General features: G+C 52.4%; 22 protein-coding genes, 2 long non-coding RNA genes and 35 pseudogenes across 36 annotated transcripts; 56 read left to right on the forward strand and 3 right to left on the reverse strand.

Annotated features, from left to right (window-relative positions):
* The first annotated feature begins 724 nt into the window (after nucleotides 1-724).
* On the forward strand, nucleotides 725-6,861 carry LOC106860037 (protocadherin-10-like). The gene is made up of 4 exons (XM_014887693.2): nucleotides 725-3,815; nucleotides 4,965-5,023; nucleotides 5,128-5,216; nucleotides 5,427-6,861. Exons 1-4 carry the CDS (start codon nucleotides 1,341-1,343, stop codon nucleotides 5,672-5,674), a joined length of 2,871 nt encoding a protein of 956 aa, XP_014743179.1. The 5' UTR covers nucleotides 725-1,340; the 3' UTR covers nucleotides 5,675-6,861.
* A 17,047-nt stretch (nucleotides 6,862-23,908) lies between these two features.
* LOC148222012 (protocadherin alpha-6-like) lies at nucleotides 23,909-29,915 on the forward strand. The gene has a single exon (XM_088173886.1). It carries the CDS (start codon nucleotides 23,945-23,947, stop codon nucleotides 26,477-26,479), a length of 2,535 nt encoding a protein of 844 aa, XP_088030012.1. The 5' UTR covers nucleotides 23,909-23,944; the 3' UTR covers nucleotides 26,480-29,915.
* A 155-nt stretch (nucleotides 29,916-30,070) lies between these two features.
* Nucleotides 30,071-32,832, forward strand: LOC148222013 (protocadherin alpha-6 pseudogene; annotated as a pseudogene).
* A 5,081-nt stretch (nucleotides 32,833-37,913) lies between these two features.
* LOC148222014 (protocadherin alpha-6 pseudogene) lies at nucleotides 37,914-40,541 on the forward strand (annotated as a pseudogene).
* A 4,771-nt stretch (nucleotides 40,542-45,312) lies between these two features.
* On the forward strand, nucleotides 45,313-179,792 carry LOC106863975 (protocadherin alpha-C1). 9 transcript variants are annotated; one of them, XM_088173879.1, is made up of 5 exons: nucleotides 52,269-54,776; nucleotides 138,137-138,195; nucleotides 140,303-140,391; nucleotides 175,930-176,031; nucleotides 176,469-179,792. In XM_088173879.1, exons 1-5 carry the CDS (start codon nucleotides 52,284-52,286, stop codon nucleotides 176,537-176,539), a joined length of 2,814 nt encoding a protein of 937 aa, XP_088030005.1. In that variant the 5' UTR covers nucleotides 52,269-52,283; the 3' UTR covers nucleotides 176,540-179,792. The 9 variants fall into 9 exon arrangements, with proteins under 9 accessions (XP_088030011.1, XP_088030005.1, XP_088030004.1 ...); XM_088173885.1 differs by lacking the exon at nucleotides 52,269-54,776 and adding an exon at nucleotides 45,313-47,802 and having other exon boundaries at nucleotides 175,930-179,792; XM_088173878.1 differs by having other exon boundaries at nucleotides 175,930-179,792.
* Nucleotides 151,560-153,968, reverse strand: LOC148222015 (uncharacterized). The gene is made up of 2 exons (XR_015807039.1): nucleotides 152,926-153,968; nucleotides 151,560-152,817 (listed from the first exon to the last, which is right to left on the reverse strand). It is a non-coding gene; the product is annotated as an uncharacterized LOC148222015 (long non-coding RNA).
* Nucleotides 173,323-209,541, reverse strand: LOC148222016 (uncharacterized). The gene is made up of 5 exons (XR_015807038.1): nucleotides 209,074-209,541; nucleotides 202,498-202,619; nucleotides 200,551-200,879; nucleotides 199,769-199,852; nucleotides 173,323-174,410 (listed from the first exon to the last, which is right to left on the reverse strand). It is a non-coding gene; the product is annotated as an uncharacterized LOC148222016 (long non-coding RNA).
* Nucleotides 209,542-214,834: 5,293 nt separating this feature from the next.
* Nucleotides 214,835-221,884, forward strand: LOC106863971 (protocadherin beta-15-like). The gene is made up of 2 exons (XM_014893563.2): nucleotides 214,835-219,599; nucleotides 220,942-221,884. Exons 1-2 carry the CDS (start codon nucleotides 217,167-217,169, stop codon nucleotides 221,059-221,061), a joined length of 2,553 nt encoding a protein of 850 aa, XP_014749049.2. The 5' UTR covers nucleotides 214,835-217,166; the 3' UTR covers nucleotides 221,062-221,884.
* Nucleotides 221,885-222,587: 703 nt separating this feature from the next.
* Nucleotides 222,588-225,605, forward strand: LOC106863972 (protocadherin beta-16-like). The gene has a single exon (XM_014893564.2). The coding sequence runs from the start codon at nucleotides 222,693-222,695 to the stop codon at nucleotides 225,141-225,143; it is 2,451 nt and encodes an 816-aa protein (XP_014749050.2). The 5' UTR covers nucleotides 222,588-222,692; the 3' UTR covers nucleotides 225,144-225,605.
* Nucleotides 225,606-225,802: 197 nt separating this feature from the next.
* On the forward strand, nucleotides 225,803-229,850 carry LOC148222017 (protocadherin beta-15-like). Its single transcript, XM_088173887.1, has one exon. The coding sequence runs from the start codon at nucleotides 226,066-226,068 to the stop codon at nucleotides 228,511-228,513; it is 2,448 nt and encodes an 815-aa protein (XP_088030013.1). The 5' UTR covers nucleotides 225,803-226,065; the 3' UTR covers nucleotides 228,514-229,850.
* An 835-nt stretch (nucleotides 229,851-230,685) lies between these two features.
* On the forward strand, nucleotides 230,686-234,447 carry LOC148222018 (protocadherin beta-15-like). Its single transcript, XM_088174032.1, has one exon. It carries the CDS (start codon nucleotides 230,686-230,688, stop codon nucleotides 233,131-233,133), a length of 2,448 nt encoding a protein of 815 aa, XP_088030158.1. The 3' UTR covers nucleotides 233,134-234,447.
* Nucleotides 234,448-235,237: 790 nt separating this feature from the next.
* On the forward strand, nucleotides 235,238-239,018 carry LOC148222019 (protocadherin beta-15-like). Its single transcript, XM_088174033.1, has one exon. The coding sequence runs from the start codon at nucleotides 235,238-235,240 to the stop codon at nucleotides 237,683-237,685; it is 2,448 nt and encodes an 815-aa protein (XP_088030159.1). The 3' UTR covers nucleotides 237,686-239,018.
* Nucleotides 239,019-239,568: 550 nt separating this feature from the next.
* On the forward strand, nucleotides 239,569-243,599 carry LOC148222020 (protocadherin beta-15-like). Its single transcript, XM_088173888.1, has one exon. It carries the CDS (start codon nucleotides 239,841-239,843, stop codon nucleotides 242,286-242,288), a length of 2,448 nt encoding a protein of 815 aa, XP_088030014.1. The 5' UTR covers nucleotides 239,569-239,840; the 3' UTR covers nucleotides 242,289-243,599.
* A 72-nt stretch (nucleotides 243,600-243,671) lies between these two features.
* LOC148222021 (protocadherin beta-15-like) lies at nucleotides 243,672-248,149 on the forward strand. The gene is made up of 2 exons (XM_088174034.1): nucleotides 243,672-243,697; nucleotides 243,843-248,149. The coding sequence occupies exons 1-2, from the start codon at nucleotides 243,672-243,674 to the stop codon at nucleotides 246,814-246,816; spliced, it is 3,000 nt and encodes a 999-aa protein (XP_088030160.1). The 3' UTR covers nucleotides 246,817-248,149.
* A 498-nt stretch (nucleotides 248,150-248,647) lies between these two features.
* On the forward strand, nucleotides 248,648-252,683 carry LOC148222022 (protocadherin beta-15-like). The gene has a single exon (XM_088173890.1). The coding sequence runs from the start codon at nucleotides 248,961-248,963 to the stop codon at nucleotides 251,406-251,408; it is 2,448 nt and encodes an 815-aa protein (XP_088030016.1). The 5' UTR covers nucleotides 248,648-248,960; the 3' UTR covers nucleotides 251,409-252,683.
* Nucleotides 252,684-253,483: 800 nt separating this feature from the next.
* Nucleotides 253,484-257,218, forward strand: LOC148222023 (protocadherin beta-15-like). The gene has a single exon (XM_088173891.1). The coding sequence runs from the start codon at nucleotides 253,484-253,486 to the stop codon at nucleotides 255,929-255,931; it is 2,448 nt and encodes an 815-aa protein (XP_088030017.1). The 3' UTR covers nucleotides 255,932-257,218.
* Nucleotides 257,219-257,328: 110 nt separating this feature from the next.
* Nucleotides 257,329-261,796, forward strand: LOC148222024 (protocadherin beta-15-like). Its single transcript, XM_088174035.1, has 2 exons — nucleotides 257,329-257,335; nucleotides 257,493-261,796. Exons 1-2 carry the CDS (start codon nucleotides 257,329-257,331, stop codon nucleotides 260,441-260,443), a joined length of 2,958 nt encoding a protein of 985 aa, XP_088030161.1. The 3' UTR covers nucleotides 260,444-261,796.
* A 482-nt stretch (nucleotides 261,797-262,278) lies between these two features.
* Nucleotides 262,279-266,242, forward strand: LOC148222025 (protocadherin beta-15-like). Its single transcript, XM_088173892.1, has one exon. The coding sequence runs from the start codon at nucleotides 262,566-262,568 to the stop codon at nucleotides 265,011-265,013; it is 2,448 nt and encodes an 815-aa protein (XP_088030018.1). The 5' UTR covers nucleotides 262,279-262,565; the 3' UTR covers nucleotides 265,014-266,242.
* A 2,682-nt stretch (nucleotides 266,243-268,924) lies between these two features.
* On the forward strand, nucleotides 268,925-272,177 carry LOC106864190 (protocadherin gamma-A7 pseudogene; annotated as a pseudogene).
* A 1,302-nt stretch (nucleotides 272,178-273,479) lies between these two features.
* Nucleotides 273,480-276,800, forward strand: LOC148222026 (protocadherin gamma-B6 pseudogene; annotated as a pseudogene).
* Nucleotides 276,801-277,740: 940 nt separating this feature from the next.
* LOC148222027 (protocadherin gamma-A5 pseudogene) lies at nucleotides 277,741-285,393 on the forward strand (annotated as a pseudogene).
* An 89-nt stretch (nucleotides 285,394-285,482) lies between these two features.
* On the forward strand, nucleotides 285,483-287,954 carry LOC148222028 (protocadherin gamma-B2 pseudogene; annotated as a pseudogene).
* A 2,058-nt stretch (nucleotides 287,955-290,012) lies between these two features.
* LOC148222029 (uncharacterized) lies at nucleotides 290,013-290,714 on the reverse strand (annotated as a pseudogene).
* A 5,549-nt stretch (nucleotides 290,715-296,263) lies between these two features.
* On the forward strand, nucleotides 296,264-298,762 carry LOC148222030 (protocadherin gamma-B1 pseudogene; annotated as a pseudogene).
* A 1,593-nt stretch (nucleotides 298,763-300,355) lies between these two features.
* LOC148222031 (protocadherin gamma-A10 pseudogene) lies at nucleotides 300,356-303,010 on the forward strand (annotated as a pseudogene).
* Nucleotides 303,011-307,762: 4,752 nt separating this feature from the next.
* Nucleotides 307,763-310,597, forward strand: LOC106864708 (protocadherin gamma-B5 pseudogene; annotated as a pseudogene).
* A 2,095-nt stretch (nucleotides 310,598-312,692) lies between these two features.
* LOC148222032 (protocadherin gamma-A2 pseudogene) lies at nucleotides 312,693-315,281 on the forward strand (annotated as a pseudogene).
* Nucleotides 315,282-320,362: 5,081 nt separating this feature from the next.
* LOC148222033 (protocadherin gamma-B5 pseudogene) lies at nucleotides 320,363-322,834 on the forward strand (annotated as a pseudogene).
* A 1,958-nt stretch (nucleotides 322,835-324,792) lies between these two features.
* On the forward strand, nucleotides 324,793-329,902 carry LOC148222034 (protocadherin gamma-A5 pseudogene; annotated as a pseudogene).
* An 862-nt stretch (nucleotides 329,903-330,764) lies between these two features.
* LOC148222035 (protocadherin gamma-B5 pseudogene) lies at nucleotides 330,765-334,716 on the forward strand (annotated as a pseudogene).
* A 65-nt stretch (nucleotides 334,717-334,781) lies between these two features.
* LOC148222036 (protocadherin gamma-A5 pseudogene) lies at nucleotides 334,782-342,308 on the forward strand (annotated as a pseudogene).
* Nucleotides 342,309-342,397: 89 nt separating this feature from the next.
* LOC106864526 (protocadherin gamma-B2-like) lies at nucleotides 342,398-344,863 on the forward strand. The gene has a single exon (XM_088174038.1). It carries the CDS (start codon nucleotides 342,398-342,400, stop codon nucleotides 344,861-344,863), a length of 2,466 nt encoding a protein of 821 aa, XP_088030164.1.
* A 1,821-nt stretch (nucleotides 344,864-346,684) lies between these two features.
* On the forward strand, nucleotides 346,685-350,452 carry LOC148222037 (protocadherin gamma-A10 pseudogene; annotated as a pseudogene).
* Nucleotides 350,453-352,877: 2,425 nt separating this feature from the next.
* On the forward strand, nucleotides 352,878-355,400 carry LOC148222038 (protocadherin gamma-B5 pseudogene; annotated as a pseudogene).
* A 1,392-nt stretch (nucleotides 355,401-356,792) lies between these two features.
* On the forward strand, nucleotides 356,793-361,184 carry LOC148222039 (protocadherin gamma-A2-like). Its single transcript, XM_088173919.1, has 4 exons — nucleotides 356,793-358,592; nucleotides 359,001-359,261; nucleotides 360,872-360,972; nucleotides 361,139-361,184. Exons 1-4 carry the CDS (start codon nucleotides 356,793-356,795, stop codon nucleotides 361,182-361,184), a joined length of 2,208 nt encoding a protein of 735 aa, XP_088030045.1.
* A 1,618-nt stretch (nucleotides 361,185-362,802) lies between these two features.
* Nucleotides 362,803-365,268, forward strand: LOC148222040 (protocadherin gamma-B5 pseudogene; annotated as a pseudogene).
* A 1,956-nt stretch (nucleotides 365,269-367,224) lies between these two features.
* LOC148222041 (protocadherin gamma-A10 pseudogene) lies at nucleotides 367,225-373,174 on the forward strand (annotated as a pseudogene).
* Nucleotides 373,175-373,263: 89 nt separating this feature from the next.
* LOC148222042 (protocadherin gamma-B5 pseudogene) lies at nucleotides 373,264-375,738 on the forward strand (annotated as a pseudogene).
* A 1,958-nt stretch (nucleotides 375,739-377,696) lies between these two features.
* LOC148222043 (protocadherin gamma-A5-like) lies at nucleotides 377,697-383,374 on the forward strand. Its single transcript, XM_088173921.1, has 4 exons — nucleotides 377,697-380,162; nucleotides 380,323-380,356; nucleotides 380,996-381,035; nucleotides 383,302-383,374. Exons 1-4 carry the CDS (start codon nucleotides 377,697-377,699, stop codon nucleotides 383,372-383,374), a joined length of 2,613 nt encoding a protein of 870 aa, XP_088030047.1.
* A 354-nt stretch (nucleotides 383,375-383,728) lies between these two features.
* On the forward strand, nucleotides 383,729-386,239 carry LOC148222044 (protocadherin gamma-B2 pseudogene; annotated as a pseudogene).
* Nucleotides 386,240-387,556: 1,317 nt separating this feature from the next.
* On the forward strand, nucleotides 387,557-391,198 carry LOC148222045 (protocadherin gamma-A2 pseudogene; annotated as a pseudogene).
* Nucleotides 391,199-400,537: 9,339 nt separating this feature from the next.
* On the forward strand, nucleotides 400,538-403,125 carry LOC106864191 (protocadherin gamma-B5 pseudogene; annotated as a pseudogene).
* A 1,109-nt stretch (nucleotides 403,126-404,234) lies between these two features.
* Nucleotides 404,235-408,875, forward strand: LOC106864192 (protocadherin gamma-A10 pseudogene; annotated as a pseudogene).
* Nucleotides 408,876-410,789: 1,914 nt separating this feature from the next.
* On the forward strand, nucleotides 410,790-413,279 carry LOC148222046 (protocadherin gamma-B2 pseudogene; annotated as a pseudogene).
* Nucleotides 413,280-414,758: 1,479 nt separating this feature from the next.
* Nucleotides 414,759-421,129, forward strand: LOC148222047 (protocadherin gamma-A10 pseudogene; annotated as a pseudogene).
* An 89-nt stretch (nucleotides 421,130-421,218) lies between these two features.
* LOC148222048 (protocadherin gamma-B5 pseudogene) lies at nucleotides 421,219-425,164 on the forward strand (annotated as a pseudogene).
* A 65-nt stretch (nucleotides 425,165-425,229) lies between these two features.
* Nucleotides 425,230-427,824, forward strand: LOC148222049 (protocadherin gamma-A5 pseudogene; annotated as a pseudogene).
* Nucleotides 427,825-432,925: 5,101 nt separating this feature from the next.
* Nucleotides 432,926-435,921, forward strand: LOC148222050 (protocadherin gamma-B5 pseudogene; annotated as a pseudogene).
* Nucleotides 435,922-436,863: 942 nt separating this feature from the next.
* LOC148222051 (protocadherin gamma-A5 pseudogene) lies at nucleotides 436,864-442,825 on the forward strand (annotated as a pseudogene).
* Nucleotides 442,826-442,914: 89 nt separating this feature from the next.
* On the forward strand, nucleotides 442,915-451,283 carry LOC106864193 (uncharacterized). The gene is made up of 4 exons (XM_088173922.1): nucleotides 442,915-445,374; nucleotides 446,903-449,371; nucleotides 450,977-451,077; nucleotides 451,244-451,283. The coding sequence occupies exons 1-4, from the start codon at nucleotides 442,915-442,917 to the stop codon at nucleotides 451,281-451,283; spliced, it is 5,070 nt and encodes a 1,689-aa protein (XP_088030048.1).
* A 1,612-nt stretch (nucleotides 451,284-452,895) lies between these two features.
* Nucleotides 452,896-455,370, forward strand: LOC148222052 (protocadherin gamma-B5-like). Its single transcript, XM_088173923.1, has one exon. It carries the CDS (start codon nucleotides 452,896-452,898, stop codon nucleotides 455,368-455,370), a length of 2,475 nt encoding a protein of 824 aa, XP_088030049.1.
* A 1,967-nt stretch (nucleotides 455,371-457,337) lies between these two features.
* LOC148222053 (protocadherin gamma-A10-like) lies at nucleotides 457,338-460,005 on the forward strand. Its single transcript, XM_088173924.1, has 2 exons — nucleotides 457,338-459,803; nucleotides 459,964-460,005. Exons 1-2 carry the CDS (start codon nucleotides 457,338-457,340, stop codon nucleotides 460,003-460,005), a joined length of 2,508 nt encoding a protein of 835 aa, XP_088030050.1.
* A 3,402-nt stretch (nucleotides 460,006-463,407) lies between these two features.
* LOC148222054 (protocadherin gamma-B2 pseudogene) lies at nucleotides 463,408-465,894 on the forward strand (annotated as a pseudogene).
* A 1,105-nt stretch (nucleotides 465,895-466,999) lies between these two features.
* On the forward strand, nucleotides 467,000-473,334 carry LOC148222055 (protocadherin gamma-A10-like). Its single transcript, XM_088173925.1, has 4 exons — nucleotides 467,000-467,074; nucleotides 467,229-469,871; nucleotides 470,032-470,065; nucleotides 473,060-473,334. Exons 1-4 carry the CDS (start codon nucleotides 467,000-467,002, stop codon nucleotides 473,332-473,334), a joined length of 3,027 nt encoding a protein of 1,008 aa, XP_088030051.1.
* Nucleotides 473,335-473,423: 89 nt separating this feature from the next.
* On the forward strand, nucleotides 473,424-476,293 carry LOC148222056 (protocadherin gamma-B5 pseudogene; annotated as a pseudogene).
* LOC148222057 (protocadherin gamma-A2 pseudogene) lies at nucleotides 475,896-483,137 on the forward strand (annotated as a pseudogene).
* Nucleotides 483,138-483,226: 89 nt separating this feature from the next.
* Nucleotides 483,227-485,701, forward strand: LOC148222058 (protocadherin gamma-B5 pseudogene; annotated as a pseudogene).
* An 8,067-nt stretch (nucleotides 485,702-493,768) lies between these two features.
* Nucleotides 493,769-496,869, forward strand: LOC148222059 (protocadherin gamma-B5 pseudogene; annotated as a pseudogene).
* A 2,509-nt stretch (nucleotides 496,870-499,378) lies between these two features.
* LOC106861308 (protocadherin gamma-C5-like) lies at nucleotides 499,379-537,518 on the forward strand. 5 transcript variants are annotated; one of them, XM_088173896.1, is made up of 4 exons: nucleotides 499,379-499,471; nucleotides 516,080-516,138; nucleotides 530,212-530,300; nucleotides 534,973-537,518. In XM_088173896.1, the coding sequence occupies exons 1-4, from the start codon at nucleotides 499,427-499,429 to the stop codon at nucleotides 535,197-535,199; spliced, it is 420 nt and encodes a 139-aa protein (XP_088030022.1). In that variant the 5' UTR covers nucleotides 499,379-499,426; the 3' UTR covers nucleotides 535,200-537,518. The 5 variants fall into 5 exon arrangements, with proteins under 5 accessions (XP_088030022.1, XP_088030020.1, XP_088030019.1 ...); XM_088173894.1 differs by lacking the exon at nucleotides 499,379-499,471 and adding an exon at nucleotides 501,922-508,306 and having other exon boundaries at nucleotides 534,976-537,518; XM_088173893.1 differs by lacking the exon at nucleotides 499,379-499,471 and adding an exon at nucleotides 505,684-508,306.
* Nucleotides 537,519-552,199: the final 14,681 nt, after the last annotated feature.

Below are 552,199 nucleotides of genomic sequence, written 5' to 3' on the forward strand. Positions count from 1 at the left end.
CAAACCCCTCCAGCTCCGCCGCCTCCTGCCTCCTCCGGTCTCCCGGTCGGCTCCGGATCCTGCTTCCCACTCGGGTGCCCATGGGGAGCAAGGTGGGGGGAGCGGTTGGGGCCGGCGGTTCCCTTCCCAACGGGGACCTGTAAGCAGAGACAAAGGCGGTGAAAGATCAGTGACCGGCTAAAGCGGCTCCGAGCCCCTTCGAGCCTTTAACTAGATCGTTAGTGGATTATCCGCACCCTGAGCAGCCGCGGGGCGGGGGCAGCGGCCGCCCCGTCCCGTTACCGAGCGCCCCCGGGGACGGCGACGGTGGGAGGCGACTCACGGAGCTGCCCTGGCGCGGCGGCGGCTGGAGACGGGTCTGCGGGGAGAACGGATCGGCCAGCGGAGGGACCGTGAGCGGTACCGGGGCGGGGAGGGGAAGGGGGGGCGCAGGGGCCGCCGTCTGTCGCGCTTCGGGTGCCGGCGGGGGACCCGCGGCTCGCTCTGCTCCCGCCTCCCGCTCGCCTTCCGCGGGGGGCCGAAAGTTTGTGCCCGCGGTGGGGGCACCGCTGGGGGTGTGGGGAGGCAGATCCCGGGGTATCTGGGCAGGATCGCGCCCCGAGAGCCCGAGGGGGCTGACACTGGGGTGCCCGGTGGGGAAGCGGGATTTGGGACGCGGAGCTGTGGGCAAACGGGGTGTCGGGGGTGGGAAGGAGGCAGGGATAAAAGGGGGGGGGGGTCTCTTTGCCTCCGCGCTGATGGGCTCAGCTTTATCCAGGGCTGTAATCCCCCTGCTCCTGTAATTAAAAACTCCGCATTACAAGGAAAACGGTGTGCAGGGAAATGTAATCAAGTCTGGAGGGGCTTAACCATCTGGTAAAGGTTAGGACCGGCACGGCGGGGGACGCGGCCGGGGGATTTGGCAGCAGCCGCGATCTGGGCTCCTCTTAATCTACCGCGGGGACGAGCGCAGCATCTGCGGGGTAATACCGGTGCCCCGGGCAGCGATCGGTCTCGCTGGAGCTCCCACCGCCGTTAACGGGATCTGCCCGAAGGTGGTCCCCTCCCCAGGTGCGTCCGGCTCCTGTAAACAGATTCTGCTGTGGCCTCGGGATTCGGATTGTGGTCCCGGGATTCGGATTGCGGTCCCGGGATTCGGATTGCAGCCCCTTGCGGGGGCCAGCAAAGAAAGGGTTAAGCGACTGCCGGTGGCCGCGGTTCGGCCCCGTAGCTCTGGGCAAGGCCCTCCTCCGCCGCCCCCGGGAGCCCTAAACTCTTTGAAAGTGCAAGAGGCAAGCGAAGGCGAAGGAGGGGGCGGCGGCGCGGGTGCGACTTCTCGTCCCCGGGATTGCCGCGGGGCCATGGGGGCCGGGGCAGGCTCCGGGCGGGGGCAGCTCTTCCTCCGCACCCTCCTCTTCCTCCTGTTGGCCGGGCTCCCTGCATGGGGCCAGCTGCGCTACGCTGTGCCGGAGGAACTGGAGCACGGAGCCTTCGTGGCCAACCTGGGTGAGGACCTGGGACTGGATGTGTCCACCCTGTCAGCGCGGAGGTTCCGAATCGTGTCACGGGCCGGGGCCAGGCAGCACCTGGAGGTGAACCTGGAGAACGGGATCCTCTTTGTGAACGAGCGGATTGACCGGGAGGAGGTGTGTGAGGCCGGGGGGACCTGCCTGCTCCACCTGCAGCTCCTCGTCGAGAGCCCACTGGAGCTCTACCGCGTCGAGGTGGAGGTGCTGGACATCAACGACCACGCACCCACCTTCCCTTGGCAAGAATACGTGCTGGAGGTGGCCGAGTCTGCCGTGCTCGGTGCCCGCTTCCCACTGGAGAGCGCCCAGGATCCTGACGTGGGTACCAACTCCGTACACACCTACCGCCTCAGCCCCAATGGCTTCTTTTCACTCGAGGTGCAGACACGCAGTGATGCCAGCAAGTTTGCAGAGCTGGTGCTGGAGCGTGCCCTCGACCGTGAGCAGCAACGTGTGCACCGGGTGCTGCTCACCGCCCTCGACGGCGGCGTCCCCGAGCGCTCGGGCACAGCGCACATCCTCGTCACCGTGCTGGACGCCAACGACAACGTGCCTGCCTTCGACCAGCCCTCCTATGGTGTGAGCCTTCCTGAGGATGCTCCTGCAGGCACTCTGGTCATCCAGCTCAATGCCACCGACCTGGATGAGGGCCCCAACGGGGAGATTGAGTACTCCTTCAGTGGCCACGCACCGCCTCGTGTCCGGGAGCTCTTCCACATAGAGCCCCGCAGCGGGCAGGTGCTGCTGAAGGGCCGCCTGGACTACGAGCGGGCCAGCATCCACGAGCTCTATGTGCAAGCCAAAGACCGCGGGCCCTCGGCTGTGGCTGTGCACTGCAGGGTGCTTGTGCACCTCCTCGATGTCAATGACAATGCGCCAGAGGTGACGCTCACCTCTGTGTCCACGCCCGTGCTGGAGGATGCTCCCCCAGGCACTGTGATCGCTGTCATCAGCGTTCTGGACCGGGACTCTGGGGACAACGGGCGTGTGAGCTGTGAGGTCGGCCCCAATGTGCCATTTGAGCTCCGCTCCTCCTTCCGGAACTACTACACGCTGGTCACCACGCAAGCGCTGGACCGGGAGGCTGTGCCCGAGTACAACGTCAGCATCACAGCACGGGACATGGGCTCGCCTGCCCTGCTGACCCGCAGCACCCTCACCATCCCCGTGTCTGATGTGAACGACAACGCTCCGCGCTTCCTCCAGCCCTCCTACAGTGTGTATGTGATGGAGAACAACGCACCAGGTGCCTCCATCTGCTCCGTCAGTGCATTAGACCCTGACTGCCAACAAAATGCCTACCTGTCCTATTCCATTGCCGATGGGCACATCCATGGCATGCCCGTGGGCACCTACGTGTCCATCAACTCAGACAGCGGGCACATGTACGCCCTGCGCTCCCTGGACTACGAGCAGATCCGCAGCTTCCAGATCCAGGTGCAAGCACAGGACGCGGGGTTTCCCCCACTCAGTGCCAACGTCACCGTCCACATCTTTGTGTTGGACCAGAATGACAACGCTCCGGTCATCGTTTCCCCCATGCCGCGCAACGGTTCCGTTGCCACCGAGCTGGTGCCGCGATCGGCCAGGCCTGGCTACCTCGTGGGCACGGTGTCGGCGGTGGACGCGGATGCGGGGCTGAACTCTCGCCTCTCCTACCAGCTCCTCCAGGCTACTGACTTCACCCTCTTCAGCGTGGCGCCCGACACGGGTGAGCTGCGCACTCTCCGCTCCTTCCTGGAGCAGGACGCGAGCCGGCAGCAGCTGGTGGTGCAGGTGCGGGATGGAGGGCAGCCAGCCCTCTCTGCCACCGTGTCCCTCCTGCTTTCCGTGGTGGAGACCATGCCCCAGACTCTCTCTGACTTCAGCGAGTTCAGCCTCCCTCCAGAGGTCTCCTCGTCTTCCCCACTCACCCTCTATCTCCTCGTCTCCCTGGGCTCCATCTCCTTCACCTTCCTTCTCGCCATCCTCATCCTCACAGCCATCCGCTGCCGTGGAGAGCGGCGCTCCCGCCAAGGGGACAGCTGCTCGCCACCTCGCTGCCACTGCTGTCCCGGGTCCAGAGCCTCCTCTGATGGCCTGAAGACTTCCAACCTGACGGCACAGCCCCCTGCAGGGACCACGGCTGCCACCTGCCTTGATGTGCCTGCGGGCGGCCCCCCAGGCTACTGCTACAAGGTCTGCCTCGGTCCTGAGTCTGCTCAGAGCGACTTCATGTTCCTCAAACCCTGCAGCCCCCCCCGGAACAACGAGAAGGATCCCGGGAAGAGATCCCGGCCAGATCAGCATCTCCAGGTCTCCAAAGAGGTAACACAATGCCCAGCACTCTGTGCTTACCAGCACTCTGCAGGTCCCCTCAGCCCCCTCCCTCAGCCTCTGCCACGAGGGAAGCCAGGCACGGCTTCTCCCAGAGAATAACTGGAGCCTTTGATCAGTGCGGGAATTAGGAGCCGTCAGGCAGCGGGATCTCCACCGAGCTTCCCGACGGGTCTAATTACCGGGGGAGCGCCAGGCTCGGCTGAGGCGAGAGGAAATCCCTTCTCACCGTCTTTTGTACCCATTAGAGGCAGCAGAGATGAGATACTCCAGTGCCCTGGGGGCGGTGGGATGATGAGGGTGGTTCCTCCTTCGCGTGGGTAAGGAATTCACAGTGGGACAGTCTGAGCATCGCTGCTGCTCTGCTTCCCCTGTGCTGGCAGGGGGCTGCAGTGTCCCGGGCCTGGCTGCTGCTCTGCACCAGGCTGTGCCAGCAGGCAGGGAGTGGGGTCTTCGGGGCAGGATTTTGATGTCAACATTTGTTAGGTATTGAAATGAGGAATGTCTAATTTTCCCGATGAAAGACTCTCCAAAACACGATTACAAGGATGGAGAGTGATGAGGCGTCTAATCCACTTACGTTTGACTTTTAATAAACCAGCCCTTCCCTTCTCTCTGCCTAGACTCTCTCCACGTGTCTCCTTGCACCCCTGGACTCTCTTCCCTAACACTTAATTAGATTTTCCCAAGAAGTTTTTGCAGCCCTCCTGGGATATCGAGCATACAGCCAATTTCTGCATCTCTCATCATTTGGTACCTCAGACCTGGGCTATGTAAATATTACACATGCAAAAAAGGCTTTTGAAAATTAGCAGGAATAAGAAAACCACCTATCTCTCCCCAGAATGACAGGCTTAAAACTCTCCAGGGCAGAGGACAAGCCCAAAACCACCCCAATATCTCAGGAGAGTGAGGAAGGACCAGAAGGGAACAGGCCGATTCAATGCTGTCTCAGTTTTCCCAAAACAGGAATGTGCTGCTTGCTTCTCCACAAAGGGCCCAGGGAAAGTGGAGATGTGGTTTTGCATCCCTGCCTGCTGAAGCCTTGTGCTGGCAGGGCTGGGTTTTTTGACAAAGGGTCCCAGGGCTGATTGACAGAGTGTCCCAATAACCAGCCTTGATCTTTCCTGTGTTTTCCAGGCCAAGCAGCCCAACACAGACTGGCTGCCCCCAAGCACACAGAGAGCTGCCCTGAAAAGGTACAGAATCCAGCACTGGGGGAACAGAGGGAGCAGGTGGAAGGGGGATATGGGAATGGGGAGGTTATATCTGACACAGCTTTGAACCAGTCTGTTTTCTGTAGCTCCCAGAGCCTGGAAGATGTGGGGGAAATCCGTAGAGCCCTCCAGAAGGAGCACGAGAGGCTGTGCACGCTGGTGACCCCTGTCTCTGGTTAGTATTGGGATACTGGGGCTGGGAAGACCAGACCCTCTGGGCACTTTTGGAGGTGCAGTGGGAGCATCACATCCCTGTTTCTAGCAGTGGTGAAGTTTTGTGGGTGGAAGGGTTGTCCAGGCACCAGGATGGAGGTTGGTGACACAGGATTTGCATCCTGGCATGAGGATGTGACCTGAGCCAATCTTATGCTCATCTTTTCTCCAGAGTTTCAGAAGGCTTCAGCAGGTCCCAACAGCATCTGGACACCCCAATACAGTCCCTTGTACCCAGCCCTGGATTATCAGCACAACGTTTACATCCCAGGCACCCCCACTCTGCTTTCCAGCAAGGATGGGCCCCTCTTCCCAGGCCGGGAGAACAAAAACAGCTTCTCCACCTTTGGCAAGAGGAAGAAGATGACAACTTACTGTGACATGCATGAGAGTGTGGTTATCAACAATGACCTGAAATAGCCTGGATGGCTCTATCCTTGAAATCTTCTGCATTATTTCAGCTGCCAGGTCCACCCACAGCACACACCTCCATGTGTGGACCACTCAAGACTTTATGGGGCTGCTGGGAGAGTGGCTCAACAGAGCACGTGGGAAGGATTTAAGGAGCAAGAAACTGAAAATTACAGTGATTGGGGGGTGGTGGCAGGGGGAATTTCTCCCATCTCGTCTTGCAGAGCTGTATTGGCAGCAGGTGCTCTTTGAGGTCCATACGACCAGATTTAAGGAAATCTGCCTTGGGTTTACCCATTCCCATGTCCCCTTAGGGACCATTCATCTCTGTAAACATTGTCACTTCTTTGTCTTGTCTGGCTGTGTGAATGTACTGAGCTGCATGCCTGTGTCTCTGTCCTGTGGAAAGTGTATGCAGACCAAGCCTGGTTCAGCCAAGCCAGACCTTACACACTGGGACAGTGACCATTGCTCTGTCCCCAAGATCCAGCAGGATGTGTTGCATGTCTAGAGCAGCAATTGGTGTCTGTTTTCTCTGGGAAGTGAGTGCAAAACTCAGCCTTCATGAGTGCTTCTCTCCAAACCCTGACCCAACACTTGCAGGGCTGGACAGAGCCCAGGTCCAGGGCAGAGACAGTCTTTGTTCCAGGAACAGCATGTGCACACACGGACTGGATGGCCAGAAGAGCTGCTAGCTTAAGCACCTGAGAGATGCACAAGGTGAGGCCCTGCTGGGCAGCTCTCTAGCCCAAGGCAACGTCATCTGAAAGAAAAACAATTTCCAACCATTGGAGTGACCCCAGCACAGGTGACAGTGTCTTCCTCCAGCCCCTGCCCTCACTCAGATCTCTGTTTTCCCCAAGTCCTGAATGCCTGGAGGACCCCCTGCACTGACTGGTGCACTGGGGGCTCCACCTGCACAGGACAAACATCTCCAAGTGTGCCCTTTTTCTCTTTGAGAACTTTTAGCTGGCAGTCAGGAGCCCCCAAGGGCAGGACTCCAGCCCCAGAACAGTCTCTCCCCTGCCTTGTGCACCCTGCACCTGTCCACCAGTCTGTCTGTCAGCATTGCCAATTGCTCTGGTCATGGGACAGTTCATTTTGAATCCATCTGTGCCGAACATGACAGCTCTTTCTAAACTGAGTTTGTTTCACTATGTCTGATTTGTACCAATAAATTGTATTTTAATAGCTCACCCTGGCTCCTGGCTGTCCCTGAGTTGCACACAACAGCAGGGATTGCTGCACAGCTCTTGGAGCAGTACTCCCAGCTCCAGGAAATACGTCTGTCCTTCTGAGTTCTGGAGCAGAGAGCTCCTTTTATGCCAAGAGCTCATTTTATTCACTTCACCTGGATTCTGGGGGCTTAAGATCCCCTTCCCTCCTTCCCTGGACTCAGGAGCACTTTGGGGTGATGGCCAGAAGGAGCTGAAGATGTCACACAGGTCCTTGCTCCATGCTCCAGTTTGGGCAGGGGGTGATTTGCACCATGGTGTGGGAATCCACAAGCTGCTGGGGAGAGGGGCTGGGTGTGGCACTAATGACAGAACAACTCGTGGTTGTTAGGCTGCTTTCTGTGAGTAATTTACCCTTTCCCCAGGATAGGCAGCTTGTCTCAGGAGCCACAGAGATAACCTGGATCTGTGCCAGGTGTAGGGGCCAGCTCCCTGGGGATAGGCAAACCTGGATCTGTTGGTGGGATGTCTCTTGGCTTGATGTGGGAAGCATTTGGCCTTCAGATAGAGTCCTGAGGTGGCCAGGCTGTGGTTGTCCTTCTCATACCCTGAACTTGCCTGGTGGCTGGCGTGGGGAGGCTGCAATGCGGCTTTTGGGATTAACCCAGAAAAGTCCTTGTCTACAAGTGGGCAATGTGCTCTTGAGTGGCAGCAGGGGACAGGGAGCACTCAAAGGGGCCCTGTGGGAGTCAGGGGCCCAGGAGGACAGTGCTTTTTACATGAAAGGGACCTGGCTGCTTCTGGTGACTTCAGTCCCAGCTCACATCTGCCTGACTGCGGGTAGATGAAATATTCCCTGTCCCAATTAGACAGTAGGATGAAGGATTTTATGCTGCCTAGTGCATTCTTCAAGGGTCTCCAGAGAGTGTAAAGGGTAAAAAAGAACCCCAAACAGCTACTGCCTGAGATCTCTGTACAGCATTAGCCTGTTCCACTGCTTCAAAAGAACAAGGGAATTATGTAAAGTGATACAATAAGATTAATAACAGCCTCAAGAAGTAATAAAAGCATCAAATGGACCTGAATCCCTGCAGGGCAGCAAGCATCTCCCCCTCCTGGATTAACTCTGGCAGCATCTCCCCTGCATTTTTAGGTGGTGCTGGTGAGGCACTGGGAGAGGACCCCTCTGCAGAGAGCCCACGGGGGCTCAGCTGAGCCCCTCTGCAGGAGGGCTGAGCTGCTCCCTGTGCTCCAGCTCACACAGCAAAAGCACCCAGCACATCCTGTGCTTCATGGCATCCAAGAGCTAACTGAAAACATGGAAGTGGTGTTTTGTATCAGATTCCCAGGTGTGGCTTCCCAAAAGGAAACTGATCTCAAAGTTGACCCTCCAAAAACCACAGGCATTTGACAGTGACATTTTGCATCTCTGTCTTCAGAAAATCATGGGGTCGAGCAACCAAGGGGACAGATTTGCCACCTCCTCTATCACTCTCCCGTGTATTTTCTTGGCCTTTTTTAATCCCTACTACCAAGGCTCATTGATGCTCACTGAATTGCCTCCATGTCCTCTCCATTACACCTGACCATCAGCCCATGGGCAGAGACAGATACACCCAGACACCCACACACACACACACCCCCACCCACACACACACACACACACATCTGTATTTCTTGCTGGCCGCCAGGTTTGCATGTTCACTTCAGGCGTCTTCCAAAAGGGATTTGAGCACCACAGCACCCAGCCCAGGCCCCAACACCTCACATTCCCCCAGTATCTGCTTTTACTTAGTTGAAGGAAAACCTTGCACTGACAAGAGCTTGGTTTCAATCTTTCATTTCAATCACCATATTGATAAAAAGGACAATAAAAAGGGACTTGCTTTAGGGGAGAGAGGACTTGCATAAATCTAATTCAACCACACTACTATCCCTCTTCAAAGGGCATGTCTGGTCAGAATCGTCCATCTAATAGATGAGATCTCCTTTGAAGATCTCCCACAGGGGCAGGGTCTCATTAAAAATGCAAGGTCTTTGCCCTACAACTAGTTATTTTTACAACTCTCCCTGTGCTAACACTCCTGCACAGCCGATGAGCATTAGCTGGTTTCTGTAGCCTGGTAATGGACTGGGCATGAGAGCTCCTTTGGAGATCTGCTCAGCAGAGCACTCTCTGGATGCCCCTCTCACATGTTCCAGCTCTCTCAGAGATCCAGAGGCAAATTTGGCTTTCAGGGACCTGCCAGCCAGCTTGAGATTTGCTTCTAGGACAGTGGGAAAGCTGCCATGTGGTGCAGTTGGCTGCAGAATGCTCCAGGCCATGCGAGGCAGGCACACAGCACTTCTGGGCAGCAGCACAAGCAGGGGTTTGTGCTCTTGCTGCTGCTGAATAGACTGCTCAGATGGAAACATCACTTGTATCTCTGTAATGACTTGAAAATGCATCCCAGAGAGACAAAACAGATCCAGAGGTAGGGAGAAAAGAGGCTACAGGGAAAGATCCAGAGGGGCTGATGCTCAGTTCTACTCCCATCTGCCAGGCATGGAATGAAGAAGCAGCCAGCAAATCCCCCAGAAAGTCACAGCATGGACACAGCATTCTGCACACAGCTGGGTCAGGTGGGTTGAGCCATGGGTACAGGGAGGTCTGAGCTCCCAGAGGTCAGGACAGAGCCAAAATCCATGAGGACCGGTTGGAGCCTCTGCGTGGATCTCAGATCCAGCCCAGTCTGTGTCACTTAGTGGTTAATTAGATCCTCCAAAGATGCTAGGATTTTATTTTTCTTCCTCTCCTCTCCTCTCCTCTCCTCTCCTCTCCTCTCCTCTCCTCTCCTCTCCTCTCCTCTCCTCTCCTCTCCTCTCCTCTCCTCTCCTCTCCTCTCCTCTCCTCTCCTCTCCTCTCCTCTCCTCTCCTCTCCTCTCCTCTCCTCTCCTCTCCTCTCCTCTCCTCTCCTCTCCTCTCCTCTCCTCTCCTCTCCTCTCCTCTCCTCACACCCTAATTTATTCAACACTGGCACAAAATTTCTTTTCAAATTGCCTCTTAAATGTCTCCCTGAACCCACCAACAGAGCAGCCTGCTCCTGGCTGGATCCTTTTCTCCTGTTTCCTTTTTGATCTCGGTAGATGTTTTGTAGAAATAAATATCCTTTAGCTTCTGTCATAACAACTTAGCCTCTGCCACACTGAAAAACGTCTGCATGATTGTCACGTGCTGATTTTCTCTGCTCCTTTGCACCTTTTCCTTTTTTCACTGCTCTGAAAACATCAGTTGCCAGCTCCTCCACAGAGATCAGATGGAAGAACAGGCCAGGGCTGAGGGAAGCTTTTGCTTCCCTGTTAGCCTATAATGTGTTTTCAGTTTAAGTGGTGGAAATGTCACTGGCTCTGTTTTGCAGCATTCACTCAAGTGGAATTAATGCTTCTTGTTAGTGATAATATGACTTAATCAGCTTAATTACTTTGAGACATAAGTAGACACCTTTGTGTATTGAATAACTTATGACACACTGGACCAAAAAGCACGAATGAAGGCTTTGAAAATAAATTAAATATGACCCCTAGTGCAGCCTGCACTTTGACTAATGATTCGTCTCCCATGAAATTCAATGACTTACAAATCTTACATTTGAATAAATGATACATTTTTGCATGTTTTAAACAATAGCAGGGATTTTTATTTCAGCATTCGGAATTCAGAGTGCTTCTCCAGCGCCAGGAAGCAAGGCAAACAAGTTCATGTTAAACGGATTGAAAAATAAAACATTTGTGCAGTCAACTATCAGAAATACATTCAGAGGATCTGCAGGCATTTCTGATGAGATATTTATTTTAATTCATTGCTAGGAATATCTGCAACAACAGGTGAAAAAAATGCGTCAGAAGAAATTAAGAGAGAGCAAAGATTCCCAGAAGGTTCACTAAGGTCTTCACATCCAATTTGTCCATTTCAATAATGTCTACAAGAGAAAATATCATTAAATAGCTCCAGAAGTGCCTTATCATACATTTTGCCTGCACAGAATATAAATCACACAAAGGAAATAGAAGCAGGAAAAGCAACCATCAATCAAGAAAATTATTATGAGCATTTGTAGGATTTCTGATAGGCCAGGATGCAGAGACTCTGATAGCAGGCTGCATGGGAAATAGAAAAATTGGGGTTAAACTGCTACATGAACCCAGAGAAAAGATGAGCTGTCTGAATTTGTTCTGTTCTATTGCAGTGAGTCACCCAATTTCTGTATCCAAATCTTCCTCTGAAAAGCACTGGAGTTCAGCATGGTGCAGACAATAATGCAGATCCCTACACAGGGACTTTTTCAGCCCAAATATATCTGAAATTCAGAGGTTAGGCTGTAGCATCACAGGGGAGCCTCACTGGTTTGATGAGTCTACTTTTAAGCCCATGGCCATATTTCTTGGTATTTTAGCTAACAGGAATTTTTTCATACTGCCTAGGGTGAAGGCTGGGGACTCTAGGATTAATTTATCACTGCTCTTGCTCTGCAGTTGTTCAGTCTCTATTGACTAAAACTCCAAAGCTCCCCAGACTACAGATGGAACATATCCACACAGGGATCTAAATGTAAGGAGTTTAATCTGGGGTTGAATCCCACCTGCAGGATTCCATCTTGTCCCCACTTTCCTTCTTGATCTTCCTTTAATATCATTTAGAGGAGACATGTCCTGCACATCTCTGACATTAGCATTTTACCAGAGATCAGAGGAAAAGATTTGCCATTCGCTTTGAGTATCCCCTAACAGACCAAACTTCAGGAACGTAATCCTGAAATTAGTTCCTAAAATAAAAGGGGTTTTTTTCCCAGTTTCCAGGAAATGCAAAGTTTTAATGCATTTGCTTACCTAAACCACCTCTTCTTCTTAATCTCTCCCTGCAAAATAGTCTGGCAGCTGCCCCAGAATGTAAGGAGATCATCAAAAGGATGATCGTCTGGGGCTGAATCCTTTTCCTATGTTTCCCAAGAGTCTTTTTGGCTCCTTATGCCACATGACACGAACCATTTAACCCCCTCGCTGCCGTCAGGTGTCACACACCCTGCTGGCTGTGCTCCTTTGATATCTGAACAGACTCCAGCAGGCTCCTCCCGTCACTGCAGGGTCCACCCTGTGGCCTTTTTTCTGCCTCTTTTTGGGTCCAAATTTAATATCTGCTGTAACTCCTTAGTGTATTTCAATCAAATCTGACCCTGCTTTGAGCAGAAGCCCGACCCAATCACTTCCAGGTATCCCTATTTTCTCCTCTTTTCCTGCGTATCCATAAAGATCCACGAAGATTTGGCTGCAAACTGCTAAAAAATCCCTGGTGAAGTGGTGCCCCCTCCATGAGGCACAGCCCCACCAGCACCCAACTGGGAGAGGACCATCCCATCTGCTGTGCTTGTGACTCCTGAGCCCTGCTGTGCCCAGCCTTGCGGTGTCCAAAATCCAGGCTGGAACCACACAGGGAATCACAGGGACCAGCAAGACACCCCCAGTCTTGCAAGGGAGGAGCTCGAAGTTTGTTCCTGCTCCTTCTCTCTTGGAGATGGGCAGAGACAAATTACATAGTCTTTAAAAAAATACTATATCTTCTTTAATTTTTTTTTTATGATTTAAAAAAAGAAGTAATTAAAAACTTGGATGTGAGCTGCAGGGATGAACCACAGCACAGATCGTGGCAACACAGTGGGGACCCTCGTGTCACCCCCCCTAAGCCTTCCTGCCTGGCTGCTGAAGGTATTAGGAAGGAAGACCACTCTGGGAGCCACTTCTGAAGAGCTTGATTCTGTTGGCATGGAGAATTTTTTTTCATCAAGGGGCCTCTATATGCAAATGGGAAATGGAGTGGGAAATAAGCCCAGCAAAAAATCATGGAAGTTTTTGCTGCCTGCAAGTGGAATTCAACCAGAAAGGGGGGGAGGGAGAAGAAAGGAAATTGAAACAGCCTCCTCTCTGCACAGATTGCATTGCTGGAGAAGCTCTGAGTGTTGCAAGGCATAATAGTTGTCTGCTCAGAGGTTCCTTCCCGGGGGACTTTCCCTGGGATAGTTTCATATATTTATCCCTGACTCCTGGCATCTGCATAACACGCTCACAGAGAGAGTTATTAGTTTAATTTTCTTGTGAATTACAATGGAGGCAGAGAGAATTAGAAATACTTTTTTTTTTTTTATTATCATTACTTTTTGTTTTCCAGTTGAGAGACTGTAAATGAGGCTATTCATCCTGCTAACATCAGTAGGGACCCAAACCCAAGTCTTTCTGGGGTAATTGGTTTCTGATGAGCAATCACTTGTAAACCCAATAGCAAAGGCAAGAACTGAAATATAAATTCTCTCTTTACATGCTGAGCTTTTCATTAGGATTGTATGTCTGCTTTCTTTCTGGGATTCAGTGGAAAAGCCATGAAGTGGTAAAAAAGGCAGTGGACTAAACCTGACAAGAAGTTTGTATTAGCAAAAAAACTGGGGGAAACAGCACTGTCTGATATTCTCCAGAACAAATAAAGCAGCTGCAGAATCCCTCAAGCTTCAGCTTTCCAGTGAGCCCTTTGGAACTAAAGCCCTGGACTGAGAGAAGAGACAGCAGATCTTCCTGTGGGGCAGGCCTGAGTGTGCTTTTGTCCAAAAGAGACCAAGATGTTGAGGAAAGAAAAAAAAAAAAAAGAAAGGCCAGGGAGTTTTCCATGCTGCAAGTCTGATTGGGGTGGCTGATGGAAATTTGCAGTCCCTGACATCCTGCAGTTTGCAAAATATAGGGGACAGTAATGCCTGGATTTGTTGCAAGGGCTGAGCCTGTGAGTCAGGCTCCAGTTTTTTTTCCTTTCCTTCCAGTTACTAGTGAGGAATCTGCTAATCTGCACGGGCTTTTGTTTCCCTGATGAACCTCAGGGTGCTTAAGGCTTGATTTATTTATTTATTTTGGTGGCAAATTAAGCATCAGTCTGGATGCAGCTCTCAGTGCTTTCTAGGCTGGGGCTGTGGTGCTGTCATTCATTGGCTTAACTGGATTGCTTGCTGCTTTATGGCTTTTTTTCCAGTAAAATCTTTTGGCACACATACAGCTGCTTGTTGCCTTAAAGATGAGCAGAGAGCAGCAGGCTTGACAAAGACAGGGAACATTTTTAAGCTCATGTACACAGAAAGGCCTCTGAAACAAGAATGATGCGGACACATCTCCATCAAAACAAACCAAGCAAAACCCTTCAAATAAATCCTCTTTTTTTTTTTTTTTCAGCTTTCAAATGCTGAAAGCTGATCCCAAGGAAACAAACAGTGAAATCAGTGATTGGATTCAGTCCTGAGGAACCTGCTGTGAGCAGAGGCAGGGGACACAACATGACAGACTAAGTTCTGTCCACAGATCTCTCCTAAACACAACTCTTCTGGGATTCTGTGATGACAGATTTTGCTTTCATTAACCCAAAAGAGCCAAATACATTGCTGTGACCACAGCAAGAAATGAGGTAATTTGGACATCTCCACATTTGCATCACATTTGTGTCCAACACACAGCCCAGGGCAATATTCTGCAGAGCTATCAAACAAACCTTTTTTTGTTTCTCTCGTTTGGAGCCAGGCTTCCCTGAAATCTCCCAAAGCCTGGTTGTGCCCTGCACCAATCGTGCCTCCTATTAGCTGCACACCCATCAGGCTCTGCTGACTGACCCAAATTTTTGGCCTCCCACCTCAAATATAGGGCAATAATTGTAATTTTGGTATTACTCGAGCAGAAGGAAGTGTCTGTGACACTGCCAGGAGCATTCATCCGAGTTTAAACACTGGAAGTTTTGGGAATATAAGGGAGAGGAGAGGAGAGGAGAGGAGAGGAGAGGAGAGGAGAGGAGAGGAGAGGAGAGGAGAGGAGAGGAGAGGAGAGGAGAGGAGAGGAGAGGAGAGGAGAGGAGAGGAGAGGAGAGGAGAGGAGAGGAGAGGAGAGGAGAGGAGAGGAGAGGAGAGGAGAGGAGAGGAGAGGAGAGGAGAGGAGAGGAGAGGAGAGGAGAGGAGAGGAGAGGAGAGGAGAGGAGAGGAGAGGAGAGGTTTTAACTAAGATTGTAGTGTGATTTAAGACACGTGGAAGAGGGCCAACTGGTCATAGCAATTTTCCAAACTGCCCAAGCTTCTGCAGTCACTTATAATTCAACCCTTTCTGTCTAGAATATAGACAGAGGTTTGTACCAAATTTGTACTTTAGAGAAAACTTCGATGTCTTCCTGTCAAACTGCACAAGGACAACCTGCAGAGCCTGGCCCTACATCACTACCTGTGCCTGTTTAGAAATCTGTACAGGTAGAAGCAGTCTGCAGATAATGAACATTTTTTCCTACTGCATGAGCCCCAGTTCCCCACCTCTTTCTCTCTTCCCTAAACATTTCCACATGTCCTTTTTCTGGTGACAGCTGAAGTTCCCAATTGAGCTCTCTCCTGCAAGTTTATCCTGCTGATCTTTCAGAGGATGCTTCCATTTGGTCTTTATGGATGTTTCTTCCCTGATGAATAGTACAGCTGAGCTTTTCATTCACAAGGCAATTGTGATGGGAACAAAGGGGTTAAATGTAGGGAGGGGATCCTTAGAATTTTAGTTTAGTTTGATACAAGGTTCTACTTTGCAACACTCTTATTTTGGTTGTGCTTGTATTTCCCTTTTCTCGAGTTTATTAACGAGGAGGTCAGGACTAGAAATAAGCAAAACAGCATCAGAGCACATCATTACAACATTTCCTTAAAATGTGTGTGTGGCTTAAGAAGATTTAATTACTGTGGTGACAATTTGTCAGTGACAGAAAGTGGTGAGTGATTGAAGAACATTGATCAATCCAGAAAATTATTTGTTGCTGTTGCAGGTTTTGCTCATTCTCTGCTTTATTCTGGGACCTAGGAATCTCATTGAGGATGGAAGAATTTGGAAGTCTGTGAAAGAAAAAGGAGATGGTTTTCAGGACAACCACAGCTGGTGTACAGCAAAGTGAAAGAAAAAACTATAGGTAAAGATTCGTCTGACTTAACCAATTCTAAGAATTTCTGCTACTGGATAGTATTTGTAGTTGTTATTATAGAAACAAGGAAGAAGGATGGACAAAGCATTAAAAACTGGATTTAAAGGCTGCTATCTTGTACCAGTGTTGGAATTTCCCTGCACTTATTTTCTGGTGGACATTTCAGGGAACCTGAGGTATTAGGGGAACCTCTGGATAAGAAATGAAATTGCTATGGCTTCATGCAAGGTATTAGAGGGATTCTGCCTGAAACTGCAAAGAGCTCAGTCTCTGGCAGCCCACAGCCCCGCTTTGCATCATCTTCTCTGGCCATTTTAACACAACCCCCTCAGCTTTTATACCCTGATTTCCCTTTCCATCATTTCACGTCTCTCTTCCCTCTTGCTGTAGAACAAGGAGGAAGGAACTATTTTTCCTGCCACCACATCATTCTCTGACTTTATTTACAGAGGCTGAAATGAAGAAAACACCCCCCTGCACTAAATCTGTTTGGCTTGGTGAAGGCAAGGAAGTGGAATTATATTGCAAATGTCAAGGGCTATGAAAAATGTAACAGACTTTAATATTCTTCTGCTGTTATTGCTGAGAGTGTCTCTCACCTGCATTCACAGAAAGTGAAGTGCCTTTTACCACTGAGCAGAAATGATTGCCTGCTTTTATTTTAAAGCTACAGGGTGGCGTGCATCCTAATAATAAATGCATTTTCCCTCCAAATGTCTCTTCAGCAATTAACCTTAAGCCTCGTGACTTAATTTTAGCCTTGAGCCTTTAGGGTTAACCCCTGCCTCAGGCTCCAATAAACTCCAGCCCCAATTATCTCCTGTTACCTAGGTCTTAAAAGTGGTTCCTGCATTCCTAATTAACCACAGCCCCTATCTTCCATGATACCTGATGGTAGCTGGTGCTGAGCCAGGCACTCGGATGCTGCTTTGAAGATGTAAAACATTAACTATGCCTCTCTCCATAGCTCACTTTCCCGTGGGGTTGTGTTTCAAGGTAAGTGGTTTGCATAAGATCCCTCAGAGACCTGCATTTAGTTTATTCAGTAGGATAAACAACCTGCTGCTTTTGTGCTTCTCCCTACAGAGCAAAGAAAAGCCCATTTTATACATTAAAATTGAACATAGCATTGCTGAAAGGTCTGTGATGGCTTTTTCTGGAGTTCAGAGCATTTTATCTTGCTCCGGGAGGGGTCTCACAGGGCATAAGCCCTGCATATCTCCTTGTACATCCCCCTCCTTAAATAACAAATACTCCTCTCTTAAGACCCTGTGTTAATGAGGGAGAAGAGGTTACTGGCCCTCAGCTCTGCCTGTCTCGCTGACCGAACTGCCCAAAGCTGGGGGAGTTCGTCTCGATGTTTTTTTTTTCAGGATGATATTTTAATTTCACCTGGATACAGCAATTCCCACAGCTCCGGGAGGGCGAACCTGGCTCTTCGCGGCTCAGTTAGCACAACCCTTGGAATTAAAGTTTTACTGGGAATCACGACATGTCGCTCCCTGCCAGACACTGGTACCGGGCACCGGCAGCACCGGAGGGCTCCGTCCGTGCGGTGCCGGGGGGAAGTGGGGCAGCCCCGGCATCGCAGAGTAGCGTTTCCCCCGGGGACAGGGCTGGGACAGCCGAACTAAGGCTGGCATCAGGACTTTAGTTTAGTTATCAGACACTTACACCAGGAATTAGGGGGCACACGCACAAGAATTTCACCCTCCTTGTGGGGTCAGTGCTGGTAAAGCACAAAGAGGAATGGTGGAAGATAAACGAACAGCTTCCTCCCCCCGCTGGGATTTGAGCAATCAGGAAATATAATCTGAGTTGGAAAGTGCCCGAGCATCTGTTGGGTTATTAATAAATTGTATGCAATCTGTCCGGGATGAAGCTCGGGACGGAGGGGAACCATCTGCTCCCGAGCGGCGGCTCTAATGGTGTCTGGGGAATGAATTTAGCAAATGAAAAGCAATGGGATCGGCCAGCCGGGCTCCCGGAGTGCCCGATCTCCGCACGGCTTTTCCAGGGAGGGACAACACGGAGATTCCCTCATCCCCGGGACAGGACCCGCGTGGATCCGCAAAGAACGGGGATCCAGGCCGAGCGTGGGCATCACCACTCCAAACATCAAAGGCTCGGCCTGGGAACTCAGGCTCTTTTTCGAGATCCTTTCCAAAGGCTCCAGAGAAACCCCGCTTCCAGGGGCTGTGTTGTGTCCTCACCCCTGGGCAGGGACCCCCATCTCTCCCGCTTTTCCTCTGGGTCAAGAGCTAATTGCCGCCCATAAATATTGTTCCAAATATTGTTCTGTTGCTTTATCCTCCACCTGTAAGGGTGCCTCGTGTTTTCCCGGAGGATTTTCAGCTCAGCTCCCCGCGCTGAGCAGCGAAGGAGCGGACAGAGCACATCACCTTCAGCCCACGGCCAGGGCTGGGTGCCGGCTGTGTCCAGGGAAAACGGGGACTCCCTGGGCTACTGCCAATGCCTGGATGTCACTTGTGTTAACCGAGCAAGGCTGGGAGCGCGGAGAGGTTATCGCATGAGCTCTCATGGCGGAATAAGCCACCAAAATGCTTCTTGCTGAAGGACATCTCTGCCTGCCCGCAGTCTGTGCGCCTTTTCTTAGAGGAAGAATCCAGCAGCGGCCAGCAGGCGGGCACTATATCCCTAAAACTCCTAACATGTGAGAAAACCCTGGCTTCCATAAACACCACAGAGAGGAGTTCCAGCCTAAATAAAGGGCGCTTGAGGACGACACCTCGAGCGACGGGAGAGAGACAGAGAGACAGCGAGACAAGAGCCGCTGCCAGCGGGGATGAGTCAGAGCCCGGACCCGCGCGGGGTGACGGCTCCAACTCCATCTCCCGCCGCTGATGCCGATCCCGGAGCTGCCGCCGCCGCTGCCGTTGGAGCGAAGGCCGCCGGGAGCTTCCGGCGGGGCGGGGCGGAGAAGGGAGGCGGAGGGAAGCGAGCTCCGGCCGGCCTCGGAACGCTGCGGGACGGAGGGAGGCTCCGTGCGTGCCCGGGGAGTGTCTTGGCTGTGGCTGTTATTGTTTTATTATGATTCCATTTTATTTTGGTTTATATGTTTTATTAACGCGCTTTCCGGCTGGTGCCGCTCTTCTCGGGGATTGAGGCGTGGAAATCCGGCCGAGCCGGGAGCTGGGCCGCGGCGGGGAGAGGGAAGGAGCTGACAAGGCCGGGAGAGCGGGACAGCTCAGGGCCGACCGCGGGTCGGGTCACCGGCATCGCCAGCAGCTTCCCGAAGAAGGTCGGGACTTCAGCTGTGCTACCTTCCCGAAGACAGGGGGAAGGGGACAGGTTTGTTGTCCGTTCTCCGCCCTCTAAGCCCGACCCTTTCTCTTCGGTGACTGCTGGAGGTGATGTGCAGAAGCGAAGACTGAAGCGGCTCCAGCCGCTGAGCCACCGCGGCACCTCCTTCCTCATCCCTCACTCGCATTGTCCAGGGAGGAATGCCTCGCTGAAAGACCGATAGGACCCTGTGAGCAGCTCTTGTCTCGGTGCTTAAGGTACTCTTGAATGGTAGAAGAGCTTTCAGCCTCAGAAGGCTTTGAAACCTGACCCGGCTTTTCTGTGCCGTGCTCTAACCGCTAAACTGCGCTAAAGAGCTGAGAAGGACACAAAGCCAAATCCGACGATGCGAGTTCGGGACTCGTCTTCCCTTCTGGAGGGAACGGGTCCTCGTCGACGGAGACACTCGCCCTGAGGCGGCTGATGTGGAGCTGCTGTGCGCTACTTCCCGTCTTGGGGTACTGGAGCTGGAAGTGCTCTGTATGACACTTGGGAGCGATTCTGTCAGAGCTGCGGTTTTCCTTCTCTTGCCAATTCTCCTTTTCTTGTCGCCAGGTGTAACTGGAGTAATGATCTAATTCCAGCGCGGGTCTAAATAGAGCATTCCAAACACCCCTCAAAAGTCTGTGTGTCTCTGCTCTCTGAAGGAGAATCAAACCTTTAGACTTGTGTTTGCCACTGGGCTGTACATGCTTTTCTAAGAGTCCAGTGAGCTCTGATGGATGCTCTGAACTTGGGATGTCGAAACACGTGGTTATTATTTTTCAGGACTTTAACCAGGCTTTCATCCATTCCTGCCTAATGAAGGAGGCTCAAAGTAACGCTCAGGGACTTGATGGACTTTCAGGATGTTAAGATGAGTAGCTTATATAGATTTTTTTTTACAGATCCTCGCTGTGGATCACCACTCCTCACGTCTTGCTGCTTAATCAGAAGCACTGGGAATGCTCTGAGATTGACCAAAGTTGAAATAGCTAAACCAAGCTTTCCACCAGCTCGTGTGCTTTTTTGCAGGATCGTTTCAGCTTTTTTTTATGACCTTTGTGGCTTCCATTAATAGGTGCAGGTGGTATAAAAGGCATTTAGTTGTGCATCTGTGGTAGTAATGTAACGCTGCAATACCCAAGGATCTGCCAATGTCACCCACTGCTACTCAGGTAATAGCTAGAGTTTATCAGTGTGAGAATCCTGCATGGACTGGATCCGAATAAGCAAGAAACAACTCTTCCTGTAGGTGATCTTGGAGTCTTTGACTCTATCTTTGTGTTTAGAAACATTTTGATTTCTAGCTAAGCTCAGATATCCAGCACTGTGGGACCTTTTATGAGGCTGCTACTTGGTGGATGTGAAAATGATATGGACAGGTGTTCAGACCAAAATAAAAAGGACAACGTGTCCTATGTCCTCGACGTCGATGCTTGTCACCTCATTAACAGCTATTATTGATTAAAAACATCCTACTACATTTTACATACAGCAATCCCAACTCAGTAGTCTCTTAAGATACTTGTAGATCGAATTTGCTGACTTCGGCATTACATTTTCACCTCCGTGAACATGGCATGAAATATTTCTCCAGAGAAGACCTACTTGTTCCAGGTAAGTGAATTAATTTAGCAAACAGGTAAGTAGGGGGAAAAAAAAGCCCCAATCAACCGAAACAAGTTCACCACAAAAATAAAACCAAAACCAACCGAACAAACAAAAAGCCCAATACCAACCCCAAACATAACCAAACTGAAAACTCAAACAAACGAGGAGAAAAAAAAAAAAAGGCAAAAAAAGCGCCAAAATCTGTCCTGCTTAAACACGTCTCTCGTCCTGGACTCACATGGAGCAAACATGATTGACTTGTTGGTAGAAGATCATCCCCAGCATCTCTTCCTATCCACAAGTCAAGACAGTGATCTCTACGCAAACCATTATTTCCTTTTGCTACAGAAATTGAAACAAACTGCCAGAAAACTCCAGGAAATTCACGAGTTCGTGAACATGTCTCCAGATCAACCTGATAAAAACTGTGCTGTGCAGGATTCTCTCGCCAGTCCTCTGTTATCAGAAAGATCAGTTCTGTTGCCTGCACCTGGAAAAAGTTAACATGCTGTTCTGCTTGATAGAATGGATTTGCCTGTGTCTGTTTACCTGTGGTAAGGTGAGTGTGAATCTGCAGACCTAATCCAAGGAAAAGGACAAAACCCACGTGGATGTTAGGAATGAGAAAAGGATGTGCTAATGGGTTAAATAAACTCGAGTTCTTGGCAGCAGCCAGAGGCTCCTTTAGCTGTTTACCGTGGGCAGCTCCGCTCGAGAGAAATGCTGGAGGGGAGAACCCCTCTCTGTCTTCAAAGCCTAACTCCACCAGGATTTGAGATATGAAACAAAAGCCATCTGAATGTCTTCCTCAGGGAGAAAACCCTGTTGCTGGTTGTGATACGAAAATGCAGGTAAGTCTTTAGACACAGTAGGAAGAATTCATCTTTGCATTGATGGCATAGCCCAGATAAAAATGGCATGAGAGATGGATCTGGAATCAAGGTATCATTTATATCCTCAGAAAGCTGACTACCCTCAGCAGCAGGTTTCCATATGAACCGGTGGCACTGTGGAGATCCATAAAGCAGGAAGACAAACAGGTTAGTAGCACAATCGTATTTAATAATGTTTTGAATTGTGGTTTGTGTACAGAAGCTACAAGATATAACAGCACAAGTTATTCTTGTCCTTAGTGCTCCTGAGGGAGGTGCTGTGGCCGCGGGGCCGTTCCCTGCGGGGCCCAGGGGCAAGTGGTGAACGTGAACGAGGGCAGGCAAGAGCTGTGTCGGCCTGTGGAGGATTTTGCCCTGAAGCTTCAAATAGTGGTAGAAAATCTTCCCACAGCCACGAAATCGGCTTTGCCGGGATGGAGAAAATGGAGAAAGAGAGATTTGTTTTTATTTTTTCTTTTTTTTTCTTTTTTCTTTCTTTTTTTTTTTTTTTTTGCAAATAATGAGGAATGTGTTGTGGAGGGGTAGTCAGTGTGGCAGTGATCCTTCCCTCTGAGTTGCACGGAGTAGGGACTGGGGATTTGTCATAGGGAGGCTGAATTTGAATAGGGAAGAGTCTTCCCTGAGGAACGGAGATGCTGTGTAGCACGTGGGCTGTGTCATTGGTGACAAACTGCAGAATGTCTGCCTAGCTGGAGATCTCTGCCCCTGCAGAGAGATTCTTGCTGTATCCTGGCAGAGCTTGTCTGCTGGAAAGGAAAAGCAAGAGCTTGCCATTCATCATGCAGCTGGAAAAGGAGGCTGCAGGAACAGCTCTTCACCGAGCTGTATGAATAGTGAACAGAATCTGTGGTGCTTTTTCAGTGTTCTTGGAGAATTGGTGTGCTAGGCTCTAACGGATTTGAATCTCTGAAGGAAAGATTCAAACAATCCCCTGGGTTGTTTGGTGTAATCGAAGCCTTTTGCACAGCTGTCCAAATATCTGAGACTTGGGCTGCTCTGTCAGAGTGAGGTGGATTCTCTTGAAATAACGGGTTCAGGAGTGCATCCGTCTTCCGAAAGGGGAGGGAAGAGATGGAGAAGGGACAGTCTGTCTGTCTGTCTTGCATAAATTGCAGAAAGCAGAAAGTTTGTTCCTCATCTGGAGAGATGAAAGTCGGCAGGAAAAAGGAAGACATGTTTGCACTCCATGTCGAGAGTGATGTAATCGTATGAAAAATTAGTTGGTTAAAGAGACAAAGAAGAGGCCAAAAGAGAAGGAGAGAAGTGATCGGGGGAACAGGAGACCTTGAGAAAGAAGAGAAAGAAAGAAGAACCAATGCAGAAATAAAAGAAAAGCAAAGAAGGATGAAGAAATAAATGGAAAGAGAGAGAGAGAACGGGAGAAATCTTAAACTATTTTAGTGATGTCTCATTGACTGTATCACTGCACACAGAAAGAAAGGAAGGTGAGAAAGGAAGAACGAAAGGATGCAAAAAAGATTACAAAGAAAATAAAATAGGATGAAACAATAAATTGCATTACAAGAATGCACCAAATACATAGCAGAAGAATACAGGAATAAAAGAGAAAACCAAGAAGGAGTATATATCCGTAAATTAGCAAAGAAGAAAGAACGGAGAAGGGCAGACGAGATGACGAACACGCATCGAAATTACCTCTAGATGCGGAACGGAGTTGGTCCCTAGAAAGTCCGGCTTGCTGAGAGCACCGCAACCGGCGTGGATGTCCCTAATTAGTGCTGATGTTTGATGATCTGTACCGCGGTGCCGGAGGCGACAAACGATCTACCAACAGGGATAAGGAAGAGAGAAGGATCGAAAGAGAAGGGAAAGGGGACTAAAGGATAGGGGAGGACGAGTCAAGAACGAAAACTAGAACGAAGAGAGAAGAAAAAAAGTAAAACAAAGAAAAAACTAGAAGATATAACGCAGAAAATAAAAAATGCTAAAGAAGGAAGAGAAAAGAAGGAAGAAAGAACGAAGAAGACGAAAAAACAAATGAGACAAAGACAGAAAGAAATTCGACTACGGTAGGAAGAAAGGGCAGAGGAGATGGCCATGACGGAGCGGAGGCAGAGCAGATGTGGCGGAGCGTGTGAGGCGGCGGAGCAGCGCACGGTGTCGCTGCAGGCTCAGGAACGGCGTGTGGGCGGCTCCGCCCCGGTGCGGCGGAGAGCCCGGCTGTGAGCGCGGGGGGGCGGCGCGGGCCGGGCAGCAGAGCCGGTGCGTCCGGGCGGCGGCGGGGAGCCGTGCGGGGCCCGTGCCGGGGCCGGCAGGCAGAGGCAGAGCTACAAGGGCGGCGAGAGCAGCGGCAGGGATGGAGGAGCGTTGTTGTGCGGCGGTGCGGGTGCTGATGCTGCAGGCGGCCTGGGCGCTGGCGGGCGGGCAGGTGCGGTACTCGGTGCCGGAGGAAGCCAAGGCCGGCACGGTGGTGGGCCGTCTGGCGCAGGACCTGGGCCTGGAGGCGGGCGAGGCGGAGGCGCGGCGTCTGCGGCTGGTGGCGCAGGGCCGGCGGGCGAGCGTGGAGGTGAGCGGGGCGAGCGGCGCGCTGCTGGTGAGCTCGCGGCTCGACCGGGAGGAGCTGTGCGGCAAGAGCTCGCCGTGCGCGCTGCGCCTGGAGGTGCTGCTGGATCGGCCGCTGCGCGTCTTCCATGTGCAGCTGGAGGTCACCGACATCAACGACAATGCCCCCATCTTCCCCTCCGCCCGAAAAAACCTCAGCATCGCGGAATCATCGTTGCCGGGGTCTCGTTTCCCGCTGGAGGGCGCGTCGGATGCGGATATCGGAGCGAACGCGCAGCTCTCCTACACGCTCAGCGCCAGCGAACATTTCGGTTTGGAAGTGAAATCCAAAGACGAAAATAAATTTTCCGTACTTCTAGTACTCACGAAACCTCTGGACCGCGAGACGATTCCCGTGCACCGTTTGGTGCTGACGGCGAGTGACGGGGGCCGGCCGTCTCTGACAGGGACAATGGAGCTGGTGATCTCGGTGCTGGATGCGAACGACAACGCACCTCAGTTCAATCAGTCGGTGTATAAAGTGCAGCTGCCGGAAAATACGGCTCCGGGAACTGTGTTTTTCCAGCTAACAGCGACAGACAAAGATGAGGGAAGTAATCGAGAAATATATTATTCTTTCAGCGACGCGGTTCCTGCAAAAATTCAGGACGTTTTCAAAATTGACGAAAAATCCGGGGAAATACGGACTGTTGGGGAACTCGATTTCGAGGATATTCAATCATACGATCTGGAGATAGAAGCGAGAGATAAAGGGACCCCCCCTCTATCGGGTCACTGCAGCGTGGTGCTGGAAGTGCTGGATGTGAACGACAACGCGCCCGAGGTGTGGGTGACGTCGCTGTCGGTGCCGGTATCGGAGGACGCGTCGGTGGGGACGGTGGTGGCCCTGCTGAGCGTGTCGGACCGAGACTCGGGGGCGAACGGGCGCGTGCGGTGCTGGGTGTGGCCGGCGTCGCCGTTCGGTCTGGAGGCGACGTTCGCGGGCTCGTACTCGCTGGTGCTGCGCGAGGCGCTGGACCGGGAGCGGGTGTCGGAGTACGAGGTGGAGGTGCGTGTGGAGGACGGCGGGGCGCCGGCGCTGCGCGCCAGGCGCGGTCTGCGGGTGCCGGTGTCGGACGTGAACGACAACGCGCCCGCGTTCGCGCAGGCCGTGTACACGGTGCTGGCGCGGGAGAACAACTTGGCGGGCGCGGAGCTGGCGCGGCTGTGGGCGCGAGACCCGGACGAGGGGGGCAACGGGCGCGTGAGCTACTCGGTGTGGGATGGCAGCGTGGGCGCGGGCGGCGGGGCCGCGGGTTCGAGCGGGTGGCGTGCGGCGTCGAGCTACGTGTCGGTGGACGCGGAGAGCGGGCGCCTGTGGGCGCTGCAGCCCTTGGACTACGAGGAGCTGCAGGTGCTGCAGTTCGAGGTGCGCGCGGTGGACGCGGGCGAGCCGCCGCTGTGCGGCAACGCCACGGTGCAGCTCTTCGTGCTGGACGAGAACGACAACGCGCCGGCGCTGCTGCCGCCCGCGGGCTCGGCGCCGGAGGCGGGCGGCGTGGCGGCCGAGGCGTCGTCGTTGTCGTCGGTGCCGGGTTCGGAGTCGGTGTCGGGCACGCTGTGGGCGTGGGCGGCGTGGGGGGCGCCGGCGGGCCAGGTGGTGGCGAAGATCCGCGCCGTGGACGCCGACTCGGGCTACAACGCGTGGCTGCGCTACGAGCTGTGGGAGCCGCGGGGCAAGGGCCCGTTCCGCGTGGGGCTCTACAGCGGCGAGGTGAGCACGGCGCGGCCGCTGGACGAGGCGGACGGCCCTCGCCACAGGCTGCTGATCGTCGTGCGCGACCACGGCGAGCCGGCGCGCTCGGCCACGGCCACGCTCAGCGTGTCGCTGCTCGAGGCGGCCGAGGCGGCGCTGGCCGCGGGATCGTCGTCGTCGTCGTCATTGTCGCGGTCGTCGGTGGGCGTGGATGTCGGCGCGGGTGCGGCGAGCGCGGCGACGAACGTGTGGCTGGTGGTGGCGATCTGCGCCGTGTCGAGCGTGTTCCTGCTGGCGCTGGTGCTGTACGGGGCGTCGCGCTGGGCGCCGCGGGCGGCCGTGCTGTCGGGGCCCGGGCCCACGACGCTGGTGTGCGCCAGCGAAGTGGGCAGCTGGTCGTACTCGCAGCGCCACAGCCGCAGCCTGTGCGTGGCGGACGGCGCGGCCAAGAGCGACCTCATGGTTTTCAGCCCCAACTTCCCTCCTCCTCCTCCGCCGCCCGGCCCCGCGGCCAAGGACACGCAGCCGGAGCCGTCCTCTCTCCTCGACACGGTCAGTGGCGCTGCTTTACTCTCTTCTTTCACCCGTTCCTAAGTCTTTTGTCCTTCCGGCCGTGCCGGCTCTGTGGGAATCCGCGCTCGGTTACCGCGGCCCGAGAGTGATGAATGCTTGACGGGTGCTTAAGGATATCAACGGTTCGTTTGTATCTGCCGTGGGTGGGAAATTACTGTAGTCTGGGCTCTCGGATTAGTTAGGGTGCCTAGCTGGTTTTGCTGTTCTGGGTGTGTGGTTCTCCCTTGGAATGAAATAATTTTCATAGCCATAAGAAATGTCAGGAGATGTCAGTTTTGCGGATAAAGTTTTTGGTTTCTGGTGTGTAGCGTTTCCACCCGAGCTTGCTTGTCTGGTTGCAAGGACAGTCAAGCTATGGTGATTAATGTCCCCCAGTTACCATGCACCACTTTCTTTCCCTTTTTAAATGCCAACTTTGTAAGTGTTAGACTGTTTTATTTTCGAAATCTTTCTCCCTTCTTTTCCCTCTGCAAGGGATTTGATGCAAGATGACAACTAGAATTTCAAGGAAAAAGTTCCCCTTTTGGTTTCTTCAACAGAGTCGTTAAGAAAGTAGGGAAGGCAGTGGGAACTTCTGCTCGCGTCATTTTTTGAGGTATCTTCTTGCTTTGCTTTATATCATAAAGTTTCGGGCAGAGGAATATGCCCTGCGGGAAAGTGTTACAAAGGTGAAAGAGTGTGCCTCGAGCTAAATGTTAGAAAGGGGCACTTTATTTTTCTGCTGCTCATGTTCCCTTGGTTGAGGAATTGTGTTGCTGGACGGAGAAGTAACTTGAAAAGCACTGGCCTGTTTGATGGTATTGCAAAATTTCCATGGAGTGCCACATTGTTTCAAAAACCTACTAAAGTTTCAGGAAAGGCCAGAAAGCCGCGTTCCAACTGTTGGTGATTAAATGCTGCTAATTCCGTCTCCTGCCCCTGGGACTCAATATCCCCAGGTAACTTTCCCTAGTATTAAGCTGCAACGATGGCCACATTAGTGGTGGGATATTGTCTTGTTGTCATGGTGTTGGGATATGTGTACGTGCATGTCAAACCCTGCACAGCAGCACCGCCTTGGTGTTCTATGGTAAAATTTCTCCCAGCTATTTGATATCATTGTTGCTGTTGTGTATAGGCAATTTAGTTTGGTTCCCTTGAATAATAAATCCATGTTGACTGAGCTCATAGCTCACAGCTCTAATCACAGAATCTCGAAGAACTCGAATGTACAACTCGGTTGTATTTCCATATGAGTTTGCTGAAAGGGCAAAAAATACTTTGTGTGGAGTTCATAAATCTAGGAAGTCTGTTTACTAGACAGTGGGTGTCTGTGCAGGCCTCTGTAAACTCCTAGTGCTGATCATGAGGGAAGACGAGGATATGCAAATGCCTGGGTCATGGTCAGAGTGGGGTTTACAGCTGGAGCATGATATTAAGGTGGAGCAGTGTCTGAATATTCTGGCAGTGGTCCTGCAAGTGGCGCTGAGTAGGATCTGGAAATGCATCACAGGGAGAGTGGCCATAAGTAGAGGACAGTCTGGACTGATGGGAATGAAGATCCTGAGTAGGATATGGTCTGCATCACTGGGGAAAAAGTCGAGAACATTTCTTTAGATATGGAGATTTCAATTCCCACGGCATGAGAGACAGGATTTCTGTAGAAAACTTTGGAACTGTCCCAGCACCCAATGCTGCTTACCTGGGATGCTGTCAGGCGCTCCAGAAGTTCTGCATATCTTATGGTGCTGTTGTTCTTCGTGGCATTGCTGTTTGGGACATATCTGCCATGCTCGGCTTCAATTAATTGCTGTTGATTTGGAATGTTGTTGCACAAATAGAAGGTTTTGGAAATTTGGATGATGCTCCTGAACCACCTCCGAACCTCTCCTTGGTTACCTCTGCCCTGGGAAGGGAAAGAAGGGAGAGCATGGGATCATCAGGAATTTTTCTCTCTCCTTTCACCAACCCCTTGTGTTTTGTTTTATTTCTCTCACATATACATGGTGTTGGAAGAGTGAATAAGGTGTAGACTGCTGAATTTTGACAGCTGTCAAGTGTCAGGTACTTGAGCCATTTCCTAGCAGTGTGGGGGATGTCTACATTGCTCTTCTAAGTTTCACTTTGAGAGATTGTCCTTAGCTTTCAAGCGTTCTTCCTTGCTTCTCCTGTGATAGAAGTGCATAAGAGACACTTTGCAGTCCCGTTTCTGCGGAATAAGCAGAAACTTTTGTTTCTGTCCAACTTGCCCAGAAAAACGGATCATGTTAACTGAAAATGTAATTTACAATGAATACTCGTGTTCTCAAAATATTTCATTTTCTGAAGAAGAACTAATCAGTGATGCTACAGGTAAGTCACTTGCACATGAAGTGGATGAATCTGAGGGATAGATGTAGTTCTACTTCTTTTCAGTTGTGGTATCTTTATGTTGGATTGACCAAATACTGACTCCTGGATGAGCACAGCACCGCTGTCTGTGTTTGTTCTTTTCCTGCTGCTTCCAGGCATATCCCGATTGTGTGGCTCCCAGCAGGGATGGAGGAAGGACCACAATGCGTTTCGTGGAGTTGCTGTGTTGGGAGTTAAGGGGATGTTCTTAGTGAAAATGCCGTGGTGTTATCTTCATGGTTTCAGTCTGGCTGCATGTCAGGTTGTTCATGCTGATGAAGCCGAGGCGTTTGGTGGGGACTTCTGTCGCTGGATACCGAGGTTCTCGGTGTGTTGTTGTGACAGTGCATGCCTGCGTGAAAGGGAAAGCAAGAGCTTGACTTTCATTGTACAAGTGGAAGATGAGGCACAAGAAAACTCTTCATTGAGATATAAGAAGAGTACTTGGAAGGTGTGGTTGCTTTTTCCGTATTCTTGGAGGATTTGGGCTCTTTGTAGTAGCCACGCATACGCAAGCGTCTGGGGGCTTACTTGTCGTGGATTCTGTTCTTATGTAGGAGAGCACTTTTCTGCCATATGATCCTATGTGCACAGAAAGGAGGAAAAGGAGAAGAGGAATGAAGAAGGAAGGAACGAAGTAAAAACGAGTTTACTGGCATGTCTCAGATGCTATCGCTGTGCACAGAAACGGAGGAGGGTAGAAGAGGGGGACATAAAAGGAATGAGAGAAGAGAAAAAAATCAAAGGAAAATGTTACAAAGGAATGACACAAGGAGGTAACTAAGGATGAAAGACGACAACATGAAAGAAGAAAAAAACAGCAAAGGAGATAAGTACCCACCGACTTTGCCTCTAATTGCTGGGCGGAGCTGGTTCCCAACGTCCCCGCCTCGCTTAGAATACCCTGGGGTCCGCTGCGGAAGCTGCTGAGGAAGTGTTGGAGGATCCGACTGGTTTTCTGTGAAGCTGGACGCCGGAAGCGACTAGCGAGTTAGAGGAAGGACGAAGGAAGCGAGTGAAAAAGAAAAATGCACAAAGAATAACATTAAGGACAAGCAGGGTCGGAAGACACGCCTGGAAGAAATGGTCACTGCGGGTCGGATGCGGGGCCACTATTGCCAAGCATGAAAGGCGGCGGAGCAGCGCACGGTGTCGCTGCAGGCTCAGGAACGGCGTGTGGGCGGCTCCGCCCCGGTGCGGCGGAGAGCCCGGCTGTGAGCGCGGGGGGGCGGCGCGGGCCGGGCAGCAGAGCCGGTGCGTCCGGGCGGCGGCGGGGAGCCGTGCGGGGCCCGTGCCGGGGCCCGTGCCGGGGCCGGCAGGCAGAGGCAAAGGCGGAGCTACAAGGGCGGCGAGAGCAGCGGCAGGGATGGAGGAGCGTTGTTGTGCGGCGGTGCGGGTGCTGGTGCTGCAGGCGGCCTGGGCGCTGGCGGGCGGGCAGGTGCGGTACTCGGTGCCGGAGGAAGCCAAGGCCGGCACGGTGGTGGGCCGTCTGGCGCAGGACCTGGGCCTGGAGGCGGGCGAGGCGGAGGCGCGGCGGCTGCGGCTGGTGGCGCAGGGCCGGCGGGCGAGCGTGGAGGTGAGCGGGGCGAGCGGCGCGCTGCTGGTGAGCTCACGGCTCGACCGGGAGGAGCTGTGCGGCAAGAGCTCGCCGTGCGCGCTGCGCCTGGAGGTGCTGCTGGATCGGCCGCTGCGCGTCTTCCATGTGCAGCTGGAGGTCACCGACATCAACGACAATGCCCCCATCTTCCCCTCCGCCCGAAAAAACCTCAGCATCACGGAATTCACCACCCTGCCGGGGTCTCGTTTCCCGCTGGAGGGCGCGTCGGATGCGGATATCGGAGCGAACGCGCAGCTCTCCTACACACTCAGCCCCAGCGAGCACTTCTCTCTGGATTTACAAAAAACCGAAGAGGACGGTGAGTCCTTATTCCTGGTGCTCACGAAATCTCTGGACCGCGAGACGATTCCGGTGCACCGTTTGGTGCTGACGGCGAGTGACGGCGGCCGGCCATCTCTTACAGGCACTGTGCAACTGGTGATCTCGGTGTTGGATGTGAACGACAATATGCCCCGCTTCAACCAGTCCTTATACAAAGTGCAGCTGTCAGAAAACGCAGAACGAGGCACTTTGGTGATTAAACTAAATGCCACTGATTTGGATGAGGGGTCGAACAGTAATATCTCCTACTCTCTCCAAATCCTGTCCCCACAGGATGGAAGAGATGTTTTCAGAATTGACAGAAACAGCGGAGAGATCCTTCTTACGAGTGATTTAGACTTTGAGGATGTTAGTCTCTATCGCCTGCAAGTGGACGCGACAGACAAAGGGACACCTCCGCTTTCTGGTCACTGCAAGGTGGTGCTGGAGGTGGTGGACGTGAACGACAACGCGCCCGAGGTGTGGGTGACGTCGCTGTCGGTGCCGGTATCGGAGGACGCGTCGGTGGGGACGGTGGTGGCCCTGCTGAGCGTGTCGGACCGAGACTCGGGGGCGAACGGGCGCGTGCGGTGCTGGGTGTGGCCGGCGTCGCCGTTCGGTCTGGAGGCGACGTTCGCGGGCTCATACTCGCTGGTGCTGCGCGAGGCGCTGGACCGGGAGCGGGTGTCGGAGTACGAGGTGGAGGTGCGTGCGGAGGACGGCGGGGCGCCGGCGCTGCGCGCCAGGCGCGGTCTGCGGGTGCCGGTGTCGGACGTGAACGACAACGCGCCCGCGTTCGCGCAGGCCGTGTACACGGTGCTGGCGCGGGAGAACAACTTGGCGGGCGCGGAGCTGGCGCGGCTGTGGGCGCGGGACCCGGACGAGGCGGGCAACGGGCGCGTGAGCTACTCGGTGTGGGAGGGCGGCGTGGGCGCGGGCGGCGGGGCCGGGGGTTCGAGCGGGTGGCGTGCTGCGTCGAGCTACGTGTCGGTGGACGCGGAGAGCGGGCGCCTGTGGGCGCTGCGGCCCTTGGACTACGAGGAGCTGCAGGTGCTGCAGTTCGAGGTGCGCGCGGTGGACTCGGGCGAGCCGCCGCTGTGCGGCAACGCCACGGTGCAGCTCTTCGTGCTGGACGAGAACGACAACGCGCCGGCGCTGCTGCCGCCCGCGGGCTCGGCGCCGGAGGCGGGCGGCGTGGCGGCCGAGGCGTCGTCGTTGTCGTCGGTGCCGGGTTCGGAGTCGGTGTCGGGCACGCTGTGGGCGTGGGCGGCGTGGGGGGCGCCGGCGGGCCAGGTGGTGGCGAAGATCCGCGCCGTGGACGCCGACTCGGGCTACAACGCGTGGCTGCGCTACGAGCTGTGGGAGCCGCGGGGCAAGGGCCCGTTCCGCGTGGGGCTCTACAGCGGCGAGGTGAGCACGGCGCGGCCGCTGGACGAGGCGGACGGCCCTCGCCACAGGCTGCTGATCGTCGTGCGCGACCACGGCGAGCCGGCGCGCTCGGCCACGGCCACGCTCAGCGTGTCGCTGCTCGAGGCGGCCGAGGCGGCGCTGGCCGCGGGATCGTCGTCGTCGTCGTCATTGTCGCGGTCGTCGGTGGGCGTGGATGTCGGCGCGGGTGCGGCGAGCGCGGCGACGAACGTGTGGCTGGTGGTGGCGATCTGCGCCGTGTCGAGCGTGTTCCTGCTGGCGCTGGTGCTGTACGGGGCGTCGCGCTGGGCGCCGCGGGCGGCCGTGCTGTCGGGGCCCGGGCCCACGACGCTGGTGTGCGCCAGCGAAGTGGGCAGCTGGTCGTACTCACAGCGCCACAGCCGCAGCCTGTGCGTGGCGGACGGCGCGGCCAAGAGCGACCTCATGGTTTTCAGCCCCAACTTCCCTCCTCCTCCTCCGCCGCCCGGCCCCGCGGCCAAGGACACGCAGCCGGAGCCGTCCGCTCTCCTCGACACGGTCAGTGTTCCTTCCTTCCTTTCCTTCTCTGTTGATTCTCATTCGCCCTCTGGGTATTTGCTGTTTGAATGCGGGTTGAGTTCCCACGGCTTAGGGACGTTGGGTACTTAGCGGGTTTTTAAGGCACCTTTGCATCTCTCCCAGCGTCCTTGCTCAAGCCCGCAGTTCTTTTCTGTGAGGAGTCTAGAATGTAAATATGGCAGCGCCCTCGAGCAGTTACTGTAGGCAGGTGATGTTTGGTGCTGTAGCTGTGAGTTGTTTTGCTCTAGAGATTAATTCCTGTCCTGTGCGACGAGAGGTGCCCGGAGATGAGATTTGCAGGAACCAAGGGGGTTGTATTGCTCATGTGTAGCATTTCCACCGGCGTTGGGTAAAGCAGGTCAAGACAAGCCTGGCTGTGGTGGTGACAGACTCGCTATGTACCACCTCACTGCCTTTGCTGTATGTTTATCGTGCTGGTATTCATTGGTCTTTTTTTTGAAACTCCCCTCCTGCTCTTTAATTGTGGTCATGTGAAGATATGGTGGAAGGTGAAAAGTGGGAATTCTAGTATTAAAGTTCTCTATTATGGATCTACTATGATATTCATTTAGAAAATAGGGTGGCTGTGGCAGAGATTTCCTGTGATCTTCCTATGATCTTTTTGCAAGTACCATGTTGTTTTGATTGGTAGTAGAAAGCATTCCGGGAGAAGAGTGTGTCCCAAGGTATGTGTTTCAAAAGGGAAATTTATGTTTTCTTTTCCTGCTGCCCATGTTCTGGAGGATTTTCATTTCTGACCTGAGACCTAGTATGAAGTACACCGTCCTGTTTTGATGTTCTCTCAAAATTTGCATCAATTGTCACATCAATGCTCAAGGCTTCAAAGGGCTTTAAACGTGGAAATCTTCACTTTTGTAATGAACAAACAAACAAATAGCCCCCACTCAAGATCAGAGAATCACCTTTCCTCACCAATTCTCAACTAACATTCTTCTACACAGGCAGAATGATATGTTAGTGTGGTGCCCTCGCCACAGTTTTGGTTCCTCCTTTGGAGCGTAAAATCAATGCCATTACTGTTTAGAGGTTCCAACATCACCTTTGAAAATAGTATTCCCACAGAGAAGCATTAGAAAACGTGAAGTGTCAACAGCAGAGCATCTGCCATACACTGTGTTGGTGATACCATCTGTGTTTTTTTTAGCGTGTCGTTGCTGGGAAGGATAAGCAATGGTCACATTGTACCTTATGGTAGGAAAGGAAACTGTGATCTATTGTATGGAGTAGGGCCTGGTCCTTTTTCTGCAGGGAAAGGTAACCAAGAGCAGCAGCATGATTTGTGTGGGGAAACAGAAAATCCTTGGGGAGACCATGGATTGTGTTATAAGAAAATATCATGAGGTTATATATTTGTCTTTAGAAAACATCTCAGAGTGGAGGAGTGAAGGATGTGTACAGGAAAGAGTGAGACATTGAGAGAAGAGAGTGTTCTTACTGAGGAAGCTTTCCTAGGTCCTATGGGTCTGGAGTGGGAGGCCTTTCTGCTAATGAGGCAATGTGTGACACAGAAATGTCCAAAATGTCCTTTGCAGTCTCTCTACCAGAGACTCTCTCTACTGCTGTGCCTGCCTGATGTAGGCCATGAATTGGTAAGAGCTTTGAGATGGAGAGTGCTGAATGTTGTCTGATGAAACAGCTTTTACAGGTTCAAGGTTTCAAGGTGTCATGGGAGGGGAACGCTTAAACTTGCTGTCCTTGTGTAGTAGTGGGCTTCCATAGTAGTGTCTCCAGCTGTAGATTTTGCCATGATGGTTCCTTGCTCCTCCTCAGATGGGATTTTCAAGGATTTATTTTATTACACATAGCTGTAATTTTTATGTGCTCAACTTCCTTTAGTTGTGAACTGCACAAGTGGCCTCAGTAAAGATGGTGTGTCCTGATGTCACATGTGGATTGTTCTGATGTCTGCAAGAACGCTCTAAAAGCTGCATGATTAGCCCAGTTCATGTGCTACAAGTTGTCCCACACGGCTGATGCTGTGAGTGCTGCTGTGCTTTGACACTTGCTGTATTCTCTTGCAGAAATCAAACTTTGTGGACTGAGATCAGAGCTGTCATAGATCTAATCACAGAATTTTTATGAGCTCGAATGTGCAGCTCTGTGGCGTTTCTACCTGAGAATACTGAAAAGGAGCTAAGCATTCATGCTGAAGATCATGTAACTGGGAAGAGCTTTTGGATATTCTGTACATGTTTTGTGGTGATCATGAAGGAAGATGAGGATCACGTGCAGATTGGGATTTATAGACAGAGCATGGTGCTGAGTTTGAGCAATGTTAGATATTTTGGCAGTGTTCTGCATGTGGCACTAAATAAGGCCTGGGCCTGTGTGATGGGGAGGGTGAATTTGAATGGGGAAGAGTGTTGCTCCATGAAAATGGAGATGCTTAATAGAACACGGCCTGTGTCATCGTGGAGGAACTGGAGAATATCTGGTCAGTTGTGGACATCTCATTTCCCATGCCTTGTGATAGAGGATGTCCATAGAAAGCCTTGAGAAAAGTCCCACCACGTAGTGCTGCTCTTCTGGGATCCTCTCAGGACCTCCACCAGTTCTCTGTAATCTTGCTTTCGATTGCTCCCTGTGATAATACAGCTTATGAAGTGACTTGCTATCACTGTCTTTAATCACTTGTCTTTGATGTGGAATTTTCTTGATCAAACAGAAGAGTTTTTGAAATTTGTACCATTCTGCCATCCTTTCTTGGGTCATTGCATGAGTCATCTCCCTGGTCTTGTTCTTTTCTCTGGCATTAGGGGACACTGTCCCTTCAAACAAATACTCCTAGTCCTGGAGTTTCTTTTTCTGATGAAGCAAGCAGTGATGCTCCGGGTGAGTTATTCCTACAAGAAGAGGCTGTGTGTGAGAGCCAGGTTTGGTTCCTGTGATGCCTTAAGTTTTAGCTTTCATATTTTCCAGGATCTGTACTGCATTAGTGTGTAACTCTTACTTTCCTATGAAGTGTTAGCAAGTTCTCCTCACAGCTTAGTTAGACAAGACAATTATTTTCCAGCCTGAGAACCAAGGACACCGTTGCAGGTTCTGGCCCAAAAAATGTAAACAACAGCGAATTGAGGAGAGCAATCTGGGAGGATGGGACTTCATAACCTGAAGCTGTAATTGGACAATTAACCCCAATATGTAAATGGACCAAATCTTATAGAAGTGTGAAAACTTGTGACCCTTCGTCCATCTTGGGTGTAGCCTTGTCCAGGCTCTTGTATTGACCAAGGTGAATCCTTTGAAGACCTTTTTAATGACTAATTACTTTATTCCTTTAACACTGTCTAGCCTCTATTCTAGGTGCCTCTCAAGGCATCACCTGGTCAGCTGTGATATCTTCATGTTGGATCGACTGAATATTGCCTGAATTGAAATTCCTGTAAGTTTGGAGCACCATTATGTGCTCTCATTTGATTCTGCTGCTGCTTCCTTGCACAGGGTGAGAAGGGAGCAGCACAGACAGATGAAAAGTGGCCTTAATGCTTTTCTAGGAGTAGATGTGTTAGACCTGAAGAGGATGCTTTCAGTGACAATGCCGTGGTGAATTTTATAATAGCTCTGCAGGTGAAAAATGAGTCAGACAGAATTGCTCTTCATCAGGGTAAATAACAAGTGTGGTATCATCATGCTTTTTTTTTTGCAGCATTTTGTAGGATTATCATACTGGACTCTGTTGGGTTTGATTTTGCAAAGGAGAGATTCCCTTGGGTCACTTAGACTCTGGAGCCTTTTTTGTATTAGATGCCTGAGTGGGTGGACTCTTCTCTGATCTAAGAAATCGGTTATTTAGTATATTATTGCTTTCCCTATTTATTTATTGGATCGTTGAGATTACTGAAGGCTCCAAATGTGGCTTTGATGCTGAAGGGAGAGGATGTTGTAGGTGCATGGTGTAGTGGAGAAAAGCAAGAAGGCTATTCCCTGTCATGAGGAATGAGAGGTGGAAGGGCAGAGCCGTTTGGCTGAAGGGCGTGTCTGTGCTTCATGGTGTGGCTGTGTAGCTATTTTAAAAACATTTCCTGAAGGGGAAAAAATAATAGAAGATACAAAGATGGCAGCAACAGACAAGGCAAGAGAAAGACTGCACAGCGAGAAGAGAAAGAAAAGGCCAAGCAAAGAAGAAAAAAAAGATAAAAAGAGAGGAGTAAAAGGATGAAGAAGTGGAATAAAAGAAGCAATGGAAGGAATGGTTGCAAGGAAGAGGAATGATGATGTTTTCCAAAGGATGTGTTCATTGAGAGGATTATATAAACATTTAGAAAAAGTTAGTAAAGGAAATAGAAGGACATAATAGATAAGGAAAGAAAATGAGAAGAAGGAAGTAAAAAATATGACAGTTAAGACGATGAAGAACACATAGGGAAAGAACTAGGAAAAGGAAGGAAAAGAGAGAAAAAAAGAAGAGAAAGAATAGCAGAAGAAAATGAAGGAGAAAAGGCGAATATAGAAGTAAAAGGTAAAACAGAAAGGGGGGAAGGAAGTAACAAAGAAAGAAGAGAATGGAAGAAAAAAGATGAAGATAAAGGATTAGATCAGCAGGCACCGACCTTATGTTTAGACGCTGAGCAGACGTGGTCCGTAATAGGCTTTCCCCCGGTTGCAACATCGTGCCCCAGCGCTGATACACCATAATTAGCCCTGATAGCTCCGACCTCGATGGTTTCCGCCGCAACGCGGGAGTAAACTGTCGAATTGCAGGCGATGGTAAAGAAGAATGAAGATTGTCCTAATCTTTAAGATATTTCCACTTCCTTTTCAAAAGGACAAGGCACAGGAGACGCAAAAATAGAAAAGAATAGAAAGACTGCAAAGGAAAGAGTAGGAAAGAGAAAGGAAAGGCAAACCGCTGACGATAATGGAAGAAATGAAGAAGAAGAGGGAGAGAAATGAACCTAGGCAAGCAATAAACAAAAGGAGATAAGAAAAATAAGGGCAAATAGGAAGAAACGGCAGAGGAGATGCCCATAATGGAGCGGAGGCCAAGGAGATGTGGCAGAGCGTGTGAGGCGGCGGAGCAGCGCACGGTGTCGCTGCAGGCTCAGGAACGGCGTGTGGGCGGCTCCGCCCCGGTGCGGCGGAGAGCCCGGCTGTGAGCGCGGGGGGGCGGCACGGGCCGGGCAGCAGAGCCGGTGCGTCCGGGCGGCGGCGGGGAGCCGTGCGGGGCCCGTGCCGGGGCCGGCAGGCAGAGCTACAAGGGCGGCGAGAGCAGCGGCAGGGATGGAGGAGCGTTGTTGTGCGGCGGTGCGGGTGCTGGTGCTGCAGGCGGCCTGGGCGCTGGCGGGCGGGCAGGTGCGGTACTCGGTGCCGGAGGAAGCCAAGGCCGGCACGGTGGTGGGCCGTCTGGCGCAGGACCTGGGCCTGGAGGCGGGCGAGGCGGAGGCGCGGCGGCTGCGGCTGGTGGCGCAGGGCCGGCGGGCGAGCGTGGAGGTGAGCGGGGCGAGCGGCGCGCTGCTGGTGAGCTCGCGGCTCGACCGGGAGGAGCTGTGCGGCAAGAGCTCGCCGTGCGCGCTGCGCCTGGAGGTGCTGCTGGATCGGCCGCTGCGCGTCTTCCATGTGCAGCTGGAGGTCACCGACATCAACGACAATGCCCCCATCTTCCCCTCCGCCCGAAAAAATCTCAGCATCGCGGAATCATCGTTGCCGGGGTCTCGTTTCCCGCTGGAGGGCGCGTCGGATGCGGATATCGGAGCGAACGCGCAGCTGTCCTACACACTCAGCCCCAGCGAGCATTTTTCTGTGGATTTACAAAAATCTAATGATGGAAATGTTGTACCCGATCTTGTTTTAACGAAATCTCTGGATCGCGAGACGATTCCCGTTCACCGGTTGGTGGTCACAGCGAGTGACGCGGGCCGGCCGTCACTGACAGGGACAATGGAGCTGGTGATCTTGGTGGTGGATGCGAACGACAACGCGCCCCAGTTCAACCAGTCAGTGTATAAAGTGCAACTGCCGGAGAACGCTGCGGTGGGGACGCTGTTGGCGCGGGTGAATGCCACTGATGCGGACGAAGGAAGTAATAGCGAAGTGAACTTTGATGCGATCTCCTTCATTCCGCCGAGTGGACGAGATGTCATTTCCGTCGATCCGAAGACTGGGGAAATTCATCTCACAGCAGCCTTGGACTTCGAAGAAGTCAGTATATTTGATTTTCGTATTGAGGCGAGAGACCAAGGAACACCCCCACTGTCTGGTCACTGCCGAGTCGTGTTGGAAGTGCTGGACGTGAACGACAACGCGCCCGAGGTGTGGGTGACGTCGCTGTCGGTGCCGGTATCGGAGGACGCGTCGGTGGGGACGGTGGTGGCCCTGCTGAGCGTGTCGGACCGAGACTCGGGGGCGAACGGGCGCGTGCGGTGCTGGGTGTGGCCGGCGTCGCCGTTCGGTCTGGAGGCGACGTTCGCGGGCTCGTACTCGCTGGTGCTGCGCGAGGCGCTGGACCGGGAGCGGGTGTCGGAGTACGAGGTGGAGGTGCGTGCGGAGGACGGCGGGGCGCCGGCGCTGCGCGCCAGGCGCGGTCTGCGGGTGCCGGTGTCGGACGTGAACGACAACGCGCCCGCGTTCGCGCAGGCCGTGTACACGGTGCTGGCGCGGGAGAACAACTTGGCGGGCGCGGAGCTGGCGCGGCTGTGGGCGCGGGACCCGGACGAGGGGGGCAACGGGCGCGTGAGCTACTCGGTGTGGGAGGGCGGCGTGGGCGCGGGCGGCGGGGCCGCGGGTTCGAGCGGGTGGCGTGCGGCGTCGAGCTACGTGTCGGTGGACGCGGAGAGCGGGCGCCTGTGGGCGCTGCAGCCCTTGGACTACGAGGAGCTGCAGGTGCTGCAGTTCGAGGTGCGCGCGGTGGACGCGGGCGAGCCGCCGCTGTGCGGCAACGCCACGGTGCAGCTCTTCGTGCTGGACGAGAACGACAACGCGCCGGCGCTGCTGCCGCCCGCGGGCTCGGCGCCGGAGGCGGGCGGCGTGGCGGCCGAGGCGTCGTCGTTGTCGTCGGTGCCGGGTTCGGAGTCGGTGTCGGGCACGCTGTGGGCGTGGGCGGCGTGGGGGGCGCCGGCGGGCCAGGTGGTGGCGAAGATCCGCGCCGTGGACGCCGACTCGGGCTACAACGCGTGGCTGCGCTACGAGCTGTGGGAGCCGCGGGGCAAGGGCCCGTTCCGCGTGGGGCTCTACAGCGGCGAGGTGAGCACGGCGCGGCCGCTGGACGAGGCGGACGGCCCTCGCCACAGGCTGCTGATCGTCGTGCGCGACCACGGCGAGCCGGCGCGCTCGGCCACGGCCACGCTCAGCGTGTCGCTGCTCGAGGCGGCCGAGGCGGCGCTGGCCGCGGGATCGTCGTCGTCGTCGTCATTGTCGCGGTCGTCGGTGGGCCTGGATGTCGGTGCTGGTGCGGCGAGCGCGGCGACGAACGTGTGGCTGGTGGTGGCGATCTGCGCCGTGTCGAGCGTGTTCCTGCTGGCGCTGGTGCTGTACGGGGCGTCGCGCTGGGCGCCGCGGGCGGCCGTGCTGTCGGGGCCCGGGCCCACGACGCTGGTGTGCGCCAGCGAAGTGGGCAGCTGGTCGTACTCGCAGCGCCACAGCCGCAGCCTGTGCGTGGCGGACGGCGCGGCCAAGAGCGACCTCATGGTTTTCAGCCCCAACTTCCCTCCTCCTCCTCCACCGCCGCCCGGCCCCGCGGCCAAGGACACGCAGCCGGAGCCGTCCGCTCTCCTCGACACGGTCAGTGCTCCTTCCTTCCTTTCCTTCTCTGTTGATTCTCATTCTCCCCCTGGGTCGTACTGTTTGAATGCGGGTTCAGTTCCCCCGGCTTAGGGACATTGCGTACTTGGCAGGTGCTTTAGGATGGCAGTGGCACCTTGACATCTGTCACAACGTCCTTGCCGTATCCCCCGGCTCTTTCTGGGGGTGGTTCAGAATGTAGATACGGCAACACCCTCGAGCAGTTACTGTAGGCTGCTGAGTTTTGGTGCTGTAAACGTCAGTTGTTCCCCACGAGAATTAAATTCCTGTCGTGTGCGACAAGAGGTGCCCGGAAGTTTGAGATTTGCAGACAACAAATGGTTCTGTTGCTGATGTGTAGCATTTCCACCCGCGTTGCGTGAAGGAGTTCAAGAGAGGCAGGCTGTGGTTGTTGCAGGCGCTATGTACCGCCTCACTGCCTGTGCTGGTATTCACTTGTCTTTTTATTAAAACTCTCCTCCTCTTTAATTGTGGTCATGTGAAGGCATGATGGAAGGAAAAAAGTGGATATTCAAGAATCAAAGTTTTCTATTATGGTTCTACTATGAGACTCATTTAGAAAATAGGGTAGTTGTGGCAAAGATTTCCTATGATCTATCTATGACAGTTTTGAAATTATGATGTTATTGTGGTTAGTAGTATAAAGCATTCACGGTGAAGGGTGTGACCCAAAGTTTGTGTTTCAAAGGCAAATTTATGTCTTGTTTACCTGCTGCGCCCGTTCCGGAGGATTTCCGTTTCTGACCAGAGACCTAGTGTGAAATACACTGGCCTGTTTTGATGTTTTTTCAAAATTTGCATAAATGGTGACATCGTTTAAAAAGCCCTGGCAATCTCTTCTGTAATGAAGAAATAAAGCAACAACCCCAAAAATCAAAGAACCACCATTGCCCACCAAGTCTCAAATAACATTCTCCTATACAGTAATTGTCACGTGTTAGACTTGTGTTGTCACCAGCCCTTCGGGTTTTTTCTCAGAGCATGACATCAACGTCATCACCATGTAGAGTTGTCCCAATATCATCTTTAGAAAGGGTTTTGCTCCCAGGTCTGCCACGTTTCCATCTGCTATAGCTGCAGCATTAGAAAACATGATCTGTCAGCATCAGAGGTTCTGCTATAACTGCACTGATGATGCTGTCGCTGCGATTTTTATGGTGCTGTCATTGCTGAGAAGGAGAAGCCAAAACCATGTTGGTCCTTCTGGAGGGTGACCTTGAGAAGTGGGAAAACATGGTTTTGGGGAAACTGCAAATCCATGGGAAGGCCATGGGTCAGGACATAAGAAAAGAACGTGAGAATATATGTTTGTGATGAGAACACGTCTCAGTGGTGAGTGGAGGATGCCTAAAGGAAAGTGTGAGGCAGGATGGGAACAGAATGCTCTTGCCAAGGATGATTTCCCCGGCCCTAAGGGTCTGGAGTGGGACACCTTCCTGATCATGAGACAGTGTGTGATACTGAAATGCTCACAGATGTTCCTTTGAGTTTCTCAGTATCTTTCATCAGAGACAAGGCCTTGAGCTGCTGCCTGCCTGGTGTAGGCCATGTCTTGGTAAGAGCCGGTGAGATGGAGAGTGCTGAATGTTGTCTGATGAGCTGCTTATTTCAGAAATTTGGTGTTGTGGAAGGGGAACGCTTCAAGCTGATGTTCTGTTATGGTCGTGGGCAATCACAGTCGTTTTCGCCGCCACTGGTGTTGCCACGATTGTTCCTTGCTCCTCCCGAGGTGGGATTTATAGGGACACGTGATGAGGATGTAATCTTTATGTGCTCAACGTCCTCTACTTGTGCACTGTACAGGTGGCCTCAGGAGAGATGATTTGTCCTGATGGCTCCATCTGGTATTTGCAGGTACAAACCTGCACTGCAGCCCAGCTCTGGTTTCATGTGGTACAAATTGTTCCACTCAATTGCCCTTGTGAGTGCTTTTGTGCTTTGGTATTTGCTGTTATTTTATTGATGATATAAAGATGTGTGGTCTAGGATCAGAGCTGTCACAGCTCTAATCGCAGAATCTTCATGAACTCTAAATGGCGAATCAGCTTTGTGATGTTTCCAGCTGAGATTGCTGAAAAGGAGCAAAGCCTGGTGGTGAGCAGGCAGCTGGGGAGAGCTTGTCAGATGCTGGGTGGCTTTGCAGCCCTCAGTGTGTTCTCTATGCCAATGACGAGGGAGGGTGAAGGTGTACAGAGAATCGAATCACACACAGAGCAGAGTTTCCAGCTGGGTCGTATTGGTGAGTTCTAGGAATGTTGGCTATTTTGGCAGTGATCCTGCATGTGGCGCTAAACAGGGCCTGGACCCATGAGGTGGGGAGTGTGAGTTTGAGTGGTGAAGAGTGTTTGTTGCCTAAAGGAAAAGGCGTATACTGGGTAGAACACAATCTATACCATTGGGGAGGAGTTATGGAGTTCTCATTTCACATGGCATGAGATAAAGAATATAAGTAGGAAACCTCGTGAAAATGCCCATGTGCATAGGGCTGCTCCCCTGGGATCATGTCAGAACCTCCAGTAGTTCTGCACATTCTTGTGCTCTTTCGTTCTCTGTGACATTGCTGCTTGTGACATTACCTGCTATACATGCCTAATAATACTTGTATTTTGTGTGGAATGTTGTTGGTCAAACTGAAGGCTTTTCAAATTTGCGTCATCAAGGCAGCCTTCTAGGAACATTACCTCGGTTAATTCTCTGGTCTTGGTCATGCCGGGGAGCAGAAGTTGCTGGTAACATGAAGGGACACTCTCCCTTAAAACCAATCCTCCTGGCCTAGGAGTTTCTTTTCCTGAAAAAGCAACCAGCGATGCTACAGGTGAGTTGCTTGTACCTGGAGAAGCCATATGTGAGAGGCAAATGTATTTAGGTTCCAGTTCAGCTGAGGTATCTTCATATTGGATCGACTGAATTGCCTGTGGGTTTGGAGCACCACTGCCTGCTCTCTTTCCTTTCTTGTTGTTGCCTGGCACAGGGTGAACACGTGGAGTCAAGGCCAAATGTAGAAGTGACATGAATGCAATTTTTGGGGTAGATGTTGTTGGGCATGCAGGCAGATATTCTCAGTGGCAATGCTATAGTGTTACATTTGTGGCTTTGGGTTGGATTTGCCGGTGGAACATGAGTCAGGAAGAAGAGCTCTTCATAGACATGTACGAGGACTGTTCGGTAGTTGTGATGTCATTTTGCTTTTGTGACATTGGAGGAGCGTTGTGATGGGTTTAAGTTCCCGAATGAGAGACCCGTCGGTGTTGTTTGAGATCTTTGGAGCCTCATTCATTGGATGCCTCAGCCTCTGTTTCTTTGGCTTTTGTGTCAGAAACTGGTGGAACCTGTTCTGATGCAGCAGAGCTGTTCTTTGCCATCTGACTGCCTTGCTGTGCTATTGCCGGCCCTTGGGAGGACTGGAGGCTGAAGAGTGTGGCCTTTACTTTAAAGGGAGGGGAATTTGCAGGTGCGTGGGTGGGAGGGAAGCAGAAATGTTGTTCGTTGTTCCCTATCCACAGGGATAGGAGGAGGCAGGGAAGAGAAATGAGAATTCTGGCCCAAGGGCATGTCTGTGGTTTGTGGCGGGGTGCTGTAGATATCCTTACTGAATTTTGCTGAAGGAAAAAAATGAACGTAAGTCATAAGGATGGAAACAGAAAATAAGGAATGCAATGTCAAGGCGCAAAGAATGAGGAAAGGAAACGAGAAAGGAAGAGAGAGAGGAAGAAGAGCAAGGAAGAAGGAAGGTGAAAGAAGGAGTTTTAGAAAATTAAGTATTATCTTGGAGGAATCAGTGTGAAAAACAGAATTAGATCTTTTTTCAAAGCCCATTTGCATTTTTAATTGTGAGCAGGTTGAAAACGTTTTGGCCAAGGAAAAAAAGGAGAAGAACAGACAAAGCGGAATCAGAAGAGGAGGGGGAAAAGAGGACAGGAATAAGTAGGAAAGAAAAGACGGGAGAAATGAACAAGGAAAGAGAGACAACAGAAGGAGAAAAAGAAATAGCAAATGGAAGTAGGAAGAAAATTAAATTGAAAGTAAAGAGCTTATGGAAGTAAAAATAAAGCCAGAAGGAAAAGAAGGGAGAAAGGTACAGGATAGAACAAGAGAAGCGACGATACAGGAGTTGACCACAAGGCACCTACCTGTGCCGACAGAGCTGGAGTTGGTACCTAACAAGAATCCATCATGGCCATAGCATCGGGTTGCGGCGCTGATGACTCCGAGTTTGGTGGTCAGTGCCGCGGCGCTGGAGGCAACTGACGACCATTCCAGTGCGGCTAAAGAATAGTGAAGGATGGAAAAAGGAAAAAAAAAAAAAAAGGAAGTAAAGAATAGGGAAGACAGGACAATGATGAAGAAGAAAAAGAAGGAAGAGAAGACAGAGAAGAAGAGAAGAATAGAAAGAGGATGGGAAAGTAGGACAGAGAAGGGAAAGGAAACATGATTGACAAGAAAGAATTGAATAGAGAAAGCAAAATGAAATATGAAAGACGAAGCTAGAATAAGATATGAAGGATTATTTGCAAGGAAACAGCGAGCGATGCGTAAAATGGAAAATAAAAAGAAAAAGAAAGGGAGTCATGGCCGGAAGAAACGGCAGAGGAGATGGCCATGACGGAGCGGAGGCACAGGATATGTGGCAGAGCGTGTGAGGCGGCGGAGCAGCGCACGGTGTCGCTGCAGGCTCAGGAACGGCGTGTGGGCGGCTCCGCCCCGGTGCGGCGGAGAGCCCGGCTGTGAGCGCGGGGGGGCGGCGCGGGCCGGGCAGCAGAGCCGGTGCGTCCGGGCGGCGGCGGGGAGCCGTGTGGGGCCCGTGCCGGGGCCGGCAGGCAGAGGCAGAGCTACAAGGGCGGCGAGAGCAGCGGCAGGGATGTTGGAGCGTTGTTGTGCGGCGGTGCGGGTGCTGGTGCTGCAGGCGGCCTGGGCGCTGGCGGGCGGGCAGGTGCGGTACTCGGTGCCGGAGGAAGCCAAGGCCGGCACGGTGGTGGGCCGTCTGGCGCAGGACCTGGGCCTGGAGGCGGGCGAGGCGGAGGCGCGGCGGCTGCGGCTGGTGGCGCAGGGCCGGCGGGCGAGCGTGGAGGTGAGCGGGGCGAGCGGCGCGCTGCTGGTGAGCTCACGGCTCGACCGGGAGGAGCTGTGCGGCAAGAGCTCGCCGTGCGCGCTGCGCCTGGAGGTGCTGCTGGATCGGCCGCTGCGCGTCTTCCATGTGCAGCTGGAGGTCACCGACATCAACGACAATGCCCCCATCTTCCCCGCCGCCCGAAAAAACCTCAGTTTATCGGAGAACTCCCCTGCTGGGTTCCGTTTCCCGCTGGAGGGCGCGTCGGATGCGGATATCGGAGCGAACGCGCAGCTCTCCTACACACTCAGCCCCAGCGAGTATTTCGGCTTGGAAGTGAAATCCAAGGATGAAAACAAAATATACGTGGTTCTAGTTTTAATGAAATCTCTGGACCGCGAGACGATTCCGGTGCACCGTTTGGTGCTGACGGCGAGTGACGGAGGCCGACCTTCTCTGACGGGGACAATGGAGCTGGTGATCTCAGTTTTGGATGCGAATGACAACACTCCTCAGTTCAACCACTCGGTGTATAAAGTGCAGCTTCCGGAAAATACCGCCCCGGGAACTGTGTTTTTCCAACTAACAGCGACAGACAAAGACGAGGGAATTAATGGAGAAATATATTACTCTTTTAGCGACTCTATTTCTTCCAAAATTCAGGACCTTTTCAAAGTTGACGAAAAGTCTGGGGAAATACGTACGGCCGGGGGACTGGATTTCGAGGATATTCAGTCATATGACCTGGAAATAGAAGCGAGAGACAAAGGGACCCCCCCTCTATCGGGTCACTGCCGAGTGGAGCTGGAGGTGGTGGACGTGAACGACAACGCGCCCGAGGTGTGGGTGACGTCGCTGTCGGTGCCGGTGTCGGAGGACGCGTCGGTGGGGACGGTGGTGGCCCTGCTGAGCGTGTCGGACCGAGACTCGGGGGCGAACGGGCGCGTGCGGTGCTGGGTGTGGCCGGCGTCGCCGTTCGGTCTGGAGGCGACGTTCGCGGGCTCGTACTCGCTGGTGCTGCGCGAGGCGCTGGACCGGGAGCGGGTGTCGGAGTACGAGGTGGAGGTGCGTGCGGAGGACGGCGGGGCGCCGGCGCTGCGCGCCAGGCGCGGTCTGCGGGTGCCGGTGTCGGACGTGAACGACAACGCGCCCGCGTTCGCGCAGGCCGTGTACACGGTGCTGGCGCGGGAGAACAACTTGGCGGGCGCGGAGCTGGCGCGGCTGTGGGCGCGGGACCCGGACGAGGCGGGCAACGGGCGCGTGAGCTACTCGGTGTGGGAGGGCGGCGTGGGCGCGGGCGGCGGGGCCGCGGGTTCGAGCGGGTGGCGTGCGGCGTCGAGCTACGTGTCGGTGGACGCGGAGAGCGGGCGCCTGTGGGCGCTGCAGCCCTTGGACTACGAGGAGCTGCAGGTGCTGCAGTTCGAGGTGCGCGCGGTGGACGCGGGCGAGCCGCCGCTGTGCGGCAACGCCACGGTGCAGCTCTTCGTGCTGGACGAGAACGACAACGCGCCGGCGCTGCTGCCGCCCGCGGGCTCGGCGCCGGAGGCGGGCGGCGTGGCGGCCGAGGCGTCGTCTGGGGCTGACCCCGGCTCGGTGTCGGGCACGCTGTTGGCGTGGGCGGCGTGGGGGGCGCCGGCGGGCCAGGTGGTGGCGAAGATCCGCGCCGTGGACGCCGACTCGGGCTACAACGCGTGGCTGCGCTACGAGCTGTGGGAGCCGCGGGGCAAGGGCCCGTTCCGCGTGGGGCTCTACAGCGGCGAGGTGAGCACGGCGCGGCCGCTGGACGAGGCGGACGGCCCTCGCCACAGGCTGCTGATCGTCGTGCGCGACCACGGCGAGCCGGCGCGCTCGGCCACGGCCACGCTCAGCGTGTCGCTGCTCGAGGCGGCCGAGGCGGCGCTGGCCGCGGGATCGTCGTCGTCATTGTCGCGGTCGTCGGTGGGCGTGGATGTCGGTGCTGGTGCGGCGAGCGCGGCGACGAACGTGTGGCTGGTGGTGGCGATCTGCGCCGTGTCGAGCGTGTTCCTGCTGGCGCTGGTGCTGTACGGGGCGTCGCGCTGGGCGCCGCGGGCGGCCGTGCTGTCGGGGCCCGGGCCCACGACGCTGGTGTGCACCAGCGAAGTGGGCAGCTGGTCGTACTCGCAGCGCCACAGCCGCAGCCTGTGCGTGGCGGACGGCGCGGCCAAGAGCGACCTCATGGTTTTCAGCCCCAACTTCCCTCTTCCTCCGCCGCCCGGCCCCGCGGCTAAGGACACGCAGCCGGAGCCGTCCTCTCTCCTCGACACGGTCAGTTCCTCCCTTGCTCATGTCTACTTATTCTCTTATTCTTTAGTCCCTTTTGTTGTGTGCCCTAAGGCGTCGCTGCTGTGATCGGGGCCAGATTGCCGCGGCCCGTGGGCGGTTCGTGTTTGACGGGTGCTTAACTTAATCAAAGGCACCGTTGTATCTGCCGCCGCGTCCTTGCCCGAGCTCCCGAACTCCTGCTGGTGGGCGGGGAAGACCTGGTAGAAATAAAGGTGTAGCGTCAGTCCTGGGTTATTACAGTCCGCAGCTGAGATATGCTGGTGTGCATATTAATTGTTTACATCGAGAACAAAATCATTTCTCTACGATGTGATCTTTGCAGAGAGCGCTCTTATTGTCTGGTATATAGCGTTTCCATCTGGGTTTGGTGTAGGGGTGCAAAAGAAAGAGACTGTGTTGGTAACAGACCCCCAGGCACTGTGTCCTGCCTTATTGCCTCTGCGGAGTGCTGGCCTTGCTGGTATCACCTGTGGTTTTTTCTCTGTCCTCATCCTCTGTCATTTTCCTCTGCAAGAGTTGTGGGGACAGCTGACGATTTGGACTTCTGATCTAATGTATTTTCATTCGGCAGAGTGTAATTTCTGTGTTTTGGCTGGTCCAACAGAGTAATTGTGAACAACGGGATGGTGTTCTGAAACAGTGGAAGACTTGTCTGAGGGAAGTGGAAATAATTTGTAAGACCATGATCCATGTCAAAAGAAGAGAGCAATGGGAGATGTGAAATGATGCCATTTACTCGAGGATACATGTTACAATTTGAGGGATGGAGCATGCCTGGTAGGAGGCAGGATTGTCACAGAGTGTTTCTGCCCAGGATTCTCTCCCAGGTTCCAAGGGTCTGATGTTGGAGGCGTTCTGGATCTTGAGATAATATGTGGTATTGAAATAGCCAGAGAGTCCTTTGAGGTTATGAGTATATCCCATCAGAGACAGTTCCTTGTGCTGCCTCTGGCCTAACATGTGGAACGTGTTGGAAAAGAGTGGGTAACGTGCAGACTAATGAACATTTTTGCTGCTGTTTTGGGAGTGGTGTTGTGGGAGGGTGGCACTGCAGACTGCTTTCCATGTGTACTGTAGGATGTTTGTACCAGCTTCCACAGCTCTTGCCATGGTGGATCTGTGCTCCTCAATAGAGAGGAATTTTAAGGGCAGTTGAGGGGGTGGCTGTAATCTTGTTGTGTTTTTCTTCTCCTCCTTGTGCCGTTGCACGGTCAGTCTGGGTAGAGATGGTGTGTCCTGTTATCACACACGGCTCGTTCTGGTGTCTGGATGTACACATCAAACTTGCACATCTACAGATCATCCCAGCTCTGGTTTTCGATTGTAGAAATCCTTTTACCCAGTTGGCCTTTGAATGGATTTGTGCGTCATCTGTTGTTGTGGTGTCTTGAAGGAGAGGATCAGTGGGGACTGGGATCCGTATTGTTCATGACTCTAATTGCAGAATCTTTGAGAACTCGATTTTTACTTGAAAATGCTGAAAACTCACAAAGCATCCTGTCACGTGGGAAATGTCAAAGAATCACAGACTGCATTCGCAGCAGTCTGTACATTTTTTAATGCCAGACATGGAGCAAGGGGAGGATTTGAATACATCCTCGGGGAGGAAATGGAGAATGTCTGTTTAGCTGTGTAGATCCCAGTTCCCAAAGTGCAAAATACGAGATGATAGTAGAATACATCAGGAATGGTTCTGGCACAGAGTGCTTCTCTCCTGGGATCCTATCAGGACACTCAGAAGTTCTGCCTATCTTAGGGCACTGTTTTATATTCTGGTATTGCTGCTTGTGAAGACATCTGCCCCACGTGCCTTTAACTACTTCAGTTCGACTTGCAATGTTCCTGGTCAAAGAGAACCTTTTTGAAATTTGGACCATATTGCCCAGTCTTCTCTGCATCTTTCCCTCATTACCTCTCTGCTCGTAGTCTTGCTAGATGGCTCTTGGTTTTCAAGATATTGCCAAAACTTGCATTTCAGTATGACAACAGAATGAGACGGTCTTTTTTTTTTTATTCTCCTCTCTAGCAAACTACCCATGATTTCGTTTTGCTGGGTTTTTTTGTTGTTGTATTTATTTCGTGTCTCTCATTGGCAACGTGGCAGATATTTGGGCCATTCCCCATCATTGTGGGGGACGTTTATTCCTCTCTTCTAAGGTTTATTTTGAGAGAATTTCTGTAGCTTACAGGTCAGCTTCCTTCTTCCCCAGTGAGAGAAGTGCATAATGAGCCCTGCAGGCCGTCCAGTTTTTGTGGAACATAAGTGATTGCTTTCTGTCGCGCCACCTCAGAAACATTAATAATTTTAAGGGTAAATATCTTTTGAAACGGAACTCCCTGTCCCGAAAATATTTCCTTTCTGAAGAAGGAACGTGCTCAGAAGAGGTAAGCCATACACTGAATGTGGATGTTCTTGAGACCAGTGTACTTCAGTTTCTGTTCAGCTATGGCATCATTTTGTTGAATCAGAGAATGTTCACCCTATTGGACCAAGAAAGCAGCCGTTATCTGCTCAGATTCATTTTCTGATGGTTCCTGGCAGAGCCTGAGTGAATGAGAGTAAGCGGGAATGGAGGAGGAACCAGAATTCATTTCACTGAACACACGTGTAAGAAATCAAGGGAGTGTTCTCAGAGGCATTGTTGTGATGTTATCTTCGTGGCTTTTGTTTGCCTGTGTGACAAGTGGATCATTCTAGAGCGAGTGAGATTTTCCGTGGTTCCTCCCAGATACCGAGGTTCTTGGTGTGTTGTCTAGGCAGTGAGTGCCTGCCAGAAAGGAAGAGAAGAACTTTGAACTTGCCAGTGGAGAGTGAGTCAGGAAGGACTGAGATGCATGACGAGTCCTCAGGAGCTGTGGTTGTCCAGTGCTTTTCTAAGTCTCTAAGGAAGGTTATCATGCTGGGTTTGAGTTCCCGAATGGGCAAATTCCCTGGTTTGTTTGAACTCTTTCACCCCCTCTATCCAGAGATATCCCAAAAACTGTGAATTCAGTTTCTGTGTCAGAGAATGGTGGAACGTCTTTTGATGTAGCAGAGCTGTTCTTTGCCATCTGAGTGCCTTGCTGTGTTATTACTGGAGTCTGTAGACTGTGGCCATTTTCCTGGAGAGACGGGAAGTTGCAGGTGCATGGACAGCAAGTAGGTTTCTCCCTCTCCACATGGAGAGGAGGTGTAGGGCAGAGAAATGAGACTCTTGCCCAAGGGCATGCCTGTGGTTCATGACAGATGTGCTGAAAGTATTTTAAAAAAATTTTGTTCAAGGAAGGAATGTCCAGAATATGTAAGTGTGGAAGTAGAAGGGGAGGCAACGAGACAGGAGGAGAAGAAGAGACTAGAGAAAGGAGGGAGAATATAGAAAGAAGTTTGAAAAAACCAACAAATCCCAACCAAACAAAGAGGTACATGAAGGAGTAAGGTAAAAGTAGAAGAAAGAGAGATGTTCCCAAACTACATTGCGAGGATTTGGAAAATATTTTAATGAGGGAAAAACCCCCATCCGAATAGACAAAATGGAAATGTGTGGTGAGGGGGGAAAGACCTAGGACAGGGATGAGCAGGAACGAAAAGACATAGAAAGAGGAAAGAGAAAAAAGAAAGAGAAGGGAAACGGGAAAATGGATATAGCATAAGCACAATAATTATAATAATAATAATAGTAGTAGTAAAGACAATAATGAACCCAGGTAAATAAAAGTAAAATCAGAATGAAAGAAAGAAATGAAGGACAGAATGGAAACGTAAAAGAGACGATAACAGAGCTGAGCAGCACGCACCAATATCGTCTGTAGATATGGAGCGGAGTTGGTTCCTAACAGCCTTGGTTAGAGTAGCAGAGCTCTCCAGCAATGACACTCCGTAATTAGCGCTGATGGTTCCGCATTTTATGGTCTCGGCGGCGCCAGAGAAAACTGACGAACGATCAGTGCGGCTAAAGAACACAGGAGGGTGGGAAGAGATGGGAAAGGAATGGAAAGAAGGAAGAGTGGCGTAAGAAGGAAGAAAAAGATGAGAGAGAAGGAAGAAAGAGAAAAGAGTGCAAAGAAAATAAGGAAAGAAAAACGAAACATGACCAAAAAGAAGAAAATGGAGGAAGCAAGAGAAATGTAAAAGGATGGAAAGAAAATAGAAATGAATGGTTATTTACAAAGAAAGAGGAAGATATAAGAGGAAAGAAGAGCACGACAGCAGGACGCGGCAGAAAACATACAGACCGTGGGGTGAGCAGCGCGGGCAAATTGCGGAGCGTGTGAGGCGGCGGAGCAGCGCACGGTGTCGCTGCAGGCTCAGGAACGGCGTGTGGGCGGCTCCGCCCCGGTGCGGCGGAGAGCCCGGCTGTGAGCGCGGGGGGGCGGCGCGGGCCGGGCAGCAGAGCCGGTGCGTCCGGGCGGCGGCGGGGAGCCGTGCGGGGCCCGTGCCGGGGCCGGCAGGCAGAGCTACAAGGGCGGCGAGAGCAGCGGCAGGGATGGAGGAGCGTTGTTGTGCGGCGGTGCGGGTGCTGGTGCTGCAGGCGGCCTGGGCGCTGGCGGGCGGGCAGGTGCGGTACTCGGTGCCGGAGGAAGCCAAGGCCGGCACGGTGGTGGGCCGTCTGGCGCAGGACCTGGGCCTGGAGGCGGGCGAGGCGGAGGCGCGGCGGCTGCGGCTGGTGGCGCAGGGCCGGCGGGCGAGCGTGGAGGTGAGCGGGGCGAGCGGCGCGCTGCTGGTGAGCTCGCGGCTCGACCGGGAGGAGCTGTGCGGCAAGAGCTCGCCGTGCGCGCTGCGCCTGGAGGTGCTGCTGGATCGGCCGCTGCGCGTCTTCCATGTGCAGCTGGAGGTCACCGACATCAACGACAATGCGCCCATTTTCCCCGCCGCCCGAAAAAATCTCAGCATTGCCGAATTCAACACACTGCCCGGGTCTCGTTTCCCGCTGGAGGGCGCGTCGGATGCGGATATCGGAGCGAACGCGCAGCTGTCCTACACACTCAGCCCCAGCGAGCATTTTTCTGTGGATTTACAAAAATCGAATGATGGAAATATTGAACCTGAACTCGTATTAACGAAATCTCTGGACAGGGAGACGATTCCCGTGCACAGGTTGGTGCTGACGGCGAGTGACGGGGGCCGGCCGTCTCTGACCGGCACCATGGAGTTGGTGATCTCGGTGGTGGATGCGAACGACAACGCGCCCCAGTTCAACCAGTCAGTGTATAAAGTGCAGCTGCCGGAGAACGCTGCGGTGGGGACGCTGGTGACGCGGGTGAATGCCACTGATGCAGACGAGGGAATTAACAGTGAAATAAGCTATGCCGTGACGAACTTCATTCCGCCGAGTGGAAAAGATGTAATTTCCATCAATCCGAATACCGGGGAGATTCACCTCACAGGAGCCCTGGACTTCGAGGAAGTCAGTGTATTCAATTTCCGTATTGAAGCGAGAGATCAAGGAACACCGTCGCTGTCGGGTCACTGCAAGGTGGTGCTGGAGGTGGTGGACGTGAACGACAACGCGCCCGAGGTGTGGGTGACGTCGCTGTCGGTGCCGGTGTCGGAGGACGCGTCGGTGGGGACGGTGGTGGCCCTGCTGAGCGTGTCGGACCGAGACTCGGGGGCGAACGGGCGCGTGCGGTGCTGGGTGTGGCCGGCGTCGCCGTTCGGTCTGGAGGCGACGTTCGCGGGCTCGTACTCGCTGGTGCTGCGCGAGGCGCTGGACCGGGAGCGGGTGTCGGAGTACGAGGTGGAGGTGCGTGCGGAGGACGGCGGGGCGCCGGCGCTGCGCGCCAGGCGCGGTCTGCGGGTGCCGGTGTCGGACGTGAACGACAACGCGCCCGCGTTCGCGCAGGCCGTGTACACGGTGCTGGCGCGGGAGAACAACTTGGCGGGCGCGGAGCTGGCGCGGCTGTGGGCGCGGGACCCGGACGAGGCGGGCAACGGGCGCGTGAGCTACTCGGTGTGGGAGGGCGGCGTGGGCGCGGGCAGCGGGGCCGCGGGTTCGAGCGGGTGGCGTGCGGCGTCGAGCTACGTGTCGGTGGACGCGGAGAGCGGGCGCCTGTGGGCGCTGCAGCCCTTGGACTACGAGGAGCTGCAGGTGCTGCAGTTCGAGGTGCGCGCGGTGGACGCGGGCGAGCCGCCGCTGTGCGGCAACGCCACGGTGCAGCTCTTCGTGCTGGACGAGAACGACAACGCGCCGGCGCTGCTGCCGCCCGCGGGCTCGGCGCCGGAGGCGGGCGGCGTGGCGGCCGAGGCGTCGTCGTTGTCGTCGGTGCCGGGTTCGGAGTCGGTGTCGGGCACGCTGTGGGCGTGGGCGGCGTGGGGGACGCCGGCGGGCCAGGTGGTGGCGAAGATCCGCGCCGTGGACGCCGACTCGGGCTACAACGCGTGGCTGCGCTACGAGCTGTGGGAGCCGCGGGGCAAGGGCCCGTTCCGCGTGGGGCTCTACAGCGGCGAGGTGAGCACGGCGCGGCCGCTGGACGAGGCGGACGGCCCTCGCCACAGGCTGCTGATCGTCGTGCGCGACCACGGCGAGCCGGCGCGCTCGGCCACGGCCACGCTCAGCGTGTCGCTGCTCGAGGCGGCCGAGGCGGCGCTGGCCGCGGGATCGTCGTCATCGTCGTCATTGTCGCGGTCGTCGGTGGGCGTGGATGTCGGCGCGGGTGCGGCGAGCGCGGCGACGAACGTGTGGCTGGTGGTGGCGATCTGCGCCGTGTCGAGCGTGTTCCTGCTGGCGCTGGTGCTGTACGGGGCGTCGCGCTGGGCGCCGCGGGCTGCCGTGCTGTCGGGGCCCGGGCCCACGACGCTGGTGTGCGCCAGCGAAGTGGGCAGCTGGTCGTACTCGCAGCGCCACAGCCGCAGCCTGTGCGTGGCGGACGGCGCGGCCAAGAGCGACCTCATGGTTTTCAGCCCCAACTTCCCTCTTCCTCCACCACCCGGCCCCTCGGCCAAGGACACGCAGCCGGAGCCGTCCGCTCTCCTCGATACGGTCAGTGGCCCTCCCTTGCTCTCATTTGTCCCTTCACTAGCACCTTTCTCCCCTCTCTGCCCAGTCCCTCCCGCCCCCTTTTGCCGTTGTGGTTTGTTGCCGGGGTCTATCCCCCCGGCCAAGGGACGATCGATATTTGTGGAGTGCTTAAACATGTGAATTCTATCTCTGCATCGGTTCCGTGCTCCTGCTCGTGTACTGAGGTGATGAAGGTGGTGGAGTGGAAACAAAGGCATTAGCGCTCTCCGCAGCTGGTATTGTCCGTAGTTGTGGTTTTCTGTTCTTGCTATGGTATCTCGCGCAGAATGAAATCATTGTCCCTTGCGATAAGAGGTGTCCCGAAGTGCCTGCTTTGCAGAATGTTGCATCCTCTCTGGTGGGTAGCGTTTGCACTGGACCTCATTTCATGAGTGGAAAGACATGCAGGCTGTGGTGTTCACAGTTGCCAGGCGTTAGTGGACAGCCTTGTGTTTAGATTTTGTTTTCTAACGAGAATTGACTTCTGCCTCTTTGATTCTACTCTCTAAGAATTTGATGCAATGTGAAAATTTGGACTTGATCGTTTTGTCAGTCACTGGAAGGATAAACTGGTAAAAATTATTCTAACGCTAAAGTCATTATGAAATGGGAAGGTGTGGTGAGGATTTCTTATGATCTAGTCCCAAGGATCTTGTTACTCTGCTTGGTCTTATCTTCTGATTGAGGAGTGTTCTCCAATGGCAGGTGTTAGAAACTGGAATTTTCTTTCCCTTGCTCCCTTGTTCCTCGGGTTGTGAATGCACTTTCCTGACCAGAAAACTAGTATGAAATACCGCGTAGTCTCTGGATGTTGTATGAAATGCATATCAATAGAAGCACCGTGTCAAAGCGTAGAAATAGCCTCTTAGAAAGTAAAGAAACAATTCAGAGAATAACCGCTACCAACAAAACCGCAGCCAATTTCTCCTACACAGTCAATAGAATCCATTATGGTGTTGTGCTTATCAGCATTTTTGTTCTTATCTCAGTGCATGTAATGAGGTGGTGAGTGTCGTCTTTGGGCACTCGAGTTCCCCTTTTTGTGCACTTGAACCTGGTGGAGATGGTGTGTCCTGTTGTCACACATGTACCTGCACGCCAGTACAAGCCAGGGCAAACCGTGCAGAGCATCACAGCTCAAAGTTTCTGCAGTACAAATTCTCTGTGTTGTACTTGCTGGAGCACTTGTGCTACGTTATTTAGCGTGGTTCTCTTGAAGAGCAAAATCCACGTATGCCGATTCCAACCATGTTGTGGTCACAGAGTCTCTAAGAATGCTAATATTCAGGTCTGTTCTATTTCCATGTGAGATTGCTACAAAGAAGCAGAGTGTTCTTGGTGAAGTTCATGCAGGTGGGAGGAGCCTGTTGAAGACCTTGTAGTTTTGAGGAGTTTTACGTGCTCTTTGTGGTGATCATGAGGGAAGGTGACGTGGTCCAAGGCCTAGATCCTATGCAGAGTGTGATTTACAGATCGGACACTTTGCTGTAGTTGAGAAATGTTTGCTATTTTGGTGATGATTGTTGGAATAGCATCAAGAAGGGCCTGGACCTGTACGATGGGGAGGGGTGGTTTGAGTGGGGAAGAGTGTTGCCTCAGGGGCAAGGAGATGTTGAGTAGAACGTGGTCGGTGTCATTGTGGATGAAATGGAGAATGTTTGCTTAGGTGTAGAGTTCTCATTTCCCATGTCGCAGCATAGAGGATGCCAATGAAAAATACTGAGAAAGAGTCCAGCACACACCGCTGCTCTTCTGGGATCTTCTTAGGACGTCCAGGGCATCCTTGAGCTCTGTTGTTTTATGTGATGTTACTGCTTATGAAAGACATGTATTGCAGGTACCTTTACTACTTGTCTTTGTTGTGGGATGTCGTTGGACAAACAAAAGCTTTTTGAAATCTGTGATTGTGCCAGCCTTCTCAGAATGTTGCCCGGGTAATTTCTCTGATCTTGGTGTTACTAGGGAGGGCAAGATGTGATCTCTGTATTCAAGGTGTGGTCAAAGCTGGCATTTTAATTACAGTGAGACACGTTGCTTTGGTTTCTTCTCTTGTCTCAGGGAGAACACGCACTCTTTTTTCTTCTCTGACATGGGCAATGTGTAACAGCGGATGAGATGCAGATGGTGAAATATTGGCAGCTGTCAGGTGGCAGATGTTTAGACAGTAATCCATTGGTCTTGGGGAAAGTTTTCCCCCTCTCTCGAGCTGAGGCTGCATTTGAGAATTTATCACAAACTTTCAGGTGTCCCTCCAGCTTCCCCAATGATAGAAGTGCAAAAGGAAGTATTACTCATCGTCACTGTTTTTCAAAGCTCTTGGTGAATGTAAGTAATTTTTTTTCCTGTCCAGTATGTTGCAAAATTACTCATATCATTAGGGGACCATGTTCCTTAAAATCCATTCTCCTGTTCTGAAAAGGTTTCTTTTTTGGAAGATGACGCCAGTGATGCTGCAGGTGAGTTGCTTGTACCTGAAGAGGCTGTGTGTGAGAGACAGGTGTGCGTTGGTTCCTGTTCAGCTGTGGTATCTTGATATTGGATCGACTGAATATTGCCTGGATTGAAATGCCTGTAGGTTAAGAGCTGCACTGCCTGCTCTCGTTCCTTTCCTGTTGCTTCCTTGCACAGGGTGAACACGTGGAAGGAAGCAAGAAGAGATGGAGAAATGACATCAATGCCTTTCTTGAATTAGATGTGTTTGGCATACAGCAGATTTTCTCAGTGACAATGCCGTGGTGTCACACTTGTGGCTTTTAGTTGGCAGTGCAGGTGGAACATGAGTCATAAGGAGTAACCCCTGATTATATTGGAAGAATATATGAGGCATATGTGAAGTGCTCGGGCGCTGTGGTTGCCTGGAGTTTTTGCAGCATTTTTGGATGATTGGTATGCTGTGCTGTGATGGCTTTGAGTTCCCAAATGAGAAATTCCCTTGAGTTTTTTGTAATATGTGGTGCACTTTTAAATTCGATATCGCGGTAGCTGGGGTTTGGGATTCTGTTCCAGTCGGTAGAACACTGATGGGAAAAAAAAAAAAAAAAAAAAAAAAAAAAAAAGGCAATTGAGGAATCGAACGAAACCGGAATGAGAGCTCTTTGGAAAAGGTGTTTACATCCTTCATTGCATGTAAGCTGTAAACATTTGGAAAGTCTTTTGGTACAGATAGAAAATAAGAATGGAGAGACACGGATGGAAATGAAGAGGAAGTGAAGTAAAAAGAGCAGGAAAGAGAAGATACAGGGAAGGAGAACGAGAAAAGATAAAAGAAAGAAAGGGGAAGAGGTAAAGAGATCAGCATAAGGAGATGAAGATTTAAAAGAAAGGAAGGAATCCATGCAAGTCCAAACCAAGCGAGCAAGCAAGAAAGAACAGAAGACACTGTAAAGGACCAGCACCCACCGAGATTTTCTCTAGACGCTGAACGGAGTTGGTCGCTGACATCCTCACTGCTGGTGAGAGCAGCGCGATCTGGAGCTGATGGTGCATAATTACGATTGCTGATGACTCCGATTTGATGGTCTCAGGATGGGCACTGGAGGCGACTGGAGACCTGCCAGCGAGGGTAGAGACGAGAGAAGGGTGGGAAAAGAAAGGAAAGGGAAGAAAGAAGACAGGGAATTATGAGAGAGCACGAAGTACAAAGAGGGAAAGAGGCAGAAAAGAGAAGGGAAAATCAAAAAGTATCCAAGAGAGAAAACGGAAGGAAAGAAGAAATACATGGAAAAACATTCAGACGAGAAAAAGAACGAAAGAAATCTGAACAAGGAATTAGTAGGCGATAAGGAAAAAGAAGTAAAAGAAAGAAGAGCACCGTAAGGCGGAAAGGCAGACGAGATTGCCATCCGCGAGGCGGCGGGGCAGGCACTGTCTCGGAGCGTGTGAGGCGGCGGAGCAGCGCACGGTGTCGCTGCAGGCTCAGGAACGGCGTGTGGGCGCTCCGCCCCGGTGCGGCGGAGAGCCCGGCTGTGAGCGCGGGGGGGCGGCGCGGGCCGGGCAGCAGAGCCGGTGCGTCCGGGCGGCGGCGGGGAGCCGTGCGGGGCCCGTGCCGGGGCCGGCAGGCAGAGGCAGAGGCAGAGCTACAAGGGCGGCGAGAGCAGCGGCAGGGATGGAGGAGCGTTGTTGTGCGGCGGTGCGGGTGCTGGTGCTGCAGGCGGCCTGGGCGCTGGCGGGCGGGCAGGTGCGGTACTCGGTGCCGGAGGAAGCCAAGGCCGGCACGGTGGTGGGCCGTCTGGCGCAGGACCTGGGCCTGGAGGCGGGCGAGGCGGAGGCGCGGCGTCTGCGGCTGGTGGCACAGGGCCGGCGGGCGAGCGTGGAGGTGAGCGGGGCGAGCGGCGCGCTGCTGGTGAGCTCGCGGCTCGACCGGGAGGAGCTGTGCGGCAAGAGCTCGCCGTGCGCGCTGCGCCTGGAGGTGCTGCTGGATCGGCCGCTGCGCGTCTTCCATGTGCAGCTGGAGGTCACCGACATCAACGACAATGCCCCCATCTTCCCCTCCGCCCGAAAAAACCTCAGCATCGCGGAATTCACCACTCTGCCGGGGTCTCGTTTCCCGCTGGAGGGCGCGTCGGATGCGGATATCGGAGCGAACGCGCAGCTCTCCTACACACTCAGCCCCAGCGAGCATTTTAGAATCGAGGAAGAAAACAGTAACGCTCGCACTAAGTCCTTGTTTCTGATACTCACGAAATCTCTGGATCGTGAGACAATTCCCGTGCACCGCTTGGTGTTGACTGCGACTGACGGGGGCCGGCCGTCTTTGTCTGGCACCATGGAGCTGGTGATCTCGGTGCTAGACGTGAACGACAACGCACCGCAGTTCAACCAGTCGGTATATAGCGTAGTTTTGCCCGAAGACGCATTAGAGGGGACCCTTGTAGCGCGGGTGAACGCCACGGATTCCGACACAGGAATATACGGTGACATAATATATGAAATTGATACTGTTGTTCCCCCTTCAGCAGCAGATTTATTCAGTATCGATGCAAATAGTGGAGAGATCAGACTGACTGGCGCCCTGGATTTCGAGGCAGTTACTTTATACGAATTACACATTAAAGGAGCAGATAAGGGGACGCCGCCGCTTACGGGTCACTGCAAGGTGGTGCTGGACGTGCTGGACGTGAACGACAACGCGCCCGAGGTGTGGGTGACGTCGCTATCGGTGCCGGTGTCGGAGGACGCGTCGGTGGGGACGGTGGTGGCCCTGCTGAGCGTGTCGGACCGAGACTCGGGGGCGAACGGGCGCGTGCGGTGCTGGGTGTGGCCGGCGTCGCCGTTCGGTCTGGAGGCGACGTTCGCGGGCTCGTACTCGCTGGTGCTGCGCGAGGCACTGGACCGGGAGCGGGTGTCGGAGTACGAGGTGGAGGTGCGTGCGGAGGACGGCGGGGCGCCGGCGTTGCGCGCCAGGCGCGGTCTGCGGGTGCCGGTGTCGGACGTGAACGACAACGCGCCCGCGTTCGCGCAGGCCGTGTACACGGTGCTGGCGCGGGAGAACAACTTGGCGGGCGCGGAGCTGGCGCGGCTGTGGGCGCGGGACCCGGACGAGGCGGGCAACGGGCGCGTGAGCTACTCGGTGTGGGAGGGCGGCGTGGGCGCGGGCGGCGGGGCCGCGGGTTCGAGCGGGTGGCGTGCGGCGTCGAGCTACGTGTCGGTGGACGCGGAGAGCGGGCGGCTGTGGGCGCTGCAGCCCTTGGACTACGAGGAGCTGCAGGTGCTGCAGTTCGAGGTGCGCGCGGTGGACGCGGGCGAGCCGCCGCTGTGCGGCAACGCCACGGTGCAGCTCTTCGTGCTGGACGAGAACGACAACGCGCCGGCGCTGCTGCCGCCCGCGGGCTCGGCGCCGGAGGCGGGCGGCGCGGCGGCCGAGGCGTCGTCGTTGTCGTCGGTGCCGGGTTCGGAGTCGGTGTCGGGCACGCTGTGGGCGTGGGCGGCGTGGGGGGCGCCGGCGGGCCAGGTGGTGGCGAAGATCCGCGCCGTGGACGCCGACTCGGGCTACAACGCGTGGCTGCGCTACGAGCTGTGGGAGCCGCGGGGCAAGGGCCCGTTCCGCGTGGGGCTCTACAGCGGCGAGGTGAGCACGGCGCGGCCGCTGGACGAGGCGGACGGCCCTCGCCACAGGCTGCTGATCGTCGTGCGCGACCACGGCGAGCCGGCGCGCTCGGCCACGGCCACGCTCAGCGTGTCGCTGCTCGAGGCGGCCGAGGCGGCGCTGGCCGCTGGATCGTCGTCGTCGTCATTGTCGCGGTCGTCGGTGGGCGTGGATATCGGCGCGGGTGCGGCGAGCGCGGCGACGAACGTGTGGCTGGTGGTGGCGATCTGCGCCGTGTCGAGCGTGTTCCTGCTGGCGCTGGTGCTGTACGGGGCGTCGCGCTGGGCGCCGCGGGCGGCCGTGCTGTCAGGACCCGGGCCCACGACGCTGGTGTGCGCCAGCGAAGTGGGCAGCTGGTCGTACTCGCAGCGCCACAGCCGCAGCCTGTGCGTGGCCGACGGCGCGGCCAAGAGCGACCTCATGGTTTTCAGCCCCAACTTCCCTCCTCCTCCACCGCCGCCCGGCCCCGCGGCCAAGGACACGCAGCCGGAGCCGTCCGCTCTCCTCGACACGGTCAGTGGCGCTGCCTTACTCTCTTCTTTCACCCGTTCTTAAGTCTTTTGTCCTTCCGGCCGTGCAGTCTCTATGGAAATCCGCGCTCGGTTACCGCGGCCCGAGAGTGATGAATGCTTGACGGGTGCTTAAGAATATCAACGGTTCGTTTGTACCTGCTGTGGGTGGGAAATTACTGTAGTCTGGGCTCTCGGATTAGTTAGGGTGCCTAGCTGGTTTTGCTGTTCTGTGTGTGTGGTTCTCCCTTGGAATGAAATAATTTTCATAGCCATAAGAGATGTCAGGAGATGTCAGTTTTGCGGATAAAATTTTTGGTTTCTCGTGTGTAGCGTTTCCACCCGAGCTTGATTGACTGGTTGCAAGGACACTCAATCTATGGTGATTAATGTCCCCCAGGTACCATGCACCACTTTTTTCCCTTTTTATCTGCCGACCTTGTAAGTGTTAGACTGTTTAATTTTCGAAATCTTTCTCCCTTCTTTTCCCTCTGCAAGGGATTTGATGCAAGATGACAACTAGAATTTAAAGGAAAAATTCCCCTTTTGGTTTCTTCAACAGAGTCGTTAAGAAAGTAGGGAAGGCAGTGGGAACTTCCGCTCGCGTCATTTTTTGAGGTGTCTTCTTGCTTTGCTTTATATCATAAAGTTTCGGGCAGAGGAATATGCCCTGCGGGAAACTGTTACAAAGGTGAAAAGAGTGTGCCTCGAGCTAAATGTTAGAAAGGGGCACTTTATTTTTCTTCTGCCCATGTTCCCTTGGTTGAGGAATTGTGTTGCTGGCCGGAGAAGTAACTTGAAAAGCACTGGCCTGTTTGATGGTATTGCAAAATTTCCATGGAGTGCCACATTGTTTCAAAAGCCTACTAAGGGTTCAGGAGAGGCCAGAAAGCCCCAGTCCAACTGTTGGTGATTAAATGCTGCTAATTCCGTCTCCTGCCCCTGGGACTCAATATCCCCAGGTATCTTTCCCTAGTTTTAAGCTGCAACGATGGCCACATTAGTGGTGGGATATTGTTTTGTTGTCATGGTGTTGGGATATGTGTACGTGCATGTCAAACCCTGCACAGCAGCACAGCCTTGGTGTTCTATGGTAAAATTTCTCCCAGCTATTTGATATCATTGTTGCTGTTGTGTATAGGCAATTTAGTTTGGTTCCCTTGAATAATAAATCCATGTTGACAGGGATCGGAGCTCACAGCTCTAATCACAGAATCTCGAAGAACTCGAATGTACAACTCGGTTGTATTTCCATATGAGTTTGCTGAAAGGGCAAAAAAATACTTTGGGTGAAGTTCCAAAATCTAGGAAGTCTGTTTACTAGACAGTGGGTGTCTGTGCAGGCCTCTGTAAACTCCTAGTGCTGATCATGAGGGAAGACGAGGATATGCAAAGGCCTGGGTCATGGTCAGAGTGGGGTTTACAGCTGGAGCATGATATTAAGGTGGAGCAGTGTCTGAATATTCTGGCAGTGGTCCTGCAAGTGGCGCTGAGTGGGATATGAAAATGCATCACAGGGAGAGTGGCCATAAGTAGAGGACAGTCTGGACTGATGGGAATGAAGATCCTGAGTAGGATATGGTCTGCATCACTGGGGAAAAAGTCGAGAACATTTCTTTAGATATGGAGATTTCAATTCCCACGGCATGAGAGACAGGATTTCTGTAGAAAACTTTGGAACTGTCCCAGCACCCAATGCTGCTTGCCTGGGATGCTGTCAGGAGCTCCAGAAGTTCTGCATATCTTATGGTGCTGTTGTTCTTCGTGGCATTGCTGTTTGGGACATATCTGCCATGCTCGGCTTCAATTAATTGCTGTTGATTTGGAATGTTGTTGCACAAATAGAAGCTTTTGGAAATTTGGATGATGCTGCTGAACCACCTCTGAACCCCTCCTTGGTTACCTCTGCCCTGGGAAGGGAAAGAAAGGGGAGCATGGGATCATCAGGAATTTTTCTCTCTCCTTTCTCCAACCCTGCCGATCCTTGTGTTTTGTTTTATTTCTCTCACATATACATGGTGTTGGAAGAGTGGATAAGGTGCAGACTGCTGAATTTTGACAGCTGTCAAGTGTCAGGTACTTGAGCCATTTCCTAGCAGTGTGGGGGATGTCTACTTTGCTCTTCTAAGTTTCACTTTGAGAGATTGTCCTTAGCTTTCAAGCGTTCTTCTTTGCTTCTCCTGTGATAGAAGTGCATAAGAGACACTTTGCAGTGTCCAGTTTCTGCGGAATAAGCAGAAACTTTTGTTTCTGTCCAACTTGCCCAGAAAAACGGATCATGTTAACTGAAAATGTAATTTACAATGAATACTCGTGTTCTCAAAATATTTCATTTTCTGAAGAAGAACTAATCAGTGATGCTACAGGTAAGTCACTTGCACATAAAGTGGATGAATCTGAGGGATAGATGTAGTTCTACTTCTTTTCAGTTGTGGTATCTTTATGTTGGGTTGACCAAATACTGACTCCTGGATGAGCACAGCACCGCTGTCTGTGTTTGTTCTTTTCCTGCTGCTTCCAGGCACATCCCGATTGTGTGGCTCCCAGCAGGGATGGAGGAAGAACCACAATGCGTTTCGTGGAGTTGCTGTGTTGGGAGTTAAGGGGATGTTCTTAGTGAAAATGCCGTGGTGTTATCTTCATGGTTTCAGTCTGGCTGCATGTCAGGTTGTTCACGCTGATGAAGCCGAGGCGTTTGGTGGGGACTTCTGTCGCTGGATACCGAGGTTCTCGGTGTGTTGTTGTGACAGTGCATGCCTGCGTGAAAGGGAAAGCAAGAGCTTTGCATTGATTGTACAAGTGGAAGATGAGGCACAAGAAAACTCTTCATTGAGATATAAGAAGAGTACGTGGAAGGTGTGGTTGCTTTTTCAGTATTCTTGGAGAATTTGAGCTTTTTGTAGTATGCACATATGTGCAAGTGTCTCGGGGCTTGATTACCGTGGGTTCTGTTCTTCTGTAGGAGAGCTCTTCTCTGCCATATGATGCTATGTGCACAGAAAGGATGAAAAGGAGAAAAGGAAGGAAGGAAGGAAGGAAGGAAGGAAGGAAGGAAGGAAGGAAGGAAGGAAGGAAGGAAGGACGGACGAATTTACTGGCATGTCACGGACGCTATCGCTGTGCACAGAAAGGGAGGAGGGCAAGAAAGGAGAACATCGAAGGACTGAGAGAAGAGAAAGAAAACAAAAAATGCGATAAAGTAATGACACAAGGAGGTAACTAAGGATGAAAAATGACAAAGAGAAGGAAGAAAGGAACAGCAAAGGAGATGAAAACTGCTCATTGACCTTACCTCTAATCGCTGGGCGAAGCTGGTTCCCAGCTGTCTCCGCCTCGATTAGAACACTCCGCGGTCCGCCGCTGATGCAACAGAGGAAGTGTTGGAGGGTCCGACTTGTTTTCTCTGCAGTTGGGCGCTGGAAGCGACGTGTGAGTTACCAGGAGGACGAAGGAGGGAAGAAAAGAAAAAAAAGCAAAAAAATAAAATGAAATGAAAGACAAGCAATATCGGAAGACACGCCTGGAAGAGATGCTCGCCGCGGGTCGAATGCGCGGCCGCTATTGCTAAATGTGTAGGGCGGCGGAGCAGCGCACGGTGTCGCTGCAGGCTCAGGAACGGCGTGTGGGCGGCTCCGCCCCGGTGCGGCGGAGAGCCCGGCTGTGAGCGCGGGGGGGCGGCGCGGGCCGGGCAGCAGAGCCGGTGCGTCCGGGCGGCGGCAGGGAGCCGTGCGGGGCCCGTGGCGGGGCCGGCAGGCAGAGGCACAGGCAGAGCTACAAGGGCGGCGAGAGCAGCGGCAGGGATGGAGGAGCGTTGTTGTGCGGCGGTGCGGGTGCTGGTGCTGCAGGCGGCCTGGGCGCTGGCGGGCGGGCAGGTGCGGTACTCGGTGCCGGAGGAAGCCAAGGCCGGCACGGTGGTGGGCCGTCTGGCGCAGGACCTGGGCCTGGAGGCGGGCGAGGCGGAGGCGCGGCGTCTGCGGCTGGTGGCGCAGGGCCGGCGGGCGAGCGTGGAGGTGAGCGGGGCGAGCGGCGCGCTGCTGGTGAGCTCGCGGCTCGACCGGGAGGAGCTGTGCGGCAAGAGCTCGCCGTGCGCGCTGCGCCTGGAGGTGCTGCTGGATCGGCCGCTGCGCGTCTTCCATGTGCAGCTGGAGGTCACCGATATCAACGACAATGCCCCCATCTTCCCCGCCGCCCGAAAAAACCTCAGCATCGCGGAATCATCGTTGCCGGGGTCTCGTTTCCCGCTGGAGGGCGCGTCGGATGCGGATATCGGCGCGAACGCGCAGCTCTCCTACACACTCAGCCCCAGCGAGCATTTTTCTCTGGATTTGCACCGAAATGAGGAATACCGAGAATCCTTATTCCTGGTGCTCACGAAATCTCTGGACCGTGAGACGATTCCTGTGCACCGATTGGTGCTGACGGCGAGTGACGGGGGTCGGCCGTCTCTGACAGGCACTATGGAGCTGGTGATCTTGGTGGTGGATGCGAACGACAACGCGCCCCAGTTCAACCAGTCGTTGTATAAAGTGCAGCTACCAGAGAATGCTGCGGTGGGGACGCTGTTGACGCGGGTGAATGCCACGGATGCCGATTTAGGGAGCAATGGTGAAGTGACATTTAGCGTGAGCAATATTTTTCCTGAAAATGGGATAAACATTTTCCTTTTAAATGGAAGGACGGGTGAAATTCATCTTGCGGGTACTGTAGACTATGAAGACATTCGTTCATTTGAGATCCAAATCGAAGCGCAAGATAAGGGGACGCCGCCGCTTTCGGGTCACTGCAAGGTGGTGTTGGAGGTGCTGGACGTGAACGACAACGCTCCGGAGGTGTGGGTGACGTCGCTGTCGGTGCCGGTGTCGGAGGACGCGTCGGTGGGGACGGTGGTGGCCCTGCTGAGCGTGTCGGACCGAGACTCGGGGGCGAACGGGCGCGTGCGGTGCTGGGTGTGGCCGGCGTCGCCGTTCGGTCTGGAGGCGACGTTCGCGGGCTCGTACTCGCTGGTGCTGCGCGAGGCGCTGGACCGGGAGCGGGTGTCGGAGTACGAGGTGGAGGTGCGTGCGGAGGACGGCGGGGCGCCGGCGCTGCGCGCCAGGCGCGGTCTGCGGGTGCCGGTGTCGGACGTGAACGACAACGCGCCCGCGTTCGCGCAGGCCGTGTACACGGTGCTGGCGCGGGAGAACAACTTGGCGGGCGCGGAGCTGGCGCGGCTGTGGGCGCGGGACCCGGACGAGGGGGGCAACGGGCGCGTGAGCTACTCGGTGTGGGAGGGCGGCGTGGGCGCGGGCGGCGGGGCCGCGGCTTCGAGCGGGTGGCGTGCGGCGTCGAGCTACGTGTCGGTGGACGCGGAGAGCGGGCGGCTGTGGGCGCTGCAGCCCTTGGACTACGAGGAGCTGCAGGTGCTGCAGTTCGAGGTGCGCGCGGTGGACGCGGGCGAGCCGCCGCTGTGCGGCAACGCCACGGTGCAGCTCTTCGTGCTGGACGAGAACGACAACGCGCCGGCGCTGCTGCCGCCCGCGGGCTCGGCGCCGGAGGCGGGCGCCGTGGCGGCCGAGGCGTCGTCGTTGTCGTCGGTGCCGGGTTCGGAGTCGGTGTCGGGCACGCTGTGGGCGTGGGCGGCGTGGGGGGCGCCGGCGGGCCAGGTGGTGGCGAAGATCCGCGCCGTGGACGCCGACTCGGGCTACAACGCGTGGCTGCGCTACGAGCTGTGGGAGCCGCGGGGCAAGGGCCCGTTCCGCGTGGGGCTCTACAGCGGCGAGGTGAGCACGGCGCGGCCGCTGGACGAGGCGGACGGCCCTCGCCACAGGCTGCTGATCGTCGTGCGCGACCACGGCGAGCCGGCGCGCTCGGCCACGGCCACGCTCAGCGTGTCGCTGCTCGAGGCGGCCGAGGCGGCGCTGGCCGCGGGATCGTCGTCGTCGTCGTCGTCAGGTTCGCGGTCGTCAGTGGGCGTGGATGTCGGCGCGGGTGCGGCGAGCGCGGCGACGAACGTGTGGCTGGTGGTGGCGATCTGCGCCGTGTCGAGCGTGTTCCTGCTGGCGCTGGTGCTGTACGGGGCGTCGCGCTGGGCGCCGCGGGCGGCCGTGCTGTCGGGGCCCGGGCCCACGACGCTGGTGTGCGCCAGCGAAGTGGGCAGCTGGTCGTACTCGCAGCGCCACAGCCGCAGCCTGTGCGTGGCGGACGGCGCGGCCAAGAGCGACCTCATGGTTTTCAGCCCCAACTTCCCTCCTCCTCCGCCGCCCGGCCCCGCGGCCAAGGACACGCAGCCGGAGCCGTCCTCTCTCCTCGACACGGTCAGTGGCCCTCCCTTGCTCTCATTTGTCCCTTCACTAACACCTTTCTCCCCTCTCTGCCCAGCCCCTCCCGCCCCCTTTTGCAGTTGTGGTTTGATGCCTGGGTCTATCCCCCCGGGCAAGGGACGATCGATATTTGTGGAGTGCTTAAACATGTGAATTCTATCTCTGCATCGGTTCCTGGAACCACCGTGCTCCTGCTCGTGTACTGAGGTGATGAAGGTGGTGGAGTGGAAACAAAGGCATTAGCGCTCTCCGCAGCTGGTATTGTCCGTAGTTGTGGTTTTCTGTTCTGGCTATGGTATCTCGCGCAGAGTGAAATCATTGTCCCTTGCGATAAGAGGTGTCCCGAAGTGCCTGCTTTGCAGAATATTGCATGCTCTCTTGTGGGTAGCGTTTGCACTGGACCTCATTTCATGAGTGGAAAGGCATGCAGGCTGTGGTGTTCACAGTTGCCAGGCGTTAGTGGACAGCCTTGTGTTTAGATTTTGTTTTCTAACGAGAATTGACTTCTGCCTCTTTGATTCTACTCTCTAAGAATTTGATGCAATGTGAAAATTTGGACTTGATCGTTTTGTCAGTCACTGGAAGGATAAACTGGTAAAAATTATTCTAACGCTAAAGTCATTATGAAATGGGAAGGTGTGGTGAGGATTTCTTATGATCTAGTCCCAAGGATCTTGTTACTCTGCTTGGTCTTATTATCTTCTGATTGAGGAGTGTTCTCCAATGGCAGGTGTTAGAAACTGGAATTTTCTTTCCCTTGCTCCCTTGTTCCTCGGGTTGTGAATGCACTTTCCTGACCAGAGAACTAGTATGAAATACCGCGTAGTCTCTGGATGTTGTATGAAATGCATATCAATAGAAGCACCGTGTCAAAAGCGTAGAAATAGCCTCTTAGAAAGCAAAGAAACAATTCAGAGAATAACCGCTACCAACAAAACCGCAGCCAATTTCTCCTACACAGTCAATAGAATCCATTATGGTGTTGTGCTTATCAGCATTTTTGTTCTTATCTCAGTGCATGTAATGAGGTGGTGAGTGTCGTCTTTGGGCACTCGAGTTCCCCTTTTTGTGCACTTGAACCTGGTGGAGATGGTGTGTCCTGTTGTCACACATGGCTTGTACTGGCGTGCAGGTACAGGGCAAACCGTGCAGAGCATCACAGCTCAAGGTTTCTGCAGTACAAATTCTCTGTGTTGCAGTTGCTGGAGCACTTGTGCTACGTTATTTAGCGTGGTTGTCTTGAAGAGCAAAATCCACGTATGCCGATTCCAACCATGTTGTGGTCACAGAGTCTCTAAGAATGCTAATATTCAGGTCTGTTCTATCTCCATGTGAGATTGCTACAAAGAAGCAAAGTGTTCTTGGTGAAGTTCATGCAGGTGGGAGGAGCCTGTTGAAGGCCTTGTAGTTTTGAGGAGTTTTACGTGCTCTTTGTGGTGATCATGAGGGAAGGTGACGTGGTCCAAGGCCTAGATCCTATGCAGAGTGTGATTTACAGATCGGACACGTTGCTGTAGTTGAGAAATGTTTGATATTTTGTTGATGATTGTTGGAATGGCATCAAGAAGGGCCTGGACCTGTACGATGGGGAGGGGCAGTTTGAGTGGGGAAGAGTGTTGCCTCAGGGGCAAGGAGATGTTGAGTAGAACGTGGTCGGTGTCATTGTGGATGAAATGGAGAATGTTTGCTTAGGTGTAGAGTTCTCATTTCCCATGTCGCAGCATAGAGGATGCCAATGAAAAATACTGAGAAAGAGTCCAGCACACACCGCTGCTCTTCTGGGATCTTCTTAGGACGTCCAGGGCATCCTTGAGCTCTGTTGTTTTATGTGATGTTACTGCTTGTAAAGGTACCTGCAATACATGTCTTTCATTACTTGTCTTTGTTGTTGGATGTCGTTGGACAAACAAAAACTTTTTGAAATTTGTGATTGTGCCAGCCTTCTCAGAATGTTGCCCGAGTAATTTCTCTGATCTTGGTGTTACTAGGGAGGGCAAGATGTGATCTCTGTATTCAAGGTGTGGTCAAAGCTGGCATTTTAATTACAGTGAGACACGTTGCTTTGGTTTCTTCTCTTGTCTCAGGGAGAACACGCACTCTTTTTTCTTCTCTGACATGGGCAATGTGTAACAGCGGATGAGATGCAGATGGTGAAATATTGGCAGCTGTCAGGTGGCAGATATTTAGACAGTAATCCATTGGTCTTGGGGAAAGTTTTTCCCCTCTCTCGAGCTGAGGCTGCATTTGAGAATTTATCACAAACTTTCAGGTGTCCCTCCAGCTTCCCCAATGATAGAAGTGCAAAAGGAAGTATTACTCATCGTCACTGTTTTTCAAAGCTCTTGGTGAATGTAAGTAATTTTTTTCCTGTCCAGTATGTTGCAAAATTACTCATATCATCAGGGCACCATGTCCCTTAAAATCCATTCTCCTGTTCTGAAAAGGTTTCTTTTTTGGAAGATGACGCCAGTGATGCTGCAGGTGAGTTGCTTGTATCTGAAGAGGCTGTGTGTGAGAGACAGGTGTGCGTTGGTTCCTGTTCAGCTGTGGTATCTTGATATTGGATCGACTGAATATTGCCTGGATTGAAATGCCTGTAGGTTAAGAGCTGCACTGCCTGCTCTCGTTCCTTTCCTGTTGCTTCCTTGCACAGGGTGAACACGTGGAAGGAAGCAAGAAGAGATGGAGAAATGACATCAATGCCTTTCTTGAATTAGATGTGTTTGGTATACAGCAGATTTTCTCAGTGACAATGCCGTGGTGTCACACTTGTGGCTTTTATTTGGCAGTGCAGGTGGAACATGAGTCATAAGGAGTAACCCCTGATTATATTGGAAGAATATATGAGGCATATGTGAAGTGCTCGGGCGCTGTGGTTGCCTGGAGTTTTTGCAGCATTTTTGGATGATTGGTATGCTGTGCTGTGATGGCTTTGAGTTCCCAAATGAGAAATTCCCTTGAGTTTTTTGTAATAGGTGGTGCACTTTTAAATTCGATATCGCGGTAGCTGGGGTTTGGGATTCTGTTCCAGTCGGTAGAACACTGATGGGAAAAAAAAAAAAAAAAAAAAAAAGGCAATTGAGGAATCGAACGAAACCGGAATGAGAGCTCTTTGGAAAAGGTGTTTACATCCTTCATTGCATGTAAGCTGTAAACATTTGGAAAGTCTTTTGATACAGATAGAAAATAAGAATGGAGAGACAAGGATGGAAATGAAGAGGAAGTGAAGTAAAAAGAGCAGGAAAGAGAAGATACAGGGAAGGAGAACGAGAAAAGATAAAAGAAAGAAAGGGGAAGAGGTAAAGAGATCAGCATAAGGAGATGAAGATTTAAAAGAAAGGAAGGAATCCATGCAAGTCCAAACCAAGCGAGCAAGCAAGAAAGAACAGAAGACACTGTAAAGGACCAGCACCCACCGAGATTTTCTCTAGACGCTGAACGGAGTTGGTCGCTGACATCCTCACTGCTGGTGAGAGCAGCGCGATCTGGAGCTGATGGTGCATAATTACGATTGCTGATGACTCCGATTTGATGGTCTCAGGATGGGCACTGGAGGCGACTGGAGACCTGCCAGCGAGGGTAGAGACGAGAGAAGGGTGGGAAAAGAAAGGAAAGGGAAGAAAAAAGACAGGGAATTATGAGAGAGCACGAAGTACAAAGAGGGAAAGAGGCAGAAAAGAGAAGGGAAAATCAAAAAGTATCCAAGAGAGAAAACGGAAGGAAAGAAGAAATACATGGAAAAAAATTCAGACGAGAAAAAGAACGAAAGAAATCTGAACAAGGAATTAGTAGGCGATAAGGAAAAAGAAGTAAAAGAAAGAAGAGCACCGTAAGGCGGAAAGGCAGACGAGATTGCCATCCGCGAGGCGGCGGGGCAGGCACTGTCTCGGAGCGTGTGAGGCGGCGGAGCAGCGCACGGTGTCGCTGCAGGCTCAGGAACGGCGTGTGGGCGGCTCCGCCCCGGTGCGGCGGAGAGCCCGGCTGTGAGCGCGGGGGGGCGGCGCGGGCCGGGCAGCAGAGCCGGTGCGTCCGGGCGGCGGCGGGGAGCCGTGCGGGGCCCGTGGCGGGGCCGGCAGGCAGAGGCAGAGCTACAAGGGCGGCGAGAGCAGCGGCAGGGATGGAGGAGCGTTGTTGTGCGGCGGTGCGGGTGCTGGTGCTGCAGGCGGCCTGGGCGCTGGCGGGCGGGCAGGTGCGGTACTCGGTGCCGGAGGAAGCCAAGGCCGGCACGGTGGTGGGCCGTCTGGCGCAGGACCTGGGCCTGGAGGCGGGCGAGGCGGAGGCGCGGCGTCTGCGGCTGGTGGCGCAGGGCCGGCGGGCGAGCGTGGAGGTGAGCGGGGCGAGCGGCGCGCTGCTGGTGAGCTCGCGGCTCGACCGGGAGGAGCTGTGCGGCAAGAGCTCGCCGTGCGCGCTGCGCCTGGAGGTGCTGCTGGATCGGCCGCTGCGCGTCTTCCATGTGCAGCTGGAGGTCACCGACATCAACGACAATGCGCCCATCTTCCCCGCCGCCCGAAAAAACCTCAGTTTATCGGAGAACTCCCCTCCAGGGTCTCGTTTCCCGCTGGAGGGCGCGTCGGATGCGGATATCGGAGCGAACGCGCAGCTCTCCTACACACTCAGCTACAGCGAGCTCTTCTCTCTGGATTTCCAAAAAACCGAGGAAGACAGTGAGTCCCTATTCCTCGTGCTTAGGAAAAGTCTGGACCGCGAGACGATTCCTGTGCACCGATTGCTGCTTACGGCGAGTGATGGGGGCCGGCCGTCTCTGACGGGGACAATGGAGCTGGTGATCTCGGTGCTAGATGTGAACGACAACATTCCCCAGTTCAACCAGTCAGTGTACAAAATGCAGGTGCCAGAAAATGCAGAACGAGGCACTTTGGTGATCAAAGTGAATGCCACTGATTTGGATGACGGTTCGAACAGTAATATCTACTACTCGCTCCAGATCCTTTCTCCACATGATGGAAGAGATGTTTTCGGAATCGACAGAAACAGCGGAGAGATCCGTCTTACGAGTGATTTAGACTTTGAGGATGTTAGTCTCTATCGCCTGCAAGTGGACGCGACAGACAAAGGGACGCCGCCGCTTTCTGGTCACTGCAAGGTGGTGCTGGAGGTGGTGGACGTGAACGACAACGCGCCCGAGGTGTGGGTGACGTCGCTGTCGGTGCCGGTGTCGGAGGATGCGTCGGTGGGGACGGTGGTGGCCCTGCTGAGCGTGTCGGACCGAGACTCAGGGGCGAACGGGCGCGTGCGGTGCTGGGTGTGGCCGGCGTCGCCGTTCGGTCTGGAGGCGACGTTCGCGGGCTCGTACTCGCTGGTGCTGCGCGAGGCACTGGACCGGGAGCGGGTGTCGGAGTACGAGGTGGAGGTGCGTGCGGAGGACGGCGGGGCGCCGGCGCTGCGCGCCAGGCGCGGTCTGCGGGTGCCGGTGTCGGACGTGAACGACAACGCGCCCGCGTTCGCGCAGGCCGTGTACACGGTGCTGGCGCGGGAGAACAACTTGGCGGGCGCGGAGCTGGCGCGGCTGTGGGCGCGGGACCCGGACGAGGGGGGCAACGGGCGCGTGAGCTACTCGGTGTGGGAGGGCGGCGTGGGCGCGGGCGGCGGGGCCGCGGGTTCGAGCGGGTGGCGTGCGGCGTCGAGCTACGTGTCGGTGGACGCGGAGAGCGGGCGGCTGTGGGCGCTGCAGCCCTTGGACTACGAGGAGCTGCAGGTGCTGCAGTTCGAGGTGCGCGCGGTGGACGCGGGCGAGCCGCCGCTGTGCGGCAACGCCACGGTGCAGCTCTTCGTGCTGGACGAGAACGACAACGCGCCGGCGCTGCTGCCGCCCGCGGGCTCGGCGCCGGAGGCGGGCGGCGTGGGGGCCGAGGCGTCGTCGTTGTCGTCGGTGCCGGGTTCGGAGTCGGTGTCGGGCACGCTGTGGGCGTGGGCGGCGTGGGGGGCGCCGGCGGGCCAGGTGGTGGCGAAGATCCGCGCCGTGGACGCCGACTCGGGCTACAACGCGTGGCTGCGCTACGAGCTGTGGGAGCCGCGGGGCAAGGGCCCGTTCCGCGTGGGGCTCTACAGCGGCGAGGTGAGCACGGCGCGGCCGCTGGACGAGGCGGACGGCCCTCGCCACAGGCTGCTGATCGTCGTGCGCGACCACGGCGAGCCGGCGCGCTCGGCCACGGCCACGCTCAGCGTGTCGCTGCTCGAGGCGGCCGAGGCGGCGCTGGCCGCGGGATCGTCATCGTCGTCGTCAGGGTCGCGGTCGTCGGTGGGCGTGGATGTCGGCGCGGGTGCGGCGAGCGCGGCGACGAACGTGTGGCTGGTGGTGGCGATCTGCGCCGTGTCGAGCGTGTTCCTGCTGGCGCTGGTGCTGTACGGGGCGTCGCGCTGGGCGCCGCGGGCGGCCGTGCTGTCGGGGCCCGGGCCCACGACGCTGGTGTGCGCCAGCGAAGTGGGCAGCTGGTCGTACTCGCAGCGCCACAGCCGCAGCCTGTGCGTGGCGGACGGCGCGGCCAAGAGCGACCTCATGGTTTTCAGCCCCAACTTCCCTCCTCCTCCGCCGCCCGGCCCCGCGGCCAAGGACACGCAGCCGGAGCCGTCCGCTCTCCTCGACACGGTCAGTGCCACTGCCTTGCTTAACACTCCCTCTCTCCTCCGCCACTTTCTTTTTCGTCTGCTCATTCTGTCCCGCTCTCTGGGTAGATCCTCTTTGTAGCGGTGATCTTCCCCGGCAGTCTGACATCAGCGGGTGCTTAAGAATAATAATGGGACATTTCCATCTACCGCCGTGTCCTTCCCGGATTTTGCAATCTGTTGGTGTGCGAGAGTCGCAAGAGGATATTATGGTACCGCCGAGCTCTCACCATGCACAGCTGAGTGTTTTTATGCTAGGTAGGAGTTGTACCCTAGAATGAAATCACTGCCTGCTTCAGTAAGATTTGCCCTGGGTTTACAGCTCTGCGGGCATTTTTTTTTTTGCTTAATTTCATGTAGTGTTGCAATGTGAGCTTGGTGCAGGAATATAAAACACGTTGTGGTGGTAACAGACTTCCAATCACTTTGTCTTGACTTAATGCCTTTGCTGACTTCTGACCATGTTTGTATTAACTCTGGATTAGTATTTAAAACTTTCCACTTTAATTTTCCTTGCAAGTGATGTGACACAAGATTACAACCGGTACTTCAAATTTTTGGTTGCCTAGGGAACCAACAATTCTATATTTAGTTTCTACCATCTGACTGATTAAGAAAGTGGGAAAGGCAGTATGGACTTTTACTGTCGTCTTTTCCCTTGTACTTTTTTCCCTTCGTTTACAAGAAGGAAAGTGTAGCAAGTTTATTAAAGTGATCGTGGCCTGGCAGAGTATGGCACAGATCTTTTTTATTTAAGCTGACATTGGGCAGAGGAAAGAGTTGCCTATGGAAGGTGGGATTCATTGGGAAGGTCATGGGCCATGTCTTAAGAGAAGAATGAGTGCTGATGTGGTTGTCTTGAGAACTCCTGAATGAAGGATACCTATGGTGGATGAAGTATACCTAGAGAACACTGAGAGTCAGGATGGGCACAGAGTGCTTCTGCCTGGGATCCCTTGCAAGGCTCTAAAGTTCTGGAGTTGCAGGCTTTGTGGAAGTAGCTCTTGAGATCCTGTGTGATATTGAAATGGCCGCAAAGTCCTTTGAGGTGATGAAGATCTCCCTCCAAAGTAAGTAATTAGTGCTGATACTTCATTACTCTACAAAATGTGTTGGTAAGAGGAAACTGAATGGTGAATATTGTTGGATGAAGCACTTTCCCCTTATTTTGAGAAAGGCATTGTGGGAGGGTAGGATTTCAGCTTGCTGGAGTTCCTGTGTAGGGGTGCATGTCTATGCACGTCTGTGTCTCAGTTTTGAGATGACGGTTCCTTTCCCTTGTCAAGTGGGATTTGCAAGAGGATGTGATGATGGGGAGGGTATAATCTGTGTGTGTCATATTTCTCCATCTCTTACTGGATCAACCTCGATAGAAGTGGAAGGTCCTCTTGTCATGCTCAACCCTGATACCTGCACAACCACACCAAATCTTGCAGTCCACCCCAGCTCCGATCTTATCATAGAAATTCTCCTTCACAGCTGATATTGTGTCTCAATTGATACTGAGCATTTGGTGTGTTTCTCTCAAAACCAAATTAATTTGGACCCGGATCAGAGGTGTCACCTCTCACGTGTGGTTCTGTGGTGAGAAGACATCAGTTCCACCTGAGATTGCTGAAAAAGCATAGAACATTTAGTGTGAGTTTGACAGAGCCTGCTGCACATTCTGTGGTTTTGCATCCCTTCGTAAGTTCTTTGTGCCAGTTGTGAGGGAAAATGGGGATGTGTGAAGGCCTGGATCGTGCTCAGAGTGTGTTTTATTGTTGGGCCGAGCTGTTGTGGTGGGGCAGTTTGGCTGCTGCAGCTGCAATCCTCAGAGTGGCATGGAGTATTGCTTGGGCCCGCCATCATAGGGAGAGTGACTTTGAGTGGAGAAGTTTCTTTACTGAGGAGATGGAGATGCTGTGTAGCATAAGCACTGTCACTGGGGAAGAAAGCTCCAGCTGCTCAGCTGGAGATTCATTTCCCAGAGCTTGGGATAGAGGATTCCACTGGAAAACCTTGTGAAGACACCTGTCCCTCGAGGTTGCTTGCTTGGAATCTTCTCAGGTCCTTCTGAAGTCCTGTGTATCCTTGGTATTCTCCATGGCCTTCCTGCCGGATGTGGAGACTTCGTCCATACACAACTCAGAGCACATGCTTTTGAAAATACGGTGTTGTTGGAACAGCAGCTTTTCCAAATATCAGTCTTGTTTGGTCAGCCTTCTCTGAAGCTCTCCTTGTTTACATGTCTGCTCTTGTCTGGATAGGGAGTGGAAAAATTTCTATCCATAATCAAGAAGTTGCCAGTCCTGTGAATTTGATATGGTGGAATGGGATCTTCTAGTTTTCATCTTTCCTTTTACCAAAAACTTCGATCTTTTTTATTGTTTTCTTCTTTTGCATTGGCCATGTGTTGGTGACAGTGAATGAAATGCAGACTGCTGAATTTTGTAAGCTGTCAGGTTGTAGAGTTTCCGGCAGTTGACCATCAGTATGAGGGATGGATTTTCCAGTCTTCTAAGCTGATGTCGACGCTGAGAGAATGTCCTTAGATTTGCAGGGTCTCTTCTACTTTGCAGGTAATGAAAGTGCATGAAACGCATTGTGCTCTGTTTTGTGATTTAGAGGCTTTTTCAGAAAATGGGTCATTTTCCCCTATTCATCATTCCCAGAAATCTCTGATAACATTAAAAAAATATGTTTCAGAACCAATTCCCCCCCTTGAAAGTAAATATTTTCTGAAGAAGGGGCCAGGGATGCTTCCAGGTAAGTTGCTGTTGACTAAAGATGAGTCTGAAGGACAGTGGTAACTTTCTATATTTTTGGTCATGGATTCTTAACTTTGGATTGATCAAATGTGCCTGGATTTGAAGTTGGACTTGATGATCCTTATGGGTACCTTCCACTTTGAAAATTCCACGATTCCTTTACTGGATCAGCAGAGCACCACAGCATCCTCTCATTTCTATCTTCTTGGTCCAGAGACAGTACGAGCAAATGACAGAAGCACGGGATGCAGAAGGGACCCTAATATATTTCTCAGAGAGGATGTGTTTGGAGTCGGACGTGTGTTCCTAGAGACAAGGACACAGATAAAACGATTTTGTTGTGTTTACCCTGTGGATCAGACTACACAGAGGCATTCCACAGGGAGTAAAGCTCCTGGGGCTTGACAGTCTTGCTGTATGTTTCTGACTGTGCTGGCCTGCCAGGAATGTGAAGGCAGAAATTTACATTCATCATGCAGTGGCAAATGAGGCCTGAAGAATAGTTCTTCATCGAGGTATATGAAGAGTCTTCAGGAGCTGTGGTTTCTCCGTATTTTTTCATCATTCAGGAAGGATTGGTGTGCTGAGTAGTGGTGGCTTTGAATTTCTGAAGAAAAGTTTCTTCTGGATTGTTTGTACTTAGTGGAGTCTGTTTGCACTAATGTCAAAGTACCTTGGGATCGGACCTGTGTTTCAGAGGGCTGTGAATTCTCTCCCTTGAGAGGATGGGGCCCGAAGAGTGTGGTTTCCTTCCAGAAGGTGAGGTGAAAGAGCACTCTGTCAGCCTGGCATAGACATGAAGTGAGCAGGAAATTTGTTCCTTGAGTGGAGAGATGAAAGACAACAGTAGAGTGAACGGGAACTGTTATCCATGGCGTGTTCGTGCTTCATGGGGAGGGTGATGTAATCATGTGGAACGATACATTGATTAATGAGACAAAGAAGAAGCAAAGAGAGAAAATGAGAGTGTGTGTGTGTAATGGCAGTGAAGACGAAGAAGGAAGTATTTCAGCAGGAAGGATTCCAGGAAGGAAGGACGAGTTCTGTGGTATGCCACAGTTGCTCTCACTGTACACAGAATGGAGCAGCGCAAGAAAGGAGGACATAAAAGGATTGAGAGAAAAGAAAGACAGAAGATGCTATCAAGGAGATAATAAAGAATGGAAGAAGAAAAAGCAGAGAAAGATAATAACAGCAACGGAGATGAACGGTACGCAACGAGCTTACCTCTAATCGCTGGGTGAAGCTGGTTCTCATGAGCCTCTCTCTTGAGTAGAATATTCTGTGGTACAACAGTAATGTCACGTAAGTCGAATTGGTGGATCCGGGTTGTTTTTTTAGCTGTCTGGCGACCGAGGCCTCGTGCGACTTAGCCAATGAGGTGCCTAAGAGGGGAGAGCAAAAACAAAAAAGCCCGAAGAAAACAATGAAAGACGAGCACGGCTTGAAGAGCAGAAGCAGAGGAGGTGATTAACCAGAGAGCGGAAGCAGAGGCGATCTTGCGGAGCGTGTGAGGCGGCGGAGCAGCGCACGGTGTCGCTGCAGGCTCAGGAACGGCGTGTGGGCGGCTCCGCCCCGGTGCGGCGGAGAGCCCGGCTGTGAGCGCGGGGGGGCGGCGCGGGCCGGGCAGCAGAGCCGGTGCGTCCGGGCGGCGGCGGGGAGCCGTGCGGGGCCCGTGGCGGGGCCGGCAGGCAGAGGCAGAGCTACAAGGGCGGCGAGAGCAGCGGCAGGGATGGAGGAGCGTTGTTGTGCGGCGGTGCGGGTGCTGGTGCTGCAGGCGGCCTGGGCGCTGGCGGGCGGGCAGGTGCGGTACTCGGTGCCGGAGGAAGCCAAGGCCGGCACGGTGGTGGGCCGTCTGGCGCAGGACCTGGGCCTGGAGGCGGGCGAGGCGGAGGCGCGGCGTCTGCGGCTGGTGGCGCAGGGCCGGCGGGCGAGCGTGGAGGTGAGCGGGGCGAGCGGCGCGCTGCTGGTGAGCTCGCGGCTCGACCGGGAGGAGCTGTGCGGCAAGAGCTCGCCGTGCGCGCTGCGCCTGGAGGTGCTGCTGGATCGGCCGCTGCGCGTCTTCCATGTGCAGCTGGAGGTCACCGACATCAACGACAATGCCCCCATCTTCCCCGCCGCCCGAAAAAACCTCAGTTTATCGGAGAACACCCCTCCTGGGTTCCGTTTCCCGCTGGAGGGCGCGACGGATGCGGATATCGGTGCGAATGCACAACTCTCCTACACACTTAGTCCCAGTGAACATTTCTCTCTGGATTTACAAAAATCTAATGAAAGAAATCTTATACCCGAACTTGTTTTAACAAAACCTCTGGATCGCGAGACGATTCCCGTGCACCGGCTCGTGCTGACGGCGAGTGACGGGGGCCGGCCGTCTCTGACGGGGACAATGGAGTTGGTGATATCGGTGCTGGATGCGAATGACAACGCGCCCCAGTTCGACCAGTCGGTGTATAAGGTGCAGCTGCGGGAGAGTGCAGCGTTGGGAACGTTCCTGGCGCGGGTGAATGCCACTGATGCGGACGAGGGAATTAACAGTGAGGTGACCTATGCCGTGACGAACTTTAGTCCGCTGAGTGGAAGAGATGTGATTTCCATAAATGCGAAGACCGGGGAGATTCATCTCACAAGAGCCCTAGACTTCGAAGAAGTCAATGTATTTGATTTTCGTATTGAAGTGAGAGACCAAGGAACACCTCCACTCTCGGGTCACTGCCGAGTGGAGCTGGAAGTGCTGGACGTGAACGACAACGCGCCCGAGGTGTGGGTGACGTCGCTGTCGGTGCCGGTGTCGGAGGACGCGTCGGTGGGGACGGTGGTGGCCCTGCTGAGCGTGTCGGACCGAGACTCGGGGGCGAACGGGCGCGTGCGGTGCTGGGTGTGGCCGGCGTCGCCGTTCGGTCTGGAGGCGACGTTCGCGGGCTCGTACTCGCTGGTGCTGCGCGAGGCGCTGGACCGGGAGCGGGTGTCGGAGTACGAGGTGGAGGTGCGTGCGGAGGACGGCGGGGCGCCGGCGCTGCGCGCCAGGCGCGGTCTGCGGGTGCCGGTGTCGGACGTGAACGACAACGCGCCCGCGTTCGCGCAGGCCGTGTACACGGTGCTGGCGCGGGAGAACAACTTGGCGGGCGCGGAGCTGGCGCGGCTGTGGGCGCGGGACCCGGACGAGGCGAGCAACGGGCGCGTGAGCTACTCGGTGTGGGAGGGCGGCGTGGGCGCGGGCGGCGGGGCCGCGGGTTCGAGCGGGTGGCGTGCGGCGTCGAGCTACGTGTCGGTGGACGCGGAGAGCGGGCGCCTGTGGGCGTTGCAGCCCTTGGACTACGAGGAGCTGCAGGTGCTGCAGTTCGAGGTGCGCGCGGTGGACGCGGGCGAGCCGCCGCTGTGCGGCAACGCCACGGTGCAGCTCTTCGTGCTGGACGAGAACGACAACGCGCCGGCGTTGCTGCCGCCCGCGGGCTCGGCGCCGGAGGCGGGCGCCGTGGCGGCCGAGGTGTCGTCGTTGTCGTCGGTGCCGGGTTCGGAGTCGGTGTCGGGCACGCTGTGGGCGTGGGCGGCGTGGGGGGCGCCGGCGGGCCAGGTGGTGGCGAAGATCCGCGCCGTGGACGCCGACTCGGGCTACAACGCGTGGCTGCGCTACGAGCTGTGGGAGCCGCGGGGCAAGGGCCCGTTCCGCGTGGGGCTCTACAGCGGCGAGGTGAGCACGGCGCGGCCGCTGGACGAGGCGGACGGCCCTCGCCACAGGCTGCTGATCGTCGTGCGCGACCACGGCGAGCCGGCGCGCTCGGCCACGGCCACGCTCAGCGTGTCGCTGCTCGAGGCGGCCGAGGCGGCGCTGGCCGCAGGATCGTCGTCGTCAGGTTCGCGGTCGTCGGTGGGCATGGATGTCGGCGCGGGTGCGGCGAGCGCGGCGGCGAACGTGTGGCTGGTGGTGGCGATCTGCGCCGTGTCGAGCGTGTTCCTGCTGGCGCTGGTGCTGTACGGGGCGTCGCGCTGGGCGCCGCGGGCGGCCGTGCTGTCGGGGCCCGGGCCCACGACGCTGGTGTGCGCCAGCGAAGTGGGCAGCTGGTCGTACTCGCAGCGCCACAGCCGCAGCCTGTGCGTGGCGGACGGCGCGGCCAAGAGCGACCTCATGGTTTTCAGCCCCAACTTCCCTCCTCCTCCGCCGCCCGGCCCCGCGGCCAAGGACACGCAACCGGAGCCGTCCGCTCTCCTCGACACGGTCAGTGCCACTGCCTTGCTCAACACTCCCCCTCTCCTCCGCCACCTTTTTTCTCCTCTGCTCATTCTCTCCCGCTCTCTGTGTCGTTCCTCCTTTTAGCGATGCTCTTCCCCGGCAGTCTGACATCAGCGGCTGCTTAAGAGTAATAATGGGATATTTCCATCTGCCTCCATGTCCTTCCCGGATTTTTAAATCTGTTGGTGTGCGAGAGTCGCAAGAGGATATTATGGTACCGCCGAGCTCTCACCATGCACAGCTGAGTGTTTTATGCTGGGCAGGAGTTGTACCCTAGAATGAAATCACTGCCTGTTTCAGTAGGAGGTGCCCAGGAGAGACAGCTTTGCAGGCATTTTTCTTACTTCATTTCGTGTAGTGTTTCAGTGTGAGCTTGGTGCAGGAATATAAAACACGTTGTGGTGGTAACAGGCTTCCAATCACTTTGTCTTGACTTAATGCCTATGCTGACTTCTGACCATGCTTATATTAGCTCTGGATTATTATTGAAAACTGTCCACTTTAATTTTTCTTGCAAGTGATGTTACATGAGATTACAACTGATACTTCAAATTTTTGGTTGCCTAATGAACCATCAATTCTATATTTAGTTTCTACCATCTGACTGATTAAGAAAGTGGGAAAGGCAGTATGGACTTTTATAGTCGTCTTTTCCCTTGTACTTTTTCCCCTTCGTTTACAAGAAGGAAAGTGTAGCAAGTTTATTAAAGTGATCGTGGCCTGGCAGAGTATGGCACAGATCTTTTTTATTTAAGCTGACATTGGGCAGAGGAAAGAGTTGCCTATGGATGGTGGGATTTATTGGGAAGGTCATGGGCCATGTCTTAAGAGAAGAATGAGTGCTGATGTGGTTGTCTTGAGAACTCCTGAATGAAGGATACCTATGGTGGATGAAGTATACCTAGAGAACACTGAGAGTCAGGATGGGCACAGAGTGCTTCTGCCTGGTATCCTTTGCAAGGCTCTAAAATTCTGGAGTTGCAGGTTTTGTGGAAGTAGCTCTTGAGATCCTGTGTGATATTGAAATGGCCGCAAAGTCCTTTGAGGTGATGAAGATCTCCCTCCAAAGTAAGTAATTAGTGCTGATACTTCATTACTCTACAAAATGTGTTGGTAAGAGGAAACTGAATGGTGAATATTGTTGGATGAAGCACTTTCCCCTTATTTTGAGAAAGGCATTGTGGGAGGGTAGGATTTCAGCTTGCTGGAGTTCCTGTGTAGGGGTGCATGTCTATGCACGTCTGTGTCTCAGTTTTGAGATGACGGTTCCTTTCCCTTGTCAAATGGGATTTGCAAGAGGATGTGATGAGGAGGAGGGTATAATCTGTGTGTGTCATATTTCTCCATCTCTTACTGGATCAACCTCAGTAGAAGTGGGAGGTCCTCTTGTCATGCTCAACCCTGATACCTGCACAACCACACCCAATCTTGCAGTCCACCCCAGCTCTGATCTTATCATAGAAATTCTCCTCTACAGTTGATATTGTGACTGTGCTTGTGCTTCAGCTTTTGGTGTGTTTATCTCAAAACCAAATTAATTTGGACCCGGATCAGAGGTGTCACCTCTCACGTGTGGTTCTGTGGTGAGAAGACATCAGTTCCACCTGAGATTGCTGAAAAAGCATAGAACATTTAGTGTGAGTTTGACAGAGCCTGCTGCACATTCTGTGGTTTTGCATCCCTTCGTAAGTTCTTTGTGCCAGTTGTGAGGGAAAATGGGGATGTGTGAAGGCCTGGATCGTGCTCAGAGTGTGTTTTATTGTTGGGCCGAGCTGTTGTGGTGGGGCAGTTTGGCTGCTGCAGCTGCAATCCTCAGAGTGGCATGGAGTATTGCTTGGGCCCGCCATCATAGGGAGAGTGACTTTGAGTGGAGAAGTTTCTTTACTGAGGAGATGGAGATGCTGTGTAGCATAAGCACTGTCACTGGGGAAGAAAGCTCCAGCTGCTCAGCTGGAGATTCATTTCCCAGAGCTTGGGATAGAGGATTCCACTGGAAAACCTTGTGAAGACACCTGTCCCTCGAGGTTGCTTGCTTGGAATCTTCTCAGGTCCTTCTGAAGTCCTGTGTATCCTTGGTATTCTCCATGGCCTTCCTGCCGGATGTGGAGACTTCGTCCATACACAACTCAGAGCACATGCTTTTGAAAATACGGTGTTGTTAGAACAGCAGCTTTTCCAAATATCAGTCTTGTTTGGTCAGCCTTCTCTGAAGCTCTCCTTGTTTACATGTCTGCTCTTGTCTGGATAGGGAGTGGAAAAATTTCTATCCATAATCAAGAAGTTGCCAGTCCTGTGAATTTGATATGGTGGAATGGGATCTTCTAGTTTTCATCTTTCCTTTTACCAAAAACTTCGATCTTTTTTATTGTTTTCTTCTTTTGCATTGGCCATGTGTTGGTGACAGTGAATGAAATGCAGACTGCTGAATTTTGTAAGCTGTCAGGTTGTAGAGTTTCCGGCAGTTGACCATCAGTATGAGGGATGGATTTTCCAGTCTTCTAAGCTGATGTCGACGCTGAGAGAATGTCCTTAGATTTGCAGGGTCTCTTCTACTTTGCAGGTAATGAAAGTGCATGAAATGCATTGTGTTCCATTCAGTGATTTAGAGGTTTTTTGGATAATGTGTGTCATCTTCCCCTATTCATCTTCCTCAGAAATCTCTGATAACATTAAAAAAAATAAGTTTCAAAAGCAATTCCAACCCTTGAAAGTAAATCTTTTCTGAAGAAGGAGCCAGGGATGCTACAGGTAAGTTGCTGTTGACTAAAGATGATTCTGAAGGACAGTTGTACCTTTCTATGTCTGGTCACGGTATTTTCATTGTGGACTGAACAAATGTGCCTGGATTTGGCCTTGGACTTCATGATCCTTATGGGTACCTTCCACTTTGAAAAATTTCACGATTCCTTTACTGGATCAGCAGAGCACCACAGCATCCTCTCATTTCTATCTTCTTGGTCCAGAGACAGTACGAGCACATGACAGAAGCAGAAGGGACCCTAGAACATTTCTCAGAGAGGATGTGTTTGAGTCGGACGTGTGTTCCTAGAGACAAGCACACAGATAAAATGATTTTGTTGCCTTTGCCCTGTGTATCAGGCTACACAGAGGCATTCCACAGGGAGTAATGCCCCTGGGGCTTGACAGTTTTGTGTGTGTTTCTGACTGTGCTGGCCTGCCAGGAATATGAAGGCAGAAATTTACATTCATCATGCAGGTGGCAAATGAGGCCTGAAGAATAGTTCTTCATCGAGGTATATGAAGAGTCTTCAGGAGCTGTGGTTTCTCCGTATTTTTTCATCATTCAGGAAGGATTGGTGTGCTGAGTAGTGGTGGCTTTGAATTTCTGAAGAAAAGTTTCTTCTGGATTGTTTGTGCTTAGTGGAGTCTGTTTGCACTAATGTCAAAGTACCTTGGGATCGGACCTGTGTTTCAGAGGGCTGTGAATTCTCTCCCTTGAGAGGATGGGGCCCGAAGAGTGTGGTTTCCTTCCAGAAGGTGAGGTGAAAGAGCACTGTGTCAGCCTGGCATAGACATGAAGTGAGCAGGAAATTTGTTCCTTGAGTGGAGAGATGAAAGACGACATCAGAGCGAACGGGAACTGTTACCCATGGCGTGTTCGTGCTTCATGGGGAGGGTAATGTAATCATTTGGAACGATACATTGATTAATGAGACAAAGAAGAAGCAAAGAGGGAAAAGGAGAGTGTGTGTGTGTAAGGACAGTGAAGACGAAGAAGGAAGTATTTCAGCAGGAAGGATTCCAGGAAGGAAGGATGAGTTCTGTGGTATGCCACAGTTGCTCTCACTGTACACCGAATGGAGCAGTGCAAGAAAGGAGGACATAAAAGGATTGAGAGAAAAGAAAGACAGAAGATGCTATCAAGGAGGTAATAAAGAATGGAAGAAGACAAAGCAGAGAAAGATAATAACAGCAACGGAGATGAACGGTACGCAACGAGCTAACCTCTAATCGCTGGGTGAAGCTGGTTCTCATGAGCCTCTCTCTTGAGTAGAATACTCTGTGGTAGAACACTAATGCCACGTAAGTGGAGTTGGTGGATCCGGGTTGTTTTTTCAGCTGTCTGGCTACCGAGGCCTCGTGCGACTTAGCCGATGAGGTACCTAAGAGGGGAGAGCAAAAACAAAAAAGCCCTAAGAAAACACTGAAAGACGAGCACGGCTGGAAGAGCAGAAGCAGAGGAGGTGATTAACCAGAGAGCGGAAGCAGAGGCGATCTTGCGGAGCGTGTGAGGCGGCGGAGCAGCGCACGGTGTCGCTGCAGGCTCAGGAACGGCGTGTGGGCGGCTCCGCCCCGGTGCGGCGGAGAGCCCGGCTGTGAGCGCGGGGGGGCGGCGCGGGCCGGGCAGCAGAGCCGGTGCGTCCGGGCGGCGGCGGGGAGCCGTGCGGGGCCCGTGGCGGGGCCGGCACGCAGAGGCAGAGGCAGAGCTACAAGGGCGGCGAGAGCAGCGGCAGGGATGGAGGAGCGTTGTTGTGCGGCGGTGCGGGTGCTGGTGCTGCAGGCGGCCTGGGCGCTGGCGGGCGGGCAGGTGCGGTACTCGGTGCCGGAGGAAGCCAAGGCCGGCACGGTGGTGGGCCGTCTGGCGCAGGACCTGGGCCTGGAGGCGGGCGAGGCGGAGGCGCGGCGGCTGCGGCTGGTGGCGCAGGGCCGGCGGGCGAGCGTGGAGGTGAGCGGGGCGAGCGGCGCGCTGCTGGTGAGCTCGCGGCTCGACCGGGAGGAGCTGTGCGGCAAGAGCTCGCCGTGCGCGCTGCGCCTGGAGGTGCTGCTGGATCGGCCGCTGCGCGTCTTCCATGTGCAGCTGGAGGTCACCGACATCAACGACAATGCCCCCATTTTCCCCGCCGCCCGAAAAAACCTCAGCATCGCGGAATTGGCAACTATGCCGGGGTCTCGTTTCCCGCTGGAGGGCGCGTCGGATGCGGATATCGGAGCGAACGCGCAGATCTCCTACACACTCAGCCCCAGCGAGCATTTTGCACTCGATGTTAAATCGTCTGATGAGAACAGAAAGTCTCTGTTTCTGATACTCACGAAATCTCTGGACCGTGAGACGGTTCCCGTGCACCGGTTGGTGCTAACGGCGAGTGACGGGGGCCGGCCGTCTCTGACAGGGACAATGGAGCTGGTGATCTCGGTGCTGGATGCAAACGACAACGCGCCCCAGTTCAATCAGTCGGTGTATAAAGTGCAGCTACCAGAGAACGCTACAGAGGGAACGATTGTAGCGCGTGTGAATGCCACGGACCCTGACGAAGGAAGCAATAAGGAGTTTTCTTACAGCATCTTGAGTTCCATTCCTATCAGTAACAAAGAAATATTTACTATTGACGCTAGGACGGGCGAGATCAGACTGATGGGGACTTTGGACTACGAAGAGGTTCGTTTACACGAGTTACAAATCGAAGCGACAGATAAAGGGACACCTCCGCTGTCTGGTCACTGCAGCGTGGAAATGGAGGTGGTGGACGTGAACGACAACGCGCCCGAGGTGTGGGTGACGTCGCTGTCGGTGCCGGTGTCGGAGGACGCGTCGGTGGGGACGGTGGTGGCCCTGCTGAGCGTGTCGGACCGAGACTCAGGGGCGAACGGGCGCGTGCGGTGCTGGGTGTGGCCGGCGTCGCCGTTCGGTCTGGAGGCGACGTTCGCGGGCTCGTACTCGCTGGTGCTGCGCGAGGCGCTGGACCGGGAGCGGGTGTCGGAGTACGAGGTGGAGGTGCGTGCGGAGGACGGCGGGGCGCCGGCCCTGCGCGCCAGGCGCGGTCTGCGGGTGCCGGTGTCGGACGTGAACGACAACGCGCCCGCGTTCGCGCAGGCCGTGTACACGGTGCTGGCGCGGGAGAACAACTTGGCGGGCGCGGAGCTGGCGCGGCTGTGGGCGCGGGACCCGGACGAGGCGGGCAACGGGCGCGTGAGCTACTCGGTGTGGGAGGGCGGCGTGGGCGCGGGCGGCGGGGCCGTGGGTTCGAGCGGGTGGCGTGCGGCGTCGAGCTACGTATCGGTGGACGCGGAGAGCGGGCGCCTGTGGGCGCTGCAGCCCTTGGACTACGAGGAGCTGCAGGTGCTGCAGTTCGAGGTGCGCGCGGTGGACGCGGGCGAGCCGCCGCTGTGCGGCAACGCCACGGTGCAGCTCTTCGTGCTGGACGAGAACGACAACGCGCCGGCGCTGCTGCCGCCCGCGGGCTCGGCGCCGGAGGCGGGCGCCGTGGCGGCCGAGGCGTCGTCGTTGTCGTCGGTGCCGGGTTCGGAGTCGGTGTCGGGCACGCTGTGGGCGTGGGCGGCGTGGGGGGCGCCGGCGGGCCAGGTGGTGGCGAAGATCCGCGCCGTGGACGCCGATTCGGGCTACAACGCGTGGCTGCGCTACGAGCTGTGGGAGCCGCGGGGCAAGGGCCCGTTCCGCGTGGGGCTCTACAGCGGCGAGGTGAGCACGGCGCGGCCGCTGGACGAGGCGGACGGCCCTCGCCACAGGCTGCTGATCGTCGTGCGCGACCACGGCGAGCCGGCGCGCTCGGCCACGGCCACGCTCAGCGTGTCGCTGCTCGAGGCGGCCGAGGCGGCGCTGGCCGCAGGATCGTCGTCCTCAGGTTCGCGGTCGTCGGTGGGCATGGATGTCGGCGCGGGTGCGGCGAGCGCGGCGACGAACGTGTGGCTGGTGGTGGCGATCTGCGCCGTGTCGAGCGTGTTCCTGCTGGCGCTGGTGCTGTACGGGGCGTCGCGCTGGGCGCCGCGGGCGGCCGTGCTGTCGGGGCCCGGGCCCACGACGCTGGTGTGCGCCAGCGAAGTGGGCAGCTGGTCGTACTCGCAGCGCCACAGCCGCAGCCTGTGCGTGGCGGACGGCGCGGCCAAGAGCGACCTCATGGTTTTCAGCCCCAACTTCCCTCCTCCTCCACCGCCGCCCGGCCCCGCGGCCAAGGACACGCAGCCGGAGCCGTCCTCTCTCCTCGACACGGTCAGTGCTCCTCCCTTTCTCGCTCTGTCCCCTTTCATCCGACCCCTGGGCAGTTGCTGTTCGGAATTGGGCTCCGCCCTCGCGGCATGAGGGCGGTCCGTACTTCATGTTCATTTGCCCTGTGACTGCTGATTGCATTATTCCTTTGTCTTTATGGTTTGTAATGTCCTACATGGCAGCACGTTTTTTTACGCCACTGTGGTCTTCTCTCTTTCTGTTTCCGTGTTAAACAGGGGAGCTCTGGAAAAATTATTCGATCTTGATGCGCTCTATGCCATGTTGAATGAAATGCTCTCTTTGTATTGCCGTTTTGATGTCACTAAGAAATGCTGTTCATATATATGTCCCTTTCTTCTCTATTTTGTAATTTTAGAACCTTCAGTGTCTGTTTCAGAATCAGTCACAGCCTGTCTTGAAGCCACATCTTTTCTTGTCTACTCAGCTTTGTATTCCTCTGCATTGAAATTATTTTGTCGTTTTTCCTACCTGGGTCTTCAGAGTCATCAACTTTTTCAGTCATCAATTCTTTCTGCACTTCTTTTCAGCAGAGCTGTATTTGAACTCTGCTCCATAGGGTGATATCTCCTGTAATCTTTGATACATCACTGTCCGTGACTTTCTGAGATCCCCTCATGTGTTATTAAATGGAACAATTCCTTATTAAGATCTCTGCCCGACTGCAGTGTTTCCCTTTTCTTGCTGGTGTTATCAGGTCTGGTTTTCTTCCATCTGTGGAGTTAATCACAACTCTGAGTGCCTCTTTCAGTCATTCTTTTTGAATGGAGTATCTTCACTTGCCCACATTTCTCTGTCTTCAGGTGGGGCATTTCTAATGAATTTCTTATTTTGACTGCTGTAAATTGCTGGTTTCCAGTCTTTTCTTACTCGGAAGTCTGTCCTCCTTTTTGATTCGCCTCTGAAACAGAAATCTATATATGAAGTTTATGCCTCTTCCCCGTGCATGACGTATATTAGTTTGTGAAGTACTACAGAATTTCTATGAAATATGATATGAAAAAGACAGATATACTTCACATTTCCCCTTCCTAGTATGGTTGAAATGCACTTTCTAATGTAAGGTACCTAATTGCAGAAGAACACGAACCGAAGTAGATGTCAAAATGTGCAGCTGTAGTGCTAGATCGAGCAAGACATCTTGGTAGAGGACTGGTTTTTTCGTGGAGCAATGTACTGGTAAAAGCAGCTCAGTTTGGTTTCTGACGGGTAGTCACATGTACACAGCAGTCGTAGGCATTGTATTTCTAGGATGTTGTGGGGTTTTAACATTATCTTATTCTTATTTGTGTTTACTTAATTTAATTTTACTTTTCCCTTCCCTGAGAATACTTTTTAAAATAAACTAATTTTTTTTGGCTCATTGTGTGCTTGCCTTATGATGATCATGTGAATACGAAGATGGACGATGCTTGAAACTCCCGATTTCCACATAGAACTATTTAGCTTGACTTTATTAGGAGATGTTTTGGCAATTGTGAGTAAAAGCCGTGCTACGAAATAATGCTCGTTTATTTCTGAATCTGTGCCCCTTGTCATCACTGTGGTTCACTGTCTTGTAATCTCTTAAGGCAAATTTTACTTGGAGAGAAAGCTGTGAGGCTTCAGGTTTCATTTGTTTCTGCTTTCATAGAAACGGATTCAGAAATGCTGGCAATACAGCAGAGATTTGAGAAAATGGGGGGAAAAAAAGCCTGTTTGCTTTTTCAGCCCTGCTTCCCTGAAATTTTGAACAGTGACCCTTGAACACAGGTCTGACAATGGAGACCTAGAAATAAATCAAGATAACAGTTAGAATAGCAACAGGTGTAATTAAAAATATCTATCGAGGGACTTACATGTATGTTTTTAGCGTTTTGTATGTTCCTTTTTTGTTGTTTTTTTTTTAGGTCCAGCTGCATGCATTGGTGATTCTTCCTGTGGTAGAACCAGCAACTCACTTATCTGTGAGATTGCCTGGTTTATGTCACTGCCTGGCCTACGTGGCAGGGCAGCAGAAAGTGCTGCTGTTGTATAGAGAAGAGGCTCTGCTGTGTTTATGTCAGTAGATGAGGTGGGAGCCTGGGAAGATGTTATGAGATGAACTGTGCCTTGCCAGAACAGTGGTGCAAGCCTTTTATCTTGTCTTCAGTTGTGTCATAGGTGTCTGATTCCGCTGTGTCCTGCAGCACCTCACCTCCATCATTCCTTTGCCATACTGTGAGTTTCTGCCTGCCTAAAAATGATAACCAAGACCTTGATCTTCATTGTGCAACTACACTTGGGGGATAAAACTTACAGAAAAACCTTTACTGACACAAAGATGAGGGAGTTCAGGTTCCCTGAGCTATTTCACCCTTCTGAGGGGATTTCTGCCCTGTCTGTTTTGTTTAGAGCGCAGAATTAGGGAGTCGCTGATGGAGTGGAAAATCTTTGGAATTGGTATGTGCTAATGCTCTACTCGCTTGGAAATATACTTCACAAGGCAAAACAATAATGCTATGGACAGACACAGGTACTCTTTGTAATATGATGGGTTTACTGTATTATTTGCTCCACAAAAAACTAAGAAGACTGTGTGGAATTGCTCAGCTACATCCCTGTCACAAAGCCATGAAAAGGTAAGCAATTTCTGTTCGTTTCTAGCATTCCTGGACTAGACCAATTACAATTCATGTGAATCTATGTATTCGGAAGACCTGAGTACTTTCTATGGATGGAAGATCGAGGATACAGTCTCCTTCTGTAGAGGAAACAGCTGAAATATCTTCCAGAAGAAAATATAAATGAGAAAATTGACTTATGCCTCCTCAGGCATAAGAGAAGATGAAGTTCGGAGATCAGAAGTGGGGTAGGTTTTATGCAGTGAAGATATTCCTAGGTATGATTCCTGGGTTAATGTTGGCGTCCAAATACATGTACATTTTGGCAAGCGTACTTCTCAATTAAAGTGCCTGAAGTAAGGAGAAGAGGAAGACGAGGACAAGAACGGGAGGAGACAAAAGAACCAGATATTACCGCTGCGGAGAATGGCAGTGTTGGGAAAGGAAATCGCGAAGCGCGTCGGCCGAGCGGGCGGAGCCATGGCAGGTCCATCCCCGCCCGGAGCCGCTGCGGCAGCGGGAGGAGGGCAGGAGAGGAAGGCTCGGCTCAAGGAAGGAGCCGCGGTCGGACACCAGGTGCCGCTGTTGGCCGCGAAGGCGCCGGCGGACACGGGAGGGCGGCAGCTCCTCCCCGAGCCTCAGACACGGTGCCGTCAGCGGGAGGAAGGATGCGGCGGACCGGCCCGGGCGGGGCGCAGAGAAATTGGAACGGCGTGCCGCTACTCCCAGGGAGAGCCTGAGGCGGAGAGCCGGTCAGGCCGAGGAACCAGGCCGGAGGCGACAGCGGCGGCGATGTGGTGGGGGCCCGTGCTGCGGGTGCTGGTGCTGCAGGCGGCCTGGGCGCTGGCGGGCGGGCAGGTGCGGTACTCGGTGCCGGAGGAAGCCAAGGCCGGCACGGTGGTGGGCCGTCTGGCGCAGGACCTGGGCCTGGAGGCGGGCGAGGCGGAGGCGCGGCGGCTGCGGCTGGTGGCGCAGGGCCGGCGGGCGAGCGTGGAGGTGAGCGGGGCGAGCGGCGCGCTGCTGGTGAGCTCGCGGCTCGACCGGGAGGAGCTGTGCGGCAAGAGCTCGCCGTGCGCGCTGCGCCTGGAGGTGCTGCTGGATCGGCCGCTGCGCGTCTTCCATGTGCAGCTGGAGGTCACCGACATCAACGACAATGCCCCCATCTTCCGTGTGGACGAAGAAGCCCTGAACATCGCGGAATTGTCTGTGCCGGGGTCTCGTTTCCCGCTGGAGGGCGCGTCGGATGCGGATATCGGCGCGAACGCGCAGCTCTCCTACACACTCAGCTCCAGCGAGTATTTCAGTTTGGATCATCAGGGGAATAATGACCAGAGAGCGTCTTTGGGTCTTATTTTAACGAAATCTCTGGACCGCGAGACGATTCCCGTTCACCGTTTGGTGCTGACGGCGACAGACGGGGGCCGGCCCTCTCTGACAGGCACGATGGAACTTGTTATCTCGGTGATGGATGCAAACGACAACGCGCCCCAATTCAACCAGTCGGTGTATAAAGTTAAAGCCTTAGAAGGGTCAGAGCTCGGGACTCTGTTAGTCACGCTTAGTGCCACGGACCCTGACGAAGGGATCAATAGTGATATTATATATTTATTTAGCAAGCGTATTAGTACAAAAGTTAAAGAAATGTTCACTATCGACGAAAACAAAGGAGAAATCAGACTTCAAGGCAAATTAGACTATGAAGAGATGGATAGTTACGAGATCCCTGTAGAAGCAAGGGACAAAGGATACCCCCCGCTGTCGGGTCACTGCACTGTAGTGCTGGAGGTGCTGGACGTGAACGACAATGCGCCCGAGGTGTGGGTGACGTCGCTGTCGGTGCCGGTGTCGGAGGACGCGTCGGTGGGGACGGTGGTGGCCCTGCTGAGCGTGTCGGACCGAGACTCGGGGGCGAACGGGCGCGTGCGGTGCTGGGTGTGGCCGGCGTCGCCGTTCGGTCTGGAGGCGACGTTCGCGGGCTCGTACTCGCTGGTGCTGCGCGAGGCGCTGGACCGGGAGCGGGTGTCGGAGTACGAGGTGGAGGTGCGTGCGGAGGACGGCGGGGCGCCGGCGCTGCGCGCCAGGCGCGGTCTGCGGGTGCCGGTGTCGGACGTGAACGACAACGCGCCCGCGTTCGCGCAGGCCGTGTACACGGTGCTGGCGCGGGAGAACAACTTGGCGGGCGCGGAGCTGGCGCGGCTGTGGGCGCGGGACCCGGACGAGGCGGGCAACGGGCGCGTGAGCTACTCGGTGTGGGAGGGCGGCGTGGGCGCGGGCGGCGGGGCCGCGGGTTCGAGCGGGTGGCGTTCGGCGTCGAGCTACGTGTCGGTGGACGCGGAGAGCGGGCGGCTGTGGGCGCTGCAGCCCTTGGACTACGAGGAGCTGCAGGTGCTGCAGTTCGAGGTGCGCGCGGTGGACGCGGGCGAGCCGCCGCTGTGCGGCAACGCCACGGTGCAGCTCTTCGTGCTGGACGAGAACGACAACGCGCCGGCGCTGCTGCCGCCCGCGGGCTCGGCGCCGGAGGCGGGCGGCGTGGCGGCCGAGGCGTCGTCGTTGTCGTCGGTGCCGGGTTCGGAGTCGGTGTCGGGCACGCTGTGGGCGTGGGCGGCGTGGGGGACGCCGGCGGGCCAGGTGGTGGCGAAGATCCGCGCCGTGGACGCCGACTCGGGCTACAACGCGTGGCTGCGCTACGAGCTGTGGGAGCCGCGGGGCAAGGGCCCGTTCCGCGTGGGGCTCTACAGCGGCGAGGTGAGCACGGCGCGGCCGCTGGACGAGGCGGACGGCCCTCGCCACAGGCTGCTGATCGTCGTGCGCGACCACGGCGAGCCGGCGCGCTCGGCCACGGCCACGCTCAGCGTGTCGCTGCTCGAGGCCGCCGAGGCGGCGCTGGCCGCAGGATCGTCGTCGTCAGGTTCGCGGTCGTCGGTGGGCGTGGACGTCGGCGCGGGTGCGGCGAGCGCGGCGACGAACGTGTGGCTGGTGGTGGCGATCTGCGCCGTGTCGAGCGTGTTCCTGCTGGCGCTGGTGCTGTACGGGGCGTCGCGCTGGGCGCCGCGGGCGGCCGTGCTGTCGGGGCCCGGGCCCACGACGCTGGTGTGCGCCAGCGAAGTGGGCAGCTGGTCATACTCGCAGCGCCACAGCCGCAGCCTGTGCGTGGCGGACGGCGGAGCCAAGAGCGACCTCATGGTTTTCAGCCCCAACTTCCCTCCTCTGCCGCCCGGTTCTGCTGCAGAAAACGGTTCTGCTGGGAAGGGCCCGTCTCTTTCCCCTCTTGCTTCAGGCGTGGTAAGATTCTTCGAAAACTTACATTTTTTTCTCTCTCTCTGGTAGTACTCTTTTCTCAGTACATGAATCTTCCATATATTAAAACATCTTTTCTATGATAAGACGTTTAGAACGATGTCCAACTTTTAAGTTCGTTGCATTCAGATGTGGTATTTCCCCTTAGACGTGCGCGTATGCATTTTGAAATTTATATATATAAATATATATATATACATAATATAAATATACTGAATATATGATTGCCCCTAAGAATTTCCATGTTTTCTTCTTTCATTAAAAAATTCTTGCATAGGACGTTATTTTAATAATGAAATTTGTAATTCTAGTTTTTGACTGCCTACTTGGCGTCCAATTGCAGTACTAGCTGTTAGAGGATGTTTAATTTTCCTGTTTTGAAAGCCTTTCTACCTGTGTGTTGTTCAGTACTTTGATCTCTCTCAAGATGAATGTAATTTTGTCTTTGAGCCTCGTGGTTTATGCTTATTTGATGACTGTTGTCAGTCAAGCGCCTCGTGATTTTTTTTTTATTTCGAAGCTTTCTGATTGTTGTGATTCGCCACAATCGAGAAGCTGAGATACATGCGGTGATAATATTGGGGTAAAAAGAGCGGATGAAATATTGGTGGAGGTTGTGAGCGTTGCTGTGTCTCTCGAAGTCCATCGAAAATGTGTGCGTGTGTGAGGGTGAAGTAAAATCCAGGATGGTTTTTGGTAACAATGGAGAACTGTTTAAAGGGAGGCGATGGTAATTTGCCATTCCCCACGACCTGATCTAACTCTTTACAGTGGTGGGCTGTCTCTTTTATCCCATCCGTACAGAAACGTGTTGTGGAAAGAGCACTCCAAACTTGGTGGGAGTGGAAAGAGGCAGGAAAAGTGGTTAAGGGAAAATTAGAAAGGAAATTTTCTGTGTGTGTGTGTGTGTGTGTTCAATAGTTCTGGGATGGTAGGTTGAAAGCTTTTGGTTCTCCCAGCAGTAAAGCAGGAAAAAAACAAGAGAACAATTTAAATACTAGTTTCCTCAGCGATTTCCTGAGGCAGGGAATGGTTGTTTAATTACCGATGTGTTTTCAACACCGTTAATTTACAGCTGATCTTGTCCGTGCGCTGATGGCACTGAATTCACTCGGTTCTCATCTCGGCCAGTTTCAAAGCACTCTGAGATAAGACTTTAGGGTTACGTTCAGTGATTCTTGCTCAGTGTTAGAAAATTAAAGGAGTTTTTAAAGGGAAAAGTGAAGATTTCTTCTATCCTATTTCATTTTCTCTATAGCTCGAAAGCGAAACGTGTAAAGCTGCCGGGGTAATAAAACAAGCAGCACGTATTTAATTTTGTGTTATGCATTCCACTCGTTTGGTTAACCCCCATACTTTTAAGATTCAGTCATATCTGTAAACGCGGTGTTTTTATTTTGACACTTGTTTGGGTTTTGAGCTAATAGAACTCTTTAGAGGAAGGACACGGACTGAAGAACTTAAATGACGGATCATTTTTTCCAAAATTACGAGAATGGTGCTTATAGGTGTGCAGAAAACAGCAACAAATTTTGAAAACTCACGTCCTTTCTGAAAAGTATCGTAGGAGTCGGTTATCTCTCGTCCATCCGTAGAAAAGCATTTGAATGCCTCCGGCGATTTTCTCTTTCCTTCTCATAGATCACTTAGTACCGGCTTTAAGTGTGAGATTTTTGTGTATTCGCTGGGGGTTGTTTATTTAGTCTGCTTTGATCGTGAACGGGAGTCGCGTGCGGAAGGGGCGTGGGTCATCACCACTTAACTTTGCGTGAACTGCCTTTTCTTGTGAGTAGCAAGGTTTGCCCCAGCTCCGTAGAACTGTCACTTCTTTCCTTTATTTACATGGATGTGATAGAACCACGATTTTCTAAAGGAAAAAGATCTGTTTTGAACTTATAAACAGATTTAACGACCTCTGTAGAAGGTGGAGAAACAGCATTTGTGCACAGGTGCGGGAAGCGACTCGTTTCTTTAGGTTATGATTAAGGGCGATGTGGGGTCTCAGTGCCGATCGTTTGGGGCTGGGGAGGGTTTGGCTTCTGCTCGGTTCCACTTGGTTTCTCTGACTGTACTAATAAGTTGTAGACCTTATCGGAGTTTGTTATAGACGTACATTGTCAAGAAAATATTTCAATATTTCTGTTAGAAACGTAAAGCAATCCTAACTTTAGAAACTGCTCGTGAATGCTTTTACTTCGTGGAATGGTCTGGGTAGGACTCGTTAGCAGGAAGCTCTAGAATATCCGTCAGTGTTTTGAATAAACGATGCCAATTTCACGCAGAGCTATCAGTCGCTGCAAGCACAGGCTTCTTCTTCGCGTTGTTCTGGAGAGTGATGCTGGTTAAGGCGATGTTCTCAGGCACAGCGCAGTCCTGGCAGCCGGGAGCGCTGCCGAGCGTTTCTGAGAGCGGCTCCGGGAGCGGGAGAAGCGGAGGCGAAGCGGCTGCAGCGCCTGCTCCGTCGCGGTGGCCAGATGATGTTTTGCAGCTTCCAAACGAGATTTTGCAGGCAGGGAAAAACCTGGCACGGCTGCGTTGGAGTTGTCAGAGACTTCGAGTGCTCGGCTCGGAGCCGCTCCTGCCGCACGAGCGGGACTGAGTCCCCGTAGCTGCTGTCGCTGGTGTCCTCCCCGGCAGCTTCCGTCAAGTCCTGTAGTCTCCGTCTGGGGATCAACAGACCGATCTGTGTCCTCGTCTTAAATAGACGAGATCTTGCCTGTGATGTACTGAATAGCGTGTAGTGGGTCCCTGTTTCTGTGCCGTGATGCAAGTAATGCGGATTTTTGTGGGAGTCTAGAAATCCTCTGCGTATGAGATTGTTATTCGGGGCTCCTGATAGCTAAAAGTCATCTCTGTTCCCGTGTCCCCAAGGAGCAGCTGCAAGCTTTTTGAAGGGCATCCTGACATCGCTGCTCGCTCTGCTAGCAGGCACAGCCTGCCTTGGCAAAAAGAGAGGCTCAGAGCAGATCATCCCGGCGATGCTGCCAAAATTTCTGTCCTCCCCATGCGGCGGGAGAAGCGCGGGCCTGAGAATGAGCCTGGGCTGGGGGGGCTCCCGCAGGGTTCAGCGCGGGCTCCTGCCACGCCTCCCGAGCAGGAGGAGCCCGGTGTTTCGGATCCACCGGGGCGCCACCGTCCTGCCCCTCGTGTGGAAGGTGATAGCGGGGTTCTTGCACCTCTGTCGGCAGCTCCGCGCTGGCGATTTGGAATCCGAGGTCCGGTCGTCCTTGATTCGCAGGCAGACCCTATATACTGCCGGGTTCCCGTTATTGTGGGAGCTTTTCATGTGCTCCTTTCGGGCGGCAGTGGGGGCTGGAGCTGCCCTCCGGGGACAGCAGCCGCCGCGCAGAGCTCATTGGTTTCCTTGGGAGGAGAAACAGCAGAGCTATTGCTCCATCTGTTCTCCTTCACAGATTCCTCTGCTGTCTCCAGCTGAAGTTCAGTGCCCTAATTTAGCACCAATGGGCGCCCCTCAGTTCTGGTGAGCGCCCCTGGGATTTTCCCAAGCCCCGGCACCGAGCAAGACGTGTCCTGCAAACCTCCGTCGAAGGCACCACCTCTGATTCATTGCCCGCGGAAACGGCGCTTTTAAATCACCGCTGACATAACAATGATGTTCAAACACGAGTCTCCCTTGGTGTGATGCTCCAAAGCCCTGACGCAAACCGGTTTTGCTCTTCGCCTTTGCTGGTTTTTCTTTTGGCAGCCACCACTGTTCTGAGCACAACGTGTGGGGCTGGGCTAGCGACGTCTAATGGCAGGAAAAGGGGAGGACTGGCTGAAAATGTCAAACAGGGAGGGAGAATGAGTGCGCTCCGAGGCGGTGAAAGGGCAAGCACCTGGCAGGCAGGGGAATGTGGAGGAAGAGCTCTCTGAACACGTCAGGGAGTGAGACATGGTGAGGGGTGGTGTAGAAGTGAATGATACTCAGAAGGGTCACAAAGATTAATTCCTCCATGAGTCGGGTCAAACGGGCTCCAAGAATGGGTCCAGCAGAGAGAAAGGAGTAGGGAATGTTTGGCTATGGCAAACTGAAGGCAAACATAAGGTGAGGGGGTTTAAACAGAGGTTAAATTGTCTGCTGTGATACCAAGGGAAGTGCCTGTGTTAAAATTGTTTAATACAACTTAATTCTTTAATACAGCGTAATAATGTAATTAGGGTCAGTGAATTGAAATGGAGAGGAGACCTTTGAGACTGGAGACTCTGAAAAGAAGGATTAGGTGGAAGGGTGGCCCAAAAACACTGAGTAGGGACGCTGTGTATAAAAGCACACTTGAGACTGCCTTGAGCTGCATGTGGAAGGGAGAGCACAAACAGGCAGGGAGGAAAATGCCTGGGACTCAGCCAAGCAGAGCAGTGGCTTCACACAACCAGCAAGGCTGGATTCTGCCCCCGTGGCACACCTGTGTTATTCCCTTCATGGCAGCAGTGTCTATGTTGTAGCTGCCCCTCGATATTTAGTATTATTAAGCACTGGATGTTGTCTGTGACCCAGAGCTGTTTACCTGAGTGGTGTGAGGATCAGACACTCGTGTGCTCGATTGGGAGGCAGCGTGGTAGGATCTGGGTGCCGAGATGGGCACCATGCAGGTGAGCACATCTGCCTGACACATCACTGTCCACAGTGGAAAGTGACAAGAGGATAAGCTATGCCAAAACACTAAAGCGGGGTGGCGAGGTTTAAAAAGAATGCTGAAAATAAGTGAAGACAACTTAGTGTCCTGCAAACAAGCACTGGGTGATGCTGCAAAATTAGAGACATAGCAGAAAGATGCAGAACTTATTTCATATTTAATGAGTAGTAAATGAATGGAGTAAAGACTGATCATTGTAGGCTGCCAGTTACTTCTCAAAAGGTGAGTATATCTGAGAGGCAAATGTGCAATTGCTCTGATTTTAGCCATTCATTAATCAGTTTCTGCTAGCACTGTTAGTATTTCAGGCACCAGAATGAATAACTACTGCTTGTCATTCCATTATTAAATTTGAGGAAAATCTGCCTTTGATGGGGTTTGTCTGCTCAACAGGAGGATTTTGAGCCCAAAATTCTTGTGTTTCTTCATTGTAAAGTGAGCCACAGATGGATGGTAGAGGCTGTGTGTTTTACCTGTGAGTGCACCTGAGAGATCAACATGTGGCTTTTCAGCTCTTCCCAGACAGGATTTATCTAGGCTGCAGGTTAATATTAAGGAAATGTATCAGCTTTTACCGTGGCTTTCATAGAAGTTATTGCATTGATTCAGGGTGTTTAGAACGACTGTGCATCATTACAGAGCAGTAAACCCAGCAGCTTCTCAGGTACTGTGGATGACATCGTTGCAGAAGAGGAATCTAGGGCACATTGGGAGTGGGGTGACAGTTCTGTACTGATTGGATAGGAATTCGGGATTTCTGCACATAACAATCAAGAAAAGAAAAAGTGGTAAGCAACAAACCATGAGTACTTCGCTTGTATTTGTGTTGTATCAAGGGGCTCTTGAACAGATTTATGTCCTCTGTGAACTGAGGTGGATGCACAGCAGCAGCTCTGTAGCTTTCTCTCAGCCTTCTGCTGCCACCCCTGCTTCCTCCCGAGCTGTAAGAGATTCGGTAGCATCAATGTAGCAGAAGTAAAATGCAATATTCTGGTACTGCCAGGACCTCCTGGAGTTAAAAAGTCACATCTGTAGACAGCTGTGCTGGAACAGACCAAGATCTGTTCCAGTGTGCCAGGATGAGAACCTTGCTGTGAGGCTTTGCTGAGTTGTGAAGATGCAAACAGATTTATTGATTTTCTTTTTTTTTTTTTTTTTTTTTTTTTTTTTTTTTTAGTATAATGTACAACTTTTGGCTGTGCTCCAGATTTCCTCCCTTTTTGAAAGGTCCTATGTATCCTATGTATAATTGAAATGTTCTGTTTTGCTTGCCTGGGAATTCTCAGCTGCAGAAAGAAACACAATGATTATGAGAAGGGTTAAGGTCAGTCCTTGTCACACATTTATAGCCTCTTGCTTTTGATCGATCAGGATCTCATCATAACAAGCCCTCACAGAATTAAGCTGGAATGGAGGTGCTGCCAGAGCCCATCTGTATAAACTGCTGCTGAAGATCATTCCAGGAAGGCTTCCCAGAAGGATATTTTGAAACACTTTTCTTCCCTCTCGTGCCTGCTTTGGGGTGTAGTTGGTAACAGTTCCCTCTGTGTGGAAAGTTGGGGGAGCAGAGAGTTTAGATGTTATTTTCTTTCCACTCATCATCTGCAATCTCTGTCTAGTATCAGCTCGTCTCTCACCACAATTCCTGGGCATGTCTTAAATGCAAAACCTCTTTGGTGCCGATATTTATTTCTATGCGAGTAATTGAACTGCTGCAGCCTCCCATTTCCCCCTGCCACCCGAGCCAACCCCATCCTGCTTTGGGAGGCTGGATGGGAGCTCGCCTGTGGCTGGGGTGATCTGGCTGTCAGAGCAGAGACCCTTCTCTCCGATAATTCGGGTTAATTCCCCCTGTTCAGAAGGTGAAGCAGGAAAGAGCATTTTTCTTTTTCCTTTTTTCAAATTCTCTTTTTTTCTCCCCGCTTTTTTTTTTTTTTTTTTTTTTTTTTTTTTTTCCCTAAAGTTTAACAGGGGCAGAACCGACTGCCTCCTTTAATTGCGCTCTTAAAACCCCTCTGGGAAATGTTGTGCTCAGCCGGAGCGTGCCGGGGCTGTGCTGACCCATGTTTAGCCGATGCCTGTCACTTCTCATCCACCTTTCCCTTCCACCGCCGTTCTCTGACAGCATCCTCTCGCTGCCTCTCCCGCAAGGAGCGGAGGGAGGAGGGGGCTCTGCTCCGCATCTCTTTTTCACGGAAACACATCCATGACGCGCACCCGGCTGCGCGCATCCCCCCGCTCCATCTCCGTCGGGGCGTTAAAAAAATAAAAAAAAAAGAAGAGGAGGGAGGAGAAGCAGCCGCCGGCCGGCGGGACAGCGGCGGCGGGGGGAGCGCTGCCCCCTCCCCCGGTGGCGCCGGTGTCGCCGCGGCCTCTGGGTGGCGCCGCCGCCGCCGCCCGCCCAAGAACCGCGCGGGGCCGGCGCGCCGGTCACAGCGAGCGGCGGCGGCGGGCGCAGCGCTGCGGAGCTTTCGCCTCCCCTCGCTTCGCCTCCCCTCGCTTCGCCTCGCCCCGCACGGCAGCCGGAGGCACGGCCAGGGGAGGGGGGGAGCGGAGCCGCCGCCGCGGAGCCTCCCGCGCCCGCGCCGAACTTGTCGCCGGTGCGCCCCGTTCGCTTCGCGCCGGGAACTTGGGGTGCTCGCTGAAATTCTGGATTATGTTCCTGCTGAGCCGGTCTGCGGGGAGCTGAGCCAGGGGAGGAAGCATGCGGGGCTATTTAATGGTTTTCTGCCTTATTTGCTGCACCGCGGACGGGCAAATAGTGTATTCCATCGCCGAGGAAACAGAGCGTGGAGCGTCTGTTGGGAACATAGCAAAGGATTTAGGAATAGATGCAGCTACACTTTCAGCTCGGAAATTTCGCATGATCACCGGTTCAAGTAAGCAATATTTTAATATAAATGCCAGCACAGGGGCTTTGTCTGTTAACGAGCCCATAGACAGAGAACAGCTTTGTGAATTAAAGTCTGTCTGTCTTCTGAATTACGAACTCGTGTTAGAAAACCCTCTAGAGCTTTATAGGATGGAATTCAAAGTCTTGGACATAAATGACAACTCCCCCAGCTTTCCCTTAAGTGAATATCATATAAACATGCCTGAGTTCCTGTCACCTGGGGCACGGTTTACACTCCCCACTGCCCAAGATCTCGATGAAGGTGCTAACAGTGTCCAGAATTATACTCTGAGCCCTGATGAGCATTTCTATTTGGAAATGCAGATACGCGGGGATGGGAGTAAATATCCTGAACTGGTGCTGAAGAAAGCCTTAGACAGGGAGCAGCAAGCCACTCACAGACTTGTGCTTACAGCCAAAGATGGTGGGAACCCTCCAAAGTCTGGTGATGTCCCGGTCATTGTGACTGTGCTGGACACCAATGACAATGCACCAGAATTTGAGCACTCGGTCTACAGGGCGAGTATCTTGGAAAACTCCCCCAGTGGCACTTTGGTAGTCCAAGTGCACGCCACGGACTTGGATGAAGGTCCAAATGGAGAGGTCAGGTATTCTTTTAGCAATACAACTTCTGCTGACTTACAGCGGATGTTCTCAATTCACCCCCACACCGGGGAGGTGACAGTCAATGGCGTTTTAGCTGTTCAGAGACCCCTTCTCGAGATGCTTATTGAGGCAAGGGACAATGGGGCATTTGGCATGTCCAGCACAGCCAAGCTGCTGGTGGAAATCACAGATGTGAACAATCACGGTCCAGAGATTACAATTACATCCCTTTCCAGCCCCATTCCTGAGGATGCTGCTCCTGGCACAGTGATAGCTCTGCTGAGTATTTTGGATAAGGACCCCGGGGAGAATGGGAAAGTAACCTGCCAGATCTCTGAAAACCTTCCCTTCCAGTTAAAGCCTTCCCTTCAAAACTACTACAGCCTTGTCACCAGTGAGCTTCTGGACCGAGAGCTGATCAGTGAGTACAACATCACCATTACTGCCACGGACTTGGGTTCTCCTCCTCTCACCACTCAGAAGACGGTTTGGGTGCAGATTTCTGACGTGAATGATAACCCTCCCATCTTCAGTGCTGATGCATTTGATGTGTTTGTGGAGGAGAACAATCCACTTGGTGCTTTTCTCTACCAGGTCTCAGCATCTGACCCCGATATAGGGGAGAATGGACGGGTCTCTTACACGCTCAGGAATTCCACAGTTGCAGGCAGTGCTCTGACCAGCTTTTTGTCTATGAACTTGGCCAATGGGAGCATCTATGCAAAACGTGCCTTTGATTTTGAGCAGCTTAGGAGCTTCCATTTCCAAGTGGAAGCCAAGGACAATGGGTCACCAGCCTTGAGCGCTGCCATAAGAGTGAATGTTTACATCTCAGACCAGAATGACAATGCCCCAGCCATCCTGTACCCCATCAGCCAGAATGGCTCAGTAGCCGTGGAAGTCGTGCCCCGCCTGGCTGATGAGGACTACCTGGTGACCAAAGTGGTGGCAGATGACGAGGACAACGCGCAGAATGCCTGGCTTTCCTATCACCTCAGCCATTCCTCCGACTCCACCCTGTTCCAGCTGTCACCGCACAGCGGCGAGCTGCGCACCACGCGCTCCATGCGCTCCACCGACTTCCTCAAGCACAAGGTGGTCGTGGTGGTGCGGGACCACGGGGATCCACCTCTCTCCTCCACCGTGACCGTGGGCATCCTGCTGGCTGACACCCTGCCCCAGGCACTGCCGGATTTCGATGACAGCGGGGAGCCACCGCCGCTGCTCAACGCTACAAACATCTACTTGATCGTTTCCCTTGCCTGCGTCTCCTTCATCTTTGCAGCGTTCATCTTCTTCCTCGCCATCATCCGGCTGTGCCGCTGCCGGACTTGCTGCTGCTGCTGCCCAGCTGATGACTACAAGAATTATTGCTACAGTGTGCACATGCTTCCCAGCTCCCACCTGCCACCGGACATGCTGGAGGTCACTGGTGTGGGTAAACTCACTCACACCTACTTGTACAGGGCATCTGTAGGTCTTGGGCCTAGTAACAGCAGCATCCCAAACGGAGATGCTGGCAATGTTCCTAGTGGCTCGAGGTTACAAGTGCCAGGACCCTGCATCCAAGTGCAGCAGGTCCAGAGTGACCGGTCGAGTGTTGTCCTCGTGGTAAGTGCTCCTTCCTTTCATTCTTTCTATTCCTCCCAGGCACGTGGCCTTGTGTCTGCTCAGTGCAGAACATACTGAGGGCATCTGCAGGAAAACAGGTGTCAATTCATGGCACCTGGAGGAAATTTTGGTCTCTTTTATATATTTCCTAAAGCCAACAATCTCTTTGGCTGAAATATTGTCATGGGATGGCAAAGGAGATTTTTTTTTTCCACTGTAAACATTGAAGACCTTCAGACACAACTGAAGGTGAAGGTGTAAGTGAAAATGAAATATCTTGCAAGCCAAGCCATTGTCTTCAGAGCTAAGTAGGGGCATGATAAGAGTCCATGCAAGTTTCTAATCAATGGGTGGTTCTAAGGTACACTGTGTAGAGTCTGTAATTTTATTTTTTTAAATATTTTTTCATCCCTGCCTTGACATTCCTGAGATTTTTCTTCATTGAGGGGGAGCATTCTGTTGAGCCAAGATGCAGGTTTGCAATGCCTGAGGTAACTGTGGTGGAATAGCTGTAATTCCATATCCAGCACTTCTTTAGGAAATGTGACTTGTAGTGCTCATCTCACTTTCTAAGCAATCCATAGGTTTTGTGAATCTAAAATAATTCTCTTCTGGGCCTCTGACCAAGTTAGTTTGTTCTCAGTAGTGTGATGAGTGATTTTGCAGGAGAAAATATCTTCCAGTGACCACAGTGTAAGGCTACAAGGTGGGCTATGTCTGCAGGCCTCATCTGCTGCGTGTTGCTGCCTTGCTTGACCAAGATTCAGTTGCCTTATATCTATTTTTAGTAGGTCCTGGGAGTGGTCTTTATATTTTTATGAGGTTTTGAGATGTTTTGCCTGCAGAATGTCAAATTCCTTGGTGTGCATAACAGTAACTAACCACTGTTGGGTCTGTCCAGGCCAGTAGTCTGTGTCTGGTAAGAGCCACTCCAGATGTTTCTAAGGGAAATGTAAGAACTCAGGTTAGACAGACATGGTGTAATCTGCTTCCTGCTGTTGTTTTTTATTCTAGTTTACAGTTATTAGAGGCTGTCCTAAATCTATAGCCATTATGTTTATTTTCACCTTTGAAATCTTTATTGTACCTTTAAATCTATGTGAATGCCCAGCCTCTTTTTGAACCTTGATGTTAGGGTAACTTCAATAATTTATTTGGATAATCAAATATACATTCAACTATATAACATTTTGGTTTATAACTCTTGAATTTCCAAGTAGTGAATTTTTGTAAATATTGCTTTTTAGAAAGGTTCCATTTTTCTCTTAACTAGACAATTAATTCATCATGCCTTCCCTCATTTATGTGTTAACCAGATTTGATTTTCACATGATGATTTTCCTAGTATTTAATCAGCCATAATTAGTTTTAAATTCTGTTCTGTGTAGCAGCAGAGGGTTGCAGATGTGGGTTTCTCACTGTTCAAAGAGGGGTGTGTGGAATACCCAGGTCTTGTAAAAGCAGAAAACCTTCCTTAAAATCTGTAAAGTCTAGGAAAATAGCAGTCGGCAGCCTGTAAAGAAGGATCTGTACCTAATGCATTGAATACTTTTAGAATATCACTGATTATTTGAGGATCTGAAAAACAAAAAAGTTTGAGTTAGAACCTTTGTAAAGGGGAGGTAAAAATGTTTTGGCAATATCTGGACTCAGAAGGTCAAGAGCCCTGACAGTGTCTGGCGGGTGTAACTTTGGCTGGAGAGTAGTTCATAATTGCAAAACGAATAACTAAAAGCTAATTAATATCTAATAGTGATGACATAGATATATAACAAAAAAACAAAACAAAAACCCCCAAAACCAAAAACCCTCAAAAAACTGTCACAACTCATTTCTTTGTTCCAGCTGAGCAAGATCTGGAAACTCAGGTTACCAACACATTAAAGAACCAAATAATAATAAAAATGCCCGAGTACCCCTAATCTCCATAATCAGAATAACTGTGATGTGTCTCATTGCATCTCGCTGTATTTCAGTCATTCAGGTCAATTTTTAAACTTGTAACTTGAGGCACCTTTTTGCAGCTTTTCATAGTGGGCAAAATAAATCCCAGATATTATCTTTGGCAATTTTATTTCCTTGGCTTCTAATGCTCAGAGATGGGCAACCATAGATGTGGAAAGTCCAAAGGCTTTACATTAATTGAGCTGAGCAGGGGAGAAGAGGCAGGGACTGTAAAAATCCATCTACCCTTGAAACCAAAATCATGCTGGTTATTATTAATTTGGTGCTGATCATTCCAGTGGCATTTGAGCTGGAGAATTAACTACATATATATATATATATATATACCATTAGAAATTTCGGTTAAAAATTTTAAAATTTAATTTTGGATGTTGACTAAATGCAGTCCATAAGTGCTTTTAGACTGATTCATTTGGAGACTTATTTCATTTATATTAAAATTATAAACTTACATGACCCTTTGAGCTTTTGAGGAGGGGTGATTGTATTGCTCCCTAAGAATATAAATGTAACAAAAAGAAAGTAACAAATATTTAAAAGGCACTAGAGGCAACTTCATGGTTATCATTCAAAGCACTGAAAAGTATTTTAAAAATCACAATTTTGGCAGAACTTCAATAGACCTGATGTTTATTTTGTTGGGTTTTTTTAACTGAGGCAGTGATTACAATTTTCAGTATGTGTAGGATAGAAAAAGGTCTGCAGATATGAAATTTTAATCGGATTTCCAGAAATTAGGTACATTTTCAAACTTTAGGTTGATTTCTTTATTCTTGTTCTGCTTTTGCTACTGAATTAAACAACGGGCTTGAATGTTTTTACACATGTAGACACATGAGACCCATTTGTGCTTTTATATTTTCTATTTGGGTTAGAGCTATAAATAGCTCTGTGTATGGCCACAAGAGCAGTAGAGTAAACCGTAAATTGTATCTTTTTCAATATTTTGTTGTGCCTTTCTGCAGCGTGGCATAAATGGCAGCTAAGTGAAAAGCTGAGCAGGAGAGACAAAGGCACGAGTGGTTACCAAAGCAAGCAGTGGTTCCCTGAGTGATTTCTGGGATTGTGATGTAGCCGTGGGTTGCTCCAGTTCTTTTGTTTGCTTGTGTTGGCCACAAAAGGCCTGTGAGATATTTCAGCATTCAGAGCGTGCTGACCTCTCTGTGACTTGGCATTCGATATTTAGGTTACACCCAAAAATAGACGCAATCCTCGCAATGGAGAATTTGTCTCGCTAAATTGTAATGGCAGTGGAATCATTTTGCACAACATGGCATGAATTTCCTGTGACAAAAATGGATCCACTTCCATTGAGACAGGCTGGCAATTGAGGCTGAAGTGCTGCAGGCTAAGCATCAGTGGCTTCCTCACACAAGTGGAGACCAGATGTGTGTGCAAGCCCTGGCTGTGGCTCGTTCTGATGGGAATAACACAGATATTAACAATATCTCATTAAAAATAATAAGAGTGAAACATCTTCCCAATTCCTCCTGTCAGTGCTGATAACAACCTGTCTAGAACCAGCAGTCTTATGTCCACATCACAAGAATTCAGTTTTTAGGAAGATTTCCTGGCTATGAAAGCTACTTTTGGGGTCAGGCCAAGAAAATCTTAGAAGGAGTGATGATCAAAGAAAATTCAGCGAGGGAAAGAAGGATGTGTTCAGCAAAAGGACGCTGAGTCTTGAAAACTCTACAAATTCCTGGGCTGAAACTTTTCTTGTCTGATGCCTGCCTTGGAATGTTATTTTTATTAGTAGGGGAAGGGAGAGTGACAGGAAGAGCTGGTTGAGACAAAAGGCTTGAGGGGATGTGGAGAGTAATGTGTTTTTATTTGGAGATGGATAAGTGGAAGGGAAGGGTGAGGTGAATGGTGATGTGGGCCAAGGAAGGGTAATCCTTGTATGAAAGCATAACACCAGAAAACATAATTTAGATCAAATCCAGTCCTTTCCTGTATCAATCACAATTTAATCTTAAATATCGACATTCAAATATTTAAATTTTAGTTGTAATAATAATTTTAATTAACCAAATTCACTAGGCTGTGCCCATTATTCCTATTGGAAAGTTATTCCTCTAAGGCTTTGAAATGCTCTTCTGACATCCTGCCAACTGTTCTTTGCTAGGAGTTTGTAGACTTTTGATTTTGTGCCAGCAATTCCCTTTCAGTATGAGTAGTTCTTTCCCTCTTTGCATCTTGCTTTATCCACAGCTTAGAAAGCAACTACATCCTTTCTTTGCTTTGTTTTACCAAGCTGAACAAGTTGATCTCTGTCAGTCTTTTTTCCTGTAATCACCTCTGCACTTAGCTGATTATGCTGATATCCCTTCTCAGCATCAGTTTTTAATTTTTAGATATATATTTCCTGCTCTTCTTGCAAATATGTGCCCAGACTTATATATGTTTCAGAGGAAGGACTTCCTGTGTAGATAGGAATATTTCCTTACCCAGGTCACAGGGAATTCATCCCCTGATTCTTCTTGGGAGGCCAATTACCTCCTCCATAGTTTTAATAAGTTGATTAATCACATAGGTATTATTGCAGAACTTCTTTGGGGGTAGAGGTGGATGGGTAAACGTTAATTCCCAAGATGCTTCTGCCCAAATTCATCCATCTAAATTCTTGATGTTTGAGCCTTAGATGTTAAAAAGTCTTAGTCACCTGCTCAGAACAAATCATCCTGTCCATCTCTGTTCTATGAGTTTAGACAAAGCCCACAGACAGCACTGAGAGTAAATGAGTGACTTTTATCTTGACAGATCTCCAGATTTTGAAGTAAATGATTCCATGTGATTGTCCTGTGGAGCTGTTGTTAGAACAGCCCAACTTCTTATGTCTTAAACTTTTCAGTGCTGCACTGTATTCAATGTTTTACTAAAATCCGAATAGATGAGATGAATTTCAGTTTGTTTCTATTGGTGAGAATTGAAAACCAGTCTAGCAAATTGTTGTCTTTTATAAAGCTATGACTGTTTTCCTTCCTTTTCAGCCTACTTTAATTTCTCCTTTAGTCCTTCCTCCAAATTTGTATCCAGACAAACAGGGTAACGGAGTTGTGGTCACACGGGCTGGATGTCACCATTAAAAATTAATGTCTGCAGTTGTTTTTCTTCAATAAGATTATTCTACTTCAGACTTGACAGGTTTATATTAAAAAAAAACAAAAAAAACCCCCAAACCAAATTCTCTTCACTCCTATGCTTTTATTTATCAGTTCTTTTAGAAAACTATGATGGAAATCAGTAAGTGGGGAATTGAGGATTTTTAACTCTTAGTATTTTGATTCTTCCTTGGTGACAGCAATTTCCGTTCCCTTGAGTAATTTGCCACAATATTCAATGTCACATTCAAGATACTGAAAACAGAGGAAAATACAGATTATTTGTCATAAAATGAGATGGTGGCTCTAGGGGATCATTGGTCCATGTGTGCCATATTTTTGTACCAATGGCCTGTGCATCCTCTGCTTCCCATTGGAGATAATCTGCTGGATTTTAGTGTGGCTCAGTATAACTGTGTTAATGCTGTTTATTTCTGGGGTTACAGCTTGTTTGCTTCAGAATAACAAAGGGAGCTGTGACTTGCTGAAGATTATTTAAAATAGCAATTAATCAAGAGAATGGCAGCAAAATCCAGCATCCAAACTAAAAAGGGGGCAAGCAGGCACATGGGAATTAAGGTATTTAGTTGAGAATTTGTAAGGCAAAGAAACAGGCAGGGCAATAGCTCAAAGATTTGGGGCTATCAGAGGCATTTGGAGAATAAAAGCAAATTCGACCAATAAGGCAAATGGAAGTTAAATATCATAAAAGAAGGTACATTGAAAAAAAAAAAAGGTTTGAAACCTCTAGTCTTTGAGCAGTCTCTCTAAGGAAAATGAACATATTTTTGTTCTTTGGATTCTTTCTTCTCCAAAGGTTTGACTTTGATATTTTGATCTGTTAGTTCTTCTGTCTCCCCCATGGCTGGTCCCAGTCTGATGGGTCTTGCCACTATTTTCAGTGGCTTTTTACTTCTCCCTTACTCTGCAAAAGTCAAACATCTTTGCACCACCGGCCTGCAAAATCAAAGCTGATGATGTTCCCTCACAAAACCCGAAGGTGTTGATTCCAAAAGGTTCTGTGGTGTTACTTCTCGACCTTTTATAATTCCTTTGTTGGGGTCAGAAGTGAGGGACAGGGAAGTCTTAGGGCTGAGTGGGCTCTTCATCTTCTGGATTTCACAGCTGTTAGCTCTGTGTCTTGGGAATGTGTTTCAGACAGCTTTTAGGTTCTGCTTTGTAGCCTAAAGTTACCTGGAGATTGGTGCAATATCCTTACAGTTAAAGCAGTTTTCATGACATGGTATTAAATTTGCAGGATTGTGGTCATACCTGTGGTATGAAGACATTTCAATAAAAGCCTGAATTCAGTCCTTCAGCTTTGTGATTTCAAGAAAAGGCAGAGGTGGAGCTACTGGAGACAGGCCAGTGGTGGCCTCTAAGATAACAAAGGCATTTTAATTTATGAATTATTTATATGAATGTATGTATTTTTTGAATATATATATTTATATGGATATATATTCATTTATTATATTTCTCATATGAGGGAAGGGAATTTTAACTCATAGAAGAGAAGGCTGTGGGGCTGGGGGAATCTCATTATTGTGTGAAAATAGAGCCAGGCCCTTTTCAAGGGAGCCCAGAGAGAAGAAAAGAGGAGGATGCTCTGTCAAAGCTTAAGTCATTTGTTTTGTTGGTTGGGGTTTTTTCCACTGTGAGGATGCTGAGCACTGGCACAGGTTGCCCAGGGAGATTGTGAAGTCTCCATCCTTGAAGATATTCTGGATGTGGTTCCAGACAACCTGCTTTGCTTGACCCTGCTTAGGAAGTGGGGTTGGACAAGACAATCTCCAGAGATCCCTTCCAACCTCAACCAGTCTGTGATTCTGTGTTGGCCTTAATGGAGAAGTTGACTCAGTTTTCTTCTTTGTAGAATATTTGTGGAATATGGCCCATGTCAATTCCATTATCTATATATATTCCTCCAAGTGAATCCTTCACTTGTTTGGATTTGTTTTATTGTTGTGTGTGTGTGTTTGGTTTTGATTTTTCTAGAACAATCATGAATGCCTTAAAGATAATCAATCTCTAAAGCTATTTCTTTTCAATACCATATTGCTTGGAAGGAGATTTGGTGGAAAAAGGAAGTTATTTCTTCCCTGCAGTCAGAGGAGATATAACTGCTACCTTATCTCACCCTTTTGGGGCTGGAGAAGAAAAATCACCCCAGCAAATTACTTGTGTAGTCAAAGTTGCCAACTGGAATAGCTTCAAAGGATCTGGGGTTGTTGGTTTAGGACTGCTATTTGCACTTTCATCTTTGTTTTAATCTTATTATATATTTGTCTAGGGATTAGAATTAGCAAGTTGCTGTCTTCTCTTTTACAGCACTGTGCTTTTCTACAAGGCATTCCACCTCTTTAATGCTTCTCACCTTATTTAAAAAACTACAGGAAAAATTAACCCGAGCAAATAGAGAGCATGGAAAGATGCCAGCTTGATCGTGGTCAGAATGGAGCTGCAGAATACAAATGTGCACTGGAAAATATTATCACTTTTACCGTTGTCATGTCATGTTTTATGAAAAAGGGTTTTCTTCACTCAACCTGCTCAGAGAGGATCCAGATGGTTTTGAATAAAATCCAAACCCATCAAGCTGTCCCCATTCTATGAATTAATAGTTCAGCACCAAATGTTTCTCTTCTGTTTAGTTTGTATTCTCGTTTAGGATGGGAGGCAAATGTGGGTGATGTAGGTAATTGAGGTTCCTGGAAAACTTATACAATTGACAGTATTGGATTAAACTTGATTGGGTGGGAAAAAAATGAAACATAGTGGCTACCCAAAACATTTAAAAAGCCAAAGATGACTTTAAATGTCCCTACTCCTTCCTAACAGTTTCTGTAGAACAGAGAGTGTGTCAGAACAGGAGTAGAACAAGGATGGAGTTACAATAGCTACAATTTTGTTGTAGGTATTTTTCCCCCCCTCTGAAAACACTGACACATTTTTTCTCCTTTGTAAAAAAATATATTGGCTCTAAATTAATCAGAGTCTTGGCATAAGGGTTTCATGTGTGCAGTCTGGAAAATCTCCATAATTTGTGGCCATTTCAAACACACTAACAATTTCAAACAGATATATATTGCATTATCTCATAACTTATTATAGCTCTGGACTCAGGGTGTCCAGTCACCTCAAAGGTAGCAGAATTATTCTATTTATCAACCATAATGCTGTATATTTAGACTGTTCCAAGTCTATATTTGGCTACTGCTAATGCTCAAGCCTGGTTTGCTTCCAATAAAGCTGGTAGAATTTTATATATAAAAGTGTTCTGCCTATAAAACACTTTTTAGTTACTATTATAAATACTGTTGAGTCACTTAATATCATGCATTTTTAATGCAGTAATAATTCTTCCAAAAGGATTGTTTTTCAAAATACTTTAACAGAGAGAAAATGGACGAGCAGCAATTGCTGTCAGCAGTTGCATCTTGTATCCAAAGATCCAATCGAAATTTGCTTCCAGGACCAAATCTATATTGTTTATAGGGGGATATTTTGCTTAAACTAAAGGATAGGTTAAAGTGCCATCTGAAGGGAGCTCCCACCTTAGTAACAGATGAAGTCCAAGAGTATGAGCAACTTTAAATTGTTTTATTTTATTTAATGAAATCAATTGCAATTGGTGGTCTTGGAGCCACAGACTTCTGTATTTTCAGCTCTGTCCACTGATGAATGAACAAAACCTTTTCAGCATTTTAGGCTGTGTTCACACCATTACTTACTACAAAAATGGTGGGATAGAAACCCTGTCACCACAGAAACCCTCAGGTGTCTCAGGGTGGTGATAGGAGCTGGGCATTGCCTGTTAGACAATTTGACTGCACAGTTTGGCCATTTCTCACACTGGTTGCTCCAAGTCCCATCCAGCCTGGCCTTGGACACTCCCAGGGATCCAGGGACAGCCACAGCTTCTCTGGGCACCCTGTGCCAGGGTGTCCCCACCCTCCCAGGGAACAATTCCTTCCCAATTTCCCATCCATCCCTGCCCTCTGGCAGTGGAAGCCATTCCCTCTTTTCTATTACTCCATACTTTTCCAAATAGTCTCTCTCCATCCTCCTTTAGACTCCCTTAGGTACTGGAAGGCTGCAGTGAGGTCACCCTGAAGCTTCTCCAGGCTGAACAATCCCAATTCTCTCAGCCTTTCCTCACACGAGAGGAGCTCCATCCCTCTGATCAGCTTGGTGGCCTCCTCTGCTCTCCCTCCAACAGCTCCTTGACCTTCCTGTGCTGGGGACCCAAGGGCTGGAGGCAGCTCTGCAGGTGGGGTCCCACCAGAGCCAAGAAAAGAGGCACAATCCCTTCCTCTGACCTGCTGCCCACGCTGCTTTTGATGTGGAATGTGCCTGATCCTTCCTTGAAATGCCTTGCTGAAGTACGTTTTGGAAAAAGGACTTGGTATTTGTTGCAAAGTGGTCTTTGTGTCATGCTTGATAACCATTAAGGGCTGCTAAGGTTGGCTGAGTTACAAACTTTTGAGAAATTATTGTTCTCTCTACTTGGTAGATAATGACAAGAGCTGGAAAGCTCAGCTGCCTCTGAGTCCTGCCAGCACAGAGCCCTGATCCAGCCAGGAGCTGGCAGGACCTTCTGATAATTGCAATTGTATGATTGTGGCTCAGACCAAAACTGAAGCTGGGGATGGAACAGAGGATTGGGAGATAAAAAACCCCAGAAATGAACACAATGCCCAGCCCAGGACCAGGGTGCAGGGAAGAGGAGGGTCCCCAACTTCAGCACAAAGGTTTAGAAATGTGAGTCCTGTGCATGGGTGCTGTTGAAGGCAGCACCTTTTCTGTGGCATCCTGTTTCACAGTGTCACTAAAAAAGTATTCAAGGAGTGTAAGAAACTGAGAGAAGTGAAAAAATAAGTATCCAAGATGAGCATAAATAGACAGCTTTACTAATTGCATGATGCAACAGGATTGTAATTAAACACGTATCACAGTGGAAGACAATAGATAAAATATTTCATACCTCAGAAATCTAATAGCTACTTTCTTCTAATTCTGCTCACTGGAGTGAAGATGCTTTGTTTCAGAGAGATTATAGTAGGCTGAAGATTGTACAGGCTTTTGTATTTCAGCAGTGTAAAAAGACCAGAAAATAACTCATCAGGGTTAAAATTTGGCAGAGTTCCCATTGTGGGTGAATTTAAGTGCTAGAATTCTTGAATGAAGGATTAAAGGAGAGCTAAAAGTCTTTGGTGAAAATACAATGTCAAGATTGCTCCCAGTGTATGTACAGCAGAAGGATGACTATGGTGTTCATGGTTAAAAGATCAAGTACCCAGACGACAGCAATATGGATTGGTTTGTCCTCCCTGTCTTTCAAAACCTCTTTTTCTCTCTGTTTTTATTTTGTCTTCCCCTATGCTTTTCTCTTTTTTCTTACCTTCTCCTGAAGTCTAGTTTCTACCCATAGAAATGTTTTCACATTTCACTCTGATTTAAAAATACATAAACCCCTGAGAGAGGGACCAGACCCAGTCTCCTGTTCTCAGTGAACCAGCAGACACAACCACACTTCTTTTCGTGTTCTTAGAAACCCTGACTTTGACTCCCTCTGTTTCCATAGAAGTGCCTCCCCTTGCCACCATGGGAATGGCCTGGGGGATATGTCCTTCACAGTGAACTGGATTTGAAGGCCCCTAAACTCTGTCTTTAACCACGATTCAGAGTGGTAAAGCAACCCAGGAGGTACACTGGTGTTGCTGGACCTTATTTCAGTTTTTTCCTAACTATGTGGCCAGTAGTAGTTGGTATTCCAAATGCACAATCCTAAAATCTGTCTCCAAAGAGCACAGCTTGCAAGGAATATGAAATGCAAGGAGTCGTGCTGAGACACTGCAGCTTTATCTGCTCGTGGAGGACAATGTTTTGATTAGAACAAGGAGAGGGGATTGATTTCAGTGGGTACATTTGGTATCATCATCCCTGCTTATCACTCAGAGTCTCACATGTCCTGCTGTGGTTTCTCTGCCCAACGATGGAAGGAATATGCTGAGCTCAGCCGAGCTGTTAAAAGCTGAGAGTCTGGTGTCATTTGAGGTGTTCCAGGGCCAGCAGATGTTTTCTGTAAGGTTGGGAGATCTGTGCCCTTCTGGAAGGAGCAGCTGAGCACCAGGCAGGATACCCCTTGTCCTGCATCCCACAGCCTCTGCCTGCTGTTGCAGGAATGGGTACAAACAGTGTGGGTTTCCCTCAGTACACAAAAAATATTTGGCTTTGCCACGTGTATGATCCATGCAAAATGCATAAGGTAATTCTGCATTAATGTTACAACACTAACCCAGGCTAAATACCAGATATAGTCCAGCTTTTAAAGGAATATTTCATTAAGTCAATCACTCTGATCGGTTCAGTAAGAACTCTCATGCTCAAGGAAACAAATATTGAAGTCTTACTAAATTCAAACCATAAATATTTTGTGTCACTGAGGTTTTAAGAATTCCAAAGGGAAGTTTGAAAACTGATCTGTTTAATGTTTACTGAAAAATCCCCAAACACTTATCTCCCTTCAGCACCTAGTGCAAATACTAAATTATACATGTGCATATATGTACCTTATTGCTTGAGACTACCCAAGTATCCTTTGCAGTGATGCTTTAAACCTTGCTGGGCCATTTGAGCCCAGATATTGCTGACTTAAGATACTTGCCAAAAATCATGAAGTCCCTGATGTAAAAGTGAACAGAGCCTAGCTCCCCTGACTTCCTGCTTTTATGGTGTGTGATCAACTGCCTCTGCCTTCACCTCACTTTTGTCTTGTCTTGATTTCTAAAGCCCCAGTTTAGCTCCAGGGTGTCTTTTTCCCCCCCTCCTTGTTACTGCAGGAGTGCCACTGCTTTTCAGGCCTTCCTCTGGGCTTCTGATCATAATCTGTCCCACCTCACACATTACATCTTCCTTTTTCTTTGCTTCCCTTTCCAAGAACTCTCAGATGCTGTAAATCAGAGTTGAGCTTGTTGCTCTGGTGAATTTGACAGAGCTGTCACAGCAGTGTTGAAGCTGGGCATACAGGTCCTGGACTGGACAGTTGTGATCAGTGGCTTTCCACCATCATCTCAATACCTTGGCCACTGTTTCACCCCAGGGTGTTCCTGTCAGCCTGTACAACACAGGATAGTTTTCGTGCCATGCAGCCAAATCCTTTTTTTACTATGGTGTTTGATATTACAGGTCTTGTATTTCCTAAAATCTCTTCATTCTGCCTCGTTCTCTGCTGCTGTACCCATCCAGGGAAGGAGCTGAGAGATGTTGCTGAGTGCTCCCATCTCATCTCCCTCCCACTCTGCTCCTGGCAACCCCTCCAGATGCCTGGAGCTGGTCCTGTTCTCCAGCAGCAATAGCAGCAGTGGGTGCTAGAGACTGAGGAATGGTGAGGAAGGATGCAGGAGCTGGTGTCTGTGTGTAGGCAGGGAAGTGGATGTGGAGCTGAGACCTCGTTCAGCTGTACCTCATCCCTTTCCTGAAGTCTGTCTGGGCTGTAAAAACCATTCTTGCTTTTTCTTCTCTGGGCCCCTCCACACAATGCTGTCTGTTTTTGTTTTAACTTGGTTGCTCAGAGCATCTTCTGGCATTAGCCTCATCCTTTCAGATTGAACTCTTACCCCTCTCTGTGCAAAGTGAGTCTGGCACAGAAGAATCTGGAATTATTATGTAGAAAATCAGGATTGCAGAAGTGAGTGTAAGATCTTGTGGCGGGGAAAAGTGATTTTATTCTGCAAATCCCTGAAGTTTCCCACTCTCACTCATTTACTTACTGGATTTTGCACACTCACACCCACACAGTCCCAAGCATCAGTGCCTGATGGTCACTGGTGACCAGGATCATGTGTGTGCAATGCTTTGGGACAAGGGACATTGGCTGTCATGGCTCACAGTCCCATTCAGTCGTGACAAGAGACTGATCTGGGACTTGTCATTGCAATGGGAGCTGGCTGGGATCTTTTGCATCATTGTTTCATTTTATAATCTTAAGTAAAATTCCTTGAGTCCACAGTTCTCTTGTACTCCCCACTGTGCATCTTAAGTTCTGTTCCCCATCTTCTTTACACCTTATTTTAGGTAATTTTCCTCCTCTTCATTAATTCGGATTAAAACTTCTTATAGGTCCTCTGTAGCAATTAATGAATTGTTTTCCTGTTATTCCTTGTTTTGTATTTTCTTTGTGTGCTTGAACATTTACACACACTTAGAGTCATGGTGCCTTTATACTAATCTTAAATAAATTTTTTTTTTTGCAAATCTCTGCATGCAAAAGGAAAGACAGTAAATGGGTGCAAGCCGTGGATTAAAGGCAGGAAAAATTCAGATTAGTTACACGTAATGAACTCAAACTACTGATAAAGTGCTCACAAGAAATGAGGAAGCTAAATTGTTGCTGGGGCTTTTTTTTGCATAGAATTATTATCAGATTATTTTGATACATTATCAGGAACTACTTGGAAGTGCACAGCTGGAATCCAATCCTCTGTGCTGCTCTGATAACCTTATTAAATATGAATGAGATTGTAAAGTACAGTAAAGGGCATAAAATGGCTGGAATATAGATTCCAAGTCAACAGAGGAAAAAAAAAAAAAACACCAAGCTTTTGTGTGTCTATTTAGGAGAGAGTTGGGAGAAAAGGAGGGTGTGGAATCCCACTGTGTGCCAGCACCCTGCAGAGAAACACAAATATAAACCAAAATCATTTAGCAGAGAGTGTCAGTCAGGGTGAAATGCTGCCCCTGGTTCTGCTGAGTAAGGAAATCAATGGGATGTGTCCTGAGGTCAGGTAATATCAGCAGAATCTGCAGTATTAACATTTTGCCCATCATATACGTGGCTATAGGTTATAAATAGTCCAAGAACAGCACAATTCGGGCAGAAGGATTTTTTGTAATAGGATTTGAAGTAAAAATCTTCTCAGCTCAGAAATGCCTGCTGAGAATTAGCAAACAAAATAAAATATTTTCCTGCCCTACTTTCCTTGCTTAGCCATTCCCGTGCAGACACATGGAATACAGAAAGCTGTGGAGCAGAATGCTGGTCTTATTAAAAAATCCTCACATATTCAGTATGTTTTATGGAGTCTGTACTCTAATCCCCTCCTGCCTCCTTTATGGCTCTCAGCTGCTCTTTAAAATAGTTGAAGGGGTTTAATTTTCTGTCTGCATGCATAGATGTGGCACTTGTATCAGAAAGGGCAGCTGCAAGGGGGGTAAGAGCAGAGGGTTCTTGGGTGTTTGCCTGTGTTGCTCAGCAAAGCCTTTCCCATTTGTGCTAAAAGCTGGGTGCATTCTGTGATGGAGATTTTCCCCAAGAGGAGAAAAGAGAGGAAGAGGAGACTGAGGGCAGATCTCACAGCAGTCTACAATTTCCTTCTGGAAATTCCTTCTCTGCTCTCTGGTGACCAGTGACAGGAGGGCAGGTTTGGGAAGATTTTCTTCACCCAGGGGGTGACTGGGCACTGGAATTGGCTCCCAGGGCAGGGCTTGAGGCACCAAACCTGCCAGGATTCAAGGAGTGTTTGGACAACACTCAGGCTCAGGCTGAGATTGTTGAGGTGTCCTGTGCAGGGCCAGGAGTTGAACTTCAATGATCCTTATGGATCAGCTCAGGATATTCTGTGATTTTATTTGTCCTTGGGGTCCTTCCTTCCTATCACACAGAAAATGACAAATCTAAACAATGACTGATCCTGAGCCCACCAAGGCTGGAACCAGACATGCAGAAGTTCACTGCACTCTGGATCTGGCTTGTCTGTCGTGGCAGGTGTGGTGAAAACACCCTGCACCCAACCTGTGTTTGTGCTGGAAGCCCAGAGCACCACCTGCATTGTTCCTTTGGTTGCTCATCCCTTCTACAGCGAGGAATTTCCATGATATTATATCAAACAGCCTTGCCTTGGTGATGGCTGAGCCTCTGGCTGCAGAAAGCTTGGGGCTTCTGTCTGACTGCACCAGCCAGGTCATGATTTGCTTCACTTCTGTGGTTTAAAAAGCATAGCTGTAATGATTTAATTTCCTGGTAAATTTGACATTGACTTTGTCCAACATCAAGAAAAGAGCAATCAAGCAGTTAATTCTAAAATATAACCTTGAAATGGAAAGTCATTGCTACACTTTCAAGTCTGATTAAGTAGAACATATTCTATTAATTTGAGAAATTTAGGGCAGCTCTGTACAACTCAGTATAAGAGCATTTTGGACCTGATTTTAGATTGAGGAAATCTGTCCATGACTTCTCTGCTGCTTTACATATTTATTTTCAGGAGCAAGTCGTAGCTTGGTGCTGTGTAAGAATATTCTGGTGGTTTGCAACAGACCCTTGTAGTTCAGAGCTAAGCTCCCATACAGCTTTGGAGTAGAGATGTGGAGAGAGGAGGAAGAAATTCTTCCCTGTGAGGGTGGGGAGGCCCTGACACAGGTTGCCCAGAGAAGCTGTGGCTGCTCCATCCCTGGAAGTGTCCAAGACCAGGTTGGACACTGGGGCTTGGAGCACCCTGGGACAGTGGAAGGTGTCCCTGCCATGGTAGGGGCTGGAAGGAGATGAGCTTTAAGGTTCCTTCCAACTCAAACCATTCCAAGTGTCACAGGTAAAGAAAGGATTAGAAACAATTTTGAGCAGCATGAACACAGCTCAGATTTATCCACTGCATGATCCAACCATCTTCCAGTTGTGCATCTGAGCTTTCTGCTTGTGTCTTGGGCTGCCTGGAGTGCCTGCAGTGAACGTGCATTGGAAAGCATTCCTGTCTAGGGAATAAGCATAAAACACTTAAGTCCCATTTAATTTGTCACATGGAGCTGAAGTTGCAAGTAGGTGTGCTTTGGTGACAGAATGCACCTGATATTCCAGCACAGTTATAGGTTAATAGGTTAATTCCTGCTTCAGGCAGTATTTTGAAAATACCAGGAGGCAGCAGGTGTGAGACTGGTGAGTCTGGGCTCTCTCTCCCTCTCAGTGAAAGGTCTGCAACATTTTAGAAGTGTTAAGGATGGATTAGGCAGGCTTGTAAAAGGAAGTTGCAGTGAAGGTATCTGTGAATAACAAAAGCATGAGTTAACCTTTCAGTACAGGGGTAATCCTGTTAGTACCTTAGCAGGGCAGATGCTGAAGAAAGGAGATTTTCACATTGTTGTTTTGTGGCTCTGGACTGAATGTGATTGCCCAAATACAGTTCTCAATAAATTAAGCATTAAAATCAAAACTTAAGATATGTTTTTATGATTTAAATTTACCATTTTGTTGCTTGATGTGCTTTCATGAGCTAAGAGATGTTCTTAGGAAATGCAACAAACCTCGAAAAGTCATTAGTGAACAGGAGAGCAAGGAAGAATAAGTGCAAATGAAGGTGGAGAAAATTCCAACCTCCCAAAAAGCACAATCTGATCCAGCACAAGGTGTGCAGGTTACACTCAGGGCATTGCCAGTCAATACTCCCAACAGACTCAAAGGCAAACTCAGGTCAGCATTAAAACACTGCGGTTTCAAACTTGCCAAATTGCCAGTTCCTTGTTAGATCCAAACCAGGCAGAATCAGGTTTAGGTTGTTAACTTCTAAGAGACACTTTAGGAGTAAGCAGGGAGTATAAACAAAGCTAAGAGATGTAACTCAGCGTGTGTTTTCAAGACAGGGAATCCACAGCACTTGGGTACTTGTACAGTCTTTAATAATACAAACCTGGTTTCTTTTCCCTGTTAAAGAGAGGCACTGACAGGCTCTAAAGAAAATGTCTTTGGTCTTTCTCAGCAGTGAAGAAGGTGACTGTTCCTCATATTACCCCTTGCCTGGACTTTTGATTCTTTGCCCTCTATTTTTATACCTGGGTCTCATTTCCATTGGTTCCATGCCACTGTTTGGTGCTCAGCTTCCTCCTTTATCTGAATTGTGTAGACAAAAACGAGGGGAAAAGGAGACCTCAGCATTACCTTATCAGCATCATTTTGGAACAGTGCATTTCTTGTATAGCCACAAGGACAAATGCAAAGCTGCTAGGACACTGAGGGGAGAGAGAGAATTAACAGAGAGGGAGAAAGTGAGTGGACATCTTGTGTCTTATGATGAAGGCACTTCTTAGAGAATTGAGCACAGGAGTGCTCCTTAAAGCAGAAAACTAAATTGAGTGTTCAGCTTCCAGGCTTACTCATTCACGAATTCATATGTTCATATTCAATTAAGCATTTAGAGACAGTTTCAGGAGGGTCAGAGCTACCTCATAACCTTATCCCAGTTCTCAAACTCTAAATAGGGGTGTGCAACACACGTGGATGGATAAATATGGAGCAAAGCAGTAGCCAGAGCTGAGAAACAAATCAAATTATAATCACCTGGAAGAAACTTGTTTGACTCCAGTGTGTCTCACAACCAGTTCACTGAGGTGAAATTTAGTGGTGATTGCTTGAGCTGGAGAATCACAGCCTGCATGGACAAGTGGTAGAGACTCTGTCTCCAAAGAGAGACAATGGTGATAAAGAAAAACACACCAACCAAAACCCCCAGGAAAATATTTGGCAGTAGAAGTAACACTTGCAGGCTTGATGGTGACTTTAGAAAGGTGAAAGTTATTTTGTTGGTGGCCACGTTGTTAATGTCCCTCCATTTAGAATGGCACAGTGGGTGACATTATGTGCAATAAAATACGAAAGCATTCTGAAGTCATCAGGAAAATATAGCAGAAGACAAACAGAATGAGTCAGCCATATCCATCCTTAAAATTTAGACTAGAAGTGAGAAATGATTGAATGTACTCTGGCGATCAGGAGAAGAAAAGGAATTTTTTTTCCTATGTATCTTTATGGTTCATCTCAGTTGAAATTTATATATCCCAACCCCAATTTCTTTACATGACATTTTCTAGAACAAGCAAGTTACATTATTGCAAAGAAATTGTGACCTAAATACAAACAGGATTTTTTCTAGCTGTTTAGCAGCTTTGGTTCCCATAACAGCAATGTTTTAAATAGCCTGGCTTCAGATGCTTGTGATACAAAAAGAAATTCTCACCAGTTAGATTCCTACCAATGGGAAAATGGATTTAAGGAAAGACACGAAAGAGCAGAGCCAATCCAACTGAGTAATTTGGCACAGGATTTGTCTGTTTCAAACATGAGAGAGGCAGGTTGCAAATGAAAAGATGACTTGTCAACAAGTAATTCAAGACATAGGAGCAAAGAAGTTGGGTATAGAAATAAGTAGTTCACATTCCCTCAGGGAGGTGTTTTGCTGCATTTTTAGGAAAAGTGGGAATCCCACATCCCCAGGAAACTCCATACAGAATGCAGACTTTTGTGTTGCCATATCTCTAGGCAGTATCTTCCTGCTCACATTGTCCTTGAGGCATGGGAAGTCACCAGAAAAAAAAAAACTCTGTACAGTTTCCTTCAGAGAACAGTGCAGGGGCTTCTCACTGAAGGAAGCAGGGTTGCAGAAGATTGCAGGAATCCTAAGAACATGAAGTGAGGCTGAAGTGAAGAAGTAGCCCCCTTAAAATACTAAAATGTTTTTTTCCATAGCCTTCATAAGTACCCACAGACTAGAAGATGGTGCTCACAGGAAAAAAAACTCTGTATAAGAAACTGCACAAACTCATCCTTCCCTTACAATTTATTGATAATGTTTTCCATTTTGGTTGATGTAATGTGACCTATGTCTGATGGATGTTCCTTTCTCTGGACTTGATTTAATTCTAAGTAAGGCAGACAAATTGCAGGCACCAAATACAGGCAGGCACATAGAGGAAATCTAGGTTTTTTTTCTGGAGAATGACACCAATTACCTGTTTGTTAATGGCTAAACTATGGATTTTGTGGACTTGTCTCCATATTTTTTGCACACAGTTGTATCAATAGGCTGAAACCATGTCTGGTTTTATACAGTTCTCAAGCAATCTCATTGTTACTAAAAATCTATGTGCTGTGAAGTATGTGCAGAAATCTGGAATCCAGTGCTTGGAGCTGGTGTCTTCTCAGAAGTTTAGAAAGGACACAGAGTCATTGAATCTGATGTTTAAGGGATATGAGTTACTGAAATGATTTACAAAGAAGTGAAATGTCTTTTCAGATGTCAAAACACCTTGGCATTCTTTAATTTTCATGTTGTACGTTCACATCTTCCTGGTTTCTAGGATGTCTTTCTCTCTCCTTTTTCTGTATGAGACTCAGAAGTAGCCAGAGAAGGGACTTTTCTTAGTGTTCTGCAAAGGAGCAAATTGAACACAAATTTATTGCTGCCCCAGCAAGTTTATGAGATCCTCGTTACAACTTTATAGAAAAAAAATCACTTGTATGTGTGTGATTTGAAATGGATGAACTTTTCAAGGGCCTAAATACCTACAGAAGTGTATCTGTATATAATTGTATCATTACCAAGAGAAAAATCTGCACAGACATGTTTCTGTGGCACTGCACCAGATTGCTACTAATTCAGGCATATTCTATATTCTAGAACTGTTTCAAGGAAGACTTGCAGAGAAATGTGAGGATTTTCCATACTAAAATAGTTCTATTACTATGTCTGCTGGGGTATATACATATCAATGTATAACCAGCTTGAGATATACTTGATTTTCTTGTGCAGGGCTTGATAAAATCAGTATTCTTTGCTCCACCTGTATGTTTGTACTTGTGCCATTTAATTTAGCCCAGCTAATTAAAGCAGTGCAGTTTTTGTGTGTCAGCAAATAGCAGAGGCCTGTGTACAGATACTGCATGCAGGCAGTATCCAATCACTCCAGGGGTTATCAGATTTATCAGCTGGTTTTGCTGCAGGGATGAATTCTGATTCTCTTGCTTGTGTGCATTGTTCTGAACTCAATGGGTACATTTTTCTTTAGTGAGATTTGAAGGGGTTTCAAAATTTTAATGCTTAGATGAAATTTCAAGAAATTACTGAAAAGCAAAAATCTGGGAAAAAAGAAAATTAGGAAGCCCCTAAGCCTTGATTCAATTGAAACTGAAATTACATTTTTCTGTGTTTCTATTTTTGTCTATTACTAGAAAAATCAATATTACTACAGAACACATCCTGAAATGTTTTCTCAATTGAAATTTTTCCTGAATTAAAATCACAGCCTGCAGTACTGACTCAGCATTAACACTGAAGCTGATAGAAATACCTAAAATTATTATGACCATTGATGAATTTTATATAGATTTAAAAGGACCTGGGGAACATTTAATCAGAACAGAACACATTTTAGTATGTCACTTCATAAAGCAAGCTTTTTGGGAAAGACTGTGACATTTGTGCAGTGCTACTGTAAATAAGCCAAGCTATAGTATCAATTTATACAATGATTATCAGAGTAATATTTTATTGGTGCTATAAAACTCACAAAAAAGGCGAGAAGCCAGGCAATCCTAGATCTTACAGTTCTGGAAGTAGAAGAAAAATTTTCTAAGAATTTGAGATTGAGAGACATGTTTGATGGGAATGAAAATATGGAATATTTTGAATTTTCTCTGTTCAGTTTTATATTCCGTGGTGTTTTGCAAAACTTTGGCTGTGCACAGTCTGAGCTGACCACTGAGACACGGGGTGTGAGAAAAGATGAACCAGGGTAATGTGTAAATACTGAGCTGAGCCAGGATTTGAGGGTTCATCAGCCTTTCCTTGCTGAAATACAATAGAGCAGAGCCTCAGTGTCTATCACAGGTAACTCACTGAGGTCCAGAATCACTGTGAGAGATTCCTTGCTGGTATTAACCCCCCCTGGATGTGTGATTGATGTGTTTCATTCACACAGAGAAAATTCAGCTTGTGGCTAGAAAGCTACTCCTGCAGAGATGAGATTTATCTTCCCACCCCCTCCTGGCCACAGGCATTGGCCATTTCCTGGAGAATCTTCATTAATATGTTCTTTAAGGCAGGGTTTTAGGTGTTCCCAATGTTGTTGGGGTTTTTGGCCTTTTATTGCTGTTTTGTATATTTGTTAGAGGACTCTGTGGGTGTACACCTGGAGGTGTGGGGCAGAGATCATCTGTGGACTGTCTGGTGAAATCATTGTGTGATTTTTGGAAAACTGAGGGTGTGTTGCAAGTTGGTTTGACACATGGCTGTATAGTCCATGTATGTCAGTGCTGCTGTAACTTTTATTTTTATTGCATTCAGCAGGGTGCTGAGTTCTTTGATAGGTGAGGGTTTTGTGGTTTGGGACTTTTTTAATTTTTTTTTTTCCTGTGAGACTGTCCAAGTATTCTGTTCTGAATCTGTGAATATTGTGATCTTGAGGGTGGGTGCCTCGCCAAAAATTTGAAGTTAATTTTTTTCTAAGTGTTTGGCTCCTGGCAACTAGTTGAAATGGGCAATTTTCCAGGTGTTCTAGGCACTTGGCATCTCTAGCTGCTCTTGTTGGTCTGCACAGACCTACATTTTTCCTACTTAAAAATATATACAGGGTTAGGTGGCTTGACAGCAGTAATTGCACATACTGGGATATTGGGCACATCAGGATAAATATGAGGGCAAATATTTGAGCCACAAAAATGGGCTGAGAATAAAGGAACCAACAGCTAAAATGGGGTAATGTTGTCTCTTCTGGTAGAGGTGGCCACAGATAAAAGCTGGGAGATTGGTAGCAGTTCTTAGTGGTGCTGAGTCAGAGTGAGGGCAGTTGTGCTCCAGGGTTTGTGCATCAGATACGTTAGAGAAAAATCTTTAGAGATTTGTAGGTGAGGGGTGCCCAGGCCAACAAAAGGCAGTGAAAGAGGTTTCAGCTAAATGCTGGGGTCACCACTCCCCTTGACAGACCAGCCCAATCCAGAGAGAATTTTTTGGATGTTCCAAAAGACTTTATTGGGAAAAAGACTACAGGGAAAGAAACTTGTAGAGAAAGAGTTTCTGCATAGAATAATAGGTGCAACATACCTGCACACTTGGAGGACTATAGCTGATGGTTTGTCTCATTAAATCTCTCACCTTAGGTGGTGTATGAATGGGAGTTTAAGTTTATTGTCTTTGCTGGGACTCTTGACATTGGGGTAAAACTCACTGCGGGTGCAGCATCTCCACCCCCACTGCTGAGTTTGTTCAATTTCGTGTCTGTTTTTTGTCAATACTCTGTCACAAGAGGAGAGGAGGAAAAAAAAGTAACTGGAAAACAGATCATGTTCCACCTTCTCTGCAGCTTCACCTGATCACCTTGAGTATTGCACTGGATGAGAAACTGAGGCTCACCTTAAACGCTCATAACTCATGGGTGTGACTTGCAGAATCCTCTCAGCCGAGCGGAGGTGGGTGGGAGCGGCGCAGGGGTGCCCATAGAGGTCGGGCAGGGGGATGCTGCTGCAGCAAGGATGAATCTCCGAGGGAGCAGAGGGGCAGGTTTCCAAGAAAGAGGTCGTCGAGCCCACTGCAGCAACACACAAACGGCACCAGACCTGGCTGGAAGCCCGTTTTTTTCGGCGCTCTGCGCCGATTTAACCCTCTCAAGCGGATGTACTTCAGCGCTGCAGCAGCAGGTCCACAAGCGAATGCAGTTGTCAGCTCCCCGCGCCCCCAAAGCCCCTGCAGCGAAGCCGGGGCGGAGACGAGGAGCGGCGGGGACGGCACCGGAGCCGCGCCCCTCCAGGCTCGGCGGCCACGGGCACCGAAGGTCCCGGAGCTCCGCGGGGCCGCAACACGTGGGCGCGGGGCCGGGCGGGGCCGGGCGGGGCCGGGCGGGGCGGTGCCCGCCGTGCCGCTGTTCCCGGCCCAGGTGCTGAACCGGCGCCAGCCGCGGCTTAAGCGTCCACCCCCGCCTCCTGCCGCGCAGCAGCTGGAGCAGGAGAAAGCGGATCCGGCAAGTCCCGGTCCCTCCTCCTCCTCCTCCTCCTTCCTCCTCCTCCTCATCCTCCTGAGAGCCGCCGGAGGGAGAGAGGTCGGAGCCGCCGCTTGGCGCAGCCGGCGGGCATGGAGCGAGCGGCGGCGGGGCCGGAGGCGGCCGGGGGCGGCTGCTGCTGCTGCTCGCCGCTTGCATGAGGCGGCCGGGCGGCGGCGGGGAGTGAGGCCGGGCCGGGGCCGGGCTCGGCGGCTCCGGCTGCTCCCGTAGCCACCCCCCAGCCCCGGCCATGGCGGCGGCGGTGCTGGGCCCGCTGCTGCTGCTGGGGCTGTGCGCCGGGCGAGCGGCGGGCGGGCCGCTCCGCTACTCGGTGCGGGAGGAGCTGCCGCACGGCGCCTTCGTGGGCAGCGTGGCGAGCGACCTGGGCGTGGATCCGCGGCGGCTGGCGGCGAGGGGAGCGCGGATCACCTCGGGCAGCGGCCGGCAGTACCTGGAGTTGGAGCTGGGCCGCGGGGCGCTGCTGGTGCGGGAGCGCATGGACCGCGAGGCGCTCTGCGAGCTCAGCCCGTCCTGCTTCCTCAGCCTGGAGCTGGTCATCGAGCAGCCCATCGAGGTGCACAACGTGGAGGTGGAGGTGCTGGACATCAATGACAACGCGCCGCGGTTCCCCCGCCAGGATTACCGGCTGGAGATCAGTGAGTCTGCCGTGCCCGGGGCTCGTTTCCACATTGAGAGTGCCCAGGACCCCGACGTGGGCACCAACTCTGTGCAAAACTATCTGCTCAGCCCCAGTCGTCACTTTGCCCTGGACCTTAAAGGCTTCCAGAGTGGCAGCAAACTCCTGGAACTGGTGCTGCAGCAGCCTCTGGATCGGGAGCAGAGTGCCCTGCAGCAGCTGGTGCTGACTGCTGTGGATGGGGGGGATCCCCCCAAATCCGGTACAGCCCAGATCTCTGTGCGAGTTGTGGATACCAATGACAACCCACCTGCCTTTGACCGCTCCACCTACACCGTGAGCCTTCTGGAGAACTCCCTGCCTGGCACGCTGGTGGTCAAGCTGAATGCCTCAGACCCGGATGAGGGCTCTAATGGGGATGTGATCTACTCCTTCGGCAGCTACACCCCCCAGAAGGTGAGACAGCTCTTTAGCGTGGACCCCCATTCAGGGGAGGTGCGGGTTAATGGCACTTTGGACTATGAGGAGGCATCCTCCTATGAGATCTATGTGCAAGCCACCGATCAGGGCCCTGTCTCTATGGCTGGGCACTGCAAGGTGCTGGTCAACATTGTGGATGTCAATGATAATGCTCCTGAAGTGGAGCTGACCTCCCTGTACAGCCCAGTACCGGAGGATGCAAGGTCAGGAACTGTGGTGGCCCTGATGAGTGTCACTGACCAGGACTCAGGGCTGAACAAGCAGGTGAGCCTGCGCATCCCCCCCGGCCTCCCCTTCACTCTCAACTCCTTCAAGAACTCCTACACCTTGGTCACCCAGGGCAAACTGGACCACGAGAAAGCAGCAGCCTACAACATCACAGTTACTGCTACTGATTCTGGGAGCCCCCCTCTGTCCTCCCAGAAGGTGATCCATGTGGAGATCTCCGACATCAATGACAATCCCCCACGCTTCGAGGAGCCTGTGTACTCAGTTTACATCCCTGAGAACAACCCCCTTGGAGCCTTCCTGTGCACTATTAAAGCCACTGACCCAGATGTCGCCAAAAATGCCTATGTGTCCTATTCTCTACTAGATGGAGAGATCGAAGGGCTACCAGCTGCTTCCTATGTCTCCATTAAATCCGACAGTGGCAACATGTATGCTGTCAGGTCCTTTGACTATGAGACACTGAGGGAGTTCCAGGTCATTGTCCAGGCTCAGGATGCTGGGATCCCACCCCTGAGCAGCACTGTCACTGTCTACATCTACGTGGTGGATGAGAATGACCATGCTCCACAGATTCTGTATCCTACCTCAACCAACACTTCAGCAGCCCTGGAGATGATCCCACGCTCGGCATATGCTGGATATTTGGTAACCAAAATTATAGCCATTGATGGGGACTCAGGACAAAATGCCTGGTTGTTCTTCTACCTGGTGCAAACCTCTGATCCGGGTTTGTTCAGGATAGAGCTCCACACTGGGGAGATCAGGACTACTCGCAAACTGGGGGAGGACAGCACTCCTACTTTCAACCTGACGGTGGAGGTGAGAGACAATGGAGAGCCATCGATGTCCTCATCAGTAGCCATCACTATTGCTGTGGTGGACAGAGTTTCCAAAATCATCCCTGATAGAAGAAGACACTTTAAAAGCCCAAGCAATTACTCAGAGGTCACTCTTTATCTCATTATCGCCTTGAGCGCCATCTCCTTCGTTTTCCTTTTCACAGTCATTGGGCTTTCTATTATCAAGTGCTACAGATACAGTCTGTATGGGAGCTCCTGCTGTGCAGGGTGCTGTACTGTCAGAGAACGGAGCCCTGCTGAATTGTACAAGCAGGCCAACAACAACATTGATGCTAGATTGCCCCAAGGCTTGAAAGTGCAGCCCCATTTCATTGAAGTGAGGGGCAATGGGTCTCTCACTAAGACCTACTGCTATAAGGCCTGCCTGACTGCAGGATCAGGAAGTGACACTTTCATGTTTTACAATACCTGTGGCCCAACAGGAACTACTGGTCCCTCTGCAGTGGTGACTGAGAGGCATCTGACAGGACAAAGTGGGCAGAGTGCACAAAACCTGATCATACTTAGAAATGACTCCATTACTCCTAATGAGGTGAGGCTACCTTGGTAAATGATCTGCACAGTGCTCTGAGCAAGTCTGTACTCAGGCAGAGATTCCAGCTGGAAAACTCACATGAAACATATTCCCTTAGTGGCTTGCTGACACTCAGCTCTGAAACTTGGTTGTAACGAATCTAATCTGTGCCATGCATTTTGTTTCTAGGTAAATACTGAGACTTTCAGGGTCCAGTTGGTAAGTTCAGTGTATGCGTCTGTTGTTCGAGATTCATCTCATTTTTGCAGCATATGCTGTACTGAATATTGCATCCTTCCCTGTCTAAAATTGCCTGCTGCTACAGAGTGCTAGGAAATGACTCATCTTTGTCATTTTTGATGGGAATTTTGATGTGAGTTTTGATGGGAAAACTCATATTGCAGGAGAGAAAAAATATTCAGTGATTAGCCTTGAAATCAAGAGGTTACTTTATGGCAGTTATGAGTGTTTCCTTCTTTGCTGTCTTTGTACCTAAGTAAATCTGTTCAATTCAGAAAAACACATTATTACAAGGATCTTGCTAATGTGAGCATATTTTAGTTGTCTGAAAACTGCAATCCCTCCTCTGATAATGTTTGTTCTACCCAGTGCTGCATTTTATGCTTTCTGGCCTGTGACAACCCAGTGACACCTTTGCAGAGAATTAGAGCAAGTCATTAAGTTACAGAGTGACAACTTCGAACCTGCTGGGTTGCTATTGAAAATTGCTTAATACCTATGTTTTGACCAGCTGTGTATTAACCTTTGTAATATTCTCCCACAGTGAGGAATTAATGGTTGCTTTATGCTGGAGTGCAGTTGCTGTGTGGTTTGCATGATCTGTGCAGTTTCCTTTTTACACATGTTGGGACTGAACTCAGAAGCACTCCCAGGAGAGCCTTGTTCTGGTGCACAAAAGGAAAATAATGCCATTACTGTGTGTTGTTTGTATCCCATAATTGTGGCAGATTGTGGTGTAAGATCAGTTTGTGCATTAATGTGTGCTATGCCCCAGACAGGGGAAAGTCAGGGAAAGAACTGGTGGGATAGAAAGGAGCCTGACTTGTGTTTTCTTGCCACAGAAATAGAACTCATTTATTTATTTCTTTCTCCTTTTTCACCTATGGAGATGTTAGCATCTTTAGTAACTGTTTTTTGTTGAGCAAAGATGCCCATATCTTAAGGGCCAGCAAATCTTCCATAAAAATGCTTTTAGGGAGTAATGATCATCCATTCAGCATTAATCCATTTTAAATTAATGCACTGTTTTTCTGTGGCAGGGTACAGGGGAAGTACTTTTCCTCTTTCTTTGCAGTTTTTGTGTCTTAAATTTTTTCTGAGTGTAATAAAACGTTTGATATAGGAGGGAATATGAGACATGCTCTATAAGCTTATATGCTGAGGAATCAAAGAAATAGACAATTTATAGGTGATTTTTGGGGTGGAGGGGTGTGCAAGAAAAAAGCACTAACTGGAAATGGCTTCACTTTGGATGCAAGCCGAGTAGGAAATCAGTTTAACAAAGAGATTCCTATCACATTTTGAGACTCACTCCATTGAATGAAGTGAATTAGCAAGTTTTGATTACCAGCACAGATCAGGCAGTGGCAGCAAAGCCAGCCCAAACTTGGAGAACAAAAACAGAGAAATGTAAAGAACAAACTGATGAATGCTGCCTGTGTGGGGTTGTCATCCAAAAGGGGAATCTATTATTCAACTCATTCTATGTGATTTAAACAGAGGTGAAGTTCTGACAAGTTTTAATCATCACAAGTTCTTTGCTTTTTGCTTCTTAACCTGTCCTGTGGTAGGACATTCTATGGAGATGCATCAAGGCCATGTGCACATGAGGAAATGGCTGAATGTAATGGCATTCACTAATTACCAGTTCCTAGCTAATTACATACTAAAAGTCACATCTTTCCCCTGTTTCTGGCTCAGCATTTGCACTGAAGATGCCATCAATTGCTTAGCAACACTGAATTCTACATTTTAAGGATAATGATCTTTGTATTATTAGATTTTCAGAGAACTGTGTTTCTCTTTTTAGTTAAAGTGAACTTTGAATCAGCCTGTGCCTTCACTTGTGAGGCCTAGCAAGGCAGGATTGTCCTTGCACCAATTTGCAAAGTCAGTCTCTGATCTCTGTGTTACTTTTGGATAATGTGAACCTGTCCTTTCTTTTTTTTTTTTCTTCTTTCTTTTGGAAGTGGATTTTCTACTAGCTGTTCATTGATAAGGATGGCAGCAGGTGAATGGGTTTGTTATGCACAGATAATCATACCTAGGGTTTTACAATGGCTCAAATTTTGAAAATGTTGTTTATACAGTGAGTGTTCCAAGTTATCTGGGATTAATCTCAGTAACATTTGGGGCAATAAGTCTTACTTCTTTTCATATTTGCTGGTAAGGTCAAAGATGCTAATAATTACACTAAGTTGTGACTGACTTTATTTGGTTTATAAAAGAATACAGTAGAAGTGCAAACAAGTGCAATAAGATTAGGTAGGGGCTTCTTTGTATCTGGTGAAGTTTTGACTCCTGTTCTGATTCCTTTTTTACTGCCAGTGTTGTGATGGTGGGAGGGAAGCTTCTTTCTGCAAGATATCTGCTCTTTCTGGCTCACCCTGCTTACCTGCACAGTCCTTTATGGATTTAAAAGCATGACTCAGACCAGGGGTGTTTTGTAAAAGAAGAAATGTACTAATGCAGCTGCACAGAAAATCTTGGACGTGGTTATTGCTGTCAGGAGGCTGGTGATAAGGGCAGCAGTGTGGGGTTAATGGATATTGCTCTCTCATCAGATAACTGCTGCAGAGGGACCAGGCAAGCAGTGCAGGCAAAAGAAAGGGATAAAAAAAAATAAAAATATTGTGGCTTCATTTCTGGTGCTGTGTGGGTTATGGGCAGCCTGGACTCGTGTCTTTCCACAGAAGGATGCACACACTATGAAGAGGTTGTATGTGAAGTTGTGATTTTGTTACTGGGCACTGCTGCAGTGATGATCTGTCATTTTCAGGAAGGGTTTCAGTGCTTTAATCTGGAGTCTATTTCCTCATATTCCTGTGAAGATGCTGAATGATGTCTGGGTAGTGTCTGGTCCTTGGTTTTTCTTTTAATCTTTCCTGTTTTGTTCTTACATCCTGTGCAGTTAAGCTCGTTTCTCGTGTCTTGCATCTCATGACAGCCTTTTCCCTTCAATGCAGGAAATAACAATCAAACCAAAATGTTTTAACAGGAGTTTTCTGTCCAGAAGGCAGCCTGGCACATTCCTAATGAGGAGTAGGCAGTCGAGATACTTGATAGAACTACTAAACTCTTTTGTATTATACATTTCCTTGTACCCTTTTTTGTGTGGTGAAGCCTGTGGATGAAAAAATATGATGTTTCATGTCATGGTCAGAAATAGAGTGTTTTTCTCTATGGACACTTTTAAAGAAAGTGAAAAAACTGCATATTGATGGTGGAAAGACCCAGGAGATCCATTGGAGTTTTACAGCTCTTTGCTTTGCTTTTGTTTTTGTCTCTGTGTTTTTCACTTCAAAACCAGCTTGCTAAACACATAGAAAAAAGAAAAGAAAAAAAAAAAGAAAAAAAAGAGAGCAAATCTTGAGTTGAACACATTTTGATACTGCTTTAAATGCAAGCATTTAAAGTTTTGAAGTGTCTAAACCCAGTAACCCCACAGCATTGTTTGTAGCAGTCTGTCCAGGAGATTTCTCTCAGAGGATTTCAAGGTATTAATGGTGCAATGTCTTACAATCTCAGTTCAAGAACTTAAGCCTCTGAGAAATTCTCCAGCCCTGCTGACATTGAAAAGGTTAACTATAAATGTTTGTTCTTTTGTTTAATGGCAGTGTCTGAACGTGCTCAGCTAAGCAGGGACAGTGCTCTGTGCTTCAGGGCAGTCAGGCTTGCTTTGAGGCTTCTGCTGTGCCAGCAGAATTCTGCATCCAAGATTAAGCAGAGGTGTTTTCCTCCTCTTGGAACTCACTAAATGTACTTTACAGAAGGACTTGTCTGTTCACCTCAGTTTTCTCAGAGTTAGGAATGAAAATGAACATTCTCAGACTTTGGGCTTTTAAATTACACCCTTTTTCAGTTTCTTTTTTGATTTCTTGAATGATAAACATATATTTAAATAGTTTGTTCTCCACATCAAGTTAATTCTAAACATTTACAGAAGGAATAGAAGCCTCTGTTTCCTCATACCTGTCAGCATTGTCTCGCTGGAAAATAAGCAGACCCTTGTGTCATCAGAGGTTCTAAAAGGCTTTTATTATTGCTTCAAAGCAGATGCATTTGATAAATATACCTTATGTCATTCTGATGTGCATTTGTGTGGAAATCAGAATGAAGCAGGATGTTTTTAGGAGTCTCAGCATCTGGTAACTGTTTGTAAATATTTGATTCATGCTCCTCTACCTCAAGCATGTTTTGTTCTAGCAAGCACTGAAGTGAAAAGTAGTGTTTGCATTGATCTGTTGAATATGGGATCAGGATAATATTTTTAAAAATTAGAAATTTCTCCTGCCCTAGGGAGAAATTCTTACTGTATTAGGTAAAAAAGAGAGCTGAGGAAAATGTTTGTAATAATACATTTTCAACTAAATTTATTCTCCAGAGACCAACGAAATGATTCTTCAGTTAACCCACTTGAAAACAGCTGTTTTCAAGACATTTTGCATGAGCTTTCTTGCTCCTGAGATGGCTCTGTTTTGCATAACACATTCCCATTATCAGAATTCCCAATGGGGTTGGTTGTTTATGGCCAGTAACATTCATGCCTGTGGTTTTGTGCTTGGCAGAATGGGACCCTGGTGCCTGGAAGAAGCAGCAGGAGCAAACTGGTGGCATGAGGTGTTCACCTGGTGCAGTGACAACCACGTCTGTAGGCACCTGGATAGATTTTGACTTGATTGATTTTGATGATGTGTGCTGTAAATGAACCAGAAAAAGCAGCTGATGGGGAAAAAAAAAGGGGGATGTTTGATTACTTCTGTGCTGGATCATGGGATTTCTTTCATTTGCTGGCAGGACTGCTGGACCTGCTACACAACTTCCAAAAATCTCTGAGTGGCAAGCTAAAATTACCTTTGACCTAGTAGAATGTGCTGGGCTGTGCTAAACAGAGTCTTGTAATGAGCTGGGGAGGTAAAAACAGCAATATTGTCTTCATCAGCATTGTGTGACATAGTGAGAATGTGGGGATTTCCAACTGGGAAGCACCTGGAGCCCTTCAGAGCCTGCATTCCTGTTTGTGCTCCCTCTCTGTCCTCACACTTCCTGCTCAGCTGTGCCTGCTGGTGTTGGTTTGGGACACAGTGCACGTGTCACAGCCCAGTGGGTGACAGGGCTTTGCAGAGGAGCCCAGTGAGGGCTGTGCAGCCCCTGGGACTGCCTGAGGACTCAGCTCTGCTTTGAGATGGTGTCCTGTGGTCACTGCACTGCAAAGAGAAAGGACAGCAACACACACGGAGCTCTTTTTGGGGAAAAAGGCCAAATTATTGTCCAGACAGCCCGGATTTAAAGTGTGTTAGTGCAGCCAGGACAGGACAGGAGCTCATTGGACAACTGGGAAAAACATCCCTGGGACAGCACCTCAGGATGTGTCCCACGGGAAAGACACCAGGGGTTAATGTTGGTGATGAATTCCACTCTGTTTGTCACCATGTTGTCACCCTGGGAGACTCCTCCCTAACTGAAGCTGCAGTCAGCTTGTCAGCCTGGGAATGGAGCTGAGAGTCAGGAGAAATCCAGGCCTGGAGAGAATTCCCAAGCTGGAATTCCCCAGCTCTGTGTCCACAGTGTCCTGGCACAGTGACTGTGCTGTGGGACACACCTGGACTGTGGCAGGTTTCAGGGACAGGTCTGGTGAAGGTGGACTGTTCTTATAGAAACCAACCCAAGCTTGTAGGCTCTGAATTCCTGGTGGATTTCACTGCTGCAGCTGAGCTGGGGAGAGACTGGATAGGTTTGCTGCTTCTGCTGTGCTCAACTTCTGTTACTGGTCATGCTTTATTGCTTGTCTAGCCCAGTCTCATTTAGAGATGTATTGAAACAACTTTTCATTTATGGCCACAGAAACTGAAAGAATTACATTCTGTAGTAGAACAAAAGGAGAAGCCAGTTATGCTGACAAAGTAGAAATTTCACTGATTTTGTCGGTTGCAGGACACTGACCTGTGGTAACACAAGTGTGGGACAAATGTGCCTCTTGCTGAGCTCTGAAATAACCCAGTCAAGCAGCAAGCACATGGTAAAACCGGGTGAAAATAGGTCTGCATAAAGGCAGGCTGCTGCCCAGCTGCCTTGTGCTCTGATTCTTCCTGTAATGACTTCAGAAAGAAGTCCCAGATATTGATTTTTTTCACAGTTAAAAAAAAAAAAAACAACCCAGCCCCTGATGGTCAGCGGTGGCAATAGTTCCATCTTCAGAGTACATTTTGCTCATCCTGTTCCCTCCTTCCTTCTTCTGCTCGTCTGGGAACAGCACTGCAGCCCTACCTAGAGTCATAGCAAAGAAAAAACAGTTTGGGAATAGCCACAAGATGCCAGAGCTTCTGGATAGTAACCCTTGAACATCCCAGTTTCCTAATTTCTCTTATATTGACATGAAAAGTCAATGCATGTGAAGTGAATAAATGAGTAATTTCTAACTAATAAGTTTCTCCTGCCACCATCACCCATTTAAGATCTGATGTTCCCATTGCAAACAGAACATAGATTTTTGTTTTCTAGCCAAAAGTTGGAAAGCTCTCATCCAAAACCCAAAAATCTATGTACTGTGAGTGAGTGGTCATTTTCCTGTTTTCTCACTCCTATCCAAATCATATCAGACTTTTTCAGTGCTTTCATGTAATCTCACTTTATCTGTGTTTAGCCTGGGACTGGGATAAGATTCCTCCTCCTCACATTGCCTACAAGACTGGTTACTACTGGTGAGTAGTGGTACTACAAGTTAGTAACCTGCACCTCTCAAATTGCAAAATAGAACAGAAGTCCATCAGTTCCCCTGCTATTAAAAAACACCCAGCAAAAGAAAAGACAAATCTTCTGGTGTCAGCACCCTTGATACTCAAGAAAGGCAAGCTCAGGAGAGGATCTGGTCAGTGTGTGTTGTTCTCTATCCTCTTTCACTGACTGTTACTACATGGGTGACTTTAGAGTTGCTTTGACATCCCTGGGACTGGGGCCAAAATGGAATTAATCAGAAAAGACTAGAACTATGCATAATGGGCTTCTTGTCAAACCACCTTCTGCTAAAGTCAGCAGAACCTGAGCATGACAGAGAACAGGGGGCTAAATGGGAAGGAAATTGCTAGCACAGATGTTTAATGTGTGGTTGCAAACAGCAGCTTCCTCCCTTTTGTGTAAGTCAGGCCATAAAGAATACTCGTGTGTGCATCATCCAAGGGCATCTGAGTCTTGAGTGATGCTGGACCTGGGAAGTGTGGTGATAGAGCAATCCTGTAAGTTGTAATTGCTCCATTTTTGTTTGAATAAAACCTATTGATCCAGGGAAAAGCATATGCCAAACCTCAAGAGGAAAGACAGAGTTGGCTTAAATAATTCAGAATATTCAACACTTTCTTTTTCTCTTTCAAGTAATGGGGTCAAATTCATTTCTGATCTGCCTCCAATAATTTGAAGAGAATTAAACCATTACTGTCATTTATTATTTGTGTGATTGGCACTGTGCAAGACACATCAGGAATGAATGTAGTCCATTATGTTTTTGGATTTAAGTTCTGTCTTTGAATTCCAGTGCCTGAACTTAAGCACCCACTACACTATCACCTACAGAATAATGTTTTTAGTATCCTGAGAAATAACCTTGGTGTGTCCTCAGGGCTTAATTTTAAGGAACCTGAGCTTGCACTCATTGGCTGTAGTTGAAAATTACAGTGATGGTCCCCTGACAATGTGGAAATTATTTTCTGGAGCAATTTTTGATCAACAGAGGATTTCTTAATTATCTCCTTATTTAGCAAGTCATGCTGCAGCACATCAGCATATGCTGAGGTTTGTTGGTCAAAGGGTGTTGCTGGCTATTTTCCCCTTCTACCTTTTATGCCCTCTCATGAATATGGAGAATCTAATAGGTTTTGGTATTATGGCCATGTCTGTCCTTAATAAAAGACTTGCTGCAGTCTGCAAATCTGATACCATCCATTGCAGTCCTCTGCAGTACACTGAATTCCAGCAGAAATCTCACTGCCCCCCGTCCCCCTCACAGGGAGCTACATTTATACAGACAGATAATATTCAGTACAGGAGTCTGAGTTTCCTCACCTTACCAGGTAAATAACCACCATATTTTCTGGATTTCTGATTTTTTTTTTTTAAATCCTATGCCCAAAAGATTGATGAATGCATGAAATAACTTTGCACCAGTTTGCAGCATTAAATGTTGTTCCACAGGGATCATCTCTAGCCAAAGGCCTTGGCGTGCAGACGAGTTTATTACAGAGACACTCCCTGTGTACCCATTCGAAAGTTTCTTTCGATTTGTAGAAAGATTTGCCAATTCACAAAAAAATTGAGTAGATCCATATAGGCTTTTCTGACAAAATGAGCCAGATGTAGATGTTTTTTAGCATGTTGTACTGGCACTAACAGCATTGTCCTGGGCTTTTGTTTCTACAGCCAAAACACCCCAACCCGGACTGGCGCTACTCTGCATCCCTGAGGGCAGGAATGCAAAGGTATGTGTGGTGTTTCTCCAGAAAAGGGGAATTCTGTCTTTGTCCTCTGTGAAAAGGACAAAGTTTCTTCTGATGATATCTGTGCTGAGATGGAAAGCACCTGAGTTCTGCTGCTGTCACTTCCAATCTCCTCGTGCTCCAAATTCAGTCTGACTTGCATCTTATGCTGTTATTGCACTGCTGTAGAGCTGTGCTGTTCATTCTCTTTACCTTGTGCTTTTGTATCCATTGACTGTCAAGGCATAATTGTTCCAATTATTGAATCGTTTAATTGTCATTATATACTTTTTGTTTATTTTCAAGCTGCCTGTAATCATCCGTGCTGATGTTTCAATAGGCAGTCTGCATTTCCATCTTCTTTTTCTCATTACCATAAAAGTAGCTGCTCCTGCAGCAGGTTTATTAACCACATGGTGCAATCAAGAAGATTAATACAGTTGAAAGGACTTTTTGAAGATATGAGATGGATTTTCAAAGAAGGAAAAGTGAGGCTTTTGTCCAAATCTCTTTAGACATCTTTGAAAATCCACTGCCTAATACCACAAGCAGTCTCTGCTATAATTTTCTACTCAGTGCACTTGGAAAAAGGGAATTATACTGAAGTTGCTTCTGTAGAGCCTAAATCAAACAGTATTTTTACTCTTCCTGAGCAGACTAGAAAACTGGCTCTATGTTCAGGTGAAATGTGATGTGATTAACAGATTCCTGTACAGGTGTAGATGCAGTTACAAAGCTGCAGTCATTCCCAGTGGCATCACAAAGTGCAGGATTCTGTGGGATTCTCAGAATTGTTGGTGCAGTGGTGCTGTACCTTTATCCATTATCCACAGGGCTGAAGAGTCTGTATGAGACTGAAGTCCTAAATTCAGAGTCACACTGTGCTTCATGTGGGTGACACAGAGTGACTTTGAGATGCTGTGTGAAAAGGAATCTAAATCTCAAGGACCAAAAACAAAGGAAGACAGAGCAAGCTTGACTTTGTGGCCTACTGGGCAAGCTGTTTTCTTTCTTTTATATTCCTGCTATGACTTTCAATTTTTTTTTGTAATCCATAACTGCAAAATCAATGAACAGTCTGGGGAGCAGGATCCTGAAGAAGGAATTCTGCCTACCTGAGCACACCTTATCTGCTGGTCCTGAGTCAGGCATGCTCTTGTGGATCCACATTCCTTTCTATACAAAATTCAAGATCTTATCTGAAGCTACTTGAACAATTAATGAAAAGTAAGAGCTTATTTTAACCCCACAAGACTAATGGGGAAATTGTACATTTTCTGCTCCCTCACATCAGCAAACCCAGTCCTTACCTGAAATCTCAGGTTCTGAGCCTGTGTGCCCTGCCCAATTGATGGTTTTCATAAAATCCTGATTTTTCTTAAAACTTGTAGAAATTTGGTGCCCTTGATGTCTGCTACGTGTGGATGAAACTGGCCCTTAAGTTCAGCTGGAAGTGTGAAAGGGAGTGTGAAGCCAAAGAGCAGGGACAGGGACACAGCCACAGAATCCTGTTTCTCTTAAGAAACAGCATCTAAATATCATGCTTAGTTTCGTATTAAAAATAGCAGATTTTTTTTCTTTTCTTTCCATGTAAGGTACAAATTGGTGCTTTTGTTGCCCAGTGGTCATGATGTGACACTTTAAAATTTGCTGTTCGTTTTTGCATTTGAGAAAATGCATTTCTCTTCCTGAATTGCTCACGAGAAATGTGCAGTAACCCAGGAAGGTGAGATTTGTTAAAATGGGATAATGACAGAAGCTCAGAATTCACTCCACCAACTTTTTAACTATTTCCCTAACGTTGCTACATCCTAATAGCAAAGATGTGTCACTTCCTTATTAATGACTTCCATTCAATGAGAGCAAAGTGTCCTGCAGGTGTGTTTGTTTTATAAGATATTCCAGGACTGTGTTTTAGTAAATAATCAAAGGTATTTTTTTGCAAGTCAAAACAGCTGCTTCTCATGCTGCCAACATCCTGCAATACTGTAGGAGTAGCTGCACAGTGATAAATAGTTATGAACTTTGAAGAGTGGCAGGAAAGGGAGATGCTGTGAAGTCCAGGGCAGAAGGGAATTGTATAACCCAACTTTGATATTTACTTACCCAGTGCTGTGCATATGGAGGAGGCAGGAGTCCTGCGTGGAGGACCAGCAGGGCCTGACCAGCAGTGGCCAACAGTGTCCAGTGCTACAGCAGGTAAGGAAAATCCACAAATATTTGTGAAGAACTGATGTTAACTGCAGTAGGTGTCCTGATGCTTCTACTTAATTTTTCCTGTTTTATATCTCTGAGTGAAGACCCTCAGATGAGTTCAGCTGGTCAGAGCATGGTGCTAAAACCCCAAGGTTGTGTGAGAGCCAGTGAGCCATTCACTTCAGAGTTGGGCTTGATGATCCTTGTGGTCCCTTCCACCTCAGAACATTCTGATCTGGATATAAAATGATCTTGTATAAAGTTATACATATATATAGATATAAAGTTCTTGTCAATTAATCTGTGGAATCTAAATCGAGTGGAACAATCAAGCATAAAACACATCTTTTTCTTTACTCAGTCTCAGATGGGCACTGGAGATAAGAGTCCCTGATCCCAGCTTTCACCCTGCTTTTGGAGGTTACTGGTTTGTGTAGTGGAATAATGGAATAATGGTTCAGTTCTGACGTGTGTATTCAGGTGTGTGTATTCCAGAGCTGGTTTGCCCTCCATTTCAAAAGAACAGTAAAACTGGGGTAGGAGCTTATCAGTTTTCCCTTTGTTATTTTTAAAAAGCCAGTAAGACTCTTTGAATGTCTCTTCTCATTTTACTTTTCTGTGCTGAAATCAGACCTAATTTTTTGCTAGCTACTTTCATTCACTTATGCGTGGTGATGGAAACTAAAATGTTATTTACTTGTCAAAATGATGACAAAAAGCATGGTTTAGAATGTAGCTTCATTTACTCTGTCACTGACTGATGACTTCACAGCAGTCAATAAGAATTGGCAGAAGGTTCTCATGGAATTTAGAAAAAAAACCACCTGGATGTTTTGCAGTGCAGGCAAAAAAAAAAAATATTCTCACTTTTGATTTTGGAGCAGGAGTAATATGGAGACATAGAGGAGCAATCAGACACTGTTTTCAGCCATATCCAAAGTAAAGTGTAAACTCAGTGGATGCCCTGTGCAGGGTGGGGTCTCCAGCAGCAAAAAAATATAATTACTTCATTTAATCTTTTTTGGTGCAAACCTTTCTTTCTATTTAAATGGGAATTTCACCTGGATAAAGGGCTGAGGAACAACCTGAGGATTTGCAATCACAGTTACAACATCCACAAATTAATGGTGCCCAGCAAAACCTGCACTGGTGTTGCAGAAGGGCTGTTTGCAGAAGCAGATTTGGAAATTAATTTAATATCTAATGGGGCCCTAGGCTATGACCAGCTGGGGTTTATGTGCCCTTCCTTCTGCTGCAGGCTTTGCAGGAAGACACAGCCTTTGCAGAATGTGAAGGATGTGTGAATGTTGAGCTTGCATTTGAAAATGTCACCACAAGAACACTCTAACCTTTGCGAGGGCTTCCCTCAGGCTTTTGTCTGTGCTGCTCATCCCTCACTGAGCACTCCGTGTATTGCCTTATATCCACTTCAGCATGGACACAAACAGATGTTTTTTCTTGCTGGTCCTGCCAGTTTCCAAGCACCTGGATGTAAATGCAAAGGTAGGATGGTTGTGTCATCTGAGGAGGTCCAGTGGCATTTGGGTCCCAGAGCCCTGTTCCACTGGAGTCCTGCTTGCTGTTCTATTTTGGGTCTTATTATTTTAGACTTGCTTTGGGAACCTGAACATCTTTGTCTGAGCAGCAGTAACCCTTGGCTCTTATTGCTGCCTCCTCCCATGACTTGTGGGGCACTTGTGCAATGACTGCATCCCAGCACAAAGATTATTTTGTTTTGTCTTTGTCCACTCCCAAGGGATTAGTGACCCTGATATGACATTAATTAGACCTTTTTTCTTTTTTTTTTGTAGTGGGATTTAGACAATATTCTTCTCCTCTCTTTGTAACCAAAAGCTTTAGATGTCCCTGATCCTTAATAGCAAACAGGTGTTTCATGGAAAAATCTCAGGATTAATGGTTGTGTTAGCTTTTGTAGCCTCAGTACACCACATATTTAGCAAATTACTACCACTGCTTTAGAATCCTGCCTTTGGTTTCCCAGAGATATCTCTTTCAGTGCTTTTTTCCTTTTTTTTTTTGTTTAGGTTCAAGACCTGTAATAACAAGTCAAGTGTTAAATCTGTAAATCCTTAATTCCTGATATACAGCTGAACTCGAACATCACCAAGTGTTTTTCAGCAAATATGTGTTGCCCAAGCAAAACCTGGTCCTTATCTGACTGACCTGTTGACTTTATTGAATATTTAATCCATGAAAAAAGAAGTTACTCTGGATGTGTCATCTTTTAAATTTTGTTTGCATCTTCTTAGGCATCAGTCCAACCAATTGTAGGTTTGCAGTAGGGAAACTTTTGGGTGAGGTGGGACAAGGAGGTTCAAACTCCCTCTGGCTTGGAGTTCAGCTCTCTGGGGCATCTCAGTCCCCCATATGCTATAGGGTGAGATCAGGGAGTGAAAACAGATTTCTGGTTTCTGCTCTACGTCCTTTGGCAGTTTTGGCAATTCTGTCAGACTTTAGGTGGCCACTAATTTGAGTGAACTCTGGTTTTTTTTGATAACCAGCTCAGAAGAAATGGAGCTTGATTGGCAAAAATGGTGAGAGCTCATAACAGAAACTAAGATGAACAGAAATTTTGCTCTAGACATAAAACACTTGACGATTTCTGAATAAATCAGACTTATGAATAATTCAGAGTTTAGAGTTAGTAGTCATTAGACCAATCTGTGTGTATTTCTCTGTGCTGCTGGTTCCAATCTACAAAACAGAACTGGTGTAATGCAAATGCTTCCCAAAAACAGTCTAAAGATGCTTTCATAGCACATGTAAGACTCAGGAGAACAGTGAGGATTTGTGATGAAAAACAGTCGTGAGAAATTTCAAATCCTGTATTCAATGTAGACTTTAAATGTGTGCAATAAGCAAGGCACTGGGCCACACACCCTGTGTAGAGAGGGGAAAAATAAAAAAACTTCCATTCAGAAAGCTGTGTAAAAGATGAAAGGATCTCATGATAAAATCTGCATCTGAAATTTGTAAGTGTGTAGGTGAAGCTGTGGGTGAAACACTGGCACTTCTGAAGTCCATGTCAAATAGCCCACGGACTTTCAGGAAATTAAGATTTCAGTGTCTACCCTTATAAATATGCACAAGGGATTGAATTAAGATTGCCTAGGCAAATGCCATCCTAAAATGCACTAATTTTGTACTTCTGATTTTGCTCTGGTAGCATTCTTCTAAATATATCTGCTATTTCTTTTCCTTTTCTCAGGGAATTAGTTGGGGAGGTGAGATGGAAATGCTGATTTTTAAAGCTCCAGCAATGTCCTCCAGCTCAATGTCCTTCCTGTGCTGGGGCCCCAGAGTTGGATGCAGCACAATTATTTTAACAGAGCCTGTCTGCACTGCCTGGGCTCTCCCAAGGACAGAAGGACAGCAGGCAGACCATCATGGACTGCTTGGGAGCACTGTAGGAAGAAATTTTTCTCTGTGAGAGTGCCCAGAGAAGCTCCTGGATCCCTGGAAGTGTCCAAGGCCAGGTTGGACAGGGCTTGGAGCAACCTGGGATAGTGGAAAGTGTCCCATGGCAGGGGGGTGGAACAAGATGATAAATAAAGTCCCTTTATACAAAGCTCTTTGCATCTCATCACCCCAAATCTGAATCTTTCAACATTTGTGCTCTGAAATTTGTGTGTCTCACAACTTTCCTGGTTTTATTCAGTTTTTTTCTGCTCTTCCTTACTCCCTGCCCTGTGTTTACACTGGGAACTGCAGTTCCTCTGGAATAAATTGGTATTGCTGTCAGAGGAAGGCTCCTGCTGCCATCACCTGGAATGCAGACAAGGCCCATGGATGGGGCATGATATGCAGAATAAGTTATGAATGCAGAAAATTAAATGTGAAGCAACTGTAAATATGTCAAATGAGCAAAATTTCCTGAAAACTGAAGTCAGTGCTCCTAGTGAGTTTTGTACTGCTGGTTTGGGGTGGGGTGTTATGAACAGAATGACACTGGGAAAACTGAAGAAAGGACAGGAGTTCTTGTGTGGATTTTAAGAAAAATGTCCAAGAATGTCTTGTTAGGGAAAGAAATCATTATAATTATCCACTGTCAGTTGTAGCATTCCCAATTCTCTGTTTCACAGACTAATTTGGATGTCAAGCAGGTAAATCCAACCTGAATAAGAATATTTTAACTGAAAGAAATATGAAACTGTGAGAAAGGCCCAGATGAGATACAGGATGATAGTGTAAGGAGGAGAGACCTGAGCAGAGAAACCTGAGGGCACCAGAGGGGCCACCAGTAAAAAACTTGTAGAGAAAGGGGAACACTGAGGAGCTGACAGAGAGAAACAATTGGAAGAGATGTTAGGAGGTCTACAGGAGGCAGGGAATGGCACAGGTCGATTTTTTAACCCAACCCTGGGGTTGGGTGATAGATTGTGATGGGTGGGGCAGAAAGCTGCACTGCAGTTGTTCTTTTCATGGAATTACCATTTGATATTGTCTGCATCTTTGAGTCCGTGTAACATCAGCACAGAAGAAATTAAAAGTGTGAGGGGGATTGAGTCTCACTGTTGGAACAGACACTGGTCTTGAAATCAGGCAGGCATTACAGGAGAAGCTACAGGGTTCCACAATACTGTCACAAAGCTCTTAGCCACTGAGTTAGTCTTCTAAAAATCCAGTTTAAGGAGGAAAAAAACCTAAGAAAATAACTCAGAGAGTGGTGAGACCTAAATTGTAACATATTTCATATGATATAGCTTTACACTGTGACTGTAAGTGGAGGAGAATTTCATCCTAAAATGTCAGTGAATTTCTATTCTCCTTCTTCAAATGACCTTCCTCATCTACAGAAATAGGGTGTGATTAAGACTCATCAAGCAGTCACTGCAAAGAATGTGCAGGAGCTGAAAGTGCTGTTTCTTTGAGACTGTTAAAGGTTAATTTACAAATAAACCTGCTCTGGCTTAGCTTCAGCAGTTCATTGATTAAAGCTATAAAAGATAATGACTAATTAGCAACCCAGAATACAAAGCTGGGTTCTTGGTTTGTTGCAGGATGCTGCAGCTGTTTAAAATGGAAGGAGCTAGAAAATGCTGCTGTGCATATCTACAGCCTCCCTCTATATTTTTAAAATTAATAACCAGTTTTCTATGGAATTTCATAATTCCAACTTTCAAAACCAGAAATATACAGAGAACCAAATATCAGCCCTAAAATCTTTAGTAGTCTGAGAAACACTATGAGAATTTGTGTAATATTTTAAAGAACAGAATGGGGGAAATACAGAACAGCCTAGTTATTTATGTTTCTCATGAAAACTAGTCTTCAAATCAGTGATTTAATAAATTCCCAAAATGAAGGTCCAAGCAGTTCCTAAGGATTCTTAGGAAAGTATCAGAGATTTGGTTCACAGCCTCTTGAATCATGGAAAAAATCATGCCCTTAAAGCACAGTAAAGTAATTATTTGAAGCTGCAGTATCTATCAGTTCAAGGGAGTCTGGGGAAGGAAATCATGCCAGCTTACTTGTGTGGATGCAGTGCAATGACCTAAACTGAAATAGAAATAATCTGCAAGGGCTATATAAGGCTAAATCCCTTTCTTCTATTTTACATTTATTCTATTTCTATTTCTATTTCTATTTCTATTTCTATTTCTATTTCTATTTCTATTTCTATTTCTATTTATATTTATATTTATATTTATATTTATATTATTATTTTACATTTTATTCCCAGGACATCCCCTGCATACTTCCTACTTTTTGGCTTTCCACTTCTGTTTACTCCAATTTCACTCCTTTCTTGTTCCTATCTGGTTTACCAAGTATGTAGCTCTCTCTTTCTAATTTTTCTTGTTTTTTCCTTTCATCGAATGCTTTTGGTCTCTTCCTGCTCACCTGTCCACTGTCTCCCCTCTGTATTGTTATTTCAGGGATGTTGAAATGTAGGTCACCAGCTTGGCCCCACATCACCTTTTCAATATTTCATATTGAACTAAGAATTTTCAGGGATAAATGTTTCTCATTTTGACAGCCTGATGGAAGCTGGAGAGGACTGAGAATTTCAAATGCTACTTGGACTGAAAAAAAAAAAAAACATTTGGAAATCAAAAGGACTTTTTCAAAGAACATGTCAAAAATACATATTTTTATGACAGATGTAGCTTGACATACTGATTATTATTTTTTAAAAGCTGATGACTGTTATGACCAGGAACTCATCTAATCCCACCCAAACTGTGGCTGAACCAGCACTTTGGGCTTTCAATATTTGGAGCCAGGACTAGGTAAATTAATAGGTTAGTTTAGATTTCTGTTCAGCTGAGTGAGCAAAGAGAGGAGGGGATGATAGATGATATTTTACAGAAACTGCAGTCATGACTTGGCTAAAGTTAAATTTACTTTCTGTTCATTTATTTTCCTCTTAGCTGCAAAACCCTCATGACCGACCTGAAATAGTGTTTGTGATCTTTATCAAGGGGTCCATTATTTTTCAGCAGGGTGTACCAAATAAATGAGATGACATGGATGAGAGATTTAATTCCTTAGTCCTTGAAGGTTCAGTGTAAGGAAAAAAAAAAAAGGATAGGACCCATCAGAATTTGGAAAAGGCTAATGCTGGAAACTTCTAAATTGTGTGGTCTCTTTGAGTTCATATATTTGAATAAAACTTTGACTGTCAAAGAGAATGGTCTTGGAAGAGTTTATGTCTTCTTGTGCTATGGCAAATTGTTGATTTCACCTGCTACAAATATTTGTGAGAAGAATTTCACTTTTCTCATCAGGCCCAGGATGCATTTGTGCATCTCATCATTCATTCCAGTCCCTGTGTATGTGCATCCTTCCATTTGGATTAGGACCAAATTTGTCCCTGACTGACTGGAGCCAGTTTTGAATTTTCCCAACTGGAGATCAAGCCCAATTTCTGATCCCCACATGTGATTGTTTCAATTCAGGTTTCTTCAAGGTAGGACTGAAAGCTCCAGCTGAGATGTAAATAACCCAGGGGGACCTGGAAAATTCCTGAAACCAGGAATGAAATAAAAGCAAAGGGGGCAAAAGGTTTTCTGTGACTGAACAACATGAAAAAAGTCTTCTGAAATTGTGGACAAAAGCTGCTGCAGCTCCAGACTTCATCATTTTAAGAAGTGATAAAGAGATTTTATGTAAGCAGTTTATCTGGCTGTAATTTCTATATTTAGGCACCGGGAGAAAGTTTAATAGCAATAACTCTTTGTCTGCTTAATTCATCCTTTCCTGTAATAATCTTTTTGCTTCCTCCAAATGGAGGTTAAATTTCCACTTAAAAAATTGAAATATTTCACATAACTGAGCCAAAAAATAAAAGGGGGAAGGGGCAAATATAACGTTTGCCAAATGATGTGATTAGTTCTTAGACATCTGGTAGGAAATTATTTTATAAATATAATAAAGTCGAGTTTTCAAATCTAAGCAACTTTTTCACTGTCCATTGCTTCAGGCATGTGATCCTTTGTGATGTTCATAACAATACCAGTGAGTTTGCCTTGTCTGCCCACTGGTAATATTTTGTAGCTACACAGAAGAACATGGATTTTCATTCCTGTCTTTATTATTTTCTCAGCAGTTTCAATAAATAAATAGAAAAAAATCCTTCCCTTGCCACTGAACTACCTTGGGTTGTGATCTTGTCAGAACTTATAAACTAAACAAGTGTTTATCTGGTCAGTACTTGAGGGAATTGATGGTAATCAAATTGTTTCCACTTGAGGTTACAGCTGCTTTATTTTTTCCCTGTTGTGCCTCGCTTTTGTGTGCATGGTTTGGGGGTTGTTTTTTTGTCTCTTTCTCTTCTGCTGTGGGCTTAATTTTATTCTGTTTAGGTTTTTTTTTTTTAAAGAAAATAGACTCAAGTAAATGTTAAAATAGCCTATGATATTTATGATTCCAGATGAAATTTAACCCTGTTATCTCTTGCAATATAGAATTCACTATCAGATAGGAAATAGATGGATAAAATAAGGATGTTTCTAAGCAATCCTAAGAAACTGTGATCTGGAATGTATTTATATTCAAGTAGTGGAAGAAGAAAAGAGGCTGAGGGAGTCCAGACCACTCTGTGATATTGAATCTTCTCTTAATGGCTGTCTGCCTGTGTGCAGCACTTTGCTGTACACAGGGGTCATAAATGTATTTTTCATGGGTTTATTTTTGTAAGCAGGCATTGCTTCAGCGTCTGCTGTTCGTGTTGTAGCGTGGCAGTGCCTCGCAGGTCAGATGGTGCTGCACAAAGCCCAAACAAACAGCAAAAGACAAGCCTTGCCTTAAGGAACTTGCCACTGACATGAGCAGGGCAGACAAAGTCTGGGAACACAAGGGAAAAAAGGGCACGTTCATTATCCTGGTTTAAAAACAGGAAAAGCAGGAAAATTAAAATTATTCTTATCACAGAGTGCTCTGTGGGGATGTTGATCAGCATCCACCTGGCCCAAAAATGCTCTCCCTGCAGGAGTGAAAGAAGAATTACCAGCAGTGTGAGGCTCTTGTGGGGAGCCCATTGGGTCAGGATTTCCTGAGCACTGTGCAGTCATTGCTCCAGCCCCCGTTTCCTTCAGTGCTCACACCCCCTTTGCCTGGGAAATCTGAGCTTTAGCAGATTTCAAAGAGGCAGGCAAAGCTCCCTGCTCCTCTGGGCCATTGCAGAGAGATTTTTTTACAGGAGCACAGAGTGACAGGACAAGGGACATTGGCTTCAAAATGACAGAGCAGGTTTAGATTAGATATTGGGAAAAAATTCTTTCCTTTCAGGGTGGTGAGGCACTGGCACAAGCTGCCCAGGGAAATGGTGAATCCCCAGCCTTGAAAGTGTTCAAGGCCAGGTTGGATGGAGCTTGGAGCAGCCTGGGATAGTGAAAGGTGTCCCTGCCTATGGGTCAACGAGATGGTCTTTAAGGCTCTGTAGTGGTTTAGATTTATTAATTTTAATATATTTATTTTTTGTTGTGAGATAGGATTAGGAGTAAAAGTAAGGCAGGCTTAAAATTTAAAGGGTATAAAGAAAATTTTTATTAATAACATAGAGGAATGATAAATTTAGAATAAAACTTTTAGATAGCTTTTTAAAAATAATAATATACAGGAATATTTTAGTTATTAATTTAAGAATAATATTCTTTAGTTTATTTTAGGGAGAGGAGTCTTTTCTGTTAGGTTATAGGGACTATAGGGTTATATAGGGACTTTTTTACAAGAGGAAAAACCCAGTTTTTTGTGGTTTTACTCTTTACAAATAGTAGTTGCCTGGGAATTTGTAATTGTGAATTACTTAGAAACTAATTAATGCAAAACCAGCACAGGTCCCTTCCAAGCCAAACCATTCCATGATTCTCTAATGGTGTTTCTCTCTGCTGAACCTCTCTGATCTCTTGGCTGTACCCTGATTTTGTTGGACTCCAGAAGAGAGGAGGGATGCAGAAAAAGCAATATGTGCATGTTTTTCCAGCACACATTCCTGGCTATTTATGTAACATTGACCTAGAGATGCTGATTTTACTGCAGGAGCTAAACCCTGAAATCATTCAGTCATTACTTGTGTGCACTCGGGGGGTGTAATGAGAGATGGAAAACAGCAATAGCAGCACACAAAGGCTTCCCCTTCATTATGGGGATTTAATTCTCAGAAAATCAAGGCTCTGGCTGTGGAGGAAATGAATCTGAATTCAGTTTCTCTGCTCTTGTCTTATATAATTACAGTCAGCCATCCCTAAAAGCATCCCCTCTTAGCATGCACATGCAACTAGCAAAATAAATGGGTTGATTAGGAAGGAAAAAAAAAAAAAAAACCGCACCAGAAACCCTTTGTGGTCTTGTGGAAATTGTTCCTATGTGTTTAAGCTGAGAAAAAGAGTGTTCTGCTTCTGTTTGCACAGATGGATAAAGCAGATTCAGAGAGCACAAAGGAGATTTGGAGCAGCCTGGATGTCCCCACTCAGCAGTGCTGGGGTCAGACACCAAGAGGTGACCAGAACAAACCAGTGAACAGCAGCAGGTCAGCCCACAGCAAAGCTGAGCAGACTGGAGCCAGAACAGAACTGACTGAGAGGGATCTGAATATGATGACATTAAATTTTTTTATATTTTTATTGAGTTGGTTGCTAGGAACAGGACAAGTAGTTCAAAAGAATGAGGGAGTGGAGTGACAGGACAAAGGGGATTGGCTTCAAACTTAAAGAGAGTAGATTTAGGTTGGATTTTAAGAAGAAATTCTTCCCTGGGAGGGTGGTGAGGCCCTGGCACAGGGTGCCCAGAGAAGCTGTGGCTGCCCCTGGATCCCTGGAAGTGTTCAAGGCAAGGCTGGACAGAGTTTGGAGCACCCTGGGATAGTGGAAGGTGTCCCATGGCAGGGATTAAAAGCAATTAAAAGAGCTTTAAGGTCCCTTCCAGCCCAAACCCTTCTATGATTTGCTGTTTGTATCCCAGTTCTGTCTCATGCCTGCCTTGCATGACTGAGAAGGAATTTTGGAAAAAGCAAGATTTTTCAAATCCTGTGCTGATGGATTCACAGCCTCTCTTGTGGTGTGGGTGCTGTCCTGGGACACAGAGTGAGGTGGGATTTGAGGGGCTGCAAAGGGAGCTCAAACTCCATTTATAGGTCACATCTCGGGTGTATAAGCACATGGAAACAGGCTGCTGCGTGGCTGGGAGTGGCACTAATTAGCTCCCTAATTGTGCAGCTAATCTCCTTAGGCTCACTTAGACAATTAAGGGCAAGGGAGGTCCTGTGTCCTTCCCTCTCTGCATTTGTCCCCGTGGTTACTTGAGCTGGCCAAGGGATTTTGCCTTAGGTTATGCCTTCTTATCCTGTAACCACACCTCCTTGGCCTAGTGCCTTTGGATAGCTTATTCCAGCTAAATTATTGAAACCTTGAAAAAAGAAACAGTTGGATTTCCAAGATGCAAATTCTGATCTTCAAGTCATTTCAGCGGTTTTTTCATATGCAGATTTTTAATGCGTTGAGAGGCACTTGAAAATCCAGAACACAGATTATGAGCAATCAGGAAAGCCATGAGCCTTCTTTAGTTCCTTTGATTAAATTTTCTGATATTTTTGTTCCACATAATCACTTGGATATGGTAGCCGAGTTTAAAGAAAGAATGTTGTAAGATGGAATAAAATGAAAGAAGTTTTGACCAAAGGCAATGAGTGAAAAATGGCAAAAAAAATATTAAACATTTTGGTTTTAATATTGTGAAAAATGCAGAACAAACAATTCCCAACTTTCCTTCAAACTCTGCATGTAGACCTTACAACTTTGCTTTTAAGAATCAAAATCCAAACTGGAATTTTTTTTGCCAAGGAATGCCATGCATTAAACACATCTTGGGATTTGTGATGGCAAAGTACATTCTCCTCCCTCCTGCTCTCTGCTTTTCACTATTTTGTGCTGCATTTGTGATCCAATATGCTCCCAGGAGCAAGAGACTGTCATTTTAATGGTAAATTAACTTGCACACCCATAGTGGTGGTGAAGTGGTCATAATTAATAATTACAGGAGCTGAATTGTCCACACTGTACCATTGCAGGCTGCTCCTGTTGTCATCTGAGAATAGAAGCAGACAGACTCTCATGGTGACAGTGTCCTTTCCAAATGCTTGGAGTCAAAAGTCTCCAGTCTGTGACAAACATGGTTCACTTTCCTGGTAAAATGAAGAAGTTTAATAAAAGACAACAAGAGACAAACAATAAAACAAAAGGTTATAGGGCCGGGTGCTTGGCCTTCAGCCAAGAGCACACACTAACTCAGAAAACATTTCTTTAAATGCATCAACATGTTCCATATTCACAGAACTTCATGCATTATTCAAAATCATTCCCCCACCCCTAACCTGTAAATCAACTTTTTAAAAAATTTCTCCTTGTGGCTCCATCCTGTGGGTATGCCCTGTTAACAGAAGATCAATAAATTCTTTCCCTGGGGTTCTGGTGTCCCATCACCAATAATCCAAGAATGTGAAGAATTTGCTGATTATCTTTTTTACCATTCTCTGAGTTAGCTACAAATAAAAACTTTTTACATCACCATGTTATACTTCAAGAAAAACACATATTTATCACTCTACTATTTCTAAGTTTTGTTAATTACAGAACTAAAAGAAACTATATCCATACAGCAACGTTTTCCAACATTATACATAAAGCATTCATTTTAATATTTGCAAAAAGCCAATAATATAATATGTACTTACAACAAGTCACATGTAGAGGATAAATTCTCTCAAAAACCCTGTGACTGCAGCATGCAGACTAGCAGCAAGAGGAGTGGGCCAGCACCACCCTGCTGATTCAGTTTCCAGGTGATTTGTTCTCTCTACTTACCATGTATAATGTCATCTCTTCACAGGGAAAATTACCTGTTCTCAGTAGATTATTATCTTGCTGCAAATTTATGTTAAGTAGGTAGCAGAATCTCCCACGTGTGTAGCTGCAAAAGAAAGAATTAAAATAAATTAATAACATTAGTGTCAGATTATCTGCTTCATTTATTCCCAGACTTCAGTTAGGAGAAACAAAGCACCGTGAGGAACATCACCTTTTGCTTTTAATTGAACTGATTTTCAGTGGGGCAAGAAAGGTGCCAGAGTTTCTCAAGGACCACACGTGCTCTGGGTCCCTCTCTGAAGAGTGCAGGTGCACTTAGACAGTAAAATTATTTTCAGCAGTGAAGTCTGGAGACAGAACAAAGCCCAGTTCTGTTCCACGCTGTAAATCAGTGCATCCATGCTGCTGCACAGGTTTTCAAACTGCAGCTGAAGCCACCCAGAAGAGCAGTAAATGGAAAAGAGAACTGCTTTACTTCTGGGCTGACAGGCAAAGTAATTTGGTGATCTTAATCCAGTTCCCCACTGGCAACTTGCCACATTGCAGAAAACATTATCACAACTGAAACTAATTGGCAGCCCCAGCAGGGAGCCCAGTGGGTCCTGCAGACTTTAAATCCATGCAGGTCAAACTTCTGATCTTCTCTGAGGCATCTTGGCTAGACAGTGGGATGGAAAGCTTGGAGCATTTCTGCCAGCTTTGGAGCTGTTCTCAGTGGAAAATATATTCCCAGCCATAAATACTGATGCTCCCAGTGTTTATTTCTTGATGCATTTTTATGAATCTTGAAATTACATGCCAAATAAGATTTTAAAAGCTTGGTGCTCATCAAGGTGTAGAATTAACCTTGCTATTCTTGCCTGATTTTTCTCCTTTTACCATTCACAGATGGCAAGATCTTTTAACAGACATTGCAGAAATTGCATCTGGGTCCTTCATAGCTATGATGTGAGGTCAGCTCTGGCTTTGATCTTCTTTGATGATAGCTTCATTTTAATCTGCAGATTCTCCTTTCCCTTTGTTCATTTCCCCTGACCAATTTGATTAAATACTGGTATAAGAGCTCTTCATCATTTTTTCATGTGAAATAAAAAATCATCAGAGGATGAAATGTAGGTAAAAGTAAAACTTAGGTGTTACTAATCTACCAGTCAGCCTAAGATTGATTTTTACTTGTGCATTAAAGGAGAGAAGGAGGCAGTTAAAGATTCTGAATCTCTCTGTGAGAAGAGCTGAAGCAACCCTGTAACTGGTGCTCAGTATAAAATCATTGCTGAATTGGCCTTCAGAGTTGCTAGGAAACCAAAATACAAATCCCCAGTCTGTAAAGCACAGATATCACGAGCATGACAGATTTTTGCTGCTGTTCCTCTTTTTTTTTTTTTCCTTCCTTGGTGGAGGATGGAGAGAAGCTGCACAAACCAGTTTGAAGAAAACATTAGGAAGCTGATTTCTGTCCTGATGTCTGTAGTCCTACCTGCAAGTAATTTGAATTTTTAGGAAGAGCCGTGTTTGAACTTTAGGAAGAGCTTGCATGCATTTCAGGGAGGTTATGTGTACTAAATGAATGTTTTTATGTAGTTCCCTATCAGCTTTTACCTGTCTTTTTGGAGATGTCCCTGCCCGTGGCATGGCTTTGGAACGAGATGAGATTTAAGGTCCCTTCTAATCCAGGCTGTTGTATGAAATCTTGGGATTTTTTTTGTTTTGCTTTTTCTCTTAATTCTTGCCATATATTCCAGTCCTCTATCAGATCTCCTCTGGTTCTCCCTCTGCCTGGAGAGGTTTGTGTAGGTTGGGTTTTCGACTCAATTAGCTGCTGCTGAGAACTCAAACTGGCACAAAAGGGGTTAGGGATGCCACAGACTAAATGTGTGGAACTGCATGTTCAGAACAAAAGACTTCATGTAGAGAATCACACTTGTGAAAACAAGACAGAAAGAGGAAAGAAGTGATCTTGTAGAATTGATCAGAACAGATAATGAAAAGCAAAGAAAGATAAGGACTTTCATTATCTGAGTAAGTAAAACAAACAATGAAAAGGATACTATGTCCAAGAATAATAAAGCATTTGATAAAGGGTTTGAGAAGTGTAGTAACTCCCTGAAAATATGATTTCTTCTAAAATTTATTTGGTCTGAAGTGTATTTATGGACTAGAATGTTGAATAGAAATCTGCTTGAAGAGTATAGAACTACAGCACTCAATACATCAAATTTAGACATTACAGGTGAAATGCAGATGAGTTACAGCTATGCTGTAACAAGTTAGACAAGTAAGAAACTAAAATCAAGAAAAAGAAAAAGATGAGTTTATGGTCTCAAAAACCAAAAAAAAGATCAGTTTTTTATTGACTTTTAGTCTCCTGTGATGTCAGTGGTAGATAGCATCCCAGCTGGTCACACAAACTTGTGAGCTCAGATTCTGGTGGAGAGAAGTGATGTGTTACATTCCATTGGTCATTTCCTTGAGCAGGTAATGAAAGAGATCAGCTGAACTATGTTCACCAAGTTCCTTTTTCACTGTTATTGGAGTAGTTTTATCATCACTATGGAAATGCTGTTTTGCTGGAGGGGGAAATACCCAGACCCATGACTATAACCTTTACCCTTTGCTGGGAAAGACCAGCAGTGATACTGGGTATGGAAAAATATTTACTCTAAGTCTGCATAGCAGCCATCCAGTCTTAAACAACCCAGAAATCTGCTGGATCCCAGAAATCTGGAGTTTTGGAGCCTTCTGTGCTTTCAGGCACTGACCCCCAGGAGAACACTGCTTTTAACCTGAGGCCTTGGAGAAGGCTTCTAAATATGAGTGGTGAAGTAGAAATCACGAGTGTGTAGTGAATTAAAAGTTTGTGCTTTCTCTTTCTTTGTTCTTTGTTTCTTCTTCTTCCTTCTTTATAAATTTCAGGTAGTAGCTTCTGGTTAGTCAATCAGTATCACTCTAAGGGTCATGGGAATGTAATTATTGGGTCAAAAGTATAAATAATATAGGTTGATTCTCTATTGAACTGTTTAGCCTTAAAAAAACTTGTAGCAGTTTCCTCTGTGGCCATTTTTCACTTCTAGCAGGGAGCTGGAAGTGCTGTCATACTCTCTGTACTTTCTGATAAGATATAATAAACATCCAAGCCCAAACACGAGAAAAAAGGTTTCAACCATGTTTCTGTTAATGCTGGCTCTGAGTAAAGACAGAGGAGACCGATTGACAAACCATTAATAGGTGATGCAAAGCCCCTGCACCACTGCCCACAGAATCCACCTGGTAATGTGGAAATGCAGGATGGAGATGACACCCATGGCATGATTTTGCAGAGCCAGGCAGCCTCAGCAGATATCCTCCCCACAAATTGCTGCCAGGCATTCAGCTGCCATGTGGGCAGCCTGATCAATGACCAGCTCCATCTCAGATGGATTGTGCTGCCAGCTGCAATGCAATCAGCAATGCTGATGTATTAAATGAAGCAATGCTGGCTTGGAGAACGTGACCCAATGTTGTATTAATGTTTAATGGCTGGTGGGCAATTGCAGGCTGTGGGGAAGAAACCCACTAACCATGAGACTCTGGGATTTGGAATTTATCCCAGTAGGCAGAGTCACTCTTGCATGTGGCTGCAGTGTTGCCTGAGCGTATCCACCAGAGAGAAGGGAGAACTCATTTGTGTTCTTCCTCCCCTTCCCACACCCTCCAAGAATGTTTCTAAGAGCAAACTGAAGTCAAAACAGAGTCCACTGTTCATGAAACTGCTGAAATGCAATGGCCATCAGATGCAGTAATATCAGTGTAGAAAGAACAGAGTGAAGAAAGGAAAGTGTTATCTTCATTACAATTAGAAAACAAATCCACAACTAAATAATTATTTTAAAATGTGTGGGTAAGCTGAGAATCATCAGTGGCAACCCATTGATAAAAATGTCAGCTATTTTCACCATCTGAGGACAAAGTGACCTGCCCAAGGCAATATTTCCTCACTGTGGTGCCAGGACTCTGTTCTGTCACACAGAACTGTCTGTCTGTCTTTGCCTCAGCTTTTAGGAGGCATTTCTGGGAGTAAGTGCTTAAAGACATTAGGGCTTGAAAAAAATTTATTGATACATGCAGACAATAGAGCAACTAGACATCTAAATACCTCCCAATGTCACTGAATTACCATTTATTTGGAAAGACAGCAAACCCAGAGAAAAATCCTCATATCATACCCTAAAAGTGGGTGTAGGGGGTATGTAACCAACTGGAGTCCTGGAAATGAGGGAAAATCTTCCTTGAATGTTTATCCAGTGCTTTCCATGGAAAGTGAGGCTGCTCAAGTAAGGGATTATTCTCTCCTCACATGACCAGTCATCCTCTTACCTGCTCCTGTTAAAAAACTAAAATGCTGAGGTTGTGGTGAGGAGAATTTTAATTGGACACCCCAATTATCTGCATATTTTTTAATTTTATTTTTAGCTCAATCACCTAACCTAGCTGATGTCTTTCCAAAATTATACACAGTGCCAAAGAATTTTTATTTCCCAAACATTTCATCAGTCTTTGATACTACTGCTTGGGATTTAGGTAATATGCTGATGGATCCTGGCTAAAGTGGGCAAGATTGCATTGGGTTCTAGTGTTGAGGTACAGCTTGGGAGTTGGAGAAAACAGTAATTAAATATTTGCTCTACCATTTTGAGTTCATGGCAATAACCCTTCCTTTGGACTGTGCAGAGCATTATACTTGAAAAGTGATTATTACCAATCCCATGTACAGAGCTCAGTAGTTAAAGATCATCTAATTTTAATAAAATTAAACCTCTTATTTGTTTTTTCTACATCATTAGACTTGTGATTATTTTTTTCTTCCTTCCCCCCCTTGCCCAGCTTTTTCTAAAGCCATAGAGATTATAGATTTGATTTTGTTTAATTCTGTGATTATGTAATGCTGGAGCAGCTTTTGAGCCTACAAAAACTGTAGCAGCCATCATGTAGCATGCAAAAAATGAGAGAACTGGGCATTTTGTGCTTCTCGGTAATTACTGGTAAAAAGTGGAGCTGTGTTAATTCTGTGGTATTAATTTTTGTGAACATGTTGTGACTTTTGGAAGTACAACTACTCACACCCTGTGTTAGATTAATAGCTCTGATACTCAGTGTATCACTCTTGGAATTGGCAAATAATTGTTCTTGTGGAGCAGAACTTGCTTTCTGCTCTGCCATATGCTGAGTTTTTGGCTTTCTGGTCTGCAGACAAAATCCTGCTTTCCCAGGGGAACTGAGGAGACAAGAGATGGTTTTGGTTTGAATGCACTTTATTTGGTCTGCAAATGGGCAGCTGTTACAGGTTTTTTTTTTTCCAGACAGAAGATGTGATCAGAGACTTTGCAATTCTCATGGCAAATATGACAAATATACAACATGAATTAAGATAAGTGGAATATTTGGGTGTTGAGGTCAGTTCAGTATTTGTGAAAGGGAACAAATGGTTGCACCTGGCAGTGAGGTCTCCTGTTTGCTGCACAGAAGAAGAAATTCTACCTCCTTTGCAGACCTGCTTCATCCTGGAAGAATCCAGGCTAGCAGCCAGTGGTTAATTCTTTTTTAGGTGTTAATAAACCTTTCTTTCTCTGCTGAGGTTGGCACCACCACTTGACAGAGACTCATCACTTCTTAACACTTGTGCTGGGAGAAATAAAGTGCAGCAGATTCTGGAATCTGGAAGTGAAAGCTTCCAAATCATGCTGATAACTACAGGTTTTGAAATACAGACAGTGTCACACATCTGGGTTTTTAGAATAACTCCAGTACACCTTTATGCTGAGACAACAATTTGAATGTACAAATAGAGTTTCCAGATGAGAATGTCACTGCCTAATCTGGAGAAACATATTCAGGTCAAGTGCCAGATAGAGTTATGCAGCATAACAGTGTTGGTCCACACAGCCTTTAGGGAAGCTGCATAATCCTGAAATACTGAAAAAGAATCCAGAGTGTGGTGCACAGCTCTGAAGGAAGCCATCAGAAGATATTTTTCTGTCATGCAGACCATGATTATTGATTACGCAGTTCTGTGATTCTCAGACACGAACTCTTCATGGACTGGAATGAGATTTATGAAGGCAGTTGCTTTCTCTGCAGCATGTTCTGTTTGTCACAGATGCCTGGGTAAGGGAAAGCACCTGTTATTGAATGCATGATGGTGTAGAGAACAGGATGAATAAACAGACCATGAAATTGCTTCGGGTCAGTCCTGTGCTGCCAATCCCAGACATTCAAAACTTAAGCCCCAAGTGCCTTCCTTTTGTTTGCTTTCTGGTGTGTTAACAGCCAAAATATACTTTTTTGGGGGCTTCTTTATTCCCGTGTGAAACCTGAGATTCTCACAAAACTGCTGATACTTTTAAAATAAAGTCACCTGTCAAGGTTGAATGGGTGTGACATGATTCCACATTGCAAAGACTGGGGACACTAAAATCTCACATGGAGTTTTCTACCCCACATGGGGAGAAGAAACTACATGAGAAAATCCAGGCTGTAATTTGTGCTCTTTCATTATTTAATTGTGTTTAAAATACAACAGCCACGAGGGAACAAGCTTGATTCCTTTCTCTGTGTGTTAGACTATGGTAGTGCCACCTGCTCAGCATTTTTCTATCTTAATGTAGCTTTTCTTACTGAGCCCAAAGCAGAATTACCTGGAGGAGCAGCAGAAAACCTGCAGAGCTTTGTGACAGAGTGAGGATTAGGAGGCAGGAAATGGGTGATTCACTCTGGCTTCTGAGGACAAGCATGAAATCAAAGCTGCAGGCAGGAGTGGGAAGGATATTTGGGAGGAGTATGAACTGATTCTGAAGTTATTTATAGAGGGGGAAGAGTGGGTTTTGCCCTAAGAAAGCTCTGCAGGTTTGGGTGCAGTTGCAGACATATTTGTACAAACAGGAAACTTTGGATGGAAGGAAAAAGAGAAGATTCCTACAATGTCCATGAATTAATGAGTTTATCTGAGCTTCCTCAGTCAGGGTGAAGCCACCCCACTTAGCACCACTTGGTTTATTTTTGTGAAAGTCTGAGGCCCTGAAGAGAGCAGCTGAGCAATTAACACAATATTTTCAGTAGTTGCAAACAGTTGTTTTGTTGTCATATTGTTGGCTTTCCCTCTCACTTCTTTTTTTAAGTTGTGTTTCTATCTCTAAAAAACATGTGCCAAGGGAAATCTCTGTCTCCTGCAAAAAAAGAAGAGTAAAGCCATCATAATTAATTTTTGTTAATTGATTCTCTCTGATGCTAAAAGGCTCCTATCAGTAGAAGGATGGAATCACAGAATGGTTTGGCTTGGAAGGGACCTTAAAGATCATCTTCTTTCACCCCCCTGCCATGGGCAGGGACGTTTTCCACTATCTCAGGGTGCTCCAAGTCCTGTCCAGCCTGGCCTTGGACACTGCCAGGGATCCAGGGACAACCACAGCTTCTCTGGGCACCCCGTGCCAGGGCCTGCCCACCCTCACAGGGAAGAATTTCTCCTGTAATCTAAATTTCCCCTATTTCAGTTTGAATCCATTCCCCCTTGCCCTATCACTACAGTTCCTGATGAAGAGTCTCTCTCTGGTATTTGCTCTTGAGCCTAAATATTTGTCCTCTCTCCAGGTATTGTCCCTGCCTGTAGACTGACACTTTAAGCAGTTGGCAGATCTGCTCAAGCACAGAGATAAAAATCTGTTTGCCTGTTCACTGAGTTGTTTCACTAGAGATGCAAATTGGATGATTGCTGAGGCAAAAATGGTCCATAGCTGCTTGTGGAAGATCTGCAGGCCTGATTATCTTGTTTTTGCAAGAAGGAGTATTAAATATTCGTGCTAGTTTCAGGAAATATGCACACATGTTTTTGAATATCAAATTGTGTGCCTCCCTGGTGAGTAGAACGAACTAGATCAACCAGAGCATTTCAAAGCGTCCTTTTGCTGTCTTTCCTCCTCGGTACAGAGAATTTCTGCTTTGATTGCACTTCCTCGAGCCTCGAAGCAGCTCCATGCAGAAATTCCAGCCACTGAGCAGCTGTGTGTATGCTTGAATGAAGTGTGTGCTGCTCCATGTGTCAGCAGGAAGAGATATAAATAGAGCTTTTTTCTCCTTGTTGTCATGGTCTGTGCTTCCAATGGCTACCCCGAGCTATTTCTTCTTCAAGTCTGGTGTCGAGGGAATGCATTTAAGTGATGTTTGGTGCTGCAGTTGTGGATCATAGAGAGCATATGAAGCAATTTAAGGGTTGCAGCCATTTACACCTAGTGCTTAGTGGGGCAGGATTAATGAATGGCAGCTCTTGCTGCTCTCCAGGCAACTGGAATTTGGCTGCAGAAGTTGCTTTTTTCTTTTCCCCTTCCCTTTCCAGTGAGGGAGTATATTGAAATAAATGAAAAAAATCCCCTCTCATGGAACTGTCAGGTTGCAAAGTCTGAGGATGATTTTTGACTTGGTACTCCCCTTCTGACTCACTCTGGCCTCATGCTTTGCAGTGAAGAGATGCCAAACCATGCACCAAAGCTGAGCCGTGGCTCCACAGTCCAAGAAAGAGAAGGAGCCACTGGAGAGGGTCCAGTGGGGGCCACAAGGATGATGAGGGGTCTGGAGCATCACTTTTATAAGGAGAGACTGCAGAAGCTGGGCCTGTTTAGTCTGGAGGAGACTGAGAGGGGATCTCATTAATGCATATAAATGTCTGCAGGGGGTGTCAGAGGATGGTGCCAGACTCTTTTCAGTGGTGCTCAGTGACAGGACAAGGAACAATGGCCATAAAGTAAAACACAAAAAGTTCCAGCTCAACACGAGGAAGAACTTCATTACATTGAGGTGGCAGAACAGTGGAACAGCTGCTCAGGGAGCTCAGGGAATGTTCCTCTCTAGAGACATTCCAGCCCCACCTGGACACGTTCCTGTGTCACCTGCTCCAGGTGTCCCTGCCTTGGCAGGGGTGGTTGAAGTGGATCATCACCAGAGGTCCCTTCCAATCCTAAAAATTCTGTGACAGTGTAGTAGGATACGTTATATTACTTAATTAGTGGCTTGTCTTTATTTTTTTCTCCTTACTCAGAGTCAGGATTAAAAACACGAAGGAGCTGAATTCTCATTTGGACTCGGTTGTTTATTAAATCTTATCTAAAGTACAGAGAGTTTTGCAACACTTTTAGCTACCAGCTAAAAGTGAGCAAAGTGGAGGTGAATTTAGCTGGTTACAAGGTCTTTTAAAGCTAAACAGTCTAATAAAGAACTAACACCTTTATTATTGATACTTTTGACCTAAAAACCAAACACCTGTGACCCACAGTGTAGGATTATTTAACCAAAAATTACTACCTGAAACTCATGAAGAGGAAGGAAGAAGAAGGACCAAAAAAAGGAAGATGAGGCGATGCCCAAGGACTTATATCTTGTCCCATACCCATTACTATATTCTAAAAACCTCAAATTCCAAACCCTTCACCATGTGAAATCACACACTTCTATTCTAACTACACACCAATGATTTTAACTCCATCACTCAAATTTGGAAGCCTTCTCCAAGGCCTCAAGTCACAAGCAGTGTTCTCCAGGGGGTCAGTGGCAGAGAGCACAGAAAATTCCAAACTCCCAGGGTTCAGGGTTCCAACATGACAGCACCCACTCAGCTACTTCCAGATACTGAGCTGATAATGTAAGAAACCCTTCCCTCCATGATGTGACAGGTAGTGGTGGGACTGAAAAAGATGCTGGGAAAGTAGACTCAGATGTGTAAAATTTAGAAGTCAGTCAGACCTCAAGAATTGCAGAAACTCAAAACAAATGACCCAGTTTTAAATTAACATGGACACGTATAATACACTGAATTACAACAGGAAAATGAAAGTGTGAAGTTTAATTCAGTGCTGAAATAATTTTTAAACATTCTACATGTGGATTCCACCAGATGGCAAATTAAAATTCCTTTTGAAGTGAAGGATTCGAGAAGCAATAACATCACCTTTTAGCCTTTATGAACACTAAGATCTTTTAAATGTTTCTATTCTTTGACAGCTTGTCCTAGTTACCTGAGCATATGACACATTTCCTGGAAGGAAAATAACTATGCTATCAATCCAGATACAGTCTGTCCTTGATTTTTTTCCCTGCCTACTTATTTAAAGGGATTACAAGTAAAAGAAATTTTCTCCAATTTAACCAGGGTAGGATTTTTTCTGAAATCAGCCTCCATGAAGCAATAACGTGGAAACAAAGTTAATTTCCCCTTCTTTGCTCTCAGATACCCATTTTACATCCATTACAATCTAAGTGTAATAATTAATTTCCCAGATTTGATCTTCCTGTTCGTTTCGAGCCAGTTCTTCCATTTTTAATATTTCCTTCAGAAAAGTGAAATGGCAGGAATATTAAATAAATAAGTTTTGGATGTTTTACTACAATTACTTGAGCCTTTCTTGAAAGAGAGTTCATTAACAAATGAGCAGTTCCTGATTATAATGTAAAGCATCATTTTATGTGAAAGGACAAGTCTGAGCCATTTCTCCAATTGTTCCATTGAGGGAACAATTCTTGGCTTAAAGCATGACTGGGGCTATCAAACTAAAATCAAAATATTGAAATACAAAGCATATAATTTACTAACTCTTACACTGAGATTATGAGTGGTCTATTCTGCAATAGTTATAGTGATCATGTGAGATAGGTCTACCCACTTTTTGTGTGTTAGACTTCAAAGAACCTCCCAGAATTAATACTCACCATCTGGTGAATATTTAAGAAAGTGCAGTCTGAGACAAGTCACAAAGGCAGCTGCAACTGTTAAAGTGCCTTTTGCAAAGTGCTGCCATCCATTTCGAGCAGCTGACAAATTTGATTTTAGCTTTACTTAGGTAAATGTACCTTAATATTCCCTAGCTGTGTATTACCCCTCCTCAAGTTATCTTTTTGTTAAGTTTATTTTGTTTTCAGTATTACATGGCCTTTACAGCACCTCACCTACAGTTTGTGTGCAATAAAGCACTGACCAAGTTAGGAGGTTCATAAACACATTTAAATGGGATTTTAGCAACCATGCAGAGCTGGGGTTTGATATTTGATAGATATCAAATCCAAAAATCCGTTGAAAACCTAACTCATCATATGGCTCAGCTTTGAGAGGACACCTTTATCTGCAGCAGAAGACAAACAGAAGATTTGGCTCCATGGGTCCAGGCTTCCAGAACAGTCAGGCAGGTTCATCTCATCAGCACCAAAAAATCTGCTTTAAAGAGTTAAAGGCCCAGATGACTCTCGATGGTCATAACACCTGGATTTCCCAACAACCTGAGAAAAAATCCTCCAAATGTGGGCCTTGCAAGCACTTGAAAGAGCAAAACTATTTCTGCAGTGGGAGAAGGGATGTGGGGAGTATTTGCAAGGTCACCTCCTTTTTCTTCTTGAAGAATGTTTAAAAGATTCTGAAAAAAGAGAGGAATTATGTAGCATGCTTATCCAGGGGGCTTATCATATTGTATTAGCACTTACTCATCACATTTAATTAAGATTCCTTTTTAACTGATGTGGAATATTATTAGCTCCATTCATCCCATATCAGGAAAAAAGGATAATAATGGGATGTGATCCTAACAGGAGATGATAGGAAGCTGCTAATGTGACATATATATCATGGAAGGGAAAGAGTGCTGGGACTGCCAGAGTCTGTTTGGAGGCCTTTGATGTTTTCAGTTTTACAGCCCCATTTTGAGGAAGGTATTAGAGTGACAGATGCCTTTTAGGGCAGGTTGCTGGCTAACAGCCACGATGAAGAGAATCAAAATAGACATTGGTTAGTGTTTAGTTAATTGGCTTTCAGAGGAAGAGAACTTTGCAGAGGTTTAGTGATAAACTAGTCAAAGTAGGTCAGCTAAAGGATTTTGTAGGTCTAAATGAATTTTATGTGCCTGCATGGTATTGTTTATTTTTAATATTATGAAATAAGTTTGGGATAACAAAATCAAACTAAATTAAACAGTAATTCTACCCTTTCTTCCTCTTCATAAATAGAGAAAAGGCCAGTCTCAGGTTTCATTTATAAAATACTGGTAAATTATCCCTTTATTTGAGATCAGAGCCAGAGGGAGCCAGGGAACAGGTATCATCTCTGAGATTCAGAGCCATCTCCAGCCTCTGAGAGACGAATAACTTATTTCTCACTGTCTGAAGCTTTGTGTGTTTGGGTTTTTTTTAAAGAATATCTGGCAGAAAACTTTACCCTGTAATCATGTGGCCTGGAGATTGCAATGGTTTTGGCACTGGGGTGACAACCCAGGAGGAATGGTTGAAGTCTGTATGTTAAACACAGATGATGAAGAAAGACTGAAAAAATGATCTCTAAGACCATTTCTCATGTGTTCCTGCTCCATTACTCTCTTTTTCTCTCTAAATGGTGAAGCTCACACATTCATTCATGTTTAAAATAGATGCCTCTAAGAGCACTGACAAAAATGTGTCGCCTTTTTCTTTCACTACCACTTCGAGCAGCCAATTAGTTGGTTAAAATTAGATTCTGCCTTGAAAGGCTAAAATTGATGCTCCAAGTTTCCATAGTTACTGTCTTTCTATTAACTGTGCTCAGTTGAATAGAGGGGATTCTCTCCTGCCTACCCCGCTGGGTTTTGGGAGCTGTGCTGGACTCTGTGCAGTCATGTGGATTGTGCTCAGGTAAGGGTACCTGTGTGAAGGTTTTCAGAGCTGCAGAGACTGGAAATGGATGAAGTTTTGTTGAGGGGAAGCAGGAGGGAGGGACTGAATTTAAGTCAGTTATCTTATCTTAGTGTTTGCTCTCCAAGATGGACACAAATGAACCCCAGTCTGTCCAGGAAAACAGAATCACAGAATTATGGAATGGCGTGGGTTGGAAGAGACCTTAAAGATCTTGTTTCCACGCCCCTGCCATGGGCAGGGACATTTTCCACCATCCCAGGCTGTTCAGAGCTCCATCCAGCCTGGTCTTGGACACTTCCAGGGATTCCAGGGGCAGCCACAGCTTCTCTGGACACCCTGTCCTCACCTTCACAGTAAAGGATTTTATTTTAATATCTAATCTTAACCTATTCTCTCTCAATTTGAAGCTGTTCCCTTTGTCCTGCCACTCCAGGCTATCCTAAATAGAAATCCAACATTAGAACATTTTATCCTGCCTTCCCTTTAGGAAAATTTTCCTTCTTTGGGGGTCAGTCCCAGCCAGGCTTTGAGATGGGTGATGAGGCAGAATGTGGCTGCACACAGGAATCCAGGTGGATCCTGTATCACCCCGTAGAAGCAGAGTGGCCTCCAGTGGCAGGAGATGCCTGGAAAGAACACATTCTGTGCTTTGGCTTCAGTTCAAGCTCATCCAGCAGAGAGCGAGGGGAGGATGGGGCTGGCTGGCTGCAGGGCACTGCTACAGCCTCCAGCAGCAGCCAGGAAATGCTTCCTCCTTTTCACCTTCAGTGCAGGATTTATGATGCTCGGGGAGCCTGTTGTCTCTCACATAAAAGGGCTTGTGTGTTAGAATAAAATAATTTTTGTGTTTAAATTTGACAGGAGACAGTAAGCAGAATTGGCTTTCCATAATATAGATTAAGCAGTGCTCAGATATTCTGTCCTCCTGACATTCAGGGCTTTGTCTTCTGCAGTGACTTTTGCTCTCTTTACAATATTTCATGTCCTTATAAAACAGAGGCAAACCCCACCCACAGCAACAACCTCCTGAAAACGATTCGAGTGCCATCCCCGCTCCTGGTCACGTACAAAAGATGTGAGGCACAAAGCTCAAAAATTTTTAAAGATCTGACTCAAAGTGCACCTTTTAGGGATGTGTTACCAAGCACTCCTAAAATCAGCCTTCAGCAGAGCTCTGGGTAGCTGCTTGCTGCTCTAGTCGTTCAATTTAGGGCGTTTAAGGACATTTAATTAGGGCGTTTAGGCTACAAAGCACCTGGTTTGCCATGCAAGCAAAGAAAAGCCTTTTCTTTGTGGTATCGGACCAACCCACCTCAGGTCTTCAGGGGAACTTTGTTCTCAGCCACTGCCCACTCCCTTCCCAGGCACTCAAGGGCAGAGCAGTCCCACAGCTCCAATTTCAATTTTCCTGCACTATTCACTGCTCTTTAGTTTCCTGTTTGCATTAAAACAAGGGCAGAATGGCTGCTGCTCTAACTGCCCACACTGTATTAAAAACACATTTATAAGATTAAAATAATTTGGGGGGTTTTTGTTCGGTTGTTTTGGGTTTGGATTTTTTTTTTTGTGAGGGGGTCTTTTTCAGCTATGAACTCTTAAAAAAACAGACACCGTGAGCCTGCAGACATAGGGAAATACCCCCCAAAATTATTTTTTCTTATATTGCAGGAGCAATGTCTCTCTAATCACCTCTTTATGCGACACAAACGTTCAATGCTGCATCCCCCGAGGTCCAGCATTCGATTAGAAATAAAAAGATGATAAGGAACATCCTGGATGTGTGCACATGCAGTCTCAGGGCTGCAGCAGATTAACCCTCAGTTTGGGGAGGAAAGAGTTAAAATTCAACCTGTGGGAGCAGGGCTGGGCACAAGTAGAGCAGTAAAAGGATATTACCTGAAAAAGTCAATATTTTAATGGCAAGAAAAGCATCTTTTAGCCAAAGAAGAGTGAGAGGAGCTGCAGACCCCGTGCTCTGTTTGCTCCCTCAGCAGTGGCGAGAATCCATTTACCCTGGGCTGTGCTCTGGCCACAGCAGGCTGTGGTAGCAAATAAATCAAATTATGCTTTCACATCTCTCAGGGTATGCTGGCAGAGCTATTTGATGGCTGAGACAATTCCTTTAATACACAGCCATGTAAGATTGGGTTTTTTTCATAATGAGGCAAATAATCTCTAGTTGAATTAATTGTCTGTGTCAGCGTGGACAGTAACCTGAGAGTGAGCTGGAAGTGACCTCCGTGCCCACCCCCTGCTTGTGCCTGGATGTTGGAGCAGTGGGGGGTTACAAATCTCCCACAACACTGTGCTATAATTACCCTGTTTAATGGTTCTGACTTTAAACCCAAGCACTGGATTAAAGCTGCAGGTTCCTGGTGAGGAGAAGTTTCCATTTTGTTCACTTCTCCAGAGAGATGGGAGGGAAGAGAGTGAAAAATATTTGGGTTTTTGTTTTATACTCCAATTTGACAAAGTCAAAAGAGATGGTTTGGATTGTTTGGCAAAGTGATAGTTAAACTGGTTCAGATTTGTTCTGGTTGAATAGTTTTTCTCTCTTTCAGTTCTATTTTTGTCATTTTATCGTGCTGATGATGGATTTTTATTCACTTTCTCTTTTTTTTTGTGGGTTTGAGTTTTTGATTTGTTTCGTTTTTCAGAAAAAAAAAAAGAGAAAGATTAAATGGGCTTTTTAATCCCAAAAAGGCTTAGGGATGATCAGTGAAGCCAGAATGTCCGCAGAGATCCTCCAAATGACACGGAGAGGGTTTTTCAGTGCCCGCTGTTTGCTTTGGATGTGCTGTTTCAGACTCTTTATCATGGTGAATATTCATTAAGCCTGCCAGAGGCAGGAGCTGCAGTCAGTACAGCGTCAGCAGAGGAGGCAGGGAAGAGAGAAATCAGGTTAATGACTAGCTTTCCCTGCAATTTGCTTCCTGCTTATTGCCTGATCTCAGTTTTAAACAAATTCATTTAATTAATGTGTTTTGCTACTTTGACCTGCGGACAGAAGGGGCTGTGATTAATGATGGGATATTCCAAATCTTGCAGTGGCTTTAGTCCTCATGTTCTGCTGCCTAGAAAAAGACCGTTGCAAACTATTTCCTTTAAATTGAATATTAATAGAAGCTTTGATTGAATGCTTTTATCTGAATTATTTTCTTATTCCATGAGCTACCAAATTTTTAAAGATAGGAACAAAGGGGTGAGTGGGGAGGGGTGGAACAGAGTGAAAACAAGCTGCTGTCTTGGCTGAGCATGTCACACAGTCAAAGATGTCTCTGCAGGGAGACAGAGCTGCAGAGAAATGCTTTCCTCTTCTCCCCCTTGAGCAGGGACACATCTGTTCTAACATGAGTTAGCCCTCTTCTGACAAAGGTTCTTGAAGAAAGCAGCAGAGGCATAGGAGGTAGAGAAGATGCTGCTGACACTCAGGATCTGTGGGCAGCTCTCATTGTGGGAAGTGAGCACCACCTGTTCTCAGCAAACACCAGATTGGAGCTGTGGGGCTACCCAGGGTCAGGGAAAAACCATGTGGTGTCCCAGTGTCACTGAGATAGAAACTGCAGGCCTGATGGGATAGCCCAGACCTGATGGGATATTGATTCCTGGGCTGAGGGATGATCTGTTCTGCCAGCAGACATTTTGCCCCAAATTCAGGGGACATCTCAATTTCAGGCTGTTTGTACCCATCACTCGGCATTACCTTTCAGCTTGGGTGGTTTTACAAGCTGGTGGAAGCCAACCCTTCAACTGAGTGCACTGGCAAATTCCACATCTGAAAAGACCTTAAAATCTCAGTGACACACCTGTACTCGGGAGTTCTGCACCAGAGGTTCTGAGCTGTGCTGGTGCCATTTCTGTCACAACTAAAATGTGACCTTTTAAGGGGTAGAAATGGGGCAACCTTAAGAACGTGGCTGTGCTCTCTCAGGTATTTTTGGACTGAAGAGGCCAATGCCTACCTAAGTGAAAATCCCATGAAGGGATTAGGGCTGAGGAAGTTGCAAACAGTTGCACAGGATTTTTTGGGGCTGCCACTGTTAAAGAGATTAGTTTCAAATTTCTTCTTTTTTTCTGAAATACTCTGGCATGGTCATTAGTACAACACCCAGCTGAGCCATGGTGCTGTTTACCTGGCTCCTGAGGGTAGAATTCAGCTCCTTTTTCACTAGCTACCCAAAAATTAGCTCTCTCCAGCAGAGAGAGGAGAGGAACAAAGAAAATGTGGAATTTTTTTTAACAGAATCACTTAGGTTGGAAAGCACCTCCAAGATATCAAGTCCAACCTTTGACTGATCACCACCTTGTCCCCAGAGCACTGAGTGCCATGTCCAGTCATTTCCTGAACACCACCTGGAATGGTGACTCCACCACCTCTCTGAACAGCTCCTCCCAATGCTTGACAACCCTTTCTGTGAAGAAATTCTTCCTAATGTCCAACCTGAATCTCTCCTGGTCCATCTTGAGGCCATGTCCTCTTGTCCTGCCACCGGTTTCCAGAAAGAAGAGACTGATCCAACCTGGCCACAATCTCCTGTCAGGGAATTGTAGAAAGCAAAAAAGTCCCCAGACAGAGTGGTAAGGTCTCCAATTCAATACCTCTCAAACCAAGCATTTAAACCAGGTGGCTTGAACTGCCTTCTGAGGGTGCTTGTCTGTTATACACCACAGCATGAATTCAATTAGATGTGGTAGATTGGATGCCTGAATTTCTAGTGGCTGGATTTAGGAAAGGGGTGTTTAACTCTCTAAGAAAAAGAAATGTAGGTACATACAGTTGCTGCAGGTTAAATTTTAGGGACCTGGTTCCTTGTAGGAACCTTGTCCAAGTTTCCTGCACAGAGCATGGGTACCTCTGAAAATCCTGAGAGCATGCAGGAGAGGATCAGAGAGGGGTCACAACTCACCTGCAGCCTGCTGCCTTTCTCAAATCTTGGAGACTCTGACATCCCAATAGAATCCTGAAATGGTTTGGGTTGGAAAGGACTTTAAAACTCCTCCAGTTCCAACCCCCTGCCATGGGCAGGGACACCTTCCACCATCCCAGGCTGCTCCAAGCCACATCCAACCTGGCCTTGGACACTTCCAGGCATCCAGGGGAAGCCCCAGCTTCTCCAGGCAGACCTGACCCTCTGTAGCTGACATTGTGTAGGAAATCAGGTGTTTTAGAGCAATTAGGGCTTGTCGAACCAGTGCCTGTTGACCGAGGTTTTTATGTTTTTCAAGTCCTGTGAGAGGTAGAGGGCTACAACACATGACCATTAAATGCTTCTGGAAGAGAAAAAACATTAGCTCTGCACCATACCCTATTCCCTGCAGCTTTCAGATAGGTGATCTGAGGATATGGAGGTTTTTTCTGTGTAAGTCTGCCTGTGCAGACAGCAGTCACGGGATGGGAAAAGAAGTATTTTGAAAGACAGCCTAGAAGTCCTTTCATGCCAGCTAAATATGTGACCTACTCAACTGCAGAGTCTCTGCTGCTCTGGGTTCCATTTAAAGTCTACTGAGACATTTGTATTTCGGAGAGAGTAGGAAAGGGATGGGGTGAAAAGTTCATCTCCTGTTTTAGCTTGCAGACACACAGGCAAAGAAGCATCAGGACCTGCAGGTGCAGCCTAGATTTTGAGTTCTGCTGCTTGCAAGCATTTAAAAATTTAATTATTTGGTCATTGAACATGAAGTCTGAAGTATTCCTGGAGAATAAAAGAAAAGGTCCAAAGTAATCCCATAAATTACCCCAGGAAATGACCAGGCTCTGGGCTTTTATGTATGAACTCTGGCAACCTTCCCCCTCTAGCTGTAGGAAGAAAAGAAATGTAATGTTTTAAATTAAGTGTTATAAATAATACCAGGGGGTTTGTTTTATTTAGATTTTCCTCTAAGTTTAATAAACAAATTTGAAACATTCAATTAAAGATGCAGAAAATATGCAAGAGAAGTACAATTAATCCTATTAAATGTAAAATGACACATAAGTAGAAAGCTTTTGTTGTTGAATCCCTGCTGATAAAAACAGAAGAGATATTTAAGGAAGCCTTGGAAACTAGGTAGTAAATGACATTTATCCTTGATCTGAAATGCCTAAACATACAACTTTGTTTGTACAGCTGAACTGTGACCTTCCAGGCTGCCAGTAGAAATAAAGACACATTTTTTCAGGTAAATCACGCAGAAGAGAAATTTCCTGAGGACTGGAGAAGCCCCACTTGTAGGAAATGATGGTTATTAACTCATTAGATTCTCTATGTTTCTTTTTGTATGCAAGCTCTCCACACAGCAGCAAGGGTAATTCGTTTCCTTTGGCTTAGTGAGTATTAAGGAGTGTTAAAATGCTTGGTTTGTATAGACAACAAACATATTCAGGGGCTGGGATAAAACCAGACATAAGTGCAAGCAAACCTCCACAGTGTGACAGGATTCTGGTTCCAGGGTGGGTGTGATGGCTTTGCAGTGTTTGGATGCATGAGGTCAGATGTTTTTGTGACAAAAGTTCTTGAGCTCATGTGATGAGTTGATTTGCCAAGTCAGAACCAGATTAAAGGGTCATTTTCCTGCTCTGAATTAGATTTCAGTAAGTGCAGATGTGTATGTGCACCCCACTAGTCTGGCAAGAGGTTTCATGCAGGAGATTTTTTACCTCAGGGACACCCTGGATTCTTGCACATTACTGTATTGGTGTGGTAAAATGGGTAACATGAAGTCACTGCCATTGTCCCGTGTCCTGTGTTCAGCCTAAAAAGTTGATCAGAGGACTGGAGCACTGTGGTCACTGCACTGAAAAGAGAGAGAAAGGACAGCAGCACACACAGACCTCTTTTTTGGGGGAAAAAAAGGGCAATTTATTGTACAGACAGCCCGGATTTAAAGTGTGTTAGTGCAGCCAGGACAGGACAGGAGCTCATTGGACAATTGGGAAAAACATCCTTGGGACAGCACCTCAGGATGTGTCCCACGGGAAAGACACCAGGGGTTAATGTTGGTGATGAATTCCACTCTGTTTGTCACCGTGTTGTCACCCTGGGAGACTCCTCCCTAACTGAAGCTGCAGTCAGCTTGTCAGCCTGGGAATGGAGCTGAGAGTCAGGAGAAATCCAGGCCTGAAAAGAATTCCCAAGCTGGAATTCCCCAGCTCTGTGAATGTGTGTGTCCACAGAGCACCTCTCCAGGAAAGGCTGAGAGAATTGGGATTGCTCTGCCTGGAGAAGAGAAGCTTCAGGGTGACCTAATTGTCTCTTCCAGTTCCTGAAGTGAGTGCACAGGAAAGATGGAGAGAGACTGTTTAGAAGAGCCTGGAGTGACAGAACAAGGGGGATGGTTTCAAACCCACAGAGAGTAGGTTCAGATTAGATATTAGGAAGGATATAAAGTGGTGAGGCCCTGGCACAGAGAAGCTGTGGCTGCCCCATCCCTGGAAGTGTTTAAAGCCAGGTTGGATGGGACTTGGAGCCACTTGGACTAATGGATTGTGTCCCTTCCCATGGAACTGGATGGTATTTGGGGTCCTTTCCAACTCAGGCCGTTGTATCATTTTATATTTCTATGCTGACATCAGAATAGCACAGCCATGCACAGCAATCCCAGCTGTGCTGTGGTGTCCCTGCAGCCCACTGTGTTCTCACTCTGTCCTCTTCAAAGGAATTTTTCTACTATTCTCTGCTACAGGGTTCTCCTCAGCCAGAGCAAGGGTGGGTCAAACATGATTTGAGGTCACCTTCAGCTGTCTTTTTCCTACCAGGAGTAGAAAAAGAGCCAATGTTTGGAATTCATTTTGGGTCTGGGCCAATGTTTGGAATGCATTTTGTGTGGGCTCGTTGGGAGAAAGAGAGGATTTATTTGTCAAATAGGGCTTAATTTATTATGTGGAATATGAAAGTTCACATTTTTGTATTGCAGCAGAAAGACAATTGATTAATAATTTGGAACAAAGCCAAGACACACATTTTCCAGTTTTGTAATTTATCATCTCAGTGAAACAAAAGTGATATAAAAGGTACCTGAACAAAACAATTTATTAAGCAGAAATGAAAGCTGGTTCATATTAATGCATTTATTATGAAAGGACTTTCTAGGACATGGTTGATACTTACAGGAAACATAAAAAATCTGAAGCTGATACTAAAGACCATAGGAAATTTACAGAAAAGCTACAACTGATTAAATAGAGGAACTTTTACATTAATAATAACTTCAGAAAAGCTATTTGAGACTCGAGAGGTTAAGGTCACTAAAGCAGCGTCAGCAGCTCCTGGAAAGAACATAAAGTCAAAGCTTCTTCATCATTAAATATAATCTTAGGGGGAAAAGAAGTGTACAGTGTCCTCTAGTTCTTGATTAAATATCACATTGTAAAAGCAGTCATGTCATGTCCGTGTGCTGTGGAGGTTCAGAGACACCAAAGATTTTTTGTGCCAAACATCTCACACAGGTGAGTTCAGAGCTGGTTCTGATGTGTTTTGTGAACACATTTCTTGGGCTTTGTAACATGGACCTGCTGCATCACTACAGAAAAGCTAAAAAAAGGAATCCTGCTTCCCAGCCTTGTTAGTTTTGCTGCCAGGCAGGAGAAGAGTTGTCAAGCAGCAAATTTTGTCTTTTCAGCTTTTGAACCTAAAAGGAGAGCCTTATGTCTGCATGCACCACACACCATTAATTCCATAAAGCAGAAAGTTGTACAAACAACATAACAGAAGATGAGGAATCATTAAAGAATAATAAATACAGGAGCTGCTAAAGTTAATACAGCATTCTTCATTACAGCTGCAGGGGCACAGGAGCACAGAAAACAGAAGTTTTCTGACAAAACCTTGGGGATCCCCCTCTAGATAGTCTGCTTTGTTTTCTTTTCCTGCCCTCTTTAACCAGCAGGAGATCTAGGACTTCTCAGTTTCTTCTGCCCCATCCAGTGTCCTCATCCCCTCTTCCAAGGAACATGGAATCCCTCTGAAATGGTTTTCCAACACAGTTCCCATCTCCTTCTTTATCCCACATATTTTTGCTTCTGCAGCTGGACATCTCTGATGCATGATGCTGAATTTAATCAGGTCACTGGTATTAGAATTGCTCATATGGTATTGGGAGGGTTTGTGTGTGGCTAGGAGCATTACAAGGGTGAGACTCCCATTTTTTGTTACAGAGCTTTCAGGGTGAGGATAAGAAAGTTTTCCTCGGATTTGAGGGATTTAGAATCAGTGCATAAACATTGAGCTTTCCCCTGATCACAGTTGTTTAAACACTTACCATGATACATTAAAATAGATACAGTGTTCCTATTCAAAACTGAGAGTTATGTAAATTATAACAAATGTTCAAAGTATAAAAGGAAAGAAAACAACCAAGTCTTAAGGCTTTCTCTCATAGGAAAACCTAATTCTGTTGCATTTTGTTATGCCAGAAAACTGTCCTTGTCAGACCAACATACGTAAACATTTCAATCTGATTAACTCAATCTAATCAAACTAATGGAAATAAAATTAAAACTTGCTTCATTCCACAAGCCTAAAACTGGGGATAGAACTTCACTTTATAGCTGCCTGTATAAAATACTGTGATCTAGAGAGACTATCAGGATATTCTGTGATTCTGTGAAGATCATGAATATTTCTGAGACCAGACTGTGCACCCTGATGGAAGCAGTCCTGCAGTATCTCTGCCCTGGGTTTGCTCTGGGGCTGTTGTCTGCTGCTCAGCCACATTGCATCCATACCTACATATAAACCCACGTGCTGGTTGGTCTCAGGTTCCTCTCTGGGATGCACCAGCTCAGAATCACACAATGGGTCAGCTTGGAAGGGACCACAGCAGCTCATCTGCCCCAGCCTCCCTGTTCTATCAGAGCACAGGGCACAGGATTGCATCCAGATGGTTCTGGAATATCTCCAGTCCAGTGAGGGGAACCCCACAGCCTCTCTGGGCAATCTGTTCAGTGCTGAGTCACTGCTCAGGAAAAAAGTTCTTCCTGGTGTTCAGGTGGAACTTCCTGGGCATCCATTCCTGTTACTTCTTGTCCTGTTCCTTGGCACCACCAAGCAGAGCCTGGCTCCATTCCACCCTCTTGACACTCTCCCTTCTTTCCCTGCATGAGGATTCCTGGACACATCCATCACAGGATGGTTTGCTAAAATACCCACCTGGATGTGCATAATGCCAAGGCTGTCACCCTGCCCTGGCCACTCTTCTAACCCTGTCCCAAAAGCCTCAACACCCCCAAACTCACCTTTTTGCCATGCAATGCCCGTGCTTGTGTTCCCTGCTATAAAACACCACAACGGGCTGCATCACAGTGATCTCTTACTCTAAAACACTTCAAATCCAAAAGAACAAAATGGGATCCAGAGCCTGTTGCACCCAACAGCACGTGGAGTGGGGTCAGTGCATGCAAACCCTGAGCAGGCTGGACAAGAACCGGTGGGTAACCCCCAGATGAGCAGCCAGGCAAGCGAGAATCTCTGTAGTCCGAAGCCAGAGCTTTCAAACAGAAAGCTGCTGCTCACGGAGTGCCTGTGTTTATAGATGCTTTAAGCTTTTCTTGCTGTTTTGACTTTTTCAGAACCTGAGGCGGGAGAGGTGTCCCCCCCAGTGGGAGCTGGTGTGAACAGCAACAGCTGGACCTTTAAATTTGGACCGGGCAATTCCAAACAAGGTGGTCCTGGTGAGTTGCCAGACAAATTCATTATCCCGGGATCTCCTGCAATCATCTCCATCCGGCAGGAGCCACCTAACAGCCAAATTGACAAAAGTGACTTCATAACCTTTGGCAAGAAAGAAGAGACCAAGAAAAAGAAGAAAAAGAAGAAGGGAAACAAGACTCAGGAGAAAAAGGAAAAGGGCAACAGCACCACTGAGAACAGTGACCAGTGAGGGAGTTATACTGAAAAAACCCTCTTAGCCAGTTTTTGTAATAATGGCAGATTTCTCCTATGTAGCAAATCCCAACTTCTTCCTACTGTTAACAAATTTCCTGTATGTACAGACTTGAGAAAATCAGCAGGAAATTCAGTGTCTGTCTAAATTGCTTAACAGGTTTTGTCTTAAAAGCTTTATTAAGTCTGGTGTTAACTCTTTTTCTCCACTCTGGCTTGTTTTCAGAATCTAAAAAGCAGACACAAGTTTCCTTTCTCCTACGCCGAAAAGGAGAATCTTCACAGTACAGCCAGTGAGAGGTTGGACTCTGCACTGTGGTTCCTGTGCTCCTGTCTTGATGACACTTACAGGACAGGTTTAAAAGTTTTAATGTTGTGCACCCTCTATCTGATTGGAAATTTTTGTGTGCAGATGTCAGCTAGGTGATATGAGATCAGATTATAAAATGCAAGAAGAGCTGGTAAATATGCAACAGAGGAAACACCTGATGAACACAAATGTTCAAAGATGTTCAGGCTGGGGAGAAAATGTCTGAAAGGAGATTGAGCAGACTTGTCAAATCCTGAGAGGTCACTGTGTGGAAATACTGACTCCTATACATGACGTATTGTACACACTGCTTCAAATGAAACCTCACATTTACAGCTCTTTAAGACACCACTAATTATATCTCTTTACCAAGCAAGCCATTGGAAAAAATGTCCCTTAAAGCCCTGCATTACCCTGGTAAGGCTAGCCCTCAGAGAGTAAGAAGGGCTGGGCTGACATCCCAGGAATGTAACTGTGATGCTGTGTGTCCCTATTTCCACATTATTTTGCACATTATGTCTCTGAAAAGGTCAGAGTTTTTCCACAACACTTATGCAAAAGAGAGAAAAAAAGTAACATTAACTATGCTATTTGTTATTTGAGATATTTATTTATAAAGAAATATAGCTGTAAATGTTAAAGAAATATGATGCCCTTTAACCCAAACAGAAGTCAATCTAGAGCCATTATAAATTACAATTGCTGCTATTAAAGTGCTTTAGAAAATTTGCCTGAAACATCTGTATTATATCGGCCACTTGCCAATAACAGCTTTATTCTGTCGGGTGACTTGGGGGCTGCCTCTTGCATGTGTTGATAAATACAAGAATATCTTCTCTTTTCTTTCTTTTTTTTTTTTGCATTATTCTGCACTTTGAATACACCTTTGCAAACAAACTGTCCTAAATATGAAGAAGCAGAAGCAAACTCCTCACACAAATGGATTTACTAACCTGCTAGCTCTGTGCAGTACCTTGGTGTTACCTCCCACACGACCTTTTCTGATTTTAGTTTTACTTTTCTATGAGATTATGAATTTCTGATCCTATTAACACTCCTTATGTAAAATTCAAGTACTGTATGTATGCTGTATGCTCTTATAAGAATCCTGAAATATTTATTCTGTGCTTGTGTATGTGAATGTCAATGCTACTATTATTAGAGTGGACTTTAAGCTTTACCGTTGAATGTAAATTCATTATTTCTTTTTTGTACACTTGTGGAAAAGTGGAGTAGTGTTAATTTTTTAAGCCACTGTTGATTATCAGGTTTTTTTGTGTATGAAACACAAGTAAAATATCTTTCTTAAACCAAGCCATGCATGCATTTTGGGATTTATTGGTAAGAATCTGTGAAGCTGAAGTTCTGTGAATTACTAAACCTGAGGGTATAAATGGAGTACTGAATGTGGCTGAGGATGTTGATATAAAACCAATACATGTATTTTTAAATAGAATATAGCTGATGAGGGAATTCCAAGGAGTTTTCTACGTTATTGTACATTCACAGAATAAAGCTCAAGTGTCGTGTTAATTGGAACTGTGTGAGAAACTACATAGCTCTGAAATTTCTAAAGGCCCTTTAATCTAGGATCAAAGAGAACAACTGGATTTCTTGAGACATGTCCTGGATGTTTTAAGTTTCCAAACTGCTGACAGTTCAGAACAGAACAATTCCTATTCATTTTTAAGAACCTGCAGCAAGTCTTAAAACATCACAGCAAAGCTCTAATAAAAGAATTCAGATCTCAAAGCATGAACCACCAATGGCCTCATGTGGTCTATTTAGAATTTTCTTTTGTTACCAGTCTTGTTTTTACTGGCAATAAAAAGGTGCTACTCAAGAAAGAGAATCCTTGATTCACTTTTAAAGGCTAGACAAGAAGAAAAAAAGCCTTAAGCTTTGGAGAGGGAACTGTTCTTTTATGCAAATGTGCTATGCAAGTACATTTAGATGTTTTTTTTTTTAATTTGGTGACTAATCCAACAGCTCCCAAAACGTTCATCAAGTGTAGTTACAGTGGTAGCTTAAACACACAGAAAAAAATACTGTTGTTTTGTATTCATCATAATACAGCTCTCTCAAAGCCTCTGGCAAAAATTCAGTACAGAGATTTAATTCTTACAGGAATCTTCTACACTTGATTATTTTTCGATATTAATGGAATATTGGTTTTTCTTTTGAGTGCTTGCATTTTCCCCTATGCAAACCAGTCTGATTCATTCATTTTTAATTAGTGGCCATACACAGCTGGTTTTCCAAGGCTTGCATCTATTAGAATGAACCAAGAGCTGCAGAATGTCTCCAGTTTGATGGTTTTAACACAAAATTACATTTTACCAATGCTGCCTTTGTTGCAGGTGCTCAGACTGTGTGCTTGCATGTGTTGGGAGACAAAACATAATCTGAAGATAATCATTCCAGCGTGATTATCAATGATGATGATCATTCCAGTATGGAAAGCTGATAGAACAGAGAAAAAATTCTGGTTTTCTCTGAGTTTTTTTTTTAGTTTTTTTTTTCCTCTGAGTTTTTTTCTGAGTGTTTTTCTCTGAGGAGAGGAGGAGCTCTTGCTGGAATTGTTTGAAAAGAGGTTGGCTTGAGTTCCTACATTCCCTACACTTGCTGTGTTTTCAGAAGACTGAGTCAGGGACCTCACCAGATTTTTTAAAGATTTTTCCTTATTTGGACCCTCTGGGACAACTGGAATGCTGAGATGTCTACAGTGAGATTTGGCTATTTCATAACTAATATAGAAATTACACCACTGACATCCTTGATTTTGGGTGTCCAGGAGGAGGAGAAACCCTTGGCAAGAATTTTGTTTGGAGGACCAGGGGTAGGTGGGGGCAGAATCTGCACCTTCCACCACAGCTTAGGGGTTACTGTTTTAACACCACACAGCAATGGAAATTGAGAACCAAAGGTGGCCAATAACAGCAAAAATTAAGAAAAAAAAAATTCTTTAATCCTCCTGCTGACAAGGAAATGAGCACGACAAAATACACTGCAGAGTTTGCTAACAAGGAAATTACAGTTTTGGGGCCTTTTACCACTTTTATATCTTTCAGAATCCATATATACTTTCTGTGAGAATATTGTCTTTGGAAGTCTGGTTTCTATGCATACAAGATCAGTGATGAAAACTATTGGGCTTTTATAACAATAAACCTGAGCTATGTTGTATATTAATTACATCCTGTCATTAAAAAAAATTCTCATTTTACTTTAGGCTTCTAAGACTTAGTCTTGTGCAGTTTCTTTCTGCTCAGTACATGGGTCATTGCACATCATTAAAAGTTTTCCAATCATCTCACATCAGGGGAAGAACATAGAACCCAAAGTACATTTCCCAAATGTGAAGATCAGTCATGAAATTAATTGCAGGTAGTTTTGATGTATTTTAGAATCTTCTTTCATTTCTGCTTCTACTTCACTCATTCAACACCTGCTTGTGTCAACAACTGGGCAAAGTAAACCAGGTACAATTTTCTTTCCAAATCCAATTCTCCCCTAGCAGCAGTTTTGTGGATCTTGTGTAAGATAAATATTAAGGAAGGAGCTGAGCCATTTTCCTCATTTGAGTCCTAAAGAATGAGCAGGTTCCTCAGTTTTGCTGTTATTTGATTGCTTAGGAATTACTGACTGTTCCTCGACATCTTTTTAAGTCAGTGAATAGAGTCCTGTGTTTTAAGGCTCCTGTAAATATGCAGAAATATCACTTGAATCAAAAGTTTGGCTTTGGTAAATGAGTGTACCCTGAAGTCCTTTGGTTTCTTCCTTTACAAGTTTTTGAAGGAGAAAAGAGTGAACAGCTGGGCAATGTTTTGATATCACACATAGCTGGATCTGCATGAAGCAAAAAGATCCTCTGGAAAGTAGAGCTGAGGGCTCCAAGCACAGCAATAATAAATCCTGGATGTGCAAGGCTTCATGGGGTGGCTGGAATCATAATTATCCTCACACATGCCTGAGTGGCTGGCTTGGCTCACCAAAACTGAACAGACAGAATGCACAGCACAAATAAATGCTTTATCACATTGAACTGACCTCGGGCAGCACGCTATGGAATCAATATTGATTGCATATAGATTAATTTTCCATTAGCTCTGGATGTGGGGATGCTGTACTCTCTACTCTCCTGGGTTCATTCTCCTCTCTGGGGATCCCTAGAGGGATCCCTGGAGGATCCAGTGTCACCACTCTGCATTTGCAGGGTGGGGGGGTTTGTATCCAGAGAAAAACAACCTTGTCCTGGGCTCATCCCAGAGTGTGGCCATCAAGGGAGGGGATTCTGCCCCTGTGCTCAGGTGAGTCCCCACCTGCAGAGCTGCCCCAGCACAGGGAGGAGCTGGAGCTGCTGGAGCCAGGCCAGAGGAGGCTCCAGGATGAGCAGAGGGATGGAGCAGCTCTGCTGGGAGGAAAGGCTGGCACAGCTGGGATTGTTCACCTGCACAGGAGAAGCTTTGGGCTGAGCTCAGGGTGGCCTTCCAGGACCTGAAGGGAACAGACAAGAAAGATGGAGAGACAATTTACAACGTCCTGGAGTGACAGGACAAGGGAAATGTCTTCAAACTAGGAGACTGACAATTTAAATGATACGTTAGAAAAAAAAATCTTTCCCCATGAGGGTGGGGAGGCCCTGGCACAGGCTGGAGGGGATTTGGAGCAACCTGGTCTAGGGGAATGTGTCCCTGCCCATAACAGAGTGGAACTGGATCATATTTAAGGCCCCTTCCAACCCAAACCATTCTATGATTCTACGTATAAAAATCTGGGACATGGTTATGTTGTTGTACAGAATAATTCAATGCCCACTGTCAGTGCTAATACTTCTTATGTATCATGAAAATCTGATTTTTCAAAGGGATTCTACTATGATGACATGAGGCACCTACTTCTAGAATATTTGTAGCTCAGGTGCCTTAGGCTGGCTCAGAGAACTAATGAATGAAATCCTTCAGCATGAAGTAGCACAGAATTCTCTCTGCCACACGGTGGGAAGAGCAGATCTTACACTGCACCATGGATTCCCTTTCATATCCCAGGATGGCCTCCATAAAATCACTCTGACACAGGTATTAACATCAAAAGATGACAGAGATGTGGTGAAGTAAACATCTCTCAGAATGCCACACAGCTTGAAAATATTAAAAATGTTTACCTGCCAGTGGTGCCCAGAGCTGTGTCACTGTTGTCTGCAAAAAGACAGCGAGTGACTCATCCACATTTAGGAACTGATGTCTGAAGCATATTACAAAGCAGACATGCTAGGCTTGAAAACTAGATTTTAAAACCTTGACAGAGGGTCAGAAATACTAAACTGGCCTTCTCACCAAGCAGAGCAGCCCTAAATCTGTGTCACTTCCACTCCTCAACTCCCCTGTTCCTTCATTATGGTGGGGGGACCCGTGGGAAGCAGGAACCCTGAGGAGATAATCCCATTTATGCTGCCAGGTGGGAAATGTTATTCTCCAGGCACACCATGGCAACAGGCTCATGAATGGGGTGTTGGGCACACCTGTGGGGCACAGTGTTGGGTGAAGAGTGACAATATCACCAATATCACCCCAGCAGGAGTCGTAGCTGAACCTGAAGGAAATGTGAGACCCTGCAGGGCTCCCTGGGAGCTCAGCAGTGGGTGGTGCATCAGTGCCAGGGCATTACCTGTGATTTCAGGCTCCAGCACTGAGATGGGAGAACTTTAGAGCTGGCTCTGGCAGCCCCATTCCAGCTCCTTTGGCAATATTTTATGAACACCTCAAGGGTTTTGGCATCACTTGAGCTGCACCGAGGAGAATTAGAAAGTCCTTGCCCATGAATTACAGGAATGGTGCTGCACAACAAGGCTGACAAGATGTATTAATGGTTAAAACACATCAATCACAGCCATCCCAGACTTTTAATCCTGCAATAGTTTTCCTGTAAGATAAATCCTTCAGCTTTTCTGTGGCTTAAATTCTACTTAGTGCAGCTTTAGTGGGAGCAATGTGTGTGGTTCTGGGGGAAGCTAGACTGAAAAAATCAGAACTAAGCCCCTAGAATATCTCAGCCCCCATCGAGGGAGGCATGAATCACTCCCTAGCTTGGAGAACTTCCTTCTGTAGGTGTTTAAAAGAATCCTGCCTCAAGTCTCTCAGGTGTGATGTGCTGAGCAATTACAAATTAAATCAACTCTACATGGTAGGATTTAAGGCCTTCCATACATTCCCACATCTACCCCCAAATTATCTACCCTGTTCAAGCCTTTACTGACTGATGTCCAGCTTCCTCATCATCACCCGTGGTGCAAACAGCCTTGGGCTCAGTGAGGACCCAGGATCTGGTTCTGTGGGCTGACACAAGAGGCTCAGGACCTGTCTAGAGCAGCTTTTTCCACCTGGCTCTTCCCAGATGCTCTGAACTCCAGCTGTGAGCAGTTTCATCCAGCACCAGGGCCAAATGGTGACAGGATAAGGGGCTTAACTTTGCTGAACTTGCTCTCACCTTTCACCTTCAGTACAGAAGTTTCCTGAGGTGTGTGCTAGATAAGAGACAAGCCTAAAATAATGAAAAATCGAGCCTAAAATCTGCTTGTCTTCTTACATGCTTAAAAGGGGATTATGCAACACTTAGGTACTGACATGGGAGGAAATGATCCACAAAGCTCCTGATGGGTGTTTACACAATAAAGAGGATCTGCCAAACCCCAAGGGTGTGTAAATTGTGTTAGTCCAGCTACTTGTAGACTCAGAAAGTTCTTTGTACAAATATAAGCAGCCACCAAGCATCACAAAAGCCACCTTAATCTTTCCAAAGCCACATGTAACAATCTCTTGTTAATCTACTTTAGTGCAGTCACAATATAAACACAATCCTGAAGATGAGCTACATCTTTTCCTGAAGGGTGATGGCACTGAAAATGGCAGGCACAAGTACCTCCTTCTGTTCTCAAGGAACAAACGTCACAAAAAAGGTGAAACCAATTTTATTTTATGCTCAGGCTCTCTTCACATGCACGAGAGTGGGTCTCAGCTGGCCACCTTGAGTCAGATTCTGACCAGCAGCACAAGCAAAGAGATGTTTATTAGCTAGAAAGTGATAAAAGGATTATGTGACTGAATTCTTTCACAGCATTAGAAGGTACCAGAGATTCAAAGTGTGACAGGTCAGTCCAGGTCACTAAATGCACTTACTTTCAGTCACAGGGAGTGGCTGGTCTGCTTACAGAGCTCACTAATGGCCCCCTGGGTCAAGCAGGCTTTCACAAATGCACAGCCCATACCATCTTTAAAGCTGTCAGATATGCTGTTGGGCTCATAGCAGGAATTGCTGACCTATGAGTTATACTGCTCCATTTTTTTTTAGTATCTAAGAAAAAAATTTAAAATTCCTATGAAGCATCTTAGCTTAGGCCCTTATTGTGCCCTGCTGGGCTTCTCTGTGAGCCTGTCAGGCCATGTAGGTTCATTCATTAATTAATATGCACACAGGCTCCTGCAAAGCAGCCTGGAAGTAACAGGATATTGCAGTGCTCTAATGCCAAAGCCTTCCCAGCCTGATCAATATTGATGGTGCAGTTAGTTCTGCATTGATTAACTTCCAGAGCACAACCTCTACAGCAAGTGAGTTGTGTGGTGAAGCACTGCTGCCACCGTGGCTGCCAGAACTGTGTGAGATAATAAATAGGTCACAGGCAAGCTGCAGGTGTGTGTGCAGCCCAGATGCTGCACCGTGCACTTCCAGGAGGGCTGCACACCCCACTGGGTAATTTCTGTTATGCAAAAATCTTGTCCTTCCCTGTGGGCCACATATTGAGAAAGTAAGAAAATTACAGCCTGAAAAATATTCCAGGCTGGAGCTTTTCAGCTCTGTTCCCAGCTGATAAGCTGGTCCAGCTCAAGGCTAGGGAGAATTTCTCCCAGGGTGATAATTTGGTCAAAATAAAAAGGAATTAATAACAAAGATAGAACACCTGTGTGGTTACTGCACTGCAAAGAGAGAGAAAAGACATCAACACACACGGAGCTCTTTTGGGGGAAAAAGGCCAAATTTATTGTACATAAATCCTGTATTTAAAGTGTGTTAGTGCAGCCAGGACAGGACAGGAGCTCATTGGACAATTGGGAAAAACATCCTTGGGACAGCACCTCAGGATGTGTCCCACGGGAAAGACACCAGGGGTTAATGTTGGTGATGAATTCCACTCTGTTTGTCACCATGTTGTCACCCTGGGAGACTCCTCCCTAACTGAAGCTGCAGTCAGCTTGTCAGCCTGGGAATGGAGCTGAGAGTCAGGAGAAATCCAGGCCTGGAGAGAATTCCCAAGCTGTGATTCCCCAGCTCTGTGAATGTGTGTGTCCACACACCTGCTGTAATACGTAACCAGACCCTAGAAATGAGGTGTCTTCTCTCTGAACCAATCATCTTTTCTCTGCTCTTGGAATTGTGAGTCATGCTATAAAACCGAGTGTGTTTCTGAATAAACTTGGCTCTTTTTTCCTCTCATAAAAGACGACCATGTCGCTGTGCATCTTAAAGGGTTCAAACCCCTTTCCACGGCTGCATTTCCCCTGCACAGAGGTTTGTACTGAAATCTCTTCAACCCCAGGGGCATTGCCCGTGCTCCCTGACCTCAGTGGGTAAGGACACGTGTGCACTGCTCCATATGTGTTGATATTTGTTGGGCTTTGGGCTGCTGGTACCTGCTCTGTGTGAAGCCATAGGGCTGGCTCCAAAATCCACACCTGCAGCTGATCAAGGACAGAATTATGGTGGCAAATGGGACAGATAACCTGATGCTTACCCACCCACAGTGATGCCTTGAGTTTTAGCTTTCGTATTTTTCAGACTCTCTGCTGTTTGCTGTGTGAAACTTCATGTTGGGTGTTGGTGGGTTCTCCCTACAGGGTGGTTGGACAGGATGGTCCCTTCCCAGCCAGAGAATCAAGGACAACTGGGACCTAAAAAGCAGAAGCAATGGCAAAGGGAAAGGGACAAGCCAAAGAATTGGGACCTCATGGCCTGGAGCTGTGGTTGGACAGTTGGCCTTGGTGTGTAGATGAACCAAAACTTATAAAAATGTAAAACTCATGACCAGGATCCATCTTGGATTTGATTTGGGTGCAGCCCCAGCCAGGCTTTTGCACAGCCCAACGTGTATCCTTTCAATAAATACCAATTTTATTCCTTTTGCTGTGTTTAGTCTCTGTTCCAGGTCAGCTTTTCATGGCATCAACAGGGCAAATAATGATTTGGTTCATCCCATCCTGAAAGATCCCAAGTTTATTCCCTCCTGTGCAGCTGGGTGAGGTCATTTTCTCTGTTCTGGTGAGTCAGCTCAACCACGAGTCCCATGGCCTTTTTTAAATGCATGGAGGAAATTCCATCTTCCTGTATTTTCTATGTATTTCCTCCTCCTCCTCCCCTAAAGGGCAGAACTGAGCACATTCAGCAAGACTGGATTTCTGCCCATGTCTAGACACACATTTAAAATTACAAAACTTTTCAAACACTTCCTGCCTAAGCCCATCAGGTTGGCTTCTCTTCTGCTCTCCTACCCACCCACTTACCCCAAATTCTGTTCCAGAAAACTCATTAAAATGCTTCGAAATGCCATGTCCCTCCTTCCTGGCTACAGATGCCTCATGGGTTTTTAGCCATTTGTAAATCTGAGTGGCTGACACAAAACAACAAGTCAAACATCCCCAAAATCCACTAACCAGTGTCCCAACCCTTCCCTAGCAACACTAACACATCCAGGACAATCCCAGCTGACATGCTCACCATAAGCTCCCATGGATTCATTCAGTGACTGGTCCAAAGCCCTTTTCAATCCCTGGCTGTTATGGATGTGATTCCTCTAGTCAGACACATGACCTACATTCCTGATCAGGTAAGATAATGCCTTTGGATGTTGTAGAGTAGATGTGTCTCAGTTGCTCTCCACCTTCCAAACCAGTTGAGTTTAGTCTGTGTGATTGACCTAAGTGTCTCGTTTCTGATAGTGTCTGCATGTTTTTCCTTCAATAATTTTGTATTTTCTTATATATTGGTCATTGAGCAGTGTTTGGAAAAGAAGAAATCCCCTGAGGACCTTCAGAAGATCCCCAAAATTCACACTGGTCACGTTCTAACTGTTTTAAGATATTTTGTAGCCAGAATCTTTCAATGACCCTTGTGGGTGCCATCCAATTCGGGATATTCAATGATTCTTTGATTACAGCTTTATCATATATCAACACTGTGGTGGAAAACTAAGGCACAGAAATTGGTTGGGTTTTTTGTTAACACACTATTCTATATAAATCAGGCCAACGAGTAATTAAAAACTGTATTACATTTATTTGGCAAGACTCATTTTTCATAAAACCATGGTTTTGCTTCTTACTGTTTACTTACCATTCCAGTCTTTAATTTTCTTTTTTTTTTTTTCCTGACACAAATTTCAGGCACTTTGCCCATTAATTTAGCCAAGTGGCTTGGTCTCTTTCACAGGTCTCTCTCCAAAGTTCCAAGAGGTGTTAAAAATACTCAGTCACTGAAGGGACCTGAGCCAATTCTTGTACTGGACTTGAATGAAGATAAAGAATCATAGAACAGAATCCCAGAATGGTTTGGGTTGGAAGGGACCTTAAAGCTCATCCAGTGCCACCCCTGCCATGGCAGGGACACCTGCCACTGTCCCAGGGTGCTCCAACCCCGATGTCCAACCTGGCCTGGGACACTTCCAGGGATCCAGGGGCAGCCACAGCTGCTCTGGGCACCCTGTGCCAGCCCTGCCCACCCTCACAGGGGGAATTTTTTCCATCTATCTAACCTAAATTTCTCCACTTTCAGTTTGAACCCACTCTCCCTTTCAGGTCCTGATGAAGAATCCCTCTCTGGATTCTTTGTAGGCCCCTTCTGACACTGGATGGCTGCTATAAAGTTTCCAAGCATCCTTTTCCAGGCTGAACAGCCCCAGATTTCTCAGCCTGTCATCACACCAAAGTCTATTTTATATTTCACAAAGAGCAACAACCATTTTAGATGAAGCCTATGAGCAAATACTTTGATAAAATAACAATCACTACTGAAAATCCATGCACAGAACATAAGAAACCTGTCTAGAAATGTTCTCATTTCTTGCAGTCATTTTTGGCAGATATTTATCTAGTAATTTCTCATTCCCTTCAATGTTCTCACAGCTTCTCAGGGCCTGTTTCTTATCTCATAAAAGTCACCCTTTTATGAACAGTGGGGTGTACTGAAGCTTGGACTCTGATGAAATCTTTTACTTGGGCCACATTGACGTGTAATAATCAAAATAAGGCCACTGAAAACTGCAGGTTAGTGTAGGACAGGGAAATGTCACAAATTTAATTGTCAAGGCCATGTACAAACAGAGTCCTAAATCCTACTTTCATGCAGCTCATTCCACAGTTCCCTGGTGCAAAAGACAAGAAATTTTGCAGTGGTTTCTTTTTCAATTGCTCACATAATCAGAACAGTTCTTCTGAACTGTTCCCTTTAATATGAAATTGTACACATGACACACTTTCTCTTTTTTTTTCTCTAGAGCCCTGATTGTCCTATTCTCAGAAAACAGTCTCAGAGAAAGTGTCAAAAATTATTAGAAAAGAATTGGAGCTTTTGTCACATGAAAAAATGTGGGAGAGAGTTGTAGATAAAAGAGCTTTTCTGTAAAAAGGAAAGGGTTAAAGGCATTGATTTTTTTGAACTATGAATGTTTCATTTCACCATTTTCAGCTCTTTCAGATGTGACAGTTCACATTTCTCTGGCTGACTGGCAGCTTAGGACAACCCCCCCAAAGTTGTGACAAGGACAAGAAGAAAATGCCAGAAATAAAACAGGAATTTGATCATGCAGTGATGGCACAAGGTCTTTCATCAACCTCTAGTTTTTAACAGTAATGAAATGTAGCATTCCACAATAAAAGCTGGGGGCAAGTTTGTATTTGCTGGCATGTTTTGGGAAAAGTGGATTGTTGCATACACTTCTTTTTACTGTCAGTAGAAGATTTTTTTTTTTGTAAAAAAATCAGAAATATTTTTTTTCTGCTGCAGCCACATAGCTGGGCTTCTGCCTCAAATACATCCAACAAGGTCACTGGGACCACTCTTTTCTCCTGAGAATATGAGATTATCATGGCTTACTGTGACTATGGGTAATAAATATAGAGATTAATAAATATAGAGATTAATAGATATAGATATAGATGATATAGATATAGATATAGATATAGATATAGATATAGATATAGATATAGATATAGATATAGATATAGATAGAAATAGAAATAGAAACAGAAACAGAAACAGAAATAGAAATAGAAATAGAAATAGAAATAGAAATAGAAATAGAAATAGAAATAGAAATAGAAATAGAAATTTTTCCCAGTAACCACTCAGAGAATTCTTCTCAATAAAGCACCAGCTCTCTGGTGCAGAAAAAAAACAAGAAGTATTTGGTGTTAATTATGATCCTTATTATGCAAAATTTATTTCCTTCAAGAAATCAGATGTTTGCTTTTCCTGTGAAAATTTTTAGGAAGGCATTTCTAAGATGGAACCTCACATAGCTGGATGTTGGACTAAATGCAGGATTTTTTTTCCTGAATAGTACCAGGTAAAGAAAATCTTAGCTGGTTTCGAAGACTCAGTCTAAAAGAAAATCCCTTGTTTTCAAATATGTGAAATGTCATCCATGTTTTCTTAGTCCCCAGTGCTGCAAACTGTCACAAATAGTTTTACTCCAAATAATAAGTATAAAATTTTGCAGTTGAAGATTTAGCAGACTTTCCAGATGAGGCTCTTCATTCTTTTCTGTAACAGTCTTGTTTAACCACCACTGAACTCTTGTGCTCATTTTTAAAGTAAACATGCAAGTCTCCCTGAAAAACAAGTGGAGTAAGAGCCACTAATCCAAACAGAGCAGCTTGAAGAAAGAAGTTCTTTAAATTGTAAATAATGCTACAGTTTCTTCATTAGTGTAATGAGTACTTGTATTTTTTTGACGGGGCTCTTTCTAGAGAGGATGAGGCTTTCAAAAAATTCTGTACCAAGTTGGAAACCTGTTGCACCCCTGGAAGTAAGAACTCCATAGGCAGGTTGTAATTAATCCACCTTGTCTTGAATTTCAAACACGAGGACATTCATACTGCACAATTACCAAACAGTGGATAAACGTTTTTGTACCTGGTGTCCCAGTAAAAGTAATAATGGCATTGCCAGGAACAGGTCACAGGATTTAAATTAATTGTGCCAGACTGCAACCCTTCCTACAAGAACCTTGTGTGAACTTCAGCTGGGGTCTTCAGCTAAATACACAATTTAAGCATTGGAGAGCAGTGAAAGCCTTGAAGAATTTGAAGCAGAGCCCCCAGCAATAAAGTGATTATTTCTGACCAGACACTGGTGATTAAACACACCCTGAAAAACTGGGAAAGCACTGCTGTTGCTGTGAGGTGGTGGTGGGGGCAGAAAATGCAGCAGTTTATCAAGAGATTAAAAAAGGAAAAAAAAAAACACATTAAGGCTGGAACCAACCAAGAAACAAATCCCAGGCCAAGACACATTTAGTAGCCTGGGGAAGTAACACCCCCAGAGTGCTGCAGTGAGCAAGTGAATGGCTTAGAACTGTCTAGAAAATGAAACACTTATAAAAGGAGAAAACATTGAATTTGTGGGTTGTGAAGAAAGGGGGGGGGATTATTTCTCAGAACTGATCACCTTCACGTCATGGACTGAGATCATCAAAAACTGAAGCTCTTGGCCCTGCCCATAGGACACCCTGTCCATGGCATTGACCTCTTACAGGAAAATTAGAATAAGGTCATTAAAATAACCTATGTGATTATGTGGTGATGAGTATTAATAGAAAGTACCAACAAATATTCATTTTGTGTGTTGTTAATATCTAACAAGTCGAGTGGGGTTGATTTCTAGAATTTAAAGCTGCCTTTGTTTATCTGCCCTCTAAATGCTCCTGTGGCAGCAGTCTCCTTTCCTCTAATTAGTACAGTTGTAGTCAATTAGAGCATGGTAAGGCACCTACTAAGGAATTTTATTATTATTAGAGAAGGAATTAAACAGCTAATCTTTAATATTACATCTAGTGTTTACTTATTCCATGTTACACAGGAGAAATGGGAAGTGTGTGGGCAAGATTTACAAAGTCTAGCGAGACTCATCTCACCTAATCCGAGAAGTCTCCATCACAGATCGAGCTAATCTCCAAGTCTCCTTTCATATCCATTGGAGGGAAATAAATTCTTCTGAAATTCTAGTCATTTGTCCTATCTCTGAGTGAGATGAGGTGACCCTTGAAAGACCCATTTCTGTCTCTTTGTCAAGAGAGCCCAGACAATGAGCTCCAAGGTGACAGTGTGCACCACGAACATCTCCACTGTGACAGGGGAATCTCACCCTTTGGCTCTTAGGGATGTCTGCTCCTGGAAGCTTGTCGAGACAGAGGTTTCCTCTTCTGTCTCTTCACAGGGAAAGCTACTAAAATATTGATTTAGACAGAGCAAGAAAGCCCAGCAAAATTACTTTTTGTCGTTTCTAATCTTCTTCAAGCAGCTCAGTTTTCGGAGTCGAGTAGATATTGATTAGTCATTAATAAGTCCTGAGTGAATGAGTTAAATGAGTTGTGGGGTTTTTTTCCCCTGGTTAAATTGTTCCCAGTCTCCCTTCTCCCTAAACCTTGACACACCCTACTCTGCTCCCCAGTTTGAATCCCATGAGATTTTTGTTTGTGTGGGAGGAATGCAGGTTTCTAGGTTGATGAAAAGATTAACAGGTTATTGTTAACATCAAGCAAATCAAGTGAGATTGATTTTTAGAATTTAAAGCTTCCCTTGTTTCTTTGGCTTCCTAATTCTAAAAGTAGAAATATTCTGTGGAGCAAAGGATGATGACAACACAATTTACACAGGGTAAAGGGAGAGGATGACCAATGGAATGAAATCCAGGCTCTTCTAGAAGTCACTGTCTCATAATGTAGGACAAACAGGCACAGAAAGAGGCAGAGCTGGAGAATTGGTTGTAGGGATTCAGGGAACAATGAAAAAGCCAGAAATGAGGCAGTGTGACTCCTGAGTCCGAGATTTCCTTTTCTCATGATTGAAATGCAATTGCTGACTGAACAGGCTGAACCTCAAGGACTGCAGTGGAGAAAACCTGCAATAAGTCTGGTCCCTAGAACAGGTCCTTGTCCCTTCCCCAGCATCTTTTGGCTGCTGTGAGCCCAGCACCACCCTAAAATCTAAAAAAAAAAAGCTGCTGCACCCCAGGCTTTGTTCCACAGAAGATGATTTGGGAAGCAGTGGGGAAAAGGACCACTACAACTGGCCAAAAAATACACAAAAGACAAAAAATACACTAAAAGGGAAAATATTTGCCATCAACTTCAAGCCTGTTGGAAGAAGATAACACAGATATGTAGGAGTGTACCTGTCATGGTGGCTGCTCTTGGGAGCACATGTGCTTGCATTTGCACTAAAATAGCTCCCAGACAGAGGAAGAAATAAATTTAAAGTGACAGCTGCTCGAATTCAAGGTCTAGTAAAGACTCCAGGGATGTATTCTTCTCCAGACTGCAGACAGATTAAAGGCATGGAACAAACACGAGTGGTTTACACTGGCTGCATGTTGCTGACTCAATGGAAAAAAAAAAAAAAGTTGTGTCCCTTTTGCACGTGTTCCAGCACCACCACATCTCCCCAGCCTGCTGGACAAATTAGGAACATGGTTCAAAGTGCCTCCATTTGCTTTAAATCTAAATTATGGTGAGCATGATGTGAAGGTACAGGTAGTAAAAGACACAGAATTGTGTAGAACATTTTCTGCCCCCTTCTCTTTTCTTCTTGGTCACCAGGCTTTGGATTCCCTGAGCAATTCCAGCTCCTGGAGCAGTGTCCCAGTCTGCTTTTCCCAGGACTCCTGAGCCAGATCTGTGTTCTTATCATGCAAATACACTGGAATGTGGCTCTGTTATTATGTGAGAGTGAAGAGAACACGTCCCAACTTGTCCCATTCTTATTCCTGAAACTGTGCTGGTTTTCTCTGAATTAATAGTTCTAAACACAAGGTGAAAGTGGAAAACTTTGGGGTGGAACCAAGTGGTTGTTCCTTGATGTAATAAAGAGATTGGCAGTTGGGTACCTGGTTAGTCCAGCATTAAAACCAATCCTTTCCTACCTAGGCCCAGAGAAAAGGACAAAATTGTTAAAGGAATTTCCTTGGGGTTTTTTGTAGGTTTTTTGTGGTTTTCTTAGTGGTGGTTGGGGTTTTTGTAGTTATTGTTGTTGTTTTTTGGTTGATTGGTTTTTTTGCTGTTATTGTTTTGGGGGATTTTTTGCAGTAGTAGGGAAAAAGCATTTTTATTTTCTTTGCTCCTACTGGAAATCTGAGACCTTTGAAAGCACCTGATGGGGCACCCTTGTTCTCACAAGCTTAAAACAATGGAGACAGATCAAATTCTGAGCTCCTCAGTCATGAACTGCTACAGAAATTTAACTGGCTTATGTTTGAGCCAGCTTGTTCTAGAATAGTTTATTTTGGTCAGGTTGCTTCACTTTGTAATTCTTGGGATTTGGGTTTCCTTGGGGCTTTTTTCCTGATAGATCTGTTTCATGGTAAGCCTTAAGTCTGCATTAAAAATATTTTCTTGGATCTCTATCCAAGTGTAATAATAACCAGTGGATGTTATTTCTTGCCTGTTATGTCCCAGCTTTTGTGTTTTGGGCCATGTGTTCATTGGAGGTATAAGTCTCTCCTTGCAGTGTGCAGCACTGCTTGCCTGTTAAAATAATGCACAAAAGTGAGAACTGGGGTTTTGAAAGGAGTTCAAGCAATTAGTGATCCTTCAGAAATAAAATATGTAATGTATTTTAAAATTCTAACAACTCTGATGCTTTTACTGGCATGAAACAATACAAGTCCCAGAAACAGACAAGTGAATGATAATGAAAATTTTAAAATTCGAAGTCATGATCACAGCTCAGTGTAAGCATATTATTTATCTGTTTGTTTAAATTTAATTTGCTCAAAGCACTTAGCTGGGACCACTGGACAGTTTTTTAAGTTTGTTTAATGTAAAATTACAGCAAACTTTTTGTCCTTAAAAATACTTTATTCTTCTGCAAATCTAAAGCTCCTGAGCTCAGTGTAATTAAACCCACTAACCACATTATATGTTGACAAACTAACATTGTATTTTATTATATCTAGGAAGGAGGGGAATTCAACATGCAGGCCACCAAAAGGAAATATCAGGCTAATGGTTTATGTCATTTGAAAGGGTTGTTGTGTGCCAAAGCAGCTCAGGAACTAGGAATGCACTCTGTCACATGGGGAGAAAGGATTTCCAAGGAAAAAACACAAAGTTAGCTTTATGAATAAAAAGCAATATATTGAAATTTTCAAATGGGAAAACATTGCACTTCAAAATACAGGTATGCTGTGCTCTGTGAGTTTTACTTGACAAAAGAATTTTGGAAATCAGTGAAGTCCAGTGTCAAAAATCCTGTAGCAGTCTGCTGACAGTCACAGGCTGCTCTAGCAGGATCTGTCCTGTAATAATTTACTTTTGTATTCTGTTCTGGTCCATAATGAAATGTTGTCATCAAATAGTGCTGCTAATGAACCTTGTCAGCATGTGTGTAAATAACAAATTATATTCGAGATGGTTGGAATACATCTTGATATAATTCAGCAAACACTTCAGCAAGCTTCTCACAGGAATTCCTGCTAAGTCTGCAATGGCAGTGCTTCTCAGTGTGAGGGCAGAGGCACAGCCTGGTCCAGCAGCAGAACACACAGAGTGTGTGTAAAAATGACAGTGAAGATGCAAGAGATGACCAAATGTTTTGCTACATCACCTGAAACTTTAAATCCATGCAGATCCTATCCCTGACACACCAGTCAAAACTGTTCTTAAGGGATGTTGCTAACTCTCCAGTTAGCCTCTTCCAGAGCTTAACTCTCCTTAGGGTGGCAAGTGTTTCTGGGGTATAATGTAAATCCTCTTTGCTGCAAATTAAGCAGATTATTTCTTGTCCTCCTCCAGAGGACACAGAGAACAATTGATCACCGTCTTTGTTGCAATAACCTTTGATAAACAGGAAGGCTCTCCTCACCTTTCCCCAGCCTCCTTATGTATCATCTAAACAAATCTTCAGGACTGTGATTTTTGGGAAAAAAAACCCTTCTCTTTCTTGCTCTCTGTTGGATATTCTTTATGTTCTTGCTTCTTTAAATGCAGCAGGAACCAAGCTCTCACTAGTAACAAGTAGAGCAGAATAATTACCTCCCTTGTCTTACACACAGCACTTCTGATCATATAGTCCAGAATGAGATTTTCTGGTTTTTTGAAAGTGTCATCTTATGGCCTGTGAACCGCTATAACCCCACATATTTTCTGCAGTGCTGCTCATTCATTTAATTCCTCATTTTGCTCTATTTGTTCTGCCCTTCCCGCCTGGACCTTTTTGAATGTGTCATTATGAAATTTTGTCTTATTTCAAACTCTCCCTCCCAAATTGACAAGGTTCTTTGGAATTCCAGAAAGCTTCCCTATTTCCATGTCCTAGTTTGGCATCAGCCAGGATTTTGTGTGCATGGCAGTAGCATATAAGGTGGCAGTAAAATAATTTTGTAGAGCTGGATGCATGACAGATCCCTGCAGGAATATGCTTGAAATGTCATCTCAGATTGACAGAAACCATAGTTTAAACATTGGATTTGGGGTTTTGGGGGTATTTTTCAGAGCCAGTTGTTTATCAGCATTGTGGTGATTTAATCCACACCTTTTGTAGGATATAACCAAGTTGCTTCTTGAAATCTATCTGCAAATTCAAGTACGTAAAATTTAAGTTTCAGTTTGAGGAGAGGAGAAGGAAGAAGTCAGAGCTGAAGGAAAAGGTCATTAAAAGGTCTGTTGACCTACATGGTCAACAAAAAAGAAGAAAAGAAGGTGTACTGGAGAAAAGGAGGATGAGGCCAAGCACAAGGATTCACAAATATTTTCTGGAAGAAGAGGAACAGAGGAATATTAAACAGTTAACAGACACTGTAGGTTGAGAAGTAAATGTGAAAAGAGACACAACTTTCTTTAGTCAGGAGGGAACCAGATTTGAAGAACAAAATTAATTTGGAAAGCAGAGAGATCACGTCACTAAAAGAGAAATTCTTGCAGAATTGCTGAACATCATGAGCTAAAGCAGGAGTGTGTTTGGGATGCCAAATCTTGCTTGTGGAAACAACTCCCTTTTGGATGGAGGAACAGAGAAAACAGAGCAGTAACCTCAGTGATAGGGCAGGAGGGGACCCTAAGAGGAGATTAAAAATGTGGATGGCAGGTAAAGAACCAGATGAAGGGAAAGAGCAGTAAGAGATAACAGATATTTATCTTCTCCATAAATAGATGTTGCTCACTATAGCAAACGTGGGAATTGAGATGGATTATGCATAGTGCAAGCGTAACTCACTTAAATTTTTCAAAGCTGTCTTGCTAGACCATGGAGATTTTAAGGAGTTTAACCCTTGAAAAGCTGTATTTGATTTACCACTTTGTCAAGAGCCCAACCAGCATCGTTTCCAGAGGAGGTGTTTAAAGTTGTCTGGATGTGTAAAGAATCAAAAACTTACTGGCTATCCACTCCTCGTGATGTGAGCCCCTCCTTTGTGTGCCACCCTTCTGTGTCAGAGCAGTCTGGGATTTCCCTGCACATTTCCTGTCACTTAAATTCTGTGTAATCCAGGGTGACAGCACAGTGGGGTGAGCCAAGCCCAGGTAATTGGATGCTCCTGTGCACAAAAAGCACCTTTTACTGCACAGTGCCTCTCATGTGTGAATCATTCTGTTCTGCTCATGCTTCCTTCGCTCTGCATCGCTTTGTTGCTCAAGGGTGTTTTGTTCTTACTTAAAGAAATCCACGTCCACCTTCCTTTTGATGCTTTGCTGTAATTCAGTTGTGTTTAAGAGCTGAAATGTAAAGGGTGGTGTTTACACCACTTAATCGGTGGCTTGTCTGCAGTTTCTTCTGTCTTCACTCAGAGTCAGGATTAAAAACAAGGAGATGAATTTTCTCGTGTTCGGGTTTGGTTGTTTATTAAATCTTATCTAAAGTGCAGAGAGTTCAGCTAAAAGTGAGCATAATGGAGGTGAATTTAGCTGGTTACAAGGTTTCTTAAAGCTAAACAGTCCAATAGAGAATTAACACCTATATTATTTATAATTGTGACCCTATAACCAGACTCCTGTGACCCTCAGTGCAGCACTGACTGTCCAACCAAAAACTTCTACCTGAAATCATGAAGAAAAAGGGAGAAAAAGACAGAAAGGAGACACTACCCAAAATCCTCCATCTTGTCCCATACCTATTATTATACTATAAAACCCTCAAATTTAAAACCCTTCACCATGTGAAATCACACACTTCTATTTAACTACATGCCCGTGATTTTAACTCCATCACTCAAATTTGGAGCCTTCTCCAAAGCCTCAAGCCACAAGCAGTGTTCTCCTGGGGGTCAGTGTTAGAAAGCACAGAAAGCTCAAAAATTCCACGTTTCTGGGGTCCAACACTGAAAGAGTTGCCTCTTAATTTCAGCTCCCTGAAGCTTACCTTTGGGTTGGGTTTGCTTTCTGGGGCACCAGTCAGCACAAACTCGGTCTCTGTGCATAAGTAGCTGTAAGAAATGTAGATGCCCTTCAGGCACACACACACAGGGGCACACAAGGTTCTCGAAGAAAAGGGAAATAAGGAAGGGAGGCTGAGGTCAGACCTCACCAGGGTCTGCAACGTGGCCAGGGACAGGACCCAAGGGAATGGCTGGAGCTGTGTCACAGGAGGGTTAGGCTGGATATCAGGAAAAGATTCTTTCCCCATAGAGTGGTTGGGCACTGCCCAGGCTCCCCAAGGAATGGGCACGACCCCAAGGCTGCCAGAGCTCCAGGAGCATTAGGACAACACCCTCAGGCACAGAGCCAGCAGCTGGAATTCCATGATCCCTGTGTATCCCTCCCAGCTGAGGGCATTCCATGATGCAGGGATGTGGTGCAGCTTTCACACGTGTATCCTGCAAAGGGCCTTACTAAATGCCACACCAGAGTGTGGGTTGTAAAATGTATTACAATGTCTATGAAAACACAGGACTCAACTTCCCAGACATTACTGAACTTAGATATGTTATTACATTTTTTTGGTAAGAAGCTCATAATCTTCTTCTTCTTTTTTTTTTTTTAATCTGTGAAATAACCACAATATCAGCCCGACAGTGATAAATGTGTTGCTTTCTTGCTGCCAAACTGAGAGTTCTGAGAGTCTGCAAACTGAATGTTATTACAGAGAATCAATATGTGTGGCCCCAGTTCTAATCTTCAGAATAGATAACTGTCAAAGCCTGCATTTAATTTCCTTCCAAATATTAAGCTATTTTAGAGTGATCTTCGTAACAGATTACATTGCTGTAAACATTACTGGGTAAAATAAATGAGTCATTCTTTAACTTTACCATTCTTTGTTATTTTTGTGATATTATCTACAGTGACTGCCTTCAGCCCTAAACTTTTATCCAGAAACATTGTGGACTTACACAAATAACTTCAGCCTTAGCTAGGTCCAATCTCAGGGCCAAAATCACCAAACTTTTCATTCTTAGCCAAGCAGGGGGCTTAGGAGCATTGTCTAAATTTTTTTTTCAGCAAGGAATAGCTTGGAGTTCCTCTAAAATAATTTTCTGGGTCCGGAGAGGCTGTGGATTCCTCATCCCTAGGAGTGTTCAAGACCAGATTGAATTGGTCTCTGAGTAACCTGGTCTAGTGGAAGGTGTCCCATGGTCCCTTCCAAAGCAAACCATTCTGTGATATTTGCTGAAAAAGCAGCAGAGTGGGACACAAGCAAGCCAGGAAGTTTTTTGAGTGCCCTAATGGTAGCTGCCTGATACAGGGGATTGAGGAATCAAGGAGAGAAATTCTTTGCTGGACCTGATGCTTGTAGACATGAAAAAATGGTCTGGAGTGTGAAGGCTGGGTCAGTCTTGGATTTGGGGATCATGCAATGGAGGGATGGATTTTGGGAGGGGGGAACTGGGCAGAAAGAGCCTCTGAAGCCCTGAGTAGCCTCCCAGGCTTCAGCAGAGTGGGCTTTGGCTGTTCAGGAGCTGCTGAAATAAGAATAATGTAGAAGATGGTTCTGGAGAAGAATTCTGGAGATTTCAAAGTTTTACCTTCTCCAGGCTCCAGAATGAACAGAAAATCAGATGAGAGTGGCAGAAAGCCTGCACGGATGATCAAAAAGCTCTTGGCTCAACTCTAATATCAAAAATAAGTATACAGAAGGTGAAAGAAGGGACAAGTGACCCCACAGGAAAGCAGAGAAGCTGTTCAATAAGCCAGTGTAGGATAAGGAAGCCAAAGCTCAGCTGGAGTTGAATGTAATGGAGGATGGGAAAAGCAACGTGTGCTGGCAGCGAGAGGAAGACAAACTGAGGGCCCACTGCTGAATGACAGCAGGCAGGTGGTGACAAAGAGGAAGGTGGTAAGAAGGAGGATTTACAGCACCAGAGCTCATTAGATTCACCTCAGTCCCTGGGAGGATGCAGAGCAAATAACCCTGTAAAGCATTTTGAACCACATGAAGGACAAGAAAGTGACTGTGAGTAGAAAGTCACTGTGAGTGAAAATAAGGATGATTTTATGGAGGTGAAATCATGTTTGATCAACCTGATGGCTTTCCACAGTCACAACTAGATCACTGGATGAGGGAAGAAGGGTGGATTTTGTTTATCCTGACCTGAGTAAGGCTTTCAGTGCTTACTCTGTACCACTCCTACAGATGAATGGATGGATTACAGCCTAGATTAGTAAATTGAGAGCCAGGTAAACTGCCAGATTTAAAGGATTGTCCTAGAGGCAGAAAGTTCTACTGCAGACCACTTAGCATTAAAAGGAGATGCTCAGAGTGCTGGTAGGGCTTACCCTAGGGAAGAGAAGAACTGGGGGGAATTAAAAATAAATAAAATAGCTGGGAGGGTAGTAAAGAGGGAGTAAAGGAAACAGACAGGCTGTCCAACAGGACAACAGGCAGGAATGGAAATACACTGGATTCAGGTCTAAGCACAAGGAAAAACTTTCATGCTCTGATGGTAAATGACCACAGGTCTCCATCCCTGGATATATTCAAAACTCATTTGGCTGAGAACCTAAACAACCTGCTCTAACTTACCCAGGATTTGGGGGGTGGAGGCAGTGGGTGTGATGTGGTCATGATCTCCAGAGGGTCCATTCTATCCTCAGTAATTCTTTGCCTCTGTGAATTACAGAAAAAAAAAGCAGTTCTTAATAAAGGTGCTTGACAGAGCTGCTAGGATAAAAAGACAAGACTGGAATGCAAGAAAGAACTCAGCACATTTAGATAATGGACCATTTATGCATTTTTAGGGAGAAGATGGGAATTCATGTTTTGCTGGAAGTGGTGCATTATGCCCCTATGGTTAGTTGACCAAAAGATATTAGGAGTAGGCTGATACATGTAATTTGATGAAGCTGAATGAATTAAAATGTGGTCTACACTGTATCTTTCTAGTTCATGTATTAGATTTCAAAGTCAGCTCTTTCCTTTTACAAGCTTTTCATGCTGCATATATCCTAATCATTAACTTTCTAATTTAACACTGTGCAGTACAGTGTCAAATTGGTTTTATGTCCACAGCTTCCCTCTGTGATATGTTACCGCTGTGAAAAATTCTGCCAGATTTGATAGGAAGACTCTCCCATGTGTGAATCCCACTGAGTGAAACTCTCCTTAATTAAATCATAACAGTCCAGCTGGCCTGCTCCATCTCGCCTTAATGGTGTCCTCTCTTACCCTCTCTGCATTTTTTTTCACTCTTGTATTTTCCTTAGTACAAAAGACAGGTATTACACATGAATCTTTCTAAACACGTCCTTGCTTCCAGAAGTGTGCTGAATACATATGCTAATATTGGCCCATTTTTTGGTACTTGCCTCAGGATGCTGCAAAGCAGGTTTTCTCCTTTTGCACAGTTGCTTAATCTTCAAATGCTCTAATTTTTTTTCTTTTATCTTCTTTTTCCTTTTCTTTTTAAGTACCAGATCTGGCAAGATTCCAGTTCCTTTCAGCAAGTTTTGTTTTCTAAAATAATAACAGCTGTTCCTGGGAAAAGTGGCTTGTTTTAATGATTCCATCTTTTCACTAATTCCCATGGGTGTCCTTGTTTCTCACGTGGCTGAAATTCTGCTGCCAGTGATGCTGATATCGTGATTACTTCTGAGCAGTCACGGGCCATGTGCTCTTTGTCAAAACCTTATGCAACCTGGTGAAAAACAAACTTGTTCAAAACTATTATGGGCTTGCTGGTGATAAAAACAAAGTGGGTATATAAAGTTCCTTTGCATTATGATGATGACACCTATACAAGGCACAGCTATAAGGCAGAGATAAAATTTCATCATTTTTATTCGTGCCTTTCCTTCTCTTTGGACAAATTTAAGCCTGGGATTATAATATTAAGTATGCTTATCTCTTTCAGTAATTGCAGCAATTCCTCTTAAATTTTTGGTGCTTCCATGTAAATTTTAAGTTTTTCTAATATAACATGTAGCTGGGGAATAGGTATTAGAAGGCAAATGATCAAGTAGGTCAAGAAGATTGATTGTTTTCTGTCATGGTCTTTATTTCACTCCAGAATATTCACAAAAAAAAAAAAAAAAAAAAAAAAAAAAAGCTATAATCAATTTTAGAATGTGCTTTTATATGGAGATTGTGTTTGGACTTGCAGGGATCTATATGTAAATAAAGCCCAGCAGCTCCTTAGCATTCAGTTTACATTTTCCTCTAAGTCACTCCGTGCACAAGCTTAGTTCTGTACCCCTGTGCCTCTGCTGCTTCTTGCAAAAGTGTTGGCACACTTTTGATTTTTGCAGACTTATATCTCACTTTCTCATCTCTTTCTCCCTAAGCTGTGCATTTTAAACTCTCTTGCCTCACATTTAATTTCCTTCAAGACTTTCATCAGTCGATAATATTTCTTTGGTCTGGCTTAGTTTATGAACATGTTGCATTTGAGCTCTCCTGTGTGATGTGGCCATCCGGATATTATAGAAACAGAGAGAATACAAATCAGCTGGAATTACACATGGACCTGGGAGCTGGAGTTAATTAAAAATATAACAAAAGCTTCATGAGTGCTGTTTAGAAAATAGGAAGCTTTCTGGAAAATCATTGTAGCAGAGTACAGAGATGCAGGGGTGTATTTGAACTCCTTGTATTTTTAATTTAGAGTAGATGGCTTAAAGAAATATATAAAAAAAAAAGAAGCAGTGATGGGGAAAAATTGCCAAAGTACACAAGTGACTTGTAGAGTACATTGCCTTTTACTTTGGATTACACCAGCTAAAACCATTGTGACAGCCCAGAGGAGATGCTGCTTTTCAGGATATTTCCAAGATAAGTAGATAATACAATTATATTATATTATTATATTATGTTATTTTAATGTATTATTTCAGAGATAATCAAAAATGTTTCCCAAAATCAATGTTTACAGAGCTGGCACAAGAAATAATTGTGTTGCCTTAACTATAAGTAACAATTATATTAATGTTTTATGGCACTGAAAAACAGCTTCATAATTTGTGTTTCCTTTAGACTAGGAAAAACACTAATTATTTGCAGAGGTAGTTATGTTATGGAAGAAGAATTTACCCAAAAATCACATTCTGGAGCTCATGCCTTATAGACCTAGGTAGGTACAAACACAGAATTTGGAGGTAGAGCTGAAATTCCAAGTAATAACTAACAGCATTTGAAGTGTGTATATCTTTAGTGAGATATTTCCCCATTCTGAGTTATCTCAAAGTGCCTTTTAGCTCGATAAATGTGACTTCAAAAGCTTTATGAAGGAAGAATTTCCCCAGGGGTGCTGGTTTTACCTCACATTCTCCTTGTGAACCACTCTGGGGATTTCTCAAACAGAGTTACTGCCTGGAATATTCTCTTTTCCAGCTTCACATCCTTCATTGCCTGCTCTTGAACACCTTCTGGAACGTTTCAGCTGCAAATAAAATTAATTTAAGTTATTCGATTCTATCAGGCCGTGCTGTAACACTACACTGTGTTGTACTCTTGCCTTTTCAGAACCAGAGGAGCTTTCACAGTAGAGGGTTTGGAAGATGGATTCTTCCAGGCTGTAAATACAGGGTTTAAGAATCCCTTGTTTATTGTCTGAACACAGATCAATCATGCTCCTAATAGAAGCAAGAAATATGTTTTCTCTCATCAGGAAACACCGTTTCTGGTTAAAGTCAGATTCTTTGCACTGTGTGATGGACAGGTGCCAGAGGAAGATAATATATAACACATCCCATCCATTTTCATCTTCTTAAAGATCATAATTTCAGAATATACAATGGCAGAGAGGCCAGGAGCTGGGTACAGCCATTGCTGAGGCCAACATCTGGCACTGCAGATGCATCTTCATTAACACTTCAGTTCATATTTGTGATACTGGAAAGGCAGAGCAGAACTGGCTCTGCAGATCTCAAAGGAGAAAATAAAGAGCAGAACCAATAGCTGAAGGACCAGCTGTATTTATATCTACATTTCAGAAGATAATTAGAATTGATAAGTAAAAAATAAATGTATAGAATAATTGTATAGAAATAGATGTATAGAAAACAAAATAAAAAGAAAGCCACACCAGCTTATTCTACTTAATACACGTGTGTGCAGTCCCTGAGGGATAACACAGAGATCAGTCTGTCATTTGAAAGAATCCTGTGGGAAATGGACTCACAGGAAGCAGCATCTGATGCTCACATATGTCTTGAGCAGAAGGAAAGGGATTTCTGTGTGTATCCAAAGGTATGAAAATCTGAACTTTCTCTTAACTCTGCTGTTCCAGTAACTTGTGAGAAAATCTCCAGTTCTCTATCACTACTAGAGGATCCAAGCAGAGTAAAAGCTGAATTTGATTCATTCTATTAAAAACGTATTTTCTGGGCACTCTGAGTGTTAATCAATAGATTAGATGATTTTTGAAAGCTAACAATTATCTGGAGTTCGAGAATCAAACATGGAGAGGCTGAATACAAGAGCCATATTTGACCTGGAACATGTTAGGTGCAGTGTTTCTATTTCACAGGTACAGGATATATTTTGTGATCATCCAATCTGCTCTGTGCATATTCACACACATTTCTCCCTGTAACAAGACCCTGACTCCTGACAGAATGTGAACCACCTTTAGAGAGACCTCACCTATTGATTTAAAGGTATCAGATGAGAGGTAACACAGCACAGGCCTTGGCCATGTCCTTTAGGAGTTATAAATCATGGTTTATTCCCTGTTTTCATTTCTTCAAACTGCTGGATAATGACAGGGATGTGTCAGATGCCCTTGCTGGGTTAAAGAGCCATCTAATAAATTTCTATTCATTAGATTCTGACCAAACCACCTGTAAGTTCTCGTTGTAGTTCCTTAAGTTTTTGTCCTGTTCTCCAGACCAGTTATTGCTCTGACTGTTCCTCTGTGAACCAGTGACAGTTTTGAAGGGCACATGTGGAAGCTGAGTCAAAATAGCTACAAAGAAATTCTCTTTTTCTCTTCAGTGCTTTTCTGTTATCAAATATTTTGTCATCCATCCCAGTGGTGTTCAAGAGTTTGCCTACAGAAATTTCCAGTCTGTCCAGGGCCAGGTCTCTACATATGATTTTTTTTGTTCCTGTAGGAATAACACTGGGATTTATATTATTTAAAGTATCTTGGTGTGCCATCCAAATATTTCACAGCTCTGTGATCTGCTCACGGGGCTTTCTTGATTATCACGTCTCAATGTTTATGTAACTGAAAACTTTCCAGGAACAAATGTATGTTTACACTATCATTATGTGTCTGTATCATTGTAAAAGAAGATTGTATGTATACAATAGAGCAGTATTTATAGGACAAGTCTCATTGCAATTATTTGGTGCATTCACATTAATTGCATTGAGACTATCAACTTGACAAATTCAATTTGATTTAGTGTGTGCCATTCTGATTTTTCATGGTGCTCCTGTTTTTAAGTTTTTTATCTGAATGTTAGAGGCACAAAGCCGGAAGTCTAAAAAAGTCTGATTATATTATATCAGCAATACAGTCTCCATTATGATTCCTCTTTGTAATCTTGTCAGAGAAAGATATCAAATCCCTTTGACATAATCTGCTTTCCATTAAGCTGCACTCTCCTCATTAGGCTTGTGATGAGTTTAAGCTGTTGCCACACAATGAGAGGAATATCTACAACAAAGCAATAAATAAGAATACAGAAGGAATTGGGGGTTGGCCTGTTTGCTTCTGCTTCCTGACGGATTTCTATCCCCTCGCTTGTGACACTTGGTTGTGACTTTTGCTTTTGTGTTCAAGTCCAATAGTTGTGTTTTGGGAATCACAGAATGGCCTGGGTTTGAAGGGACCTTCAAGATCATCTCGTCCCAGCCTCCTGCCACACAGGGACACCTTCCACCAGAACTCAGAGCTCCATCCAACCTGGCCTTAACATTTTCAAAGAGGGGGGCATCCAGATAATAACTAAACAAATAGCTAAATAATAAATAAATACACAGATAAATGAATCTGATCTGTTTAATTATTATTATTTGTCTAGTGGCTGACAGTCTGTACCACACACAACAGTGGCTGGAACATCCACAGAGGACTGGGAGTTTTCTATGCAGAATCTGCTCCAGAAATCTGATTCTGATGATGCAATTCCATAATTGTTGGAAAAGAAGATTTTCCAGCTCTTGTAGAAAGGCAGGAGCAGAGCAATGGTAAATTTATTGCTGGATCTCTGAGTAGGGATTATGGAGATCCATGACAAGAGCCAGGAAATCTCCAAGGCACTGGCAGGACAAGGCAAGGTCAGGGTGATCTCAGCACAGACACAGCCACCTCCTGAATAATTCAAAATTATAGATAAACATCTCATGGAGCAGAAAGGGGAAGAGCCCACAATATGAAGTGCTTTTCCTCTGAAATATGTGGTCTTTGCCAGCATGGCTTTCTTATTATTTTCATGCATATTTTTCCAAAGGATGATGAACATTTTGGGCTCAACCACCAAATTATAGTGTTTAAACTGACATGATTCTATATTATTTTTAAAAATAATTTATTCTTGTCTTAACTTTTCTATTCATTCAGATAACACAAGTAACAAGAAAGTTTATGTAATTTTTGTTTATTTTTAAGCCCTAAGAAATTAAAGGGTTCTAAGAATTTAGGAAATTTACCCCTCACTAAAAAAAAAAATCGATTTCCAGTTTCTCTGAACAAAACAAGAACAATCTTATGCATATATATTTGTATAAATTCTGCTGTGATTAGAGAATGTGTAATTAGAGTATGTACGTACATATAGGGAATTTTGCAATGTTAATTTATAAAGCTTCAGAATTGACTTAGGAATTTATTCCCATGGGCAAGAAACCAGCGCCTGCAGCCCTCTGAAATGTCCTCAGTGTCTCTCACCGTGTCACTAACTGACAGGAGAATCCCTTTCCAAGTGATCTTACTCTGTAGAATCTCACACATTTTTGTTTCAGAGGTAAGTGCGAATGTCTGTCCAATAGGAAGGAATTCTTCTCATCTCTCCCTCCCTCTAATTTGATGTGAAACGTCAAATGATGCATGAGGACCTTTTGTTAGAGCAGTGCTTTGGCTTTTGAAAGAAAAACATTTGATCATTCTTATAGAGTCTTTTAAATTTGTGTATTCAGGGGGATTTGTAGTTACACCAGCTTGGGGTTTGCTTTTGTTAGGTGCTATTTTTGGGCAGTCAGGCAAAGGTTTTCTGATTTAACCATTTGCTGTCAGCTCAGAAGAGTTTATTTGCAGAGGAAGCTTTAGGGGTTTGATTGATTCACCTTTGAAAAAACATTTCTGATGATAATTTGCATTTCCTTCTTATTTGTCTTGAGGACCCATTGGCTGTTATCTGTTATCTGCCTGGCATTGATAATGTGCTCTCTCTGCTGGACAACACTTCATTACAACTCTTAATCATAATCTTAGTACAAAACAAAGCTCTCTGCAAAGCTTTAGAAGCCTTATAAATATCCTGCAACACATGCAGAGGACTGCATTACGTGATGCATCTTCCATTCAGGAATTCTTTAAGTGGATTGTACTTCCTGCTCTTGACCTCTGTGATGGGGTCACAGATCCCTGACAAAAATTTATGTTCAGCATTGTGGTGGCTGCTCCCATGTGCCATACACAGCACGTGCATTGTGCTAATGTTACAAGCAGATTTCAAATTACCGAGCTGACAACAGATGGATGGCTTCTGTGGAAGAGCAGAAAGCAGCAGAGTGGTTCAGAAGATGCTATCTCTTTCCTGAAATATTTATCTGTTCTTAAAGGCAGTGTAAATCAGAATTGTTGAACAGAGGCTGTGAGTATTACTAGATTTGTGTTATTATCTCTCAGGATTTCTTCTCCCATCAACTCCAAACAAGCCTATTTTTTTTGTTGTTGTTGGCTCGAAATTAAAGAAGATTATCAGTCTTATCACATTAGAGCTGTTTCTTTAATCCACCTTTTATTGTTGGTACCAGGCCTCACTGATTTTTTCCCTTGCAACACCCTGGAGCAGTGTGGATATTTCCTTGTGCAAGGTGTGTTTTCAGTCAGCTGTGTCCCACTGTTCCAAAGCTGCTGAGCATCTGAGCCATTATTCTGAATACTACAGAAATGAAAACAGTATTATCATATTTGCTTTTGTTGTTGTTGTTGCTGTTGTAGTTCACCTTTAGATAAGAGTGCTTCTAAGAAAAATTTTGCTGTGTCTGATGATGCTGGACCTCAATTATCTTTGCAATTCAACATCTGTCGTGATTTTTCTGATGTTTTACTTGTGAGCCACATGCATAAATAAATAAAGATTGTGTACAAGGCAAATACACTGGTTTATTTTGTTCACCTTAAAGGTTTTGCCAAATGGATTCTCTGGTGTTTTTTTATGTGCATTTAGTGGGAAGTGGGAGCCACTCAGTTCAGCATTTTAATGTGAATAACTCATACTCCATCTACTGAACAGCACTGGAGTGAACATTTGTCTGTTCCTGACTCTGTATTCAGTACCACAGTTTTCCCCTCACAATGGCAGATGTTTGTGTATTGGGCACAGAGCTTTTTTTTTTTCCCATATATTCCAAAGAATACTCACTTGAGTTCGGGATTAAAAAGTTCAGTTTAAGGGATTTATTCACTCAGGAAGCCCATAGTAATTCTTAACCTCTCTCAGAATCATTTATGATTTTGTACTGGATTTGGAGGTGCTATTTTTGAGTATTTCTTTCTTTATCTACCTTGATTACTACATGCATTAATAGAATGAGGTAAATGAAAGAAAACAATGAGGAAGAAAAGAGACATTTATTCAGTTGTTAACTGCCACTTGCTAATGAGTGTAATGCATGTTTTGAGTGGAAGGGTAAGAATTTCTCCAGTCCTGTGCTGAAGCTCCTACCATCAGATATCCAGAGGTGATGCCTTCTTTAGGTATCACTTTTAGAAGAGAAAAGGAGACAAGCTATTTTGCTTAAATCCTTAAGGTATAAATGGGAGATTTACAGTAGTGCAGGATATGCTTATTTCTCAAAGTGTATTTTAAATCACTAAATCAGTCATGGACAAACCTGGGAATTTTACTTTAAACTGAGTGATGAGAAATATTCTATATATGTATTCCTGACAACTGCCTCTCTGCAGAGGTGCCTCTGACCCCTCTCTCTGTATTCTGTAAACATTAAAACAGAAGATAAGCTTGTGATAATGAATATGGACACAATTCTTTAAGCATGTTTTAAATGGTACAAGTACTTTCTGCATTAGAGACTCTGGCTTGACAGGGAAGCAAGTTAGGAGATTATTTAGCTGCTGGTGTGTCCTACACCAATCCCAGATTCGCAGGGTTTAAGCTGGCTGCTGTCCTCACTTGCCCTGCAGCCCCAGTGCTGGGAGAAACCAGCACACTGCTCGATACTGCTGCAATTTCGTTTTTGTTCGGTGGCAAGGGCAGAAACCCCAAGGGATAAACCGATCCCGGTGGTTGCTCCATGACCTATATCCCCTCCCCAAACCCCGCTCAGTCCGGCATTCTGGATCCCCCCCCTCAATCCCAGTGCTTCACTCATGACCCCACATCTCCCCCTTCTCCCCAGCCTCTTGTTTTGAGTCTGAATTCCTCGAGCTGCAATTATTTCCCTGGATGTGAGTGCGTGCTCCTTCCCCCCGGACAGCGAGCAGCACCACAGAACCCAGATCCTGTGGACAGGGATGCTGATGGATGGGTGGACAACAGATGAATGGATGGGTAGGCAGATAAACAAATGGATGAATGGATGGATGCATGGATAGGCAGATCTATAAAGATTCGATAGATAGATAGATAGATAGATAGATAGATAGATAGATAGATAGATAGATAGATAGATAGATAGATAGATGATAATAAAGAAACCTGCCTCTCTCCGGGGTTTTATCCCTTCCCAAGCGGCCCCGCGATGCTGCCGAGCCCGGGTGTTCCCGGTCCGGCTCCTTCCCGTGACTTGCAGATTTTCCGCTGGGTTTTTTCCTTTGTGGCTGCTGCTATCTGGTGGGAAAATGTGGGAATTGCAGCGGCCGGAATCCAGCCCGCAGCCTCTGCCTCTCCCCGGGCAAGCTGGACTTGCTGCTGGTCAATAAACAGCATTTAAGTGATCCCAAGGAGTGTCCGAGTCTCATCTGGTCAAGACCGACCAAAAAAAGTGGGTAATAGTTTTATATATGACAGGTATACAGGAACTACGGACTGTTTTCTATTACCCCTCCCCATCATTAATGCAATCCAGGAGTTTTAATATAAAAGTATTTTTTTCCCCCGCTCCCAAATGTATGAACCTGGCAGTAGGAGTATCAGGACATCAGGATTGTGCTTCACCTATCCAGATATAAACTCTTTGGAAAATAAATTAGCTGTCATGCACTTCAGTGGTACCTGCTAAATGTGCTGGGTTTGTACCCGTTTACTTTATATATTTTCACTAGGAATGGTGTTTGTGCATCTGTCTTGAAACTGGTTTTCAGTTTTCTCTGCCAGTGTGTTCCCTCCTTTAGAAAATGTGATACAGATATGAGTACCTGTCTGTTGCTTAAACAGTGAATAAACTCTTTCTGGATTTCTGCCTACAGAATGGATGGTTTCTTTTCTGAAGAGTTTTCTGTAAGTCTCTTTAATTTCAGAATATCTGCATACTGTTGGTCAAAAGCACTGAGCATATCAAAGGATCATCCAACATAAAGACAGCTTTTCGCTGCCCAGTTTTGTCAAAATACAAAAGTATCAAAAATAAAAGAAAAGACAAGATACAAGGGTACAAGAATCTAAACTGCTTTGTGTAAACAACGACCCAGGTAGTTCAGTGGTAACTCTGTATTCTGGGGGTGGTTTAGTTTTGTGTCAGAGGTCCAAGGGCCATCCCAGAGGATGCCTGGCTTGCAGCTGGTACTGGAATCAAGTGGGAGAAAGTGCAAAAGCTGAGGACAAAAGAAGTTAAACAGAGGGCCCCAAACCCCTTTGCTTCCACAAGTATCCTCCCAAAAAAAGACACCTCTGCTGTTTCAATAAAGAATTATTGTAGACAAGTAAAGAAATTATAAAAGAAAAGCCTCATAAAATCAGGCTAAATTAAAGTTAGCCTGTCACTTCTAAGTGCAGTTTGTAAGTTCCCACATGAAAACAATCTTGGTATGAAAGGTTTGTTAACATAACAACTTATTTCTGGGTGTAAAACAAGTGTACTTGTGTAAAAAATACAGTTTGTCCCAAGAGAATCCACAAAATAAAAATGTAAACACTTGAACCTTAGCATGTACACACAAAATCACCTTGTGACCAACAAATGAAGTAGTAGGAAAACTAATACCCAATTGGATTCAAACACGAGGTCTGTAAAAACAGATAAAAATGCATTATGTGAATAAAGAATGGGCTTTTCCCACATGAAGAAAATGAGGTCTCAGCTGATTTATTTCAACAAAACATAAGCCAGATTTCCCTTATTCTGGGGTTACACAGCTCTTCCCACATAGCTGGATTTGGTTTAGAAATAATGTTGGCCACTTATTTAACTGCTGAAGTGGCCACTGTGTCTTCAGAAGCCCTGGACATGGATTGAGGGGTCCATAGCCTGAGGGATCCACTCATGTTGGTGAGCAATCATAACTCCCTTGGTCTCTGTCTCCTTTGAAAACCTCAGTTCAGAACTTGTGTTTTCCTTCCAGGCAGTGACCAGGCTGTGCTTGAACCCCTTCTCCACTGACCTTCACTTTAGGTAGCACCAGGCCAAAATTTTTCAGAGCTGATCTCAATATGTTCATGCCACCCAAGGGTTACAGGATTCAGAACCTGGCCTGCAGAAGAGCCAAACTTGGCATCAGGAGATGGAAAGTTGGGTACTGGACACTTCTTGTTACTCTGGCTGAGATAGAAGGGTTCCTTCTGGTTTGCTGCTACCTTCTGATAATCTTTTTGCTCTCCCATGGGAAAGCAAGGAATTCTGAGGAAGAAAGGTAGAAATGGGGAAATCTAAGTCTTAAGCCAGAGACTGAGAACTGGAGAAAGACCAGTGCAAGCTTGAAGGATCATAAATGCACTTTATTCCTACTTAACTCTTTTGTTTCTTCCTTCTTTGTCCATTTTGGCTCCTTTCTGATCCATGCACCTGCTTTGACTTCAAACTGCATTTGCTGCCCTTCCTGCTTCTCCACAGAATTCCCTGTACCCTTTTCACCCTGGTGGATTGGACCCCAGTTTCCCTTTAATGCCTACTGTGATTCTTACAGGTGTCACATCAACCAGCCCCTCCTAAGCTGTTCTCAGGATGGATCCTACATGTGTTTGTTTGTCCTTACCCTGCTTGGTCATCTTTGTCAACCAAACAGCTTTATGTTTGTCCTCTCTTGGTCCATCTTTCCCTGCACTAACCACTGCTGTCCCCTCCTTCTGCTCTCCCCTCACTTTCAAATTTGCTTCTCAGCTAAATCCCTGTTTCCTTGCTCAGATGACCAGACAGATTTCCAAAATTTGCCTGTCCAAAGCCAACCTCTTCCCATATCCCTTCCTTCCTTTAAGACAAAATGTGCTATTTCTCTTCTCAGGACAGCATATATTCAGCCTAGTTCTTATTTTCTTATTATAATGCTCAATTGTTCAACTTCAAACACTTTCAATTCCTATCTTCGGGTAGCCAATCATAGAAATATTTCTTCACAAGCCTGAAAATTCTTGTTCTTGTTAATGAAATGCCTGTGTGGCACTTCCATCCCTGAAATGTCTTTTTCAAGGCTTTCCAAACTTCGCTGAGAAAATCATCCTGTTCTCTGTTGCTTCATGAAAAACACACAGAAAGCCAAGGCTTACTGAACTTGAATTACCTGACAACCTTGTGCTGCTTCATTGTTGAACATTTGAGTTTCCATTTGAATCTCTCTCCTCTGAGCCAACTGAAGGAAACTGGAGAAGGAGTCATAAATAAATGCAACAGAAGAACGTGGGGGAAAAAACCTCAGTAGATGATACTTGCCCCACAACTTCTAGAAATTGAAATATTATTCCTTGGCCATTTGAGACCTTGGAACATAAAAAATCTGAGTGGGTTTAGGGATTTATGAAGAAAGTTTTCGCATATTTGACCTAAGAGTGAAATTGAATGTGGAAAAATTGGATCCCACCAATCACAAAGTTTACAAAGATGAAAACACTTACTTGCCTTCAAAAGGCATTCGTGCAAAGCAAAGTGTTGCAGCTGAGAGGATTTATTTCCAAATGAGAAGTACTGAGATTGTCATGGATAGAGAGGAGAGAGAGGAGAATTTGTTGCCTTTGAAGGATGGAAAAGATCTAAGCACACACAGAATCACAGAATGGTTTGGATTGGAAAGGACTTCAAGATCATCTTGTTCCAACTTCTTCCCATGTCAGGGACACTTCCACTATCCCAGGTTGCTCCAAGCCCTGTCCAACCTGGCCTTGGACACTTCCAGACATCCAGGGGCAGCCACAGATGCTCTGGGCAACCTCAGGGCCTCACCACCATCCCAGAAAATAATTTCTTGCTAAGATCTAATGTAAACCAGCTCTCAGATAGTCTGGCTGGTATCCTCTGTGCAGAATTGCCTTTGGAGACTGGAGAAGGCAGAATGTGTCTAAAAATACATATGAACTCAGACTTTTGAAGCAGGGAGTTTTCCTTTATTCTTTGAAGTTGGAAGGTTCACAGGGAGGTTTTAGAGCAGATGGACTCATGAGCTGGTGTCATTAGAAAGGAAATACTGCTACCTAGGAAGAAATATGTTCTCCATTGTGTCTGAGGAGCAGCAGCATTTCTGCCTCAATCAAAACACTGAAGTTCTGACTTTAAAGGAGTCACTGGTCCAAGGGGAGATCTGTCCACACAGCAATACCTGCAGGCTCATCTTTAAGATATTCATTGGAAATCTATTGCAGCTTACCCAAGGAGGAGCAGAGGTTCGTGCTGCTGTTAATATTGAATTGGTTCTTGACTGTGGAATACTTTAGGAGTGCTCATCCAACAGTTGGAGACCTCCTGAAATAGAAAGTATTTCAAACTCAGCCTCCCACTAACAGCCTTTATTTCCTGACTTCTGGAAAATGTAGAGCACAGCACATGAGATTACATTTCATGCAATTATAAATTATAATGAATTATAAAGCACACGAGAGCACGATGTTTGCCACGTTTGCTGCCTTTGTTAAGCACACTTGACGGAAGGTTTGTGTTGGACGTTTCACGTTCGCCTGGATGATTAACGCCAAAAAAACTGTCTCAACAGATACTAAGGCAGCGCATTTATGTGCCAGGTGGGAAATATATTTCAGAATTTATCCTTGCAGTAGCCTGAAGGTGAGAGAGGAGATTCCTGCCGAAGCTCGGGGCAGACCCTGTGCAGTTCCTGCGCTGGCCGCCCAGTGGCGCTCTCGGCCAGCGCTGGGCGCTCATTGCTGGGGAGGGGCGGGGGGACACCAGTGAGCACCAGCCCGATGCTGGCACCGCCTGAGAGCCCCGCAGGAACGCCCCGGTTGTCCGGAACACGCTCTGGTTTAAAGCCTTTCCAAAGGATGCGCTGGGAATCGCCGCATCGAGACGTGCCTGGGAAAACCCAGAGCACAGGGAGAGCGTGGAGGATGGAGACGGCCTCCCATGGCCGTCCCTGCGGGATTTGGGAGGATCTCACCGCACGTCTGGGGTGGCTCAGAGTCGGTTGGTTGGTAAGCACCGAGTTACTACCGGGAGAAAGAAATGTTTGCTTTTACCAGCGGACGGGGAAAGCACGCACTGTGCTGAGCGCAGACAGAGGGAGGAGGCTGCTTTACCTCTCGGAAAATGAGCCTCGGAACGGATGCCTGTGGAATTTACAGCATAACCGAGAGCCACAAGGTTAGGAATGATTCTCCCAGTTTTCCTCACGTTTGCATCCAGCTGAGAGCTCCGGCCACCAGTTCAGCAGGAGAGCTGGGAATTCTGGGCGCTGCCTGATTGTTATAGAAATAAAAAAAGAAATCCATCCCGGGAGCAGTCTGAGAAGGAGAGGTCGAGAGTGTTGGTCCGTCTTTGCACTCAGGCATGGAAAACGCTGAGGCTCTGGGAATTATCTGTTCTTCTGCTCCACAGTCTCCTCCCAAGCCATCCCATCCTCAGGGTGAGCTGGAGGGGAGCGGACAGTGCCTCCAGGGATGGAGAAGAAACCTTTATCCGAGGGCACCACAAAACCGGGCATGGGACCGCTGAGATTTCATTCAGCAGATCGGAATTCCCAGATGAAAGACCAAGAAGGATTTTGGAAAATGGAATTGCTCAGGCTTCAGAAGTGTGGGCAGAATTTTCTTTTAGCACTGCTGTGTGCTGAAACACGGAGCCACACCAGGAACTGAGCAGGAGATGTTGCTGTAATGCTTTTCTGGCACAAGTTTTAAGTAACTAAGTGAGGAGAACTGATTTTTTTGTTCTTCTTAGGATAAAGATACCAGTAAAAGAGAAGATGAGGAATATCACTGCAATATCACTGCCTGCAATATCACTGTATGCCCAAGGAGATTGAATTCTCTGGAAAGGAATTCTCTGGCACATTTATGCAAATCTTTCTTATGATGGGTATAGTTCCTTCGTTTGTCCTAAAATACAGAGTGCCTCCATCTGGCAGTATTCAGACTTCTTTTATTTGAATTAATATCCATCCACTTCACTGTTGTGACCCAAAGGAAAACACCAGCATTAGCTCTCCAGTGGTGCACGGTAAGTGACCCTCTTTATCATTTCTCTGAAATCTGAAAGAATATAAACGTCGGTGGAAGAGCAGCATCTTCTGATAAGCAAAGATATTGTTACAGCCAAGAGCTCCGTTAAGGATCACTGTTCTTCTTTCACTCCTCTGCAGCAGAAGCTGAAGGACACGATTTCCTTTCTGAAATGATGGGAGCAGCAACAATTGGGCTCCTGCCCTCAGGGTAAGATGTGGAAGCTCTTCTCAGCCTGTGTCTTCCTCCCTGCTGAGCAGTGATGCCAAAAATTAGGATAAGTAGGAGGAAATACACATTTAACCCTCGAAGGTGCCGAGAGCTGAATAAAGGGCACAAAGCAAGTGGATTACAGGTGTTACAGTTATTTTTGTGTGACCAAAGAAAGGAGAGAAGCACTTTCCCAGCAGGTTTGTTTTCTCTGTTCGTGTTAATGATGGCAGCTCGAGGGATGTCCCTGGAAGGAAAGAAAGGAGGAGCTGCCCTCTGATGTATTCTAATGGTCTAGATCTCATCACGCTTCCAAGCCAAGCGGCCATAAGAGAAAATCTCCGAAAATGACTTCGTTCGTGCAAGATTTTTTAGCAGCTAAAGTTTCCGGGAATCCTAAAGTCAACCCTAGTTGTTACTTTCTCCTATTTATACGGTCACGAAGTTTTTCCTTTAAAACAAATGAAGACAGCAGAGAATTTCTAGGACTTGACCTCTTGAGTATTGTTTGACAGCGTCGCTCCTTTTAGCAAACAAAAATAAGGGGAAAACACCTAGGAAATTAAAGAAAATGTACCAAAATCAAGAGAGTTATGGTACTTTATAATCTTTTTTTTAAGCGTAGTTTCTTTTATAGTAAAATATGAATTTTAAATGCTCGAACCACAGGTAAATAATGCAAGCACTATTTTGTTTTCTCCTTTATTTTTAAATTCTCTTAGAGAAAGGTTGGGCTGGGCTCGCAGGGAGCTGTGCACATCCTCAGTGGATTCCTCGCAGAAGCAGCCAAGGTATATAAATCTGTCTTCGGGGCCAGCCATGCCTGCCTGACCCTGAGGTTTTTTATCCGGTTTCCGGCACGAATCCTGCCTCACAGTACCCGCCTGTGCTCAGACTCCCTCGATATCCCCTTGCTCCTCCGTTTTCCCACGGTTGTTCCAGGTGTGCTGTAGATATCTCCCTCTTCGCGAGTTTAATCCTGTCTCTAATCATCTCATAATTAGCCTTGCAAATTCTTGGAGCCCCCCCCTCAAACACTTCGTAATCAATTAATTCCCTTCCATGACACTTTTTCTGATAATCCGTGAGAATCTTCAGGACTTTTTTTCTTTTCCTTTATCTTTTACAGCTTCTTGTTGAACCTCTGGAGTCTGCATTTCAATGATTCTTTTAAAGGCCCATCAATTAGTGTGATGAGAGCCTTATCTTTGCTATTACCTCCGTTAGCTCCTCATTAGAGTTTGTTTATCGAGGAGTTTAACTTAGGAGCTGCCTGTTTGTTTCCTTGCCTTTTGTATTAACTGGCTGTTGGCCATATATCCTTAGGCAGATACAGGACTTCAAGTTTAACATCTTTTCCACGTAGAAAAGCGTAAAAGTCGGGCGAGGTGTGATATCCACTAAGAAAAAAACAGCATTAGGATGATGTGTGATGTGGCCCAGAGCAACATTCTCATCCTGCTGTGATGGCGAGCTGTGGGGAAACGTTTACTTAGGGACAATTCCTTGTCAGCTCTCTGGCACCAGCTCTCATTTTCAGGAGCTTCTCTCACTCGCCACACTTGCTAATCGCCTTGTGCTGACTAATAAGTGAAGAAGAGAAGAAAAAAACTCTCCTGTGGCAGTGAATCTTGCCACGTCTACACAACGCGATTCAAAAGTTGTGTATGAAGAGCCCGTGGTTGAGAGTTGGGATGTGACACCCAGAGCAGCGCTCTGCAGGCGGGCAGGGATCCCACTTGCGAGAGAGGAGAGCATTTACACCGCACCTTTCTTCTTCTCTTTGGCACAAACAGCGCGGATTTAAGCAGCAAATCCCGAAGCAGCATTCCCGATTGAGAGGGAATGTTCCCCCTTCCGACGCTGGGTGGGGATGTCGGCCGCGGACCGGCGCCTTCCTCGGTCCGCCCTGGGTTTGCAGACACAGGGAGACAAAAATCCTTGCGAGCTGAGCTGCTCGCAAAGCGCTCGGAGCACTCGGGGGCTTCCAGATTCCTTCACCCCAGGTTTGCTGGCCAACAGCGCTCTGCTTCGGACTCTATTGAAAAATGCTGGGAGCCGCCGAGGACGGTGGATGGGTTTTTTGGAGAGTGATGGCGTGTGGGAGACGGAGCGGAGACACAAAGAGGCGAGTGATTCTGTTTATTCTGTGTATTTGCGTGTGTCAGAGCGGGGCTGAAACCCTCCGCTACTCTCTGCCGGAGGAAATGGAGAGGGATTCCTTTGTCGCCAATATTGCAAAGGACCTGGGGGTTCCTCTGAGCCAGCTTGCAGCTCGCAAGGCCCGCGTTGTGTCCGAGGGGAACGAGCAGCTTTTCCGACTCAATCAGAACACCGGTGTCCTGACAGCAAAGGAATCGCTGGACCGAGAGGAGATCTGTCCGCAGAGCGATACCTGCACGCTCGTCTTTAAGATATTCTTTGAGAATCCATTGCAGCTTATCCGAGGGGAGGTGGAAATTCGTGACGTAAACGACAACTCGCCCGTGTTCCCAGAGAAGGAGATGGTTTTAAAAATTCTAGAAACAGCATCTCCTGGGTCCCGTTTCCCCCTGGAGAGCGCCCAGGACAAGGACGTGGGCATTAATGGTTTGCAGAACTACAGTCTCGGGCCCAATCCTCATTTCTCCCTCGCTATCGGAACAGCGAAAGATGGAGTAAAATACCTGGAACTTGTCCTACAGCGCCAGCTCGATCGTGAAGAGCAGGGAGAGTTGAATTTACTTCTGACCGCCACCGACGGGGGGTCACCACCCAGGTCGGGGACGGCTCAGATCCGCATCGTGGTACTGGATGCCAATGACAACATCCCGGTCTTCGAAAGGGAGACCTACGAGGTGCGCCTGGCTGAGAACAGCCCGCTGGAGCAGCTGGTGGTCAGAGTTTCTGCCGCGGATCCCGATGAAGGGTCCAACGGGGAAGTGAGTTATGCCTTTACGGCATCGGAGCGATCCCGGCAGCTCTTCCAGCTGAACCCGACCACCGGTGAAATACGAGTCGCGGGCAAGCTGGATTTTGAGGAAGCAAAATCCCACAAAATGGTGGTGAAAGCTACGGACGGCGGGGGTCAATCTGCGCGTTGCAAAGTGCAGGTGGAGGTCCTGGACGTGAATGACAACGCCCCGGAGATAGCGCTCACCTCCCTCACCGCCTCCATTCCCGAGGACGCCCCGCCGCGCACGGTGGTGGCTCTGTTCAGCGTACGGGACCGGGACTCTGGCGACAACGGCAGGACGGAGTGTTCCATCGACGGGGACCTGCCGTTCAGTCTCACCCCCACTTTTGATAATTACTACGAACTGAGAACAAGCGCGGCTCTGGACAGGGAGAGGACGGCGGAGTATAACATCACCATCACAGCCACGGACTGGGGCACGAAGCGCCTGAGCTCTCAGGAAAGCATCTTCGTGCAGATATCGGATGTGAACGACAACCCCCCGGAGTTCACCCAGGAGGTCTACACCATGTCTGTCACGGAGAACAACAGCCCCATGCTCCGGATTGGCGGCGTCAGTGCCACGGACGCCGACACAGGAAAAAATGCCCGTGTGAACTACGCACTGGTGCGGCAGGAGGGCAAAGAGCAGCCCGAAATATCAGTCAACGCTGAAAACGGGGATGTTTATATCCTCCGCCCGCTGGACTACGAGAAGGTGAGCGCCTTGGAGGTGACAGTGCGCGCAGCCGACGGCGGCTCCCCGCCGCTCAGCGCCCAGGCCGTGCTACGCGTGGTCGTGCGGGACGAGAACGATAACGCGCCCGTCCTGCTGCACCCGCCCGCCGACAGCAGCGCGGCCGGAGAGCTGGTACCGCGCTGGGCACCCTCCGGATACCTGGTGGCCAAGGTGGTGGCGGTGGACGCCGACTCGGGGCAGAACGCGTGGCTGTCGTACGAGCTGGCCAAAGCCACGGAGCCGGGGCTGTTCCGCGTGGGGCTGCACAGCGGCGAGGTGCGCACGGCGCGGGCAGTGACAGAGAGGGACGCGGCCCGGCAGAGGCTCATCGTGCTGGTTCGGGACCGCGGGCAGCCGCCGCGCTCTGCCACTGCCACCCTCGCCGTGGCACTGGTGGACGGCTTCTCCGAAGCCCATTTACGGGTGAGCGAGGAGGTACCGGCTGCCGAGCCCGACGAGCAGCTCACTCTTTACCTGATCGCCTCCCTCGTGTGCGTGTCGGCGCTGTTCCTCGCCACCGCGGTGGCCGTCGTGGTAGTGAAGGTGCGGCGGGCCAGGCGGAACGAGACGGAGACTTTGCCCACGTTCCCGACGAGTGCCACGGAGAGCAACGCGGGCTCCCTGCCCCGCAGCTACGTGTACGATGTCTGCTTCGCCGCCGGCACCGTCAACAGCGAGTTCCGCTTCCTCAGGCCCCTCTTCCCCTGCTTCCCCGCCGGGCTGCCCCCCGGTACCGGCGAGCAGCGGATCTCGGTGTGCTCACAGGACGCAGCCACCCTCGGGGGCGAAGGTGGCTGGACTGCACAGGTGAGGGAATGACAGGGCTGAGGCGACCGGGAGGGCAGGGGGGAAATGTGGCATGCCCGGGCAGCAAGGACTGTGGAAGCTGCAGAACTGCTAGTGGAGGAGTCCTTGGGGTGGGAGGAGATAGTAGGGGCAGTCTCAGAGCCGCTGCAGGGCTCAGCTGCTCCACAAATGCTCACTTACCACGCCTCTCTGCAGCACAGGATAGAAAATTTTGGGTTGGAATGGACCTTTAAAAGCTCTTAAGTCCAAACCCTCATGCAGTGCTCACAGATACCTTCAACTAGATCAGGTTGCTCATCCAACCTGATCTTAGATATTTCCAGGGATGGGGCAGCCACCACCTCTTTGGGCAGATGCACCCGTATCTATGCTGAGTATTCGTGTTAGATCAAGACTTTGATGTCACTTCAAAGGAAAGGAGTTGGGCCATGAGAAAGTGAAAAGCACGGGTAGAGATGTGTCCCCATTGTGGGTCCTGCCCACGCACTGTGGAGCCCGTAGGGACCTGGAGCAGGAATTGCACTATTCCTAGAGATACGTCCTCCCGGAGGTTGCAATATGGGAATACAGTGGCCTGTCCAGAGTCAGATGGGACTGTGGGGACAACTGTGCAAAGGGGTGTCACTAACGATGTCCCCTGCACTGCTGTTGGGAGCTGGTGCCCTTCACCAGGGTGGTGGCAGCGCTGAACTCAAGCTGTCTCACAAGCTGCTGGAGGCTACGGAGCTGGGAACCTCTGCCATTAAATTCCCTCATATTTTTGTGACTCGCATGGATAGTGTTCACCGGAAAAGTGTGGTTATCAGAGTCAGCCACCTCTTAATATGGGATTCTAAGGGGAGTCCATGGAGAGTTTTTAAAGGATCTATCTAGCACTTGACAGTAGACTGGATGATGAACATAGAAGAGATTGAAGAAATACAAATATCATCAGGGTCAGTTAATATTTTCGTGTTTCATTAACACTCATGACTTGGACTCAATGGGTTTTCAGAATCACAGTAGCCTCAGGGAAGAAAAGGACCGTTCTTGATATAACAACTTTAAACCACATTTACAGTTTGTGAGAAAGTGGTTTCTGCTTGAGGCTCTTGTAATTTTGAATTACTCAAAACTTATAGAAGTTTTATTCAGACACATATAGTACCTTTTTGGAGGATAATTTCTGACTTTAGGTGTTCTCTATTCGGGTTAGAGACCCCATCAAGTCTTGCCTTGTCTTTGGCTCTTGGTAGAGAGGAGTGGTGTGACACAGGCAGTGGTGTAAAATATCCTCTAAACTTCTCGGTGACTTCTGCTTTCCTTCCACACCAAATGACAACCACTCTCTCTTTCTTTGCAGGGCAGTGCTCCCCTCTCTGAAGATGTGGGGCCTAGAGCTGCAGATGCAGTTTGCCCTGCAAACAGGGAGCTGGAGCTAAATGTCAGCTCTGAGCAAAACCCTTGGCTCGCCCATCAATAAGTGAAGAAAAAGACAAGTTTGTCCCCACAGGGAAAAGTGAACAAAGAAACCAAACACCTTCCTAAAAGAGAATGAGAGAGATGAGGCCTTCTCTCTGAAAGCACTTTCCCCTTGAGCAGTACTTTATTCATGTAGGAATTTTGTAATTGTGATGATGAGGAGAACCGTGCTGCATGTTGATTACATAATAATATCTGATCGTGAGAGTGCTACTGCTTCTACATACTTTGAGAAATACTGAAAACTGGCATCAGATCTTTGACTTCTTGTTACACCGCCTTCTCTGGGGGGTTTCCTTTTGTGCTTTGTTTGTTTCTTTTTATGGAGAGAGCTTTGTAATAATATCTTAATTTTCTGTCGTGTATTCAATACCAGGAGAAATAGATATTATGCAGAATTAAGTGGTGCTTGGAAAGGAATTTTTTTAAAAATAAGCAGAAGCTTATTTTGAACTGCTGGCATTGGCATATTTGGCATATTTGACCAGGATTTTACAGGCTCTCCTAATTGTAAAGAGTGGGCTTTGAGCAATGTATTCTTTCTTCCTTCCTTTCGTTTTTTCCATTAAGTTGAAATTATCATTTCACGATTTTTAAAAATTAAGATAATTAAAAGTATTGTTTGTGGTTTTTCAGTAAAATAGACAAAACCATTTACAATTAACTTAGGACACAGTAGAATATAGGGTGTCAATAAGCTATTTTCTCTTTCTTTCGTCAGTCAGTATTAATCTATAAAGTAATGTGATAATTCCTGTCCTTGAACCATTTTAAAGGGTTAAATGAGTGATGACAGAAAACAATAAAATCTACTTGGAACTCCCTGGGGTGAGTGTGCTGTCTCGAGATCACTTGCCACAGTCATCGCCGAGGAAATACCCAACCCAAGAGCAGGATTTCGGGAATAAATCCGTGCATCTGGAGTGGAATTTATGCAGAGGAAATCAGAACGACCTGGGAAATAGGACGGTCTCAGGAGTCGGAGCAAGGCGGAGGGGGTTTTATCTGAGTGGAGCTGAGGTCAGAGGTGCTGCCTCCAGCCCATTCCCAAAGGCTCCCGGCAGGAGAGGTCGTGAACTGCGGGGACAATCTCGGTCCATTCCGAGGATGACTCTAGCTGCAGTGCTTAAAAAATCACCTCACCTGATGGCTGGGGCCCTGGAACTATACACAGCTGTTTTAGCTGAACATCTGGAAATAATTTATTCAAAGCGTTCACACTGGGGGGAAGGGAGGGGGTACCAAAACGAAAGGAACAATTCAGCTTTAAATAAATTCCATTTTGAAGCAGAAGACCAACTGAAGAGGCATTGCTCATTCAGCCGGTGGCCATACTTTGAATACGGTTGTATGGACCGTTAAATCTCTATGCTTTGACCTCGGTAAAGAGAAATCGAGGGGTTAATCTCTGCTTTCCAGGCTTTGGGCTGGGAAATCTGCGAATCCTTCTACAGAGCGGCCGCCTGGTGCCGCTGCTGACCGCGGAAGCTCCGCGCAGCTCCCAGTTCTGCCGCCCCCGAGATTCGGGCGGGCGGGGCTGCACCATCCCGGGCTGCTCCGTTCGGGGGTCGGCAGGCTGTATCGGCAGCTCCATCCAGCTTACAGGAGAGGAGATCGGGTCTCTGGAAGGGAATGAAGCTGAGGAAGAGCGAGGAACCGCTCCCGGAGCGAGCGGTGGCTCTGATCCTTGTCCTCTGCGTCTCGGGGATGAGAGCAGAAACCGCTCGGTACTCCGTGCCCGAAGAGGCGGAGAGAGGCTCTTTTGTGGCGAATATCGCTAAGGATTTGGGGTTAACCGGTGAGGAATTATTGGTTCGTCAGGCTCGAGTCGTTCCTGAAGGAGAAAAGCAGTATTTACAGCTGAACCAGCACACCGGGGATTTGGTGGTGAGGGAGCAAATGGACCGGGAGGAGCTGTGTGGACAGAGCGAGCCCTGCTTGGTGCGTTTTGAGGTGCTGCTGGAGAGCCCACTGCAGTCCTTCCGAGCCGAGGTAAGACTCACCGACATAAATGATCACGCTCCTGTGTTCCTAAATAAAGAGATAATTTTAAAGATGCCGGAGTCGACAGTGCCGGGGTCTCGGTTTTTGTTGGAAAGCGCTCACGATCCAGACGTGGGCAACAATAGTCTTCAGCATTATAGTATCGGCTCAAACGAGTATTTCCTTGTCTACACGCGGAGGCGGAGTGACAGTAGGAGGTATGCAGAACTGGTGTTGGATCGAGCCCTGGACCGGGAGCAGCAGGCAGAAGTTGCTTTTAGCATCACGGCTGTGGATGGTGGAACTCCACCGCGGTCTGGCACAGCTTTAATCCGCGTGGTCGTCCTGGATATAAACGACAACATCCCGGTATTTACCCAGACTCTGTATAAAGTCTCTATAAAGGAAAATAGCTCCCAGGATACCATAGTGGTGGTAGTGTCTGCTAGCGATTTAGACGCAGGGACGAATGGGGAAATAGCATATTCCATAGTTCAAAATTCAGAGGAAAATTTAGAGACATTTAAAATAAACCCAGAGACAGGCCAGATTCGACTGAAAAAGCCTTTGGATTATGAAGAAACAAAGACCTATGAGATAGACGTCCAAGCCACAGATGGAGGGGGCCTCTCCACGCATTGCAAGGTGGAGGTGCAGGTGAAGGACGTGAACGATAATGACCCCGAGGTGATCATCACCTCGCTCACCAGCACCCTCTCCGAAGCCGCCCCGCCCAACACCGTGGTGGCCCTCTTCAACGTGCGGGACCGGGACTCGGGGGACAATGGCAGGACGACCTGCGAGCTGACAGGGGAGCAACCCTTCAGGATCACGTTGCTGGCAGCCGACTCGTACGCGCTGGTGACATCAGAGACGCTGGACCGGGAGCAGGTGGAGGAATACAACGTGACGGTGCGAGCTCGCGACGAGGGCACCCCCGCCCTCTCAACATCCAAGACCCTGCTCGTGCGGCTCTTGGATGTGAACGACAATGCACCCACCTTCACCCAGCCCATTTACACCATGGTGATGAGCGAAAACGAGCCTGCAGGGAGGATCCTGGGCCGCCTCAGTGCCACGGACCCTGACGCGGGAGAAAACGCCCGAGTGAGGTACGCGCTAGTGCCGCCACCTACAGGCTCCCTCGCCGCGGCATCATTCGTGTCCGTGGACGCAGAGAGTGGAATCGTCCGGAGTTTGCGCCCACTGGACTACGAGAAGGTCGCTGCTTTGGAGGTGACAGTGCGCGCAGCCGACGGCGGCTCCCCGCCGCTCAGCGCCCAGGCCGTGCTACGCGTGGTCGTGCGGGACGAGAACGATAACGCGCCCGTGCTGCTGCACCCGCCCGCCGACAGCAGCGCGGCCGGAGAGCTGGTACCGCGCTGGGCACCCTCCGGATACCTGGTGGCCAAGGTGGTGGCGGTGGACGCCGACTCGGGGCAGAACGCGTGGCTGTCATACGAGCTGGCCAAAGCCACGGAGCCGGGGCTGTTCCGCGTGGGGCTGCACAGCGGCGAGGTGCGCACGGCGCGGGCAGTGACAGAGAGGGACGCGGCCCGGCAGAGGCTCATCGTGCTGGTGCGAGACCGCGGGCAGCCGCCGCGCTCTGCCACTGCCACCCTCGCCGTGGCACTGGTGGACGATTTCTCCGATGCCTTCCATCAGCTTGGCCACGATCCTGCAAGCGGACAGCAGCCGCAGGTGACCGACGAGGAAATGCTCACGACTTACCTCATCGCCTCCCTGTGCTGCGTCTCGTCCCTTTTCCTCTTATCCGTCCTCGTCTTGACAGCGAGCACGCTCTGCAAAGCTCGCGTCCGGGCAGAACTTCCTCCTCCCTCTCCCATCTGCTATGCCGATGGAGAATTCGCCAGCAACGGCGTGGGCAGCACGGGCACTCTGTCGCCAGCTTACCGCTACGAAATGTGTCTGACCAGCGGTTCAGGCAGGAGTGAATTCCAGTTCGTGAGGCCAATCTTGCCAAGCCCTCATAGCAATGCTGAGGAGGGGCTGGACAAGGACGAGGAGCCGCTACGCTACCCGCAGCCGGCCTGCGATAAGGAAGCCCAGGTGGGGAGCACAGCCACTCCTCACTTTTAGACGCAAGACTGGCCAGCAGGCATGCATGTCCATGCCTTAATCGTACTGGGATGCACTTCCTTTCCCCGTCCTCAGATGAGATTCCCAAGTAGCTGTAGTGCCATTCCCTGCTGCTTTAGGGGTACTCTCCCTGCGTAGGCTCCTGGCTTGTTTCTCCTGCCAGGGAAAGCGCCTCAGCCCTCCGAGTTCAGCCTCTACCTCACGCTGCCGTGCGAAATACATCCTGACATTCGTGCCACCGCGTTTCTCGAAGAGCCCCGACTCGCCTATCGCAGAGGAGAGAACCCAAGAGCGCGGGATTGACTCAGCAATGGGAGAGGACGGACGCGGAGCAGCTGCAGGCGATGCTGCTGTGCCAGGACTACACCATGGCCACCACCTATCGTCCCTAGCATTTCTTTTGCCAAAGGATGTGACTGAGTCCTGTCACAGGAGCCCCCGCCTGTGTGCGCGGGTCCGTGGGCCGGGACGAGCGGCAGCGCGGGCTGCGGCCTGCGGCCTGCGGCGGGTGCAGTCCCAGCGCGCACCGCTGGGTGGTGCCGTCGGCCAAGGCGGCGCCGAGCGGCTGCGGCAGCGGAGGCGGCCGAGCCCGGAGCAGTCCAGCCCAGCTAAACCCAGCCCAGCCCAGCAAAAATCAGGCCAGCACAACCCAGGCAGCCCGGCACAGACCAGCCCAGCTCAGCTCAGCGCAGCCCGGACCAGCAGAGCCGAGCCCGGTGGAAGTAACAGCGGCTGCGCCGGCGGGCGCTGCCCCGTATCACCCGCTGCCGGCACACCCCGGCTCCATTCCGGACCGCCGGACGAATCTCACCCAGAGAGGGAAGGCGCCCGTCCCCCACTTCGCCGCTTGCCGCGGGCAATCGCCCGCCACATCCCCGAGACCGAGCCCGGCCGCCGCCGCCGCCGCCGCCGCCGCCGCGCCATGGCGATCGCAAGGCAAGTGCTTTGTCTCTCTGCTTTCCTGTCGCTGCCGCACGCTCGCGCCGAGCCCATCCGCTACTCCGTAGCTGAGGAGGCGGAAAGCGGCTCCCTGGTAGGCAAGCTGGCCGAGGACGCGGGGCTGACGCCGCCGCAGCTCTCGGCTCGCCGCGCCCGCCTGCTCTCGGAGGACGGCCGCCAGCATTTGCGCTTAGACCGCGGCTCCGGGCGGCTCCTCGTGGCGGGGAGGCTCGACCGGGAGGAGCTGTGCGCCCACTCCGACACCTGCATGCTCCCCTCCGAGCTGCTGCTCTCCGATCCCCTCCAGTTCTTTCGGGTCGAAGTGACTCTGGAGGATATCAATGACCATTCCCCAGTTTTTCGTAAAGACCGTGTAATTTTTAAGATCCCCGAAACGAGCGACCTGAATTCACGTTTCCCGTTGGAGCGTGCTCGGGATCTCGATATTGGCAGCAACACAGTCCAGACGTACAGCATCTTTCCGAAGAACGAGTATTTTAGTGTCGCCTATGGAAGTCGGAGTGAGGATGATAAGTATCTTGAACTGGTCTTGGAAAAGTCTCTAGACAGAGAGAAGGAGGCTGAGATGAGTTTTAGTCTCATTGCTGTAGATGGGGGCTCTCCTCCCAGAAGTGGTACCACTCAAGTGAAAATTGTCATTCTAGATGTAAACGACAATGCTCCAACCTTCACACAGCAGGTGTACAGTGTAAAGGTCTTGGAGAAAATGTCAGAAGGTTCTGTGGTTCTGACGGTGCTGGCAACTGATCAGGATGCAGGAATTAACGGGGACATTTCCTATGAACTCAGTGAAGAAGTGGGACAGAGCAATTCAGCATTTGGGGTTGATCCCAGAACTGGTGAAATTAAAATCACAAAACCGCTGGACTTTGAGGCAGCACAAACTCACGAGCTCGCTGTGAGGGCCACAGATGGTGGGGGCCTCTCAGCAATCTGCAAAGTGTTGGTGGAGGTGGTGGATGTGAATGACAATGTCCCCGAGCTGGCGGTCAGTTCCTTCAGCAGTCCCCTCCCCGAGAACACAGTGCCCGGCACCGTGGTTGCCCTGTTCTCGGTCAGGGACCGCGATTCGGGTGCCAACGGGAAGGTGTCCTGTGCCCTCGACGATCAGCTCTTCTTCTCCCTGCGGCCAGCCTATAAGAATTACTATGAGCTGGTGACAGTGAGCGCGCTGGACCGCGAGCACACGGCTCGCTACGTGCTCAGCGTCACAGCAGCAGACGCGGGCTCGCCTCCTCTCACGGCCACGCACACCTTCACCGTGGACATCTCGGATGTCAACGACAACGCGCCCGTCTTCAACCAGACGTCCTACACCATGTACGTGCGCGAGAACAACGCGCCCACGGTGTTCGTGGGAGCCGTGAGCGCCGCAGATGCTGACGTGGGGCTCAACGCCAAGGTGACCTATTCCCTGGCGCCAGTGGCAGCGGCAGAGCGGCCCTCGTGCTCGTGCATGTCGGTGAACTCGGAGAACGGACACGTGTTTGTGCTGCGGCCGCTGGACTACGAGCGCTTGAGGCAGACCGAGGTGACGGTCAGTGCCTCTGACGCGGGCTCTCCTCCGCTCAGAGCCAACGTCACCGTGCGCCTCGTGGTGCTCGACGAGAATGACAATGCCCCGCTCGTGCTCTACCCGGCCCACGACAGCGGCCCAGCATCCAGCGAGCTCGTGCCCGTGGCGGCTGAGGCGGGCTACCTCATCACCAAAGTGGTGGCCGTCGATGCCGACTCCGGACAGAACTCCTGGCTCTCGTACCACCTGCTCAGGGCCACCGAGCCCGGCCTCTTCACCGTGGCTCTCCAAAGCGGCGAGGTGCGGCTCAAGAGGCCGGTGACAGACAGGGACAGCGTGAAGCACAAGCTCCTTGTCCTCGTCCGAGACAACGGCAAGCCCCCGCTCTCAGCCACCGCAGCTCTGAGCGCGCTCCTGCTCAAGGACTTCTCCGACGTGCGCCTCCCGCACGGCAGCCCGCCCTCAGACGAGCAGGGCGACTCGCTGACAACCTATTTAATCATCGCCTTGGTCTGTGTGTCGCTCCTCTTCCTCATCTCGGCCGCCGTCTTCGTGGCTCGCAAGGTGTGCAAGAGCAAGGAGCTGAAGGCTGCCCATGTGCTTTATGGTGCCGACAACTTGCAGAGCGGCCTGGCCGATGCAGCCGCCGCAGGGACCCTGCCCCGCGCCTATTGCTACGAGATCAGCCTCACCACGGGCTCGGGCAACAGCGACTTCCAATTCCTCAAGCCCATCGTGCCCAGCCTGCCGCCACAGCGCTGCGCCACGGCCCGGGGCCCCGATGAGGAACAGGATCACGATTTCCCCTGTGTCCCTGTCAGCACAGAGGACACGGCGCCAGACAATGCTGCGACTGTCTCTGCGGGACACTTCAACGCTCTTTCCTTTAACTAGCACAGGGTCTGCATAGCCTGAGGCATCAATGCTCCTGGGAGGAGAGGTGGAGTGTGCAGCCTGTGTCAATGGTTCCTCCAGAGAAAATACGTGTTTCAAATTTGCATGGCAAATTTCCTGGTAATTCCATGTCAGAGCAAAATTTGGCTTTCTCTATAAAAACTCTCCTAAGGAAGTAAAAGTGGTGCCATTCTCTCCCTCAGATTATAGTCTATTTTACCTCGGTCTCTGCCATTTCTGATAACGTTAAGTGAGAGAATCCTGGTTTTGATATCGTCTCTCTTGCTCTCAGACCAGATCTTGGATTCCTTATTCATTGTTCAAGATCAATGGGACAGTTTACAGATAAATCTTACACCTGCTATAATTGCCCAAACCTTTTATTTCCTAGCTTTCCCAGTAAAGCAAGTTAATTCAGAATACTCTGTCTCGGTGTCCTGTTAGAACACAGGTTTTTTCTTTGTTTTTGGTTTTCTTGTTTGGTTGGTTCGTTGGGGTTTTTTAGGGTTGTTTAGGGGTTCTGGATGTCAGTGTTTGAGAGGGGTGGGCTCTCTATGTTATTGTTTTTCTCATTATGTCTGTCTGAAGGACCCTTTTGCATCTGCAGATGCTTCAATACTTTTCCCAATTAAACAGTGAGTTTGTCCAATCCAGTCATTGCAATGCCTGCAATTCCAGTTCTGCAGAGTCAAAGGTTATTTTCACCCTATCAGTCCCGACATCTCATCTTCTTCCAGGTAGAGAGGAGCAGGAAAAAGCACTACAAAATCTTTCCTTTGAATATCTGTGCGTTTGATGTTCTGTCCCCCTCGAATTGTCTTGGAAATAGAGCAGCAGCAGCAGCAGATACGTTAGGATTGGCTGTAATTGTAGAGAGCCATGAAAACTTAGGCAACGTGTTGTGTGCATGAAATGCCGCATGTCCTTCAAAGATAATTTTCTGGATTTAGAATCAAGAAGAATTTGACAAACGGACTTTGAGTTTTGTTTCCTCAATGTTTTTTGAGATTTTTGCGTTTTCTTGTTGGAAGTAGAAAGATGACCCTACCAGATTATCTCTAATTGTATTAGAGCATTTGGCTTCCCGTTGTTCCCCCTCTCCTTCTACCCTCTGAACTGCACTTAGCATTATTTGGCTGGATCCTCTAGAGAACGAGTGCCACTCCATCTATAATAACTGGTTCTTTGAATGATGTCTGTGATGCATGAAATACTCGGAAAGACTGCCGGACGCTCTGTTGTTGTGAAGGTATACAGTTCAAATTTGTAAACTGGTATAAGTCTGGCTTTAGATATTGAACTTATATGCGGAACAGAAATAAAGAGATCACCGTAAATACTTCGTGGAGATAGAATTCTTTGTAGAGAGTTTCTTTCTGGGAAAGTCCTGTCAATATATTACTAAATTCTGCGAGGTACTTTCTCACTGTGCTCCTTGTCCGAAACAATGTTGGTGCGTTTAGTTCCTCAGTGGGGATACGCAGTCAGTGGAGTGTACATTGCATGCCCGTGCTGGCACGATCGACCGATCCCTTTGCAGTTATTTCTGGTGAGCGACGCGGCTTTTTAGCTGTAGGCTCAGCCAGGGCGTTATAAGGGTGTGGGAAAGGCGGCCTTCGGTTTTTGCGGCCGGGTGTGTCGAAAGGTTTGGAATCGCGGGCCGGGGCGAGCGGCAGCGCGGGCTGCGGGCGGCGGCGGGTGCAGTCCCAGCGCGCACCGCTGGGTGGTGCCGTCGGCCAAGGCGGCGCCGAGCGGCTGCGGCAGCAGAGGCGGCCGAGCCCGGAGCAGCCCAGCCCAGCTAAACCCAGCCCAGCCCAGCACAGCACAACCCAGCCCAGCCCAGCTAAACCCAGCCCAGCCCAGCTAAACACAGCCCAGCCGAGCACAACGGAGCAGAGCCCAGGCAGCCCGGCACAGCCCAGAACAGCTCAGCGCTGCGAGGCACGGACCAGCCCGGCCGAGCCGGGTGGAGGTAACAGCGGCTGCGCCGCCGAGCGCTGCCCCGTATCACCCGCTGCCGGCGCACCCCGGCTCCACTACGAGTATCCGGCCGAATCTCACCCAGAGAGGGAAGGCGCCCGTCCCCCACTTCGCCGCTTGCCGCGGGCAATCGCCCGCCACATCCCCGAGACCGAGCCCGGCCGCCGCCGCCGCCGCCGCCGCCGCCACGCCATGGCGATCGCAAGGCAAGTGCTTTGTCTCTCTGCTTTCCTGTCGCTGCCGCACGCTCGCGCCGAGCCCATCCGCTACTCCGTAGCCGAGGAGGCGGAAAGCGGCTCCCTGGTAGGCAAGCTGGCCGAGGACGCGGGGCTGACGCCGCCGCAGCTCTCGGCTCGCCGCGCCCGCCTGCTCTCGGAGGACGGCCGCCAGCATTTGCGCTTAGACCGCGGCTCCGGGCGGCTCCTCGTGGCGGGGAGGCTCGACCGGGAGGAGCTGTGCGCCCACTCCGACACCTGCATGCTCCCCTTCGAGCTGCTGCTCTCCGACCCCCTCCAGTTCTTTCGGGTCGAAGTGACTCTGGAGGATATCAATGACCATTCCCCAGTTTTTCGTGAAGATCGAGTGAGTTTTAGTATCCCAGAAACGAGCGACCGGGGTTCACGTTTCCCGTTGGAGCGTGCACGGGATTTCGATATTGGCAGCAACACAGTCCAGGCATACAGCATCTCTCCCGAGAATGACTATTTTAGTGTCTCCTACGGAAGTCGGAGTGAGGATGAGAAGTATCTTGAATTGATCTTGGAAAAGCCTCTGGATAGGGAGGAGGAGGCAGAGATGAGTTTTAGTGTGATTGCCGAAGATGGTGGCTCTCCTCCCAGAAGTGGCAGCACTCAAGTCCACATTGTCATTCTAGATGTAAATGATAATGCTCCAACCTTCACACAGAAGGTGTACAGTGGAAAGGTTCTGGAGAACATGCCAGAAGGCTCTGTGATTCTGACTGTGCTGGCAACTGATCAGGATGCTGGAGTTAACGGAGACATTTCATATGAACTCAGTGAAGCAGCGGGATTGAGTGAGTCAGCATTTGTGATTGATCCCAGAACTGGTGAAATTAAACTCACTAAGCCTCTCGACTTTGAAGCAGCGGAAACTCACGAGCTCAGTGTGAAAGCCAGGGATGGTGGGGGCCTCTCAGCAATCTGTAAAGTGTTGGTGGAGGTGGTGGATGTGAATGACAATGTCCCCGAGCTGGCGGTCAGTTCCTTCAGCAGTCCCCTCCCCGAGAACACAGTGCCCGGCACCGTGGTTGCCCTGTTCTCGGTCAGGGACCGCGATTCGGGTGCCAACGGGAAGGTGTCCTGTGCCCTCGACGATCAGCTCTTCTTCTCCCTGCGGCCAGCCTATAAGAATTACTATGAGCTGGTGACAGTGAGCGCGCTGGACCGCGAGCACACGGCTCGCTACGTGCTCAGCGTCACAGCAGCAGACGCGGGCTCGCCTCCTCTCACGGCCACGCACACCTTCACCGTGGACATCTCGGATGTCAACGACAACGCGCCCGTCTTCAACCAGACGTCCTACACCATGTACGTGCGCGAGAACAACGCGCCCACGGTGTTCGTGGGAGCCGTGAGCGCCGCAGATGCTGACGTGGGGCTCAACGCCAAGGTGACCTATTCCCTGGCGCCAGTGGCAGCGGCAGAGCGGCCCTCGTGCTCGTGCATGTCGGTGAACTCGGAGAACGGACACGTGTTTGTGCTGCGGCCGCTGGACTACGAGCGCTTGAGGCAGACCGAGGTGACGGTCAGTGCCTCTGACGCGGGCTCTCCTCCGCTCAGAGCCAACGTCACCGTGCGCCTCGTGGTGCTCGACGAGAATGACAATGCCCCGCTCGTGCTCTACCCGGCCCACGACAGCGGCCCAGCATCCAGCGAGCTCGTGCCCGTGGCGGCTGAGGCGGGCTACCTCATCACCAAAGTGGTGGCCGTCGATGCCGACTCCGGACAGAACTCCTGGCTCTCGTACCACCTGCTCAGGGCCACCGAGCCCGGCCTCTTCACCGTGGCTCTCCAAAGCGGCGAGGTGCGGCTCAAGAGGCCGGTGACAGACAGGGACAGCGTGAAGCACAAGCTCCTTGTCCTCGTCCGAGACAACGGCAAGCCCCCGCTCTCAGCCACCGCAGCTCTGAGCGCGCTCCTGCTCAAGGACTTCTCCGACGTGCGCCTCCCGCACGGCAGCCCGCCCTCAGACGAGCAGGGCGACTCGCTGACAACCTATTTAATCATCGCCTTGGTCTGTGTGTCGCTCCTCTTCCTCATCTCGGCCGCCGTCTTCGTGGCTCGCAAGGTGTGCAAGAGCAAGGAGCTGAAGGCTGCCCATGTGCTTTATGGGGCCGACAACTTGCAGAGCGGCCTGGCCGATGCAGCCGCTGCAGGGACCCTGCCCCGCGCCTATTGCTACGAGATCAGCCTCACCACGAGCTCGGGCAACAGCGACTTCCAATTCCTCAAGCCCATCGTGCCCAGCCTGCCGCCACAGCGCTGCGCCACGGCCCGGGGCCCCGATGAGGAACAGGATCACGATTTCCCCTGTGTCCCTGTCAGCACAGAGGACACGGCGCCAGACAATGCTGGGACTGTCTCTGCGGGACACTTCAACGCTCTTTCCTTTAACTAGCACCGGGTCTGAAAAAAACAGAGGTTTCACGGCCCGAGGGAAGAGAGGATCCCGGCTGCAGAATGAGGCAGTGTTTCCTCCAGAGAAACCTGTGTTTATATTTGGCATAGCAAATTTCCTGCAAATTCCCAGTCAAAGTAAATTCGTCTTCCACTACAAAAAGATTAATAAGGAAGGAAAGGTACTCACATTCTATCCCTCAGAGAGTAGTTTATTTTATCATTGTCACAGCCATTTCTGATCAGCTTAAGTGATATACTCGCAGCTTTCCTCTTGTGTGTCTTGCTGTCAGACCAGACTTTAGAATGCTTATACTTTGATAATGATCAATGGGACAATTTTATAGATAATTCTCACAATTGCTGAAATTGTCGAAAGCCCCTTTTCCCAGCTCAGTAAAGCAAGTTAGTTCTGAATATTCGGTCACGATGTTCTGTTGCCCCACGCCTTTTTGTTTTGGTATGGGGTTTTTTTGTTTGTTTGTTTTTTGGGTTTTTTTTTTTGGTGGGGGTTGGCTGCGGAGGAGCCTCTGGATGTTTCTGTCTCAGATGTTTCTGGGTTCTGTGTGTCACATTTCCTTCTCAGTATGTCTGTCTCTACGGCCCTTGTGCATCTGCAGATGCTTCACTACTTCTGCCCAGCCAAAATTGCAATGCCGGCAATTCCAGCTCCGCAGAATCAAAGGCTAGATTGACCTTATGAGTACAGGGGTTTCATCTTCTTTCAGGCAGAGTAGAGTAGCAAAGTTAAAACAAAATTTTCCTTTGGTATATATTTTTGGTTTGGTGATCTATCCCTCTCAGATTGGCTTGGATATATAGCAGCAGAAAAAGTGTTAATATAGCCTATAACTGTCGAGAGTCATGAAAACTTATTCATTATCTTTGTGTGCATGGAAATTCCATATGTACATCCAAAATAATTTTGTGGATTTAGATTCAAGAAGAACTAGAATCCATCGCTTCGAGCTTTCTTTCCACAATCTTGTTTCAGAATTCAATGTTTTCTTATTGGGATGAGAAAGCTCTCCTCCTATGACTTTCTCCATTTCTGCTTGAGCATTTGCAGTCTCTGTTTTGCCCTTTCTCCTGCTTTCAGAACTGTGTTTGAGCACTGCATTGCCTGTTTCCCTAGACACGGACTGCCACCCCATCTCTAATAACGGGTTCTTTATTGCTGTATGTGATGCACGAAATATTCGGAAAGCCGCACTAACTTTGTGTTGTGTAGATTAACGCTGTAAATTGATATACCTCTGGGTATAGAAACGAGAGAATGTGTTAGGCTGAAATAAAGAGAACACTCTAATTCCCATTTTGGTGATCGAATTCTTTATACAGAAGGTCTTTCCGGGAAAGTTCTGGTAAGACTTTTCCAAAATTTGCGCGTTCCTTTCTCTCTGGGAACCTTGCTAGACACAATGTTAGATGGGTACAGCTCCTGAGTTTGGAGATGCAGTCGGGAGAGTGTTCATTGCCATGCCAGGCCTGTAGCCATCATCCGATACCTGTGCGGTTTGTCGTGACAACCAACGTGGCTAGGTCGTTGAGGGTTGAGACTGGACTTTATATTGGACTGGGAAAGGCGGCGTTCGGTTTTTGCGGCCGGGTGTGTCGAAAGGTTTGGAATCGCGGGCCGGGGCGAGCGGCAGCGCGGGCTGCGGGCGGCGGCGGGTGCAGTCCCAGCGCGCACCGCTGGGTGGTGCCGTCGGCCAAGGCGGCGCCGAGCGGCTGCGGCAGCGGAGGCGGCCGAGCCCGGAGCAGCCCAGCCCAGCTAAACCCAGCCCAGCCCAGCAAAAATCAGCCCAGCACAGCAAAACCCAGCCCAGCACAACCCGCCACAGCTCTCAAAAGCTCAGCTCAGTGCAGCCCGGACCAGCCCAGCCGAGTCGGGTGGAGATAACAGCGGCTGCGCCGCCGAGCGCTGCCCCGTATCACCCGCTGCCGGCACAGCCCGGCTCCGTTCCGGACCACCCGCGGAATCTCACCCAGAGAGGGAAGGCGCCCGTCCCCCACTTCGCCGCTTGCCGCGGACAATCGCCCGCCACATCCCCGAGACGTAGCCCGGCCGCCGCCGCCGCCGCCGCCGCCGCCGCCGCCGCGCCATGGCGATCGCAAGGCAAGTGCTTTGTCTCTCTGCTTTCCTGTCGCTGCCGCACGCTCGCGCCGAGCCCATCCGCTACTCCGTAGCCGAGGAGGCGGAAAGCGGCTCCCTGGTAGGCAAGCTGGCCGAGGACGCGGGGCTGACGCCGCCGCAGCTCTCGGCTCGCCGCGCCCGACTGCTCTCGGAGGACGGCCGCCAGCATTTGCGCTTAGACCGCGGCTCCGGGCGGCTCCTCGTGGCGGGGAGGCTCGACCGGGAGGAGCTGTGCGCCCACTCCGACACCTGCATGCTCCCCTTCGAGCTGCTGCTCTCCGACCCCCTGCAGTTCATTCGGATCGAAGTGACTCTGGAGGACATTAATGACTATTCTCCCGTCTTCCCCGAGGACCGAGTCACTTTTAAGATTCTTGAAACCAGCGAGGCAGGCTCCCGTTTCCCGCTGGAAGTGGCTCGGGATCGTGATATTGGCAGGAATAACATCCAGGCATACAGCATCTCTCCGCACAGCGAGTATTTTAGCGTCTACTACGGAACTCAGATTACAGGCAAGAAGTATTTGGAATTGGTATTGGAAAAGCCGCTAGACAGAGAGAAGGAGGCAGAGATGAGTTTCAGTGTTATTGCTGTAGATGGAGGCTCTCCACCCAGGAGTGGTACCTCCCAAGTGAAAATTCTCATTCTAGATGTAAATGACAATGCTCCAACCTTCACACAAGACGTTTACATTGGAAGGGTTTTAGAGAACATGACAGAAGGCTCTGTGGTTCTGACGGTGCTGGCAACTGATCAGGATGCTGGAGTTAACGGGGAAATCACCTATCAACTGAGCCAGGCAGACGAACAAAGCGACACAGCATTTGTGATTGATCCCAGAACTGGTGAAATCAAAATCACAAAGCCTCTGGACTACGAGGCAGCACAAACTCACGAGCTCAGTGCGAGAGCTACAGACGGTGGAGGGCTCTCAGCAATCTGCAAAGTGTTGGTGGAGGTGGTGGATGTGAATGACAATGCCCCCGAGCTGGCGGTCAGTTCCTTCAGCAGTCCCCTCCCCGAGAACACAGTGCCCGGCACCGTGGTTGCCCTGTTCTCGGTCAGGGACCGCGATTCGGGTGCCAACGGGAAGGTGTCCTGTGCCCTCGACGATCAGCTCTTCTTCTCCCTGCGGCCAGCCTATAAGAATTACTATGAGCTGGTGACAGTGAGCGCGCTGGACCGCGAGCACACGGCTCGCTACGTGCTCAGCGTCACAGCAGCAGACGCGGGCTCGCCTCCTCTCACGGCCACGCACACCTTCACCGTGGACATCTCGGATGTCAACGACAACGCGCCCGTCTTCAACCAGACGTCCTACACCATGTACGTGCGCGAGAACAACGCGCCCACGGTGTTCGTGGGAGCCGTGAGCGCCGCAGATGCTGACGTGGGGCTCAACGCCAAGGTGACCTATTCCCTGGCGCCAGTGGCAGCGGCAGAGCGGCCCTCGTGCTCGTGCATGTCGGTGAACTCGGAGAACGGACACGTGTTTGTGCTGCGGCCGCTGGACTACGAGCGCTTGAGGCAGACCGAGGTGACGGTCAGTGCCTCTGACGCGGGCTCTCCTCCGCTCAGAGCCAACGTCACCGTGCGCCTCGTGGTGCTCGACGAGAATGACAATGCCCCGCTCGTGCTCTACCCGGCCCACGACAGCGGCCCAGCGTCCAGCGAGCTCGTGCCCGTGGCGGCTGAGGCGGGCTACCTCATCACCAAAGTGGTGGCCGTCGATGCCGACTCCGGACAGAACTCCTGGCTCTCGTACCACCTGCTCAGGGCCACCGAGCCCGGCCTCTTCACCGTGGCTCTCCAAAGCGGCGAGGTGCGGCTCAAGAGGCCGGTGACAGACAGGGACAGCGTGAAGCACAAGCTCCTTGTCCTCGTCCGAGACAACGGCAAGCCCCCGCTCTCAGCCACCGCAGCTCTGAGCGCGCTCCTGCTCAAGGACTTCTCCGACGTGCGCCTCCCGCACGGCAGCCCGCCCTCAGACGAGCAGGGCGACTCGCTGACAACCTATTTAATCATCGCCTTGGTCTGTGTGTCGCTCCTCTTCCTCATCTCGGCCGCCGTCTTCGTGGCTCGCAAGGTGTGCAAGAGCAAGGAGCTGAAGGCTGCCCATGTGCTTTATGGTGCCGACAACTTGCACAGCGGCCTGGCCGATGCAGCCGCCGCAGGGACCCTGCCCCGCGCCTATTGCTACGAGATCAGCCTCACCACGGGCTCGGGCAACAGCGACTTCCAATTCCTCAAGCCCATCGTGCCCAGCCTGCCGCCACAGCGCTGCGCCACGGCCCGGGGCCCCGATGAGGAACAGGATCACGATTTCCCCTGTGTCCCTGTCAGCACAGAGGACACGGCGCCAGACAATGCTGCGACTGTCTCTGCGGGACACTTCAACGCTCTTTCCTTTAACTAGCACAGGGTCTGCATAGCCTGAGGCATCAATGCTCCTGGGAGGAGAGGTGGAGTGTGCAGCCTGTGTCAATCGTTCCTCCAGAGAAAATACGTGTTTCAAATTTGCATGGCAAATTTCCTGGAAATTCCATGTCAGAGTAAAATTTGGCTTTCTTTATAAAATTACTAATAAGGAAGTAAAAGTGCTGCGATTCTCTCCCTCAGATTATAGTCTATTTTACCTCTGTCACTGCCGTTTCTGATAACATTAAGTGAGATAATCCTGGCTTTGATATCGTCTCTCTTGCTCTCAGACCAGATTTGGAATCCTTATTCATCGTTCAAGATCAATGGGACAGTTTAAGAGTTAAATCTTACACTTGCTATAATTGCCCAAACCTTTTTTTCCCCTGCTCAGTAAAGCAAGTTAATTCAGAATACTCTGTCTCGGTGTTCTGTTAGAACACAGGTTTTTTCTTTGTTTTTGGTTTTGTTGTTTGGTTGGTTCGTTGGGGTTTTTTAGGGTTGTTTAGGGGTTCTGGATGTCAGTGTCTGAGAGGGGTGGGCTCTCTATGTTATTGTTTTTCTCATTATGTCTGTCTGAAGGACCCTTTTGTATCTGCAGATGCTTCAACACTTTTCCCAATTAAACAGTGAGTTTGTCCAATCCAGTCATTGCAATGCCGGCAATTCCAGTTCTGCAGAGTCAAAGGTTATTTTCACCCTATCAGTCCCGACATCTCATCTTCTTCCAGGTAGAGAGGAGCAGGAAAAAGCACTACAAAATCTTTCCTTTGAATATCTGTGCGTTTGATGTTCTGTCCCCCTCGAATTGTCTTGGAAATAGAGCAGCAGCAGCAGCAGATACGTTAGGATTGGCTGTAATTGTAGAGAGCCATGAAAACTTAGGCAACGTGTTGTGTGCATGAAATGCCGCATGTCCTTCAAAGATAATTTTCTGGATTTAGAATCAAGAAGAATTTGACAAACGGACTTTGAGTTTTGTTTCCTCAATGTTTTTTGAGATTTTTGCGTTTTCTTGTTGGAAGTAGAAAGATGACCCTACCAGATTATCTCTATTTGTGTTAGAGCATTTGGCTTCCCGTTGTTCCCCCTCTCCTTCTACCCTCTGAACTGCACTTAGCATTATTTGGCTGGATCCTCTAGAGAACGAGTGCCACTCCATCTATAATAACTGGTTCTTTGAATGATGTCTGTGATGCATGAAATACTCGGAAAGACTGCCGGACGCTCTGTTGTTGTGAAGGTATACAGTTCAAATTTGTAAACTGGTATAAGTCTGGCTTTAGATATTGAACTTATATGCGGAACAGAAATAAAGAGATCACCGTAAATACTTCGTGGAGATAGAATTCTTTGTAGAGAGTTTCTTTCTGGGAAAGTCCTGTCAATATATTACTAAATTCTGCGAGGTACTTTCTCATTGTGCTCCTTGTCCGAAACAATGTTGGTGCGTACAGTTCCTCAGTGGGGATATGCAGTCAGTGGAGTGTTCATTGAATACGCGTGGTGGCACGATCGACCGATCCCTTTGCAGTTATTTCTGGTGAGCGACGCGGCTTTTTAGCTGTGGGCTCAGCCAGGGCGTTATAAGGGTGTGGGAAAGGCGGCCTTCGGTTTTTGCGGCCGGGTGTGTCGAAAGGTTTGGAATCGCGGGCCGGGGCGAGCGGCAGCGCGGGCTGCGGGCGGCGGCGGGTGCAGTCCCAGCGCGCACCGCTGGGTGGTGCCGTCGGCCAAGGCGGCGCCGAGCGGCTGCGGCAGCGGAGGCGGCCGAGCCCGGAGCAGCCCAGCCCAGCTAAACCCAGCCCAGCCCAGCTAAACACAGCCCAGCCCAGCTAAACCCAGCCCAGCACAGCGAAAGCCAGCCCAGCACAGCCCAGCACAACCTAGCACGGAACAGCTCAGGCATACCGGCACAGTCCAGAACAGCTCAGCTCAGCGCAACTCGGACCAGCCCATCTGAGCCGGGTGGAGATAACAGCGGCTACGCCGGCAAGCGCTGCCCCGTGTCACCCGCCGCCGGCACACCCCGGCTCCATTCCGGACCGCCGGCCGAATCTCACCCAGAGAGGGAAGGCGCCCGTCCCCCACTTCGCCGCTTGCCGCGGGCAATCGCCCGCCACATCCCCGAGACCGAGCCCGGCCGCCGCCGCGCCATGGCGATCGCAAGGCAAGTGCTTTGTCTCTCTGCTTTCCTGTCGCTGCCGCACGCTCGCGCCGAGCCCATCCGCTACTCCGTAGCCGAGGAGGCGGAAAGCGGCTCCCTGGTAGGCAAGCTGGCCGAGGACGCGGGGCTGACGCCGCCGCAGCTCTCGGCTCGCCGCGCCCGCCTGCTCTCGGAGGACGGCCGCCAGCATTTGCGCTTAGACCGCGGCTCCGGGCGGCTCCTCGTGGCGGGGAGGCTCGACCGGGAGGAGTTGTGCGCCCACTCCGACACCTGCATGCTCCCCTTCGAGTTGCTGCTCTCCGACCCCCTCCAGTTCTTTCGTGTTGAGCTAGCTGTAGAGGACATCAATGACCATTCGCCTGTGTTCCCCGAGGAACGTGTCGCTTTTAAGATTCCTGAGACGAGCGAGCCAGGCTCTCGTTTCCCACTTGAGGGTGCTCGGGATCTCGATACCGGCAGCAATAATATCCAGGCGTACAGCATCTTTCCTAGGAACGAGTACTTTAGTGTCGCCTATGGAAGTCGTAGTGAGGATGACCAATACGTTGAACTGGTCTTGGAAAAGCCGCTGGATAGGGAGGAGCAGGCAGAGATGAGTTTCAGTGTTATTGCTGAAGATGGGGGCTCTCCTCCAAGAAGTGGCAGCACCGAAGTCCACATTCTCATTCTAGATGCAAATGACAATGCTCCAATCTTCACACAGCAGGTATACAGTGTAAAAGTTATGGAGAACATGCCAGAAGGCTCTGTGATTCTGACTGTGCTGGCAACTGATCAGGATGCAGGAGTTAACGGCGATGTCTCCTATCAACTCAGCCAGGCAGTGGGACAGAGCAACTCAGCATTTATGATTGATCCCAGAACTGGTGAAATTAAACTCACAAAAACTCTGGACTTTGAGGAGTCAGAGCATCATGAACTCCGTGTGAGAGCCATAGATGGTGGGGGGCTCTCAGCAATCTGCAAAGTGTTGGTGGAGGTGGTGGATGTGAATGACAATGCCCCCGAGCTGGCGGTCAGTTCCTTCAGCAGTCCCCTCCCCGAGAACACAGTGCCCGGCACCGTGGTTGCCCTGTTCTCGGTCAGGGACCGCGATTCGGGTGCCAACGGGAAGGTGTCCTGTGCCCTCGACGATCAGCTCTTCTTCTCCCTGCGGCCAGCCTATAAGAATTACTATGAGCTGGTGACAGTGAGCGCGCTGGACCGCGAGCACACGGCTCGCTACGTGCTCAGCGTCACAGCAGCAGACGCGGGCTCGCCTCCTCTCACGGCCACGCACACCTTCACCGTGGACATCTCGGATGTCAACGACAACGCGCCCGTCTTCAACCAGACGTCCTACACCATGTACGTGCGCGAGAACAACGCGCCCACGGTGTTCGTGGGAGCCGTGAGCGCCGCAGATGCTGACGTGGGGCTCAACGCCAAGGTGACCTATTCCCTGGCGCCAGTGGCAGCGGCAGAGCGGCCCTCGTGCTCGTGCATGTCGGTGAACTCGGAGAACGGACACGTGTTTGTGCTGCGGCCGCTGGACTACGAGCGCTTGAGGCAGACCGAGGTGACGGTCAGTGCCTCTGACGCGGGCTCTCCTCCGCTCAGAGCCAACGTCACCGTGCGCCTCGTGGTGCTCGACGAGAATGACAATGCCCCGCTCGTGCTCTACCCGGCCCACGACAGCGGCCCAGCGTCCAGCGAGCTCGTGCCCGTGGCGGCTGAGGCGGGCTACCTCATCACCAAAGTGGTGGCCGTCGATGCCGACTCCGGACAGAACTCCTGGCTCTCGTACCACCTGCTCAGGGCCACCGAGCCCGGCCTCTTCACCGTGGCTCTCCAAAGCGGCGAGGTGCGGCTCAAGAGGCCGGTGACAGACAGGGACAGCGTGAAGCACAAGCTCCTTGTCCTCGTCCGAGACAACGGCAAGCCCCCACTCTCAGCCACCGCAGCTCTGAGCGCGCTCCTGCTCAAGGACTTCTCCGACGTGCGCCTCCCGCACGGCAGCCCGCCCTCAGACGAGCAGGGCGACTCGCTGACAACCTATTTAATCATCGCCTTGGTCTGTGTGTCGCTCCTCTTCCTCATCTCGGCCGCCGTCTTCGTGGCTCGCAAGGTGTGCAAGAGCAAGGAGCTGAAGGCTGCCCATGTGCTTTATGGGGCCGACAACTTGCAGAGCGGCCTGGCCGATGCAGCCGCTGCAGGGACCCTGCCCCGCGCCTATTGCTACGAGATCAGCCTCACCACGGGCTCGGGCAACAGCGACTTCCAATTCCTCAAACCCATCGTGCCCAGCCTGCCGCCACAGCGCTGCGCCACGGCCCGGGGCCCCGATGAGGAACAGGATCACGATTTCCCCTGTGTCCCTGTCAGCACAGAGGACACGGCGCCAGACAATGCTGGGACTGTCTCTGCGGGACGGTTCAACGCTCTTTCCTTTAACTAGCACCGGGTCTGCATAGCCTGAGGCATCAATGCTCATTGGAGGAGGGGATCCCGGCTGCACTCTGTGGCAATGGTTCCTCCTAGAGAAAATATGTTCCCAATTGGCATGGCAAATTTCCTGCAAGTTCAAAGTTAGACCAAAATTTGTCTTTCACTCCAAAAACACTCAAAAGGAAAATAAGATGCTCAGTTTCTCTCCCCTAGACAATTTTGTAGTTTACCTTTGTCACAGCCATTTCTGATCGGCTTCAGCAATGCACTCCCAGCTTTGCTCTTGGGTCTCTGGCTGTCAGACCACACTTTGGAATCCTTATTCTTTCTTATAGATCAATGGATCTATTGGGTAGACAAATCTCACACTTGCTGGAATTGTCGAAAGCCCTTTTTTTTCCATCTCAGTAAAGCAAGTAAGTTCTCAATACTGTGTTACGATGTTCTGTTAGGACAAGGCTTTGTCTTTATGGGTTTCTTTTCTTTTCTGCATGTCTCTATCTGAGATGGGTGGGCTCTGTGTGTTCCATTTCCTTCTCAGTCTGACTCATTGTACGGCCCTTGTGCATCTGCAGATGCTTCACTACTTCTGCACAGTGAAACAGTGAATTTATCCCATCCAGCCATTGCAATACTGACAATTCCAGCTCTGCAGAGTCAAAGGCTCTATTCACACTATGAGTACAGGAGTCTCATCTTCTTCCAGGCAGAGTGGAGCAGGAAAATGCACACAAAAAAAATCTTCCTTTAGACTCTATGTGGGTTTGATGTTCTGCCTCTCTCAGATTGTCTTGGAAATACAAGAGTAGCTCTCTTAGGGTCGGCTAAAATTGTGCAGAGTCATGAAAAGGTATTCATTGTCTTTGTGTGCATGAAAATGCCACATGTCCCTCAAAGATAATTTTCTGGAGTTAGAATCAAGAAGAACTTGATAAACGGACATTGAGTTTTGTTTCCTCATTTTTGTTTCAGAATTCTGTGGCTTCATGTTGGGACTAGGGAGCTGTCCCTACAGGGCTTTCTCTATTTGTATTAGAGCGTTTGCTATCCCATTATGACCCTTTTTTCTTTTACCCTGTGTATTGTACTGAGGATTATTTGGCTGGTTCGTGTAGACAAGGACTGCCACCTCGTGTATATTAATGGCTTGTTTGAGTAATGTGTGTGATGCATGGAATATCGGGAAAGAAGCACTCACGCTGTATTGTGCTGAATTTATAGCGTTTAAGACTGTAAATTCGTACACCTAAAAGATGGAAAATTGAAAGGATATGTAGGATTGCAATAAAGGAATTCCCTAACTGCTTTTCTGACGACAAAAGTCTTTGTAGAAGTGTTCTTTCCTAGAAAGCTCCGCCACTATTTTCAAAATTCTTCCAGAATTTTTCTAACAATGTCCCTTAACAGAATCAATGTCGGGTGGGTACAGCTTCTGAGGGTGGAGCTGCAGCCCGGATAGGGTTCCTTGGCATGCCAGGGCTGTCACCATCGCCCGGTGCCTGTGCGGTTTGTCATGAAAGGCAATGCGTCTTGGTCGTTGTGGGTGAGCCTCCGCTTTAAGCAGGTCTTTAAGCAGGAAAGGCGGCATTCGGTCTTTGCGGCCGGGTGTGTCGAAAGGTTTGGAATCGCGGGCCGGGGCGAGCGGCAGCGCGGGCTGCGGGCGGCGGCGGGTGCAGTCCCAGCGCGCACCGCTGGGTGGTGCCGTCGGCCAAGGCGGCGCCGAGCGGCTGCGGCAGCGGAGGCGGCCGAGCCCGGAGCAGCCCAGCCCAGCTAAACCCAGCCCAGCCCTGCTAAACAGAGCCCAGCAAAACCCAGGCCAGCACAACCCAGGCAGCCCGGCACAGACCGGCCCAGCTCAGTGCAGCGCAGACCGGACCAGCCCAGCCAAGCCCGGTGGAGATAACAGCGGCTGCGCCGCCGAGCGCTGTCCCGTGTCACCCGCCGCCGGCACACCCCGGCTCCATTCCGGACCGCCGGCCGAATCTCACCCAGAGAGGGAAGGCGCCCGTCCCCCACTTCGCCGCTTGCCGCGGGCAATCGCCCGCCACATCCCCGAGACCGAGCCCGGCCGCCGCCGCCGCCGCCGCGCCATGGCGATCGCAAGGCAAGTGCTTTGTCTCTCTGCTTTCCTGTCGCTGCCGCACGCTCGCGCCGAGCCCATCCGCTACTCCGTAGCCGAGGAGGCGGAAAGCGGCTCCCTGGTAGGCAAGCTGGCCGAGGACGCGGGGCTGACGCCGCCGCAGCTCTCGGCTCGCCGCGCCCGCCTGCTCTCGGAGGACGGCCGCCAGCATTTGCGCTTAGACCGCGGCTCCGGGCGGCTCCTCGTGGCGGGGAGGCTCGACCGGGAGGAGCTGTGCGCCCACTCCGACACCTGCATGCTCCCCTTCGAGCTGCTGCTCTCCGACCCCCTGCAGTTCATTCGGATCGAAGTGACTCTGGAGGACATTAATGACTATTCTCCCGTCTTCCCCGAGGACCGAGTCACTTTTAAGATTCTTGAAACCAGCGAGGCAGGCTCCCGTTTCCCGCTGGAAGTGGCTCGGGATCGTGATATTGGCAGGAATAACATCCAGGCATACAGCATCTCTCCGCACAGCGAGTATTTTAGCGTCTACTACGGAACTCAGATTACAGGCAAGAAGTATTTGGAATTGGTATTGGAAAAGCCGCTAGACAGAGAGAAGGAGGCAGAGATGAGTTTCAGTGTTATTGCTGTAGATGGAGGCTCTCCACCCAGGAGTGGTACCTCCCAAGTGAAAATTCTCATTCTAGATGTAAATGACAATGCTCCAACCTTCACACAAGACGTTTACATTGGAAGGGTTTTAGAGAACATGCCAGAAGGCTCTGTGGTTCTGACGGTGCTGGCAACTGATCAGGATGCTGGAGTTAACGGGGAAATCACCTATCAACTGAGCCAGGCAGACGAACAAAGCGACACAGCATTTGTGATTGATCCCAGAACTGGTGAAATCAAAATCACAAAGCCTCTGGACTACGAGGCAGCACAAACTCACGAGCTCAGTGCGAGAGCTACAGACGGTGGAGGGCTCTCAGCAATCTGCAAAGTGTTGGTGGAGGTGGTGGATGTGAATGACAACGCCCCCGAGCTGGCGGTCAGTTCCTTCAGCAGTCCCCTCCCCGAGAACACAGTGCCCGGCACCGTGGTTGCCCTGTTCTCGGTCAGGGACCGCGATTCGGGTGCCAACGGGAAGGTGTCCTGTGCCCTCGACGATCAGCTCTTCTTCTCCCTGCGGCCAGCCTATAAGAATTACTATGAGCTGGTGACAGTGAGCGCGCTGGACCGCGAGCACACGGCTCGCTACGTGCTCAGCGTCACAGCAGCAGACGCGGGCTCGCCTCCTCTCACGGCCACGCACACCTTCACCGTGGACATCTCGGATGTCAACGACAACGCGCCCGTCTTCAACCAGACGTCCTACACCATGTACGTGCGCGAGAACAACGCGCCCACGGTGTTCGTGGGAGCCGTGAGCGCCGCAGATGCTGACGTGGGGCTCAACGCCAAGGTGACCTATTCCCTGGCGCCAGTGGCAGCGGCAGAGCGGCCCTCGTGCTCGTGCATGTCGGTGAACTCGGAGAACGGACACGTGTTTGTGCTGCGGCCGCTGGACTACGAGCGCTTGAGGCAGACCGAGGTGACGGTCAGTGCCTCTGACGCGGGCTCTCCTCCGCTCAGAGCCAACGTCACCGTGCGCCTCGTGGTGCTCGACGAGAATGACAATGCCCCGCTCGTGCTCTACCCGGCCCACGACAGCGGCCCAGCGTCCAGCGAGCTCGTGCCCGTGGCGGCTGAGGCGGGCTACCTCATCACCAAAGTGGTGGCCGTCGATGCCGACTCCGGACAGAACTCCTGGCTCTCGTACCACCTGCTCAGGGCCACCGAGCCCGGCCTCTTCACCGTGGCTCTCCAAAGCGGCGAGGTGCGGCTCAAGAGGCCGGTGACAGACAGGGACAGCGTGAAGCACAAGCTCCTTGTCCTCGTCCGAGACAACGGCAAGCCCCCGCTCTCAGCCACCGCAGCTCTGAGCGCGCTCCTGCTCAAGGACTTCTCCGACGTGCGCCTCCCGCACGGCAGCCCGCCCTCAGACGAGCAGGGCGACTCGCTGACAACCTATTTAATCATCGCCTTGGTCTGTGTGTCGCTCCTCTTCCTCATCTCGGCCGCCGTCTTCGTGGCTCGCAAGGTGTGCAAGAGCAAGGAGCTGAAGGCTGCCCATGTGCTTTATGGGGCCGACAACTTGCAGAGCGGCCTGGCCGATGCAGCCGCCGCAGGGACCCTGCCCCGCGCCTATTGCTACGAGATCAGCCTCACCACGGGCTCGGGCAACAGCGACTTCCAATTCCTCAAGCCCATCGTGCCCAGCCTGCCGCCACAGCGCTGCGCCACGGCCCGGGGCCCCGATGAGGAACAGGATCACGATTTCCCCTGTGTCCCTGTCAGCACAGAGGACACGGCGCCAGACAATGCTGCGACTGTCTCTGCGGGACACTTCAACGCTCTTTCCTTTAACTAGCACAGGGTCTGCATAGCCTGAGGCATCAATGCTCGTGGGAGGAGAGGTGGAGTGTGCAGCCTGTGTCAACGGTTCCTCCAGTGAAAATACGTGTTTCAAATTTGCATGGCAAATTTCCTGGTAATTCCATGTCAGAGCAAAATTTGGCTTTCTCTATAAAAACTCTCCTAAGGAAGTAAAAGTGGTGCCATTCTCTCCCTCAGATTATAGTCTATTTTACCTCGGTCTCTGCCATTTCTGATAACGTTAAGTGAGATAATCCTGGCTTTGATATCGTCTCTCTTGCTCTCAGACCAGATCTTGGAATCCTTATTCATTGTTCAAGATAAATGGGACAGTTTACAGATAAATCTTACACCTGCTATAATTGCCCAAACCTTTTTTTTCCCCAGCTTTCCCAGTAAAGCAAGTTAATTCAGAATACTCTGTCTCGGTGTCCTGTTAGAACACAGGTTTTTTCTTTGTTTTTGGTTTTCTTGTTTGGTTGGTTCGTTGGGGTTTTTTAGGGTTGTTTAGGGGTTCTGGATGTCAGTGTCTGAGAGGGGTGGGCTCTCTATGTTATTGTTTTTCTCATTATGTCTGTCTGAAGGACCCTTTTGCATCTGCAGATGCTTCAATACTTTTCCCAATTAAACAGTGAGTTGTCCAATCCAGTCATTGCAATGCCGGCAATTCCAGCTCTGCAGAGTCAAAGGTTATTTTCACCCTATCAGTCCCAACATTTCGTCTTCTTCCAGGTAGAGAGGAGCAGGAAAAAGCACTACAAAATCTTTCCTTTGAATATCTGTGCGTTTGATGTTCTGTCCCCCTCGAATTGTCTTGGAAATAGAGCAGCAGCAGCAGCAGATACGTTAGGATTGGCTGTAATTGTAGAGAGCCATGAAAACTTAGGCAACGTGTTGTGTGCATGAAATGCCGCATGTCCTTCAAAGATAATTTTGTGGATTTAGAATCAAGAAGAATTTGACAAACGGACTTTGAGTTTTGTTTCCTCACTGTTTTTTGAGATTGTAGCTTTTTCTTGTTGGAAGTAGAAAGATGACCCTACCAGGTTATCTCTATTTGTATTAGAGCATTTGGTTTCCCGTTGTTCCCCCTCTCCTTCTACCCTCTGAACTGCCCTTAGCATTATTTGGCTGGATCCTCTAGAGAACGAGTGCCACCCCATCTATAATAACTGGTTCTGTGAATGATGTCTGTGATGCATGAAATACTCGGAAAGACTGCCGGACGCTCTTTTGTTGTGAAGTTATACAGTTTAAATTTGTAAACTGGTCTGGGTTTAGATATTGAACATATATGCAGAACAGAAATAAAGAGATCACCTTAAATACTTATTGGAGATAGAATTTTTGGTAGAGAGTTTCTTTCCGGGATAGTCCCGTCAATATATTACTAAATTTTGCGAGGTAATTTCTCATTGTGCTCCTTCTACGAAGCAATGCTGATGGGTACAGTTCCTGAGCAGGGATATGCAGCCAGTGGAGTGTTCACTGAATGCGCGTGGTGGTACGATCATCCGATCCCTTTGCAGTTATTTCTGGTGAGCGACGCGGCTTTTTACCTGTGGGTTCAGCCAGGGCTTTATAAGGGTCTGGGAAAGGCCGCGTTCGGTCTCTGCGGCCGGGTGTGTCGAAAGGTTTGGAATCGCGGGCCGGGGCGAGCGGCAGCGCGGGCTGCGGGCGGCGGCGGGTGCAGTCCCAGCGCGCACCGCTGGGTGGTGCCGTCGGCCAAGGCGGCGCCGAGCGGCTGCGGCAGCGGAGGCGGCCGAGCCCGGAGCAGCCCAGCCCAGCTAAACCCAGCCCAGCCCAGCACAACCCAGCCCAGCCCAGCTAAACCCAGCCCAGCCCAGCACAACCCAGCCCAGCCCAGGAAAACCCAGCCAGACACACCGCAGCCCAGCCCAGCATAACATAGCACGGACCAGCAGAACAGAGCCGGGTGGAGGTAACAGCGGCTGTGCCGGCGAGCGCTGCCCCGTGTCACCCGCTGCCGGCACACCCCGGCTCCATTCCGAGTCAGCCGCGGAATCTCACCCAGCGAGGGAAGGCGCCCGTCCCCCACTTCGCCGCTTGCCGCGAACAATCGACAGCTACATCCCCGAGACCGAGCCCGGCCGCCGCCGCCGCCGCCGCCGCCGCGCCATGGCGATCGCAAGGCAAGTGCTTTGTCTCTCTGCTTTCCTGTCGCTGCCGCACGCTCGCGCCGAGCCCATCCGCTACTCCGTAGCCGAGGAGGCGGAAAGCGGCTCCCTGGTAGGCAAGCTGGCCGAGGACGCGGGGCTGACGCCGCCGCAGCTCTCGGCTCGCCGCGCCCGCCTGCTCTCGGAGGACGGCCGCCAGCATTTGCGCTTAGACCGCGGCTCCGGGCGGCTCCTCGTGGCGGGGAGGCTCGACCGGGAGGAGCTGTGCGCCCACTCCGACACCTGCATGCTCCCCTTCGAGCTGCTGCTCTCCGACCCCCTGCAGTTCTTTCGGGTCGAGGTAGCGGTAGAGGATATCAATGACCATTCGCCTACTTTCCCGGAGGAAAGAGTTACTTTTACGATTCCGGAGCTAAGCGAGCCAGATTCTCGTTACCCGATAGAGACGGCTCGGGATCTCGATATTGGCAGTAACACTATCCAGGCATACAGCATCTTTCCTAAGAACCAGTATTTTAGTGTCTCCTACGGGACTCGTATTACAGGCAAGAAGTATCTTGAACTGGTCTTGGAAAAGCCGCTAGACAGAGAGAAGGAGGCAGAGATGAGTTTCAGTGTTATTGCTGTAGACGGGGGCTCTCCTCCCAGGAGTGGTAGCACCGAAGTGGAAATATTCATTCTAGATGTAAATGACAATGCTCCAACCTTCACGCAAGACGTGTATACTGCAAAGGTTTTAGAGAACATGTCAGAAGGTTCGGTGGTTCTGACCGTGCTGGCAACTGATCAGGATGCTGGAGTTAACGGGAATATCACGTATCAACTCAGCCAGGCTAAGGTACAGAGAGATTCAGCATTTGTGATTGATCCCAGAACTGGTGAAATTAAACTCACTAAGCCTCTCGACTTTGAAGCAGCGGAAACTCACGAGCTCAGTGTGAAAGCCAGGGACGGTGGGGGCCTCTCAGCAATCTGTAAAGTGTTGGTGGAGGTGGTGGATGTGAATGACAACGCCCCCGAGCTGGCGGTCAGTTCCTTCAGCAGTCCCCTCCCCGAGAACACAGTGCCCGGCACCGTGGTTGCCCTGTTCTCGGTCAGGGACCGCGATTCGGGTGCCAACGGGAAGGTGTCCTGTGCCCTCGACGATCAGCTCTTCTTCTCCCTGCGGCCAGCCTATAAGAATTACTATGAGCTGGTGACAGTGAGCGCGCTGGACCGCGAGCACACGGCTCGCTACGTGCTCAGCGTCACAGCAGCAGACGCGGGCTCGCCTCCTCTCACGGCCACGCACACCTTCACCGTGGACATCTCGGATGTCAACGACAACGCGCCCGTCTTCAACCAGACGTCCTACACCATGTACGTGCGCGAGAACAACGCGCCCACGGTGTTCGTGGGAGCCGTGAGCGCCGCAGATGCTGACGTGGGGCTCAACGCCAAGGTGACCTATTCCCTGGCGCCAGTGGCAGCGGCAGAGCGGCCCTCGTGCTCGTGCATGTCGGTGAACTCGGAGAACGGACACGTGTTTGTGCTGCGGCCGCTGGACTACGAGCGCTTGAGGCAGACCGAGGTGACGGTCAGTGCCTCTGACGCGGGCTCTCCTCCGCTCAGAGCCAACGTCACCGTGCGCCTCGTGGTGCTCGACGAGAATGACAATGCCCCGCTCGTGCTCTACCCGGCCCACGACAGCGGCCCAGCGTCCAGCGAGCTCGTGCCCGTGGCGGCTGAGGCGGGCTACCTCATCACCAAAGTGGTGGCCGTCGATGCCGACTCCGGACAGAACTCCTGGCTCTCGTACCACCTGCTCAGGGCCACCGAGCCCGGCCTCTTCACCGTGGCTCTCCAAAGCGGCGAGGTGCGGCTCAAGAGGCCGGTGACAGACAGGGACAGCGTGAAGCACAAGCTCCTTGTCCTCGTCCGAGACAACGGCAAGCCCCCGCTCTCAGCCACCGCAGCTCTGAGCGCGCTCCTGCTCAAGGACTTCTCCGACGTGCGCCTCCCGCACGGCAGCCCGCCCTCAGACGAGCAGGGCGACTCGCTGACAACCTATTTAATCATCGCCTTGGTCTGTGTGTCGCTCCTCTTCCTCATCTCGGCCGCCGTCTTCGTGGCTCGCAAGGTGTGCAAGAGCAAGGAGCTGAAGGCTGCCCATGTGCTTTATGGGGCCGACAACTTGCAGAGCGGCCTGGCCGATGCAGCCGCCGCAGGGACCCTGCCCCGCGCCTATTGCTACGAGATCAGCCTCACCACGGGCTCGGGCAACAGCGACTTCCAATTCCTCAAGCCCATCGTGCCCAGCCTGCCGCCACAGCGCTGCGCCACGGCCCGGGGCCCCGATGAGGAACAGGATCACAATTTCCCCTGTGTCCCTGTCAGCACAGAGGACACGGCGCCCGACAATGCTGGGACTGTCTCTGCGGGACAGTTCAATCCTCTTTCCTTTAACTAGCACTGGTCTGCACCAACAGAGGTTTCACGGCCCGAGGGAAGAGAGGATCCAGACTGCAGCATGTGGCAAAGGTTCTTCCAGAGAAAACCTGTGTTTTCATTTGGCATAGCAAATTTCCTTCAAATTCCCAAAGTAAATTTGTCTTCCACTACAAAAACATTAATAAGGAAGGAAAGGTACTCAGATTCTATCCCTCAGACAATAGTCTCTTTTACCTTTGTCACAGCCATTTCTAATTACCTTAAGTGATATACTCCCAGCTTTCCTCTTGTGTGTCTTGCTGCCAGACCCGACTTCAGAATCCTTATTCTTTGATTATGATCAATTGGACAATTTTATAGATACTTCTCACACTTGTTGAAATTGTCGAAAGCCATGTTTCAAAGCTCAGTAAATCAAGTTAGTTCTGAATATTCTGTCACGATGCCCTGTTGCCACACGCCTTTTTGGTTTGGAATGGTTGTTTTTGGGGGGGGTGGTGTGGAGGAGTCTCTGGATGTTTCTGTCTGAGATGGGTGGGCTCTGTGTGTCACATTTCCTTCTAAGTATGTCTGTCTCTACTGCCCTTGTGCATCTGCAGATGCTTCACTACTTCTGCCCAGCCAAAATTGCAATGCCGGCAATTCCATCTCCGCAGAGCCAAAGGCTAGTTTGACCTTATGAGTACAGGGGTTTCATCTTCTTTCAGGCAGAGTAGAGTAGCAAAGTTAAAACAAAATTTTCCCTTGGTGTGTATTTTTGGCTTTGGTGATCTATCCCCCTCAGATTGGCTTGGATATATAGGGGCATAGGAACTGTGAGGATAGGCTATAACTGTCGAGAGTCATGAAAACTTATTCATTATCTTTGTGTGAATGAAAATTCCACCTTTTCATCCAAAATAATTTTGTGGATTTAGAATCAAGAAGAACTAGAAAACATCGCTGCGAGCTTTCTTTCCTCAATCTTGTTTCAGAATTCAATGTTTTCTTATTGGGATGAGAAAGCTCTCCTCCTATGACTTTCTCCATTTCTGCTTGAGCATTTGCAGTCTCTGTTTTGCCCTTTCTCCTGCTTTCAGAACTGTGTTTGAGCACTGTATTGCCTGTTTCCCTAGAAAAGGGCTGCCGCCCCATCTATACTGACGGGTTGTTTAAATGCTGTATGTGATGCACGAAATATTCGGAAAGCCTCACTAACGTTCTGTTGTGTAGATTAACGTTGTAAATTGATATACCTCTGGGTATAGAAACGAGAGAATGTGTTAGGCTGAAATAAAGAGAACACTCTAATTCCCATTTTGGTGATCGAATTCTTTATACAGAAGGTCATTCCGGGAAAGTTCTGGTAAGACTTTTCCAAAATTTGCGCGTTCCTTTCTCTCTGGGAACCTTGTTAGACACAATGTTAGATGGGTACAGCTCCTGAGTTTGGAGATGCAGTCGGGAGAGTGTTCATTGCCATGCCAGGCCTGTAGCCATCACCCGATACCTGTGCGGTTTGTCGTGACAACCAACGTGGCTAGGTCGTTGAGGGTTGATCCTGGACTTTATATTGGACTGGGAAAGGCGGCGTTCGGGTTTTGCAGCCGGGTGTGTCAAAATGTTTGGAATCGCGGGCCGGGGCGAGCGGCAGCGCGGGCTGCGGGCGGCGGCGGGTGCAGTCCCAGCGCGCACCGCTGGGTGGTGCCGTCGGCCAAGGCGGCGCCGAGCGGCTGCGGCAGCGGAGGCGGCCGAGCCCGGAGCAGCCCAGCCCAGCTAAACCCAGCCCAGCCCTGCTAAACCCAGCCCAGCACAGCTAAACCCAGCCCAGCATAGCTCAGGCAACCCGGCACAGCACATCCCAGCACAGCACAGCGCAGCTCAGCCCGGACCAGCCCAGCCGAGTCGGGTGGAGGTAACAGCGGCTGCGCCGGCGAGCGCTGCCCCGTATCACCCGCTGCTGGCACACCCCGGCTCTGTTACTATCAGCCGGCCTAATCTCACCGAGAGAGGGAAGGTGCCCGTCCCCCACTTCGCCGCTTGCCGCGGACAATCGACAGCCACATCCCCGAGACCGAGCCCGGCCGCCGCCGCCGCCGCCGCCGCCGCCGCGCCATGGCGATCGCAAGGCAAGTGCTTTGTCTCTCTGCTTTCCTGTCGCTGCCGCACGCTCGCGCCGAGCCCATCCGCTACTCCGTAGCCGAGGAGGCGGAAAGCGGCTCCCTGGTAGGCAAGCTGGCCGAGGACGCGGGGCTGACGCCGCCGCAGCTCTCGGCTCGCCGCGCCCGCCTGCTCTCGGAGGACGGCCGCCAGCATTTGCGCTTAGACCGCGGCTCCGGGCGGCTCCTCGTGGCGGGGAGGCTCGACCGGGAGGAGCTGTGCGCCCACTCCGACACCTGCATGCTCCCCTTCGAGCTGCTGCTCTCCGACCCCCTCCAGTTCTTTCGGGTCGAAGTGACTCTGGAGGACATCAATGACCATTCGCCGGTGTTCCCGGAGAAACGAGTCACTTTTGACATCCCGGAAACGAGCGAGCTAGGCTCTCGTTTCCTGCTGAATGGGGCTCGGGATCTCGATATTGGCAGCAACACCGTCCAGACTTACAGCATCTCTCCCGAGAACGAGTATTTCAGTGTCTCCTATGGAAGTCGGATTACAGGGAAGAAGTATCTCGAACTGATGTTGGAAAAGCCATTAGATAGGGAGAAGGAGGCAGAGATGAGTTTTAGTCTCATTGCTGTAGATGGGGGCTCTCCTCCCAGGAGTGGTAGCAGCCAAGTTAAAATTGTCATTCTAGATGCAAATGACAATGCTCCAACCTTCACACAGGAAGACTACATAGGGAAGGTTCTGGAGAACATGCCAGAAGGCTCTGTGGTTCTGAGTGTGCTGGCAACTGATCTGGATGCTGGAGTTAACGGGGACATTTCCTATGAACTCAGTGAAGCAGAGGGATTGAGTGAGTCAGCATTTGTGATTGATCCCAGAACTGGTGAAATTAAACTCTCAAAACCTCTAGACTTCGAAGAAGTAGACAGTCACGAGCTCATTGTGAGGGCTAGAGATGGTGGGGGGCTCTCAGCAATCTGCAAAGTGTTGGTGGAGGTGGTGGATGTGAATGACAACGCCCCCGAGCTGGCGGTCAGTTCCTTCAGCAGTCCCCTCCCCGAGAACACAGTGCCCGGCACCGTGGTTGCCCTGTTCTCGGTCAGGGACCGCGATTCGGGTGCCAACGGGAAGGTGTCCTGTGCCCTCGACGATCAGCTCTTCTTCTCCCTGCGGCCAGCCTATAAGAATTACTATGAGCTGGTGACAGTGAGCGCGCTGGACCGCGAGCACACGGCTCGCTACGTGCTCAGCGTCACAGCAGCAGACGCGGGCTCGCCTCCTCTCACGGCCACGCACACCTTCACCGTGGACATCTCGGATGTCAACGACAACGCGCCCGTCTTCAACCAGACGTCCTACACCATGTACGTGCGCGAGAACAACGCGCCCACGGTGTTCGTGGGAGCCGTGAGCGCCGCAGATGCTGACGTGGGGCTCAACGCCAAGGTGACCTATTCCCTGGCGCCAGTGGCAGCGGCAGAGCGGCCCTCGTGCTCGTGCATGTCGGTGAACTCGGAGAACGGACACGTGTTTGTGCTGCGGCCGCTGGACTACGAGCGCTTGAGGCAGACCGAGGTGACGGTCAGTGCCTCTGACGCGGGCTCTCCTCCGCTCAGAGCCAACGTCACCGTGCGCCTCGTGGTGCTCGACGAGAATGACAATGCCCCGCTCGTGCTCTACCCGGCCCACGACAGCGGCCCAGCGTCCAGCGAGCTCGTGCCCGTGGCGGCTGAGGCGGGCTACCTCATCACCAAAGTGGTGGCCGTCGATGCCGACTCCGGACAGAACTCCTGGCTCTCGTACCACCTGCTCAGGGCCACCGAGCCCGGCCTCTTCACCGTGGCTCTCCAAAGCGGCGAGGTGCGGCTCAAGAGGCCGGTGACAGACAGGGACAGCGTGAAGCACAAGCTCCTTGTCCTCGTCCGAGACAACGGCAAGCCCCCGCTCTCAGCCACCGCAGCTCTGAGCGCGCTCCTGCTCAAGGACTTCTCCGACGTGCGCCTCCCGCACGGCAGCCCGCCCTCAGACGAGCAGGGCGACTCGCTGACAACCTATTTAATCATCGCCTTGGTCTGTGTGTCGCTCCTCTTCCTCATCTCGGCCGCCGTCTTCGTGGTTCGCAAGGTGTGCAAGAGCAAGGAGCTGAAGGCTGCCCATGTGCTTTATGGGGCCGACAACTTGCAGAGCGGCCTGGCCGATGCAGCCGCTGCAGGGACCCTGCCCCGCGCCTATTGCTACGAGATCAGCCTCACCACGGGCTCGGGCAACAGCGACTTCCAATTCCTCAAGCCCATCGTGCCCAGCCTGCCGCCACAGCGCTGCGCCACGGCCCGGGGCCCCGATGAGGAACAGGATCACGATTTCCCCTGTGTCCCTGTCAGCGCAGAGGACACGGCGCCAGACAATGCTGGGACTGTCTCTGCGGGACACTTCAACGCTCTTTCCTTTAACTAGCACAGGGTCTGCAGACACAGAGGCTTCAATGCTCATTAGAGGAGGGGATCCCGGCTGCACTCTGTGGCAATGGTTCCTCCTAGAGAAAATATGTTCCCAATTGGCATGGCAAATTTCCTGCAAATTCAAAGTCAGAGTAGAATTTGTCTTTCACTCCAAAAACACTCAAAAGGAAGAAGAGATACCGATTTTCTGTCCTCTAGATAATGGAGTTTTTTGCCTTTGTCACAGCCATTTCTAATCGGCTTCAGCAATGCACTCCCAGCTTTGCTCTTGGGTCTCTGGCTGTCAGACCACACAATCCTTATTCTTTCTTATAGATCAATGGATCTATTGGGTAGACAAATCTCACACTTGCTGGAATTGTCGAAAGCCCTTTTTTCCATCTCAGTTAAGCAAGTAAGTTCTGAATACTGTGTTACGATGTTCTGTTAGGACAAGGCTTTGTCTTTATGAGTTTCTTTTCTTTTCTGCATGTCTCTATCTGAGATGGGTGGGCTCTGTGTGTTCCATTTCCTTCTCAGTCTGACTCATTGTACGGCCATTGTGCATCTGCAGATGCTTCACTACTTCTGCACAATGAAACAGTGAATTTATCCCATCCAGCCATTGCAATACTGACAATTCCAGCTCTTCAGAGTTAAAGGCTGTATTCACAATATGAGTATAGGAGTCTCATCTTCTTCCAGGCAGAGAGGAGCAGGAAAATGCACACACAAAAAATCTTCCTTTAGACTCTATGTGGGTTTGATGTTCTGTTCCCCGGGACTGTCTTCGAAATACAGCAGCAGCTCTCTTAGGGTAGGCTGTAATTCTGCTGAGATATGAAAACGTATTCATTGTCTTTGTGTGCATGAAAATGCCACATGTCCCTCAAAGATAATTTTCTGGAGTTTGAATCAAGAAGAACTTGAAAAACGGACATTGAGTTTTGTTTCCTCATTTTTGTTTCAGAATTCTGTGGCTTCTTGTTGGGACTAGAGAGCTGTCCCTACAGGACTTTCTCTATTTGTATTCGAGCGTTTGCTATCCCATTGGGACCCTTTTTTCTTTTACCCTGTGTAGTGTAATGCGGATTATTTGGCTGGTTCGTGTAGACAAGGACTGCCACCTCGTGTATATTAATGGCTTGTTTGAGTAATGTCTGTGATGCATGGAATATTGGGAAAGAAGCACTCACGCTGTATTGTGCTGAATTTATAGAGTTTAAAATTGTAGATTCGTATAACTATAAGACGGAAAATTGAAAGGATATGTAGGATTGCAATAAAGGAGTACAGTAATTGATTTTGTGGAGAAAAATGTCTTTTCTGTGGAGGTTTTCTTTGCAAGAAAGGTCCTCCAATATTTTCAAAATTCTTCGAGTATTTTTCTCACAATATCCTTTAACAGAAGCAATGTTGGGTGTGTACAGCTTCTGAGGGTGGAGCTGCAGCCGGGAGAGTGTTCATTGGCATGCCAGGGCTGTCACCATCGCCCTGTCCCTGTGCGGTATGATCTGACAGGAAACGTGGCTTGTTCGTTGTGGGTTGAGCATGGACTTTATAAGGGTCTTGGAAAGGCCGCGTTCGGTCTCTGCGGCCGGGTGTGTCGAAAGGTTTGGAATCGCGGGCCGGGGCGAGCGGCAGCGCGGGCTGCGGGCGGCGGCGGGTGCAGTCCCAGCGCGCACCGCTGGGTGGTGCCGTCGGCCAAGGCGGCGCCGAGCGGCTGCGGCAGCGGAGGCGGCCGAGCCCGGAGCAGCCCAGCCCAGCTAAACCCAGCCCAGCAAAACCCAGCCCAGTCCAGCAAAAATCAGGCCAGCACAACCCAGGCAGCCCGGCACAGACCAGCCCAGCTCAGCGCAGCGCAGCCCGGACCAGCAGAGCCGAGCCCGGTGGAAGTAACAGCGGCTGCGCCGGCGGGCGCTGCTCCGTGTCACCCGCTGCCGGAACACCCCGGCTCCATGCCGGACCGCCGGACGAATCTCACCCAGCGAGGGAAGGCGCCCGTCCCCCACTTCGCCGCTTGCCGCGGACAATCGACAGCCACATCCCCGAGACCGAGCCCGGCCGCCGCCGCCGCGCCATGGCGATCGCAAGGCAAGTGCTTTGTCTCTCTGCTTTCCTGTCGCTGCCGCACGCTCGCGCCGAGCCCATCCGCTACTCCGTAGCCGAGGAGGCGGAAAGCGGCTCCCTGGTAGGCAAGCTGGCCGAGGACGCGGGGCTGACGCCGCCGCAGCTCTCGGCTCGCCGCGCCCGCCTGCTCTCGGAGGACGGCCGCCAGCATTTGCGCTTAGACCGCGGCTCCGGGCGGCTCCTCGTGGCGGGGAGGCTCGACCGGGAGGAACTGTGCGCCCACTCCGACACCTGCATGCTCCCCTTCGAGCTGCTGCTCTCCGACCCCCTCCAGTTCTTTCGGGTCGAGGTAGTTGTGGAGGACATCAATGACCATTCGCCTGTGTTCCCCGAGGACCGAGTCACATTTAAGATTGTGGAAAGGAGCGACCCGGGATCTCGTTTCCCACTGGAGGTGGCTCGCGATCTCGATATTGGCAGCAACACAGTCCAGGCGTACAGCATCTCTCCCAAGAGCAAGTATTTCAGTCTATCCTATGGGTCTCGGAGTAATGGTGACAAATATCTTGAACTTATTTTGGAAAAGCTGCTAGACAGAGAGCAGCAGGCAGAGATGAGTTTCAGTGTTATTGCTGAAGACGGTGGCTCTCCTCCCAGGATTGGAGCCATCGAGATCTCTATTATTATTCTAGATGTAAATGACAATGCTCCCATATTCACGCAAGAGCGTTATATCGGGAAGGTCCTGGAGAATATGCCAACAAGCACTGTGGTTCTGACTGTGCTGGCTACTGATCAGGATGCAGGTGTTAACGGGGAGATTTCATTTGAACTCAGCCAGGTAGTGGGACAGAGCGACTCAGCATTTATGATTGATCCCAGAACTGGTGAAATTAAAATCACAAAACCGCTGGACTTTGAGGAAGCAGACACTCACGAGCTCACTGTGAGGGCCAGAGATGGTGGAGGGCTCTCAGCAATCTGCAAAGTGTTGGTGGAAGTGGTGGATGTGAATGACAACGCCCCCGAGCTGGCGGTCAGTTCCTTCAGCAGTCCCCTCCCCGAGAACACAGTGCCCGGCACCGTGGTTGCCCTGTTCTCGGTCAGGGACCGCGATTCGGGTGCCAACGGGAAGGTGTCCTGTGCCCTCGACGATCAGCTCTTCTTCTCCCTGCGGCCAGCCTATAAGAATTACTATGAGCTGGTGACAGTGAGCGCGCTGGACCGCGAGCACACGGCTCGCTACGTGCTCAGCGTCACAGCAGCAGACGCGGGCTCGCCTCCTCTCACGGCCACGCACACCTTCACCGTGGACATCTCGGATGTCAACGACAACGCGCCCGTCTTCAACCAGACGTCCTACACCATGTACGTGCGCGAGAACAACGCGCCCACGGTGTTCGTGGGAGCCGTGAGCGCCGCAGATGCTGACGTGGGGCTCAACGCCAAGGTGACCTATTCCCTGGCGCCAGTGGCAGCGGCAGAGCGGCCCTCGTGCTCGTGCATGTCGGTGAACTCGGAGAACGGACACGTGTTTGTGCTGCGGCCGCTGGACTACGAGCGCTTGAGGCAGACCGAGGTGACGGTCAGTGCCTCTGACGCGGGCTCTCCTCCGCTCAGAGCCAACGTCACCGTGCGCCTCGTGGTGCTCGACGAGAATGACAATGCCCCGCTCGTGCTCTACCCGGCCCACGACAGCGGCCCAGCGTCCAGCGAGCTCGTGCCCGTGGCGGCTGAGGCGGGCTACCTCATCACCAAAGTGGTGGCCGTCGATGCCGACTCCGGACAGAACTCCTGGCTCTCGTACCACCTGCTCAGGGCCACCGAGCCCGGCCTCTTCACCGTGGCTCTCCAAAGCGGCGAGGTGCGGCTCAAGAGGCCGGTGACAGACAGGGACAGCGTGAAGCACAAGCTCCTTGTCCTCGTCCGAGACAACGGCAAGCCCCCGCTCTCAGCCACCGCAGCTCTGAGCGCGCTCCTGCTCAAGGACTTCTCCGACGTGCGCCTCCCGCACGGCAGCCCGCCCTCAGACGAGCAGGGCGACTCGCTGACAACCTATTTAATCATCGCCTTGGTCTGTGTGTCGCTCCTCTTCCTCATCTCGGCCGCCGTCTTCGTGGCTCGCAAGGTGTGCAAGAGCAAGGAGCTGAAGGCTGCCCATGTGCTTTATGGGGCCGACAACTTGCAGAGCGGCCTGACCGATGCAGCCGCCGCAGGGACCCTGCCCCGCGCCTATTGCTACGAGATCAGCCTCACCACGGGCTCGGGCAACAGCGACTTCCAATTCCTCAAGCCCATCGTGCCCAGCCTGCCGCCACAGCGCTGCGCCACGGCCCGGGGCCCCGATGAGGAACAGGATCACGATTTCCCCTGTGTCCCTGTCAGCACAGAGGACACGGCGCCAGACAATGCTGGGACTGTCTCTGCAGGACGGTTCAACGCTCTTTCCTTTAACTAGCACAGGGTCTGCATAGCCTGAGGCATCAATGATCCTGGGAGGAGAGGTGGATTGTGCAGCCTGTGTCAATCGTTCCTCCAGAGAAAATACGTGTTTCAAATTTGCATGGCAAATTTCCTGGTAATTCCATGTCAGAGCAAAATTTGGCTTTCTCTATAAAACCTCTCCTAAGGAAGTAAAAGTGGTGCCATTCTCTCCCTCCGATTATAGTCTATTTTACCTCTGTCACTGCCATTTCTGATAACATTAAGTGAGAGAATCCTGGCTTTGATATCGTCTCTCTTGCTCTCAGACCAGATCTTGGATTCCTTATTCATTGTTCAAGATCAATGGGACAGTTTACAGATAAATCTTACACCTGCTATAATTGCCCAAACCTTTTTTTCCCCATCTTTCCCAGTAAAGCAAGTTAATTCAGAATACTCTGTCTCGGTGTCCTCTTAGAACACAGGTTTTTTCTTTGTTTTTGGTTTTCTTGTTTGGTTGGTTGGCTGGGGTTTTTTAGGGTTGTTTAGCGGTTCTGGATGTCTCTGTCTGAGAGAGGTGGGCTCTCTACGCTATTGTTTTTCTCATTATGTCTGTCTGAAGGACTCTTTTGCATCTGCAGATGCTTCAATACTTTTCCCAATTAAACAGTGAGTTGTGCCATCCAGTCATTGCAATGCCGGAAATTCCAGCTCTGCAGAGTCAAAGGTTATTTTCACCCTATCAGTCCCGACATCTCATCTTCTTTCAGTCAGAGAGGAGCAGGAAAAAGCACACAACAAAATCTTTCCTTTGAATATCTGTGCGTTTGATGTTCTGTCCCCCTCGAATTGTCTTGGAAATAGAGCAGCAGCAGCAGATATGTTAGGATTGGCTGTAATTGTAGAGAGCCATGAAAACTTAGGCAACGTGTTGTGTGCATGAAATGCCGCATGTCTTTCAAAGATAATTTTCTGGATTTAGAATCAAGAAGAATTTGAAAAACGGACTTTGAGTTTTGTTTCCTCAATGTTTCTTGAGATTGTAGCTTTTTCTTGTTGGAAGTAGAAAGCTGACCCTATATGATTATCTCTATTTGTGTTAGAGCATTTGGCTTCCAATTGTTCCCCCTCTCCTTCTACCCTCTGAACTGCACTTAGCATTATTTGGCTGGATCCTCTAGAGAACGAGTGCCACCCTATCTATAATAACTGGTTCTTTGAATGATGTCTGTGATGCATGAAATACTCGGAAAGACTGCCGGACGCTCTTTTGTTGTGAAGTTATACAGTTTAAATTTGTAAACTGGTGTAAGTCTGGCTTCAGATATTGAACTTATATGCAGAACAGAAATAAAGAGATCACCGTAAATACTTCGTGGAGATAGAATTCTTTGTAGAGAGTTTCTTTCTAGGAAAGTCCTGTCAAGATATTACTAAATTCTGCGAGGTACTTTCTCATTGTGCTCCTTGTCCGAAACAATGTTGGTGCGTTCAGTTCCTCAGTGGGGATACGCAGTCAGTGGAGTGTACATTGCATGCCCGTGCTGGCACGATCGACCGATCCCTTTGCAGTTATTTCTGGTGAGCGACGCGGCTTTTTAGCTCTGGCCTCAGCCAGGGCGTTATAAGGGTGTGGGAAAGGCGGCCTTCGGTTTTTGCGGCCGGGTGTGTCGAAAGGTTTGGAATCGCGGGCCGGGGCGAGCGGCAGCGCGGGCTGCGGGCGGCGGCGGGTGCAGTCCCAGCGCGCACCGCTGGGTGGTGCCGTCGGCCAAGGCGGCGCCGAGCGGCTGCGGCAGCAGAGGCGGCCGAGCCCGGAGCAGCCCAGCCCAGCTAAACCCAGCCCAGCTAAACCCAGCCCAGCCCAGCAAAACTCAGGCCAGCACAACCCAGGCAGCCCGGCAGAGACCAGCCCAGCTCAGCTCAGCGCAGCCCGGACCAGCAGAGCCGAGCCCGGTGGAAGTAACAGCGGCTGCGCCGGCGAGCGCTGCCCCGTGTCACTCGCTGCCGGCACAACCCGGCTCCCTTCCGGACCGCCGGCCGAATCTCACCCAGAGAGGGAAGGCGCCCGTCCCCCACTTCGCCGCTTGCCGCGGGCAATCGCCCGCCACATCCCCGAGACCGAGCCCGGCCGTCGCCGCCGCCGCCGCCGCCGCGCCATGGCGATCGCAAGGCAAGTGCTTTGTCTCTCTGCTTTCCTGTCGCTGCCGCACGCTCGCGCCGAGCCCATCCGCTACTCCGTAGCCGAGGAGGCGGAAAGCGGCTCCCTGGTAGGCAAGCTGGCCGAGGACGCGGGGCTGACGCCGCCGCAGCTCTCGGCTCGCCGCGCCCGCCTGCTCTCGGAGGACGGCCGCCAGCATTTGCGCTTAGACCGCGGCTCCGGGCGGCTCCTCGTGGCGGGGAGGCTCGACCGGGAGGAACTGTGCGCCCACTCCGACACCTGCATGCTCCCCTTCGAGCTGCTGCTCTCCGACCCCCTCCAGTTCTTTCGGGTCGAGGTAGTTGTGGAGGACATCAATGACCATTCGCCACTTTTTCGAGAAGATAGAATTAATTTTAGAATCCTAGAAACGAGCGATCGTGGTTCACGATTCCCGCTGGAGGTGGCTCGGGACCTCGATATTGGCAGCAACACAGTCCAGGCGTACAGCATCTTTCCTAAGAACGAGTATTTTACTGTCTCCTATGGGACTAGGACTAATGGTGACAAATATCTTGAACTTGTTTTGGAAAAGCCACTAGACAGGGAGGAGCAGTCAGAGTTGGGTTTCCATATTATTGCTGTGGACGGTGGCTCTCCTCCCAGAACAGGAACCATCGCGATCTCTATTATCATTGTCGATGTAAATGACAATGCTCCCATATTCACTCAAGATCGTTACATTGGAAAGGTCCTGGAGAACATGCCAGAAGGCTCTCTGGTTCTGACCGTGCTGGCAACTGATCAGGATTCAGGAATTAACGGGGACATTACATATCAAGTCAGCCAGGCTGAGGGACAGAGAGACTCAGCATTTGTGATTGATCCCAGAACTGGTGAAATTAAACTCACTAAGCCTCTCGACTTTGAAGCAACAGACACTCATGAGCTCATTGTGAGGGCCACAGATGGTGGGGGCCTCTCAGCAATCTGCAAAGTGTTGGTGGAGGTGGTGGATGTGAATGACAACGCCCCCGAGCTGGCGGTCAGTTCCTTCAGCAGTCCCCTCCCCGAGAACACAGTGCCCGGCACCGTGGTTGCCCTGTTCTCGGTCAGGGACCGCGATTCGGGTGCCAACGGGAAGGTGTCCTGTGCCCTCGACGATCAGCTCTTCTTCTCCCTGCGGCCAGCCTATAAGAATTACTATGAGCTGGTGACAGTGAGCGCGCTGGACCGCGAGCACACGGCTCGCTACGTGCTCAGCGTCACAGCAGCAGACGCGGGCTCGCCTCCTCTCACGGCCACGCACACCTTCACCGTGGACATCTCGGATGTCAACGACAACGCGCCCGTCTTCAACCAGACGTCCTACACCATGTACGTGCGCGAGAACAACGCGCCCACGGTGTTCGTGGGAGCCGTGAGCGCCGCAGATGCTGACGTGGGGCTCAACGCCAAGGTGACCTATTCCCTGGCGCCAGTGGCAGCGGCAGAGCGGCCCTCGTGCTCGTGCATGTCGGTGAACTCGGAGAACGGACACGTGTTTGTGCTGCGGCCGCTGGACTACGAGCGCTTGAGGCAGACCGAGGTGACGGTCAGTGCCTCTGACGCGGGCTCTCCTCCGCTCAGAGCCAACGTCACCGTGCGCCTCGTGGTGCTCGACGAGAATGACAATGCCCCGCTCGTGCTCTACCCGGCCCACGACAGCGGCCCAGCGTCCAGCGAGCTCGTGCCCGTGGCGGCTGAGGCGGGCTACCTCATCACCAAAGTGGTGGCCGTCGATGCCGACTCCGGACAGAACTCCTGGCTCTCGTACCACCTGCTCAGGGCCACCGAGCCCGGCCTCTTCACCGTGGCTCTCCAAAGCGGCGAGGTGCGGCTCAAGAGGCCGGTGACAGACAGGGACAGCGTGAAGCACAAGCTCCTTGTCCTCGTCCGAGACAACGGCAAGCCCCCGCTCTCAGCCACCGCAGCTCTGAGCGCGCTCCTGCTCAAGGACTTCTCCGACGTGCGCCTCCCGCACGGCAGCCCGCCCTCAGACGAGCAGGGCGACTCGCTGACAACCTATTTAATCATCGCCTTGGTCTGTGTGTCGCTCCTCTTCCTCATCTCGGCCGCCGTCTTCGTGGCTCGCAAGGTGTGCAAGAGCAAGGAGCTGAAGGCTGCCCATGTGCTTTATGGGGCCGACAACTTGCAGAGCGGCCTGGCCGATGCAGCCGCTGCAGGGACCCTGCCCCGCGCCTATTGCTACGAGATCAGCCTCACCACGGGCTCGGGCAACAGCGACTTCCAATTCCTCAAGCCCATCGTGCCCAGCCTGCCGCCACAGCGCTGCGCCACGGCCCGGGGCCCCGATGAGGAACAGGATCACGATTTCCCCTGTGTCCCTGTCAGCACAGAGGACACGGCGCCAGACAATGCTGGGACTGTCTCTGCGGGACAGTTCAATCCTCTTTCCTTTAACTAGCACAGGGTATGAACCGACAGAGGCTTCAATGTTCCTGGGAGGAGGGGATCCCGGCTGCAGCATTGTTAAATTTTTCCTCCAGAGTATATATATATTTGCAGTTTGTTTAACCAACTGACTGTAAATTCTAAGTCAGAATAAAATTGTCTTCCTCTCCAAAATCAGAAACAAAAGAAACTGAGGTTCTCTCACATGAGGTATGTTCCTGCTTTGTTATTTCTTATTATGTTTAAGAATGTGGTTAGCTCTCCTGCTATGCCCCTGTCTCTCTTGCTGTCCAATAAATAGTAGAGCTTTTCTTGTATCCTGTGACATAAAGACACAGTTTAGAAGACAGATCTCCTTTAAAAATGTACAAAACCCCTTTTCCCAGCTTATGAAACAAAGAAATTGAGAGTACAATGTCTCTATGTCGTGTGAGGACTGCCTCTTTCTTCCCTGAGTTCTGAATGCCTGTGTCTGACATGTGTGACCTCTGTGTGCTTTGTTTTACTGTCACTCAATACAGCCACTGTGTGTCTACATATTTTTCACTAATTCTGCCCAGTTAATGGTGGAGTTGCTCCCTTCCAACCTTTGCAATGCAGGCAATTGCAGGTAGCAAGAAGAGTATTCTGACCCTCTGAGTACAGGAGTCTCATCCTCTCCACGGCAGAGAAGAGCAGTAAATTGTACAAGATATTCTTTTGCCCTATAAAGCAGTTCTTGGTGTTCTCTCTTCTTCAAATACAGAAATACAACAGCACAAGTGGTGTTTGGTTTTCTATAACTGTATAAAGTTTTGAAAACATGTTCATTTCCTTTGGCTTTATTTCATGAAACCTCCGTAAGTCATTCAAGAGAGCATTTTCTGAAGGGTAGAATCAACACGAAAAGGTAAAAAAGAGATTGATACTGGTCTTGTTATTGTTCCTATATACAGTGATTTCTTGTTGGGAATAGAAAGCTGCCCCCATGTGATTTTCTCCATCTCTGTTAGAGCATTTGCGTTCCCATTTTGCTCTTTCTCCAGCTACTCTCTGAACTGAGTTTGAGCAATTTTCCTTTTCTGCTTAGGGACTGCCATCCCACATATAATAACTGATTACTTGAATGATGTCTGTGATGCACGGAATATTCAGAAAACCTCATGCTGTGTTTTGTTGAAGTTATAAAGTTTAACATTACAAACTTGGATACCCCTGAGTGTAAAACTGAAATAAAGAGAACACCCGAATGCCTTGTGTGGAGACGGTGCTTGTGTTTTCTTTTGCCTAAGTAGTGGGTGAGTGGGCACATTTCTCCAGTTTCAAAGTGAAGCTGAAACAGCATTCAGGAAAATTGGGAGGACAATGGAATCACTATCAGGCCTCTATTTTTCTTTCGAGCACTGACCTGGCTGAGATGAAGCCCAGTAATAGGCAGACCAGGGGAAATTGGGCCCTATCTCAACGGAGGCCCTAGGTGTGCTTTGCCTCTGTAAAGCTGTGATGTAGGGGAGTGATCTCAAATCTGACAGCTGCACCCACTGAAGACAATTACGAGGTGTTTGAAACACTTCAGGTGTAGTAACTCTGGAAAAGAATGGCACAAAAACAGGAAGTACTGCCCTTGGGAAGTATTTTTAGGGAGTGCCTGGAGGTGGGAATTTGGTGAGTGAAGACTGCTATCAGGGAGAAGCTTTGGTATCCTGAAATGCAGAAGATTACAGCAGCACTACTTCTACAAGGCCCAGATGAAAAGGTAAGTCCTGGGGAGGGAATGCTGTGTGATGCTGACCAGAAGACTGATGAACATCAAGCATAATCAAGTTAATCTGGGAAGACACAGGCCTCTGCTGTGCTGTGTTCTGCTCCACAAATATGTTGGTGGAGGGTTAGATTAACTTAATTTTAATCAAGGAACTTACAGGTAGGTTCCCCCTTCCCACTGGTGAAAAAGCCACCTGCGAGCAAGAAGTCTGCATGCAAACTTGTTTTACTGGAACCCTAAAAATTACGAATAAAACTGATTTACTGTGTGAAAGCCCTGTAATGTTTTGACTGAGTGGAACAGGGGCACTCTTCCTTTCCTGGGACCAGGATCTGCTTGGCATTCTGCGTGTGGCTGGATTCCCTTGTGAAGTTACTTTTACCACATGTTCTCCACTCCTAAAGGGACATAGGATTATCTGTGCCAATCTCTTCCACTAGGGTGTGTTATAAAATAGAGTTGATGTGTCTCTCTTACTGAGATCACTAGGGATCATCACCTGCTGTTGTTAAACTTCTGGGGTTTGGGTCATTCCAGTTGAGGCTTCAAGTGTCTGAGGCAGCTCATAAACAGATGGTTTATTATGGCTTTTACCCTGTGAGAGGGGGAGGCAGTGTCCTATCTTAGAATGCCTGAACACATTGCTAAGCTCTCCTAAGAGGCTCACTGGAGGTGCCCTTTAGGAAGGATTAAGTCCTTAGTCCAGCTCTTACCAGGGGAAATGCTTTACTGGACCTGCTGGTCATCAACACAGATGAGCTAATCAGAAACATCAAGCTTGGTGGCAGCCTGGGCTGCCGTGATCATTCACTCACTGATCAGGTTCACAGTCCTGAGGGATATGGATCAGGCAAAGAGTAAAGTCAGGACGGTGAGTTATAGGAAAGCAAACTTCCAGTTCTTAAAGGATTTAGTCAATGGGGCCCCTCAGGGGAAGGTGCCCGGAGGGACAAGGCAGCAGAACAGACCTTGTCGGATGCTTTCATGCAGGAAATCAGGAAAAGAAGGGAACAGACCAGCATGGCTGAGAGCTGGTCAAACAAAGGGGCAGGAAAGAAATGTGCAGCAATGGGATCAAGGACAGGTGTCCTGGGAAGAGTATAGGGATGTTGGCTGGTTGTGTTGGGATAGGGTCAGGTGGCCCAAGACATGCTGGAGATGAACTCTACAAGGAATGCAAAGAATCGCAAGAACTGCTTCTACAGGTAAGTCAGACTGAAGATGAAGGTTAAAAAAACCCCTCAATGTCTCCTCATGAGCACAACTGACAAACTGATAAAAAACAGACCACGAGAAGGCTGAGGTGCTTAGCCGTATCTCTGCCTCAGTCATCACTGACAAGACCTCTTCCCACAACTATCAAGTGGATGGAGCTCAAGGCAGAGACTGGGGGAAAAAAAGTCCCTCCCAGTGTAAGAGATCAGGTTCGAGACCACCTGAGGAACTTGAACACCGAAAAGTCGGCCGCTGGCTTGTGCGATCACATGGAGTTTGTAAATCGTAAAATTGTAAAATGTTAAGATATATTGGCAGAAAAGGTGGGGGGAATAAAAAGGTCATCCAACCATGACTGCTGAAAAAAACTGGGCAATTAGTGAGGGAAATTGTGGTTTTGAACTAAGGGACTATGACTAGTAATAGAACTTTGCATCTATTTTGCATCACCATTGCAAAAACATTTTCCTGTGCGATAGAAACAGCACAAGGAAGCCTCTTCCTTCTTACTGGTCTTGGTCAGCTTATTAAAGAAGAGATGGGCTGGAGAAAAGTAGAAGCAGGAGGTCTCCGCTGGCCAGGACCCGATGTCTCCGTGGCGCTGTGTTGTCCCCGCGAGCTGCCCGTGGACAAGGCAGGACCGGAGCGCTCGGCAGCGCTCGGTGCTGCAGTGCCGGGAGGAGGCTGCGGGCGCCGCTGTTGACCGAGAGGAGCGAGAGGAAGCTCGGAGCGCTGCAGCCCCGCCCGCTGCGGACAGCATCTCTTGCCCGCTCCGTCTCTGACTCGGCAGACGCCGGATTGGGATCGTCCTCGCGGTGCACATCGGTGCTGCAGCCGGGCAGAAGGGCCAGCGGCAGCGGCCGGGAGCGGTGAAAGGGAGAAGAAATTCCAGCAGAAGCGGGAGCCGGAGCGAGCTGCAGATCGGCGGGGAGAACTGCCCGCAGTGTTGCTGTGCCGCAGCGGAGATGTGCGCGGCGGGGAGGCGCTGGGGCCGGCGGCAGCGAGCTCTGCTCTGGGCCGTCCTGCTGGCGGCCTGGGAGGCGGCGTGGGGGCACCTGCGCTACTCGGTGCCCGAGGAGATGCCCAAGGGCTCGTTCGTGGGCGACGTGGCCAAGGACCTGGGGCTGCAGCTGACGGAGCTTACAGACCGCGACGCCCACGTATTTGACACAGGTAGGACACGGTTCTTCTTCTTAGACTTGCAGAACGGCCACTTATCTATGATGGAGCAGGTGGACAGAGAGGAGATATGTGCAGCTGTTGCTAAATGCGTTCTGAACTTTGAAATTCTTGTGAAGCGTCCAATGAACATTTATAAAGGGGAGGTAGAAATACTGGATATTAACGATAATCCTCCCAGTTTCCCAGAAAGAAGTGTCTTAGAAATCAGCGAGAATACTGCACCAGGTGCGCGCTTCCCATTAGAGAGAGCTCATGATCCCGACATAGGAGTGAACTCTTTACAGAATTACGAATGTAGCGAGAGCAGCTATTTCACCTTGGACGTGAAAACCGGAGATGACAGTGTGATATATCCGGAATTAATATTGGTGAAATCTTTGGATCGGGAACAGCAGGCTGCTCATAATTTGATCCTGACTGCCACGGACAACGGGAGTCCTGTGAAATCAGGATCGACAACAATCCAAGTCATTGTGTTAGATGGAAACGACAATGCTCCCGAATTTACACAGTCTGTGTATAAGGTGGCTGTGAGAGAAGACGTGGCCGTAGGAAGTCGAGTGCTACAGGTGACAGCGACTGACAGAGACGAAGGGCCAAACGCCGAGGTAAAATACTCGTTCTTTAAAATCCCGGAAAGGTTCGACAAGACTTTTAACATGGATCCGGAAAGTGGAGAAATTGTGATAACAGAGAACTTGAGTTTCGAAGAACACGAGTTTTATGAACTGGTTGTGCAAGCTCGGGATGCGGGCGGGCTCTCTTCCCACAGCAAGGTATTAATCAAGGTCGTTGATGTAAACAACTACGTTCCCGAGATTATTATTATGTCCCTGTTCAGTCCGGTTCCAGAAGACACACCTCTAGGGACAGTAATAGCGATTTTCAGCGTCCAAGACAGGGATTCTGGAGAGAACGGAGAGGTGCATTGCAGCATCAGCGACAGCCACTCGTTCCGCCTGGAGAAGTCATTCGGTAATTACTACCGTGTGCTGACTGCAGAGCTACTGGACCGGGAAGAGGTGTCGGAGTACAACGTGACGGTGCGGGCGGCCGACGGCGGGTCTCCGTCGCTGCAGAGCAGCGCGGTGCTGGCGCTGCGGGTGCTGGACGTGAACGACAACGCGCCGGTGTTCGCGGAGGAGCGCTACAGCGCGCGGCTGGCGGAGAACAACGCGGCGGGCGCGCTGGTGCTGACGGTGCTGGCGACGGACGCGGACTGGGGGCAGAACGCGCGCGTGCGCTACCGGCTGCGGGAGGGGCGGGTGCGGGGCGCGCCGCTGTCGTCGTACGTGTCGGTGCAGGCGGAGACGGGCGCGCTGTACGCGCTGCGCTCCTTGGACTACGAGCAGGTGCGCGAGCTGCGGCTGTGGGTGCTGGCGGAGGACGGCGGCGCGCCGGCGCTGAGCAGCAACGTGTCGGTGCTGCTGCAGATCGTGGACGAGAACGACAACGCGCCGCAGGTGCTGTACCCGCCGGCGGCTGCGGCGGGCTCGGGCTCGGTCTCGGTCTCGGTCTCGGGCGGCGCGTGGTGGTCGGGCGTGGAGCTGGCGCCGCGCTGGTCGGAGGCCGGCGCGCTGGTGGCCAAGGTGGTGGCGGTGGACGCGGACGCGGGTCAGAACGCGTGGCTGTCGTACGAGCTGGCCAAGGCGACGGAGCCGGGGCTGTTCCGCGTGGGGCTGCACAGCGGCGAGGTGCGCACGGCGCGCTCGCCGCTGGCCCGCGACGCGGCGCGCCAGAGCCTGGTGGTGGTGGTGAAGGACCACGGGCGGCCGGCGCTGTCGGCCACGGCCACGCTGAGCGTGGTGCTGGCCGAGAGCGTGGCCGAGCTGCTGGCCGAGCTGGGCAGCGCGGCCGCCGAGGCGGCGGCGCCGGCCGAGCCGGCCGGGAGCCTGACGCGCTGGCTCGTGCTGGCCGTGGCCGCCGTCTCGTGCCTCTTCCTCGCCTTCCTGCTGCTGCTGCTGGCGCTGCGCCTGCGCCGCTGGCGCCGCCAGCAGCTGCTGCCGCCCGCCAGCGGCGCCTTGCGCGGCGTGCCCGTCTCGCACTTCGTGGGCATCGACGGCGTGCGCGCCTTCCTGCAGTCCTACTCGCACGACGTGTCGCTCACGGCCGACTCGCGCAAGAGCCACCTGCGCTTCTCGGCCAGCGGCAGCTGCTGCGACACCCTCCCGGCCCGGCCACCAGATGAGGGTTCGGGTGATCTTGTCCCCTCAGGAGATCAAGCTGCCGAAATCGGTGGGCAAGTTGCCTTTCAGGTACGTTAGTTTTTATACTTTATTTATTGGACGCGTTGTTTAGGATTCTTGGGGTAGCAACAGATGCGTCACACACTGGGAATCCAGGTTTTTAGGTAGTCACTCAATCATGAATGATATCTCCTTAATGCGTGCAAAGTCTGCCTTGTGTATTTTACGTGCCGTGTTCTCTGCTGCTTGCCTGAGCTCTTTTCTAGCTTTCCCCAAGGCTGGAAAGTTGTGTTGCATGTGCAGCTTCACAAGGAAATCTCATTCTCCTTGTCTTCTACTGTCCGCTCTTAGAAATTGTTTCAGTGCTTGCTAATACCCGATTCCCAACTTTTCATTGTAATCCCCTGTATCAGCTCTCAAATTCCGGTTGAATCCGGGGATCTTGTAGCTTGAAAGCCGACACATTGAAGTCCTAGATTTCTTCCATATCCGCCTTCAATAAACGAATTATCCCATCCCTCTTAAGGGCATTTGAAGAGATTCATATTAAATGGTGAAGAATTCCTCTGATCGAATTTTTTTCCCACTGCTAGATTTCGTGGCTTAACCTTTGGATTCGGTACAAATGTAGTTGTCGATTACTGTGCAGGCATAGTCATCGAAATGAAGTGTATGTGCTAGAATATAGATGCAAAATACTTAAATGCAAAGTACGATTCATCACTATCTATTTCTACTAAAGCTAATTTTGGAACCCGAGTTAACCTTGAAAACACAGATCTGGACAGTTTTTCGGTGTGTGATGCATGAAAATGTGTCTGTGTTGTTACAGGCGATTCTCACCACATAGGAGGCAGTGAATTGACCGAGACATATTTCAGCAGAATTCCCCCGTCCCCATGTAAACAACCATACTCATCTCTCGACATCTTGTGGAGATGCTCACAGCCTTGCTGAAACATTACAAATTCAAATCCATGTCTTGTTCTGACAGAACGTTAATTTATTACCGTAGGTTGTGTATAGGTGCAGCTGGAGGGAAAGGAATTATCCTTCACTAGATGAACTACCGCAGTTAGTATGAAAACATTTTTTCTAACGAGACATTACTGGTCCGGGGAGAGTATCTTGACATTGGCATCTCAGAGACCCAGGCCTGGAGAATGTGCCAGAGCGACTCTATCGAGTAGATAGTGTGGAGAGTTGTCTAAGTGCTCCTTGTTTCCTTCATAAGGGGCTGTAATGATACACAGACTTCCTTCAGGACTTTCTGTTGTTATTTTTCTGTTTGTGGCTTTGGCGGTTTTTTTCCTCAGCGTAAGAGAGACGAGGTTCTAATTTACAGTTAAATAAAACGGCTTTTCGCGAGGAATCGGCCTGTTTACTCTTGGTTGTTCAAACAACCATAACTGTCCCCGACATTTCCCAGGAAATGTTCTTTAACTCTTGAGACCAGCTACAGTATCGGCCTGATTAAGATATCAGGGAGTGGCTTGTGCGATACATATACAAGAGTAATTCGAGGTTGGGTTCTATGGGTACTGATAAGATGATACTGAGCTTTGAATGTCGTAAGAGATGGGATCAGGTCTGATGTGACTGCTGTGGTGTTCTCAACGCCTGGGATTCCCGGCTTCGCTTGTCCATCCACGACAGCTGGAAAAGCTGGAAAGCTCAGTGTTAGCTGGGGATGTCTCAACTATCATAAATAAACGCACTACCCACGAGCAGTGGTTCAGCGTTCGATCTGCCTTGCCTTTTCCCTCACGGAGGCGACACGATGGCAGCGGGGTCACCGAGAGATCTGACAACACGAGCTGAGAACTGGGCAGAGACCAAAGTCGTACCCCCACATCCCTCAAGAGACGGGAGAGGATCGGTCCGACAGAAGCCTTGCAAGACAACAGGAATTGCTAGATGCGCAGTTTCAGTACTGATAGAGATTTTCTGTTTCTCACTCTCGACAACATCTGTATTTTCCAATCCTTCCCGATTCAAGGGAGTACAGAGCAGGACCTTCGGGTTGTTCTTTTTCTTGGACGCTGCGGTTCTCAGGCACGGACTCAGGGTGTCACTGTCGGCCAAGGCGGAGAAGCTGCTCAGCCGTCAGCTCCTCCCCGGCGCCCGCGTAGACCGGCTCCGCAGTGCTCAGAGCAGAGAGAAAAACAGGAATCGCTCGACTCAGCTGGTCCTCCGACCGGCAACAGGGATTTAATATATTTATTTCTCTCGAATACTGGTTCAGCTACCCGGAAAGCCTAATTTTAAACCGTCCGCAGAATACCCTTGAGGAAAGCAGAGAATGGCGGTGAGGCGGCGGCAGAGGCTCGGGCCGGGCGGCGGGCGAGCGCTGCTGGGCGCGCTGCTGCTGTGCGTGTGGTGGCGGGCGGCGGCCGAGCGGGTCCGCTACGCCATCGCCGAGGAGCTGGGCAGAGGCTCGCTCGTGGGGCCGCTGGCGCGGGACCTGGGGCTCAGCGCGGACGAGCTGCCGGCGCGCAAGCTGCGGATAGTCGCTGGTGATGATGAGAAGCAGTACTTCACTCTCGAGGAAAATAATAGAAATTTGCGTGTAAAGGACAGGATAGACCGAGAGAGCATCTGCGGGGCCGTGTCGCCCTGTGTCCTCAGTTTGGAGGCAGTCGTGGAAAATCCTTTTGACATATTTCATGTGAGTGTTACTATCCAGGATATCAATGACAATGCGCCGCAGTTTGACGAAGAACTTGTTACCATAGAAATGATAGAGTCGACGCCTCCTGGGACCAGGTTCCCACTGGGCAGTGCCAGAGACCCCGACATTGGAGCGAATTCTTTACAGAACTACGAACTGACCCCCAACCCACTCTTCTCCCTCTTAGTGAGGGAGAGCCCTGATGGGACAAAACACGCGGAACTGGTATTGGAGAAAGTCTTAGATCGAGAAAAACAGGGAAATCACCATTTGATACTGACAGCGGTGGATGGTGGGGATCCAGTCCGATCCGGGACCGCCCAGATTAAGATTAAGGTGGCGGACGCAAATGACAACCCACCAGTATTCACCAAAGATATATATACTGTTGGACTGATGGAAAACCTGCCAGAGGGCTCCTTAGCTTTTCAGGTGAAAGCTACTGACAATGATGAAGGTACAAATGCAGAAATTACGTACTCCTTCAGTGACACAGCAAAAAGTATCCGCCAGCTGTTCAGTCTGGACCCTAGGACAGGGGACGTGAAGGTTACAGGACCCTTAGATTATGAAGAAAGGAAATACTACGAAGTGAGTGTTGAAGGCAAGGATGGGGGTGGGCTGACTGCACACGCCAAAGTGCACATAGACATTATAGACGTAAACGACCATGCACCAACAATTTCCCTTCTGCCTATCTTGAACCCGATACCCGAAGACTCAGTCCCGAGCACAGTCGTAGCTGTGTTCAATGTCCGTGACAGAGATTCGGGAGAAAACGGAGAGGTGAACTGTAAAATGGACGGAAATTTGCCTTTCAGGCTAGAAACTTCATCAGAGAACACTTACAAGCTAATAATAGCCAGTGCCCTAGACAGAGAAAATGTCTCCTCATACAATATCACCATCACTGCCACGGACCGTGGCAATCCGGCACTATCGAGCCGCACGGAACTGGTGCTGGAGGTGTCGGACGTGAACGACAACGCGCCGGTGTTCGAGGAGGCGGCGTACAGCGCGTACGTGTGGGAGAACAACGCGGCGGGCGCGCTGGTGCTGCGCGTGCAGGCGCGGGACGCGGACGCGGGCGCCAACGGGCGCGTGAGCTACTGGCTGGCGGGCGGCAGCGCGGGCGCGGCGGGCGCAGCGCCGCCGGTGTCGGTGGAGGCGCGGAGCGGCGCGCTGTACGCGCAGCGCTCCTTGGACTACGAGCAGTGCCGCGAGTTCGCGGTGGCGGTGCGGGCGCAGGACGGCGGCGCGCCGGCGCGCAGCTCCACGGCCACGGTGCGCGTCTTCGTGCTGGACCGCAACGACGACGCGCCGCGGGAGCTGTGGCCGGCGTCGGCGGCTTCGGCGGCGGGAGAGGCTCCGGCGGCGGCGTTCGAGGTGGTGCCGCGCTCGGCCGAGGCCGGCTACCTGGTGGCCAAGGTGGTGGCGGTGGACGCGGACGCGGGGCGCAACGCGTGGCTGTCGTACGAGCTGGTGCAGGCGTCGGAGCCGGCGCTGTTCCGCGTGGGGCTGCACAGCGGCGAGGTGCGCACGGCGCGCGCCGTGTCCGAGCGGGACGCGGCCAAGCAGCGGCTGGTGGCCGTGGTGAAGGACCACGGGCAGCCGGCGCTGTCGGCCACGGCCACGCTGCACGTGGTGCTGGCCGAGAGCTTGCAGGAGGCGCTGCCGGAGCTGAGCGAGCGGGCGGCAGGCGCCGAGGCGGCGGCGGCGGCCGAGCTGCAGTTCTACCTGGTGCTGGCGCTGGCGCTGCTGTCGGCGCTCTTGGTGCTGAGCGTGGCGCTGGCCGTGCTGGCGCGGCTGCGCCGGGCCGGGCCGCCCGCCGTGCTGCGCTGCCTGGGCGCGCAGCGCTTCTCGGTGGCCGGCGCCGCCTTCCCGGCCGACTTCTGCGAGGGCACCTTGCCCTACTCCTACAACCTGTGCGTGGCGGCGCCGGCCCGCGCCGTGCCCGAGGCCGCTTGGCCGCCGCCGCCGGTGCCCGTGCTGTCGGCGGAGGAGCTTCTGGGCGCCGATTCCTGCGACAAACCGAATCCGAACAGCAGTGCCATTGTGGGAGGTCCGCCCGCCGAGCCGGACGCAGTTCAGGTGTGTAAAGCCGCAAGTTCCTACTGTTCTTCTTGGATCTTTCCGAATCGTGTCCCTATTTCCTCTTGGTTTCCTTGGGTAGTGTGGTGGGAAAGGCTGGTCCATCCCTCCGACCACGAAGGAATTTTAGAAAGAGGTAGGTTGTTTTTTAAGAACAGGCAATTAGCCATAGAAGTTGGTTCTGCTGTGGTCACAGCTTCAGATTCATCTAATAAGTTGTGTCTGCATCTCTTGAGTTGACTAAAATCATATTAATTAGTAACTGTGATGGGAAATCATAATTGTGCGGGAGATTCGCCGGTTTTTCATTAAAGAATAGGGAAAATAATGCATATAGTAGCTGTTGCTGATTTTTCCTAATGATCGTCTTATCTTGAAAGTGTATTCTGGAACCTCGTTAAAAGCTGGCCACATAACCCTTGTTAAACGCTTATTCGGTCTTGGGCTCCAAAAAGACTCATTTCTCATGGATAGAAAAGTGATAGGTTTTCCATCCAGAGTAAAAGAAAATACTGCAACTCATCTTTTGTGTGAACACTGTTGCTGAAATGGCAGGAATAATACCATTAGCGGGACGCGTTAATTTTGCTAATTTTCTTTTTCCATCCGGGCTGATAGTTCCCGTTTTGGTTTTTTTCTTTTTTTTTTCTTTTCTTTTTTTTTTTTTTTTTTTTTAACCATTCCTAATATTTCCTTCATACGCAGGTGTAGATGAAGACTGAGGTCTCAAATGGGAAAGGGGGGAAATAGTATTTTTTTTGTTCAGGAGCCTGTTTTCTTACTTTTTTTATAAAAAGAGAAGTGCTTGGACCCTGTATAGAGAATTCATTTTTTGAGAGTTTTTTTGTTTGATTGTTTGGGTTTTTTTGTCTTCTGGTTGGTTCCCCCTCCCCTCCCCTGTATTTCTTATAAATGTTGGTTTAAAATGATAAAGCTTTAGGATCCAAATATTTATATCAAATGTGAAGGAGATTCGCCAAATGACAGTTCAGGGACTCGAATCAGGTATACTTGAAAATTTATCAAGGGCCACCAGAGTTAAAGGCGTACAGCTATACTTCTCTTTTTCCGCTGCCTTAAAGTGTTTTGTTGAAAATGTGCCATAGATCCATGAATATACAATAATTAAAAAAGGTTTTGCTAAGGAGCGTCAACCATTTACACCCTAATGTCTAAAAAAAGAAAAGCCTCTTCCTGGGATTAGAGAATGATTGATTGAATATAATTATGTATAAACTGGACAGATTCATTGCAGGAGCTTTCCTGCCTTCTGGGCAGTTGTAGATAGAGTCGGCACGGAGTGATGAATTAACTTACAGCTGTCTATCTGAGCCGGTTTTCTTTTGCTACCCTTGCGCTAATCATTCAATCCCGACTTCTACAAATACCTGTGATGAAACTTCTGCTTTTGTACTACTGTGTTAGGGCTCGTGGTACTTCGTACATCGTATTAAAATAACTTCATTGCCTTACACTGCGTGCAGTGCCGGGAGGAGGCTGCGGGCGCCGCTGTTGACCGAGAGGAAGCTCGGAGCGCTGCAGCCCCGCCCGCTGCGGCCCCGGCTCTCTCACTCTCCCGGTGTGCGAGTGGGCGGCGGAGCGGTCTGGGATCGTCCCCGCGGTGCGGAGACGTGCTGTAGGTGATCGGAAGAGCCTGGCAACAGCGAGCGGTAGCAGAGCGCCGGAGCTGCACCGTGAGCCAGATCGGTGAGAGGCGGTGGAGAGCTCCCGAAGGTGTTGCGGTGCCGCGGCGGAGATGTGCGCGGCGGGGAGGCGCTGGGGCCGGCGGCAGCGAGCTCTGCTCTGGGCCGTCCTGCTGGCGGCCTGGGAGGCGGCGTGGGGGCACCTGCGCTACTCGGTGCCCGAGGAGATGCCCAAGGGCTCGTTCGTGGGCGACGTGGCCAAGGACCTGGGGCTACAGCTGCCGGAGATCCGAGATAATGCCGCTCGCGTTGTTTCCAAGGGTAGGACGCAGTTTTTCGCTCTACACGGGAAGACGGGACATTTAGTGACGGCGGAGAGGATCGACAGAGAGCAGCTGTGCGAGCGTGTGCAGCAATGCGTGCTGCGCTGTGAGCTGATAGTGGAGGGCGAAATGAAGTTTTATGAAATCGAAGTAGAAATCACAGACATTAATGACAACGCGCCCAGCTTCCGTGAGACGCAAAAAGAATTAAGAGTGAGCGAGATGACTGCTCCGGGGTCGCGATTTCCACTCCGAGAAGCACAAGACGCAGATTCAGGACGGAATTCTCTGCAGAGCTACGAGCTGAGCGGTGACGAGCACTTCTCGCTGACCGTGCAGGCGGGCCCCGGCGGCGATCAGCGTCCCGAGCTGGTGCTGGCGAAGGCGCTGGACCGAGAGGAGGCGGCGTTTCACGAGCTGGTGCTGAGGGCGATGGACGGCGGCGATCCGGCACGGACGGGCACGGCTCGGATCCGCGTGACGGTGCTGGACGCGAACGACAACGCGCCCGTGTTCAGCCAGGCGGAGTACACGGTGCGTGTGCCCGAGGACGTACCCGTGGGCTCTACCCTCGTCACCGTGACGGCCACGGACGCCGATGACGGAGTGAACGGGCACGTGAAATACAGCTTCCATAAAATTTCGGACCGGGAGTCAGAACTTTTCAATCTGGATTCTGAGTCAGGAAACATAACCGTTAAAGATGGTTTGGACTTCGAGGAAGTCTCGTCCCATGAACTTGAAGTGCAGGTACATGACGGAGGAGAGCTTTTTGACACAGCGAAAGTTGTTATCACAGTGACAGACGTCAATGACAATGCTCCCGAGATTTTGGTACGATCAGCTCTTAGCGAGATTTCCGAAGACTCCTTATCGGGGACGGTGGTGGCCCTGATGTATATCCAGGATCTAGACTCGGGGGCCAACGGCGAGGTGCGCTGCTCGATCGACGAGGGCCTCCCGTTCCGGCTGCAGAGTTCCCACGGCAGCTACTACAGCGTGGTGACAGCGAGAGAGCTGGACCGAGAGCAGGTGTCGGAGTACAACGTGACGGTGCGGGCGGCCGACGGCGGGTCTCCGTCGCTGCAGAGCAGCGCGGTGCTGGCGCTGCGGGTGCTGGACGTGAACGACAACGCGCCGGTGTTCGCGGAGGAGCGCTACAGCGCGCGGCTGGCGGAGAACAACGCGGCGGGCGCGCTGGTGCTGACGGTGCTGGCGACGGACGCGGACTGGGGGCAGAACGCGCGCGTGCGCTACCGGCTGCGGGAGGGGCGGGTGCGAGGCGCGCCGCTGTCGTCGTACGTGTCGGTGCAGGCGGAGACGGGCGCGCTGTACGCGCTGCGCTCCTTGGACTACGAGCAGGTGCGCGAGCTGCGGCTGTGGGTGCTGGCGGAGGACGGCGGCGCGCCGGCGCTGAGCAGCAACGTGTCGGTGCTGCTGCAGATCGTGGACGAGAACGACAACGCGCCGCAGGTGCTGTACCCGCCGGCGGCTGCGGCGGGCTCGGGCTCGGTCTCGGGCGGCGCGTGGTGGTCGGGCGTGGAGCTGGCGCCGCGCTGGTCGGAGGCCGGCGCGCTGGTGGCCAAGGTGGTGGCGGTGGACGCGGACGCGGGTCAGAACGCGTGGCTGTCGTACGAGCTGGCCAAGGCGACGGAGCCGGGGCTGTTCCGCGTGGGGCTACACAGCGGCGAGGTGCGCACGGCGCGCTCGCCGCTGGCCCGCGACGCGGCGCGCCAGAGCCTGGTGGTGGTGGTGAAGGACCACGGGCGGCCGGCGCTGTCGGCCACGGCCACGCTGAGCGTGGTGCTGGCCGAGAGCGTGGCCGAGCTGCTGGCCGAGCTGGGCAGCGCGGCCGACGAGGCGGCGGCGCCGGCCGAGCCGGCCGGGAGCCTGACGCGCTGGCTCGTGCTGGCCGTGGCCGCCGTCTCGTGCCTCTTCCTCGCCTTCCTGCTGCTGCTGCTGGCGCTGCGCCTGCGCCGCTGGCGCCGCCGGCAGCTGCTGCCGCCCGCCAGCGGCGCCTTGCGCGGCGTGCCCGTCTCGCACTTCGTGGGCATCGACGGCGTGCGCGCCTTCCTGCAGTCCTACTCGCACGACGTGTCGCTCACGGCCGACTCGCGCAAGAGCCAGCTGCGCTTCTCGGCCAGCGGCAGCTGCTGCGACACCCTCCCGGCCCGGCCACTGCCCGACGAGCCCGCGCCGCTGCTCGGGGACCAGGACCCTGCCGGCGCCATTCCCGTGGATCCCTCCGCTCCCTCGGTGAGTTTCTCTGTCCAGATTTTCTCCACGACGCTTTCTTCTGATCCTCCCCTGCCCTTTTCCCGCAGTGTTCTCTGTCTTGCATAGGAGATTTTCCCTAAAAGCGTGGTCAAGTTTCCTTAGGTGACGTTTTGAGAGCTGGTGCCCGGTGCTGTCGTTCTGTGATCATGGGTTCTGTCCTCAGCTTCCAGTTAGTGAAGACGGAAAGAGTGAGGAGGCTGCTGTTGTCAGAGTCTTCGTTAGGTCAGAACTTTGGGTATCGATCAGGTCCCAGGTACTTTTCCGCTATGTCCCCTGTGCTGTGTAGGATTTGTGTTCCTGTTAGTATGTGATATTTTGATTTGATGTATCGCGTTATTACGAGCCCTTTGGAAGGCTCATGTTTCTTTCCAACTGCTCATGTGCTTGAATGGGTTGAATGTGTGGAACAAAATGCTGATGGCTTTTGCGTGGAACTGAGTACGTTGTACTCAGCCTTTATCGTTCTGCATGATATAGACGTCAGCAGGAAAAGTTTTTTCTTCATCCATGTTTTTGATCTTTGTCCCCAGTTGGATTGGGCACAGGCAACAAGTGTTCCTTGATGTTGTCTGTCTGCCTGTTGTGAAGGTGAAGGATCCTCTTGAAGTTGTGACTGTTTGAAAACCTGTGGGTGACTGCATGTGGAAGAGGAAATGGCAGAAGTGATTTGTCTTTTTCTTGTTTTTTGAGATACAACTATGTCAAATGGAGATGGATGAACCTTGGCTAAACTTATTTAGCATGGCAAGCGAATTCCCTAGGTGGGAAGGGAGAGATTTAAGGTTCAGCAGGAGATATAACGTGGGCTTAATTTCCCCAGTGCAGATATTCCCTGAGTCAGTCTGTCTTGGAAAACTGCTTGGCTTTTCCTTTCAGACGTATGAAGTGTCTTCACAGAATTTCAGTAAGAAGGCAAATGTATGTTCCGTGGTACAGGGATGTAAAGATATCTGTGTGGAATTGGTGGTGGGAAGAAAAATGGTCTTGGAGAACTGGGCCTCCACTGTCACATGTTTTTAAGATGTACGGGTGAAAGAACAGCACAGATGATGTGAAGGGTTGGAAATGGGAGTCCTGTGAGCTGTGTGTGAATGTCTGCTGAAAGACTCAAGGCAATGTTTTCCTCCATTCCATGTTCCATTTCTGTCTGTAATATGAAGCAATGTGAGGTTTTTCTTCCCAAACTAATTGTCAAGAAGATATGTATTCCAGCAGCATGATGAACCCTGGGAAGTTCTTACTAAGTAATTGCGTGTCATCATAATTGTGTGATTTATATTCTTTATTTTGTACTTTTGAAACATGTATGGGAAGAGCATGCAATGTATTCATTGCTTATGAACAAGGTTATTAATCATCTACTCTGAGTTATATATCTCAGAAGAGTGTCATGAGCTCTTCAGTTCTGCAGGTGTGAGCTTTCTTTCTCACTCTTTTGATGTTCTGAAGATGGTTCTTTCCTGTTTATAGGTGAAAAGAGACAGACTTTCATTGATATGTTTCTTTAAAATGTTTCTATAATAAGTGCTTTTTCTGGTCCCATGGCTAGGGTGAGAAATCAAATGTTATCCATGGTAAGGAGATATTGTCTGATCAACTTTCCTTTTGGTGGAGTCTCTGTAAATTCTGAAGATTTGTGATAACCAGGTTAGTTGTCGAGGTTTGGGGGGAGTGTTGGGTGTGTGGTGTGTGAGGAGGTCCTGGTGCAGACCTGGCAGGTGTTTTGTTGATCCTCAGGGCAATTGCTGACCTTATGAAAATGAGTCAGGAGGAGTCTTATGATTTTATATTGTGTGGTTTGGATTCAAATGGCCTCGTTTGGGTTTCATATTCTTTTGCATCCAGAGTGGTAGTCACACCTCTTGTGAGGAGTCCGTGTGCTGAAGAATGGTGATGTTGCCTTTGAGCTGATGCTTGGATGGCTGGGTCTTTGACAGAGCTGGTAATAATTTATGGCCTATAAAACATTTTACACTTGTTCAAATAATGGGGAGGTACAGAATAATCTTAGTTATGATGCTTGGCATCTGAGAAGCTGTGCACACAGCTTTTCTTCTGATGATGTCTGTATGCCAAATTTGCTTTCATGTTGTGTTTGGACAGAGAGAAGAAGTCTGTGTATCCAGAGCCAGGGCTGGTGCTGGAGTTCACTGTGATATAGCTCAAAACGAAGGAGTGAATTTTGTCTGCTTGTCCTAGAGTAGTTAGATGAGGCCCTCGATATTGGTTTCAAGCTTTTTCTTTATCTAACTATGGAAGGAAATGACTGTCTGGGGTCTGTGTAGTGAGCTCCTGTGTGAGTCCTCCTGTGTATCAGTTAGAATCGAGTTTCCTGTGTTGTGTGCATAGTACAGCTGGCACAATGTGAAATGTGAGGCCATGATTGATATTCTTCTGGTCTTTTCCCATTCTTGGCTGGGGTGATAAATGCGGGGGGTGTTTTTTGATAATTGGGTTGCGTTTGTTTGTTTGTTTGTTTGGGTTTTTTTTTGTCAAGGAGTGAAATTGATCCTCATTGTGCCTGGCAATCCTGCAAACACCAGATCATAATTATCCAGCAGGGAGAGAATCTCTCATCCATACCTTGAAGGTTTACGTGTAATCACAGAATCATAGAAACAGAATCATAGAATGGTTTGAAAAGGACCTCAAAGATCATCTTGTTCCAACTGCTCTCCTATGGGCAGGGACATCTTCCACCAGACCAGGTTGCTCAGAGCCCCACCCAGCCTGACCTTGAATATTTCATGACAGAAATACCACTTCATAAATACATGTTTCTCCAAGCTGTTGTTGCCTCTGTGGCCAACGTTCAACCAAACTTTTGGTGTATGCTGATGGTGAAACGAAAGGCTGTGAATGCAGAGTGAGGAGGGTGAGAGCTCAGTTCTGTGCCAGGAAAATCGGTGAATCAGTGTGGCTGTGGCTGAGAAAGGTTTGATGTCATGCTTGGTGCCAAAGTCAATCGCATTTCTGCTCTGTTCTGATCCTGGTTTCTTTGTCATGAAAGACAATGACAGTCCACCAACAACAACATTTTCCACAGTAACTGTTCATGTAGAACCATAATCCTTGGCTAGAACAGCTAATTAATCTTGTGTGAAACCTCCTTTATCCATCTGTATCTCTGTGCAACATTGTGATGTAGAGTTTCTTCAGAGTTGTGATTCCACTGTCATTCAGGCTTTTGTTTCCAGGAAGGTTGCAGCTCATTTTCACTGTACTGGTCAGTATTTTAAATTTGAAACAGTGACTATAGTTTTTCAGCAAATCCTTCCCTCACCCACCTAGGAAAGAATTGTGCATGTGGGGAATTGGAAGAATAGGAAGCAGAAGCAATACTTGAGAAGGAGGCCGATGAGAAGGTGTTTAAAATGACGTTTAAAAATTGTGCAAGGTGAGAAGGCCACACAGTAGAACAATTTGCTGAGGAGAAAATTAATTCTTCAAATGAGGCCCCCTGTCCTATTCAGTGTTAGTCTTTAGGGCCTCCCTTGCAGCTTGAGACCTCAGTGACCTCCAGGTGCTCTCAGGGGTCAATTTTGAGGCCTGAAATCAAGGCCTAGAAGACTTCACTGTGAGCATCTCTAACAAGTTGTTCTAATGTTTCTTTGCCTTATCCGATTCATGATTTGGGTATTTGTGCAGATTTTTTTCCATTTTGTTTTTCCTTGATTTGCTCTGTATGAGGGTATATTTACTATTATCAACAACCTATCTTTTTTTAGCAATATATAGTGTGTTATTTTCTCTTGCTCTTGCATAACAAATTCTGTACCCAGCAGATCACGGGAGCTTCCTCAGCCCCTCTAAACTCTTGGTCAGAGTGCAGACTGCAGGCAGATCTTGCACCAATATCCCAAATGGACATGCTGGAGTTTCCAGAAAAATCATGGATGTGGTGTGAGTGTTGGAACCTCTCTGCTATACAGAAGGACTGAAGGAGTTTTGATCTTCAAGCATGGAGAAAAGATACCTGTGTGTAGACTTTTGAAAGGTGGTTTTTTGTTTTTTTTCTGTTTCAATTTCCAAATGAGCTTATAGGAAATATGGACAGATCTCTTTTTACCAGGGAAATGATCATAGGAAAGCAGACAGGTTTTGCAACTGAAAGGAGGGAGATTTTGATTAGGAGAAAGCTTTTAAGTTGGGGTTGTGAGAATATGGATCATATTGGCCAGAGCAGTTTTGGATATGCCTCCAACGGTTCAAGTCCAGCAGTAAGTGCTCCTGCTTATGGCAGAGGTGTGGATTAAATGACGTTTAAAATTACAATTCCAATTTAAACAGGTTGGAAACTGAAACCGTTGTGTAGCTCTGTGAAGGACTCAGTGTTGCTTTGCACTTTCCATTGTCAGGCGCTCAGATATGGAGATGAAAATGAAAGACGTTACATGAGTCAGAAACAGAAGACTAAAGGTTATTCTGCTGTCTTGGCATAGGAGTTGCTTGCATAGCTTTAAGCTGATTTATATCCCAAATTAATTCCTCCCAGATAATGAAAGGACAATTCAAGACATGTGAAAAATGCGAGAAAGCTCTTGAAGTCTTCCCGATATTATGGTTTAATGGTGCTGTAGATATGCAGTGATTTTATAAAGAGCAGCTGAATTCCATTCTTTAGTGCCCTGCCATGAATATTTCGTTGTGACTGTTCAGTGTGACTCAAAAGAATGCCCTGAAACCACCCGACTGCACATCTCAGATAGAAAGGCTTTGGAGTCGAATTAAGCAAGAGCTTTTGCTCTTGTTGATTGCAATGGAGGAGCCCCCGGATCCGGAGCAGGCGCTGAGCCCCGCCCAAAGCCGGGCCCCCTTGAGCGCGGCCATCCGGCGGCTGCAGTGGCGCGGCGGCGCCTCCGGGTGTCGCTGTTGGCCGCCGCCGAGCGGCGCTGGAGCCGCCGCCGCCGCAGCGTCCTGCCCCCGCAGGCTGCTCGCTCGCCCGGCGCCGGCCACAGCGGCAGCGGCACCGCCAGCAGCAGCAGCAGCAGCAGGAGCGGCAGGAGCGGCGAGAGGCGGCGGCGAGAAGCGACCCGAGCGGGCTCGCTGCGCTGCCTTTGAGCGGTGCGTGCGGTGTGTGGCGAGAGCGGCTGGAAGGGAGGCAGGGCAGCGGCAGGAGGCAGGAGCGCGGCGAGCTGTGGCGGCAGAGAATGGCGGTGAGGCGGCGGCAGAGGCTCGGGCCGGGCGGCGGGCGAGCGCTGCTGGGCGCGCTGCTGCTGTGCGTGTGGTGGCGGGCGGCGGCCGAGCGGGTCCGCTACGCCATCGCCGAGGAGCTGGGCAGAGGCTCGCTCGTGGGGCCGCTGGCGCGGGACCTGGGGCTCAGCGCGGACGAGCTGCCGGCGCGCAAGCTGCGGCTGAGCGAGGAGAAGCAATACTTCACGGTGAATGAGGAGAACGGGAACCTGTACGTGAACGAGAGGCTGGACCGGGAGGAGATGTGCGGCGAGTCGGTGACCTGTTCTGTCAGCTTCGAGGCGCTGGTGCACAACCCGTTGAACATTTTCCCCGTCGAGGTGGCGATCGAGGACGTGAATGACAACTCTCCGACATTTAGCAAAGCTGTTCTGGACCTTGAGATCGGTGAATGGACGATTCCCGGGGCTCGATTTCCTCTGGAGATGGCCCGAGATGAGGACGCTGGAAGCAACTCACTGCTCACTTACCAGCTCACCAGCCACCCCTCCTTCACATTGGCCCTAATAGAGAACCCCGATGGAAGCAAGCAGTCAGAATTGGTGCTGGACAGAGCACTGGACCGAGAGAAGCAGAGCTCATTTGAGCTGGTGCTGACAGCAGTGGATGGCGGGGACCCTGCGAGATCCGGGACTGTCCAGATTCGCATTAACGTTACTGACGCCAATGACAACCCGCCCGTGTTCAGCAAAAAAGTCTACGAGGCGCGAGTAGCAGAGAATCTGCCGGAAGGGTCTTTGGTGTTGGAAGTGCGGGCGACAGATGCGGACACGGACTCCAACGGACGGGTATCCTACGCATTTGGCAACGTCCCGGACGGCATCCGGGCTTTGTTCACTGTCGACAGCAACAGCGGCGAGGTCCGGACGGTTGGTCCGCTCGATTTCGAAGAGAAGAATAAATATATTTTCGGTCTGGAGGCGACGGACGGAGGCGGGTTAACGGCTCACTGCAAGGTTCAAATAGATATCACGGATGAGAACGACAATGTCCCGGAAATCACGATGCTCTCCCTGTCGAGTCCTGTGCCCGAGGATGCCCCGACTGGCACGGTGGTGGCCCTGCTGAAAGTTCGGGACAGAGACTCCGGCGAGAACGGTCAGGTGTCGTGCGAGCTGTCGGGCGAGGCGCCGCTGTCGATCGTGGCGTCGCCGGGCGGCTCGTACAAGGTGGTGACGGCGAGCGCTCTGGACCGCGAGCAGGCGTCCGAGCACCGCGTGACGGTGGTGGCCCGGGACCGGGGCAGGCCGACGCTGTCGAGCAGCGCGGAGCTGGTGCTGGAGGTGTCGGACGTGAACGACAACGCGCCGGTGTTCGAGGAGGCGGCGTACAGCGCGTACGTGTGGGAGAACAACGCGGCGGGCGCGCTGGTGCTGCGCGTGCAGGCGCGGGACGCGGACGCGGGCGCCAACGGGCGCGTGAGCTACTGGCTGGCGGGCGGCAGCGCGGGCGCGGCGGGCGCGGCGCCGCCGGTGTCGGTGGAGGCGCGGAGCGGCGCGCTGTACGCGCAGCGCTCCTTGGACTACGAGCAGTGCCGCGAGTTCGCGGTGGCGGTGCGGGCGCAGGACGGCGGCGCGCCGGCGCGCAGCTCCACGGCCACGGTGCGCGTCTTCGTGCTGGACCGCAACGACAACGCGCCGCGGGTGCTGTGGCCGGCGGCGGCTTCGGCGTCGGCGGGAGAGGCTCCGGCGGCGGCGTTCGAGGTGGTGCCGCGCTCGGCCGAGGCCGGCTACCTGGTGGCCAAGGTGGTGGCGGTGGACGCGGACGCGGGGCGCAACGCGTGGCTGTCGTACGAGCTGGTGCAGGCGTCGGAGCCGGCGCTGTTCCGCGTGGGGCTGCACAGCGGCGAGGTGCGCACGGCGCGCGCCGTGTCCGAGCGGGACGCGGCCAAGCAGCGGCTGGTGGCCGTGGTGAAGGACCACGGGCAGCCGGCGCTGTCGGCCACGGCCACGCTGCACGTGGTGCTGGCCGAGAGCTTGCAGGAGGCGCTGCCGGAGCTGAGCGAGCGGGCGGCGGGCGCCGAGGCGGCGGCGGCGGCGGCCGAGCTGCAGTTCTACCTGGTGCTGGCGCTGGCGCTGCTGTCGGCGCTCTTGGTGCTGAGCGTGGCGCTGGCCGTGCTGGCGCGGCTGCGCCGGGCCGGGCCGCCCGCCGTGCTGCGCTGCCTGGGCGCGCAGCGCTTCTCGGTGGCCGGCGCCGCCTTCCCGGCCGACTTCTGCGAGGGCACCTTGCCCTACTCCTACAACCTGTGCGTGGCGGCGCCGGCCCGCGCCGTGCCCGAGGCCGCTTGGCCGCCGCCGCCGCCGGTGCCCGTGCTGTCGGCGGAGGAGCTTCTGGGCGCCGATTCCTGCGACAAGCCGAGCCCCAACAGCAGCGCCGTTGTGGGAGAGGTGCCTGCCGCACTCGACGTACCTCAGGTCTGTACAGCGTGAGCTTCTTCTCTTTTTTGCGGCTTTCCGGAAGGTCATCCCTTTATATCTGGTTTTCTCTGTCTCATGTCAATTCGGAGTACTGGTCTGTGTCTCTGTTTAGCCGTGGAAATTTTTGATTTCTTTTTGGTAAGAGTTTCAGCTGAGTTGCTTTGAGTATAACTCCCCTTTGCAGTAGTAGCCGTGCTTTTCCATGTTTCCCGGTGTCTTGCGTTTGGGAGCTCCTCTTTCCTGTCTCCGTGGTGGATTGAAATGAGCAAGGATCTATCCCGACTCCATGGAGAGCTGGGTGGTCTTGGTCCCTCATTAGTCAAAGGTTCGACTTCAGCAGAGGGGTTTTGTCTTCAACAATCGAGCTCTATAAATTAGAATATTTTAGCAATATTGAAAGCAGCTCCTTGTTCTGTGGATGGAGAACGCCTGATTCTGCATAATTGTGTCAGAGAAAAAATAGGGAGCACTGATATTTAGTGTTGGACCTTTATCCTTCCAGATTGATTTGTTCAGTAAGAGTGTTGAGTTCCATGCTTGGAACTCGTGCATAGCTTTACACGAACCTTCGTTAAAATTTGTTATGTCCTTATTAGATTGAGAAAGGAAACGAATGCGTAAAGTTCAATTCTCCATGCTTGGAGAAGAAAGAGATTGTTGCCCATTTTGTGGGGGAATACAGTAGTGGGACCAAATGGCTTCCTTTCTGCTGGCAGTTCGATCTGCTTTGCCATTCATGATCTTTATTTCGTACACTGGTGAGAGTGCTGAATGATTTCTGTTTCATAGAAGTTTTTTCTATCCTCTTTCCATAGACAGTTTGGGGGCTTTAGGAGAGCTCGGTTATATTGACAACAGCAAATGTTTGCAATTCTGTTTACTAGGATGGACAACTGAGATACGAAGGGGTCACATATCAGGGAGATTGGCAAGACAACGCTTTAGGCGCTTGAATCAAGCCCATTCGCTCCTTGATTAGTGGTCAGCTCAGTTTCGAGAGTACAGATGTACTTTTGTTCTACGTTTCTATAATTCTTTTCTTGAAAACATATCGTACCAATGTCTTTAAGAAAGATCTATTTTAATACTTTACTAACTGGTTTCAGAGCTTTACACATTGGTTTAAGGAAAAAGGAAACCTAAAATGACTTGATTACATGTAAATCTGTATAAAATAAGCACTGGGTTTTTCTTAAGAAGGGATGTTAAGTATTTCAATCGTGAAATTTCCCTTTGAGAGTTTAAGCTCCATTTTTATTTGTACGTGTAATTCAATCCTGTAACAATTAGCCCCCTGACTTCAAGAAGCATGCAATTGCTCTCGTCCCGCTTGTGTTAATGAAGCTGACAGGTTTGCTTGTTCGGGATGCGATATCTTCCCGTTTTCTCCCTGAGAGGCTGTTCTTGAAGACGGTTTTAAACACAAACGATAAGACTAACAATAAGCTCCAGGTTAAAATACGAAAAATGTGTTTCACATTACAAATTATGACGTTAGTAAGTGATTAGTTTCCCGTGTGGCTGAAGAACCACGCCGACGGAATGTCTCTGCTTTCCTCCCGATCGTGATGCCCTGGAGGATCAAAGCAGAGATCGGCTGGAGAAATGCGAAGCAGGAGATCCGAGCTGGACGAGAAGCGAAATCTCCATGGCGAGTGTCCCCTGGATGTAGCAAGTCCCGTTCCGACTGGAAAAATCTTTTGATGATTACTATCGCGTGGTGACATCGAGCGAGCTGGACCGAGAGCAGGTGTCGGAGTACAACGTGACGGTGCGGGCGGCCGACGGCGGGTCTCCGTCGCTGCAGAGCAGCGCGGTGCTGGCGCTGCGGGTGCTGGACGTGAACGACAACGCGCCGGTGTTCGCGGAGGAGCGCTACAGCGCGCGGCTGGCGGAGAACAACGCGGCGGGCGCGCTGGTGCTGACGGTGCTGGCGACGGACGCGGACTGGGGGCAGAACGCGCGCGTGCGCTACCGGCTGCGGGAGGGGCGGGTGCGGGGCGCGCCGCTGTCGTCGTACGTGTCGGTGCAGGCGGAGACGGGCGCGCTGTACGCGCTGCGCTCCTTGGACTACGAGCAGGTGCGCGAGCTGCGGCTGTGGGTGCTGGCGGAGGACGGCGGCGCGCCGGCGCTGAGCAGCAACGTGTCGGTGCTGCTGCAGATCGTGGACGAGAACGACAACGCGCCGCAGGTGCTGTACCCGCCGGCGGCTGCGGCGGGCTCGGGCTCGGTCTCGGGCGGCGCGTGGTGGTCGGGCGTGGAGCTGGCGCCGCGCTGGTCGGAGGCCGGCGCGCTGGTGGCCAAGGTGGTGGCGGTGGACGCGGACGCGGGTCAGAACGCGTGGCTGTCGTACGAGCTGGCCAAGGCGACGGAGCCGGGGCTGTTCCGCGTGGGGCTGCACAGCGGCGAGGTGCGCACGGCGCGCTCGCCGCTGGCCCGCGACGCGGCGCGCCAGAGCCTGGTGGTGGTGGTGAAGGACCACGGGCGGCCGGCGCTGTCGGCCACGGCCACGCTGAGCGTGGTGCTGGCCGAGAGCGTGGCCGAGCTGCTGGCCGAGCTGGGCAGCGCGGCCGACGAGGCGGCGGCGCCGGCCGAGCCGGCCGGGAGCCTGACGCGCTGGCTCGTGCTGGCCGTGGCCGCCGTCTCGTGCCTCTTCCTCGCCTTCCTGCTGCTGCTGCTGGCGCTGCGCCTGCGCCGCTGGCGCCGCCAGCAGCTGCTGCCGCCCGCCAGCGGCGCCTTGCGCGGCGTGCCCGTCTCGCACTTCGTGGGCATCGACGGCGTGCGCGCCTTCCTGCAGTCCTACTCGCACGACGTGTCGCTCACGGCCGACTCGCGCAAGAGCCACCTGCGCTTCTCGGCCAGCGGCAGCTGCTGCGACACCCTCCCGGCCCGGCCACTGCCCGACGAGCCCGCGCCGCTGCTCGGGGACCAGGACCCCGCCGGCGCCCTCTCCGTGGATCCCTCCGCTCCCTCGGTGAGTTCCTTTGAATCGTACTCTTTCGGCGATGCTTCCCTTTCCTACTTCTTTTTCATTCCAGTCTTTGTTCTAAATTGAGAGGTGGTGAACCGTGTTTCAGTCCCGACGCTCACATGTGGCGGGGGACATGGGTCAGTATCAGGGAGTGTGTTGCAGGCTGGAGGTTCATATAAGGTATTTCTTATCGCTGCGTTCCACGCTGGTTACTGCCCCCGTTTGTTCTGGAGTGCAACTTCCTCTTTGACTTTACAATGTTGATGTTTCGTCCCTGAGGCGCATGTGGTCAAGCTGCTTTTATATTACGAGGAGAAAAATCGCATGTTTTGAAGGAGTTGTCCGTCTGTATTATCACGTAATATCCCTTCTTTACTGAGTCAAGCAAGTATTGAGAACATTAGGTTTGTCTTTCTATTTATTTCCATGGTTGTTTTGATCGATTTAACTAATAGTTTAATGATAAAGTTGTAAATATGCCAATGTCCGATTTAGGAGGAGGAAAAGGATTGTATTCTCTCCACTCAATGCATGTGCCATAACCTTGAAGAGTAAGTATGTGGTGCTTACTGGATTTCCGCAGGTGCTAACTTCCTACATTATTTCTTGGGAGGTTACAAGTGTGGATTTTCCTATCTGATAGTATCTGATCACGTCTGTTGACATTGTTTCCGAGTTACCCTCATGCTGAAGGTGTCTTTGAGCTGATACTTTTATGTCTGGGTTTTTATCAGATCTGTATATCTCTTACGAACTTGACGACACTTTACGTTTCTTTGAGTAGCGTGAAAAGCAGAGAAATGTCTTCTATGCGTTAATATTCTGGCCTTCGTTCATACATAAGGAGAAGATATCCACACAACTTTTCTTCAGAGATGTCTGTTTGCAAAGGCAGTTTTGATACTGTGTGGTGTTTGGGCAGGGTGAAAAATGGACAGGTTATGAGTTCAGCATGTTTGCTTTCCTTCTGCATGTTCTTCCCAGTGACTGGAAGCTGAATTCTGCCTGGCTTGTTACCATAAGGTAAAGGCGGGCTGTTGTGTTTCTGATGATGTGTCTGAATACCGTAGCAGAATCAAGGCTCTTGCTTGTCACACATTCATGGTGAGCAGTCAGTGCGAGATCAGCCAGAGAGTGGCCTCAAGGAGGAAATGACATTCTACTAGGAAAAAAGGTGAATCAAAGCAATTTTAGCTGAGCAATATTTGATACTATTCCAAGTACCAAGGCCTGTACTATCTTTTCTGCAATCCTGGTTCCTCTGTTTTTAAAGGCAGTGGTAGCTCTGATAATAGAGCATTTATCCAAGAACTCTGCATTTAGAGAGATGATGCATGGGTATATGCTGCGAATGAGTGATTTACATTGCTTAGAGAATCCCCATCAGAGATATCAAAAGTGGTTTCAATATGATTTTCTAGAATGCTAAGAATGTAAAGGATGAGAGGGTATTTCTGCTAGAAATTTACTTGTCATGTGAAGAATTTGCAAGAAACTTACTCTTTTAATCCTCTCTTATGTCTGATAGTGCTCTTCCTGAGAATGCTGGCCCTTGAATGTAGGCATAAAGTGTGCGCAATTTTTTTCAGAGTTGCATATGTTCTGAAATATCTATGTGCTGACAAAGTATGATGTTGTCTTTGAGTTGATTCTGAGGACTGAGACTTCAACTGAGTCAACTGTAGCTTATACCCACTAGAACATTTCATATTCTCATGCATGCATCTGTATAATGATCCTTGTTCTCCATAAAAAAGCCCTGTGGGAAACTTGTCTTTCAACAATGTCCATCTTCAAAGATAGCTCCCGTCTTGCATGATATTTGACCACGCTGAAGCATTCTGTTGGCACGGAGACATGACAGGTTTGCTTGGCTGTTGTTTGAAATGCCTAAAAGGGTGGTGGAAACATTCACTTTCTCCTATTTGCTTTATTAATCCCATTGCTGTGCTTCTGTGCATTTTGCATTTCTTCTTCTCCAAAGAAATTACTTGGAGATCTGTGCCTCTTGACACTAGATACTCCTCCCTGTGACCCTGCTGCATTTGACACAGCCTGAAATGTTAAGCTCTAATTTCTTTACTACTTTGCTCTTGTCATTCTTTCCTTGTTGCTTCTCATGTTCTAAAACTGGGTCTCGCTTTGGCTGATAGACCTTGAAAAGGAGATCTGTTGAAATTAACGGGCTGGAGGAGCAGTTTCTCTTCACACCTTGAAGATGTTTAGCTGCCAAGAGAAAGACTGTGATATACTTCAGGTTCCATAAAATACTGCTGAACTTCGATGTCCATCTCTTTTTCACTTGCAGTTGACATAAGACCAGTAGTTGGATTTGTCCATGGTGCAACTGAATGCTGTGAATGCAGAACAAGAGGTTGGATTCCTACTAGGAAATTAGGTGGATTAATGGGGTTTTGACTGAGGACTTGTTTGATTTCTTGCTGTGTCAGTTTTGTCTGTGATCCTGCTTTCTCTGTTTTGAAAGGCAATGGTAGGCCTTTGATAACAGAGCATTTGTCCAATTGCTCTGCATTTTAGAAGGTTGATATCTGGTTAAATGTCATTACCAAATGGTTTTGATTGCCTAAAGAATCTCTGCCAGAGGTGTTATCAAAAGTGGCTTCATATGATGTTGTGGAAGTGTGTTTTTAACGAAGTCCAGCTGCACTTCAGGGAGGCCTCAGATTGGACCCATCCGAAGATCTCTTCTTGGTGAAACATTTCCCAGCCTCGAGGAGCAAGCATGAGAGGTGTCTCACATAATGGGAGATCATCACCACACAGCCATGCTGCCTAGAAGGGAGATTTCAGAAAATAAATATGGCAGCTCCCATTTGCTTTATGGCATAAATTATTTGGCTTAGAATCAAATTGCATAAACCAGGAAAGGCTGCACGAGACTCCTTCTACCTACAGCTTTCTTTATTTGATAGAGGAGTCTGGGCAAAGACCCTTGCACATCTCTCTGCTCCTTGGACGGTTTCCTCGAGGAGTTCCTGCCCCAGCTTTGGCAAGTTTCTAATTCCCATCTAAAACCTCATTATATAAATTCTGTCTTCCAGGAATGTTGCAGTGGAGAATTTGTTCAAGGTTGTAGTAACACTTTGTTTTAGGCATTTTTATCCTAGAAGGTTATGCTTCTGTTTCCCTGTTTTTGAACAGTGCTTTTGCATTAGAAGCTGTGAGTGGTGGGTTGTTGTTCTTTTTTTTTTTTTTTTTTTTTTTTAGGAAATATTTACTTCAGTCACCTAAGGTAAAATTCTATGTGTGAAGATGAAGAAACATAGAGTAAAAGAGAGCATGCTTAACTTTCTCATAAGACTTAGCTTGAGGAAGAGGCCCATGATAAAGCTTTTTAAGTCAGGGCTTTTTACCGTGTGGTCCAGAGTAAGACCTCAGGGTATCATGTGCAGCTGGAAACCTCCAGGTGCTCTCAGAAATGAATTTCTGTGGTCAAAGTGAAAACTGAATGGTCCTTCTGGTGAGTTTCTCTGAAAAAGCACTTAATATATCCTCGCCTTGCTCATATAATTGTTTTTTCTTTTCCCTCTTGATACGTAGTGGCAAAACTTCATTTACCAAGGCTTTATTCTTCAGTGTCTGTTTAGTCGTGTTGTAGCTGGTGAGGAAGGCAGGAGATGGGAGTGGAAGACCCTTGTGTTCCAGCTCTGGGTGAACAGATGTAAACATGGCCTAATTTTGTTCCACAGTTTTGTGGAACTTCGTGTGCTGAAAGACAAAAAAGGGGAAGAGGCTCCCCTATGTGAATAGTTTGATGACCACATCACTGTTGGATGACCGCTCCTCTTTTAGTTTGTCTATTTGTCACTCCTTTGCTTTTGATTAATTACAATTCTTCTCAGAATGGTGATCAAACAGCTCTATCTCCTTTATGTGCATGATCATGATGCATTATCTTCTCATGAGCTATTTTTGTTCATGATAAGAACATAAACATAAAATTTAAATAGCATTTGAGAGAAGTGAGAATGATGACGTATGGGTAGAATATTTAATAAATGGGTTGAATAGTTTATAATTCCTGCAGAAGCACTGATGCATTTCCAAAACCACAACCCACTACTATATAGTCCAAAGTAAGACTGCTCAGTCTCCTTGCTTCTTCAGACCCTGGTGACTTTCAGGTGCCTTGCAAAACATTTTTTTTTTTAAGGCAGAGATATGGGAATACACCTGTGTATTCCCGGAGTCCACCATCTCCCTCAGGCAGGCCAGTCAGAGATTTTGGTTTTGTTTCTAAATACTTCGAAATTAGGGAGTGATTTGAGCTTTTGCTTTGCAAAAAAGCACTCGTGAAGGACACTGGAACACAGCCCCACCCATTGCTGTGTCCAAGTGGGAAACAAGCATAAAAAAGATCCAGGAGCATTATTCCATAGCAGCTGTCACACCTAGACCCTTTCTGCCAAGCTTAAAAGCATAGTAGAAATTGTAGAGTACAAATGGCCAGTCTCACCAACCTGGAAGTTGTTCTTTTTTCTTGGACACTACAAAATTACATTCACCTGTGTGTGATTTCCTACACTGTGCAGACCTGGATTACTCACAATAAGGAATATCCAGACCCATGTGGAGTAGTGGGAGGTTTTTTGGGTTGGCTTCTTTGGGTTGGCTTCTTTGGGTTATTAAGTGCCAGGAAGCATTGTTGTTCTGAAACATGCAATATCTGAAGCTTGGCAAAGTCACCAGTGCAGTTAAAAGACACCTAGTAACCCACTGAAATCAGTGTAACGTTATACCTCTGGGCTTCAGTGAGTTGCCAGGTTCTTTGGGTATGAGTTTTTAAGGGAGAGTTGTGTCAAAGCAACTGAAAATCATAGACCGGAGAAAATTTCCATCATAAGCTCATATGGAGTTTTGGATTTGCATACAAATCATCAGAAATCACTGTAAAAATTTCAGTTGATCATGCTGTTGTCAGATGGGCTGACCAGAGGATAGGACCTTTGTGTAGAAGCTCCATAAATCAAAGCAGGGCAAATACAGTAGTAGTCTTAAACACATTGGAAATGAACATTTGCAAGGCGGCTGCAGTGGCGCGGCGGCGCCTCCGGGTGTCGCTGTTGGCCGCCGCCGAGCGGCGCTGGAGCCGCCGCCGCCGCAGCGTCCTGCCCCCGCAGGCTGCTCGCTCGCCCGGCGCCGGCCACAGCGGCAGCGGCACCGCCAGCAGCAGCAGCGGCAGGAGCGGCGAGAGGCGGCGGCGAGAATTGACCCGAGCGGGCTCGCTGCGCTGCCTTTGAGCGGTGCGTGCGGTGTGTGGCGAGAGCGGCTGGAAGGGAGGCAGGGCAGCGGCAGGAGGCAGGAGCGCGGCGAGCTGTGGCGGCAGAGAATGGCGGTGAGGCGGCGGCAGAGGCTCGGGCCGGGCGGCGGGCGAGCGCTGCTGGGCGCGCTGCTGCTGTGCGTGTGGTGGCGGGCGGCGGCCGAGCGGGTCCGCTACGCCATCGCCGAGGAGCTGGGCAGAGGCTCGCTCGTGGGGCCGCTGGCGCGGGACCTGGGGCTCAGCGCGGACGAGCTGCCGGCGCGCAAGCTGCAGGTGGCGTCTGCCGGCAAGAAGCAGCTGAAATACTTCACGGTGAATGAGGAGAACGGGAACCTGTACGTGAACGAGAGGCTGGACCGGGAGGAGATGTGCGGCGAGTCGTCGACCTGTTCCGTGAACTTCGAGGTGCTGGTGCACAACCCGCTCAACATTTTCCCAGTTGAGGTGGCCATCGAGGATGTGAATGACAACTCCCCTGTCTTCAGTAAGGCTGTTCTGGACCTCGAAATAGGTGAATTAATCCCTCGCGGTGCTCGTTTTCCTCTGGAGATGGCTCGAGACACGGACGCCGGAAGCAACTCGCTGCTGACTTACCAGCTCGACAGCAACCCATCCTTCTCTTTGGCTTTAATGGAGAGCCATGATGGAAGCAAACAGCCCGAATTAGTGCTGGAGACAGCCCTGGACCGGGAGAAGCAGAGTTGCTTTGAGCTTGTGCTGACAGCAGTGGACGGGGGGGACCCACCGAGGTCCGGGACTGTCCAGATTCGGGTCAATGTGACAGACGCCAACGACAACCCGCCCGTGTTCAGCAAAAGCGTCTACGAGGCGAGAGTGGCGGAGAATCTCCCAGAGGGATCTCTGGTGTTGCGTGTGCAGGCGACAGATGCGGACACTGGCTCTAACGGCCGAGTGTTCTACTCCTTCAGCAACGTTCCAGGCGTCATCAGCGCTTTGTTCTCTGTGGACAGTGAGAGCGGCGAACTAAGGACAGCGGGTGCCCTCGATTTTGAGGAGAAGAGTAAATACAGCTTCGGTCTGGAGGCGAGGGATGGCGGGGGTTTAGTGTCACACTGCAAGGTGCAAATAGACGTCACGGATGAGAATGACAACCCGCCCGAGATAACCATTCTGTCGCTGTCGAGTCCCGTGCCTGAGGACGCGCCGGTGGGCACGGTTGTGGCTCTGCTGAATGTGGACGACTCAGACTCGGGCGAGAACGGTCAGGTGTCGTGCGAGCTGTCGGGCGAGGCGCCGCTGTCGATCGTGGCGTCGCCGGGCGGCTCGTACAAGGTGGTGACGGCGAGCGCGCTGGACCGCGAGCAGGCGTCCGAGCACCGCGTGACGGTGGTGGCCCGGGACCGGGGCAGGCCGGCGTTGTGGGCCAGTACGGAGCTGGTGCTGGAGGTGTCGGACGTGAACGACAACGCGCCGGTGTTCGAGGAGGCGGCGTACAGCGCGTACGTGTGGGAGAACAACGCGGCGGGCGCGCTGGTGCTGCGCGTGCAGGCGCGGGACGCGGACGCGGGCGCCAACGGGCGCGTGAGCTACTGGCTGGCGGGCGGCAGCGCGGGCGCGGCGGGCGCGGCGCCGCCGGTGTCGGTGGAGGCGCGGAGCGGCGCGCTGTACGCGCAGCGCTCCTTGGACTACGAGCAGTGCCGCGAGTTCGCGGTGGCGGTGCGGGCGCAGGACGGCGGCGCGCCGGCGCGCAGCTCCACGGCCACGGTGCGCGTCTTCGTGCTGGACCGCAACGACAACGCGCCGCGGGTGCTGTGGCCGGCGGCGGCTTCGGCGTCGGCGGGAGAGGCTCCGGCGGCGGCGGCGTTCGAGGTGGTGCCGCGTTCGGCCGAGGCCGGCTACCTGGTGGCCAAGGTGGTGGCGGTGGACGCGGACGCGGGGCGCAACGCGTGGCTGTCGTACGAGCTGGTGCAGGCGTCGGAGCCGGCGCTGTTCCGCGTGGGGCTGCACAGCGGCGAGGTGCGCACGGCGCGCGCCGTGTCCGAGCGGGACGCGGCCAAGCAGCGGCTGGTGGCCGTGGTGAAGGACCACGGGCAGCCGGCGCTGTCGGCCACGGCCACGCTGCACGTGGTGCTGGCCGAGAGCTTGCAGGAGGCGCTGCCGGAGCTGAGCGAGCGGGCGGCGGGCGCCGAGGCGGCGGCGGCGGCGGCCGAGCTGCAGTTCTACCTGGTGCTGGCGCTGGCGCTGCTGTCGGCGCTCTTGGTGCTGAGCGTGGCGCTGGCCGTGCTGGCGCGGCTGCGCCGGGCCGGGCCGCCCGCCGTGCTGCGCTGCCTGGGCGCGCAGCGCTTCTCGGTGGCCGGCGCCGCCTTCCCGGCCGACTTCTGCGAGGGCACCTTGCCCTACTCCTACAACCTGTGCGTGGCGGCGCCCGCCCGCGCCGTGCCCGAGGCCGCTTGGCCGCCGCCGCCGGTGCCCGTGCTGTCGGCGGAGGAGCTTCTGGGCGCCGATTCCTGCGACAAACCGAACAGCAGCGCCGTTGTGGGAGGTCCGCCCGCCGAGCCGAACGCAGTTCAGGTGTGTAAAGTCGCAAGTTCCTACTGTTCTTCTTGAATCTTTCCGAAACGTTTTTGTGTTTCCTCTTGGTTTCATTGAGTAGTGTGGTGGGAAAGGCTGGTCCATCCCTCCGACCACGAAGGAATTTTAGAAAGAGGTAGGTTGTTTTTTAAGAACAGGCAATTAGCCATAGAAGTTGGTTCTGCTGTGGTCACATCTTCAGATTCATCTAATAAGTTGTGTCTGCATCTCTTGAGTTGACTAAAATCATATTAATTAGTAACTGTGATGGGAAATCATAATTGTGCAGGAGATTCGCCGGTTTTTCATTAAGGAATAGGAAAAATAATGCAGATAGTAGCTGTTGCTGATTTTTCCTAATGATCGTCTTATCTTGAAAGTGTATTCTGGAACCTCGTTAAAAGCTGGCCACATAACCCTTGTTAAAAGCATGTTCGGTCTTGGGCTCCAAAAAGACTCATTTCTCATGGATAGATAAGTGATAGGTTTTCCATCCAGAGTTAAAGAAAATACTGCAACTCATCTTTTGTGTGAACACTGTTGCTGAAATGGCAGGAATAATACCATTAGCGGGACGCGTTAATTTTGCTAGTTTTCTTTTTCCATCCGGGCTGATAGTTCCCGTTTTGGTTTTTTTCTTTTTTCTTTTTTTTTAACCATTCCTAATATTTCCTTCATACGCAGGTGTAGATGAAGACTGAGGTCTCAAATGGGAAAGGGGGGAAATAGTATTTTTTTTTTTGTTCAGGAGCCTGTTTTCTTACCCTTTTTATAAAAAGAGAAGTGCTTGGACCCTGTATAGAAAATTCGTTCTTTGAGAGTTTTTTTGTTTGATTGTTTGGGGATTTTTGTCTTCTGGTTGGTTCCCCCTCCCCTCCCCTGTATTTCTTATAAATGTTGGTTTAAAATGATAAAGCTTTAGGATCCAAATATGTATATCAAATGTGAAGGAGATTCGCCAAATGACAGTTCAGGGACTCGAATCAGGTATACTTGAAAATTTATCCAGGCCCACCAGAGTTAAAGGCGTGCAGCTATACTTCTCTTTTTCCGCTGCCTTAAAGTGTTTTGTTGAAAATGTGCCATAGATCCGTGAATATACAGTAATTAAACAAGGTTTTGCTAAGGAGCGTCATTTACACCCTAATGTCTGAAAAAAGAAAAACCTCTTCCTGGGATTAGAGAATGATTGATTGAATATAATTATGTATAAACTGGACAGATTCATTGCAGGATCTTTCCTGCCTTCTGGGCAGTTGTAGACACAGTCGGCACGGAGTGATGAATTAACTTACAGCTGTCTATCAGAGCCGGTTTTCTTTTGCTACCCTTGCGCTGATCATTCAATCCCGACTTCTACAAATACCTGTGATGAAACTTCTGCTTTTGTACTACTGTGTTAGGGCTCGTGGTACTTCGTACATCGTATTAAAATAACTTCATTGCCTTACACTGCGTGCAGTGCCGGGAGGAGGCTGCGGGCGCCGCTGTTGACCGAGAGGAAGCTCGGAGCGCTGCAGCCCCGCCCGCTGCGGCCCCGGCTCTCTCACTCTCCCGGTGTGCGAGTGGGTGGCGAAGCGGTCTGGGATCGTCCCCGCGGTGCGGAGACGTGCTGTAGGTGATCGGAAGAGCCTGGCAACAGCGAGCGGTAGCAGAGCGCCGGAGCTGCACCGTGAGCCAGATCGGTGAGAGGCGGTGGAGAGCTCCCGAAGGTGTTGCGGTGCCGCGGCGGAGATGTGCGCGGCGGGGAGGCGCTGGGGCCGGCGGCAGCGAGCTCTGCTCTGGGCCGTCCTGCTGGCGGCCTGGGAAGCGGCGTGGGGGCAGCTGCGCTACTCGGTGCCCGAGGAGATGCCAAAGGGCTCGTTCGTGGGCGACGTGGCCAAGGACCTGGGGCTGCAGCTGCCGGCACTAAGTGAACGCGGTGTCCGCATTATAGAAAGAGGTAGGACGCAGTATTTCGCTCTTCACGGGAAGACGGGACATTTAGTGACGGCGGAGAGGATCGACAGAGAGCAGCTGTGTGAGAGTGTGCAGCAATGCGTGCTGCGCTGTGAGCTGATAGTGGAAGGGGAAATGAAGTTCTATGAAATAGAAGTGGAGATCACGGACATTAACGACAACGCGCCCAGCTTTCAAGAGGTAGATACGGATTTGAGACTGAGTGAGGCGACAGCCCCGGGGTCGCGATTTCCACTGACAGAGGCTCATGATCCAGACTTGGGCCAGAATTCCCTGCAGAGCTACGAGCTGAGCGGTGACGAGCACTTCTCGCTGGCCGTGCAGGCGGGCCCCGGCGGCGATCAGCGTCCCGAGCTGGTGCTGGCCAAGGCGCTGGACCGGGAGGAGGCGGCGTTTCACGAGCTGGTGCTGAGGGCGATGGACGGCGGCGATCCGGCACGGACGGGCACGGCTCGGATCCGCGTGACGGTGGTGGATGCGAACGACAACGCGCCCGTGTTCAGCCAGGCGGAGTACACGGTGCGTGTGCCCGAGGACGTGCCCGTGGGCTCCGTCCTTGTCACCGTCACGGCCACGGACGCCGACGAAGGGCTGAATGGGCAAGTGAAATACTCCTTTAAAAAAAAAAAGATCTCATCACAGATATTCCACTTGGACTCGGAGACAGGCGCGATCACTCTGTTGCGAAGCCTGGACTTCGAAGAAGGTGATGTCTACGAGCTGGACCTGCAGGCATATGATGATGGGGCTCTTTACGATACGGCAAAAGTCGTTATCACTGTGACAGACGTGAACGATAATGTACCAGAGATTTCGGTGACATCGGCACTAAATGCCATCTCTGAGGATTCCCCGACAGGGACCGTGGTGGCCCTGTTGCACGTGCAGGACCGGGACTCTGGGGCGAATGGCGAGGTGCGCTGCTCGCTCGACGGGAGCTTCCCGTTCCAGCTGCAGAGCTCCCACGGAAACTACTACAGCGTGGTGACATCGAGAGAGCTGGACCGAGAGCAGGTGTCGGAGTACAACGTGACGGTGCGGGCGGCCGACGGCGGGTCTCCGTCGCTGCAGAGCAGCGCGGTGCTGGCGCTGCGGGTGCTGGACGTGAACGACAACGCGCCGGTGTTCGCGGAGGAGCGCTACAGCGCGCGGCTGGCGGAGAACAACGCGGCGGGCGCGCTGGTGCTGACGGTGCTGGCGACGGACGCGGACTGGGGGCAGAACGCGCGCGTGCGCTACCGGCTGCGGGAGGGGCGGGTGCGGGGCGCGCCGCTGTCGTCGTACGTGTCGGTGCAGGCGGAGACGGGCGCGCTGTACGCGCTGCGCTCCTTGGACTACGAGCAGGTGCGCGAGCTGCGGCTGTGGGTGCTGGCGGAGGACGGCGGCGCGCCGGCGCTGAGCAGCAACGTGTCGGTGCTGCTGCAGATCGTGGACGAGAACGACAACGCGCCGCAGGTGCTGTACCCGCCGGCGGCTGCGGCGGGCTCGGGCTCGGTCTCGGGCGGCGCGTGGTGGTCGGGCGTGGAGCTGGCGCCGCGCTGGTCGGAGGCCGGCGCGCTGGTGGCCAAGGTGGTGGCGGTGGACGCGGACGCGGGTCAGAACGCGTGGCTGTCGTACGAGCTGGCCAAGGCGACGGAGCCGGGGCTGTTCCGCGTGGGGCTGCACAGCGGCGAGGTGCGCACGGCGCGCTCGCCGCTGGCCCGCGACGCGGCGCGCCAGAGCCTGGTGGTGGTGGTGAAGGACCACGGGCGGCCGGCGCTGTCGGCCACGGCCACGCTGAGCGTGGTGCTGGCCGAGAGCGTGGCCGAGCTGCTGGCCGAGCTGGGCAGCGCGGCCGCCGAGGCGGCGGCGCCGGCCGAGCCGGCCGGGAGCCTGACGCGCTGGCTCGTGCTGGCCGTGGCCGCCGTCTCGTGCCTCTTCCTCGCCTTCCTGCTGCTGCTGCTGGCGCTGCGCCTGCGCCGCTGGCGCCGCCAGCAGCTGCTGCCGCCCGCCAGCGGCGCCTTGCGCGGCGTGCCCGTCTCGCACTTCGTGGGCATCGACGGCGTGCGCGCCTTCCTGCAGTCCTACTCGCACGACGTGTCGCTCACGGCCGACTCGCGCAAGAGCCAGCTGCGCTTCTCGGCCAGCGGCAGCTGCTGCGACACCCTGCCGGCCCGGCCACTGCCCGACGAGCCCGCGCCGCTGCTCGGGGACCAGGACCCTGCCGGCGCCCTCTCCGTGGATCCCTCCGCTCCCTCGGTGAGTTTCTCTGTCCAGATGTTCTCCACGGCGCTTTCCCCTGATGCTTCCCTGCCCTTTCCCCGCTGTGTTCTCTGGCTTGCATAGGAGATTTTCCCTAAAAGCCTGGTCAAGTTTCCTTAGGTGACGTTATGAGGGCTGGTGCTCGTTGCTGTCGTTCTGTGATCGTGGGGTCGGTCCTCAGCTTCCAGTTAGTGAAGATGGAAAGTGTTAGAAGGCTGCTGTTGGCAGGGTCTTCATTACCTCAGAACTTTGGGTATCGATCAGGTTCCAGGTACTCTTCCTCTATGTCACCTGTTCTGTGCAGGATCTGTGTTCCTGTTAGTATGAGATCTTCTGGTTTGATGTATCGCGTTATTAAGAAATTCACCTTTTCAGCAGGCTCATGTTACTTTCCAACAGCACATGTGCTCGAATAGGTTGGATGTGTCGATCAAAATGCTGATGGCTTTGCGTGGAACTTGTGTGCACGTTGTACTCAGGCCTTTTCCTTCTGAGTCACACATAGTGGAGATGAGCAGGAAAAAATCTTTGTGTCATCCATGGTTTGATCTTTGTCCTCAGCTGAGGATTGGGCCAGGCAACACGCGGTCCTTGATGATGTCTGTCTGCCTGTTGTGAAGGTGAAGGATCCTCTTGAAGTTGTGACTCTTTGGAAAGCCTGTGGGTGGCTGCATGAGGAGGAGGAAATGCAGGGGGAAATGGCAGAACTGCCTTTTCTTTTTCTTGTTTTTTTGAGATACAGCTATGTCAAATGGAGCTGGATGAGCCTTGGCTATAAAATATTTAGCATGGCAAGAGAATTGCCTAGATGGGAAGAGAGAGATTGAAGGTGCAGAAGGAGATATAATGTGGGCTTAATTCCCCAAGCACAGATATTCCCTGACTCAGTCTCTCTTGGAAGACTGCTCAGCTTTTCCTTTCAGACCTATGAAGTCTCTTCAGAGAATTTCAGTGAGCAGGCAAATGTATCTTCCGTGGTACAGGGATGTAAAGATATCTGTGTGGAATTGGTGTTGGGAAGAAAAATGGTCTTGGAGAGCTGGGCCTCCACTGTCACATATTTTTAAGATGTACGGGTGAAAGAACAGCACAGATGATGTGAATGGTTGGAAATGGGAGTCCTGTGAGCTGTGTGTGAATGTCTGCTGAAAGACTCAAGGCAATGTTTTCCTCCATGCCCTGTCCAGTTTCTAACTCTAGTATGAAGCAATGTGAGGTTTTTCTTCCCAAACTAATTTTCAAGAAGATATGTATTCCAGCAGCATGATGAACCCTGGGAAGTTCTTACTAAGTAATTGCATGTCATCATAATTGTGAAATTTATATTCTTTATTTTGTACTTTTGAAACATGTATGGGAAGAGCATGCAATGTATTCATTGCTTATGAACAAGGTTATTAATCATCTACTCTGAGTTATATATCCCAGAAGAGTGTCATGAGCTCTTCAGTTTTGCAGGTGTGAGCTTTCTTTCTCACTCTTTGGATGTTCTGAAGATGGTTCTTTCCTGTTTATAGGTGAAAAGAGACAGACATTCATTGACACGTTTTTTTAAAATGTTTCTATAATAAGTGCTTTTTCTGGTCCCATGGCTAGGGTGAGATCCAATACTATCCGTGGTAAGGAGATATTGTCTGATCAACTTTCCTTTTGGTGGAGTCTCTGTAAATTCTGAAGATTTGTGATAACCATGTTAGTTGTCGAGGTTTGGGGGGAGTGTTGGGTGTGTGGTGTGTGAGGAGGTCCTGGTGCAGACCTGGCAGGTGTTTTGTTGATCCTCAGGGCAATTGCTGACCTTATGAAAATGAGTCAGGAGGAGTCTTATGATTTTATATTGTGTGGTTTGGTTTCAAATGGCCTCGTTTGGGTTTCATATTCTTTTGCATCCGGAGTGGTAGTCGCACCTCTTGTGAGGAGTCCGTGTGCTGAAGAATGGTGATGTTGCCTTTGAGCTGATGCTTGGATGGCTGGGTCTTTGACAGAACTGGTAATAATTTATGGCCTATAAAACATTTTACACTTGTTCAAATAATGAGCAGGGACAGAATAATCTTAGTAGTGATGCTTGAGATCTGAGAAGCTGTGCACACAGCTTTTCTTCTGATGATGTCTGTATGCCAAATTTGCTTTCATGTTGTATTTGGACAGAGAGAAGAAGTCTGTGTATCCAGAGCCAGGGCTGGTGCTGGAGTTCACTGTGATATAGCTCAAAATGAAGGAGTGAATTTTGTCTGTTTGTCCTGGAGTAGTTAGATTTGACCCTCAATATTAGTTTTAAGCTTTTTTTTGGTCTTACTATGGAAGGAAATGACTGTCTGGGGTCTGTGTAGTGAGCTCCTGTGTGAGTCCTCCTGTGTATCAGTTAGAATCGAGTTTCCTGTGTTGTGTGCATAGTACAGCTGGCACAATCTGAAATGTGAGGCCATGATTGATATTCTTCTGGTGTTTTCCCATTCTTGGCTGGGGTGATAAATGCAGGGTTTTTGGTATTTGGGTTGAGTTGTTGGGTTGCTTGGTTGATTTTTTGTCAAGGAGTGAAATTGATCCTCATTGTGCCTGGCAATCCTGCAAACTCCAAATCCTAATTATCCAGCAGGGAGAGAATCTCTCATCCATACCTTGAAGGTGTACATGTAATCACACAATCGTAGAAACACAGAATCGCAGAATGGTTTGTATTGAAAAGGACCTCAAACATAATTTTGTTCCAAGTGCTCTGCTATGGGCAGGGACATCTTCCACCAGACCAGGTTGCTCAGAGCCCCACCCAGCCTGACCTTGAATATTTCATGACAGAAATACCACTTCATAAATACATGTTTCTCCAAGCTGTTGTTGCCTCTGTGGCCAACGTTCAGCCAAACTTTTGGTGTATGCTGATGGTGAAACGAAAGGCTGTGAATGCAGAGTGAGGAGGGTGAGAGCTCAGTTCTGTGCCAGGAAAATCGGTGAATCAGTGTGGCTGTGGCTGAGAAACGTTTGTTGTCATGCTTGGTGCCAAAGTCAGTCGTATTTCTGCTCTGTTCTGATCCTGGTTTCTTTGTCATGAAAGACAATGACAGTCCTCCAACAACAGCATTTTCCACAGTAACTGTTCATGTAGAACCATAATCCTTGGCTAGAACAGCCTATTAATCCTGTGTGAAACCTCCTTTATCCATCTGTATCTCTGTGCAACATTGTGATGTAGAGTTTCTTCAGAGCTGTGATTCCACTGTCATTCAGGCTTTTGTTTCGAGGAAGGTTGCAGCTCATTTTCACTGTACTGGTCAGTATTTTAAATTTGAAACAGTGACTATTGTTTTTCATCAAATCCTTCCCTCACCCACCTAGGAAAGAGTTGTGCATGTGGGGAATTGGAAGAATAGGAATCAGAAGCAGTAAGAGAATCTGGTGTAATTTGTCAGAAGATTGAACTTGAGAGGGAGGCCGATGAGAAGGTGTTTAAAATGATGGTTTAAAAATTGTGCAAGGTGAGAAGGCCACACAGTTGAACAATTTGCTGAGGAGTAAATTAATTCTTCAAATGAGGCCCCCTGTCCTATTCAGTGTTAGTCTTTAGGGCCTCCCTTGCAGCTTGAGACCTCAGTGACTTCCAGGTGCTCTCAGGGGAGAATTTTGAGGCCTGAAATCAAGGCCTAGAAGACTTCACTGTGAGCATCTCTAACAAGTTGCTCTAATGTTTCCTTGCCTTATGCGATTCATGATTTGGGTATTTGTGCAGATTTTTTTCCATTTTGTTTTTCCTTGATTTACTCTGTATGTGGGTATATTTACTATTATCAACAACCTATCTTTTTTTAGCAATATATAGTTGTTATTTTCTCTTGCTCTTGCATAACAAATTCTGTACCCAGCAGACCGCGGGAGCTTCCTCAGCCCCTCTAAACTCTCGGTCAGAGTGCAGACTGCAGGCAGATCTTGCACCAATATCCCAAATGGACATGCTGGGATTTCTGGTTTCCAGAAAAATCATGGAAGTGGTGTGAGTGTTGGAACCTCTCTGCTATACAGAAGGACTGAAGGAGTTTAGATATTCAAGCATGGAGAAAAGACACCTGTGTGTAGACTTTCGAAAGGTGTTTTTTTTTTTCTGTTTCAATTTCCAAATAAGCTTATAGGAAATATTGACAGATCTCTTTTCACCAGGGCCAGTGGTCATAGGAAAGCAGAGAAGTGTTGTAACTAAAAGGAGGGAGATTTTGATTAGGAGAAAGCTTTTTATTTGGGGTTGTGAGAATATGGAACATATTGCCCAGAGCAGTTTTGGATATGCCTCCAAAAGTTCAAATCCAGCAGTAAGTGCTCCTGCTTATGGCAGAGGTGTGGATTAAATGACCTTTAAAATTACAATTCCAATTTAAACAGGTTGGAAACTGAAACCGTTGTGTAGCTCTGTGAAGGACTCAGTGTTGCTTTGCACTTTCCATTGTCAGGCGCTCAGATATGGAAATGAAAATGAAAGGAGTTACATGAGTCAGAAACAGAAGAGTAAATGTTATTCTGCTGTCTTGGCATAGGAGTTGCTTGCATTGCTTTAAGCTGATTTATATCCCAAATTAATTCCTCCCAGATAATGAAAGGACAATTCAAGACCTGTGACAAAATTTGAGAAAGCTCTTGATGTTTTCCCGATATTATCGTTTAATGCTGCTGTACATGTGCAGTGATTATAAAGAGCAGCTGAATTCCATTCTTTAGTGCCCTGCCATGAATATTTCCTTGTGACTGTTCAGTGTGACTCAAGAGAATGCCATTAAACCACCCGACTGTACATCTCAGATAGAAAGGCCTTGGAGTCGAATAACGCAAGAGCTTCTGGTCTTGTTGTTTGCAATGGAGGAACCCCCGGATCCGGAGCAGGCGCTGAGCCCCGCCCAAAGCCGGGCCCCCTTGAGCGCGGCCATCCGGCGGCTGCAGTGGCGCGGCGGCGCCTCCGGGTGTCGCTGTTGGCCGCCGCCGCCGCAGCGTCCTGCCCCCGCAGGCTGCTCGCTCGCCCGGCGCCGGCCACAGCGGCAGCGGCACCGCCAGCAGCAGCAGCGGCAGGAGCGGCGAGAGACGGCGGCGAGACGCGACCTGAGCGGGCTCGCTGCGCTGCCTTTGAGCGGTGCGTGCGGTGTGTGGCGAGAGCGGCTGGAAGGGAGGCAGGAGCGCGGCGAGCTGTGGCGGCAGAGAATGGCGGTGAGGCGGCGGCAGAGGCTCGGGCCGGGCGGCGGGCGAGCGCTGCTGGGCGCGCTGCTGCTGTGCGTGTGGTGGCGGGCGGCGGCCGAGCGGGTCCGCTACGCCATCGCCGAGGAGCTGGGCAGAGGCTCGCTCGTGGGGCCGCTGGCGCGGGACCTGGGGCTCAGCGCGGACGAGCTGCCGGCGCGCAAACTGCGGCTGAGCGAGGAGAAGCAATACTTCACGGTGAATGAGGAGAACGGGAACCTGTACGTGAACGAGAGGCTGGACCGCGAGGAGATGTGCGGCGAGTCGGCGACCTGTTCCGTCCGCTTCGAGGCGCTGGTGCACAACCCGCTGAACGTTTTCCATGTCGAGGTGGCCATTGAGGATGTGAATGACAACTCCCCGACCTTCAGTAAGGCTGCTCTGGAATTGGAGATTGGTGAATGGACGCTTCCCGGTGCTCGTTTTCCCCTGGAAGTGGCCCGAGATGCCGAAGTGGGCAGCAACTCCCTTCTGATTTATCAGCTCACAGGCAACCCGTCCTTCACTTTGGCCATGACGGAGAGTCCTGGTGGAAGCAAGCAGCCGGAATTAATCCTGGAGAGAGGGTTGGACCGGGAGAAGCAGAGTTCCTTTGAACTGGTGCTGACAGCAGTAGACAGCGGGGACCCCGCAAGGTCTGGGACTGTCGAGGTCCTTATTAACGTGACGGACTTAAACGACAACCTGCCTGTGTTCAGCAAAAGCCTCTACGAGGCGAGAGTGGCGGAGAATTTGCCACTCGGGTCTCTGGTGCTGCGGGTAGAGGCGACAGATGCAGACGTGGGCACCAACGGGCAGGTGTCCTACTCCATCGTCAACATCCCAGAAAGCATCCGAACGTTGTTTACTATTGATAGTGAGACTGGCGAAGTCAGGACCACAGGTCCCCTCGATTACGAGGGACAGAGTAAATACATCTTCCGCCTGGAGGCTAGAGACGGCGGTGGGCTCACGAGTCACTGCGAAGTGCAGATCGACATCACGGACGAGAATGACAACGCTCCCGAGAGTACGATTCTGTCGCTGTCGAGTCCCGTGCCCGAAGATTCGCCAGTGGGCACCGTGGTGGCCGTGCTGAAAGTTCGGGACAGAGACTCCGGCGAGAACGGTCAGGTGTCGTGCGAGCTGTCGGGCGAGGCGCCGCTGTCGATCGTGGCGTCGCCGGGCGGCTCGTACAAGGTGGTGACGGCGAGCGCGCTGGACCGCGAGCAGGCGTCCGAGCACCGCGTGACGGTGGTGGCCCGGGACCGGGGCAGGCCGGCGCTGTCGAGCAGCGCGGAGCTGGTGCTGGAGGTGTCGGACGTGAACGACAACGCGCCGGTGTTCGAGGAGGCGGCGTACAGCGCGTACGTGTGGGAGAACAACGCGGCGGGCGCGCTGGTGCTGCGCGTGCAGGCGCGGGACGCGGACGCGGGCGCCAACGGGCGCGTGAGCTACTGGCTGGCGGGCGGCAGCGCGGGCGCGGCGGGCGCGGCGCCGCCGGTGTCGGTGGAGGCGCGGAGCGGCGCGCTGTACGCGCAGCGCTCCTTGGACTACGAGCAGTGCCGCGAGTTCGCGGTGGCGGTGCGGGCGCAGGACGGCGGCGCGCCGGCGCGCAGCTCCACGGCCACGGTGCGCGTCTTCGTGCTGGACCGCAACGACAACGCGCCGCGGGTGCTGTGGCCGGCGGCTCCGGCGTCGGCGGCGGGAGAGGCTCCGGCGGCGGCGTTCGAGGTGGTGCCGCGCTCGGCCGAGGCCGGCTACCTGGTGGCCAAGGTGGTGGCGGTGGACGCGGACGCGGGGCGCAACGCGTGGCTGTCGTACGAGCTGGTGCAGGCGTCGGAGCCGGCGCTGTTCCGCGTGGGGCTGCACAGCGGCGAGGTGCGCACGGCGCGCGCCGTGTCCGAGCGGGACGCGGCCAAGCAGCGGCTGGTGGCCGTGGTGAAGGACCACGGGCAGCCGGCGCTGTCGGCCACGGCCACGCTGCACGTGGTGCTGGCCGAGAGCTTGCAGGAGGCGCTGCCGGAGCTGAGCGAGCGGGCGGCGGGCGCCGAGGCGGCGGCGGCGGCGGCGGCCGAGCTGCAGTTCTACCTGGTGCTGGCGCTGGCGCTGCTGTCGGCGCTCTTGGTGCTGAGCGTGGCGCTGGCCGTGCTGGCGCGGCTGCGCCGGGCCGGGCCGCCCGCCGTGCTGCGCTGCCTGGGCGCGCAGCGCTTCTCGGTGGCCGGCGCCGCCTTCCCGGCCGACTTCTGCGAGGGCACCTTGCCCTACTCCTACAACCTGTGCGTGGCGGCGCCCGCCCGCGCCGTGCCCGAGGCCGCTTGGCCGCCGCCGCCGCCGGTGCCCGTGCTGTCGGCGGAGGAGCTTCTGGGCGCCGATTCCTGCGACAATCCCAGCTCGAACAGCAGCGCTCTCGAGGGGGAGGTGCCTACCAATCCCGACGCATCTCAGGTCTGTAAATCGGCATGTTTCCATTATTCTCCTTGAGCCGTTTCGATACGTTGTCGTTTTTCCCTCTTATTTTCCCGCAGTGTGTGTGTGAGGTGTGCTACTATGTTTCTACTTGAAATTTGTGTCCCTCTTCTCTCTAGGAGTACGCAGTTCGTGATGGCAATGATTGGTTTTTCTGTGGTATCTGTTCCGTTGTCAAATGCAAGTTGTTGTCTAGAACTTTTACATTGCATAAAATTGCATTTGAAGTGATGGTGAATCCTCACTCTATAGACAGAGATGCGCTGAATCTGTATGATGGCTTTGTGAAAAACAAAACTGAACTTGGTGCAGGAGATTTTTCTTTCCTTGTCAAATTTTTTATATATTTTGCTTATGGATGATGGTGGATGGCAAGACAGAAATCCCTCTTGTAGGAAATTCTTCCTTCTCATTATTATGCTTTTAAAGGCAACCTGACAGTTGGATTATATGACTGGAAAGTGACAGGTAATCCATGAGTGGTGAAAGATGAGAATGTCACCAATTCTGTGGGAAGTTCTGCTATAGAAATGACAGGAATGGCAACAGTATTGGATGCATTTAGCTGTTGTTACAGTGTTTTTTCATCCTGCTTGGTACTTTAGTCTTTTTTTGTCATTCCTGATCTTTCTTTCATTTACAAGTGATAGTGTAGAAGGTGTAAAAAATGAATAGAGCTGTTTCTCTTTCTCTATGCTTTTTACAGAAAGAGAGGATACTTTTTATTTTTTAAATTGTCCTCACTTTTTTCATTCGTATTTACATCCGTTTTTCAAAGATTGACCCGTGAGATCGAGAAAACTTTTATCAAATGTCAAAGGGAGCTGCCAAAATAGCGATTTACGTACTTGAATCAAGTCCATTTGTACACTTATCCTTGGTCGCCATTATTTAGGGCATGCAGCTCTTCTAATATTCTACAGTATTTTGTTGAAAATACGTCTTGCCAACAAGAGTAACGAAGAATTAGATTAATATCTTAATTACAAGCGTAAATTCCTTGCACTTTGGGTTTTGAGAAAATGAAAGCCTTTTCTTGTCGCTGCAGAACGACTTCCTAAATGTGTGTATTAACTTAGATTATTCTGGCAAGGTTCACTGCAGATACTTTCTGATTCCGGGTTAGTTGCAGTTCAGTCAGCGAAAAGTGCTCCAGGGACCTGTAGTCTGAAATCGGAGGGTGGGAGATTATAATCTTTGAGTATCCAGGGGCTCTCTTCCTGTCCTCTGTTCCCATCAATGTCTTATAGGGACACATCCCAGAGCCCTGGCAGGTGCCTGAGCAATCAAACTTCACCTCATTTCTAAGGAGCTGTGTTAGACCCCGCCTTCTTCCGCCTTTAAACGCCTCTTCTTAGTCACTCATAATGCAGTAGTTAATTTAGACAGTCTTCTGTATTAATTGAAATCTTTAAGCAAAGTTCCTGCCAGTGGGTTAATGAGCCTGGTATCTCCGCTAGTCCTGTGGACAGAGTTGTGTGTTTGATCATCACGTTCTGAATTTCTGAGCCTCTTTTGTTTTACTGTTGTCCTGCCACTCATTCAAGCAGGACGGCTTCACCTCGTGTTTTTAGACTAATAGGAAAGAACTAAGAGTTTCCATCACAATAAAATCGGGCAAAATATTTTACTTTATCGCCGGTACCAAATGATATTTTTCTGTGAGTTAGAAACACCCGATCACGAGACACCTCTGCTTTCCTCACGGTCGTGATGTGTTCGAGCATAAAAGAAGAGAGTTGGAGAAAAGCAGGAGGTATCTGCGGCAATGTCTCCTTCCCGCCGAGCCGCCCGTGGGCAAGGCAGGATCACAGCGCTCGGTGCTGCAGTGCCGGGAGGAGGCTGCGGGCGCCGCTGTTGACCGAGAGGAGCGAGAGGAAGCTCGGAGCGCTGCAGCCCCGCCCGCTGCGGTCAGACTCGATCGCTCGTTCCCTGTCAGAGTCAGCGGCGGGCGGTCTGCGAGAGTCCCCGCGGTGCGGAGCCGTGCTACAACGAGAAGGAAGGACCGGTGCCAGAAGACGGGAGAGCTGAGCTGGGGCCTGAGGTGAAGGAGGCGAATCGGCAGTCGGAGACGGGGAATAGCCGGCCGGGGCGCAGCGGAGCGGCGGAGATGTGCGCGGCGGGGAGGCGCTGGGGCCGGAGGCAGCGAGCTCTGCTCTGGGCCGTCCTGCTGGCGGCCTGGGAGGCAGCGTGGGGGCAGCTGCGCTACTCGGTGCCCGAGGAGATGCCAAAGGGCTCGTTCGTGGGCGACGTGGCCAAAGACCTGGGGCTGCAGCTGCCGGCGCTCCGAGACCGCGGATTTCATATCTTGGACAAAGGTAGGACGCAGTATTTCGCTCTACATGGGAAAACGGGACATTTAGTGACGGCGGAGAGGATCGACAGAGAGCAGCTGTGCGAGAATGTGCAGCAATGCGTGCTGCGCTGTGAGCTGATAGTGGAAGGGGAGATGCAGGTGTACGGAATCCAAGTGGAAATCACGGACATTAACGACAACGCGCCCAACTTCAGAGACTCAGAAACAGAGTTGAGAATGAGCGAGATGACAACTCCGGGATCGCGGTTTCCTCTGCCAGACGCTCACGACCCGGACTCGGGCCAGAATTCCCTGCAGAGCTACGAGCTGAGCGGTGACGAGCACTTCTCGCTGGCCGTGCAGGCGGGCCCCGGCGGCGATCAGCGTCCCGAGCTGGTGCTGGCCAAGGCGCTGGACCGGGAGGAGGCGGCGTTTCACGAGCTGGTGCTGAGGGCGATGGACGGCGGCGATCCGTCACGGACGGGCACGGCTCGGATCCGCGTGACGGTGGTGGACGCGAACGACAACGCGCCCGTGTTCAGCCAGGCGGAGTACACGGTGCGTGTGCCCGAGGACGTACCCGTGGGCTCCGTCCTCGTCACTGTCACGGCCACGGACGCCGACGATGGGCTGTACGGACACGTAAAATACATGCTCAAGAAAATTAAAGAGAAAGCCTCGAAGATTTTCCAACTGAATGCTGACACTGGAGAGATCAGTCTATTGCGGAGCCTGGACTTCGAGGACGGCGACTACTACAAATTAGAGGTGCAGGCAAATGATGGTGGTGCCCTTTTTGACACCACGAATGTTGAGGTTACCGTAACGGATGTAAACGACAACGCGCCCGTACTCACAGTGTCATCGACGGTAAATGAGATCTCTGAGGATGCCCCGTCAGGGACCGTGGTAGCCCTGCTGCACGTCCAGGACCGCGACTCAGGGGCGAACGGTGCCGTCCGCTGCTCGCTCGACGAAGGCGTCCCGTTCCGACTGGAGAAATCTTTTGATGATTACTATCGCGTGGTGACATCGAGAGAGCTAGACCGAGAGCAGGTGTCGGAGTACAACGTGACGGTGCGGGCGGCCGACGGCGGGTCTCCGTCGCTGCAGAGCAGCGCGGTGCTGGCGCTGCGGGTGCTGGACGTGAACGACAACGCGCCGGTGTTCGCGGAGGAGCGCTACAGCGCGCGGCTGGCGGAGAACAACGCGGCGGGCGCGCTGGTGCTGACGGTGCTGGCGACGGACGCGGACTGGGGGCAGAACGCGCGCGTGCGCTACCGGCTGCGGGAGGGGCGGGTGCGGGGCGCGCCGCTGTCGTCGTACGTGTCGGTGCAGGCGGAGACGGGCGCGCTGTACGCGCTGCGCTCCTTGGACTACGAGCAGGTGCGCGAGCTGCGGCTGTGGGTGCTGGCGGAGGACGGCGGCGCGCCGGCGCTGAGCAGCAACGTGTCGGTGCTGCTGCAGATCGTGGACGAGAACGACAACGCGCCGCAGGTGCTGTACCCGCCGGCGGCTGCGGCGGGCTCGGGCTCGGTCTCGGGCGGCGCGTGGTGGTCGGGCGTGGAGCTGGCGCCGCGCTGGTCGGAGGCCGGCGCGCTGGTGGCCAAGGTGGTGGCGGTGGACGCGGACGCGGGTCAGAACGCGTGGCTGTCGTACGAGCTGGCCAAGGCGACGGAGCCGGGGCTGTTCCGCGTGGGGCTGCACAGCGGCGAGGTGCGCACGGCGCGCTCGCCGCTGGCCCGCGACGCGGCGCGCCAGAGCCTGGTGGTGGTGGTGAAGGACCACGGGCGGCCGGCGCTGTCGGCCACGGCCACGCTGAGCGTGGTGCTGGCCGAGAGCGTGGCCGAGCTGCTGGCCGAGCTGGGCAGCGCGGCCGCCGAGGCGGCGGCGCCGGCCGAGCCGGCCGGGAGCCTGACGCGCTGGCTCGTGCTGGCCGTGGCCGCCGTCTCGTGCCTCTTCCTCGCCTTCCTGCTGCTGCTGCTGGCGCTGCGCCTGCGCCGCTGGCGCCGCCAGCAGCTGCTGCCGCCCGCCAGCGGCGCCTTGCGCGGCGTGCCCGTCTCGCACTTCGTGGGCATCGACGGCGTGCGCGCCTTCCTGCAGTCCTACTCGCACGACGTGTCGCTCACGGCCGACTCGCGCAAGAGCCAGCTGCGCTTCTCGGCCAGCGGCAGCTGCTGCGACACCCTGCCGGCCCGGCCACTGCCCGACGAGCCCGCGCCGCTGCTCGGGGACCAGGACCCTGCCGGCGCCATTCCCGTGGATCCCTCCGCTCCCTCGGTGAGTTTCTCTATCCAGATTTTCTCCACGACGCTTTCTTCTGATCCTCCCCTGCCCTTTTCCCGCAGTGTTCTCTGTCTTGCATAGGAGATTTTCCATAAAAGCGTGGTCAAGTTTCCTTAGGTGACGTTTTGAGAGCTGGTGCCCGGTGCTGTCGTTCTGTGATCATGGGTTCTGTCCTCAGCTTGCAGTTAGTGAAGACGGAAAGAGTGAGGAGGCTGCTGTTGTCAGGTTCTTCCTTAGGTCAGAACTTTGGGTATCGATCAGGTCCCAGGTACTTTTCCGCTATGTCCCCTGTGCTGTGCAGGATCTGTGTTCCTGTTAGTATTAGATCTTCTGATTTGATGTATCGCGTTATTAAGAAATTCACCTTTTCAGCAGGCTCATGTTACTTTCCAACAGCACATGTGCTTGAATAGGTTGGATGTGTCGATCAAAATGCTGATGACTTTGCGTGGAACTTGTGTGCACGTTGTACTCAGGCCTTGTCCTTCTGCGTCACACATAGTGGAGATGAGCAGGAAAAAATCTTTGTGTCATCCATGGTTTGATCTTTGTCCCCAACTGAGGATTGGGCCAGGCAACACGCGGTCGTTGATGATGGCTGTCTGCCTGTTGTGAAGCTGAAGGATCCTCTTGAAGTTGTGACTCTTTAGAAAGCCTGTGCGTGGCTGCATGAGGAGGAGGAAATGCAGGGGGAAATGGCAGAACTGCCTTTTCTTTTTCTTGTTATTTTGAGATACAGCTATGTCAAATGGAGATGGATGAGACATGGCTATAAAATATTAAGCAAGGCAAGAAAATTGCCTAGATGGAAAGAGAGAGTTTGAAGGTGCAGAAGGAGATATAATGTGGGCTTAATTCCCCAAGCACAGATATTCCCTGACTCAGTCTCTCTTGGAAGACTGCTCAGCTTTTCCTTTCAGACCTATGAAGTCTCTTCAGAGAATTTCAGTGAGCAGGCAAATGTATCTTCCGTGGTATAGGGATGTAAAGATATCTGTGTGGAATTGGTGGTGGGAAGAAAAATGGTCTTGGAGAGCTGGGCCTCCATTGTCACATGTTTTTAAGATGTACGGGTGAAAGAACAGCACAGATGATGTGAAGGGTTGGAAATGGGAGTCCTGTGAGCTGTGTGTGAATGTCTGCTGAAAGACTCAAGGCAATGTTTTCCTCCGTGCCCTGTCCAGTTTCTAACTCTAGTATGAAGCAATGTGAAGTTTTTCTTCCCAAAGTAATTGTCAAGAAGATATGTATTCCAGCAGCATGATGAACCCTGGGAAGTTCTTACTAAGTAATTGCGTGTCATCATAATTGTGTGATTTATATTCTTTATTTTGTACTTTTGAAACATGTATGGGAAGAGCATGCAATGTATTCATTGCTTATGAACAAGGTTATTAATCATCTACTCTGAGTTATATATCCCAGAAGAGTGTCATGAGCTCTTCAGTTCTGCAGGTGTGAACTTTCTTTCTCACTCTTTTGATGTTCTGAAGATGGTTCTTTCCTGTTTATAGGTGAAAAGAGACAGACATTCATTGACATGTTTCTATAAAATGTTTCTATAATAAGTGCTTTTTCTGGTCCCATGGCTAGGGTGAGAAATCAAATGTTATCCATGGTAAGGAGATATTGTCTGATCAACTTTCCTTTTGGTGGAGTCTCTGTAAATTCTGAAGATTTGTGATAACCATGTTAGTTGTCGAAGTTTGGGGGGAGTGTTGGGTGTGTGGTGTGTGAGGAGGTCCTGGTGCAGACCTGGCAGGTGTTTTGTTGATCCTCAGGGCAATTGCTGACCTTATGAAAATGAGTCAGGAGGAGTCTTATGATTTTATATTGTGTGGTTTGCATTCAAATGGCCTCCTTTGGGTTTCATATTCTTTTGCATCCAGAGTGGTAGTCACACATCCTGTGAGGAGTCCGTGTGCTGAAGAATGGTGATGTTGCCTTTGAGCTGATGCTTGGATGGCTGGGTCTTTGACAGAGCTGGTAATAATTTATGGCCTATAAAACATTTTACACTTGTTCAAATAATGGGGAGGTACAGAATAATCTTAGTAGTGATGCTTGAGATCTGAGAAGCTGTGCACACAACTTTTCTTCTGATGATGTCTGTATGCCAAATTTGCTTTCATGTTGTGTTTGGACAGAGAGAAGAAGTCTGTGTATCCAGAGCCAGGGCTGGTGCAGGAGTTCACTGTGATATAGCTCAAAATGAAGGAGTGAATTTTGTCTGCTTGTCCTAGAGTAGTTAGATGAGGCCCTCAATATTGGTTTCAAGCTCTTTCTTTATCTTACTATGGAAGGAAATGACTGTCTGGGGTCTGTGTAGTGAGCTCCTGTGTGAGTCCTCCTGTGTATCAGTTAGAATCGAGTTTCCTGTGTTGTGTGCATAGTACAGCTGGCACAATCTGAAATGAAAGGCCATGATTGATATTCTTCTGGTGTTTTCCCATTCTTGGCTGGGGTGATAAATGCGGGGGGTGTTTTTTGATAATTGGGTTAGGTTTGTTTGTTTGTTTGTTTGTTTGGGTTTTTTTTGTCAAGGAGTGAAATTGATCCTCATTGTGCCTGGCAATCCTGCGAACTCCAGATCATAATTATCCAGCAGGGAGAGAATCTCTCATCCATACCTTGAAGGTTTATGTGTAATCTCAGAATCATAGAAACAGAATCATAGAATGGTTTGAAAAGGACCTCAAAGATCATCTTGTTCCAACTGCTCTCCTATGGGCAGGGACATCTTCCACCAGACCAGGTTGCTCAGAGCCCCACCCAGCCTGACCTTGAATATTTCATTAAAGAAATACCACTTCATAAATACATGTTTCTCTAAGCTGTTGTTGCCTCTGTGGCCAACGTTCAACCAAACTTTTGGTGTATGCTGATGGTGAAACGAAAGGCTGTGAATGCAGAGTGAGGAGGGTGAGAGCTCAGTTCTGTGCCAGGAAAATCGGTGAATCAGTGTGGCTGTGGCTGAGAAAGGTTTGATGTCATGCTTGGTGCCAAAGTCAATCGCATTTCTGCTCTGTTCTGATCCTGGTTTCTTTGTCATGAAAGACAATGACAGTCCACCAACAACAACATTTTCCACAGTAACTGTTCATGTAGAACCATAATCCTTGGCTAGAACAGCTAATTAATCTTGTGTGAAACCTCCTTTATCCATCTGTATCTCTGTGCAACATTGTGATGTAGAGTTTCTTCAGAGTTGTGATTCCACTGTCATTCAGGCTTTTGTTTCGAGGAAGGTTGCAGCTCATTTTCACTGTACTGGTCAGTATTTTAAATTTGAAACAGTGACTATTGTTTTTCAGCAAATCCTTCCATCACCCACCTAGGAAAGAATTGTGCATGTGGGGAATTGGAAGAATAGGAAGCAGAAGCAATACTTGAGAAGGAGGCCGATGAGAAGGTGTTTAAAATGACGTTTAAAAATTGTGCAAGGTGAGAAGGCCACACAGTAGAACAATTTGCTGAGGAGAAAATTAATTCTTCAAATGAGGCCCCCTGTCCTATTCAGTGTTAGTCTTTAGGGCCTCCCTTGCAGCTTGAGACCTCAGTGACTTCCAGGTGCTCTCAGGGGAGAATTTTGAGGCCTGAAATCAAGGCCAAGAAGACTTCACTGTGAGCATCTCTAACAAGTTGTTCTAATGTTTCCTTGCCTTATCCGATTCATGATTTGGGTATTTGTGCAGATTTTTTTCCATTTTGTTTTTCCTTGATTTACTCTGTATGAGGGTATATTTACTATTATCAACAACCTATCTTTTTTTTAGCAATATATAGTGTGTTATTTTCTCTTGCTCTTGCATAACAAATTCTGTACCCAGCAGATCACGGGAGCTTCCTCAGCCCCTCTAAACTCTTGGTCAGAGTGCAGACTGCAGGCAGATCTTGCACCAATATCCCAAATGGACATGCTGGAGTTTCCAGAAAAATCATGGATGTGGTGTGAGTGTTGGAACCTCTCTGCTATACAGAAGGACTGAAGGAGTTTTGATCTTCAAGCATGGAGAAAAGATACCTGTGTGTAGACTTTTGAAAGGTGGTTTTTTGTTTTTTTTCTGTTTCAATTTCCAAATGAGCTTATAGGAAATATGGACAGATCTCTTTTTACCAGGGAAATGATCATAGGAAAGCAGACAGGTTTTGCAACTGAAAGGAGGGAGATTTTGATTAGGACAAAGCTTTTAAGTTGGGGTTCTGAGAATATGGATCATATTGGCCAGAGCAGTTTTGGATATGCCTCCAACGGTTCAAGTCCAGCAGTAAGTGCTCCTGCTTATGGCAGAGGTGTGGATTAAATGACCTTTAAAATTACAATTCCAATTTAAACAGGTTGGAAACTGAAACCGTTGTGTAGCTCTGTGAAGGACTCAGTGTTGCTTTGCACTTTCCATTGTCAGGCGCTCAGATATGGAGATGAAAATGAAAGACGTTACATGAGTGAGAAACAGAAGACTAAAGGTTATTCTGCTGTCTTGGCATAGGAGTTGCTTGCATAGCTTTAAGCTGATTTATATCCCAAATTAATTCCTCCCAGATAATGAAAGGACAATTCAAGACATGTGAAAAATGCGAGAAAGCTCTTGAAGTCTTCCCGATATTATGGTTTAATGGTGCTGTAGATATGCAGTGATTTTATAAAGAGCAGCTGAATTCCATTCTTTAGTGCCCTGCCATGAATATTTCGTTGTGACTGTTCAGTGTGACTCAAAAGAATGCCCTGAAACCACCCGACTGCACATCTCAGATAGAAAGGCTTTGGAGTCGAATTAAGCAAGAGCTTTTGCTCTTGTTGATTGCAATGGAGGAGCCCCCGGATCCGGAGCAGGCGCTGAGCCCCGCCCAAAGCCGGGCCCCCTTGAGCGCGGCCATCCGGCGGCTGCAGTGGCGCGGCGGCGCCTCCGGGTGTCGCTGTTGGCCGCCGCCGAGCGGCGCTGGAGCCGCCGCCGCCGCAGCGTCCTGCCCCCGCAGGCTGCTCGCTCGCCCGGCGCCGGCCACAGCGGCAGCGGCACCGCCAGCAGCAGCAGCAGCGGCGGCAGCGGCAGGAGCGGCGAGAGACGGCGGCGAGAAGCGACCCGAGCGGGCTCGCTGCGCTGCCTTTGAGCGGTGCGTGCGGTGTGTGGCGAGAGCGGCTGGAAGGGAGGCAGGGCAGCGGCAGGAGGCAGGAGCGCGGCGAGCTGTGGCGGCAGAGAATGGCGGTGAGGCGGCGGCAGAGGCTCGGGCCGGGCGGCGGGCGAGCGCTGCTGGGCGCGCTGCCGCTGTGCGTGTGGTGGCGGGCGGCGGCCGAGCGGGTCCGCTACGCCATCGCCGAGGAGCTGGGCAGAGGCTCGCTCGTGGGGCCGCTGGCGCGGGATCTGGGGCTCAGCGCGGACGAGCTGCCGGCGCGCAAGCTGCAGGTGGCGTCTGCCGGCAAGAAGCAGCTGAAATACTTCACGGTGAATGAGGAGAACGGGAACCTGTACGTGAACGAGAGGCTGGACCGGGAGGAGATGTGCGGCTCATCTGCGACGTGTTCCGTCAGCTTCGAGGTGCTGGTGCACAACCCGCTGAACGTTTTCCACGTCGAAGTGGCCATCGAGGATGTGAACGACAACTCCCCTGTCTTCAGTAAAGCTGCTCTGGACCTCGAGATTGGTGAATGGGCGCTTCCCGGTGCTCGTTTTCCGCTAGAGATCGCCCGGGACTCGGACGTGGGTAGGAATTCGCTGCTCACTTACCAGCTCAGCAGCGACCCGTCATTTTCACTGTCAATGAAAGAAAAGCCGGGCGGAAAGAAGCAGCCGGAATTAGTGCTAGAGAGAGCGTTGGACAGAGAGAAGAAGAGTTCTATTGATCTGGTACTGACAGCAGTGGACAGCGGGGAGCCGGCGAGGTCTGGGACTGTCCAGATTCGCATCAATGTGACGGATTTAAATGATAACCCTCCCGTGTTTAGTAAAACCGTATATGAGGCGAAAGTGGTGGAGAATCTGCCTGCAGAGTCTCTCGTGCTGCAGGTGCAGGCGACAGATGCGGACGTGGGCACCAACGGGCGTGTTTCCTACTCATTCGGCAACGTCCCGGACGAAGTCCTCTCGCTGTTCTCAATCGACAGCGAGAGCGGCGAGATAAGGACGGCAGGTACCCTCGATTTCGAGGAGGAAAAGAAATACAGTTTTGGCCTGCAGGCAACAGACGGCGGCGGGCTCACCGATCACTGCGAAGTGCAGATAGATATCACGGACGAGAACGACAACGCTCCCGAAATCACGATTCTATCCCTGTCGAGTCCCGTGCCCGAGGACGCACCGGTGGGCACCGTGGTAGCCGTGCTGAACATTCAGGATCCGGACTCTGGCGAGAACGGTCAGGTGTCTTGCGAGCTGTCGGGCGAGGCGCCGCTGTCGATCGTGGCGTCGCCGGGCGGCTCGTACAAGGTGGTGACGGCGAGCGCGCTGGACCGCGAGCAGGCGTCCGAGCACCGCGTGACGGTGGTGGCCCGGGACCGGGGCAGGCCGGCGCTGTCGGCCAGCACGGAGCTGGTGCTGGAGGTGTCGGACGTGAACGACAACGCGCCGGTGTTCGAGGAGGCGGCGTACAGCGCGTACGTGTGGGAGAACAACGCGGAGGGCGCGCTGGTGCTGCGCGTGCAGGCGCGGGACGCGGACGCGGGCGCCAACGGGCACGTGAGCTACTGGCTGGCGGGCGGCAGCGCGGGCGCGGCGGGCGCGGCGCCGCCGGTGTCGGTGGAGGCGCGGAGCGGCGCGCTGTACGCGCAGCGCTCCTTGGACTACGAGCAGTGCCGCGAGTTCGCGGTGGCGGTGCGGGCGCAGGACGGCGGCGCGCCGGCGCGCAGCTCCACGGCCACGGTGCGCGTCTTCGTGCTGGACCGCAACGACAACGCGCCGCGGGTGCTGTGGCCGGCGGCGTCGGCGGCGGGAGAGGCTCCGGCGGCGGCGTTCGAGGTGGTGCCGCGCTCGGCCGAGGCCGGCTACCTGGTGGCCAAGGTGGTGGCGGTGGACGCGGACGCGGGGCGCAACGCGTGGCTGTCGTACGAGCTGGTGCAGGCGTCGGAGCCGGCGCTGTTCCGCGTGGGGCTGCACAGCGGCGAGGTGCGCACGGCGCGCGCCGTGTCCGAGCGGGACGCGGCCAAGCAGCGGCTGGTGGCCGTGGTGAAGGACCACGGGCAGCCGGCGCTGTCGGCCACGGCCACGCTGCACGTGGTGCTGGCCGAGAGCTTGCAGGAGGCGCTGCCGGAGCTGAGCGAGCGGGCGGCGGGCGCCGAGGCGGCGGCGGCCGAGCTGCAGTTCTACCTGGTGCTGGCGCTGGCGCTGCTGTCGGCGCTCTTGGTGCTGAGCGTGGCGCTGGCCGTGCTGGCGCGGCTGCGCCGGGCCGGGCCGCCCGCCGTGCTGCGCTGCCTGGGCGCGCAGCGCTTCTCGGTGGCCGGCGCCGCCTTCCCGGCCGACTTCTGCGAGGGCACCTTGCCCTACTCCTACAACCTGTGCGTGGCGGCGCCGGCCCGCGCCGTGCCCGAGGCCGCTTGGCCGCCGCCGCCGCCGGTGCCCGTGCTGTCGGCGGAGGAGCTTCTGGGCGCCGATTCCTGCGACAAGCCCAGCCCCAACAGCAGCGCCGTTGTGGGAGATCCTTCCTCGGTCCTTGACGCACCGCAGGTCTGTAAAGCGTGAAAACTTTCTCTTTTTGTGATTTTACGGGAGGTTGTCCCTTTTGCCTTGGTTTTCTCTGAGAAATAATTTTCCGATGTCCACATCTGTGTCTCTGTGTAGCAGCATAAATTTTTATCTTCTTCTTGATAACCAATTCAGCTGAGATGCTTTGAGTATAACTCCCCTCTGTTATAGTAGCAGTGCTTTTCCATGTCTCATGGTATCTTCTGTTTGTGAGTTTGACTTTCCTGTATCCGTGATGGATTCAAATGAGGAAGAGTCTATCCCACCTCCATTGAGCGCTTCATTGACTTGATCCCTCATTAGTCAAAATTTCAGTTCCAGCAGAGAGGTTTTTTCTTCAACAGCCGAGCTCAATAAATTAGAATGCGTTAGCAATATTGAATGTAGATTCGTATTCGGTGGAAGGTGCAGGGCTGATTCTGCATGACGGAGTCGAGGAAACAAAAAAAGAGAGCACTGATACTTTGTGTTGCTGCTTTTATCTTTCCAGACTGATTTATTCAGGAAGGGTGTGCTTGGAATTCGTGTACAGCTTTACACAAACCCGTTCGTTAAACTTTGTTTTGTCCCTATTAGATTGAGAAAGGAAAAGAATGTGGAATGTCCCGTTCTCCATACTTAGTGAACAAAGAGATTGTTGTCCATTTTGTGGGGGAGCACATTAGTGGGACTAGATGGCTTCATTTGCGCTTCCTAGCTGGCAGTTCCCTCTGTCTTCCTCTTCATGATCTTTGTGTGGTACAGTGGTGAGAATGTTGAATGATTTCTGTTTCAGAAAATGTTTTTCTATCCTCTTTACATAGAGAGTTCGGGGGATTTAGGAGAGCTCGGGTATATCGAGAAGAGCAAATGTTTGCAATTCTGTTTAGTAGGATGGACAACTGAGATACGAAGGGGTCGCACATCAGGGAGATTGGCCAGACAACGATTTAGGCACTTGAATCAAGCCCATTTGCACATTCATTGGTGGTCAGCACAGTTTAGAGAGGACAGCTGTACTTGAGTTCTACCTTTCTATAATTCTTTTCTTGAAAAAGTATCGTACCAACGCGATTAATAAAGACTTAGATGAAATGTTTACTAACGAGTTTCAGTGCTTTATACGTTGATTTCAGAAAAAAGGAAATCTAGAATGACTTGATTAAATGTCTATATGAACTAAGGAAACAGTAGTTTTATGTTGAGGGGATATAAAATATTTATATTCCTTTGAGAGTTTAAGCTGCTTCTGGATTTGTACGTGTAATTCAACCCTGTAACCAATCGCTCCCTGACATCAAGAAATATGCAATTGCTCTCGTCCCGCTTGTTTTAAGGAAGCTGATAGCTCTGTTTTTTCGGAATGCGGTATCTTCCCGTTTTCTCGCTGAGAGTCTGTTGTTGAAGGTGGTTTTGAACAAAAAGGAGAAAACGAACAATAAGCTAGAGGGTAAAATACGAAAAATGTGTTTTAATTTACATACAATGGCAATAGAAAGTGAATCGTTTGCCTTGTGGCTAAAAACCTCGCCCACGGAATGCCTCCGCCTTTCTCCCGATCGCGATGCCCTGGAGGACAAAAGCAGAGATCGGCTGGAGAAACGCGGAGGCAGGAGATCCGCGCTGGGCGAAAAACGACTTCTGGGTGGCGACTTTGCCCTGGATGTAGCAAGGCAGGGCGGGCAGCGCTCGGTGCTGCAGTGCCGGGAGGAGGCTGCGGGCGCCGCTGTTGACCGAGAGGAGCGAGAGGAAGCTCGGAGCGCTGCAGCCCCGCCCGCTGCGGACACCATCAAGAGATCGCTGCATTCCTGAGTCGGCAGCCCGGCGGTCTGCGATCGTCCTCACAGTGCAGACCCATGCAACGGGGAGACAAAAGAAGCTACGACAGTGGCCGGTGAGCGGAGAGTCCGCTAAAAAACCTCAGCAAGCGCGGGTACCTGAGCAGCAGGCGGCGGCGGGGAGCTGCCAGGGCGGAGATGTGCACGGCGGGGAGGCGCTGGGGCCGGCGGGAGCGAGCTCTGCTCTGGGCCGTCCTGCTGGCAGCTTGGGAAGCGACGTGGGGGCAGCTGCGCTACTCGGTGCCCGAGGAGATGCCCAAGGGCTCGTTCGTGGGCGACGTGGCCACGGACCTGGGGCTGCAGCTGCCGGCAATAAGTGAACGTGGTGTCCGCATTATAGAAAGAGGCAGGACGCAGTATTTCGCTCTGCACGGGAAGACGGGACATTTAGTGACGGCGGAGAGGATCGACAGAGAGCAGCTGTGCGAGAGTGTGCAGCAATGCGTGCTGCGCTGTGAGCTGATAGTGGAGGGCGAAATGAAGTTTTATGAAATCCAAGTGGAAATCACGGACATTAACGATAATGCGCCTAGATTCCGAGAGACAGAAATAGAGCTCAGAATAAGCGAGACGACAGCGCCGGGATCGCACTTTACCCCTGCTGAGGCTCACGATCCGGACTCGGGCCAGAATTCCCTGCAGAGCTACGAGCTGAGCGGTGACGAGCACTTCTCGCTGGCCGTGCAGGCGGGCCCCGGCGGCGATCAGCGTCCCGAGCTGGTGCTGGCGAAGGCGCTGGACCGGGAGGAGGCGGCGTTTCACGAGCTGGTGCTGAGGGCGATGGACGGCGGCGATCCGGCACGGACGGGCACGGCTCGGATCCGCGTGACGGTGCTGGATGCGAACGACAACGCGCCCGTGTTCAGCCAGGCGGAGTACACGGTGCGTGTGCCCGAGGACGTGCCCGTGGGCTCAACTCTCCTCACCGTCACGGCTACGGACAGTGATGAAGGGCTGAACGGGCACGTGAAATACTCGTTTAAGAAAATCACAGAGAAAGCATCGAAGATATTCCATCTGAACTCTGAGACTGGGGCGATCACTCTGTTGCAGAGCCTGGACTTCGAGAAGGGAGACTGCTACGAACTGGAGGTGCAGGCACAGGATGGGGGAGCCCTTTCCGACACGGCGAAACTCAGAATAACGGTAACAGACGTCAACGACAACGCACCTGAACTCACAGTATCGTCAGCCCTGACTGAGATCTCTGAGGACGCCCCTTCCGGAACGGTGGTGGCCCTCCTACACGTGCAGGACCGCGACTCGGGGGCCAACGGCGAGGTGCGCTGCTCCCTAGACGGGGATGTCCCGTTCCGGCTGCAGAGCTCCCACGGAAACTACTACAGCGTGGTGACAGCGAGAGAGCTGGACCGAGAGCAGGTGTCGGAGTACAACGTGACGGTGCGGGCGGCCGACGGCGGGTCTCCGTCGCTGCAGAGCAGCGCGGTGCTGGCGCTGCGGGTGCTGGACGTGAACGACAACGCGCCGGTGTTCGCGGAGGAGCGCTACAGCGCGCGGCTGGCGGAGAACAACGCGGCGGGCGCGCTGGTGCTGACGGTGCTGGCGACGGACGCGGACTGGGGGCAGAACGCGCGCGTGCGCTACCGGCTGTGGGAGGGGCGGGTGCGGGGCGCGCCGCTGTCGTCGTACGTGTCGGTGCAGGCGGAGACGGGCGCGCTGTACGCGCTGCGCTCCTTGGACTACGAGCAGGTGCGCGAGCTGCGGCTGTGGGTGCTGGCGGAGGACGGCGGCGCGCCGGCGCTGAGCAGCAACGTGTCGGTGCTGCTGCAGATCGTGGACGAGAACGACAACGCGCCGCAGGTGCTGTACCCGCCGGCGGCTGCGGCGGGCTCGGGCTCGGTCTCGGGCGGCGCGTGGTGGTCGGGCGTGGAGCTGGCGCCGCGCTGGTCGGAGGCCGGCGCGCTGGTGGCCAAGGTGGTGGCGGTGGACGCGGACGCGGGTCAGAACGCGTGGCTGTCGTACGAGCTGGCCAAGGCGACGGAGCCGGGGCTGTTCCGCGTGGGGCTGCACAGCGGCGAGGTACGCACGGCGCGCTCGCCGCTGGCCCGCGACGCGGCGCGCCAGAGCCTGGTGGTGGTGGTGAAGGACCACGGGCGGCCGGCGCTGTCGGCCACGGCCACGCTGAGCGTGGTGCTGGCCGAGAGCGTGGCCGAGCTGCTGGCCGAGCTGGGCAGCGCGGCCGCCGAGGCGGCGGCGCCGGCCGAGCCGGCCGGGAGCCTGACGCGCTGGCTCGTGCTGGCCGTGGCCGCCGTCTCGTGCCTCTTCCTCGCCTTCCTGCTGCTGCTGCTGGCGCTGCGCCTGCGCCGCTGGCGCCGCCAGCAGCTGCTGCCGCCCGCCAGCGGCGCCTTGCGCGGCGTGCCCGTCTCGCACTTCGTGGGCATCGACGGCGTGCGCGCCTTCCTGCAGTCCTACTCGCACGACGTGTCGCTCACGGCCGACTCGCGCAAGAGCCACCTGCGCTTCTCGGCCAGCGGCAGCTGCTGCGACACCCTGCCGGCCCGGCCACTGCCCGACGAGCCCGCGCCGCTGCTCGGCGACCAGGACCCTGCCGGCGCCCTTCCCGTGGATCCCTCCGCTCCCTCGGTGAGTTTCTGGGACCAAATTCTTTGTGCGGCGATTCCTTTCGCTGTTTGCCTGTCATTTCTTCCCGTCGTCCGTGTATTGCATAGGAAGATTTGTAGAGTGGCAAGGCAAGGCCCCGTTCATCTGCCCGCTGTGTTCTGGTGCTTCTTGTTGCGAGCAGGTGGACTTGGGGTCCCTCTTCAGCCTTCAGTTTGGTGGGTGAAGAGAAGGGAGGTTGCTCTTGGCTGGAGGTTGGTTCTTTGTGGTTTTATCAAGTTGTTTTTCGTTTCTGCTTTTTTACCCATGCGAAGTGCAATTCCTGTCTGCCTCACTTATTCTCCATGGATGTGTCTCATGATGTACAAGTGGAAATTACATTGTTTGCAGGGTCAGGTGCAATGAGCTCATGTGCATGAGCAGATTGAAGTTCTCTTGAAACCACACTTAGCTGTCCCTTAAGATCACTTTCAAGTTTGAGAATCATGCACCTTCCAAGTCAGCCATGTGCCGAAGCAGGATGAGCAGTTACTGTGATGACTGGGTCCGTGTTAGAGATGTGTATCGCTTATGCTCTAGAGACTATTTTATTTTAGTGAGTAGCGCACATTTCCTTTGGGTATCAGTGATCGTTGTCACGTAGTGAGAGGTTGTGTTCACCACTTTTCATTCCCTGGGCGCTGACTGCAGCTGGAGCTTTCGTATTGCATAGCGTTTGGACAAGGTGAAATTTTTTTTCGTTTTCTTTTTTTTTTAATTCTAGAAGGTGTGGAGATGGTGTAGGAATTTAGTCTATCGTAGTTGTGACGTGAGACTTGCAGTTGTGGTTCCTCGCATTTTTCTTTTTTACTGCAGTAAGAAATTACACTGAGGATCTCTGTGCGTGGCCATTGGTGTGAGTTCCTGTGTGAGGGTTGTGTGGGCATTTTACTCCCTAGATACCCTTCTCTTTTACCTGCTATTTTAGGAGAATCTGAAATGTCAGGATATTGAACCTTGCAGAGAAATCCAACTCCTCTTCCTGGGGAATGTACATGGGCTGATGGTGGTGGATGTTAGAGACGTTTTAAAATGTTTTATGTGGGGTTTGATTACATATTCTTGTAGATTATGAGGGTCAGAGAATACGGTGGAATTGAGCAGAGCTGGAGACAAGGGTCCTGTGGGCTGAGTGTGGAGGTCTGGTGAAACAGGAGAGACACTGTTTGCTCTTTTCCTTGTTCAGTGTTCAGCCCTTCTTCTGTGAAATGTGATTTCCTTCTGCCATGATAACTTTGTCCCAACAGATCTTAGTTCAGCTGTGTGGGGAGCCCTGGGATCTTCCTCCTGTGTGTTTGCAAGTTCTCGTGGTATTTTAATGAATGGTTTAGTTAGGTTCTTATGGCCTGTGGATAAGGGAATATTGGGTGGAGCCAACTCTGTATTCATCGCCTGCTAAGTACCTGAACTCTGTGCCTAACCTTAGTGCCATCATCATCATCAAGAGTCTGTGCTGATCCCCTTCCTTTCTGCAGATGTGAACCTCTTGCCTCTCTCCTGTTCATAGCAGTGGGTTTTTAAGTGTTCCTGGATGAAATTCTCAAGCTTGTCACATACTCAGTTTGAGAAGTGAAATATTATCCCCAGCAATGGGAAGCTGTGTGAGGAACTTTTCTTTTGGTGGCCTCTCCACCAAAGAAAGGGATTGAGGAGAGACTTGTTTGTGAGAAGGGAATGTTGGAGACAAGGCCTGTGCTTTTTTGACACCTGGCTTTATTCATGTCCTTCTGACAATTGTCTAAAGGTGTCTTCATTTTTTGATATCCCATCATTTGGAGTCAAAGGCCCAGTTTGTGTGTTCAGCATTTTGGTTTTCTGATTCATGGTATTTTCTGTGACTGGTAATTCTTGGGCACAGGTACAAACCTTGCACTGAGTAGGAGAATGCCACGTCCTCCTAAGAACCCATGTGCTGGAGAAAGAGGATGTTACCTTTGAGTGATTCTTTGGTGACTGGATCATAAATTGAGCTGCTGAGGTCTTTAGCCTTTACAACATTTCAAAATAGTTGAAATGACTGTGATGAGCAGTAAAATCGCTGAGCATATATGTGTGCTGTGATCCTTGGGATCTGAGAAGTTGGGAGAGCAACTTTTAATGATGTCGGTCTCCAAAATTTTCTTTCGTGTTGTGTGATGACAGAGAGAGCTGTGCTATGGTTTGAAATGGATAAAAGAGATGTATAAAGTTCCATTTGTCCTGGTGGTTGGATGAGGTCTTCACCTGAGGTTCCACGGAGTTTCCTTTCTTCATGGTCCAAGGGAATGACTGTGGCTGGGGTCTGCGGTTTGATGTCCTGTGCTCTTGGTGCAAGACAGTTTGCTTTGTTGTGTAGCTACTGCAAGTGACAGAATAAGAAACATGAATTTATACATTGCAGTTGTTTCAGGAGTGTTGTCTAAATACCCATACTAAGTTGGGTGTTTCTGAAGACTTAGAATGCAGTTGGAGTAGGCGGAGAGGCTGGCTTTGATCCAGGAAATTGTTGTGTTAAAGGGATTTTGTTTGGAAAATAGCTAGATTTCTTCTCTGGCGTCAAGGCCTGTTCCATGTTTTCCTGGTGATCTCTTTGCAGGAAGTAAATGACAGTCACCCAGAAACACTGAACCGTGTTACTCGGATAGAATGATTCAAATTTCTGGTGTGAACCATCTTTATTTGATTCTATGAAAGACAAAGAAATGGATTTGCACGTTTTCACTGTAAGATTCTCAAGTATAGAGACACAAAAGAGAAATTTCATGATCCATAGATAAATAATATAATTAATTCATAGTATAGAGCTCTTAACATTGCTTGGGACCGATCTCTTTGTCAAGTTAATTTGTGCCATGTAAGGGAAGCCGAATTCAAGATACATGACGGAGAGCTGAAAGGCTCTCAAAGTCATCTCTTTTTAAAATATCATAGTGTCCTGACTTTTACACTTGTACCATATTTTTTTCAAAGAGCAGCTGAGTTCCTTTCCTTACTGCTCTGCCAAAATTCGTAAGTCTTAGGATTGAGTGGGACTAAAGGAGATGAAGTGAATGCGCACAAAAGCGCATCGCACTTAACAAATCTGGAGACGCGCCGCGCCAAAGCTTTTGCGCTTGTTGTTTGGTATCGAGCAGAGCCCCCGGATCCGGAGCAGGCGCTGAGCCCCGCCCAAAGCCGGGCCCCCTTGAGCGCGGCCATCCGGCGGCTGCAGTGGCGCGGCGGCGCCTCCGGGTGTCGCTGTTGGCCGCCGCCGAGCGGCGCTGGAGCCGCCGCCGCCGCAGCGTCCTGCCCCCGCAGGCTGCTCGCTCGTCCGGCGCCGGCCACAGCGGCAGCGGCACCGCCAGCAGCAGCAGCGGCAGCGGCAGGAGCGGCGAGAGGCGGCGGCGAGAAGCGACCCGAGCAGGCTCGCTGCGCTGCCTTTGAGCGGTGCGTGCGGTGTGTGGCGAGAGCGGCTGGAAGGGAGGCAGGGCAGCGGCAGGAGGCAGGAGCGCGGCGAGCTGTGGCGGCAGAGAATGGCGGTGAGGCGGCGGCAGAGGCTCGGGCCGCGCGGCGGGCGAGCGCTGCTGGGCGCGCTGCTGCTGTGCGTGTGGTGGCGGGCGGCGGCCGAGCGGGTCCGCTACGCCATCGCCGAGGAGCTGGGCAGAGGCTCGCTCGTGGGGCCGCTGGCGCGGGATCTGGGGCTCAGCGCGGACGAGCTGCCGGCGCGCAAGCTGCAGGTGGCGTCTGCCGGCAAGAAGCAGCTGAAATACTTCACGGTGAATGAGGAGAACGGGAACCTGTACGTGAACGAGAGGCTGGACCGGGAGGAGATGTGCGGCGAGTCGGCGACCTGCTCCGTTAGCTTCGAGGTGCTGGTGCACAACCCGTTAAACATTTTTCGCGTCGAGGTGGCCATTGAGGATGTGAACGACAACTTCCCGGTCTTCAGTAAAGATGTTCTGGAGGTCGAGATCAGTGAATGGACCCTTCCCGGTGCTCGTTTTCCTCTAGAGACGGCACGAGATGCTGACATAGGAAGAAATTCTCTGCTGAGTTACCAGCTTACCAGGAACCCGTCTTTTTCATTATCCATGAAGGAAAAGCCTGGTGGAAAAAAGCAGCCCGAATTATTGCTAGAGACAGCTTTGGACAGGGAGAAGCAGAGCTCATTTGAGTTGGTGCTGACAGCTGTGGACGGAGGGGACCCCGCGAGGTCTGGTACAGTCCAGGTATGCATCAACGTGACGGACGCCAACGACAACCGGCCCGTGTTCAGCAAAAGTGTTTACGAGGCGCGAGTGTCGGAGAATCTGCCTTTAGGGTCGCTGGTGCTGCAGGTGCAGGCCGCGGATGCGGATTCAGGCTCCAACGGGCGAGTGTCTTACACCCTCAGCAGCGTCCCGGATAACGTCAGGACGTTGTTCGCTGTGAACAGTGAGAACGGGGAGGTCAGGACGGCGAGTACCCTCGATTTCGAGGAGAAGAGTAAATACATCTTCGACCTGGAGGCGAGTGACGGCGGCGGGCTTACCGATCACTGCGAAGTGCAGATCTACATCACGGACGAGAATGACAACGCGCCTGAGATCTCCATTCTGACACTATCGAGCCCGGTGCCTGAGGACGCACCGGTGGGCACCGTGGTGGCCCTGATGAACGTGAACGACCTAGACTCGGGCGAGAACGGTCAGGTGTCGTGCGAGCTGTCGGGCGAGGCGCCGCTGTCGATCGTGGCGTCGCCGGGCGGCTCGTACAAGGTGGTGACGGCGAGCGCGCTGGACCGCGAGCAGGCGTCCGAGCACCGCGTGACGGTGGTGGCCCGGGACCGGGGCAGGCCGGCGCTGTCGAGCAGCGCGGAGCTGGTGCTGGAGGTGTCGGACGTGAACGACAACGCGCCGGTGTTCGAGGAGGCGGCGTACAGCGCGTACGTGTGGGAGAACAACGCGGCGGGCGCGCTGGTGCTACGCGTGCAGGCGCGGGACGCGGACGCGGGCGCCAACGGGCGCGTGAGCTACTGGCTGGCGGGCGGCAGCGCGGGCGCGGCGGGCGCGGCGCCGCCGGTGTCGGTGGAGGCGCGGAGCGGCGCGCTGTACGCGCAGCGCTCCTTGGACTACGAGCAGTGCCGCGAGTTCGCGGTGGCGGTGCGGGCGCAGGACGGCGGCGCGCCGGCGCGCAGCTCCACGGCCACGGTGCGCGTCTTCGTGCTGGACCGCAACGACAACGCGCCGCGGGTGCTGTGGCCGGCGGCGGCGGCGACTGCGGCGGGAGAGGCTCCGGCGGCGGCGGCGGCGTTCGAGGTGGTGCCGCGCTCGGCCGAGGCCGGCTACCTGGTGGCCAAGGTGGTGGCGGTGGACGCGGACGCGGGGCGCAACGCGTGGCTGTCGTACGAGCTGGTGCAGGCGTCGGAGCCGGCGCTGTTCCGCGTGGGGCTGCACAGCGGCGAGGTGCGCACGGCGCGCGCCGTGTCCGAGCGGGACGCGGCCAAGCAGCGGCTGGTGGCCGTGGTGAAGGACCACGGGCAGCCGGCGCTGTCGGCCACGGCCACGCTGCACGTGGTGCTGGCCGAGAGCTTGCAGGAGGCGCTGCCGGAGCTGAGCGAGCAGGCGGCGGGCGCCGAGGCGGCGGCGGCCGAGCTGCAGTTCTACCTGGTGCTGGCGCTGGCGCTGCTGTCGGCGCTCTTGGTGCTGAGCGTGGCGCTGGCCGTGCTGGCGCGGCTGCGCCGGGCCGGGCCGCCCGCCGTGCTGCGCTGCCTGGGCGCGCAGCGCTTCTCGGTGGCCGGCGCCGCCTTCCCGGCCGACTTCTGCGAGGGCACCTTGCCCTACTCCTACAACCTGTGCGTGGCGGCGCCGGCCCGCGCCGTGCCCGAGGCCGCTTGGCCGCCGCCGCCGCCGGTGCCCGTGCTGTCGGCGGAGGAGCTTCTGGGCGCCGATTCCTGCGACAAGCCCAGCCCCAACAGCAGTGTCATTGTGGGAGAGCCTCTCGCTGACTCTGACGCACCGAAGGTCGGTAACCTCTTTTTTCCTGAGCCTTTCTGAAGAGCGTTCCGCATTGTGTTTTTCGGCTCTCTTTTTTTACGTCTCGCAAACGTCTGTGTTTCATGGAACTCCCCTAAAATTTCTGTCCCGTGTGTCTTAACAGCCAGCGGTGCGCCCAGGCAGTGTTGGTCCAATCGCAGTTGTAGGCTTGTTGTCGCACTTGTTGGCTTAGTGGAATGTATTTTACCTTTAGGTTGTGGTGCAGGAAATCTTACAGCACTGGTGATGTTCTGAGTTACCGTATTCTTTCCTTCATTTTACACTTAAACCAGGCACATTGAGACGGCAGCTTTTTCCTCATGACGTGTTGAGGTGCAGCTAAAAATCTTTGTCTTCGAACGTGTCTGAAACCCTGCGGGTTTCTAATAATGAAGGCAGATTTTCAGTGTGTAGAAGGAGATGCTCGAAGTTTAAACTTCTGGGTTTCTGGCTTTGCTTTCTCGATTGACGCCTGGGTAGTAGGTGTAGAGAAAAGGTCTTTATTTACTGCTCTTTTGGTGTTGCAGCCCGAAGGGAAAGGTACATGTGGATCATTGAATAGAGAACTAACATGTCATTCATTCCTTCACAATGAATTCTCCTCCCCTCTTCCGTACGCCATCATTCTTTTGAGGGTAGGTAGCTGCGTAAATGGGAGGTTTCAGTGAACACATTAATTTAGCCTGATCCATGTCACTGCCTGCCTCATTCGTTGTCAGACGGGTAGGGAAGCGTTTTTAATTCAATTTGTGCTGTCCAAAATGATTTACGTGTATAGTTAGGTGTCTTTCAGGTGGAAGCATGCGAGTTCAGGTTCACTGGGAAAATTTGGTTTACAAAGCTTGGGTTGTCTGAAATGGTAGGAATTGCTGAAGTTCCAAACGGATCCATAATCGATAAAATAAGATCTACTAATTTTACATGACGATCTCAGGAAAAGTGGGTGAATATTTTTCCTTCCTGATCCAAATTTCCCGAAGCGAAGAACTGGGAATTGGGTGGGTGCTGAATAATTCTGTGTTTGTTAGCGCTGGATCGCTCCTGAACTCCAGAGGGTTCGTAAGAGAGCTCCCCTAATGGAAATTCAGCTTTGTGCGATTCCATGCTTTGCTGGAAGGCGTCAGGAGAAATGACAGCTTTAGTCCCTCTGGACTGGACGCTGCCTCTCCGTAAGGACTTTGCCCGCCTGCGAAAGCTGCCCTTGGTCAGCGCGGGGCGGGCAGCGCTCGGCAGCGCTCGGTGCTGCAGTGCCGGGAGGAGGCTGCGGGCGCCGCTGTTGACCGAGAGGAGCGAGAGGAAGCTCGGAGCGCTGCAGCCCCGCCCGCTGCGGACAGACTCGCTCGGTCGCTGGCTACCTGACAGGCTCGGCGGCGGGCGGTTTGCGACAGTCCCCGCGGTGCGGAGCCGTGCTACAACGAGAAGGAAGGACCGCCGGCGGAAGCCGGGAGAGCTGAGCCGGGGTCTGAGTTGAAGAAGGAGGCGGATCGGCAGTCGGAGGCGTAGAATAGCCGGGCGTGGTGCGGTGCCGCGGTAGAGATGTGTGCGGCGGGGAGGCGCTGGGGCCGGCGGCAGCGAGAGCTGCTTTGGGTGATCTTGATGGTGGCGTGGGAGGCGGCGTGGGGGCAGCTGCGCTACTCGGTGCCCGAGGAGATGCCCAAGGGCTCGTTCGTGGGAGACGTGGCCAAGGACCTGGGGCTGCAGCTGCCGGAGCTCAGCAATCGTGGAATGCGCGTCCTGAATAAAGGTAGGACGCAGTATTTCGCTCTTCACGGGAAGACGGGACATTTAGTGACGGCGGAGAGGATCGACAGAGAGCAGCTGTGCCGGCTGGTAGAGAAATGCGTGCTGCGCTGTGAGCTGATAGTGGAGGGAGAAATGCAGGTTTATGGAATAGAAGTGGAAATCACGGACGTTAATGACAACGCTCCCAGCTTCAAGGAAGTTGAGCTGGAAGAGAGAATAAGCGAGATGACAGCCCCGGGGTCGCGGTTTCCCCTACCAGACGCTCACGACCCGGACTCTGGCCAGAATTCTCTGCAGAGCTACGAGCTGAGCGGTGACGAGCACTTCTCGCTGGCCGTGCAGGCGGGCCCCGGCGGCGATCAGCGTCCCGAGCTGGTGCTGGCGAAGGCGCTGGACCGGGAGGAGGCGGCGTTTCACGAGCTGGTGCTGAGGGCGATGGACGGCGGCGATCCGGCACGGACGGGCACGGCTCGGATCCGCGTGACGGTGGTGGACGCGAACGACAACGCGCCCGTGTTCAGCCAGGCGGAGTACACGGTGCGTGTGCCCGAGGACGTGCCCGTGGGTTCCACCATCGTCACTGTCACGGCCACGGATGCCGACGAGAGGTTGAACGGGCAGGTGAAATACTCGTTGAAAAAAGTGTCCGACATGGCATCGAATATCTTCAATCTGGACTCTGAGACTGGAACGATCACTCTGTTGCGAAGCCTGGATTTCGAGGAAGATGATTCTTACGAACTAGAGGTGCAGGCAAGGGATGGTGGAGATCTTTTCGACACTGCTAGAGTCGCGATCACAGTAAAAGACATAAACGATAATGCACCCGAGATTTCAGTGTCGTCGGCGCTGAGCGAGATCTCTGAGGATGCGCTGCCGGGAACGGTGGTCGCCCTGCTACATATGGAGGACCGGGACTCGGGAGCCAACGGACAGGTGCGCTGCTCCCTAGATGAGGATGTCCCGTTCCGGGTGGAGACGTCTTATGACGATTACTATCGCGTGGTGATATCGAGAGAGCTGGACCGAGAGCAGGTGTCGGAGTACAACGTGACGGTGCGGGCGGCCGACGGCGGGTCTCCGTCGCTGCAGAGCAGCGCGGTGCTGGCGCTGCGGGTGCTGGACGTGAACGACAACGCGCCGGTGTTCGCGGAGGAGCGCTACAGCGCGCGGCTGGCGGAGAACAACGCGGCGGGCGCGCTGGTGCTGACGGTGCTGGCGACGGACGCGGACTGGGGGCAGAACGCGCGCGTGCGCTACCGGCTGCGGGAGGGGCGGGTGCGGGGCGCGCCGCTGTCGTCGTACGTGTCGGTGCAGGCGGAGACGGGCGCGCTGTACGCGCTGCGCTCCTTGGACTACGAGCAGGTGCGCGAGCTGCGGCTGTGGGTGCTGGCGGAGGACGGCGGCGCGCCGGCGCTGAGCAGCAACGTGTCGGTGCTGCTGCAGATCGTGGACGAGAACGACAACGCGCCGCAGGTGCTGTACCCGCCGGCGGCGGCTGCGGCGGGCTCGGGCTCGGTCTCGGGCGGCGCGTGGTGGTCGGGCGTGGAGCTGGCGCCGCGCTGGTCGGAGGCCGGCGCGCTGGTGGCCAAGGTGGTGGCGGTGGACGCGGACGCGGGTCAGAACGCGTGGCTGTCGTACGAGCTGGCCAAGGCGACGGAGCCGGGGCTGTTCCGCGTGGGGCTGCACAGCGGCGAGGTGCGCACGGCGCGCTCGCCGCTGGCCCGCGACGCGGCACGCCAGAGCCTGGTGGTGGTGGTGAAGGACCACGGGCGGCCGGCGCTGTCGGCCACGGCCACGCTGAGCGTGGTGCTGGCCGAGAGCGTGGCCGAGCTGCTGGCCGAGCTGGGCAGCGCGGCCGCCGAGGCGGCGGCGCCGGCCGAGCCGGCCGGGAGCCTGACGCGCTGGCTCGTGCTGGCCGTGGCCGCCGTCTCGTGCCTCTTCCTCGCCTTCCTGCTGCTGCTGCTGGCGCTGCGCCTGCGCCGCTGGCGCCGCCAGCAGCTGCTGCCGCCCGCCAGCGGCGCCTTGCGCGGCGTGCCCGTCTCGCACTTCGTGGGCATCGACGGCGTGCGCGCCTTCCTGCAGTCCTACTCGCACGACGTGTCGCTCACGGCCGACTCGCGCAAGAGCCAGCTGCGCTTCTCGGCCAGCGGCAGCTGCTGCGACACCCTCCCGGCCCGGCCACTGCCCGACGAGCCCGCGCCGCTGCTCGGGGACCAGGACCCTGCCGGCGCCATTCCCGTGGATCCCTCCGCTCCCTCGGTGAGTTTCTCTATCCAGATTTTCTCCACGGCGCTTTCCCCTGATGCTTCCCTGCCCTTTTCCCGCAGTGTTCTCTGTCTTGCATTGGAGATTTTCCATAAAAGCGTGGTCAACTTTCCTTAGGTGACGTTATGAAGGCTGGTGCTCGTTGTTGTCGTTCTGTAATCATGGGGTCGGTCCTGAGCTTCCAGTTAGTGAAGATGGAAAGTGTTAGAACGCTGCTGTTGGCAGGGTCTTCATTACCTCAGAACTTTGGGTATTGATCAGGTTCCAGGTACTCTTCCTCTATGTCACCTGTGCTCTGCAGGATCTGTGTTCCTGTTAGTATGAGATCTTCTGATTTGATGTATCGCGTTATTAAGAAATTCACCTTTTCAGCAGGCTCATGTTTCTTTCCAACAGCACATGTGCTTGAATAGGTTGGATGTGTCGATCAAAATGCTGATGGCTTTGCGTGGAACTTGTGTGCACGTTGTACTCAGGCCTTGTCCTTCTGCGTCACACATAGTGGAGATGAGCAGGAAAAAATCTTTGTGTCATCCATGGTTTGATCTTTGTCCCCAACTGAGGACTGGGCCAGGCAACACGCGGTCGTTGATGATGTCTGTCTGCCTGTTGTGAAGGTGAAGGATCCTCTTGAAGTTGTGACTCTTTGGAAAGCCTGTGGGTGGCTGCATGAGGAGGAGGAAATGCAGGGGGAAATGGCAGAACTGCCTTTTCTTTTTCTTGTGTTTTTGAGATACAGCTATGTCAAATGGAGATGGATGAGCCTTGGCTATAAAATATTAAGCAAGGCAAGAAAATTGCCTAGATGGGAAGAGAGAGATTCAAGGTGCAGAAGGAGATATAATGTGGGCTTAATTCCCCAAGCACAGATATTCCCTGAGTCAGTCTGTCTTGGAAGACTGCTCAGCTTTTCCTTTCAGACCTATGAAGTGTCTTCAGAGAATTTCAGTGAGCAGGCAAATGTATCTTCCGTGGTACAGGGATGTAAAGCTATCTGTGTGGAATTGGTGGTTGGAAGAAAAATGGTCTTGGAGAGCTGGGCCTCCACTGTCACATGTTTTTTGGATGTACGGGTGAAAGAACAGCACAGATGATGTGAAGGGTTGGAAATGGGAGTCCTGTGAGCTGTGTGTGAATGTCTGCTGAAAGACTCAAGGCAATGTTTTCCTCCGTGCCCTGTCCAGTTTCTAACTCTAGTATGAAGCAATGTGAGCTTTTTCTTCCCAAAGTAATTGTCAAGAAGATATGTATTCCAGCAGCATGATGAACCCTGGGAAGTTCTTACTAAGTAATTGCGTGTCATCATAATTGTGTGATTTATATTCTTTATTTTGTACTTTTGAAACATGTATGGGAAGAGCATGCAATGTATTCATTGCTTATGAACAAGGTTATTAATCATCTACTCTGAGTTATATATCCCAGAAGAGTGTCATGAGCTCTTCAGTTCTGCAGGTGTGAACTTTCGTTCTCACTCTTTTGATGTTCTGAAGATGGTTCTTTCCTGTTTATAGGTGAAAAGAGACAGACATTGATTGACATGTTTTTTTAAAATGTTTCTATAATAAGTGCTTTTCCTGGTCCCACGGCTAGGGTGAGAAATCCAATATTATCCATGGTGAAGAGATATTGTCTGATCAACTTTCCTTTTGGTGGAGTCTCTGTAAATTCTGAAGATTTGTGATAACCATGTTAGTTGTCGAGGTTTGGGGGGAGTGTTGGGTGTGTGGTGTGTGAGGAGGTCCTGGTGCAGACCTGGCAGGTGTTTTGTTGATCCTCAGGGCAATTGCTGACCTTATGAAAATGAGTCAGGAGGAGTCTTATGATTTTATATTGTGTGGTTTGCATTCAAATGGCCTCGTTTGGGTTTCATATTCTTTTGCATCCGGAGTGGTAGTCGCACCTCTTGTGAGGAGTCCGTGTGCTGAAGAATGGTGATGTTGCCTTTGAGCTGATGCTTGGATGGCTGGGTCTTTGACAGAGCTGGTAAGAATTTATGGCCTATAAAACATTTTACACTTGTTCAAATAATGGGGAGGTACAGAATAATCTTAGTTGTGATGCTTGGCATCTGAGAAGCTGTGCACACAGCTTTTCTTCTGATGACGTCTGTATGCCAAATTTGCTTTCATGTTGTATTTGGACAGAGAGAAGAAGTCTGTGTATCCAGAGCCAGGGCTGGTGCTGGAGTTCACTGTGATATAGCTCAAAACGAAGGAGTGAGTTTTGTCTGCTTGTCCTAGAGTAGTTAGATGAGGCCCTCGATATTGGTTTCAAGCTTTTTCATTATCTTACTATGGAAGGAAATGACTGTCTGGGGTCTGTGTAGTGAGCTCCTGTGTGAGTCCTCCTGTGTATCAGTTAGAATCGAGTTTCCTGTGTTGTGTGCATAGTACAGCTGGCACAATCTGAAATGAGAGGCCATGATTGATATTCTTCTGGTGTTTTCCCATTCTTGGCAGGGGTCATAAACGCGGGGTTTTTGATATTTGGGTTGGGTTGGCTTGGTTGGTTAGTTGGGTTTTTTTGTCAAGGAGTGAAATTGATCCTCATTGTGCCTGGCAATCCTGCAAACTCCAAATCCTAATTATCCAGCAGGGAGAGAATCATCCATACCTTGAAGGTGTACATGTAATCATAGAATCATACAAACACAGAAGGACCTCAAAGATCATCTTGTTCCAACTGCTTTCCTATGGGCAGGGACATCTTCCACCAGACCAGGTTGCTCAGAGCTCCAACCTGCCTGACCTTGAATATTTCATGACAGAAATACCACTTCATAAATACATGTTTCTCCAAGCTGTTGTTGCCTCTGTGGCCAACGTTCAACCAAACTTTTGGTGTATGCTGATGGTGAAACGAAAGGCTGTGAATGCAGATTGAGGAGGGTGAGAGCTCAGTTCTGTGCCAGGAAAATCGGTGAATCAGTGTGGCTGTGGCTGAGAAAGGTTTGATGTCATGCTTGGTGCCAAAGTCAGTCGCATTTCTGCTCTGTTCTGATCCTGGTTTCTTTGTCATGAATGACAATGACAGTCCTCCAACAACAGCATTTTCCACAGTAACTGTTCATGTAGAACCATAATCCTTGGCTAGAACAGCCAATTAATCCTGTGTGAAACCTCCTTTATCCATCTGTATCTCTGTGCAACATTGTGATGTAGAGTTTCTTCAGAGCTGTGATTCTACTTTCATTCAGGCTTTTGTTTCCAGGAAGGTTGCAGCTCATTTTCACTGTACTGGTCAGTATTTTAAATTTGCAACAGTGACTATTGTTTTTCAGCAAATCCTTCTTTCACCCACCGAGTAAAGAACTGTGCATGTGGGGAATTGGAAGAATAGGAAGCAGAAGCAATACTTGAGAAGGAGGCTGATGAGAAGGTGTTTAAAATGATGGTTTAAAAATTGTGCAAGCTGAGCAGGTCACACAGTAGAACAATTTGCTGAGGAGTAAATTAATTCTTCAAATGAGGCCCCCTGTCCTATTCAGTGTTAGTCTTTAGGGCCTCCCTTGCAGCTTGAGACCTCAGTGACTTCCAGGTGCTCTCAGGGGTCAATTTTGAGGCCTGAAATCAAGGCTTAGAAGACTTCACTGTGAGCATCTCTAACAAGTCGTTCTAATGTTTCCTTGCCTTATGCGATTCATGTTTTGGGTATTTCCGCAGATTTTTTTCCATTTTGTTTTTCCTTGATTTACTCTGTATGACGGTATATTTACTATTATCAACAACCTATCTTTTTTTTAGCAATATATAGTGTGTTATTTTCTCTTGCTCTTGCATAACAAATTCTGTACCCAGCAGACCGCGGGAGCTTCCTCAGCCCCTCTAAACTCTTGGTCAGAGTGCAGACTGCAGACAGATCTTGCACCAATATCCCAAATGGACATGCTGGAGTTTCCAGAAAAATCATGGATGTGGTGTGAGTGTTGGAACCTCTCTGCTATACAGAAGGACTGAAGGAGTTTAGATCTTCAAGCATGGAGAAAAGATAGCTGTGTGTAGACTTTTGAAAGTTTGTTTTTTCTGTTTCAATTTCCAAATGAGCTTATAGGAAATATGGACAGATCTCTTTTCACCAGAGCCAGTGGTCATAGGAAAGGAGACAAGTGTTGCAACTAAAGGAAGGGAGATTTTGATTAGGAGAAAGCATTTTAGTTGGGGTTGTGAGAATATGGAACATATTGCCCAGAGCAGTTTTGGATATGCCTCCAAAAGTTCAAATCCAGCAGTAAGTGCTCCTGCTTATGGCAGAGGTGTGGATTAAATGACCTTTAAAATTACAATTCCAATTTAAATAGCATGGAAACTGAAACCGTTGTGTAGCTGTGCGAAGGACTCTGTGTTGCTTTGCACTTTCCATTGTCAGGCGCACAGATATGGAGATGAAAATGAAATAAGTTACATGAGTCAGAAACAGAAAAGGTTATTCTGCTGTCTTGGCATAGGAGTTGCTTGCATTGCTTTAGGCTGATTTATATCCCAAATTAATTCCTCCCAGATAACGAAAGAACAACTCAAGACATGCAACAAAATGCGAGAAAGCTCTTGAAGTCTTCCCGATATTATCGTTTAATGGTGCTGTAGATGTGCAGTGATTTTATTAAGAGCAGCTGAATTCCATTCTTTAGTGCCCTGCCATGAATATTTCCTTGTGACTGTTCAATGTGACTCAAAAGAATGCCCTGAAACCACCCGACTGCACATCTCAGATAGAAAGGTCTTGGAGTCGAATTAAGCAAGAGCTTCTGGTCTTGTTGATTGCAATGGAGGAGCCCCCGGATCCGGAGCAGGCGCTGAGCCCCGCCCAAAGCCGGGCCCCCTTGAGCGCGGCCATCCGGCGGCTGCAGTGGCGCGGCGGCGCCTCCGGGTGTCGCTGTTGGCCGCCGCCGAGCGGCGCTGGAGCCGCCGCCGCCGCAGCGTCCTGCCCCCGCAGGCTGCTCGCTCGCCCGGCGCCGGCCACAGCGGCAGCGGCACCGCCAGCAGCAGCGGCAGGAGCGGCGAGAGGCGGCGGCGAGAAGCGACCCGAGCGGGCTCGCTGCGCTGCCTTTGAGCGGTGCGTGCGGTGTGTGGCGAGAGCGGCTGGAAGGGAGGCAGGGCAGCGGCAGGAGGCAGGAGCGCGGCGAGCTGTGGCGGCAGAGAATGGCGGTGAGGCGGCGGCAGAGGCTCGGGCCGGGCGGCGGGCGAGCGCTGCTGGGCGCGCTGCTGCTGTGCGTGTGGTGGCGGGCGGCGGCCGAGCGGGTCCGCTACGCCATCGCCGAGGAGCTGGGCAGAGGCTCGCTCGTGGGGCCGCTGGCGCGGGACCTGGGGCTCAGCGCGGACGAGCTGCCGGCGCGCAAGCTGCGGCTGAGCGAGGAGAAGCAATACTTCACGGTGAATGAGGAGAACGGGAACCTGTACGTGAACGAGAGGCTGGACCGGGAGGAGATGTGCGGCGCATCTGCGACGTGTTCTGTCAGCTTCGAGGTGCTGGTGCACAACCCACTGAACGTTTTCCACGTCGAGGTGGCGATCGAAGACGTGAATGACAACTCCCCGACCTTCAGGACGGGTTCTTTGGACCTTGACATCGGTGAATTAATCCCACCCGGTGCTCGTTTTCCCCTGGAAGTGGCCCGAGATGCAGACGTTGGCAGCAACTCGATCCTGACTTACCGACTAACCAGCAATCCGTCCTTCTCCCTCTCCGTACGGGACAGTCCGGACGGAAGCAAACCGGAATTAGTCCTGGAGAGAGCGTTGGACCGAGAGAAGCAGAGTTCGTTTGAGCTGCTGTTGACGGCGGTTGATGCCGGGGACCCCGTGAGGTCCGGGACTGTCCAGATTCGGGTCAACGTCATCGACGCCAATGACAACCCACCCGTATTTGCGCAGGACCGGTACCGCGTGAGCCTGCGCGAGGACGCTCCGCCGGGTACGGAAGTACTGAACCTGTCAGCCTCAGACGCCGACGCGGGCACCAACGCCCGCATCACGTACACTTTCGGGATAATGCCGATCAAGGCACTTCAGAAGTTCGTGGTCGATGCAGAGAGCGGAGCTATCACGCTGCAGGACGCTTTGGACTTTGAGGAGGCTCACACATTTGGCCTGGATGTGGAGGCCAAAGACGGGGGGGGATTGGTGGCGCACTGCAAGGTGGAGGTGGAGGTGCTGGACGTAAACGACAACGCGCCCGAGATCACGATTCTGTCGATGTCGAGCACAGTGCCTGAGGACACACCCATCGGCACCGTGGTGGCCGTGCTGAAAGTGAGGGACCGCGACTCCGGCGAGAACGGTCAGGTGTCGTGCGAGCTGTCGGGCGAGGCGCCGCTGTCGATCGTGGCGTCGCCGGGCGGCTCGTACAAGGTGGTGACGGCGAGCGCGCTGGACCGCGAGCAGGCGTCCGAGCACCGCGTGACGGTGGTGGCCCGGGACCGGGGCAGGCCGGCGCTGTCGAGCAGCGCGGAGCTGGTGCTGGAGGTGTCGGACGTGAACGATAACGCGCCGGTCTTCGAGGAGGCGGCGTACAGCGCGTACGTGTGGGAGAACAACGCGGCGGGCGCGCTGGTGCTGCGCGTGCAGGCGCGGGACGCGGACGCGGGCGCCAACGGGCGCGTGAGCTACTGGCTGGCGGGCGGCAGCGCGGGCGCGGCGGGCGCGGCGCCGCCGGTGTCGGTGGAGGCGCGGAGCGGCGCGCTGTACGCGCAGCGCTCCTTGGACTACGAGCAGTGCCGCGAGTTCGCGGTGGCGGTGCGGGCGCAGGACGGCGGCGCGCCGGCGCGCAGCTCCACGGCCACGGTGCGCGTCTTCGTGCTGGACCGCAACGACAACGCGCCGCGGGTGCTGTGGCCGGCGGCGGCTGCGGCGGGAGAGGCTCCGGCGGCGGCGGCGTTCGAGGTGGTGCCGCGCTCGGCCGAGGCCGGCTACCTGGTGGCCAAGGTGGTGGCGGTGGACGCGGACGCGGGGCGCAACGCGTGGCTGTCGTACGAGCTGGTGCAGGCGTCGGAGCCGGCGCTGTTCCGCGTGGGGCTGCACAGCGGCGAGGTGCGCACGGCGCGCGCCGTGTCCGAGCGGGACGCGGCCAAGCAGCGGCTGGTGGCCGTGGTGAAGGACCACGGGCAGCCGGCGCTGTCGGCCACGGCCACGCTGCACGTGGTGCTGGCCGAGAGCTTGCAGGAGGCGCTGCCGGAGCTGAGCGAGCGGGCGGCGGGCGCCGAGGCGGCGGCGGCGGCGGCCGAGCTGCAGTTCTACCTGGTGCTGGCGCTGGCGCTGCTGTCGGCGCTCTTGGTGCTGAGCGTGGCGCTGGCCGTGCTGGCGCGGCTGCGCCGGGCCGGGCCGCCCGCCGTGCTGCGCTGCCTGGGCGCGCAGCGCTTCTCGGTGGCCGGCGCCGCCTTCCCGGCCGACTTCTGCGAGGGCACCTTGCCCTATTCCTACAACCTGTGCGTGGCGGCGCCGGCCCGCGCCGTGCCCGAGGTCGCTTGGCCGCCGCCGCCGCCGGTGCCCGTGCTGTCGGCGGAGGAGCTTCTGGGCGCCGATTCCTGCGACAAGCCGAGCCCCAACAGCAGCGCCGTTGTGGGAGAGGTGCCTGCCGCACTCGACGTACCTCAGGTCTGTACAGCGTGAGCTTCTCTTTTTTGCGGCTTTCCGGAAGGTCATCCCTTTATCTCTGGTTTTCTCTGTGTCATGTCAATTCGGAGTACTGGTCTGTGTCTCTATTTAGCCGTGGAAATTTTTGATTTCTTCTTGGTAAGAGTTTCAGCTGAGCTGCTTTGAGTATAACTCCCCTTTGCAGTAGTAGCCGTGCTTTTCCATGTTTCCCGGTGTCTTGTGTTTGGGAGTTGCTCTTTCCTGTCTCCGTGGTGGATTGAAATGAGCAGGGATCTGTCCCGACTCCATGGAGAGCTGGGTGGTCTTGGTCCCTCAATAGTCGAAGTTCCGACTTCAGCAGAGGGGTTTTGTCTTCAACAATCGAGCTCTATAAATTAGAATATTTTAGCAATATTGAAAGCAGCTCCTTGTTCCGTGGAAGGAGAACACCTGATTCTGCATAATTGTGCCAGAGAAAAAATAGGGAGCACTGATATTTAGTGTTGGAGCTTTTATCCTTCCAGATTGATTTGTTCAGTAAGGGTGTTGAGTTCCATGCTTGGAACTCGTGCATAGCTTTACACGAACCTTCGTTAAAATTTGTTATGTCCTTATTAGATTGAGAAAGGAAACGAATGCGTAAAGTTCCGTTCTCCATGCTTGGAGAAGAAAGAGATTGTTGCCCATTTTGTGGGGGAATGCAGTAGTGGGTCTAAATGGCTTCCTTTCTGCTGGCAGTTCGATCTGCTTTGCCATTCATGATCTTTATTTCGTACACTGGTGAGAGTGCTGAATGATTTCTGTTTCATAGAAGTTTTTTCTATCCTCTTTCCATAGAGAGTTTTTGGGCTTTAGAAGAGCTCGGGTATATCGAGAAGAGCAAATGTTTGCAATTCTGTTTACTAGGATGGACAAGTGAGATACGAAGGGGTCACATATCAGGGAGATTGGCAAGACAAGGTTTTAGGCGCTTGAATCAAGCCCATTCGCTCCTTGATTAGTGGTCAGCTCAGTTTCGAGAGTACAGATGTACTTTTGTTCTACGTTTCTATAATTCTTTTCTTGAAAACATACCGTACCAGTGTCTTTAAGAAAGATCTATTTTAATACTTTACTAACTGGTTTCAGAGCTTTACACATTGGTTTAAGGAAAAAGGAAACCTAAAATGACTTGATTACATGTAAATGTGTATAAAATAAACACTGGGTTTATCCTAAGAAGGGATGTTAAGTATTTGAAGTCGTGAAACTTCCCTTTGAGAGTTTAAGCTCCATCTTGATTTGTACGTGTAATTCAACCCTGCAACCATTAGCTCCCTGACTTCAAGAAGCATGCAATTGCTCTCGTCCCACTTGTGTTAATGAAGCTGCCAGCTCTGCTTGTTCGGGATGCGATATCTTCCCGTTTTTTCGCTGAGAGGCTGTTCTTGAAGATGGTTTTAAACAAAACCGATAAGACTGACAATAAGCTACAGGTTAAATACGAAAAATGTGTTTTAATTTACACATTATGACATTAGTCAGTGATTAATTTCCCGTGTGGTTGAAGAACCACGAGGACGGAATGTCTCTGCTTTCCTCCCGATCGTGATGCCCTGGAGGATCAAAGCAGAGATCGGCTGGAGAAATGCGGAGCAGGAGATCCGAGCTGGACGAGAAGCGAAATCTCCGTGGCGAGTGTCCCCTGGATGTAGCAAGGCAGGGCGAGCAGCGCTCGGTGCTGCAGTGCCGGGAGGAGGCTGCGGGCGCCGCTGTTGACCGAGAGGAGCGAGAGGAAGCTCGGAGCGCTGCAGCCCCGCCCGCTGCGGACCCGCTCGCTCGCTTTATCGCTCCCTGTCCGACACTGCGGCCAGATCGTCCCCGCGGTGCTGATCCATTCTGCAGCCTGGAGGAGGGAGAGGCGGCAGCGCACGGTGCACAAGCTGAGAGCATTGAGTGCCAGCGGGAGATGGATCGGCGGTGTCTCGGTGCCGGCGGAGCCGCGGCGGAGATGTGCGCGGCGGGGAGACGCTGGGGCCGGCGGCAGCGAGCTCTGCTCTGGGTGATCCTGATGGTGGCGTGGGAAGCGGCGTGGGGGCAGCTGCGCTACTCGGTGCCCGAGGAGATGCCCAAGGGCTCGTTCGTGGGCGACGTGGCCGAGGACCTGGGGCTGCAGCTGCCGGCACTCCGAGACCACGGCGTACAAGTGGTTTCGGAAGGTAACACTCATTATTTCACTCTGCATGGGAAGACGGGACATTTAGTGACGGCGGAGAGGATCGACAGAGAGCAGCTGTGTGAGAGTGTGCAGCAATGCGTGCTGCGCTGTGAGCTGATAGTGGAGGGGGAAATGAAGGTTTATGAAATACAAGTGGAAATCGCGGACATTAACGACAACGCGCCCAGCTTCAAGGAAATTGAGTTGGAACAGAAAATAAGTGAAATGACAGCCCCGGGGTGGCGGTTTCCCTTACCCGAGGCTCACGACCCCGACTCAGGTCGGAATTCCCTGCAGAGCTACGAGCTGAGCGGTGACGAGCACTTCTCGCTGGCCGTGCAGGCGGGCCCCGGCGGCGATCAGCGTCCCGAGCTGGTGCTGGCGAAGGCGCTGGACCGGGAGGAGGCGGCGTTTCACGAGCTGGTGCTGAGGGCGATGGACGGCGGCGATCCGGCACGGACGGGCACGGCTCGGATCCGAGTGACGGTGGTGGACGCGAACGACAACGCGCCCGTGTTCAGCCAGGCGGAGTACACGGTGCGTGTGCCGGAGGACGTGCCCGTGGGCTCCGTTCTTGTCACCGTCACAGCCATGGATGCCGACGAAGGGCTGAACGGACACGTGAAATACTCATTTAAGAAAATCACTGAGAAAGCATCGAAGATATTACACCTGGACTCTGAGACTGGGTCGATCACGCTGCTGCGGGATCTAGACTTCGAGGATGGCGATGCCTACGAATTGCAGGTGCAGGCACAGGATGGCGGCGGCCTTTCTGACACTGCCAATGTCGCGATCACCGTCACAGACATAAACGATAACGCGCCGGTGATTTCGGTGCGGTCAGCCCTACGTGACATTTCTGAAGACTCTCCATCGGGGACAGTGGTCGCCCTGCTTCACGTATATGACCGAGACTCGGGGGAGAACGGCGAAGTGCGCTGCTCCCTAGACGGGCATGTCCCGTTCAGGCTGCAGAGCTCCCACGGCAGCTACTACAGCGTGGTAACAGCGAGAGAGCTGGACCGAGAGCAGGTGTCGGAGTACAACGTGACGGTGCGGGCGGCCGACGGCGGGTCTCCGTCGCTGCAGAGCAGCGCGGTGCTGGCGCTGCGGGTGCTGGACGTGAACGACAACGCGCCGGTGTTCGCGGAGGAGCGCTACAGCGCGCGGCTGGCGGAGAACAACGCGGCGGGCGCGCTGGTGCTGACGGTGCTGGCGACGGACGCGGACTGGGGGCAGAACGCGCGCGTGCGCTACCGGCTGCGGGAGGGGCGGGTGCGGGGCGCGCCGCTGTCGTCGTACGTGTCGGTGCAGGCGGAGACGGGCGCGCTGTACGCGCTGCGCTCCTTGGACTACGAGCAGGTGCGCGAGCTGCGGCTGTGGGTGCTGGCGGAGGACGGCGGCGCGCCGGCGCTGAGCAGCAACGTGTCGGTGCTGCTGCAGATCGTGGACGAGAACGACAACGCGCCGCAGGTGCTGTACCCGCCGGCGGCGGCTGCGGCGGGCTCGGGCTCGGGCTCGGTCTCGGGCGGCGCGTGGTGGTCGGGTGTGGAGCTGGCGCCGCGCTGGTCGGAGGCCGGCGCGCTGGTGGCCAAGGTGGTGGCGGTGGACGCGGACGCGGGTCAGAACGCGTGGCTGTCGTACGAGCTGGCCAAGGCGACGGAGCCGGGGCTGTTCCGCGTGGGGCTGCACAGCGGCGAGGTGCGCACGGCGCGCTCGCCGCTGGCCCGCGACGCGGCGCGCCAGAGCCTGGTGGTGGTGGTGAAGGACCACGGGCGGCCGGCGCTGTCGGCCACGGCCACGCTGAGCGTGGTGCTGGCCGAGAGCGTGGCCGAGCTGCTGGCCGAGCTGGGCAGCGCGGCCGCCGAGGCGGCGGCGCCGGCCGAGCCGGCCGGGAGCCTGACGCGCTGGCTCGTGCTGGCCGTGGCCGCCGTCTCGTGCCTCTTCCTCGCCTTCCTGCTGCTGCTGCTGGCGCTGCGCCTGCGCCGCTGGCGCCGCCAGCAGCTGCTGCCGCCCGCCAGCGGCGCCTTGCGCGGCGTGCCCGTCTCGCACTTCGTGGGCATCGACGGCGTGCGCGCCTTCCTGCAGTCCTACTCGCACGACGTGTCGCTCACGGCCGACTCGCGCAAGAGCCAGCTGCGCTTCTCGGCCAGCGGCAGCTGCTGCGACACCCTGCCGGCCCGGCCACTGCCCGACGAGCCCGCGCCGCTGCTCGGGGACCAGGACCCTGCCGGCGCCATTCCCGTGGATCCCTCCGCTCCCTCGGTGAGTTTCTGGGACCAAATTCTTTGTGCGGCGATTCCCTTCACTGCTCCCCTCCCATTTATTCTTGTGTTCCGTGTATTGCGTAAGATCTTTTGTGGAATGGGGAGGCGAGGTGTCGTTCATCTGCCCGCTGTGTTTTGGTGCTTCTTTCTGCTGGCGCGTGGACGTCGGGTTCTTCTTCAGCCTTTGAATAAATTGGATACGGTCGGGAAAGGGAGTTTTCTGTTGGCTGGGAGTTGGTTCTTTGTATTTTTATCAAGTTACTCTTCGTTTCTCCTTCTATTCTCGATGAGAATTGTAATTCCTTTCGGTATTACTTATTCTGAATGGATGTCTTGCGTTATATGCAAGTTGAATTCAATTTTAATGACAGGGTCAGGTGTGGTCCCGACAGCATATGAATGCATGAGCAGATTGAAGTCCTTTTGAAACCATATTAAGTGCCCAGGTTTGTAGCATCACTTAAAATTTTGAGAATCATGTACCTTCCAAGTTAGCCATGTGCTGAAGTAGGATGAGCAGATGTTGTACCGGCTGGCTGCTGTTAGATCTGCGTGTGGCTTAATCACTTGAGAGTATTTTATTTTAGTTTTTCGCGCACATTTCCTTTGGCTATCATTGATCGTTCTCAGTCAGTGAGAGGTTGTGTTTGCCGCTGTTCTTTCACAGAGGACTGACTGCAGATGGAGCTTTCTTGTTGCGTAATATTTGGGCAGGGTGAAAAATCTCTTTTTGAAGATAGAGGCCAGATAAAAAATATGCTGCGATGTGTTAATTTTGTTTGAAAATTCTAAAAGGTGTAAAGATGATGTTGGAATTCAGTTTATCCTACTTGTTTCAGGAGACCCACAGTTGGTTTCCCGCATTTTTCCCTTTTTACGGTACAAAGAAATTACATTGGGGACCTGTGAGCGTGGCCATTGGTGTGAGCTCCTGTGTGAGTGTTTTAAGGGCGTTTTATTGCCTAGATCCTCTTCTCTTGTGCCTACTACTGTTGGGATCATCTAAAATGTCAGGATATTGAACCTTGCAGAGAAATCCAACTCCCCTTCCGGGTAAACGTACATGGGCTGATGGTGGTGAATGTGAAAGATGTTTTATGTGGGGTTTGATTACAGGTTCTTGTAGATTATGAGGGTCAGAGAATACGGTTGAAATGAGCAGAGCTGGAGACAAGAGTCCTGTGGGCTGAGTGTGGAGGTCTGGTGAAACAGGAGAGACACTGTTTGCTCTTTTCCTTGCTCAGTGTTCAGCCCTTCTTCTGTGCAATGTGATTTCCTTCTGCCATGATAAATTTGTTCCAACAGATCTTAGTTCAGCTGTGTGGGGAGCCCTGGGATCTTCCTCCTGTGTGTTTGCAGGTTGTCCTGGTGTTTTAATGAATGGTTTAGTTAGGTTCTTATGGCCTGTGGATAAGGGAATATTGGGTGGAGCCAACTCTGTATTCATCGCCTGCTAAGTACCTGAACTCTGTGCCTAACCTTAGTGCCATCATCATCATCAAGAGTCTGTGCTGATCCCCTTCCTTTCTGCAGATGTGAACCTCTTGCCTCTCTCCTGCTCATAGCAGTGGGGTTTTAAGCGTTACTGGAAGAAATTCTCATGCTTGTCACATACTCAGGTTGAGAAGTGAAATATTTTCCAGGGTAATGGGAAGCTGTGTGAGGAACTTTTCTTCTGGTGGCCTCTCCACCAAAGAAAGGGATTGAGGAGAGACTTGTTTGTGAGAAGGGAATGTTAGATACAAGGCTTCTGGTTTTTTTTTTATTGATACCTGTCTTTAGTCATAACCTTCTGAAAATTGTCTAAAAGTGTCTTCATGTTTTGATATCCAATCATTTGGAATTAAAGAGCCAGTTTGTGTGTTCAGCATTTCGGTTTTCTGATTCATGATGTTTTCTGTGAATATTTTGGGTTCAGATGGAAACTTTGCATTGAGTAGGAGAGTGACACGCTGTCTATAGAATCCTTGTGCTGGAGAAAGATAATGCTAATTTTGGGTGATGCTTCGATGACAGGATCACAAATTGAGTTACTGATGTCTTTAGCTTTTACTGCATTTCAGAATAGTTGAAATTATTGCGATGAGGAGAAAAATTACTGTGTACGCATTAGTTTTGTTTTGCATGGGATCTGAGAAGTTGTGAGAGCAACTTTTAATCGTGTCTGTCTCCAGAATTTGCTTTTGTTTTGCCTGATAGCAGAGAGAAATCTTTCCAGCAACAGGGACAGTTTAAGATTTTCCTGTGGCGGAGATGAAAATGCTCAAAAGAAATGTATAAAGTTCCAATTGTCCTGGTGGTTAGATGAGGCCCTCACCTGTGTTTCCAAGGAATTTCATTTTTTCATCGTCCAAGGGAATGACTGTGGCTGGGGTGTGTTGTTTGATGTCCTGGGTACTTGGTACAAGACAGTTTCCTATGTTGTGTAGCTACAAATGACTAAATAAGAAACATAAATTTCTACATTGTGGTGGTTTCAGGAGCGTTGCCTAAATACCCAGACCAAGTTGGGTGTATCTGAAGGCTTCGAATCCAGTTCGAGTAGGTGGAGTGACTGGCTTTGATCCAGGAAATTGGTGTGCCAAAGGGGTTTTGTTTGGAAAATAGTTAGATTTCTTCTCTGGGGCCAAGGCCTGTGCCAGTTTTTCTCAGTGATCTCTTTGCAGGAAGTAAATGACAGTCATCCAGAAACACTGAACCGTGTTACTGGGATAGAAAAATTTATAATTCTGATGTGAAACATCTTTATATGATTCTATGACAGACAAAGAAATGGCTTTGCAGTTTTTCATTGTAAGGTTCTCAAGTATGTGAGCACAAAAGAGGAATTTCATTATTCATAGATAAATAATATTATTAATTCATAGCATAGAGCTCTAAACATTGCTTTAGGCCGATCTCTTTCCAAGCTAATTTGTGCCATGTAAGGGAAGCATAATTCAGGATGTGTGACGGAGAGTTGAAGGGCTCCAAAAGTCATCTCTTTCTAAAATATTATAGTGCACTTGCCCTTAGAGTTGTACCACGGTTTTCTTAAATAACAGTTGTGTTCCTTTCCTTATTGCTAGGCAACACATTCAAAAGTCTTAGGATTGAGTGGGACTAAAGGAGATGAACGGAATGCACCCAAAAGTGCATCTCACTTAATAACGATTATGGAGTCGCATTAAATATCTCCTTCTGCTCTTGTTGATTGCAATGGAGGAGCCCCCGGATCCGGAGCAGGCGCTGAGCCCCGCCCAAAGCCGGGCCCCCTTGAGCGCGGCCATCCGGCGGCTGCAGTGGCGCGGCGGCGCCTCCGGGTGTCGCTGTTGGCCGCCGCCGAGCGGCGCTGGAGCCGCCGCCGCCGCAGCGTCCTGCCCCCGCAGGCTGCTCGCTCGCCCGGCGCCGGCCACAGCGGCAGCGGCACCGCCAGCAGCAGCAGCGGCAGCGGCAGGAGCGGCGAGAGGCGGCGGCGAGAAGCGACCCGAGCGGGTTCGCTGCGCTGCCTTTGAGCGGTGCGTGCGGTGTGTGGCGAGAGCGGCTGGAAGGGAGGCAGGGCAGCGGCAGGAGGCAGGAGCGCGGCGAGCTGTGGCGGCAGAGAATGGCGGTGAGGCGGCGGCAGAGGCTCGGGCCGGGCGGCGGGCGAGCGCTGCTGGGCGCGCTGCTGCTGTGCGTGTGGTGGCGGGCGGCGGCCGAGCGGGTCCGCTACGCCATCGCCGAGGAGCTGGGCAGAGGCTCGCTCGTGGGGCCGCTGGCGCGGGACCTGGGGCTCAGCGCGGCCGAGCTGCCGGCGCGCAAGCTGCAGGTGGCGTCTGCCGGCAAGAAGCAGCTGAAATACTTCACGGTGAATGAGGAGAACGGGAACCTGTACGTGAACGAGAGGCTGGACCGGGAGGAGATGTGCGGCGAGTCGGCGACCTGCTCCGTGAACTTCGAGGTGCTGGTGCACAACCCGCTGAACATTTTCCGTGTCGATGTGTCCATCGAGGACGTCAACGACAATTCCCCAGTCTTCAGCAAGCCTGCTCTGGACCTCGAGATCGGTGAATGGACGATTCCCGGTGCTCGATTTCCGTTGGAGATGGCCCGGGATGAAGATGTAGGAAGGAACTCGCTGCTGACTTACCAGCTCACCAGCGACCCGTCATTTTCACTGTCCATGAAAGAAAAGCCGGGTGGAAAGAAGCAGCCGGAATTAGTGCTAGAGAGAGCTTTGGATAGGGAGAAGCAGAGTTCCTTTGAGTTGGTGCTGATAGCAGTGGACGGCGGTGAACCTGCGAGGTCCGGTACAGTCCAGGTTCACATCAACGTGACGGATTTAAATGATAACCCACCCGTGTTCAGCAAAACTGTGTACGAGGCGCGAGTGGCGGAGAATCTGCCGGCAGGGTCGCTGGTGCTGCAGGTGCGGGCCACAGATGCTGACGCGGGTTCCAACGGGCGTGTTTCCTACTCCTTTGGAAACGTCCCAGGTGGAGTCCGCTTGTTGTTTACTGTCGACAGCGAGAGTGGTGAGGTCAGGACTGTGAGTCCACTCGATTTCGAGGAGGAAAATAAATACGTTTTTGGCTTAGAGGCTACGGACGGTGGCGGACTCACTGATCACTGCGAAGTTCAGATCGACATCACGGACGAAAACGACAACCCGCCCGAGATCATCATTTTGACACTATCGAGCCCGGTGCCTGAGGACGCACCGGTGGGCACCGTGGTGGCCCTGATGAACGTACATGACCCAGACTCCGGCGAGAACGGTCAGGTGTCGTGCGAGCTGTCCGGCGAGGCGCCGCTGTCGATCGTGGCGTCGCCGGGCGGCTCGTACAAGGTGGTGACGGCGAGCGCGCTGGACCGCGAGCAGGCGTCCGAGCACCGCGTGACGGTGGTGGCCCGGGACCGGGGAAGGCCGGCGCTGTCAGCCAGCACGGAGCTGGTGCTGGAGGTGTCGGACGTGAACGACAACGCGCCGGTGTTCGAGGAGGCGGCGTACAGCGCGTACGTGTGGGAGAACAACGCGGCGGGCGCGCTGGTGCTGCGCGTGCAGGCGCGGGACGCGGACGCGGGCGCCAACGGGCGCGTGAGCTACTGGCTGGCGGGCGGCAGCGCGGGCGCGGCGGGCGCGGCGCCGCCGGTGTCGGTGGAGGCGCGGAGCGGCGCGCTGTACGCGCAGCGCTCCTTGGACTACGAGCAGTGCCGCGAGTTCGCGGTGGCGGTGCGGGCGCAGGACGGCGGCGCGCCGGCGCGCAGCTCCACGGCCACGGTGCGCGTCTTCGTGCTGGACCGCAACGACAACGCGCCGCGGGTGCTGTGGCCGGCGGCGGCTGCGGCGGCTGCGGCGGCGGGAGAGGCTCCGGCGGCGGCGTTCGAGGTGGTGCCGCGCTCGGCCGAGGCCGGGTACCTGGTGGCCAAGGTGGTGGCGGTGGACGCGGACGCGGGGCGCAACGCGTGGCTGTCGTACGAGCTGGTGCAGGCGTCGGAGCCGGCGCTGTTCCGCGTGGGGCTGCACAGCGGCGAGGTGCGCACGGCGCGCGCCGTGTCCGAGCGGGACGCGGGCAAGCAGCGGCTGGTGGCCGTGGTGAAGGACCACGGGCAGCCGGCGCTGTCGGCCACGGCCACGCTGCACGTGGTGCTGGCCGAGAGCTTGCAGGAGGCGCTGCCGGAGCTGAGCGAGCGGGCGGCGGGCGCCGAGGCGGCGGCGGCCGAGCTGCAGTTCTACCTGGTGCTGGCGCTGGCGCTGCTGTCGGCGCTCTTGGTGCTGAGCGTGGCGCTGGCCGTGCTGGCGCGGCTGCGCCGGGCCGGGCCGCCCGCCGTGCTGCGCTGCCTGGGCGCGCAGCGCTTCTCGGTGGCCGGCGCCGCCTTCCCGGCCGACTTCTGCGAGGGCACCTTGCCCTACTCCTACAACCTGTGCGTGGCGGCGCCGGCCCGCGCCGTGCCCGAGGCCGCTTGGCCGCCGCCGCCGCCGGTGCCCGTGCTGTCGGCGGAGGAGCTTCTGGGCGCCGATTCCTGTGACAAGCCGAGCCCCAACAGCAGCGCCGTGAAGGGAGAGCCGCTCGCCGGCTTGGACGCACCGCAGGTCTGTATGTCCGCGCCCTTTTCCGCTGTGATCTTTTTCCCAATGGCGTGGTAGAGGTAGGGCGCTCATGAAGATTGCTTTTTATTTTGTGGGTCGTCAAGTGGCCGTTTCCGCTTTCGATAAATGGATTAAATAGTTCCATCTCTAGTGTTTGTGTTTACTTCTAGTCTTTACAAATGGCAGGTACAGTCACATCAGCTCTTAGAGATGCATCGTCAGTGGGAAGTTCTTTCTATTCTATTTCTGGTGCAAAAATATATGTAGAGCTTTGAAATCCTTCCTGTTCGTCGCTCACTCTGGCTCGGATTAATGCGTTTCCTTAGGGAAAATATCTTCTTTCAATTGCTTTGTGGTACTAAGGGGCAGATCATTATAGTGTAGAACGAGACGTAGATGAGGAGCTTGGATGTGAGTGGTTTCTTTCCCGACAGTTTGTTCTCGTAGCTGCGTTTTTTGACATTGAGTTAGTGGAGAAAACCCCCTGGTAAATGTTGTTACGGTGTATGACTCTCAAGGGAATGTTGGATGAGTGTCCATGAATATGGAAGTTCCACCTCTGTGTGTTTGTGCCCATCTTTTGAGTGACAGCTGTTGTAGAAAAGCTTACTCTACTGAGATGGGTGAAATTAGAATCTCAGAAATCCTCTGTGAGTGAGTCCTCAGCGGAAGGTTCTGTGTCGGTTCACTGTCGGTTCTGTGCTAAGTAAAGTTGTAACAAAATATTCCGAAATCGTCGCCAGAGAAAGGGGAGCAATGTAGACTTTTTTATGGTAGTCGGATGTGCAGGTGCAAAGTAAAGATCTGCAGTGTGGGATTCGGGGATTGCGACTGTTCACGAGTAGTTTCCCTGGACCGTAACACTGTTTTGATCAGGGGAAAGGCTAAGGAAAGAGTTCTTCAAACATGAGTAATACAAAAGCTTTGTCGGCGAATTTGTGCTTTCGAACTTATGCGATAGAAGTCGTCGTTTTCCAAAAGTAATATTAAGAGAGGTTTATATCCATGCGATATCAAGACGATAAAAATACTTCCATTGTGGCCGAAATAACAAAAGCATGGGACGCGTTTTGCTTCTGACTGCTCGTCATCAGCTGGAGAAAAAAGAAGAGATGAGCAGGAGGAAAGCTGAGTGTGTCTGGCAACTGAGAAATCCCAGCGAGTTGTTCTGGGCAAGGCAGCACTCGGTGCTGCAGTGCCGAGAGGAGGCTGCGGGCGCCGCTGTTGACCGAGAGGAGCGAGAGGAAGCTCGGAGCGCTGCAGCCCCGCCCTCTGCGGACAGACTCGCTCGGTCGCTGACTACCTGACAGGATCCGCGGCGGGCGATCCGCGATCGTCCTCGCTCTGCGGAACCGGGCGGAGCGAGGCGGAGGGCACGGCAGAAGCAGCTCGGTGCAGGAGCTCGGATCGCAAATCGGTGGTGGGGACCTGCTCGGTGCCGCAGCGGAGATGTGCGCGGCGGGGAGGCGCTGGGGCCGGCGGCAGCGAGCTCTGCTCTGGGCCGTCCTGCTGGCGGCGTGGGAGGCGGCGTGGGGGCAGCTGCGCTACTCGGTGCCCGAGGAGATGCCCAAGGGCTCGTTCGTGGGCGACGTGGCCAAGGACCTGGGGCTGCAGCTGACGGCGCTCCGAGACAACGGTGCCCGCATTGTTTCTGAAGGTAACACTCAGTATTTCGCTCTACATGGGAAGACGGGACATTTAGTGACGGCAGAAAGGATCGACAGAGAGCAGCTGTGCGAGAGTGTGCAGCAATGCGTGCTGCGCTGTGAGCTGATAGTGGAGGGCGAAATGAAGGTTTATCGAATAGAAGTGCAAATTATGGATATTAACGACAACGCTCCCAGCTTCAAGGAAGTTGAGCTGGAAGAGACAATAAGCGAGACGACAGCCCCGGGGTCACGGTTTCCACTGGCCGAGGCTCACGATCCGGACTCGGGCCAGAATTCCCTGCAGAGCTACGAGCTGAGCGGTGACGAGCACTTCTCGCTGGCCGTGCAGGCGGGCCCCGGCGGCGATCAGCGTCCCGAGCTGGTGCTGGCGAAGGCGCTGGACCGGGAGGAGGCGGCGTTTCACGAGCTGGTGCTGAGGGCGATGGACGGCGGCGATCCGGCACGGACGGGCACGGCTCGGATCCGAGTGACGGTGCTGGATGCGAACGACAACGCGCCCGTGTTCAGCCAGGCGGAGTACACGGTGCGTGTGCCCGAGGACGTGCCCGTGGGATCTACTCTCGTCACCGTCACGGCCACGGACGCCGATGAAGGACTGAATGGACACGTGAAATACTCCTTGAAGAAAAGCACAGGAAAAGCATTGAAAATGCTCCAGCTGGACTCCGAGACGGGTGCAGTAAATCTGTTGCAGAGCCTGGACTTCGAAGAAGGCGACTCATATGAGCTGGAGGTACAGGGACGCGACGCCGGCGGCCTTTTCGACACTGCCAAAGTCACAATCATAGTCACAGACGTAAACGATAACACACCCAAAATTTCTATGCGGTCGGCGCTTTCTGAGATTTCTGAGGACGCCCCGTCGGGGACTGTTGTCGCCCTGTTGCACGTACATGATCGGGACTCAGGAGCAAATGGTGAGGTGCGATGCTCGCTGCACGGGGACGTCCCGTTCCGACTGGAGAAATCTTTTGATGATTACTATCGCGTGGTGACATCGAGAGAGCTGGACCGAGAGCAGGTGTCGGAGTACAACGTGACGGTGCGGGCGGCCGACGGCGGGTCTCCGTCGCTGCAGAGCAGCGCGGTGCTGGCGCTGCGGGTGCTGGACGTGAACGACAACGCGCCGGTGTTCGCGGAGGAGCGCTACAGCGCGCGGCTGGCGGAGAACAACGCGGCGGGCGCGCTGGTGCTGACGGTGCTGGCGACGGACGCGGACTGGGGGCAGAACGCGCGCGTGCGCTACCGGCTGCGGGAGGGGCGGGTGCGGGGCGCGCCGCTGTCGTCGTACGTGTCGGTGCAGGCGGAGACGGGCGCGCTGTACGCGCTGCGCTCCTTGGACTACGAGCAGGTGCGCGAGCTGCGGCTGTGGGTGCTGGCGGAGGACGGCGGCGCGCCGGCGCTGAGCAGCAACGTGTCGGTGCTGCTGCAGATCGTGGACGAGAACGACAACGCGCCGCAGGTGCTGTACCCGCCGGCGGCGGCTGCGGCGGGCTCGGGCTCGGTCTCGGGCGGCGCGTGGTGGTCGGGCGTGGAGCTGGCGCCGCGCTGGTCGGAGGCCGGCGCGCTGGTGGCCAAGGTGGTGGCGGTGGACGCGGACGCGGGTCAGAACGCGTGGCTGTCGTACGAGCTGGCCAAGGCGACGGAGCCGGGGCTGTTCCGCGTGGGGCTGCACAGCGGCGAGGTGCGCACGGCGCGCTCGCCGCTGGCCCGCGACGCGGCGCGCCAGAGCCTGGTGGTGGTGGTGAAGGACCACGGGCGGCCGGCGCTGTCGGCCACGGCCACGCTGAGCGTGGTGCTGGCCGAGAGCGTGGCCGAGCTGCTGGCCGAGCTGGGCAGCGCGGCCGCCGAGGCGGCGGCGCCGGCCGAGCCGGCCGGGAGCCTGACGCGCTGGCTCGTGCTGGCCGTGGCCGCCGTCTCGTGCCTCTTCCTCGCCTTCCTGCTGCTGCTGCTGGCGCTGCGCCTGCGCCGCTGGCGCCGCCAGCAGCTGCTGCCGCCCGCCAGCGGCGCCTTGCGCGGCGTGCCCGTCTCGCACTTCGTGGGCATCGACGGCGTGCGCGCCTTCCTGCAGTCCTACTCGCACGACGTGTCGCTCACGGCCGACTCGCGCAAGAGCCAGCTGCGCTTCTCGGCCAGCGGCAGCTGCTGCGACACCCTGCCGGCCCGGCCACTGCCCGACGAGCCCGCGCCGCTGCTCGGGGACCAGGACCCTGCCGGCGCCATTCCCGTGGATCCCTCCGCTCCCTCGGTGAGTTTCTGGGACCAAATTCTTTGTGCGTCGCTTCCTTTCGCTGTTTGCCTGTCACTTCTTCCCGTCGTGTTTTTATTGCGTAGGAAGATTTGTAGGGTGGCAAGGCAAGGCCCCGTCCATCTGCCCGCTGTGTTCTGGTGCTTCTTGTTGCGAGCAGGTGAACGTGGGGTCCGTGCTCTTCCTTAGATTTGATGAGCACGGTCGGAGAAGGGAGGTTGCTCTTGGCTGGAGGTTGGTTCTTTGTGTTTTTATCAAGTTGCTTTTTGTTTCTGCTTTCTTCCTCCTCCTATGTCTAATTCCTCTCAGCATTTCGTATTCTCATTGGATGTGTTGCATTAGAAGCAAATGGAATATAGATTGTTTGCAGGGCAGGTGTTTTCCCGATAGCCCACGTGCATGAGCAGATTGAGGTTCTTTTGAAACCACACTTAGTGGCCCCGTCTATAACACCACTTCAAAGTTTGGCAATGATATACCTTCCAAATTAGCCATGTGCTGAGGTCGGATGAGTAGTCATTGTGATGACTGGTAGCTGTTAGAGCTGCGTATTCCTTATGCACTTGAGAGTATTTTATTTTAGTTAGTAGCACACATTTCCTTTGGGTATCATTGCTGGGATCGTTCTCAGGTAGTGAGAGGTTGTGTGTGCTGCTTTTCTTTCAAAGGAGGCTGACTGCAGATGTTGCTTTCTTCTGCATAATATTTGGGCAGGGTAAAAAAATATTTTAAGGGATACAGGGCAGATAAAAGTTTTCTGTGGTTAAATTTGAAAAGCCCAAAAGATGTAATGACTGTGTAGAAATTGTGTTTGTCATAGTGGTTACGAGACCCACAGTCGTGTTTTTTTGGATTTTATCTTGTTTAGTGTACAAAAAACTTATATTGAGGAGCTGTGGCCATAGGCTTGGCTGTGAGCTCCTATGTGAGTGTTGTGTGGACGTTTTACTCCCTCGATACCCTTCTTGTGTACCTACTACCATTGAGAAAATCTGAAATGTCGGGCTGTTAAAGCTTGCAAAGAAATACAACACTTCCTTCTGGTAACCGTACGTGGCCTGATGGTGATGGTTAAAGATGTCTTGGCCGGGCAGCTGGGGTTTGATTAGATGTTCTTGGAAATGATAAGGGTCAGAGGTCACCATGCAGGTTGTACAGGAGACAAGAGTCCTGTGGCCTGAGTGTGGAGGTCTGGTGAAACAGGAGGAACATGATTTGTTCTTTTCCTTGTTCAGTGTTCAGCTCTACCGTCGTGGAAAGTGATTTTCTTCTTCCCTGGTAAGTTTGCCCTAGCAGATCTTAGTTCAGCTGTGTGGGGAGCCCTGGGAGCTTCCTCCTGTGTGCTTGGAGGTCGTTTTGTTATTTCAACGAATGGTTTGGTTAGGTACATATGGCAAGCGCAATATGAAAGGAATTTTGGGTGGAGCCAACTCTGTATTCATCTCCTGCTAAATACCTGAACTCTGTGCCTAACCTTAGTGCCATCATCCTCAAGGGTCTGTGTTGATCCCTTCCTTTCTGCAGTTGTATACCTTATGTCTTCCTCATTTTAATAGCAGTGGTTTCTAAAGTGTTCCTGGAAGAAATTCTCGTGCTTGTTTCATACTCAGGTTGAGAAGAGAAATATTATCCATGGCAATGAGAAGTTGTGTGAGGAACTTTTCTTTAGATGGAGTCTCTTTGGACTGAGGAGAGACTTGTTCGTCAGAAGGTAATGGTGGAGACAAGGCATGCGTTTTGTTGATTGGCAGTGTTTATTCATGACCTTCTGAAAATTGTCTAAAGGTGTCTTCATGTTTTGTTATCCCATGATTCTGACTCAAAGGGCCAGTTTGTGTTTGCGGCATTTCGGTTTTCTGATTCATGTTGTTTTCCAGGAATCGTAATTCTTGGGCACAGATGGAAACCTTGCATTCAGAGTAGGAGAGTCACACACTGTCCAAAGAACGCATGTGCTGGGGAAAGATGATGTTACTTTTGAATGACTGGATCCGGAGTTGAGTAACTGATGTCTTCAGCCTTCATAAAATTTCATAATAGTTGGAAGTATTTTGAAGGGCAGAAAAGTTGCTGTGCCTGCATTCGTGTTGTGATCCTTGGGATCTGAGTAGTTGTGAGATCAACTTTTAAAAGTGTTTGTCTCCAAAATTTGCTTTCATGTTGTCTGATGACAGAGAGAACTCTGTCTATGCAGAGAGGGCCAGTGTAGGAGTTTACTGTGCTATGGTTTGAAATGGATAAAAGAAATGTGTGAAGTTCCATTTGTCCTGGTATTTAGATGAGGCCTTCACTTGTGGTTGTGAGGAGTTTCGTTTTTTCATGCTCCAAAGGGAATGACTGTGGCTCGGGTCTGTAGCTTGAGGTCTTGTGTACCTGGCACAAGACAGTTTCCTATGTTTGTAGCTACCAGAAGTGACAGAATAAGAAACAAGAATTTTTATACTGTGGTGGTTTCAGGAGCGTTGTCTAAATACCCAGACCAAGTTGGGTGTTTCTGAAGGCTTCGAATCCAGTTCGAGTAGGTGGAGAGATTGGCTTTGATCCAGGGAATTGGTGTGCCAAAGTGGTTTTGTTTGGAAAATAGTTAGATTTCATCTCTGGGGTCAAGGCCAGATTTTTTTCCATTGATCTCTCTGCAGGAAGTAAATGACAGTCATCCACAAACACTGAACCGTGTTACTGGGATAGAAGGATTTATAATTCTGATGTGAAACATCTTTATATGATTCTATGACAGACAAAGAAATGGCTTTGCAGTTTTTCATTGTAAGGTTCTCAAGTATGGTAACACAAAAGAGAAATTTCATTATTCATAGATAAATAATATTATTAATTCATAGAATGGAGCGCCAAGTATTACTTTAGGCCGATCTCTTTCCAAGCTAATTTGTGCCATGCAAGTGAAGCAAAATTCAAGATGCGGGATGGAGAGCTGAAAGGCTCCCAAGGTCATCCCTTTCTATAATATCATATAACCCTGGCTCTTGTACGTGTACCACGATTTTTTAAAAAGCAGTTAAGTTCCTTTCCTTATTGCTATGCAACAAATTCAAAGGTCTTAGGATTGAGTGGGACTAAAGGAGATGAACGGAATGTAACCAAAAGTGCATCTCACTTAATAACGATTCAGGAGTTGCATTAAATATCTGTTTCTGCGCTCGGGGTTTGCAGTCTAGGAAAGATCCTGGATCCCAAAGCCGGGCCCCCTTGAGCGCGGCCATCCGGCGGCTGCAGTGGCGCGGCGGCGCCTCCGGGTGTCGCTGTTGGCCGCCGCCGAGCGGCGCTGGAGCCGCCGCCGCCGCAGCGTCCTGCCCCCGCAGGCTGCTCGCTCGTCCGGCGCCGGCCACAGCGGCAGCGGCACCGCCAGCAGCAGCAGCAGCAGCGGCAGCGGCAGGAGCGGCGAGAGGCGGCGGCGAGAAGCGACCCGAGCGGGCTCGCTGCGCTGCCTTTGAGCGGTGCGTGCGGTGTGTGGCGAGAGCGGCTGGAAGGGAAGCAGGGCAGCGGCAGGAGGCAGGAGCGCGGCGAGCTGTGGCGGCAGAGAATGGCGGTGAGGCGGCGGCAGAGGCTCGGGCCGGGCGGCGGGCGAGCGCTGCTGGGCGCGCTGCTGCTGTGCGTGTGGTGGCGGGCGGCGGCCGAGCGGGTCCGCTACGCCATCTCCGAGGAGCTGGGCAGAGGCTCGCTCGTGGGGCCGCTGGCGCGGGACCTGGGGCTCAGCGCGGACGAGCTGCCGGCGCGCAAGCTGCGGCTGAGCGAGGAGAAGCAATACTTCACGGTGAATGAGGAGAACGGGAACCTGTACGTGAACGAGAGGCTGGACCGCGAGGAGATGTGCGGCGAGTCGGCGACCTGTTTTGTCAGCTTCGAGGTGCTGGTGCACAACCCGCTGAACGTTTTCCACGTCGAGGTGGCCATTGAGGACGTGAATGACAACTCCCCGACCTTCAGCAAGGCTATTCAAGACCTCGAGATCGGTGAATTAATCCCTCCCGGTGCTCGTTTTCCGCTAGAGATGGCCCGAGATGCAGACGCAGGAAGCAACTCACTGCTGACTTACCAACTCACCAGCAACCCGTCCTTCTCACTGTCCATGAAGGAAAAGCCGGGTGGAAAGAAGCAACCCGAATTAGTGCTGGAGAGAGTGTTAGACCGGGAGAAGCAGAGTTCCTTTGATTTGCTGTTGATGGCGGTGGACGGTGGAGACCCCCCGAGGTCTGGGACTGTCCAGATTCGGGTCAATGTGACAGACGCCAATGACAACCCACCCGTGTTCAGCAAAAGCCTCTACGAGGCGAGAGTGGCAGAGAATCTTCCAGTGGAGTCGCTGGTGCTGTGGGTAAGGGCGACGGATGCGGACGCCGGCTCTAACGGGCGAGTGTCCTACTCCTTTGGTAGCGTCCCGGACGCCATCAGGGCGTTGTTCGCTGTAGACAGAGAGACTGGAGAAATTAGGACAGCAGGTCCCCTCGATTTTGAAGAGAAGAAGAAATACATCTTCGGCCTGGAGGCAACAGATGGTGGAGGGCTCACCGATCACTGCGAAGTGCAGATCGACATCACGGACGAGAATGACAACGCTCCCGAGATTACGATTCTGTCGCTGTCGAGCCCAGTGCCCGAGGATGCCCCAACTGGCACTGTGGTGGCCGTGCTGAAAGTTCGGGACAGAGACTCCGGCGAGAACGGTCAGGTGTCGTGCGAGCTGTCGGGCGAGGCGCCGCTGTCGATCGTGGCGTCGCCGGGCGGCTCGTACAAGGTGGTGACGGCGAGCGCGCTGGACCGCGAGCAGGCGTCCGAGCACCGCGTGACGGTGGTGGCCCGGGACCGGGGCAGGCCGGCGCTGTGGGCCAATACGGAGCTGGTGCTGGAGGTGTCGGACGTGAACGACAACGCGCCGGTGTTCGAGGAGGCGGCGTACAGCGCGTACGTGTGGGAGAACAACGCGGAGGGCGCGCTGGTGCTGCGCGTGCAGGCGCGGGACGCGGACGCGGGCGCCAACGGGCGCGTGAGCTACTGGCTGGCGGGCGGCAGCGCGGGCGCGGCGGGCGCGGCGCCGCCGGTGTCGGTGGAGGCGCGGAGCGGCGCGCTGTACGCGCAGCGCTCCTTGGACTACGAGCAGTGCCGCGAGTTCGCGGTGGCGGTGCGGGCGCAGGACGGCGGCGCGCCGGCGCGCAGCTCCACGGCCACGGTGCGCGTCTTCGTGCTGGACCGCAACGACAACGCGCCGCGGGTGCTGTGGCCGGCGGCGGCTGCGGCGGGAGAGGCTCCGGCGGCGGCGGCGGCGTTCGAGGTGGTGCCGCGCTCGGCCGAGGCCGGCTACCTCGTGGCCAAGGTGGTGGCGGTGGACGCGGACGCGGGGCGCAACGCGTGGCTGTCGTACGAGCTAGTGCAGGCGTCGGAGCCGGCGCTGTTCCGCGTGGGGCTGCACAGCGGCGAGGTGCGCACGGCGCGCGCCGTGTCCGAGCGGGACGCGGCCAAGCAGCGGCTGGTGGCCGTGGTGAAGGACCACGGGCAGCCGGCGCTGTCGGCCACGGCCACGCTGCACGTGGTGCTGGCCGAGAGCTTGCAGGAGGCGCTGCCGGAGCTGAGCGAGCGGGCGGCGGGCGCCGAGGCGGCGGCGGCGGCCGAGCTGCAGTTCTACCTGGTGCTGGCGCTGGCGCTGCTGTCGGCGCTCTTGGTGCTGAGCGTGGCGCTGGCCGTGCTGGCGCGGCTGCGCCGGGCCGGGCCGCCCGCCGTGCTGCGCTGCCTGGGCGCGCAGCGCTTCTCGGTGGCCGGCGCCGCCTTCCCGGCCGACTTCTGCGAGGGCACCTTGCCCTACTCCTACAACCTGTGCGTGGCGGCGCCGGCCCGCGCCGTGCCCGAGGCCGCTTGGCCGCCGCCGCCGGTGCCCGTGCTGTCGGCGGAGGAGCTTCTGGGCGCCGATTCCTGCGACAAGCCGAGCCCCAACAGCAGCGCCGTTGTGGGAGATCCTCCCTCGGTCCTCGACGCACCGCCGGTCTGTAAAGCGTGAGCTTCTTCTCTTTTTGCGGCTTTCCGGAAGGTTATCATTTATTCTTGGTTTTCTCTGTGTCATGTCAATTTGGAGTACTGATTTGTATCTCCACTTAGCCGTGGAAATTTTTGATTTCTCCTTGGTAAGAGTTTCAGCTGAGTTGCTTTGAGTACAACTCCCTTTTGAGGTAGTAGCCGTGCTTTTCCCTGTTTCCCGGTGTCTTGTTCTTGTGAGTTTGACTTTCCTATATCCGTGATGGATAGAAATCAGCAAGGAACTATCCCATCTCCATGGAGAGTTGGATAGACTTGATTCCTCATTGATCAAAGGTTCAACTTCAGCAGAGAGTTTTGTCTTCAAGAATTGAGCTCTATGAATTAGGATTTGTTAGCAATATTGAATGTAGATTCGTATTGTGTGGAAGGAGAATGACTGATTCTGCATGAAGGAGTCGAGGAAAAAATAGAGAGCATTGATACTTGGTGTTGCAGCTTTTATCCTTCTAGACTGATTTTTTCAGTAAGGGTACGCTTGTAACTCGCTTTTAGCTTTACCCATAACCAGTCGTTGAACTTGGTTTCTTTCCTATTAGATTTAGAAATGAAACGAATGTGGAAAGTTCCGCTCTCCATACTTAGAGAACAAAGAGATTGCTGTCCATTTTGTGGGGGACTCGTCCCCCGTAGGCGGAGTAGAATATTTATGCTGACAGTTCGCTCTGCTTTGCCTTTACCATATTTATTATGTAATCGTGTTGAAAGATTTCTGTTTCAGAGTATTTTCAATCTACTTACATAGAGAGTTTGGGGAATTTAGAGGGGCTCGAGAATATCATAGACAGCAAATTTGTGCTATTCTGTTTACTAGGATGGAAAACTGAGTTACGAGGGGTCACATATCAGGGAGATTGGCCAAACGACGATTTAGGCACTTGAATCAAGCCCATTTGCTCAATGATGAGTGGTCAGCACAGTTTCGAGAGGGCAGCCGTACTTTAGTTCTACGATTCTATATTCTTTTCTTGGAAACCTGTCGTCCTAACGTCATTAAGAAATACTTATTTGAATACTTTATTAACGAGCTTCAATAGTTTACACATTGATTTAAAAAGGGAAACCTAGAATGACTTAACAAAATGTAAATCTGTACAAACTAAGGAAACACTAGGTAAATTTCAGGAAGGGATATCAAATATTTGAAGTCCTGAAAGTTTCCTTTGAGAGTTTAAGCTGCATCTTTTTTTTTGTACGTGTTATTCAATCGTGTAACAATTAGCTCCCTGACTTCAAGAAGTATGCAATTGCTCTCATCCCGCTTGTTTAAAGGAAACTGATAGCTCTGTTTTTTCGGAATGCGGTATCTTCCCGTTTTCTCGCTGAGAGTCTGTTGTTGAAGGTGGTTTTGAACAAAACCGATAAGACTGACAATAAGCTAGAGGGTAAAATACGAAAAATGTGTTTTAATTTACATACAATGGTAATAGTACGGGATTCGTTTGCCGTGTGGTTAAAGAACCACACCCACGGAATGCCTCCGCCTTTCTCCCGATCGTGATGCCCTGGAAAATCAAAGCAGAGATCGGCTGGAGAAACGCGGAGGCAGGAGATCCGCGCTGGGCGAAAAACGACTTCTCCGTGGCGAGTGTCCCCTGGATGTAGCAAGGCAGGGCGGGCAGCGCTCGGTGCTGCAGTGCCGGGAGGAGGCTGCGGGCGCCGCTGTTGACCGAGAGGAGCGAGAGGAAGCTCGGAGCGCTGCAGCCCCGCCCGCTGCGGACCCGCTCGATCGCTCGTTCCCTGTCGGACTCGGCGGCGGCCGGACTGCGAGAGTCCCCGCGGTGCGGATCCGTGCTACAACGAGAAGGAAGGACCGGCGGCAGAAGCCGGGAGAGCTGAGCCGGGGCCTGAGTTGAAGAAGGAGGCGGTTCGGCAGTCGGAGACGGGGAATAGCCGGCCGGGGCGCAGCGGAGCGGCGGAGATGTGCGCGGCGGGGAGGCGCTGGGGCCGGCGGGAGCGAGCTCTGCTCTGGGCCGTCCTGCTGGCGGCGTGGGAGGCGGCGTGGGGGCAGCTGCGCTACTCGGTGCCCGAGGAGATGCCCAAGGGCTCGTTCGTGGGCGACGTGGCCAAGGACATGAGGCTGCAGCTGTCGGCGCTCCGAGACCGCGGCGTCCACATCATAGACAGAGGTAGGACGAAGTATTTTGCTTTGCACGAGAAGACGGGACATTTAGTGACGGCAGAGAGGATCGACAGAGAGCAGCTTTGCCGGCACGTAGAGAAGTGCGTGCTGCGCTGTGAGCTGATAGTGGAAGGGGAAATGAAGGTTTACGAAATCCAAGTGGAAATCACGGACATTAACGACAACTCACCCATCTTCAAAGACATTGAACTGGAAGAGAAAATAAGCGAGATGACAGCCCCGGGATCGCGGTTTCCCCTACCAGACGCTCACGACCCGGACTCGGGCCGGAATTCCCTGCAGAGCTACGAGCTGAGCGGTGACGAGCACTTCTCGCTGGCTGTGCAGGCGGGCCCCGGCGGCGATCAGCGTCCCGAGCTGGTGCTGGCGAAGGCGCTGGACCGGGAGGAGGCGGCGTTTCACGAGCTGGTGCTGAGGGCGATGGACGGCGGCGATCCGGCACGGACGGGCACGGCTCGGATCCGCGTGACGGTGGTGGACGCGAATGACAACGCGCCCGTGTTCAGCCAGGCGGAGTACACGGTGCGTGTGCCCGAGGACGTGCCCGTGGGCTCCACCATCGTCACTGTTACTGCCAATGACGCCGATGATGGTGAGAATGGACAAGTGAAATACTCGTTGAAGAAACAGACTGATACGGCATTAGGCATTTTCGATCTGGATTCTGATTCCGGAGAGATTACCCTTCTACGAAGCCTCGACTTCGAGGAAAGCAATGCCTACGAGCTGGAGGTTCAGTCACGGGATGGCGGCGGTCTCTTTGACACGGCCAAAGTCGGGATCACTGTGACAGATGTCAACGATAACGCGCCCGAACTGACAATAACTTCTCAGCTGAAAGAGATCTCTGAGGACTCTCCTCCGGGGACTGTAGTCGCCCTGCTGCATGTGGAGGATCGTGACTCGGGGGTGAAAGGACAGGTGCGCTGCTCGCTGGAAGAGGATGTCCCTTTCCGGCTGCAGAGCTCCCACGGCAGCTACTACAGCGTGGTGACAGCGAGAGAGCTGGACCGAGAGCAGGTGTCGGAGTACAACGTGACGGTGCGGGCGGCCGACGGCGGGTCTCCGTCGCTGCAGAGCAGCGCGGTGCTGGCGCTGCGGGTGCTGGACGTGAACGACAACGCGCCGGTGTTCGCGGAGGAGCGCTACAGCGCGCGGCTGGCGGAGAACAACGCGGCGGGCGCGCTGGTGCTGACGGTGCTGGCGACGGACGCGGACTGGGGGCAGAACGCGCGCGTGCGCTACCGGCTGCGGGAGGGGCGGGTGCGGGGCGCGCCGCTGTCGTCGTACGTGTCGGTGCAGGCGGAGACGGGCGCGCTGTACGCGCTGCGCTCCTTGGACTACGAGCAGGTGCGCGAGCTGCGGCTGTGGGTGCTGGCGGAGGACGGCGGCGCGCCGGCGCTGAGCAGCAACGTGTCGGTGCTGCTGCAGATCGTGGACGAGAACGACAACGCGCCGCAGGTGCTGTACCCGCCGGCGGCGGCTGCGGCGGGCTCGGGCTCGGTCTCGGGCGGCGCGTGGTGGTCGGGCGTGGAGCTGGCGCCGCGCTGGTCGGAGGCCGGCGCGCTGGTGGCCAAGGTGGTGGCGGTGGACGCGGACGCGGGTCAGAACGCGTGGCTGTCGTACGAGCTGGCCAAGGCGACGGAGCCGGGGCTGTTCCGCGTGGGGCTGCACAGCGGCGAGGTGCGCACGGCGCGCTCGCCGCTGGCCCGCGACGCGGCGCGCCAGAGCCTGGTGGTGGTGGTGAAGGACCACGGGCGGCCGGCGCTGTCGGCCACGGCCACGCTGAGCGTGGTGCTGGCCGAGAGCGTGGCCGAGCTGCTGGCCGAGCTGGGCAGCGCGGCCGCCGAGGCGGCGGCGCCGGCCGAGCCGGCCGGGAGCCTGACGCGCTGGCTCGTGCTGGCCGTGGCCGCCGTCTCGTGCCTCTTCCTCGCCTTCCTGCTGCTGCTGCTGGCGCTGCGCCTGCGCCGCTGGCGCCGCCAGCAGCTGCTGCCGCCCGCCAGCGGCGCCTTGCGCGGCGTGCCCGTCTCGCACTTCGTGGGCATCGACGGCGTGCGCGCCTTCCTGCAGTCCTACTCGCACGACGTGTCGCTCACGGCCGACTCGCGCAAGAGCCACCTGCGCTTCTCGGCCAGCGGCAGCTGCTGCGACACCCTCCCGGCCCGGCCACTGCCCGACGAGCCCGCGCCGCTGCTCGGGGACCAGGACCCTGCCGGCGCCCTTCCCGTGGATCCCTCCGCTCCCTCGGTGAGTTTCCAAATTCTTTTTGCGACGCTTCCATTGACTTCTTCCCTGTCATTTCTTCCCGTCGTCTTCGTATAGCGTAGGAAGATATGCTAAGAGGCGAGGTAAGGCCCCGTTCATCTGCCTTGGTAAGGACACGTGAACTTAGGGTCCGTGTTCTGGCTTATATTTGATGAGCACGGTCGGAGAAGGGAGGTTGCTCTTGGCTGGAGGTTGTTTCTTTGTGTTTCTATGAAGTTGAATTTCCTTGCTCACTTTGCTCCCTGGGAAGTGTAATTCTTCTCATCTTTCCGTATTCTCAATGGATGTGTTGCATTATATCTACGTGGAATTTGCATTTTTTGCACGATCATGTGTCTCCCCGACAGCACATGTGCATGAGCACATTGAAGTCCTTTTGAAATCACACTTAGCGGCTCAGTGTGTAAGATCGCTTTAAGTTTTTGGAATGCTGTACTTTCCAGGTTAGCTATGTGCTGTGGTTGGATGAGCAGTTCTTGTTATGCCAAGGCCTTTATGAGAGATGCGTATAGTTTATGGTCTTGAGAGTGTTTTATTTTAGTTACTAGCGCACATTTCCTTTGGGTATCAGTGATCGTACTCAGACTGTGAGCGGTTGTGTTTGCCGCTCTTCTTTCACTGGAGACTGACTGCAGATGGAGTTTTCTTGTTGCATAATGTTTGGGCTGGGTGAAATAATCTCTTTTCGAAGATACAGGGTGGATAAATTTTTTTTCTGCTTTGTTTTGGTTTTTGTTGTTGTTGTTTTTAAATTCTAGAAGGTGTTAAGATGGTGTAGAAATTCAGTTTATCGTAGTTGTTTCAGGAGACCCAGAGTTGTTTCCCTGCATTTTTCCTTTTTTACCGTACAAAGAAATTTCATTGAGGACCTGTGGGCGTGGCCATTGGTGTGAGCTCCTGTGTGAGTCTTGTGTGGGGTTTTTACTCCCTAGATACCCTTCTCTTGTGCCTACTACTGTTGAGATCATCTAAAATGTCAGGATATTGAACCTTGCAGAGAAATCCAACTCCCCTTCCTGGGGAATGTACATGGGCTGATGGTAGTGGATGTTAGAGACGTTTTAAAATGTTTTATGTGGGGTTTGATTACAGGTTCTTGTAGATTCTGAGGGTCAGAGAATACGGTGGAATTGAGCAGGGCTGGAGACAAGAGTCCTGTGGGCTGAGTGTGGAGGTCTGGTGAAACAGGAGAGACACTGTTTGCTCTTTTCCTTGTTCAGTGTTCAGCCCTCTTCTGTGCAATGTGATTTTCTTCTGCCATGATAACTTTGTCCCAATAGATCTTAGTTCAGCTGTGTGGGGAGCCCTGGGATCTTCCTCCTGTGTGTTTGCAGGTTGTCCTGGTGTTTTAATGAATGGTTTAGTTAGGTTCTTATGGCCTGTGGATAAGGGAATATTGGGTGGAGCCAACTCTGTATTCATCGCCTGCTAAGTACCTGAACTCTGTGCCTAACCTTAGTGCCATCATCATCATCAAGAGTCTGTGCTGATCCCCTTCCTTTCTGCAGATGTAAACCTCTTGCCTCTCTCCTGTTCATAGCAGTGGGTTTTTAAGCATTACTGGAAGAGATTCTCAAGCTTGTCACATACTCAGTTTGAGAAGTGAAATATTTTCTAGGGTAATGGGAAGCTGTGTGAGGAACTTTTCTTCTGGTGGCCTCTCCACCAAAGAAAGGGATTGAGGAGAGACTTGTTTGTGAGAAGGGAATGTTGGAGACAAGGCTTCTGGGGTTTTTTTTATTGATACCTGTCTTTAGTCATAACCTTCTGAAAATTGTCTAAAAGTGTCTTCATGTTTTGATATCCAATCATTTGGAATTAAAGAGCCAGTTTGTGTGTTCAGCATTTCGGTTTTCTGATTCATGATGTTTTCTGTGAATATTTTGGGTTCAGATGGAAACTTTGCATTGAGTAGGAGAGTGACACGCTGTCTATAGAATCCTTGTGCTGGAGAAAGATAATGCTAATTTTGGGTGATGCTTCGATGACAGGATCACAAATTGAGTTACTGATGTCTTTAGCCTTTACTGCATTTCAGAATAGTTGAAATTATTGTGATGAGGAGAAAAATTACTGTGTACGCATTAGTTTTGTTTTGCACGGGATCTGAGAAGTTGTGAGAGCAACTTTTAATCGTGTCTGTCTCCAGAATTTGCTTTTGTTTTGCCTGATAGCAGAGAGAAATCTTTCCAGCAACAGGGACAGTTTAAGATTTTCCTGTGGCAGAGTTCAAAATGCTCAAAAGAAATGTATAAAGTTCCAATTGTCCTGGTGGTTAGATGATGCCCTCGCCTGTGTTTCCAAGGAATTTCCTTTTTACATCGTCCAAGGGAATGACTGTGGCTGGGGTGTGTGGTTTGATGTCCTGGGTACTCGGTGCAAGACAGTTTCCTATGTTGTGTAGCTACTACAAGTGACAAAATAAGAAACATTAATTTCTACATTGTGGTGGTTTCAGGAGCGTTGTCTAAATACCCAGACCAAGTTGGGTGTGTCTGAAGACTTTGAATGCAGTTCGAGTAGGTGGAGTGACTGCCTTTGATCCAGGAAATTGGTGTGCCAAAGGGGGTTTGTTTGGAAAATAGTTAGATTTCTTCTCTGGGGCCAAGGCCTGTGCCAGTTTTTTTCAGTGATCTCTTTGCAGGAAGTAAATGACATTCATCCAGAAACACTGAACCGTGTTACTGGGATAGAAAGATTTATAATTCTGATGTGAAACATCTTTATTTGATTCTATGACAGACAAAGAAATGGCTTTGCAGTTTTTCATTGTAAGGTTCTCAAGTATGTGAACACAAAAGAGGAATTTCATTATTCATAGATAAATAATATTATTAATTCATAGCATAGAGCTCTAAACATTGCTTTAGGCCGATCTCTTTCCAGGCTAATTTGTGCCATGTAAGGGAAGCAGAATTCAGGATGTGTGACGGAGAGTTGAAAGGCTCCAAAAGTCATCTCTTTCTAAAATATTATAGTGCACTTGCCCTTAGAGTTGTACCACGGTTTTCTTAAATAACAGTTGTGTTCCTTTCCTTATTGCTAGGCAACACATTCAAAAGTCTTAGGATTGAGTGGGACTAAAGGAGATGAACGGAATGAACCCAAAAGTGCATCTCACTTAATAACGATTCTGGAGTCGCATTAAATATCTCCTTCTGCTCTTGTTGATTGCAATGGAGGAGCCCCCGGATCCGGAGCAGGCGCTGAGCCCCGCCCAAAGCCGGGCCCCCTTGAGCGCGGCCATCCGGCGGCTGCAGTGGCGCGGCAGCGCCTCCGGGTGTCGCTGTTGGCCGCCGCCGAGCGGCGCTGGAGCCGCCGCCGCCGCAGCGTCCTGCCCCCGCAGGCTGCTCGCTCGCCCGGCGCCGGCCACAGCGGCAGCGGCACCGCCAGCAGCAGCGGCAGGAGCGGCGAGAGGCGGCGGCGAGAAGCGACCCGAGCGGGCTCGCTGCGCTGCCTTTGAGCGGTGCGTGCGGTGTGTGGCGAGAGCGGCTGGAAGGGAGGCAGGGCAGCGGCAGGAGGCAGGAGCGCGGCGAGCTGTGGCGGCAGAGAATGGCGGTGAGGCGGCGGCAGAGGCTCGGGCCGGGCGGCGGGCGAGCGCTGCTGGGCGCGCTGCTGCTGTGCGTGTGGTGGCGGGCGGCGGCCGAGCGGGTCCGCTACGCCATCGCCGAGGAGCTGGGCAGAGGCTCGCTCGTGGGGCCGCTGGCGCGGGACCTGGGGCTCAGCGCGGACGAGCTGCCGGCGCGCAAGCTGCAGGTGGCGTCTGCCGGCAAGAAGCAGCTGAAATACTTCACGGTGAATGAGGAGAACGGGAACCTGTACGTGAACGAGAGGCTGGACCGGGAGGAGATGTGCGGCTCATCTGCGACGTGTTCCGTCAGCTTCGAGGTGCTGGTGCACAACCCGCTGAACGTTTTCCACGTCGAAGTGGCCATCGAGGATGTGAACGACAACTCCCCTGTCTTCAGTAAAGCTGCTCTGGACCTCGAGATTGGTGAATGGGCGCTTCCCGGTGCTCGTTTTCCGCTAGAGATCGCCCGGGACTCGGACGTGGGTAGGAATTCGCTGCTCACTTACCAGCTCAGCAGCGACCCGTCATTTTCACTGTCAATGAAAGAAAAGCCGGGCGGAAAGAAGCAGCCGGAATTAGTGCTAGAGAGAGCGTTGGACAGAGAGAAGAAGAGTTCTATTGATCTGGTACTGACAGCAGTGGACAGCGGGGAGCCGGCGAGGTCTGGGACTGTCCAGATTCGCATCAATGTGACGGATTTAAATGATAACCCTCCCGTGTTTAGTAAAACCGTATATGAGGCGAAAGTGGTGGAGAATCTGCCTGCAGAGTCTCTCGTGCTGCAGGTGCAGGCGACAGATGCGGACGTGGGCACCAACGGGCGTGTTTCCTACTCATTCGGCAACGTCCCGGACGAAGTCCTCTCGCTGTTCTCAATCGACAGCGAGAGCGGCGAGATAAGGACGGCAGGTCCCCTCGATTTCGAGGAGGAAAAGAAATACAGTTTTGGCCTGCAGGCAACAGACGGCGGCGGGCTCACCGATCACTGCGAAGTGCAGATAGATATCACGGACGAGAACGACAACGCTCCCGAAATCACGATTCTATCCCTGTCGAGTCCCGTGCCCGAGGACGCACCGGTGGGCACCGTGGTAGCCGTGCTGAACATTCAGGATCCGGACTCTGGCGAGAACGGTCAGGTGTCTTGCGAGCTGTCGGGCGAGGCGCCGCTGTCGATCGTGGCGTCGCCGGGCGGCTCGTACAAGGTGGTGACGGCGAGCGCGCTGGACCGCGAGCAGGCGTCCGAGCACCGCGTGACGGTGGTGGCCCGGGACCGGGGCAGGCCGGCGCTGTGGGCCAGTACGGAGCTGGTGCTGGAGGTGTCGGACGTGAACGACAACGCGCCGGTCTTCGAGGAGGCGGCGTACAGCGCGTACGTGTGGGAGAACAACGCGGCGGGCGCGCTGGTGCTGCGCGTGCAGGCGCGGGACGCGGACGCGGGCGCCAACGGGCGCGTGAGCTACTGGCTGGCGGGCGGCAGCGCGGGCGCGGCGGGCGCGGCGCCGCCGGTGTCGGTGGAGGCGCGGAGCGGCGCGCTGTACGCGCAGCGCTCCTTGGACTACGAGCAGTGCCGCGAGTTCGCGGTGGCGGTGCGGGCGCAGGACGGCGGCGCGCCGGCGCGCAGCTCCACGGCCACGGTGCGCGTCTTCGTGCTGGACCGCAACGACAACGCGCCGCGGGTGCTGTGGCCGGCGGCGGCGGCGGCTGCGGCGGGAGAGGCTCCGGCGGCGGCGTTCGAGGTGGTGCCGCGCTCGGCCGAGGCCGGCTACCTGGTGGCCAAGGTGGTGGCGGTGGACGCGGACGCGGGGCGCAACGCGTGGCTGTCGTACGAGCTGGTGCAGGCGTCGGAGCCGGCGCTGTTCCGCGTGGGGCTGCACAGCGGCGAGGTGCGCACGGCGCGCGCCGTGTCCGAGCGGGACGCGGCCAAGCAGCGGCTGGTGGCCGTGGTGAAGGACCACGGGCAGCCGGCGCTGTCGGCCACGGCCACGCTGCACGTGGTGCTGGCCGAGAGCTTGCAGGAGGCGCTGCCGGAGCTGAGCGAGCAGGCGGCGGGCGCCGAGGCGGCGGCGGCCGAGCTGCAGTTCTACCTGGTGCTGGCGCTGGCGCTGCTGTCGGCGCTCTTGGTGCTGAGCGTGGCGCTGGCCGTACTGGCGCGGCTGCGCCGGGCCGGGCCGCCCGCCGTGCTGCGCTGCCTGGGCGCGCAGCGCTTCTCGGTGGCCGGCGCCGCCTTCCCGGCCGACTTCTGCGAGGGCACCTTGCCCTATTCCTACAACCTGTGCGTGACGGCGCCGGCCCGCGCCGTGCCCGAGGCCGCTTGGCCGCCGCCGCCGGTGCCCGTGCTGTCGGCGGAGGAGCTTCTGGGCGCCGATTCCTGCGACAAGCCCAGCCCCAACAGCAGCGCCGTTGTGGGAGATCCTTCCTCGGTCCTTGACGCACCGCAGGTCTGTAAAGCGTGAAAACTTTCTCTTTTTGTGATTTTACGGGAGGTTGTCCCTTTTGCCTTGGTTTTCTCTGAGAAATAATTTTCCGATGTCCACATCTGTGTCTCTGTGTAGCAGCATAAATTTTTATCTTCTTCTTGATAACCAATTCAGCTGAGATGCTTTGAGTATAACTCCCCTCTGTTATAGTAGCAGTGCTTTTCCATGTCTCATGGTATCTTCTGTTTGTGAGTTTGACTTTCCTGTATCCGTGATGGATTCAAATGAGGAAGAGTCTATCCCACCTCCATTGAGCGCCTCATTGACTTGATCCCTCATTAGTCAAAATTTCAGTTCCAGCAGAGAAGTTTTTTCTTCAACAGCCGAGCTCAATAAATTAGAATGCGTTAGCAATATTGAATGTAGATTCGTATTCGGTGGAAGGTGCAGGGCTGATTCTGCATGACGGAGTCGAGGAAACAAAAAAAGAGAGCACTGATACTTTGTGTTGCTGCTTTTATCTTTCCAGACTGATTTATTCAGGAAGGGTGTGCTTGGAATTCGTGTACAGCTTTACACAAACCCGTTCGTTAAACTTTGTTTTGTCCCTATTAGATTGAGAAAGGAAAAGAATGTGGAATGTCCCGTTCTCCATACTTAGTGAACAAAGAGATTGTTGTCCATTTTGTGGGGGAATACATTAGTGGGACTAGATGGCTTCATTTGCGCTTCCTAGCTGGCAGTTCCCTCTGTCTTCCTCTTCATGATCTTTGTGTGGTACAGTGGTGAGAATGTTGAATGATTTCTGTTTCAGAAAATGTTTTTCTATCCTCTTTACATAGAGAGTTCGGGGGATTTAGGAGGGCTCAGGTATATCGAGAAGAGCAAATGTTTGCAATTCTGTTTAGTAGGATGGACAACTGAGATACGAAGGGGTCGCACATCAGGGAGATTGGCCAGACAACGATTTAGGCACTTGAATCAAGCCCATTTGCACATTCATTGGTGGTCAGCACAGTTTAGAGAGGACAGCTGTACTTGAGTTCTACCTTTCTATAATTCTTTTCTTGAAAAAGTATCGTACCAACGCGATTAATAAAGACTTAGATGAAATGTTTACTAACGAGTTTCAGTGCTTTATACGTTGATTTCAGAAAAAAGGAAATCTAGAATGACTTGATTAAATGTCTATATGAACTAAGGAAACACTAGTTTTATGTTGAGGGGATATAAAATATTTATATTCCTTTGAGAGTTTAAGCTGCTTCTGGATTTGTACGTGTAATTCAACCCTGTAACCAATCGCTCCCTGACATCAAGAAATATGCAATTGCTCTCGTCCCGCTTGTTTTAAGGAAGCTGATAGCTCTGTTTTTTCGGAATGCGGTATCTTCCCGTTTTCTCGCTGAGAGTCTGTTGTTGAAGGTGGTTTTGAACAAAAAGGAGAAGACGAACAATAAGCTAGAGGGTAAAATACGAAAAATGTGTTTTAATTTACATACAATGGCAATAGAAAGTGAATCGTTTGCCTTGTGGCTAAAAACCTCGCCCACGGAATGCCTCCGCCTTTCTCCCGATCGCGATGCCCTGGAGGACAAAAGCAGAGATCGGCTGGAGAAACGCGGAGGCAGGAGATCCGCGCTGGGCGAAAAACGACTTCTGGGTGGCGACTTTGCCCTGGATGTAGCAAGGCAGGGCGGGCAGTGCTCGGTGCTGCAGTGCCGGGAGGAGGCTGCGGGCGCCGCTGTTGACCGAGAGGAGCGAGAGGAAGCTCGGAGCGCTGCAGCCCCGCCCGCTGCGGACACCATCAAGAGATCGCTGCATTCCTGAGTCGGCAGCCCGGCGGTCTGCGATCGTCCTCACAGTGCAGACCCATGCAACGGGGAGACAAAAGAAGCTACGACAGTGGCCGGTGAGCGGAGAGTCCGCTAAAAAACCTCAGCAAGCGAGGGTACCTGAGCAGCAGGCGGCGGCGGGGAGCTGCCAGGGCGGAGATGTGCACGGCGGGGAGGCGCTGGGGCCGGCGGCAGCGAGCTCTGCTCTGGGCCGTCCTGCTGGCAGCTTGGGAAGCGACGTGGGGGCAGCTGCGCTACTCGGTGCCCGAGGAGATGCCCAAGGGCTCGTTCGTGGGCGACGTGGCCAAGGACCTGGGGCTGCAGCTGCCGGCAATAAGTGAACGTGGTGTCCGCATTATAGAAAGAGGCAGGACGCAGTATTTCGCTCTGCACGGGAAGACGGGACATTTAGTGACGGCGGAGAGGATCGACAGAGAGCAGCTGTGCGAGAGTGTGCAGCAATGCGTGCTGCGCTGTGAGCTGATAGTGGAGGGCGAAATGAAGTTTTATGAAATCCAAGTGGAAATCACGGACATTAACGATAATGCGCCTAGATTCCGAGAGACAGAAATAGAGCTCAGAATGAGCGAGACGACAGCGCCGGGATCGCACTTTACCCCTGCTGAGGCTCACGATCCGGACTCGGGCCAGAATTCCCTGCAGAGCTACGAGCTGAGCGGTGACGAGCACTTCTCGCTGGCCGTGCAGGCGGGCCCCGGCGGCGATCAGCGTCCCGAGCTGGTGCTGGCCAAGGCGCTGGACCGGGAGGAGGCGGCGTTTCACGAGCTGGTGCTGAGGGCGATGGACGGCGGCGATCCGGCACGGACGGGCACGGCTCGGATCCGAGTGACGGTGCTGGATGCGAACGACAACGCGCCCGTGTTCAGCCAGGCGGAGTACACGGTGCGTGTGCCCGAGGACGTGCCCGTGGGCTCAACTCTCCTCACCGTCACGGCTACGGACAGTGATGAAGGGCTGAACGGGCACGTGAAATACTCGTTTAAGAAAATCACAGAGAAAGCATCGAAGATATTCCATCTGAACTCTGAGACTGGGGCGATCACTCTGTTGCAGAGCCTGGACTTCGAGAAGGGAGACTGCTACGAACTGGAGGTGCAGGCACAGGATGGGGGAGCCCTTTCCGACACGGCGAAACTCAGAATAACGGTAACAGACGTCAACGACAACGCACCTGAACTCACAGTATCGTCAGCCCTGACTGAGATCTCTGAGGACGCCCCTTCCGGAACGGTGGTGGCCCTCCTACACGTGCAGGACCGAGACTCGGGGGCCAACGGCGAGGTGCGCTGCTCCCTAGACGGGGATGTCCCGTTCCGGCTGCAGAGCTCCCACGGAAACTACTACAGCGTGGTGACAGCGAGAGAGCTGGACCGAGAGCAGGTGTCGGAGTACAACGTGACGGTGCGGGCGGCCGACGGCGGGTCTCCGTCGCTGCAGAGCAGCGCGGTGCTGGCGCTGCGGGTGCTGGACGTGAACGACAACGCGCCGGTGTTCGCGGAGGAGCGCTACAGCGCGCGGCTGGCGGAGAACAACGCGGCGGGCGCGCTGGTGCTGACGGTGCTGGCGACGGACGCGGACTGGGGGCAGAACGCGCGCGTGCGCTACCGGCTGTGGGAGGGGCGGGTGCGGGGCGCGCCGCTGTCGTCGTACGTGTCGGTGCAGGCGGAGACGGGCGCGCTGTACGCGCTGCGCTCCTTGGACTACGAGCAGGTGCGCGAGCTGCGGCTGTGGGTGCTGGCGGAGGACGGCGGCGCGCCGGCGCTGAGCAGCAACGTGTCGGTGCTGCTGCAGATCGTGGACGAGAACGACAACGCGCCGCAGGTGCTGTACCCGCCGGCGGCTGCGGCGGGCTCGGGCTCGGTCTCGGGCGGCGCGTGGTGGTCGGGCGTGGAGCTGGCGCCGCGCTGGTCGGAGGCCGGCGCGCTGGTGGCCAAGGTGGTGGCGGTGGACGCGGACGCGGGTCAGAACGCGTGGCTGTCGTACGAGCTGGCCAAGGCGACGGAGCCGGGGCTGTTCCGCGTGGGGCTGCACAGCGGCGAGGTGCGCACGGCGCGCTCGCCGCTGGCCCGCGACGCGGCGCGCCAGAGCCTGGTGGTGGTGGTGAAGGACCACGGGCGGCCGGCGCTGTCGGCCACGGCCACGCTGAGCGTGGTGCTGGCCGAGAGCGTGGCCGAGCTGCTGGCCGAGCTGGGCAGCGCGGCCGCCGAGGCGGCGGCGCCGGCCGAGCCGGCCGGGAGCCTGACGCGCTGGCTCGTGCTGGCCGTGGCCGCCGTCTCGTGCCTCTTCCTCGCCTTCCTGCTGCTGCTGCTGGCGCTGCGCCTGCGCCGCTGGCGCCGCCAGCAGCTGCTGCCGCCCGCCAGCGGCGCCTTGCGCGGCGTGCCCGTCTCGCACTTCGTGGGCATCGACGGCGTGCGCGCCTTCCTGCAGTCCTACTCGCACGACGTGTCGCTCACGGCCGACTCGCGCAAGAGCCAGCTGCGCTTCTCGGCCAGCGGCAGCTGCTGCGACACCCTGCCGGCCCGGCCACTGCCCGACGAGCCCGCGCCGCTGCTCGGGGACCAGGACCCTGCCGGCGCCATTCCCGTGGATCCCTCCACTCCCTCGGTGAGTTTCTGGGACCAAATTCTTTGTGCGGCGCTTCCCTTCTTTGATGTCCTCTCATTTCTTCCCTTCGTCTTTGTATTGCGTAGTAAGATTTGTAGAGTGGCAAGGCAAGGCCCCGTTCATCTGCCCGCTGTGTTCTGGTGCTTCTTGTTGCGGTCAGGTGGACGTGGAGTCCCTCTTCAGCGTTCAGTTTGGTGAGTGAAGAGAAGGGAGGTTGCTCTTGGCTGGAGGTTGGTTCTTTGTGGTTTTATCAAGTTGTTTTTCGTTTCTCCTTTTTTACCCATGCGAAGTGCAATTCCTGTCTGCCTTACTTATTCTCCATGGATGTGTCTCATGATGTACAAGTGGAAATTACCTTGTTTGCAGGGTCAGGTGCAATGAGCTCATGTGCATGAGCAGATTGAAATTCCCTTGAAACCACACTTAGCTGCCCCGTGAGATCACTTTCAAGTTTGAGAATCATGCACCTTCCAAGTCAGCCATGTGCCGAAGCAGGATGAGCAGTTACTGTGATGTCTGGGTCCGTGTTAGAGATGTGTATCGCTTATGCTCTAGAGACTATTTTATTTTAGTGAGTAGCGCACATTTCCTTTGGGTATCAGTGATCGCTGTCACGTAGTGAGAGGTTGTGTTCACCACTTTTCATTCACTGGGCACTGATTGCAGCTGGAGCTTTCCTATTGCATAGCGTTTGGACAAGGTGAAAGTTTTTTTCGTTTTCTTTTTTTTTTTTAATTCTAGAAGGTGTGGAGATGGTGTAGGAATTTAGTCTATCCTAGTTTTGACATGACACTTGCAGTTGTGGTTCCTCATATTTTTCTTTTTTACTCCAGCAAGAAATTACACTGAGGATCTCTGTGCGTGGCCATCGGTGTGAGTTCCTGTGTGAGGGTTGTGTGGGCATTTTACTCCCTAGATACCCTTCTCTTGTACCTGCTATTTCAGGAGAATCTGAAATGTCAGGATATTGAACCTTGCAGAGAAATCCAACTCCCCTTCCTGGGCAATGTACATGGGCTGATGGTAGTGGATGTTAGAGACGTTTTAAGTTGTTTTATGTGGGGTTTGATTACATATTCTTGTAGATTATGAGGGTCAGAGAATACGGTGGAATTGAGCAGGGCTGGAGACAAGAGTCCTGTGGCCTGAGTGTGGAGGTCTGGTGAAACAGGAGAGACACTGTTTGCTCTTTTCCTTGTTCAGTGTTCAGCCCTTCTTCTGTGCAATGTGATTTTCTTCTGCCATGATAACTTTGTCCCAACAGATCTTAGTTCAGCTGTGTGGGGAGCCCTGGGATCTTCCTCCTGTGTGTTTGCAAGTTCTCGTGGTATTTTAATGAATGGTTTAGTTAGGTTCTTATGGCCTGTGGATAAGGGAATATTGGGTGGAGCCAACTCTGTATTCATTGCCTGCTAAGTACCTGAACTCTGTGCCTAACCTTAGTGCCATCATCATCATCAAGAGCCTGTGCTGATCCCCTTCCTTTCTGCAGATGTAAACCTCTTGCCTCTCTCCTGTTCATGGCAGTGGGGTTTTAAGTGTTCCTGGAAGAAATTCTCAAGCTTGTCACATAAACAGGTTGAGAAGTGAAATATTATCCCCAGCAATGGGAAGCTGTGTGAGGAACTTTTCTTTTGGTGGCCTCTCCACCAAAGAAAGGGATTGAGGAGAGACTTGTTTGTGAGAAGGGAATGTTGGAGACAAGGCCTGTACTTTTATGACACCTGGCTTTATTCATGTCCTTCTGACAATTGTCTAAAGGTGTCTTCATTTTTTGATATCCCATCATTTGGAGTCCAAGAGCCAGTTCGTGTGTTCAGCATTTTGGTTTTCTGATTCATGGTATTTTCTGTGACTGGTAATTCTTGGGCACAGGTGCAAACCTTGCATTGAGTAGGAGAATGCCACGTTCTCCTAAGAACCCATGTGGTGGAGAAAGATGATGTTACCTTTGAGTGATTCTTTGGTGACTGGATCATAAATTGAGCTGCTGAGGTCTTTAGCCTTTACAACATTTCAAAATAGTTGAAATGATTGTGATGAGCAGTAAAATCGCTGAGCATATATGTGTGCTGTGATCCTTGGGATCTGAGAAGTTGGGAGAGCAACTTTTAATGATGTCTGTCTCCAAAATTTTCTTTCGTGTTGTGTGATGACAGAGAGAACTTTGTCTATGCAGAGACAGGGCCAGTGTAGGAGTTTACTGTGCTATGGTTTGAAATGGATAAAAGAGATGTATAAAGTTCCATTTGTCCTGGCATTTACATGAGGCCTTCACCTGTGTTTCCAAGTTTGTTTTTTTTTCTCATGGTCCAATGAACTGAATGTGGCTGGGGTCTGTGGTTTGAGGTTCTCTGTGACCCCCCTGTGTAGTCAGTACAAGACAGTTTTATTTGTTGCCTGTGTACTACAGCTGACTGATTAGGAATACAAATGTGTATCTTGTGGTGGTTTCCAGGATTGTTGTCTAAATCCCGAAACGAGTCGGGTGTGTCTGAAGACTTGGAGTGATTACAAGTAGGTGGAAAGGCTGGCTTTAATACAGGGAATTAGATGTTCAAAAGAGGTTTTCTGAAACGTGGTTAGATTTTACGCCTGGTGTGCAGGCCTGAGCCTTTTTTTTCCTTGTGATCCTAGTTACCCTTTGCTGAAATTAAATGAAAGTCATCCAGCAATAATCAACTGCATTGCTGGGCTGGAGTGGTTTATAATTCCAATCTGATACATTTTACTTGGTTCTATGGAAGATATCAAAATGACTTTGAATTTTTCCGTTGTGAGGTTCTGCAGTATGGAGAGACAAAATAAGGAACTTAGATGAATTAGAGAAAAATAGTGTTATTCTATCTTAGCATAGAGCTCTACATTTTTCTTTAGGCTACTCCTTTTTTTCAGGTCAATCTATCCCACGTAAGGAAAGTAGAATTCAAGGTAGATGACGGAGAGCTGCAAGGCTCCAGAAATCATCTCTTTCCATAAAATAGTTTATTGGTCTTAGATAACGGTTTTAGTAAAAGCGGCTGAGATCATTTTGGTATTGCTCTGCCGCGAATACTTAATTATAACGATTCAATGTGATGAAGGAGATGTGACCTAAAAGAACCCGACAGAGCACCTCAGTTAAAAACTCCTTTTGCAGGAACATCGAGTCACTGCGTCTGCGCTCGGGGTTTGCAATAGCGGAGAGCCCCCGGATGCGGAGCAGGCGCTGAGCCCCGCCCAAAGCCGGGCCCCCTTGAGCGCGGCCATCCGGCGGCTGCAGTGGCGCGGCGGCGCCTCCGGGTGTCGCTGTTGTCCGCCGCCGAGCGGCGCTGGAGCCGCCGCCGCCGCAGCGTCCTGCCCCCGCAGGCTGCTCGCTCGCCCGGCGCCGGCCACAGCGGCAGCGGCACCGCCAGCAGCAGCAGCAGCGGCAGCGGCAGGAGCGGCGAGAGGCGGCGGCGAGAAGCGACCCGAGCGGGCTCGCTGCGCTGCCTTTGAGCGGTGCGTGCGGTGTGTGGCGAGAGCGGCTGGAAGGGAGGCAGGGCAGCGGCAGGAGGCAGGAGCGCGGCGAGCTGTGGCGGCAGAGAATGGCGGTGAGGCGGCGGCAGAGGCTCGGGCCGGGCGGCGGGCGAGCGCTGCTGGGCGCGCTGCTGCTGTGCGTGTGGTGGCGGGCGGCGGCCGAGCGGGTCCGCTACGCCATCGCCGAGGAGCTGGGCAGAGGCTCGCTCGTGGGGCCGCTGGCGCGGGACCTGGGGCTCAGCGCGGACGAGCTGCCGGCGCGCAAGCTGCGGCTGAGCGAGGAGAAGCAATACTTCACGGTGAATGAGGAGAACGGGAACCTGTACGTGAACGAGAGGCTGGACCGGGAGGGGATGTGCGGCGAGTCGGCGACCTGCTCCGTCAGCTTCGAGGCGCTGGTGCACAACCCGCTGAACGTTTTCCGCGTCGAAGTGTCCATCGAAGACGTGAATGACAACTCCCCGGCCTTCAGCAAAGATGTTCTGCGCCTCGAGATTGGTGAGTGGACGCTTCCTGGTACTCGATTTCCCCTAGAGGTGGCACGCGATGCTGACCTAGGTAGGAATTCGCTGCTGACTTACAAACTCACAAGCAACCCGTCCTTCTCACTGTCCATGAAAGAAAAGCCAGGTGGAAAGAAGCAGCCCGAATTAGTACTGGAAACATCTTTGGACCGAGAGAAGCAGAGTTCGTTTGAGTTGGTGTTGACAGCAGTGGACGGCGGGGACCCTGCGAGATCCGGGACTGTCCAGATTCAGGTCAACGTCACAGACGCCAACGACAACCCGCCGGTGTTCAGCAAAGACGTCTACGAGGCGCGAGTGGCGGAGAATCTGCCGGTGGGGTCGCTGGTGCTGCGGGTGGTAGCCACAGATGCGGATGCCGGCTCCAACGGACGAGTCTCCTACTCCTTCAGCAGCGTCCCCGATACTGTCACGGCGTTGTTCGCAGTGGACAGTGAGAGCGGGGAGGTCAGAACGACTGGTCCCCTGGATTTCGAAGACAAGACTAAATACATCTTCGACCTGGAGGCGAGTGACGGCGGCGGGCTCACCGATCACTGCGAAGTGCAGATCGTCATCATGGACGAGAATGACAACGCGCCCGAGATCTCCATTCTGACACTGTCGAGTCCCGTGCCCGAGGATGCTCCAACTGGCACTGTGGTGGCCGTGCTGAAAGTTCGGGACAGAGACTCCGGCGAGAACGGTCAGGTGTCGTGCGAGCTGTCGGGCGAGGCGCCGCTGTCGATCGTGGCGTCGCCGGGCGGCTCGTACAAGGTGGTGACGGCGAGCGCGCTGGACCGCGAGCAGGCGTCCGAGCACCGCGTGACGGTGGTGGCCCGGGACCGGGGCAGGCCGGCGCTGTCGAGCAGCGCGGAGCTGGTGCTGGAGGTGTCGGACGTGAACGACAACGCGCCGGTGTTCGAGGAGGCGGCGTACAGCGCGTACGTGTGGGAGAACAACGCGGCGGGCGCGCTGGTGCTGCGCGTGCAGGCGCGGGACGCGGACGCGGGCGCCAACGGGCGCGTGAGCTACTGGCTGGCGGGCGGCAGCGCGGGCGCGGCGGGCGCGGCGCCGCCGGTGTCGGTGGAGGCGCGGAGCGGCGCGCTGTACGCGCAGCGCTCCTTGGACTACGAGCAGTGCCGCGAGTTCGCGGTGGCGGTGCGGGCGCAGGACGGCGGCGCGCCGGCGCGCAGCTCCACGGCCACGGTGCGCGTCTTCGTGCTGGACCGCAACGACAACGCGCCGCGGGTGCTGTGGCCGGCGGCTGCGGCGGCGACTGCGGCGGGAGAGGCTCCGGCGGCGGCGGCGGCGTTCGAGGTGGTGCCGCGCTCGGCCGAGGCCGGCTACCTGGTGGCCAAGGTGGTGGCGGTGGACGCGGACGCGGGGCGCAACGCGTGGCTGTCGTACGAGCTGGTGCCGGCGTCGGAGCCGGCGCTGTTCCGCGTGGGGCTGCACAGCGGCGAGGTGCGCACGGCGCGCGCCGTGTCCGAGCGGGACGCGGCCAAGCAGCGGCTGGTGGCCGTGGTGAAGGACCACGGGCAGCCGGCGCTGTCGGCCACGGCCACGCTGCACGTGGTGCTGGCCGAGAGCTTGCAGGAGGCGCTGCCGGAGCTGAGCGAGCGGGCGGCGGGCGCCGAGGCGGCGGCGGCGGCGGCCGAGCTGCAGTTCTACCTGGTGCTGGCGCTGGCGCTGCTGTCGGCGCTCTTGGTGCTGAGCGTGGCGCTGGCCGTGCTGGCGCGGCTGCGCCGGGCCGGGCCGCCCGCCGTGCTGCGCTGCCTGGGCGCGCAGCGCTTCTCGGTGGCCGGCGCCGCCTTCCCGGCCGACTTCTGCGAGGGCACCTTGCCCTATTCCTACAACCTGTGCGTGGCGGCGCCGGCCCGCGCCGTGCCCGAGGCCGCTTGGCCGCCGCCGCCGCCGGTGCCCGTGCTGTCGGCGGAGGAGCTTCTGGGCGCCGATTCCTGCGACAATCCCAGCTCGAACATCAGCGGCGTGACGGCGGAGCCGCTCTCAGACGCGGACGCGATTCAGGTTTGTAAAACTCCGCTATTCTTTTTTCCTGCGCCTTTCCTGTGAACGTGTGGCTTTCTGTTTTTCGGTTTTCGCTATCTATTGTTACGCCTCGTACAGGTCTGTGTTTCAAGGCATCTCCGGAAAAATTCTGTCCTGTGTCTTTTAATAGGCGGTGATGCGTTCGTGTAATTTTGGTCTCATCAGTTGTAGCATTTGAAGGCTCAATGAAATATCTCTTACCTTTAGTTTGTGATGCAGAATATCTTACATGGCTGGTGATCTTCTGAGTTACATTTTCCTTTCTTTCATTTTCCATTTAGAGCAGGGACATTTAGACGTCTGCTTTTTCCTCATTGCATGTTGAGGTTCAGCTAAAGAACTTTGTAATCGAACAGTCTGAATCGCTCTGGCTATCTGATGATGAAGGCAGATTTTCAGTGTCTAGAAAGAGAGGCTCGAAGTTTAAACTTCTAGGTTTCTATCTTTGCTTTCTCTATTCGCACCTGGTTAACAGGTGTAGAAAAAAGGTCTTTATTTACTGTTCTTTTGGTGTTGCCTCCCGAAGGGATAGGTACATGTGGATCAGTGAATAGAGAAGTAACAGGTCATTCCTTCACAAAGAATTCTCCTCCCCTCTTCCGTGCGTCATCATTCTTTTGCAGGAAGGTAGCCGTGTAAATGGCAGGTTTCAGTGAACAAATGAAATTAGTCTGGTTCACGTCACTGCCTACCTCGATAGTTGTCCAATGTGTAAGGGAGGGGTTTTCGTCCAATATCTGCTGTCCAAAATTATTTACATGTATTCTTAGGTCTTTTTTGGGTAGCATCACGAGTGTTCAGGTTCAGCAGTAATAATTTTGTGTACTAAGCTTGGGTTGTTTGAAATGGTAGGGATTGTAGAAGTTCCAAAGGGATCATTAATCGATCAATTAGATCTACTAGTTTTACAAGATGGTCTCAGGAAAAGTGGGTGAATATTTTTCCTTCCTGGTCTCTTTCCCGAAGCGAAGAACTGGGAATTGGGTGGCTGCTGAATAATTCTGTGTTTGTTAGCGCTGGATCGCTCCTGAACTCCAGAGGGAACCTAAGAGAGCTTCCCTAATGGAAGTTCAGCTTTGTGCAATTCCATGCTTTGCTGGTAGGCGTCAGGAGAAATGACAGCTTTAGTCCCTGTGGACTGGACGCTGCCTCTCCGTAAGGACTTTGCCCGCCTGCGAAAGCTGCCCTTGGTCAGGGCAGGGCGGGCAGCGCTCGGCAGCGCTCGGTGCTGCAGTGCCGGGAGGAGGCTGCGGGCGCCGCTGTTGACCGAGAGGAGCGAGAGGAAGCTCGGAGCGCTGCAGCCCCGCCCGCTGCGGAGAGAGTCGATCGCTCGTTCCCTGACAGGCTCGGCGGCGGGCGGTCTGCGAGAGTCCCCGCGGTGCGGAGCCGTGCTACAACGAGAAGGAAGGACCGGCGGCAGAAGCCGGGAGAGCTGAGCCGGGGCCTGAGTTGAAGAAGGAGGCGGATCGGCAGTCGGAGACGGGGAATAGCCGGCCGGGGCGCAGCGGAGCGGCGGAGATGTGCGCGGCGGGGAAACGCTGGGGCCGGCGGCAGCGAGCTCTGCTCTGGGTGATCCTGATGGTGGCGTGGGAGGCGGCGTGGGGGCAGCTGCGCTACTCGGTGCCCGAGGAGATGCCCAAGGGCTCGTTCGTGGGCGACGTGGCCAAAGACCTGGGGCTGCAGCTGCCGACACTCCGAGACCGGGGCGTTCGTGTTGTCTCTGAAGGTAGTACTCAGTATTTTTCTCTGCATGGGAAGACGGGACATTTAGTGACGGCGGAGAGGATCGACAGGGAGCAGCTCTGTGAGAGTGTGCAGCAATGCGTGCTGCGCTGTGAGCTGATAGTGGACGGGGAAATGAAGTTTTATCGAATTGAAGTGGAAATCACGGACGTTAACGACAACGCACCCAGCTTCAAGGAAAGTGAGCTGGAGGAGAGAATAAGTGAGATGACAGCCCCGGGCTCGCGGTTTCCCCTGGCTGAGGCTCAGGATTTAGACTCGGGCCGGAATTCCCTTCAGAGCTACGAGCTGAGCGGTGACGAGCACTTCTCGCTGGCCGTGCAGGCGGGCCCCGGCGGCGATCAGCGTCCCGAGCTGGTGCTGGCGAAGGCGCTGGACCGGGAGGAGGCGGCGTTTCACGAGCTGGTGCTGAGGGCGATGGACGGCGGCGATCCGGCACGGACGGGCACGGCTCGGATCCGCGTGACGGTGCTGGACGCGAACGACAACGCGCCCGTGTTCAGCCAGGCTGAGTACACGGTGCGTGTGCCCGAGGACGTGCCCGTGGGATCTACTCTCGTCACCGTCACGGCCACAGATAACGACGAGGGGTTGTACGGGAATGTGAAATATTCGTTGAAGAAAACCACAGGAAAAGCATTAAAAATGCTCCAGCTGGACTCAGAGACGGGTGAAATAACTCTGTTGCAGAGCCTGGACTTCGAGGAAGGCAACTCATATGAGCTGGAGGTACAGGGACGAGACGGCGGCGGCCTTTTCGACACTGCCAAAGTCACAGTCATAGTCACAGACGTAAACGACAACACACCCAAAATTTCTATGCGGTCGGCTCTTTCGGAGATTTCTGAGGACGCCCCGTCGGGGACTGTTGTCGCCCTGTTGCACGTACAAGATCGGGACTCAGGAGCAAATGGTGAGGTGCGATGCTCGCTGGAAGAGGACGTCCCGTTCCGACTGGAGAAATCTTTTGATGATTACTATCGCGTGGTGACATCGAGAGAGCTGGACCGAGAGCAGGTGTCGGAGTACAACGTGACGGTGCGGGCGGCCGACGGCGGGTCTCCGTCGCTGCAGAGCAGCGCGGTGCTGGCGCTGCGGGTGCTGGACGTGAACGACAACGCGCCGGTGTTCGCGGAGGAGCGCTACAGCGCGCGGCTGGCGGAGAACAACGCGGCGGGCGCGCTGGTGCTGACGGTGCTGGCGACGGACGCGGACTGGGGGCAGAACGCGCGCGTGCGCTACCGGCTGCGGGAGGGGCGGGTGCGGGGCGCGCCGCTGTCGTCGTACGTGTCGGTGCAGGCGGAGACGGGCGCGCTGTACGCGCTGCGCTCCTTGGACTACGAGCAGGTGCGCGAGCTGCGGCTGTGGGTGCTGGCGGAGGACGGCGGCGCGCCGGCGCTGAGCAGCAACGTGTCGGTGCTGCTGCAGATCGTGGACGAGAACGACAACGCGCCGCAGGTGCTGTACCCGCCGGCGGCTGCGGCGGGCTCGGGCTCGGGCTCGGTCTCGGGCGGCGCGTGGTGGTCGGGCGTGGAGCTGGCGCCGCGCTGGTCGGAGGCCGGCGCGCTGGTGGCCAAGGTGGTGGCGGTGGACGCGGACGCGGGTCAGAACGCGTGGCTGTCGTACGAGCTGGCCAAGGCGACGGAGCCGGGGCTGTTCCGCGTGGGGCTGCACAGCGGCGAGGTGCGCACGGCGCGCTCGCCGCTGGCCCGCGACGCGGCGCGCCAGAGCCTGGTGGTGGTGGTGAAGGACCACGGGCGGCCGGCGCTGTCGGCCACGGCCACGCTGAGCGTGGTGCTGGCCGAGAGCGTGGCCGAGCTGCTGGCCGAGCTGGGCAGCGCGGCCGCCGAGGCGGCGGCGCCGGCCGAGCCGGCCGGGAGCCTGACGCGCTGGCTCGTGCTGGCCGTGGCCGCCGTCTCGTGCCTCTTCCTCGCCTTCCTGCTGCTGCTGCTGGCGCTGCGCCTGCGCCGCTGGCGCCGCCAGCAGCTGCCGCCGCCCGCCAGCGGCGCCTTGCGCGGCGTGCCCGTCTCGCACTTCGTGGGCATCGACGGCGTGCGCGCCTTCCTGCAGTCCTACTCGCACGACGTGTCGCTCACGGCCGACTCGCGCAAGAGCCACCTGCGCTTCTCGGCCAGCGGCAGCTGCTGCGACACCCTCCCGGCCTGGCCACTGCCCGACGAGCCCGCGCCGCTGCTCGGGGACCAGGACCCTGCCGGCGCCATTCCCGTGGATCCCTCCGCTCCCTCGGTGAGTTTCTGGGTCCAAATTATTTTGCGGCGATTTCCTTCACTTCTCCCCTCTCATTTCTTCCCGTCGTCTTTCTGTTGCATAGGAAGATATGTAGAGAGGCAAGGCAATGCCCCGTTCGTCTGCCCGCTGTGTTCTGGTTCCTCTTGCTACGGGCAGGTGAACGTGGGGTCCGTTCTTTGCCTTCTACTTGATTGTTAAAGAGAAGGGAGTTTGCTCTTGGCTAGAGGTTGGTTCTTTGTTTTTTTATCAAGTTGCATTTCGTTGCTCATTTTGCTCCCTGGGAACTGCAATTCTTCTCAGCATTTCATATTGTCAATGGATGTGTTCATTATATGCAAGTGGAATTTACTTTTTTTTTTCCCTCAGGTGTGTCCCCGACAGCACATGAGTGCATAAGCAGTGTGAGCTTCTTTTGAAATCACACTTAGCGGCCCAGTTTTTAAGATCGCTTTAAATTTTTGGAATGCTGTACTTTCCAAGTTAGCTATGTGCTGAGGTTGGATGAGCAGTTATTGTGATGCCTGGGCCTTTATGAGAGATGCGTATAGTTTATGGTCTTGAGAGTGTTTTATTTTAGTTACTAGCGCACATTTCCTTTGGGTATCAGTGATCGTACTCAGACTGTGAGCGGTTGTGTTTGCCGCTCTTCTTTCACTGGAGAGTGATTGCAGATGAAACATTCTTGTTGCATAATATTTGGGCTGGGTGAAATAATATCTTTTCTAAGATACAGTGTTGATAAAAATTTTTCTAGTTTGTTTTGGATTTTTGTTGTTGTTGTTTGAAAATTCTAGAAGGTGTAAAGATGGTGTACAAATTCAGTTTATCGTAGTTGTTTCCCATGACCCACAGTTTGTTCCCCGCATTTTTCCTTTTTTACTGTACAAAGAAATTACATTGAGGACCTGTGGGCGTGGCCATTGGTGTGAGCTCCTGTGTGAGTGTTGTGTGGGGTTTTTTACTCCCTAGATACCCTTCTCTTGTACCTAATACTGTCGGGATAATCTAAAATGTCAGGATATTGAACTTTGCAGAGAAATCCAACTCCCCTTCCGGGTAAACGTACATGGGCTGATGGTGGTGAAAGTGAAAGATCTTTTATGTGGGGGTTGATTACAGGTTCTTGTAGATTATGAGGGTCAGAGAATACGGTGGAATTGAGCAGGGCTGGAGACAAGAGTCCTGTGGGCTGAGTGTGGAGGTCTGGTGAAACAGGAGAGACACTGTTTGCTCTTTTCCTTGTTCAGTGTTCAGCCCTCCTTCTGTGCAATGTGATTTCCTTCTGCCATGATAACTTTGTCCCAACAGATCTTAGTTCAGCTGTGTGGGGAGCCCTGGGATCTTCCTCCTGTGTGTTTGCAGGTTGTCCTGGTGTTTTAATGAATGGTTTAGTTAGGTTCTTATGGCCTGTGGATAAGGGAATATTGGGTGGAGCCAACTCTGTATTCATCGCCTGCTAAGTACCTGAACTCTGTGCCTGACCTCAGTTCCATCATCATCAAGAGTCTGATCCCCTTCCTTTCTGCAAATGTGAACCTCTTGCCTCTCTCCTGTTCATAGCAGTTGGTTTTTAAGCGTTCCTGGAAGAAAGTCTCATGCTTGTCACATACTCAGGTTGAGAAGTGAAATATTATCCCCAGTAATGGGAAGCTGTGTGAGCAATTTTTCTTTTGGTGGCCTCTCCATCAAAGAAAGGGATTGAGGAGAGACTTGTTTGTGAGAAGGGAATGTTGGAGACAAGGCTTCTGTTTTATTTTTTTTTTATACATGACTTTTATCATGACCCTCTGAAAAATGTCTTCATGTTTTGATATCCCATCATTTGGAGTCAAAGGGCCAGTTTGTGTGTTCAGCATTTCGTTTTTCCCTTTCATGGTATTTTCTGTGAACATTTTGGGTTCAGATGGAAACCTTGTATTGAGTAGGAGAGTGACCCACTCTTTTCACAACTCATATGCTGGAGAAAGATGATGTTACCTTTGAATGATACTTTGAGGACTGGTTCACAAATTGAACTACTCATGTCTTTAGCCTTTAGTACATTTCAGAATAGTTGAAATGATTGTGATGAACAGAAAAAACGCTGTGTGTGCATTTGTTTTGTCTTCCTTGGGATCTGAGAAGTTGTGAAATCTACTTTTAATAGCGCCTGTCTCCAAAATTTGCTGTTGTGTTGTGTGATGACAGAGAGAAGCCTTTCATAGAGAGGGCCAGTGGAGGATTTTCCTGTGGCATAGTGTCTCAGTTTGAAAGACAGGTATGGTCTAAGGAAAGGCAGGAGCCCCTTTTCTGCGATGCAGAGTGCAATCCCCCTCCCTTTTAATTATTTTAGGTCCAATTCAGACACCTTCAGGCAGGAGATATGGGGATGAGAATAACAGTTCTTTACTGGTATTTAACAAAGCAGAAAAAAAAAACCAACAACAACAGCTATAAAAATTGGCAACAGAAACAGTCTAGCTCCGCTCCAGTCCCTTCTGGCCGCAGGCCGTCTCCCTGTGCTGTTACCGGTGCTGTGGGGGCAGGGCAGGTCCCGCGCAGTTGAAGAGGGCTGGGTGATGGCGGCCGCGGCCCAGGGGAGAGAGAGGATGGGGAAAGTTACTCCCCCCCTCACGGTGTCGGTCGTGGTGCTCAGCAGAGTGTCCGGAGATAGTAGGGTGAGCTGGGAGAGCCGCGGAGCGATGTCCAAAGGCAGGGAGCGTGGATCTCAGCGCTGGGATGGCAGGGGAAGATGCCAGAGCAGAGCCCAGGTTGTCTTCCCACTCCAGGAGCCAAGCGAGAGAGCGTCCTCCGCTCCAGACCCCCCTATCCCACCTTTCCTTTTCCGGTTCCCCCCCCCCTCCCCCTCCAGCCACCCCCCTACGAGAGAACATTATCTGTCGTTTTAAGGTGTAGCCACAATTAATTAGCATAACAATGGGAGAAATTCCACAGAAAGAAAAGCGAAGCATTCAACCCCCAACATTATCCACCCCTGAATTTCTCCCATACTAATATGCTATATCAAATTAAACTGTTACATTATATATACATACATGCAGTTAGAGACATAGGCACAGTACTATAGGTATTTCACCCTAAAACAAGGTCTCCTTGGGGTATGCATCTGGTCTCTCCATTCTTTTGCATCACCCACCAGGTGCAACCTGGTCCTTGAGCGAATACAACTCCATGGATGGGATTGTCTTTGCTGGAGGCAGGATTCACCCAAACAGTTTTTCCTAGCATACCTCTCATGTGTACCACTGGAACCTTATCTCCATCTGATATTCCCAAGGGCTCAGATTGGGCAGGGCCTGCTCGGTTAGTGGAACCTCGGGTGTTCACTAACCAGGTGGCCTTTGGTAGATTAATCTCCCAGTTCTTGAAAGTTCCCCCACCCAGTGCCTTCAAGGTGGTTTTAAGCAGGCCATTGCACCGTTCAACTTTCCCTGCAGCTGGTGCATGGTAGGGGATATGGTACACCCACTCAATGCCGTGTTCTTTAGCCCAGGTGTTTATAAGGCTGTTCTTGAAATGAGTCCCATTGTCTGACTCAATTCTCTCAGGGGTACCATGCCTCCAAAGAACTTGTTTTTCCAGGCCCAGGATGGTGTTCCGAGCAGTGGCATGAGGCACAGGGTAGGTCTCCAACCATCCAGTGGTGGCTTCCACCATGGTCAGTACATAGCGCTTGCCCTGGCGGGTTTGAGGCAGTGTGATGTAGTCAATCTGCCAGGCCTCTCCATACTTATATTTGTCCCATCGCCCCCCATACCAGAGGGGCTTCACCCGCTTGGCTTGCTTGATGGCAGCGCATGTCTCACAGTCATGGATAACTTGAGAAATACTGTCCATGGTTAGATCCACCCCTCGGTCTCGTGCCCACTTATATGTGGCATCTCTGCCCTGATGACCTGAGGCATCATGGGCCCATCGAGCCAGGAACAACTCTCCCTTGTGCTGCCAGTCTAAATCTATCTGCGACACCTCTATCTGTGCAGCCTGATCTACCTGCTCGTTGTGTTGGTGTTCCTCATTAGCCCGACTCTTGGGGACATGGGCATCTACGTGACGGACTTTCACAGGCAACTTCTCTACCCGGGTGGCAATGTCTTTCCATTCATTGGCAGCCCAGATTGGTTTTCCCCTACGTTGCCAGTTAGCCTTTTTCCACCTTTCCAGCCATCCCCACAGAGCATTGGCTACCATCCATGAATCAGTGTAAAGGTAGAGTTTTGGCCACTTCTCTCTTTCAGCAATGTCCAGGGCCAGCTGAACAGCTTTGAGTTCAGCAAGTTGACTCGATCCACCTTCTCCTTCGGTAGCTTGTGCAACCTGTCGTGTGGGGCTCCATACGGCTGCTTTCCACTTCCGGTTCATCCCCACGATGCGGCAGGAACCATCAGTGAAAAGAGCATAGCATGTTTCATCTGCTGGCAGTTGGTTATACGGTGGGGCTTCTTCGGCCCGGGTCACCTGTTCCTGTTCCTCTTCGTCGGCAAGACCAAAGTCTTCCCCTTCCGGCCAGTTGGTAATAATCTCCAAAATCCCAGGGCGATTCGGGTTTCCAATACGGGCACGTTGTGTGATGAGGGCAATCCATTTACTCCATGTGGCGTCAGTGGCATGGTGGGTTGAGGGAATCTTTCCTTTAAACATCCAGCTCAGCACTGGCAGTCGGGGTGCCAGGAGGAGTTGTGTTTCTGTGCCAACCACCTCTGAGGCTGCTTGGACCCCTTCATAGGCGGCCAAGATCTCCCTCTCCGTCGGAGTGTAGTTGGCCTCGGACCCTCTGTAGCTTCGGCTCCAGAACCCCAGTGGTCGGCCTCGCGTCTCACCAGGCACCTTCTGCCAAAGGCTCCAGGACAGACCATGGTTCCCGGCTGCAGAGTAGAGCACGTTCTTCACATCTGGTCCAGTCCTGACTGGGCCAAGGGCTACTGCATGAGCAATCTCCTGCTTGATCTGGGCAAAGGCTTGCTGCTGCTCAGGGCCCCAGTGGAAATCGTTCTTCTTGCGGGTGACCAGGTAAAGAGGGCTCACAATCTGGCTGTACTCAGGAATGTGCATTCTCCAAAAGCCTATGGCACCTAGGAAGGCTTGTGTTTCCTTCTTGCTGGTTGGTGGAGACATTGCAGTGATCTTATTGATGACCTCACTGGGGATCTGGCGCCGTCCATCTTGCCACTTTACTCCCAGGAACTGGATCTCTTGGGCAGGCCCTTTGACTTTGCTCTTTTTAATGGCGAAGCCGGCTCCCAGCAGAATCTCAATGATCTTTTCTCCTTTCTGAAATACTTCCATTGCCGTATCCCCCCACACAATGATGTCATCAATGTACTGCAGATGTTCTGGAGCTCCACCCTTCTCCAGTGTAGCCTGGATCAGCCCATGACAGATGGTGGGGCTGTGTTTCCACCCCTGGGGCAGTCGGTTCCACATGTATTGCACACCCCTCCAGGTGAAAGCGAACTGAGGCCTGCACTCTGCTGCCAGAGGAATGGAGAAGAATGCATTGGCGATGTCAATGGTGGCGTACCACTTTGCTGCCTTGGACTCCAGCTCGTACTGCAGTTCCAGCATGTCCGGCACGGCAGCGCTCAGCGGTGGAGTCACCTCATTCAGTGCACGATAGTCCACTGTCAATCTCCATTCTCCTTCCGATTTACGCACAGGCCAGATGGGGCTGTTGAAGGGTGAGTGGGTTTTGCTGACCACCCCTTGGCTCTCCAGCTCACGGATCATCTTGTGGATGGGGATCACGGCATCTCGATTCGTCCGGTACTGCCGGCGGTGCACTGTTGAGGTAGCAATTGGCACCCGTTGCTCTTTCACCCTAAGGAGTCCCACTGCAGATGGGTTTTCTGATAGCCCAGGCAGGGTGTTCAACTGCTTAATGCCCTCTGCTGCCACAGCAGCTATTCCAAAAGCCCACCTGAGTCCCTTTGGGTCTTTGTAATAGCCATTCCTGAGGAAGTCTATGCCTAGGATACATGGTGCCTCTGGGCCAGTCACAATTGGATGTTTCTGCCACTCTTTCCCAGTCAGGCTCACCTCAGCCTCCAGCAGAGTCAATTCCTGAGATCCCCCCGTAACCCCAGCAATTGAAACAGGTTCCTTTCCGACATGTCCTGATGGTATTAATGTACATTGTGAACCAGTGTCAACCAATGCTCTGTGTTCCTGTGGCTCAGATGTGCCAGGCCATCGGATCCACACCGTCCAAAAGATCCGGTTTTCCCGTGCCTCTCCCTGGCTAGAGGCAGGGCCCCTCTAGCCCTGGTTATTATTTCTCTCCTGGGCATACATACTGGAGGTTCCTTCAAGGGGATCTGACAGATCATCCTCCCTTCTGTAATACCCTGCACCTCCATGGGAGGCTGAGGCTACCCTCACTTTAGTGGAGTTCCCTCTGTTGGTGTTCCCCTCCCTGATTTGGCGCACCCGTGCTGCCAGGACGGAAGTGGGTTTCCCATCCCACCTTCTCATGTCTTCCCCGTGGTCACGTAGAAAAAACCACAGGTCAGCACGTGGGGTGTACCCTCTCTCCCTAGCTGGGGGGCGTTGGGCTCTACTTTTGGGGTCCATGACTCTCACTGGTGCTGCACTGATCTTCCTCACCTCTTCCCTTATCTCCTTCATCTCCTCCTTAAACTCCTCTCTGAGGTCCTTAGCCACAGCAGAGACATGAGCCTGCACTGGGCCAGCCATCATACTCTGATAATTCCTGAGCCTGTTGGCAACAGAACCCACTGTCACTTGGTTGGTATCAGCATCAATCATTGCAATAAAGGGGGTATATTGAGATGGGCCCAGGTTTGCCAGATTCCACAACATCTGCCCTGTGCACCTGACCTTGTCAGGGTCATTGTCATGCTGTCCATCCCTCCCAAAGAGCACCTCCAGTACTGCCACTTCTCTCAGCTTTTGGATCCCTTCCTCAAGGGTATTCCAACGTGTTCTCTGGTGGTACTCCTGCATTCTTTCCCTGTGGACAAATCTCTCTCTCACGCTCATTAAAAGTCGCTCCCAGAGGGAAAGGAGACCTGTCTCCCTTACAAATACCTGGTCCACACCTGAGTCCTGGGTCAAGGCTCCCAAATTCCTTGCCTCAGTACCATCCAGTTGCACACCTGTACCCATAAGGTCCCAGACCCGCAGTAACCAGGTTGTAAAAGCCTCACGGCCCCGTCGTACAATGTCTTTTCGCAGGTTACGGAGACTCTCGTATGACAGGGACTCGGTGATGATCTCAACTTCTGGCTCCCCTGCTGGTTGTGAGGGGCCCCCTTCCTGACCCTTATTATCTAGGTGCCTTGTTTTCATCTTAGACTTCCTAGTTTCCACAGGGGCAACTGCTGCTGGCTGTGAGTGCCCTTGCAGTTCAGCTGGAACCTGGACAGATGTAACATCTGTGGGTCCCACTGCTGCACCACCAGAATCTCCCTCTTTAAGGCAGGGGGAGGGTTTCTCACCAGCTGGGGAGAGGTACTCCTTCAGCATCTGGCCCATCTCACGTATCTCCTTTGCTAGCACCCCCACCCATTCTGGGTGGTTCCTTTCCGAGGTGGGCTGTGGAGCAGGGTCAAACTCTGGGGTAATATCCCTAGTCTCTGGGACAGGATCAGGCTCTGGGGTAACCTCCCTAGTCTCTGGGACAAGATCAGGCTCTGGGGTAACCTCCCTAGTCTCTGGGACAGGATCAGGCTCTGGGGTAACATCACTATTTCCTCGGGTAGGTATCAGGGTTGTTATCCAAGTCAATCTCCCCTTATCTCTGAATGTTAGATAGAACAGGTTTAACAGGGATATAAGCAACACTAGCCACAATATAATGTCATTAGCATTTAAAGTGGATTGGAACCCCTTGAAGACTGGTGGGGTGAACTTCAAAAACCCTGTGATGGGTTGAGAAAAAATTTCACCTGCTGCCACTTCCTCACAGTAAGTACCATTATTGAAGTAGCCCCAGAAACACACACTTAGAGTGTGATAGCTCTGAATCCATGTGGCCATCTTCCAGAGAAAATTAAAAATCCATGAATTCCTCAACTGATCAACCCACATAATAAACTGGATAATAGCCACAGTAACCTTGGTTATGAAACTCATGTTTAAAAAAGGGCTTGCAAATGGGAGAGATATAGCAGTGACCACATGGAGGCCAATCCAGGGTAAGCTGGACAGCATGGTGTCACCTACCACAAGCTTGGGTAATTTAAGAACTGTTATCCCCTTTTCTACCCCTCTCTCAATGCCCTCAGGCAATGCCCCACGTTGGGCGCCAAAATCTGTCTCAGTTTGAAAGACAGGTATGGTCTAAGGAAAGGCAGGAGCCCCTTTTCTGCGATGCAGAGTGCAATCCCCCTCCCTTTTAATTATTTTAGGTCCAATTCAGACACCTTCAGGCAGGAGATATGGGGATGAGAATAACAGTTCTTTACTGGTATTTAACAAAGCAGAAAAAAAAAACCAACAACAACAGCTATAAAAATTGGCAACAGAAACAGTCTAGCTCCGCTCCAGTCCCTTCTGGCCGCAGGCCGTCTCCCTGTGCTGTTACCGGTGCTGTGGGGGCAGGGCAGGTCCCGCGCAGTTGAAGAGGGCTGGGTGATGGCGGCCGCGGCCCAGGGGAGAGAGAGGATGGGGAAAGTTACTCCCCCCCTCACGGTGTCGGTCGTGGTGCTCAGCAGAGTGTCCGGAGATAGTAGGGTGAGCTGGGAGAGCCGCGGAGCGATGTCCAAAGGCAGGGAGCGTGGATCTCAGCGCTGGGATGGCAGGGGAAGATGCCAGAGCAGAGCCCAGGTTGTCTTCCCACTCCAGGAGCCAAGCGAGAGAGCGTCCTCCGCTCCAGACCCCCCTATCCCACCTTTCCTTTTCCGGTTCCCCCCCCTCCCCCTCCAGCCACCCCCCTACGAGAGAACATTATCTGTCGTTTTAAGGTGTAGCCACAATTAATTAGCATAACAATGGGAGAAATTCCACAGAAAGAAAAGCGAAGCATTCAACCCCCAACACATAGTTTGGTATGGATAAAAGAAATGTATCAAGTTCCATTTGACCTGGTATTTAGTTCAGGCCCTCACCTGTGTTTCCAAGGAGTTTCCTTTTTTCATGGTCCAAGAGAATGACTGTGGCTGGGATTTGTGGTTTGAAGTCCTGTGTACTTGGTGCAAGAGGGTCTTATTTGTTGTGTAGCTTCTACAACTGACAGAATAAGCAACATGAATTTATACATTGTGGTGTTTTCAGGAGTGTCGCCTAAATACCCACACGAAGTTAGATATGTCTGAAGATTTAGACTACAGTTCGAGTAAGTGGAGAGACTGGATTTGATCCATGAAATTGGTGTGCCAAATGGGTTTTGTTTGGAAAATAGTTAGATTTCATCTCTGGGGTCAAGGCCTGTACCACTTTCCTCTGTGATCCCTTTGAAGGAAGTAAAGGACAGTCATCCAGCAGTAATGAACCAAGCTGCTCAGATACAACGGTTTATAATTCCAAAGCGAAACATCGTTTATTTGGTTCTATGAGAGACAAAAAAATGGGTTTGCACTTTTGCATTGTAAGGTTCTCAAATATGGAGACATAAAAGAAGAATTTTCATTTTTCATAAATATATGGTATTATTTCTTAGCATAGAGTTCTAAACAATGCTTTAGGCCGAGCTTTTTTTCAATTTAATTTGTGCCATGTAAGGGAAGCAGAATTCAAGATACGTGACGAAGAACTGAAAAGCTCCCAAAGTCATCTCTTTCTAAAAAATCATAGAGCCCTTACTATTACAGTTGTACCACGATTTTTAAAAGAGCAGCTGAGTTCCATTCCTGAATGCTCTGCCAAAAAATCTGAAGTTTTAGGATTCAGTGGGACTAAAGGAGACGAAAAGACCGGTGCCAAAAGAGCATCTCATTTAATAACGATTCTGAAGTCGCATTAAATATCTGCTTCTGGTCTTGTTGTTTGCAATGGAGGAGCCCCCGGATCCGGAGCAGGCGCTGAGCCCCGCCCAAAGCCGGGCCCCCTTGAGCGCGGCCATCCGGCGGCTGCAGTGGCGCGGCGGCGCCTCCGGGTGTCGCTGTTGGCCGCCGCCGAGCGGCGCTGGAGCCGCCGCCGCCGCCGCAGCGTCCTGCCCCCGCAGGCTGCTCGCTCGCCCGGCGCCGGCCACAGCGGCAGCGGCACCGCCAGCAGCAGCAGCAGCAGCAGCAGCGGCGGCAGGAGCGGCGAGAGGCGGCGGCGAGAAGCGACCCGAGCGGGCTCGCTGCGCTGCCTTAGAGCGGTGCGTGCGGTGTGTGGCGAGAGCGGCTGGAAGGGAGGCAGGAGCGCGGCGAGCTGTGGCGGCAGAGAATGGCGGTGAGGCGGCGGCAGAGGCTCGGGCCGGGCGGCGGGCGAGCGCTGCTGGGCGCGCTGCTGCTGTGCGTGTGGTGGCGGGCGGCGGCCGAGCGGGTCCGCTACGCCATCGCCGAGGAGCTGGGCAGAGGCTCGCTCGTGGGGCCGCTGGCGCTGGACCTGGGGCTCAGCGCGGACGAGCTGCCGGCGCGCAAGCTGCAGGTGGCGTCTGCCGGCAAGAAGCAGCTGAAATACTTCACGGTGAATGAGGAGAACGGGAACCTGTACGTGAACGAGAGGCTGGACCGGGAGGAGATGTGCGGCGAGTCGGCGACCTGCTCCGTTAACTTCGAGGTGCTGGTGCACAACCCTTTAAACATTTTTCGCGTCGAGGTGGCCATCGAGGATGTGAACGACAACTCCCCGACCTTCAGTAAAGATGTTCTGGAGGTCGAGATCGGTGAATGGACCCTTCCCGGTGCTCGTTTTCCTCTGGAGATGGCTCGAGACACGGACGCCGGAAGTAACTCACTGGTAACTTACCAGCTCGACAGCAACCCATCCTTCTCTTTGGCTTTAATGGAGAGCCATGATGGAAGCAAACAGCCCGAATTAGTGCTGGAGACAGCCCTGGACCGAGAGAAGCAGAGTTCCTTTGAGCTTGTGCTGACAGCAGTCGATGGCGGGGACCCCCCGAGGTCCGGGACTGTCCAGATTCGGGTCAATGTGACAGACGCCAACGACAACCCGCCCGTGTTCAGCAAAAGCGTCTACGAGGCGAGAGTGGCGGAGAATCTCCCAGAGGGATCTCTGGTGTTGCGTGTACAGGCGACAGATGCGGACACTGGCTCTAACGGCCGAGTGTTCTACTCCTTCAGCAACGTTCCAGGCGTCATCAGCGCTTTGTTCTCTGTGGACAGTGAGAGCGGCGAACTAAGGACAGCGGGTGCCCTCGATTTTGAGGAGAAGAGTAAATACAGCTTCGGTCTGGAGGCGAGGGATGGCGGGGGTTTAGTGTCACACTGCAAGGTGCAAATAGACGTCACGGATGAGAATGACAACCCGCCCGAGATCACCATTCTGACACTGTCGAGTCCCGTGCCTGAGGACGCACCGGTGGGCACGGTTGTGGCTCTCCTGAACGTGGATGACCCAGACTCCGGCGAGAACGGTCAGGTGTCGTGCGAGCTGTCGGGCGAGGCGCCGCTGTCGATCGTGGCGTCGCCGGGCGGCTCGTACAAGGTGGTGACGGCGAGCGCGCTGGACCGCGAGCAGGCGTCCGAGCACCGCGTGACGGTGGTGGCCCGGGACCGGGGCAGGCCGGCGCTGTGGGCCAGTACGGAGCTGGTGCTGGAGGTGTCGGACGTGAACGACAACGCGCCGGTGTTCGAGGAGGCGGCGTACAGCGCGTACGTGTGGGAGAACAACGCGGCGGGCGCGCTGGTGCTGCGCGTGCAGGCGCGGGACGCGGACGCGGGCGCCAACGGGCGCGTGAGCTACTGGCTGGCGGGCGGCAGCGCGGGCGCGGCGGGCGCGGCGCCGCCGGTGTCGGTGGAGGCGCGAAGCGGCGCGCTGTACGCGCAGCGCTCCTTGGACTACGAGCAGTGCCGCGAGTTCGCGGTGGCGGTGCGGGCGCAGGACGGCGGCGCGCCGGCGCGCAGCTCCACGGCCACGGTGCGCGTCTTCGTGCTGGACCGCAACGACAACGCGCCGCGGGTGCTGTGGCCGGCGGTGACGGCGGCGTCGGCGGCGGGAGAGGCTCCGGCGGCGGCGGCGGCGGCGTTCGAGGTGGTGCCGCGCTCGGCCGAGGCCGGCTACCTGGTGGCCAAGGTGGTGGCGGTGGACGCGGATGCGGGGCGCAACGCGTGGCTGTCGTACGAGCTGGTGCAGGCGTCGGAGCCGGCGCTGTTCCGCGTGGGGCTGCACAGCGGCGAGGTGCGCACGGCGCGCGCCGTGTCCGAGCGGGACGCGGCCAAGCAGCGGCTGGTGGCCGTGGTGAAGGACCACGGGCAGCCGGCGCTGTCGGCCACGGCCACGCTGCACGTGGTGCTGGCCGAGAGCTTGCAGGAGGCGCTGCCGGAGCTGAGCGAGCGGGCGGCGGGCGCCGAGCTGCAGTTCTACCTGGTGCTGGCGCTGGCGCTGCTGTCGGCGCTCTTGGTGCTGAGCGTGGCGCTGGCCGTGCTGGCGCGGCTGCGCCGGGCCGGGCCGCCCGCCGTGCTGCGCTGCCTGGGCGCGCAGCGCTTCTCGGTGGCCGGCGCCGCCTTCCCGGCCGACTTCTGCGAGGGCACCTTGCCCTACTCCTACAACCTGTGCGTGGCGGCGCCGGCCCGCGCCGTGCCCGAGGCCGCTTGGCCGCCGCCGCCGCCGGTGCCCGTGCTGTCGGCGGAGGAGCTTCTGGGCGCCGATTCCTGCGACAAGCCGAGCCCCAACAGCAGTGCCATTGTGGGAGAGGTTCTCGTCGAAACTGACGTTCCAAAGGTTTGTAATCCCTTATGCCCTTTTTCTCCAATTTTTCATTTCCTAAGAGCGTGCGGCTTTCTGTTCTTGGGCTTCCTTTCTCTTTTGGTGCTGTTCGGACCGGACTCTATTTCAATGAATTCTTTTAAGCGTCCTATTCATATTTCCTAGCAGCCTGCTTTACGAACGGGCACTTGTCTCATGAGGTGATGATGAGACTTAGGGTCGATGCATTAAGTCTTACGTTTCATCTTATGCTAAACACAGCCTTTCTGGATTGGTGATGCTCTGATTAAGGTTTTCCTTTGCTTAATTTCCCACTTAGAATAGGCAGACAAAGACAGCACCTTTTTATTTTTTTTTTTAATTTTTTATTTTTTAAATCTAATTGTGAACTTTTGTTATCAAAACTGGTCTGAAACGGTGAAAGTTACTAATGATGATGGGATCATTTTAGCATGTAGAGCGAGATTCGTGTATTGATACTTGTTTTTTGAGACTATTATTCTGACCTTTCTTTCTTGATCCACACCAGAGTAACAGCTGTAGGGAAAAACGTCTTTATATACTGCTCTTTTGGTGTTTCACTCCAAATAGGACCTACATATGAATCCCTGATGGTGAAAGTGACGGTCAATTTCTTTATAATGAACGATCATCCCCTTTTCCCTCCCAGCTTCTCCCCCCTTATATCTTTTGAGGGAAGGTAGCTGCCTAAATCCCAGGTTTTCATGAGCAAATTAAATAAGCATGGTCAGTGACAAGTACTGCCTTATCAGTGCTCACACTTGTAGGGAAGGGTTTCGCCCTTCAACTTGTGTTTTCCAAAATGTTTCGGGGTCACCGTAGCGCTTCTTCTTTATTATCATACGTTTAGGCTTAGTTGGAAAAATTGTATCTAAAAGGCTTCGTTTGTCTGAAATGTTAGGAGTTACCAAAGTTCCGGGCGGATCTAACACCATACAATATCATCTGCTAACTCTACATAATGGGCTCAGGAACGGATGTTTCCCCCCTTCCTGTGTAATTCCCGAAGCGAAGGACTGAGATTTTGGTGGCTGGTGGGTAATACCGCGTTGGTTACTGGCAATTTTCTGCTGCACTCCAAAGCGAACTTACGTGTGTCTCTCTAATGGAAGTTTATCTGTACTCGATTCCATGCTTTGATAGAAGGCGGCTGCAGAAATGTCAGCGTTAGTCCTGCTGGATTTCGGTGGGAATTGTCCCCTCCCTGCGAGCTGCCTTTGGTCAGGGCAGGGCGATGAACGCTCGGCAGCGCTCGGTGCTGCAGTGCCGGGAGGAGGCTGCGGGCGCCGCTGTTGACCGAGAGGAGCGAGAGGAAGCTCGGAGCGCTGCAGCCCCGCCCTCTGCGGACAGACTCGATCACTCGCTCGCTCCAAATCAGGCTCGGCCGCCGGGAGGTCGGCGAGCGTATCCGCGGTGCGGAGCCTTTCTGCACGGAGGCGAAAAGGCCAAAGAGAGAAGCCGAGAGAGGCGAGTAAGAGCTTGAATAGAAAGAGGTGGAGGGGTGCCGCGGCGGAGATGTGCGCGGCGGGGAGGCGCTGGGGCCGGAGGCAGCGAGCTCTGCTCTGGGCCGTCCTGCTGGCGGCGTGGGAGGCGGCGTGGGGGCAGCTGCGCTACTCGGTGCCCGAGGAGATGCCCAAGGGCTCGTTCGTGGGCGACGTGGCCAAGGACCTGGGGCTGCAGCTGTCGGCGCTCAGAGACCAAGGCATCCGCATTGTGTCTGAAGGTAGTACTCAGTATTTTTCTTTGAATGGGAAGAGGGGACATTTAGTGACGGCGGAGAGGATCGACAGAGAGCGGCTTTGCCGGCTGGTGGAGAAATGCGTGCTGCGCTGTGAGCTGATAGTGGAGGGAGAAATGAAGTTTTATGAAATAGAAGTGGAAATCACGGACATTAACGACAACGCTCCCACCTTCCGAGAGACAGAAATCGAACTTAGAATGAACGAGATGACTGCTCCGGGGTCGCGGTTTCCCCTGGTCAGAGCTCACGATCCGGACTCTGGCCAGAATTCCCTGCAGAGCTACGAGCTGAGCGGTGACGAGCACTTCTCGCTGGCCTTGCAGGCGGGCCCCGGCGGCGATCAGCGTCCCGAGCTGGTGCTGGCGAAGGCGCTGGACCGGGAGGAGGCGGCGTTTCACGAGCTGGTGCTGAGGGCGATGGACGGCGGCGATCCGGCACGGACGGGCACGGCTCGGATCCGCGTGACGGTGGTGGACGCGAACGACAACGCGCCCGTGTTCAGCCAGGCGGAGTACACGGTGCGTGTGCCCGAGGACGTGCCCGTGGGCTCTACCCTCGTTACCGTCTCGGCCAGGGACGCCGACGAGGGGTTGAACGGGGAAATTAAATATTCGTTGAAAAAAGTGTCGGACATGGCATCAGATATTTTCCGTCTGAATTATGAGAGTGGGGAGATCATATTATTGAAAAGCCTGGACTTCGAGGAAGGAGACTCTTACGAACTAGAGGTGCAGGCACATGACGGTGGAGCCCTTTTTGATACGACCAAAATTACGATATCTGTCACGGACGTCAACGACAACATGCCAAAGATTTCGGTGAGGTCGGCGATCAGCGAAATATCCGAGGATGCTCCGTCGGGGACAGTTGTAGCCCTCCTACACGTGCAGGACCGCGACTCGGGGGCCAACGGCGAGGTGCGCTGCTGGCTCGACAAGGACGTCCCGTTCCGGCTGCAGAGCTCCCACGGCAGCTACTACAGCGTGGTGACAGCGGGAGAGCTGGACCGAGAGCAAGTGTCGGAGTACAACGTGACGGTGCGGGCGGCCGACGGCGGGTCTCCGTCGCTGCAGAGCAGCGCGGTGCTGGCGCTGCGGGTGCTGGACGTGAACGATAACGCGCCGGTGTTCGCGGAGGAGCGCTACAGCGCGCGGCTGGCGGAGAACAACGCGGCGGGCGCGCTGGTGCTGACGGTGCTGGCGACGGACGCGGACTGGGGGCAGAACGCGCGCGTGCGCTACCGGCTGCGGGAGGGGCGGGTGCGGGGCGCGCCGCTGTCGTCGTACGTGTCGGTGCAGGCGGAGACGGGCGCGCTGTACGCGCTGCGCTCCTTGGACTACGAGCAGGTGCGCGAGCTGCGGCTGTGGGTGCTGGCGGAGGACGGCGGCGCGCCGGCGCTGAGCAGCAACGTGTCGGTGCTGCTGCAGATCGTGGACGAGAACGACAACGCGCCGCAGGTGCTGTACCCGCCGGCGGCTGCGGCGGGCTCGGGCTCGGTCTCGGGCGGCGCGTGGTGGTCGGGCGTGGAGCTGGCGCCGCGCTGGTCGGAGGCCGGCGCGCTGGTGGCCAAGGTGGTGGCGGTGGACGCGGACGCGGGTCAGAACGCGTGGCTGTCGTACGAGCTGGCCAAGGCGACGGAGCCGGGGCTGTTCCGCGTGGGGCTGCACAGCGGCGAGGTGCGCACGGCGCGCTCGCCGCTGGCCCGCGACGCGGCGCGCCAGAGCCTGGTGGTGGTGGTGAAGGACCACGGGCGGCCGGCGCTGTCGGCCACGGCCACGCTGAGCGTGGTGCTGGCCGAGAGCGTGGCCGAGCTGCTGGCCGAGCTGGGCAGCGCGGCCGCCGAGGCGGCGGCGCCGGCCGAGCCGGCCGGGAGCCTGACGCGCTGGCTCGTGCTGGCCGTGGCCGCCGTCTCGTGCCTCTTCCTCGCCTTCCTGCTGCTGCTGCTGGCGCTGCGCCTGCGCCGCTGGCGCCGCCAGCAGCTGCTGCCGCCCGCCAGCGGCGCCTTGCGCGGCGTGCCCGTCTCGCACTTCGTGGGCATCGACGGCGTGCGCGCCTTCCTGCAGTCCTACTCGCACGACGTGTCGCTCACGGCCGACTCGCGCAAGAGCCACCTGCGCTTCTCGGCCAGCGGCAGCTGCTGCGACACCCTCCCGGCCCGGCCACTGCCCGACGAGCCCGCGCCGCTGCTCGGGGACCAGGACCCTGCCGGCGCCATTCCCGTGGATCCCTCCGCTCCCTCGGTGAGTTTCTCTGTCCAGATTTTCTCCACGACGCTTTCCCCTGATCCTCCCCTGCCCTTTTCCCTCCATGATCCGTCGCTTGCGTAGGTTGATCTGCTGAAAATGAAGGTGAACTTTTGTTTAGGGGCATTCTGTGGGCATATTCCTTCTGAAGTGAGGTGGATGTGGGGTGGATGCAGAGCCTGAAAGTTGTTGGGTGCAGCAGGAGAAGGGAGGCTACCCGTGGATGGAGGTTTTCAGACCAGGCCTTTCTTTTTTTCATCGGGTGTCAGATTGTAATTTTGCTTCCAGATATGGGATATTGGTTCTCCTTTTAGCTTCTTCTGAATGGATGGTTTAAGTTTTTAGGAAATTATCTTTAGGCTATTAATATAATCCATTTCTTTCCTAAAGCTCATGCGTTTACTTGGGTGGGGTTCTCTGGGTATTGTAACTTTTCTTCTTTCATTCTGCTCTAAGCCTTTACGTTTCTCCATGGCAATGCAGGTTAGCCGTGAAATGTCTCGGCATTCTTCTGTTCTGTCATCTTTGAACCGCATGTAGAGGAACGGTCCAGGCAGCATTGACAATGTCAATCTGCTTGTCAGGAAGAGGAAAGGAAAACCTGGATGTTTTTCTCCTGATGGGTTTTCCTGATTTAGGGTGATTGCTGTGGATGACTGTTACTGAGCACAGGTACACTTTACATTCAGGTTTGAGAGTCATCTCCTGTCGCTTGGCTCTGTGCTGTGATAGGATGATGGTGTCTTTGATCAGATACTTTGATAAATGGGATTTTATCAGATCTCTATATCGTTTGTGCACTTGGGAACGCTCTCTATTTCTAATAAGAGAAATCTCTTTGTATGCATCCATGTTTTGATCTCCCTTCTCTGTAAGGAAGACTCGTGTGTACAAGAATTTTCCCTCATTGGCCAATTTCTGCATAGACAGCTTTCTGGTTTCGTGGTATCTGGGCAGGGTGAAAAACCTGTCAGTCTTGAGATAGGGTGGGTGAAAATTTTACTCTGGTATAATTTGGAATGTCTAAGAGATGCAAAGATGATGGAAAAGTTCAGGTTGTCCTATTTGCATTTTGAGTGAAATAGTTATGGTTCTGTGTCCAGGCAGATTAGGCCGTGGCTGTGGTCCTTGGTGTGAGCTCCTGTGTAAGTGTCCTCTCGATCTTTCACTAATCTGACGCACTTCTGGTGTACTTGCTCCAGTTCACATCCTCTGAAATGTCAGAGATTTGAACCTTGTAGAGGAATGTACCTCTCCTTTCTGGAAAATGTGCATGGCCCGATCCTGGTGCATGTTCGAGGTATTTTATCTAGGCAACTGATCTTTTGATTCCGTCTACTTGCCAATTATGGGGTTAAAAACTCAATGGAAGTTGTGAGAGGTTAGGAGGGAGAGTTCTGGGATCTGTGTGTTCAGGCCGGTTAAATGGCACAGGAGATGTCATTTGCTGCTTTCATTGTGTGGTGCACGGTTGCAATATCACACTGTGTTAGTTTTTTTTATTGCTCGTATTATTGTACGTTATTGTATTATTTTAAACTAGTAGCTGAGTCATGGTTCCATGGCAAATGCTATACCTGGAGATTTGGGAGGAGCTAACTGAGTTCTTATTACCCACTAAATACCTGAAATATGTCTCCAGTCTGCCTAATGATGTGGCCGAGTAAGGTCTGAGTCCTCCTTTCCGCAGGTGGTAACTTCATCCCTCACTTGTTCTCATAGAGAATCCTTGCATAGATATTAATGGAAGAAACGCTCTTGCTTCTCATGTACACATGGCACGAAGTCAAATATTATCCAGGGTAAGGAAACGTGGTCTGTGGACCTTCTCTTCTGGTAGAGTTTATCTGCTGAGTGTGAAGATGCACGATGGCCACGGGAGCTGTGAAGTTTGTGTGGAGGATCTTGGGGGTGCTGTGTGTGAGGAGCACTGGTGGAGATGTGACATGTTCAGCGTTTGTTGCTGGCCTTCTCTAAATAAAACAGTTTTATTTTTTGTTATCACATGGTTCCGATTCAAATAACCAAGGTGTAGGCACAACACTTTTTCATTAGAAGTGGCAGAGTCATGTACATTCCAAGAAGCTCCTGTGCTGAAGAAATGTGATGTTGCCTTTGAGCTGATACTTTGAAAGCTGAGTCTTTGATTACTCTGATGATCGCTTATGCTCTTTATAGCATTTTACATATGTTCGAAGAAATGGGATGTGCAGGATAATCTCTGCATGCATTCTTGAATCTGAGAAGCCTTGTGTGCAACTCTTCTTTCCATGGTGTCTATCTCCAAAGTTCTCCTGTTGTGTGATATTACTACAGGGAGAAGTGTTCTGTCTGTCCAGAGAGAGGATGGGTGGAAGAGGTCACTGTGGTATCATTTGAAACGGGTTTAAAAAAGGAGTAAATATTTCATTTGTCCTAGCTGTTAGAAGAGGCCTACAAATCTGCTTCCATGTATTTTCCTGGTATGATTTTCCAAAGACATCAATATTGCATTATCTTCTCATGAGAAGTTTTTCCCATTAAGAGAAATTCATAGAGGTCATAATGTGCAAATGTTTGTTGAGCAATGTGTTGTGTGTTAGTGCCACTTGCTCATGCTCCAGCAGTTGTGCGAGACAGGAGATGTGAGAATTCTGCTGCTTCTTGTCAGAACTTTGTTCTGCAGGCAAACGTACCTCTATTATTGGTGTGATCATAGTGCAATATCGTCCATGTTATGTTTTTGCAAATGATGAGAAGGTCAGAAGTGAATCGGCCAGGTCTGTGTGGTTGGTGATAAGGTGGAGGAGGACTCTAACATTTTACTCGAGATGGAGTACAATGCAATTTGAGCAGCTTCAGCTCGATAAGATGAACCTAAGAAATGTCATTGCATATGACCCGGACATTGCTGTCGGTTTCTGCTTCCTACACTGCCAGTTTTGATGAGTGGCCTTGATTTGTCTGATCTTATGTGGAAAGTGACGTCTGTTCCAATTGTTGAAGTACAGGCGCAGTTCTCACAGGCACCTGTGATATTTGGAGGAGGAAACGTGAAGGGTTTCCTAGGCATGTGTGTGCTCACTGACGCAAATGTCTATAGCGTAAACATGCAAAACGATCTCCTAATATAATAATTTAAGGGTAGCCCATAGCACAGTGTTGGACTTAATGATTTATGAACGTCCATGACCCAACAGGCAAGTTTTTGGTCGTAGGAAATCTCAATTTGGCTTTGCAATTTCCAATTTTCTGCTCTTCAGGTATGGAGTTGCAAAAGAAGGGAATTATGTGGCCACAATGAAAAATGCAAATTTATACTTCTCTCTTAGCATAGACCGATAAATCTTTGCTTTAGCTTGACTTGTCAGGTTAATTAGTGGCAGGTAAATGAACAGCAAGCAAGTGCTTCTGCGCTTGGTGTTTGATATCATAGAGAGAGCCCCCGGATCCGGAGCAGGCGCTGAGCCCCGCCCAAAGCCGGGCCCCCTTGAGCGCGGCCATCCGGCGGCTGCAGTGGCGCGGCGGCGCCTCCGGGTGTCGCTGTTGGCCGCCGCCGAGCGGCGCTGGAGCCGCCGCCGCCGCAGCGTCCTGCCCCCGCAGGCTGCTCGCTCGCCCGGCGCCGGCCACAGCGGCAGCGGCACCGCCAGCAGTAGCAGCAGGAGCGGCAGCGGCAGGAGCGGCGAGAGGGGCGGCGAGAAGCGACCCGAGCGGGCTCGCTGCGCTGCCTTTGAGCGGTGCGTGCGGTGTGTGGCGAGAGCGGCTGGAAGGGAGGCAGGGCAGCGGCAGGAGGCAGGAGCGCGGCGAGCTGTGGCGGCAGAGAATGGCGGTGAGGCGGCGGCAGAGGCTCGGGCCGGGCGGCGGGCGAGCGCTGCTGGGCGCGCTGCTGCTGTGCGTGTGGTGGCGGGCGGCGGCCGAGCGGGTCCGCTACGCCATCGCCGAGGAGCTGGGCAGAGGCTCGCTCGTGGGGCCGCTGGCGCGGGACCTGGGGCTCAGCGCGGACGAGCTGCCGGCGCGCAAGCTGCAGGTGGCGTCTGCCGGCAAGAAGCAGCTGAAATACTTCACGGTGAATGAGGAGAACGGGAACCTGTACGTGAACGAGAGGCTGGACCGGGAGGAGTTGTGCGGCTCATCTGCGACGTGTTCTGTCAGCTTCGATGCGTTGGTTCACAACCCGCTCAACATTTTCCGCGTCGAGGTGGCCATCGAAGACGTGAATGATAATGCGCCGCGTTTCCGGCGGGACAAATTTCAGCTGGAGATCAACGAGTTTACTCCTCCCGGTGCTCGTTTTGCCGTGGGCATGGCTGACGACGCGGACGTGGGCAGTAACTCGCTGCAGACGTACGAGCTGGAGGCCAACAAGTATTTTGCGGTGGAAATTAAGGACAGCCAGGATGGCAGCAAGTTCGCGGAGCTGGTTTTGCGCCACTCGTTAGACCGGGAGACCGAGCAGAGTCTCCAACTGGTGCTGACGGCGCTGGATGGCGGAGACCCTCCCCGGACTGGCACCGCCCAGCTGTGGATCAACGTCACCGACGCCAATGACAACCCGCCCGTGTTCGCGCAGGACCGGTACCGCGTCAGCCTGCGCGAGGACACTGCCCCGGGATCGACGGTGCTGAACGTCTCTGCCTCCGATGCTGATGCGGGCACTAATGCACACATCACCTATGGATTCGGGGAAACGCCGGCCAAGGTTCTTCAGAAATTCATTATGGAAGAGGAGACTGGGAGGATCAAGCTGACAGAATCACTGGATTTCGAGGAGACGCGAGGTTACACGTTGTTGGTGGAGGCAAGGGATGGTGGTGGTTTGGTGTCGAACTGCAAGGTGGAGGTAGAGGTGCTGGACGTGAACGACAACCCACCAGAGATCACACTACTATCAGTGTCGAACCCGGTGCCCGAGGATTCGCCGGTGGGCACGGTTGTGGCTCTCCTGAACGTGGACGACGCAGACTCCGGCGAGAACGGTCAGGTGTCGTGTGAGCTGTCGGGCGAGGCGCCGCTGTCGATCGTGGCGTCGCCGGGCGGCTCGTACAAGGTGGTGACGGCGAGCGCGCTGGACCGCGAGCAGGCGTCCGAGCACCGCGTGACGGTGGTGGCCCGGGACCGGGGCAGGCCGGCGCTGTGGGCCAGTACGGAGCTGGTGCTGGAGGTGTCGGACGTGAACGACAACGCGCCGGTGTTCGAGGAGGCGGCGTACAGCGCGTACGTGTGGGAGAACAACGCGGCGGGCGCGCTGGTGCTGCGCGTGCAGGCGCGGGACGCGGACGCGGGCGCCAACGGGCGCGTGAGCTACTGGCTGGCGGGCGGCAGCGCGGGCGCGGCGGGCGCGGCGCCGCCGGTGTCGGTGGAGGCGCGGAGCGGCGCGCTGTACGCGCAGCGCTCCTTGGACTACGAGCAGTGCCGCGAGTTCGCGGTGGCGGTGCGGGCGCAGGACGGCGGCGCGCCGGCGCGCAGCTCCACGGCCACGGTGCGCGTCTTCGTGCTGGACCGCAACGACAACGCGCCGCGGGTGCTGTGGCCGGCGGCGGCGGCGTCGGCGGCGGGAGAGGCTCCGGCGGCGGCCGCGGCGTTCGAGGTGGTGCCGCGCTCGGCCGAGGCCGGCTACCTGGTGGCCAAGGTGGTGGCGGTGGACGCGGACGCAGGGCGCAACGCGTGGCTGTCGTACGAGCTGGTGCAGGCGTCGGAGCCGGCGCTGTTCCGCGTGGGGCTGCACAGCGGCGAGGTGCGCACGGCGCGCGCCGTGTCCGAGCGGGACGCGGCCAAGCAGCGGCTGGTGGCCGTGGTGAAGGACCACGGGCAGCCGGCGCTGTCGGCCACGGCCACGCTGCACGTGGTGCTGGCCGAGAGCTTGCAGGAGGCGCTGCCGGAGCTGAGCGAGCGGGCGGCGGGCGCCGAGGCGGCGGCGGCGGCGGCCGAGCTGCAGTTCTACCTGGTGCTGGCGCTGGCGCTGCTGTCGGCGCTCTTGGTGCTGAGCGTGGCGCTGGCCGTGCTGGCGCGGCTGCGCCGGGCCGGGCCGCCCGCCGTGCTGCGCTGCCTGGGCGCGCAGCGCTTCTCGGTGGCCGGCGCCGCCTTCCCGGCCGACTTCTGCGAGGGCACCTTGCCCTACTCCTACAACCTGTGCGTGGCGGCGCCGGCCCGCGCCGTGCCCGAGGCCGCTTGGCCGCCGCCGCCGCCGGTGCCCGTGCTGTCGGCGGAGGAGCTTCTGGGCGCCGATTCCTGCGACAAGCCCAGCCCCAACAGCAGCGCCGTTGTGGGAGATCCTCCCTCGGTCCTCGACGCACCGCAGGTCTGTAAAGCGTGAGCTTCTTCTCTTTTTGCGGCTTTCCGGAAGGTTATCATTTATTCTTGGTTTTCTCTGTGTCATGTCAATTTGGAGTACTGATTTGTATCTCCACTTAGCCGTGGAAATTTTTGATTTCTCCTTGGTAAGAGTTTCAGCTGAGTTGCTTTGAGTACAACTCCCTTTTGAGGTAGTAGCCGTGCTTTTCCCTGTTTCCCGGTGTCTTGTTCTTGTGAGTTTGACTTTCCTATATCCCTGATGGATAGAAATCAGCAAGGTTCAACTTCAGCAGAGAGTTTTGTCTTCAAGAATTGAGCTCTATGAATTAGGATTTGTTAGCAATATTGAATGTAGATTCGTATTGTGTGGAAGGAGAATGACTGATTCTGCATGAAGGAGTCGAGGAAAAAATAGAGAGCATTGATACTTGGTGTTGCAGCTTTTATCCTTCTAGACTGATTTTTTCAGTAAGGGTACGCTTGTAACTCGCTTTTAGCTTTACCCATAACCAGTCGTTGAACTTGGTTTTTTTCCTATTAGATTTAGAAATGAAACGAATGTGGAAAGTTCCGCTCTCCATACTTAGAGAACAAAGAGATTGCTGTCCATTTTGTGGGGGACTCGTCCCCCGTAGGCGGAGTAGAATATTTATGCTGACAGTTCGCTCTGCTTTGCCTTTACCATATTTATTATGTAATCGTGTTGAAAGATTTCTGTTTCAGAGTATTTTCCATCTACTTACATAGAGAGTTTGGGGAATTTAGAAGGGCTCGAGAATATCATAGACAGCAAATTTGTGCTATTCTGTTTACTAGGATGGAAAACTGAGTTACGAGGGGTCACATATCAGGGAGATTGGCCAAACGACGATTTAGGCATTGAATCAAGCCCATTTGCTCAATGATGAGTGGTCAGCACAGTTTCGAGAGGGCAGCCGTACTTTAGTTCTACGATTCTATATTCTTTTCTTGGAAACCTGTCGTCCTAACGTCATTAAGAAATACTTATTTGAATACTTTATTAACGAGCTTCAATAGTTTACACATTGATTTAAAAAGGGAAACCTAGAATGACTTAACAAAATGTAAATCTGTAGAAACTAAGGAAACACTAGGTAAATTTCAGGAAGGGATATCAAATATTTGAAGTCCTGAAAGTTTCCTTTGAGAGTTTAAGCTGCATCTTTTTTTTTGTACGTGTTATTCAATCGTGTAACAATTAGCTCCCTGACTTCAAGAAGTATGCAATTGCTCTCATCCCGCTTGTTTAAAGGAAACTGATAGCTCTGTTTTTTCGGAATGCGGTATCTTCCCGTTTTCTCGCTGAGAGTCTGTTGTTGAAGGTGGTTTTGAACAAAACCGATAAGACTAACAATAAGCTAGAGGGTAAAATACGAAAAATGTGTTTTAATTTACATACAATGGTAATAGTACGGGATTCGTTTGCCGTGTGGTTAAAGAACCACACCCACGGAATGCCTCCGCCTTTCTCCCGATCGTGATGCCCTGGAAAATCAAAGCAGAGATCGGCTGGAGAAACGCGGAGGCAGGAGATCCGCGCTGGGCGAAAAACGACTTCTCCGTGGCGAGTGTCCCCTGGATGTAGCAAGGCAGGGCGGGCAGCGCTCGGTGCTGCAGTGCCGGGAGGAGGCTGCGGGCGCCGCTGTTGACCGAGAGGAGCGAGAGGAAGCTCGGAGCGCTGCAGCCCCGCCCGCTGCGGACCCGCTCGATCGCTCGTTCCCTGTCAGGTTCGGCGGCGGCCGGACTGCGAGAGTCCCCGCGGTGCGGATCCGTGCTACAACGAGAAGGAAGGACCGACGGCAGAAGCCGGGAGAGCTGAGCCGGGGCCTCAGTTGAAGAAGGAGGCGGTTCGGCAGTCGGAGACGGGGAATAGCCGGCCGGGGCGCAGCGGAGCGGCGGAGATGTGCGCGGCGGGGAGGCGCTGGGGCCGGCGGCAGCGAGCTCTGCTCTGGGCCGTCCTGCTGGCGGCGTGGGAGGCGGCGTGGGGGCAGCTGCGCTACTCGGTGCCCGAGGAGATGCCCAAGGGCTCGTTCGTGGGCGACGTGGCCAAGGACCTGGGGCTGCAGCTGTCGGCGCTCCGAGACCGCGGCGTCCACATCATAGACAGAGGTAGGACGAAGTATTTTGCTTTGCAGGAGAAGACGGGACATTTAGTGACGGCAGAGAGGATCGACAGAGAGCAGCTTTGCCGGCACGTAGAGAAGTGCGTGCTGCGCTGTGAGCTGATAGTGGAAGGGGAAATGAAGGTTTACGAAATCCAAGTGGAAATCACGGACATTAACGACAACTCACCCATCTTCAAAGACATTGAACTGGAAGAGAAAATAAGCGAGATGACAGCCCCGGGATCGCGGTTTCCCCTACCAGACGCTCACGACCCGGACTCGGGCCGGAATTCCCTGCAGAGCTACGAGCTGAGCGGTGACGAGCACTTCTCGCTGGCTGTGCAGGCGGGCCCCGGCGGCGATCAGCGTCCCGAGCTGGTGCTGGCGAAGGCGCTGGACCGGGAGGAGGCGGCGTTTCACGAGCTGGTGCTGAGGGCGATGGACGGCGGCGATCCGGCACGGACGGGCACGGCTCGGATCCGAGTGACGGTGGTGGACGCGAATGACAACGCGCCCGTATTCAGCCAGGCGGAGTACACGGTGCGTGTGCCCGAGGACATGCCGGTGGGCTCCACCATCGTCACTGTTACTGCCAATGACGCCGATGATGGTGAGAATGGACAAGTGAAATACTCGTTGAAGAAACAGACTGATACGGCATTAGGCATTTTCGATCTGGATTCTGATTCCGGAGAGATTACCCTTCTACGAAGCCTCGACTTCGAGGAAAGCAATGCCTACGAGCTGGAGGTTCAGTCACGGGATGGCGGCGGTCTCTTTGACACGGCCAAAGTCGGGATCACTGTGACAGATGTCAACGATAACGCGCCCGAACTGACAATAACTTCTCAGCTGAAAGAGATCTCTGAGGACTCTCCTCCGGGGACTGTAGTCGCCCTGCTGCATGTGGAGGATCGTGACTCGGGGGTGAAAGGACAGGTGCGCTGCTCGCTGGAAGAGGATGTCCCTTTCCGGCTGCAGAGCTCCCACGGCAGCTACTACAGCGTGGTGACAGCGAGAGAGCTGGACCGAGAGCAAGTGTCGGAGTACAACGTGACGGTGCGGGCGGCCGACGGCGGGTCTCCGTCGCTGCAGAGCAGCGCGGTGCTGGCGCTGCGGGTGCTGGACGTGAACGACAACGCGCCGGTGTTCGCGGAGGAGCGCTACAGCGCGCGGCTGGCGGAGAACAACGCGGCGGGCGCGCTGGTGCTGACGGTGCTGGCGACGGACGCGGACTGGGGGCAGAACGCGCGCGTGCGCTACCGGCTGCGGGAGGGGCGGGTGCGGGGCGCGCCGCTGTCGTCGTACGTGTCGGTGCAGGCGGAGACGGGCGCGCTGTACGCGCTGCGCTCCTTGGACTACGAGCAGGTGCGCGAGCTGCGGCTGTGGGTGCTGGCGGAGGACGGCGGCGCGCCGGCGCTGAGCAGCAACGTGTCGGTGCTGCTGCAGATCGTGGACGAGAACGACAACGCGCCGCAGGTGCTGTACCCGCCGGCGGCTGCGGCGGGCTCGGGCTCGGTCTCGGGCGGCGCGTGGTGGTCGGGCGTGGAGCTGGCGCCGCGCTGGTCGGAGGCCGGCGCGCTGGTGGCCAAGGTGGTGGCGGTGGACGCGGACGCGGGTCAGAACGCGTGGCTGTCGTACGAGCTGGCCAAGGCGACGGAGCCGGGGCTGTTCCGCGTGGGGCTGCACAGCGGCGAGGTGCGCACGGCGCGCTCGCCGCTGGCCCGCGACGCGGCGCGCCAGAGCCTGGTGGTGGTGGTGAAGGACCACGGGCGGCCGGCGCTGTCGGCCACGGCCACGCTGAGCGTGGTGCTGGCCGAGAGCGTGGCCGAGCTGCTGGCCGAGCTGGGCAGCGCGGCCGCCGAGGCGGCGGCGCCGGCCGAGCCGGCCGGGAGCCTGACGCGCTGGCTCGTGCTGGCCGTGGCCGCCGTCTCGTGCCTCTTCCTCGCCTTCCTGCTGCTGCTGCTGGCGCTGCGCCTGCGCCGCTGGCGCCGCCAGCAGCTGCTGCCGCCCGCCAGCGGCGCCTTGCGCGGCGTGCCCGTCTCGCACTTCGTGGGCATCGACGGCGTGCGCGCCTTCCTGCAGTCCTACTCGCACGACGTGTCGCTCACGGCCGACTCGCGCAAGAGCCACCTGCGCTTCTCGGCCAGCGGCAGCTGCTGCGACACCCTGCCGGCCCGGCCACTGCCCGACGAGCCCGCGCCGCTGCTCGGGGACCAGGACCCTGCCGGCGCCATTCCCGTGGATCCCTCCGCTCCCTCGGTGAGTTTCCAAATTCTTTTTGCGACGCTTCCATTCACTTCTTCCCTGTCATTTCTTCCCGTCGTCTTCGTATAGCGTAGGAAGATATGCTAAGAGGCGAGGTAAGGCCCCGTTCATCTGCCTTGGTAAGGACACGTGAACTTAGGGTCCGTGTTCTGGCTTATATTTGATGAGCACGGTCGGAGAAGGGAGGTTGCTCTTGGCTGGAGGTTGTTTCTTTGTGTTTCTATGAAGTTGAATTTCCTTGCTCACTTTGCTCCCTGGGAAGTGTAATTCTTCTCATCTTTCCGTATTCTCAATGGATGTGTTGCATTATATCTACGTGGAATTTGCATTTTTTGCACGATCAGGTGTCTCCCCGACAGCACATGTGCATGAGCACATTGAAGTCCTTTTGAAATCACACTTAGCGGCTCAGTGTGTAAGATCGCTTTAAGTTTTTGGAATGCTGTACTTTCCAGGTTAGCCATGTGCTGTGGTTGGATGAGCAGTTCTTGTTATGCCAAGGCCTTTATGAGAGATGCGTATAGTTTATGGTCTTGAGAGTGTTTTATTTTAGTTACTAGCGCACATTTCCTTTGGGTATCAGTGATCGTACTCAGACTGTGAGCGGTTGTGTTTGCCGCTCTTCTTTCACTGGAGACTGACTGCAGATGGAGTTTTCTTGTTGCATAATGTTTGGGCTGGGTGAAATAATCTCTTTTCGAAGATACAGGGTGGATAAATTTTTTTTCTGCTTTGTTTTGGTTTTTGTTGTTGTTGTTTTTAAATTCTAGAAGGTGTTAAGATGGTGTAGAAATTCAGTTTATCGTAGTTGTTTCAGGAGACCCAGAGTTGTTTCCCTGCATTTTTCCTTTTTTACTGTACAAAGAAATTTCATTGAGGACCTGTGGGCGTGGCCATTGGTGTGAGCTCCTGTGTGAGTCTTGTGTGGGGTTTTTACTCCCTAGATACCCTTCTCTTGTGCCTACTACTGTTGAGATCATCTAAAATGTCAGGATATTGAACCTTGCAGAGAAATCCAACTCCCCTTCCTGGGGAATGTACATGGGCTGATGGTAGTGGATGTTAGAGACGTTTTAAAATGTTTTATGTGGGGTTTGATTACATATTCTTGTAGATTCTGAGGGTCAGAGAATACGGTGGAATTGAGCAGGGCTGGAGACAAGAGTCCTGTGGGCTGAGTGTGGAGGTCTGGTGAAACAGGAGAGACACTGTTTGCTCTTTTCCTTGTTCAGTGTTCAGCCCTCTTCTGTGCAATGTGATTTTCTTCTGCCATGATAACTTTGTCCCAATAGATCTTAGTTCAGCTGTGTGGGGAGCCCTGGGATCTTCCTCCTGTGTGTTTGCAAGTTCTCGTGGTATTTTAATGAATGGTTTAGTTAGGTTCTTATGGCCTGTGGATAAGGGAGTATTGGGTGGAGCCAACTCTGTATTCATCGCCTGCTAAGTACCTGAACTCTGTGCCTGACCTCAGTGCCATCATCATCATCAAGAGTCTGTGCTGATCCCCTTCCTTTCTGCAGATGTGAACCTCTTGCCTCTCTCCTGTTCATAGCAGTGGGTTTTTAAGCATTACTGGAAGAGATTCTCAAGCTTGTCACATACTCAGTTTGAGAAGTGAAATATTTTCTAGGGTAATGGGAAGCTGTGTGAGGAACTTTTCTTCTGGTGGCCTCTCCACCAAAGAAAGGGATTGAGGAGAGACTTGTTTGTGAGAAGGGAATGTTGGAGACAAGGCTTCTGGGTTTTTTTTTATTGATACCTGTCTTTAGTCATAACCTTCTGAAAATTGTCTAAAAGTGTCTTCATGTTTTGATATCCAATCATTTGGAATTAAAGAGCCAGTTTGTGTGTTCAGCATTTCGGTTTTCTGATTCATGATGTTTTCTGTGAATATTTTGGGTTCAGATGGAAACTTTGCATTGAGTAGGAGAGTGACACGCTGTCTATAGAATCCTTGTGCTGGAGAAAGATAATGCTAATTTTGGGTGATGCTTCGATGACAGGATCACAAATTGAGTTACTGATGTCTTTAGCCTTTACTGCATTTCAGAATAGTTGAAATTATTGTGATGAGGAGAAAAATTACTGTGTACGCATTAGTTTTGTTTTGCACGGGATCTGAGAAGTTGTGAGAGCAACTTTTAATCGTGTCTGTCTCCAGAATTTGCTTTTGTTTTGCCTGATAGCAGAGAGAAATCTTTACAGCAACAGGGACAGTTTAAGATTTTCCTGTGGCAGAGTTCAAAATGCTCAAAAGAAATGTATAAAGTTCCAATTGTCCTGGTGGTTAGATGATGCCCTCACCTGTGTTTCCAAGGAATTTCCTTTTTACATCGTCCAAGGGAATGACTGTGGCTGGGGTGTGTGGTTTGATGTCCTGGGTACTCGGTGCAAGACAGTTTCCTATGTTGTGTAGCTACTACAAGTGACAAAATAAGAAACATTAATTTCTACATTGTGGTGGTTTCAGGAGCGTTGTCTAAATACCCAGACCAAGTTGGGTGTGTCTAAAGACTTTGAATGCAGTTCGAGTAGGTGGAGTGACTGCCTTTGATCCAGGAAATTGGTGTGCCAAAGGGGGTTTGTTTGGAAAATAGTTAGATTTCTTCTCTGGGGCCAAGGCCTGTGCCAGTTTTTTTCAGTGATCTCTTTGCAGGAAGTAAATGACATTCATCCAGAAACACTGAACCGTGTTACTCGGATAGAAAGATTTATAATTCTGATGTGAAACATCTTTATTTGATTCTATGACAGACAAAGAAATGGCTTTGCAGTTTTTCATTATAAGGTTCTCAAGTATGTGAACACAAAAGAGGAATTTCATTATTCATAGATAAATAATATTATTAATTCATAGCATAGAGCTCTAAACATTGCTTTAGGCCGATCTCTTTCCAGGCTAATTTGTGCCATGTAAGGGAAGCAGAATTCAGGATGTGTGACGGAGAGTTGAAAGGCTCCAAAAGTCATCTCTTTCTAAAATATTATAGTGCACTTGCCCTTAGAGTTGTACCACGGTTTTCTTAAATAACAGTTGTGTTCCTTTCCTTATTGCTAGGCAACACATTCAAAAGTCTTAGGATTGAGTGGGACTAAAGGAGATGAACGGAATGCACCCAAAAGTGCATCTCACTTAATAACGATTCTGGAGTCGCATTAAATATCTCCTTCTGCTCTTGTTGATTGCAATGGAGGAGCCCCCGGATCCGGAGCAGGCGCTGAGCCCCGCCCAAAGCCGGGCCCCCTTGAGCGCGGCCATCCGGCGGCTGCAGTGGCGCGGCGGCGCCTCCGGGTGTCGCTGTTGGCCGCCGCCAAGCGGCGCTGGAGCCGCCGCCGCCGCAGCGTCCTGCCCCCGCAGGCTGCTCGCTCGCCAGGCGCCGGCCACAGCGGCACCGCCAGCAGCAGCGGCGGCAGCGGTAGGAGCGGCGAGAGGCGGCGGCGAGAAGCGACCCGAGCGGGCTCGCTGCGCTGCCTTTGAGCGGTGCGTGCGGTGTGTGGCGAGAGCGGCTGGAAGGGAGGCAGGGCAGCGTCAGGAGGCAGGAGCGCGGCGAGCTGTGGCGGCAGAGAATGGCGGTGAGGCGGCGGCAGAGGCTCGGGCCGGGCGGCGGGCGAGCGCTGCTGGGCGCGCTGCTGCTGTGCGTGTGGTGGCGGGCGGCGGCCGAGCGGGTCCGCTACGCCATCGCCGAGGAGCTGGGCAGAGGCTCGCTCGTGGGGCCGCTGGCGCGGGACCTGGGGCTCAGCGCGGACGAGCTGCCGGCGCGCAAGCTGCAGGTGGCGTCTGCCGGCAAGAAGCAGCTGAAATACTTCACGGTGAATGAGGAGAACGGGAACCTGTACGTGAACGAGAGGCTGGACCGGGAGGAGATGTGCGGCTCATCTGCGACCTGTTCTGTCAGCTTCGAGGTGCTGGTGCATAACCCAGTGAATGTTTTCCACGTCGAGGTGGCGATCGAGGACGTGAATGACAATTTCCCAGTCTTCAGCAAGCCTGCTCTGGACCTCGAGATTGGTGAATGGACGCTTCCTGGTGCTCGGTTTCCGCTGGAGATGGCCCGAGATACCGACGTGGGAATGAACTCGCAGCTGACTTACCAGCTCACCAGCGACGCGTCGTTTTCACTGTCAATGAAAGAAAAGCCGGGTGGAAAGAAGCAGCCGGAATTAGTGCTAGAGAGAGGGTTGGACCGAGAGAAGCAGAGTTCCTTTGAGTTGGTGCTGACAGCAGTGGACGGCGGGGAGCCTGCGAGGTCCGGGACCGTCCAGGTTCGCATTAACGTGACGGACGCAAATGACAACTCGCCTGTATTCAGTAGAAGTGTGTACGAGGCACGAATCGGTGAGAATCTGCCGGCAGGGTCGCTGGTGCTGCGCGTAGAGGCGACAGATGCAGACGCAGCCTCCAACGGGCGAGTGTCCTACTCCTTCGGTAACGTCCCTGATGGAGTCCCCTTGTTGTTTACTGTAGACAGCGAGAGTGGTGAGGTCAGGACTGTGGGTCCTCTCGATTTCGAGGAGGAAAATAAATACGTTTTTGGCTTAGAGGCTACGGACGGCGGGGGGCTCACCGATCACTGCGAAGTGCAGATCGACATCATGGACGAGAACGACAACGCGCCCGAGATCAACGTTCTGACACTGTCGAGTCCAGTGCCCGAAGACGCGCCGGTGGGCACCGTGGTGGCCGTGCTGAACGTCGACGACCCAGACTCCGGCGAGAACGGTCAGGTGTCGTGCGAGCTGTCGGGCGAGGCGCCGCTGTCGATCGTGGCGTCGCCGGGCGGCTCGTACAAGGTGGTGACGGCGAGCGCGCTGGACCGCGAGCAGGCGTCCGAGCACCGCGTGACGGTGGTGGCCCGGGACCGGGGCAGGCCGGCGCTGTCGAGCAGCGCGGAGCTGGTGCTGGAGGTGTCGGACGTGAACGACAACGCGCCGGTGTTCGAGGAGGCGGCGTACAGCGCGTACGTGTGGGAGAACAACGCGGCGGGCGCGCTGGTGCTGCGCGTGCAGGCGCGGGACGCGGACGCGGGCGCCAACGGGCGCGTGAGCTACTGGCTGGCGGGCGGCAGCGCGGGCGCGGCGGGCGCGGCGCCGCCGGTGTCGGTGGAGGCGCGGAGCGGCGCGCTGTACGCGCAGCGCTCCTTGGACTACGAGCAGTGCCGCGAGTTCGCGGTGGCGGTGCGGGCGCAGGACGGCGGCGCGCCGGCGCGCAGCTCCACGGCCACGGTGCGCGTCTTCGTGCTGGACCGCAACGACAACGCGCCGCGGGTGCTGTGGCCGGCGGCGGCGGGGGCGTCGGCGGCGGGAGAGGCTCCGGCGGCGGCGTTCGAGGTGGTGCCGCGCTCGGCCGAGGCCGGCTACCTGGTGGCCAAGGTGGTGGCGGTGGACGCGGACGCGGGGCGCAACGCGTGGCTGTCGTACGAGCTGGTGCAGGCGTCGGAGCCGGCGCTGTTCCGCGTGGGGCTGCACAGCGGCGAGGTGCGCACGGCGCGCGCCGTGTCCGAGCGGGACGCGGGCAAGCAGCGGCTGGTGGCCGTGGTGAAGGACCACGGGCAGCCGGCGCTGTCGGCCACGGCCACGCTGCACGTGGTGCTGGCCGAGAGCTTGCAGGAGGCGCTGCCGGAGCTGAGCGAGCGGGCGGCGGGCGCCGAGGCGGCGGCGGCCGAGCTGCAGTTCTACCTGGTGCTGGCGCTGGCGCTGCTGTCGGCGCTCTTGGTGCTGAGCGTGGCGCTGGCCGTGCTGGCGCGGCTGCGCCGGGCCGGGCCGCCCGCCGTGCTGCGCTGCCTGGGCGCGCAGCGCTTCTCGGTGGCCGGCGCCGCCTTCCCGGCCGACTTCTGCGAGGGCACCTTGCCCTACTCCTACAACCTGTGCGTGGCGGCGCCGGCCCGCGCCGTGCCCGAGGCCGCTTGGCCGCCGCCGCCGGTGCCCGTGCTGTCGGCGGAGGAGCTTCTGGGCGCCGATTCCTGCGACAAGCCCAGCCCCAACAGCAGCGCCGTGAAGGGAGAGCCGCTCGCAGATCCTGACGCAATTCAGGTCTGTAAAATTCGGCTATTCTTTTTTCCTGCGCCTTTCCTATGAGCGTGTGGCCCTCTGTTTTTCGGTTTTTTCTCTCTTTTGGTGTGCCTCGTACAGGTTTGTGTTTCAAGGGATCTCCGTAAAAATTCTGTCCTGTGTCTTTTAATAGCCGGTGATGCGATCGGGTAATTTTGGTCTCATCAGTTGTAGCACTTGAAGGCTCAGTGAAATGTCTCTTACATTTAGCATGTGATGCACAATATCTTACAGGGCTGGTGATCTTCTGAGTTACATTTTCCTTTCTTTCATTTTCCACTTAGAGCAGGGACATTTAGTGGTCTGCTTTTTCCTCATGGCATGTTGAGCTTCAGCTAAAGAGCTTTGTCATCGAACAGTCTGAAACACTCTGGGTATCTGATGATGAAGGCAGATTTTCAGTGTGTAGAAGGAGAGATTCGAAGTTTAAACTTCTAGGTTTCTATCTTTGCTTTCTCGATTCGCACCTTGGTAACAGGTGTAGAAAAAAGGTCTTTATTTACTGTTCTTTTGGTGTTGCCTCCCGAAGGGAAAGGTACATGTGGATCAGTGAATAGAGAAGTAACAGGTCATTCCTACACAAAGAATTCTCCTCCCCTCCTCCGTGCGTCATCATTCTTTTGCAGGAAGATAGCTGTGTAAGTGGCAGGTTTCAGTGAACACATTAAATTAGCCTGATCCATGTCACTGCCTGCCTCATTCGTTGTCAAATTGGTATAGGAGGGTTTTTCGTTCAATTTGTGCTGTCCAAAACGATTTACGTGTTTTGTTAAGTCTTTTGTAGGTGGAATCGTGTGTGTTCAGGTTCAGCAGAAAAAGTTTTGTCTACTAAGCTTGGGTTGTCTGAAATGGTAGGGATAGTTGAAGTTCCAAACGGATCCTTAATCGATCAATTAGATCTACTAGTTTTACATGATGGTCTCAGGAAAAGTGGGTGAATATTTTTCCTTCCTGGTCTCTTTCCCGAAGCGAAGAACTGGGAATTGGGTGGCTGCTGAATAATTCTGTGTTTGTTAGCGCTGGATCGCTCCTGAACTCCAGAGGGAACGTAAGAGAGCTTCCCTAATGGAAGTTCAGCTTTGTGCGATTCCATGCTGGAATTTGCTGAAAGGCGTCAGGAGAAATGACAGCTTTAGTCCCTGTGGACTGGGCGCTGCCTCTCCGTAAGGACTTTGCCCGCCTGCGAAAGCTGACCTTGGTCAGGGCAGGGCGGGCAGCGCTCGGCAGCGCTCGGTGCTGCAGTGCCGGGAGGAGGCTGCGGGCGCCGCTGTTGACCGAGAGGAGCGAGAGGAAGCTCGGAGCGCTGCAGCCCCGCCCGCTGCGGACAGACTCGCTCGGTCGCTGGCTACCTGACAATCTCGGCGGCGGGCGGTTTGCGAGAGTCCCCGCGGTGCGGAGCGGTGCTACAACGAGAAGCAAGGACCGCCGGCGGGAGCCGGGAGAGCTGAGCCGGGGTCTGAGTTGAAGAAGGAGGCGGATCGGCAGCCGGAGACGGGGAATAGCCGGCCGCGGTGCAGCGGAGCGGCGGAGATGTGCGCGGTGGGGAGGCGCTGGGGCCGGCGGCAGCGAGCTCTGCTCTGGGGGATCCTGCTGGCGGCGTGGGAAGCGGCGTGGGGGCAGCTGCGCTACTCGGTGCCCGAGGAGATGCCCAAGGGCTCGTTCGTGGGCGACGTGGCCAAGGACCTGGGGCTGCAGTTGCCGGTGCTCCGAGACAACGGTGCCCGCATTGTCTCTGAAGGTAGTACTCAGTATTTCACTCTCCATGGGAAGACGGGACATTTAGTGACGGCGGAGAGGATCGACAGAGAGCAGCTGTGCGAGCGTGTGCAGCAATGCGTGCTGCGCTGTGAGCTGATAGTGGAAGGGGAAATGAACGTTTATCGAATGGAAGTTGAAATCACGGATATTAATGACAACGCTCCCAGCTTTCGACAGAAAGAAAATGAACTTAAAATAAGCGAGGTCACAGCCCCGGGGTCACGGTTTCCCCTACCAGACGCTCATGATCTGGACTCGGGCCGGAATTCCCTGCAGAGCTACGAGCTGAGCGGTGACGAGCACTTCTCGCTGGCCGTGCAGGTGGGCCCCGGCGGCGATCAGCGTCCCGAGCTGGTGCTGGCGAAGGCGCTGGACCGGGAGGAGGCGGCGTTTCACGAGCTGGTGCTGAGGGCGATGGACGGCGGCGATCCGGCACGGACGGGCACGGCTCGGATCCGCGTGACGGTGGTGGACGCGAACGACAACGCGCCCGTGTTCAGCCAGGCGGAGTACACGGTGCGTGTGCCCGAGGACGTGCCCGTGGGCTCAACGGTTATCATGGTTCCAGCCAAGGACAACGACGAGGGGGTGAATGGGGAAATTAAATACTCGTTTAAGAAAGTCACAGAGAAAGACTCGCAGACTTTCCAGCTAGACAGCGTCACCGGAGCGATCAGTTTATTGCGGAGCCTGGATTTCGAGGAAGGAGACTCTTACGAGCTAGAGTTGCAGGCACATGATGGAGGAGGCCTTTTTGACACAACGAAAGTCGTGGTCACTGTGACAGACGTCAACGACAATGTGCCAGAGATTTCGGTGCGGTCGGCACTGAGGGAGATCTTGGAAGACGCCCGATCGGGAACTGTTGTGGCTCTCCTGAATGTGCGGGACAAGGACTCCGGGGCTAATGGCGAGGTGCGCTGCTCTCTCGCTGGGGGCGTCCCGTTCCGACTGGAAAAATCTTTTGATGATTACTATCGCGTGGTGACAGCGGGAGAGCTGGACCGAGAGCAGGTGTCGGAGTACAACGTGACGGTGCGGGCGGCCGACGGCGGGTCTCCGTCGCTGCAGAGCAGCGCGGTGCTGGCGCTGCGGGTGCTGGACGTGAACGACAACGCGCCGGTGTTCGCGGAGGAGCGCTACAGCGCGCGGCTGGCGGAGAACAACGCGGCGGGCGCGCTGGTGCTGACGGTGCTGGCGACGGACGCGGACTGGGGGCAGAACGCGCGCGTGCGCTACCGGCTGCGGGAGGGGCGGGTGCGGGGCGCGCCGCTGTCGTCGTACGTGTCGGTGCAGGCGGAGACGGGCGCGCTGTACGCGCTGCGCTCCTTGGACTACGAGCAGGTGCGCGAGCTGCGGCTGTGGGTGCTGGCGGAGGACGGCGGCGCGCCGGCGCTGAGCAGCAACGTGTCGGTGCTGCTGCAGATCGTGGACGAGAACGACAACGCGCCGCAGGTGCTGTACCCGCCGGCGGCTGCGGCGGGCTCGGGCTCGGGCTCGGTCTCGGGCGGCGCGTGGTGGTCGGGCGTGGAGCTGGCGCCGCGCTGGTCGGAGGCCGGCGCGCTGGTGGCCAAGGTGGTGGCGGTGGACGCGGACGCGGGTCAGAACGCGTGGCTGTCGTACGAGCTGGCCAAGGCGACGGAGCCGGGGCTGTTCCGCGTGGGGCTGCACAGCGGCGAGGTGCGCACGGCGCGCTCGCCGCTGGCCCGCGACGCGGCGCGCCAGAGCCTGGTGGTGGTGGTGAAGGACCACGGGCGGCCGGCGCTGTCGGCCACGGCCACGCTGAGCGTGGTGCTGGCCGAGAGCGTGGCCGAGCTGCTGGCCGAGCTGGGCAGCGCGGCCGCCGAGGCGGCGGCGCCGGCCGAGCCGGCCGGGAGCCTGACGCGCTGGCTCGTGCTGGCCGTGGCCGCCGTCTCGTGCCTCTTCCTCGCCTTCCTGCTGCTGCTGCTGGCGCTGCGCCTGCGCCGCTGGCGCCGCCAGCAGCTGCTGCCGCCCGCCAGCGGCGCCTTGCGCGGCGTGCCCGTCTCGCACTTCGTGGGCATCGACGGCGTGCGCGCCTTCCTGCAGTCCTACTCGCACGACGTGTCGCTCACGGCCGACTCGCGCAAGAGCCACCTGCGCTTCTCGGCCAGCGGCAGCTGCTGCGACACCCTCCCGGCCCGGCCACTGCCCGACGAGCCCGCGCCGCTGCTCGGGGACCAGGACCCTGCTGGCGCCCTCTCCGTGGATCCCTCCGCTCCCTCGGTGAGTTTCTCTGTCCAGATGTTCTCCACGGCGCTTTCCCCTGATGCTTCCCTGCCCTTTCTTCGCCGTGTTCTCTGGCTTCCATATGAGATTTTCCCTAAAAGCGTGGTCAACTTTCCTTAGGTGACGTTATGAGGGCTGGTGCTCGTTGCTGTCGTTCTGTGATCGTGGGGTCGGTCCTCAGCTTCCAGTTAGTGAAGATGGAAAGTGTTAGAAGTCTGCTGTTGGCAGGGTCTTCATTACCTCAGAACTTTGGGTATTGATCAGGTTCCAGGTACTCTTCCTCTATGTCACCTGTGCTGTGCAGGATCTGTGTTCCTGTTAGTATGAGATCTTCTGATTTGATGTATCGCGTTATTAAGAAATTCACCTTTTCAGCAGGCTCATGTTACTTTCCAACAGCACATGTGCTCGAATAGGTTGGATGTGTCGATCAAAATGCTGATGGCTTTGCGTGGAACTTGTGTGCACGTTGTACTCAGGCCTTTTCCTTCTGAGTCACACATAGTGGAGATGAGCAGGAAAAAATCTTTGTGTCATCCATGGTTTGATCTTTGTCCTCAGCTGAGGATTGGGCCAGGCAACACGCGGTCCTTGATGATGTCTGTCTGCCTGTTGTGAAGGTGAAGGATCCTCTTGAAGTTGTGACTCTTTGGAAAGCCTGTGGGTGGCTGCATGAGGAGGAGGAAATGCAGGGGGAAATGGCAGAACTGCCTTTTCTTTTTCTTGTTTTTTTGAGATACAACTGTGTCAAATGGAGCTGGATGAGCCTTGGCTATAAAATATTTAGCATGGCAAGCGAATTCCCTAGGTGGGAAGGGAGAGATTTAAGGTGCAGAAGGAGATATAATGTGGGCTTAATTTCCCCGGTGCAGATATTCCCTGAGTCAGTCTGTCTTGGAAAACTGCTGGGCTTTTCATTTCAGACCTATAAAGTATCTTCACGGAATTTCAGTAAGCAGGCAAATGTATCTTCCGTGGTACAGGGATGTAAAGCTATCTGTGTGGAATTGGTGTTGGGAAGAAAAATGGTCTTGGAGAACTGGGCCTCCACTGTCACATGTTTTTAAGATGTACGGGTGAAAGAACAGCATAGATGATGTGAAGGGTTGGAAATGGGAGTCCTGTGAGCTGTGTGTGAATGTCTGCTGAAAGACTCAAGGCAATGTTTTCCTCCGTGCCCTGTCCAGTTTCTAACTCTAGTATGAAGCAATGTGAGGTTTTTCTTCCCAAACTAATTGTCAAGAAGATATGTATTCCAGCAGCATGATGAACCCTGGGAAGTTCTTACTAAGTAATTGCGTGTCATCATAATTGTGAAATTTATATTCTTTATTTTGTACTTTTGAAACATGTATGGGAAGAGCATGCAATGTATTCGTTGCTTATGAACAAGGTTATTAATCATCTCCTCTGAGTTATATATCCCAGAAGAGTGTCATGAGCTCTTCAGTTCTGCAGGTGTGAGCTTTCTTTCTCACTCTTTTGATATTCTGAAGATGGTTCTTTCCTGTTTATAGGTGAAAAGAGACAGACATTCATTGACATGTTTTTTTAAAATGTTTCTATAATAAGTGCTTTTTCTGGTCCCATGGCTAGGGTGAGATCCAATACTATCCGTGGTAAGGAGATATTGTCTGATCAACTTTCCTTTTGGTGGAGTCTCTGTAAATTCTGAAGATTTGTGATAACCATGTTAGTTGTCGAGGTTTGGGGGGAGTGTTGGGTGTGTGGTGTGTGAGGAGGTCCTGGTGCAGACCTGGCAGGTGTTTTGTTGATCCTCAGGGCAATTGCTGACCTTATGAAAATGAGTCAGGAGGAGTCTTATGATTTTATATTGTGTGGTTTGCATTCAAATGGCCTCGTTTGGGTTTCATATCCTTTTGCATCCGGAGTGGTAGTCACACATCTTGTGAGGAGTCCGTGTGCTGAAGAATGGTGATGTTGCCTTTGAGCTGATGCTTGGATGGCTGGGTCTTTGACAGAGCTGGTAATAATTTATGGCCTATAAAACATTTTACACTTGTTCAAATAATGAGCAGGAACAGAATAATCTTAGTTGTGATGCTTGAGATCTGAGAAGCTGTGCACACAGCTTTTCTTCTGATGATGTCTGTATGCCAAATTTGCTTTCATGTTGTGTTTGGACAGAGAGAAGAAGTCTGTGTATCCAGAGCCAGGGCTAGTGCTGGAGTTCACTGTGATATAGCTCAAAATGAAGGAGTGAATTTTGTCTGCTTGTCCTAGAGTAGTTAGATGAGGCCCTCAATATTGGTTTCAAGCTCTTTCTTTATCTTACTATGGAAGGAAATGACTGTCTGGGGTCTGTGTAGTGAGCTCCTGTGTGAGTCCTCCTGTGTATCAGTTAGAATCGAGTTTCCTGTGTTGTGTGCATAGTACAGCTGGCACAATCTGAAATGTGAGGCCATGATTGATATTCTTCTGGTGTTTTCCCATTCTTGGCTGGGGTGATAAATGCGGGGGGTGTTTTTTGATAATTGGGTTGGGTTTGTTTGTTTGTTTGTTTGTTTGGGTTTTTTTTGTCAAGGAGTGAAATTGATCCTCATTGTGCCTGGCAATCCTGCAAACTCCAGATCATAATTATCCAGCAGGGAGAGAATCTCTCATCCATACCTTGAAGGTTTATGTGTAATCACAGAATCATAAAAACAGAATCATAGCATGGTTTGAAAAGGACCTCAAAGATCATCTTGTTCCAACTGCTCTGCTATGAGCGGGGACATCTTCCACCAGACCAGGTTGCTCAGAGCCCCACCCAGCCTGACCTTGAATATTTCATGACAGAAATACCACTTCATAAATACATGTTTCTCCAAGCTGTTGTTTCCTCTGTGGCCAATGTTCAACCAAACTTTTGGTGTATGCTGATGGTGAAACGAAAGGCTGTGAATGCAGAGTGAGGTGGGTGAGAGCTCAGTTCCGTGCCAGGAAAATCGGTGAATCAGTGTGGCTGTGGCTGAGAAAGGTTTGATGTCATGCTTGGTGCCAAAGTCAGTCGTATTTCTGCTCTGTTCTGATCCTGGTTTCTTTGTCATGAAAGACAATGACAGTCCTCCAACAACAACATTTTCCACAATAACTGTTCATGTAGAACCATAATCCTTGGCTAGAACAGCCTATTAATCCTGTGTGAAACCTCCTTTATCCATCTGTATCTCTGTGCAACATTGTGATGTAGAGTTTCTTCAGAGTTGTGATTCCACTTTCATTCAGGCTTTTGTTTCCAGGAAGGTTGCAGCTCATTTTCACTGTACTGGTCAGTATTTTAAATTTGAAACAGTGACTATTGTTTTTCATCAAATCCTTCCCTCACCCAGCTAGGAAAGAATTGTGCATGTGGGGAATTGGAAGAATAGGAATCAGAAGCAATAAGAGAATTTGGTGTAATTTGTCAGAAGATTTAACTTGAGAAGGAGGCCTATGAGAAGGTGTTTAAAATGATGGTTTAAAAATTGTGCAAGGTGAGCAGGCCAGAGAGTAGAAAAAATTGCTGAGGAGGGGATAATTGTTCAAATGAAGCCCCCTGTCCTATTCAGTATTCGTCTTTAGGGCCTCTCTTGCAGCTTGAGACCTCAGTGACTTCCAGGTGCTCTCAGGGGTGAATTTTAAGGCCTGAAATCAAGGCCTAGAAGACTTCACTGTGAGCATCTCTAACAAGTTGCTCTAATGTTTCCTTGCCTTATGCGATTCATGATTTGGGTATTTGTGCAGATTTTTTTCCATTTTGTTTTTCCTTGATTTACTCTGTATATGGGTATATTTACTATTATCAACAACCTATCTATTTTTAAGCAATAGATAGTGTGTTATTTTCTCTTGCTCTTACGTAACAAATTCTGTACCCAGTAGACCACAGGAGCTTCCTCAGCCCCTCTAAACTCTCGGTCAGAGTGCAGACTGCAGGCAGATGTTGCACCAATATCCCAAATGGACATTCTGGAGTTTCCAGAAAAATCATGGAAGTGGTCTGAGGGTTGGAACCTCTCTGCAATACAGAAGGACTGAAGGAGTTTAGATATTCAAGCATAAAGAAAAGATGCCTGTGTGTAGACTTTTCAAAGTTTTTTTTTTTCCTGATTCAATTTCCTAGTAAGCTTATAGGAAATATGGACAGATCTCTTTTTACCAGGTCCAGTGGTCATAGGACAGCAGACAAGTGTTGTAACTAAAAGAAGGGAGATTTTGATTAGGAGAAAGCTTTTTAGTTGGGGTTGTGAGAATATGGAACATATTGCCCAGAGCAGTTTTGGATATGCCTCCAGCGGTTCAAATCCAGCAGTAAGTGCTCCTGCTTATGGCAGAGGTGTGGATTAAATGACCTTTAAAATTACAATTCCAATTTAAATAGCTTGGAAGCTGAAACCGTTGTGTAGCTGTGCGAAGGACTCAGTGTTGCTTTGCACTTTCCATTGTCAGGCGCTCAGATATGGAGATGAAAATGAAATATGTTACATGAGTCAGAAACAGACGAGTAAAGGTTATTCTGCTGTCTTGGCATAGGAGTTGCTTGCATTGCTTTAAGCTGATCTATATCCCAAATTAATTCCTCCCAGATAATGAAAGAACAACTCAAGACATGCAACAAAATGCGAGAAAGCTCTTGAAGTCTTCCCGATATTATCGTTTAATGGTGCTGTAGATGTGCAGTGATTTTATAAAGAGCAGCTGAATTCCATTCTTTAGTGCCCTGCCATGAATATTTCCTTGTGACTGTTCAGTGTGACTCAAAAGAATGCCCTGAAACCACCCGACTGCACATCTCAGATAGAAAGGTCTTGGAGTCGAATTAAGCAAGAGCTTCTGGTCTTGTTGATTGCAATGGAGGAGCCCCCGGATCCGGAGCAGGCGCTGAGCCCCGCCCAAAGCCGGGCCCCCTTGAGCGCGGCCATCCGGCGGCTGCAGTGGCGCGGCGGCGCCTCCGGGTGTCGCTGTTGGCCGCCGCCGAGCGGCGCTGGAGCCGCCGCCGCCGCAGCGTCCTGCCCCCGCAGGCTGCTCGCTCGCCCGGCGCCGGCCACAGCGGCAGCGGCACCGCCAGCAGCAGCAGCGGCAGCGGCAGGAGCGGCGAGAGGCGGCGGCGAGAAGCGACCCGAGCGGGCTCGCTGCGCTGCCTTTGAGCGGTGCGTGCGGTGTGTGGCGAGAGCGGCTGGAAGGGAGGCAGGGCAGCGGCAGGAGGCAGGAGCGCGGCGAGCTGTGGCGGCAGAGAATGGCGGTGAGGCGGCGGCAGAGGCTCGGGCCGGGCGGCGGGCGAGCGCTGCTGGGCGCGCTGCTGCTGTGCGTGTGGTGGCGGGCGGCGGCCGAGCGGGTCCGCTACGCCATCGCCGAGGAGCTGGGCAGAGGCTCGCTCGTGGGGCCGCTGGCGCGGGACCTGGGGCTCAGCGCGGACGAGCTGCCGGCGCGCAAGCTGCAGGTGGCGTCTGCCGGCAAGAAGCAGCTGAAATACTTCACGGTGAATGAGGAGAACGGGAACCTGTACGTGAACGAGAGGCTGGACCGGGAGGAGATGTGCGGCGAGTCGGCGACCTGCTCCGTCAGCTTCGAGGCGCTGGTGCACAACCCACTGAACGTTTTCCACGTCGAGGTGGATATCCGGGACGTGAATGACAATGCGCCGCTCTTTCTGGGAAGCAAATTTCAACTGGAGATCAACGAGTTCACTTCTCCTGGTGCCCGGTTTTATTTGGGCATGGCAGAGGATCCGGACGTGGGCAGTAACTCGCTACAGGGCTACGAGCTGGAGGCCAATGGATACTTCACGGTGGAGGTCAAAGAGAGCGAGGACGGCAGCAAATCAGCGGAGTTGGTGCTGCGACACGCATTGGACCGGGAGAGCGAGCCGAGCCTGCATCTCCTGCTTACTGCGGTGGATGGAGGAGACCCTCCCCGGACTGGCACCGCCCAGCTGTGGATCAACGTCACCGACGCCAATGACAACCCGCCCGTGTTCGCGCAGGACCGGTACCGCGTCAGCTTGCGGGAGGACATTGCCCCGGGATCGACGGTGCTGAACGTCTCTGCCTCCGATGCTGACGAGGGCACCAACGCCCGCATCACTTACGGCTTCGGGAAAATGCCGATCAGAGTGCTTCAGAAGTTCACAGTGGACGCCCAGAGAGGGACGATAACGCTGCAGGAAGAGCTGGACTTCGAGGACATGCGCGCCTACAGCCTGGCTGTGGAGGCGACAGATGGCGGTGGTTTGGTGGCGCACTGCAAGGTGGAGGTGGAGGTGCTGGACGTGAACGACAATCCTCCTGAAATCACAGTTCTGTCGCTCTCCAGCCCGGTGCCTGAGGACGCGCCGGTGGGCACCGTGGTGGCCCTGATGAACGTGAACGATCCGGACTCGGGCGAGAACGGTCAGGTGTCGTGCGAGCTGTCGGGCGAGGCGCCGCTGTCGATCGTGGCGTCGCCGGGCGGCTCGTACAAGGTGGTGACGGCGAGCGCGCTGGACCGCGAGCAGGCGTCCGAGCACCGCGTGACGGTGGTGGCCCGGGACCGGGGCAGGCCGGCGCTGTCGAGCAGCGCGGAGCTGGTGCTGGAGGTGTCGGACGTGAACGACAACGCGCCGGTGTTCGAGGAGGCGGCGTACAGCGCGTACGTGTGGGAGAACAACGCGGCGGGCGCGCTGGTGCTGCGCGTGCAGGCGCGGGACGCGGACGCGGGCGCCAACGGGCGCGTGAGCTACTGGCTGGCGGGCGGCAGCGCGGGCGCGGCGGGCGCGGCGCCGCCGGTGTCGGTGGAGGCGCGGAGCGGCGCGCTGTACGCGCAGCGCTCCTTGGACTACGAGCAGTGCCGCGAGTTCGCGGTGGCGGTGCGGGCGCAGGACGGCGGCGCGCCGGCGCGCAGCTCCACGGCCACGGTGCGCGTCTTCGTGCTGGACCGCAACGACAACGCGCCGCGGGTGCTGTGGCCGGCGGCGGCGGCGGCTGCGGCGGGAGAGGCTCCGGCGGCGGCGTTCGAGGTGGTGCCGCGCTCGGCCGAGGCCGGCTACCTGGTGGCCAAGGTGGTGGCGGTGGACGCGGACGCGGGGCGCAACGCGTGGCTGTCGTACGAGCTGGTGCAGGCGTCGGAGCCGGCGCTGTTCCGCGTGGGGCTGCACAGCGGCGAGGTGCGCACGGCGCGCGCCGTGTCCGAGCGGGACGCGGCCAAGCAGCGGCTGGTGGCCGTGGTGAAGGACCACGGGCAGCCGGCGCTGTCGGCCACGGCCACGCTGCACGTGGTGCTGGCCGAGAGCTTGCAGGAGGCGCTGCCGGAGCTGAGCGAGCGGGCGGCGGGCGCCGAGGCGGCGGCGGCGGCCGAGCTGCAGTTCTACCTGGTGCTGGCGCTGGCGCTGCTGTCGGCGCTCTTGGTGCTGAGCGTGGCGCTGGCCGTGCTGGCGCGGCTGCGCCGGGCCGGGCCGCCCGCCGTGCTGCGCTGCCTGGGCGCGCAGCGCTTCTCGGTGGCCGGCGCCGCCTTCCCGGCCGACTTCTGCGAGGGCACCTTGCCCTACTCCTACAACCTGTGCGTGGCGGCGCCGGCCCGCGCCGTGCCCGAGGCCGCTTGGCCGCCGCCGCCGCCGGTGCCCGTGCTGTCGGCGGAGGAGCTTCTGGGCGCCGATTCCTGCGACAAGCCGAACCCCAACAGCAGCGCCTTGACGGCGGAGCCGCTCGCCGAACCGGACGCACTGCAGGTCTGTACGTCCGGGCCTTTTTTCTCTTGTCCCCAATGGCGTGGTAGAGGCAGGTCGCTCATGAGGGTTGGTTATTACTTTCTGGGTCGTCAAGTGCCCCTTTCCACTTTACATAAACAGTTTATATAGTTCCATCTCTAGTATTTGTGTTTACTTCTAGCCTTTACAAATGGCAGGTACAGTCACATCAGCTCTTAGAGATGCATCGTCAGTGGGAAGTTCTTTCTGTTCTGTTTCTGGTGCAAAAATATATGTAGAGCTTAGAAATCCTTCCTATTCTTCACTTATTGTGGTTCGGATTAATGACTTTCCTTAGGGAAAAAATATTCTTCGAATTGCTTTGTGCTCCTAAGAGGGAGATCATTATAATGTAGAAGGAGACGTAAATGAGGAGCTTGGATTTGAGTGCATTCCTTCCCGACAATTTTTTTGTAGCTGCGTTTTTTGGCGTTCAGTTGGTGGAGAAAACCCCCTGGTAAATGTTGTTACGGTGTATGACTCCCAAGGGAAAGCTGGACGTGTCTCCATGAATAGGGAAGTTCCACCTCTGTGTGTTTGTGCCCATCTTTTGAGTGACGGCTGTTGTAGAAAAGCTTACTCTACTGAGATGGGTGAAATTAGAAACTCAGAAATCCTCTGTGAGAGAGTCCTCAGAGGAAGGCTCTTCGTCGGTTCACTGTCGGTTCTGTGCTAAGTAAGCTTGTAACGAAAAATTCCGAAATCGTCGCCAGAGAATGGGGAGCAATGTAGACTTTTTTTATGGTAGTCGGATGTGCGGGTGCAAAGTAAGGATCTGCAGTGTGGGATTCGGGGATTGCGACTGTTCACGAGTAGTTTCCCTGGACCGTAACACTACTTTGATCAGGGGAAAGGCTAAGGAAAGAGTTCTTCATACATGAGTAATACAAAAGCTTTGTGGGCGAATTTGTGCTTTCGGACTTATGCAATAGAAGTCCTCGTTTTCCAAAAGTAATATTAAGAGAGATTTATATCCATGCGATATAAACACGATAAAAACACTTTCCCTTGTGGCGGAAATAACAAAAGCACGGGACGCGTGTTGCTTCTGACTGCTCGTCATCAGCTGGAGAATCAAGCAGAAATGAGCAGGGGGAAAGCTGAGTGTGTCTGGCAACTGTGAAATCCCAGCGAGTTGTTGGTGGGCAAGGCAGCGCTCGGTGCTGCAGTGCCGGGAGGAGGCTGCGGGCGCCGCTGTTGACCGAGAGGAGCGAGAGGAAGCTCGGAGCGCTGCAGCCCCGCCCGCTGCGGACAGACTCCATCACTCGCTCGCTCCAAATCAGGCTCGGCCGCCGGGAGGTCGGCGAGCGTGTCCCCGGTGCGGAGCCGTTCTGTAACAAGACGGAGGAGCCGGTGGCTGAAATACCGTGCGGAAGCTGGGAGCAGAGTCGGAGCCGGAGCTGTCTCGGTTGGAGGCGAGGAGCTGCAGGCGGAGGAGCGGTGCTGCAACCGAGATGTGCGCGCCGGGCAGGCGCTGGGGCCGGCGACAGCGAGCTCTGCTCTGGGCCGTCCTGCTGGCGGCGTGGGAGGCGGCGTGGGGGCAGCTGCGCTACTCGGTGCCCGAGGAGATGCCCAAGGGCTCGTTCGTGGGCGACGTGGCCAAGGACCTGGGGATGAGGCTGCCTGAGTTTCGAGACCGGGGCATCCGTGTTGTCTCTCAAGGTAGGACGCAGTATTTCGCTCTACATGGGAAGACGGGACATTTAGTGACGGCGGAGAGGATCGACAGAGAGCAGCTGTGCGAGCGTGTGCAGCAATGCGTGCTGCGCTGTGAGCTGATAGTGGAAGGGGAAATGAAATTCTATGAAATAGAAGTGGAAATCACGGACATTAACGATAATGCGCCCAGCTTCAAGGAAATTGAGCTGGAAGAGAGAATGAGCGAGGCGACAGCTCCAGGATCGCGGTTTCCCTTGGCCGAGGCTCACGACCCGGACTCGGGCCGAAATTCTCTGCAGAGCTACGAGCTGAGCGGTGACGAGCACTTCTCGCTGGCCGTGCAGGCGGGCCCCGGCGGCGATCAGCGTCCCGAGCTGGTGCTGGCCAAGGCGCTGGACCGGGAGGAGGCGGCGTTTCACGAGCTGGTGCTGAGGGCGATGGACGGCGGCGATCCGGCACGGACGGGCACGGCTCGGATCCGCGTGAAGGTTGTCGATGCGAACGACAACGCGCCCGTGTTCAGCCAGGCGGAGTACACGGTGCGTGTGCCCGAGGACGTGCCCGTGGGCTCCGTCCTCGTCACCGTCACGGCCACGGATGCTGATGAGGGACTAAACGGGCAGGTGAAATACTCCTTGAAGAAAAGCACAGGAAAAGCATTAAAAATTCTGCAGTTGGACTCAGAGACGGGTGCGATCACTCTGTTGCAAAGCCTGGACTACGAGGAAGGCGACTCATATGAGATGGAAGTACAGGGAAGAGACGGAGGCGACCTTTTCGACACGACAAAAGTAGCGATCACCGTTACAGATACAAACGACAACCCACCAGTGATTTCGGTACGGTCATCCCTGAGTGAGATTTCTGAGGACGCCCCGTCCGGGACTGTTGTCGCCCTGTTGCACGTGCAGGACCGCGACTCCGGGGCGAATGGCGAGGTGCGCTGCTCGATCGATGGGGACGTCCCATTCAGGCTGCAGAGGTCCCACGGCAGCTACTACAGCGTGGTGACAGCGAGAGAGCTGGACCGAGAGCAGGTGTCGGAGTACAACGTGACGGTGCGGGCGGCCGACGGCGGGTCTCCGTCGCTGCAGAGCAGCGCGGTGCTGGCGCTGCGGGTGCTGGACGTGAACGACAACGCGCCGGTGTTCGCGGAGGAGCGCTACAGCGCGCGGCTGGCGGAGAACAACGCGGCGGGCGCGCTGGTGCTGACGGTGCTGGCGACGGACGCGGACTGGGGGCAGAACGCGCGCGTGCGCTACCGGCTGCGGGAGGGGCGGGTGCGGGGCGCGCCGCTGTCGTCGTACGTGTCGGTGCAGGCGGAGACGGGCGCGCTGTACGCGCTGCGCTCCTTGGACTACGAGCAGGTGCGCGAGCTGCGGCTGTGGGTGCTGGCGGAGGACGGCGGCGCGCCGGCGCTGAGCAGCAACGTGTCGGTGCTGCTGCAGATCGTGGACGAGAACGACAACGCGCCGCAGGTGCTGTACCCGCCGGCGGCTGCGGCGGGCTCGGGCTCGGGCTCGGTCTCGGGCGGCGCGTGGTGGTCGGGCGTGGAGCTGGCGCCGCGCTGGTCGGAGGCCGGCGCGCTGGTGGCCAAGGTGGTGGCGGTGGACGCGGACGCGGGTCAGAACGCGTGGCTGTCGTACGAGCTGGCCAAGGCGACGGAGCCGGGGCTGTTCCGCGTGGGGCTGCACAGCGGCGAGGTGCGCACGGCGCGCTCGCCGCTGGCCCGCGACGCGGCGCGCCAGAGCCTGGTGGTGGTGGTGAAGGACCACGGGCGGCCGGCGCTGTCGGCCACGGCCACGCTGAGCGTGGTGCTGGCCGAGAGCGTGGCCGAGCTGCTGGCCGAGCTGGGCAGCGCGGCCGCCGAGGCGGCGGCGCCGGCCGAGCCGGCCGGGAGCCTGACGCGCTGGCTCGTGCTGGCCGTGGCCGCCGTCTCGTGCCTCTTCCTCGCCTTCCTGCTGCTGCTGCTGGCGCTGCGCCTGCGCCGCTGGCGCCGCCAGCAGCTGCTGCCGCCCGCCAGCGGCGCCTTGCGCGGCGTGCCCGTCTCGCACTTCGTGGGCATCGACGGCGTGCGCGCCTTCCTGCAGTCCTACTCGCACGACGTGTCGCTCACGGCCGACTCGCGCAAGAGCCACCTGCGCTTCTCGGCCAGCGGCAGCTGCTGCGACACCCTCCCGGCCCGGCCACTGCCCGACGAGCCCGCGCCGCTGCTCGGGGACCAAGACCCCGCCGGCGCCATTCCCGTGGATCCCTCCGCTCCCTCGGTGAGTTTCTGGGTCCAAATTATTTTGCGGCGATTTCCTTCACTGCTCCCCTCTCATTTCTTCCCTTCGTCTTTGTATTGCGTAGGAAGATTTGTAGAGTGGCAAGGCAAGGCCCCGTTCATCTGCCCGCTGTGTTCTGGTTCCTCTTGCTACGGGCAGGTGAACGTGGGGTCCGTTCTTTGCCTTCTACTTGATTGTTGAAGAGAAGGGAGTTTGCTCTTGGCTAGAGGTTGGTTCTTTGTTTTTTTATCAAGTTGCATTTCGTTGCTCATTTTGCTCCCTGGGAACTGCAATTCTTCTCAGCATTTCATATTGTCAATGGATGTGTTCATTATATGCAAGTGGAATTTACTTTTTTTTTTCCCTCAGGTGTGTCCCCGACAGCACATGAGTGCATAAGCAGTGTGAGCTTCTTTTGAAATCACACTTAGCGGCCCAGTTTTTAAGATCGCTTTAAATTTTTGGAATGCTGTACTTTCCAAGTTAGCTATGTGCTGAGGTTGGATGAGCAGTTATTGTGATGCCTGGGCCTTTATGAGAGATGCGTATAGTTTATGGTCTTGAGAGTGTTTTATTTTAGTTACTAGCGCACATTTCCTTTGGGTATCAGTGATCGTACTCAGACTGTGAGCGGTTGTGTTTGCCGCTCTTCTTTCACTGGAGAGTGATTGCAGATGAAACATTCTTGTTGCATAATATTTGGGCTGGGTGAAATAATATCTTTTCTAAGATACAGTGTTGATAAAAATTTTTCTAGTTTGTTTTGGATTTTTGTTGTTGTTGTTTGAAAATTCTAGAAGGTGTAAAGATGGTGTACAAATTCAGTTTATCGTAGTTGTTTCCCATGACCCACAGTTTGTTCCCCGCATTTTTCCTTTTTTACTGTACAAAGAAATTACATTGAGGACCTGTGGGCGTGGCCATTGGTGTGAGCTCCTGTGTGAGTGTTGTGTGGGGTTTTTTACTCCCTAGATACCCTTCTCTTGTACCTAATACTGTCGGGATAATCTAAAATGTCAGGATATTGAACTTTGCAGAGAAATCCAACTCCCCTTCCGGGTAAACGTACATGGGCTGATGGTGGTGAAAGTGAAAGATCTTTTATGTGGGGGTTGATTACAGGTTCTTGTAGATTCTGAGGGTCAGAGAATACGGTTGAATTGAGCAGAGCTGGAGACAAGAGTCCTGTGGGCTGAGTGTGGAGGTCTGGTGAAACAGGAGAGACACTGTTTGCTCTTTTCCTTGCTCAGTGTTCAGCCCTTCTTCTGTGCAATGTGATTTTCTTCTGCCATGATAACTTTGTCCCAACAGATCTTAGTTCAGCTGTGTGGGGAGCCCTGGGATCTTCCTCCTGTGTGTTTGCAGTTTGTCCTGGTGTTTTAATGAATGGTTTAGTTAGGTTCTTATGGCCTGTGGATAAGGGAATATTGGGTGGAGCCAACTCTGTATTCATCGCCTGCTAAGTACCTGAACTCTGTGCCTGACCTCAGTTCCATCATCATCAAGAGTCTGATCCCCTTCCTTTCTGCAAATGTGAACCTCTTGCCTCTCTCCTGTTCATAGCAGTTGGTTTTTAAGCGTTCCTGGAAGAAAGTCTCATGCTTGTCACATACTCAGGTTGAGAAGTGAAATATTATCCCCAGTAATGGGAAGCTGTGTGAGCAATTTTTCTTTTGGTGGCCTCTCCACCAAAGAAAGGGATTGAGGAGAGACTTGTTTGTGAGAAGGGAATGTTGGAGACAAGGCTTCTGTTTTATTTTTTTTTATACATGACTTTTATCATGACCCTCTGAAAAATGTCTTCATGTTTTGATATCCCATCATTTGGAGTCAAAGGGCCAGTTTGTGTGTTCAGGATTTCGTTTTTCCCTTTCATGGTATTTTCTGTGAACATTTTGGGCTCAGATGGAAACCTTGTATTGAGTAGGAGAGTGACCCACTCTTTACACAACTCATATGCTGGAGAAAGATGATGTTACCTTTGAATGGTACTTTGAGGACTGGTTCACAAATTGAACTACTCATGTCTTTAGCCTTTAGTACATTTCAGAATAGTTGAAATGATTGTGATGAACAGAAAAAACGCTGTGTGTGCATTTGTTTTGTCTTCCTTGGGATCTGAGAAGTTGTGAAATCTACTTTTAATAGCGCCTGTCTCCAAAATTTGCTGTTGTGTTGTGTGATGACAGAGAGAAGCCTTTCATAGAGAGGGCCAGTGGAGGATTTTCCTGTGGCATAGTTTGGTATGGATAAAAGAAATGTATCAAGTTCCATTTGACCTGGTATTTAGTTCAGGCCCTCACCTGTGTTTCCAAGGAGTTTCCTTTTTTCATGGTCCAAGAGAATGACTGTGGCTGGGATTTGTGGTTTGAAGTCCTGTGTACTTGGTGCAAGAGGGTCTTATTTGTTGTGTAGCTTCTACAACTGACAGAATAAGCAACATGAATTTATACATTGTGGTGTTTTCAGGAGTGTCGCCTAAATACCCACACGAAGTTAGATATGTCTGAAGATTTAGACTACAGTTCGAGTAAGTGGAGAGACTGGATTTGATCCATGAAATTGGTGTGCCAAATGGGTTTTGTTTGGAAAATAGTTAGATTTCATCTCTGGGGTCAAGGCCTGTACCACTTTCCTCTGTGATCCCTTTGAAGGAAGTAAAGGACAGTCGTCCAGCAGTAATGAACCAAGCTGCTCAGATACAACGGTTTATAATTCCAAAGCGAAACATCGTTTATTTGGTTCTATGAGAGACAAAAAAATGGGTTTGCACTTTTGCATTGTAAGGTTCTCAAATATGGAGACATAAAAGAAGAATTTTCATTTTTCATAAATATATGGTATTATTTCTTAGCATAGAGTTCTAAACAATGCTTTAGGCCGAGCTTTTTTTCAATTTAATTTGTGCCATGTAAGGGAAGCAGAATTCAAGATACGTGACGAAGAACTGAAAAGCTCCCAAAGTCATCTCTTTCTAAAACATCATAGAGCCCTTACTATTACAGTTGTACCACGATTTTTAAAAGAGCAGCTGAGTTCCATTCCTGAATGCTCTGCCAAAAAATCTGAAGTTTTAGGATTCAGTGGGACTAAAGGAGACGAAAAGAACGGTGCCAAAAGAGCATCTCATTTAATAACGATTCTGAAGTCGCATTAAATATCTGCTTCTGGTCTTGTTGTTTGCAATGGAGGAGCCCCCGGATCCGGAGCAGGCGCTGATCCCCGCCCAAAGCCGGGCCCCCTTGAGCGCGGCCATCCGGCGGCTGCAGTGGCGCGGCGGCGCCTCCGGGTGTCGCTGTTGGCCGCCGCCGAGCGGCGCTGGAGCCGCCGCCGCCGCCGCAGCGTCCTGCCCCCGCAGGCTGCTCGCTCGCCCGGCGCCGGCCACAGCGGCAGCGGCACCGCCAGCAGCAGCAGCGGCGGCGGCAGCGGTAGGAGCGGCGAGAGGCGGCGGCGAGAAGCGACCCGAGCGGGTTCGCTGCGCTGCCTTTGAGCGGTGCGTGCGGTGTGTGGCGAGAGCGGCTGGAAGGGAGGCAGGGCAGCGTCAGGAGGCAGGAGCGCGGCGAGCTGTGGCGGCAGAGAATGGCGGTGAGGCGGCGGCAGAGGCTCGGGCCGGGCGGCGGGCGAGCGCTGCTGGGCGCGCTGCTGCTGTGCGTGTGGTGGCGGGCGGCGGCCGAGCGGGTCCGCTACGCCATCGCCGAGGAGCTGGGCAGAGGCTCGCTCGTGGGGCCGCTGGCGCGGGACCTGGGGCTCAGCGCGGACGAGCTGCCGGCGCGCAAGCTGCGGCTGAGCGAGGAGAAGCAATACTTCACGGTGAATGAGGAGAACGGGAACCTGTACGTGAACGAGAGGCTGGACCGGGAGGAGATATGCGGCTCATCTGCGACCTGCTCCGTGAGCTTCGAGGCGCTGGTTCATAACCCGCTGAACATTTTCCACGTCGAAGTGAATATCCAGGACGTGAATGACAACGCCCCGGTGTTCAGAAAGTCTGTTCTGGAACTGGAGATTGATGAATGGACGCTTCCCGTTGCTCGGTTTCCGCTGGAGGCGGCACGAGACGCTGACGTGGGAAGGAATTCCTTACTGACATACCATCTCACTAGCAACCCGTCTTTCTCTCTGGCCTTAAAGGAGAGCCCCGATGGAAGCAAGCAGCCGGAATTGGTGCTGGAGACAGCTTTGGACCGTGAGAAGCAGAGCTCCTATGACCTGGTGCTGACGGCGGTTGATGGTGGGGACCCTGCGAGGTCTGGGACTGTCCAGGTTCGCATCAACGTCACAGACGCCAATGACAACCCACCCATATTCAACAAAAGTCTCTATGAAGCGCGAGTGGCCGAGAATCTGCCGGCGGGGTCACTGGTGGTGCAGGTACTGGCAAGGGATGCAGACGTGGGCACCAACGGGCAGGTTTCATACTCCTTCGGCAATGTCCTGGACAGTATCAGCGCGTTGTTCGCAGTGAACAGTGAGAGCGGGGAGGTCAGGACGGCAGGTCCTCTCGATTTCGAGGAGAAGAGTAAATACATCATCGACCTGGAGGCGAGGGACGGCGGGGGTTTAGTGTCACACTGCAAGGTGCAAATAGACATCACGGACGAGAATGACAACGCTCCCGAGATAACGATTCTGTCCTTGTCGAGTCCCGTGCCCGAGGACGCGCCGGTGGGCACCGTGGTGGCCTTGCTGAAAGTGAACGATCCGGACTCGGGCGAGAACGGTCAGGTGTCGTGCGAGCTGTCGGGCGAGGCGCCGCTGTCGATCGTGGCGTCGCCGGGCGGCTCGTACAAGGTGGTGACGGCGAGCGCGCTGGACCGCGAGCAGGCGTCCGAGCACCGCGTGACGGTGGTGGCCCGGGACCGGGGCAGGCCGGCGTTGTGGGCCAGTACGGAGCTGGTGCTGGAGGTGTCGGACGTGAACGACAACGCGCCGGTGTTCGAGGAGGCGGCGTACAGCGCGTACGTGTGGGAGAACAACGCGGCGGGCGCGCTGGTGCTGCGCGTGCAGGCGCGGGACGCGGACGCGGGCGCCAACGGGCGCGTGAGCTACTGGCTGGCGGGCGGCAGCGCGGGCGCGGCGGGCGCGGCGCCGCCGGTGTCGGTGGAGGCGCGGAGCGGCGCGCTGTACGCGCAGCGCTCCTTGGACTACGAGCAGTGCCGCGAGTTCGCGGTGGCGGTGCGGGCGCAGGACGGCGGCGCGCCGGCGCGCAGCTCCACGGCCACGGTGCGCGTCTTCGTGCTGGACCGCAACGACAACGCGCCGCGGGTGCTGTGGCCGGCGGCTGCGGCGGCCGCGGCGGCGGGAGAGGCTCCGGCGGCGGCGGCGGCGGCGTTCGAGGTGGTGCCGCGCTCGGCCGAGGCCGGCTACCTGGTGGCCAAGGTGGTGGCGGTGGACGCGGACGCGGGGCGCAACGCGTGGCTGTCGTACGAGCTGGTGCAGGCGTCGGAGCCGGCGCTGTTCCGCGTGGGGCTGCACAGCGGCGAGGTGCGCACGGCGCGCGCCGTGTCCGAGCGGGACGCGGCCAAGCAGCGGCTGGTGGCCGTGGTGAAGGACCACGGGCAGCCGGCGCTGTCGGCCACGGCCACGCTGCACGTGGTGCTGGCCGAGAGCTTGCAGGAGGCGCTGCCGGAGCTGAGCGAGCGGGCGGCGGGCGCCGAGGCGGCGGCGGCCGAGCTGCAGTTCTACCTGGTGCTGGCGCTGGCGCTGCTGTCGGCGCTCTTGGTGCTGAGCGTGGCGCTGGCCGTGCTGGCGCGGCTGCGCCGGGCCGGGCCGCCCGCCGTGCTGCGCTGCCTGGGCGCGCAGCGCTTCTCGGTGGCCGGCGCCGCCTTCCCGGCCGACTTCTGCGAGGGCACCTTGCCTTACTCCTACAACCTGTGCGTGGCGGCGCCGGCCCGCGCCGTGCCCGAGGCTGCTTGGCCACCGCCGCCGGTGCCCGTGCTGTCGGCGGAGGAGCTTCTGGGCGCCGATTCCTGCGACAAGCCGAACCCCAACAGCAGCGCCTTGACGGCGGAGCCGCTCGCAGACCCCGACAGAATTCAGGTCTGTAAAACTCGGCTAGTCTTTTTTCCTGTGCCTTCCGTATGAGCGTGCGGCCTTCTGTTTTTCGGTTTTGTCTCTCTATTTTTACGCTTCGTACAGGTCTGTGTTTCAAGGCATCTCCGTAAAAATTCTGTCCTGTGTCTTTTAATAGGCGGTGATGCGTTCGGGTAATTTTGGTCTCATCAGTTGTAGCATTTGAAGGCTCAATGAAATGTCTCTTACTTTAGCTTGTGATGCAGAATATCGTACAGGGCTGGTGATATTCTCAATTGCATTTTCCTTTCTTTTATTTTCTACTTGGACTATGCCCATTTAGACGGCAACTTTTTCCTCATATCATGTTCAAGTTCAGCTGAAGAGCTTTGTCTTCGAACTCTCTGAAATACTGCGGCTTTCTAATCATGAAGACACATTTTCTCTATATAGAAGGAGTTGCACGCAGTTTAAACTTCTAGGTTTCTATCTTTGCTTTCTCGATTCGCACCTGGATAACAGGTGTAGAAAAAAGGTCTTTATTTACTGTTCTTTTGGTGTTGCCTCCCGAAGGGAAAGGTACATGGGGATAAGTGAATAGAGAAGTAACAGGTCATTCCTTCACAAAGAATTCTCCTCCCCTCTTCCGTGCGTCATCATTCTTTTGCAGGAAGGTAGCCGTGTAAATGGCAGTTTTCAGTGAACAAATGAAATTAGTCTGGTTCATGTCACTGCCTACCTCGTTAGTTGTCAAATGTATAGGGAAGGGTTTTTCGTCCAATATGTGCTGTCCAAAATTATTTACATGTATTGTTAGGTTTTTTTTTGGGTTGCATCAGGAGTGTTCTGGTTCAGCAGGAAAATTTCGTCTGCAAAGCTTGGGTTCTATGAAATGGCAGCTATTGGTGAAGTTGCGAAAGGATCCTTAATCGATAAAATAAGATCTACTAATTTTGCATTATTATCTCAGGAAAAGTGGGTGAATATTTTTCCTTCCTGGTCCATCCTTGCCGAAGCGAAGTACTGGGAATTGCTTGCCCCTGAATAATTCTGTGTTTGTTAGTGGTGGTTCGGTACTGGGCTCCAGAGGGAACCTAAGAGATCTTCCCTAATGGAAGTTCAGCTTTGTGCGATTCCATGCTTTGCTGGAAGGCGTCAGGGGAAATGACAGCTTTAGTCCCTCTGGACTGGGCGCTGCCTCTCCGTAAGGACTTTGCCCGCCAGCGAAAGCTGCCCTTGGTCAGGGCAGGGCGGGCAGCGCTCGGCAGCGCTCGGTGCTGCAGTGCCGGGAGGAGGCTGCGGGCGCCGCTGTTGACCGAGAGGAGCGAGAGGAAGCTCGGAGCGCTGCAGCCCCGCCCGCTGCGGTCAGACGCGATCGCTCGTTCCCTGTCAGGTTCGGCGGCGGGCGGTCTGCGAGAGTCCCCGCGGTGCGGGTGCTACAACGAGACGGAAGGATCGGCGGCAGAAGCCGGGAGCGCTGAGCCGGGGCCTGAGTTGAAGAAGGAGGCGAATCGGCAGTCGGAGACGGGGAATAGCCGGCCACGGTGTGGCGGAGATGTGCGCGGCGGGGAAACGCTGGGGCCGGCGGCAGCGAGCTCTGCTCTGGGTGATCCTGATGGTGGCGTGGGAGGCGGCGTGGGGGCAGCTGCGCTACTCGGTGCCCGAGGAGATGCCCAAGGGCTCGTTCGTGGGCGACGTGGCCAAGGACCTGGGGCTGCAGCTACCGGCACTCCGAGACCAGGGCATTCGTGTTGTCTCTGAAGGTAGTACTCAGTATTTTTCTCTGCATGGGAAGACGGGACATTTAGTGACGGCGGAGAGGATCGACAGAGAGCAGCTCTGTGAGAGTGTGCAGCAATGCGTGCTGCGCTGTGAGCTGATAGTGGATGGGGAAATGAAGGTCTATCGAATTGAAGTGGAAATCACGGACATTAACGACAACGCTCCCAGCTTCAAGGAAATTGAGCTGGAAGAGAGAATAAGTGAGATGACTGCTCCGGGATCGCGATTTCCCCTGGCTGAGGCTCAGGATTTAGACTCGGGCCGGAATTCCCTGCAGAGCTACGAGCTGAGCGGTGACGAGCACTTCTCGCTGGCCGTGCAGGCGGGCCCCGGCGGCGATCAGCGTCCCGAGCTGGTGCTGGCCAAGGCGCTGGACCGGGAGGAGGCGGCGTTTCACGAGCTGGTGCTGAGGGCGATGGACGGCGGCGATCCGGCACGGACGGGCACGGCTCGGATCCGCGTGACGGTGGTGGATGCGAACGACAACGCGCCCGTGTTCAGCCAGGCGGAGTACACGGTGCGTGTGCCCGAGGACGTGCCCGTGGGCTCCGTCCTCGTCACCGTCACGGCCACGGATGCCGATGAAGGACTGAACGGGCAGGTGAAATACTCCTTGAAGAAAAGCACAGGAAAAGCATTAAAAATGCTCCAGCTGGACTCAGAGACGGGTGCAGTAACTCTTTTGCAGAGCCTGGACTTCGAGGAAGGCAACTCATATGAGCTGGAGGTACAGGGACGAGACGGCGGCGATCTTTTCGACACTGCCAAAGTGATAATCACAGTCACAGACGTAAACGACAACACACCGAAAATTTCTATGAGGTCAGCGCTTTCTGAGATTTCTGAGGACGCCCAGCCTGGGACTGTTGTCGCCCTGCTGCACGTGCAGGACCGCGACTCAGGGGCGAACGGTGCCGTGCGCTGCTCGGTCGACAAGGACGTCCCGTTCCGACTGGAGAAATCTTTTGATGATTACTATCGCGTGGTGACAGCGAGAGAGCTGGACCGAGAGCAGGTGTCGGAGTACAACGTGACGGTGCGGGCGGCCGACGGCGGGTCTCCGTCGCTGCAGAGCAGCGCGGTGCTAGCGCTGCGGGTGCTGGACGTGAACGACAACGCGCCGGTGTTCGCGGAGGAGCGCTACAGCGCGCGGCTGGCGGAGAACAACGCGGCGGGCGCGCTGGTGCTGACGGTGCTGGCGACGGACGCGGACTGGGGGCAGAACGCGCGCGTGCGCTACCGGCTGCGGGAGGGGCGGGTGCGGGGCGCGCCGCTGTCGTCGTACGTGTCGGTGCAGGCGGAGACGGGCGCGCTGTACGCGCTGCGCTCCTTGGACTACGAGCAGGTGCGCGAGCTGCGGCTGTGGGTGCTGGCGGAGGACGGCGGCGCGCCGGCGCTGAGCAGCAACGTGTCGGTGCTGCTGCAGATCGTGGACGAGAACGACAACGCGCCGCAGGTGCTGTACCCGCCGGCGGCGGCTGCGGCGGGCTCGGGCTCGGGCTCGGGCGGCGCGTGGTGGTCGGGCGTGGAGCTGGCGCCGCGCTGGTCGGAGGCCGGCGCGCTGGTGGCCAAGGTGGTGGCGGTGGACGCGGACGCGGGTCAGAACGCGTGGCTGTCGTACGAGCTGGCCAAGGCGACGGAGCCGGGGCTGTTCCGCGTGGGGCTGCACAGCGGCGAGGTGCGCACGGCGCGCTCGCCGCTGGCCCGCGACGCGGCGCGCCAGAGCCTGGTGGTGGTGGTGAAGGACCACGGGCGGCCGGCGCTGTCGGCCACGGCCACGCTGAGCGTGGTGCTGGCCGAGAGCGTGGCCGAGCTGCTGGCCGAGCTGGGCAGCGCGGCCGCCGAGGCGGCGGCGCCGGCCGAGCCGGCCGGGAGCCTGACGCGCTGGCTCGTGCTGGCCGTGGCCGCCGTCTCGTGCCTCTTCCTCGCCTTCCTGCTGCTGCTGCTGGCGCTGCGCCTGCGCCGCTGGCGCCGCCAGCAGCTGCTGCCGCCCGCCAGCGGCGCCTTGCGCGGCGTGCCCGTCTCGCACTTCGTGGGCATCGACGGCGTGCGCGCCTTCCTGCAGTCCTACTCGCACGACGTGTCGCTCACGGCCGACTCGCGCAAGAGCCACCTGCGCTTCTCGGCCAGCGGCAGCTGCTGCGACACCCTCCCGGCCCGGCCACTGCCCGACGAGCCCGCGCCGCTGCTCGGGGACCAGGACCCTGCCGGCGCCATTCCCGTGGATCCCTCCGCTCCCTCGGTGAGTTTCTGGGACCAAATTCTTTGTGCGTCGCTTCCTTTCGCTGTTTGCCTGTCGTTTCTTCCCGTCGTGTTTTTATTGCATAGGAAGATTTGTAGAGTGGCAAGGCAAGGCCCCGTTCATCTGCCCGCTGTGTTCTGGTGCTTCTTGTTGCGAGCAGGTGAACGTGGGGTCCGTGTTCTTCCTTAGATTTGATGAGCACGGTCGGAGAAGGGAGGTTGCTCTTGGCTGGAGGTTGGTTCTTTGTGTTTTTATCAAGTTGCTTTTTGTTTCTGCTTTCTTCCTCCTCCTATGTCTAATTCCTCTCAGCATTTCGTATTCTCATTGGATGTGTTGCATTATAAGCAAATGGAATATAGGTTGTTTGCAGGGCAGGTGTTTTCCCGATAGCCCACGTGCATGAGCAGATTGAGGTTCTTTTGAAACCACACTTAGTGGCCCCGTCTATAACACCACTTCAAAGTTTGGCAATGATATACCTTCCAAATTAGCCATGTGCTGAGGTCGGATGAGTAGGCATTGTGATGACTGGTAGCTGTTAGAGCTGCGTATTCCTTATGCACTTGAGAGTATTTTATTTTAGTTAGTAGCACACATTTCCTTTGGGTATCATTGCTGGGATCGTTCTCAGGTAGTGAGAGGTTGTGTGTGCTGCTTTTCTTTCAAAGGAGGCTGACTGCAGATGTTGCTTTCTTCTGCATAATATTTGGGCAGGGTAAAAAAATATTTTAAGGGATACAGGGCAGATAAAAGTTTTCCGTGGTTAAATTTGAAAAGCCCAAAAGATGTAATGACTGTGTAGAAATTGTTTGTCATAGTGGTTACATGAGACCCACAGTCGTGGTTTTTTTGGATTTTATCTTGTTTAGTGTACAAAAAACTTATATTGAGGAGCTGTGGCCATAGGCTTGGCTGTGAGCTCCTATGTGAGTGTTGTGTGGACGTTTTACTCCCTCGATACCCTTCTTGTGTACCTACTACCATTGAGAAAATCTGAAATGTCCGGCTGTTAAAGCTTGCAAAGAAATACAACACTTCCTTCTGGTAAGCGTACGTGGCCTGATGGTGATGGTTAAAGATGTCTTGGCCGGGCAGCTGGGGTTTGATTACATGTTCTTGGAAATGATAAGGGTCAGAGGTCACCATGCAGGTTGTACAGGAGACGAGAGTCCTGTGGCCTGAGTGTGGAGGTCTGGTGAAACAGGAGGACTTGTTCTTTTCCTTGTTCAGTGTTCAGCTCTACCGTCGTGGAAAGTGATTTTCTTCTTCCCTGGTAAGTTTGCCCTAGCAGATCTTAGTTCAGCTGTGTGGGGAGCCCTGGGAGCTTCCTCCTGTGTGCTTGGAGGTCGTTTTGTTATTTCAACGAATGGTTTGGTTAGGTACATATGGCAAGCGCCATATGAAAGGAATTTTGGGTGGAGCCAACTCTGTATTCATCTCCTGCTAAATACCTGAACTCTGTGCCTAACCTTAGTGCCATCATCCTCAAGGGTCTGTGTTGATCCCTTCCTTTCTGCAGTTGTATACCTTATGTCTTCCTCATTTTAATAGCAGTGGTTTCTAAAGTGTTCCTGGAAGAAATTCTCGTGCTTGTTTCATACTCAGGTTGAGAAGAGAAATATTATCCACGGCAATGGGAAGTTGTGTGAGGAACTATTCTTTAGATGGAGTCTCTTTGGACTGAGGAGAGACTTGTTCGTCAGAAGGTAATGGTGGAGACAAGGCATGCGTTTTGTTGATTGGCAGTGTTTATTCATGACCTTCTGAAAATTGTCTAAAGGTGTCTTCATGTTTTGTTACCCCATGATTCTGACTCAAAGGGCCAGTTTGTGTTTGCGGCATTTCAGTTTTCTGATTCATGTTGTTTTCCAGGAATTCTTGGGCACAGATGGAAACCTTGCATTCAGAGTAGGAGAGTCACACACTGTCCAAAGAACGCATGTGCTGGGGAAAGATGATGTTACTTTTGAATGACTGGATCCGGAGTTGAGTAACTGATGTCTTCAGCCTTCATAAAATTTCATAATAGTTGAAAGTATTTTGAAGGGCAGAAAAGTTGCTGTGCCTGCATTCGTGTTGTGATCCTTGGGATCTGAGTAGTTGTGAGATCAACTTTTAAAAGTGTTTGTCTCCAAAATTTGCTTTCATGTTGTCTGATGACAGAGAGAACTCTGTCTATGCAGAGAGGGCCAGTGTAGGAGTTTACTGTGCTATGGTTTGAAATGGATAAAAGAAATGTGTGAAGTTCCATTTGTCCTGGTATTTAGATGAGGCCTTCACTTGTGGTTGTGAGGAGTTTCGTTTTTTCATGCTCCAAAGGGAATGACTGTGGCTCGGGTCTGTAGCTTGAGGTCTTGTGTACCTGGCACAAGACAGTTTCCTATGTTTGTAGCTACCAGAAGTGACAGAATAAGAAACAAGAATTTTTATACTGTGGTGGTTTCAGGAGCGTTGTCTAAATACCCAGACCAAGTTGGGTGTTTCTGAAGGCTTCGAATCCAGTTCGAGTAGGTGGAGAGATTGGCTTTGATCCAGGGAATTGGTGTGCCAAAGTGGTTTTGTTTGGAAAATAGTTAGATTTCATCTCTGGGGTCAAGGCCAGATTTTTTTCCATTGTTCTCTCTGCAGGAAGTAAATGACAGTCATCCACAAACACTGAACCGTGTTACTGGGATAGAAGGATTTATAATTCTGATGTGAAACATCTTTATATGATTCAATGACAGACAAAGAAATGGCTTTGCAGTTTTTCATTGTAAGGTTCTCAAGTATGGTAACACAAAAGAGAAATTTCATTATTCATAGATAAATAATATTATTAATTCATAGCATGGAGCGCCAAGTATTACTTTAGGCCGATCTCTTTCCAAGCTAATTTGTGCCATGCAAGTGAAGCAAAATTCAAGATGCGGGATGGAGAGCTGAAAGGCTCCCAAGGTCATCCCTTTCTATAATATCATATAACCCTGGCTCTTGTACGGGTACCACGATTTTTTAAAAAGCAGTTAAGTTCCTTTCCTTATTGCTATGCAACAAATTCAAAGGTCTTAGGATTGAGTGGGACTAAAGGAGATGAACGGAATGTAACTAAAAGTGCATCTCACTTAATAACGATTCAGGAGTTGCATTAAATATCTGTTTCTGCGCTCGGGGTTTGCAGTCTAGGAAAGATCCTGGATCCCAAAGCCGGGCCCCCTTGAGCGCGGCCATCCGGCGGCTGCAGTGGCGCGGCGGCGCCTCCGGGTGTCGCTGTTGGCCGCCGCCGAGCGGCGCTGGAGCCGCCGCCGCCGCAGCGTCCTGCCCCCGCAGGCTGCTCGCTCGCCCGGCGCCGGCCACAGCGGCAGCGGCACCGCCAGCAGCAGCAGCGGCAGCGGCAGGAGCGGCGAGAGGCGGCGGCGAGAAGCGACCCGAGCGGGCTCGCTGCGCTGCCTTTGAGCGGTGCGTGCGGTGTGTGGCGAGAGCGGCTGGAAGGGAGGCAGGGCAGCGGCAGGAGGCAGGAGCGCGGCGAGCTGTGGCGGCAGAGAATGGCGGTGAGGCGGCGGCAGAGGCTCGGGCCGGGCGGCGGGCGAGCGCTGCTGGGCGCGCTGCTGCTGTGCGTGTGGTGGCGGGCGGCGGCCGAGCGGGTCCGCTACGCCATCGCCGAGGAGCTGGGCAGAGGCTCGCTCGTGGGGCCGCTGGCGCGGGACCTGGGGCTCAGCGCGGACGAGCTGCCGGCGCGCAAGCTGCGGCTGAGCGAGGAGAAGCAATACTTCACGGTGAATGAGGAGAACGGGAACCTGTACGTGAACGAGAGGCTGGACCGGGAGGAGATGTGCGGCTCATCTGCGACCTGTACCGTCAGCTTCGAGGCGCTGGTGCACAACCCGCTGAACGTTTTCCACGTCAGTGTTACCATCGAGGACGTGAATGACAACTCCCCGACCTTCAGCAAGGCTGTTCTGGACCTCGAGATAGGTGAATGGATCCCTCCCGGTGCTCGATTTCCGCTGGAGATGGCCCGAGATGAGGACGCTGGAAGCAACTCACTGCTCACTTACCAGCTCACCAACCATCCGTCCTTCACATTGGCCGTAACAGAGAACCCCGACGGAAGCAAGCAGCCAGAATTGGTGCTGGACGGAGCACTGGACCGAGAGAAGCAGAGCTCATTTGAGCTGTTGCTGACGGCAGTGGATGGCGGGGACCCTGCGAGGTCCGGGACTGTCCAGATTCGCATTAACGTTACTGACGCCAATGACAACCCGCCCGTGTTCAGCAAAAAAGTCTACGAGGCGCGAGTAGCGGAGAATCTGCCGGCGGGGTCTTTGGTGCTGGAAGCGCAAGCGACAGATGCGGACAAAGGCTCAAACGGACGGGTATCCTACGCATTCGGCAACGTCCCGGACGGCATCCGGGCTTTGTTCACTGTCGACAGCAACAGCGGCGAGGTCCGGACGGTTGGTCCGCTCGATTTCGAAGAGAAGAATAAATATATCTTCGGTCTGGAGGCGACGGACGGAGGCGGGTTAACGGCTCACTGCAAAGTTCAAATAGATATCACGGACGAGAATGACAACTCTCCCGAGATTACGATTATGTCGCTGTTGAGTCCAGTGCCCGAGGATGCTCCAACTGGCACCGTTGTGGCCGTACTGAAAGTGAGGGACCGCGACTCTGGCGAGAACGGTCAGGTGTCGTGCGAGCTGTCGGGCGAGGCGCCGCTGTCGATCGTGGCGTCGCCGGGCGGCTCGTACAAGGTGGTGACGGCGAGCGCGCTGGACCGCGAGCAGGCGTCCGAGCACCGCGTGACGGTGGTGGCCCGGGACCGGGGCAGGCCGGCGCTGTCGAGCAGCGCGGAGCTGGTGCTGGAGGTGTCGGACGTGAACGACAACGCGCCGGTGTTCGAGGAGGCGGCGTACAGCGCGTACGTGTGGGAGAACAACGCGGCGGGCGCGCTGGTGCTGCGCGTGCAGGCGCGGGACGCGGACGCGGGCGCCAACGGGCGCGTGAGCTACTGGCTGGCGGGCGGCAGCGCGGGCGCGGCGGGCGCGGCGCCGCCGGTGTCGGTGGAGGCGCGGAGCGGCGCGCTGTACGCGCAGCGCTCCTTGGACTACGAGCAGTGCCGCGAGTTCGCGGTGGCGGTGCGGGCGCAGGACGGCGGCGCGCCGGCGCGCAGCTCCACGGCCACGGTGCGCGTCTTCGTGCTGGACCGCAACGACAACGCGCCGCGGGTGCTGTGGCCGGCGGCGGCGGCGGCTGCGGCGGGAGAGGCTCCGGCGGCGGCGGCGGCGGCGTTCGAGGTGGTGCCGCGCTCGGCCGAGGCCGGCTACCTGGTGGCCAAGGTGGTGGCGGTGGACGCGGACGCGGGGCGCAACGCGTGGCTGTCGTACGAGCTGGTGCAGGCGTCGGAGCCGGCGCTGTTCCGCGTGGGGCTGCACAGCGGCGAGGTGCGCACGGCGCGCGCCGTGTCCGAGCGGGACGCGGCCAAGCAGCGGCTGGTGGCCGTGGTGAAGGACCACGGGCAGCCGGCGCTGTCGGCCACGGCCACGCTGCACGTGGTGCTGGCCGAGAGCTTGCAGGAGGCGCTGCCGGAGCTGAGCGAGCGGGCGGCGGGCGCCGAGGCGGCGGCGGCCGAGCTGCAGTTCTACCTGGTGCTGGCGCTGGCGCTGCTGTCGGCGCTCTTGGTGCTGAGCGTGGCGCTGGCCGTGCTGGCGCGGCTGCGCCGGGCCGGGCCGCCCGCCGTGCTGCGCTGCCTGGGCGCGCAGCGCTTCTCGGTGGCCGGCGCCGCCTTCCCGGCCGACTTCTGCGAGGGCACCTTGCCCTACTCCTACAACCTGTGCGTGGCGGCGCCGGCCCGCGCCGTGCCCGAGGCCGCTTGGCCGCCGCCGCCGCCGGTGCCCGTGCTGTCGGCGGAGGAGCTTCTGGGCGCCGATTCCTGCGACAAACCGGGCCCCAACAGCAGCGCCGTTGTGGGAGATCGTTCCTCGGTCCTTGACGCACCGCAGGTCTGTAAAGCGTGAAAACTTTCTCTTTTTGTGATTTTACGGAACGTTGTCCCTTTTGCCCTGGTTTTCTCTGAGAAATGCTTTTGCTATGTCCACATCTTTGTCTCTGTGTAGCAGCTTAAATTTTTATCTTCTTCTTGATATCCAATTCAGCTGAGATGCTTTGAGTATAACTCCCCTCTGAGGTAGTAACCGTGATTTTCCATGTCTCATGGTATCTTCTGTTTGTGAGTTTCACTTTCCTGTATCCGTAATGGATTCAAATGAGGAAGGGTTTATCCCACCTCCATTGAGCGCTTCATTGACTTGATCCCTCATTACTCAAAATTTCAGTTCCAGCAGAGAGGTTTTTTCTTCAACAGCCGAGCTCAATAAATTAGAATGCGTTAGCAATATTGAATGTAGATTCGTATTCTGTGGAAGGTGCGGGGCTGATTCTGCATGACGGAGTCGAGGAAAAAAAAAGAGAGCACTGATACTTTGTGTTGCAGCTTTTATCCTTCCAGACTGATTTTTTCAGGAAGGATGTGCTTGAAACTCGTGTACAGCTTTACACAAACCCGTTCGTTAAACTTTGTTTTGTCCCTATTAGATTGAGAAAGGAAAAGAATGTGCAAAGTCCCGTTCTCCATACTTAGTGAAGAAAGAGATTGTTGTCCATTTTGTGGGGGAACACAGTAGTGGGACTAGATGGCTTCATTTGCGCTTCCTAGCTGGCAGTTCCCTCTGTCTTCCTCTTCATGATCTTTGTTTGGTACAGTGGTGAGAATGTTGAATGATTTCTGTTTCAGAGAATGTTTTTCTATCCTCTTTACATAGAGAGTTCGGGGGATTTAGGAGAGCTCGGGTATATCGAGAAGAGCAAATGTTTGCAATTCTGTTTAGTAGGATGGACAACTGAGATACGAAGGGGTCACATATCAGGGAGATTGGCAAGACAACGATTTAGGCACTTGAATCAAGCCCATTTGCACATTCATTGGTGGTCAGCACAGTTTGGAGAGGACAGCTGTACTTGAGTTCTACTTTTCTATAATTCTTTTCTTGAAAATGTATCGTACCAACGCGATTAAGAAATACTGAGATGAAATGTTTACTAACGAGTTTGAGTGCTTTATACGTTGATTTCAGAAAAAAGGAAACCTAGAACGACTTGATTAAAAGTCTATATGAACTAAGGAAACACTAGGTTTATGTTAAGCAGGGATATCAAATATTTGATGTTCTGAAACTTTCCTTTGAGAGTTTAAGCTATATCTTGATTTGTACGTGTAATTCAACCCTGTAACCATTAGCTCCCTGACTCCAAGAAGCATGCAATTGCTCTCGTCCCGCTTGTTTTAAGGAAGCTGATAGCTCTGTTTTTTCGGGATGCGGTATCTTCCCGTTTTCTCGCTGAGAGTCTGTTGTTGAAGGTGGTTTTGAACAAAACCGATAAGACTAACAATAAGCTAGAGGGTAAAACACGAAAATGTGTTTTAATTTACATACAATGGCAATAGAAAGTGATTCGTTTGCCGTGTGGTTAAAGAACAACGCCCACGGAATGCCTCCGCCTTTCTCCCGATCGCGATGCCCTGGAGGATCACAGCAGAGATCGGCTGGAGAAATGCGGAGCAGGAGATCCGCGCTGGGCGAAAAACGACTTCTCCGTGGCGAGTGTCCCCTGGATGTAGCAAGGCAGGGCGGGCAGCGCTCGGTGCTGCAGTGCCGGGAGGAGGCTGCGGGCGCCGCTGTTGACCGAGAGGAGCGAGAGGAAGCTCGGAGCGCTGCAGCCCCGCCCGCTGCGGACCCGCTCGCTCACTAGATCGCTGCATTCCTTGGTCAGCAGCCCGGCGATCTGCGAACGTACTCACGGTGCGGATCCGTGTAGAGGAGAGGCGACAGAAGCTACAGCAAAGGCCAGTGAGTGGAGAGTCCGCTACGAAACCTCAGCAAGCGCGGGTACCTGAGCAGCAGGCGGCAGCGGGGAGCTGCCAGAGATGTGCGCGGCGGGGAGGCGCTGGGGCCGGCGGCAGCGAGCTCTGCTCTGGGCCGTCCTGCTGGCGGCTTGGGAGGCGGCGTGGGGGCAGCTGCGCTACTCGGTGCCCGAGGAGATGCCCAAGGGCTCGTTCGTGGGCGACGTGGCCAAGGACCTGGGGCTGCAGCTGCCGGGGCTCAGCGATCGCAGCGTCCGCATTGTCTCCAAAGGTAGGACGCAGTATTTCGCTCTTCACGGGAAGACGGGACATTTAGTGACGGCGGAGAGGATCGACAGAGAGCAGCTTTGCCGGCTGGTGGAGAAATGCGTGCTGCGCTGTGAGCTGATAGAGGAGGGAGAAATGAAGTTTTATGAAATGGAAGTGGAAATCACTGATGTTAACGACAACGCGCCCAGCTTCCGAGAGACAGAAATAGAACTTAAAATGAGCGAGATGACAGCCCCGGGCTCGCGGTTTCCCCTACCAGACGCTCACGACCCGGATTCTGGCCGGAATTCCCTGCAGAGCTACGAGCTGAGCGGTGACGAGCACTTCTCGCTGGCCGTGCAGGCGGGCCCCGGCGGCGATCAGCGTCCCGAGCTGGTGCTGGCGAAGGCGCTGGACCGGGAGGAGGCGGCGTTTCACGAGCTGGTGCTGAGGGCGATGGACGGCGGCGATCCGGCACGGACGGGCACGGCTCGGATCCGCGTGACGGTGGTGGATGCGAACGACAACGCGCCCGTGTTCAGCCAGGCGGAGTACACGGTGCGTGTGCCCGAGGACGTGCCCGTGGGCTCTACCCTCGTCACCGTGACGGCCACGGACGCCGACGGGGGTCTTTACGGTCAAGTGAAATACTCGTTAAAAAAATTGTCCCTCATGGCATTAGATCTTTTCCGTCTTGATTCTGAGACTGGAGAGATCACTGTGTTGCGAGGCCTAGACTTTGAGGAAGGCGACTCCTACGAAATGGAGGTGCAGGCACATGATGGTGGAGGACTGTTTGATACGACCAAAGTTACCATCTCTGTCACAGACGTCAACGACAACTTCCCAGAAATTTCGGTAAGGTCGGCGATTAGCGAAATATCCGAAGACGCTCCTTCGGGAACGGTTGTAGCCCTCCTGGACGTGCAAGACCGTGACTCAGGGGCAAATGGCGAAGTGCGCTGCTCTCTTGAAAAGGACGTCCCTTTCCGGCTGCAGAGCTCCCACGGCAGCTACTACAGCGTGGTGACAGCGAGAGAGCTGGACCGAGAGCAGGTGTCGGAGTACAACGTGACGGTGCGGGCGGCCGACGGCGGGTCTCCGTCGCTGCAGAGCAGCGCGGTGCTGGCGCTGCGGGTGCTGGACGTGAACGACAACGCGCCGGTGTTCGCGGAGGAGCGCTACAGCGCGCGGCTGGCGGAGAACAACGCGGCGGGCGCGCTGGTGCTGACGGTGCTGGCGACGGACGCGGACTGGGGGCAGAACGCGCGCGTGCGCTACCGGCTGCGGGAGGGGCGGGTGCGGGGCGCGCCGCTGTCGTCGTACGTGTCGGTGCAGGCGGAGACGGGCGCGCTGTACGCGCTGCGCTCCTTGGACTACGAGCAGGTGCGCGAGCTGCGGCTGTGGGTGCTGGCGGAGGACGGCGGCGCGCCGGCGCTGAGCAGCAACGTGTCGGTGCTGCTGCAGATCGTGGACGAGAACGACAACGCGCCGCAGGTGCTGTACCCGCCGGCGGCTGCGGCGGGCTCGGGCTCGGGCTCGGGCGGCGCGTGGTGGTCGGGCGTGGAGCTGGCGCCGCGCTGGTCGGAGGCCGGCGCGCTGGTGGCCAAGGTGGTGGCGGTGGACGCGGACGCGGGTCAGAACGCGTGGCTGTCGTACGAGCTGGCCAAGGCGACGGAGCCGGGGCTGTTCCGCGTGGGGCTGCACAGCGGCGAGGTGCGCACGGCGCGCTCGCCGCTGGCCCGCGACGCGGCGCGCCAGAGCCTGGTGGTGGTGGTGAAGGACCACGGGCGGCCGGCGCTGTCGGCCACGGCCACGCTGAGCGTGGTGCTGGCCGAGAGCGTGGCCGAGCTGCTGGCCGAGCTGGGCAGCGCGGCCGACGAGGCGGCGGCGCCGGCCGAGCCGGCCGGGAGCCTGACGCGCTGGCTCGTGCTGGCCGTGGCCGCCGTCTCGTGCCTCTTCCTCGCCTTCCTGCTGCTGCTGCTGGCGCTGCGCCTGCGCCGCTGGCGCCGCCAGCAGCTGCTGCCGCCCGCCAGCGGCGCCTTGCGCGGCGTGCCCGTCTCGCACTTCGTGGGCATCGACGGCGTGCGCGCCTTCCTGCAGTCCTACTCGCACGACGTGTCGCTCACGGCCGACTCGCGCAAGAGCCAGCTGCGCTTCTCGGCCAGCGGCAGCTGCTGCGACACCCTCCCGGCCCGGCCACTGCCCGACGAGCCCGCGCCGCTGCTCGGGGACCAGGACCCCGCCGGCGCCCTTCCCGTGGATCCCTCCGCTCCCTCGGTGAGTTTCTGGGACCAAATTCTTTGTGCGGCGATTCCTTTCGCTGTTTGCCTGTCATTTCTTCCCGTCGTCCGTGTATTGCATAGGAAGATTTGTAGAGTGGCAAGGCAAGGCCCCGTTCATCTGCCCGCTGTGTTCTGGTCCTTCTTGTTGCGAGCAGGTGGACGTGGAGTCCCTCTTCAGCGTCCAGTTTGGTGGGTGAAGAGAAGGGCGGTTGCTCTTGGCTGGAGGTTGGTTCTTTGTGGTTTTATCAAGTTGTTTTTCGTTTCTCCTTTTTTACCCATGCGAAGTGCAATTCCTGTCTGCCTCACTTATTCTCCATGGATGTGTCTCACGATGTACAAGTGGAAATTACATTGTTTGCAGGGTCAGGTGCAATGAGCTCATGTGCATGAGCAGATTGAAGTTCTCTTGAAACCACACTTAGCTGTCCCTTAAGATCACTTTCAAGTTTGAGAATCATGCACCTTCCAAGTCAGCCATGTGCCGAAGCAGGATGAGCAGTTACTGTGATGACTGGGTCCGTGTTAGAGATGTGTATCGCTTATGCTCTAGAGACTATTTTATTTTAGTGAGTAGCGCACATTTCCTTTGGGTATCAGTGATCGTTGTCACGTAGTGAGAGGTTGTGTGCACCACTTCTCATTCACTGGGCGCTGACTGCAGCTGGAGCTTTCGTATTGCATAGCGTTTGGACAAGGTGAAAGTTTTTTTCGTTTTCTTTTGTTTTTAATTCTAGAAGGTGTGGAGATGGTGTAGGAATTTAGTCTATCCTAGTTTTGACATGACACTTGCAGTTGTGGTTCCTCGTATTTTTCTGTTTTACTGCACTAAGAAATTACACTGAGGATGTCTGTGCGTGGCCATCGGTGTGAGTTCCTGTGTGAGGGTTGTGTGGGCATTTTACTCCCTAGATACCCTTCTCTTGTACCTGCTATTTTAGGAGAATCTGAAATTTCAGCATATTGAACCTTGCAGAGAAATCCAACTCCCCTTCCTGGGGAATGTACATGGGCTGATGGTAGTGGATGTTAGCGACCTTTTAAGTTGTTTTATGTGGGGTTTGATTACATATTCTTGTAGATTATGAGGGTCAGAGAATACGGTGGAATTGAGCAGAGCTGGAGACAAGAGTCCTGTGGCCTGAGTGTGGAGGTCTGGTGAAACAGGAGAGACACTGTTTGCTCTTTTCCTTGTTCAGTGTTCAGCCCTCCTTCTGTGCAATGTGATTTTCTTCTGCCATGATAACTTTGTCCCAACAGATCTTAGTTCAGCTGTGTGGGGAGCCCTGGGATCTTCCTCCTGTGTGTTTGCAGGTTGTCCTGGTGTTTTAATGAATGGTTTAGTTAGGTTCTTATGGCCTGTGGATAAGGGAATATTGGGTGGAGCCAACTCTGTATTCATCGCCTGCTAAGTGCCTGAACTCTGTGCCTGACCTCAGTGCCATCATCATCTTTATCAAGAGTCTCTGCTGATCCCTTTCCTTTCTGCAGATGTAAATCTCTTGCGTAGCAGGGTTTTTAAACGTTACTGGTAGGAATTCTCACACTTGTCACATACTCGCGTTGAGAAGTGAAATATCATCCATGGCAATGGGAAGCTGTGTGAGGAACTTCTCTTTAGGTGGAGTCTCTTTGGATTGAGGAGAGACTTGTTTGTGAGAAGGGAATGTTGGAGACAAGGCCTGTGCTTTTTTTGATTCATTTGTTTATTCATGACCTTCTGAAAGTTTTCTAAAGATGTCTTCGTTTTTGGATATCCCATCATTTGGACTCAAAGGGTGAGTTTGTGTGTCCAGCATTTCGGCTTTCTGTTTGATGATGTTTTCTGCCAGTGGTAATTCTTGGGCACAGATGGAAAACTTGCACTGAGTAGGAGAGGGACACACTTTCTACAGAACCCATGTGCTGGAGAAAGATGATGTTACCTTTGAGTGATAATTTGGTGACTGGATCACAAATTGAGTTACTGATGTCTTCAACGTTTACAACATTTCAGAATAGTTGAAATTATTGTGATGAGCAAAAAAAACCACTGTGCGTGGATTCGTGTTGTGCTCCTTGGGGTCTGAGGGCTTGTGAGATCAATTTTCAATAGTGTCTGTCTCCAAAATTTGCTTTCGTGTTGTCTGATGACCGAAAGAATTCTGTCTATCCAGACAGAGGGCCAGTGTTGGAGTTTACTGTGGTATGGTTGAAATGGATAAAAGAAATGTATAAAGCTCCATTTATATATACTGTATACATTTAACCACCAGATAATTTGTTAATGTTACATTTTATACATCTAACCACCAGTATACATTTATATACTGGTGGTTAGATGAGGCCCTCACCTATGTTTCCAAGGAATTTCCTTTTTTCATGGTGCAAGGGAATGACTGTGGCTGGGGTATGTGTTTTGAGGTCTTGTTTCCCTGGTAAAAGACAGTTTCCTATGTTGTGTGGCTACTACAAGTGACATAATAAGAAACATGAATTTTTACATTGTGGTGGTTTCAGAAGCGTTGTCTAAATACCCAGACCAAGTTGGGTGTGCCTGAAGGCTTCGAATGCAGTTCGAGTAGGTGGAGAGACTGGCTTTGATCCAGGGAATTGGTGTGCCAAAGGGGTTTTGTTTGGAAAATAGTTAGATTTCATCTCTGGGGTCAAGGCCTGTTCCATTTTTTCCCAGTGATCTCTTTGCAGGAAGTAAATGACAGTCATCCAGAAACACTGAACCGTGTTACTCGGATAGAAGGATTTATAATTCTGATGTGAAACATCTTTATTTGAGTCTATGAAAGACAAAGAAATGGTTTTGCACGTTTTCACTGTAAGGTTCTCAAGTATAGAGACACAAAAGAGAAATTTCATGATCCATAGATAAATAATATCATTAATTCATAGCATAGAGCTCTAAACATTGCTTTAGGCCGATCTCTTTCTCAAGTTAATTTGTGCCATGTAAGGGAAGCCGAATTCAAGATACATGACGGAGAGCTGAAAGGCTCTCAAAGTCATGTATTTCTAAAATATCATAGTGTCGTGACTTTTACACTTGTACCATACTTTTTTTCAAGGAGCAGCTGAGTTCCTTTCCTTACTGCTGTGCCAAAATTCGTAAGTCTTAGGACTGAGTGGGACTAAAGGAGATGAAGTGAATGCGCCCAAAAGCGCATCGCACTTAACACATCCGGAGACGCGCCGATCCAAAGCTTCTGCGCTTGTTGTTTGGTATCGAGCAGAGCCCCCGGATCCGGAGCAGGCGCTGAGCCCCGCCCAAAGCCGGGCCCCCTTGAGCGCGGCCATCCGGCGGCTGCAGTGGCGCGGCGGCGCCTCCGGGTGTCGCTGTTGGCCGCCGCCGAGCGGCGCTGGAGTCGCCGCCGCCGCAGCGTCCTGCCCCCGCAGGCTGCTCGCTCGCCCGGCGCCGGCCACAGCGGCAGCGGCACCGCCAGCAGCAGCAGCGGCAGCGGCAGGAGCGGCGAGAGGCGGCGGCGAGAAGCGACCCGAGCGGGCTCGCTGCGCTGCCTTTGAGCGGTGCGTGCGGTGTGTGGCGAGAGCGGCTGGAAGGGAGGCAGGGCAGCGGCAGGAGGCAGGAGCGCGGCGAGCTGTGGCGGCAGAGAATGGCGGTGAGGCGGCGGCAGAGGCTCGGGCCGGGCGGCGGGCGAGCGCTGCTGGGCGCGCTGCCGCTGTGCGTGTGGTGGCGGGCGGCGGCCGAGCGGGTCCGCTACGCCATCGCCGAGGAGCTGGGCAGAGGCTCGCTCGTGGGGCCGCTGGCGCGGGACCTGGGGCTCAGCGCGGACGAGCTGCCGGCGCGCAAGCTGCGGCTGAGCGAGGAGAAGCAATACTTCACGGTGAATGAGGAGAACGGGAACCTGTACGTGAACGAGAGGCTGGACCGGGAGGAGATGTGCGGCGAGTCGGCGACGTGTTCTGTCAGCTTCGAGGCGCTGGTGCACAACCCGCTGAACGTTTTCCATGTCGAGGTGGTCATTGAGGATGTGAATGACAACTCCCCGACCTTCAGTAAGGCTATTCAAGACCTGGAGATCGGTGAATGGATCCCTCCCGGTGCTCGTTTTCCGCTAGAGATGGCCCGAGATGCAGACGCAGGAAGCAACTCACTGCTGACTTACCAACTCACCAGCAACCCGTACTTCTCACTGTCCATGAAGGAAAAGCCGGGTGGAAAGAAGCAACCCGAATTAGTGCTGGAGAGAGTGTTAGACCGGGAGAAGCAGAGTTCCTTTGAGTTGGTGTTGATGGCGGTGGACGGTGGAGACCCCCCGAGGTCTGGGACTGTCCAGATTCGGGTCAATGTGACAGACGCCAATGACAACCCACCCGTGTTCAGCAAAAGCCTCTACGAGGCGAGAGTGGCAGAGAATCTTCCAGTGGAGTCACTGGTGCTGCGGGTAAGGGCGACGGATGCGGACGCCGGCTCTAATGGGAGAGTGTCCTACTGCTTTGGTAGCGTCCCGGACGCCATCAGGGCGTTGTTCGCTGTAGACAGAGAGACTGGAGAAATTAGGACATCAGGTCCCCTCGATTTCGAAGAGAAGAAGAAATACATCTTCGGCCTGGAGGCAACAGACGGTGGTGGGCTCACCGATCACTGCGAAGTGCAGATCCACATCACGGACGAGAACGACAACGCTCCCGAAATCACGATTCTGTCGCTGTCGAGTCCCGTGCCCGAGGATGCTCCAACTGGCACAGTGGTGGCCGTGCTGAAAGTTCGGGACAGAGACTCCGGCGAGAACGGTCAGGTGTCTTGCGAGCTGTCGGGCGAGGCGCCGCTGTTGATCGTGGCGTCGCCGGGCGGCTCGTACAAGGTGGTGACGGCGAGCGCGCTGGACCGCGAGCAGGCGTCCGAGCACCGCGTGACGGTGGTGGCCCGGGACCGGGGCAGGCCGGCGCTGTCGAGCAGCGCGGAGCTGGTGCTGGAGGTGTCGGACGTGAACGACAACGCGCCGGTGTTCGAGGAGGCGGCGTACAGCGCGTACGTGTGGGAGAACAACGCGGCGGGCGCGCTGGTGCTGCGCGTGCAGGCGCGGGACGCGGACGCGGGCGCCAACGGGCGCGTGAGCTACTGGCTGGCGGGCGGCAGCGCGGGCGCGGCGGGCGCGGCGCCGCCGGTGTCGGTGGAGGCGCGGAGCGGCGCGCTGTACGCGCAGCGCTCCTTGGACTACGAGCAGTGCCGCGAGTTCGCGGTGGCGGTGCGGGCGCAGGACGGCGGCGCGCCGGCGCGCAGCTCCACGGCCACGGTGCGCGTCTTCGTGCTGGACCGCAACGACAACGCGCCGCGGGTGCTGTGGCCGGCGGCGGCGGCGTCGGCGGCGGGAGAGGCTCCGGCGGCGGCGTTCGAGGTGGTGCCGCGCTCGGCCGAGGCCGGCTACCTGGTGGCCAAGGTGGTGGCGGTGGACGCGGACGCGGGGCGCAACGCGTGGCTGTCGTACGAGCTGGTGCAGGCGTCGGAGCCGGCGCTGTTCCGCGTGGGGCTGCACAGCGGCGAGGTGCGCACGGCGCGCGCCGTGTCCGAGCGGGACGCGGCCAAGCAGCGGCTGGTGGCCGTGGTGAAGGACCACGGGCAGCCGGCGCTGTCGGCCACGGCCACGCTGCACGTGGTGCTGGCCGAGAGCTTGCAGGAGGCGCTGCCGGAGCTGAGCGAGCGGGCGGCGGGCGCCGAGGCGGCGGCGGCGGCGGCCGAGCTGCAGTTCTACCTGGTGCTGGCGCTGGCGCTGCTGTCGGCGCTCTTGGTGCTGAGCGTGGCGCTGGCCGTGCTGGCGCGGCTGCGCCGGGCCGGGCCGCCCGCCGTGCTGCGCTGCCTGGGCGCGCAGCGCTTCTCGGTGGCCGGCGCCGCCTTCCCGGCCGACTTCTGCGAGGGCACCTTGCCCTACTCCTACAACCTGTGCGTGGCGGCGCCGGCCCGCGCCGTGCCCGAGGCCGCTTGGCCGCCGCCGCCGGTGCCCGTGCTGTCGGCGGAGGAGCTTCTGGGCGCCGATTCCTGCGACAAACTTAACCCCAACAGCAGTGTCATTGTGGGAGAGCCGCTCGCTGACCCTGACGCACCGAAGGTCGGTAAATTCTTTTTTCGTGAGCCTTTCTGAAGAGCGTTCCGCATTGTGTTTTTCGGCTCTCTTTTTTTAAGTCTCTCAAAGGTCTGTGTTTCATGGAACTCCCCTAAAAATTCTGTCCCGTGTGTCTTAACAGCCAGCGGTGCGGCCAGGCAGTGTTGGTCCAATCGCAGTTGTAGGCTTGTTGTCGCACTTGTTGGCTTAGTGGAATGTATTTTACCTTTAGGTTGTGGTGCAGGAAATCTTACAGCACTGGTGATGTTCTGAGTTACCGTATTCTTTCCTTCATTTTACACTTAAACCAGGCACATTGAGACGGCAGCTTTTTCCTCATGACGTGTTGAGGTGCAGCTAAAAATCTTTGTCTCCGAACGTGTCTGAAACCCTGCGGGTTTCTAATAATGAAGGCAGATTTTCAGTGTATAGAAGGAGATGCTCGAAGTTTAAACTTCTGGGTTTCTGGCTTTGCTTTCTCGATTGACGCCTAAGTAGTAGGTGTAGAGAAAAGGTCTTTATTTACTGCTCTTTTGGTGTTGCAGCCCGAAGGGAAAGGTACATGTGGATCATTGAATAGAGAACTAACATGTCATTCATTCCTTCACAATGAATTCTCCTCCCCTCTTCCGTACGCCATCATTCTTTTGAGGGTAGGTAGCTGCGTAAATGGCAGGTTTCAGTGAACACATTAATTTAGCCTGATCCATGTCACTGCCTGCCTCATTCGTTGTCAGACGGGTAGGGAAGCGTTTTTAATTCAATTTGTGCTGTCCAAAATGATTTACGTGTATAGTTAGGTGTCTTTCAGGTGGAAGCATGCGAGTTCAGGTTCATTGGGAAAATTTGGTGTACAAAGCTTGGGTTGTCTGAAATGGTAGGAATTGCTGAAGTTCCAAAGGGATCCATAATCGATAAAAAAAGATCTACTAATTTTACATGACGATCTCAGAAAAGTGAGTGAATATTTTTCCTTCCTGATCCAAATTTCCCGAAGCGAAGAACTGGGACTTGCGTGGCCCCCGAATAATACTGTTTGTTACCACTATTTCGCTTCTGTGCTCCAGAGGGAACATAAGAGATCTTCCCTAATGGAAGTTCAGCTTTGTGCGATTCCATGCTTTGCTGGAAGGCGTCAGGAGAAATGACAGCTTTAGTCCCTCTGGACTGGGCGCTGCCTCTCCGTAAGGACTTTGCCCGCCTGCGAAAGCTGCTCTTGGTCAGGGCAGGGCGGGCAGCGCTCGGCAGCGCTCGGTGCTGCAGTGCCGGGAGGAGGCTGCGGGCGCCGCTGTTGACCGAGAGGAGCGAGAGGAAGCTCGGAGCGCTGCAGCCCCGCCCGCTGCGGACAGACTCGCTCGCTCGTTCCCTGTCAGGCTCGGCAGCGGGCGGTCTGCGAGAGTCCCCGCGGTGCGGAGCCGTGCTACAACGAGACGGAAGGACCGGCGGCAGAAGCCGGGAGCGCTGAGCCGGGGCCTGAGTTGAAGAAGGAGGCGGATCGGCAGTCGGAGACGGGGAATAGCCGGCCGGGGCGCAGCGGAGCGGCGGAGATGTGCGCGGCGGAGAGGCGCTGGGGCCGGAGGCAGCGAGCTCTGCTCTGGGCCGTCCTGCTGGCGGCTTGGGAGGCGGCGTGGGGGCAGCTGCGCTACTCGGTGCCCGAGGAGATGCCCAAGGGCTCGTTCGTGGGCGACGTGGCCAAGGACCTGGGGCTGCAGCTGCCGGAGAACGGAGGCCAAGGCGTCCGCATTGTCTCTGAAGGTAGGACGCAGTATTTCGCTCTGCATGGGAAGACGGGACATTTAGTGACGGCGGAGAGGATCGACAGAGAGCAGCTGTGCGAGAATGTGCAGCAATGCGTGCTGCGCTGTGAGCTGATAGTGGAGGGACAGATGCAGGTTTACGGAATCCAAGTGGAAATCACGGACATTAACGACAACGCCCCCAGCTTCCGAGAGACTGAAACAGATCTGAAAATTATCGAAACGACAGCCCCGGGCTCGCGGTTTCCCCTGCCCGACGCTCATGATCGAGACTCGGGCCGGAATTCCCTGCAGAGCTACGAGCTGAGCGGTGACGAGCACTTCTCGCTGGCCGTGCAGGCGGGCCCCGGCGGCGATCAGCGTCCCGAGCTGGTGCTGGCGAAGGCGCTGGACCGGGAGGAGGCGGCGTTTCACGAGCTGGTGCTGAGGGCGATGGACGGCGGCGATCCGGCACGGACGGGCACGGCTCGGATCCGCGTTAATGTAGTGGACGCGAACGACAACGCGCCCGTGTTCAGCCAGGCGGAGTACACGGTGCGTGTGCCCGAGGACGTGCCCGTGGGCTCTACCCTCGTCACCGTGACGGCCACGGACGCCGACGATGGGCTGTATGGGGAAATTAAATACTCATTAAAGAAAATCACAGAGAAAGACTCGAAGACTTTCGAGCTGGGTAGCGACACTGGAGCAATCAGCCTATTGCGGAGCCTTGACTTCGAGGAAGGAGACTCTTACGAACTAGAGGTGCAGGCACATGATGGGGGAGGCCATTTTGACACAACGAAAGTTGTGATCACTGTGTCAGACGTCAACGATAATTTACCAGAGATTTCGGTGCGGTCGGCACTGAGCGAGATCTCGGAAGATACCCCATCGGGAACTGTCGTGGCCCTGCTTCACGTGAGGGACAAGGACTCCGGGGCTAACGGCGAGGTGCGCTGCTCCCTAGACGGGGGCGTCCCGTTCCGACTGGAAAAATCATTTGATGATTACTATCGCGTGGTGACAGCGAGAGAGCTGGACCGAGAGCAGGTGTCGGAGTACAACGTGACGGTGCGGGCGGCCGACGGCGGGTCTCCGTCGCTGCAGAGCAGCGCGGTGCTGGCGCTGCGGGTGCTGGACGTGAACGACAACGCGCCGGTGTTCGCGGAGGAGCGCTACAGCGCGCGGCTGGCGGAGAACAACGCGGCGGGCGCGCTGGTGCTGACGGTGCTGGCGACGGACGCGGACTGGGGGCAGAACGCGCGCGTGCGCTACCGGCTGCGGGAGGGGCGGGTGCGGGGCGCGCCGCTGTCGTCGTATGTGTCGGTGCAGGCGGAGACGGGCGCGCTGTACGCGCTGCGCTCCTTGGACTACGAGCAGGTGCGCGAGCTGCGGCTGTGGGTGCTGGCGGAGGACGGCGGCGCGCCGGCGCTGAGCAGCAACGTGTCGGTGCTGCTGCAGATCGTGGACGAGAACGACAACGCGCCGCAGGTGCTGTACCCGCCGGCGGCGGCTGCGGCGGGCTCGGGCTCGGTCTCGGGCGGCGCGTGGTGGTCGGGCGTGGAGCTGGCGCCGCGCTGGTCGGAGGCCGGCGCGCTGGTGGCCAAGGTGGTGGCGGTGGACGCGGACGCGGGTCAGAACGCGTGGCTGTCGTACGAGCTGGCCAAGGCGACGGAGCCGGGGCTGTTCCGCGTGGGGCTGCACAGCGGCGAGGTGCGCACGGCGCGCTCGCCGCTGGCCCGCGACGCGGCGCGCCAGAGCCTGGTGGTGGTGGTGAAGGACCACGGGCGGCCGGCGCTGTCGGCCACGGCCACGCTGAGCGTGGTGCTGGCCGAGAGCGTGGCCGAGCTGCTGGCCGAGCTGGGCAGCGCGGCCGACGAGGCGGCGGCGCCGGCCGAGCCGGCCGGGAGCCTGACGCGCTGGCTCGTGCTGGCCGTGGCCGCCGTCTCGTGCCTCTTCCTCGCCTTCCTGCTGCTGCTGCTGGCGCTGCGCCTGCGCCGCTGGCGCCGCCAGCAGCTGCTGCCGCCCGCCAGCGGCGCCTTGCGCGGCGTGCCCGTCTCGCACTTCGTGGGCATCGACGGCGTGCGCGCCTTCCTGCAGTCCTACTCGCACGACGTGTCGCTCACGGCCGACTCGCGCAAGAGCCAGCTGCGCTTCTCGGCCAGCGGCAGCTGCTGCGACACCCTCCCGGCCCGGCCACTGCCCGACGAGCCCGCGCCGCTGCTCGGGGACCAGGACCCCGCCGGCGCCCTTCCCGTGGATCCCTCCGCTCCCTCGGTGAGTTTCTGGGACCAAATTCTTTGTGCGGCGATTCCTTTCGCTGTTTGCCTGTCATTTCTTCCCGTCGTCCGTGTATTGCATAGGAAGATTTGTAGAGTGGCAAGGCAAGGCCCCGTTCATCTGCCCGCTGTGTTCTGGTCCTTCTTGTTGCGAGCAGGTGGACGTGGAGTCCCTCTTCAGCGTCCAATTTGGTGGGTGAAGAGAAGGGCGGTTGCTCTTGGCTGGAGGTTGGTTCTTTGTGGTTTTATCAAGTTGTTTTTCGTTTCTCCTTTTTTACCCATGCGAAGTGCAATTCCTGTCTGCCTCACTTATTCTCCATGGATGTGTCTCACGATGTACAAGTGGAAATTACATTGTTTGCAGGGTCAGGTGCAATGAGCTCATGTGCATGAGCAGATTGAAGTTCTCTTGAAACCACACTTAGCTGTCCCTTAAGATCACTTTCAAGTTTGAGAATCATGCACCTTCCAAGTCAGCCATGTGCCGAAGCCGGATGAGCAGTTACTGTGATGACTGGGTCCGTGTTAGAGATGTGTATCGCTTATGCTCTAGAGACTATTTTATTTTAGTGAGTAGCGCACATTTCCTTTGGGTATCAGTGATCGCTGTCACGTAGTGAGAGGTTGTGTGCACCACTTTTCATTCACTGGGCGCTGACTGCAGCTGGAGCTTTCGTATTGCATAGCGTTTGGACAAGGTGAAAGTTTTTTTCGTTTTCTTTTGTTTTTAATTCTAGAAGGTGTGGAGATGGTGTAGGAATTTAGTCTATCCTAGTTTTGACATGACACTTGCAGTTGTGGTTCCTCGTATTTTTCTGTTTTACTGCACTAAGAAATTACACTGAGGATGTCTGTGCGTGGCCATCGGTGTGAGTTCCTGTGTGAGGGTTGTGTGGGCATTTTACTCCCTAGATACCCTTCTCTTGTACCTGCTATTTTAGGAGAATCTAAAATGTCAGGATATTGAATCTTGCAGAGAAATCCTACTCCTCTTCCTGGGGAATGTACATGGGCTGATGGTAGTGGATGTTAGAGACGTTTTAAAATGTTTTATGTGGGGTTTGATTACATATTCTTGTAGATTCTGAGGGTCAGAGAATACGGTGGAATTGAGCAGAGCTGGAGACAAGAGTCCTGTGGGCTGAGTGTGGAGGTCTGGTGAAACAGGAGAGACACTGTTTGCTCTTTTCCTTGTTCAGTGTTCAGCCCTTCTTCTATGCAATGTGATTTTCTTCTGCCATGATAAATTTGTCCCAACAGATCTTAGTTCAGCTGTGTGGGGAGCCCTGGGATCTTCCTCCTGTGTGTTTGCAGGTTGTCCTGGTGTTTTAATGAATGGTTTATTAGGTTCTTATGGCCTGTGGATAAGGGAATATTGGGTGGAGCCAACTCTGTATTCCTTACCTGCTAAGTACCTGAACTCTGTGCCTAACCTTAGTGCCATCATCATCATCATCAAGAGTCTCTGCTGATCCCCTTCCTTTCTGCAGATGTGAACCTCTTGCCTCTCTCCTGTTCATGGCAGTGGGGTTTTAAGCGTTCCTGGAAGAAATTCTCAAGCTTGTCACATAAACAGGTTGAGAAGTGAAATATTATCCCCAGCAATGGGAAGCTGTGTGAGGAACTTTTCTTTTGGTGGCCTCTCCACCAAAGAAAGGGATTGAGGAGAGACTTGTTTGTGAGAAGGGAATGTTGGAGAGACGGCCTGTGCTTTTTTGACACCTGGCTTTATTCATGTCCTTCTGACAATTGTCTAAAGGTGTCTTCATTTTTTGATATCCCATCATTTGGAGTCAAAGAGCCAGTTCGTGTGTTCAGCATTTCGGTTTTCTGATTCATGGTATTTTCTGTGACTGGTAATTCTCGGGCACAGGTACAAACCTTGCACTGAGTAGGAGAATGCCACGTCCTCCTAAGAACCCATGTGCTGGAGAAAGATGATGTTACCTTTGAGTGATTCTTTGGTGACTGGATCATAAATTGAGCTGCTGACGTCTTTAGCCTTTACAACATTTCAAAATAGTTGAAATGATTGTGATGAGCAGTAAAATCGCTGAGCATATATGTGTGCTGTGATCCTTGGGATCTGAGAAGTTGGGAGAGCAACTTTTAATGATGTCTGTCTCCAAAATTTGCTTTCGTGTTGTGTGATGACTGAGAGAACTCTGTCTATGCAGAGACAGGGCCAGTGTAGCAGTTTACTGTGCTGTGGTTTGAAATGGATAAAAGAGATGTATAAAGTTCCATTTGTCCTGGTTGTTGGATGAGGCCTTCACCCGAGGTTCCACGGAGTTTCCTTTCTTCATGGTCCAAGAGAATGACTGTGGCTGGGGTCTGTGGTTTGATGTCCTGTGCTCTTGGTGCAAGACCGTTTGCTTTATTGTGTAGCTACTGCAAGTGACAGAATAAGAAACATGAATTTCTACATTGCAGTTGTTTCAGGAGTGTTGTCTAAATACCCGTAATAAATTGGGTGTTTCTGAAGACTTAGAATGCAGTTGGAGTAGGCGGAGAGGCTGGCTTTGATCCAGGAAATTGTTGTGTTAAAGGAATTTGTTTGGAAAATAGTTAGATTTCATCTCTGGGGTCAAGGCCTGTTCCATGTTTTCCTGGTGATCTCCTTGCAGGAAGTAAATGACAGTCACCCAGAAACACTGAACCATGTTACTCGGATAGAATGATTCAAATTTCTGGTGTGAAACATCTTTATTTGATTCTATGAAAGACAAAGAAATGGATTTGCACGTTTTCACTGTAAGATTCTCAAGTATAGAGACACAAAAGAGAAATTTCATGATCCATAGACAAATAATATCATTAATTCATAGCATAGAGCTCTAAACATTGCTTGAGACCGATCTCTTTCTCAAGTTAATTTGTGCCATGTAAGGGAAGACGAATTCAAGATACATGACGGAGAGCTGAAAGGCTCTCAAAGTCATCTCTTTTTAAAATATCATAGTGTCCTGACTTTTACACTTGTACCATAGTTTTTTTCAAGGAGCAGCTGAGTTCCTTTACTTACTGCTCTGCCAAAATTCGTAAGTCTTCGGATTGAGTGGGACTAAAGGAGATGAAGTGAATGCGCCCAAAAGCGCATCGCACTTAACACATCTGGAGACGCGCCGCGCCAAAGCTTTTGCGCTTGTTGTTTGATATCGAGCAGAGCCCCCGGATCCGGAGCAGGCGCTGAGCCCCGCCCAAAGCCGGGCCCCCTTGAGCGGGGCCATCCGGCGGCTGCAGTGGCGCGGCGGCGCCTCCGGGTGTCGCTGTTGGCCGCCGCCGAGCGGCGCTGGAGTCGCCGCCGCCGCAGCGTCCTGCCCCCGCAGGCTGCTCGCTCGCCCGGCGCCGGCCACAGCGGCAGCGGCACCGCCAGCAGCAGCAGCGGCAGCAGCAGCGGTAGGAGCGGCGAGAGGCGGCGGCGAGAAGCGACCCGAGCGGGCTCGCTGCGCTGCCTTTGAGCGGTGCGTGCGGTGTGTGGCGAGAGCGGCTGGAAGGGAGGCAGGGCAGCGTCAGGAGGCAGGAGCGCGGCGAGCTGTGGCGGCAGAGAATGGCGGTGAGGCGGCGGCAGAGGCTCGGGCCGGGCGGCGGGCGAGCGCTGCTGGGCGCGCTGCTGCTGTGCGTGTGGTGGCGGGCGGCGGCCGAGCGGGTCCGCTACGCCATCGCCGAGGAGCTGGGCAGAGGCTCGCTCGTGGGGCCGCTGGCGCGGGACCTGGGGCTCAGCGCGGACGAGCTGCCGGCGCGCAAGCTGCAGGTGGCGTCTGCCGGCAAGAAGCAGCTGAAATACTTCACGGTGAACGAGGAGAACGGGAACCTGTACGTGAACGAGAGGCTGGACCGGGAGGAGATGTGCGGCGAGTCGGCGACCTGCTCCGTCAGCTTCGAGGTGCTGGTGCACAACCCGCTGAACGTTTTCCGCGTCGAGGTGGCCATTGAGGACGTGAATGATAATGCTCCGCGCTTTCTGCGAAACAAATTTCAGCTGGAGATCAACGAGTTCACTTCTCCTGGTGCCCGGTTTTACTTGGGCATGGCAGAGGATCCGGACGTGGGCAGTAACTCGCTGCAGGGCTACGAGCTGGAGGCCAACGAATACTTCACGGTGGAGGTGAAAGAAAGCGAGGACGGGAGCAAATCCGCGGAGTTGGTGATGCGACACGCATTGGACCGGGAGAGCGAGCCGAGCCTGCATCTCCTGCTTACTGCGGTGGATGGCGGAGACCCGCCCCGGACTGGCACCGCCCAGCTGTGGATCAACGTCACCGACGCCAATGACAACCCGCCCGTGTTCGCGCAGGACCGGTACCGCGTCAGTCTGCGCGAGGACACTGCCCCGGGATCGACGGTGCTGAACGTCTCTGCCTCCGATGCTGACGAGGGCACCAACGCCCGCATCACTTACGGATTTGGGGAAATGCCGATCAAAGTTCTTCAAAAGTTTATGGTGGATACCCAGAGAGGGACCATAACGCTGCAGGAAGAGCTGGACTTCGAGGACACGCGCGCCTACAGCCTGGCTGTTGAGGCGACAGATGGTGGTGGTTTGGTGGCGCACTGCAAGGTGGAGGTGGAGGTGCTGGACGTGAATGACAATCCTCCTGAAATCACAGTTCTGTCGCTCTCTAGCCCGGTGCCCGAGGACGCGCCGGTGGGCACCGTGGTAGCCCTGATGAATGTGAATGACCTGGACTCGGGCGAGAACGGTCAGGTGTCGTGCGAGCTGTCGGGCGAGGCGCCGCTGTCGATCGTGGCGTCGCCGGGCGGTTTGTACAAGGTGGTGACGGCGAGCGCGCTGGACCGCGAGCAGGCGTCCGAGCACCGCGTGACGGTGGTGGCCCGGGACCGGGGCAGGCCGGCGCTGTCGAGCAGCGCGGAGCTGGTGCTGGAGGTGTCGGACGTGAACGACAACGCGCCGGTGTTCGAGGAGGCGGCGTACAGCGCGTACGTGTGGGAGAACAACGCGGCGGGCGCGCTGGTGCTGCGCGTGCAGGCGCGGGACGCGGACGCGGGCGCCAACGGGCGCGTGAGCTACTGGCTGGCGGGCGGCAGCGCGGGCGCGGCGGGCGCGGCGCCGCCGGTGTCGGTGGAGGCGCGGAGCGGCGCGCTGTACGCGCAGCGCTCCTTGGACTACGAGCAGTGCCGCGAGTTCGCGGTGGCGGTGCGGGCGCAGGACGGCGGCGCGCCGGCGCGCAGCTCCACGGCCACGGTGCGCGTCTTCGTGCTGGACCGCAACGACAACGCGCCGCGGGTGCTGTGGCCGGCGGCGGCGGCGTCGGCGGCGGGAGAGGCTCCGGCGGCGGCGTTCGAGGTGGTGCCGCGCTCGGCCGAGGCCGGGTACCTGGTGGCCAAGGTGGTGGCGGTGGACGCGGACGCGGGGCGCAACGCGTGGCTGTCGTACGAGCTGGTGCAGGCGTCGGAGCCGGCGCTGTTCCGCGTGGGGCTGCACAGCGGCGAGGTGCGCACGGCGCGCGCCGTGTCCGAGCGGGACGCGGCCAAGCAGCGGCTGGTGGCCGTGGTGAAGGACCACGGGCAGCCGGCGCTGTCGGCCACGGCCACGCTGCACGTGGTGCTGGCCGAGAGCTTGCAGGAGGCGCTGCCGGAGCTGAGCGAGCGGGCGGCGGGCGCCGAGGCGGCGGCGGCGGCGGCCGAGCTGCAGTTCTACCTGGTGCTGGCGCTGGCGCTGCTGTCGGCGCTCTTGGTGCTGAGCGTGGCGCCGGCCGTGCTGGCGCGGCTGCGCCGGGCCGGGCCGCCCGCCGTGCTGCGCTGCCTGGGCGCGCAGCGCTTCTCGGTGGCCGGCGCCGCCTTCCCGGCCGACTTCTGCGAGGGCACCTTGCCCTACTCCTACAACCTGTGCGTGGCGGCGCCGGCCCGCGCCGTGCCCGAGGCCGCTTGGCCGCCGCCGCCGGTGCCCGTGCTGTCGGCGGAGGAGCTTCTGGGCGCCGATTCCTGCGACAAACCGAACCCGAGTTGTAGCGCCTTGACGGGAGATCCCCCCGCCGAGCCGGACGCAGTTCAGGTCTGTAAAGCGAATTCTTTCCTTCTGCACCTTTAAGTAACCATGAGCTGGTGGCAGCGATCTCGTGCGGTCTTCTCTTCCCTAGGTCTGGTATTGGTTTTATTTTTCCCTGACGTGAAATAATCGCTTCTCGTCTTTTTGCATGAAGTGTGGCGAACCGGCAAGCTGTAAGCATTGTTAGGTCAATGCGAGGTTCTTTCCGTTCAATAGTTTCGAAGCACATTTGATTCATGATATATTTTGGTTCCTCTGGAAGATTTTCTTTGGGAAAATTATGTTTTCTTAATGGTTACCTGTTGTTAACGAACGAGTCCGCGGTAGGATGAGATGTTCATGATGCGCTTGATGTGGAGGGTTTTAGCTCCCGGTCGTTTTTTTCGAAGGTATATATTCGGACCTTCTGATAGGTGGACCGAACCCTTTCTTTTAGTTAAGGCTGCTGTAGGAATGCTTACACTGCTAATTCCATTTAATTTAGGATTTCAGAAAAACTCTGTGTGGGAATACTATGTCATTAGAGAGAGCAGTGTCATGCATATATTGAGTGAAATTGTAATGAAAAAATGCGAAGTTCTGATTGGAGAATGAGGAGTAATGAAGACTTATTGAGAGTAGTGTCTGATGTGACGGTGCAAAAAAGCAGCGCCCCTGCAGTGCTGAATTCGATGAGTATTATGAATGTTGTGATGAGTAGTTTCCCTATTCCATTACACTATTTGATCTGCAGAAAAGCTGTTGTTCACGCACGATTCGTGTAAAAACTGGATTTGGTGGAGCAGTTTGCACTTTCGGACGTATGGAGTAAAACTCGTGATACCCTAGACCTTATATCGAGAGATGGTTCCATCCCTGTTATGCGCTCATGATAAAGACTTTTTCGCGGGCGGTAGAAATAGCGTAATCACTGCAGGCATGTTAATTCTCTCCGGTCGTCATCGGTGGAGGATGAAACCAGAGATCAGGTGAACAAAATCCAAAGCGGGAGGTCCGCGCTGGACGAAAAGCGATGTCTCCTTATCGCGTATGTCCCGTCCCGCGAGCTGCCGGTGGCCGAGGCAGGGCGGGCAGCGCTCGGCAGAGCTCGGTGCTGCAGTGCCGGGAGGAGGCTGCGGGCGCCGCTGTTGACCGAGAGGAGCGAGAGGAAGCTCGGAGCGCTGCAGCCCCGCCCGCTGCGGACCCGCTCGATCACTCTCTTGCTCCAAATCAGGCGCGGCCCCGGCAGGTCTGTGAGCGTATCCGCGGTGCGGAGCGGTTCTGTAACAAGACGGAGAAGCCGGTGGCTGAAATACCGTGCGGAATCTGGGAGCAGAGTGGCAGCTGGAGCTCTCTGGGTTGGCGGCGAGGAGCTGCAGACGGAGGAGCGGTGCCGCGGCCGAGATGTGCGCGGCGGGGAGGCGCTGGGGCCGGCGGCAGCGAGCTCTGCTCTGGGCCGTCCTGCTGGCGGCGTGGGAGGCGGCGTGGGGGCAGCTGCGCTACTCGGTGCCCGAGGAGATGCCCAAGGGCTCGTTCGTGGGCGACGTGGCCAAGGACCTGGGGCTGCAGATCCTGGAGCTCAGCGATCGCAGCGTCCGCATTGTCTCCGCAGGTAAAACGCAGTATTTCGCTCTGCACGGGAGGACGGGACATTTAGTGACGGAGGAGAGGATCGACAGAGAGCAGCTTTGCCGGCTGGTGGAGAAATGCGTGCTGAGCTGTGAGCTGATAGTGGAAGGGGAAATGAAGTTTTATGAAATCGAAGTGGAAATCACGGACATTAACGACAACGCGCCCAGCTTCCCAGAGGAAGAAACAGAACTTAGAATGAGCGAGATGACAGCCCCGGGGTCGCAATTTCCCGTGAACGATGCTCATGATCCGGACTCGGGTCGGAATTCCCTGCAGAGCTACGAGCTGAGCGGTGACGAGCACTTCTCGCTGGCCGTGCAGGCGGGCCCCGGCGGCGATCAGCGTCCCGAGCTGGTGCTGGCGAAGGCGCTGGACCGGGAGGAGGCGGCGTTTCACGAGCTGGTGCTGAGGGCGATGGACGGCGGCGATCCGGCACGGACGGGCACGACTCGGATCCGAGTGACGGTGGTGGACGCGAACGACAACGCGCCCGTGTTCAGCCAGGCTGAGTACACGGTGCGTGTGCCCGAGGACGTGCCAGTGGGCTCCGTCCTCGTTACCGTCACGGCCACGGACGCCGACGAGGGGCTGTATGGACACGTGAAATACTCGTTGAAAAAAGTGTCCGACATTTTCCGTCTGAATTATGAAACTGGGGAGATCACGGTATTGAGAAGCCTGGACTTCGAGGAAGGGGACTACTACGAACTAGAGGTGCAGGCACATGATGGTGGAGCGCTTTTTGATACGACCAAAGTTACGATCTCTGTCACAGACGTCAATGACAACACGCCAGAGATTTCGGTGAGGTCAGCGATTAGCGAAATATCCGAGGACGCTACTTCGGGAACGGTTGTAGCCCTCCTACACGTGCAGGACCGCGACTCGGGAGCCAATGGCGAGGTGCGCTGCTCGCTCGACGGAGATGTCCCGTTCCGGCTGCAGAGCTCCCACGGCAGCTACTACAGCGTGGTGACAGCGGGAGAGCTGGACCGAGAGCAGGTGTCGGAGTACAACGTGACGGTGCGGGCGGCCGACGGCGGGTCTCCGTCGCTGCAGAGCAGCGCGGTGCTGGCGCTGCGGGTGCTGGACGTGAACGACAACGCGCCGGTGTTCGCGGAGGAGCGCTACAGCGCGCGGCTGGCGGAGAATAACGCGGCGGGCGCGCTGGTGCTGACGGTGCTGGCGACGGACGCGGACTGGGGGCAGAACGCGCGCGTGCGCTACCGGCTGCGGGAGGGGCGGGTGCGGGGCGCGCCGCTGTCGTCGTACGTGTCGGTGCAGGCGGAGACGGGCGCGCTGTACGCGCTGCGCTCCTTGGACTACGAGCAGGTGCGCGAGCTGCGGCTGTGGGTGCTGGCGGAGGACGGCGGCGCGCCGGCGCTGAGCAGCAACGTGTCGGTGCTGCTGCAGATCGTGGACGAGAACGACAACGCGCCGCAGGTGCTGTACCCGCCGGCGGCGGCTGCGGCGGGCTCGGGCTCGGTCTCGGGCGGCGCGTGGTGGTCGGGCGTGGAGCTGGCGCCGCGCTGGTCGGAGGCCGGCGCGCTGGTGGCCAAGGTGGTGGCGGTGGACGCGGACGCGGGTCAGAACGCTTGGCTGTCGTACGAGCTGGCCAAGGCGACGGAGCCGGGGCTGTTCCGCGTGGGGCTGCACAGCGGCGAGGTGCGCACGGCGCGCTCGCCGCTGGCCCGCGACGCGGCGCGCCAGAGCCTGGTGGTGGTGGTGAAGGACCACGGGCGGCCGGCGCTGTCGGCCACGGCCACGCTGAGCGTGGTGCTGGCCGAGAGCGTGGCCGAGCTGCTGGCCGAGCTGGGCAGCGCGGCCGCCGAGGCGGCGGCGCCGGCCGAGCCGGCCGGGAGCCTGACGCGCTGGCTCGTGCTGGCCGTGGCCGCCGTCTCGTGCCTCTTCCTCGCCTTCCTGCTGCTGCTGCTGGCGCTGCGCCTGCGCCGCTGGCGCCGCCAGCAGCTGCTGCCGCCCGCCAGCGGCGCCTTGCGCGGCGTGCCCGTCTCGCACTTCGTGGGCATCGACGGCGTGCGCGCCTTCCTGCAGTCCTACTCGCACGACGTGTCGCTCACGGCCGACTCGCGCAAGAGCCACCTGCGCTTCTCGGCCAGCGGCAGCTGCTGCGACACCCTCCCGGCCCGGCCACTGCCCGACGAGCCCGCGCCGCTGCTCGGGGACCAGGACCCTGCCGGCGCCATTCCCGTGGATCCCTCCGCTCCCTCGGTGAGTTTCTGGGACCAAATTCTTTGTGCGGCGATTCCTTTCGCTGTTTGCCTGTCATTTCTTCCCGTCGTGTTTTTATTGCATAGGAAGATTTGTAGAGTGGCAAGGCAAGGCCCCGTTCATCTGCCCGCTGTGTTCTGGTCCTTCTTGTTGCGAGCAGGTGGACGTGGAGTCCCTCTTCAGCGTTCAATTTGGTGGGTGAAGAGAAGGGAGGTTGCTCTTGGCTAGAGGTTGGTTCTTTGTGGTTTTATCAAGTTGTTTTTCGTTTCTCCTTTTTTACCCATGCGAAGTGCAATTCCTGTCTGCCTCACTTATTCTCCATGGATGTGTCTCACGATGTACAAGTGGAAATTACATTGTTTGCAGGGTCAGGTGCAATGAGCTCATGTGCATGAGCAGATTGAAGTTCTCTTGAAAATACACTTAGCTGTCCCTTAAGATCACTTTCTAGTTTGAGAATCATGCACCTTCCAAGTCAGCCATGTGCCGAAGCAGGATGAGCAGTTACTGTGATGACTGGGTCCGTGTTAGAGATGTGTATCGCTTATGCTCTAGAGACTATTTTATTTTAGTGAGTAGCGCACATTTCCTTTGGGTATCAGTGATCGTTGTCACGTAGTGAGAGGTTGTGTGCACCACTTCTCATTCACTGGGCGCTGACTGCAGCTGGAGCTTTCGTATTGCATAGCGTTTGGACAAGGTGAAAGTTTTTTTCGTTTTCTTTTGTTTTTAATTCTAGAAGGTGTGGAGGTGGTGTAGGAATTTAGTCTATCGTAGTTGTGACATGACACTTGCAGTTGTGGTTCCTCGCATTTTTCTTTTTTACTCCAGTAAGGAATTACACTGAGGATCTCTGTGCGTGGCCATCGGTGTGAGTTCCTGTGTGAGGGTTGTATGGGCGTTTTACTCCCTAGATACCCTTCTCTTGTACCTGCTATTTTAGGAGAATCTAAAATGTCAGGATATTGAACCTTGCAGAGAAATCCAACTCCCCTTTCTGGTCAACGTACATGGGCTGATGGTGGTGGATGTTAGAGACGTTTTAAAATGTTTTATGTGGGGTTTGATTACATATTCTTGTAGATTATGAGGGTCAGAGAATACGGTGGAATTGAGCAGAGCTGGAGACAAGGGTCCTGTGGCCTGAGTGTGGAGGTCTGGTGAAACAGGAGAGACACTGTTTGCTCTTTTCCTTGTTCAGTGTTCAGCCCTTCTTCTGTGCAATGTGATTTTCTTCTGCCATGATAACTTTGTCCCAACAGATCTTAGTTCAGCTGTGTGGGGAGCCCTGGGATCTTCCTCCTGTGTGTTTGCAGGTTGTCCTGGTGTTTTAATGAATGGTTTATTAGGTTCTTATGGCCTGTGGATAAGGGAATATTGGGTGGAGCCAACTCTGTATTCATCGCCTGCTAAGTACCTGAACTCTGTGCCTAACCTTAGTGCCATCATCATCATCAAGAGCCTGTGCTGATCCCCTTCCTTTCTGCAAATGTGAACCTCTTGCCTCTCTCCTGTTCATGGCAGTGGGGTTTTAAGCGTTCCTGGAAGAAATTCTCATGCTTGTCACATACTCAGGTTGAGAAGTGAAATATTATCCCCAGCAATGGGAAGCTGTGTGAGGAACTTTTCTTTTGGTGGCCTCTCCACCAAAGAAAGGGATTGAGGAGAGACTTGTTTGTGAGAAGGGAATGTTGGAGACAAAGCCTGTACTTTTTTGACATCTGGCTTTATTCATGTCCTTCTGACAATTGTCTAAAGGTGTCTTCATTTTTTGATATCCCATCATTTGGAGTCAAAGAGCCAGTTTGTGTGTTCAGCATTTCGGTTTTCTGATTCATGGTATTTTCTGTGAATGGCAATTCTTGGGCACAGGTGCAAACCTTGCATTGAGTAGGAGAATGCCACGTCCTCCTAAGAACCCATGTGCTGGAGAAAGATGATGTTACCTTTGAGTGATACTTTGGTGTCTGGATCATAAATTGAGCTGCTGAGGTCTTTAGCCTTTACAACATTTCAAAATAGTTGAAATGATTGTGATGAGCAGTGAAATCGCTGAGCATATATGTGTGCTGTGATCCTTGGGATCTGAGAAGTTGGGAGAGCAACTTTTAATGATGTCTGTCTCCAAAATTTTCTTTCGTGTTGTGTGATGACTGAGAGAGCTGTGCTATGGTTTGAAATGGATAAAAGAGATGTATAAAGTTCCATTTGTCCTGGTGGTTGGATGAGGCCCTCACCTGAGGTTCCACGGAGTTTCCTTTCTTCATGGTCCAAGGGAATGACTGTGGCTGGGGTCTGCAGTTTGATGTCCTGTGCTCTTGGTGCAAGACAGTTTGCTTTGTTGTGTAGCTACTGCAAGTGACAGAATAAGAAACATGAATTTCTACATTGCAGTTGTTTCAGGAGTGTTGTCTAAATACCCGTAATAAATTGGGTGTTTCTGAAGACTTAGAATGCAGTTGGAGTAGGCGGAGAGGCTGGCTTTGATCCAGGAAATTGTTGTGTTAAAGGAATTTTGTTTGGAAAATAGTTAGATTTCATCTCTGGGGTCAAGGCCCGTTCCATGTTTTCCTGGTGATCTATTTGCAGGAAGTAAATGACAGTCACCCAGAAACACTGAACCATGTTACTCGGATAGAATGATTCAAATTTCTGTTGTGAACCATCTTTATTTGATTCTATGAAAGACAAAGAAATGGATTTGCACGTTTTCACTGTAAGATTCTCAAGTATAGAGACACAAAAGAGAAATTTCATGATCCATAGATAAATAATATAATTAATTCATAGTATAGAGCTCTTAACATTGCTTGGGACCGATCTCTTTGTCAAGTTAATTTGTGCCATGTAAGGGAAGACGAATTCAAGATACATGACGGAGAGCTGAAAGGCTCTCAAAGTCATCTCTTTTTAAAATATCATAGTGTCCTGACTTTTACACTGGTACCATACTGTTTTTCAAGGAGCAGCTGAGTTCCTTTCCTTACTGCTGTGCCAAAATTCGTAAGTCTTAGGACTGAGTGGGACTAAAGGAGGTGAAGTGAATGCGCCCAAAAGCGCATCGCACTTAACACATCTGGAGACGCGCCGCGCCAAAGCTTTTGCGCTTGTTGTTTGATATCGAGCAGAGCCCCCGGATCCGGAGCAGGCGCTGAGCCCCGCCCAAAGCCGGGCCCCCTTGAGCGGGGCCATCCGGCGGCTGCAGTGGCGCGGCGGCGCCTCCGGGTGTCGCTGTTGGCCGCCGCCGAGCGGCGCTGGAGCCGCCGCCGCCGCAGCGTCCTGCCCCCGCAGGCTGCTCGCTCGCCCGGCGCCGGCCACAGCGGCAGCGGCACCGCCGGCAGCGGCAGGAGCGGCAGGAGCGGCGAGAGGCGGCGGCGAGAAGCGACCCGAGCGGGCTCGCTGCGCTGCCTTTGAGCGGTGCGTGCGGTGTGTGGCGAGAGCGGCTGGAAGGGAGGCAGGGCGGCGGCAGGAGGCAGGAGCGCGGCGAGCTGTGGCGGCAGAGAATGGCGGTGAGGCGGCGGCAGAGGCTCGGGCCGGGCGGCGGGCGAGCGCTGCTGGGCGCGCTGCTGCTGTGCGTGTGGTGGCGGGCGGCGGCCGAGCGGGTCCGCTACGCCATCGCCGAGGAGCTGGGCAGAGGCTCGCTCGTGGGGCCGCTGGCGCGGGACCTGGGGCTCAGCGCGGACGAGCTGCCGGCGCGCAAGCTGCGGCTGAGCGAGGATAAGCAATACTTCACGGTGAATGAGGAGAACGGGAACCTGTACGTGAACGAGAGGCTGGACCGGGAGGAGATGTGCGGCGAGTCGGCGACCTGTTCTGTTAGCTTCGAGGCGCTGGTGCACAACCCGCTGAACATTTTCCGGGTCGACGTGTTCATCGAGGACATGAATGACAACTCCCCGACCTTCAGCAAGGCTGTTCTGGACCTCGAGATTGGTGAATTAATCCCTCCCGGTGCTCGGTTTCCGCTAGAGATGGCCCGGGATGCAGACGCAGGAAGCAATTCGCTGCTGACTTACCAACTAAGTAGCAACCCTTTCTTCTCACTCTCCATGAAGGAAAAGCCAGGGGGAAAGAAGCAACCCGAATTAGTGCTGGAGAAAGCATTGGATCGGGAGAAGCAGAGTTCCTTTGAGTTGGTGCTGATTGCGGTGGATGGCGGAGACCCTGCGAGGTCCGGGACAGTGCAGGTTCGAATTAATGTGACAGATGCCAACGACAACGCGCCTGTCTTCAGCAAGAGCCTGTACGAGGCGAGAGTGGCGGAGAATCTTCCAGTGGAGTCGCTGGTGCTGCGGGTAAGGGCGACAGATGCAGATGCAGGCTCGAATGGGCGAGTGTCCTACTCCTTTGGCAGCGTCCCGGACGCCATCAGGACGTTGTTCAATATCGACAGTGAGAGCGGAGAAGTTAGGACAGCAGGTCCTCTCGATTTCGAAGAGAAGACGAAATACATCTTCGGCTTGGAGGCAACAGACGGCGGTGGGCTCACCGATCACTGCGAAGTGCAAATCGACATCACCGACGAGAATGACAACGCGCCCGAGATCTCCATTCTGACACTGTCGAGTCCTGTGGCCGAGGACGCGCCGGCCGGCACTGTGGTGGCCCTGATGAAAGTTCGGGACAGAGACTCCGGCGAGAACGGTCAGGTGTCGTGCGAGCTGTCGGGCGAGGCGCCGCTGTCGATCGTGGCGTCGCCGGGCGGCTCGTACAAGGTGGTGACGGCGAGCGCGCTGGACCGCGAGCAGGCGTCCGAGCACCGCGTGACGGTGGTGGCCCGGGACCGGGGCAGGCCGACGCTGTCGAGCAGCGCGGAGCTGGTGCTGGAGGTGTCGGACGTGAACGACAACGCGCCGGTGTTCGAGGAGGCGGCGTACAGCGCGTACGTGTGGGAGAACAACGCGGCGGGCGCGCTGGTGCTGCGCGTGCAGGCGCGGGACGCGGACGCGGGCGCCAACGGGCGCGTGAGCTACTGGCTGGCGGGCGGCAGCGCGGGCGCGGCGGGCGCGGCGCCGCCGGTGTCGGTGGAGGCGCGGAGCGGCGCGCTGTACGCGCAGCGCTCCTTGGACTACGAGCAGTGCCGCGAGTTCGCGGTGGCGGTGCGGGCGCAGGACGGCGGCGCGCCGGCGCGCAGCTCCACGGCCACGGTGCGCGTCTTCGTGCTGGACCGCAACGACAACGCGCCGCGGGTGCTGTGGCCGGCGGCGGCGGCGGCGTCGGCGGCGGGAGAGGCTCCGGCGGCGGCGGCGGCGTTCGAGGTGGTGCCGCGCTCGGCCGAGGCCGGCTACCTGGTGGCCAAGGTGGTGGCGGTGGACGCGGACGCGGGGCGCAACGCGTGGCTGTCGTACGAGCTGGTGCAGGCGTCGGAGCCGGCGCTGTTCCGCGTGGGGCTGCACAGCGGCGAGGTGCGCACGGCGCGCGCCGTGTCCGAGCGGGACGCGGCCAAGCAGCGGCTGGTGGCCGTGGTGAAGGACCACGGGCAGCCGGCGCTGTCGGCCACGGCCACGCTGCACGTGGTGCTGGCCGAGAGCTTGCAGGAGGCGCTGCCGGAGCTGAGCGAGCGGGCGGCGGGCGCCGAGGCGGCGGCGGCCGAGCTGCAGTTCTACCTGGTGCTGGCGCTGGCGCTGCTGTCGGCGCTCTTGGTGCTGAGCGTGGCGCTGGCCGTGCTGGCGCGGCTGCGCCGGGCCGGGCCGCCCGCCGTGCTGCGCTGCCTGGGCGCGCAGCGCTTCTCGGTGGCCGGCGCCGCCTTCCCGGCCGACTTCTGCGAGGGCACCTTGCCCTACTCCTACAACCTGTGCGTGGCGGCGCCGGCCCGCGCCGTGCCCGAGGCCGCTTGGCCGCCGCCGCCGCCGGTGCCCGTGCTGTCGGCGGAGGAGCTTCTGGGCGCCGATTCCTGCGACAAGCCCAGCCCCAACAGCAGCGCCGTTGTGGGAGAGGTGCCTGCCGCACTCGACGTACCTCAGGTCTGTAAAGCGTGAGCTTCTTCTCTTTTTTGCGGCTTTCCGGAAGGTCATCCCTTTATATCTGATTTTCTCTGTCTCATGTCAATTCGGAGTACTGGTCTGTGTCTCTGTTTAGCCGTGGAAATTTTTGATTTCTTCTTGGTAAGAGTTTCAGCTGAGTTGCTTTGAGTATAACTCCCCTTTGCAGTAGTAGCCGTGCTTTTCCATGTTTCCCGGTGTCTTGCGTTTGGGAGTTCCTCTTTCCTGTCTCCGTGGTGGATTGAAATGAGCAAGGATCTGTCCCGACTCCATGGAGAGCTGGGTGGTCTTGGTCCCTCATTAGTCAAAGGTTCGACTTCAGCAGAGGGGTTTTGTCTTCAACAATCGAGCTCTATAAATTAGAATATTTTAGCAATATTGAAAGCAGCTCCTTGTTCTGTGGATGGAGAACGCCTGATTCTGCATAATTGTGTCAGAGAAAAAATAGGGAGCACTGATATTTAGTGTTGGACCTTCATCCTTCCAGATTGATTTGTTCAGTAAGAGTGTTGAGTTCCATGCTTGGAACTCGTGCATAGCTTTACACGAACCTTCGTTAAAATTTGTTATGTCCTTATTAGATTGAGAAAGGAAACGAATGCGTAAAGTTCAATTCTCCATGCTTGGAGAAGAAAGAGATTGTTGCCCATTTTGTGGGGGAATACAGTAGTGGGACCAAATGGCTTCCTTTCTGCTGGCAGTTCGATCTGCTTTGCCATTCATGATCTTTATTTCGTACACTGGTGAGAGTGCTGAATGATTTCTGTTTCATAGAAGTTTTTTCTATCCTCTTTCCATAGACAGTTTGGGGGCTTTAGGAGAGCTCGGTTATATTGACAACAGCAAATGTTTGCAATTCTGTTTACTAGGATGGACAAGTGAGATACGAAGGGGTCACATATCAGGGAGATTGGCAAGACAAGGTTTTAGGCGCTTGAATCAAGCCCATTCGCTCCTTGATTAGTGGTCAGCTCAGTTTCGAGAGTACAGATGTACTTTTGTTCTACGTTTCTATAATTCTTTTCTTGAAAACATACCGTACCAGTGTCTTTAAGAAAGATCTATTTTAATACTTTACTAACTGGTTTCAGAACTTTACACATTGGTTTAAGGAAAAAGGAAACCTAAAATGACTTGATTACATGTAAATCTGTATAAAATAAGCACTGGGTTTTTCTTAAGAAGGGATGTTAAGTATTTCAATCGTGAAACTTCCCTTTGAGAGTTTAAGCTCCATTTTTATTTGTACGTGTAATTCAACCCTGTAACAATTAGCCCCCTGACTTCAAGAAGCATGCAATTGCTCTCGTCCCGCTTGTGTTAATGAAGCTGCCAGCTCTGCTTGTTCGGGATGCGATATCTTCCCGTTTTCTCCCTGAGAGGCTGTTCTTGAAGACGGTTTTAAACACAAACGATAAGACTAACAATAAGCTCCAGGTTAAAATACGAAAAATGTGTTTCACATTACAAATTATGACGTTAGTAAGTGATTAGTTTCCCGTGTGGCTGAAGAACCACGCCGACGGAATGTCTCTGCTTTCCTCCCGATCGTGATGCCCTGGAGGATCAAAGCAGAGATCGGCTGGAGAAATGCGGAGCAGGAGATCCGAGCTGGACGAGCAGCGAAATCTCCATGGCGAGTGTCCCCTGGATGTAGCAAGGCAGGGCGGGCAGCGCTCGGTGCTGCAGTGCCGGGAGGAGGCTGCGGGCGCCGCTGTTGACCGAGAGGAGCGAGAGGAAGCTCGGAGCGCTGCGGCCCCGCCCGCTGCGGACCCGCTCTCTCGGTTTATCGCTCCCTGTCCTACACTGCGGCCCGATCGTCCCCGCGGTGCTGATCCATTCTGCAGCTTGGAGAAGGCAGAGGCGGCAGCTCACGGTGCACAAGCTGAGAGCATTGAGTGCCAGCGGGAGATGGATCGGCGGTGTCTCGGTGCCGGCGGAGCCGCGGCGGAGATGTGCGCGGCGGGGAGGCGCTGGGGCCGGAGGCAGCGAGCTCTGCTCTGGGTGATCCTGATGATGGCGTGGGAGGCGGCGTGGGGGCAGCTGCGCTACTCGGTGCCCGAGGAGATGCCCAAGGGCTCGTTCGTGGGAGATGTGGCCAAGGACCTGGGGCTGCAGCTGCCGGCGTTCCGAGACCGCGGATTTCATATCTTGGACAAAGGTAGGACGCAGTATTTCGCTCTGCATGGGAAGACGGGACATTTAGTGGCGGCGGAGAGGATCGACAGAGAGCAGCTGTGCGAGAGTGTGCAGCAATGCGTGCTGCGCTGTGAGCTGATAGTGGAGGCAGAAATGAAGTTTTATGAAATCCAAGTAGAAATCACGGACATTAACGACAACGCCCCCATCTTCCGTGAGGCAGACACAGAGGTGAAAGTTACCGAAACGACAGCCCCGGGGTCGCGGTTTCCCCTTCCCGACGCTCATGATCGGGACGCGGGCCAGAATTCCCTGCAGAGCTACGAGCTGAGCGGTGACGAGCACTTCTCGCTGGCCGTGCAGGCGGGCCCCGGCGGCGATCAGCGTCCCGAGCTGGTGCTGGCCAAGGCGCTGGACCGGGAGGAGGCGGCGTTTCACGAGCTGGTGCTGAGGGCGATGGACGGCGGCGATCCGGCACGGACGGGCACGGCTCGGATCCGCGTGACGGTGCTGGACGCGAACGACAACGCGCCCGTGTTCAGCCAGGCGGAGTACACGGTGCGTGTGCCCGAGGACGTGCCCGTGGGCTCCGTCCTCGTCACAGTAACGGCCACGGACGCAGATGAGGGGCTGAACGGACACGTGAAATACCTGTTCAAGAAAATCACAGAGAAGGCGTCGCAGATTTTCCGACTGGATGCCGACAAAGGAGCCATCAGTCTGTTGAGGAGCCTGGACTTCGAGGAGGCTGTCTCCTACAAATTGGAGGTGCAGGCACATGATGGTGGGGGCCTTTTTGACACGACGACTCTCGTGGTTACTATAACGGATGTGAACGACAACGAACCTGAACTCACCGTGTCGTCCGCGCTGAGCAAGATCTCTGAGGATGCGCTGCCGGGAACGGTGGTCGCCCTGCTGCACGTGCAGGACCGAGACTCGGGAGCCAACGGCGAGATGCGCTGCTCCCTAGACGGGGATGTCCCATTCCGGTTAGAGAAGTCTAATGAGAATTACTATCGCGTGCTGACAGCAAAGGAGCTGGACCGAGAGCAGGTGTCGGAGTACAACGTGACGGTGCGGGCGGCCGACGGCGGGTCTCCGTCGCTGCAGAGCAGCGCGGTGCTGGCGCTGCGGGTGCTGGACGTGAACGACAACGCGCCGGTGTTCGCGGAGGAGCGCTACAGCGCGCGGCTGGCGGAGAACAACGCGGCGGGCGCGCTGGTGCTGACGGTGCTGGCGACGGACGCGGACTGGGGGCAGAACGCGCGCGTGCGCTACCGGCTGCGGGAGGGGCGGGTGCGGGGCGCGCCGCTGTCGTCGTACGTGTCGGTGCAGGCGGAGACGGGCGCGCTGTACGCGCTGCGCTCCTTGGACTACGAGCAGGTGCGCGAGCTGCGGCTGTGGGTGCTGGCGGAGGACGGCGGCGCGCCGGCGCTGAGCAGCAACGTGTCGGTGCTGCTGCAGATCGTGGACGAGAACGACAACGCGCCGCAGGTGCTGTACCCGCCGGCGGCGGCTGCGGCGGGCTCGGGCTCGGGCTCGGTCTCGGGCGGCGCGTGGTGGTCGGGTGTGGAGCTGGCGCCGCGCTGGTCGGAGGCCGGCGCGCTGGTGGCCAAGGTGGTGGCGGTGGACGCGGACGCGGGTCAGAACGCGTGGCTGTCGTACGAGCTGGCCAAGGCGACGGAGCCGGGGCTGTTCCGCGTGGGGCTGCACAGCGGCGAGGTGCGCACGGCGCGCTCGCCGCTGGCCCGCGACGCGGCGCGCCAGAGCCTGGTGGTGGTGGTGAAGGACCACGGGCGGCCGGCGCTGTCGGCCACGGCCACGCTGAGCGTGGTGCTGGCCGAGAGCGTGGCCGAGCTGCTGGCCGAGCTGGGCAGCGCGGCCGCCGAGGCGGCGGCGCCGGCCGAGCCGGCCGGGAGCCTGACGCGCTGGCTCGTGCTGGCCGTGGCCGCCGTCTCGTGCCTCTTCCTCGCCTTCCTGCTGCTGCTGCTGGCGCTGCGCCTGCGCCGCTGGCGCCGCCAGCAGCTGCTGCCGCCCGCCAGCGGCGCCTTGCGCGGCGTGCCCGTCTCGCACTTCGTGGGCATCGACGGCGTGCGCGCCTTCCTGCAGTCCTACTCGCACGACGTGTCGCTCACGGCCGACTCGCGCAAGAGCCAGCTGCGCTTCTCGGCCAGCGGCAGCTGCTGCGACACCCTGCCGGCCCGGCCACTGCCCGACGAGCCCGCGCCGCTGCTCGGGGACCAGGACCCTGCCGGCGCCATTCCCGTGGATCCCTCCGCTCCCTCGGTGAGTTCCTCGGGCTCATTCTGTTCGTCACGCTTCCTTCTTCTGCCTCCTTGTCCTTTTTCCCGGTGGTCTCTGTCATGAGTAGGGAAGTATTCTGACAATTAGGGCAAAGCCTCGGTGATCATTGCGCTCTTGCCTCTTCCTGCGGGGAGTTTCAAGTAGGAGTCGGATCTCAGTGTTACGGTGCGTGAGCCTTTCAGGAGAATCCAGCTCTTCTGTGCTGGAGATTCTGTGGTTGAGATCTTTTGTTTTTATGAGTCCAGATTGTTTAATTCCGGTTCTCTCACCAGTACGAGGTCCGCTATTCTGTTGTGTTTCAATGCAAAGAAGTGGAAATTTGCGTTGTTAGCAGTGTCAGGTGTTAGTCGATAGCACACGTACTTGAGTTCTGTGACAGAACATTTGTGTTCCCGTCTAGAGAATTTAAGTTCGCGATAGTATATTTAAGTTCGCGATAATATATTTAGCTTTGTACACAATCTTACGGCTTTTTTTTCTTTCACCCTGCGCCTCCACATCATTATTTGCTCGTCGATATTGTGCCACCTGATCTTATGCTTTTTTTCATTATTTGTTATCGTTGAAAACAGAGTATGAAGTACACTGTTGTATGAATTTTTAGCAGCGGGACTTTCTCAAGTCTGTCTTTGGTATACTTAGTTATCACCCTCCCCGTATTCCTTTTCTTTAAATAGTATTTAGGATAAATGTAAGCCATTGTTTGTAATTGAACGTGGACACGTGTTTGCTTGCTTTGTTTTGGGTTTGTTCCATTTGCTACTTTTGAAAGGGCTCACAGAGCGTGTTCCTTATCCAGTAATTGCAGCAATGTCAACTTTATGTAGCATTCTGTATTTTCCGGGAGACTATTCCCAATCATTCTTCGAGTTTGCTTGCGGGAATTTCTTTGGTTGAGTAAAAAGTGAGCTTCACATTCGGGAGTGAGCAGAGATGGTGGAAGAGTAGTTCAATCGCTTGTTGCTCATGTTGTTACATCTAAAATATGTTAGAACTGGTTTGCCACCTTGGTGGTGCATCATTGCTGTTGTCCTGAAATGATAGAATTGAAGAACTGGATGTTCGCAGACAGAAGGTTGAGATTAGAGACCCTATGCCTTTTTTATGCCTTCAAACTCTGCGTTAATATCTAAAAATTACAGCGTACTGTCGAGATTTCTGCTGCGATGCGTTACAGGCGGCCCAGCACTACTCGGAAGGTCGAGATACGCTTGTGTGAAGGGTTGTTCGTTTGCGCTTTTTTTCCTCGCCTTAAATCTTGTTTCGTATGGTTCTCTCTCGCGTAGCAGCGCTCGATCTTTCCGTGCCAAGTGTTTAAAATCGATGCAACGCATGAGGAAGAGAGTAACGTACATTCTTAATGCATCAGTGGTTAGAAATGTTGTTTTTTCCTTCTGTGCTCCTTCCCAGCCGGTGAGCACAATCCCGAGTTACCGCAAGTGAAGCGATTTTGTCAGAATAATCTGTTTATCCACGAGAAATCTTTTCTGCCAAACACAAGTTGATTTCTGAAGGGTTGTTGCTGTTCTATGGGCAATTTTTGTCTATTTTATTCTTGACCATTGTGCCTTTTTCGGAGAGATGTAAATACAAGCGGCGCTGTAGCCAAGGGTGTAGCGACAATAGGTTCTAATGTGCCCAAAGTTCATTTGCCAATGTTCAGTTGTTGATCAAGGCGTTGCTCACAGGTTTGGACTCTTAGACATACACAGGCTTTTCATCGTGAACTGTTTATTGGTTGAAGGTTTTTCCAAAAGTTACTAATCCGTTTTTGTATTTATCACAGTTGTCCTACAACACAGTTTTCAATTCACGTTAATTATTTGAAAGCGGTGTCTAATTTGTGTAATACAACAAAGGGTGAGGAAGGACGAGATTCTACTTAAATACTTTCTCAGTATTCTCTCTCTGAAGCCAGTGTAGCTGCTTCAGAGCCTGTTCTCACAGCAATGTTGGGGTCGAACAATCGTTCCCTCAAAACTGCTACAACAGAAGAAGTTTGTGAGATAAAAAATGAATCTTGTAGTTTCCATCTTTGTTTCTTTCGAGACGGTGGCAAGGACGGGATAACTGGGAACCGAGTTATCACCAGCACCCTGTGAATGACACAGTGATAATTCATGAAATTATTTCTTGAGCAATAGGAGCGTTGGAAAAACCTGCTGTACCCAAAGTAGTTTCCCAAAACTTGCTTTGTGCAGCGCTTGGAATGGTTCAGCTGATGATAACGTGCCCTGCTCTCTACAAGTTCATGGAACAAGAGCTGTTGGTTTGTGGACAGTCTTTATTTCGTGATTTCTTTTGGCTTTTGCAGAGGTGGTGTCAGTACAAACAGGCGCCGAGGTGGATCAGGTTTTTTTTCATAGCGGTTGCTCTCAAGAGTGTTTTATAATTTCTACTTTCAGACCATCCCACGCCGGGAGCGTTCAGTGTTTTTAGCAACAAAGGACACGGCAGTGCTTTTGAGCAGTGGGTAAATTGCCTTCTCTAGTTTTGACCTTCTAAGATTCCTTTCTGTGACATGTTTTGTCGTCTTTTTATCTCGAAGTCTCTGTCCTGGGAAAGGTAGCTGGCATGTCATGTTTTCCTTGGGCATCACCACAGAGGAGTAATAGCCCTCTTGTTTTACAATTCTCAGAGTAAAAAATTCAGCACGCTGGTAACTGAAGTATCCTGGCAGCATGAACACCTTTTTCAGTCTGTCCACGTTCTTACATCTACTTACCTAGGCCGTTCACTGAAAAAACTTTTTGAAGAAATGCTTTAAGAGGTCATTCTTCCCAGTTCTAGGACAAGAAGTTGTGGTAATCTCCATGATTTGTAAAACTGGGAACATGTAAGGATAATGCTGTTCTAGAGAGTAAGACGTGCCATTTCCCCCCAGTCACAGTTACTGTGACAGGGATATAAAATAAAAGGGATATAAACGAGAATCTCCGGAAAGAAAATGTTGCTTCTGGTGCCTCTCTTCTACAAAGGCTTCTAGTCCCAAGTATTTTGTAGACGTTGTTTCACAGAGATGGTAGAAATTAAATAAAAGAGCAGAGTAAAGAGAGTCTACAGCAGTAAGAGAAGGGAGAGGAATCTGAAAGGTATTTGATGCTTATACTTACCTGTACTCACCTGGGCTCCCTTGTACGAAGTCTGTGTGATCCTCCAATCCTCCGCTACATGTTCCCCAGCCAGACTCTGCATTTTTGCGTCTGAACAGAGCTCCTCGAGTCCCCTTTCCGCGGGTTTGAAACAACTCGCCAAACTGAGCTCTGACTCGCGCTTTTCGGTACCTGATGGGGGTGAGCTGCCAAGCGGGGGGAGACCCCCTCAGGCGCTGCCATCCGGCGGCTGCAGTGGCGCGGCGGCGCCTCCGGGTGTCGCTGTTGGCCGCCGCCGAGCGGCGCTGGAGCCGCCGCCGCCGCAGCGTCCTGCCCCCGCAGGCTGCTCGCTCGCCCGGCGCCGGCCACAGCGGCAGCGGCACCGCCAGCAGCAGCAGCAGCGGCGAGAGGCGGCGCGCTGATCTCGCTGCCTTTCAGCGGTCTCTGTTCTCGCCGGCGAGAGCGGCTGGAAGGGAGGCAGGGCAGCGGCAGGAGGCAGGAGCGCGGCGAGCTGTGGCGGCAGAGAATGGCGGTGAGGCGGCGGCAGAGGCTCGGGCCGGGCGGCGGGCGAGCGCTGCTGGGCGCGCTGCTGCTGTGCGTGTGGTGGCGGGCGGCGGCCGAGCGGGTCCGCTACGCCATCGCCGAGGAGCTGGGCAGAGGCTCGCTCGTGGGGCCGCTGGCGCGGGACCTGGGGCTCAGCGCGGACGAGCTGCCGGCGCGCAAGCTGCAGGTGGCGTCTGCCGGCAAGAAGCAGCTGAAATACTTCACGGTGAATGAGGAGAACGGGAACCTGTACGTGAACGAGAGGCTGGACCGGGAGGAGATGTGCGGCGAGTCGGCGACCTGTTCTGTCAGCTTCGATGTGCTGGTGCAGAACCCGCTGAACGTTTTCCGGGTCGAGGTGTCCATCGAGGACGTGAATGACAACGCGCCGCGCTTTCTTAAGGAAAATATCCACTTCGAAATAATTGAATCAACACCTCCTGGAACCCGATTTTCCGTGGATGTGGCTGAGGACGCAGACGTGGGCAGTAACTCGCTGCAGGGCTACGAGCTGGAGGCCAACGGGTACTTCGCAGTGGAGGTGAAGGAGAGCCAGGACGGCAGCAAGTTCGCGGAGCTGGTGCTGCGACGCGCGCTCGATCGCGAGACTGAGCCGAGCCTGCGTCTGAGGCTGATGGCGCTGGATGGCGGAGACCCGCCCCGGACTGGCACCGCCCAGCTGTGGATCAACGTCACCGACGCCAATGACAACCCGCCCGTGTTCGCGCAGGACCGGTACCGCGTCAGCCTGCGGGAGGACACTGCCCCGGGATCGACGGTGCTGAACGTCTCTGCCTCCGATGCTGACGCCGGCACCAACGCTCACATCACCTACGGCTTCGGAAAGGTGCCGGCCAAGGTGCGTCAGAAGTTTATGGTGGATGCAGAAAGCGGGACGATCAGTCTGCAGGAGGGGCTGGATTTTGAGGACACTCGAGGCTACATGTTGCTGGTGGAGGCCAGGGACGGTGGCGGTTTGGTGGCGCACTGCAAGGTGGAGGTGGAGGTGCTGGATGTGAATGACAACGCGCCCGAGATCACGGTTCTCTCTCTGTCCAGCCCCGTGCCTGAAGACGCACCTGCCGGCACCGTGGTGGCCCTGATGAATGTGCAGGATCCGGACTCCGGCGAGAACGGTCAGGTGTCGTGCGAGCTGTCGGGCGAGGCGCCGCTGTCTATCGTGGCGTCGCCGGGCGGCTCGTACAAGGTGGTGACGGCGAGCGCGCTGGACCGCGAGCAGGCGTCCGAGCACCGCGTGACGGTGGTGGCCCGGGATCGGGGCAGGCCGGCGCTGTCGAGCCGCACGGAGCTGGTGCTGGAGGTGTCGGACGTGAACGACAACGCGCCGGTGTTCGAGGAGGCGGCGTACAGCGCGTACGTGTGGGAGAACAACGCGGCGGGCGCGCTGGTGCTGCGCGTGCAGGCGCGGGACGCGGACGCGGGCGCCAACGGGCGCGTGAGCTACTGGCTGGCGGGCGGCAGCGCGGGCGCGGCGGGCGCGGCGCCGCCGGTGTCGGTGGAGGCGCGGAGCGGCGCGCTGTACGCGCAGCGCTCCTTGGACTACGAGCAGTGCCGCGAGTTCGCGGTGGCGGTGCGGGCGCAGGACGGCGGCGCGCCGGCGCGCAGCTCCACGGCCACGGTGCGCGTCTTCGTGCTGGACCGCAACGACAACGCGCCGCGGGTGCTGTGGCCGGCGGCGGCTGCGGCGGGAGAGGCTTCGGCGGCGGCGTTCGAGGTGGTGCCGCGCTCGGCCGAGGCCGGCTACCTGGTGGCCAAGGTGGTGGCGGTGGACGCGGACGCGGGGCGCAACGCGTGGCTGTCGTACGAGCTGGTGCAGGCGTCGGAGCCGGCGCTGTTCCGCGTGGGGCTGCACAGCGGCGAGGTGCGCACGGCGCGCGCCGTGTCCGAGCGGGACGCGGCCAAGCAGCGGCTGGTGGCCGTGGTGAAGGACCACGGGCAGCCGGCGCTGTCGGCCACGGCCACACTTCATCTGGTGCTGGCCGAGAGCTTGCAGGAGGCGCTGCCGGAGCTGAGCGACAGAGACACTGTGTCCGAGCTGACGTCTGATCTGAACCTCATTCTTGTTGTGTCGCTCTCCATCGTGTCCTTATTATTCGTTTCCACTGTCATTTTTGTTTTTTTCTTTAAATGTCGACAGTCGAGGAGCCCTCCCATTTTTATAACTTCTGATAAGGAACTATATTCCACCTTGGGCTCAAAAGCACCGTACAACTATTGCAGCAGCACGCTGCCCTTGCCCTATTCCTACGAGGTTTGTTTAGCCTCTGAGTCGGGGCAGAAGGACTTCACGTTCCGGAGACCCGGGGCAGCAGCCTTGCCTGCCCCTCTCCCGTCCGCTGATCCTGGCTCAGGCACTCATTCTGAGAAGGACCCTCCTAGCCCCGGCAGCTCGGCACAGGTGAGCGTCTGTCCTACGGTCCCTCTCCGTGGGTTTTTGCGAATCTTTTTTTCCTCTGTTCTGCTGTCGGTGATCAGTGGGGAACCGTCAGATCTGAATGTGCCGGCGCGTTGCTCAATAGCTCAGGGGCGTGGGGATGTGAGTGAGTGTGTGTGTGTGTGAATGTGAGATCCTGACTCATCCTTTTGACCCGCCAAATCTTATCTACATATTGCTGATTTTCCCCGAGGAGCGACGCAAATGTCCGTATTTCTGTCTGTCCTGGAGAAGGACAGACAGGTCCGAGTTTCACCGAACTGGAGTGGTGAGGTGGACTCGGGGTGGAGCGGGAACAAAAGTGTCCTGGAGACTGAAGCTGAGACAGCCCTTTCGCCTTGGTTTAGTGACCACTAATTGTCTCAGCCACATTTGGGAGCTTTCATGTGATAATGATGTGTGATCTATCCTGGCGTGTTTACTCAGTGCGGGCAGCCACGCTGTAGATCTCTCCTTTTCTGGCAAGCTCGGTTCTTTAGCGCTCTGAACCCCTTTAACTGAAAGTGTGTACTCCATAACTCAGCTTTTCCCCTCCGTCTGTAGAGCCGGCGCTGGTGCTTCAGTGCAGCTCCAAGCCTGGCAACGAGCAGAAGGAGATTTTTGTTCCCTGCTGCCACCGGCTTCTCTGAAGCCTCGGTGGAGCCGGGAAAAATGCCGAAATTAGAGCCTCAGGCTGGGATTTGGCTTGAACCCGTCCCCGAAAGAATTCGTGGTGGAGGGGAAGGCACCTTCCCCCTTAGCTGTCATAATTTTCTACTTCTCTTCCTCAAAAAGACGCTTTCAGGCGCTCTGAAGCGTCGTCTGCAATATTCAGGCTTCTCATGAAGGTGGAGGAGATGAAATGTCTCCAGATTAATGGAAGCACGGTAGATGGAGCTGTTCTGTCTTCCACGCCTTTCCCGAGATCTCTTTTCTACTCATGTCTCCGCTGCTTGGTCATGCCACTACTGGTGGCATTAAACGGAGGAGGTACTCTGGCACGGGTGGTGCGTGCACTCATAGGAAGGGAAATTACTTGAGAATTGCGGTCCCCACGTTCGAGAAATTGTGTGGTAAATCGCGTGTAGGAAAAACCTGAAATAGACAGTGATTGGAAAAAGGATTCAGAGCTTACAGTGGTTGGAAAAGGATTCAGAGTTTATTTCAAATAAATAAGTCATTATTTCAAGATTTGAGTGGAAGAGAGCTGTGGATTTTCTTGGGTTTGATTAAATGTAAGAAAGAAAGAAAATTGGGACTTGATTTTCTGTGAGAAAATAAGTGCTTTGGGAACGTTAGATGACTAATATTGGATTTTATCTGTGAAACACTATCACGTGGGAACGTTATATAAACTTTTATCACATTCTGTGGACAAGTGGTAAGAATGATAAATAGCGCTGATAAAGTTTATCTTTTGGCAACGATTAATCAGGAGAAAAGGAAATAGCTGAGCGTGTAGATGGGACAGATTGCGCCGACTCTTTCGATATTGCCGACTCTTCATGTAAGCGCAGAACTACTGCGTCTCTGGGTGGATCCCATGTGCTCACGGATTTTAGGATTGTGCGGGGCGAGGACACGCAGAGTCGAGATCCCTCTCGCTCTGGCGAATGTCACTGTCCAGAGCTGGTGCGGGTGATTTGCAGCCCCTACGAGCTCAGCCACCAGAATTAGGGGGTAACAAATAATCGGCCGTAAGTTTCCGAGCCAGTTCTGCGAGGCTTTGAGAGTCTCCGTAAATGAATGGATGCGTGGGCGCTGATTTCCAGTCCGGTTTTTGCCGGACATCGCCGTCCCTTCCTTTTCAGTGTCAGCTGTGGGATGACACCTGGGCTCTGTGTCACGGCTGGGTTTTCTCCGGGTTCCTGGCACTACCTTATCAAGCTTTCTTATCCCCTTTTCATTACCCCGTGACATCCGAGCAGCTCTGCGGGTGACAGACGATGAATGCCGGAATTTCTGTCATTTTATCTTTACGAGTGCGTGAAAAATCGAAAAGCCCGACATAGCACGAGTTATTGATGACAGCAACAACAACCCAGGGTCAGGTTTTTGACCAGGCACTGCCGGTGCTGTGACCTGCCAGGCTGTTGCTGCAGGGGAACAGGATCCGTTCCCACCCCGGTGAACTCTCACCGCAGGTTACAGAGCGTGATTTCTCTTAGTCTGCCTGGTAGAAAAAAGTACCAGGGAGCAACCCGGGAGATGGCGAGAGTAGGAGGGTGTATTAAACCGGGATATCTGCGGTTTGTGGGGGAAGACGCCTGCTGGGATAGTGGTGGCGGTGGGGATCCCGCAGGAGGGGCGATGCTCCTGGAAATCTTGCGGCGGGAGCCGCCCCGCGGCGAGACTGTGTTGCGGCCGGAGGAGCTGCTCGTAAATCGGCAGCACGAAATCAGTGTCGCTTTGCAGGCTACCCTGCTTTGGTGGAGCAGCGACGTCTTGACGCCTTGAAAGGGGCCTCCCAGGAAGCATTTGGGTGGGAGGACCGGCATTCTGAAGGTCCTGAGAAACACTGGGAGCTGACGCATCGTGCCGGTGCTGGCTCTCCCTGTCACTGTGGGTACCTCGGAGGATCCTCCCCACTCATCCTCCCGCCCTCTCCACTTCCCCTTCTTATTCCCGCTGCCTCATTCCAGCGAGGTGTTCCCGGGACGCGCACCCCAAACACTCCAAAGTCCCCAAAATGACTCCCTTTTTGGCGTCACTATCTCTGCCAATTTCTCCACCTTCCTGCCTGCGCCCGATCTACCCTGCCTGTGCCAGCGCTCCCCCCGCCCGGCTGTTCTTGTAGCGGGGTTTCTCTCCGGGCTGTGCTCTCCCTTCGGGTTCTGCCCGCCCGAGCCCCGCTGTCCTCGGGTCGAGTTGGCCGCGCTGCTTCCGGCGGGGCTCGGTGGCGGCGGGGCCCGGTGGCGGCGGGGCCCTGCGCTCTGTGCAGTTATTGGACGGGACTCTGTGTGCCGCTGTCGGCCAATGATGGAGCGGGGGGGAACTGGCGGCCCGGCCCCGCTCGGAGCCGGGATGAGGCGCACACGGTCTCACAGAGACTCTGCGAGTGAGTCACGGCCGAGCCCGCCGAGCAATGCCCGGCTCGCCGCCGCCGCCGCCGCTTCCCGGGGCCGCTGGGCAGCGGCATGACGGGGCGAGCTGAGACTTTCTAGCCGGGGCGGGGGGGCGAAGCGGAGAGCGCGGCCGTCCTGTGCGATGAACGGCGTTGCTGTAAGGAGCCGCGGGGTGACGACGGGGCAGGTACTGAGCCTCTTGCTTTTGTTCGGCGTTTCCGACTGGGTTTCCGCCGCGATTCGCTATGCGATCCCCGAGGAGGCGCGGAGAGGCACCGCGGTGGGGAATGTGGTAGCCGACCTGGCGCTGGACCTCGGGCGGCTGCCGGGGCGCCGATTGCGGGTGGTGTCCGGCGGCAACAAGAAGTACTTCGGGGTGGATCTGACGAGCGGGGCGCTGCTGGTGAACGAGAGGATAGACCGGGAGGAGCTTTGCGGCGCGCTCTCTCCCTGCTCCCTCAGCTTTGAGATCGTGGTGGAAAACCCGCTCGAGCTCTACAGCGGCACCGTAGAGATCCAGGACATCAATGACAACGACCCGGTTTTTCCCAGCAGCCAGGCGAGGCTGGAAATCAGTGAGTCGGTGGCTGCCGGAACGCGCTTCCCGCTAGAGAGCGCGCAAGATCCCGATGTGGGAATTAACTCTTTGCAGACCTACCAGCTCAGCGCCAACCCGAACTTTGCGCTCGACGTGCAGACGAGGGTGGATGGCAGCAAGTACGCGGAGCTGGTGTTAGAGAAGGAGCTGGACAGGGAGGAGCAAAGGGAGCTGAACTTGGTCCTGACTGCCCTGGATGGAGGCAGTCCGCCACGGTCGGCTCACGTGCAGATCCACATTGATGTTGTAGATGCCAACGATAATGCCCCGGTCTTCAACCAGTCCACCTATAAGGCGAGTGTGAGGGAGAACACCCCCAGCGGCACCCTGGTCGCCAGGATCAGTGCGTACGATCTGGATGATGGGCCCAATGGAGACATCGTCTACTCCTTCAGCAGCCACACCCCCGCCAAGGTACGAGAACTCTTTGCTCTGGACTCAGCCACAGGAGAGTTGAGGGTCAAGGGACAGCTGGACTATGAGGAAGCAAAGTTGTACGAGATTTACTTACAGGCTAAAGACAAAGGAGCCGTTCCTGGTGTGGCTCATTGCAAAGTGCTGGTGGAAGTCGTGGATGTGAATGACAATGCTCCAGAGGTGACAGTGACTTCTGTGTACAGCCCTGTGCCTGAAGATGCAGCCCCAGGGACGGTCGTAGCTCTGCTGAGTGTAACAGACTTGGACTCCCATGACAATGGCCTGGTGAACTGTTTTATTTCCCCTGGGATCCCGTTCATGCTCAGCTCCTCACTCAAAAATTACTACACATTGAAAACAGAAGGAGCTCTGGACCGGGAAAAGGCAGCAGAGTACAACATCACAATCACGGCCAAGGACTCGGGCTCACCACCCTTGTCTGCAGTAAAACACATCCTGGTGCAGGTGTCAGATGTCAATGACAATGCGCCCAGGTCGTCCCAGGACTCCTATGATGTCTATGTTCCGGAGAACAACGTGCCTGGCATCCCCATCCTTAACGTGAGCGCCACAGATCCGGACCTCGGGCGCAATGCCCACCTCTCCTACAGCCTCTTGCAAGGTGACACCACTTTTGGCCACCTCTTCTCCATCAACCGAGAGAATGGCACCCTCTACCTGCTCACCTCCCTGGACCACGAGGACCAGGTGGAGTTCAGCATGATGGTGCAGGTCCAGGACGGTGGCTTTCCACCTCTGGCCACCAACGTCTCGGTCAGTGTGTTTGTCACTGACCTCAATGACAATGCCCCAACGGTGCTGTACCCTCACCCCAACACCACCGCCACCTACACGGATGTGGTGGCACCAGGCACTCCTGCCGGGCACATGGTCACCAAGGTGGTGGCAGTGGATGCGGACGCAGGGTACAATGCCTGGATCTCCTATACCCTGCTGCAGGCCACCGACCCCAGCCTCTTCTCGGTGGGGCCGCACAACGGGGAGATCTTCACGGCCCGCCAGCTCCGCGAGGATGACGCTCCCGAGCACACCTTAGTCATCCTGCTGAAAGACCATGGCGAGCCTGTGCTGTCCACCAGTGCCACCATCTCCATCTCTGTGGCCGAGATGGTCAAGGAGGTGCTCCCTGACCTCACTGATGTGGCCCCTGCCAGTGATCCCAGAAGACATGTGACTTTCTATCTCATCCTGGCTGTGATTTTGGTGTCAGCAGCCTTCTTCATCACCATGCTGTCCGTGGGCATCTTCAAGTGCTACAAGTGGAGGCAGTCGAAGGAGCTGTACAACAGCTCCAGGAGTACCACGTACAGGACACCGGGGCCCTTCCACCACATCGATGCCGTGCGGGGCGGCTTCACACCGCCCAGCTTCTACCACCAGGTCTATCTCACCACAGACTCTCGCCAGAGTGACCTCCTGTGTAAAAAGCCCTTCACTTCCAGCCCCTTGGGGAGCCGCCAGGGCACCATCAGGAATGGTGAGCCAGGGCTGTACCACCAGATTGTGGGCACTGCCAGCCGGCTCCCCGCACCTGCTGAGGTAATGTAGCTCCTTCCTTGGCGTGTCCCAGCGCTGGGCAGAGCCACGGTTCGTTTGTGCCGTACGTGTGCAGTTGTGTGTTGGGGTTGGGGGGGATATCCAGTCATGCCACATCCCTGAAGAGTTCAGCTCCAGCTGAACAAGTGTTCTTTGCAGTCAAATGAGCCATCCTGAGGGCTGATGACTTTTGCAGTGTGGTGAGCAGGATCAAGTGAGTCAGTTCGTTCATGTTGTCAATGATGCATCTTTTGGACGCAGTTTTGGGTACGCCTTGCATGAGTAACCGGTGGAGGCTGAGGTCAGCTTGAAACCACTTGTTAATCCTTGGCACGAAGTTTGTTGCTCATGGTATTTCCTTCCCTTTGCAAAAGGAGAGCCAAGGGGAGCACTGGCACTGCGGGGGAACGTAATCTCTGTGCGTCGTGACTTGGTGGGGGCTGGAGAGGTGGTGGTGCAGATGGGGTGGGAGCTGGGGATTGGTGTCACCTCTCACAGTGCAAGCAGACAAAGCTGAAGGATGCTGCTGGTTCCTCTGATGGACAGACCGTGGTCACAGAGCAGTTCCTCCCATCTGTGCCGCTCCTCATGTTTGACTCCTGAATGGTTCTGGTTTTATTTCCATGGAAGTTCTGTGCTGAGGTTCGCTTTGGGGGAGGGGGTGGGATTGCAGACTGCCTCAGTTGCTCGCAGGGTTCTGCCGGGCTGGACTTTGGCTCTGAGCAGGGTGGTGAGTCCTCCACTCAGATGTTGCTCAAAAACCCTATTACAAGCTCTGCATGATTTGTATTATGCTGTCTTGGTGATGTCTGATGTCCTGATCGAACACACTGCAGGCTGGAAGGCGTTTGCGCATGGCAGCAGCTTCTGTGCTTGTCCCCCGATGGGAATTGTGCTGCTTAATTTGAAAGCTTTCAATTAGAGGAATTCTTCAGTCTTCAGAGGTGAGGCCAGGTAGTGGATCCAGTGGAGGGGGAGTGTTGATCTGGTGGATTTCCAAGGTCGTTGGTGCTGGTAATTTGTCCTTCCTGGGAGGCAGTGGGTAGGAGCGACCGGTTCCTCAGAGCAGAAGGAAGTGAGGTGCAGCGGAAGCTCTTCATGGCTGTGAGGCTGCGTGTGCTGCCTGCTCAGTGTGGCCAAATCACAGACGGAGGCAGAAACCTCTCAGAATTATTTTATGCCTCTTTTTTTTTTTTTTTTCTTGCTTGCGTCACTGCTCAGACTCAGCACTTCTGATTTGTGGCAGGTGAGAATGGCTGCAGCAGCTGCAGGAGCAAGTGTTCCTCTGCATTGTGTGGGCTGTGCTAAGGCTGGGGACAAGGATGTCCCCTCCACCAAAACTTCCTGACAAGATGCCTCTGGTGATGAGGGCAATAAATGATTTGAGAGTGGGGTGGAAGGAGGGCAGCAAGCCTGAGCCCCAGCCGTGACTCCCTCCTCCTCCCCAGTACTGCACTGGAAAGGCACTGGGAGTGAGAAATCAGCTGGGCTGGCTCTGGGCCCTGGATTTTCAGTCTTTGTGGTGACAAATGTGTCAAGCCTGCAAAGGCTTTACACCTCCTTGCTCTGCAGGGCACAGCCAGCCCCCAGAAGTATTGCAGTGGGAAGGGTGTTGGCCCTGTCTGCGGCAGGTGACGTGTCCTGCCATCCTACCCTGCAGGATTTTCAGTGATCCCTGGGTTGTCTGGCTTGGTGCCTCTCCACAGAGTGAGCTCTGACCCTGTGGAATTAGGAATATCTCCTTCTCCATCCTAGACACCCCAAACACTTCCTGCCTTGTCACACTGTCCCTATCCCAGGCTCTGACATACCCAAACAGCTGCAGGATTCCCAGGTAAAGCCCTTGCTCCAGCTCCTTGGTGGCTGAGCCATGTCAGGACACGGGGTCCCAGGCTGTGTGGGCTTTGCAGGGGATTTCTGCTGAGGCACTGCAGCAGCACCAAACCCATTCCCGGGGGTGCAGCACCCTGTAGTGCCAATGGAAAGCTCTGTCACCCAGCTCTACTGCCCAGCCTGGGATGGGGACAGGGCACATTCCAGAGCCAAGGTTACTGTGACAGTTTCGTGCTGGTGGCACCCTCAGGAGCCCTGGGGGAATGACTATGTACAAGAAGGAATTGGCCTCTGTGTGCTGAGGAATCCCTTGTCCGGTGGTTTTTTTTCTGCATTGTCTCTTTAAGGACGCCTTCTCCCCTCCCCCAGAGCTGGCAGTAGGTGGGACCCGGGCACTGTTCTCACCATTCCTAAGGTTCTTCCCGGTGTCTCTCCCTGACTGGCAGCAAGGTGGTCCCGCCTCACGGCTCTCAGAATAGGCAGGGAGGTGCTGCAGACGGGAGGGAGGACCCTCGACTGCAGCACCTTCACGGTCCCTGTCCTCACCAGGAGGATGCTGTCCCCATCACCATCCCCCGTGCTGGATATCAGCCTCTCTCACCTATCCCCCAGGTCACTCTGGTGCCCAGGTGGTGGGGACAGGCAGGATCCCTGTCTGCCACACCACTGCAGCCCCCAGCCCCCAGGGTCGGTGTGCACCCAGGGGAGGGTCAGGGTGGCCTTCAGTGCACCGTGGACAGAAAAGGGAGGGGGATTTTTACAGCCTGTAGTGACAGGACAAGAGGGAATGGTTTTAAACTGACAGGAGGTTTGGATTAGATAACAGGTATAAAAATTCTTCCCTGTGAGGGTGGTGAGGAACTGGCACAGGTTGCCTAGAGAAGCTGTGGCTGCCGCATCCCTGGGAGTGTTCAAGGCTGGGCTGGATTGAGCTCTGAGCAACCTGGTCTAGTGCAGGTCCCTGCCCAGGGCAGGAGGTCAGAATGAGGTCATAATAAGGCCATTCTGTGACTCTGTGACTGCACAAAGCTTCTGCGGGGATGTGAATTAACTAAAAGTCTGCAGCTTGCCAATATCATCTGAGGAAGGGAGAGCAGGAAATGACTGTGCTCCCCCTGGGGGGACTAACACCCCAGCAGGAGAGTGACTGCAAAGCTGGACCTGCCACAGAGTATCAGTGTGTGTGTGTGTCTGCCAGGTGGAAGGCTCGGTTTCTTTCCCACTCTGACATCCTGACCTGGTGTTGTGATCCCGTGGTGATCTAGTGGCCGTGTTTTCTGGCTCTGTGTGTTTGCAGTGATTTGGGTACTGTGAAGACTGACCCCTTCCTTGCCCCAGGGTGAGGAAGTGGTTTCCAGTCAGGTGTGCATTGGGAACAATTGTATTTTGGCTTTGAGTGGCTCACCTGCCTTTGCTTTTCTACCTTCAGCCTCCCACTCCCACGGTGGGCTGGCAGGGGTGGCATCCCCGTCCCAGTGCAAGGTGGTGGCACTGGTGGCAGCGATGCCTCACCCAGAGAGGCAGTCATGGGGTGCAGGCAGCAGCCAAAGCAATAGCTGAGGGGGAGAAGAGGGGTGAGAGAAGAGCCCCTGGCACCTCGGGGCTCTAACAAGCACCTTTTCATCGGGCATGAAAAGTCCTTTGGCCTGCGTTCATGACAGCTGCCCTTTGTCTGTGGGCACGATGTGAAGCCACCATTGTGGAGGGGGAGCACACAGGGAGGGCTTGTACCTTGCTTCCAGGCTGCCAGGACGTGCAGTTTCCCTGTGAACGCAAAGCGAGCTGTCGGAGCAAGTGAGTCAGGCTGGCAGAGGGGAGGCCGGGGGTGGCAGCCCCGCTGTTGCCGGCTCAGGGCCCTGCTTCCCGCACCTCCGGAGCCACTGCTGGCCGAGAGGGGATGCAGCTCTCGGCCAATTGGGCGCTGATCTGAAGCGAGGGGGGGAAATCGGCTTCTTCTTCTTCTCCCCCCCCCCCTCCCACCTCCGCGCTGGGGCTGTGATTCAGTTCCCCTCCCCCAGCCCACCCCCTCGGCTTGGAGGCTGACAGTTGGAGCCGCAGCCTGCCGGAGCCCCGGAGCTGTTTTCTAAGCCGTGGAAGAGAGACCCAGGGATTTATTCGCAGTTCCTCAGTGCCTGCTGTGTCCCGGGCCGGATGCGCACGGACATGGAGAGTGTCAGCCTCCAGCGATCCGCCTGGAAATGGCAAGTACTGAGTTTGTTTTTGCTCTGCGGCTGGGGCTGGGGCTCCGGGCAGATCCACTACTCGGTGTTTGAGGAGTCAGAGTTGGGAACCGTGGTGGGGAACGTGGCCCGGGACCTGGGCTTGAAGGTGGAGGAGCTGCCAGGTCGCAGGCTGCGCCTGGGCTCCGAGGAGAGCTTGCGCTACTTCTCCGTGCGCCTGGACAGCGGCACGCTGGTGGTGAGCCAGCGGCTGGACCGCGAGCGTCTGTGCGGAGCAGCTGCCAGCTGCGTGCTGTCGGTGCAGGTGGTGACAGAGAACCCCCTGCAGCTCTTCCGCCTGGAAGTGGAGATCCTGGATCTGAATGACAACTCCCCGAGCTTCCCCACTGCTCACCGCACCCTGCGCATCGCCGAGTCTGCCACGGTGGCTGCGCGCTTCCCCCTGGAGAGCGCGCAGGACCCCGACGTGGGCAGCAACGCTGTGAGCTCCTACCGGCTGAGCCCCAACTCGCACTTCTCTCTGGACGTCAAGCAGCAGCCGGATGGCAAACTCTTCCCGGAGCTAGTGCTGGAGCGTGCCCTGGACCGGGAAGAGCAGCCAGAAGTGCAGCTGGTGCTGACGGCTGTGGACGGGGGAAGCCCAGCGCGCTCGGGCACGGCGCAGATAACGATCCAGGTCCTGGATGTCAATGACAACGCGCCCACCTTTGAGCACACCACATACAAGGTGAAAGTCCCGGAAAACACACCTGTGGGGGCTGTGCTCCTCCGGGTCAATGCGTCTGACCCTGATGAGGGTCCCAATGGGGAGACACAGTACTCCTTTGGGGTTCACACCTCCGACTCGGTGCGGAGGCTCTTTGCCCTGGATCCTCACTCCGGAGAGGTCCGGGTGAGTGGGGCCCTGGACTTTGAGGAATCGCGTTTCTATGAGATCTACGTGCGAGCCCACGATGGAGGGGTCCCAGAGATGGAGGGCAACTGTGTGCTGCAGGTGCAAGTGGAGGATGCCAATGACAACCCCCCGGAGGTGCTGCTCACCTCCCTGTTGAACCCGGTGCCAGAAGACACCCCACCGGAGACTGTCGTGGGGCTCTTCAATGTACGGGACCGAGACTCGGGGGCCAATGGGGATGTGAGCCTGGAGATCTCCCCCGATGTGCCTTTTGCCATCAGGTCCCTTCAGAACCACTTCTCCCTGGTCACCCAGAAGAGCCTGGACCGAGAGTCTACCTCACGGTACGCAGTGGAGCTGATCGCTCGGGATGGTGGCTCTCCTGCCCTCACCAGCACGCTCACACTGCTCCTCAATATATCTGATGTGAATGACAACCCCCCACGCTTCTCGCAGCCCTCCTACGACGCCTTTCTCCAGGAGAACAACCCGCCTGGCTCCCTGCTGTGCACCGTCTCTGCCTCAGATCCTGACGACGGGGATAATTCCCGCCTTGTTTACTCCATAGAGAGTGGCCAAGTGCAGGATGCCCCCATCTCTTCCTTTGTCCACATCAACCCTGACAATGGTAATCTCTACGCTCAGCGCACCTTCGACTTCGAGCAGCTGCAGGTTCTGCCGGTGTCCGTGGTCGTGAGGGACTCGGGGTCCCCCCCGCTCTATGCCAACGTTACCGTCTACATCTTTGTGCTGGACCAGAATGACCATCCCCCCACCATCCTGCGCCCCGCCAGTGACAGCGATGTGCCGGCACCCCAGAGGGTCCCGCTGTCCGCCCCACCGGGCTACCTGGTGGCCAAGGTGACAGCAGTAGATGCAGATGCTGGGCACAACGCCTGGCTCTCGTACCGGCTGTTGCCGCAGTCCACCGACCCCTCCTTGTTCCATGTGTCTCTGTACACAGGGGAGGTGCGAACGGCGCGTGCCTTCCAGGACAGCGACATGGCAGTGCAGCAGCTCGTTGTCCTGGTGACGGACAACGGTGACCCGCCGCTCTCCACCACTGCCACCATCACCGTGGCCCTGGAGGAGGCAGCCCTGGAGGAGAGCTTCAAGCCTCAGGATTTCCTGGCTGGTGCCAAAGAGAAGCCGGACCTGACCTTCTACCTGATCATCGCGCTGGCAGCCGTCAGCACGGTGGCACTGGCCACTGTCACCCTGCTGGCCGCCCGGTGCCTCCGGCGCAGGGGCCGCGCCGCCGTCTCGCCCTACTGCTGCTGCTGGCTCAGCGAGTCGCCCTCCCGGGACTTCTGCAAGCACTCCAGCCCCAAACTGCAGCTCAGCTCCGACGGCACCCTTAAGTACATGGAGGTCACGCTGCGACCCACCGACTCCCCATCCCAGCGCTACAGCACCTGCTTCTCCCCCGGCTCCGAGCGGAGCGACTTCACCTTCCTGCGGCCCTGCCCAACCCCCGCCACGCTGCCGAGGGAGAGCGGGGCTTTCCTGCCCGCCGCCGGCACGCTGCGGGACCGCGGCCAGGTGAGCGGCAATGCCGGGGCGGGGTCCGGCGGTGCCGGCCGTTCCGACGGCGCGGGCCCCGCGGGGGGCGCGGAGCGGCCGCTCCGGTTCGCGGCGCGCGGCTCCGGTTCGCGGGCCGTGATTGGCGCCGGTGTTGCTGTCCTGGGGAAGGAGCGCGGCGATTGGAGCGGCGCCGCCGCGCCCGCAGCCAATGGCGGGGAGGCTGCGCGGCCGCGCTCCCCCCGCCCCGTCGAGCCGCGTCCGCCCCAAACAATGAATGGGAGCGGCGAGCGCTGAGCGCGGCCCCCGGCGCCGAGGGCATCGCTCCCCGGCCGGCCACCCGGCAAGGATGCCGAGGGCAGGGCAGGCGCGCCGGTCCCTGGGGCTGCCGCGCGTCTTCTCCTTCTGTCTGTTCTTGCACAGCTCATCTGCTCAGATCCGATACAGCATCCCGGAGGAGCTCACACGGGGTGCCTTTGTGGGCAATATCGCCAAGGACCTGGGCACCGATGTGGCTAAACTGGCGGCAGCTAATCTGCAGGTACTGTCGGATTCGGATTCGCAGTACTTCTCCGTCAATGTGAACACCGGGGTTATTATGGTCAGCGAGAGGATAGACCGGGAGCAGCTCTGCGGGCAGAACCCACGCTGCTTCCTCCACTTGAAACTTGCCATCGAGAACCCAGTGGAGTTCTACCGTATCGAGGTGGAGATCCTGGATATCAATGACAACCCCCCGGAGTTCCCCAGCGATGAGGTTTCCTTGCGCATCTACGAGCTGGCATCCCTGGGTGCCCGCTTCCCCATCCAGCCAGCCCAGGACCCCGACGTGGGCACCAACACCTTGCAGACCTATCACCTGAGTGCCAATGACAACTTCAACCTCAACGTGAAGGCCCGCACTGATGGTGGGAAGTTCCCTGAGCTGGTGCTGGAGCGGGCCCTGGACCGGGAATTCAGAGCTTTCCACTACCTGGTCCTGACTGCTGAAGATGGGGGCTCTCCCCCACAGTCCAGCAAGATTCGCATCACTATTCAGGTGCTGGATGCCAATGACAACCACCCGGTCTTCGACAGACCATCCTACGGAGCACGCTTGGTGGAGAACTCGCCGCTGGGCACCCTCGTGGTGAAGTTGAATGCCACTGATGTGGACGAAGGACCCAACGGCGACATCCGCTACTCCCTCAGCAGCCACAACTCGGCTGCCTTACGCCAGATCTTTGCCATCGATGAGCAAACTGGGGAGATCCGTGTCCAGGGCAACCTGGACTTTGAGGAGGCGACGGTGTATGAGATCGAAGTGGAGGCCAAGGACATGGGGTCGCCCACCATGGAGGAGCACTGCAGCGTGGTGGTGGAAATCACCGATGTCAACGACAACGCCCCTGAGGTCATTCTTACCTCCTTCTCGAGCACCCTGAGCGAGGATGCGCTGCCGGGCACGGTGGTGGCCGTGATACACGTCAGAGACAGGGACTCTGGCGAGCAGGGCAAGGTCCTGTGTCACGTGTCTCCAGACCTTCCCTTCCAGCTGCGTAAGGACTACGAGCACCAGTACTCGCTGCTCACCAGCACCCGTTTGGACCGGGAGCGTGTTGCCTACTACAATGTCACCGTCTCTGCCTCGGACCTGGGCAATCCCCCGCTCTCCCGCCACACCATCTTGCCAATCACCCTGATAGACGTCAATGACAACGCCCCCCAGTTTGAGCAAGCGTCCTATGAAGTGCTGGTGGCAGAAAACAATCCCGTGGGCAGCGTGCTGGTTACAGTCTCTGCTGCCGACCCCGACTCGGAGCAGAATTCCCGCCTGTCCTACTCCATCCTGCGAGCTGGTGGGACAGATCCAGGCCTGGATCCTACTCGCTACCTCTCGATACATCCCACGAATGGGCAGGTCACTGCCAAATTCCCTTTTGACTATGAGCAAACCACCTATCTCCAGTTCCACGTGGAGGTCTCTGATGGTGGCTCCCCGGCCCTGAGGAACAGAACACTGGTTCATGTTTTTGTGGTGGACCAGAACGACAACGCCCCACGGGTGCATTTCCCCAGGGCTGGGGAGGACTCCGCCACTCAGTTCCGAATTTCCCCCTCCATCGTCCCTCCTGCCCTCATCACCAAGGTGGTGGCAATAGATGCGGACTCGGGGCGCAATGCCTGGCTGTCCTACCACCTCGTGGAAGCCACAGACCTGGGGCTTTTCAGCGTGGCCCTGCGTTCCGGGGAGGTCCGGATCACTCGGGCTCTGCAGGAGACGGACGCCTCTGAGCACGAGCTGCTGGTGGTGGTCCGGGATGCCGGGGAGCCCCCGCTCTCCACAGCGGTCACACTGGTGGTGCTGGTGGAGGAGAAGGGTCCAGAGGCCCTGCAGGGCTCCGAGGCTCGGGCCGCTGATGGTGGGGGCTTGCCCTCTATTACCCTTTATCTGATTGTGTCCCTAGTGCTCATCTCCACCGTCTCGCTGGTGGGACTGGCAGCGCTGGGCATTCGGTGCCTCCGGCGGGGCTCTGCACCTGCCAACCAGGGCTGCTGCGTGGAGAGCGTGAACACGCTTCAGCCTCCTCCCAGCCACATCTTTGGGCACTTGCACTATGAGCCTAAGAAAGGGGACACTGTGATGGGCGTGCAGGTGACAGCAACGGCGCCCCCCGCCCCTCGGTACCGCTCCTGCTTTTCGCCGGTCTCGGATATCAGCGAGTTCATGTTTGTGAAACCCTCCGCGGATCCCGCCCTGTGCAGCGAGGTGAGCTCGGGAGTGCGGTCTCCAGCCTGAACACAACGCCGGTGTTCGGTACCGAACCGGCCAGGCTTCGGGGAGGGGGTGTCCGCCGGTGCCCGGTGCCAGCAGCCGGGCGGGGCGGAGCGGGGTTCCCGCTGCCGGGAGTCCCCGGCGCCCTCCCGGCGCTGCGGGGGCGGAGTGGCGGCAGCGGGGGAACGGGGGGGGAGCTACGCCGTGCGTATTTTGGGGGAAGGCGGTGAGATGGAGAAAGGGAGGAGGAGGGAGAGAAAAAGGAGGAGGAGGAGGAGGAGGAGGAGGGGGCTGTGGAGAGACGTAAAACTGTCACTCGGTCCATCCCCTCCGCTCGCTGACTTTGTGTGTCTTTGCATATCGAGAAGCGGTTCAGCCGGCCGGGCTGCGCTCGCCCCCTCCCCCGCCTCCTCCATCCCTCCCTGTCCGGCTCCGGCGGCGGCTTCCTCCCTGCACAACCCGCTCGGACCCCCCCGGTTCCCGCAGGGGTTCCGGCTGCCGGGGCCGGCTGCGGGGGCGGGGAGGAGGGGGAGGCTGCGCGGAGCCGCCGCCGCCGCTCCTCTCCGCTCTGCTCCGTTCGCACACCCGGCACGGGATGCTCGCGGGACAGAGTTTGCCATGGCAGCTCCCGCTGCTGCTCGCAGCCCTGTCCTGCCTGCCGGCTCCCAGCTGCGCCCAGCTCCACTACTCCGTGCCCGAGGATCGCGAGCCGGGCTTCTCTGTGGGCGACCTGGCCAAGGACTTAGGGGTGGAGGTGCGGAGCCTGGCAGCCCGCAACCTGCGCCTGGTGAGCGAGGGTGGGCAGAGGCACTTCCAGGTGGACCTGGCGGCAGGTGTGCTGCTCCTGGACAGCAGGCTGGACCGGGAGGCACTGTGTGGGCAGAGCCCCACGTGCTCTCTGCACCTCCAGCTCGTCATGGAGAATCCCCTCCAGCTCCACCGTGTTGAGGTGGACGTCCTCGACGTGAACGACAACGCGCCCCAGTTCCCCAAGCCAGAGGTGGTGCTGGAGATTACTGAGGTTGCCAACCCTGGGACTCGGTTGCCCTTGGAGGTAGCAGAAGACCCGGACATGGGCTCCAACTCCATCTCCACCTACGAGCTCAGCCCCAGCAAGCATTTTGCCCTGAGCATCAACGTGAGAGGAGATGGTGTTAAAATGCCCGAGATCGTACTTGAAAAAGCCCTGGACAGAGAGAAAGTGCCAGTTCATCACCTAACACTGACAGCCCTGGATGGAGGGAATCCCGTGAAATCTGGCACTGCCAGGGTTACCATCCACGTCTTGGATGCAAATGACAACCCTCCTGTCTGTGACCCGCCTATATCCAAGGTGCTTCTGGAGGAGAACGTGCCAGTGGGCACTCTGGTCACCAAGCTGAATGTCACCGACCTGGATGAAGGTCCCAACGGGGACGTGGAATATTCTTTCAAAACCAGCAATAATGCACCAGGTAAATTCACCAAACTGTTCTCCTTAGATGCCCGTACAGGGGAGATCAGGACCAAAGCCCCACTGGATTATGAGGAATCCAGTGCTTACGAGATTGCAGTTCGAGCCAGGGACAAGGGATCCCCAGCCATGGAGGGCCACTGTCACCTGCGAGTGGAATTAATTGATATCAATGATAACAGCCCAGAGATCCTGCTGACCTCTGTCTCCAGCCCAGTGCAGGAGGATGCAGCCCCAGGCACGGTGATCGCCCTCATCGGTGTAAAGGACAGCGATTCCGGTGACAACGGGCAGGTCCATCTGCAGATAGCAAAAGAGCTCCCGTTTAAACTAGTGTCGTCTTTTAAAGAGCATTTCTCGCTGGTCACCAGTGCTCCCCTTGATCGGGAGAAAGCCACTGGATACAACATCACAGTGAGGGCTGTGGATTCAGGGTCCTCCCAGAGGGCCACACAAAAAACCTTTTATCTGCGCATCGCTGACGTGAATGATAACGCTCCGAATTTCTCCAGCCCTTTTGATACAGCTCACGTCCAGGAAAACTCCCTCCCTGGAACTTCTGTCTTTTCAGTGTCAGCATCAGACCCCGATGAGGGTAGCAATGCCAAGCTGTCTTACTCCATCCTGGACAATGGGATGCAGGATGTTCCCATCTCAACCTACTTCCGAATCGACCAGGACAACGGCACCATCTACACCGTGCGAGCTCTGGATTACGAGCAGGACAAGGTGTTCCAGGTGCCTGTGGAGGTGAAGGACGCTGGGTCTCCTGCTCTGAGTAGCACTGCTGTGGTCCACGTGTTCGTCCTGGACGAGAATGACAACGCTCCCAGCATTGTCTACCCGTCTGTCCCCAAGGGCTCTGCCTTCCACCAAGCCATCCCGGCCTTGGCAGAGCCTGGCTATCTGGTAACTAAAATTGTAGCGGTTGATGCTGACAGTGGCCACAATGCCTGGCTGTCCTACCAGCTGCAGGAGCCTGCTGAGGCTTTGCCTTTCCAAGTGGAACGCCGCTCTGGAGAGATAAGGCTTGCACAGGCTCTCAGGGAGTCAGAAGATTCCCACAGGCTGGTGGTGGAAGTGAGGGACAATGGCACGCCGTCCCTCTCGGCCTCCGTGGTAATAATCATTTCTCCGGAGGAAAACAGCGTGCAGGACTTCTCCAAGTCCTTGGACCTGCCCCAGTCTTCTCCCGAGGATACCAACCTAACTCTTTACCTCATCATCTCCTTGGTGTCCATCTCCCTCGTGTCCTGCGTGATGTTCGGGCTGGTGGCTGCCCGGTGTCTCAGAGCTGGCAGTGCCAGCTGGACCTTGGCATGTTGCTGCCGAGGGTCTGGCCGCAAGCCCACCTCCCATTTCCGAGGGCAGATGAAGCCAGATGGCTTCATCAAGTACCTGGACGTGGGAGGAGCGGGCTTGACCTCCCAGGCACAGAATTACACCTCTTGTTTCTCGCCCATGTCTGAGCAGAGCGATTTCCTCTTTGTAAAGCCCTTCAGCCATTCCAGCACTGCAGAGACCGTGGCTGCCTATGAGCAGGTGACCAGCACCTTAGCGAGTCCCTGCGATGGGGTAAGAGTTTCCTTCTGTCCTCTCTGCTGAGTGCAACAGTTTGTCATATCCAGGCCAGCTGGCTGTTCTCTGTCTGTCCTTCCTCCTAAGACGGTGGCCTCAGGGAACACGTGTCACTGTCATCTCCTGGGAGGTGGCAGGTGAAAGTTTTGGCTGGGTTTGATGCAGGTGGGGGAAGGGGCTGGGCAGCGTTATTGAATCAAAGGCTCTGTGTCTGTAGCAGTGGAGAGTTTCCCCTTGGCCCCGCTCGTACTTGCTTCTATTTAAAGCGATTCTCAGCATGGTCAGGGACTTCTTTTTGGGGGTTAAAGTTCTTCTCTTTAACCCCTTTTTCCTGCACGGCACATGAGCTGTGCTGTGGAGGAGGTTATCCGAAAGGAAAGTCTGCCTGTGCCTCTTTTGCTCGGTTTTAGAGATGCATTGTAGAAATTTCTCATTTCCCAACCCCCAAGTGTTATTAATTACTGCCTGTGCCTCAGCAAGGGATCATTTTCCAGCTTGGTCGTGTTGAGCAAGGAGCTGAATTCGGTATTCAGCACTAAAATACTGAAATATCAGGAGTGACATTATTCACAGAGATCCCGGTGACCTTATGTGCCCTTGGGCTTGCAGAGGCTGAGGAGTGGCAAGCTTTGAAAACTTGAGCTGTTTGTACTCAGGTGCCTAAATATAGATGTAGGTGACTGTGTTTAGCAGGAGCTTTCAGAACTTCGGGATATAAAAAGCAAAGCAATTTTGTGTCACAAATGCCTGGCCTAAATTTGAAAATGGTAATTACGACAGGAATTCAAAAAATGGAAGGGCTATTCAGAATATTGGGAAGGGTTTATCTAGTGCAGTATTGTGTGTCAGCGTGTGCAAAAATGCATATCTGAAATCTGGAGGGCAAGTCTTGAAACAGCTTCATTTGCATGCAGCATGGGGACCAGTGGGGCATCTATTTTAGGGGAGTAATTTATTCTAATATCTTCTTTCATGAGCATCATCAAAGCTGCAGAGAAATTAGTGAGAGCACATCTACCAAATAAAAATCTAGGTCAGCTCTACTCGTCTTCACTTTTCCTTAAGTAATTGCATGTACAAGCAGAATAATCCTATAAAACTGATGTTCCACTATGAACTGCTCCTTCCTAAAATAGCTGAGGGAAGTGTTGTCCTTTCCAGGTAGTATGTCATCGCTCTGGAGTTCATTAAGATGATCATGATTTTCGGAAGTGTGTGTGTTTTCCCGACAGAAACAGTTGTGCTCTTTAGTGCTTTCCACAAAGGCATGATTCAAACAGGAATATACAAGCTTGCTCCATGTCCTTCCTTATTTACAAAATGTGCATTGTCTGGTTGTAAAATAACACGGGCAGAGAGCGATATGGGGGTTTATTAATGAGGTTACAAAGTGTGCTGCTGTGTCTGAAGGTTATTGTGTCTCCTAAACAAATAATGCTTTTTTTTCCTCTTGCTGTCGGAAGTTTATTCTTTCCTCTGTGGACAGAAAAATATTGTAGTGCTCCAAGGCCACAGCAGCTAGGAAAAGTCATTCAACTCCAAAGCATTGAGAGCAAGATCTCAGGCAGGCCTTTTTAAGGACAGAAGAAGCAGAGATTAGGAAGGTCTGTTACCATTTTACCTTGGGGCATTAAAAGCATCTTTCTCAGTATCAATTAACTCTGCCACCCCCTCGCACCCCCCTTCCTCCTCCAAGCTCATTACTGTGGTACCACTGCTCCTGCTGAATTCGTGCCCTTATCAGTTTATTTCATGCTTCATTTCTTTCACAGCCTGCTTTCCTGAGCTGCTTTGGAAGATTATTCTCTGAACAGTTTTTGTCATGCTTTTTTTGGTATTCACGCTGCTTCAGAAATACTCCAAGAAAGGGGGAGGGGGGAGCTTTCTCTTTGTTCTAATTGATTTTCTTCACTTGGACAGAACATGCTGATATTCCAGACTGAAATAATCCAGGATCATTTTCAAAGGCAAGAATGGAGGTATTAAAACTCTTCTTTTTTCTTTGCAGCAAGCTCAGCCTAACACAGACTGGCGTTTCTCTCAGACCCAGAGACCTGGAACAAGTGGGTAAGTGGCTCTTTCTTCATTTATCTGTGGGATGAAGGTTTCTTTTCTTGGTGTGGCACTTACAGTGCTGGAAAGTCCAAGAGTGGCAGCTCTGACAGTGTCCCTGTCATTGATGGAGTCAGGAATGGAACCAGGGCTGCTCCTGTGTCACCTGTGTTTGGTGGGGGTGTGACAGCTGCTGTTGGCAGTGCTGTGTCTGGGTTTGGTGTCTGCACCTCAGGAACTGGAAAGAGTTCCAGGTGAAACCAGGAGATGGTTGAAGGATTGCACAGTGGGTTTCACAGAGAAAAGCCTCTTTGCTAAAGCAGATTCTGAAAATGGAAATTCCTTCCTGAGTCAAAAATCTTAATTCCTCTCCCTTCATGGAGGCCACTGGAAATCGCTCAGTTTTTACCAGTCATGGGACCTTGAGCTCTGTGCTGCTGAGCTGAGAAGCACAGGATGGGTCAGGGAACCTCAGAGCTTCACCTGGTCCCACCTCCCTGCTCAGCTGGGTCACCCCAGAGCACAGGATTGTGTCCAGGTGTTGGAACCCAGAAAACTTTGGGATTTTTGAGCTTTCTGTGCTTTCTGGCACTGACCCCCAGGAGAACACTGCTTTTGCTTTGAGGCCTTGGAAAAGGCTTCCAAATTTGAGTGATGGAGTTAAAATCAGGGGTGTGTAGTTAGAATAGAAGTGTGTGATTTCACATGGTGAAAGGTTTGGAATTTGGGGTTTTTAGAATATAGTAACAGGTATAGGACAAGATGAAAGTTTTTGGGTGTTGTCTCTTTCTGTCTCTTCCTTCTTCTTCATGATTTCAGGTAGCAGTTGGACAGTCAGTGCTACACTGTGAGTCACAAGTGTTTGGTTATTAGGTCAAAAGTATAAATAATATAGGTGTTAGTGCTTTATTGGACTGTTTAGCTTTAAAAGACCTTGTAACCAGCTAAATTCACCTCCATTTTGCTCACTTTTAGCTGATAGCTAGAAGTGTTGCAAAACTCTCTGTACTTTAGATAAGTTTTAATAAACAACCAAGTCCGAACACAAAAAATTCATCTCCTTCGTGTTTTTAATCCTGACTCTGAGTAAAGAAAAAAATACAAAACAAAACCAAGCCACTGATAAGGTGGTGCAGTTAACCCATTTACATCCAGGCAGTTCAGGAATATTCCTAGGGAAGGAGATTGCACATTTCTCACTGTGAGGTGTGTGTGAGGTCAGAAAAGGAGCCCCAGCAGCAGAGCAGACACCTCTTGCCTCTGGCCCACCAAGGTTTGCTTGTCTTGGTCCACAGTGAGAGACCACTGACAACAAAATGTTGGTTTTTGCCTCTCCCATCTTTTCTCGTGAGTAGAGACAGGGATCTCCTTTCAGAGGGTGAACCCCCTTGAAGGAGAGAACTTTAACTGAATTCCACCTTTCTCTGTGAATAGCCCTGTGTATGAGGAGACTGGCTCCAGGATAATTTTTATGTGAAAAGATTAGGGCAGAGCTGAGGATTTTACTCCCTGAACAATCAGGAGTAAATTTGGGTGATTTGCTTCCTCACCTGGCTGGCTCAGGCTCTGTATTTCTGTGCTTTGTCATTCCTGGTGGCCACTTGGGCAGCTCCTGTGGAGGTTAAAATGGCAACATGGGAATACTGGGTGCTGGATTTTGGTGTCAGAGCTTGCAATTAAACATCTGCACCAGCTGCCTGTGCCTGACTCTTTCCCTGGGTCTGCCTCAATAATTTATCAGAAAATGAAGAGATTGCTATAGCCAACTTGTTGAAGTGATTAAACTTTGCTATTCCAGCTGATAAAGCTAAAATGGAGTGAGGCTTTGATGTAATTAGATAAAGTGCTCATAGTAGAAGCTGGCCTTGGACTTTAAAACAAAGCTAGAGCTGCAATAGTTTTCTCAGAGGTCTGTTGAGTTCCCCATCACTGGCAACATTTTAATCAAGGAAAATCTTTCTAAGCATTTCTGCTCTAGTTCAAATGACAATTAACAAAGCCCTGTTAATGCAGAAGTGCTCCACAGCTGCTGGAATTGTTTTGCTGTGAGGAGGCAGCAAATGAGCCCCATCAGAGCAGGCTCTGCTGCTCCCTCTCCCAGCATCCTGCTGGGGCTCTGCAGGGCACAGTGATGCAGTCCAGACCCCCTGAGCTCAGTGACAGGGACTTTTCTCAGGTCATGGGACAGTGACACTCCGCCCAGCTCCCAGCCCCTGCCTGGATCTCTTCACAAGCTCCATCCCCTTCCCAGCGCCTCAGAGGCAGCAGCAGCAGCAGCTTGTGGCGTGGGAAGAGAAAGGGCAAGAGGAAAAGCAGCCTCAGCCTGTTGGTGGGGAGCTGAAGGAGGGTGACATGTTAGTTCTGCGATGTCACTGCTGAGGGTCTGTGACCTGAGTGCCCAGGACAGTCCCTGGAGCAGCTGCTCTTCCATCACAGGATGCTTTGGGTCGGAAGGGACCTTCAAGCTCATCCAAATCCAACCCCCTGCCCTGGGCAGGGACACCTCCCCCTGGCCAGGTTGCTCTGAGCCATTTCCATACCAGGAGAAAAACCCTGACTTTAGAAAAAGACTTTGCCCAAGCACAGGCTGCTGCTGAAATAACTGAGAAAACTCAGTGCATTTTAATTCCTGCTGCTTTTCCTCATTTGCCTGTGTCCACATTTGCAACAAAACGGCACTTGCAGATTTTTTTTCCCATTTCTTTCATCCTGTTTTAAGTGAAATGAAGGGGGATGTTTTTAATGCAAACTATTAAAGGATGAAAATAGAAAGTGCTCTCATATGTTCAGTGCCCAGCCCTGACATCTCGCTGGTGATCAAACAGGCAGCTCCTGGAAAGCAGCCCACTCCCCATTGTGCTGTTCCCAGCATTTTGATGCCTGGTGTGTGAATTCCCCAGGCACTGCTCAGTTGTACAGGCATTAAAGAGGGGGCAAGAGCAGCTCCTGAGCCTGGCTTGCTGTTCTCTCCCCGCTGTTAAAAATGTACAAATGTGTCTCCTGCTGACAGGTGAAGCTCTGTGGCACCACGAGCTCTCTGAACCGCAGGGCTCTGCTTGGTGCTAGGGGAGCACAGCCCTCCTTTTAGCTGAAAATCAAAATAAGGGATGCTCTTAACTCTGCTCTTAACTCTGTTTGACCCAAATTACAGAACAATAAAGACGCAGCAGCTTAGGCCAGGGGTTTGGATGGAGCGTGGGGGGAGCCTGGCACTGACCCTAAGCCAAGCTCAAACCCGTGCTGGGATTTCTCCCTTGCTGTCTCCATGGGAGCTGGGGTAGAAACAATCCTGTGTTTTCTCACATATAACCCAGCCCATCACAACAAATCCCACATGGCTCTGGGCACCTGGAACCAGGCAGAACAGCTCGATGAGGCACGGAGCAGCTCTTGATCTCCTGCATCGCTGCTGCTCCAGGACAACAAAGGGAATCTGCTCTTTGTTCTGAAACACCCGAGAGCTCTGGTGCACATGCTCAGGAGGAGCTCAGACAATATGCTCTGAAAATGTGGTAGCGAGGCAGACCTGAGCAAAACAGGATTAATCTTGTTCGGGAGAAATAGGAGGATAGGATGATTAATTTAATGATGTTTGTGTTTTGTTTTTCTTAAAAAAAAAAAAAAAAAAAAAAAAAAAAAAAAGCCAAACCACGCCCGTGCTGTCGCTGGGCAAATGTAAATGAATCCAGACTGATTCCGAGCAGCAGATGCCATTCCCAGATAAATCAGATCAGTGGCTGCAGCGGAGATTATGGTGATGAATTGGCCAAAGTGGAGTAAATGAATGGTCCAGCAGCATGGCAGGATATCCCTGTGGGATCCTCGCTGTGGGGTTTCCCTGTTGGAGGAGGCTGGGGGTGTGTGGGAGGAGGGTGCAGGGATCGGGGCTGCTGCAAAGGACCCATCCTGTTGTTTTGCTTTGTTTTCATTGTGCTCTGCATGTTCGTGCTGCTCTTTGTTTTGGTGTCCGTGTGATGATTTGTTCAGGAAAACACCGCGCTGGAGGCAGGATTTCCTTCCTGCAGGATGGGGAGGGCTCTGTGCTGCTCACAGGTGGGCATGAGAGGTTGAGACAGGCCTGGGAGGCACCTCATGGCAGGACTGAGGACAATTTTGGGCTTTGTGGATGGGCTGGGAGGAGATGCCAGGCAGGAGACACCCCAGAGACATCGGCAGGGGACTCACAAGGAGGTGGGAGCAGTGTGAGAATCCATGGCAACTCCAGGGAGGGAGGAGCAAAGCGTGTAGAGAAGATGCAGAATTGCCATTTCACACCCCCCCTTCCATTTGTTTTCTCCAATCCTAAATCCCCCCCTTTTTTTTTTAATGCATCCCGAAGCTGTTGCTAGCCAGGTTTCCCCTCCCCGGCTGAGCACAGCCAATGGTGATGTTCACTTTCGTCTCATTTGTTTCTCAAACAGCGTCACAGCTGCCCTGTGTGGCCCCAGCCATCATCCCCCCCACCCACAGCACGAGGGGCTTGGGGCTGACACTGGAGATGCTGCAGCAAGAGACAGCCAGGAAGGAAAAGAGGGATTTATTTTTATTTTTTTTTTCGTTCTTTGTTTTGTTTTCATGCAAGAACTTCCAAAGTTGGGCTTGCAGAGCTATCAACAGGCTGCCTGTGTGTGCTGGGGGCTGGGGAGAGGAATAAAGAATAAGCTTTAAGCTCTCAGGGGTGTTCTTGTGGCTCAAAACACGCAGGTATTGCCAAGGAAAGGCTTGTGGTGTGTTTTGGGGGGTGCAAGACTGTAGGAACCCTGAAACCTGGGAGTTTTGAACTTTCTGTCCAGTCAGGCACTGACCCCCAAGGGAACACTGCTTTTGTCTGGAGGCTTTGGAGAAGGCTCCAAAATGGAATGACAGAACCAGAATCACTGGTGTGTGGTTTGAACAGAGGTGTGTGATGTCACATGGTGAAGGGTTTGGGGTTTTAAAATACAGTAATAGGTATGAGACAAGATGGAGGTTTTAGGCCATTAGTTCTTTCTTCCTTCTTGTCCTTCTTTGTCTTAGATTTGGGTGGTATTTTTTAATTGGATAGAAAATGCCACACTGCAGGTCATGGGTGTTTGGTCATTGGGTCAAAAGTAGAAATAATCTAGGTGTTAGCTTTTAATTGGACAATTAGGCCTGAAAAGACCTTGTGATGAGTGAGGTACATTGCCATTTCCTCATTTTTTAGCTTGTTAGCTGGAAGTGCTGCAGAACTCACTGTGCTATAGATAAGAATTAATAAACAACCGAGTCCCAACATGAAACTCCATCTCTCATGCTTTAATCCCGACTCTGACAGAGGAGAAAAAAAAAAAAAAAAAGAAAATGAATACATGACAGTGTCCCAGGACACTGACCCCACCTCTGTGTGTGTGTGGGGACATCCCAGAGCAGCTGGGACCAGAGAGGGGAACGGGGACATTCCTGGGCTTACACAGAAATACCCAGCAGAAGGACAACTGGCCACAGCTGCAGGCTTTGCCCACATCCTTCCCAAAAATAAATAATGGCAGACCCAGGAGCCACGGGGGTGTCTGTGGGAGTTGTAAAACGCTGAGGAATTCATGCTGAGAGTTTTTGTGGTGTTGTAGCGGATCCAAGAGCAGGTGCTACCGAGCACCGGTGGGGCTGTGCAAATAAACAACGCTGGATTTTCTGCTCATTCATGGAAAATGTGGAAATGGGCACGTGGAAAGGCTGCTGGACAGGCTGCAGCTTCTCACTCACAGGAGCAGCAGAGGGAAGTGCCACTGTGGGAAGTTTAGGAAATAATTACAATTCTCACTCACATTGCCATCCCAAATGCACCCCAGGGTGAAGCCAGCAGTAGTATTTGCTTTGCCAGGCGTGGCTCCACACGTTTTGCAGGTGAATTATCAAGTCGTAGCAGTCTCTGGGCTAAAATTCCTGCTTTTCTGACTGGGTTGTATTATTGAGTAGCAGTAGATGGAAATCTATTGGAGGGCATTGCTTTGAAGGAAGAGCCATCATTTAAATGACAGTGTTCTCCTAAGAGTGAGAGCTGCTGGGATTTTCTGGGGACTGGGAATCTCTGAGTGCAGGAATTGTGCCACTGGAGGAGTTTTCCCCCCCTGCCAAATCCTTGAGGCTGAACAGCTCAAATCGCCAACTTCTACCAAATGCTGGGGAGCCTGGGAGAGAATTTTGGGGAGTATTTGGGGTGGTTGTTTGTGGGTTGATGAAGCCCACACCAGTCCCCAGCCTGTTTGTGTGGCTTTGGCTCAGCAAACACCTCGCAGGGAACCACAGAAGCCCAGGAAGGGTCAAACTGTTTTATCTGTCAGGTTTGACCCGGTGGGTTGTGAAACAGAAAAGATTGAAGACAACTTAGAACCTCATGGCTGGAGGGTGTCCAGGGCAGGGAATGGAGCTGGGAAGGGGCTGGAGAATCCCTGAGGGAGCTGGGAAGGGGCTCAGCCTGGAGAAAAGGAGACTCAGGGGGGACCTTGTGGCTCTGCACAACTCCCTGACAGGAGGGGACAGCCGGGGGGATTTGGGATCTGGGAACAGGGACAGGAAGAGGGAAAAGGCATCAATTTGCACCAGGGGAGGTTTAGATTGAATATTAGGGACAATTTCCTCTCTGAAAGGATGATCAAGTGTTGGAACAGACTGCCAGGGCAGTGGTGGAGTCTCTATCCCTGAAGGGATTTAAAAATCGTGCAGATGTGGCCCCTGGGGCTTGGCTTCGTGCTGGAATTGTCAGTGCTGGGTTAATGGTTGGACTCGATGGTCTCTGAGGACTTTTCCAACCTTGCAAATCTGTGATTTAATTATTGGGGTTTCCTATCAACCCTGCAGACAAAACACTGCTTTTAAAGGACTGTGAGGCTGCTCAGAGCCTGGCTTTGCTCTGAGCACGGGCTGCAGCCTTGTGGTGCAATTCTGGAGTGGGTTTGGGTTGCTGTGGCAGGCAGGAGCTGTTTTGATGCTGGGAGCAGGACTTGTCCCTGGATAACTCCTCTCCCTCTTCCTGCAGAGCTGATCTGATCACGGGATTGGAAGCTGAAGGTTTTTGTGGAGATGTGTCCTGTCCCATCCCACCTCCCCTTCCACAGAGCTGGTCCCCTGCCACCTGTGAGCACTCCTCACTCCTTAACAGCCCAAATCTCAGCAGATTCAGTATTTGGGCTTTTTTCTACTTCACCCTTTTAAACTATTTCCTTCCCTTAAGGACCATTTTGGGCCAATAATCCCTTTATCTGCATTTGTCATGGCCCTTGAAGTCTGAACCCTCCAGATCCTGCCAAGTGGGACAAAAGCTGTAAAGACTTTTGTAGAGAAAAGGAAATATCCCGGTGATGGGATGTGTTTCTCATTGTGGAGAGCCCCCAAGAATATCAGGGGTTTCATCAGTTTCATGTATAGAAAAGCTATTTTTGGTAATTTAACAGGTGCTACGTGTATTAGTTGAATTTTTCTCTCTCCATCTGTTTCCTGCACAGCTGAGCACATGCCATGGCCGGCTGCAGAGATGGAACTGAAAAATAGGCACAACAACATTTCCAAAGAATTGCTCAAAATATCCTTCCTGGCATGTCTGGGACACGGGTGGTGGCAGGATGGCCTGGGGGAAAATAATTACTGGTCTGGGCTCTGTCTCCTTCAGGAGGATTAGAAGAGTTCCAGGGAAGGGGACACTGCCCTGACCCCACTTTTAGGAACATTGTGGGGTCCCAGCAGCTCCACAGGCTGGAAGTAAAGGCTCTCCAGTGCTTTGGGGGAGCTGGAAATCTTCCCCCACTCACAATTCCTCGCTAACAATTTCAATTGCATCTTTGCAAAGTCATGATCTTAAAGCTGGGCTCCCTCCAGGCTCCCTCCAGGCCTCGTAATTGCATTACAGAAGTGGACGGGAATGTGCAGAGCGTGGGGGAAGGGCCGGGAGCATCCTCGGCCAGGGAAGGGGGGACGGGAAATTGTGGATTTCTGGAGCTGATCCCGGTTTTTGGTGTTTTTTGGGGGGTTTTTTGGGTTTTTTTTGTTTGTTTTTTTTTTTTCTTGGAGGCAGGGGGAGGGTGGTGGGCTGCGGGATGCTGGCGTGGGAAGTAGGACAGAGGGATGCTCGCCCTGGGCTGTGTCCCCAAGGATCGAGGCTGTGTCCCCAAGGATCGAGGCTGTGTCCCCAAGGCTCAGGGCTGTGTCCCCAGGGCTCGGGGCTGTGTCCCCAAGGTACAGGGCTGTGTCCCCAAGCTCGGGGCTGTGTCCCCAAGGCTCGAGGCTGTGTCCCCAAGCACGGGGCTGTGTCCCCAAGGCTCGGGGCTGTGTCCCCAAGCTCGGGGCTGTGTCCCCGCACTCCCAGAGCACAGAGGAGGCTCAGCATCGGCAGGGACGGATCCGCTCCCTCCCACTTGTCACTTTGCCAGCCTGGGAATGTTCAGGCTGAGATTTTACTGCTGCTGCTGCCTCCGGCTGGAGCCGTGTGTGGGAGGCAGCGGGGGGGATGGGGAGGAAGGAGAAGGGCAGGGGGGTTTAGGCAGGGGGGCAGCCTGAGGCCAGCAGGGAATGGGGCTGCAGGAATGGGTTTGAAGACCCCCCCTGGCTCCGGGGGCTGGCTGGGGAGGGCTGGGAAATTGGGAACAGCATCAGGGACTGGCGTGTAAATGGGGGTGAAAGGAAGAGAAGTAAATCCCAGCCACATCCCCTTGCCCCAAGTGGGGAAGCCTGGGAGAGGGCACTGCCATAAGAGCCAGAAAACCCCAAAGAAGAGAGGAGAGAGGACGCTGAGGGTGTCCCGGGAAATGCCCAGCCCAAGCACTGCCCACAGCCCTGCCAGGCGCCTCGGAGTGCCGGGGTCCCGTCCTTGGGGACTGAGCTGCCCTCTCCATCCCCTGCGGCTCTGACAGCGCTGCCCTGGCACGAATAAACTTTCCCAATTTGTTGTGGCGCTGCTGTGACTCGTGTTTCCAGCTGCAGAGCAAGGAAAACAATTTTTCAGGAATCCATCGGGCGATTGTGCGAATAAATGTTTGCGAGGGCTTTGGCTGCCATAGTGACGAGCTCCATGGCAACCCAGCAAGGAAATGAATAATTCTGTGCTCGAAGTGGAATAATTTTGTGCTGGAAGTGGAAGATGAACAGGGACCTGATGGCTGAGGGTGCTGCAAATTAGCTGATGAGAAAAGCACCCCCGGTGTGGGTGCCTGTGGGAGCTCTCGGGTTGGGATGAAGATGGATGCAGTGGGGCTGCCAGAAAAGCTTTTTGTCTGGTTATTCCGTGTTTTCCACGTTGAAGGGAGCTCCAGGTCGTGCAGGGGCTGTACCTGCATCTCCTGCCCTGTTCCCCTGAAGATGCTGCACCCCTGGCTTTGTCTCAAATGTGGCTTTGATTCCTTCTCTCCAGTTCTAGCTACGCTGGAAGCATTCCCGAAAATGAAAGCCAGCTCTTTTCTTGGCTTTGAAGTGTGGAGTAGAACTGAACAGAGAGGAGAAAAAAAAAATCTATCTTATGGGGGATGGGTTTTTAGAAAAACACCCAATTGAATCAACAGCATTTGTATTAAAACCAGCGAGTCCTTGGAGTATTTCCATAGGATCCAGCCCTGCCTGCAGCAGCTCCCAAAGGTGTGGAGGAGTGGGGAGCAGTGGCCAGGGGGGTTCTGGGGTTCAGGGCAGGGAAGGCTGCTCATTGTTGAGTCAGTGATTCACGGCTGTGACTCACAGCCCCATCCTATGGGCGTGGAAGGCAGCCAGGTCTGGCCATCAGCTGTGTGCGTTCTCTTCTGGGAGGTTATTTTTGGATGTTTTTAGATTACAGCCCTCGGGTTTTTGTTTTTTTTTTTTTTTTCCTGTGCCTCTGAATTCTGGATGATTGCACTGCAAGTAATTGAGACACTTGAATTTCCTGCTTAGAGAAGTGAGTTCAATGCTTTTTTTTTTTTTTTTTTTTTTGCAATGCTAAGGCATTTCCAAAATAGCTTTTCTACGTGGCGTCATGAGGAGCAGGCAAACAGCTTTGTGCAAAATTCGGGAGCACTGGGTGCAGTAAGGGTGAAAAAAAGGACATAGGGGTGTCAGGTTGAACATGAATCACCAGTGCACCCTTGCACTGACTGGTTTTACTGGTCAGCTTGTAGCCAGCAGGACAAGAAGTTGCCCTCACAGCACTGTGGCACTCACAGATCAACACCCGGAGCACTGTGCCAAATTTTGGGCTCCTCACTGCAACAAAAGCAGGGCCATGAGAGCCGCCAAAATGATCTGAGCACTGGGGCCCAAGGCAGGGTTGGGGAAACTCCTTCTGCTTGGAAGTGTGGGGTTTAGGAGCACTGCAGGACCCTTAGGGACCCTTCCAACCCAAACCATTGTAGGATTCCGTGATTCATGCCCCTCTTCCAGTCCCATTTTGTGATTTTTCAGGGAGTTAAGGGGATGTCGGGCTCTGGGTGTGCCCCACACGGTGGGGCAGTGGAGGGGCTGGTGAGGTTCATGCCAGGAGTTCACGTGCTCATCCCTCACTAAGACCACGAGGAAGAAAAAGGGTCTGAACTGCTGCCCATCCTGAGCTGGTGCTGCCCAGTCCTCCTTCCCTGGGACACACAGCTCTAGAGCAAGAGCTCAAAAACAAGGTCCGAGTTTCCTGGGCTGGTTCCTGGGAGGGTTGGACTGTGCCACTCAGACCCCTCCCAGGCTGCAGGGACTGCCCAGACCCTTCATCCCTCCCTTTCCAACCCATTCCTGGCCAAATCTGGTGCCCAGCGATGCCAGCTCTCCCGTCTGTGCCTTCATGCAGCCCTGGGGCCAAGGTGGGGTGGGGTCAGGAGTCCTGGTGCAGGTGAATTTCCTGACCACGGTGTGAGCCTTTCCTTCTGTGCATTCCCATTTCCGTGGGACACTCTGGAGGCTGTGATGGGGGGCAGGAGGAATTTCTGTACAGGGAAGCTTGAAGGAGTTGCCTGAAGGAGGGAAGAGTCTTTTGGGAGGTGGAAAATGTGATGCTGGCACTGCCACATCCAAGAGGAAAATTGAACCCGAGCCTCTGATTTCAAAACAGAGTTCAAGTCACTGGAATATTACAATTTAAAGAAACACCCAGAATGTATTTGGCATTTTTTTGTGCTTTTCCTCCCCCATCTCTGGGTACCACCATCGTGTTAGGGCAGCTCCCAGAGCCAGGACCAGCGGCTGGGAGGCTCGGGGATGTTTCTGAGCAGCTTTCCCCAAGCCCTGAAAAACCTGGGAACTTCATCTTGCAGCTGGGGGTGGGGCAGGAGCTGCTGGGGTTAACGGGTGGCTGAATGGGTTGTGGTTTGCGATGGAGTTCAGGTTCCTAAGTCCTTTATTGGATCTAGCCCGGGGCTCTATTCCCAGCCCTGGTTGTGACATTAACAGGTCACTGCAGCCCCAGGGTTGTCCCCACCTTGTCCTGGCACGGCCCCGAGCCGGAGTCTCGGCACAGGCATCACGGAGGAATCAATTTGGGAGGCGAGCACGCCTCATTTCTGGATTTTTTTTGAAAGCGTGCCACCACTCACGGAGAGCAGCAGGGCTGTAAATAAAGCCCAGGATGTCCTGGGGGGCGGCAGACAGCAGGTATTTCAGGATGCTGCCTGCAGGGTCGTGCCGGGGCAGCTTCTGCTCCGTTCGTGGTTATTTACATCCTCTAAAGATTAAGTGGTGTGAGAACAGCGCCCTGTGCCCGGCTGGGGATGGATCAGGCACGGGATAAAGGGGAGGGATGGTCCCGTGCTCCCGGCTCGGGTCCTGCACGTCTTTGGCCAAGTTGTTAAAGACCAGATTTTCTGCAGAGCACCCGGGAGTGTCTGCACAGCATCCTTCCAGTCAGATGTTGTTTTTCAAAGGGAATTCAGAATTCCAGAGTGGTTTGGGTTGGAAATGACCTCACAGCCCATCTCATTCCACCCCTGCAATGAGCAGGGACACCTTGCACTATGCCAGGCTGCTCCAAGCCCTGTCCAACCTGGCCTTGGACACTTCCAGGGATCCTTGGACAGCTTCTCTGGGCACAGGCAAGGATTTCACAGGGATGGTGAGAGCTCATGTGCGCTCAAGGCTTCTCTCCTTGCAGAGCTTTGATGCAGCTACGAGGTCACTGTGGCAGGTACAGAACGTGCCCGTGGGTCCATCCCAGCTCCTGAATGTCCCCATTGAGCCTGTTCTGTGTGTGAGGGGGCACTCGAGCAGGGGGATGCTCAGCAGGGCGTGTGGAGCCCATCTGGTGCCCAGCCCGTGGCACTGAGCTGGCACCGGCCGTGCCCACGCCGGCATTTGCAGCGTGCAGGGAGCAGAGAGCTCAGGCACGGAGCTGCCAGAGGGGCACCCCTGGGGTGTCGGTGTGGAGAGGGGCTGAGCAGGAATTCAGGGGCTGAGCAGAAATTTGGGAATTGAGCAGAAATTCAGAGGCTGAGCAGGAATTCAGGGGCTGAGCAGGAATTCGGGAGCTGAGCAGGAATTCAGAGGCTGAGCAGAAATTGAGGGGCTGAGCAAAAATTCGGGAATTGAGCAGAAATTCAGAGGCTGAGCAGAAATTCAGGGGCTGAGCAGGAATTCGGGAGCTGAGCAGGAATTCAGGGGCTGAGCAGGAATCTGGTGTCAGAACAGGATGTTGAGATCTCAGCAGGGCTTCAGGATCCGAGCAGCGTGTTGAAGTCTGAGGAGAGTTTTGAGGTCTGAACGGGGTGTTGGGGTCTGGGCAGGATGTTGAGGTCTCAGCGGGGCTTCAGGATCTGAGCAGGGTGTTGGAATCTAAGCAGGGTATAGGGATCTGAGCAGGGGGTTGGGGTCTGGCAGCTCCTGGGTATAAGGGCTGTGTTGGGGTCTTAGCAGGGTGTTGAGATCTCAGCAGGGCTTCAGGGTCTGAGCAGGATGTTGAGGTCTGAGCAGGGTTTTGGGGTCTGGCAGCTCCTGGGTATAAAGGCTGGCACCCCAGTGCTGGAGGGCCACCCCCGTGCCTTGCAGCCTGGTGCTTTGAGCACTTTCCTGGGAAATGGGGCAAAGTCTCTTCATGGGAAGGGTTTTCCAACCCTCCCATCCTCCCCTGTCTCACTTCAGGAGAGCTCCCAGCTGCAAGAGCAGGGCAGCCCTCATCCCAGGGAGCCAGCACACAGCCGAGGGGTAAATCCTGGCATTCCAATGGATGGAAAGGGCTGTGGGTGGTGAGCAGGGACTGGGAGAGGACACAGCGAGCAGTGAGGTCATTCCGGGACAGAGCAGAGGGGACCCCAGGAAGCTGCTGAGATGTTTAGGAAGTGTGGAGGCTCTGTAGGGGCTCTGGGAGCACAGCCCTGAGCAGTGAGGGGTGGCTGAGCACAGCTGACACCTGGCAGACATGAAAGCAGGGCTTGTTAGCCTGCACACAGAGCTCTGATTGTAGCCTTGGCCACTGAACCTCCCCAGCCAAAGCCTGTCAGCATCCCCCGGGTTTTCCCAGGCGGATCTGTGGTGCTCAGCACCCCCAGCAGCCAAGGGGAACCGAGGCAGATGCTCAGATGCTCCCTGATCTCTTCTCCAGCCTCCCCAGGATTGATCTTGGACTCTTTTCAGAGCAAATTCTGTGGTGCTAGGCAGCTGCTCCATGATGATCCCAAATCTCACCACACCATGGGGTTTTCTCACCCTCCATCACACGAATGAAGTTGTAACCTGGAAGAGCTTGAAAGGTGCCTCCACTCCCAGCCTGCAGAAGGACCTGGTCCTACAAGGGTGCATCTGCACCTCTGGGGCTTCAGGACTGCAGTTTTTGTGATTTACGTTGTAATTTTGGCAATGGATTACATTATATCCCACGGCAGGGGGGGTGGAAATAGATGATCTCCAAGTTCTCTCCTGACCCAAACCATTCTGTGATTCCACACTGGTGGGATTTTGAGGAGATGAGATTGGCTGTAGCCTCTGAGAGCACCAGGAGTCAGGAAGGTGCTGCTGGAAGCACCACGGAGTCCCCAAGTGCTTTTGTGGTTATTCTTCAAGAGCCTGGTGAGGGATGGACACCTCTGAAAGGCTCTTGGCTCCTGAGTGCTGTGTAATAGGAGGATTTAAAGCCTGCCCTGGTCCAGCCCACTCCTCCTGACTGAAGTGGAGTAACTCGCTGTTTGTTTTCTTTTCCCACAGCTCCCAGAATGGAGAGGAAGCTGGAGCCTGGCCCAGCAACCAGTTTGACACAGAGATGCTCCAAGCCATGATCCTGGCTTCAGCCAACGGTTGGTGTCCATCATTCCTGGGAAAACCCTGACTCTGCTCTGTGGGGCCGGGTCATGCTGACAGAGGAGATGCTGTGGGACTGATTTATCTGGGTTGGCTGGGAGTTCTGCTTCCACAGACCCCAAAGGTGGTGGAAAAGCACTGAGAGGGGTCAGGAAGGATCCAGGCAGAGGAGACACCTGGTTCCTGTAGGCAGGGACATCTCTGCCACCCAAACTCAAGTTTGCTTTGTACTCAAACACCATCAGGCTGTGCTGTGCTTGTGTTACATCAAAAAGCCAGTCTGGAGATGATGTTTTATAAAATACTTGGTTCCAGAAAATCACATAAATTTAACTTGCTGGAAGGTCATGAGGAAGGAAGGGAAAGGAAAGGAAAGGAAAGGAAAGGAAAGGAAAGGAAAGGAAAGGAAAGGAAAGGAAAGGAAAGGAAAGGAAAGGAAAGGAAAGGAAAGGAAAGGAAAGGAAAGGAAAGGAAAGGAAAGGAAAGGAAAGGAAAGGAAAGGAAAGGAAAGGAAAGGAAAGGAAAGGAAAGGAAAGGAAAGGAAAGGAAAGAAGGAAGGAAGTTTGTGTGTGGTTGGAGGCTGGAGCAGGGAAACAGCGAATGCCTGACTCAAAATTCCCAACAAACCTTGTGTGCAGAGTCCCTCTGCTGAACCATGGACTCATCAAAGTTCCCCCCACTGGTTGCTGCTGCCTCACTGCCGTTGTATTTGCAGGAGGGTGGTTTGGGGTCATTTTGGGTTGGTTTGTTCTGGTTTATGGCTGTGCAGAAGCCTTGGGCAGGGAGGGATGTTCCCACACACCCCCAGTCTAGTTGGTTTTGTACAAAACAAGGACAATTCTCATTCTGTACAGCACGATGGATAAAGAGCCTGGTTTTCATAGAACCTTTATTTATAAATACCTCCAAGTCTTTCCCCCCCCCTTGATTTAAAAATAGAAGCAGAGCCATAAAACCCTGTGCAAAATGCTTGGGATGTTTCCTTTGAGCTGTCGGGAGGGAAGGAATCTGAGGGAGGAGGAATGGCTTTGGTGTTGCTTTCTTGGAAAGCTGCTGCAGCTGAACTTTGCTGCTCTGCAGACACCAGGAGACAGCTGCCGTGCATGGGGAGGGGGACCAAACTCTGGGCCCAGGGAGTTGTTTACATTCAAGAGAAAGAAACAATGTGAAAATGTGTCTTTGCTCTGAAAAACGACCATGGAAAAACAGCCCTTGGGGTTGCATGTGGTTATCATCACGCAGTGTCTCCAGATCCTGGTAAATAAAGCTGTTTTTCTGGCTGCTGCTCCAGCAATCCCCAGGATCAGAGCTAAGCGGGTCCCTTCCAGGTTAAGCACGGACTTTCACGGAGCCCCGGGCCCTATTGCAGCAAATCTGCCCCAATCCCCGAGTCTCTCACCGTCCTAACCTCTCCCACGGCTCCAGTCCGCCCAGGGGGGTGATGTAAATCAAATCCCTCCTACAGACAATGCCTGTCCCTTTTCCGTGCTGCATGTGTGGATGGGGACACAACACAAGTTTTGTTGGTTTTTTTTCCTCCAGCACAGAGTTTTCGTGTCACCCTCTCTTTCTGTCCCCCGTTTCTGCTCCCTCTTTGAGCCAATGCTGCTGGTTAGAGCAGCCTTTGATTAGGGGCAGCGTTAATTGCCCATTAAGCTTCGTGTTACCCATCCCCTGGTGTGATTTCCTGGCCGTTTAAATAATCCTTAACTTTCACTGTCACCCACTGAGCTCTGTTGGAGCTCCGGGGTGGCGGGTGGGACACAGGTGATGCCTTGGGTGCATCCTTACCCTGGCCCGGGGGTTTTCCTTGGCTTGGCAGGAGGCAGCGCTGGCCAAGCCTGCACCGTCCAGTCCTTTGTGAATTAAATCCCTTTCCCAATGCTTAAATTACCATCACAAATCAGAATATCTGAGGACCTGATTTCCCCCCCCCAGGACTACTTTGCTGTAGGGTTCTGTGTCCCTTCTCAGGCCATCCTTCCTCTGGATCAGCCTTGCAGCTGGGAGCAGTGTGAAAAACCACTTTTGAGCGATGTGAATGGGCAGAGGCAGCTGCTAGGACAGCCCGAGGAGCACAGATGCTCCAGGACACCAGACACAAGGGGAGACATCCTGTCCTTAAAATACTCTGGCTCCCAGTAAGAATTCAGAGAGGTGCCATGGGACGGTGGAAAGGCAGCCCGGGGAGGTCCTTGTCCCCCCAGGCAGGGACACTCACGCTATATTGGGTGCCCTAAAAGCCCCCCCAGCAGCTGCAGCAACACGTGCTCTGGGGCTGCCCCCGACCTCCCCTCTGCCCACGGAGCGATGGAGCCACTCGCTGGTTATTTTTGCCGAAGCCCAAATTCTTGTTTTCCTTGGTTTTTTTTGGGATAATGACAGGCTGCTGGTAGAGGCTGAGCGTGACCTTTGCAGCAACAAGAGCTTTGCTTGGCAAGAGCGCCTCGGTGCCCATTTATAACCCTCTGTTGTTCCTGTTCTCTCTTCTTTTCAGCCTTAATGTCAGTGTTACCTAGAAACAGCCGGGCACCCTTACTCGGGACCTCCTGGCAGGCTGAGAACTTCACCAGCGCTTTTCTTCTCCTTTTTCTCCCCGGTGGAAGCTGTGCTGAGAGTGCAAATGAATTCGTGAGGGCTTGGGTGGTGCTGGCAGCCCCCAGCCCTTCGCTGCTCAGAGCCCTGGGATGGTCCCAGAGGGACACAGGGCAGCAATACCCAGGGAAGAGGAGGTGCCCAAGTCCACCCAGCCTCTCACTGGGCTGGGGACGATCCAAAAATAACAATTGTGCCGTGGCTGGAGGCTGTAGTCCACCTGTGAGATGATTTCCAGTCATTTCCATCCCATGGGGATCATTTCTAACACCTCCATGGGTGTGGGCTCGACTTGGTTGCTAATGAAATAAGCTGCTGCTCAGGCGAGTGAGGATTAACAATAAATATCACTAATTCCAGCCACATCTCCGCAGCACAAACCCTGCTAGGTCTGGAGCCCATTTCACGGGGGCTCTGGAAGAATTCTCTCCTGTGGTGGATGTTTCTAGAGCAGGAAGTCAAAGGCATTTCCCCACGCTGGGTCTCTCTGTTTGTTCACCCCCACCCCGGTGTTTTGGGCCTCGCTGTGTTTTCTTCCCCTCCCGCTCCAACAGAGCAGCTGCAACTTTTCAGAACTGCAGTTGCTTCATCCTTCCGACCCCTGCAAAGGGAATTTGTACACAGCCATGTTTCAGGGCGATGGTGGGATGTGCTCCAGCTTTTTGTCCAGCTTTTTTTTTTTTTTTTTTTTTTTTTTTTTCTGGCTGGCTTAGCCATCTCCATCTGCTTAGGGAAAAGCAAAGGCAACACAGAGGCGTGCACAGAGCTGGTCTGGAGTGAGGAAAACGCGAGGGGACCCAGCCCACCACCTCTGCTCCTTGTTTTTCTTTGTTCCCACAACCTCTAACTGTGAAAGGAGGGAGCAGCACCCCAGGGCTCTGCCTTGGGTGCCTTGCTGGGTGTCCCCATCCTTCAGGTGAGCCTGGCCCCAGCCACGGGCTGTTAAAGGCTGAGATGGGAGCCACGGTCTCTCATACAAAGGCTGAGTTTGAACAAACCATTCGTGTGCAGGGATCCCAGCCCGAGCTGCGCACACGCAGCTGCACCGGAGCAGAGCGAGCTCATGGCAACAGCATCACTCGAGCCCCGCCATCCCCCCCGTGCTCATTTCTCCCCCTGCCTCCTCTCATCCCCCCCGTCTCCATCTGGTCTCCAGCATCCATCAAGAGCCCCAGCATTCCGGGGGGAGCCCGTGCCCCTCCTCGCTCCGTGCTGGAGCCTTTGCATAGCGACAGGAATGAATTTGCCTTCCCCTCCCCCTGCTCCCAGATCTGGACCATCAGACACGCTCTGGCATTGATTTCCTTCGTGCTCGGCTTCCTAGAGCCATTTTGTGGTATTGCAGGGGAGGGCTTTTCTTTCTCATCTCCTGCGTCCCGCTCCCTGAATAAACCTGGCTGCAGAAAAAAAAAAATACCGCGGGCAGGGTTTTAAATGCGGCGGAAAAAGAAATAAATATTGGATTTCCTTTAATGCATCGCTAATGGTGGCTGCACAATATTTTTGTACAGGGCAGTTTCGGGGGGGGGGGGTTCTGTGCCAGCACAGCCCTGTGGGGAGCTGAGGGGTGATGTTTTGGGTTTGACACCCTGTGGGGCTGCTGGGGTGTAGCCGTGGAAAGGGGTTTTAACCCTTTAAGGGCGGCGGAAATAAGATGCACGGCTACATGGTGGTCTGTCATGACAGGAAGAAAGAGCCAAGTTTATTCAGAAACACACTTGGTTTTATAGCATGACTGCAACTCCCAGAGTAGAGAAAAGGTGATTGGTTCAGAGAGAAGACACCCCATTGCCAGGGCCTGGGCACACACCACAACAGGTGTTTTATTTTGTTATTAATTCCTTTTTATTTTGACCAAATTATCGCCCTGGGAGAAATTCTCCCTAGCCTTGAGCTGGACCAGCTCATCGGCTGGGAACAGAGCTGAAAAACTCCAGCCTGGGATATTTTTCAGGCTGGAATTTTCTTACTTTCTCAATATGTGTCCTACTCTGGGGTTTGGGGTGGGGGTCTCCAGCTGGCTTTAACATCCTGCCTTTCTCTTTTCCCCCTTTTCCCCGGCGTTCCCCACAGAAGCTGCTGATGGTAACTCGACCCTGGGCGGTGGCAATGGCACGATGGGGCTGAGCGCCCGCTACGGTCCCCAGTTCACCCTGCAGCACGTCCCCGATTATCGGCAGAACGTCTACATCCCTGGCAGCAACGCCACCCTCACCAACGCCGCCGGCAAGCGCGACGCCAAGAACGCCGCCCCCGCCGGGGGCAACAAGAAAAAATCCGGCAAGAAGGAGAAGAAGTAGTGAAGAAGAAAAAAAAAGGAGACCTTAGAGCTACAGGGCAGCCGGCTCCAGCACTCCCCCCAAAACCACAGCTCAGGCCGGAGGACGAATGTGAAATTTTTTTTTTTTTTTTTTTTTTTTTTTTTTTTGTGGTGCAAAAGTAGGAAATGCTGCGAATGTATCTCGTCATCACCAGAGCTGAGAGCAGGGGCTCGCTGCTCTCAGGTCTCGTGATGGAAACCAATCCGGAATCTAAACCGAACGCAAACAAGTGCCCTGTGAATAATGTTTTATACAGTCCCTCGGGTATTAGAATATGCAAGGGCGGAAGGTCTTTTGCCGTGTCTTTGGATCCGATTTGCTCCAAGTTAGTCCGAGGAAAGGCACAAGGCTTGTGCTCGGCTTTGCCCAGTGTAAATAATTTTAATGTGGATCTTTTAATTTATAGCCCTTCAGCTATTTTTTGGAAAGGAAAAAGGAAGTTCTTAGCTTAGAGCCCATGCTCCAGTTCTTCGCTCTTAAATTTTCCATTCGTAAAATTCACCCCCAGTCAATGATAGCGATGGATTTTGGAATTTGGAAGTTGGTAGGGAGTGCTTCAGTTCCTGCTTACCTGTCATCTGGAAAAAAAACAAAAAAAAATTGTTTATATTGCATGAGTCAAAGGGAATATGGCAAAGCTGCATCCTAAACATTTTTGGTTTTGTTTATTTGTTCTTTTAAAGTGTAACCACTAATGGCCTGAAATAAGATAAGGAAAAAGCCCTCCTGCTGTGTGAGAGGCAGGGAATTCCATGAGGAGCACGCCGAGGTGTGCGGCAGCTGCCCCGGCGCTTCTAGGGGTCTCCGAAGAAGCAGACACATCTCAAACCTTCTTTTTTTTTTTTTTTTTTTTTTTTGCAGTAAATATTTATATGTACAGTCGATGTTCTTATGGAATTAAGGCTAAGAGAGCCTCGCTCCCCTCGCGGCCAGGCTTGGCCGGGTCCCCCTCCCCTCGCCCGGGGTTGGAGGGGACACGGGGACGAAGCTTCAGTGTCTGCACACGGTGTCTGCATGCACGTCCCTCACCTCACACCTGCACTAGCGCAGTAGCTCCACGGACCCGCACAAAGTCCTCGCATGCCCACGGGGCGTGAATCGCGCCGGCAGCGCCCGAGCTCCGTGCCGGGGCTGCCCTGGGGAAGGGCTGGGTGGGGAGGGGGTGGGATGGTTCAGGCGGGTTGGGGGAAACTCGTTTTTGCTTCTCGTTGGGGACCCCCAAAGGTTGTTTGGGGTGGGCGGGCGGGTGTTACGGGGCGGCTCTTGGGGTGGGATGCGCGGAGCTGCCGGTGCATGGCTTTGGGGCGGAGTTGGTGGCTCAGTAAGTGATGGTTGTGGTGGTGGTGGTGGCGTTTGGGGACCTGATCCGGACAAGGGAACCGAGAGCAGGGGGTGACGCTGCGAAATGGGGGGGGCAATAATTGGGGGAGTGTCACATGAGACCATGCGGGGCCAGCCCGGAGGAGGGGATGATCCCGCTGGCTTTGGGCTTTGTACCCTGCGGGGAGAACTGGAGGATGAGGATTAGAAAGATTCTCCATGTGCCCATCACCACAGCACCAGGCCAGCTTCCCATAGCAGAGAGCTCTGAGCCCCCGGGGGAGGCAGATGGGGGCTTTGTGTAGCCAGAGCCAGGAGAGGAGCTGCGGGGTGGCCAGGAAGGGGCCACGCCGAGTTTCCCAGGGGGGGTGTGTGTTGTTTTTTTGGTTTTTTTTCCTTCCCTTTTTTAATCACTAACACGTAACTCACCCGAGCAGATCCAGCCCTTTCAGCCAGGCTCTCCCCACCCCTGCCCCCTCCCCATCCATCCCCAGGGCAGCAGGAGCATCCTCCGTGTTCCATCCGGATCCTGCCACCTCCGGCGCTGGCTGCACTGGGAGCGGGTCCCACCCTGTCCCCCGCAGCTGCCACCTGCCCCTCCTCTAGAAACGCTGTAGCTGAATCGTAGTCTTTATATTTTTTCTTTTTAATCTGCAATCTGAGGTAGCGTAGTGAGTGTCGTGTATTTAGTGGCGTGTTATTTTTAATCGCGGTAACTAACTTGTGGACATCAGTATTTTCAATTTTCTCTGTATCTTCTTTCTATGTGGTCTGTGCTCCGAGTGTACGTGAAATGAAACACGTTTGCCCTTTCAATGTGTCTAATATTGAATTATACTTATATATTATATATATGCTTATATCCTTCTTATACCCATATAGACCAACGTCGATGTGTTACACGCAAGTTTTATACTCTAATATTTATATTGCTTTTTTTCTTTGGGAAAAAAAAATAATAAAACGGTTTCTTCTGAATGGATGGTATTTATTCTGACGGGAAAAGGGAGGCACAGATGGGGTCTGGCCGCCCTGGTGCTGCTGACAGGGGGTGCTCCAGCAGTGGGGATGCTCTTGGGGCATCCCAAGGTGTTCCCCAGGCCTGCTCTGGTGGCACCTCCATCCTCTGGTCACCCAGGCCTTCGAGCAGAGGGAGACGTGACTGAGGGCGTGATGGGGTGGGTACCTACAGCCCCAAGAGGATCCAGCTGCTCCTCTCCATCGCCGGCAGGGATTTGGTCACTGCTGCCCAGTCCTGGAGGACCTGGAGAACCAAACCCAGCCGGGATTCCATCACCACAGGAATCCACTCTCCCTTCCCCAGCCCTGATTTTGTTTCCGTGCTGTCCCCTCTCCGCACTTGGGGACAGTGGGTGGGACATTCAGACATCGTAACCGGAGCTGCTCCCCGGCCAAAACAATCCTCCCACCCTCTCTCTGCGGGGGTCCAACACAGCGGAGGAAAAACATCCCGTGGCTCAGGGTGTCGCAACCCTGGAGGAAAAAAAATAAACTGCTGCTGGCCAGATGTGAGGGAGAGGGCGGGGGAGGCGGGGGCAGAGCAGTCCCGGGAGACAGACAGACAGACAGACAGAGCCCGGGATTGGGGGTTGGGGCTGGTCCCTCCTGTTAGCAGAGCACAGGAGGCTGCAGGTGTGCAGGGCACAGCTCCCATCCCTGTATTCCCATCCCGTCTCTGCCCAGGTGAGGCTCTGTGGCCTCCACCCTCTGCCCCCCGAACCCCTGAGACAGAGACCCCTGAAAATCCCCGCGCACCTCTCAGAGGGACATTCCTCTCCCCAAATTCCCTTGCATCCCACAAATCCAGCTCTCCTTCCTCCCCTGTCCCCTGGGGACAGCCCTGGTCACACACCCACACACACGGAGAGGGGGGTTCTAACCAGAGCATCCTCCTTTGGGACAGGCCACAGGGGAGGCCACGGGGGTCAGGGCAGTGACAGGGCAGGGATTTGCTGCTCTGCGGTCCCTGTGACACCGTGTCCTCTGTCCCCAGCCCCGGAGCTGCTGTCCCTCCCATGCCGGATCACCTGGAGTGCATCAGGGACAGCTGCAGGGGGATGGTGGGGATCAATCCCATCGACCCGCAGCTAATGGACAGCAGGGCTGAGCTGCTCTCCATTCCAGGTGCCACCCGCGGGTTGTCCCCAGCAGCTGTCCTGGCCGGGGTGGCTTCATCCCAGGGCACAGGGCATCACTGCCCGCTTGGCTGGTGATGCCACCTTGGTGCCTGTGATACCTTGGGTTTTAGCTTTTCTATTTTTCACAATCTCTGCTGCTTAGTGTGGAACTCTGAAACTTCACATGAGGTGTCGGTGAGTTCTCTTCACAGGGGACTCAGACAAAACAATTCCTTTCTAGCTGGACAATCAAGGACAACTGGCACCCAAAAAGCAGAAACAGCAGCGAGGGAAAGGGGGCAAGGCAGGGGCTGAGACTTCATAGCCTGGGGCTGTGGGTGGACCATTGACCCCAATGTGCAGATGAACCAAAACTGATAAAAGTGTAAAACTCGTGCCCAGGATCCAGCTGGGATTTGATTTGGGTGTAGCCCTGGCCGGGCTCTTGCACTGCCCGAGGTGAATCCTTTCAATAAATCCCCATTTTATTCCTTTCAATAAATCCCGATTTTATTCCTTTTGCTCTGTCCGGTCTCTGTTCCAGCTCAGCCTTTCCAGGCAACACCTGGAGGTGAGTTCCGAGTGCTGAGGGTGAATGGACAAGCGGGGGGGTCCCCAGGGGGGTGACAGTCACCACTGGTGGGGAGCAAAGGGGCTTTGCAGAACTCCAGGGCTGGGTTTGAGGAGGAGCCACCGCCTCTCCGGTGACACCCGAGGTGTCCCCGTGCCCCAGCTGCGGGTGTCGGTGTCGGGATGTGCGCAGTGACAGGGCGCACATCGAGTTCCATTTCATTTCTCTTCTCTCTTGCACTCAAATTACCCCAGGGCACGGCGAGAGCCAGGAAGGGGAAGCCGCGAACAGACCCGGCCAATTAGCACTGATGAAGGAAACCCGGTCAGCCGCGTTAATTAGCGGGAACAGGCGGGATGGAGGGACGTGCTCAGCGCAGCGTGGCGAGCTGGGGGAATTCCCGAGCTCAGGCGGTGCCACGGAGGAGGGATGGAACAGAAACAGAGCCAGAGTCACAGTGCTGACAAAAGGGACACGAGCAGAGTGGCAGGACAGAGCCCCCGGCAGCGCTGGGGACATCGCGGGGTTCGTGGTGCCACTCCCGGGAACGGTGACCTGGCCTTGGGAAGGAGGTTCTGGATGTGGGATGGGAGTGAGGGAGAGGGGTGGGAGGTTTTTCACTCTCAGAGGGGCTCTGGAGTGGGGCTGTGGCTTACGGGCTCTGTGCCCCATGCTGGCTGTGGGGGATGAGTGTCCTTGTCCCCCTCAGAGCAGGAGGGGATTCACCAGCAGACCCTGAGGTGCTCAGCCAGTTCCAGATGGGGTCAGGGTGTCCGTGCTGGGCTGCTCTGAACATCCTCCAGCACGGCTCGCATTCTCCTCCACCCTGGTGCCCTCCTGCTGCTGCTTCTCCCCCTCCTCCATCCCCTTTTGAATCACGCTTTTAAAAAGTTCGAATTTTTGCTAAGGGTAGAAGTAGTTTCCATGACCAACATGTAAGTTAGGTAGGTAAATGGTAGGTTAATAATTACTAGATGCTTAGGCTAGAGCTAATTGGTATAATTAGCTGCTATTATAAATTTACGTACAGAAGAACGTAAAATAAGTAAACTGCTAACCATGAAGCACGGGGCCTTGGATTGTACCAGAGGGTCACCGAGACCTGATGAAGACTCTCCTGACTTCATCCTTCGAGACCACTGACCCATTTCGAGACCACTGACCCAATTCAAGAGAAGAGCTGCGCACGCGTCAAGGACTAACGGGCTCATTTTAATATGGGATGGGGATGGGAGGTGCTGGGGTTATGCACATGTATTGTATGTAAGATCTTGGGGAATAAACAGAGGGCAAAGAACCTTGTTCGGGGTGGTCACACCTTTCGGAGGTGACTCCCGTGCCACCCGCCGGTGAATAAACACACCACTTTCTAATTTTAATTAGTTAGAGGGTCTTTGTCCGTGATTATACCGGGTTTTTTTAATGATTCACTTTCCCCACCGCTGGGATGAGCTCAGCGCCTCTCCCTCCCCTCCCTGTCACTGTCCCCTGGTACAACCACGGCGTGGGACCTCCAGGGAACCTTCAGACCCCACAGGCAGCAGGGCTGGATGCTCTTGGTGGTACAGGAAAAAATCCCACAGTGGTGGAGACCCCTTCGTTCCCCCTCTGGGGATTGTCCCCAACTCACTTCGTGCTCCTGGAAGAGGTGGAGCATCCAAGATGCCACAGGTAGTGCTGGTCCCCTGCCACCAACTTGTGGAGCTCTTGGCTGCAAAAGTTTTGTTCTGTTTTGTTTTGTTTTCCCCCAATTGACCTTGAAAATCAAACCAAAACACAAGAGAAAATTAAAAAAAAAAAAAAAAAAAAAAAGAAAAAATTGAGCCGATCCAGTTTTCCATTGGGTCTGTGAGCTGAGCTGTCACTCGGCCCAGGGAGGGGAGCTGGAATCTCCATCAGGCTCTGGCCATGGGCTGAGTCCCATCAGCAGCTCCTCCAGTCACGACTTCACCCAGCACAGCAGGGGGAGGGTGGAAATCACAAAAAAAGTCGAGTTTTCGTGCAGCTCTCTCTCAGCTCTTCCTCCAGAGTCCCCAGAGGCACTGGGGGGTCACCCTGGGTGTGACACAGACACTGGGAGCTGCTGGCACAGGGACTTCTCCTCCCACAAAGGCTTCAGAAAGGAGGGCAGCCAATCCCATCCAAAAGCACCGGGAAATCGCAAAACTTGGGATAGAAAACATCCAAAAGGGATCCAGGGGAGTGCAAAAAGACCACGTGAGGACAGGGGAGATCCACAGCGGGGGATGGGGTGGGAAAATCCCCCCTGGGATTTTGGGGTTTTATTTCCCTCCCCACAGCGGGGGATGGGGTGGGAAAATCCCCTCTGGGATTTTGGGGTTTTATTTCCCTCCCCACTTCTGGTTCCTCTCCCACCTCACATTCCCGGGCTTGGAGGAGAGGAGCAAGAGGTGTTTGACCATCCTCCACATCCCTTCCTGCTCCAGAACTCCGCTTCCCGCCGCTGTGATTTATTATTATTTATAACAATAATAAAGCGTGCGCGGATGGAATAAAATTGGCTTTTTGCTGACTGAAACCTCGTGAGGGCGGGGAAGGAGAGGGCGGAGGGAGGGCCCCGCTGGCCCTCGGGACTCGGCTGCTGCCAAAGGCTCGTCCTGCACGTGGAGGAGCAGGATCAACCCTCAGGAGCTCCCCCCGGATAAAATAGGATGCGCTGGCATTTTGTCCTTTTGCAGCCTCGTGGTGACCTAGGAGAACACTCTGTCTGTGTGTCTGTGTGTCTGTCTGTCCCACCTTGTCCCAGCCGTGCTGGTGGCCGGGTGCCCGAGGAGATCAGCGCCAGGGAAGCAGCCAGGACCTGAGGTCATGGAAGAAGGGAGGGCAGGGAGGAGGAGAGCGATGCCAGGAGGGAGGAGGGCAAAGCAAAGACCCTGGCACTGCTGTCAGGACACAGAGAGGCTGGAAAGGCTCAGCCCCGAGGGGAGAGAGCCAGAACGAGGGATACAGGACTCCAGGCTGGCTCTTTAAAATGTTATTTATTGTATCCAGAGGATTCAGTAATTTATTTATTATTTTAAATGCTGTTTATTGTATCCCGAGGATTCAGCAATAAATAATTGCTGAGTAAATAATTCATTGTAAACCAGAACTAGAGTGGTTTCAGACAAACCCACAGGTGATGCTGAAAAATCTCTGGGCTTGGTTTTGTCACCCAGGACCCGTGAATTGCTGAATCCTCTGGATAAATAAACAGCATTTAAAATAATAAATAAATTGCTGTATCCTCTGGATAAATAAAGAACATTTAAAATAATAAATAAATTGCTGTATCCTCTGGATAAATAAAGAACATTTGAAATAAAGAGCCACCTGGAGCCCCCATCCCTCTTTTCGTCTCTTACCCCATTAACCACAGGGAGTTTGTGCAAAGGCAGAACTTTGCAAAATCCCCAAATAAAGGCCAAGAAAAGCCCAAATTCTCCTCAAAATTCAAGGTGCAGGAGCTGCCGTGCCCAGCACGACTGAGCCTCCTCCTTTTGGCACACGACAAAAGGGAAATGCCCAGTTTGGGGTGGGGGATATTTTTTTTTTTTTTTTGCCTCCTCAGATGTTCCCTGGTCTTTTATTTTTTTTATTTTTTTTTTTTATTTTTTTTTTTTCTTGTTCTTCCTCACGTGGTGGTAGTGATGATGATGATGATGGTGGAGGAAGAGAGAGTGAGAGAGGAGAGCATCTCTCCTCAATGCAGGATTCTAATTTACAAATTTCCCAACGAGCTAAAACCACGAATCTGAAGCATTTCTTCTTAACCTATTAGAATTCTAGTTTTTTTAGGATGAAAGTTGATGTATAATCTACCCATATGTGTTCTATCTGAAAAATGTAAGCAATATTCTGGCCATATTTTAACCGTATTTTTATATTATTTGACCATATTTTAAAAATATTATTTAACCATATTTTTATATTATTTTACCATATGTAAACATATTGTTTGACCATATTTTAAATATTATTTTATCATATTTTTATATTATTTTACCATATTTTTATGTTATTTGACCATATTTTTAAAATATTATTTTACCTATTTTTAATATTATTTTATCATAATTTTAATATTATTTTGCCATATTTTAATATTATTTAACAATATTTTTAATATTATTTTACCATATTTTAATATTATTTTACCATATTTAAAATATTATTTTACATATTTTAATATTATTTTACCATTTTTTTAATATTATTTTACCATGTTTTTTATATTATTTTCCCATATTTTTTAATATTCTTTTACCATATTTTTTATCATGTCTAAAACGATATTTTGGAGCTCTCACCGAGCCTTGTTTTTGCTTTGCTGAGCCAAACCACCCTGGGAACCTCCCCTCCCTTCCCACAGGGTGGGATTTGATTTGTGATTTCAGAGGAGCCCCCTTGGCTGAGATTTGGGGGACACAGCCTGGAACAGGCAAGGGACAAAAAAAAAAAAAAAAATTAACAGAAAAGTTTGACAGATGTACAGAAGAGTCTATAGGAGCAGCTCTGGGCTCACCTCTGGGGGTGTCTGTTGGGTTTTGTACTATTTATTAGTTTTATTTTTTTTTTTTATTTTTATTTTTTTTTTTATTTTTGAGCTAGGATTATTAGAAAGGCGATTTAGATTTTTTTTGTGTTCAGACTTGGATGTTTATTATATTTAATTAAAGAATTACAGAAAGTATGACAGTAGTTCTTTGCTAGAAGAAGGAAAAATGGCTCCAGCTGAGCCTGCTTTAAGGCCTTTTAAAGCTAAACAAATAGAAGTTTAACATTTCTATTATTTATTCTTTTGACCCAATAACAGATTCCTACGACTTTTAGAGATCAACCAAAGACAACTACTTCAGTTCTGTGAAGAAGGAAGAAAAAGATGAACAAAAAAGAAAGACACCACCCAAAATTCTTCATCTTGTTCCATATTCACTACTATACGATAAAACTCTAAAATTTAAACCCCATCACCGAGTGAAAATACACATCTAGCCTACTCTATATTTGTGATTTCTGACTTATTATTTCTATTTACAAATCTCCAAGGTTTCAGCTCCAGAGCAGTGTTTCTGTGCACAGAAAACTCAAAAAACTCCAGATTTCTAAGATCCAACACTCACCCACGACCCCCAAACATGCTGGACCCCGGTCTGTGCAATAAAAAAAAAAAAAAACATTTCAGAGCCCTCTGCAGCCTCCACCTCTCTGTCACAGAGCAGCCCAGGGCTGCAGCAGGAAAAGAATCCCAAAAAAATTCCCGAGGGAATTTTGGGGGAGCAGAGCCCACCCCTCTCTGGTCCCCAAGGTGTGGGGTGGGGACCCTGCCATGCTCCCCATCAGCTCCGGAATGAGGGGACCCAGCGGGGCTGGAAGAGGAGGAGGAGGAGGAGATGATGATGATGATGACGATGACGATGACGATGACGATGACGATGATTGATGATGATGATGATGATGATGATGATGATGATGATGATGATGATGCACGCCAGGGAGGGACAGCAGCCAGATGGGAGCAGAGGGACACAAAGAGGAAAGAAGGGAATTGGGGAAGGGACTCGTGGGTGCCAGATCCCCCTCAACCCAGTGCAAGAGATAATCCATAAGGTGCAGGCAGAAAATGTGGTTTGTACCATTAATAACTTCAAAAATATATTTAAAACCGTTTTTTTTTAATCTCTCCCCCGTCCTTTTTTACCTCGTGTTTTAAAGCGTGCTTGTTAGCCCAGCAGTACGTGTAAGGAATTTCTAAATAAATGGATCTTTAGGGGGATGTGGAATAAAAAAAAAATGTGGAGCCTGGAGCTTTACTCGGTGCTGGGGGGGTGCCTGATGTTGTTAGAGACCAAAAATCCTCCCCCACGGCTGCAGCACCCCAGGGTGACCCTGCTGAAGCTCAGGGGGTGTCTCCCAGCCCCTGCCGAGATTTGGGGTGTCCCCACCCCCTGACTGACACCACCCCCGTGGTCTCTCTGAGCCCACCCCAACCTGGCTTCCCTCCACCCCCCTGGTCCCCGCAGTCAGGCCCAGAGCCAGGTTTAAACAATTATTTTTATCCTGGCTCTTTTTTTTTTTTTTTTTTTTTTTTTTTCTTTCTCTTTTCACAGGGCGCTGCGGGCCTCCCACTCCTCAATTAGCAACTTGTCATTGACAAGCTCATCAAAAGGCTGCTAAAAAAACCCCAAACTGAGATTTGCTGCAAACTGGGACAGTAATCAGGTCTCTGACCTGGTTTTGAAATTCTCCCTGTGTGTCCGTGCCCGAGCTGCCTCCATCCCACACCTCTGCACAACAGGGACATTTTGGGACACAGAGCTGGTGGCAGGAAGGGGGGGGACGAGGGTGCTGTCCTTGGGGTAAAGGAGCCCTGCCTGGGTTGGGGTTGGCCACAAGGAAGGACTGGGGACCCCTTGGAGAACCCCAGGTGAGGTTCCAGGGCAGCAAAACCGAGCGCTCAGCCCCATCCAGCTGGGATGTCCCTGTGCTGTCCCGGCCTCAGAACCGGTCCCAAGGACAAACCCCTCCCGTGCCACCAAGGCAGGGCCACCTGGAGCAGCGTTTGTCCCTCCGAAGTGGCCATCTGGGGGAAGGTGTCCTTCATCCCAGCAGAGCAGCAGGGAGCTGCAGCCTGGCCCAGTTCTGCCTGGTTTGACCTCTAAACTCAGTCAGGGCTGGGCTGCTGCTCCTCGTGTGACTGCAAGGGCAGGGGGACCCTCTGGGGGTCCCCAGGAGGGACACAGAGCTGTCACACGGGTGTGCAGACCCTCGGGGACACAAAGCACCGAGTGGTGTGACCAGAGCTCTGCTTGCTGCTTTGTCCCTGGGCAATGACAAGTGACAGGACAGTGAGGGTGGCTCCTGTCCTCCCCACTTCCCACCCAGCTGGTTTTCAGCCCTGGTGACATTTGGGTGGAGGGGACACCTGCATCCCCCAGTGTAGCCGTGGAAAGGGGTTTTAACCCTTTAAGTGCAGCAGAAATAAGATGCACGGCTACGTGGTCGTCTGTCATGACAGGAAGAAAGAGCCAAGTTTATTGAGAAACACACTTGGTTTTATAGCAGGATTTGTAATTTTAAGAGTAGAGAAAAGGTGATTGGTTCAGAGAGAAGACACCCCATTGCCAGGGCCTGCTCACACACCACAACAGGCGTTTTATTTTGTTATTAATTCCTTTTTATTTTGACTAAATTATCACCCTGGGAGAAATTCTCCCTAGCCTTGAGCTGGACCAGCTTATCGGCTGGGAACAGAGCTGAGAAGCTCCAGCCTGGGATATTTTTCAGGCTGGAATTTTCTTACTTTCTTAATATGTGTCCCACACCCCAGAGGCTCTGAGACACCACACCTGCTGTGCCATTTTTTGGGGGCAGGGAAGAGGATTTCCAGCCTTGTCCAGGGGTGTGGTGGCAGTGCCCAGCCCACCACAGTCGTGATGCTGCTCCAGCCCCCTCCAGCCCCTCCATCCTGCAGCTCAGTGCCACAAGGTTCCGCTCTACACCAGCAAAATTATGATATGGAGACACAAATCCCATTTTTGTACCGAAAATCATATTTATTTCTCCATCTTTTTTTTTTTACATAAAACCTCTCACTGTGCTCTCAGAGCTTCCCTTCCCCACAGCTGCAAAGCCATGGAAAAAAGGGAACTGCTACAAGGAAATGCAAACTCCCAGGCAGGGCTCCAGAGATTCAGCTCACATATCCCAATTTCTCTCTCATTTTGAAGCTTTCCAGGGCATTTGGCAGCTCCTGCTTGCCCTGAGCAGCACTGGCACCTTGCCATGAGGGTGGCACAGCTCTTGGCCCTCTCACAGCCCAGGAGCTGGGAAGGCAATGGGACCAATTCCTTAATTATCCCACCCTGGGCATCCCGTGCATTCCCTGTGCATCCCATACTTAGAGTCAGGATTGAATGGTCAAAACATGGATTTCTTGTTTGGATTTGCTTGTTTATTAAATCTTATTTAAGTACAGAGAATTTTCCAGCCCATTTAGCTATCAAGCCAAAAGTGAGAAATTGTTAGTTACAAGTTAGTTACAAAGTCTTTTAAAGCTTAACTATGCAATTAAAAGCTGGCATCTCTGTTTTTTATACTTTTGACTCAATAACTAAACACCTGTGATCTGCACTGCAGCACCTTCTATCTAACCACAAACTTCTCCTTGAGATCATGAAGAAAAAGGAGCAAGAAAGAAGAAGGAGACAATGCTTAGGAATGTCCATCTTGTCCCATACCCATTACTATAGTCTAAAACTCCAAATTCAAATCCCTTCACCATGTGATATCACACATTTCTATTCTAACTAAACACCCGTGATTTTAACTCCATCACTCAAATTTGGAAACCTTCTCCAAAGCCTCAAATCACAAGCAGTGTTCTCCTGGGGGTCAGAGTCAGAAAACACAGAAAGTTCAAAACTCCCAGGGTTGAGGGTTCCAACAGGAGAGCCCCCAGTGCATTCCCAGTGCATTCCCAGTTCATTCCCAGTGCCCCCCCGGGCTCAGGGCAGCGCTGTGCTGGACGATGCTGCCCCCGGGCTCTCCCCGGGCTGTACCAGCAGAGCTTTGCCATCCCCCCGGCTCCCCCCGCCCTCCACCATTATCCAGTGTCCCAGTAACCGAGCCCAGACTGGGCTTTCCCCCCTTAAGAAGCCTCTGTGGCTTAAAACCCGAGCTCATCCAGCTCATGACGCCACGGCCGAGGCGGGAACCCCGAATTAGAGCAGGGGGCTCGGGGCACCGGGGGGCTCGGGTGGCACTGCGGCCGTGGAAAGGGATTTTAACCCTTTAAGTGCAGCAGAAATAAGATGCACGGCTACGTGGTGGTCTTTTATGACAGGAAGAAAGAGATAAGTTTATTAGAAACACACTTGGTTTTATAGCAGGATTTGTAATTTTAAGAGTAGAGAAAAGGTGATTGGTTCAGAGAGAAGACACCCCATTCTCAAGGTCTGGTCATGCACCAGAACAGGCGTTTTATCTTGTTATTAATTCCTTTTTATTTCGACTAAATTATCACCCTGGGAGAAATTCTCCCTAGCCTTGAGCTGGCCCAGCTTATCGGCTGGGAACAGAGCTGAAAAATTCCAGCCTGGAATATTTTTCAGGCCGGAATTTTTTTACTTTCTCAATCTGTGACCCACATGGCACTGCCCCCCGGCCACCGCGCTGGGGCTGGCACCGGGCACGGCCCCGCTCCTGCCTCGGGAGATAAAATTTTATTATTGCCAGGAGGGAGATGAAGCAGCAGCTGAATTATTGCCCAGGCGCTGCAGGAGCGAGGATTTAACTCTTTCAGAGCTGAAAAATCCTTCCCAGCTCTTGAGGCATCCCCTCCTCCAAAAAGCAAGCACGTGAAAATGTGCAAAAAAGAAGATGTAGGATTGAAAAGGATTTTGGAGGCTGCTAAATAAATAATAACCACAAATCGAGCACTCCCTTCTCACCAGCACCCCTGAAAATCCCTCCCGTGCCTCCTGGGTGCATTTCCCTGGAGGAGGAGGTGGCACAAAGGGCAGGAGATGTCCCTGCTGCCTCTGTCCTCAGCCCTAAAAAAAATCAGCAAAGCGAGAGGGGATGGCTCTGCCAGGACCCTGAGGGGGTGTCACACGCAGGGGAGGGGACCCAGAGCCCCCAAACCTCGACATCTCCCACTCCCTCCCCTGGGAAACCCAAAGGTTTGGTGGATTTGGGGCTCTCTGGGTGTGTTTTGAAGGGGATTTGAGGCATTTTGGGATGAATTTGGGAGGGTTTTTTTGGACGGGGAATGGGTTTTGGGGGAAGATTTGAGGGATTTTGGGGGGTTCCAGGTGGGATTTTGGGGTGAAATCTGGGCATTTGAGGGGGCTCAGGTGAGGATCTGGGAGTCCTGGAAGAATTTTGGGGTTCCCAGGTGAATTTTGGGGTTCCCAGGTGGATTTTGGGGTTCCCAGGTGAAGTTTTGGCGATCCCAGGTGAATTTTGGGGTGAATTTTGGGGATTTTGAGTTTCCCAGCTGAGGTTTTGGCAATCCCAGGTGAATTTTGGGGATTTTGAGTTTCCCAGGTGAAGGGAACCCAAAGAGATTCCCCTTTCCAAGACGTCTCCTACTCGCCGCGGGTATTTTTATTTTTTTTTTTAATTTTTTTTTTTTTTGGCTCTGTGTGGATGCTGCTGCTGGGTCGCAGCCCCTTGGGGCTTCTGGCAGCAGCACAGATGAAGCATTTGGTGAGCGCAGACAACACAGGGAGCATTCAGAGCTGCCAGGCTTTGTGCGCCCAGCCCCGGGGGCTGCAGGAAGGAGGGGGTGAGGAGGGGGTGAGGGGGGGTCCCCCCAGCTGCCAGCTGGGCTGGGGCAGAGCTGGACGGGGCTGAAAGGAAGCAGGAGCCTCGCTCAATGCTCCGCTTGTCCTCCTGCCCCTGCAAAACCTCCTCGGAGCCAGCAGCCCCTTCTCCCCCACCCCCCCACACCGGGTCTGGCTCTCCCACGCTCCCAATTCTTCTCCCGAGGCTGAAATTGCAGAGAGAGGTTCTTGTTCCTGCGGGCAGAGCCATCATCATCCTCCTCCTCATCATCATCATCATCATCCTGCCCCCCAGCACGGCATGAACCCGGCACACTGCTCCTTCCTTCCTGGAATCGATCCTGGAATCCTGGAATCCTGAAATCCTTCCTTCCTTTCTGGAATCCTGGAATCAATCCTGGAATCCTTCCTTCCTTCCTGAAATCCTGGAATCCTTCCTGAAATCCTTCCTGAAATCCTTCTTTCCTTCCTGAAATCCTTCTTTTCTTCCTGGAATCTTTCCTTCCTTTCCTCTCTTTTCCCTCTTTTCCCTCCTTCCCTTCCCCTCCGTTCCCTGCATTTCCCAATTACTCCCTCACGCCCCCACCGACGCTCTCATCTTTCCCAGCCGGTGAATTTTCTCACATCCTCCCACCCTTTTATTCCATAAATGTATCCCAGTGCTTTTTTTAAACCCGGACAAACCCTAAGGATCCTTCACATCCTGTGCAGGGGGGAGGCATTTCCAACCTGCCAGCCCCTCCCAGCTTCATTCAGCTCTGCCTCACACAAAGGGCAAACAAACTCCTCCACGTCCCTTTCCTGAATTAAGCAGCTCCAGGATTATCCCGTTCCCTTTTCTGCCTCCCTCTGCCCCTGATCTGGCTCATGAGGTCCCTCCTCAGGCAGCACAGTTAAATTAAAACAAAGAGGGGGAAAAAAAAAAAAAAAGCCGCGGCTGTGGTTGTTTTTTCCTTCCTCTCTTTCCTTTCCCAGGGATTTCTGGATCTCGGAGGGGGCTTTGAGGTTTTAATTGCTGCGGACATTACATGGACATCCCACACATCCACGTTTTGCTCCAGCTGGAAATTGTCAGCTTGGAGCATCCCTCTGTTGGTGGAGTTAAAAGGGGAAAAGGATCCAGAGCAGGAAAATCCTTTTGAGATCATAAAATCACAGAGTGGTGAAAGGGACCTTAACAATCATCCCATTTCCATCTCTGCCATGGCAGGGCCACTTTCCCCGACCCCAGGCTGCTCCAAGCCCTGTCCAGCCTGGCCTGGGACACTTCCAGGGATGGCACAGCCACAGCTTCTCTGGGCACCCTATGCCAGCCCTGCCCAATATCCCACCCATCCGTGCCATTCCCTGTGTCCTGTCCCTCCATCCCTTATCCCAAATCTCTCTCCAGCTCTCCTGAAACCCTTTTAGGCACTGGAAGGGGCTCTAAATTCTCCCTGGAGCCTCAGCACTCCCAGCCCCCACAGCTTCTTTGTGGCCCTCTCTAAGCCACCAAGCATCCAGGTGAGATCCCTCTGCATCCCTTCCCAGTCAGTTTTTTGTTTTTTCCTACTGAAATATTGTCAGAAATATCCCTGCCGCTCACAGCCTGCCCGATGGAATTGGTTTCCTGCCTTTTTAGCCAGTTAAATACCGGCTTGAGGCCGTGTAGGAACCTCCCCTCTCCTCCCACAGGAGCTCAGCTTCAAGAGCTCCCTTTGGAAATCCAGGTGGGCTTTATCAACATTCCATCAGCAGCAGGACAGGAAAACAGCAAAGTTCCTGAACTTGAATAGCATTTTAAAATGCTATTTTAATACTTAAAAAAAAAGTATTTATGGTTTGAGCAAGGGATTGCTGGGCTGGAACCCCTTGCCCAAAGATGTTGGTTTTTTTTTTTTTTTTCTCATCCCCAGCAGATCTGCTCTGAGATTGCAGTGGTTTTGGACAGGACTGATAAAACATTTCAGGAAACTCAGAATGTTCTGCCTCTATCTACAGCACAGATTTCTGTCCCAGTGTGATTTTGTCACTGGCAAAGCTCCAACCTCTGCTCTGCTCCCCTGGCTCTGTTTGGGGTTGAGATGAACATGAAGAGATCTCAACCCCTTCGTTTGGGGTTAGAGATGAACATCAGCAACTTCTGTCCCACAAAGCAGAAAAGGGTCTGGGCTTTGGGATGAGGGGAAAAGTGTCTGATGTGCACCAGTGTCTGCTTTGAGGAATCAGAGTTCCCCCCCTGGGCTGGCACTGATGGATTTGGGATCGAGCTGCTCCCTTCCCTGCCCCGCGTGCTGGGGAGCAGAGGGCAGGGCTGTGACATGGAGGTGACAGGAAAGGGACACTGACAGCACAGAGCAGCTCCAGGGGTGGGGACAAGCCCTGAGCCCTTGTGTGAGTCACTGGCACCTATTGGGGTTTTTGAGGGTCTCTCACTGCGTGTGGTGGGTTTGGGGAGCTGGGAAGGGACTCTGGGGATGGTGGCCCTGGGGGAACTCCGGGATGAACTCATTCCAAGCCACTCCAGATGTGTGGAAGGCTGAGCAAGGATGTTGTGACCTCTGCGCTTTTGTGCACTCCAGGATTTGTGAAAACTCCTCCCTCCATGATGCTGCAGCTTTTCCCTCTCCCTGACCTCATTCCCCCACAAAGGCTCCTTCAAGCAGGAGCCCCAGGGCTTTT

The sequence above is a fragment of the Sturnus vulgaris genome, chromosome 15 (assembly GCF_052056855.1).
Source record: "Sturnus vulgaris isolate bStuVul1 chromosome 15, bStuVul1.hap1, whole genome shotgun sequence".
NCBI lineage: Eukaryota > Metazoa > Chordata > Aves > Passeriformes > Sturnidae > Sturnus > Sturnus vulgaris.

Coding starts and splice junctions, on each gene's coding strand:
- LOC106860037 (XM_014887693.2), top strand. CDS start 1,341: ATGGGGGCCGGGGCAGGCTCCGGGCGGGGGCAGCTCTTCCTCCGCACC. Junction 5,024..5,127: donor CAGAGAGCTGCCCTGAAAAG/GTACAGAATCCA, acceptor TGTTTTCTGTAG/CTCCCAGAGCCTGGAAGATG. Junction 5,217..5,426: donor GCTGGTGACCCCTGTCTCTG/GTTAGTATTGGG, acceptor TCTTTTCTCCAG/AGTTTCAGAAGGCTTCAGCA.
- LOC148222012 (XM_088173886.1), top strand. CDS start 23,945: ATGGAGGAGCGTTGTTGTGCGGCGGTGCGGGTGCTGATGCTGCAGGCG.
- LOC106863975 (XM_088173878.1), top strand. CDS start 52,284: ATGGAGGAGCGTTGTTGTGCGGCGGTGCGGGTGCTGGTGCTGCAGGCG. Junction 138,196..140,302: donor CTGAGGGCAGGAATGCAAAG/GTATGTGTGGTG, acceptor TTACTTACCCAG/TGCTGTGCATATGGAGGAGG. Junction 140,392..175,929: donor AGTGTCCAGTGCTACAGCAG/GTAAGGAAAATC, acceptor TGACTTTTTCAG/AACCTGAGGCGGGAGAGGTG.
- LOC106863971 (XM_014893563.2), top strand. CDS start 217,167: ATGCTGGGAGCCGCCGAGGACGGTGGATGGGTTTTTTGGAGAGTGATG. Junction 219,600..220,941: donor AAGGTGGCTGGACTGCACAG/GTGAGGGAATGA, acceptor CTTTCTTTGCAG/GGCAGTGCTCCCCTCTCTGA.
- LOC106863972 (XM_014893564.2), top strand. CDS start 222,693: ATGAAGCTGAGGAAGAGCGAGGAACCGCTCCCGGAGCGAGCGGTGGCT.
- LOC148222017 (XM_088173887.1), top strand. CDS start 226,066: ATGGCGATCGCAAGGCAAGTGCTTTGTCTCTCTGCTTTCCTGTCGCTG.
- LOC148222018 (XM_088174032.1), top strand. CDS start 230,686: ATGGCGATCGCAAGGCAAGTGCTTTGTCTCTCTGCTTTCCTGTCGCTG.
- LOC148222019 (XM_088174033.1), top strand. CDS start 235,238: ATGGCGATCGCAAGGCAAGTGCTTTGTCTCTCTGCTTTCCTGTCGCTG.
- LOC148222020 (XM_088173888.1), top strand. CDS start 239,841: ATGGCGATCGCAAGGCAAGTGCTTTGTCTCTCTGCTTTCCTGTCGCTG.
- LOC148222021 (XM_088174034.1), top strand. CDS start 243,672: ATGTCCCTTAACAGAATCAATGTCGG. Junction 243,698..243,842: donor CTTAACAGAATCAATGTCGG/GTGGGTACAGCT, acceptor CGCTTTAAGCAG/GTCTTTAAGCAGGAAAGGCG.
- LOC148222022 (XM_088173890.1), top strand. CDS start 248,961: ATGGCGATCGCAAGGCAAGTGCTTTGTCTCTCTGCTTTCCTGTCGCTG.
- LOC148222023 (XM_088173891.1), top strand. CDS start 253,484: ATGGCGATCGCAAGGCAAGTGCTTTGTCTCTCTGCTTTCCTGTCGCTG.
- LOC148222025 (XM_088173892.1), top strand. CDS start 262,566: ATGGCGATCGCAAGGCAAGTGCTTTGTCTCTCTGCTTTCCTGTCGCTG.
- LOC106864526 (XM_088174038.1), top strand. CDS start 342,398: ATGGCGGTGAGGCGGCGGCAGAGGCTCGGGCCGGGCGGCGGGCGAGCG.
- LOC148222039 (XM_088173919.1), top strand. CDS start 356,793: ATGTGCGCGGCGGGGAGGCGCTGGGGCCGGCGGCAGCGAGCTCTGCTC. Junction 359,262..360,871: donor TGGATCCCTCCGCTCCCTCG/GTGAGTTTCTGG, acceptor TTTCATACTCAG/GTTGAGAAGAGAAATATTAT. Junction 360,973..361,138: donor AGAGACTTGTTCGTCAGAAG/GTAATGGTGGAG, acceptor GTTGTTTTCCAG/GAATCGTAATTCTTGGGCAC.
- LOC148222043 (XM_088173921.1), top strand. CDS start 377,697: ATGTGCACGGCGGGGAGGCGCTGGGGCCGGCGGCAGCGAGCTCTGCTC. Junction 380,357..380,995: donor CCTCTTCAGCGTTCAGTTTG/GTGAGTGAAGAG, acceptor TTTTTACTCCAG/CAAGAAATTACACTGAGGAT. Junction 381,036..383,301: donor CTCTGTGCGTGGCCATCGGT/GTGAGTTCCTGT, acceptor CTCCTTTTGCAG/GAACATCGAGTCACTGCGTC.
- LOC106864193 (XM_088173922.1), top strand. CDS start 442,915: ATGGCGGTGAGGCGGCGGCAGAGGCTCGGGCCGGGCGGCGGGCGAGCG. Junction 445,375..446,902: donor CAGACCCCGACAGAATTCAG/GTCTGTAAAACT, acceptor GGTGTGGCGGAG/ATGTGCGCGGCGGGGAAACG. Junction 449,372..450,976: donor TGGATCCCTCCGCTCCCTCG/GTGAGTTTCTGG, acceptor TTTCATACTCAG/GTTGAGAAGAGAAATATTAT.
- LOC148222052 (XM_088173923.1), top strand. CDS start 452,896: ATGGCGGTGAGGCGGCGGCAGAGGCTCGGGCCGGGCGGCGGGCGAGCG.
- LOC148222053 (XM_088173924.1), top strand. CDS start 457,338: ATGTGCGCGGCGGGGAGGCGCTGGGGCCGGCGGCAGCGAGCTCTGCTC. Junction 459,804..459,963: donor TGGATCCCTCCGCTCCCTCG/GTGAGTTTCTGG, acceptor TGTTGCGAGCAG/GTGGACGTGGAGTCCCTCTT.
- LOC148222055 (XM_088173925.1), top strand. CDS start 467,000: ATGACAGCTTTAGTCCCTCTGGACTGGGCGCTGCCTCTCCGTAAGGAC. Junction 467,075..467,228: donor GCCTGCGAAAGCTGCTCTTG/GTCAGGGCAGGG, acceptor GTTCCCTGTCAG/GCTCGGCAGCGGGCGGTCTG. Junction 469,872..470,031: donor TGGATCCCTCCGCTCCCTCG/GTGAGTTTCTGG, acceptor TGTTGCGAGCAG/GTGGACGTGGAGTCCCTCTT.
- LOC106861308 (XM_088173893.1), top strand. CDS start 505,841: ATGCGCACGGACATGGAGAGTGTCAGCCTCCAGCGATCCGCCTGGAAA. Junction 508,307..516,079: donor CGCTGCGGGACCGCGGCCAG/GTGAGCGGCAAT, acceptor TTTTCTTTGCAG/CAAGCTCAGCCTAACACAGA. Junction 516,139..530,211: donor CAGAGACCTGGAACAAGTGG/GTAAGTGGCTCT, acceptor CTTTTCCCACAG/CTCCCAGAATGGAGAGGAAG.